A 576,716-nucleotide genomic window follows, 5' to 3' on the forward strand; every position below is an offset into this window, starting at 1 on the left:
AGAAATTAAGGAAAGTTTGTGAAGTACTTTTTTTTTTGGAATGTGGAGATATGGCCAATTTTTTTCTTTTACTCACAATTTAGTTGTTTAGAAATAATAAATATCAAACTAAATGATGGATTTTAAAAAACAGTGTGTATGTAACAGATAACAGCTTTTGAGAAATAATATTGGTGGACTTTACCTTATCATAATTTGGTCTTTTTGTGGATAGGAACATTCATCCATGTCTCTTAATTATACTGTACTACTGGACAGTGACATAATCCAAAGTAAAACCAAATTCTTCCGTTTTGTTTAATGTACAAAAAGTAAATATTGTGGGACATCATGTTTTCCTCCTTTTCCCTACATACTACTCAATTATTTAATGGGCATCATAAGAAAACGTCCTTTTTAAGTATTGGTTGTTTGCTAAACCTCTTCTGGTCATATAAGAGGTTATTTCAAAAGTTTGTGGAAAAATGGAATTAAAAGATAAACCTATTTTGGTGCAAATTTTTTGAAAACCATGAATGGTTTTGAAAACCATATTTTATGTGGTTTTTGAAGACCTCTCATTTGCATGTATTTCAAACTATTTGCACCAAAAAACTTATGTTTTAATTCCTTTTTTATAAACTTTATGTATTTCTCCAGTATTGTCAATCAGAAATGAGATTTTACTATTATTTTGTTAAATATCTTCAGAAAATAAAAGGAGGGGTCAGTGCTGCAGATCTCTGTGCTTAACGCCCCAGCCAGAAGTGCTGGCATCCCATATGGGCGCCGGTTCTAGTCCCAGCTGTTCCTCTTCTGATCCAGCTCTCTGCTATGGCCTGGGAAAGCAGTGGAAGATGGCCCAAGTCCTTGGGCCCCTGCACCCCATGGAGACCCGGGGATGATCCTGGCTCCTGGATTCCGATCAGCTCAGTTCCAGCTGTTGTGCCATTTGGGGAATGAACCAGAGGATGAAAGACCCCCCCCCTTTCCATATATATGCATTTATATATATATATGTGTGTGTGTGTGTATATATATATATCTACCTCTCTATGTAACCCTTTCAAATAAATAAAAATAAATTTTAAAACAGGAAAATTAACAAATCTTCATGAGTACATATTAATGTTTATCAGCCTTTTCAAAATTTGCTATATTCTTTTTTAAAGAAGATTTATTTATGTATTTGAAAGACTGAGCTATAAAGAGGGAGTTGGAGACAGTCTTCTATCCGCTGGTTCACTAACCAGATGGCTGCAATGGCAGGAGCTGGGCTGATCAGAAGCAAAGAGCCAAAAACTTCTTCCAGGTCTCTCATGTGGGTGTAGGGGCCCAAGCACTAGGGGCCATCTTCTGCTGCTTTCCTAGGCACATTAGCAAGGAATGGATCCCAAGTGGAGCAGCCAGGACTCAAACCAGTACCTATATAGATTGCTGGCCCCACAGGCGGCAGGTTTTCTCACTAAGCCACTTGCTGGCCCCGATAGCAGTATATTCTTTGGACAATATCTGGTTACTAGAAGTGCTCATCACACTCTCAGTGCTCGGGTAGGCCTGGTTGAATTAATTTCAGCTTCAGTCACAGCTTCCTCTCTCTCAGATAGCCAAAGGAGGCACTTGCTGACCTGATTATAACTCTTTAACTATCTTTCCTTGCTTTATTTAGAACCAAACATGAGTGTTCCTCTCAAGCAAAAAAATCAGTGTGCATCATGACCTAATTATTTAAATAACAATTGTATACTATGCACCTTTCTTTGCTTATTGTGGAATTCTAATATTTAATTGACTCAAGTCATTATCGAATACTTCCAGTAGAATTTTTCTCCAAAAGAATTTTCTCAGCCTGAGAGGTGTCTTCCAATAAGGCACCTGGACATACCACAATTACAGTCTTCAAATAGGCTCTTAAGATAACAATCACCAGAACTAACAAATGCAGAGATATCTGAGTAAAATAATTTTCTACACTTCTTTCAGGTGAAATTCTTTTAGATATTGCACTAATTATTAGCTTATCTTATTTGGTTTCTCTGTAGGATCACCTATGTTTAGCCATGATTTCTTAATCAGTATAATGAGAAACCAAGGATCAAAATAAATACAAATACATTTTTTGCCAGTGTTAGCACTACTAATGTATTAGAGCTAAGGCACGATGTCACTTGTTAAACTCATAGCTGTATTTCTTACTACTTACTACTTACTGTTGGCATATAAAGCAGCTTGTTCTCCCTTTTATAGCTCATAATCAAGGTAGCTACTCTATAAATATAAATAAAAGGAAATAGTATACAGAGTGGATTAAGAAACTATTGATGGATGATCTAAAACACTTCAGCCAAATTGACAAGTTCTGCACAAATATAGTTGTATGTTATCTTTTAATAAAATATTTTAAGACAACAGACAACAATACCAACAAACTATCTCTCATAAAGACCTCATAACAAGGCAAATTATTATAGGGGGAGAGTCTGAACGATTAAAATGATCTCCTTATTTTTAATCTAATAAAACAAATAAATCTTTGTTAAATTGTCATTTGACTATGTTTGGTAGAAACAGTCTATATCTAATTTCGTGATGTTTTACTCTCTGTAAATTCTTAACAAATTAGAATCAGGCTTTATTTTCAGTCAGGGCTTAGATTAAAATCCTAAATTTACTTCTTACTTCATCATGTATATGTTTAATCACTAAAGAAGAAAATATCTTCGATGTAATGTTGCAGTCCACAGTGTACTGAGAGTTTAATCCATGATGTGTACAGTTTAACAAAGGTATGTACTCTGCTTTCTAGAGTCTACTGACACCTTTCTTCATACATCCCTATTTCTCAATGCAAAGATGAAAAATTGCTAACTCACTTTAAGTGGTCTGCCTGTGTTGCAAGTTCACTTCTTAAAGCATTGTGGGAGGAAAGCACTTAATAACTATGCCATTCTTTCTAGAATTAGCAGACTTTAAGTCAAATACTTAAAATAAGCACACTGCCTGCAATCAGCAGTATCTAATAATTATATCTGTCTAGTTTCCTTTCTTCACTTATTTGTCGAGGTTTCCCGAGACCCAAACTCACCTTCTGCTGCTGAAAAAGCAGATTTAGTTCTGAAGGTTAATCCAACTCAGCAGGATTGAAGGATGGCACTTTTCCTTGGTCGTAAGTATGTTGGCTCAGGCCAGACAGCTGTTAGGACATTCTCCTCTGGGAATCGTGCCCTCAACACCCACCGTTGATGCACATACATGGTCTACTGGCTGCCGACTTCCATGCCCATCTGCTCAAATGGCATGCTGCCCACTCACAAGTTGGCTGGATCCTTGCCCTTAGTGTGTAGGTGCCAGGCAATGATGGGTTTAGATGGGCAGCCTGCATAATACTACAAGTGACAATTTTTTTTTTTTTCATTCTTTCTGTGTACCTTTGCGCCTACCCTGAAAGAGAAACTTGTGCTCTCCACCTTTGATTATACCTGAGGACACATACGGACTTGAACATGAGGGTGTACAAATGTGTCCAACCTGCCACCAACAGTAAGATGAAAGGCAAGAATTCACAGTGCCCCACATGACAAGTTCTAACGCTGAAATGGGCTGGATTGTGAGAATCTCGACCACCTGGAGTCTGTCAGAAGACATTTACCATGGGTTTAAGTACAGCAGACCTCTCGTAGACAGCAGTGGCACCAGGAAATAGCTGAAGTTACAGCACATTTGTCTGTTGCCGTTCCAGCACAAATCACTTGCCTTACATTGAAAAGGCACATACAAGAGCAAACGAAATAAATCTGGAAAAAAAGAACAAGTCTAACGGGGACACAATTTATATGCTCAATGGGGGCAAGAGTGCAAGCTATGATATTCAGACCTCAGAAATAACCCTGACTGGAGGTTCTAATGAAAGAAAAAGAAACAGAAATAGCATCTCTCATTCCAATCTGCAGCAAACCCATGGAGAGGAATAGATTGGCATAGGAGGTTGTGACTTTAATGATCCAAAGCATATGAATGCTTGTTAGCAGACAGCAGACAGACATAAGTAAGAACAACAGTAATGGCTGCATCTGCAGCCTGGCCTATGGCACTAAAACCAATCAGGCAGCATTGGAGAGCAGTGCCGGAAGGTATGTTAAAACCGTGCGTTCCTTGTGTGTTTATTTAAGGGTGATTGAATTCAGGGTGTTGTCAGCCTGCCTTGGAGAATGGTTATCCAATGTGTAGGCATGATCTTTCTCTCTGAATATGCTCTGTTGAGTCAGTTAGTTATGTGTGACTACTTGATCTGTCCTAGTCTTTACAGAGTGCCAAAATCCTCCAGTCCAAGTTCCAAAGGAACAGGGCCTAAAAACTTTTGGCTCTAGAATCAAATTAGGCTTTTCTGCTTCCCTAGCCAGAAATGCATAAATACCCAATGGCCAAAACCAAAGAATTTGACATTGTGGAATGAATAGAGCTGTCATATACCACTAAAGTGTGGAAATATCTACTGTTTGAAGTTCAGACTAGTTCAACATCTTCAGTAATCAGAACAGACTTCTTTGGACACCTTTATGAGTTAGTCTGGCTTTTGATTGGGAATGTTTCTGGCAAGCTGTTGATTCCAGATATCAGAAATGTAAGAACATACGGTTTATAAGAGAGAAATCTGCCTTTTTTTTCTGTCAAAAATATTCTTAAAGGCAGAGCATTTTCATAGAAAGCAGGTCCCTCATCTGTTTTCTTGATTGATCACTAGGTTACTATCACTAGCCTCATGTGTTCTTAAGAAAGAATTGGTTGAAGAGCAAGTTGATATAGTTTGAAAAAAATATTGCGTGAAATTGAATTTGGAATTATAGGAGTTTCTGGTGAAAATAGAAAAAGAATGGGCAGAGTCATCCAAAACTCCTTAATCTGATTAACTGTGCTAAGATTTAACTACCAGCATTCCCTCAGTATATCGTTTCCATCATAATTTATCACATCTCAAGGACATAACAATATGAATTACCCACAACTACTTTATTGAAAGTGAAGAAAAGCAGATGTCATATCAAGGGATTTGAGTTTAGGGCTTATGTTTTAGTGATCCTCGAATTCACAATACTTAGCATAGTGCTGAACAGTATATTATGGTGTGGATCTTTCGAATTTTATACTGCTTTATATATATGTATATATATAAAACATATTTGTTATAATATCACTGGATTCACTATGAACTTCAATAGCATTCAGTCCTAAAATATCATCTGTATATACATGCATCATTCTTTACAAAGAAAGAACTAATTCAATTGCAAGTCATTTACAGATGGACTTCCACCGTTTCTCTCAGGAAATTTTACATCCACTCCTACTAAAATAAGGTTGACCACCCCATTAGTCTATATTTGAAATAACTGATTAGATAATAGTTCTGTGAACTTTGTAACATATATTATGCTTGGGGCATAAGTTCCTCTTTTTTGAAGGAAAAACAAAAAATACATATAGGCCGATATAGATAGAGAAATACTTACACATATATGTCTCTATATTTATATAAGTACATAGATAGATAGCTACATAAATGTACATATATGTGTGTATATAGGTAAATATATAGGTAGAAAGTTAGTACATATACCTATATATCTACCTATATATTGTATGCAATATATATGTACAAGTCTCTCTCTTTTTTTTTTTTTTGAAAGGCAGAGTGGATGGTGAGAGAGAGAGACAGAGAGAAAGGTCCTCCTTTTTGCCTTTGGTTCACCCTCCAATGGCCACCGTGGCCGGCACGCTGCGGCCGGCGCATCGTGCTGATCTGAAGCCAGAAGCCAGGTGCTTCTCCTGGTCTCCCATGTGGGTGGAGGCCCAAGCACTTGGGCCATCCTCCACTACACTCCCAGGCCATAGCAGAGAGCTGGCCTGGAAGAGGGGCAACCGGGACTAGAACCTGGTGTGCCGGCACCGCAGGCAGAGGATTAGACTATTGAGCCGCGGCACCGGCCACCATTCTCTTTTAAGTATATTATATTGCGATGTAGATTCTTATTTTATACCATTAGCTTTGTTATCACTTATCCTTTAATCAAATTACCTAATCTCTTGGTGACTATTTCCTTAACTGAAAATAGGGCATGGTAGAGCACTTATAACTCATGGAATTGCTTTACAAATTATATATATATATATATATATAGTTTAGGGTGTAGGTATACCCTCATTATTATAATCTTCCCTATTCCAGCTATATTCTTCCTCTTCCAGCAGTTTTTGTCATAAATGGGCAAATATATTCTAATAAATGAGTAATAAACATTAAGCCAATGTTCTTATAAAATTCTTTCATGATCCTCCAAATTCTTTTAAAATGATTAGTTTATTTAATTTACAAAGCTTCAATAATTTCAAGACAGTTTGAAAGTGCTTTATTAGATAAACCTTTAAACACAGAAGGAGATGGAATTACATAGGGCATATGCCATATTCAGGGGCCAGGCACTCAATCCAGATGTCATCTGTTGGTGGAAGGAGCTCAAATACTTGGACCATCACCACTGTCTTTCAGAGTCAGCACTATCAGGAAGCTGGAGACAGCTACTGGAGCAGGGAATCAATTTGTGAGATGTGGGCATCTTAACCAGTAGGTTAAATGTCTTCTCCCAGTATGCTATGTTTAATGAAGAGCTTTCTAGATGTCTTCATATATAACATTGCTGAAAATAAATGCTAATTACAAATTGTATAATATCTCACATTCACAAAAAAGGAAATGTTTTCAAATACTTTTGAAACAAAGAGGAAGAGATCAGACACCTAATTGGATAAATGTCCAATCTGTTTTTTGTTTGTTTGTTTGTTTTTTTACTAATGCCATTTAAAGTCCCACTTACCTATCGGATCATTCATTACAACTTGAATACAATAAGAATTTTAAGCATGGTTCAGCATGTTTTAAAAGATTTATTTACTTATTTGTATCAGATAGTTATAGAGAGAGGAGAGAGACAGACCTTCTATCCTTTGGTTCACTCCCCACATGGCCACAACGGCCAGGGCTGGGCCAGGCTGAATGAAGCCAGGAGTCAGCAGTGTCATCCAGGTCTGATATATGGGTGGCAGGGCCCAAGCCCTTGGCCATCTTCCATTACTTTCCCAGGCATATCAGCAGGGAGCTGGCATCTTAAGTGGAGCAGCCAGGACCTCAGCCAGCATCCAAATGGAATGCTGGTATCACAGGTGGCAGCTTACCTGATGCCACAATGCCAGCTCCTGGCAGAGGATAATTTTAACAAAATTACAATTTGATAGCCATCAGTAGATTTAAGTGCTGCATGCATTACTAACCTTTGTGATCTAGGGACACGTATTCAACCTCTCTATGCCTCAGGGTCCTCATCTACAAGAGAGATAATGAACTTCAGCTTCCTAGAGTTGTGGGTGATTAAATGGATTAATATTTCTAAAGTTCTTATGAAGGCAAATGATATATAATAAATGTTCAATAGATATTAACTATTATTATCATTACTTGAAGCCCTAAGTTTCTTTTTAGTTTTCTATTTTATTTTATTTTTTGAGAAGAAATGGTGGATATTTTCACAGACACTATGGCTGAATTAAAAAAATAATTATAACAGTTGCACATATTTATGCAGCATAGCGTCTTAATTCTATCCATGTAAACAATACAGAAGTCAAATTGTGGTAATTAGCATATTCATCACCTTCCTCATTTATCATTCTTTTGTGTTGGGAGCCTTTGAACTCCTTTCTTTTAACTAAACAAAAGTATTACTTGTTTTCATTTTATTTGAAAGGCAGAGAGATAGTCACAGAAGAAGACCTCTCGTGTACTCTGTCACTACACAAATGCTTATAACAACCAGGGCTGGACAAGGTTGAAGTCAGGAGCTGGGAACTCAATCCAGGCCTCCCATCACCTGCTGTCTCCTGGGGCACATTTTAGCGGAAGCTAGGACTGAAAGTGGAAATTCCTGACAGGACTTAAACTCAGGCACTCTCATGTGCGGTGCAGATGTCTCCAGTGGTGTCTTAACCTCTGTGTCAAATACTCACCCTTGTAAAATACAATAAATCATTACAAGCTATAATCACTATACACTAACACTAGGAATGGTTCTTCCTATTTAACTGTATTATGGTATCTATAATCTATCGCCTTGTTTTCCCCAAAGCCCCTACCTTTCCAAGCCTGTAGTAATCATAATTCTACTATCTTCTATGAGATCAACATTTAGCTTCCTCACATGAGTAAGAACTCATGGCATTTGTTTTTCTATCTGTGCCTGGCTTGTTTGAATCAGCATAATGTCCCCCAATCCTATCCACATTGCTGCAAATGACGCTTTCTTTGTCTTTATTATGGCTGCATTGTATTCCAGTGTGTATATACATCACATCTATTTCATTTGTTTATTTGCTGTGAGATGTCACAGTTGATATCATATCTTGGCTATTGTGATAGTGCAGCAATGACACGGGCATGCAGGTATCTGATATCCTGATTTATTTCTTTCAGGTACGTACCCAGTAATGGGGTAACTGAAACCTGTCATAATACTATTTTTAATGTTTTTAAGGACCTTCGTGCTGGATTCCAAGAGAATTACATTTTCTGCATCCTTTCCAGCATTTGTTATCTCTTGTCTTTGGTTAATAACATTCTAATTGGGGTAAGATGAATCTCATTGAGATTTTGATTTGCATTTAACTGATGATGAGTGATGTTGAGCTTTTTTTTTTTTTTTTTCTTTTTTGACTGGCAGAGTTAGACAGTGAGAGAGAGAGACAGAGAGAAAGGTCTTCCTTCCATTGGTTCACCCCCCAAAGGGCTGCTATGGCTGGCGCTGTGCCAATCTGAAGCCAGGAGCCAGGTGCTTCTCCTGGTCTCCCATTTGGGTGCAGGGCCCAAGCACTTGGGCCATCCTCCACTGCCTTCCCGGGCCACAGCAGAGAGCTGGACTGGAAGAGGAGGAACCGGGACAGAACTGGCGCCCCGACAGGGACTAGAACCCGGGGTGCCGGCCCACAGGAGGAGGATTAGCCTAGTGAGCCATGGCGCCGGCAGAGCTGCTTTTTTATTCATAAGCCTTTTGATCATTTGTATATCTTCCTTTGATAAATCTCTATTCAGATCATTTGACCATTTTTAGCTGGATTGTTTATTTGTTATTGGGTTTTAAAAATTCATCATATATTCTAGTTATTAACCTCTTGTCAGATAAATAGTTTGCAAATACTTTCTCCCAATCTTAAGGTTGCTTTTTACTCTGTTAGTAGTTTCTTTGCTATACAGAAACCTCTCACTGTGATATATTCATATTTGTGCATTTTTACTTTCATTGTCTTTGCTTTTAGAACTCCTGAACTCTTAACTCTAACACTATCTCAACTAATGTATAAACTTGTCTTTTCGTGTTCCTTGGGTTTCCTACTGATGACTAACTTCCTAATGCACCTACAGGGTGAGAAAAGTAAGGGTCCAAGGAGAAAGCACAAGGGAAGGGGAGCCCCTAGCCCTTCTCTTCTTCCCTAAACCTTTGTCTCACTCCCTCTTGTCTCAGCTTCCTCTTGTTCTGTGAAGGCGTATTACACAGGCAAATGAGCCTTGGCAAAGTCATAACCACGGAGAAAAATGCTTATGTTTGCATTTAGCACCATATCAGAAAAAGATCATTCTATTATTTAACCAGATGTTTATCATTCTGGACATTAAGTGAGAGGGGCTGGGAAATAATCTCTTGGTTGTTATTAGTGGATGAGGTACCATTAGCTCTCTAACTCTGCAAAGTCCAAGGAAAGATTTCCATATTTCTGCATTTTACAGAAATTTACAAAGAGAAAGAGAAAGCCCTTTCACTATCACATACTTAAAACCTTTTCATTTTCAAATCAAGGGAGGGTGCCAAAATAGTATTAATGTAAGAAAACATCTCTCACTAATGCTCCCCTTGGATGAATAAAGAGGGAGACTAACTCCTAAACCATTTTTTATCCTCCATTGTGTATACATCACAATGTACGAGTTAGCTCATTAGTGTTCTCTGCAAGGGCTATCATTTTTAAATGATCAAAGTGTTTGGGGAGAAATCAGTCACACAGAGTAATGATTCCCAAGTTGTGATCCTGGGCATTTAGGGTAGAATCCTCTGTGGTTCATTTAGGAGATACTTTAAGGAAAATGTGACGCTGATAAAATATATAGGGCCAAGTGGGAATGTTTTGAAGATAAAGTATCATAGAATGGTCATTATATTAGTTTGGGGACAGGGATTTGAAATCAGTTGCAACTCAAATTTGAGGAATAAGAAACTTAAATCATGGGCTACGAAGAGGTGCAAAGCAAACCTAGGAACCAATGGTTTAGGTCAATGGCTAAAAGGATATTTTTATAATGTAAACAATTTTTCAATATAAACTCTTAAAATGGAAACTGCACAGGCAGATCTTAGAACAACCTTTCAAAATAAAATGTTTCATAGTACAATAAACAAAATATTTGTGCTCTTTGTAAGTAGAGGACTTAAATAGAGTTTTAAATTTTAATCATAAACAGACAATATGATGGTGCTGCTATTTTGTCTTCTCAGATTTCCTTGGTAATTTGTGGCTTTACCATTGAATTGGTTTTCCTCCTTTAGCCACAGTGGAAGACATACCCAGCTCAGTAGCAATTAAAAAAAAAGAAAGAAAAAAGAAAGAAAGCTCAGATTTTTTCTTTTTTCTTTTTTTGAGTGTTGGTCACAAGCTCAACAGAAGCTTAATGGTAAAGTTGCTAAAGGAATATAATTCTCCTTTATAGGAGTTGGTGATTTCTTCCTTGGGAAACAGGACCCATTGCAGAGCCATGGGGAAGGTAACTTGGGAGCTCAGGTTAAGGAAGAAAAGGAATAAGATGGGGGCTGAAAGGGCTTCATGAAATGAATGAATTTGGGGTTGAAAAAATTTCAGATATATACTACATCAGTTTTTATAGACTTAGCATAGAGTGATTTTTCTTTTAATGTTAGGAAATGTCATTCAAAATTTCTGCTTAGGAAAACTGCTTGTACACGACATGTAAAGTTTTTGTTATGAAATGTAAAGAGATGAGCAGATTTCTTACAGCAGTAACAATAAGGTGGTGTATATGTATAATGAAGAAGGTGAAATCCATGGCAACTATGAAAGAAGGGTGTTTCTACCCAGAGGCCCTGCAAGCACACCTGAAGGAGACACCTGTAAATAAGAGCTGATCACTACAGTGACTGCAGGCATTCGGTGGAACTCCTACAGCTCCTCTGAAACTCTTAGGGTGGACTGCAATGCGAAAAAAGGAATTTCCTATGTATCATGTCTTGCTCTTACCCCAATCCTAACTAAAAACCATTGAGAAAACCAAGAATTTGAAGAAAAGAAAAAATGCAGGAAAAGTTCCAAGGACATGAGATTCTCTTTGTGTACTTGAACGCAATGAACCAGTACAAACTTCAATAGGGATAAAGTAAATTTTAAAAAGAAATTTGGGGCCAGCACGGTGGCGCAAAAGGTTAACCTTCCACCTGTGGTGCCAGCATCCCATATGGGAGCCAGTTCTAGTCCCGGTGGCTCCACTTCCAATCCTCTGCTGCAGCCTGGGAAAGCAGTAGAAGATGGCCCAAGTGCTTGGGCTCCTGCACTCATGTGGGAGACCAGGAAGAAGTACCTTGCTCCTGGCTTCAGATTAGTGAAGCTCTGGCCATTGCAGCCATTTGGGGAATAAACCAATGGAAGGAAGACCTTTGTCTCTCCCTCTGTCTGTAACTCTGTCAAATAAATAAAATCTTTAAAAAAAAGAAAAAAGAAATTTATTTTTATTTTATGGTAGAGAACACACCTACTTCACCCCAGAAATCAGAAAAATCAGCACAGTAGTTGGTACAAAACAAACTTAGGAAAAATGTTAATATTAAATATGAAAATATTAAAAAATAAAATATATTTTAAAAGAATTTCAGACATATTATCTCACTGCATAAAAACAGTAGCACTGTATGATATGGCGGTAATCAATATGTGCATCAGGAAAATAAGGACATTGAGCTACAGTCCAAGTAAATATTTCCTGAGTGATTTCTGTAGGCAAAGCATTGTGTTAAGTACTGTGTAGGTCAGGCAAGATCACTATTATGATGAAGAAATATTCTTTTTTACCTTCATCAAATATGCCACTTGATTGACAAAATCAGAATCTTACTTAGGTATCATAGATTTCTAAACTGAGGCTCAAAGATATCATGTAAGATATTAAATAGTTATCCCATCCCAAATTTATATACATTGTTTCCTTAAGGCTACATAGAAGAGAACCCGCTGCTCTCTTTTTATTGGACTATTACATTCCAATTCATCCAGTAATGTATAGAAGGAAATGTGTGCTAAAGAATTAATCCTAGGCCGGTGCCGTGGCTCACTTGGTTAATCCTCTGCCTGTGGCACCGGGATCCAATAATCCAATATAGGCACTGGTTCTAGTCCCGGTTGCTCCTCTTTCAGTCCAGCTCTCTGCTGTGGCCTGGGAGTGCAGTGAAGGATGGCCCAGGTCCTTGGGCGCCTGCACCCGCATGGGAGACCAAGAAGAAGCACCTGGCTCCTGGCTTTGGATCAGCGCAGCGCCGGCGGTAGTGGCCATTTGGGGAGTGAACCAATGGAAGGAAGACCTTTCTCTCTGTCTGTCTTTTTCACTGTCTATAACTCTACCCCTCAAATAAAAAAAAAAAAAAAGTTAAATAAAGAATTAATCCTGCTTTATTCGAATCAAAATCATCAAATATAATCCCTAAGAAAGCAAATGAAATCGCAGTAAAACTAAATCAGTTTGTCCAGTTCACTATTCCTCTGTTGGTCATGCAGTGCTGTCCAATTTTTTTGAGGTCATATTTATGAAGAAAGACTTTCAGCTGATGCTGAAGGCACTTGTCCTTCAGACTTTTGCCTCACCAAGAATCTTTCCTTCTCTTGAGTGCATGCAACCCTTCACCCTGTCGAATGCTATTCTTTGCAATTCAGCTCACATGATATACTTCAAAATACAAACAAGCGGAGCAACAAGCTGCATCAGCGGCTGTGTCATTTCAGGTTACATGTTTCTGTCCTTTCTTCCTGAGACTTAGGCTGCTGGGATGCTGACCTCCTCAGCGGAGTGGACTGCCATGGGCTACAAGTGAAAAAGGAAGAACGAGCTTCCAAGAGCAAGGGCAGTCACAGCGGAGAAACTTGTAGTTCGCCTAATCTTACATTTCTGTCTTTTTCTCTGCCATGCCTACTTGATGATTTATCAAGACTGCCTTTTTTATGTGATTCCAACTTTAAACCTCAATTTATGGACAGCATTTTTTTCTTCTGGACAGTTTTGTTTCCAGTAAACAAACTTGTCACATGACAGCCTTTCACCTTTAGCTTCCAAAAAAAAAAAAAAAAAAAAAAAAAAAGAGATAATTCCAAACAGAATCCTCTGCACACAGAGCCTTTTAGACACTGTTTTGAGTGTACCATTTTCACACTCAGGTTGGGACTCCGTGCCCCATTCAGCTGCTACTTACTTTTATTTTTCTCCTATTTCTTATCTGATCATTCTTAGATTTTTAATACACTTTTTTTTTATCAAAGCTATCCAAAGAAAAATAGTAGCTTTTGATGGTGCCCACTGAACTCATTTTTGTTTTCCTCTCTGATCATTGATCCTTTTCCACAGAAGAAACATGGCTTAGACCTGAAAGATAACTGTACATCTAATTCCAGTAACATTGACCTCTTTAGACTGACAATAATTTTTCATTAGTTATGAATAAACCATTCATTTCATTAGTTATGAATAAACCATATAAATGACAGCACCTAATCATGTCAAATATTTGAATAGACTTTCCCCTACCTTTGCTTTTCTTATACTGTAATGGGCGTGGCTTAGCACCATATCCAGTTAACAGCAGCAAAAATTATGTCAGACCACTTTTTCACACACACTTGGGAGAAAAAAAGGATTCACTGAGCCTCTCAGTGACCAAGGTCAGTGAGCACCCACCACTGAATTCCTGTTGCTGCTTAGGTCTAGGAGCCAGAAAACGTCTGGAGAATTCCTGTGGCCCTTCCTATCTTCTTTACTTGCCTCTAGTAATCCCTTCTTCTGCTAAGACCCATCACTGTTTCTCCTGTTCTGGATAGCTAGCCTTCTGGCTCCCTGATCCTCCACTGTGTTGGAGAGTACTTCCCTGAACCACACTGGATTGCTTGCAGGATTATTTCCCCTGAGATCCTGCTCATTCTCTCCCTTGGGAGTAGATCACATTCTTAGTATCTCTGTTTCCTGGTGCACGTCCTACTATGTATAAGTAGACCTCTTATTCCATAATGCCATCTCACCTAAATCTTTGTGACCTTACTCTGAAGTACTTGGCCCAGCTGGTCCACATGATTGCCACAAACATCTATGAGTTTCTTGCACCCTCTAATATTTGCATTACAAGAGCCAGTTCCTGCCAGTGTTAATTTTCACTCCAGTAGAAATAGACTTTATGGTGACAGCAACAAAGACAAGACCCCTACACAGGTCATGAAACCATACAAAGATTCAAGTTGACTGTACAATAATTCAGTATTCCCCTGTCTCTCTCTCTCCCTATCTCTCTTCTCCCCTCCAGATGCATATGCACACATGCTCCAGCCCCCCAACAGTTCCATTCCTTAATGACATGTCTGATGGAGAAAGAAAATAATAGACTTTTTAAGACACAGATGAACTATGTCTATATTTTTAAAGAATTATATTTAGAGTAGAATATAGTTTCTAGTAGCTTCTTAATGTGAGCTGACTTTGTATATTATAGAGCAATTCATTCCACACACTGGGTTTCAAACAAAAGCCGGCCAATACAAGCATCCTTGGTAGTTTTTGATTTGTTTGTTTAGTTTTGAGGCCTGAAACATTTGGCACCCTGTGAATAGTGGAATTTTGAAAGTAGATTTTGAAAGTCTAGGATGGGTAAAGGAATCTGCATTTTTTTTAAAGAGCTTCCCAGGGATGGGCATTTGACACAGTGGTTGAGACACCTCTTGCAACAGTTGCAACAGCTGTATCCTATATCACAGTACCAACCTTTGAGTCCTAGATCTGCTCCACATTTGATTCCAGCTTCTTGCTAATGTGCATCCTGGAGGCAGCAGGTGATGGCTCAAGTCGGTTCCCTGCCACCCATGTGGTAGAACTGGATTGAGGTCCTGGCTCTCTGGCTTCAGCCTGGCCCAGCCCTGGCTGTTATGGGCATGTGAGGAATGAAACAGTAGATGGGAACTAACTCATTCTCTCTCTCCCTCTCTCCGTCTCTCCCTCTCTCTCTCTCTCTCCCCTCCCTCACCTATCAAAACAACAAATAAAAATTTAAAACTTCCAAAATGATTCTTATAAAATTTTGGAGTCACTACGTTAAAGAGCCAATGATATCTGCCTAGGTATCCTGGTCCCAGGATAAATGCTTGCCATCAAATTTATCTTTTAATTCCATTTTCTACAAAGTTTTTGAAGTTCTCTCCTATATACAATGGCAAAATGACAGAGGTAGAGGATATAACATTTATAAATTTCAAGTATATGGTAGATTTTATTTTTCAAGTAGTCAACAACACTTCTCCCATTAGGAATCTATTTGTTCTCTACCCTGAAATCTGTAACTACCACAAGAGTGATTCTGGAAGACTTCAAAACCAATACATGCAAGGTGATACAACTTCCATCTTATCTTCTTGTGACACTAGCATTTAAAATCTAGTTCTCATGCTATGAAGGAGCCAAAACAGTCCATGGTCAGGGCTACATGGAAGGAAATAGAACCCTCTCCAGCCTGTAGTCCTCAGCTTCATCTGAGTTTTCCAAAAATCATGGCACTGATCTTCCAATAGTGTAAGCAAGCCATTTTGGATTTAATCCTGCAGGCCTAACTTGAGCTGCACCAATTAAGACGATGAGCCTTCCATGCTGAATCACACCCAAGTCACAGATGTGTAAGATGGCTCATTAATAGACAAATACAAAGTGTGAAAGCCAATATACTTTTTTAAAAATAATTTTTTTCTTGTTAACCTTGTTGAAACTGAGTTCCTGAATTTGTGAACAAAAGAGAATTGACTAGTACCAATGAATTTATAGGGATTTTCCTATTTTCTAGCTGGTTTTCCCTATTTAATATTAAGTGAAAGGGCAGGTATTGTCCATCACTGAGTTAAACCATCACTTGAGACCTTTGAATCTCACATCAGAGAGCCTGGGATTGAGTTCCACCTCCACTTCTCATCCAGTTTCTAGCTCATGTACACTCTGAAAAGTAGTAGATATTGGCTCAGGTAATCTGATCTCTGACACCCATGTGGGAGATCCAGATGGAGTTCCAGGCTCTTTGCTTTAGCTTTTTCCAGTCCTAGCCATTGCAGGCATGTGAGTAGTGAGCAAGCAAATGAAAGCTATCTCTCTTGCTCCCTCTGTTGCTTTTCTGTCACTCTTTCAAATAAGCAAAAATAAATAAATAAACCTTCAGAAAATATCAAGTGATGGGGAAGAGAAAGGATATATTTCCTCTGTTATCATATAATAATTTTAAATAACTGCCCAAGGCCCTAACTGTTTTAGGATATGAAATTATTTATTAGTAGTTTGTCTTCCACATATAAATATAAATGTCATCAATATTTAATAATGTGGACACATACTTAAATTAACAGAGTGATTAGATTTATTTTTACATTGGGAAATTATATTTATTTGAAATTTGCAACTAAAATTTTGAGGAAAAATATATTGTCAATTTAGGTACAAAATAAAAAAGTAGTTTCCTCCATAATTTCCCATTTAACATTTTCTATTGATATAAAGTAATCTTTGTGGATCCTTCTAATTGTGTGAGAAAAGCAGCTTGAAGTATTTTGCTTTTTCACAAGATGAGTTGGTGTTTTAGAGGAAATTTTCAAGATGAAGGAATCTGTATCTATGAGATACATGAAACTTGTATAACATAAATAAAATTTTAAAAAAAGACAAAGGAACTCATGTGTATCCAAGTTTAACAATAGACATATATTTATTTTAAATTTGTCAAATCTGTAGATAGATATATGTATTATAGTTTTAAAATATCACAAAATATTAACTTATTTCAGGTATTATATAAGGTACTTCAAAAGTTGTAGAAAATGTAATGTAAGGATGAATTCACTTGGTGCAGGAAATTATCAATGTTCATGCATATTTTTCAAAATATTCTCATGAACTGTTTACAGATCCTTTGTGCTATATTTTAATTATATTTCTTTATTGTTATATTATTATTCAAAAATATTCTGTTATCTTTATGATTCTATTACTTGGATTTGATTCTTTCTTTTTGCATTGAAACCACATCTATAACTTGGTTGAGTTTCCAAGATGATTATCAAAATGGCCTGAAAGATATTTGTGATTTTCAGTAGGTAGAAAGGCCTCTCTAAAAATATTGCACTGATTCCTTTGTTCAAGGAAAAAGTCTTAAATTGGCTTCTGAAGATTACTTTAGAAAGCGCTAGTCTCCTGAATATCTATGGTTAAGTTAAACAGTGGTGTGTATCTTCACTCTACTACACAGAACCTTATTCCATATCCTTGTAGACATACAGCATCCATTTGCAGGCATTTGCCTCCCAGGGGAGGAAACAGCAATGGAAGCAGATCATTATAACAGGGCTCTCTGCCAACCACAGGACCTTAAAAGGCTATCAGGTCATTTTCCATCTTAGTCTTCTCTCCAGTTTTTCCTCCCTGAATATTGGCCAATTTTCTCTGCAACTGTTTCCTGTACCAAAAGGTAGCATTTGATCTGTAGTGGGCCTTGACTTACCATATGATTAATAACTTCTCAAATTAGTCTTGTGTGAATATTTTAATAGCATTAAGCATGGCTGATTCTTGTGCTGTTCTTCATTTCTTCTACTCAGGTCAAACTAGAGGCTTCCCAGGACACTTAGTTCATTGCTTTAAGAGCCCTTGAGATGCATCAAAAAGCTAATGGCCCCTAAATTCTCAGGCATGATTTTCTTTAACCTCCCTGTGGTTTTCTTTCTTTGGATGCAGAATCCACCACTACAGAGTGTCCACTTTCAAATTATGCATCTATGAGCTCCTAGGGAAAATTCATAGTGTACAATATGAAGTTGATTTAGAATTTGGATATGAAAATTCTCCATGGTATTATTTTAGCTGTGGAGTTGATAACATTAATATATCTAATACCATAAGAGATTTTTTTTTTCCCATTTGATCCATTACAAAACTACCATTATCTTTTTTTCAGGATAGGCTGCGTTTGTGTAAGGGTTTCATTATAGAATCATTATTCCACATTTTCCAGAAGGAGATGAAAATTGAAAAAAACCATCAAGTTGTTCCATTGTCCCTTAAGACACAGGGGAGACAACACTGGTTAATCTGTACCAATTTTCAAAAAGCAAATCCAAAAGGCCTTCTAAGGTGCAAATTTCTATCATTTCAACTGGATTTATAAGTCACCTGAATTCTTACAGAAAGAAAATGAAATTGTTAAAAATCAGACTGTTAAAAAATAACCTACAGGCAGACTATTTGTGTAACCTGAAAAACAGAGCAATGCTAAGGAAAGAGAATTTGTAGTTTCTTTTAAGTAATTCGTGCTTCCTTTCTTCTATTACACTTTCTCTCTCTTTCTCTGTTTCTCTCCCTCTCTCTCTCTTTTTAAAATTTAAAGCTCAGCACGTGCCAATTATGGATGGGAGAGATGTTGGAATACAGTGCTCTCAAAGGTGGTGATCAAAGTCTTTTCATTCAGCTTTTTGTGACTATTAAGCTGCTCATTTGGTGGAGGTGATCATTAGTGTCTTAATGGGAAACAAAAGCTTCAGGACAAGAACTTTTGGTTGAAGATCAGTGTGAGAGATATCGTTTCAGTTACAGCCTTAATAATTGTAACTGTAGGGAGCCTGGCAGAGCTGGTTTTATGAATTAATATAATATAGAATCCACCAGGTAAATGGAGAGTACAAACAAAGGAGAACTGTGTGCAGTGACTATACTGGGAATATTTGGATGAGAGGGAATTGTTTGATAAATGCAGTGTTGACTCAAAGTGTCTCTAGTACAGTTATCACAAACACATCTTCCAAAAAGGGAATGCATATCTGAGGGCCAAATTGGGGAGGGAATTCAACCAAGAAGAATAAAACTGGGAAAGACCCCTTGAAAAACAATTAATTTTACACATTCCATTATATTATAATGTTCCTTGTGGGATTTTTTTTTTTCGTTAAGTGGATAAAATCAAATATACAGTTGACATTTTCATGTGATTTGCTGCCGAGGTACAATAGTTGTCTTGGACAGAAGTTACAGACAACTTGGTCCAGTGACTGTTATTCATCTACCAAAGAAATAACATGCCATTAACCTTTTCTGATTAATAGAGCTTATCATTTTATCCTGGGGCAAACCGTAAATGAAAAATAAAGTTCAAAAATATCTACTCAATTTACTCAAGATGAAATTAGAGGTTGTTTTTAGTTTTGTGAATTATCTTTATTATCTCTGTGTAGTTTATTTCTTTATCTTTACCTTGATGTTTGGCCTTTGATTATATCTTTGAACATTTATTTTGCATGTTGAAATCAGTTATCATTTTCCAGACATTTTGACTTTTTCTTATGCCTTCTGATGTTGCAATAAGAGATTGCCTGTCTTGAAACAGAACTGGTATGTTTTATTGTAAAGTTAAAAGCATAATTTTTTAAATTTTTACTGGTGGAGAAAAAATAACATTTAAAACAGAGCAATCTGTATAATATTGCTTAGATTTTATCAAAACATATATTCAACTATATAGTAAATCTAATATATATTCACACATTCATTTATTAATGTAAGTTATACCCAAAATACACATGAAACAAACACTATTTCTTTTTTTATTACATTGTTAAGTCATATATTCTAACAGTAAGATCCACTAGTTTTCCTGAACTTTTAAATCTTGTGAGTTGTCTTTGCCTTCTAAGAAACAGAATTTACAGGTTCTTCAGTGAAACACACTGTATATATTTTCACTTGGATTTTCTTAGGCACCTTTTCTTCCTTGAGATTCATCAGTGTCAAAGTTGACATGATCATGATTCTAGCCACTCATTCAACTTCTTTGCAGGCTTATCTGCAGGTCTGAGCACTCTTTTATAAAATCAACTTTTTGTCTCAAAAGGATCTTAGATATTCTTATGGCATTAAATACCAACTGTTCGTTGTTGACATCAAAATTCTATCTCAAATGATATCTGTTCTTTGAGCTCCATACTCAAATCATTGATTTTCCCTTTTATACTTTTATTTGGTGTGCCATTGAAATCACAAACTTCCCACAAACAAATCTGACCACCTGAAATATCACCTTGCCATATACCTGTGATGCTCACTTCTTCCTATAGAAGTGATTGGCACCACCATCAACCCTATGTCTCCAACTTAACATCCAAAAGACCTTCCATTGCCTTTCCATACTCATCAATACTTTTTAACTCTTTGTTAAAGCTATCCTTTAATTTTTCCTAGAATGTCTCCACTTGACCAATGCTTCACAATTTACTATGATTTATTTATTAGAGAAAAAGATGGATTCCTTAATAGTCATTGTATTTTCTGTCTTCTTGTCCTAACCTGTTCACTAGGAGAGAAACTTGTCTGCAAGTCCTTTAGTGGTCTCTAAGCACACATTAGTTATTAAAATCTAAACTTCCAAAGTCCAGCCTGATTATCAAAGGATTTCCTTATCCATACCTCACTCATTCCATTGTTTACCCCTGATCTTTTATTAGCTCTTTCCTCTATCTGATATTTTGATAGCAGCAGCAAAGTGTCTTGATTAAAAATTACATTTCCCAGTCTTCCTTGAGGCTAATGTAATTGTGTGATACAGTTTTGAACAGGGATGCAAGAAAGATCACCGAATGGGCCTTCCATAGAAGCTGTTTGAAGGAGGGCACATGCCTTACACACATGCCTTTTGCCCTTTGCTTGTCGTCTTTCCTATCTGGAATGTTTCCAAAATTTTAAAGTAAAGCAGCCATCTGCTGGCCATGAGGAGTGAAGCAATAAGAAATAAACCTCATTCTAAAGATGGTGTCTAGAAGGAGAAGAGCCAGTGTTTCTGATCATTTGTTCAGCCAAGCACTGCAACTGTTAGGGAGAAGCCAAACTCTAGAACATTTTTACAGAGCACACACATGACAACATGCAAATGAATTCATTATTTGTTTAAGCTGCTTTGTGCATTTTTGTGTTACAAAGGGTCAAGTGCAATAATTTTGGTTCCAAAAGGCCACGTGATTGTTGTGGGGAGACCGCTTAGGCTTATCCAGATGTGTCCTTGAATTCCCTTTTTTTTTTTTTTTGACAGGCAGAGTGGACAGTGAGAGAGAGAGAGAGACAGAGAGAAAGGTCTTCCTTTGCCGTTGGTTCACCCTCCAATGGCCGCCGCGGTCGGCGCGCTGCGGCCGGCGCACCGCGCTGATCTGATGGCAGGAGCCAGGAGCCAGGTGCTTTTCCTGGTCTCCCATGGGGTGCAGGGCCCAAGCACCTGGGCCATCCTCCACCGCACTCCCTGGCCACAGCAGAGGGCTGGCCTGGAAGAGGGGCAACCGGGACAGAATCCGGCGCCCCGACCGGGACTAGAACCCGGTGTGCCGGCGCCGCTAGGCGGAGGATTAGCCTAGTGAGCCGTGGCGCCGGCCTGAATTCCCTTCTTAGAGGTTGTTATACCTTGAGGCAATTTGATGATCATTCTTTCCTAAATTTTTAGCAAATGAGACTACTTAGTACAATTTTGTCAGATACAAGTAGGATCATCTTCAGCTTCCCTTGCCTTGTTCTCTAATAAAGGGATTACATAGGTACACAGGAAAAATTATTCCTCAGTCTCCACCTTTCTACAGGTAGGTGCTCATTGTAACTCCAGTGCCTGCTTTATCAATACACTTGTTGGTATTGTACTTCTCAGGATGCCTTCTGTCACTGGTAGTCCCTTTCTATTCCTACCATATTGTTTTCTGGGAGTTCAAGTCTGAATGCATAGAAAAAGATAGGAGGAGGATGAAGAGCAACAGAATTCTGGGTGTTCGAGAAAATAACACCTGTGCAGGAGAGGGGTGTTTACCGAGTTTTTGGTTGGTGCATAGGCTATAATCTACAAACCACAAAGCAGGCAGCAGATGAAATGGTTTGCCTGTTAGGACCTCAACAAACACAATAGCAAATTCACTATTCATGAGGTAAAGCATCGATGAACTGTCCCTACCCCCTTTCTCCAATTCAGTTTTTTAATCTTTATGGTTATGAGATATCCCACGAGTCTAATTTTTTTAGTATTCTGTGAGTGTGTTTTCCCATTCAGTGTCTTCAACTATGTTTTATCCAAACATTAGAGTAGATATCATTAATTAGATGCTACTGGACACATAATATTTTAAACCTTTTAAAATATATTAAATTAAAACAGTATTAAACACTTATTTTCAGCAAGATTCTGTTGAGGTTAGCTATAATGTCTGACTTTAAGGAATTTTTACTTTAATAGGAGATGCATAATATGAAAACATAAAAAAATTGAATAGCAGTAATGAAAGCTAATAAGTTTTCAAAGGAAAACAGAAAGAAATCCACTAAAACTGTGCAAAATGAATAATTAAATAACTAATTAAATGAATAATTGCTATAAGTGTTCAGAAGAAGGAAAAGCCAGTCAGAGAAAACTTAGGATAATGAGTTGAGTTTTTATTGGTTCTTCAAAGTTGAATAGCATTTTAATAGGCGTAGAAGAGAATATACTTCGATTCCCACTCATTCTCTGGGCCAGTATGAACAAAAAAGAATCTACCCCCAGTGGTCTGCCTCAGGACAAAGGACTCAGAACTTAGGGCTTATGAGAGTGTGTGATTCCGAATGTCCAATGCTGGGACTTTGTATTGGATACCCTTGGAGGTACACATTAGTTTCATCATTTACTTTTTGGCATGACAGTTTAATCAAATCTTCTATACAATGGCACTTGGCACATTGTCAAGCCCATACTAGATAATCCCAACTGCTAAATATGTTATTGCAATGTAAGAGCTAACTGGGAGTCATAACTGACACTGGAAACCAGCAGACATAACTGTAGGAAAGAGCAATAGATCTCAGAGATTTGTCTAAGAATCAGAAGCTAAATTCAATCCAGAACAAAATTTCTGGAAATTCAAGGTGTTCTGAATCAGAATAGTTCAAAATATGAGTAGATATTGGGGATATGTGCGCTGAAAGTGATCAAATGACACAGTGGCAAACAGAGTATCTGAAAGGAATAGGGCCAGGCCTGATGGAAGGACTTTATACAAATAGGTAGCATAATTATAATATCGACTGCCTACACTATTTTAAATATTCCTGTGTGCCCATGCTTCCATGCTTGACACTTTATATATATATATATAGAGAGAGAGAGAGAGAGAGAAAGAGAGATTTCTTTCATCTTCACTGCTTTCTATATAACTGGTATTTTAATATTCATTTTAAAAGGTGCATAGGATGGCCCAGAGTCATCAAAGAATGTCCCTAATGTAACATCATAAGCAAGAGGCAGAGCCAGAATTTGTGGACATATCTACCCAACACTGGGCCATCGTGACATGATTTGACTCCTATCTTTGTAACTAGTTAATTGTATCTATTTCATTTAGAAGGGAGGGAGAGAGAGAGAGAGAGAGAGAGAGAGAGAGAGAGAGAGAGAGAGAGAGACAGCATTCATGTTCACTGGTGTACTCCCCAAATATCTGAAATGCCTGGGGCTGAGCCAAGTGAAGTCAGGATTCAGGAGCTCCAGCTGAGTCTCCCAGGGCTCTTATTTGCTCCCACAGAGTGGTCATTCATTGGCGATAATAATCATGGAGATTAACTTGAGGGGATGGTTTACACCTGGCTTTACATTGCCCACAGATAATTGCAATCATTGTTAGGGTGAAATATCATTGACAAAAACACAGAACGTGTACTGCACTCATAACTAACAAACAGGGGCATCACTTACTGTCTCTTTATGACACTGGCCACAGACAGCTCTGACAGGACCTGGGGGGACCACCTTAGGGACAGCTGCTGGTGTCACATCTCCCCATGACTGAGTCTGATTTGTCACTGGCGAGCTGTGAGCCACAGGGGCACTAATTAGTGTCTCTGGGAATCAGTAAAGTATAAAGTTGTCCAAAGTTTCATTTATGCAAACAACAACTGGAATATATGAAAGAACTGTTTCCCACTATTTTAGATGTGTGTTCTTTCCTAGGAGCAGCAATTTTGAGGACTTATATTCAAAGGAGCCATGAGTCTTACAGTTAGCAGAATGATCATTCAGTTTCTTATGGTCCTCAGTGGAATGCAAAGTTTGTGACAGACATGCTAAAGCTAGCAGTGACAACTCAAATGCCAGCTAGGTAACAAAATGTGGTGAACAGAGCCTGGGACAGCAGCTATCGACTAGAGGTCACATGCCCCACCCCGGAAGAACAAAAGCTCCACAGTTTCAGCTGATTGTTATCTGCTCTTTGGGGAATCAACCCCATGATGCCAAAATTTCAGATTTTTGAGAAATGAAATAAACACAAATTTTTACATGAAAACTCACAATGTTAACCTATTAGCTCAATTCAAACAAGAATAGGAGAAAGTGCCATCCAAGCCAAAGGAAACACATGTTTAGGTTGAATCCAGCATGCCAATTTTAAGTCTAGAGATTCTGAGAGGACTTTCAGCTTTGTCTCAGAGGACCATTTTCTCCCTCAGGTGAACCTCTTCTCTCTCCACAAAGGCTTCTACTTCTGAAAACGTGCTCAAGAGTAAACAACATTGGCCATGAGGAGCTGAATTGAGGCTGTTACTTTTACAGTTCATTTGTGTGTGTGTTTCTTTTCTAATGCAATGTTACTTGTGAGTGGAAAAGGAAATGAAAAATTCTAACAAAGTTTAAAAATCTTCAAATTAAGTTTAATTAGTAAGAATGTAACATAAATGATAGGTAATTAGATGACTAGTCAAATCTGAGTTAAATTTGGTATAATATTGTGAACTCTAAGATTTCATCATTTCTAATTTTCTAAAGGCCTGGTGTGATTCTTTTTTATAAGATTTCAAAGAGTGCTCTTTCACTAAAATATGAAGTAGCTTCTCATCAAGTTTTCAAAACTGTTTAAAAAATCGTCAAGAGTCATAGATAAATAATCCAGAATCAACAGAATATTTATAACTTGGTGACAAGAAAACTCTATTTCCATAGACAACCATTGATATTTTTTAGTGTTGTGTAAAATGCACCAAGATGTTTGTTAATTTATAATAATGTAAGTCTAAAATTGAAATTAAACCCAAATGAGAAAAATCTGAATAAGAAAATTTGTATTTAGCTATAAAAGAAAGGCTGTTTTTACACTATCAGTAAAATGTGGTAGAGACTACATTTCCAAATTTATGACTAACAACTGTCATCGTCTGAATTTCCAATTTATAACTAAAAATTGCCATCTTCTGACTTGCCGCAGTATGTCTTCACCCCTGAATAGCCAGTCAATAAAATAGCTGAAAGATTACCATTGCCTATGTCTGCTGAGCCAACCAGGTAATTTAACCTGCAGGAAGACATCAGAACTCCAGTGACTATCTTTCAAATCCAAACTTAAAAACACCTAACACCTTTCCAACCAAACTAAACATACCTGTGGGCTGTGTGTGTGTGTGTGCGCGCAAATTGTTGAACTCTTTACTTAGTATAGAGTTGGTCTTCTGTGTATAAAGTTAATTAAAAATGGAACTTAGTGGAGAATTGGGCTGGGAATGGGAGAGGGAGGAGGAGGAGAGATGGAAGTGTAGGTGGGAGGGCAGATAGGTGGGAAAAATCACTATATTCATAAACTTATACTTATGAAATGCATGAAGTTTGTACTCCTTAAATAAAAATGTTTCTTTGGGGAAATGAAATGAAATTATCAATAAATGAACTAAGAGATAAAAAAAATACCTGTGGACAATATTGAGTCAGTAGAGCAGCCGTTGTTTTAGAACCTCTGCTGTAGATGCATTGTCGTAGAATGTGACTATTAGATAAGAAGTCAATATTGACCTTGATGTGGCAAAGTCCTGAATAGCTCTATGACATGTAGGAGATAGGAACACGGTGCTCTTGGGAAGCAGCGATCTTTCCACACTTGTTTCAGCCAAGCAGTCAGGGAGAAGATGGAGGACTGGGGCAGATTCACAGTCCAAATGTGAGAAATAGTTCTCTTTAAGCATCTAGAATCAAACCCAAGGTTCCTTATCCTTTCTAATAGCAAGACTACTGTCCATGTATCTACATATGAAAGAAAAAGGAATTGTGAGGTCTCAACAGAGTCTATTTTGTGCAAGATCAAGTGATCAGAAAGATCTAAGAAGTACCTTGCCTTAGGCAGAGAGAAGTGTTAACTGACTAGTTAAATTCAATACCTGGCTGTTACTGTATTTAATTCCTAATGTATTAATGTCATTTGAATAAGTTATTATTTTTTATTGTTCTTTTTTATTTATTTGAAAGACAGAGTTACAGAGAAAGGTAGACACAGAGAGGTCTTCCATCCACTGGTTCACTCCCCAGATGGCCGCAATGGCCGGAGCTGTGCTGATCCGAAGCCAGGAGCCAGGAGCTTCTTCTGGGTCTCCCACACAGGTGCAGGGGCCCAAGGACTTGGGCCATCTTCCACTGCTTTCCCAGGCCACAGCAAAGATCTGGATTGGAAGAGGAGCAGCTGGGACTCGAACTGGCGCCCATATGGGATCTCGGCTCTTCAGGCCAAGGCATTAACCCACTGCGCCATAGCACCGGTCCCAGGGCCCCAGAATAAGTTATTCTTCTAAAGGGGTATTTTCCTTCATTATTTTCCCTGGTGGTAGTAAGCCAAGGTGGCTCTTATCCTTCCTTCAGGATTAAGGTCATCACCCTTGTTTTAGTTCCAATGCACATTGGTATCATGGCCAGTGACATATTTTAAGGGCTATGAAAAATACTAATGATAAGGACTTCTTCGGTAGGTTAATATATTGCATCATTTATAAACCATTATCTTTTTTTATTTTTATTTTTTTATTTTTTATTTTATTTTATTTTTTTTGACAGGCAGAGTGGACAGTGAGAGAGAGAGAGACAGAGAGAAAGGTCTTCCTTTGCCGTTGGTTCACCCTCCAATGGCCGCTGTGGCTAGCATGCTGCGGCCAGCGCACCGCGCTGATCCGATGGCAGGAGCCAGGTGCTTCTCCTGGTCTCCCATGGGGTGCAGGGCCCAAGCACTTGGGCCATCCTCCACTGCACTCCCTGGCCACAGCAGAGAGCTGGCCTGGAAGAGGGGCAACTGGGACAGAATCCGGCGCCCTGACCGGGACTAGAACCCCGTGTGCTGGCGCCGCAAGGTGGAGGATTAGCCTTGTGAGCCGCGGCACTGGCCCTATAAACCATTATCAACACCACAAAATTCCACAAGTCAGTACTTAAAATACAATATCCAGAAATATTCAAAAGCAAAGATCAAAACAAAATCTTTATGAAATCAATAACTTGGTGAAAATTTTGAAGAACGTTCTGTGCTCAGTTTTCATGTTGAAAGAAAAAACAGTTATAGCCTTTAACCTCAATTAAAAGTTTATCATAAATTAGGGACTTGCACTGTAGCACAGCAGGTTGAAGCCCAGACCTGAGGTACCAGTATCCCATATGGGTGCCAGTTGGAGTCCTGGCTGCTCCACTTCCGATCCAGCTCTCTGCTATGGCCTGGGAAAGCAATGGAAGATGGCCCGAGTCCTTGGGCCCATGCACCCACATGGGAGGCCAGGAGGAAGCTCCTGACTCCTGGTTTTGGATCAGCACAGCTCCAGACATTGCAGCCTTTTGGGGAGTGAACCAGTGGGTGGAAGACTTCTGTCTGTCTTTACCTCTCTCTGTAACTCTACCTTTCAAAGAAATAAAATAAATCTTTAATAATGTTTATCATAAATTAATGAAGACTAAGGAAGGGGAAACAATAATGGGCAATAAATAAAAGGTATTTATCTTATAAATTTAACTAGGTAAATTTAATTGGCAGCTTGACCTCTTAACAGAGAAAGGATTTCACTAATTTGTGGATGTCAAAGGATACATGACACAGGACAAATGTCAAAGTGTGAAAATAGAGTTGAAAGCACACTAACATCAGATAGGATTCTCACAATTTTAAATTAAAACAAGGGGATGTTTAACAGTGGAGATATACAACACATAGAAGTGCAGCCCCCATGATGCTAATACAGTGTTCAGAATGAAGAGGTGGTGGCGGCAGAGAGGACTGTGATGTCCGGTAAGCTAATGGGTTGGTTTCACTTGGATTTGACCTTTGAGAGGCCCTTTGTTTTGTATCCACTGCTTTCAGATCAGTCCCTGATATGCAATGAGTGTCAATAAATGTCTTTGAATGAATATATGAATGGAAAAGTGAACAAATGCATGAAAGCCATGAAACTGTTCTACTTTGAATTTCGGAGAGGCCTAGAGGTATACACTCAGAAGCACTGCTGAGATCAGAACCATCAGAACCGCTTGGTGAACAGGGAAATTATCAATGCAGGGACTGTGAGACACATGGTTACAGTACTATTGCCTAGAATCTGTTAACTATTAGAATATTCTAGGTTAAAGGGACAACAGTAATGTTTCCTTAAACACAGGGCTTTATTATTCAAAATGTGTTCGAGATGAGAATTAGTAAGATGTCATGTTAATCTGTAAATGTACTTCATTAGTATTTTCAAGACAAGAAAGAAGACATTTACTCTCGTTTTCCTTTCCTTAATATGAAAAGCATGGATTTTTAGGATAGTAAATTCAGAAATGTAGATTTTTTTCCTGTCTATTTGATCATACGTTATTGGCATTAACACTTGTCAATAATTCATGGTTAAAGAAGAAGTTGCCATGAAAGGTTACCCATTGTCAGGCTATGATCAATAGCTAAAGCCACAGCATGTGATGTATTATCAAGAATCAGCCAGCTTCACTTTCTCAAGGATTTAAAAAACAGCAGTAGTTAAACTCAGTTTGTCTAACCTGAGCTAAGCCTGTTTGTTCATTAACCTTTTACTGCTGATTAGAGAGCATGCCTCGAAAACATTTTGTTTAACCACAAAATATCAGCTCTTGCAACTAATCAGTGTGATCTGGCAGCAGGCCTCTAGGATCTCCCCTTTCCCCCTCCCATTTTCATGTTGGAGTTTATGTTAGAGCAAACAAAACTGTCACTTTGTTTTCCTGTCTTCCTTTATTGGGTCACTTTGTGCTACATGATATGATCTAAGACAATTCAATGCAAGGAGACACATGTCCCTTCTCATTGCAAATATGAAGACTGCAGCTTTCCTTTACCCTGTGGGAAAGAAAGCAGGTCAGGTGTCCAGAAGTAGTGGAGGAAAGTTTGGTGTCATCACTACTCCTCTTCTTCCACAGAGCAGACATGAGAACATACGGCAAAAACAGCACCGGTCCTCACAAAAGGATACAGAGAAATGGGACATCGGTTGCTTGTGTTTACAGTGCTTTGGAAGGGTATTGACTGAAAAACTACCATTTCTTAAACTAACAACACCTAGGGATTTCAGGGGAAGAAAGTTCACTTACTTATCTCTTAAAGGATAAATAAAATTTGGCTTGTATAATTTAGGAAGTAAAAATATCTGATTCATTCCATTTTGATTTTCAGAGTTCCTACCTGACCTCTAAAATATTTTGACTTATACACTCAAATTTGATTTTGTTTCATTTGGTGTTTTTTTTTTTTTTAATTTCACACAAATACTGATCTATAGAATAATTTGGATACAAACTGATGAGACAGCCAGCAGCCAATGTAAATTTTTATCAATGACTTTTGCATATGGAAAAATGCACCCTAAATAATGGTGACTATTGTGATCACCGGAAACAACAAGATGGTACTTTTCCAATCAAAAAATTAATAACAAATAAATAAATAAATACATAAAGGAGGAATGGGTGGGTGGCTGGGTGGGTGGGGGATATGATACAATAATGATGATAATGAGAAGGAAGAGGAGAAAAGATAAAGTCTAAGTTTCTTCTGTTTTTCTTTTTCCATCCTTCTCCAGATTCTGTCCTTGTTTTGGGTATATATGATTTCTCTTTAACTTTAGCACATTCCTGTTTGATCTATGACAACTGTTCATCCTGTTAGGACTCAAATCTCGTATCTCTTCCCCCAATACCTTAATGTCAGTGCATTGGAAGTGGCTAGGACTCCTAAAACTCCATTCCGTCGGAGGAGGAGCATGCAAGATTGCGTGTAAAGAAGATGGCATCATTTCTGGGAGAGTGCCACATTGCCATCCATTTGCTAATTAGTTGCAACACACATTAATGTACAAAATAATGTCTTGGCCTTACACATTATTGTTTGGCGATGGTTATGCTTATCAGTTTTTAATATGCTCTTTGAAAACTGACACGTACTTTACCCACGTCTCTTTAGGAACACAGGGATTCAAAGGCTGGATGGAATACTTTCATGCTTCCCAACACAAACCTGAGAGGGTAATTAAACAGATGGTAACAATAAACTGAATCTGAACACATCAGGGAATGGAGTCCCTTATTAAAAGCCTTACACACTGAAGGGATTGGAAAGAAAAAACAATAAAACAAAACGCAAAACTCTGGGGGGAGTGTTTGAGCAGTCAACACCTTGATGTTTGCCTTGACCTCAGAAGCAGAGGTGAGTCAACTGTGAGGAGTGGGATTCCTAGGACCCCTACCTGAGGGCATGCTGGGGCTCTTTGGCAGGCAGCCACAGGAGCAGGAAGGCAAAGTCATTTTGATACTCTAAGAAATGCAACTGCTCCTCAGAATTGCCTTCAAAGGCATCATTTTTAGTCCCACAAAATTTATAAGTATAAATCCACCTCCCCCTTTTCCCCTCACGCAGATATGAAATCTTTCCAATGGGGAGGATTTAGGCTCGTCTTCTACCAGAAGCTAAAACTCAATATTGCAAATTTCTGTGATGACCCAGGTATTCTGAATATTTCCTGTCTCATTCTTGGCAATAGGAGATCTTCTTTTGACTACATCCCTAAAGTTTGTTAGAATGCTATTTATTTCTCAGATCTTAACTCTGTCCATTTATTCTGAGTTAAATCTAGGGGAGAGGAATTTTGGGACAATTTTAATATCTCAGCTTATAAATATATGTTGTAATTTTTTCTTTAATATAAAAATAAGCTTAAATATGTATCATGCACATATACCTCTCTGTATATCTATATGTACTGGTTTATCAATATGTATGTGTACAACACATATCTATATAGAGAAATGCACGCATGCACAATTTGTGCACTCACACAGAAGCTACTCTATGCAAGAAAGGATCCAGTTACCGTGGATGCTTTCAAAAATATTACTGTGCCATCACACACGCAAAGATGCTATTGTGCCGTCCATAAGGCACTTACAACCTGGGGGATAATTGAGTCAGTGTTTGTTCTTCTGTTTCTCAACCTGCTTTGGTTCTCTGTTTCACTTGGCAAGTTCTTTGAGTACCATTTATGGAAACATTCAGCTTCAGTACAACAATAATTTAGCTTAACTATGTGCCAGCAAGCAAAGGACAATGTTCAACACACTGTGCTTTAGATTAATCTAGCTTCAAATGATGATCTACGAAAAGATATTTTGAAAATTAAGGCAGGTATGAAAATGGGAGCCAGGCAAGGATTATACAAAAGCAAACCAAATGCCATGTTATGTATTTCATGTTATGCATTTGTGGGTACAAATGACCTTATAACACCCTTTAGTTTTATTTATTTTTTTTTTTTTTGGATGCTGATAACTAGGAAAAGAATATTCCATCTTCTGGTACAATCATATCTAACATCACACAGAGCACCTCAGGTGTCTCGTAAAACTCTCTTCATAATACTGACTACGTTTCCAAATTTATTTTAAGGGCGAAGAGCATTACATGAATTAAATAAGAGATGTTGCAAATAATTTAGTGGAAAAGCAGAGTTGCTGCCACTCAGAGTATTAGGTAACCTTTTTTAATTAGAATGTACACTTTCAGATTACTGATTATGAACATCAGGGGACCTGAGATTTTGATTCATCAGTAATTCTCCTTTATGTCTACACTAAGATGTAAAAACGAGACCTCTGGCTCTAACTCAGTATTTCCGTCTTCACACGCTGGCGCAGAAGCTGCTCTACCTGTAATCTCTAATACTGCTCTGCCCCCTTGTGCTTCTGCAGCGAACTCAACAGAGAACAGTATGCTTTTATCTTTGTACACGAACTACAGAAAAACCCCACTGTCACTTCTCACTTTTCTACTGAGTTCAAGGTCAGTGTCTAGCTATTTTCAGCTCATCTCTTCTTGATCCATGCAGAGAAATGACAAGGTAACGTGACTCGGGGTCAGCTGTATTACAGGAACCGTTACATAAACGGAGAAAGTGAAAATCAATCCTAGCTGACAGTGACTTCGGGATAATCAGCGCTCACTGGATGCCTCTGTCAGCTCGCCTGCATCAAACACCGTGTGACTTCTGTCAGATCTTTTTAATAAAACTATATTCTCACTTTCAGCAACCTAAATAAATGTTCCAGTAGAGCTGGAGTTTTTAAATGACTTTAGTCCTCAAGACTTGTAAACTCTCCCACTATTTCCTTGAAAAAAAATCTCAGGGGTGGCACCTGTTCTCCCCTGGTTCTTTATTGATCTGAGACGGGAGGCATTTGCTGTAGAACTTGCCACTCCGTGAGCGCTCTCTGTGACTTTCCCACAGACTGTTGCGTCGTCTGCGGTGAACTCAACACCAGCCTCAACATGGATCCCCAAATCATCATCAGCTCCAACTCTTCTCTTCTCCCCGCTCAATAGCAGAACGCTTAGCCAGTCATTTCTTGTCTTCCTCCTTTTCAGTTGTTCGTGGTTGGTTTTCTTTTCATCTCTCTATTATCCACCTGGACATTTTCTCCTAACGCACACTTGGAAACCCAGTACTGAACAAGATGTTCCTCATTAGTGACATCCCTCCTGACGGCACCTGATATGTCAGTTTCAGGCAGGAGCTATTTTATCCCACCCACCTTGTGCTCCCTTGAAACTGGGAAGCTCAGTACTCCATTGAAGTACAATTTACCATAATATTAGCTGTCAGTAAATTCAAAGAGGGAACTCCTAAAGCTATAAAATGGATTAGAAGCAATTTAAAAAAGAATTAACAAACTAGAGTAAGAGTATACTGTCAACAAACAAATGCTCCATCATAGGACTGTAATTTGGAATTTTAATTACCCCTCTGCTCTGTAACAAAACAATGTCTGAACTGGCAGCGATTTGAATCTCTCACAGGTCATTGAGCATTCTAGTTAATTACTCTATGAATAGCCTGTTTTTCTCCCCTCTGGAAACACGTTTCTAATGGCAGTCAAGGTCTGACAAATGTGTCATCTACATAATTAGCTAGGAAGCAACACAAAACATTAAACATGCTTTGTGCCGACAACTATCAAAACATTTCATTTGTTGTCAATTATTCATTACTTTGTAGGTTCTGAAGGGGTTGTTATTATGGAAATAAGTCCAGATGCTAACAAGGTTAGAGTTTTGGATTCAAATTAGTAATCAGAGGACTAACTTTTAAAAAAATGTATCTCGTGTACACTCAGCGCCATGTTCAATCAGTGGGAGATTATAAACAAATTTAGCCATGCTCATGTTAAAATGGAAACGGCATTGTCACACATGTGGATTCAAGAGCTCTGGCGTATCTTTGAAGTGGAGACTCGACACTGTCGTCGTAAACTTTCTGAACCTCTTGGCAAGTCCAATTTGCGCTTGGTAAATCCAGTTAAAGATTTTTCACAGCGTGAGATGGCATGGGGTGGCGAGGACGAGGAAAGAAATCTCTGGTGGGTTTTGAATGTTCTCTGCTCTGGGGCATCCTGGGTAAATGTAAAAAAAATCCAGTGAACTAACTTTTTCATCTGTTCCATAGCCTGATGGCAAACTGCTTCAGGCTAGTTACCTTAGGTAACCTTTGCATGTCATGTTTGGTTGGTTGGTTGTTGCTGTGTCTGAAACAGTGTCTTCTATTATATTAATATCATACATAAAACTATATACTGTTTTCAAAGCAGTGCTCCTCATGTATATAGAGGATATAAAAAGATTTCTCAACAAAATTGACCTCTCAGAGGCAAAGAAAATTGCAGTGGAAGACACATTATTGTGTGGTCCTATCAGAGCCTTGGATCTTTGGAGAGTCTCACTCCACTGTCCTCCAGCTTTTCCTTATAAACCAAAATGGCTTACAAATGTCATCCACAATAGTCCAATAAAGATTAGGAACAAAACACTGTCCTTACATTGATGAGATAAGAAAGATTTAACTGCAGAATGCAGTGTGTAAGAACAGTTCATAAGGTTTGTTCTCGAATCAGAGAAATAGAATTCAAATGATACTTGTGTGTGTCTAGAATTTAATTGAGATGATCAGTTTATTTTCTACATAATGTTTGATCAGATGCCTGTACTGCAGAGCTAGATAAAAAGAAAAGAAAGAAAACAAATTCTATCAGGGAAAATCAAGAAGACCCGTTATCTTCAGGGTGTGCAAAACATGTCAGGAAATGATTCTACTCTGAGCACTGAGAATGCCCAGTTAATAAAAAAAGATCAGCCACTCGCAAAGAGAAAATAATTGTCTGTATCTGTATTTTTCAAAGCAAAAAGGCAGTCACATCTTACACTAAATAGGACACATTAAAATAAGCTTTAATAATCTTTATGCGGAAAGAAACTAATCCATTTTCAGATCATACGATCCACAGCAATAAAAGGAAATCATCAAACTAAAAACAATTTTAGAAATGGCTGCAGACTCTCATTTAATTAACATGCAACAGATCATATATTTATGAGGAAGTCAAAATATTTAGGAAGCCTATAATCCTGTAAGCCTTAATGTGGTATAAAAACAACAAATAAATGCAAAGTGTTACTGTTACACATGCCTGCCTGATCAATGGTTTTCACATATTGATCTATAAATGGAGTTGACAGTCTGTGTTGGCTGCACATTTTCCAAGCAGTGCTATTTTTGCACAAAACCAATACGGGCAATTACCTTTGTTTGAGATGCCAACTCTTATCAATTCAATGTGATTTAGTGTCATTTTAATTAAATATCAGGATCCACTTCAGGACAATTTATACAAACAAAGCCTCAAACCTAACTATAAGCTTGATTTGAAGTAAACATGGACAAGCCCTACAATCTCATAATATTTCTCAAAAACTCTGCTAAACAGAAGGCTTATATTTTTAGTAGCAATTTTTATGTCTGCCTTTTTGGCTAGCCACAACTTTGGCAAGTATCCTATAATCACAGAAGTAAGAAACAAAAGAAAATTGTTTCCTTTTTTTCCTGATAATACTTTAAAGAGAAAAATGAACACACGCAGTCTGCCACTGGAAGTAAAAGGAGTCTTGTATGTTAACGTTTGGGAATGGCTCCACCAAACTCTGTATGTGAACACCGATAGAAAGGTACTTTTCTGTTTATGATGGCTGTGAACACCGCAATGCCCTTCTGTGGGATTCATAAGATGGAAGTGGTGAATACGCAATATGCATACGTGTTGCGGATCGAGCCACTAGCATTGAATGCTTTAACCGCTCCTGTCTGCAAATCTTGTGCCTGCAGTTTCACAATTTGGGCTATTTAAACTCTCCATTAATCTGTTCTAAATTGTCCGGTAGGCTGGTGCATCCCTCTTAGAAGTAACATCAAAGCCGGATTAACCCTTTTTTCATTAGCTATTTGCTGGGTTGCACATTCACCTTTTTACCCCTTAAACAGGTAACTTGCTCCCATTTGCTTGCACTCAGCTTTTTGCTTTTCCATTTAGCACCTTCTGGCGACTAAGCTGTCCATCTATAAGAAGTCTCACTCTTGCTCAGGGACAGATGAGAAATCTCTGAGGCCCAAAGTCCTTTCTTCCCCACCAAGTGGAGCTCTGCAGGACTCTTTCACAGATAGACAATTTTCTTGCAAACCACGTCTCCCCCACTTCAAATTTCCCACCTCTCCAACATTTCCCAGGAAACAAATAGCCACTTTGAACTTTGAAAAGGCATCAGTTTTAGTAACCAGATAAAAAGGATTATTTGGTGTTCAAGAAAGAGATGCCTACTACCAATGAAATATTAATTGAGCATTGATACCTGTTTTATTGAAATGCTTCCTGGCAACATCAAGGTTATACAAATTTCTAATTCAACAAGTAAATTCACTTGAGTTTGCAAAAGGTAAATGCAGTAGTAAATGATTGTATTGGCATTTCAATATACTCTAATTTAAGAAGTTAAAAATAGAGGGTCTTACGGTATTCATAGGAAAAATAATATGTTCTAGGTGCATAGTCATTTAAAATATTTTAACAAAATATAAAAAAAGTTTATGAATTAATGGCAAATATGTCATTGATGTGATCCTAGGACATTTTGTCCTCTTTTGTACCAAACGAAATAATGATGACTGAAATGTAAGATTTTTTGTTATTATATAGACCAGTATGTAGATGTTAGTTTTGCATAATTTACATACTAGTGAACAAGTAGTATACATACTCAATGAATTAAATAGGGTGCCAAATATGGTCTCTAAGTACTCAGTAATTTTCTGTACAGATTACATGTACTTGTGCTTCTGTTACAACAAAGCATGCATCATGTGAATGCATGCGCACATTTTTCGTATACATGTCTTTCCACTCTCCTAAATTCAGTCTCCCCCTTGACCTCACCCCACCATCCAACTTCTGAAAAATCAACTTCTTAGTTTAGCTTGAGCAGATAACTTTAACAGGCTTGTTTGAATAAATATGCCAAAATACTTTACATTCTGTCAGTATCTAGTCAGAAAATTGTGCATGGAAAAAAGAGATGAAAAGAACTGAGACAGAAAGAAAATTAGTGCCATGGCAAGCTTTCAATGCAGTATCTCGGAGCCAAGTTTTCTTAGTGAAATGACATATTCTCACTAAAATATCCCTTTTATATAATTATGCACTGAGCACACATCACCAAAAGTAACTTTTATTTTTGTTCCTTATCGAGGAATACATATTGCCCAGACTAAGAATGCGGAAACAAAAGCTGGGATAATTATAGCTAATTTCACTTTGGAAAACTCTTATTCTCTAGCAGTCCAGCATACAACCCCCCAAACTAAAGTTATGTAACAAGGTAATATCAACAATGAGAAACTGCATGATAAAATCCTGCCCAAAAGTGAAAAATGCTAATTTTGTCTCATTTAGCAGCTGGATACAGAAATGCTCATTAGTTTTAAGAGGGTTAATCCTTTTAACTTTTGCATATTGATATGCCAATTATGCCTAATTGTACAAGAGGCATCAGTCAAGGTAATAGTGCATAAACACATGAAAGTTATTAAGTACATCCCAACATGTAATAAAGTAGGTGTTAATTGGTAGCTGAGTTCTGCGGGCTATTGAGGTGGATAATTCATTGAGAGATGGATCACTTGTAATTTCTCTCCATAATTCCTTTTGCAGTCTCATGCTGTGATGTTTTCATGCTTGTCAAAAACAACTGCGGCATAGTGCCTTTTGTTAAACACAGCCAATAAAATATGTTAGGCATCATTAAATATACTTAACTTTTAAACTTTTTCAAAGGTACAGTTCTTACTGATAATACATTATAGAGATTCCAATAATTTACTCTAACCACTGTCTCAAGTTCATGGTTGAGGAAGATTTTAGCTGGTTTAGAGTCAAAGTCAGGCAAGTAGCATGGTGCCTCCCAACAGACGCTATTTAAAATGAGTAAGTAAATAAAAGAAAATGTATCTCTCATTAGTTACCTTATCTACGGATGCATTTCTCAGGCCCCAAATATAATCACTGGTTTCCTTGTGCTAAATTTGTCTACAACACCTGAGGAAAGAGTGATTAAAATCATATATTTCTCAAGCTCCTGAGATTGCTGTGGGTTAATGTTGCACTTGAAATTCAAGTGAAAAATGGGGAATAAGTATAATCAGTAACATGCTACTCAGCAAGTTTATCTCATTTAATAACTCAGTTAGGAAGCTGAATATTTCATAGGCCCCTACGATATTAGCAGAACACTCAATTAATAGCTCACATGTTTCTGCAGGGTGACTGGGACTCACAGTCTGTCCCCAGCTAACCTATTTCTTGCTCTTGCTCTCACTGTGCAAAACAAAATAGATCTGGAGTCCAAAAGAGTGGCTAACATTGCATAAATAATTTTGTAACATCCTATGGCCTCAGCTGCAAGTTACCACCATTATGGAAGAAAATTAACCAGAGGAGACTCATCGCAATCATTGGGTTTAGTGGCTCAGGATGCGTGCAGGGCCAGGGACACAATTGGCAGTAGAGTTCATCTCTAACTATTTTATTTCAAATCTTCCTAATGACACATTATCGAGACAAAATGGCTTCCTCTCCAAACCTTAAATAGCCATGCCATTTCAGTTGTTTAAGCCCATTCCAAATGAAATCATCGTTTCCACTTTCATATATTACTGGTAGATTTTAAAGAAGAGATTTTCACATTTTTTTAAAAAAGATTTTTTTTTCTCAGTTCATTCTTAGCTAATTTTAGCCTCTGGCTTTTCAAAGTGATGTACTGTATTTGGAAGTACAAACACCACATGCTAGCATAACCTCATTATTTTTATGACACTGAAGCATGATAGTAGAGGCCCTTAAAATGAGTCAAAGGTGCTCTTCAGTCTAGCTCCAAATCCACTTTATCACTGTGGATTAAACCCAGCTCTTCTCTTGTAACTGGGGATATTATTGTAACTATAAGTATGCAAGATAAAATGCATTACAGAAACGGTTTTCTCATGCACATTAGGAAAACAAATAAAGCAAGCCTAATTAGAGTTTTTTAAAACCTGTACGACAGGGAACTTGGAGTGTTAGACTTACAGGTTCAGTGACCTTCCCAGCATCGGTGAGGATCATGGATTTACTTTGGCTCAGCCTGTCATGGTGGCTGTTGGCGTTTTTGATTCTCATTTGCACAGCTCCGGTACCTTGGTGGGAGGAACTCAGTGTTTCCACAGAGGTATCAGAATTTGTAGATTTCTGCATATTACAAGGTTATCCTGATAAAACACAAAAGTATTATGTCATTTGTAAATATATGCTTTTCCAAGAAAAACTCTTAGTGCAATGCACATCCTGATTAATCATTAGGATTATGTCATTAAATAAATAAAAGAGCCTGCATCTCTTGAGAAGAGAAGCAGCAGCTAATGTCTTTGTAGTTATTTTATCTATTGGGGCCTCTATATGTGGATAATATATCAGAAGATTTCAGAATTCCTCTGGACACCCTTAGTCTGTGTAATTCTTAATCCATTTAAAAACTTCTTTTAAAAAAAAAGATTTATCTTATTTATTTGAAAGGCAGAGTTACAGAGAAAGAAGGAGGGAGGGAGGGACACACACACAGAGAGAGAGAGGGTGAGGGGAGGGAGAGAAGTTCCATCCATTGGTTTACTTCTCAAATGGCTGCAACAGATGGAGTTGGATTAGGGCAAAGCCAGAAGCTTCATTTAGGTCTCCCACAAGTGTACAATGGCTCAGGCACTTGGGCCATCTCCCGCTGCCTTCCCAGGCACAATATCAGGTAGTTGGATCACAAGTGGAACAAACAGGACTCAAATCGGCGTCCACATGGAATGGTGACTTTCCAGAGTGCAGTTTAACCTGTTATTCCATAATGCCAGCCCCTTAAAAACTTCTTACAGGAATATGATGCAATCTCCCATATATACAAATGATGTTGCTAACTAGTCATCCTTAGGGTATATGACTTTTTTCATTCACAGTTTCATGTTTCATTCACAGCTTCACTGATTTATTATCCATTGCTACACACTATTTTGGTAAATGCAAATCCATATAAATAAGGTCTAATTTAAGTAAGTGGGATTGGTGTAGAGCAAAATAAATCCCGTAACTCTACCTGCATTCACAGTATCCACAGGGGTAAATTAAAATACAATTCACTGCCATTTGCTGATGGAAATAGCTTTGTTAGCTTTGTTGGACATAATATTTAGGAAGAACATAAATAAAAATAAAATCAGCAACCTTTATTTATTCTGATATATTTTAATAGAAGGAATCACTCAAGCAAGAAAGTTCAGTATGGGCATACTTCACAGCAGCAGCAATAAGGGAAAATAATTTAGAAAAAGAAAATTAAGAGAAGTACTCTGGCAGCAAAAGGGGGTGGACTAGGAGAGCTTCCATTGATTTCCCAAATCATAATCCTCTCCAGGTGCCCCTTCCCTACAGTCCCTCCAAAGAACATAGCAGTTCATTAAAAACTGAACATTTACAATGCATGCACATCTTGTAAGTTCTTTGAAGCAGGTACTTCTCTAGCCTGATTGTTGTCTCTGATGCTTATCTACAAATACAATCTATACTAGATCCCAGGAACATGAGTAAAACATTGAACAAAATTATGACTACTTAGGTATAGGAACAACAGAACATAGAAGAATGATCATATTTTAAGGAGCCAACTGAATTGGTACCTCAATATTTTTAGAGAGAAAACAGAGGTAGATTCATGTAATGGTAAAGTCAGGTGGACACTAACATGAATGAAAAAGAAAACATTTTTATAAAGATTTATTATATTTATTTGAAAGGGAGAGAGAGAGAGAGAGAGAGTTTTGTTTCTGTTGTTTCACATCCCACATGGCCATGAGGGCCAAGGCTGGGTCATGCCAGCGATAGGATCCTAGAACTACATCCAGGACTCCTATGTGGATGGCAGAAGCCCAATCACTTGGGCTATCTTCTGCTGTTTCTGGCCCATTAGCAGGGAGCTGGATCAGAACTGGAGCAGCTGGGATTAGAACAGCAATGCAGGCAAAAGCTTAACCCACTATACCACAATGCCAACTCCAGACAGCATTTTAATAAGGAGGAAAATATTACCTCCTAATGAATAATGATAAAGCAGTTGTATGAAAGTTCAGAAAATAAGTTAATTCTTATTATTACTACATGCTAAACACCATGCTGAGTGGTTTAATCCTTATAAAATTCTTATGCCATTAAACCCATATTTTTATAGAGGAGAAAAATGAGGATCAAAGACTAATTTCCCAAGAACAGTGGCAGCAAAGGGAGAAGAAATAAGTACCTTTTTTTCCAAAAAAAGACCCAGATTTCCCTCAACAGGTGGATAGAGAGACAGATTACAGTTTACATTGAAAGTAGTAAACAATGAGCAAGGACAGACTGATGATGAATGGAGCCGCATGGATAAATCACAACCTCTTTCTGCTGAGGGAATGCAGTCAGCTCCATCCACCCCCCACCCCCAAAACGCAAAAGAACAATGATTGTGCAATCTTGCTTATATAATATTCTAAAATTTGCAACCAATATGTGACAGATAGTTGATCGGTGATTGCTTAGGCAGGGGTGGAAGCCAGAGAGGATACACGAATTACAAGGAAACTTTGGAGGTAATGGGTATGGTTGTTATCCTGATTGTGTTGATGGTTTCATAGGCAAATGCATATATTAAAAATGAACATTGTACACTGTACATTCATACTGTATGGTACTTCAATTATAGCTAGCAAAGTTTTTTTGAAAGTTGTTTTAGCACTTCCTTAACTCATTTATTTTGCATTTATTTTCATTTTTTATGTGCCTATATGAGTGATATATCCTAAAAGTTATCTAATTGAGAATAAAAGAACTCTCTTGGCAAGTAGGACATAAAAATTTGAAATCATCATAAATATTTTCTAGAAAATTGGATGTCTCTTCTGAGTGTATTAGAGACATAACCAGTGTATTACTCAAGAGACTAACTGTAAGGACTGCATGTTTGTAACATTTGTCGGGAGAATCACTGAGGTTGACGCCACTATTTTTGACCAAGGCCATCAAGCCGCTGTATTTACATAGCCCAGCTGTGTGCTGTTTGTAGGATGTGTTGCTTCCTCAGCATCTGCAGGAATTTCTCTGACAAATAATTTGCATTCTGTGTATTGACTTTGCAATCAACCCATAATTTGCCTAGTGATGTGTTACTGTCACAAGGTTGGATTACTCGAAAAGCTTCTAATCTGGCTTCCTCGACTATTTTCCTGGTAACAGAATACGGGTTACTTTAAGATCTTCCTTCTTCAGCTCTCTGTCCCTACTACATTTCAATGACAGTTCTTTTAATTTTCTACTCTTTCTCACTCCAGCCAACACTGCTTTCCCACCTGACTCCATCCTCACATTTTGTTGATATCCATCTACCTTCCTTGTTTCGTATCCAGTTTCCCATGTACAGTGGCCTCCCACTATCCACAGGTAACATGTACTAAGATCCTCCTCCTACTTGCAGTGGGTGCCTGAAACATAGACAGCATCAAATCGTATATATATATACACTATGCTTTTTCCAATATATAGATACCTACTGTAAAGTTCAATTTATAAACTAGGCATGCTAAAAGATAAGCAATAATAATAGAATAATTATTAAAAATAATTGTTATAAAAGCTACATGAATTTCTCCTGTCTCCTTTTCCCCCAAAGTATCTTATTGTAGTATACTGACCCTTCTAGTGATGATGTGAGATGATACAAGTCCTGTGGATGAAGTGAAGAGAGGTGAATGATGTAGGCATTGTGACATAGCCTTAGTCTACCACACAAGGGTTGCTTAAGAATAAATACTGCCATACAGTGACAGATGATCTGATCATCAAGATGGCTACTAAGCGACCAACAGGTGGGCAGTGTATACAGCAGGGATATGCGGACAAAGGGATGATCAATACCCTAGTCAAAAGGCAAATAATTTAAAGCCTGTGAAACATTGTTTTATGGCTATTCAGAACAGTATCCAATTTAAAACTTGTAAATTGCTTATTTAGGGGAATTTTCATTTAATAATTTTGGACCACAATTGATTGTGGACAAATGAAACCATTTGTCTGCAATGTCATTCATTCAATACGTCATAGTTGTTCTCATGTTTTAAAATATCTAAAGGCTAGTAATTTGCAAAGCACTACATGACACTGGGAGAATACAGAAAAACAACATCAAATCTCTTCTTAAAGATTTCTATCAGCAGAAAAAAAATTCCTCTAACACTGAGATTTTCCTAAGAGGCAGGCATATTCTTAGAGGCTGAAGATAATCTTCTTTTTCAATTGAGTGCCCTTGATTTTGGTAAAGGAATCGAAAAACAAATCAATAGTTAAATAGTGTGTATCTGTGTGTGTGTGCAGGGTGGGATGGGTACTTGGCCTAAGATATCCAGTGTGGACAGTGAGAGAGAGAGAGACAGAGAGAAAGGTCTTCCTTTTTCCTTTTTCCGTTGGTTCACCCCCTAATGGCTGCTGCGGCTGGCGCACTGCGCTGATCCAAATCCAGGAGCCGGGTGCTTCTCCTGGTCTGCCATGCGGGTGCAGGGCCCAAGCACTTGGACCATCCTGCACTGCACTCCCGGGCCACAGCAGAGAGCTGGACTGGAAGAGGAGCAACCGGGACAGAATCTGGCACCCCGACTGGGACTAGAACCCGGAGTGCTGGCGCCGCAGGTGGAGGATTAACTTATTGAGCCGCAGCACCGGCTCTAAGATATCCTTGTCCCATATCAGAGTGCCTGGATTCAATACCCAGTTCTGGTTCCAACACCAGTTTCCTATAAATGCAAATCCTGGGAGGCAGAGGTAATGGCTACCCATGTGAGAGACCTGGACTGTATTTGGCTCCCAGCTGTGGCTCTGGTTCAGCCCAGGTCATCACAGACAGGAGAGTGAAAAAGAGGTGAAAGCTCTCTATCTTTCTCTTAAATAATTTTTTATAAGGGAACTGAGAGTTGAGTAGTCTAGGTAGTAGTAGTCTAGGTTGGGAGAGGAGTAATGGCATCAAACTGAGGTGGAACTTGGAAATAGAAAGAGGCTGTAACAGAAGACCAAAATGCTGGATCTAAATGGGAGCAAGTTGGGAATTTCAGGACAAGCCTCAGTGAAGCAAATGTGTGAAAATACCTGTGATATTATAAGATAGGTATTGGAACCAGCATTGTGGCACAGGAGGTAAAGCTGCCACCTACAGTGCCGGCATCCCACATGGATGCTGGTTTGAGTCCTGGCTGCTCTAGTTCCCATCCAGCTCCCTGCTAATGGTCTGGGAAAAGCAGTAAAAATGGCCCAAGTTCTTAGGCCCCTGCTACCTATGTGGGAGACCTGGATGAAAAGAAACTCCTGGCTCCTAGTTTCTTCTGGCCCAGTCCTGGCTGTTGTGGCCATCTGGGAAGTGAACCAATAGATGGAAGATGTCTCTGTCTGTAACTCTTTCAAATAAATAAATAAATCTTTTCAAAGAAAAAGAAGGTACATATGGAAATGCATCACAAAGGGAAAATAAAGTACCAGGGGAGTTCAAGGCTAAAAGACATGATGAGTTCCAGGGAGGAGGTGGTATTTGAGCTCTGTGTGAGTCTAATCATTCTGCTGGACTTGGCTTGGACTGAATAATTGGCCAAGAGCCCCACCCCTTATGATCTAACCAGTGCCATAAGTGGCTGGAATTCTAGACACAGAGAGAGAATATGGGAAGGTGGCTTTCCTTGGCAAAATACACAAGTGTCTTCTGTGGATGAATTAAGATTTGAGATAAATTGAGAGGGAAGCAGGACCCCATTTTGTACAGAGGAAGGTGCAGGTGGTAGGAAGGAGAATGAACCATAATGGGAGTGTGGGCATCTAATAGGCCTGAAATGACAGCTGTGATTCCCGTGCATGTAGTGCTTGTGGTTCAGAGATGACTTCCTCCCATTCATTCCAGTAAGAGTTTCTCAAATCCAGTAGATGGGGCCATTTCAAGGCTATATGTTGCAGGTTGTATTTGCATCCTACTTAGCGGCTTTTATTTACCCTTTTTCAACTTCTGATTTCCCCCGTGCCTACATTTTAGCACTCTGTTAACTCTACTAGGCACCTGGCGTTCCTCTTGAAATGTGGACTGCCAAAGCCAACACTGCAGCACTCACACAGGCACATCTCATCTACAAAGATGGAATTTCTGCAGTTCCCTCATTCATTAATCCTTATATGTGTCCTTTAAAAACATTGCTCCATTCAGTGACTCACCTAGAAGTATGTGGGAGGATGAGATTAGGATAATTAGCAACATGTCCCAAATTAGACTTCCCTGTACTCTCAGAGAATCATTTACCTGAACCACACTGGATATTATTCTGGGCTAGAAAAGAGAAATATCTTGTAAGATAAGAATGTTGATCAGACTGTTCTATTTATTTCCTGGAGTAAATTCATGATAAGATAAGCATTTGTGACTGAGGATTGATTATTAGAATTATATTTCAGCAAATGATGCCTCCTGGAGATGTGTGATATGATGCCCCTGTCATGGTGACATTGTTTTTGAGTTTTTGTGAAATAAGGCTATGGAGGAACAAATCCAATTGTAAAGTCTGCTTCACCTTTACTCAAAAAACTAAAATACAATACAATTCAATAAAAGTCCCAGAAGGGTCAGCATGTGTTTCAATGGTTAAGAGGCCTGCATCCTATATCAGAGTGACTGGGTTTCAATCCCAGCACCACTTCTGATCCAGCTTCCTGATAATGTGCATTTTGGGAAGCAGCAGGTGATGGTTCAAGTAGCTGGGTCCTTGACACCCATAACGGGTCAGGCTTTGGCCTGGTGCACCTCTGGCTATTGCAGTCACCTAGGGAGTGAACTACAGGATAGAAGCTCTCTCTTTCTTCTCTACCTTCCAAACATAATGAAAATCAATAAATACTCTTTAAAAGAAACCCTCACACCCAGAATCTATCTTGATTTGTTGCCTAGCACTGAGGAGTAGCTGTGCTTCCAGGAACATCTGTATGTTTCAGAGGATAGTTGTAAAGGGAATGGACTTTAATTTTGTGAATATTTCTATATAATTCTTCACAGGGTTTTTACATCATATTCTCTTGTTAAATCCATGTTTTCATTCCTCATTCACCCTCACCCTTCATTTTCCAGACATAGATTTTAAAATCAATAATATTTGTTTATACTTATTTCCCTGTAACTTAGCAATATCAGGCATATTGTGAACCATAAGTCACATCAACTTTAGTTGTATTTGATCTACATGACTGCTAAGTATTCTTCTTGTTCTTTCTGGAACATGCCATCCTCTCATAATCATTATCATTATTCTTTTTATTAGATTTTTATTTGAAAAAAATCTATGCCATGTGCATTTATATTCTTACATGAGGCCCTCAGAGCATTTGTGAATGACTAATGAAAATACTGAAGAACTGGCTCATTTTGCATGTGTCTAAGATATCAATTGATTTTATAAAATTCTCCAAAAAAAAAAATCCCTTCATTAAAAACTGAAATGCAAATCACTTAGGACTGGCTTCACTAATTCTCTAAACTTCCTGATTTTGGTACGTACTCACAGAGGAGCAAGAATAGCTTGTGATGTTGCACCAGTTCCACTTTCAATCCTTTTTTGAAAACAGGAAACCATGATGAGCGTGCACTTCCTAAGAGGCCACACAAACGTTGGCCCCAAGCAACAGACTTCGTTTAGTGGTGTTTTGGGCTTGATTTCCTCACTCACATTGCAAATAACCAAGTAGCAGTGAAGATGATATTTCATTTAATCATCAATTTCATAGCTGCTCTGCCAATTATTTGTTGCACTCTGTTAATTACACTAAGGCTCAGTAGCTTGCCCCTTTGTGTTAGAAGCTGACTTTTGACATCTCTTTCACATCAGTGGCATTAAAAATAAACATATTTTAAGAAAGTTGTAAGCTAGGACAAACTTAATAGGCTCTATTATATGGCTTCCATGAATAAAACAGAGACTGAGACTCAGGGAGACTGAGTTTCTTTCCCAAGGTCCCACAACCTGCTCATAGTAGTCCCAGGACAGCACCAGGGCCGGCATCTCCAAATATCCTGGCTCAGCCCTAGGCCCCCAAGTCATGTAGAAACCATGTATGGAAAAATAAAGCAGCAAGAATTTCTAAGGAATTCTGGCAGCAATCTACAAGATAAAATGACCTAATATATCCATATCAGGTATATATCTTGTAAATTTTTCTCTTTTTTTATAAATGTTCTTATGTCTCATGACAAAATAGTAGAGGTGTAATCATGGTTTATTAAAGGTATAAATGAAAAACAAAAATGTAAACTAGTCAATGCCAGTGTATGTAGCCTACCAAAGCATTGCCAATAGAAAACTGTCATTGTCTGAGTTTCTTACTTAAAAATATGTTTAGGGGGTCAGCGCTGTGGAGTAGTGGATAAAGCTGACGCCTGCAGTGCCAGCAACACATATGGTACATATTCGTTGGTTCGAATTCCGGCTGCTCCACTTCGGATCCAGCTCTCTGCTATGGCCTGGGAAGGCAGTAGAAGATGGCCCAAGTCCTTGGGCCCCTGAATCCATGTGGAAGACCCAGAAGAATCTCCTGGCTCCTGTCTTCATATCGGCACAGCCAACTGGGAAATGAACCAGAGGATGGAAGATCTCTCTCTCTCTCTCTCTCTCTCTCTCTCTCTCTGCCTTTCCTTCTCTCTCTGTGTAACTCTGCTTTTCAAATAAATAAATAAATCTTTTAAAAATATGTTTGTCACCCTCAACATGTCTCTAAATGCAAAAGAAAACTGTGTACTTCATAAGAAATAAAAGACTGATAGCATCCATGCTTTTCACATAGTCTGAGGCCAATATTAAAGTATGCTAGAAGATCCACATAATTTTTTTAAAAAATGAAGAATGTAATATTTTTATTTCAGAATAACTCTTTTGCTTTACTCGTTATTTATTTATTTTTTTTAACAACCACGTTTATCACCACTTAGAATTTGGCCAGGCTATTTGTTTTCAGAAAAGTGTAACTCAAGTTTCAGATTTCTTTAGGTGTTTGGTATTCTTTTCCCAAATAGAAGGCCTCTCTTATAAGACAGGGGTTACCATCAAGACTTGCTGTGGTAAGTTCTCCCTCAAGAAGCTACTGCATGTACCCCCAGGGAATTCCCTTTTCATGGCATTAGCACAGGTTTTCACAGCCCGCCAAGGTAACTATCTGTCCCACCTGCCTAAGTGTGAAGAGGCCCTCTGCAGTGAAATGACCCCATTCCTTTCTTCGCATGTCTGGGAAGAGCTTTTTCTTCAGGCCTGCTAAGAGCTCCTAGAATCCCATAGACAAATATTATTTCTTTGAGAAATTCATTTCTATCCCCTAGGAAGATCTTATGTTGATCTGTGGTAGAACAAATCTGTTTGTTCCCCTATGGAAATGACTTGTGGCCGTGGTGGCTCTAGTAATGTGTGGCACAACCCTCATGTCACACTTTCCTGACAGGTCAGTAATTAACTTGCATTGCAATTGTTTGTCGTCTCCACCACAGCAGCCATTTACCAAAATAACATTTTAATTTCACTTTCCTTCCAGTTCACTTTCCTTTTCTTTTTCTCCCTGTGGCTTCTACATCTCTATTAAGTCTAATTTCCCCAGACCACTTCCATAAGCTGAGAGAGTGCAATAAAACCCTGTTTCAAAAATGTCAAATATAATGAGAAAGGAAGATCACAGTAAAGGAATTTGACCATAGCTCCCCATTGGGTAACATTGTCTTTGACTGGGCAGGTGTTTTATATATATCAGAGATGTGATAATAAGGCTTTGCATTTATTTAACTTATATCAGGGAATCGGGGGGATAGGCTTCATTTCCTGATAAAGTCTGGCAAGTCAGCTGCATCAGTAAATTGTAATACAGTTATTGTCATTGCATGTGGCCTTCTTAAATGGTGAAAATGACAAGTAAAATATATTTTGACAGCAGAATTAGTCCCATATGAATTTGCATGGTAGGCAATCTTGGTCTCTTTTAGCTCTTGGTATCCTGGCGCCATCTTGAATGCCTGAGGCATCTTAGTCTTAAATTTTTGAAAGACAAGCTACATCCCACAGGTTCTACAAAAATTAGGAGCCTTTCAGTAGAATTAGAGCCAACATGTGGCCCTACCAGGGAGTCTGGTAATAGTGCCATCCAGGATGTGACTGGGGTCAATTTCAGGGGAAGGTGATATTAGGCCTGGGTGTTGTATGATAAATATGACTCTAAAAGGCAGGCAAAAGTATATAAAGAATAGTGCTGAGATGACAAGATTTAAGGGAAACAGGAGTGAATACTCATGCCCATTGATACAGTGTGGGTGGCTAGGTGGAACAGTAAGAGCTGGCTGGATTAGGAGGACCTTGTCATTCCTATTAAAGAATTTTTGGGTTTTGTCTTACAGATCCTGGGGAATTTGGTGCCTTTGTTTAAGATATGATCTTTTCCCAAATGATTTGATGAAAAGAGATCCACAAGAAGAGGTCCCTGGCTACTGAGGCTGCAAAATGAATGCCTCCTGCAGCATTCTCAGGGGATGTTTATTCATTGATTTTAAATCAGAATAAATATCACAATATCTCTTTGTAAATGCTGATCTTATAATAAGAGCACCCTGGGAACTGGTAAAACTATTCCAGAATTTTGAAAATCTAACTCTGAATATCCGGGTACAAGTTGAATGATTCTGGTCAGCAATAAAGTGAACAGAAAGGTAAACACTTAACAGGAGTGACAAAATGATGCATTTAAGGAAACAAGGTGTGCTAAGGTACAACTGCATTTCATTCAGAAGACAGAAAAAGAACAAAGTTAGTGGAACTGCTTCTTAAGGTTTCTTTGATGATTATGCAGGTAGTAAAAAATTGAAAAGAAAATAGGACAAAAAAAATCCCTGTACCACAGTGATTAAATTTAGGGAGTATAAGAAATTTTATTAAATGGCAATCTCCTTAAACACAGAGAAGAATCATGAGGGACATAAGTAATGCAATCTTCTCTCTGTTTCCTCTGTCAGTTTTGACCTAATCTAGCAAGAAATGTTGAGCTGTTTTCTGCCTCTTTTGTACAAGTATCAATTAAGGGAAAACAGGGTGACTGTCTTAGGGCACTGATGATAAAATGTCATTTAAGTAGAAAACATCAGCTATAGAACAAGTTACTCAGCAGCCAGAATACACTGACAAAACAAACTGCATCTGAGACATTTTCAGGGACAGGTCTAATTTTCTGATCTTGGTTGGAAGAGTAGCAAGTACAAAAAATACATGTTGACCTGTGATTGTTTCAGTTTCTTAGAATTACTTGTTTAATAGTGCTTTTTCATAAATGGCTTAACTCGGTTACAAAGTCCTTTTATCAAGCAAATTAAATTTCATCACCCATTGGTTGCAGTTTTATAAGGCTCCTATCTCTATCTTGGGTTATTCAGAGTTCAAATATGGGGATGTTGCACATTGCATAAGTAGTGCTCAATGGCAATTAAGAGTAATCAGCAATTGACAATAGTCAGTTAAGGCTGACATTTGTTTTACTTAGAAAATTTGTCAGTATATCTGCCAGTCTTCCCCTAATGCTCTAATCTCTACAACTCTGAATTGATTGGATTGGGTTTCAATGCCAAATGGCATCTCTGAGGACTGGACGATAAGGTCATAATCCATTGTTGTGAATGATGATGCCTATACCATCAAAACAGGCATTTTTCAAAGGATGAAATACAAATGGCCAACAGGCAGATGAAAAAATGCTCGGATCACTGGCAATCAGGCAAATACAAATAAAAACCACAATGAGGTTTCACATCACCCCAGTTAGGATGGCTCTCATCCACAATAATAATAATAATAATAATAATAAAAAATGTTGGCAAGGATGTGGTGAAAAAGTACCTAATCCACTGCTGGTGTGAATGAAAACAAGTACAACCACAATGGGAGACATTATGCAGCTTCCTCAGAAATCTAAAAATAGATCTACTATATGACCCAGTCATTACACTCCTGGGAATTTATGCAAAGGAAATTAAATTAGCATATGAAAGAGTTACTTGTACCCCCATGTTTGTTGCAGCTCAATTCACAATAAGTATGCTATAGAATCAACACAGATGTCCATCAACTGATGACTGGATGATGAAAATGTGGGATACCCATATCTATATCTATATATACATATATATATATGGAATACTACTCGGTAATAAAAAGAAAGAAATCCTTTCTTTTGTAACAAAATGGATGCAACTAGAAACCATTAGGCTCAGTGAAATAAGCCATTTCCAAGAGGCAAATATCATATGTTTTCCAATATATGACAATTAATATAGAATACAAAAAACTGTATAAGAATGAAAAGGACATCTTGTGATTTTATTGTTGTTTTTAGCCCTTCTTTATACTCCTGTGGAACTGTGGTCTTTCTACTTTTTACTTGTTGAATATTATGATTAGTAGTGCATTAAGTCTGTGATTATAGAATGGATTGAAATTAACTTTTTGTAAAAATTAAAGAAAAAAGAAAGGAAAGAAGGAGGGAAGTATGGTTATCTTCTTAGAATTGTACATATGAAATCTTTTCTCTTTACATTATAAAAATTAAAAATAAAAAATTTGGAGTATCTCCATTAATGCATTTAAAAATCAGTTCTTTCTTTCTTGATTATTTATGAGTGAAATTTTTTTAAATAGCTTCTATGTAGGAGTTTTTGCAGGTGTGTGTTATGTGTACATGTGTATGTATATTCTTCAATGAACTGTCATAAAATGAATATACCCATATGATCACAAACTAAAAAAACGGCACAAGCAGCATTCTAGAAGCTCCCTGAAACTGTCCATTCACTTCTCATCTTATCCACCAAAGATAGTCATTATTCTGCGTTCTCAGATTTGCAAGTTTTTGAACTTTATATAAGTGGAAACTTAAATTATACATATTTTCTTGCTGGGATTATTTTTACCTTACATCTTACTCTGTGCATAGGATTGCAGTGCAATAATCTTTTATGAAGTGCCCATGCAAGATGCTTGCTCATTTCTTTCAATTAGGCTGTCTGTCTTTTTCTTATGGATTTGCAGTTGTTTCTATATTCTGGGTAAAAATCATTTTTAATATATTTTTTGCAATAATTAACCTTTCCTACTTTGAGTTGCTTTATCAACGTCATAACAGCATCTTTTCATTAATGGTTTTAATTTTTTTTTAATTTTTAAAAATTTTTTTTGACAGGCAAAGTTAGTGAGAGAGAGAGACAGAGAGAAAGGTCTTCTTCCATTGGTTCATCCCCCAAACGGCTGCTACGGCCAGTGCGCTGCGCCGATCTGAAGCCAGGAGCCAGGTGCTTCTCCTGGTCTCCCATGCGGGTGCAGGGCCCAAGCACTTGGGCCATCCTCCACTGCACTCCCAGGCCACAGCAGAGAGCTGGACTGGAAGAGGGGCAACCGGGACAGAATCCAGCACCCCAACCGTGACTAGAACCCGGGGTGCTGGCGCCGCAGGTGGAGGATTAGCCTAGTGAACTCCCTCATTAATGGTTTTAAATTTTAATGTTATCGGATTCATTGTTTCTTGCCTTTTATGATTAGTTTTTTTTTGGTTTTTTTTGGGGGGAGTCCTCTTAAGAAACCTCTGCCTACTTAAAGGCCACGAAAACTGTTTCATGTTTTTCTTTAAATTACATTTTATGTCATTTTTATTTTTAGGGTAGCTTACATATGGATAGTTCATATATAAAATATAGTTTTAAATAGGAAAGACTTGTAATCTTTCATTTATTGAGGTGAGAAAAGACAAGGAACTGGATATGAAATGATAGTTATGAGAGTGGTTTCCTAGCTGCCAGTGGTGGCAAGAAGCACAATCTGAAAAGTACTGGCAATGCTCAATAATTACATAGATCTCTGGTCATAGTCTGGGTAAATACTGGCAACTGGAGATACAAGGACAATAGGAAAAGCTATCTAATAGATAGAAAGAAACAACCATTGGTAAGCTGAGAAGGGTGATTCTGAGGCATTAGGATTTACAGAGCCTTGTGTACTAGCAAGTTTGTTACCACGTGGCAGTTCTCCATCCTGGGTGTTTGTTCAGGTCTAGCTCAACTATCCATTAGAATGACAGGACCTCAGTTCTCACAAGGAGATGAGGCAGCAAATAAGCAGGTTACTAGTTTGGATGAACAGTTCTTGTAAAGATGGAGGACATTTTTGAAGAAAATTCACAAACATTGCCGTCTCCAAAGGTGTCCGTCCATTCAAGAAGCCATGAATATCAAAATAGTGAGAAAATATTAGTCAGTCACAATGCTCAAGTTGAAAAGTTTTGACTGAGTTTTTCACTTCTTGTTTTTGAAGATCTTTCAAGGTAGTACATCCATTGCACGTCCTAAAATGTATCCTTTTCTTTCTAGGCTGAATACCTGAAGGTTCTCTTCACTCCTGGAGTGCTTTGAAGAGCTTCAGCTGTATTACCACAAATGTAAATACAGGAGTTACTGCGTGTGGGGAAAAGGACTAGATCCTCCATTTAATAAAACACACTTAGTTTCACTTTTCAAACTGGAATTCTCAGTTCTCTTTCCTCATGATATGGGAGGTGGATAAAATAGTTAAATGTGTTACCTACCTAGCTAGTTCCCGTTAGTTGAGTGGAATTATAAGTTGAATTAGTGCAATCAAATTTCTATCTTAATTTAGGCTCCTCAGAAAGCGAAATCTAACATATTTTCTTGGTCACACTGAATTAAACAAAGAATGCACAAGTATTTACAGTCTTAACGTGGTTATCTGGATGATCTATTGAACATAAAACTTATAGAACACTATTTTCTCTGCGTGTAATACCTTTATTCACTTTTATCCTTAATCATGGTCGCTTCTGAGATTCAGAGAATCTAATCTATTAATAGAAAACATGTGATGAAATGTGTTATAAAACCACACCCTGGATACATTTCCCCACCTTGTGCACTGGTAGACTTCATGTGTGTATGTGTGTGCATGCACCTGTAGATGTCTGTTTAAATTATTGTCACTGTTATTATTACCACCCAAGGTATACAGACCCTTCTTTGATCCACTGTAAAACAGTACATCCATGCAAGTGTAGATGTTCTGGTCCATATCAGACATCAGGTAATTTAAAAATACAATTCAAAACAAGGTTTAATATATTCATTATTACTTAGTAAAATAAACTTTGGAGACATCTCTTTATCATTAAAAAATGCTTTGGGGCAGGTTGGCAACAGGAGAAAGTTGGTGCTCTCAAGTTAGGGAAATGAACCCAGTAATGAGAGCTAGACAGATAAAACAAGGACCTAAATCTGTAGCTATACTGAAATGGATGTTTTTTCAAAAGATAATCTTATACTCCAGCCAATCTCTGAACATTTACTTGGATTTGTTGAATATATAGAAGTTATTTGGGAGACTCTTGCTCAAGAAGAGGTAGAAAACTGGCAATCTACCATCAAATTCAACCCACAGACATATGTTGTTGGACCTGAACAGTGTTTTGGAACGTTTGAATCAGTTTTAAATTGAAAAATAAGGGTTGGTTCTTTAACAAAGGAAGCAGGAAAGAAAAAGCAGGTTTACGTGTCTTCTCTTGAAAAATCATAAGATGTGGCAAACTGATCCAGGAGTACCTGATAACCATCATCTGGAGGTGGGAATCCCCGAAACAGTGCAAGTTCTCTCTGGTCCCGGGTCCTCTCCTGCCCATTTCTCTTGCATAGTTTTGGGGCACTTGTGACTGTGACCCCTGGTGTAACTATCCTCTAAGAACATTGCTTCTTTGATGTATGGGGTGAGCAGAATTTGTGCTGTTTTAAAAGCCAACATCACTTTTCAATATTTTATTCTTTTTAAGTAAAATCTGGTAATATTGGACATGGAGAACAGAAAAAAAGGACTGTGTTTGTACTACTGCTTAGAAAAAGGTTCACCACACATTAGCATTATTTTATTTGTTCTTAAAATTTCCTGAACACGACTCAGTTACACAATGTAAGGAACTGGGCTATTGCTAAGCATGTCCTTTTGCCATCTCTCCCATTTCTGATCTCCTTTATCATTCCCATCTTCACATGTATCATTTTCTGTTTTCTATTTGAGCTTAAAGTCTACCATTGTATTAGTTGATGCTGTCTGTATTGCACTATTGAGCTTCTGTTGCAGACAAAAAGGTACAATCTGAAGTCCTCTGTCTCTAACTCCTCTAGTACCAAGCATTTCAAAGCAGGATCAGATTTGCCACCATGCTTAGAATGATTGCTATTCTCAGGTATTTACTTCTCTGGCGCTTTTTCCAGGACCTCTGCACATCTGCCTCAAGGACCAGCTACATTACTATCTTACCACTGCAGGCAGAAGTTGGAATTAAAGTCAATGACTATCTACTATATTTGGAGTTGTTCTATGTGATAAATATGAATTATTCAAAATTAGAAGAAATTTTTGGTGAAAACACATCTTGAACTGTTAAAATTAAATTATGGAAATTAAAATTTCCATATCAACCAAAAGTTGATCAACAAATGAAGAAGAAGTTCTTTTCTTCCTCCTGGCTATATTCTACTCCTTCACACAATTGTATTAAGGAAATGAAACTAATATCAAGAAATGGCTTTTGATGTGCTTTGTAATTTTGTTGTAATGCTTAGAATTGAAATACAACAAAACTATCCCAGCATGCTTTTTATATTATAGTGAAGGTGGAAATAAGAGTTTCCATTTTATTCAAGACAACTGCTGTTATTCAAGACTGGCACTGTTACCATTACTACTTCATTCAACCTTTTTAGGGCAATTATTAAATGCTACTCATGAGGCAAAGCTCTTTACATTCATAATTTTTGTTTTTCATTCTGAGGAAACTCCCCACTTTACAGATGAGGAAACTAAGCTCAGAAATGTTATGCAACTTGCCCAAATTAACAAATATAATGTCTATCAAGTGCTAGAGCCCAGGGCTATTTTTTCCTGAATTCTCAGACTGTTCTTAACACTTTTACTATTTTTTGCAAGGAAGAAAGAAGTTCTGGACTAGAATTTGAGAAAAGCATGTTCTAATGCTTACAGCTGAATCATGTTTCAATACTCCTTTGTCTTCACACAATTCAATTTGTCCACGCTTTACTGCTTTCTATTATATCTGTTAAAACCTCCTGCTTTGCTCATTGGCTTGCTGGAAGGATCAAGACAAATAATGTATGCAAAATTACTTTTAATACTCTGGGTAGAACATAAATAGATGATAGACATTTTTATTTGTATCGTTTAACTTGAACTCATCAATCAACCCATGGGCATAAATAGGTAAGGTAAAGGGGTAAGAGAAACAGCAAGAATATAAGCAGAGCTTCTTTGTCATAGCCTTGGCAAAATGCAAGAGGTGACTGGTTAGTGACTATGACAATGAAAATGGAGAGAAAGGAATGGAAGCCACCAAAGAGGCAATTGATTGAGCATATGGAATAAGTGTTAAATAGGGATCTATGGAGATTCCAAGCTTACTTGGTTTAGGTGATTTCAAGAATACGGGCATCCTAAGTGAGATTAGAAAGCAGATGAGAAGGATTTGGTGGGCAAAGTTGTAGGTTTAATTTGTGCCATATTCAGTTTTAACTGTGGGTGGCATCTCGTCGAAAAGGTATCAGTCAGCAATTAGAAATGAGAAACCATCTTGGGAGAAAGGCCAACGACAGACTTGGAAATGTAAGCCCCATTTTAATGGTATCAAGCCATAAGAATGGATAAGAATGTCAAATGCATGTTGTGGGAAGATAAGATGTTCCAGAACTAAAATATTCAGTGCAAATGTGAGCTATCCATGAAATTAAAAAATTCTGGTAGTCACATTTGATGAATGAAATTAGATAAAATTAATTTTAATTAATTAAATGTGAAAGTTTAATAATGTGAACATATAATCAATGCAACACTTTTAATGAGTTATTTTACATTTTATTTATACTAAGTCTTCAAAATGTGGTATTTATTTTACATTCAGTTTCAGACTAGCCGTATTTGAAGTGCTCAGCAACTGTGAGTGGCCAGTTGCTACCATATAGAACAACATTGATTTAAGAAGGAATCTTTGGGATATAAGGGTTAAGGAGAGACAGAGGATTCAAATGAGACAGAAAAGTGATATCACTGAAAATAAAGCAAAAAGAAAAATGTTTCCTTCCTCGCCTGTTTTGTACATGTCATTATGAAGCAATATATGTAGAAAACTAGCAACAAGTTTTCTATGGATAAGATTGTTTTAGACATCAAGCTAAGTAAAGTCTTAGAGCATTTTGGACTCCATAGCTTCATGAACTCAAGTTCAATACTGTCTAACTGTTGAACCTTAACAGGCTTTGAAATTGCAGCATGGCATAATGAATAGAACATTGATTTAGCATTACTCAGGTCTGCCTACAAATCATGACCCAATCTACCAAATAGCTCTGCACATTTGAGTATTTAATCTCTTAACATGAGCCTCGTTAGTTTTAAAAAGGGACTATTAACTCCTTTAGGAGATTTTTGCGGACACTGTATCCTATTAGGTATGCAAAATACCTGGCCTATTATACACTGAAAAACATCATAGCTATGATGACAATTATTAACAATCCCACTCTAAAAATTTATATTGACAAATATCCCACACCACTATAAGCATCTTGAGAATATGGAAATATTGTGTCTTTGGGGTAATATCACAATACTCAGCACATTGTTGCAAAAACTATTTGGATAATCAACACACATTCCCATCCCCCATGGATTCCATTTCTTTCAGGAGAACTATCAAAGTATAAATAGGTGGTATATTAGTCTTTCATTTTTACCACACAATATTTGAAGCAATGACATTCACAAAGAGGAATGGTTTACTTAACTCACAGTTTTGGATTTGGAGGCTCAAGTCCAGGATTGGCCAGGTCCCATGATTTGGGCATCTGGCGAGGGTGATGATTGGTCACAGCAGAGCAAGTGCACAGGAGGGATCAGATGCCAGCCAGGAAGCAGCAATAGCAGCCGGCCTAAGCTCAGGCTTTACAAACTTGAGAACTTTTTGGAAGGCAAGTCCCCAAGATCTAAGAATAAAGTTGAACTCCTAAATATCCCACTCTGTTAGTACCATTAGCTTACAACATCTGCATGAGTTTAGGGGCCAAATCACATTCAAACTGTTACAGGTAGTAGTATATGGAAGCTCAGATTACTTGAATTTCTCAGTGAATTTAGCAAAAAGATGAATGTAGAAGCCACTACTCATGTCTACTGCGTAACATTCTAAGGTAAATTAATTAAGACTGAAAGACAGATTAACAGAAACAGAAGTTTCCTCTGACTCAGCACTCAATTTCCTGAGCATTTTACCTTTCACAGTTATTTTAAAATGATGTCCTGTTCTGACTCTAAGCTTGGAATTACACCAGTAAAGAATAGAAGAAAATGTTCCCTGCATTTTAGGATTTGAATTTAAAGTAAACATAAAGTTGGTCAATTTTAACATCATAGTTTCAGCGAAAGAGTTTAACTTTTAAATACTTTAGAGGTGGTTGATGTTGTCTACCAGTTGATGGCAATATATTTTCAGGTAATGAATTATTTGATCTGATTTTCAGAAACGCACCCTAGGATATAACAGACACAGAATTCCAAGCCAACTACCAGCTTATGTAACATGTACTACAAATAGTGTCATTGTTTGAAATATATTTCTAGATTCTCTCCTTTTAGATTATTTCATTATTTTAGATGTGAGAAAGTCACAAATCTCCAGAAAATGTTTTCTGATTCTAAGACACATAATTAACTTCTATAAATTTACTCTTATTATTTATTATAAATTTATCATTTTACTAGATATTTGGTATTACGAAAATAGATAAGGTCAATACTCTATAGGTAATAAATCCTAAGGTTAAAATATCTGCTAAACAACTTGGTAATTTAATAATAAATTCTCCATATCCAAAATGATATTAAGGAAAGCAAAAGTAAAATAATGAGATAGAGAGGGCTGTAAATCATGAAAAAAGATTAAATTTAATTTTAAATAGAATAGAAAGTTGGCAAGTTTTAGTGGAAAATTTATATGGTCTAAGTCTTAAATAAGTCATTCTGACTATTCCTCATTGAAAGATTATGTTGTAAAAGTAGAAGCAGGGAGAAGAGCCAGGGGAATTCTTCAGTAGCACCAATGAAAATGATAGGAAGTGAGTGAATTCAGGATATTTTAGTATACATTCATCTCCTGTTTATCATCTAACTCCTTCCTATGAATTGGAAAGCTGTTAAATAAAAGACTGAGATATCCAATCAACATTTATGAATACAAAAATATATCAACCCAACCCTAAAGGATTCTTGTAAATAATAGTAACAAATTGAAAGAAAATAGATTGTATACAAAATGTAATATAAAAAGTGACTTTATTAAATATTAATTTTTATCCTATTCTGCATCATTTTCTTCACCAATTTCTTCAACATATGTGAGTCTTAGAGTTTTATTGCCCTCAAAATGTACTTAATAATAAATTACAGAATACAAATCACCTTTAGTGCCAAGAAATTCTGAAGAGAATTTTGTAGAAATTGTCACGATTGGGGCCGGCACTGTGGCGAGTGGGTTAACGCCCTGGCCTGAAGTGCCCGCATCCCATATGGGCGCCGGTTCGAGACCCAGCTGCTCCACTTCCAATCCAGCTCTCTGCTATAGCCTGGGAAAGCAGAAGATGGCCCAAGTCCTTGGGCCCCTGCACCCAAGCTCAGATCAGCATGGATCAGCACGGATCCAGCTGTTGTGGCCAATTGGAGAATGAACCATCGGATGGAAGACCTCTCTCGATCGCTCTATCTCTCTCTCTCTCTCTCTCTCTCTCTGCCTCTCCTCTCTCTGTGTAACTCTTTCAAATAAATAAACAAATCTTTTAAAAAAAAAAAGAAATTGTCACGATTTCAATCTTCTTGAGGTAATGTAGACATGTACAAATCAGTATTTTTCCATATATTTCATGTGAGTGTGTCTCTAACTTGAAACTAGAGAGTGAATTGGTGGGAGTGGTTTTTGTCTAAAATTTGACATCATCAAAATTTCACATATTGCTGTCTATTCACTCAGTAAGCTTTTGCCAGGTTGGGGGTGGGGGAGGAGTCATTATGCTAACAAACCAGAAAGAAGTAATAATAATTAAAAAGGTAAAGATCTATATGTTGGAGAAAGAAAACTTTTCAAGAGCTATTATTGAAAAAAAAAGTTAAGTAAACTTATAATGGAAACTGAGTCTATATTTGGTAGGCTCCACTAAAGGCTTGGTATTTGAGGCTATAGGTGGAAGGGAATGAGTGAAATCATCTATAATTTCTAGATTGTCCTGAATAGATGAATGATGGTGCAACTAAGAGAAAAAGGGGGAAAAAAGACACATTTTGGGTTGGGAACAGGTAAAGGGCCTTTAAGAGATTTGCTTTGAAAAAAAAAATAAAGAAAGTTGGATATAGTTCATTAATTCAGTCTTTGGATTTCTACTTTTTAGTCAGCACTTGTGTTCTTAGTTTATTACTATATGATCTTTTTTGTGACAAATGTATCATACTAATATAAGAGGTTAATGATGGAGAAGTTGAGTGTGGGATGTATGAAACTTTGTGCTACTTCAAAGTTTTTGCTTTGTAAAACTATTCTGAAATAAAAAGGCCACCTAAAAAAGAAAAAAATGAATATATTCACTTGACATCTACATGAGACATTCAAGTGGAGATGATGAGTAGGCAACAGCATTTATAGTTTGAGTCTAAAAAAAATCTGATCTTGAGATTAATTAGCATATAGATGGCATTTTAAGTCACCAAACTAAATAATATCACATAGGAATAAACTTAGAACACAAGAAGTGAGATTCTTGGAAAAGTAAAAATACAAAGACTGAAGTCAGGGTATTCCAGCATTTTGCAGGCTAGAGGATGAGGAAGAGTGAGCAAAAGATTTAGATCATCAGCTAGTTTGGAGGAAAACTAGGAGAATGAAACCTCCAAACATCAAATCAAAAGAGAAATTCAATAGCATCAAATCCAACTTAGTGAACACATGAAGATACATAAATGGTCACTAGAACTGGTAAAATAAAAACCATTAGCACTCTGTCAGTTATATGTATTATAATATTTCTATGGAATTGGATTTATACATACAGATTCATATTTAAGTTTTAATTTAATATACTCCTTAGATACTTAAAAACGTTTTCTTTGCTAGATAACATACCTAATTCTTTGCTTTCTCAATAATTCTTAGGACAACTCAAGAAACTTATTTAGACTTCAAAATTATTTATGGAATGGAATTGATTGAGCTAATGCCTACAAGAAAGGGAAAGAATAAGTCTTTCAAAATACACAGTTGTATAGTGTGCTACTGCTAAGGTCAATTTTTAAAAAATGTTTAATTACTTATTTGAAAGGCAGATCACAAGAGAGAAGGAGAGACAGAGTGTGTATGAGAGAGATATTCTATCTGCTTAGCCACTTCTCAAATGGCAGCAACGGCTGCATGGGTGGCAGGGGTCCAAGGATTTGGACCTGCTTTTCCAGGTGCACTAGCAGGGAGCTGCATGGGAAGTGGGGCAGCCAGGACTCAAAATGGTGCCTATAGGGAATGCAGGCCCTGCAGGCGGCAACTTAACTTGTTGTTCTACAGCACCTGTTTTTAAGGTCGAAAAAAAAATTTTTTTTTTTTTTTTTGGACAGGCAGAGTTAGACAGTGAGAGAGAGAGAGAGAGAGACAGAGAGAAAGGTCTTCCTTTTTCCGCTGGTTCAACCCCCAAGTGGCCACTACGGCCAGAGCATTGCGACAGGTGTGCTGCGCTGATTTGAAGCCAGGAGCCAGGTGCCTCCTCCTGGTCTCCCATGTGGGTGCAGGGCCCAAGCACTTGGGCCATCCTCTACTACCTTCCCGGGCCACAGCAGAGAGCTGGACTGGAAGAGGAGCAACCGGGACAGAATCCGGCACCCCAACCGGGACTAGAACCCAGGGTGCTGGCACCGCAGGCGAAGGATTAGGCAAGTGAGCTGCGGCGCTGGCCTTTAAGGTCAATTTTTAAAATAAGATTCTGTTTAACTTTTGGCATCCAGGAAATACTGTTATCATATGAACTCCCATTCTATTTCAGTGCAGATAGAAACTATTAGGCTTGAATTCCCTCAACTTCTCACTTCATCTTACGTACATCCAATTCATTAATATTCGCAGTCATTAAAGTGTTCTTGCTTCTGTTGAAGGTTATTTGTCTACTTAAGCTAGTGATTACACCCATCTGTCTTAGTCTCCTCTGAGACCTGCTAAGTTTCTGGATGTATTTTCTTTATTTGAATTCCTTCTCCTCTCCTTCACTTGAACAGTCACATTTCAATTCCTTTCAGCTACTGCCCATTTCAATCTTAATATTATGAATGCTACTCCTAGCTCTTTAATTCTTTTGACATTTCTTACCAGGGTTTTAACATCACTAACATTTTCATTTCAATTGAGAAGGTATTTCTTGGTAAGAAAAACACACGTAGATTTATAATTTTTTAAAACATCAACCTTAATTGAAATAGCAGACATACCAAATAAAACCATAATTGAGATACAATTTCTACAAAATGGCAAAACCTGAGAAGTTTGGCAACAATGTTTGAAAGCTATGGAAAGTCTATCATATTTTTCGTTAAGTGCTAATAGTTCAATAAGATACAGTTGATGTGATGGATGTTTTTGAAAATACTTTCAAAATAATTTTGCCACTTTTCTCATGAATAGTACTTCGGGAAATTTATTCTGTATATGTATTTTCTCAAATATGGATAACTACATGAAGACATTCACTATATGAAAATTGAATACCATGACTCCTTAGATAGCAGAATATGATATGTCTATTTAATGGACTATTGCATAGATGTAAAAAAACAGCATTCAATAATTTCTTATGGGGGGGGGCTGGTGCTGTGGTGTTGCAGGTGAGGTTGCCACCAGCTGTGCTGGCATCTCATATGGGCACCAGTTCGAGTCCCAGCTGTTTCACTTCTGATCCCACTCTCTGCCATGGTCTGGGATGGCAGTAGAAGATGGCCCAAGTGCTTGGGCCCCTGCACCCATGTGGGAGACCCAGATGAAGCTCCTGGCTCCTGGCTTCAGATTCGCACAGCTCTGTCTGTTGAGGCCATTTGGGGAGTGAACCAGCGGATGGAAGATCTCCCACTCTCTCTCTCTGCTTCTCTGTAACTTTGCCTTTCAAATAAACAGATAAAGGCCGGCGCCGCGGCTCACTAGGCTAATCCTCCGCCTTGCGGCGCCAGCACACCGGGTTCTAGTCCCGGTTGGGGCGCCGGATTCTGTCCCGGTTGCCCCTCTTCCAGGCCAGCTCTCTGCTGTGGCCAGGGAGTGCAGTGGAGGATGGCCCAGGTGCTTGGGCCCTGCACCCCATGGGAGACCAGGAAAAGCACCTGGCTCCTGGCTCCTGCCATCGGATCAGCGCGGTGCGCCGGCCACAGCGCGCTGGCCGCGGCGGCCATTGGAGGGTGAACCAACGGCAAAGGAAGACCTTTCTCTCTGTCTCTCTCTCTCACTGTCCACTCTGCCTGTCAAAAAAAAAAAAAAATTAAATCAAACAGATGAATAAATCTTGAAAAAATAATTTCTTATGGAAATATTTCCTAAAACATTCCTAAAAGGGAATCAAGAAAAAAAAAAAAAAAAAAAGAAGAATAGCCAGGAGCCAGTGTTGTGGTGTAGCGGGTAAAGCCACCATCTTCAGTGGTAGCATCTTATATGAGCACTGGTTTACTGCTCCACTTCTGATCCAGCCCCCTGATAATGGCCTGGGAAAGCAGTAGAACATTGCCCAAGCACTTGAGCCCCTGCCACCCACATGGGAAGACCCAGGTAGAGTTCTAGTCTCCTGGCTTAGCCCATCTCAGCACTGGCTACTGCAACCATCTGGAGGGTGAGCCAGCTGATGCAAGATCTCTCTGTCTCTGACTTTCAAATAAATAAATAAACAATTTAAAATAAACGAATAAACAAAACAAATAAGTGTGTATAGTTATTTTATCTGTAGTATTACAAGGAGGATATATATATATATATATACACACACAAATGAGTGTATATAAGTATGCTTTTGGTATAAAGAAGGGTTCACAAATGTATAAAAAGTAATTTCCTGTTGGGTTAAGGTGGAAGTGAATGGGGTAGATAGAAATTGGAGTAAGAGAAATATTTTCTTTGAAAGTTTCAAATTTTGGCTTAATTTTCACTTTTAACCATCTCCGTATACACCAATTCTCAAGTTAAGAACAAAGTTACTAAATAAAACATTATTATAATCACATCCTATATGAGAATTTCAGGCATCTGGCCAGGTAATTCAATGCCTTTCCTTATAGTATATCTCCCTTCATTGACTACAATCATGTATGCTAGCCACCCCAAGGAGTATGTCACTTAACAGTGAAATAAATAGAAGAAGTAATCCATCTTTCTACCAGGTAAGTCATCAAAATACAGAAGTGTGGACACCAATGTGTGCACAATCACAATCTGCCCAACAGGCCTGCTCTCTTATGATTTCAGACTTTCTCCTCTTACTGTATGTCCAGCTAAAAATACCAGACAATTCACTCTTCCTTGGAAATTCTTAGTTTCTGTATGATTTGTCTTGACATATTCCCCTACTTTTAGAATGTTTCTCATCTCCCCAGTGCTATATTTGTCTAAAAAAGACCCCAAGAATTCCTTCAAAACTATCCTGAATTCCCTGACACAATATGATGAAACTGCACACCACTATGGAATGCTCTAGCTTGTGGCCTGGTGCAGAAACAAATAAACAAAAAAACAAAAAACCAGGGATACAAAAATGTTAGATGAATTTCTGCACCCTGATAGACCAGTCTTTGCATCTTTCTATGGTGGCCGACAGTTTTATGTGCATTGTGTTTGTTAATAGTCATGCCAGACCAGAAGCTGTTAGACTACAAATACGAGGGATTGTCATCTTCTTAGCAGCTGTTGAAAAGTATTTTTAATTCCGTTTAACTGAAACTCATGTTTCATTCAGATCTACTTTTTTTTTCAAAGATTTATTTATTTATTTGAAAGTCAGAGTTACACACAGAGAGAAGGGGAGAGAGAGAGAGAGAGAGAGAGAGAGAGAGAGAGAGAGAGAGAATCTTCCATCCGCTGGTTCACTCCCCCAAACAGCCATACTAGCTGAGCTACGCCAATCTGAAGCCAAGAGCCAGGAGCTTCTTCTGTGTCTCCCACGTGGGTGCAGGGGCCCAAGGACTTGGGCCGTGCTCCTTTGCTTTCCCAGGCCATAGCAGAGAGCTGGATTGAAGTGGAGCAGCCGGGTTTGAACCAGTGCCCATATGGGATGCCGGCACTGCAGGTGATAACTTTATCTGCTATGCCACAGCGCCAGACCCCAGACCTACCTTTAAACTAATACTGCATTTCTGTCTGAGTGTAGACTTTAAAGAAGTTAGAAAGTAAGGCTTTGAAATGTGAAACTGTGGCTCTGTAGTGGAGTTCTGTGAGGTTTGCCCATGCAAAATGTAGTCCTGGGGTCAGTGTTGTGGCCAGCAGGTTACGCTTCCGCCTTCAATGCCAGCATACCAAATCAGGGCTGGCTGGAGTCTTGCTACTCTGCTTCCTATCCAGCTCCTTGAAAATGCACTTGGGAAAGCAGCAGATGGTCCGGATCATTGGACTCCCAAACCAATGTTGGCGACTCAGAGTTCTGGACTCCTGGCTTCAACTTGGCCCAGGTCTGGCTATTGTGGCCATTTAGGGAGTGAATCAGCTGATTAAAGATTTCTCTCTCTGTCTCTACCTCTCAGTAACTACCTTTCAAATAAATAAATGAATCTTAAAAAAAATGTAGTCACCTTCCTTTTGGGTAAGCCTTTTAATCTCTAATTCAGGGAACCCCTCTTTTCAGGTCAGAGTCATTGAGGTACAAGGGTGTGTGCTCCTCAATGCAAGGATAGCCCTGAGACCCAGGGCTGGTCACACAGGCTGACTGTGCCCAGATTCATCAATGCTTCAGCTACTGGCATGTGACCAAGTCCAATCAGATCCAAATCTGAGACGCTACTGTGCTGATTGGGAAAAGACTCCTTTTTGTTTGTTTTTGCGACAAAGTTTGAGCAAAGGATCACATATAAACCTGATGCTTCCTGTCAACTTGGTGGAAATTTCTTCCAGAGACTATTCACAGCACAGCAAAAAGAGCTCAGGAATGAGAAATTGAGATTTACTCCTGTGAGAGGTCTGGATCTAGCCTTTCTTGACTTTGGTATCTTTGTATCTCTTTTGCCTAGGCTTCTTTTAATCCAGTTCTATCCTTTGAAAACAAAGGAATTCTGCTCATAATAGGCTAAAATTGAGAATACAAGTACATTTCAAAGTCTAAATATATGTTTATATTACAGTTCAAAAACTATGCTTCTGGCACACAGAGAATTAACTTCAGGATATTTAATTTTTTAAAATACATCTATAAAGCAATGCTGGTTATGTCAAATAATGTAAGTGTTTTGGAAGATAAAATGCATTTGAAAATAATACAATTAATTTTCACCTGCTAAAAGAAACATGTATATTTCTTTAGGAATATCTTAGAGAAATAGATATATCTTTGTGATGGATACTTCCTATGAGACACTCTAAAAGTTCTGGCATTTTTAAAAAACTCATCTTTAATATTTTTTAGTTAATTAATTTGAAAGAGTGACAGAAAGAGGAGGAGAAACAGAAAGGGATATTTTCTCTCTGCTGGTTCACTCCCTAACTGCCCACAACAGTTGAGACTAGGCCAGGCCAAAGCCAGGAACCAGGAAATTCTTCCAGGTCTGCCACATCTGTGGCAGGAATCCTAGTACTTGGACCATCAACTTCTGTCTCTCAGGTGCATTATCAGGATCCTTGATCAGAAGCAGCTGCTCTCAATCCCAGATACTCCAGTAGGGCATGTGGGTATCCATAGTGGTGGTGTAACCACTGCTCCACACAGCTGGCCCAGAAATTCTGTGTTTAAGTGCCAGACAGGACCAACGGTTGACAAAGCAGTCCCTTTGCTGCAGAAACTCTTCTGCCAAATCTTTGCTATGGCCTGGGTCTCCTGACTTGAGCATGGAGTCTTCAACATTTCACTGAACTTTTGCATCTTGTCTTCTCAGAGAGCTTACTAATATTATATTAGAAGGAGAAGATGCAGTTTGGCTAGGAAGTCAAAGATCTGTGGCCTTCTCTTGAAGGTCTGGATTGTTTTTGTTAAAATGTGGGATGAATAAATTTTAAAGTGGGTGGGAATATATTGCAAGGAGCAAGATGAGGCCTATCCCTCTGCTAACCAAGGCCATAGACCCTAAATGAGGAACAGAAGAGTCTGCTCCAGAATGGAGCATGAAAAGTGATGAAGAAGAGGAATGCCAAGGATAGATTTCCTTTTCTGAATTTTGTTGAATGCTGGCTGCAAGGAGATGGGAGAGGGAGAGGGAAATGGGAGAGGAAGAGGGAGTTAGGATGGGAGTTGGGGGAGGGGAGGGTGGGTATGGGAGAAAGAACCATTGTATTCCTTAAGTTGTATCTATGAAAAAAATGCATTTATTAAATAAAAAAAGAAAGCTATGACATTCTTTAACAATGAGTTTCCAAATGAAATTGTCTGCATTGTTTTTATTTTATCAAATCTGTTTCTTATTAAACCACTTAATATGTATAAAGGTATACTAGTCCACAGTAACTCATTTGCATTTGACTCTAAGATGTGGTCTGTCCATTCAAGAGAATATGTGATACTTATTTTTAAAAACAATTCTGAGAATGTCTTCACTCACCCATCCTCTCAACTTGTTGCTCTTTCTAAATCTCTATCAATAAGTTTAATTCATTCTTAATTTTACACTTCTTCCATAAAACACTTATATTTTAATAACAGTTTTATGAAAAAGAACCCACTCATTTCTACAAAGAATTTTGTTTTCAAAACTATTAAACAGCTTTAGAAACTTTTGCAGACTTTCTTCAATGCCAGATGCTTATCCAGATATTCATTCTTGCTAATGTGTAAGGACTATACATGTTTATTCATGTGTTGCTCTTTTTATAATAAAATAAAGTAATATACATATCAACCAAAATTATCTGAATTATACAGCTTCAATAAATGCAGAGGTTCTGAATCACAATATTGAAGAGGGATTTAAATAATGCTTTCCATTGTGAGGAAATGCAACAAATTGGAAATCTAATCAGAATATCAAAGCAAATATATATTACCAGGATCTTCTTACACACTTACAATAAAAAAATGTATTGAACACCAAGTCCTAATCTCTGTTTTACCCTGATCATTTTAATAGCCAACAAGTAGCTAGCTTCAGTATTGACAATTGAAGAGATCTTAAAATGGAGTGTGTTATGATGCCTAATACTTTCCTACTAAATTGACCATGTCAGAAAAAAAACGTTTATATGTGTCTTTCAATATAAGGCAATAAAAGAAAAGAAAATTGTTGCCACTTATCAACCCTGTAACCATTTTTTAATAATACAAAAAATCGGTGTTGTGGGGACCATCACTTCCCCTAGCCAACAGCACAATAAAATAATATTAGGGAAGAGTGGATCATATCTTGGGTTTTATTAAAATTCTTTCAGAAATCTACAGTCAGATTTATTTTTGGTATTTGTCTCTGAGATTAGCAATATTTTGACATTTTCTACACATATTTTATAGGATGCAAAGACATTCTGTAAAATCGAGAAATCAGTATGAGAGACCATGTGAGTTTATGATAAATAAATTCTTTCACTTCTAGGGTTTATTGTTTTGGGATACCTCAAAGAAAGAAAATGTGAAAATTACATAAATAACAAAAGTCTACCTCTAATTTGCCTCTTTCTTCAGTGAAGTTGGCTGTGAGTTCTCTTTTAAACACAATGTTTTGTTTATGAATAAGAAAGTCATCCTCTTTTCACCCTAAGTCTTAAATATAATTTAGGAGAAATTTTTGAGGGTCATGACAGAAAGTTTTCTATTTTAATACTTTCTTGCTTTTTAATGGCTAATAAGCTACATATTTTAGAAACCTTTTAAAGATTTTACTGTTAACTTAAATACAATGCCCTAAAGAGATTATCTTTCACACTGAAATTCAAGATGTTTTTATTGCTATAAAATGCCTTTTTCTCTTTTATTAACTGGATCTTGAATAATGCATATTTTTCCAAAACCATCAGTTAAAGGTGCACATTTTTCTACTAGCTATTTCCAAAAGCACTTTCAAATTAAACTATACCTATTCAATATTAAACATTTTTGTGTAAAATCATAACAAAAGATCCTAATATTTCACTAGAGGACTTCAGAATTCGACAGCTGTAAATACACATGGGGAAAGAAAGATTCTTTTCTATACCAAAGCAAAGAAGTTGATAGTTTAATAACAGGTGAAAGCATCACATTTTATAGAAATGTTTATATGTTCACACCAAGATGGGGGATACTCTTCTAAACATTTTCAAGTTTAAATTTCACATAGGTTATAAAGCAAACACTTACCTTGTCTCAGCGATGACTTGCTATTGAAACTGCCATCAACTTCTAACTGTTAATAAGTCTTTCAACAAAAACGGAAAACAGTGAAGTTACATGTCGTAAGAATAGGCCTGTGTTGAATGCTGTTTAATTTCAGTACTGAAGAAAAAAAAAAAAGGCGGGGGTGAGGCGAGTACAAAACTCTTAAATAAAACCACTTCCTGGGTAGATGCAATTAACTACACATCACTACTTGATTTGAAGAAATTACCTTGTATAGTCAATAATATGACTTTTAAATGTGATTATCAATTTTCAAACATCACCTATTTATATAATCTTCACTAATTTTGATTTAATGGGGAAAATGTATATTTATAAATTTAGCACAGGGTGGAGCAAGCTGCTAGGCCCTGAGGAAACTTCCTCTTTTTCTGCCTTCTAGCAAGACCTTAAAAATTAAATCTCCACCCTAGTCTGGATAAGCTTGAGCATATTCACCTGTTTCAGAGGCTCTGAATATTGACTTGGGAATCCAAGAGGCTGCCTCCAACTCAGAATTTGTGCTGCTGTCTCACTCAAGAAAGGACCCACCAAAAACTGCTCCACTTAAGAAGTTCACAGGGTGTGAGCAGGTTGCGTCAGAACCTCTGAGAACAGCCCAGAACCCAGCTGCATCTGAGCGTCTCTATGGGACAGGAAGGTGTCCAAAATGCACCTGCTTTGGTGTTGCTCTGGCTGTGGCTCTCACTCCCATGTCCTGTCTGCCTCTTTCCCATGCAGTTGTGAAATCTGCTGACAAGCTTTCACTCTACCTGACTGGCTCTTTGTGTGGTCTAACTTAAAAAGAAACAATAAAATAAAGGACCCAAAGGGTATCATTGTGGCATGCTGCTGTGCCAAACTTCAGCCAAATCAAGGCGTATTTTTAAAGGGCTTCAGCAATAATCATAGGATGTGAATCTTTATTGGGCCATGGAATTCAAGAAATAAGCTCTTAGATTTTCAGGCTTGGCTTGTTTTTGGAGCTTTGTAAGATATGCATAAATGGAAAAGCTTGCTTTCCTAAGAAATGAGTTAAATTAAAAATTATACAAACCAATTAGAACTGAAATCTGTGTAATAACTCAGTGGGATGGAATGTTTGCTATACAAAAAGAAAACCTTTGGAAATACATTTGTTATATATGGGCCGTGTAAAGGATGACAAGTTCTTGCCAGTTAGTCTCATTTCACTAGGACCCTCCCTTTTGAAATCGCATTTCAGACCAATCCTAGAAATCCCAGTTAATTTTAATTCTATAAAGGATATCTTTAAGCGGTATAGTCCTGGTGATGTTTTTTTCACTTGACTTCTCTTTCTCAACACAATGGAGAAAGTGGAACGAGAACGATATCAAAAGTGAGGAAATCAGAATTTAGGCCTCAATTCTGACAGCCTTTCTTTAACCTTGAACATGTCGTTTTCACTGAGGCTTTCTGAAATGCAGTTTATTTCTCCATGAAATAGAACATGCAAATACAAACATCCTATCTTAGGAAATATAAGAAGTGATTTTTTGGGGATGCTACAAAGAATTGTAGATATACACATTAGTGTTATCTGGGAAAGAAAGGCTGATGCTTCCCAAACAGTATCAGAAAAATTCACTGTTTTTCATTTGTCATAAGCCTTTCTGAAATTGAGTAAGACTCAGGAATCTAGAACAAGGAAGATATGTTAGGCCTTTCCTTTAAAATACATACCAGTCACAGACATCTGACTAGGAAAAGATATGGAACAGCAATATCAGGGCTGGTGCTGTGGGGTAAAGTCACAACCTGCAGCGCCTGCATCCCATATGCCAGTTCACACTCTGGCTGCTCCACTTCCCATCCAGTTCCCTGCTAATATGCCTGGGAAAGCAGAGGAAGATGGTCCACATGCTTGGGCCCAATGGAAGACCTGGAAGAAGTTCCTGGCTCCCGGCTTCAGATCGGCCCTGCAACGGCCATTGCAGCCATTTGGGGAGTGAACCAGCAGATGGAAGATCTCTCTGTCTTTGTCTCTCCTGCTCTAACTCTGCCTTTCAAATAAATAATCGTAAAAATAAACAGCAATATACACTATGATAACAAATACACACACCTACTTGAAGGGGGAAATGATATTTTACACATGAACAAGCTTACATTAAATTTAGACATAATTACATTTTTGTATAGGCTAGGAGTTAGCCATTTAGACATTGATACATGGGTTTGGGCTCTAGGAGATGTGCTTACTATGATTAAGGCTTTAGGCTCTTCGTTAGTACTTTGGCATCTGTGGCTGGATATATTCACTTCAGTATCTAATATTCGTTAATATTTGCTATGAGTCAAGCATTGTACTTAGCATCTTATGTCATTCTGCCTTCCAATCCTCTCAACTTTGTTAGCTAGTAGATGTTATTATACTCATTTTACAAATAAGGAAACTGAGGTTACTTTGTTTCCCAAATTAGAAAGTACAGCCAGAAGTCAAACTTGCCACTCTGATCTCAGAGCCCTGTTTGTAAGTTATTCTGCTATCTCATAAGCACTGCTACACAGCCCAACTCTAAGCAAATAATATAGAGGAAGTTTCATTCCTTATTTGCCTCTTCAGAGACTAGTATGATAGACTTACCTTGCAGAAATAATTCCTGGGAGTAATATTAAAATCAGGTCCCAACAATATTCTCTAAATTATAACATATCAGATAAATTAAAAGAAACTTTGTATAAATAGAAATATACTATGTTCATTTAAAAAGAAACAGTAGAAACATATCAATCTGTTCCAATTAATCTACAAATAAGATAAAATCCCAATTATAATTACAACTGACTTTTAAAGAATGCAATAAGATCCTTCAAGACTTTCCACAGAAAACTAATGTCCAAGAATACTTAAGTTAATTTTGAAATAAGGAACAAAGGCTGGTGACTTGCCTTGTTCGATATTTACACACTCCAAAATAAGTACTAATAAAAATGTTGCAGGAGTAGCTCAGAAAAAGAATGCATTTGAGAATTTAGTATATGACAAAGATGGGATGATGAGACAAACAAAAAGGAACAAATTGTTTTAGTAGATAGTGTTAGCAAGACTCATTCAGTAAATAGAGGAAAATAGATTTGGGTACCCCTACATCAGACTGTATGCAAAAATGGTCTCCAGGTAGATTGAAACCTACATTTCAAAGATGAAATTATGAGGCTGTTATAGTAAAATGAAGGGAAATACTACTGTATAATAGAGCTTTCTTTCCCAAGAAACTACTTGGTGTTTGCAATATCTATGAATTTATTAAGCAGTTATTATATGTCATGCAATGCAGTAGGCTTCAGTTATACTTGCTATATACTGAATGTATATGTCATCTCAAATTTTATATATTGAAATCCTTGGCCGGTGCCGTGGCTCAATAGGCTAATCCTCCGCCTTGCAGCGCCGGCACACCGGGTTCTAGTCCCGGTCGGGGCGCCGGATTCTGTCCCGGTTGCCCCTCTTCCAGGCCAGCTCTCTGCTATGGCCCAGGAGTGCAGTGGAGGATGGCCCAAGTCCTTGGGCCCTGCACCTGCATGGGAGACCAGGAGAAGCACCTGGCTCCTGGCTTCGGATAAGGGCGATGCGCCGGCTGCAGCGCACTGGTCGCGGTGGCCAGTGGAGGGTGAACCAACGGCACTGTCCACTCTGCCTGCCAAAAAAAAAAAAAAAAAAAATCCTTATAACTAAGGAGGTGGTGTTGTAGGTTGGCCCCTGGCTAGAGTTGATGCAAGTTCTTTTCTACCTGCAGGAAAGAATTCAAGGAAGATACAGGTGAGGGTGATCTTGGAAGCAAGATTTATTTAAAACCTAGTACACACTGAAGAAATTGGTGCAAATTGGAGAAAGAATGAGCTGCAACCTACAAGTTTCAGACCATCATTTTATACTCTGGAGGCTTGGGATGGTGTCTGGGGTGAGACTTACTATTCCAGGGAATGGGTTGGAGGTAGGGCTTGAGTAATGCCCATTTCCATGCCCTTTTAGATGTGTCATGACGTCAGGCACATTATGGGAGTGGGAATGTCAGCCATAGTAACTTTTTTATAACAACTTAAAGGTGATTGTAGGTTCATAGCCTGTAGTCATATTGGATATTTCCATCTGGCACTGGTAAGTTTGTAACATCATTGAACTTCCAGTTTCTATAAAGGGGCGTGGGTATAGGTGGTGTATGGAAGGGATTTGGGTGGTACATGTTAATGGCTTTGGGCAGTACACAGAAAGGGTGGTTTGAATAATTCATGTTGGGTGGTCATGCAGGTGGTTCATGACTATGGCAACCCAGGCAAGCTAGACAGAGAAGCAGGGCAGGTTTGGGAAACCTCAGCTGCCCCTGCTAACACTACCTCTATGCCTACATCAGTGGTATTTAGGAGGTGAGGCCTTTGGGAGGTTATTAGATCATGAGAGTAGAGCACTCATGACTGGGATAAGTGCTGTTAAAAGTGAAACCCCAGAGAACTAGTTCTTATCTTCCACCACAGGAGGATGCAATAAGTAGGTATCTTCCATAGAGGAAGTGAGCCCTCAGCAGGCAGAGAATTTGCTGGGCCCATGATCTTGGAGTTCTCAACCTGCATAATTATTAGAAATATATATATGTTATTTTGAAACCACTCAGGTAATGCTATTTTCTTACAGCCACTGACAAGTCCAACACAATTATAAGCTGGTTGGAAAAAAGTAAATAATACTTATAATATATATCATAAGTATCAATAGATAGTAATCACTGATAGTAAGAGCAATGGAGAACATAAAGCAAGATTAGTAAACAGCAAGTATACACACTTTCAAGAATGATAATCTAAATGGAGATTAGTTACAGAGTAGATATATAGTCCCTTGAAGTAGAAGAAGGCACAAGAGAGGTTTAATTTATTTGTTTTAGATGAGAAAATCATAGCTTAATTCTATGCTTATTGGAATGATGCAGTAGAGGGGGAAATTTTACTGACGCAACTCAGAACATTGTGACTTACTGGGGCCAGTCACTCCGGGTAGGTGAAAGGAGACATAGACTAGCCATCAACATAGACATTTTATAACAACAGAAGGAAAAAGGAAATATTCAGATGAAGGCCTTTGGGTGTGACATTTCTGGTAACATTTGATGCAAGAACCAAAAAATATATGGGAGAGAAACTGACCTGTATCTGGAGAAGAGGGCCCAAAGCAGAAGGAAGAGTAAATGCAAAGTCAAAGAACATTTAGAAATTTGAAGAATAGTAAAGATATCTGCAGATTTTTTTTGTTGTTGTTGGAAAGCAAGGAATGAGAAGTAGGTTATATAGGGCATCAGATGCCAAGGTGAGAACCATAATTGTTTGTATGGAAGAATTTCAGGAGGAGTGTTCAACTTACTTCTGCCCTCTTCACCTCTGTAAAAGTACTATAATTATATTCTCCATATATTCTATTTATCTCATAATTTGGATTTTATAATGAAGAGAGGGGATATGTTCCTTTTATTTGTCTAACTGTCGACAGGAGAAGTCCCCAGGATATACGCCTGACTAAAAAATATACTTCTGGAGCCTCACTTCTCTGTCTATCAGCAACTTTGTCAACTATACTTCACTCTTTCCAATGAACCCATATTCAAATTGGAAGGTATAAGTAATTGATGAAGATACCCAGTAGTGTGCCAAAGCAGGTTCAAATAAGTATTGAAATCACAGATTTATCAAACATTGTAATCTGAGGCTTTAGATGTCCAATTTGGTTCTTAAATATTTTTCACATATCACTGAACTTTTCCTCTATTGATGGAGTGAGGTAACACCATACCTCAAGCAATAGAAAGTTTATATCCAAAAAATCATGTTCTCTTTTACATAATTTTAACTAAAAAGCAAAAATTGTATGTATTTATATATACAACATGTTTTATACATATATATTGTAGAATGGTTAAAACAAACTTTTAACAAACATACGACCTCACATATTTACCAGTTGTTTTTGAGTGTGATGAAAACCCTTTAAAAATCTACTTACTTAGCAACTTTCATATGAACAATTTATATCTATATAAACTGTAATCACTATGCTGTGTAAGACATCTCTTAAACTATTCATCCTCTCTAAAATAAAAATTCTTGTCATTTATTGAATATCTCCACAGTTTTCCCCAGCCTCAGCCTCTGATAGCATTTTTTTTATACAGAAAGAGGAGAGAGAGAGAGTGTGTGTGTTTCACTCTGCTTCACTCTCCAGATGGCCGCCATGTTCAGGGCTGGGCCAGGCCAAAGCCAGGAGCCAGAGCTCCTTATGGGTGTCCCACACAGGTGCAGGGGCCCAAGTCCTTGGACCATCTTCTGATGCTTTCCCAGGTGCATTGGCAGGGAGTTGGATTGGAAGTGGAGCAGCTGGGACTCAAACCAGTATCATTTGCTATGCCAGAGCTGCAGACACAGGCCTCCCTTCTATGCCACAGTGCCAGCCCCAATAACAACTATTATACTCTTGTTTCTATGAGTTCAACTATTTGACATTCCATGTATAAATGAAATAATCAGTTTATAACTTTTTGTGTCTGGTTTATTTCATTTAACAAAATACTCCCCAGTTTCATCCATGTTGTTACACATGATGGCATTTCATTCTTTTTGGGACTTGAATAGTATTCAGTTGTATATGTATACCATATTTATCAAACCATTATCAATTCTTGATGGACACTTAAGTTGATTCCCTATCTTGACTGTTCTGAATTGTGCTGCCATAAATCTCTTTTTAACCTACTGATTTCATTTCTGTTGGAATTATAAACAGTAGTAGGATTGTTGGGTCATATAATATTTGTATAATTTTTGTGGAGTCTGCATTTATTTTCCACACTGACTGAATTAATTTACATTCTCACCAACCACGTCCAAGGGTCCCTCAGTCTCCACATCCTCACCACCTTTGTTATCATCCATCTTTTTGGTAATAGCCATGCTGGCATGTGTTAGATGTCTCATCTAGGTTTTGATATGCAATTTCATGATGATTAGTGATGTCGAGCACATTTTCATACAGGTGTAGCCATTAGTGTGCTTCCTTCTGAGAAATGTTTATTAATGGCCTTGGCCCATTTTAAAAATCGAATATTTTGTTTTCTTATTATTGAGTTTCTTATATAATTTTCGTATTAACTCATCAGTTGTATGGCTTACAAATACATCCCTCCACCCTCCATTCCACAAGTTGTCTCCTCCCTCTGTTGACTGTTTCCTTTGCTGTGCAGAAACTTCTCACTTGGATATAATACTATTTGCATATTTCATATTTTGTTGCTGGTTATTTTGGGATCATATCTAAAAAAATTTTAACCAGACTAATGTGGAGCTTTCCCTCTATGTTTTCTTCTAGCAGTGTTACAGTTACAAATCTTACATTTAATTGTTTAATTAATTTCGAGGTGATTTTATATATACTATGAGATGAGACTTTAACTTCATTCTTCTCCATGTAGATACTCAGTTTACCCAGCAGTGTTTACTGAAGAGACTGTCCTTTGCCCATTGTGTGTCTTGAAATCTTGTTGAAAACCAGTTGTCCTCAAGTATGTGGATTTATTTGTGGATCTATAAGGTTTTTACATTATTGATTTATTCATTTAGGAAATTAAAGTTAAGGGTGGAGAGCACTCCCATCTACTGCTTCACTCTCCAAATACCAACAGTGAATAAAGCAGGGAGCAAGATATGCAATCCAGGTCTCTCATATGGTTGACAGGAACCCAACTATTTGATCCATTATTGCTACCACTCGGGATCTGCATTAGCAGAAAGTCAGAGTCAGGAGCCACAAATCAAGCACAAGTACTCAAATGCAGGATGCAGGCATCATTTTTTTTTTAATTTGAGAGGTAGAGCCACAGACAGACAGAGGAAGAGATGGAGAGAAAGATCTTCCATGTGCGCTGGTTCACCTCAAGTGGCCACAACTGCTGGAGCTGGGCTGATCTGAAGCCAGGAACCTGGAGCTTCTTCCAGGTCTCCTGTGGGTGCAGGGGCCGAAGCACCTGGGCAATTCTTTCCTGCTTTCCCAGGCCATAGCGCTGAGCTGGATCGGAGGAGGAGCAGCCGGGACACAAACCAGTGCCCATATGGGATGCCAGTGTCACTTGCAGAGGCTCAACCCACTACACCACAGCACTGGCCCCAGATGCAGGATGCAGGCATCTTAATTAAAGTTTTTAACCACTATGCTAAATGCCAGACCCTGTGGCTCTCTATTTTGTTCCATTGGTCTATATTGCCCCATTGTTCTGTTTTTATGGAAGTGTCATGCTGTTTTTACTCCACTTTGTAGTAGATTTGGAAATCAGGTGGTATAATGCCTGCAGATATTGCTGGTTATTCAGAATCTTCTAGGGTTCTATAAAAATTTCAAGATTGTTTTTCTATTTCTGTGAAAAATGTTGAGATTGATGCTGTGGCTCAGCAGGTTAAAGCTGTGGCCCTTAGCCGGCACCGCAGCTCACTAGGCTAATCCTCCGCCTGCAGCACCGGCTCCCCGTGTTCTAGTCCTGGTTGCTCCTCTTCCAGTCCAGCTCTCTGCTGTGGCCCAGGAAGGCAGTGGAGGATGGCCCAAGTGCTTGGGCCCTGCACCCGCATGGGAGACCAGGAGGAAGCACCTGGCTCCTGGCTTCAGATCGCCAGCAGTAGCGGCCATTTGGGGGAATGAACCAACAGAAAGAAGACCTTTCTCTCTGTCTCTCTCTCTCACTGTCTAACTCTGCCTCTCAAAAAAGAAAAAAAAAAAAAAAAAACTGGCCTTTAGTGCCAGCTTCCTATATTGGCCATGGTTCAAGTCTCGATTAGTCCATATCCAATACAGCTCTCTGCTAATGTGCCTGGGAAAGCATCGGAGGATGGCCCAAGTGCTTGGGCCCTTGCACTCACCTGGGAGATCAGGAGTAAGCCCCTGGCTCCTGGCTTTGGCCTGTCCCAGCCCTGGCTTTTGCAGCCATTTGGGGACTGAATCAGCAGATGGAAGAACTTTCTTTCTGTCTTTCCTTATCTCTCTCTAATGCAAACTTTCTTTTTTTTTTTTTTTTTTTTTTTTTTTTTTTTTTTTTTTGGCAAGCAGAGTGGACAGTGAGAGAGAGAGACAGAGAGAAAGGTCTTCCTTTGCCGTTGGTTCACCCTCCAGTGGCCGCCACGGCCGGCGCGCTGCGGCTGGCGCACCGCGCTGATCCGATGGCAGGAGCCAGGTGCTTCTCCTGGTCTCCCATGGGGTGCAGGGCCCAAGCACTTGGGCCATCCTCCACTGCACTCCCTGGCCACAGCAGAGAGCTGTCCTGGAAGAGGGGCAACCGGGACAGAATCCGGTGCCCCAACCGGGACTAAAACCCGGTGTGCCGGCGCTGCAAGGCGGAGGATTAGCCTAGTGAGCCGCGGCGCCGGCCTCAAATGTAGTGTTAGGACTTTTATGAAAATACATAATAAAGAGGCTGAAGAGCCTTGTTTTTGTTCAGCCACAGAAATGAAGATGTTTAGGACACAGAGAAAATATAAATAGTAGTCTAAATCTGCCAGACTTGGCAGTTACCACAATGATGTATTTTCCTCTAAAACAGCAAAGTCAACAAAAATAAACAAAAATAAATTAATGAGACTTATTTACAATCACTTTTAAAACATGCGTGGCAAAAAACTATGTCCATCTAAGTTTGTCATGGGTCTTGCATACGTATGTGTCCTATTGAGTGACCAAAGTATATCTTCTTACTTTGTTCAGAATGACTCAGCTGAGCAGAGTTTTAAAAAGTTCATGTGAAGGATTAATTTGTGACAAGAATTTTTGAAAAGCTTTATTTGAAAAGGAGATTGACAAAGAGAGAGGGAGGGATAGAGATCTTCCATCCACTGGTTCTCTTCTCAGATGTCCACAACAGCTTGGGTTGGGCCAGAACAAAGCCAGGAGCCAGAAATGCCGTCCCTGTCTCTCAGTTGTGTGGCAAGGACTCAAGTCCTTGAGCCATCATCCGCTGCTTCCGAGTACATTCATAGAGAGACATATCAGAAGCAGAGCAGCGGGGAGTTAAAGCAGCATTCTGTTAGGGATATGGGTGTTGCACAAGTTCATGTAACTTGCTGCTCCACAACACCTGCCCTATGCCAATAATATTTGAAAGGGCCTATGAAGATGTAGACTGGTACAATGTTGCATAAGTGCTCTGTGAAACTTCTGTGCCTTTTTGGTTGTTTTTATCCTATTGACAGATAATCCTCCTGGTTCTCTTGCATTTCTGGCCATTCATAAGCCAAAGGCCATAATGGCTTTTTGTCTGGATTTTTTTTTTTTTCCAGAGACGTGTTTGGGAAATACTATTGTAAAATATAGTATCTTATTCCAGAACAAAGAGATTTTGTTCACTGCTGAGAATAACCAAATATGTCTCCAGTGTCAGCCAAGTTTGGCTTGTCTTTTTTTTTGTTTTTTAATTATTTTATTTATTTGAAAGAGATACAGTGAGAAAGGGGTGGGGAGAGAGAGACAAAAAGAGAGATAGAGATTGATTTTCCACCCACTGGGTCACTCCCCAAATGATTGCAATGTCCAGGGCTGGGCCAGACCGAAGCCAGGAGCCAAAAGTTTCTTCTGGGTCTCCCACAAGGGTGCAGGTATCCAAGGGCCATCCTCCAGTGCTTTTCCAGGTTCATTAGCTGGAAGGTGGGTCAGAAGTGCAGCATCCAGGATTCAAACTGGCATCCAAATGGAATGCCAGCATTACAGGCACCAGGTTTACCCACTATGCCACAACACCGGTTTTGATTTGTCTTTTCCACATGATTGGGGTTTCCAGATTTTACGTTTTGTTAGATGTGACACAAACATCCTTTTTTGAATATGATCAACCTAAGTTCATTACCCCCATAGGACCTGAGAGGCAATGGAAATTGATATAAACGTGGAGGTCATGATGCCTGCTCTACCTTGAGCAAAAGTTCTTTCCCTGATGTAGGAGTCTGCTGTCTTCTAAAACCAACCATTTTCAAAACTTTAGCAGATGTACTTGTTATATTGTATCTGGGGGAAAATTTCAGTCTCTTTACAGTTTTCAGTCATCTGATTCTTCCAATATAGTTTGGTATTTGTAATTTTCATTAATTAATCACTGGTCATTTCATCCTTTCTTCCTTAGTTCTACTCTATATTGTTTTCTCATTTACTCAGTCTGACCTCATCCAGTGCATACGGATACCATACCTAATACCAAATTTGGCGTGATCTGTTTGTGGAATGGACTGATGCACTTAAAATTTCCTATCATCTACAGAACTTTCTCCCTGAGTTTATCATTATACACTAGATGTGCATTATGCCGGTTAATTCAGTGTTGGGTTTCAATGATGCATTTTTTCTAAATTGTAGGAGATAGAATTGATTACAGCAATTTTATGAACTATATTTTTTAAGTGTTTGCTGCACCATTTCCTTCTTTCTAGGGGATTTTCTTCTCTTTTCCTTTTGATGTGCGGGGCCATTTAAGTCCTCAATGCATTTCTGGAAAACTAAAACCCCAAATCTAAGCCTGTTGAACCTCTTGTCACACAAGTATTTGAAAGAATGATACTTAAGGGAAATAGAAAATGACACTTCCCCCCTCATCTTTTGAAGACGAAATGATCCACCCCCCTTAAATTCTACCAAAAGAGATTCCCAGCTCATTTTCCTTAGCAAGAGCTTTAAAGTGTAAAAAACTCATCAAACATCTTTTCCTCTGAGACAATGTCATCTGAGTTCAAAGGATGTACACAGCTCTGCAAAACTGCTGTCTTGTTTCAGTGATAAGGCTTTGGCTTTCATTTTATGTTTGATTCCAAGAAAATCAAATCTGTTTTTATGTACACTAAAACTAAATAAAGAAATTAAGAAAAATAATCTATTTCTACAGACAGCATGAAGAAGGGAAAGTTTCAAGTTACAAAAATATTCTTATAATGACTTCTAAGCTAGGTTACATTCTTACCAAGATATGCTTGGTTATTTAAACTGAAAACATATATCTATTCTTGTAGACAATGAAGGAAATCTCTACTGTGGCTCCTGGGAAATAACAACTGTTTTCTTCCTATAGTTACCTCTTCAGAAAACATTCACTGGCTAACTAGAAGACGGAGGACATTGCTTGCTTATTCACTTTACTTTTCCTTGAAGCTGGCCAAAACTCCTACACCATAATAACTATAATTTTAGTACATTTCTATGAAAATTTCAATGTTCATGACCTCAGAATTTCTGGGCATGTGGTACACAAAATCTTTTTAAAAAATCCCAGGACATGCAATCTTATCTCAGCACGTTCTAATCCATTACATATAATAGTACACATTATAATGTTTGAGCTATATTAATTTCTTCACATTCAAATACAATTATCAGATTTTAAGAAATAAACTATATCTCATTCATATTCAGAAGATGAAGAATTAACAATCTCTTCATTCAAATTCAGTTATAGTAATTCAGCTATGGAAATTGGCAGGTTATTTTATTTCTTCCAAAGTAAAGATATAGTTATATTTTTTCAAGTTAATATATATGACATGCTTTCAGAAAGCTCATGGAAAAATAGAATTAAAAGATAACTTTATTTTGATGCCTCTAATTTTTGAAATTCATATATAATTTTATATAACACACATTTTCCATGAACTTGTTGAAGACGATTCACATATGTCCTGATGAAATGTAAATACTTTCAGAATGAAGGAGGTTGACTCTTTGACTGCTCAAGAAAGATTCCCTACCTACTGAAATAAACTTTCTTAAAACTCTTTTGGTATTTACAACCATTACCATTGTAAATTGAGTGAAGATAATGTACCAAATGGACTTCGTAACTGCTCTGTCTCTCTCATACCCTTCAATCTCATTTAAGATCCAGTCAAATTTTCTGAACACATAACTAAATGAATTAAAATTAGTAATACTCAAAAGATAAATTGGATTTTGAAGAACATCACAATCTGTCAGGGGCTGGTGCTGTGGCATAGTAGGTTAAGCCTCCACCTGTGGCACCAGCATCCCACCTGAGTGCTGATTCAAGTCCTGGCTGCTCCATTTCTGATCCAGCTCCCCGCTAATGTGCCTAGGAAGGCTGTGGAAGATAGCCCAAGGGCTTGGGCCCCTGTACACATGTGGGAGACCCAGAAGAAGCGCCTGGCTCCTGCCTTCAGATCAGCTCAGCTCTGGCTGTTGGGGCCCTTTGGGGAGCATACTAGTGGATGGAAGACCTCTCTGTCTCTCCCTTTGTCTATAACTCTGCCTCCCATGTAAGTAAATAATTTTTTTAAAAAAAGAATCTGTCAGTGTCATCATGAGCTCTCCTACTATTATCCAGTTACTATATTTTAGTTTGTAATTATGTCAGTGTATATAAGTGACAGATGAAAGTGTAATAATGAGTTATTTCGGCATATACCTTTAAATTTTAGTTTATTCATAATTATCCTTGGTTAATTTCACTATATGATCATTTCATAATAGTCTAAAATATGTTTATTTAGCAAGTATCTCTTGAGAATTATGATAATAGATACTTTCTTCTTTGTGCATTCTTGTATCTCTTTGCCTACATATTCTCAAGATAACTGCCTTAGTTCCTGCATTTATGCCTGAGTCCCTTGCAGCATGAAAAGCAGTGAGCACAATGCCAATTGTTATTCTTAACAATTTTGTTTTTATGATGAAATAATTATATGTATTGAGATTATATACACACATAGATTATGTACACACACACACACATCACATTCAAACCTATCCAGAAGTTAAAGGAAGTGCAGTTCCATGATTAAACCAAAGTCCAGTTTGGGATATTATGTAATCAGTTAGCTCATTCTTTATTCTGAAATCAAAACAGAGCCACTAAAAGTTTTATATAGTTTGTGTCAACAAATACCCTCTTGTAGATGGATTACAGCTACTTTTATTATTCTACTTAATTCAGGAAAATCCTTCCTGAAATATTGGCTGATACAAAGCAATATCAAACCCTGAGAAAATGCTGCCAATGTGGGAAGACATAACTGAGCCTTCTTGCAGTTTGTAGAATTGCATACAGGGATCCTTCACAGTTGGTAGACATTCTGCCGTCTAGACTCAAACTTGCTATGTGTCTTCCACATCTCATTATGCAAACTTTCTTATTTGGCTTTACTGATTAACTGGTGTCTCCATCTCTTCTCCCTCTTTTTTTCATTTATTTTAAGAGTAAAGTCCCTCTAAGACAAAATAAATGGGTCACAAATAGTAACAAATCACAGAAAACCTAGGATTCTATTACTGCAAAATTAATGAAATGGAGGGGCTATCCTGTCATCTAGCCAGATGGAATTCTGAGATCTTTTTTAGCTAACCTCAAAATCAGAGTCGGTTTATTCTATGATTTGGTGCCACCTTGTGGCATTTGTTTACATGAGCTTGAACACAGATGGAGACATCATAGAGAGTTGACATCAGCAAGATGGTTGACCAAAGGTGCCTGGCACACTACTTTCAAAATAAAAGGACCAAAGCAAGAGGGAAAAGGCAAGCTTATTTTATTGGAGTGTTTGAGGCAGAGTTTTGGAGTGCAGTTGGGATGTGGCAGAGACATTGGTGATCAAGAAGGTTCACTGTGACCTTTTAACAAAGGGAACTAAGCACACAATATTTGCCTTTCTTTCATCTCTTGAGGTCAACCTTGAGTCAACAGGGACTTCATTCACTGAAGAAAGAGAAAATAGGAGGCCCCCGGAAGAGTCCACTTTTGCCATAGGCACCTAAAGCATTTATTGCTGAAGAACCCTGCAACTTTTCAAGCTCTGAGCCCAGTTGTTGGAGCTCCTGAGTTCCTACACTGCACAGCCTGGAGAAAAGATTCCAGCCATGCTGTGCCCTCCTGATGCACAGAGCCACCTTGAGACCCTAACCTACCTGATGTTTTATGAAACAATTGGGCAGCTGCCTCCAGTAGCTCTGCTTACTCAGCCCTGCAAACCATCTGTGAGTTTACTATAATCCTCCCATGGCCCCAGGATGCTCTTGGGAGTTCCACCCTGAGTGGCTTTGCCTGTAGAAGTACACTAAGTACAGCCTGGCCTTCTCTATCCTGCTGCCACACAAATGCCTAGGTAGTTTTATCCACACATGCTTGGCCATAGGAAGCAGCCCCAATCACCCTCCTGTTACACCAGAAGCAGATATGTAACCCTATGCATCCTGAGCCTTACAAACAGCCAGGTAAACATCGAGTGGCCCAAACAGCAAATTTTCAAAATAACAAGAGGATAGCATCAAGCTACTTCTAAGATATACTTACACTAATAAACATCAGACTTGATAGCAGAGACCTTACAGTCCAGAGAAATATTTCCAGTCTAGAATACTGTGCTCACTAATGCCAAATGAAGGAGAAATAAAGACTTTCCAAAACATGCAAAAACTGAGGAAATCCATTAATACCAGACTATTGCTACAAGAAATGTTTAAGAGAGTCCTATGCTAAAAGTGTAAGGAGCCGGCTCACTAGGCTAATCCTCCGCCTTGCGGCACCAGCACACCGGGTTCTAGTCCCGGTCAGGGTGCCAGATTCTGTCCCGGTTGTCCCTCTTCCAGGACAGCTCTCTGCTGTGGCCAGGGAGTGCAGTGGAGGATGGCCCAAGTACTTGTGCCCTGCACCCCATGGGAGACCAGGAGAAGCACCTGGCTCCTGCCATCGGATCTGCGCGGTGCACGAGCCACAGCGCGCCGGCCGTGGCGGCCATTGGAGGGTGAACCAACGGCAAAGGAAGACCTTTCTCTCTGTCTCTCTCTCTCACTGTACACTCTGCCTGTCAAAAAAAAAAAAAAAAAAAGTCTAAGGATGACAGCCATCATCCTGAAAGCACACAAAAAAGTTCAAAACTCAACAGTAGATCAGACACACACAAAAAAAGAGATTAAAACTCTATCAATACAAAAAAAAAAAAAAAAACAGAAAACCATAAAGATGTACAAGAGAGGGGAAATGAAACAAAAGATGAGTAAAACAACAAGAAAAAAATTAATGGATGATAGGAATAAAATATTATTTATTAATAATAACCTTTACTGTAAATGAATTGAATTCTCCAATTAAAAGACATAGAATGGCTGAATGCACAAAACTGCTAGACTCAACAATATGCTCCCTGTAAGAAATTCACTTTTCCAGTAACAGCACACAATGCCTGAAGGTGAAGGGATGGAAAAGTATGTACCAAGCAAATGGAAACCAAAAGGAAACAGAAGTAACTATACTTACACCTGATCAAATAAGCTTGAACTAAAAAATCATATAAGGAGACAAGTCCAACAAGTGGAATTAAAAATTGGAAACATACATCCAACACTTGCACACTTAATTGTATAAAGCAAACATTATTAGATCCAAAAGGATAGATAGCCTCAAATACAATAATAGGGCATTCAACATCCTACATCCATCACCTGGTAGATCATCCAGAAAAAAACTTAACAAAGAAATATTAGAATTAAGCTGCAATGGCTATAATACATTTACAGAACAATTTATCCAACAGTTATAGAATATATGTTCATTTCATTAGCACTCTTAAGAATAAATCATATGTTAGGACACAAAAAACAAATCTCAACCAATCAAAAAAAGTGAAAGCATACCAGATACCTTCTGGAACTACAATGGAATGAATCTAGAAATCAACAACAACAGGAATTCTAGAAACTATGCAGCATATGAAAATTAAACAACTTTTTTTTAAACAACCATGGATCAATGAAGAGATTAAAACATGAATTAAAGGACTTCTTGAAATTCATAAAAATGAGAACACAACAAAACCAACAGGACACAACAAAAGCAACACTAAGAGGGAAGTTAACAATGGTAAGTGCTTATATTTAAAACACCGAGAGAGAAGCCAGTGTTGCGGAGCAGCAGGGTAAGCTGCCACTTGCGATGCCAGCACCCAATGGGAGCGTCAGTTCAAGTCTCAGTTGCTCCTCTGTAATGCGCCTGACATAACAGTAGAAGATGGCCTAAGCATTTTTTGACAGGCAGAGTTAGACAGTGAGAGAGAGAGACAGAGACAGAGAGAAAGGTCTTCCTTTTTCATTGGTTCACCCCCCAAATGGCTGCTATGGCTGGCACATTGCATCAATCTGAAGCCAGGAGCCAGGTGCTTCCTCCTGGTCTCCCATGCGAGTGCAGGACTTGGGCCATGCTCCATTGCACTCCCGGGCCACAGCAGAGAGCTGGACTGGAAGAGGGGCAACTGGGACAAAACCGGTGCCCCAGTGAATGAAGATCTTGGCTCCTGGCTTTTGCCTGATCCAGACCCAGATGTTCTGGCCATCTGGGGAGTGAACCAGCGAATGGGAGATGTCTCTCTCTCTCTGTCTCTACTTCTCTTTCTGCAACTCTGAGTTTCAAATAAATAAGTAAATCTTCTTTAAAAAAAAGTTTTCCAAACCAGAAAAGCCCAGGAGCAAATGGCTTCACTGCTGAATTTTAACTTTTAAGAAACTTGTAACAATCCTTCTCAAATTATCCAAAGCATTGAAAGGGTGGGAACCTTTCCCACTCATTCTACAAGTCCTTACCTTTTACAAGTATTATTCTGTTGCCAAAACTTGAAATCACAGGACAATATTTCTGAAAAACATAAACTCAAAATTCTCAACTCAGCAAAAAGATTCTAAACCATGATCAAGAGGAATTAATCCTAGTAATGTAAGGGTTGTTCAATATATGCAAATCAATAAATAAAATATATACCATCAACAGAATGAAGGACACAAAATATATTATCATTTCAATAAATGCAGAAAAAGCATTTAATGAAAATGTTAAAAAAAACTTCCAAAAAATTAGATATAGAAGGAGTGGATCCAAAGAAAATAATACCTATAAATGACAAATCCACAGTCCACATCTTACTGAATGAGTAAAAGCTAAAATTATTTCCATTCAAATCAGGCACAAGACAAGGATGTCCTCTTTCACCATTCCTATTTAATATAGCATTGGAAGTCTTAGCCTCAATAATTAGTTAAGAAAAGAACACACCCAAATAGGAAAGGAAGAGGTCAAGTTATACCTGTTTGCAAGTAACATTTTATTTATAGAAAATCATAAAGCTTCCATCAATGAACTGTTAGAACCAAGAAACAATTCAGTAAAATTGCAGGATACAAAACCAACATGCAAAAATCTTTTTTTTTTTTGATACACTAACAATGAAAGTATTGAGAATGAATTTAAAACAATTACATTCTCATTAGCTACAAAAAAGATATCTAGTATTAAACTTAACCAAGAAAATAAATGACTTCCACAAAAAAAAATTACAAATCATTGATGGAAATAACTGAAAAGGACACAGACAATGGAAAGACATCCCATGTTCACAGATTGGAAGAATTGATATTGTTGAAATGTCCATATTACACAAAGCAATTTAAAAGTTCGATGCAATTCCTACCAAAATAGTAATGATGTTGTTTGCAGAAATAGAAAATAAGACTCCTGAAATTTCTAAAGAATCAGAAAAGAATTCAAACATACAAAGGAATCTTGGGAAAAGAATAAAGGGTAAACTAAAATATCTGACTTCAAAACGTATTACAAAGCTGTAGTAACTAAAATAGCAGATATTTGGAATAAAAACAGACACAGACACTACACAAACAAAATAAAGATTATAGAACTAAATTCACATATTTATATATAACTGATTTTCAACAATACAGCAAGAACATATGTTGAAGAAAAGAAAATCTCTTCAATAGATGCTGCAAGGAAAATGAATATCCACAATTAGAAGAAATAAACTGAGGGAAATAAGAGGAGAAAGGGAAGTTGGGAATATCATTATATTCTTAGAATTGTATCTATGAACTATATTGAATCTTAAAAAATTAATTAAAAATTAAAATTAAAAATTAAAAAAGAATAAAGAAACTATATTCCTATTTATCACCATATAAAAACAACACAAAAAGGATCAAGAAACTTTATAACAAGAAGAAAATAAAGAGGAAATCATTCAGGGCTAAGATCTTTTGATATGATCACAAAAGCACCAGCAACAAAAAAAAATTGACAAATGGAATTATATCAAGTTAAAACAATTCTGTACAACAAAGGAAATAATTAAGAGTGAAAGAAGCCATAGAATGGGAGAAAATATTTGTAACCTATTCATCTCAGAAGTGATTAATTTACAGAATATATGTGAAATTGAAACAACTCACTAGCAAAGGAAAGCTCAAATAATCCAAGTTAAAAAGGACAAATGATCTGAGTAAATGTTTATTAACAGCAATGTTTATTAAAAGAGGATAAACATGGGACAGGCATTGTGGCATAGTGGGTAAAGCAGGCGCCTGCTGTGCCGGCGTCCCATATGAGCATGGGTTCAAGTCCCTGCTTCTCCACTTCTGATCCAGCTCTTTGCTATGGCCTAGGAAAGCAGTAGAAGATGGCCCAAGTCCTTGGGTCCCTGCACCCACGTGGGAGTACTGGAAGAAGCTCCTGGCTCCTGGTTTCAGATTGGTTCATGTCCAGCCATTGCAGCCATTTGGGGAGTGAACCACCAGATGGAAGACCTTTATCTGTCTCTTCCTCTCACTGTTTGTGACTCTACCAACACCTTGCTCTATAAGCTCTCTTTTTGAATTTCAATGTTCCCTGAGTTACAGAAACTCTAATCTCAATGCATTAGTAAATATAGTCATGAGGAAAAATTAATACTGATTTTAAATTTTGTGAAGAATTACAGAAGAGTAAAGTACATCTTGGTTCCTTGGTTCCTTTCCCTTCTTTTTAAAAAAATATTTCTGCTTTTCAAAATTTTTTTGAGGAACAGTGATGGAGAAAGAGACAGAGAAACATCTGTCCATTAGTTCACTCCCCAAATGCCTGTATCAGCCAGGTTTGAAACATGCTGAAGGAAGGAGCCTGGAACTTCATTTGAATATCCCATATATGTGACAGAGACCCAGATACTTGATCCATTCACTTACTATCTCTCAAGTTGTACTTTATCAAGAAGATAGATTGCAGCTGGAATAAACCCCAGGCATTCTGATATGAGATGCAGGAATCCCAAATAATATCTTTTTTTTCAAACTTTTATTTAATGAATATAAATTTCCAAAGTACAGCTTATGGATTACAATGGCTCCCCCCATAACATCCCTCCCACCCACAACCCTCCACTTATCCACTCCCTCTTCCCTTCCATTCACATCAAGATTCATTTTCAATTCTCTTTATATACAGAAGATCAGTTTAGCATGCATTAAGTAAAGATTTCAACAGTTTGCTCCCACACAGAAACATAAAGTGAAAAATACTGTTTGAGTACTAGTTATAGCATTAAATCTCAATGTACAGCACACTAAGGACAAAGATCCTACATGAGGAGTAAGTGCACAGTGACTCCTGGTGTTGACTTAACAATTTGATACTCTTGTTTATGGCATCAGTAATCACCCTAGGCTCTTGTCATGAGCTGCCAAGGCTATTGAAGCCCCCTGAGTTCACTGACTCTGATCATATTTAGACAAGGCCATGGTCAAAGTGGAAGTTCTCTCCTCCCTTCAGAGAAAGGTACCTCCTTCTTTGATGACCCATACTTTCCACTGGGATCTCACTCGCAGAGATCTTTCATTTAGGTGGTTTTTTTTCCCAGAGTGTCTTGGCTTTCCATGCCTGAAATAGTCTCATGGGCTCTTCAGCCGGATCTGCATGCCTTAAGGGCTGATTCTGAGGCCAGAGTGCTGTTTAGGACATCTGCCATTCTATGGGTCTGCTGTGTATCTCACTTCCCATGTTGGATCATTCTCTCCCTTTTTTATTCTATCAGCTAGTATTTGCAGACACTATTTTTGTTTATGTGATCCCTTTGGTTCTTAGTCCTATCATTATGATCAATTGTGAACAGAAATTGATCACTGGGACTAGTGAGATGGCATTGGTACATGCCACCTTGATGGGATTGCATTCGAATCCCCTGTATGTTTCTAACTCTACCGTTTGAGGTAAGTCAGCTTGAGCATGTCCCGAATTGCACATCTCTTCCCTCTCTTATTCCCACTCTTACATTTAACAGCGATCACTTTTCAGTTAAGTTTCAGCACTTAAGAAGAATTGTGTATTGATTACAGTATTCAACCAAAAGTATTAAGTAGAACAAAGAAAAAAAAATACTAAGAGTTCTCCTTGATAGGTGACAACTAACTGAGCACCAAAAAGGAAACCTGTTTGTGGGGAGCAACTCTGACTAGACTAAGTTACTGGAATTAAGACTTATTCTATGCATCTGCTCTCCCACGATATGGCGCTGGGAGAGGAGAAAACAGCTTCTACACAGCTGCCTCTTGCCAACTTGAGTGATGACCTCCAGGAGCTGATCCTGCTCCTGATTGGAGGAGAGCAGCGTACTCGGCGTGTGGGCAGCCGAGTTGGGATTGGCAGAAGAGGACTATAAAGGAGGAGAGAGACAACATGCACCAGGAACATCTAAGGGGAACATCTGAGGGAACACCTGTGCAGCCCCCGAGAGAGCCGGCCGGCAGTGTGCCGCTCCCCCGCGGAAGTGGGGAATGTGGCAGGGGGAACCGCCCTTCCACGGAGGTGGAAGGGTCGGTAGCCAACCCGGGAAGAACCAGCAGCAAACCCGGGGAGGGCCGAGCAGACAAAAGAACAGCGCAGGGTCCTGTGTCGTTCCTCCACGAAGAGGGGGAGCGACATAATGGTGCCGTGACTCGGATAGGAAACCTAGGAGGGAAGAAACAGGATGAAGTGGGAAAATACCGGAGAGAGAGACTAGCAAAGAGCCTAGGGAAAAGCCGGACGGAAAAGGTGCCGGAAGAAGCTATTGAAAGCCTAGGCATAGACTCAGATATGGACTGTGGGAAAGAAGTTAGGATTTAAAGTGAAAGCAAGAAGAAACTTAGACTCCGATACGGACTGCAGGTTGAAAGTGAAAGTGAAAACTATAAGAAACTTAGACTTGGATACGGACTGTGGGGAGAGGCCAGGAGAAATGAGGGAGGAATATTGTTGGAAGAAAACTTAGGGAAACATACCGGGTAGAGAAAAATGTTAGGGAGGATGAAGCCGCGAGTGCAGGCCGAGGCGGAGACGTAAGCCAGCTTGGAATTCTTCAAGTCAGCCCGGGGAGCAAAAGGCGAAAATCTGGAACCAGAGGCAGAGACGTGGGCCGCTAGGTTGGAATTCGCCAGGTTAGTCCGGGGAACTTGGACTGAATGCTGGTGGTGGCGGAAACGTAAGCTACGCTGTGTGATTCGCGGAAGCCGCCGCGTGCAGAGAGAGCACGGGGCGTGAATAGATAGGGAACGCGGGGCTGGCGCGAGGCCATGGTGCGGGCACGAAGGGCGTGGAGACTGCAGAGTGTGCGCGCGAAGCCGAGCCGCGCAGAGCCGGGAGCCCGCAGCAGGGCGGGTGCCGGGAAGCCGCGCAGATGAGAGAAGCGCAGGCTGAAGCAGCTCAGAGCCGGGAAGCCGCCGAGAAGCAGCCTCGGGGCGGGCGCCGGGAAGTCGCAGGGATAAGAGAAACAGAAGTTTAGAAGTAAAATGAGAGAAATAGGAATGCTGGTAGATAGAAGTAAAATAGGAGAAATAGGAATGCCCGGAGATAGAGAAATAGAGAAAAATAAGGCCTCCCCACAACACGCACGGCAATGAGAGAGCTTGGATTCGGTCTGCCTTATTAGTAAGACGATAAGCACCTGTGGGCGGCTGCAGGTCACCGAAGACAGGCATGTTATCAACACCAATAAGTCTCCCCACAATACGGCAATGAGAAGGCTTGGATTCGGTTTGCCTGATAGGGCTTGTAAGCACCTGCAGGCAGTTCTAGCAGAGCAGAGCATGCGCTGCAGGGCACCGAACTCAGGCACGCATCAACGCCTAAAAACCTCCTCACAACATGGCGAAGAGAGGACCCGGATTCGGTTTGCCTGATTGGTAGGGCTTGTAAGCACCTGTGGGCAACTCTAGCAAGCAGAGCAGAGTGTGTGCCGCAGGGCACCGAAGACAGGCGCGTATCAACACCAAAAATAAAAAGAAAGGGGGATCTGTGGGGAGCAACTCTGACTAGACTAAGTTACTGGAATTAAGACTTATTCTATGCATCTGCTCTCCCACGATATGGCGCTGGGAGAGGAGAAAACAGCTTCTACACAGCTGCCTCTTGCCAACTTGAGTGATGACCTCCAGGAGCTGATCCTGCTCCTGATTGGAGGAGAGCAGCGTACTCGGCGTGTGGGCAGCCGAGTTGGGATTGGCAGAAGAGGACTATAAAGGAGGAGAGAGACAACATGCACCAGGAACATCTAAGGGGAACATCTGAGGGAACACCTGTGCAGCCCCCGAGAGAGCCGGCCGGCAGTGTGCCGCTCCCCCGCGGAAGTGGGGAATGTGGCAGGGGGAACCGCCCTTCCACGGAGGTGGAAGGGTCGGTAGCCAACCCGGGAAGAACCAGCAGCAAACCCAGGGAGGGCCGAGCAGACAAAAGAACAGCGCAGGGTCCTGTGTCGTTCCTCCACGAAGACAGGGAGCGACACCTGTTAAAGTGAAATGAACACTATGAGAAATGGTGACTTGATCAGCCCTCACCCTGACTGTTGATGAGCAACTTGATATGTTATCCAAATAATATCTTAATCCCCTTCTGCAATCCCTGCCCCACTTCTGTGTTTCCCTATGTAATTTATAGTGTCACCAGGATAGTGTAATCTCTCATTTTTATTGTTGATAGTATTTCTTTTTTTAAACTTTTATTTAATAAATATAAATTTCTGAAGTACAACTTTTGGATTATAGTGGCTTTTTCCCTGTAACCTCCCTCCCACCCGGAACCGTCCCATCTCCCACTCCCTCTCCCATCCCATTTTTCATCAAGATTCATTTTCAATTATCTTCATATACAGAAGATCAAATTGGTATATATACTAACTAAAGATTTCAACAGTTTGTACCCACACAGATACACAAAGCATAAAGTACTATTTGTGTACTAGTTTTACTGTTAATTTGCATAGTACAACACATTAAGGACAGAGATCCTACATGGGGAGCAAGTGTACAGTGACTCCCGTTGTTGATTTAACAATTGACACTCTTATGTATGACATCAGTAATCACCCGAGGCTCTTGTCATAAGCTGCCAAGGTTATGGAAGCCTCTAGAGTTCACAAACTCTGACCTTATTTAGACAAGGCCATATTCAAAGTAGAAGTTCTCTCCTCCCTTCTGAGAAAGGTATTCCTTTTTTGATGGCCCATTCTTTCCACTGGGATCTCACAGAGATCTTTCATTTAGGTCATTTTTCTTGCTACAGTATCTTGGTTTTCATGCCTGAGAAACTCTCATGGGCTTTTTAGCCAGATCTGAATGCCCTAAGGGCTGATTCTGAGGCCAGAGTGCTGTTTAGGGTATCTGCCATCCTATAAGTCTGCTGTGTATCCCACTTCCCATGTTGGATCGTTCTCTCTTTTTTAATTCTATCAGTTATTATTAGCAGACACTAGTCTTTTTATGTGATCCCTTTGACACTTAATCCTATCATTATAATCAATTATGAACTTAAACTGATCACTTTGACTAGTGAGATGGTATTGGTACATGCCACCTTCATGGGATTGATTTGGAATCCCCTGGCACTTTTCTAGTTCTATCATTAGGGGTAAGTCAACTAAGCGTGTGCCAAACTGTACATCTCCTCTCTCTCTTATTCTCATATTTAACAGGGATCACTTTTCAGTTAAATTTAAACACCTAAGAATAATTGTGTGTTAATTAAAGAGCTCAACCAATGGTACTAAGTTGAACAAAAAAATACTAAAGGAAATAAAATAGTAAATTGTTCCTCAACAGACAGGACAAGGGCTGTTGAGAAACAAGTCATTGTTTCACATAGTGTCTGTTTCACTTCTACAGGTTTCCTTTTAGGTGCTCAGTTAACTGTCACCAATCAGGGAAAAATATGATATTGTCCCTTTGGGACTGGCTTATTTCACTCAGCATGATGTTTTCCAGATTTCTCCCTTTCTCCATGATGTTTTACCAGATTTCATTTTAACTGCTGTATAGTATTCTATAGAGTACATATCCCATAATTTCTCTATCCAGTTTACTGTTGAAGGGCATTTGGGTTGATTCTATATCTTAGCTATTGTGAATTGAACTGCAATAAACATTGAGGTGCAGACAGCTCTTTTATTTGCCAATTTGATTTACTTTGGGTAAATCCAAGGAGTGGGCTTGCTTGGTCATATAGTAGGGCTATATTCAGGTTTCTGAAGAATCTCCAAACTATTTTCCATAGTGGCTTAACCAGTTTGCATTCCCACCAATAGTGGGTTAGTGTCCTTCTTTCCCCACATCCTCACCAGCATCTGTTGCTAGTTTATTTCTGTATGTAAGCCATTCTAACCAGGGTGAGGTGAAACTTCATTGTGGTTTTGATTTGGATTTCCCTGATGGCTACTTATCCTGAAATTTTTTCATCTGTCTGTTGGCTGTTTGGATTTCCTCTTTTGAAAAATGTCTGTTTAAGTCCTTGGCCCATCTCTTAAGTAGGTTGTTTGTTTTGTTACTGTGGAGTTTCTTGATCTCTTTGTAGACTCTGCTTATCAGTTTATAGTTTGCAAATTGGTTGCATAGTTTGCAAATATTTTTTCCCATTCTTTTGGTTGTCTCTTCACTTTCCTGAGTATTTCTTTTGCAGTACAGAAACTTCTCAATTTGATGTAATCCCAATTGTTAATTCTGGCTTTGACTGCCTGGCCTCTGGGGTCTTTTCCAAGAAATTTTGCCTGTACCTGTATCTTGAAGGGTTTCTCTAATGTTCTCTAATAATTTGATGGTGTCATGTCATGGCCTTAGATCTTTAATCCATGCTGAGTGGATTTTTGTGTAAGGTGTATAGTAGGGGTCTTGCTGCATAATGCTCTACGTGGAAATCCAGTTTTCCCAGCACCCTTTGTTGAATAGACTGTCCTTGCTCCAGGAATTGGTTTTATATCCTTGATCAAATATAAGTTGGCTGTAGATGTTTGGATTGATATCTGGATTCCATTTTTTGGCATCCTCTTCTATTACTTTCTTTAGGATTTTGTAATTCACATTGTAGAGATCTTTGATATCCTTGGTTAAGTTTATTCCAAGGTATTTGATTATTTTTGTAGCTATTGTGAATGGGATTGATCTTAGAAGTTCATTCTCAGCCGTGGCATTGCCTGTGTATACAAAGGTTGTTGATTATTGTGCATTGATTTTATATCCTGCTACTTTTCCAAACTCTTCTATGAGTTCCAATAGTCTCTTAGTAGAGTTCTTTGGATCCCCTAAATAAAGAATCATATCATCTGCAAAGAGGGATATTTTGACTTCTTCCTTCCCAATTTGTATCCTTTTAATTTCTTTTTCTTGCCTAATGGTTCCAGCTAAGACTTCCAGAACTATATTGAATAGCAGTGGTAAGAGTGGGCATCCCTGTCTGGTACCAGATCTCAGTGGAAATGCTTCCAACTATTCCACATTCAATAGGATGCTGACCATGTGTTTTTCATAAATTGCCTTGATTTTGTTGAAAAATGTTCCTTCTATACCCAATTTGCTTAGAGTTTTCATCATGAAATGGTGTTGTATTTTATCAAATGCTTTCTTGCATCTATTGAAATAATCATATGGTTTTTCTTCTGCAGTTTGTTTATATGGTGTATCTCACTGATTGATTTACAAATGTTGAACCATCCCTGTATAACAGGGATAAATCCCACTTGGTCTGGGTGGATGATTTTTCTGATGTGTTGTTAAATTCTATTGGTTATTATTTTGTTTAGGATTTTTGCATCTATGTTCATTAGGGAAATTGGTCTGTAATTCTCTTTCTCTGCTGCATTTTTTTTTTCAGGTTTAGGAATTAAGGTGATGCTGGCTTCATAGAAAGAATTTGGGAGGATTCACTCTTTTTCCATTTATTTGAATAGTTTGAGAAGAATTGGAGTTAGTTCTTTTTAAATGTCTGGTAGAATTCAGCAGTGAATCCAACTGGTCCTGGGCTTTTCTTTTTTGGGAGGGCCTTTATTACTGATTCAATTTCTGACTAGGTTATGGGTCTGTTTAGATATTCTATGTCTTCATGGTTCAATTTAGGTAGGTTGTATGTGTCCAGGAATGTATCCATTTCTGACGGATTTTCCAGTTTGCTGGCATACAACACTTAGTAGTAACTTCTGATGACTCTTTTTATTTATGTGGTGTCCATTGTTACATTTCCTTTTTCATCTCTGATTTTATTGATTTGGGTCAATTTTGTTTATTTTTTCAAAAAACCAGTTCTTCGTTTTGCTGATCTTTTGGAATTTTTTTTTTTGATTCAATCCTGTTGATTTCTTCTCTTATTTTAATTATTTCTTTTCTCCTACTAGTTTTGGGTTTGGTTTGCTGTAGTTTTTCTAGCTCCTTGAGATGCATTGATAATAATTTGTTTGGTGCCTTTCCAATTTCTTGATGTAGGTACCTGTTGCTATAAACATTCCTCTTAACACCAAAAGTTTTGATATGTTGTGTTCTTACCTTTATTTGCTTCCAGAAAGATTTTGTTTTCTCTTTTTATTTCTTTTATGGCCCACTGTTCATTCAGGAGCGTGTTGTTTAGTCTCAATGTGTTTGATTATGCACTAGGGAATTGCTAATTTCCTTCTTCATTACATTGTGGTCTGAGAAGATGCATAGTATGATTTCTATTCTTTTGAATTTGCTGAGATGTGCTTTATGGTCTAGTATGTGGTCAATCCTACAGTGAGTTCCATGTACTGCTGAGAAGAATGTGTATTCTTCAAGTGTAGGATGAAAAGTTATGTAGATATCTGTTAGGTCATTTGATCTATAGTGTTGATTAAATCTGCTGTTTCCTTGTTGATTTTCTTTCTGGTTGATCTGTCCATTGCTGAAAGTGGAGTATAGAAGTCCCCCAGTACTATTGTGTTGGAATCTAAGTCTCCCTTTAAGTTCCTTAACATATCTTTTAAATAAACTGGTGCCCTGTAATTAGGTGCATATATGTTTATAATAGTTACATCTTCCTGTTGAATTGATCCCTTAATCATTATATAGTGTCCCTCTTTGTCTCTCTTAACAGTCTTTGTGTTAAAGTTTATTTTGTCCGATATTAAGATGGCTATGCCAGCTCTTTTTTGGTTTCTGTTGGCATGCAATATCTTTTCCCAACCTTTCACTTTCAGTCTGCATGCAACTTTGGAGAGATGTGTTTCTTGTAAGCAGCAAATGATGGGTTTTGTTTTATAATCCATTCAGCTAGTCTGTGCCTTTTAACTGGAGAGTTGAGGCCATTTACATTCAATGTGACTATTGATAAGCAGTGACTTTGCCCTGCCATTTTTCTAAAGATATTTCTAATATATAGTTTGAATTTCCTGTGATCTTTTACGGAGAGATTTTCTTCCTTTACCTTCCTTCATATTGATGACTGTGTTTCTGTGTTTCTGTGTAATACATCTTTAAACATCTTTTGCAGGGTTGGACGAGTGCTGACAAATTCTTTAAATTTCTGTTTGCTCTGAAAGCTCTTTATTTCACCTTTATTCACAAATGAGAGCTTTGCAGGATATAACGTTCTGGGATGGCATAATTTTCTCTTCGTACTTTGGCTATATCTCACCATTCCCTCCTTGCCTGTAGGGTTTCTGATGAGAAGTCTGCTGTGAGTCTTTTTGTGGATCCTCTGAGAGTAATCTGGCATTCCTCTCTTGCACATTTTAGAATTTTTTCTTTATATTTCACTGTGGTGAGTTCGATTACAATGTGTCATGGTGAGGATCTCTTCTGCTCATGTTTATTGGGAGTTCTGTGTGCTTCTTGTACTTAGATAACTCTTTCTCCAAATCCAGGAATTTTTCTGCTAGTATCTCACTAAAAAGGCCTTCTAATCCTTTCTCTCTCTCCATGCCTTCAGAAATTCCTAGAACCAGAATTTTGGGTTTTTTAATAGTATCCTATAGATTCCCAAGAATATTTTTTAGAGTTCTAATTTCCTCTTCTTTTCTTTGGGTTGACTGTATACTTTCCTGTGCTCTGTCTTCTAAGTCCGATATTCTCTCCTCCATCTTACTGATTCCGTTTTTAAGGCTCTCAACTGTCTTTTTTATTTGTTTTATTGAATTCTTCATTTCATTTTGATTTCTCTTCAGTATCTCAATTTCATGTTCTATTAAATTCCTCATTTTGTTTTGATTCCTCCTTAAGATTTCATTTTCATGAGAGAGATTTACTTTCATGTCATGGATTTCAGCAGTTCATGCGTTTGTTTTTGGTTACTTCTAAATATTCTTATAAATTTTTTGAGTTCCATTTCTGGCATTTCTTTTATCTCATCCTCTTCATAACCTTGTATTGATGTGTCATGTTCTTTTGGGAGTGCCATATTGTCTTCCTTGTTCTTGTTTCCTCAGTTGTTGCTTTTGTTGTTTGGCTTTTGTAATTGGACTGTCTGCGTTCAGTGACTCTCTAGAGGCTTGTGGTGGGTGTGGCCAGAGAGCTCTGTTCAGTTCTTCAGGGTTGAGGGTGTGCCTAAGGTGACATACCCAGGTTTGGCATGGTAAATCTTCTCTCTTTCTTTGTTTTTAAATCAGAAGGGAAGTAATTCCACTCAGCTGAGCTCTTCTCCTCGATGGCGATGTGTGCCTGAGCGCTAGCCCCAGTGGGTATACTATTCCTCTGCTCTGTCCCAAGGACCACACAAAGGATCTGTGCTGTTCTCAGTGTAAGCTCAGATTCCCCTGCAGAGTCTCTCACCGGGTAGCCAGGCCCGCCTGAGCTCAAATCTTAGCCACACTATGAGTTCTCCCACACACCCCCATTTTATTTTTTTTCACAGTCACAGTTGATAAGCTGCACACATTCACTAGGTCTTAGTTTCCCATTATTACTCCCCACCAGATTCAGGTTTCTCTGTTTGGCTGATTGCCAGGCACAGCCCCAAATGGCACAGCTGCTATGTATGTCCAAAATGGCGCCCACCCTATCGGCTCATAGGTTTTTGTAAGGTGATTGGAGAGATAGAATCGTGTCCATACTGTCCCTTTTATTTTTTCTCTCCTCTAGTTAGGCTGGTGTACTTTTCCCCATGGAGCTTCAAGCTTCGTTCTCTCTAGGCTCTTCCTGCCACTTTTCCACCAGTGTCTCGGGCTACTGTGGTTTCATTTCTCCTCTCTTTCCAGCACTGGTGTGGAGGCTCTCGGCAGCTGGGGTCCTGAGCTGTGGGCACCCGTGCCCTCCATGTAGGTCCACCATGTCCCTCTAATTATGGAAGAGTTTCCTCTGTTTTTTCCCTAATTCTTCCACGAGACTACACTGTCTTCACCTTTATTATTCTGTCTTCTCCTAGACTATCAGTAAGCTCCCACCTTATTCTACTATCTTGGTTCCAAGGATAGTATTTCTTTTTTTTAAACTTTTATTTAATGAATATAAATTTCCAAAGTACAGCTTATGGATTACAATGCCCCCCCAACTTCCCTCCCACCCGCAACCCTCCCCTTTTCCACTCCTTCTCCCCTTCCATTCACATCAAGATTCCTTTTCGATTCTCTTTATATACAGAAGATCAGTTTAGCATATATTAAGTAAAGATTTCAACAGTTTGCACCCACATAGAAACACAAAGTGAAAAATACTGTTTGAGTACCAGTTATAGCATTAAATCACACTGTACAGCACATTAAGGACAGAGATCCTTCATGAGGAGTAATTGCACAGTGACTCCTGTTGTTGACTTAACAAATTGACACTCTTGTTTATGGGCTCAGTAATCACCCCAGGCTCTTGTCAGTCTGGAGATTCCTCAGAAACCTGAATATAACCCTACCATACAACCCAGCCATACCACGCTTTGGAATTTACCCAAAGGAAATTAAATTGGCAAACAAAAAAGCTGTCTGCACATTAATGTTTATTGCAGCTCAATTCACAATAGCTAAGACCTGGAACCAAGGATAGTATTTTTTTTTTTTTTTTTTTTTTTTTAATTTTTGACAGGCAGAGTGGACAGTGAGAGAGAGAGAGAGAGAAAGGTCTTCCTTTGCCGTTGGTTCACCCTCCAATGGCCGCCGCTGCAGCCGGCGCACCGCGCTGATCCGATGGCAGGAGCCAGGATCCAGGTGCTTTTTCCTGGTCTCCCATGGGGTGCAGGGCCCAAGCACCTGGGCCATCCTCCACTGCACTCCCTGGCCATAGCAGAGAGCTGGCCTGGAAGAGGGGCAACCGGGACAGAATCCGGCTCCCCAACCGGGACTAGAACCCGGTGTGCCGGCGCCGCAAGGTGGAGGATTAGCCTATTGAGCCACGGCGCCGGCTCCAAGGATAGTATTTCTATAGTATTGTAAACTAAGAAGACTTTTGCTGACCCATTTGACAACAAAATTGCTAGTTTCACTTTCTGTATTTCATAAAATCACATGATGGATGGATCTTTAAAATGTGAAGTTGGTGACTTCATTTATTTCAGAAATTGGGCTCATTTCAACCCTACTGGAGTTAGTATCACTTGCTATTGACACATTCATATAAATGACCTTCAGTTGCTTCTTCTCTAACATGCAACTGATGCAACAGGTGCTCCTGCCTTGAGGTGGAACCATATTTTACAGGGCCTTGCTCTCTTTCTCGTCCAGCTATTCTTTTCCTACAAAGGGTGAGGAATCCACAGGGCCAGAAAAATGTGCCCAGTCAGAGTCCGTGTTTCTGTTACACCCAGACATCTACAAATACTGAAAATTTGGGAATTTCCATCCACAGAACCTTGAGCCTACTTCAAGTTTTTGCTAAAGCCTCTTACCTACATCTATCTTTCTAGGAACTGGCTACATTGCAGCATCACTAGCCTCAGGATTGAGTAGAGGAGAGCTGCTGTGGTGGACAGGTTGAAAGAAGCTTGAATGTGCATGCCCATGTGGTCCCTCTAACTGTGAGTAGAGCCCAAGGAGAGAACAAAGAACAAGATGCCAACCAACCACCAAGGGCAGTGGTCTGACTCTCCTACACCATCATTTCAGGGGAAATCCAAGGAGCTTAGAGGTTCTAACATTGACTAAAGTTTTCCAGGTCATTATGAAGGAATATATGTCAAGGTGGGAAGACAAAATTGTGTTTTACTTAAAGGCTTATTAACAATTTGTTTTACAGCACCTAAATATTTAATAATATGACATAAAGGTGTGTAGCTGTACTGCTGCTCTGGGCTGTGCAAATGTTAGGAGTGGATTTAGGAGGTGAATGGAGAGAAAAAGAGCCTTATTTTCATGGGTCTGTGTTACCCAACATCTTTGGACTTAGATATGTCTACATGCAGTACTTCATCTTCCTTCATGTCTCCCTCTAGTCTCTACCAATCTCTGTGAAGTTTCAGTCCTAAGTGCCCTCTCTGTTTTAAAGAAAAAGCTCAAGAGAGAGAAGCTGGAAAATGAAAATTTGAATCACAGTAAATTGAGATGTAAAGTGGAATTAATCAACTTGATGAAGCATGACCAAATAAAAGTCAAAGATCGAATGTACCAACTCTGCCCTCCTCAACTGAGGCAGTGATATAAAACAACTGGGGAAGGAAAGTATGGGAAAGGATTAAATGAAGAAAAAAATCTTCTGAAAATAGCTAATAGTCAATTGTTTATATGATTAGAGATAGCATACAGTGCTATAAAAAACATTTTTCTCTTAAATTCTAAACTTATTCACAATATACAAAAGCAAAAATACCTTAATGATCTCTTAAATAGTCTGAAACACATGGAGAAACTGGGTACACAGGTTGATTATTCAAATAATCTCACCCCCCCTTCAAGAGCTCAGATAACACAGGGTATCTGAGTAGCTTAACAACATCAAGATAAGTAATCAAGGTTTTAGAGTTTAAACAGAGTTTGCTAGAATTGAGATTAAAACATTTATGCAATTACAGTGTCACTGGACTATGGGATGCTTTACTCACAGTAAGCTATCACACCTCATAGGAGAAATGTTGAAAGATGTTCTGCTATTAGCTCAGAATCTGATATGTACTGTTTTTCAGCTTCAGAATATTTAATATTTATAAATTAATTTTTATAATATATGCATAACTAATCTCACTCCATATAATTTCATTCATAAAGTTATTAACCTATTTGGAGTCTCAACATGTTTTGAACAATGACTAAGGAAAATCTCCATTTAAAGGGAATCTTTTTACAGTTTCAAGTGGGAGTTGTTTTTAGGTTCATGTTAACTTTTGTAATTATTTATAAATATTCCTTATCATGCATGTAATTTTATGTGTTCTGAATTATGCTAAATATATTTTTCATGTTCCCATTTATTGTACTTATTTTGGTATTATATTATAAATCTTGAAACTTTTGATGCCACATTGGTAGAGATACAGTATCTTAGCTAAGAAATGAAAGTGCTTATGTATAGATTAGCCATGGCAAATATATCAACTATATATAATTAAATTTTAAATGCAGGGTCTGTGTGCTACTTCTAATCTCTGCATATTGTTTGATTCATTACTTAAAACTGAACATGAAGACAAAAATAACTTTGAAATGCATACCTCAGAGTATTATCAAGTACTTATCCCTTGATGCAAATATCAGAGAAAAAAGAAAAGATAGTATGAACTCTCTATTGGAGAAATACTGAATTGTTGCTGAATAGAATTATAAATGCCACAGAGATGATGCTTCATGCTGAAACAAAACAATTGTGGTGTCATTTACTTGTTATGTGAATTTTTGCTCAATAGCTATAAAATATTGCTCTAGAAGTAATTTAGGAAGATGGGACCACCCTGTAGCTGACCAGGTCACTGTTGTGTCATGTCTTAGGTTAAAAATTTCCAGGAAATAATATGTTTTAAGCATTGGAGTCTTTTTTCCCCAGCAAATTATAGCACCATAAGTTTTCATTTTCCCCAATGTCTTTTCTGCTATAATAATGGCTTGCGGATTTAAATCCTATGCTGTTATTGTGACTTCAAAGCCTTAAAACTGCAATTGAATGAGGCAGTTCATCTGTCATTATTCAAATATGAAGCAATTATGATGAAATAAAGATAAAATTCCATTGAGAAATACTCCAATCAATTTTCACTTATATTTAACTAGAAACATAAAACGATGCTTAGAAGAGTAAGTTTAGGTTATAAAATTGAAGAATAAAAAAGCATGAATTACTGATCTATAACTGAGTCATTTGTGAAGGTTTCAGGGCATGTAAATAAAATGTGTCACCAATATTGAGTAAAAGTTGGTTGTACAATAAACACAAATCAAAACGAAAGCCAAAAACAAATAGAAAATTTTAATCTTCATTACTTAATTGGTAAAAGCAGTGCTAAACTGTTACCTACCAGAAGTCTCTTGTGTAATATCTATGTTAATACTTGCATCTAACCAATTCAGTAGAAATTTCTAAGTTATATGATTTTAATGCTGTTCAGAAAAAAATTAATTGCAATGACAGACACCTGCCATAACATCAAACAAAAATATTTTACTCAGATTAAGCATTTTATTTTCCTCACTTGTACCAACTGTACTATTTTCTAACTCTTTCTGTTAATTTCATTTTCTTTTTAATCTACATCTTAGTTTCCTACTTGTATAAAGGATCAAATTGACCCCAAAGGCCATCCAATATAACACTCTTTAGAACACACTTTAGTTGTGTTCTAAAAAGAAATTAGAGATAGAAAAAGTAAAATATATGGCATTAGGTCATGTAAGGATTTTATAAATGTGTTTTTCATTAACTATTCTTCCACTCACTTGTCACAATTTTATTAAAAACATTTCTTCATTAATCTTATTAAGCTCTCATGCACTCAAACTCATAAACATGATGTTCTATTTTTATTTTTTCTTTTAAAATATTTATGTATTTGAGAGAGAGAGAGAGAGAGAGAGAGAGAGAGAACTCCCATTTGTCGGAACCCATAATGGCTGAGGCCTGGCCAGGTGGAAACCAGGAGCCAAGAACTCAATCCAAATATCTCGTGGAGTTGGCAGGAACTCAACTACTTGAGTAATCATCTTTTTTTTCCAAGGGTCTATCTTTCTGGATTAACAGGAAGCTATAATCAGGAGCTACAGCCAGGAATCAAACCCAGGTACTATGATGTGGGAGGTGGACATCTTAACTTGCCCCATAGTCACTAAGCTAAAAGCCTCCCACATACTTTACTATTATTTAGCATGATTTACTATTTTCTCACATGTTGATTTAGTATATATTTCTTACATTGTTAGAATCTATTAGTAATTTGTATTTTAGCTATCTGAACCTTCCTACATTAAATGAATAATAAATACAGTGAGTGAGTTTAATGTATCTAGTAAAATACACAAGCTGTGATATCTACTGTTTTCTATCTCTACCCAAGACTTAGGAGATGAGTATCAATACAATGGATAAAGATGAAAATAGAGAAATAAAAACTTACAATGGAAACACAAATAAGCGAGTCCTCACTTTAACTATGAAAATATTTGGCAGCTCATAAAACCTTGCTATAAGAGACAAGGATTGTACCTGTCATCAAGGATTTTATAAGCATGTTAAGTCTTAGTTGAGATTTGAAGAATGAATAGAAAGTTATTGAAGAGTTGGCTTAGAAATGGATCATGGCAAATGCCACAAAGCAAGGGAAAAGATTGTAAATTGAGGCTTAAAAGTCATCAACATCACTGAATTCCTGTAAATAGTAACAGTTATAAAAAGATAATCAGGACATATATGCCTTTTAGAAGGCAATTTTCACCGTAGTGTGGAGAACTCAAATGGTAGGATATGATCCAAATCAGTAAAATATGAAAGAGGTAGATTTTTATTAATCCCAAGGTAATTTAAAATAATATTTTTAAACTATGACCCTAAGTATGAGAATGACTAAAAAAAATGGGAAAAAAATTCTAAGAGTATAAGGGGGTAGAATCAATAAAGTTTGGTGAATGATTACATGTGAGAGCTGAGGGAAATACTGGGAAATCAGTCAATAAAGGACTATCAAGCTTGGGAAAATGGTTGAGTGGTGTTTTATTAAATGCCATAGACCATGAAAGAGAAAGAGCAGGACCAGATCTGTGAGTCTTAGGGAGCAATTGGGAAGATGATGAGTTCAACCTTAACCATGTTGAGAATGAGATGTCAGCAAAGTTCTACTGTAAACCTGTTCTCAAGGGATGGGAATGGCATCCCTGGAAAGTTCTGAACACCCGCCAGATGACCGGTACTGGAAAGATGAAGGGTACAAGCCAGAAGTGAAGGAGGGCACTGAGATCAACTTGGCACCTGTTACAGTTTCTCTAATGGCTGATCCAGTAGGAAGGGATTACATTAAATCAACTCATTGAAGAATACAGGAATTTTGTATCTAAGCTCTAGTAAGAATGTTCAGAACTTAGATAAGAAATGATGAAAACAACAAGCTACTGGTAATATTCACTTTGTGATCAATAAAAAATTGTTTCCTTTTCTCAGTAAAATCAGAGATATTTGCCTGCAAATTCTGGTCTTGATGCTTACTTGACCTTCCAAAAATCACCTGACTTCTTCTGTGTCACTACAAATATAATAGATAGTGGTAATGAAGCCTATTTTGCTGAGTTATTGAAAGGCTTGACCAAATACAGTGTGGATAAATGCCTGGGATATTGCAGAACTAATGGTGACTAATGTCACCAAGAAGCCCCCAAAACAATGTAAAAACATGCATTGGCACAGGTTACAATATAGTTATTGATATAAGCCCTGGAAAGATTAAACAGCAAAATATCAATCCGAGGTCATTTGTTGATAGAAGAAAAAAAATGTGAAAGAAATAGTGTACCCCCTTTGTAACAACCCTTGAATATTGTGGTTTAGACTAATCATCACTTTCTTGATTGCTTTAAGTAATTAAGGTATAAGACCCCCCACACACCTGTTTGAAAGTCAATGCTGAATAGAAAAAAGTTGTTCTAATTGTCCTTCAGATCGTTCTTTAAATCTGATTCCAATACCAGTATCAGTAACATAACCTGGGTGAGTTACTTAAACTTTCAGAGCCCTAATTCTGAAGTAGAGATTATTAGTACTTATCACATAGCATGGTTGAGAGGTTTAAATGTATGATACAAAGGCCCTTACTGTAGTATCTGGCTTATAGTGAAAGTTTAATAAAGGTTAGTTAGTGGTTGCATATTTTAAAAAGCAAAAATACTAATTTTATTATAAACTTCCCAATCATTACCTCATTAAGTGCTGACAACAAAGTATGAGCTGGGAGCAGGAATTTGTTGTGGTAGTTCAGAGGTCATATGGGATAACACATTCTATATCCATGTGCCTGGTTTGAGTCTCGGCTCTTTTGTTTCTGATCCAGCTTCCTGCTTATGCACACCCTTGGTGGGGGAGGGGAGGCACAGGTCCTTGGGTTCGCACAACCACATGGAGATCTGTATTGAGTTCTGGGCTCCAGGCTTTGGCCTTATGCAACTCTGGCTCTTGCAGGCATTTGGAGAGTGAAACAACAGATGGGCAACGACTATATGCCTTTCAATTAAAGTGAAAATGATAAATAAAGACAACTTGTTAAATTGTGAGAAAGATAATACTTCTACTTTCTTTCTTCCTCTCTCTTTTTTTTTTTTTTACAGACAGAGTTAGACAGTGAGAGAGAGATAGAGAGACAGAGAAAGGTCTTCCTTTTCCATTGGTTCACCCCCGGAATGGCTGCTATGGCCGGCACGTTGCATCAATCTGAAGCCAGGTGCTTCCTCCTGTTCTCCCATGTGGGTGCAGGGCCCAAGCACTTGGGCCATCCTCCACTGCCTTCCTGGGCCACAGCAGAGAGCTGGACTGGAAGAGGAGCAACCGGGACAGAATCCGGCATTCCAACCGGGACTAGAACCTGGGGTGCCGGCGCCTCAGGCGGAGGATTAGCCTAGTGAGCTGTGGCGCCGGCCAGTACTTCTACTTTCAATGACATTGTTTCCAGACAGTGGAAGCAGAAAGTTTAAGTATTTAGGGAAAGGATAATATCCACAGAATGACTTTGAAGATTGTGAGCCAGTAATCACACAGATCCAGGAGAGATATATGGAATAAATTGGATATCATTTTCACATCTACTGAAGTTATATGATCCTAAGATAATGTGAAAAACTATCAAGCTCAAAGGTCTGTAGACCTGGGATTGAGAGATGTTCCATAAAATAATACCAATTCTAATTAAAAGTCGTTCCTCAGTAGGGATGACAAACTCTTGTTTATTTTGAAAATTTGGTAATGATATGATGTAAATCTGGGATCCAAATCCAAACACCTGCCCATTTTAAGTCCAGAGGGTTCTGGTGGGTCCTACATATAGAAGTGGCAAGTTACGTCAAATCCTGCATAAGGACTCATTCTTTTCTAGCCAATATATTCTGGTCTTTAAGAAGCAGAAAATTGAATGGTGACTCCAAAAACTTGATGAGCAAATAACTCCTACAACAGAGTTAAGTGTCACCATTGTTCCATTACAGATAACGTTTTTTAAGTCCTGGGCTGATAGTTAAATATCAAAATGTTTAAAATAATCACATTCATGATATTATTATTTTGCTGTTAATATTAAGCACGTTTTGCATACATATTATTTCCCAGATATCTGAAAATTTGGAAGAAATGTAGCATCCTAGAGTCATAATTCAGGCCTGCATGTCCAGTTTAAAACATAAAAGTATGTAATTGATTTAAATTTGAGAACTTAATTTGAAATATCAATATATTTCTTTGCATTTATAGGATAGGTTTCATCTATTTTTAAATCTTGATCTCTTCATAAGACTATATGCGAAAATGGAAAGAAAAAGATGTCTGGCGAAGGATCACTGAACTCTTGACTTGAACATTCAGCTGAGTGGGGTGACAACTGGATTCCCAGAAGAGGTCTTAACACCACTAAAAGTATACAGAAAATTGCTTAGGCCGTTTATCAGGAATACGGATTTCTTCCCAGAAGAAGGTTGTGATTTAAAAGGTCTGTCCCAGGCCAGGTTAGGGACAATTTTCCTTATACACATACTTTAAATCACTAAATTTATTTTAAAGTTCTTGACTTATCTATTGAAAATGGATTTTGTGAGCTGATTATAAATCTAAGAGTTACTAATTAAGGAGATTTTTTTATATTCTTTAAAAAAAAAAAGTTCATACAGATTACATTTCTGGTCACCAAAAAACCACCTGGAAGTACACTCCATGACCAAAAAGAACACAAAAATTTATCTAGTAGGATTAGCTATTTACACATATTTCTATATACACATGTGGTTATATATACATAAGAATTTTCACTTGAATTTTATGTTTCTGTGTTAACCATTCATGTCCCATTGCTCTATATGTAGGGCACCTTTAGAAACTTTAAATGAGCAATAAATATATAATTTACAGGAACACTGGAATCAATATGTTTTTAGAGTTCTATTCTTTTTATAAAAATTATAGGTGAATGGTTGAAGTAATGAAATGGCATAGACTCCATTATTTTTATCAAATGTTCAACTGAAGAAAAGATTAAATATATAACTGATAATTAATAAATGAAATGCATTTAGGGACTTATTTTTGAACTAGGATTTCGTATTATTTTGAAGAATGCACTATATTTCAAATGGTTAAATTTCTAAAAACAGCTGTCTTCTAAATAAGACACTGGGACAATGTATACTGTGTAATAATGCATAGCATACTACACTGCTAGCTGACAAAGTGTAATGTGTTGCTTCTTGTGTTTTTTGCTGACCAGTTGCGACTTGTGTACTTGGGAGTGAGGTAGTTCTGCAAACACTTGAAGTGGTAGAGAATCAACAATCACACTGGGTTTTCCAACTATCTATACACTGATTATGATTTGTCGGTGGTAAACCTTCAAAATATGTGATCCCAACTAAGGACACCATGAAGAAAAACAGACTAAATTTGTGTTTTCTGAAACTAACAACGATGAAAAAAAACAAGCAAGAAGACTGTATGATTACAAATTCAATACAAATAATGAAATTCTCATGGTAAAATGAGTAGATAGCATATGTGTCACTGTTGGCATGAACTACAGTTTAGTGGAGTCACTTTCAACATTTAATGGTGGAAAAAAAGAAATAAAGAGTGGATCTAGAGGCTGGCGCTGTGGCATAGTAGGTTAAGGCTCTGCTGTGATGCAACATCCCATAAGGGTGTCAGTTCGAGTCCCGGGTGCTCTACTTCTGATCCAGTTCCCTGTAAATGGCCTAGGAAAGCAGTAGAAGATGGCCCAAGTGCTTGGGTCCCTGTACTCACATGAGAGACCCAAAAGAAGCTCCTTGCTCATGCCTTTGGGTTGGCACAGCTCTAGCCATTGCAACTTTTGGGGAGTGAACCAGTGGACAGAAGATCCCTCTCTTGATGTCTCTTTATCTCTCTCTCTAACTCTGCCTTTCAAACAAACAAATAAATCCTAAAAAAAAAAAATAGATCTAATGCACTTCAACCAAATGCATTTGGTAACTTAACAAGTTCAATGGTGTTGTGAATAAAAATGGTATTGCCCATTGTTCATTTGAATAATTGCTATGTGTATATATCCTATATGCATGCACTACTCACAAATTTATGAACAAAGACAAGATCTCATAAATATGTTGGATTTCAAAAAAAGACACCTACTTAGCATACTAAAACAATGCAATGAGAAATCATCAGGAAAAAATAAATGTAATACTTCCAGACTTACTATTGTCTAAGATGATAACAGATTTGCTATGAGAAGCTATATTACTCAAAACAACTCATGTTGTATAAAAATAATAAAATTTTGTTAAAAATATAATGTAACACTTTGGAATATTTTGCTCATTTCCACCAAAAATCAGTTACATAGGTTTCCCAGACGAAGGGAATGTACAAGAAGTCACTTGTTTGTACATTGTGTACAAAGGGTTTTTGTACACAACATACAAATGTTACTTGATGTGGTAAAACGGTATCAAAGGTTATCCAAAGTAGCAACATCAATCTAGGGGGAGAGAAAGGGAACGATTTAAAACCAACTGTAGTAGGTGATACAATTGACTCCCAAAGATATCCATACCCTAATCCCTACACCCACAAATATGTTACTTGATATGGAAAGGGGGACTTTGCCAATGTGACTAAAGTTAAAGACCCTGAGATGAGGAATAGTATCCTTGCTTACACAGCTGGGTTCAATCTAATCATGCGGATCCTTAAAAGCTGACGGATTTTACAGACGTAATGTTGCTAGCTTTAAAGCTAAAGGGAGGGGCCTAGCACAAAGGAACCTGGGTAGCCTCTAGAAACTGGAAGAATCAAGGAAAAAGATTCCCTGCTAGAGCTTCCATAAATAATTCTCTATCAACAGCCTGATATCATCCAGTGAGACCTTCTTGGACTTCTAACCTACAGAACTGTAAGATAATTAGTGGTTTTAAGTTCGTACTTTTGTAGTCATTTGTTACAGCAGTAATAGTAAACTGATACCTAGGGAAGAACTTGAACAAAGCAAAGGTTAATTGAAGAGGGTTGAAATATAGTAACAGAAACAGATGGCAAGTTGAAGGAATGTGAAAGAATTTAGGGAGGGAACGTTGAGAGACAACAGAAATTGCTATTAGATAATCATGTTTTTCTTTTTGACTGCCTGCTTACAATAGATTTGATAAGATTCTTCCACATTTCTGATGTGGCAGAATATTAAAATATGTGACAATTGTCTGTATCTCCAATTAGCAGAGAGGGTTATTTCCAGATACAGCAAGCAAGTATGTAACCCAAAGGTGCTAAATAAGGAGCACAAGCAAAACAGAGGCTTTGGAACTAAGTAAAAGCAGGCTGACCTCGCTCATCAAGGAGGACTAGGTACTTAAGGGCCTTGAAACAGATGGTCATTTAAAACAAGTTATTCACAATTTTGTTAATTATTATATCTAAAAAGTATTAAGCTACAAGGGAGGATATTTTAATATTCCTACTTAAGTAGACATTATTTTTGTGACAATGTCAGGTAAGAGGTGATTATGGGAGAATGCATTTTTTGCACATTTAGTGTTAATAATCTATTACTACAGATAGGATGAAAGTTTTGCGCAGAGTGAGATTATCATTTCAGCTACTCTCTTGTCAATACATTGTTTTCAAGGCTTACTGGATTAGCATGAATAGTAATTTTAAAAAACAAAACTGCCGGTGTGTCTCTTTGGCTGAGGGACTTTGACTTGGAGAGCCGAGAGCGAGAGAGTATTAACACTCAAAGAATGGCTCCAATTTTCTGTAGGTTTTAGGAGGTGAGACTTAGTTGGTGTCAAGAATCTCAGTTGGCAGTACGCTTGAATTACATTTTATTCTCCTGAAAGTTAGTGTGAGAGCAGTTGGAACAGCAAGTGATCACACAGGTGAACTCCCCTACTCCCTGCTTTTAGGATGGAATGGAGACTGGTGTGTGGTTGGGGTTGCTCAAGTACTTCCTGCAATTCAATGGATACTTTCTCCTCTCAATGATAAATCTCCCATTTTTGAGTAAAGCATGTCATTATTTGAAGAGAGGGAACCTAATGAGGGAATGTCCTATTTTATTTCAGGACAAAAGCAGGTTTATGTAGATGAACTGAACAGAACAATCAGTAAGGGCGTTATCTAAAACCTTGTTGTCCCCATTGAGAGGGACTGTGCTGCAATCAAGAAATAGGATCCTTGTAGAAAAACAGGGTAGAAAAGCAACTTAAAATTAACAGAGTTAGAATTTCTGGGTTCTAGAATTCAATTATTTTGTTCTTGAGTTTCTACATCTGAAAGATGCAAGGATGTAGGATTCCAAGGCCTTGGTGACCCCTAACCAAATTGTAAATCTGCAGTGGAACCCACGTGCCTAGATCCTTTAAGAAAGCCAGTGAGATAGATTTTCCTATAGACTTGGAAAATGAGATATTTTGCTTGGTTTTCAGATACAGGATGTAAAAAATAAACCTAGTCTTTAAACATTAGAATTCAATTCAGAGTGGGAGATGCTTGTTCTAGGGAGGTATTTAGGAAGTGTGGAGGAATTTGTGTCAGCCTTGTCACATCAGTATTGGTCCTTCACTCCCTGAGTGGAATGGAGGACTACATCAGTCACCCACACGCTATGCTCTTTATTTTTAATCTTTTTTGACGGAGCACATCTAGTTCATTTTTGAAAGTGAAGCCTTCTATACGCAATAATGCCACTGCACTTAGATGGCACCATTTCCTCTCTGACTCATGTATTCCTTCCCTTAAAGGAAACCTGTGAAGTTGAGTCATCTGAGGATTTCAGAAACTAAAAGAAAGAGGAAGTCTTCATCTAATACCTATGTTGGGATTAAAACAAACGCTCCAATTTCATAAAACTTGGTAAGTTCACACCTATGTAACTCATTCTTAGAATTAATGATATCACTCTATATTTCTGGTTCTTGTTCTTTTTGAGATGGAATCATGTTTCCCTATTTCTATATCTATTGCCAGTGTTGGGTGCAGGATTCGAAAATAGGATTTTTAATGATGAAATGATTAAATCAGTCTCCTGCATTTATGCAGTTAAATTGATTTCAGATATACACCTTTAAAAATAATATATATGGATTTGTTTGTCTGAATATGGTTTCTGGTGAATATATTTGCATTCTATTGTATTGGTATAGCTAACCACACCAGTACATCATCCCACATGATCCTCCACAGTGTGATTGTGATACCTTACCACCAAGAAGTTGAGTCTTTAAACCTTTCTCTTAGTTCTGGACAAGCTCTTAAACTTGTTTTCATCAACAGAATCCAGTAGAAGTGACACTATGAGACTTGCAAAGTTTGAAAGATATACTGCTTCAGCTTTCAACACTAAGAATGCTAATGCTTGGGATCTAGTCATTGTTAAAGAAAACCTAAGCATCCATTGGTGGGGATGATAGGGTGTGTGTGTGTTTGTGAGGAGGGGGAGAGAGAGAGAGAGAGAGAGAGAGAGAGAGAGAGAGATGGACCACACAGATGAGTCTCATCCAATTCCTGACATACAGAGTTATGGACAGATAAAAACATGTGGATTTCTTTTCCAAATTAAATTTTAGGGTGGTCTGTTATACAACAATAGATAAAATGAATACCTATTTAAGACAAATATCTAGAAATAAAATTATTTTAATAGTTTAAATGAGAATAGCACTTCTAAAAGACACTAAACAGAGGCATTTTGGCTTCCTGAAGTCATTCCTGTGACTGTTCACAGCAGATTTTAGTGGTTTTGGAAGAGACAAATGTGGTTTAACAAAGTTCATAGTTTAGCTCTATAAATCTAGACTTGCTTTTTGTCTTCATTGAGGCTATAATTTGTAAAATCAGGAATTGTTTTCGGGGAAGAAAAGGATTCGGCATCCTCCAAAACTCACCTTAAGTAAACATATTATTAAGTGAATCTGGCAGACGAGGTATGTAGAATTATTATCTAAAGCAATGCTTCACAATCTTTAACTTGCATTAGAACAACTCGGCTCGGCTATTTAAAGACAGATTGCCAGCCCCACCCTCGGAGGTTCTAAATCCCTGGGGCTGGGGTACAGAACAAGAATTTGCATTTCAACAAATACAGAGATCTTGCTGCCAGTTTTGGTCTGGGCACCACACTTTGAGAATCACTGTTCTAAACCATCAGAATGAGAAATGAGAATTAGAGACTGTGCTGTACACAGGGCATCTACTTGAAGAGAGCCAAAAAAAAATTTTTTTTTTGAAAGTGGCAAGAGTTCAAACAAAGATTGTGCTGAGGAGAAAGGGAAGCAAGAGAAAATCCCTCAGTAGCTTGATAGATGAGTTAAGGGGAGGGAGGACTTTTGCTCTGATCACATTTTAGAACCTCTGGGTGGAAAACTCTCATCAGAGTGACTCATGCCAAGTTGGGGTAGCTACGGAAGAGTGGAAGTGGTGGTACAGCACATTGATGTGGAGGAGAGCCTGAGATAATCATTCATTCCCACCTCCAACACATGCAGGAGGTTGTTGGCATTCAAGGACCTGGGTGTGAACAACTCTTTCCAGGTGGGAAATCAGAAGGTAGATAAGTGTTAATATGCTGCATATATTTCCCAAAGTGGACAGCAGAAATAGTATCCAGCAAGAAAGATATCAGGTAAGAAAAAAAGGCACTGTTGCAAAGTCAAGTAACAACAAATAAATAAGAAATAGCCACCCTCCCCACTCCCCACTCCCCACCCAGTACTATTAGGGCACTTAAGTTCCCATTCCCCCATATTCTTCAGCTATTGATATGTTTTGGGGAAAATATAAAAAATGATAATAGCTATTAATAACTTATTCAGCATTTGTTACTTAATCTTAAGAGTAATTCTATAATGTGGGTACCATTGTTGCTCCCATTTTACAGATGGGGAATTTAAAGTACAAGAAGATTAAGGAACTTGCCCAAGGTCATACACCAGTTCAGTGGCAAGATTGACAATTGAACCCAGCAGTGGGATTGCTGAGATGACACGTTTAACTGCTATAAAACACAGATTCTCAGGCTTTTATTTGAAACTTTTGAGTCTGTCGCTCCCCCTCTTCGTGGAGGAACAACACAGGACCCTGCGATGTTCTCTCGTCTGCTCGGCCCTCCCCGGGTTTGCTGCTGGTTCTTCCCGGGTTGGCTACTATCCCTTCCACCTCCGTGGAAGGGCAGTTCCCCCTGGCCGCATTCCCCACTTCCGCAGGGGAGCGGCACACCGCCGGCCGGCTTTCTCAGGGGCTGCACGGGTTCCCTCAGATGTTCCCCTTAGATGTTCCCTCGTGCATGCCGTCTCTCTCCTCCTTTATAGTCCTCCTCCGCCAATCCTAACTCGGCTGCCCACACGCCGAGTACGCTGCTCTCCTCCAATCAGGAGCAAGTCCTACAGTTTATTAGTTGAACTGGAGGCAGCTGTGCGGAAGCTGTTTACTTCTCTCCCAACGCCACATTGTGGGAGAGCAGATGCATAGAATAAGTCTTAATTCGAGTAACTTAGTCTAGTCCGGTTGCTCCCCACAGAGTCTATTTATGATTAAAAGTTTAGAATTTTTCTGAGTTTACAAACTATATGGTATATATATTCTATGATATATAACATTCCTAGTGGGGCTAGGGTATCAACATTTAGGTTCTGCAATACATTTACAGCAAAACCTATGGGTTCATATTCATGTTAAGTTCAGTGGATGAAAATAATAGATTTATGTGAACTTATGTCAAATGCATTCAGATCAGATCACATTTTGTCATGATATGAGCTAAGAATATCTGTCATTAACAAGTTTCATTCCACTCCTACTTTTCCAAGTGGCTTCAGAGGATTTTGGTGCAACAGAAATTTAACAGACATTGGGGGTTCAGGATTTTATTTTTTCATAATTGAGTTGTCATGTTTAAATTTTAATTTTTTAGCTTTACCACCAATTTATATGACAATTTAAACCTTTTCTTTTTCTCTTTTTCTATGTAATCCTTCATTATTGGGGATTGCCTTGTTTTGATTATCTCCCAGTATTTAGCAAATATCCCCAAATTCCAAAAACTTTTATCCCAAGTTTGTTATCACGGGAGTGAAATCAACACACCTAATGAAGTTTGCTCTAGAAATGGGGTAGGGTTTGGTTTAATGAATCTTCTTGCTTTATGTGACATCAGCTGACATTGAGTTGTATTCAACTGGTGAAAGAAGTGGTCTACTGGGGCCAGGTTTTCTTTATTCACACATCTGGTGCTTCAGTGGAAATGGCAAAATGGCTTGGTTCTGCTGAGTCTGCTAACGGGAATGGTGACATGTGTCATCTGCAGCGTGGCAGTCTTAGGGCAGTGGGACTCTGGGCATGGTAGCCAACTTCTCCCAGAGAGAGCATTCTGAGAAAATAGAGTACAAACTGTAAAGGCTTTTGTGATAGTCACAAAAGGCCCACATCCTACAGGCCAATGAAGTCACTAAGGTCAGCTCAGATTCAAGAGAAAGAGAGAGTTTGTGATCAACTGGATGAGCAAACAAGTAACTTGAGCACTTTTAATCTAGTACCTTCATCCAAGAGAAAAATAATGATTATTCTTTAGCAATGAGTTTTCCAGGCTCAGTGGTTCTACTTATTAGTTTATTCTTAGTAGAACTGAATACTTTATTAAATATTTATTGATCATGGGTAATATTTATGAGTGCATGTGTATATTGCCTATTTATGTTCTTTGCCCTTTACTGGTTGTTTAATTTTTCCTTACTAATGTTAAGAGCTCGGTATAGTTTTTAATGTATTTAGGAATTTTTTTCAGCTTATTTACTGAGTATAGATATCAAAGCACTAAAATAAATTCAAACTAAATCTTTTATAGAGAGGTACAGAGTTGTGGAATAGATTTGATCTTATTTAATGTGATTCCTTGGGAAATTTCAAGCTTGGTGATAAGAAACCAAATAAAAAGTCCTTGAGGCATGCACAGAACACATACATATGGAATTACAAGATTTTGCATAATTATCAAAAGTCATATGCTGTTTATTTTCCATGTATTAACTCATTTATTCAAGATAATTTAAAGATAAAAGAAGCAGAGGAGTTGACAGGAAGTAGGTTCTTACATTTATGAGGCATGCATTGTACCAGCCAGTCTGACAAATGGTTTATGAAAAACAGTGTTAGAATATTTAATCCTTACAGCCTACCCATGGAGTAGAAACTAGATTATTTTACATCCCACCCACAATGATACAAATTAGAAAATTGAAGCATAGATTAGCTTAAGGAAAGTACACTAAATCACAAAGCCAGTAAGTCCTGGAGGAGGAATTTTAACTCGGTTTCCTTTCCACTCCCTTATAATGCCTCCCCAGCATTCACTCCAGAGAAACCACCCAGCCTGTAAGTGGCCTCCCTGGTGAAATGTTATTCAGATCACCATGAAGAGCATTTAAAAGACACTTGTTAGAGCCATCTATTTCTATTCACAGAAATATGACAAAATGTATAGCAGACACCTAAAAATGTTGGAGATATAAAAAATCCATTTTATAGGAATCATGAAAATCATTTCACTAATACAGAAACCAAAAAAATTGTCAGCATAGGCAGTATAACAGATGAATTTTTCCAAAGAAGATACTTTCTGCATGAATACAATGTTTTCCATTGACATACACTTGCTGAATAATATGTAAAATACTGACACCTAATGTCAACTTGTTGTATTATAATTTCAGAAGATTTTTCAGCACATAAAATTTAGGAAGCTCTTAAAGAATTAATGTAAAAAGTCATGGTTTTTCTAAATAAGAGCATTAATTATCTTGTGTATAGTAGGATAATGTTCTTAAAAATTAAAGGTAGAAAAAGTATCTCATTGGCTGGCGTCACAGCTCACTAGGCTAATCCTCTGCCTGCAGCACTGGTACCCCGGGTTCTAGTCCCGGTTGGGGCACCAGTTCTGTCCCGGTTGCTCCTCTTCCAGTCCAGCTCTCTGCTGTGGACCAGAAAGGCAGTGGAGGATGGCTCAAGTGCTTGGGCCTTGTATTCATATAGGAAACCAGGAGGAAGCACCTGGCTCCTGGCTTCGGATTGGCACAGCACGCCGGTTGTAGCAGCCATTTTGGGGGTGAACCAATGGAAAGGAAGACCTTTCTCTCTCTCTCGCTGTCTAACTCTGTCTGTCAAAAAAAAAAAAAAAAAAAAAAAAAGAAAAGAAAAAGTATCTCATAGACATTTCAAGGTTACAATAAAAGCCACAGGCACACACACACAACTGAATTAAATATCAGGGACATGAGTGTGTTATTGATAACTCAGCCAACTAGAATTTTAATTCATGGATCAGTAAACTTCTCTGTAAAGTAGCAGAGGTTAAATAATTTAGCCTTTGCGGAGGATTAAATCACACAACTACACGGTTCTGCCCTTTTCTATAGTGTGAAAGATGCCATAGGCAGACTATAAATAGAGCATTGCTAAGTTCCAAAAGAAAAAGTTGTAATGAAATTTGGACCTTATATAATTTTCATATGCCATGAAGTACTTTGTTAATTAAAAATTTTGAAAATTTAAAAACAATTCCTAGCTTGACAGCTGAACAAAAGCAGATGGTGGACTGGATTTGGCCTGGGGCTGCAGTTTGCTGGCCCTGTTGTATAACTTCTCACTGACTGGTCAGTGTAAGACAAACGAGAAGAATATTTCTCTCCCTTTTGGATGAGAACAGATTAGATAGAAAGGACATTCAAATGTCAAATGGACATTTCAGTTCTTGATGGTTATGAGTCCCCTCTGATTAATGTTGTTGGGTGGGTTTTCTTACATTAACTGGAATAGCTAAGAGAACTAATTAGCTAACTTTGAAAACTGCTCACAACACCACATTTTTGTTTCATTAAATTATATAGTGATCAATTTGAAAAGGACCTTAGGAAATTTAGAAAATGTGTTTGAACTTGTAAATAGGAAATTTTGACTATTAACTATGTCTCTCAAAACGTGAAACTCATTTCCACAGTGGCCGTCCTTACTCTTCAGAATGCTTTCCCCTCCATTCTCAAGTCCTTGTATCTCCTCTTACTTGGTAGGGCCATCTCTAACTACCCAATCTATAAATGTTTCCCCTTGGTATTCTCTGTGCACACTGTTCTTTTTCTTTTTCTTAAGATTTTATTTATTTGAGAGGTAGAGTTACAGACAGTGAGAGGGAGAGACAGAGAGAAAGGTCTTCCTTCCATTGGTTCACTCCCCTAATGGCCGCAACGGTCAGAGCTGTGCGGATCCAAAGTCAGGAGCCAGGTGCTTCTTCCTGGTCTCTCATGCGGGTGCAGGGCCCAAGCACTTGGGCCATCCTCTACTGATTTCCCAGGCCAGAGCAGAGAGCTGGATTGGAAGAGGAGCAGCCAGGACTAGAACCAGCGCCCATATGGGATGCTGGCACCGCAGGCAAAGGATTAACCTACTGCACTACAGCTCCGGCCCCGCACACTGTTCTTTTTCTTTACAATCCTTTCCAAAATTTATAATCCTTTCCTATGTGCTGTCTGTTTACATAGTGGCTATCTCCTCCCAGGCTCTGAGCATTCTGCAGCTAAGGTAATCATACACTTTTTGCTTTTCCCTCTATTCCTCTGCCTAAATGGTGCAGTGTCTAGCCAGAGTTCAGTGAACAGTTCTGAAGGCTGGGTAGGCAGATCTGATGAAACCAGATCTGCTGTGTTTGAGGTGCTCTTGTGGAAGACCTGGGCCTTCACCTTCTCTCATTCTGTCCCTTTCTGCAGCAATCTTAAGGAAGCTGTATAATTTCATGCTATTTTTTAAAGATTGATTTCTTTATTTGAGAGGCAGAATGAGAGAAAGAGAGTGAGAGAGAGAGAGAGAGAGACAGAGCGAGAGAAACCATTCCCTGGTTTGCTCCCCAAATGGCCACAACAGCCGTGACTGAGACAGACACGTGTAAAAGGCTTTGTGATAGAATTTAGAGATAACAAAGTGCTTCCTTGTATGTTTCTTTGAGAAGTGAACGGAATAAGTCATCATGTTCGTTTATTTCACATTGGAGATGGATGTTCAAAGTTAGTACTTATGTGTTCATCATGCAGAAAGTGAAAGGTGGGGAAAGGTGTAAACGGTTCGAATCAAGCAAACTTCCAGTGTTCTCTAAGAGGATGTGGTCTTTGGGAGAGTGTTATATATTTCCTAAATTTATGGATCTGGAAACCATATTGACAGGTTTGGAACCCAAATTTACCACTTTCCAGCGCTTTGATCTTGGATGCATTACTAATTTCTCCTGCTTTATGAATTATATGAACGTAATAGTTGTATTTATCTCTGAGGGTAATAATAGGGATTATAAATATATAGAATTAGATGAATGTCTGACACATATTAAGCACACAAACAACTCTAGTTCTTATCAAGTTACTACTTATAATAAAACAGTAACACTTACTAGAAAAATACTTGAGGTTTTTAAAATCTAAAAACAGTAATGGGGCAGATGTGTAGTGTAGCCATCAAATTGCCATTTAGGATGCCTGCATCTCCTATTGAAGTTCCTAGTTCCAGTCCTTTCTACTCAACGTAGCATCGAGATTCCAGTTAATGCACACCCTGGAAGGGAACGGATGGTGGTTAAAGTACTTGGACCCCTATTACCCACGGCAGAGGACCAGACTGAGTTCTTGGCTCCTGACTTTGGCCTGGCCCAGCCCTGGCTGTTTGGGGCATTTGAAGAGTAAACCAAAATGATAGGAAATCTCTAACCCTCTGTCTCTGCCTTTCAAATAAAAAGCAAAATAAACTAATATTTTAAAAGCTTTTTTTTAAAAAGGAATTCAATTGATATGGTTGGAAAAGGGCTGGAAGTGTGCTGAGTTGGAGAAGAATTTTTTTCCTCATGGAATTCCAATTGTTTCAATTATTCCCCATGTCTCTGAGCTCAGTCTTCAGTTCTAATGTGGTTCATTCAAAGGATTAAGTACTGTGTTAACCCTAGGGAATATTAAAATAATCAGCCATGATACAATAGTTTGTTGAATCAAAATTATATTTTGCAGTTTAAGAGTCTAGGGTTATGGGGCTGGCGCTGTGGCTCAGCGGGTTAACGCCCTGGCCTGAAGCGCTGGCATCCCATATGGGTGCCGGTTCTATTCCTGGCTGCTCTTCTTCCAATCCAGTTCTCTGCTCTGGCCTGGGAAAGCAGTAGAGGATGGCTCAAGTCCTTGGGTGCCTGCACCCACGTGGGAGACCCAGAAGAAGCTCCTGGCTCTTGGCTTCGGATCGGCACAGCTCTGGCCATTGCAGCCATCTGGGGAGTCAACCAGTGGATGGAAGACCTTCTCTCTCTACCTCTCTCTTTAACTCTGCCTATCAAATAAATAAATCTTTAAAAAAATTTTATAAAAAAAGAGGCTAGGGCTAGCTGAGATTCAGTGTGGGAGTAGATTATATCTGGTTTAGTAGATTATACCATGTCAGAATTTACCATTTTGAGACTAGATATTAAAGTCAGTTCTCTGACCCCTAACATCTCAAGTGCCTTCCAAATACACTCCTCTTGAGACCTCAAAACTCTCGTTCCATTATGGTATCAAACTCAAACCTAGGGTCTTGTTATCTAAATCATTCTGGTATGGTTTGTGTGTTCGAGGCTCCTTTTGTATGGCCCCTTTCAGCCTAAAATCCAGTACTTTAAGAAGACACACATGCAACAAAATATAGCGAGACAGGGACAAAAAATACCTTAGACATACCCAATAAAAACAAGGTGAGAGCTTAGAGAAGACACAGCAGCAATAAGTGACACAGAGAATCCTGAAGTCCAGCTGACACAGGCCACAAGTTCCTTGATTCGGACTCAGTTTTACTTCCTTGAAGTTGTTCTCTGTAGTAGTTTCTGTACCTTCTGGCCCCTTGTTTCCACATTCAGAGTCTTTATTCCTTTTAAATGACAAATACATTGCTTGAAGCTGAATGTCTTTCTCAACCTCCTTCTTGCTATATTCGTTATCCATGGATGTGTACAGATTACCTGAAAACCTACTGTCCTGAAACAGTAAGCATTTATCATCTGTTCCTGTGGCTCAGAAATTAAGTGTAAACAGCTCAGTCATTTAAATAATGCTTGCTTAAAGGGCTGACGTCTGTAGGTTTGCTGGGGTGGTATTCATCTCAAACAGGGCTGGATTCAGTTCCCCATGAGCTTTGGATTGAACATCTTCATTATTTGTTGACTTTTGGTTCTCTTAGTTTTTTGCCACAAGGTCCTCTCTGTAGGGTAAAGGTCAATATTGCACCTAATTTCCATGAGGCTGAGTGAGTAAAAGAGGAAAAAAAGCCTAGAAACACAGAAGCCAGAGTCTTCTGTAATTTAATCATTTTAATCACTTTTGCCAGAATCTTTTCATTAGAATGTGGTCACTAGATTCAGCTCACATCCAAGGGGAGGGAAATGGACAAGGAAATGAATGACCGGAATCAGGGACCATTGAGTCATTCTAGAAGTTGCTGGTGTGTTGTTCATAAAAGTTTGGTTATTGTTTATATCCCTCCACTATACTCCTGAGGAACAGTGGTTTTTTTACTTACTACTTGTTGAATTCTTTATTTGATGCAGGGACAAACTTGGGATTACAAAGTAAATTGGAAGTAGATCCTTGTAAAAATTAAAATAAGAAAGGAAAGAGGAAGGAGGGTAGGAATGAGGGAGGAAAGGAATGTAGAGTGGGAAGTCATTATTTTCTTAAATTTACATGGAATTTGTTCTCCTTTTATAAATAAAAAAGTTTCTTGAGAAACCCTTACTTAAGGAAAATCTAAGATTTTGAGAGGAGCTGGTGAGTTTAAGCTACAGCTTGCATCAAGAGCATCCCATATGGGCGCTGGTTCCAGCCCCTGCTGCTCCACTTCCAACTCTGCTAATGCTCCTGGGAAAGCAGCAGAGAATGTCCCAAATCCCTGGGCCCATGCACTCATATGAAGGACTTTGAAGAAGCTCTTGGATCCCGGCTTAGGCTTGGCCCAGCTCCCGCTGTTACAGCCATTTGGGGAGAAAACTAGCAGATTGAACTCACCCTCAACCCCTCTGTGTAACTCTGCCTTTCAAATAAATATTTTTAAATTTTGGGGAAGGATGGGTTTAATAGCAGCATTCCCGCTAAAATATTATATAGAAGGATGTTTAAAGAAATAAAAAAGCTCACCAAGTGTTTTAGGCAATTCCACTTAAGAGCATCGATGCTAACTATGCAAACATTCACCTGAATGGTCATTAAAGTGTCAATAACTAATTATCCTCCTTTTTTAAAATAGTAAATTTGAAGAATTTCCATGGATGGGAAAGGGAGAGGGAGAGAAAGGGAGAAGGAGAGAGGGAGAGCTATCTTCCATCTGATGGCTCACTCCCAAATGGTCCCAATAGTTGTGGCTGGGTGGCAGGAATCTAAATACTTGGGCCATCTTTCACTGCTTTTTGCAGGCCATTAGCAGGCAGCTAGATTGTAAGTGGAACAGCTGAGACCTGAACTGATTCCCATATGGCATCCTGGTGTGACAGGCTGTGGCTTTATGCTCTAGGCAACAACACTGGCCCAGTTTTACTCTTTTTAAGAGCTTATATGGCTGGTGCCGCAGCTCACTAGGCTAATCCTCTGCCTGCGGTGCCGGTACTCCAGGTTCTAGTCCCGGTTGGGGCGCTGGATCCTATCCTGGTTGCTCCTCTTCCAGTCCAGCTCTCTGCTGTGGCGCGGAAAGGCAGTGGAGGATGGCACAAGTGCTTGGGCCCTGCACCCACATGAGAGATCAGGAAGAAGCACCTGGCTCCTGGCTTTGGATCGGTGCAGCGCGCCGGCCATAGCAGCCACTTGAGGGGTGAACCAACAGAAAGAAGACCTTTCTCTCTGTCTCTCTCTCACTGCCTAACCCTGTCAAATAAAAAAAGCTTATATGTCAATGCCGGTGCTGTGGCACAGAGGGTTAATGCTCTGGCCTGAAGCACCAGCATCCCCTATGGGTGCCAGTTCGAGACCCAGCTGCTCCACTTCCGATCCAGCTCTCTGCTATGGCCTGGAAAAGCAGTGGAAGATGGCCCAAGTCCTTGGGCCCCTGCACCTGCATAGGAGACCTGGGGGAAGCTCCTGGCTCCTGGCTTCAGATCAGTGCAGCTCCAGCCATTGTGCATCAAATTATAACTTTCCTATTACATAAAAGTAGCACTCGCAAGTAGTCCTATTTCACTTGGGCAGAGAGTTAAATTTCCATGGCAAAAACACTGTTAATATTTTTAGAAGATACTGGCAGATATCCTGTGCAGCAGGTTAAGCTGCTACTTGAGAAGTCTACATCCCAAGTCCAAGTGACAGTTCCAGTCCCAGCTAGTCTGCTTCTGATTCAGCTCCCTGCTAATACACCTGGGAACGCAATGTGTGGTGGCTCAAGTACTTGTGTTCCTGTCACTCACATGGTAGACCCAGATGGAGTCCTGGTTTCTGGCTCCAGCCTGGCCATTAGGAATGGGAATCAGTAGACTGAAGATTCTTTCTCCCTCTGTCACACACATGCTCTCTCTCTCTCGTCCTCTCTCTCTCTCTGCCTTTCAAATGAATCAATCTTTTAAAAAGAAATAATTAAATATGTTTAGAAGCTATGTTGTCTAGCTGAGAAGGTCTACAAAATCTCGCCAAAAGATCTTATAGCTATACCTTTCATCAGCTGTAAGAGTTCAAGATTATGTTTAAAGATTTTTTTCTTTGCCTCCAGTTTTATTTATTTTATGTTTTGAGAATATGTTGTAGGTTGAAGAGATTTGCAGTTGAGAATTTTTTTTTTTTTATTTTCCCAACCCTGGAAGACTTGATTGAAAATATTTCCTATTTATTCTAATTGAACAGTAGTTCTTTATTTGGTCGTTATCTGATTCTTATCCCATTATAAAGATAGAATGAACCAAATAACACTTTTTTTTAAAAAACAAGACTCTTTCCTGATGAAAACCTCAAGTAAATTGAGTATAGAAGGAACATTCCTCAGCACAATAAAGGCAACTTATGACAAACCCACAGTCAGTATCTTATTTAATGCAGAAAAGTTGGAAGAATTCCCCCTGAGATCTGGCACCAGACAAGGATGCCCACTGTCACCATTGCTATTCAAAATAGTCCTGGAAGTTTTAGCCAGGGCTGTTAGGCAAGAAAAAGAAATCAAAGGGATACAAATTGGAAAGGAGAAAATCAAAGTATCCCTATTTGCAGATGACATGATTATATAAGGGATCCAAAAGATACCTCCATTAGCACTTTTACCATTCTATCTATAAATTTCCTTATATATTATTTTCTATCTTTTATGTTACTTCTTGTCACTAACTACCATGGTTCATTGCTTCTCAAATGTCCAATATCAATACATTCTTTTATCTTTTCAATGCTCACTACAGAATTTTTATCTGGCTACAATGGCAGATATCTTGGCCTTCAGTTACATCAGCACCCCACTTCCAGGCAGCACTTTTCTTATATTTCCATTGTCCATAACTGTGTAACAAATACAGAAATTAGTGGCTTAAAACAACACTTTATTACTTCTCCTACTTCTGTGAATTGAGAAAGTGATTGTCCTGCTAAAGGGTTCAGCTAAAGGGTTAGGACAGATTAAAAGTTCAAATCGGACTCCCTCTGATGTCTGGTAATTGCTCTGGCTATTGCTAGAACGCAGTTGGAGCTGTTGGAGCTGTTGGCTGGGGCTATACTTGGGAAAGCAGTGGGTGTAGAATTTCCACATAGAATTCTTCATCTGGCCATTTTGGTTTCCACACAGCATGGTAGTGGTCCTCAAGGAGGAACATAGAAAATGATGAAATCGGAAATTGCAGATTTCTTAAAATGAAATGTTGGCAGTTACACAAGGCTGCTGAATTCTACTGACGAAAGCAAATTACAAGACCAGGCCATATTCCATGTTGGAAAGACTGGAGAGAGTTCCTAAATATCAGTGGATCCATTAGGGGACATCTTTGGAATCTAACTCCCACATAAATATATTGGAAATGGAGTGCAGTATGGATTAGAAAGGAGTAAGCCTGAAAGAAAAGAGAATAGGGATTCATTTGCCTTACCCAGGCAAGAAATATTTAGAGGCCAAATTAAGGCACTTTTAGTGGATGGAGAGAACATAGATAAAGAAGACACTGTTGGAGATGAGAGACAGTGAGAATCTTAGAACAATTTTAGGGGAGGATGTAAATATTTTTCATTTAATTATTTCTAAATTACAAGTTATGGACATTCAAAAGTACAACAGTTCATTTGCCTGTGGGGAATATCAGTTTTGTGAATATGAACAAAGACAGTGACACAGCCTGTCATAAATGTTTTGGCAGTATTCTCCAAGTCTTTACAGAGATACCCATGTGCACAGTGATGTTTAGTATCATTGTTTCCTACATCCTCTTCACAGAAATAGGATTATTTTGTACAGATTAACAGGTCACATTTTAAGGACATCATGGATCACTAAAAACTCACAAATTGTGTTTCTCAGGCCAGCTTTGATTGTCATCATAAGAATAGTAAGCAGTAAGTGCACAGTGACTCCTGTTGTTGACTTTACCAATTGACACTCCTGTCTATGGCATCAGTAATCTCCCTATGCTCCAGTCGGGAGTTTCCAAGGCTATGGAAGCCCTCTGAGTTCTCCGATTCTTATCTTGTTTAGACAAGCTCATAGTCAAAGTGGAGGTTCTCTCCTCCCTTCAGAGAAAGGTACCTCCTTCTTTGATGGCCTGTTCTTTCCACTGGGATCTCACTCGCAGAGATCTTTTGCCAGAGTGTCTTGGCTTTCCATGCCTGAAATACTCTCATGAGCTTTTCAGCCAGCTCCGAATGCCTTTAGGGCTGATTCTGAGGCCAGAGTGCTATTTAGGACATCTGCCATTCTATGAGTCTGCTGAGATTCTCACTTCCCATGTTGGATCACTCTCCCCTTTATTTACTCCATCAGTTAGCGTTAGCAGGTACTAGACTTGTCTATGTGCTCCCTTTGACTCCCAGTCCCTTCACCATGACCAACTGTGAACTGAAACTGATCACCTGGAACAGTGAGATGGCATTGGTACATGCCACCTCGATGGGATTGAATTGGAATCCCCTGGTATGCTTCCAACTCCACCACTTGGGGCAAGTCAGCCTGAGCATGTCCCAAATTATACATGCTGTACATTGAGATTTAATGCTATAACGAGTACTCAAACAATATATTTCACTTTGTGTTTCTATGGGGGTGCAAACTGTTGAAATCCTTACTTAATGCATACTAAACTGATCCTCTGTAAAAAAAAAAAAAAAAAAAAAAAAAAAAAAAAAAAAAGAAATTATCAATTCCCAACTTGACTCTCACTGGGATTAAACATGACAATAGGTCTGATCTGATTTCATCATCATTTTAAAAAATCATCTATTATTTTTCACTTTATGTTTCTGTGTGGGAGCAAACTGTTGAAATCCATACTTAATGTATACTAAGCTGATCTTCTGTATATTAAGATAATCGAAAATGAATCTTGATGTGAATGGAAGGGGAGAGGGAGTGGGAAAGGGGAGGGTTGTGGGTGGGAGGGACGGTATGGGGGGAAAGCCATTGTAATCCATAAGTCGTACTTTGGAAATTTATATTCATTAAATAAAAGTTTAAAAAAAAAAAAAAAAAAGAATAGTAAGCAGTAAGAACTGGCAAGCTATCTTTTATGGAGTTTGCCAAGGGCCAAATCTGGGATACACCGAAAACACTAAAGAAACAAAATGCAGCCCAAGACAGACTCAGGTGTGTGTGTGTGTTAGCACCAGACACTGATGGTCTGAGAATTTTCATGTGGCCTCACGATGTCATACAAGGCTTCCCCATGAAATGGCAAAGCACTAACAGAAAGAGGCTGCAAAAGGGTAAATGAACAATAGACAGGAAGCTTGAACTGTGCTTCTAGAAACAAAAATGTATGTCAAATCTAATTGGCTTTCTATAACCTAGTCAGGCTTTCATTGTTAACTGGCAAATCTGCCTCCGTTTTCACATTTGTGATGAGAATGGAATAGAAGAAAGATGTGGCTTTCATGAATATTACCTCTGCACCCTGCAAAGTATCACCTGCTGGAAGTAGGCACTGTGATTGTGGTAATCAACAGCCTTTATTTCATGCATATGTTGTCAGTAATTTAGCAAAACCACAAAGAATGCCATGAACTCATATTTACCAGTTAACACTTTCACTGGGGCATTTTAAAATGACAGTGGTCTCATTTAACAAATAGGATGTTGTCTAGCCTAATCTGGATACTTATACCAACCTGGACTTCTCTCTTAAAATTCTGGATGCTTTCACTTTTTTTTTTTACTGTTTAAAATTTATATAAAGGGAACAAATTTCACATATTTCACATACAGTTTTAAAACCATAATGATACTTCCCACTGTACCCTCACTTGCTCCCTCACTACTACCTAATCTCATCCTTTTCTTATTTTCATTCTAATTTTTACAATGAAACAGCTTCAATTTTCTTTATAATCACAAGTTCAACCTTCCACTAAAAAACAAATTCAACAAGTAGTCAGTAGAAAAAACACTGTGCCTCAAGAGTTTACATAAGGGCTATAAGCAATAATCAAATCTCAAAATGTCAGTTTTACTCATATATCACATTTTTTACTGCATTTCTTGGTTACCACAAATCAGGGAAAACATGATATTTGACTTTTGGGGACTGGCTTATTTAACTAAGCATAATGGCCTCTAGCTGCATCCATTTTGTTGCAAAACACAGGATTTCATTCTTTTTATGGGTGAGTAGTGCTCCATCATGTATACATACAACATTTTCTTAATCCAGTCATCAGTTGATGGACATCTGAATTGATTCCATATCTTAGCTATTATGAGTCAAGGTGCTGTAAACATTAGGCTACAGATAACTCTTTCATATACTGATTTTATTTCCTTTGGATAAATTCCCAGGAGTGGGATGGCTGGGTCATATGGTAGACCTATTTTCAGATTTCTAATGTATCGCTATACTGTCTTCCACAATGGCTGTACTAGTTTACCTTCCCATCAACAGTGAATTAGGGCACCTTTTCCCCCAACCCTCACCAGCATTTATTGCTTATTGGTTTCTGTATGAGAGCCATTCTAATTAGGGTGAGATGAAACCTCATTGTGGTTTTGATTTGCACTTCCCTGATGGCTAGTGATCCTGAACATTTTTTCATGTGTCTCTTGGCTGCTTGCATTTCATTCTTTGAAAAATGAGTTTGTGATTATAAAGAAAATTGAAGCTGTTTCATTGTAAAAATTAGAACAAAAATAAAAAAAAAAGGATAAGATTAGGTAGTAGTGAGGGAACAAGTGAGGGTACAGTGGGAAGTATCATATCCTTAACCCATTTCTTAACTGGATTGCTTGCTTTGTTGTTGAGTTTCTTGTGCTCCTTATATATCCTGGATTTTAATCTTTATCAGATCTATAGTCTGCAAATACTTTCTCCCATTCTATCATTTGCCTCTTTATTTGTTGAGTATTTATTTCCTTTGCTATGCAGAAGCTTCTTAGCTTGATGTAATCTCATTTGTCTATTTTCACTTTTATTGCCTGTGCTCCTGGAGTTCTATCCAAGAAGTCTTTGCCTATGCCAATGTCTTGCAGTGTTTCTCCCATGTTTTCCTCTAGTAATTTGATGGTTTAAGATCTTACATTTAGATTCCTGATCCATTTTGAGTTGATTTTTGTTTAAGGTGTAAGCCAGTGTCTCTTTGACACTTATTCATATCTTTATGATCAGTTATGCACTTAAACTGATCACTTTAACTAGTAATATGGCATTGGTATCTGCCAACTTAAAGGGATTTGGAATCCCATGACAAGTCTTTAGCTTTACCCTTAAGGGTAAGTCCGAGGGAACTGTGTACTGAACTGTACATCTCCTCCCTCTCTTATCGTCATTGCTAAATTTCCCCACTCATTTGTGTCTGCACCTCCATGGGCTCGCCACCTCTTACCTGGTTCATTGAGGGAGTGGTGCCTGTCTCCTCCTTGGGTCTCCACGCCTTTCCCTCTCTGCGCTATGGGTACCTCTCTACTACTCCCGGTGCGGACCCAAGCAATCTCTGGTGGACTCCCGGGCCACTGTGTGCAAACTTTTCGTGATTCCACCACCTCCTGTACTCATTGATTATCCATTTTTCCCTGCGTGACTCAGAACACCCCGCTGCTCTACCTGATTGTTGATTTCTGTATGAGAGCCATTCTAACTGGGATAAGGCAAAACCTCATTATGGTTTTGATTTGCAGTTCCCTTATGGCTAGTAATCCTGAGCATGTTTTCATGTATCTGTTGGCAAGTTGAACTTCCATTTTTGAAAAATGCCTTTGCCAGTTTCTTAAATGGATGGTTTGTTTTGTTGTTGTTGAGTTTCTTTAGCTCTAATTTATAGATTCTGGATATTAACCCTTTTTCAATTGCACAGTTTGCAAATATTTCTCCCATTGCATTGGTTATGTCTTTATTTTGCTATTTCCTTTGCAGTGCAGAAGTTACTTTGCTAGATGCAATCCCATTTGTAAGTTTTTGCTTTGGTTGTCTATGATTCTGCAGTCTTAGCCAAGTTTTTGTGTAAGTCAACGTCTTGTAGAGATTCCCTAATGTTCTCATCTAGCAATTTGATGATATCAGGTTGTAGATTTGGATCCTTGATCCATTGTGGTTTGATTTTTATATAAGATTTAAGGCAGTGTTTTTGCTTTGTATTTCTGCATACATGGATCTGATTTTCCCAGCACCTTTTGTTAAAGAGCCTATCTTTAACTAGAGTTGGATTTTAGCTCTTTTGTCAAATAGTCAGTTGTAGACATGCAAATTGATTTCTGGAGCTTTTATTCTGTTCCTTTACTCTACATGTCTATTTTTGTGCCACTATCAGGCTGTTTTGACTATAACTGCCCTGTGGTATGTTTTGAAATCTGGTGTTGTGATGTCTCTGACTTTGTTTTTGTTGTTTAAGATTGTTTTATCTCTTCAGGTTCTCTTGTGTTTCCATATGAATTTTAGCAACGTTTTTGCTATATCTGAGAAGAATGTCATTGTTTTTTTGATAAGTATCTCATTGAATCTGCAAATTACTTTTGGTACTATGCATATTTTGATGATAGTAATTCTTCCAATACAGAAAAATGAAAGATTTTTCTATTTTTTCTTTCTTCTATTTATTAATATTTTGCAATTTTAATTGTAGAGATCTTTTACCTCCTTGGTTAAATTTATTCCAAGGTATTTAAATTCTTTATAACTATTGTTAATGGGACAGATCTTAGAAATTCTTTCTCAGCGATGACATTGTTTATATAAAGATTGTTGGTTTTTTTTTGATAATTTTATATCTTACCACTTTGCTAAACTCTTATGAGTTGCTAAAGTTTATTAATTGAATCTTTTGGTTTCCCTATATATAAAATCGTGTCATCTGCAAATAAGGATAGTTTGACTTCCTGCTTTCCAGTTTGTTTCCCTTTAATTTCTTTTTCTTTCCTTACGGGTCTGACTAAAACTTTCAGTACTATATTGAATAGCAATGATGAGAGTGGGCATCCTTGACTGATTCTGCATCTTAGTGGAAATGCTTCCAGCTTTTCTCTATCCAATATTATGCTTGCTGTGGGTTTGTCATAAATTGTCTTGATTGTGTTGAGGAATGTTCCTTCTGTACCAAATTGGCTTAAATGTTCATGAAAGAGTATTGTATTTTATCAAGTGCTATCTCTGCAGTTATTGAGACACATGTATTTTTTTTATTCAAATTGTTTACATGTTGTATCACATTTATTGATTTGTGTATATTTAACTATCCTTGCATACCAGAGATAAACCCTACTTGGTCCAGTGAATGATCTTTCTGATGTGTTGTTGGGTTCAATTAGCTAGTATTTGTTGAGGATTTTTTGCATATATATTCAACAGGAATATTGGTCTATAGTTCTCTTTCTTTGTAGCATCTTCTCTTTTGGGTTTTGGACTTAACGGGGTGCTGGCCTCCTGGTAGTATTTTTGGAAGGGTTTTTTTCCCTTTCCTTTTTTATTTTATTTTTAAAATTTTATTCAAGATATACAAACTTCATGAATTTAATATATACAAATTTAGGAACATAGTGATTCTTCCTACCTTACCCTCCCTACCACTGCATTCCTACCTTTCTTCCTCCTTGCTTTCCTATTACCATTTTTATTTTTTTTTACAAACATCTATATTCAGTTAACTATATATTCATAAGATTAACCCTACATTAAGTAAATATTTCAAAAAATAGTTTGAAGAAAAAATACTGTTTCTCCACAGATGAGAGCTGTACAAAATCATCAGATCTCAAAGTGTCAATTTTACTTCTGTAGATTACCTTTTAGTTACTCTATTAGTCATCATGGATCATAGAGAACATATGGTATCTGTCTTTTTGATACTGGTTTATTTCACTAAGTATAATGGTGTTCACTTCTATCCATTTTGTTACAAATAACAGGATTTCATTTTTTTCTACCACTGTGTAGTATTCCATGGTGTAGATATACCATAATCTATTCATTGAGTCTTTAGTTGATGGACATCTGGATTGACTTCATATGTTCACTAATGTGAATTTAGCTGCAATAAACATGGTGGTACAGATCATTGTTACATATGCTGATATCTTTTCTTTTGGGTAAATACCCAAGTGTGGGATTGCTGGGTCATAGGAAAGATCCATATTCAGATTTCTAAGGTATCTCCATACTGTCTTCCATAGTGTTTGCACCAGTTTGTATTCCCATCAACAGTGGATTAAGGTACCTTTCCACCTACATCCTTGCCAAAATTGTTGTTTGTTGATTTCTGTCTGAGAGCTATTCTTGCTGGGGTGAGGTCAAACTTCATTGTAGGTTCGATTTGCATTTCTATGATGGCTAGTGAACCTGAGCAGTTTTTCATTGTTGGACTATCAAATTTCTTCTCTTCAAAAATGCCTGTTCAAGTCATTCTTGAGCTCTTTATAGATTCTAGATATAAATCCTTTATCAGTTGCATAGTTTGCAAATATTTTCTCCCATTCTATCATTTAGCTCTTCACTTTGCTGTTTCTTTTGCAGTGCAGAAGGTACTCAATTTGATGTAATCCATTTGTTAATTTTGGTTTTGATTGCCTATGCCCCTGGAGTCTTTTCCAAGAACTCTTTGCCTATGCCAATGTCATACAGGGTTTACTCAGTGTTCTGTAATAATTTGATGGTATCAGATCATAGATTTAGGTCTTTATCCTTTTTGAGTGAATTTTTGTGGAAGATGTAGGGGTGTTTAATCCATTTTGAGTGTATTTTTGTGTAAGGTATAAGGTAGGAGTCTTGGTTCATACTTCTGCATGTGGAGATTGTTTTCCCAGCACCATTTGTTGAAGAGACTTTCCTTGCTCCAGGGATTGATTTTAACTATTTTGTCAAAGATAAGTTGGCTGTGGTTCTGTGGCTTGATTTATGGATTTTATATTCTGTTTCATTGATCTACACATCTGGTTTTTTTGCCAGTACCAGGCTGTTTTGACTATAACTGCCCTATAGAATGCCTTGAAATCTGGTACATTGATGCCTACAACTTTGATTTTGTTGTTTAATATAGCTTTAGCTATTTGGGACTCATGTGTTTGCATATGATTTTGGAATAATTTTCCTAGATCAGTGGATAATGTGGTTGGTATTTTGATTTCAATCACATTGAATCTGTAAATTGCTTCAGTAGTACAGCCATTTTGATGATATTGATTCTACCAATCCATGAACATGGAAGATTTTTTCTGTTTTTGTGTCTTCTATTTCTTTCTTTAATCTTTTGTAATATTCATCACAAAGATCTTTGATATCTTTTTAAAATTTATCCCAAGATATCTAATTTTTGTAGCTATTATCAATGCTATTTATCTTAGAAGTTCTTTCTCACCCTTGGCATAGTCTGTGTATAGAAAGGCTTTGATTTTTTGTGCATTAATTTTATATTTTACTTCATCAAACTCGCTTCTGAGGTCCAATAGTATCTTAGTGGAATCATTTGGGTTCCCCCATAAGTAGAATTATGCCATCTGTGAATAGGGATAGTTTGACTTCCTCCTTTTCAATTTCTATCCCTTTGATTTCTTTTTCTTGCTTAATGGTTCTGGATAAATCTTTCAGGACTATAGTAATGGCGAGAGTGGGCATGCATGTGTGGTTCCAGTGCTTCACACTTTTCCCCATTCAGCAAGATGCTAGCTGTAGGTTTGTTATAAATTGCCTTAATTGTGTTGAGGAATGTTCCTTCTTTTACTCAATTTGCTTAAATTTTTATGAAAGGATGTGGAATTTTATCAAATGCTTTCTCTGCAACTGTTATGATAATCATACCGTTTTTATTCTTTAGTTTGTTAATGCAATGTATCACACTGATTAATTTGCAAATGTTGAACTATCCCTGTATACCAGAGATAAATCCAAATTGGTCCAAGTGAATGACTTTTCTTATGTGTTGTTGGATTCAATTAGCTAGTATTTTGTTGAGCATTTTTATGTCTATGTTCATCACAGATATTGTTCTATAATTCCCATTCTCTGTTTTATCTTTTTCAGGTTTAGGAATTAAGATGATGCTGGTTTTATACAAGGAGTTTGGGAAAGTTCCTTCCCTTTGATTTTTTTTTTCTGAATAGCTCAAGAAAAATTTGAATTAGTTCTTCCTTAAATGTCTGGTAGAATTCAGCAGTGAAGCCATCCAGTCCTGGGCTCTTCTTTGTTGGGGGGGTCTTTATTATTGATTCAGTCTCCACCTTGGTATTGGTCTGTTTAGGTTTTCTATATCTTCATGACTCAATTTTGGTAGATTGTATGTTTCTATGAATCTATCCATTCTTCTAGGTTTTCCAATTTTTTGGCATTCAGCTCTTTGTAAATAATTTCTGATGATTGTTTTTATTTCTGTTGTATCTGCTGTTAGATTTCCTTTTTCATTTCTGATTCTATTGATTTGGGTTTTTTCCCTCTTTTTTGATTAGTTCTGCCAATGTTGTCTCAGTTTTGTTTATTTTTTTTTTCAAAAGACATCTCTATATTTCACTGATCTTTTGTATTTTTATTTTCAATTTTGTTCATTTATTCTCTAATTTTAATTGTTTCTTTTATCCTAATTTTGGGTTTGGTTGGTTGTTGTTTTTCTAGGTCCTTTAGATGTACTAATGGCTCATTTATTTGGAGCTTTTCTAATTTCTTGATGTAGGCACCAATAGCTATAAACTTCCTCTCTTAACAATGCTTTTGTGGTGTCCCATAAGTTCTGATATGTTACATGGTCTTAGTTCCTGAAATTTTTGATTTCTCTTTTTTTAAGACTTTGTTTATTTATTTGAAAGTTAGAGTTACGGACAGTGAGAAGGAGAGACAGAGAGAAAGGTCTTCCATCTGCTGGTTCACTCCCCAAATGGTTGCAACAGCTGGAGCTGCACCGATCCAAAGCCAGGAGCCAGGAGCTTCTTCTGGGTCTCCCACATGGGTCCAGGGGCCCAAGGACTTCAGCCATCTTCTACTGCATTTCCAGGCTATAGCAGAGAGGTGGAATGGAAGAGGAGCAGCTGAGATTAGAACTGGTGCCCATATGGGATGCTGGTGCCTCAGGCAGAGGATTAACCTACTGTACCACAACGCCGGCCCCTTGATTTCTCATTTGATTTCTTCTATGACCCACTGCTCATTCAGCAGTATGTTGTTCAATCTCCATGTATTTGCATATGTTCTAGCATTTGAGTTGTTGATTTCCATTCCAATGTTTCATTATATTGTGTTCAGAAAAGATGCATGATATGGTTTCAATTTTTTTTTTTTTTTTAATTTGCTAAGACTTGCTTTATGGCCTAGCATATGGTCTATCCTAGGGAAGGTTCCATGCACTGATGAAAAAATGTGTATTCTTCAGTTGTGGTAATGAAATATCCTGTAGATATCAGGTAAGTCCATTTGTTCAATAATGTTAATTAGCTCTATTGTTTCTTTGTTTTTTTTTTGTTTGTTTGTTTGTTTCATTTGTCCACTGATGCAAGTGGGGTGTTGAAGTCCCCCATTAATATTGTATTAGAATCTATGTCTCCTTTTACTTCCATTAACATTTCCTTTAAATAGTCAGGCACCCTGTAATTGGATGCATATACATTTATTATGTGACTATATGAATTGATCATAATACCCTTCTCTGTATTTTTTGTTTTGTTTTGTTTTAAAGTCTATTTTTTCTGATTATTATGGCTATACCAGCAATTTTCTTCTTTCTGTTAGCATGGGATATCATTTCCATCCTCTCACTTTGAGTCTTTGTGCAGCTTTTTTGGTGAGATATGTTTCTTTAGGTGGAAAATAGATGGGTCTTAGTTTTTAATCCATTCAGCTAGTCTGTATCTTTTAACTGGAGAATTCAGGCCATTTACATGAAAAGTTACTATTGATAAGTAACAACTTGGCCCTGCCATTTTTCCATAAATATTCCTATTATTTACTTTGGATTTCCTTTGTACTTTTATTGGGAGATTTTCTGCTTTCACATTCTTTCATAATGATGACTATTTTTCTGTGTTTCTCTGTGTAGCACACACTTAATCACCCTTTTGTGAGGCTGGACATGGGGTGACAAATTCTTTCGATTTCTGTTTGTTCTGGAATTTTGTTTTCTTTTTTCACTTTCATTCATAAATGAGAACTTTGCAGGGTACAATATTCTGGTTTAACAGTATTTTTTTTCTTAAGACTTGGGCAATCGGGCTGGCGCCGCGGCTCACTAGGCTAATCCTCCGCCTAGCGGCGCCGGCACACCGGGTTCTAGTCCCGGTCGGGGCGCCAGATTCTGTCCCGGTTGCCCCTCTTCCAGGCCAGCCCTCTGCTGTGGCCAGGGAGTGCAGCGGAGGATGGCCCAGGTGCTTGGGCCCTGCACCCCATGGGAGACCAGGAAAAGCACCTGGCTCCTGGCTCCTGCCATCGGATCAGCGCGGTGCGCCGGCCGCGGCGGCCATTGGAGGGTGAACCAACGGCAAAGGAAGACCTTTCTCTCTGTCTCTCTCTCTCCCTGTCCACTCTGCCTGTCAAAAAAAAAAAAAAAAAAGACTTGGGCAATATCTCTCCATTCTCTCCTTGCCCATAGGGTTTCTGATGAAAAGTCAGCTATGAATCCAATTGGAAATTCTCTGAAAGTAATCTGGTGTTTTTCTCATGAACATTTTAGAATCGTTTTGTGTGTGTGTGTGTGTGTGTGTGCATGTTTTACTGTTAAATTTGACTACGATGTATTGTAGTGAACATCTTTCCTAGTCATTTCTATTAGGAGTTCTATGTGCTTCCTATACTTGAACATCCTTTTCATTCTCAAAATTGGGGAAGTTTTCTATAATTATTTCAGTAAATAGGCCTTATAATAAATTCTCTTTCCCTGTCTTCAATAAATCCTAAGACCTATATGTTGGGTTGTTTGATAGTATCTCATAAATCTCCAACAATGTTTTTAATTTTTCTCATTTTTTCCATTTCTTCTTTCTTTCTTTCTTTCTTTTTTTTTGGTCTGACATTACAGAATATTTGTCTTTTAGCTCGGATATTCTTTTTACTACTTTACCAAATTTGTTATTAAGGCTTTCCAACAAATTTTTAAATTTGATCTACTGAATTCATTTCTAACTTTTTTTATTTTTAAAATGTAAGCTTCATGGGAAAATTTTTATTCTTGTCATGTATGGATTTCTTTAATTTTTGGATTTACTTCTGATGTTTCTGAATAATCCTATGATTAATCCTTTGAATTCTGTATTAGGCATTTCATCAATCTCTTTATCTTCACATTATATTTATTAAAAAATTATTTACCTGAGAGGCAGAGACGCAAACAGAGTGAGGTAGAGACAGAGAGAAAGGTCTTCCATCTGATGATTCATTCTCCAAATGGCTGCAACAGCTGGAGTTGGGCTGATTTGAATCCAGGAACCAGGAGCTTCCTCTGGGTCTCCCACGTGCTTGCAGGAGCCCAAGTCCTAGGGCCATACTCTACTGCTTTCCGAGGATTTCAGCAGGGAGCTAGACCGGAAGTGGAGCAGCTGGAACTCAAACCAGTACCCATATGAGATGTCAGCACCACAGGCGGATGCTTAACTCACTGTTTCACAGTGCTGTCCACTATCTTCACATTCTAATATTGAAATGTGGTGTTTCTTTGTGAGGGTCATATTGTCTTCCTCATTATTATTTCTTAAATTTCTGTGTCTATTTTGTGGAGATACTTTGCCCCGCACCATGGCTTTTATCCTTAAACAATGCCTCTGTGCTTCGTGGAGTGTCTTCTTTCTGTGAAAACTCAGACATTAGCTGGGTGGCCAGGGAGCTGTGGTCAGTGCTCCAGGGTGGGGTGAATATCCAGGGTGACACCCACATGGCCTTGATAAATTTACTCTTATTTTTCATAAGAATGGAGGGTTTGATTACCTATGTTGGGGTAAGCACTCCCTCCCCTTCCTTTTTCCAAGGTGATCAATGCCCAGGTGTCAGCCCATAGTGGGTATAATACTCATCCACACTGCTGTAAGAACCACACAAAGAATCTGTGCAGTCCTGAGGGTGAGTGCATCCCATTTCAATGACCTACCTATGGTGATCCGGGATCTGTGGGTGTATGGAACTGCTTAGTGATTTGACAGAGATCCAGCTATACCCTGGACCTCTCATGCAGTCAGAGTTCTCAGTCTCAGCACTTAAGACTTCCAAAGTCATGGGGTGCAGAGAATCCACTCCTACCCCAACTCCCGCTAACCTGTTCTGTTCTCGAAAGGCAGAGACATTCCCAGAACCCGTTGCCTGTGGATGCTCTGCCTAAGCGCTTTGATCTCCAGAACCTGTGATATGTTGAGATTCTGGGGACAATTCAAAATCTTACATGGATGCCCAGCCCCCGTTAGTCCTCTGAGCCACACTCAAAGTCGATGGGGAACATGGATTTTTTTCCTCAGGTAAAATCCATGGATCACTCACATATACAAGAGCTGTGGGCCATAGCCCCTTCTCATTTCACAGTGGTGCTTTCTCATTGCCGGTCCCTGGATGCATGGACCCACCCCACTGCCACAGCTACTGACAAGATGGCATGTGTCTTGTCTTGACCAGTTGCTGGGTGCATGCAGAAGTGCTGGTATAATTGTTATATATGTCCGAAATGGCACCTGCCCTCTCCGAGCCAGTTGTCAGGTGCCATTGTGGGGTGCACAGTGAGGGAGAACATACTCTTTCTCCCTGTCTATGTTAGCAGGTATCCTGTCCCCCTCAGGGCTGCAGGCTGGACTCACACCAGGCTATCCCCTCAGCCACATTGTGAGTGGCATGGGCTGCAGCATTCTGATTTTGCCTCATTCTCTAAAGTTGGTATTCTCTCAGACTCTGGGTTCCTGGGATCCTGTTATGTGTCCACACTCATGCTAGGCATCTGCCTATTCTTCCCTTTCAATTGCTTTGAATGTTTCAAGAAGAATTGGAGTCAGCTCTTTAAAAGTCTGGTGGAATTCAGCAGTGAAGCCTTCCATTCTTGGGCTTTACTTTGTTGGGAGTGTTTTTATTACTGTTTCGTTCTATGTCTTGGTTGTTGATCTGTTTTATTTTCTATGTCTTCATGATTCAATTTTGGTAGATTGCATGTGTCCAGGAATCTTTCTTTCTAGATTTTCCAAAATTGTTGGCATATAGCTCTTTGTAGTAATTCCTAATGGTTCTTTTGACCTGTTGTTACACAGACACACACATAAGCATAAACACACACATATATCAAATATATAAACATTTCTGTATGTAACAAATCCATGGCAGAACTTGAATTGGACATCATTACTTGATATTTTTCCATTCCAAGGCAGTGCCATATGTAAGACAGTCTTCAGGCTTACTTTTTATTTTGAGGCATATGAATAGATAGAGTTAGATTTTTAGAATTTTGAGAGAAGTAACTTATTCATCTTATAATAACCCAAACAGCTAAAATATATTGTACAATTAAGCACTCAATATATGGTATGTATTTTAAAATATCTACTAAATACAAGATTCTACAATAACAAATCAGCTCTCTTTGTACCCTAAAAATTGCAAGTAAAATGAACTATATTTTCTTATGACAAAAGTTTCAAAAGAAAAGCTTTGATTTATCGTCTTGATCCTACTATCCATTCTTTTTTCTACTTTTTTTTTTACTTCATTGTCATCATTTTCTCTTATAAAAAGCCATGGAAATAATTATAAAATATATTCTAAGCCAGAAGTAACTAAATAGATGATTTATATAAACAGTGTTGTTCAAGTTATTTTTTCTTTATACTTTGCCTGGATCTAAACTTTCCCGACTGGAAATCTCATTACATGTCACATATGGTGGTAGTGATGGGATTAGATTTTGCTGTTTGGAGAAGTTCACTTCTTCAGTCATCACAAACACATATGCACACACACAAACATACACACACATTTTTTCATAGATTGTATATCATTCAATATTTCCAGAATGTGCCTAATCTTATATAGTTATGCATGTCTAAAGTTAAGTGTATTTCACTGTGGTTCTTTCCTGAGCTTCAGATACTCAGAATACAACATTTCTAGGTCTACATTAAAGTGTGATGCTTTAATTATTGTATATCTGTCCTCTTTTTCAGAGGATGTTTGTTAAAAAGAATGGAAAATTTGTTTATTTTGCATCTTGAGTTTCTATTTGTTCATATCCAGAATGAGAATGGTGACAAATTTTACTTCCCAAAGTTATTATGAAGAGTAAGTATAATATTGTCTGTCAAGCATGTAGCATAGTATTTTGAATTGGTAAATTCTCAACAAATGCTGTCAGTGATTATATCATCAGACCTTAGGGAAATTGAGTGATAACTCAACTTGATGGGATTGAAACAATTTCTAATTTATTATTTAGAAATACAGAAGATGATGATGTAACTTATTTGCTCCACAGGATTCGAAATTCTTCCATTAAATTCTATCCATTAAAATATGAATTTCCGTGTTATATTCAAATCAGGAAAATGAAAATACATGTGGCAAGCTTTCTTTATGTATTAACTGAGAAAATTTGTTAGCCATGAATGTTAGGGCAATATTGTAGGTTGAGAATATTCTAAATTGAAAATGCTTTTAGTACACATAACCCACCAAACAATATAGAGGCAATATAGTTTGCAGCACTGTAGATATTTGTTGTTTGTCCTGTAACCAGGAGTCTGACTGAGAGCTGTGAATTGATACTTATGCCCAGCAGGAAGAAAGAATGTTATACCACCCATCTCTAGCTTGGCTATAGGACAACATTCAAAATTCAATGTTCTGTTTGTTACATGCCTGTAGCTTTTGTATCATAAAAAATAAGTTGAACATCAAACATGAGGGATACCTGTAGTTCCCCCCTCCATTTGCAATTTTACCTTTAGTGGTTTCAGTACATATAAGCAGCCAAGTTCAGAAAATATTAAAATGGAAAATCCCATCAATGTTTCCTGTTTCAAATAATTATTTTTATATTTCCTTTTTAATTTTTAGTCTTTAACAGACTCAGTATAACTTATAGATACAATAAGATTATAGTGATATTACCTTCTTCCCTCCCTTTTTTCCCCTCTCTCCCTCCAACTCCTCTCTCTCCCTCCCTCCCCCCCCCTCTCATTTTTGAGATAACATTAAAGTTATATTACAGTAAAGGGCTTACTGATTGAACAATTAAGAAGATTAACAAGCCAAAAACAAAAAGTTCTAGTTTAGTGGGTTATGGGCATAGGCTGTTATAGGGTTTTTCAAATGGGGAGACAGGACACAGGAGCATTCATTCTAAGAGCACACCACTGGATAGCTATGCACTCCACTTTTATTTAGAAGGTACCAGCAAGTCTACAGTTAGCGGCACATAGGCAAGGTTATACATCAACTTAAGGACTTGGGAAAAGGAATTCCGTTTGGTGGTCTAAGATAGGGATTAGAGCTGTGTTGTAAATCTTCAGAGACAGATCCATTTAGATGCTCATGCAAATATACAAATTCCTGAAACTATTCTAGGTACCAATTCATGTCCATAGCCCCATCCTGCTCCTGCTGCTGCATTCTTTTGGGACAGGTGTGCCTATCCCCACCTGTTCTGGCGTGAACAGAAACTGTGGCCATGCCTCTAATTTCAGGGGTTTGCCCCCCTCCAGAGGCATTTATGCAGCATCTCTACAGGCTATAAGCAATAATGAAGTTTAAAGACCATTTTACTCATACACAGGAAATAAAAATTTTAAAGTAAGCACATAATTAAAACTATAGTAGTATAACATTCTTAACCATTGGTTGGACAAAGATTTATAAAATTATATTTGCAGCAATACTGATATACACAGGCAGTTCTTTTTTCTTTTTTTGATTTCTCTTTTTTAATTTTAGCTCCCATTTATATGAAAGAACATGTGGTATTTTCCTGTCTGTGTCCATCTTATTTTACTCAACATGAGTTGCATCCATTTTTATGCAAGTGGTAAAATTTCATGCTTATGCATGAACAATATTTCATTGTGTGTATATGCCACATTATCTTTATCCATTCATCTGACTATGGATATCTTGCTTGATTTCATATTTTGGCTATGTGAACAGTGTATAGGTGTTCCCCTTTCTCAACAACCTCGTCAGCTCTTGTTAATCTGTCTTTTGGATTTTAGCCATTCTAACAGGTGTGAGGTGGTATCTCTCTGTGGTTTTGATTTGCATTTCCCTGGTAACTAGTGATATTCATAATTTTGTAATATATTTCTTGGCCATTTGTATTCTTTTGAGAACTGTCTATTGAAATCCTTTGCCCATTTCTTCATTGGGTTTGTTGTTTTCTGTTAAGTTTTTTAAGTTCCTGATATAATCTGTACATTAATCCTTTGTCATATGGGTAGCTCACAATGTTCTCTCCATTCTGTTGGCTGTCTCTTCATTCTATTGATCTTTTCATTTGCTGTGCAGGAGCATAGGAGTTTGATACAAATTCATTTGTTTAGTTTTGGTTTTTGCCTATGATTTGGGGGGTCTTGTCCAAGAAGTCATCTTCTACATTAGCATCTTTGAATATTTCCCCTACATTTTCTTTCAGCAACTTTGTAATTTCGAATCTTAAATTTAGGTCTTTGATCCATCTTGATTTGATTTTTGTATTTCTTTAGAGGTATGGGTTTAATTTGATTCTTCTACATATTTACAACCAGTTTTGTCAGCACCATTTGTTGAAGAGATTATCCTTATTCCAATGTATGATGTGAGCACTTTTGTTGAAAATCAGTTAGCTATATGTACATTCGGGGTTCTGTATTCTCTTCCGTTGACCTATGAGTCAGTTTTTGTGCCAGTACCATGCTGTTTGACTTACTATAAATTTGTAGTATGCTATGAAAACAGGTATTGTGATGCTTCCAGCTTGATTTTTTTTTCACCCTCAGAATCATCTTGGCTATTTGGCTATTTTGGGTCTTTTGGGATTTGTATGAACTTTAGAATTTTTTTTCTAATTTTGTAAATGATGTAAATAGTATTTAGATAGCAGTTACATTGACCAAATTGACTAAAGTGTGGTTGGTTTTGTCACTCTAACCTTCAAGGTTAATTTGCAGTAATTGATTCAATTGACAATATATGGACAACCCAATATGATGGTTTTAGTACTCAAAATAATTAAAAGTGATGCATTATCTTTAGTTTTAAATATGCAGATCTGGTCTTGAATATGGCATATCAATTATTTATTGAAATGACTCATTGTTTTATGCATGTCATCCTTATTACTAGATAAATATAACATATTTGAGTGTATCCCTCAACAATGTTCTTCGCATACTATATGTATCATATAGCTATACATATCTCTCCAATTACCACATACTTCAACAATGAGTATGTCGTGTGTGAGGACTTGAGGCAAAGAATTGGCCCGTGTGTGGAAGAGCAGGTTTCTATTTATACGACACCATCTTCCTTAGCTCACTAAAGCCTGGATTACAGTATGTTGTCTAGCTTCTCCAGAAATCTTCCTTTTTCATTTACAATAATAAAAATTCATTTCTTGTCCACATGTTTAAAATGTTTTAAAGCTGCCATTCATGAACAGCCTTAGTTTAGTTACACACAAACTGTTTGAATGCCATCAGAACTTCTTAAGTTAGAGCTTTCTCCCTAATTATGAGCCATACATTATTGTCTATATCATCTGTCGAATAAACAGCTTTGTGTCTGCCAAAAGAATATCTGGAGGTGTTCTTGTTTACATTGTATGTTGAAAATACAAATAAAAACAAAAACATGGCGTATTGCATGTTCTAATTAATAAAATCAGCACACTCAAAACATTACCTGATTTCCCCCTTTGCTTAACAGTATCTCTTTGAATACAGTTGATATTTGAAGCAATTTTTATCTTTAAATTCTACTGAAGAAAAAAATTAAATAGCAATTGTGCTGAAATTTTAGATTTACTATAAGTAGAAAAGTAAAGATATATTCAAATATGTGAGATTCTAGGATTTTCTTAATGGTAAATTCTGCTATATGAGCAATTGTAAACCAGATATAGTATTAATTAGTTCATCAGAATAGAAGAAATAGTAGCATAAATATTAATTAGCCTCTGGCACATTATTAGTTTGAAATCATTTGTGTCTTCTTCATTTTTTTAAGTGAAAGAAATTCCTAATTTTAGTCTATTGTGATTCAGATATTAGATGATATGTTTACATGCTGATCATTACAATGAACAAAAATTAACTTCTCATGATTAAGCAGAATTAATGAAATGTTCTTATTTAGATATTAGACACTAGGAAACATTCTTTAGTAGTTTAAGGTGACTTCATTTCATTATTGAATACTCATTAGTTTTTAATTTGTTAATAAGACTTTTCTTATTTATTGACTATTTTCTAAGTATGACATAGTGTTGTTCTTCGAAATTTTTTCTCAGAGCTATTCATGTGGTTAATAGCAACATGATATTGCTAATGATAAAAAATTGTGCAAGATTTTATTTAAATGATTTCATGCATTAACTCAATCTGCAAGACAAGTATATGAGGTAGTAGTAGTATTCAATTATAAGCAGGGAAATAAATGCATTAAGCATTTAAGTCACGACATCATGACTAATAGATGTTAGAGACAGTGAATGCTATATTTTGGTTTCAGTTTGTGAACTTAAACACTACAGAGTATTTCTTTGCACATTTCAACATTTATGCTCAAGACAGTGGTTCTCTGACACACTTGAATCTACCTTTAATTTCATGTAACAGAATGGCAACCATTTGCAATTGTTTTACTTGATTCTACTTAAAGTTAGCTCCATATTTTAAAATTGTTTACTATTTCTTTATATTCAAATTTCCAATATTATTTCCTACTGAGGAAATTAAGGATTTTGCTATTGTAGATCTCCCTCTTCCACACTGTAGACGCTTGCAAACACATGTACACACACAAAAACGTGCATACACGCATCCACTTTCTCTTCCTTCACCCTCTGAATATAGTGAAATTTATAAATACATAAATATTATTTATAACTGCATATGAGAGAGTGGGACATGTGAAAACATATTAAGCAATTATCTTTAAAATATTAAATATGTTATTTTTATAATACATAATTTACTCTGCTAATGTGTCTTTTACTGCAAAATCTTAATTGTCTATTTTTACATTTGCTTCATATTGTTGTCTCTGCTTTTAAGGGGGTCCTCAAATTCTGTCAGAACTTGAAAATATTCTCAGAATAATCAAATGCATCTGGTATTAGGTATTTCATCTGTGTGTGTGTGTGTGTGAGAGAGAGAGACAGACAGACACGGGTTCATCCTCTAAAGCTCTGTGATCACTTGCTTGGGTCTGGTTCTGTCCTTCAATGTGGAATATCCACTGCTGTTTTCATGGGACTTCTCCACGTTGGGGAAATTCCATTGATTTTTTTCCCCCACAGCTTAGTCTTACAGGAACTCACTGAGAATTCACACATGGGAGAGAAATATTCTAAGATGTTACCTAAAAATATCTTTAGGCTACCAACATAATAATTGATAGTTTGGTTTTTCATTAGATAATTATGTAAGAGGACAACAGATGGGAAATGATGTTCAACCTATAATTCTATGTTTCTGAATTTCATATTCCAAAATTTCCTTGAATGTTTATTATTTCTCACATTATATTAATTTTCAAGAGCTCCTTCTTGTTCTCCAATATCTTTTTAAGGACACAGTTTACTTGATCCATGGTTCTTTGCTTTTTCTCTGAGGATATTATTAATCCTTTCTCTTTTCTTTTTTTTTTTTTCTCTATTTGAATTATTGGCTTCCTGATTGTTCTTTTGGACTCCAACCTGCATTTCAAATGTTATTGTTGATCTAGGGATTCCAGTCAAATGATTCACCTATCTTATTGGCTATATGACATCCCTAAACCTAGCATTATACTCGATCATCCTCTCTAGAGCTATTGTGGGAAAAGAGCACAATAGAAATAGTGAATGCTATATTTGGGTTTCAGTCTGTGAACTTAACCCCTACAGAGTATTCTATTCACTATTTCTGGGCTAGATAAAGAGATTTGGGTGCAAAAGCTGGCTGTTTCCCATCCTGCCTGCCTCCTGGGCTTCAGAGCATGGGACTGGTACCTCCAATACCTAAATATTCTGAAGAGGTTTTTTTTAACTTGAATCAAGTTGCTACTCTATCATATCCTCCCTCTTTAACACAAGCAATCATATTTCTGCAGTCTCTACCCTGCTAAGACAGTTCCCTCTGCATTCTACCTTTGAGTATATTAACATCTGTCACGTGCTCCTTCATCATTTTGAGGGAAGGGCTTTTTGTGTCCTGTGCATTTACTACGATTTTTGTGCAATTTAGATGAATACTATTACTCAGAAATGTGGATTATTATGCAATAATTTTGCTCCCTGAAATGATTGCAAGCTATTCAACTTTGCCAGAGAAGGTACTTGAAAGCATTTCTTGTTACTAGGTTTTAGTTTTTACATTTTCTGACACAAATATACATTTAAATTAAAGAAGTTCTGATTTTCTAATAGATAATCACAGGAACTAGATATTAAAACTGCCCAGAAGTACATGAATTGCTCACAATTAATATGCCAGCTTTGGAATGGAAGCCAGTAAAAAGAGGGGTTCCTAAACCTATAACCCCCTGTTCATCAATACACATAGGTATTTCTGAGACAAAGAAAGAGAAAGGTAATGAATAAAATGCCTACAAGTATCTATTAAGTTTGTTATGAAATAAGTTAACATGGCCACCAATCTAAACAAGTAGCAGTTATAAAATAGCAATATTATTTAGAATTCAGTGAAAATGTGACATTTGCAGTCAGTTACTAGTTTCAAGCAATCTGGTTCTGTTGTTGTCACCTAAAAAAAGACTGTCTGTGATTCTCTTTCTGTTTTTTTTTTTCCTCTTAATTGCCATTTTTTCCCAGACCAGCTGTAGCATCTTTGTCCTGACTTTGATCCAACTACTTACTTTAACCCATAGAGAAAATGTCTCCCATAGATTGTGTATCTCACTGCAATGTCTCCATTCTTGACAAGCTTGCTGTTTTAGCACATTAGAACACAAGAGAGATGCATAAAGGGAAGCTCCCACATACTGAGAAAAAGAAAATGAGACCGCTGTTTAGTAAATATTGGCACAAAAATGCAATTCTTTTCACCTAAAATAATATTGTGAGTATGTAAGATTGAAATTTCCATTGAGGCCAAGGAATTCAATGCTAGCTTGTTTGCCTTTCCAAAGAAAACAGGCTTTAAAACATTCTCATTTGGTGTAGAACAACTAAGTAATTCTCAACTTTGATCCCACGTGAAAAGCAGTTTGAGGTCCTTGTAGACCAAAGGAGGCTGCAAGGTGATAGTAAATTTGGCATAAGTAGTACATTTACATACACTTGCATCTGAAAAAAATTGATTTATTTCCAAACCAGATAACAAAAGAAATGGAATTTCTATCTGTAGAAGGCAGGTATTCTGAATCTCATATATGTATGACACTATCTGAACAAGACTCAATTAGAAGTGATTTTATATGAACTGGTTTTTGAAGCAAAGGGCCCATGATAGTCCCAAGGCAAATGTACACAACAGATATGACTTGTTAGAGTTGCATGTTTCTCATTAATTACCTGCCTATGAGGGTATATGTTTAGACTATATGTTCAGCAATGTGGAAAGACATGAGAGACACACTAAGTAAACTACAATATTCATCACATCGTTAAGCAGGTCACTTTAGAGAAATGAAAAAAAAATACACAGAAGGACACAAATCTGATGCGGCATGTGATGCTCCTTTCTGAGTGGTAGCAAATTCTTAGAATGTTATATTGCCTCAGCATCTGTTTTGCATATAAACTTGACTTTGTCAGTGTCTGAAGAAAGCAGAGGTTGGACACCTTTGACAGAGTTGCCATTTCTCCACTTCCAGTTCCTCCATGTGGTTGACTGATTACCTACTTTAATCAAATTCCTCCTAGTGACCACCTTCCTATCAGACATCCAGCTACAATCTATTTAATTAATCCAGTGATCACCGCCCCCCACCATCCGATGTGAACAGCAGAACTGTGCCACTATGGCCGCTTCTGAGTCACTGCATGTCCTTGTCGAACTCGTGCCTGCTTGCTTTAAACTCGCTAATTAGGGGCTGGCATCGTGGCACACCTGGTGAAGTCACTACCTGCAATGACTGCATCTATAATTGGAGTGCCTGTTCCAGTCCCAGCTGCTCTGTGTCCAATCAACTCACTACTAATGCATTTGGGAAAGCAGGAGCCCAAGTACTAGGGGTCCAACTACCCATGTGGGAGACTTGAATGGAGTTTCAGGCTCCTAGATGCAGCCTGGCCTAGCCCTAGCTGTTGATGCCATTTGGGAAATGAACCAGTAGACAGAAAATCAGTCTCTCTCAATCTCTCTCTCTCTCTCCCTCCCTCCCTCCCTCTCTCTCCCCTCCCCCCCTTTCTCTCCCCTCCCCCTCCTCCACCTTTCCCATTCTTCCCTCCCCCATCACTGTACCATTTTTTTTTGACAGGCAGAATGGACAGTGAGAGAGATAGAGACAGAGAGAAAGGTCTTCCTTTTCCATTGGTTCACCGTCCAATGGCCACTGTGGCCAGCGCACTGCGCTGATCCGAAGCCAGGAGCCAGGTGCTTCTCCTGGTCTCCCACTCAGGTGCAGGGCCCAAGGACTTGGGCCATCCTCCACTGCACTCCTGGGCCACAGCAGAGAGCTGGCCTGGAAGAGGGGCAACCGGGACAGAATCCGGCGCCCCGACTGGGACTAGAACAGGTGTGCTGGTGCCACAGGCAGAGGATTAGCCTATTGAGCCACGGCGCCTGCCACTGTACCTTTCAAATAAATAAAATACATATTTATAAATCCTACCAATTAAAATTTATTGTGAGAAAACAACTTGGTTGGGTAAGGATCTGGACTTGTCCTGTGAACCGACATCTCCCTTTCAGGACTTACAAATATTAAACTTTTACTTTAATTTTATATTATCCTAATCAAGGGAAGAGTGCTTATAATTATCATAAAAGGGGTACTCTCTATCATAAAAGTTTGAAATTCAAACAAAAAGTTCACCATAGGAAAAATCACAGATATGATTTTTATATTATCTATGTATATGTAATATGTGATGGAAAACCTTATGTATTTGAACTATTGATGTCATGAATTTTAACGTATTTCTCAGATTCTCATATAATCACATAAATAATCACTGCTGTTTTTCACTTAATTTTAGGATATTTAAAAAGTAGAGAAAATACCAAATACCAAATATCATCACCCTGTTTTGATGTTTTACACAATTGTGTGCTACCTTTTTCCTCCTTCCTTCCTGTAGTGAGAAAATTAATAATTTCCAAAGATACCTCTGTCCTAATTTCCTTTTTTCCCAGAAACCTTTTATTTGAGGTATACGAACTTCATGCATTTCATAAATACAAATTTAGGAACATAGTGATTCTTCCCACCCTGCCCGTCCTCCCACAGTATTCCCTTCCTTCTTCCTCCTGGCTCTCCTATTCCTATTCTTATCTTTTACTAAGATCTATTTTAATAAACTTTATACATACAAAATTAAACCTATACTAACCAAAGATTTCAACAAATAGTATCAGGGAAAAGAAAGTGTTCCTTCAACGATCAAGAAAAGGGCTATTCAAAGTCATTGCATTTCAAAGTGTCAATTTCACTCCTGTAGAATACCTTTTAGGTACTCTATTAATTATCACAGATCAGGGAGAACATATGGGATTTTTCTTTTCTCTTTTTGGTACTGGCTTATTTCACTAAATAGAATGTTTTCCAGTTGCATCCATTTGGTTGCATATGACATGATTTCATTTTTAACTACTATGTAGTATTTCATGGTGTATATATTTAATCATTTGTTTAGTCTTCAGTTGACAAACATTTGGGTTGATTCCAAATCTTAGCTGTTGTGAATTGAGCTGCAATAAACATGGAGGGACAGATAACTCTTTCATACTCTTATTTCATTTTCCTTGGGTAAATTCCCAGGAGTGAAATGGCTGCTGGGTCATATAGTAGATCTATGTTCAATTTTCTGAAGTATCTCCATATTTTCTTCCACAGTGGCTGTACCTGTTTACATTCCCCACAACATTGGATTATGGTACATTTTCCCCCACATCCTTGCCAACATTTATTTTTTGTTGATTTCTGTATTAAAGCCATTCTAACAGGGGTGAGGTGAAAACTCATTGTGTTTTTGATTTGCATTAACCTAATATCTACTGATCCTGAGCATTTTTTCATGTGTCTGTTGGCTATTTGAATTTCCTCTTTTGAAAAATGCCTGTTTAAGTCCTTTGCTCATTTCTTTTTCTTTCTTTCTTTCTTTCTTTTTTTTTTTTTTTTTTTTTTTTTTTGGACAGAGTGGACAGTGAGAGAGAGAGACAGAGAAAAAGGTCTTCCTTTTTCTATTGGTTCACCCCTCAATGGCCACTGTGGCTGGCGTGCTGCGGCCGGTGCACCACACTGATCCAAAGCCAGGAGCCAGGTGCTTCTCCTGGTCTCCCACTCAGGTGCAGGGCCCAAGGGCTTGGGCCATCCTCCACTGCACTCCTGGGCCACAGCAGAGAGCTGGACTGGAAGAGAAGCAACCGAGACAGAATCCGGCGCCCCAGCTGGGACTAGAACCCAGTGTGCCAGCGCCGCAGGTGGAGGATTAACCTATTGAGCTGCAGTGCCGGCCCCTTTGCCTATTTCTTAACTGCGTTGTCTGTTTTATTATTATTGAGTTTCTTGAGCTCTTTATATATTCTGGATATTAATGTTTTATCAATTGTATAGTTTTCAAATAATTGCTCTCATTCTGTTGGTTTCCTCTTCATTTTGCTGAGCATTTATTTTGCAGTGCAATAAGTTAATTTGATGTAATCTCATTTGTCAATTTTGGCTTTGATTACCTGTGCCTCTGGGGTCTTTTCCAAGAACTCTTTACCTATGTCAATGTCTTACAGGGTTTCCCCAATGTTCTCTAATAATTTGATATATTGGGTCATAGATTTAGGTCTTTGATTCATTTTGAGTGTATTTTTGTTTAAGGTTTAAGATAGGAGTCTTGCTTCATACTTCTCCATGCAGACATCCAGTTTTCTCAGCATGGTTTGATGAGACTGTCCTTGTGCCAGGGATTGATTTTAGCTCCTTTGTCAAAGATAAGTTGGTTTTAGATGCATCAGTTGATTTCAGTCATTTCTGTTCTGTTCCATTGGTCTATCAATCTGTGCCAGTACCAGGTTGCTTTGATGGTAACTGTCTTGTATTTCTATGCCTCTGGCTTTATTTTTGTTGTATAAGGTTGCTTTGGCTTTCACGATCCCCTGTGTTTCCATATGAATTTCAGCATCATTTCTTTCTATATCTGAGAACAACCTTGGTATTTTGATTTTGATCGCATTGAATCAGTAAACTGCTTTCAGTAGTTTGGAAATTTTGATGATACTGACTCTCCCAATCCATGAATGTAGAAGATTTTTCCTTTGTGTGTGTGTGTGTGTGTGTGTGTGTGTGTCTTTTTCTATTTCTTTAATGTTTCATAGTTCACATTATAGAGATCTTTGATGTCCTTGGTTAAATTTATTTGAACGTGTTTAATTTTTTGTAGCTATTGTGAATGGGATTGGGCATAAAAGTTCTTTTCAGCCATCCCATTATATGTGTATACAAAGGCTATTAATTTTGAATGTTGATTTTATATCCTGCCACTTTACCAAACTGTTTTAAGTTTAAGTCTCTTCAGCAGTCTTTTGGATCCCCTACATATAGAATTATATCATCTGCAAATAGGGATAAATTGGCTTCCTCCTTCCAAATTTGTAGTCTTTTGGTTTCTTTTTCTTGCCTAATGGTTCTGACTAAAACTTCAAGGACAATTGAATAGCAATGGTGAGAGTGGACTTCCTTGTTTGGTTCCAGATCTTAGTGGAAATGCTTCCAACTTTTCCCCATTCAGTAGAACATTGGCCGTGGCTGTATTATAAATTGCCTTGATTCTATTGAGGAATGTTCCTTCTATATCCTGTTTGCTTAAAGTTTTAAACATGCAAGGATGTTGAATTTTATCAAATGCTTTCTCTGCATTCATTCAGATAATCATATGTTTTTTGTTCTTTGATTTGTTAATGTGATGTATCACTTTGATTGATTTGTGAATGTTAAAAACCATCCAGGCATACCAGAGGTAAATCCCACTTGGCTCAGGCAAATGATCTTTCTGCTATTTTGTTGGATTTGATTTGCTAGTGTTTTGTTGAAAATTCTTGTGTCTATGTTCATTGGAGAAATTGGTCTGTAGTTCTCGTTGTTGTATCTTTTTCAGGTTTAGGAATTGAGGTGATGCTGGCTTCACAGAAGGAGTTTGGGAGGATTCTACCCCTTTCAATTGTTTTGAATTGCTTGAGAAGAATTGGAATTAATTCTTCTTTAAATGTCTGGTCATAGAATTCAGCAGTGAAGACATCCAGTCCTGGGCTTTTCTTTGTTGGGAGGGTCTTTATTTCTGATTCAATTTCTGTCTTGTTATTGGTCCATTTAGGTTTTCTATGTCCCTTGGCTCAGTTTAGGTATGTTGCATGTGTCCATGAACCTATCCATTTCTTCTAGGTTTCTCAATATGTTAGCGTACAGCTCTTTATAGTAACTTCTGACGATTCTTTTTTTTTTATTTCTGTGGTATCTGTTAGATTTCCTTTTTCATCTCTAATTTTATTGGTTTGGGTCATCTCCCTCTTCTTTTTGGTTTGCTGGGCCAATGGTGTGTCAATTTTATTTAAAAAAATAGCTCTTCATTGTGTTGATATTCTGTATTTATCTGTTTTGATTTTGTTCTCTAATTTTAATTGTTTTCTCTCGCTAATTTGGGGTTTGGTTTGCTATTTTTCTACGTCTTTGGATGTATTGATAGCTCATTTTTTTGATGCCTTTCAAATTTATGTACCAATAGCTATGAAAAAATCCTCTTAACCCTGTTTTTGCTGTACCACATAAGTTTTGATATGTTGTCTTGTCTTCATTTGTTTCTAGAAATTTTTTGATTTCTCCTATGACCCACTGTTCATTCAGGAGAATGTTGCTGAATCTCCATGTGTTTGCATATAGTGATTATTGATTTGTTGATTTCAGCTTCATTGCATTGTGGTCAGAGAATATGCATGGTATAATTTAGATATTTTTTGAATTTTTCTGAGACTTGCTTTATGGTCTAGCCTACAGAAAGGATGTATCTTACAGAAAATTCCATGCACTGGTGAGAAGAATCTGTATTCTGAAACTGTAAGATGAAAAGTTCTATAAATATCTGTTAGGTCTGTTTGGTCTATAGTGTCAATTGATTATGCTGTTTCCTTGATGATTTTCTTTCTGGTTGATCTGTCCATTGCTGAAAGTGGGGTATTCAGGTCCCCCATTTCTATTGTTTTGGGGTGTATGCCTACCTTTAGATCCATTAACATTTCTTTAACATTGCCAGGTCTCCTGTAATTGGGTATATCTACACTTATCATAGTTACATCTTCCTGTTGAATTGGTCCCTTGGTCATTAAGTAGTGCCCTTCTTTTCTCTTTTTTTGAAGGTTTGTATTTAATGAATATAAATTTTGTATGCACAGATTTTAAGGATATAATGTTTCTTCCTCCCATTCCTGTCTTCCCACCCCCACTTCCATTCCATCTCTTATTCCCTCTCCCATTCCATTTTCCATTAAGATTCACTTTTAATTGACTGTATATACAGAAAATCAACTCTATACTAAGCAAAGATTTTAACTGTTTGCACCCACACAGACACACAAAGTATAAAGTACAGTTTGAAGACAAGTTTTACTGTTAATTCTCTTAGTAACCTCATTAAGGACAGAGGTCCAACATGGGGAGCAAGTGTACAGTGACTCTTGATGTTGATTTAACAATTGACACTCTTATTTTTGACGTCAGTGTCTACCTGAGGCTCTTGACATGAGCTGCCAAGGCTATGGAAGCCTTTTGAATTTACAAACTCTGTCGATATTTAGATAGGGTCATATGCAGATTGGAAATTCCCTCCTCCCTTCAGAGAAAAGTATATCCTTCTTTAATGGCCTCTTTTTTCCACTGGGGTCTCAATTACAGAGATCTTTCATGTAGAACCATTTTTGCCACTATGTCTTGGCTTTCCATGCCTGAACTGCTATCATGGGATTTTAAGTCAGATTCAAATGCTTTAGGGGCTGATTCTGAGGTCAGAGTGCTACTTATGGCATTTGTCATTCTATGAGTCTGCAGCATGGACTGCTTCTCATGTTCAAACTTCCTATCCTTTGTAATTCTATCTATTGCTATTACCAGACACTTGGTCTTATTTATTTGATCCCTTTGACCTTTTGTCCTATCTATATGATCAATTCCACACTTAATATGAACACTTTATCAGATAAGATGGGATTATTGACAACCAGCTAAATGGGATTTGGAGTCCCATGGCAAGATTTTAGCTTCACCCTTAAGGGTAAGTCTGTGGGAATGTGTGCTGATCTGTACTGCTTTTCCCTCTCACATTCTCACTCTTATTTTTAACTGATATCTATTTTCACTTGGCTTAATGCATCTATGATTAATTCTGTTAAGTGTGGAGAGGAAAAAAAAATAAAATGAAATAATAAACTGTTCCTCGACAGTCAAGTCAAAAGCTGTTCAAGTAATTGCATCTTGTAGCATCAGTTTCACTTCAACAGGTTACCTTTTAGGTGCTCTATTAGTTATCACAGATCAGGGAAAACATATGGCATTTGTCCCCTTGGGACTGGCTTATTTCAGTAACTACTGAAAGTGCCTCTGGGGTCTTTTCCAGAAACTCTATGCCTACACCCAATGTCTTATAAGGTTTCCCAATGCTGTCTAGTAATTTCATGGTATTGGATCATAGATTTAGGTCTCTAATCAATTTTCAATGGATTTTTGTGCAAGTTGTAAGGTAGGAGTCCTGCTTCATATTTCTGCATGTGGAAATCCAGTTTTCTCTGCACCATTTGTTGAAGAAACTGCCATTGCTACAGGGGATGGTTTTAGCTCCTTGGTCAAATATAAGTTGGTTGTAGATGGTTGGATTGATTTCTGGCATTACTTTTCTGTTTCATTTGTATACCCATCTGTTTTTGTACTAGTACCATGCTGTTTTGATTATAACTGCCTTGTAGTATGTCTTGAAATCTGGTATTGTGATACCTCAGCTTAATTTTTGTTGTATAAGATTGCTTTAGCTATTTGAGGTCTCTTGTGTTTCCAAATGAATTTCAGCATCATTTTTTCTAGATCTGAGAGAATGTCTTTGGTATTTTGATTTGTATTGCATTGAATCTGTAAATTATTTTTTGAAGAATGGATATTTTGATGATATTGATTCTTCTGATCATGAACATGGAAGTTTTCTCCATTTTTTTATGTCTTCTATTTCTTTCCTTAGAGTTTTGTAATTCTCCATGTAGAGATTTTTGACCTCCTTGGTTAAATTTATTCCAAGGTATTTAATTATTTTGTAGCTATTATGAATGGGATTGATCTTAGAAGTTCTTTCTCAGCCATGGCATTGTCTGTGTATACAAAGGCTGTTTTTGTGTGTCTTGATATTTTTGTGTGTTGATTTATATCCTGCTATTTTGCTAAACTTTTTTATGAGTTCCATTGGTCTCCTAGTGGAGTCTTTGGGTTTCCCTATATATGTATATTTATATGGAATATATATAATATAAATATTTATAAATATATATTATATAATATGTAATATATAAAATATATAATAAATAATATATATATATATTTAAAATCCTATAATATGCAAATGAGGATAAAGGTTTGACTTTATCCTTACTGATCTGAATTCCTTTGATTTCTTTTTCTTGCCTGATGGCTCTGGCTAGAACTTCCAGGACTATATTGAATAGCAATGAAGAGAGTGGGCATCCTTCTCTGCTTCCAGATCTCACTGGGAATACTTCCACATATTCCCCATTCAATAGGATCCTGGCCGTGGGTTTGTCATAAATTGCCTTGATTACATTGAGGAATGTTCCTTCTGGACTAAATTTGCTTGGAGTTTTCATCATGAAGGTTGTTGTATTTATCAAATGCTTTCTCTGTATCTATTGAGATAATCATATGGTTTTTGTTCCTCAATTTATTAATGAGATGTATTATTGATTAATTTGCAAATGTTGAACCACCCCTGCACACCAGGGTAAATCCCACTTGCCAGGGTGAATGATATTCCTGATGTGTTGTTGCATTCAATGGACCAGAATTTTATTGAGGATTTTTGCATCTATGTTCATCAGGGAAATTGGTCTGTAGTTTACTTTCTCAGTTGCTTCTTTTCTGGATTTAGGGATTGAGGTGATGCTGGCTTCACAGAAGGAATTTGGGAAGACTCCCTCCCTTTCAATTGTTTTGAATAGCTTGAGAAGAATTGGAATTAGCTCTTTAAATGTTTAGTAGAAATCAGCAGTGAAGCCAACAGGTCCTAGGCTTTGCTTTTTTGAGAGGGACTTTTTTACTGACTCAATTTCTGTCTTGGTTATGAGTCTGTTTAGGTTTTCTATGTGTTCATGGCTCAATTTAGGTAGGTTGTATGTGTCCAGGAATCTGTCCATTTCTTCTAGGTTTCCCAGTTTGTTGGTATATAGCTCTTTGTAGTAATTTCTGATGATTCTTTTTATTTCTGTGGTGTCTGTTGTTACATTTCCCTTTTCATCTCTAATTTTATTGATTTAGGTCTCCTCTCTCCTTTTGTTGGTTAGTTGGGTCAATGGTGTGTCGATTTTGTTTGTTTTAAAAAAAATCAGCTCTTAATGCTGATCTTTATATTTTTTGTTTCAATTTTGTTGATTTCCTCTCTAATTTTAATTATTTCTTTCCTTCTACCGGTTTTGGGTATAGTTTGCTGTTTTTTTTTTTGTTTGTTTGTTTGTTTTTTTCCCCTCAGGTGGCTTTTGTCTTTGGACTATGCTTATGTGTCTGCTATTTCAGTGAATACCCTGAGGTATGTGCTGGGTGTGGTCTGGGATCTCTGTTCAGTGCTCCAGGTGAGGGGAGTATCCAAGGTGATACCCAAGTTAATTTCATTTTTTTTTTTTAATGAGAGGGGAGGGTTTGATCAGCTCTGTTGCAATAGTTTCACTCTCACTTCCTTTCCTCCAAGTAGACCAATGCCTGTGCTCTAGCCTCAGTAGGTGCAATAATCTGTGCTGCCACATGAATTGTACAAAGGATCTGTGTAGTCCTCAGTGTGAACATGGATCCTGCAGCAATGACCCTCACCAGGAATCAGGGGGCCCAGAGCTTGTGGAGCCTCCCATAGTGACTTCCCAGAGATTGATATACAACTTTACACCCTCCCACACTGCTACAGTATTTTCAAACCCCACCACACTAGGCTCTCACAGTCAGGAGCACCCATTCCCTGTCAATTCTGCTGTCAATTCAGACTCAGGCATCTCCTCTCAGCTGGTTTTTTAGCACATAGGCACACACTTGCACAGCTGTTATGTATGTCAAAAATGGTGCCCATCCCCTCAGTTACAGGATGCCAGTGCCAGGTGATTGGGGAGTGAGAAACTTGCCCTGTTTTTTTCTCTCTAGGTTGGCAGGTATACTCTTCCCCCATAGGACTCCAAGCCTGAATTACATCAGGCTCTTCCCACAACTTTATCAGTAGCTTGAGCTACTACAGTCTTGTCTCACCTCACTCTCCAAAGTCAGTGCTGAGGCTTCTGGTTTCTGGGGCCCTGAATTTTGCATATCTACACCCTCCACATAGATCCAGAGTGTCTCTTTGATAAGCATTTTCTCTGCCATTTTCTCCCTAACTCTTCTCTGAGATTGTACTCTCTCCACTTTCTTAAAACTATATCTCCCTAGACTAGAGCAGTAAACTCCTTCCCCATTCTTCCATCTTGGAACCACTCCCATGGTTTCTAAAGATGTGAGTATGATACATCATATGCTGGAGAGTAATTTAAGATTACAGATGAATTTAAGGTTGCTAATCAACTGACCTAAAGATAGCAAGGTAATACTGGATTATCCAGATTGTCCCAATGCAGTCTCAAATGTTCCTATAAGGGAAAGAAGGAGAAAGAAGAGTAAAGAGGAAGATATGGTAGTTAAAGATTAATATAAACATACTAATATAAGAAACAGATTACATGTATTGTTTCCTCTCTCAATACCCTCCTTCCTTTTAATTGTTGCAAAAACATAATCTCAGTCTCACTATATAATCACAGACTTAGCGCACCACTAACCATAATATTAAACAATTAATAAGGATACAGACCACAGTTACATAGGAGTACACACAAGGGCTAAAAGCAACAATCATATCACAAGATGTCCATTTCATTCCCATATATGTTTTTGGTATTCTGTGTTAAGTCATACATATAAGAGAAAATATGACATTTGTCTTTTGGGAACTGGCTTACTTCACTAGCATAATGGTTTCCACTTGCATATACTTTGCTGTAAAAGAGAATTCCATTTTTTAAATGGCTGAGTAGTGTTCTATAATATATATATATGTGTATATATATATATATATATAAAATTTTCTTTTTCATGTAATCAGTGGATGAACATCTAGGTTGACTCTAAATCTTTTTTTTAAAGAATTATTTGTTTATTTGAAAGAGCTATAGAGAGGCAGAGAGACAGAGATCTTCCATCTGCTAATTAACTCCCCAGTCACAATGGCTAGAGCTGGGCCAGTCTGAAGACAGGAGACTCCTCCAGGTCTCCCATGCAGGTGCAGGGGCCCAAGCACTTGGGTCTTCTTCCACTATTTCTCAGGCCATACTAAAGGGATGGATCAGAAGTGGAACAGCCGGGTCTCAAACGGGCTCCCATATGGGATGATGGCACTGCAACCTTATCTGATATGCCATAGCACTGGTTCTCTTCATAACTTTTCCATTGTGAATTGAGCTGCAATAAACATGGGAGTACAAAAAACTCTTTCATATACTGATTTCATTTCATTTGGGTAAATTCCCAGGAGTGGAATGGCTGGGACATATGGTAGATCTATTTTCAGCTTTCTGAGTAATCAGTATACTGTCTTCCACAATGGTTGTATTAGTTTACATTTTCACAAACATTGTATAAGGGTACATTTCCCCTTACATCCTCATCAGCATGTATTATTTTTTTTTAATTTTTGGATAATAGCCAGTCTAACTTTGGTGAGTTGAAACATTTTGTGGTTTTTATTTGCATTTCCTGGATGACTAGTGATCCTGAATATTTTTCCATATGTCTGTTGGCCATTTGTACTTCATTGTTGAAAAATACCTGTTCAAGTCCTTTGCCCATTTCTTAGCTGGATTATCTGTTTTGTTATTGTTGAATTTCTTGAGCCCTTTACAGATCCTGCTTATTAACACTTATCAGAGGCATAGTTTGCAAATATTTTCTCCCAGTTTGGTAGTTTCCTCTATATTTTGTTGAGTTTAGTTTTCCTCTTTGCTTTACAGTATAGAAGCTTCTTAGCTTGATGCACTCCTGTTTTTCAATTTTTGCTTTTATTGCCTGTATTTTAGGTCTTTTTCAAGAAGTATTTGCCTATGTTATTAACTTGGAGAGTATGCCAGTTGTTTTTCCCTACTTGTTAGACGCTATCAGGTCATAGATTAAGATCCTTTTCCACTGTAAATTCATTTTGTATAAAGTATAAGGTAGGGGTCGTGTTTCATATTTCTGCAAGTGTAGATCCAATTTTCAAATTTGGTGAAGAGATTTTTCTTTCTCCAGGTAGGGGTTTTAGTACATTTTTCAAAGATTAGTAGGTTATAACTGAGTAGATTAATTTCTGTTCCAATGGTCTTGAAATCTGGTCTTGTGATTACTCTGTTGTTTTTTTTTTTCTATTGTTAATATTGGTTTAGATATTCAGTCTTTTTTGTTTTCACATGAAATTTAGTCATTATTCTAGGTCTGAGAAGAATGTTCTTGGTGTTTTCATTGGGATCACATTAAATCTATATATTGCTTTTGGTTGTATACACATTTTGATTATATTAACTCTTCCATCAGTGAACATGGAAGATTCTACCATTATTTCGTTTCTTCTATTTCTTATTTTAGTGTTTTGTATATTTCATTGCAGAAATATTTTCAAATCCATTGTTAAATGTATTCCATGATATTTGAATTACTTTTCTAGCTATGTGATTTGGACTAATCATATAAATTGTTAATAACCGTAGCATTTTGTGTGTATATATAAAGGCTATTGATTATTATATGATAATTTTTTATTTTGCAACATTACTAAAGTGTTTTATGAGTTAAAATTGGCTCTTAGAGAAGACATCTTTCAGTTCCCCTATATATAAGATCATGTCATCTGTGAACAGGAATAATTTGATTTCCTCCTTTCCAATTTGTATCTATATGATTCATTTTTCTTCCTAATGGCTCTGGCTAAAACTTCCACAACTATATTGAACAGCAATGTGAAAGTAGACGTCCTTTTCTGGTTATGCATCTTAGTCAAAATGCTTCTAGTTTTTCCCCACTCAATTTGATGCTGCATGTGGGTTTGTTACAAATTATCTTTTTTTTTTATTTAGTAAATATTGGATTACAAATTATCTTTTTTTTAAAGATTTTATTTATTTATTTGACAGTGAGAGAGAATTAAAGACAATGAGAGAGAGAGAGACAGAGAGAAAGGTCTTCCTCCCGTTGGTTCACTCCCCTGATGGCCGCAAGGACTGGAACTGCACTGATCCGAAGCAGGAGCCAGGTGCTTCTTTCTGGTCTCCCATATGGGTGTAGGGGCGCAAGCATTTGGGCCATCTCCACCGCTATCCCAGGCCACAGCAGAGAGCTGTACTGGAAGAGAGGCAACCGGGACCAGAACTGGTGCCCATATGGGATGCTGGCACCACAGGCGGAGGATTAACCTAGTGCGCCAAGGCACCAGCCCCTGTTACATATTATCTTGATCATGTTGAGGAATATTTTTTCTATATTGAATGTGCTTATGGTTATTGTCATGAAAGAATGTGGCACAGTATCAAATGATTTCTCTGCTTCTATTGAAATAACCATATGGTTTTTATTTCTCATTTTGTTAATGTGCTGTTTCACATTTATTGATTTGCATATGTTGAATCATAGCTGAATATCAGGGATAAATCCCATGTGGCCCCAAAGAATGATCTTTCTGATGTATTGGGGAATTCAATTAGCTAATATTTTGTTGAGGATTTTAGTATCTATATTCATCAGGGATATTGGTCTATAGTTCTTTTTCACTGTTGTATCTTTTTCTGGCTTTGGAATTATGGTAATTTGTCCTTTAGAAGGAGTTTGGGAGAATTCTCTCCCTTTCAATTGCTTTGAATAGTTTGAGAAGAATTGGAATTAGTTCTTTAAAATTCTGATGGAATCCAGCAGAGAAATCATGCAGTCCTGGGTTTTTATTTGTTGGGAGTGGCTTTGTAACTGGCTTAACCACTGTCTTGGTTATTAATCTATTTAGGTTTTATATTTCTTCATGATTCAATTTTGGTAGATCATATGTGTCCAGAAATCTATCCATTTATTCAAGATTTTCCAGTTGTTGTCATGAATTTGTTTGCAGTAATTCCTGATGGTTTGTTTTTGTTTCTGTGGTATCTGTTGTAACATCTCATTTTCATCTGTGATTCTATTAATTTGGATTTTCTTTTTTGTTCCCCTTGTGGGTCAATGCTGTGTCAATTTTGCTTATTTAAAAAAAAAAACACAGTTTTTCATTTCACTGTTCTTACTTTTTGATTTCAATTTTGTTTATACTCTAGTTTTATTGATTTCTTTCATCCTATTAATTTTGGGTTTTCTTTGATCTAGCTTTTCTAAATCTTAGGTATGCACTGTTAGATAATTTATTCCTTTCCAATTTCTTGATTTAGCACTAATCACTATAAAATATCCTCTTAATACTGCTTTTGCTGTCCCCCATAACTTTTGATATAGCGTATTGTCATCTTTATTTCTAGAAATTTTTTGATTTCCATTTTGATTTCCTCTATGACCCTCTGTTCTTTCAGGGATGTCTTTTTCAGTCTCCATGTGTTTTCAGATTTTCTACCATATTTTAGTTAATGTCCAGCTTCATTACATTGTCATAAGAAAGATGCATGTTATGATTTCAGTTTTTTTAATTTGTTGAGACTTTCTTAAGGCCTAGTATATCATCTATCCCAGAGAAAGTTCCATGCACTGACAAAAAAAGTGTGTATTCTACAGCAGGGATGGAATGTTTTGTAAACAATAATTAGGTCCATTTATTCCATAGTGCAGATTAGCTCTGTTGTTTCTTTCTTGATTTCTTTTTGCAGTTTATCTGTCTATTGATGAAAGTAGGGTGTTAAAGTTCCCAATATTATTGTATTAAAGTTCATGTCTACCTTTTAATCTATTATCATTTGTTGGAAAGAGCCATGTGCCCTGGCATTAGGTATATATACATTTAATAATTTATCCTTAATTATTACATAGTGCCCTTATTTGTGTCTTTTAACTGTTTTTGGGTTGCAATCTATTTTGTCTGATAATAAGATGGCTACACCTTCCCTTTTTTGCTCTCCATTAACATAGGATACATTTCTACCCATTCACTTTCAGTCTGGGGATACATTTGTTGGTGAGATGTGTTTCTTGTAAGCAGCAAATAGTGGGTCTTTTTTTTTTTTTTAATCCATTCCCACCTCATGTATATTCTCACTGGAGAATGAGGCTATTTACATTCAAGGTGACTACTAATAAGCAATGACTTGACCCTGACATTTTCCCATAAATATTCCTTTTGGGCCGGCACCGCGGCTCACTAGGCTAATCCTCCGCCTAGCGGCGCCGGCACACCGGGTTCTAGTCCCGGTCGGGGCGCTGGATTCTGTCCCGGTTGCCCCTCTTCCAGGCCAGCCCTCTGCTGTGGCCAGGGAGTGCAGTGGAGGATGGCCCAGGTGCTTGGGCCCTGCACCCCATGGGAGACCAGGAAAAAGCACCTGGCTCCTGGCTCCTGCCATCGGATCAGCGCGGTGCGCCGGCCGCAGCGCGCCAGCCGCAGCGGCCATTGGAGGGTGAACCAACGGCAAAGGAAGACCTTTCTCTCTGTCTCTCTCTCTCACTGTCCACTCTGCCTGTAAAAAAAATAAAAAAAAATATTCCTTTTGTTTACTTTGGCTTTGTTTTGTACTTTTTTTGGGGGAAATTTTTTGCCTTCACATTTTTTCATAATAGCTATTTTTCCTTGTTTCTGTGTGTAGCATATCCTTGAGCATCTTTTGTAAGGCTGGATGAGTGGTGACTAATTCTTCCAATTTCTGTTTGTTATGGAAGGTCTTTATTTCATCTTCATTCATTAATTAGAGATATGCAGGGTACAATGTACTGGCTTGACAGGTTTTTTTTTCTTAAGTCTTAAGACTACATCTCTCCATTCTCTTCTAGCCTGTAGGGTTTCTGAAGAGAAGTCAGCTGTGAGTCTAATTGGAGATCCTCTAAAAGTAATCTGGCATTTCTCTTGTGTTCATTTTAGAATCTTTTCTTTATATTTTACCATAGAAAGTTTGGCTACAATGTGTCATGTTGAAGATCTTTCCCTGGCATGCCTGTTGGGAGCTCTATGCACTTCCTCTAATTCAATGGCTCATTCTTTCTCCAAATAGCAAAGTTTTCTGTAATTACTTCATTAAATATTCCATCTAGTCATTCTCTCTCTACACACCTTCAGAAACTCCTAAGAACCATATGTTGTGTCATTTGAATGTATTCAATGAATCTCCAACTCTTTTTTAAGTTTTCTAATTTCTTTTTGTTTGTTTGTTTGTTTGAATGATTTCCAAAGATTTCTCTGCAAGCTTGGATATTCTTTCTTCTGCCTCACCAATTCTGTTGTTAAGGCTTTCCATTGCACTTTTTATTTGATCTATTGAATCTTCATTTTTAATATTTCATTTTGATATCTCTTTAAAATCTCACTTTCATGGGAAGCATTTTCACTCACGTCATATATGGTTTTCTTTCTTTCATGAATTTGTTCTCTGATTGATTTTGAGTAATCCTATGATTAATTTCTTGAATTCTGTTTCCTTCATTTCATTATTCTCTTCATCTTCACATTCTAATATTGAAATGCTGTTGTGTTCTTTTGGTGGTGGTGGGGTGTCATGATGTCTTCCTTAATTCTGTTTTAGAATTTCTGCATACATTTTTATTCACTTGTGGAATTAATTGTTTTTTCCCTCTAATACCTTTCATATTTGTTGATACCTCTTTGGCTTAGTGTAATGTCTACACTTTGAGTGAATAAGAGCTGTGTACTGGGTGTGGCTGGGGGTAATGGTACATCAGCTCTTGTTAATTGAAGGGGAGAACTGTTACCTCTGTTGTTGTTATACCCCATCATCTCCTCTCCTCCAAGCAGAGCAATGCCCCAGTGTGTTCGCTCATACTGCCACCACACAAATGATCTGTGCAGTCCTAAATGTGCAGTCCTAAATGTGATCACAGTTTCCACTTCAGTGATCTGCCCTAGGCAACTGAGCATATGGAGCCACATCCAGTGATTGCCAGAGACCCAGCTACACCCTGCACTCCCTAATTTAACCACCAAGTCACTCTTCCCCGACAGGCTCAAAGTCAATGGGGAATGCAGATTTTTACCTCCACTGGAATCTAGATCACACATACACAAGAGTCACTGGCCAAATGTTGCTTAATCCCCAACAATGCTGCCAGTAATGGTGAAAATTGGCATCCTTTATCAGACAGTTGCTGTACTCATGCAACAAGCAAGATTAAGGAAGACACCACAAGTCCCCCTGCAAAAAAAATACAACATTTCAGTATTAGAATGTGAAGATGAAAAGATTGAGGAAGTGCCAGAAACAGAATTCAAAAAATTAATCATAGGATTACTCAAAAGCAATCAGAAATAAATTCATGAATGAAAGAAAACCATACATGACAGGAATGAAAATGTTTCCCATGATCTTGAGATTTTATAGAGATATCAAAATAAAATATTAGAAATGAAGAATTTAATAGATCAAATAAATGCAGTGGAAAGCTTTAACAACACAATGGTGAGGCAGAAGAAAGAATATCCACTCTTGTAGACAAACCTTTGGAAATCAGTCAGAACAGAAAAAATTAATAACAAACAATAAGAAATTAGAAAACTTAAAGCAACATTGGTGATTTATGGGATGCATTCAAATAGCACAATATATGGTTCTTAGGAGTTTCTGAAGGTGTGGACAGAGAGAATGGACTAGAAGGCCTATTTAGTGAAATATTTACAGGAAATTTCTGCAATTTGAAGGAAGGTAAATCCTAGACAGGAAACACATAGAACTCCTAACAGGACAAGAAAAAGTCTTCACCATGACACATTATAGCCAAACTTCCTATGGTAAAATATAAAGAAAAGATTCTAAAATGTACAGAAGAGAAATGCCAGATTACTTTCCCACTAGGGAAAGGAAAAGTAAATCCCAATTAATAGACTCACAAATGGAAAACAGATTTTATAATGGATACCACAGAAACAAAATCAACAGGAATTATTACAAAAAAGTATATGCCAGCAAACAGGAAAATCTAGAATAAATGGATAGATTTCTGGACACATATGATTTACCAAAATTGAATCATGAAGAAATATAAAACCTAAATAGATTAATAACCAAGACAGTGGTTAAGCCAGTTACAAAGCCCCTCCCAACAAATAAAAACCCAGGACTGCATGATTTCTCTGCTAGATTCTACCAGAATTTAAAATAAGAACTAATTCCAATTCTTCTCAAACTATTCAAAGCAATTGAAAGGGAGTGAATTCTCTCAAACTCCTTCTAGAGGACAACATCACTGTAATTTCAAAACCAGAAAATGGTACAACAGAGAAAGAGAACTTTAGGCCAATATCCCTGATGAACATAGATATTAAAATCCTCAACAAAATATTAGATAAATGATTTCCATAAGTCTCAGAAAGATAATTTACCTGGCAAGTGGAATTTTTCCCTGATGTGCCCATATGATTCAACATAAACAAAATAAATGTGAAAAAAAAAAACACTTTAACAAACTGAGGAATAAACACCATCTCATTACTTCAACAAAAGCAGAGAAAGCATTTGATAATATGTAACACCCTTTCATGGTAATAACTCTAAGCACATTCAGTATAGAAGGAATATTCCTCACCATGGTCAAGGAAATATGTAAGACACCCATAACCAGCATCAAATTGAATAGGGAAAAATAGAAGCATTTCCACTAATATCTGTAACCAGGAAAGGATGTCCACTTTTACCATTGCTGTTCAATATTGTTTGGGATGTGTTAGCTGGAGCCATTAGGAAGAAAAATAAATCATGGATGCAAATTGGAAAGGAGGAAGTCAAATTATGCCTGGTTACAGATGACATGATCCTATATATAGGGGAACTGAATGATTTCTTCTCTATGAGAAAATTGGAACTCATAAAAGAGTTTAGTTATGTTACAAGATATAAAATTATCATATAATCAAAAGCCTTTGTATATACACACAAAAAATGCTATGGTGATAAAGAACTTGTATGATTAGTCCAAATTGCAATAGCTAGAAAAAAATTCAAATATGGAATAGATTTAACAAATGATGTGAAATATGTCTACAATGAAATCTATAAAACACTAAAGAAAGAAGTAGACACAATATAGTGGAAGATCTTCCATGCTCACTGATGGAAGAGTTAATGTAATCAAAATGTCTACACAACCCAAAACAATATAGATTTAATGTGATCCCAGTTAAAACACCAAGAGCATTCTTCTCATTCCTAGAATAACTGTTAAAATTCGTATGGAAAAACAAGAGATCTAAACCAATTTCAAGATCATTGAATGGGACCCTTGAAGAAGGTGGATTAAGGAATCCCATACTGTGCTATGCTAGGGTTAAATAGTAAAAATACAATGTAGGAAGTGTACTCTCAGGGCAGATTTGGAGAGAAAATCACAATGGAAATCCTACAAGAGGAAGAGTAATGCTGTGGACCTGTATGGAAGGTACAGGCACCCAGCGTGTGCTCGAACACAACACACTACAGAAGCTAACTGCTCAAGTGGGAAGCATTTTGGAGATGGAGGTGAGACCATACTGCAGCAACCTGAAATTATCTAGCTGGAGGGAGAGTCTGGGCATGAGTCCAGACCTAAGCCTAGGAGGTTAGCAGTTGAGAGAAGTTGCCTGCAGATGTAGTGTAAGTAGAAGGGGCATGTTGTTCTCAGTCCAGTCTCCCCACAGCAGCATCCATTGCCCAGCTGAGAAAGGGCAGGTGCTAGTTTGGGGCTACACCTGCCCTTTTTTGCTTTCCATTAGCATAGAATATATTTTTCTATCCATTCACTTTCAGTCTGTGTGTATGTTTGTTGTTGAGGTATGTTTTGTGTAGGCAGCAAATAAATGGGTGTTTTTTTTAAGATTTATTTGTTTATTTGATAGGCAGAGCTAGAGACAGATATGCATAGAGAGAGAAAGAGAGATCTTCCATCTACTGGTTCAGTCCCCAAATGGCTACAATGTCTGGAGATGGACCAATCTGAAAGCAAGAGCCCATATCCAGAAGCCTCCTTGGAGTCTCCCATGTAGCTGCAGTGGCCTAATAGGCTATTTTCTACTGCTTTTCCAGGCAATAGCAGCTGGATCGGAAGTGGAGCAGTCGGGTCTCAAATAGCTCCCCACATGGGATGTCAGTACTGAAGGCAACCAGTCTGTACATTCTAATGGGAGAATTTAGACCATTCACAATTAGCCAAGGTTTTTAATTAATAATGACCTCATCCTGCCGTTTTCCATAAATATAACATTTTTTATTTTCTTTGTATTTTTAACAGGAAAGTTTTTTCATTTATATTCTTTCATGATGTTATCTTTCTGTTTCTGTCTATAGCACATCCTCAAGCACATTTGTAAGGCTGGACAAGTGTTAACAAATTATATTTCTGTTTGTTTTGGACTATCTTAATTTTACCTTCATTCATAAATAAGAACTTTGCTGGGTACAACATTTTGTGTTGATAGTTTTTTTTTTTTCTTTTCGGACTTAGACTATATCTCTCTGTTCTGTCTTGTTCTATGGGGTATTTGATGAGAAATCTGCTTATTTTAGTCAAATTGAATATCCTCTGAAGGTAATCTCATTTCTCTCATGTGCATTTTGGGATATTTTCATCATGGTTTACTATTGAATGTTGGATTATAATGTATTGTGGTGAAGATCTTTTCTATTCATATCTATTAGGGTTCTATGTCCTTCTTGTACTTGGGTATTCTTATCTTTCTCCAAATTAGGACAGTTTTCTGCTAGTATTTCACCTGAATGGGTGTTATAATCCATTACCTCTTTCCACATCTTCAGGAACTCCTAAGACACATACGTTTGGTCATTTGAGAGGATCCCATAAATCTTGAACACTATTTTCAGTTTTTATAATTTTTATTCTTGTCTGATAGTTATTTCCAAAGATTTGTCTTTTAGCTCAGATATTCTTTCTTTCTCACCAAATCTGTTGTTCAGGGTTTCCAATGTATTTTTATTGGACATATTGAATTCTCCATTTATAGTATTTCAGTTTGATTTCTCTTTAATATATTTATCTCCCAGCATGCTTTTTCATCGCATGTTGTATATGGGTTTCCTTAACTCATGTTTTTGCTTCTCTGTGTATTTGAATAGTCTTATGATGATATTTTTGAATTTCAGGCAATTCATCAATATGTCTTCATATTTTAATACTGAAGTGTTTTGTGTTCCTTTTGGAAAGTCATATTTCTTACTTAGTCATGTTTTTTTGTATTTCTCTGTTTATTTTTTAGTCATTTGCAGAAACAATTTTGGTTTTCTCCTCTTACAGCTTTTGTCTTTCAGATATGCCTCTGTGTGTTAGTTGAGTTTCTGCCCCTTCAGTAGAGATCCAGAGGCATATGCTGGGTGGGTCCTGTGAGCTCTGGCCAGTGCTCAAGTGTGGGGCAAGAGTCCATGGTGACACCCACGTTGAGCATGGAAGTCTCTCTCTACAGCAGAGGAGAGGGTTTGATCACATTAGCTGGTGTGATCACAGTCCAGCTCCTCTCTGTCAAGGTGAACCAATCACCAAGGGTGAAGCCACAGTGCCTACAGACCTTGCCCACACAGGTGCATACCACACAAATAGTCTGTGTTCTCTTCAGTGTGACCACGGAATTATGACCCTGTGAAGCCAGACACGATTGCCCAAAAACCTGTCACATTCTTTCGTATTTACTACCGTGCATTTACAGAATTTCCAGTCACAGGTCATAGGTCTCACATGGTCACAGGAGACAGGGCATCCAGTCTCAGCCTCACAGGTCTCTTCTGTGGCATCCCAGAGACAGCTGCCTAACTGATAGAAGTTGGTCGGTGCTCTATCTTGGCAAGTTGAGTCTGGGCGCCTTAACAGAGTGAGGGGGACACTTGATGGGCCTAACTGGTTAGCCTTCCCCCCACCAACCCTACAGCCCAGACACAAAGTCAGTGGGGACCACAGATATATCCCTCTGATAAAATCTCAGTCATGGGATCAGTGCTCTGGTATAGCGGGTGATGCCACTGCCTGTGGTGCTGAAATCCCATATGGGTGCTTGTTCAAGTCCCAGCTGCTCCACTTTCAATTCATCTCCTTACTACTGCTCCTGGAAAAGCAGTGCAGTGATGGCACAAGTGCTTGTGCCCCTACACCCACATGGGAGACCCAGAGGAAGCTCCTGTTTCCTGAATTTGAATTGGCCCAGCTCCAGCCATTGTGGCCTTATGGGGAGTGAACCAGCAGATGAAAGATATCTGTCTCCTCCCAACTCCACATAACTACCTTTCAAACAAGTAAATAAATCTTTAAATAAAGTCTCCTAGTTGTGAGTAGGTTGCAGCAGCCTCTACTTGTCTTATTAAGTTGGCGTTTCCTTGCTGCTGGTTATCAGATGCCTTACTCCAAGAAGATGCCCGGAGCATACTATTTCAATACATGTGTACAATGTGTATTAACAAAATGAGGATATCAGCATTTCCACTTCTTTGACATTATTTTATGATTGGATACTGGATCTTCATTCTTTTATTCGTTCACACAATATGTACTCCTATTGTGAACTATAGCCTCCCCACTATCATGGATAATGCTAGGAACTTAATCTTTTGATCCGACTCTGATTTAGTACCTGCTATCCAGATTTCCTCTATTATCCAGCAGCCCTCCCAGCGTATAATACTCACCATGCTGTGTTCAAATTGAGGTTATTTTAACTCCCATATGCGAAAGAGAACATGTGGCATTTGTCTTTCTGTGTCTTGCGTATTTCATTTAACATGCTGCCTCCCAGTTCCATCTATTTTTACTGCCAATGGCAGGATTTCATGCTTCCTTATGTCTGAATTGTATTGATATGGACAATGAACTTAGTAATATTTCTTTCAGGCTCTTGTCTCCTGCAGAGGTAGAAACACGAAGTGAATATAGGTATTGTGTATAAATCAAAACCATTTATTTGGAAGTGAGAGAACAAACATACATTTACACATGATTGTAGATCATACTACTGAAAGAAATTCAACAGAATGGGTGTAAAAATGGCCAAAAACCTAAGGATGAAAGTGAAACCAAAAGCAGTACGTGGAAGAGGAAAGGTCTACTTGTAAATAGGACAATAGGAGACTTTTGAAACCGTTCTGTTCAAATGCCAAGGTTCATGTACAAACAACAACAACAACAAAATCACTAAAGAGATGGGTTTGGTGGCTTCATGGAAAGTCCACCATGAAAACAGGCTACTCTCCCATCTTCCACTCTTTAATAGGTGCATTATGGGAAGGTGGTGGTTGATTGACAATTAAGGGTTGGGGGTTTTTGGCTCAGCAGACCTAACTAGCTACTTCCCTGTAGGGATCCCACATCACTCTTCCTCAGAGATTTTTGACCATTAATTGTAAGAGCATGCTGAGGGATGAAGTTCTGTCTTCCGTATCTACTTCTGGCTGATCAAGGGCATGGTTCCTGCCTATCATAGGTTTTGATACCTCTACCTATCTCACTTAAAGGATCTGTCTCATGATACAGATGCTTTTCTTCAGTTGCTGTCAATGGCCGTAGCCCTTGCAAGATCATCATTACTCTGAGAATTTGTCAAATTCTAAACTGACAAGATTATTAATCAGGCTGAGCATAAATAGAAAAAAGGTAAATCACAGAACTACCCTTTAAAAAAGGAAATGTATATTCTGTTGTGTCCTGAATAGAAGGTATGGGTAGATTATCTCTGCACAGATTATAGAATCATATAATCTGGGCATAAATATTTGTACTATTTTTTTCAGTGAACATACTCCTGTTAGAGTAGATATGACAGATTCTGTTAATCACTGCACTTCCTCCTCCTTGCTCTACCAGTACATTGTCTAAGGCTACTCAGTTGTCCATGACTACCTCAGACAGAGAATCCATAGCCTCTATTACTGGCTGTAAAATCTGGCCTGAAGTGTAGGGTTTGTTGCCCTCAGGCAATATTCTGAGTCTTAAACATGGCTTCATGAAGTATATAAAGATCTTCATGATGATAGAAGAACTCACTGAGGAGTTTCCCTGCCAATAGCAGTTTCCTGAGATAATCAGGAGGAGAGGTAGACAAAACATGTCTTCCATAATGTACAACAGGATTAATATGAAAAAAGCAAAGAATATATGTAGTTTTTTTCCTTTTCAAGAGGTATATAAGATTTTTTTTACCAGAGTTGGCAGACTTATCTTCTTCATGAACTTGTGAAACCTCAAGAAGGTATAACTTTAATCCTTACTGAATGTACACAGCTTGAAATTCACTGTAACTTAACTGCAGTAGGAATGCTAAGTAGTACCAGAAAGGTTCCTTATATTTGGGTTGTAATTGGTCTGAAGGGGATTCTTTCTTCAAAATCTTTTTTTTAACTTTTATTTAATGAATATAAATTTCCAAAGTACAGAATATCGATTACAATGGCTTCCCCCCCAACAACTTCCCTCCCACCCGCAACCCTCCCCTTTCCCACTCCCTCTCCCCTTCCATTCACATCAAGATTCATTTTTAATTCTCTTTATATACAGAAGATCAGTTTAGCATACATTAAGTAAGGATTTCAACAGTTTGCACCCACACAGAAACACAAAGTGAAAAATACTGTTTGAGTACTAGTTATAGCATTAAATCACAATGTACAGCACACTAAGGACAGAGATCCTACATGAGGAGTAAGTGCACAGTGACTCCTGTTGTTGACTTAACAAATTGACACTCTTGTTTATAGCATCAGTAATCACCCTAGGCTCTTGTCATGAGTTGCCAAGGCTATGGAAGCCTTTTGAGTTCACCGACTCTGATCATATTTAGACATGGCCATGGTCAAAGTGGAAGTTCTCTCCTCCCTTCAGAGAAAGGTACCTCCTTCTTGATGCCCCGTTCTTGCCACTGGGATCTCACTCGTGGAGACCTTTCATTTAGTTCTTTTTTTTGCCACAGTGTCTTGGCTTTCCATGCCTGAAATACTCTCATGGGCTTTTCAGCTGGATCCGCTTGCCTTAAGGGCTGATTCTGAGGCCAGAGTGCTGTTTAAAACATCTGCCATTCTATGGTTCTACTGTGTATCTCGCTTCCCATGTTGGATCGTTCTTTCCCTTTTTTGATTCTATCAGCTAGTATTTGCAGACACTATTCTTGTTTATGTGATCCCTTTGGTTCTTAGTCCTATCATTATGATCAATTGTGAACAGAAATCAAAATCTTTAATAAGACCATGTCTTTTAGGGAGATAAGCTGTTGGTGACTTTTGGGATCTGTCACTGGGAGAATTTAATGCTCTATCAGAGCATTTTATACCTGATCTAAATTAATAATATACCTTCTCCGATCTTGAGTGTTTAAACCAAAAAAGGATGTTAGAAGTAATGAAAGTTCTTCCATATAGCATTTCAAATGAACTAAGCTTTAAAGCAGACTTTGGTGCTATTCTCAATCTGAGGAGGGCAATAGGCAATTGTTTAATGCATGTATCTGAGATCACTTGGAAAAGCAGAGCCAACTTTTCTCGAGTGTGATTAGCCTTTTCAACTTTACCTGTTGATTGATGTCTGCAAGAGACATGGGGATAGGAGAACCCTAGAGCAGAAGTGACCTGCTGAATTATTGTACACACAAATGAGTGTCCATTATTACTCTAGAGTGACCTTGGGAGGCCAAAATGAGGAATTTTTCCCTTATCGGGGCTTTGGACACTTCTTGCACCTTTTCTGTTCAAGTTGGAAAAACTTCTATTCATCCTGTGAAAGTATCAATAATTCCCGGTAGATACTTGTAATTATTTCCTGACAGCATGTTAGAGAAATCTGGCTGCCTTGGGGCTGGTAGTGTGGGGCAGCCAGTTAAAATCATGGCCTAGAACTCTGGTATCCCATATGGATGGCTGTGCAAGTCTTGGCTGCTCTACTTCCAATTCAATTCCCTGTTAATGTGCCTGGGAAAGCAGCATAGGATACCCCAACTCCTTGAGACTCTGTACCCATGTAGGGTACCTAGAAGAAGCGCCTTGCTCCTGGCTTTGGCCTGGCTGAGCCAGTCATTACAGCCATTTGGGGAGTGATTCAGCAGATGGAAAATCTCTCTCGCTCTCCCTCCCCTTCTACCTCTTCCTCGCTCTCCCTCTCTCTCTGAATGTGTGTGTCTACTCTCTGTATATCTCTGCCTTTCAAATAAGCTCTGGTACATAAGGTAACATCTGACTACTTTTGTTACTCTCTATAATATAGATCAAATTATGAACTAGTATGAGGGTTAACAGTCCCACTGAGTGGCCACGTCTTTTCATTTTCCAGCTTATATTTTCGCAAAATAGCATTACAGAAGAAAATCAGTGCCTTCGACTATACTATTCAGTTTAAGAACATCCCAATTATTAAGCTTGCATTGCAGAGGTGTATCCATGGGTATTGGTGTCAAGTTACCAATATCTGGGTCTCTCCATAAGCTAGGAAGAGAAAAGGTAGAAGGGGCTCAGTGTGAGCCCAGTTATGTTTAAGTGTATTACTTCTTAGATATAATTTAGTGCCTTAGAATCCTTTTGTACCCTAAGCTGGGGTCCTGTTCCAGTCCATGTTGGGCTCCTTTGAAGGTTGATCTAGATCTGGGTTTTTACCAATACCTAATGACCCTTGAATTTTCCTAACCACCATTTCTAGCTTAACTGGCCACTAGGGGGTATTATCACTGTCACTACAATGCCAGTTCACAAGAAGACACAATTATAGTGGGAATCTCTGATAAACTGAACACCAAGGCTCTTAACAGAAAGCAGCTTCATTTTTTATGCAGGCAGGTCAAGAGTTTTTTTTTTTTTTGTTTTTTGTTTTGTTTGTTTGTTTGTTTTTTTCAAAGCCTGGGCCCAAAACTAAACAGAGCATTGCCTTATATATCCTGCACAAATAGCTGTACGATTTCCCTTACATATTTGGGTATACATGTTTTGATTGGGTATTTTAGAGCTATAGTATTGCTTTATTAATTGTAACAATGCTGCACATGTGCATATCAAAACTACTTGGGTTGCAAAGTGTTTTTTTCTTGGAAATTCTCCTTCACCCGCATATTCCAAGAAAGCCCCTGCTGGAAAGCCCCTGCCATATATGCCCCTAACCAGTTTCCCTTTATAGCTTTTCATTTTCTTTCATTCTGGGGGAGATCTCTGAAACACAATTACATATAATATTGGGGCATTTTTCAAGCTCTCCAAAAGAGCTTGGGGGCTGTCACCTCCAACACTAGAGACAAACCTCTAGGTGGCACTGTACCTCATACCTGGAGGCTGAGCTCCAGATTGATAGAAACCACTGTAAAGCTTAGACCAGCTATCAAGGTTTTTCTTTAACTGAAGCTCCAATGCCCCACATTCTTGGGGACTTCCACCAACATGACTAGCATATTCAACCCCCAGGGAACCTTAAATCCTGCAATTGGAGGCTAAGCTCCAGAATGGTGATAATATACAAGCATCTTAAGATGTTAGCGTTGGGAAATCCCAGAATTCATATTTCTCAAAGCTGACCCCTGCAGCAAAGGAAGGCTTACCTATTTATGAAATATTAGGTCCAATTTGGCTAGCCGACACCGCATTAATACACCAGGAACCAAAAGCCACCTGAATTCAAACATGCTTTTCTTCATGGCTACTTATTGTTCAATAGTTGGGAGTTTGTAATAGCTATTATGCCTTAACTAAACTGTAAGCGGGCTGGCTACCACTCAGTCATGGTTGTCACTGGCCCACTGTTCTTGGAAAGGGATGACCAAAAGGGAGGGCCCTATTTCCCCACTTCCAATAGAGGAGAAATTCCCAACCCCTCAGAAGTTGGATATAAAAACTAACATCAGGAAATGGCCCTTTTCTTTCTTCCTCCCAGTAAGCAAAGGAGAGGAGCAGGGAGTCATACCATGAGCAGATGACAATATGGAGGATAAAACCAGGTTGGACAAATGCTATCCAGTAGTTATGGTTCAGTTCTAAGAACTGGCCTGTTCCATACCAAGTACTAGCTCTTAAAATATATTGCCTGTAAAAGGTGTATACCTGAGCACAATGTTTCCAGCCCATGCCTACTGATGAACAATCTTTTTAACAATTTTTTCAGCCTGAGTCTGAGGCTTGTCTCCAACAATTACCTACGCAAAAAGCAAAAGCATAAATACTTTCATTTCAAAAAATCACCTGAATCTCTAATAACAGAGGAAAAAAACAAAGAAAAAGAATATTAAACTGCCTGAGCACTTTCCAAAATACCAAAAACAAATCTATAATCAAGGTTTAGTCATGCATTATCATTTTGGGGTTATATACTCCTTGCTGGCTCATCATTATGATGCACACAATGAATGGTTTCATCCAGGATCTTGCATCTCCTCCATAGAAATACTAAGTGGAGACAAGTATTGTGTACAAATGAGGGCAGTTTATTTGGTAACAAGGGAGCAAATATAAAAAATAAAAATTTATTTATCTGAGAGGCAGTGGGGGGTGGGGAGAAATAGAGAACACAAGATTGTCCATCCACTGGTTCACTCCCAAATGGCCACAATGGCTGGCACTGGGCCGATTTAAAGCTAAGAGCCAGGAGCTTCTTCTAGGTCTCCCACGTGGGTACAGGGACCAAGTACTTGGGCCATCTTCTTCTGCTTTCCCAGGTACTTTAGCAGGGAGCTGGATCAGAAGTAGAGCAACTGGGACTCAAACTGGCATGCATATGGATGCCAGTGCTACAGGTTGTGGCTTTACCTGCTATACCATAGCGCTGGCCCCGTGAATACATATTTATGTGTGAATGTGAGCTGCCCTACACAAAGAAATACAAGCAAGTGGGCCAAAGAATGGCCCATAATCTAGGGAAGACAGGGAAACTGAAAGCATTGCCTGCTAAAGGGAAGGTATGTCTGCATATAAGGAGACAATACAGTTTTGAAACTTTCCATTCATTGTTGAACAGGCAAACAAAACAAGCATCAAAGACAGGCGCAATGACTTTACACAAGGTCCATGGCACAAAGAGGCTGTTCTCATGTCTTCTACTCCTTCTATAGCCTCTGCATGCAAGTCCTATGTGTAAGGAGCATTATGGGAAGGCAGACATTTGATTGAAGGTAAGAGGTAGAAGTTTCCAGCTCCTGAGACCTAACTATGCAAATCCCATGTCAGTGTAACATTTTGTGTGTGCGTGTGAGAGAGATTTTCTTTGTCCATCTATGGGATGATGCACATCTTGCTTTTTCAATATCCTGGCTATTGTGAACACCGCTGCAATAAACATGGTAAAGCAGGTAACTCTATGAAACAATTATTTCATGGCTTTTGGAAATATACCCAGTAATTAGATTGCTGGATCAAATGGCGGTTCTATTTCTATTTCTAAAGAATTCACTCTACTGTTTTCCATAGTGGCTATGCTAATTTATATTTCCACCAAAATGTGTAGGAATCTCCTTTCTTCATAACTTCACTAGCAATTGTTACTTTCTTTCTTTTGGATAATAGCCATTCTAACAGAGGTGAGGTTATATTTCATTGTGGTTTTGATTTTAATTTCTCTGATGGCTAGTGATATTTTCATTTTTTTAAACATTTGTATTTCTTCTTTGGAGAAGTGTCCAGTTCCTTTGCGTATTTATTAGCTGTATTGATTTTTTATTTTTGTTGTTGAGGTTTTTGAGTGCCTGATATATCTTCATCAGATAAGTGGCTTACAGATAATTTCTCGCATTTTCTCAGATGCCTCTTCAATGTGTTGGTTGTTTCCTGTGCTGTGCAGAAGCTTCTGAGTTTGATATAATTCCATTTTCCTGATGTTAATTTTTCTGCCTGTGCTATTGGAGTCTTATACAACAAATCATTGCCTTCATCCATCTCTTGAAGTATTTCCCCAGTGTTTTCTTTTAGCAATGTCATAGCTTCAGGTACTGCATGTATATCTTTGATCCATTTTGAGTTGATTTTTGTATATGGTGAGAGGTAGGGATCCAATTATATTCTTTTATATATGTATGTTTAGTTTTGTGAACACTATTTATTGAAAAGACTATCCTTTCTCCAAAAATATTTTTGGTACCTTTGTCAAATATCTGTTGGCTGTATGAATCTGAATTAATTTCTGGGCTCTCTGTTATGTTCCATTGTTGTATGAATTACTTTCAGTTACAGTACTATGATGTTTTCATCACTGTGTCTTTGTTGTATGCTTTGAAATTAGGTATTCAGATGCCTCCAGCGTTCTTCTTCCTTTTTAAAACTCAAGATCTCTGAGGTTATTCTGGGTATTTTGTGATTCCATATGTATTTTAGCATTGTTTTCTCCTAGTTTTGTGAGGAATGTCATTGGTGTTTTGATAGAGATTACATTGACTCTGTAGATTGCTATTACTTTAGGTATTATGGATATTTAAATAATGTTAATTCTTCTAATTTGTGGATTAATTTCTGGGGTTCCTAATCTGTTCCATGGTCCATTTGTTTATTCTTCTGCCAGTATCAGGCTGTTTTCATTATAACTGCCCTGTAATATGTCTTGAAATCAGGTATTACCATGTGTGTCTTTACCTGTGAAGTGAGTTTCTGCTAGGCAACATAGGTCTTGTTTTGATTTTGTTTTTTAATTCATTTGGATAACTTATTTCTTTTAACCAGGTAAGTTAAGCCATAAGTACTCAAAGTTAATATTACTAGAAAAGAAACAACTCCTGCCATTTTGTTGATTTGTTTGCTGATTGTTTTATACATTTTTTTTTATTTCTTCCTCCATCATTATATATCTTTGCGTTTTGGTAATGAATTCTCTGTTTTTGTTTATCTAGGAAATAATTTATTTCTCCTTGACTTCAAAAGAATACTTTCACTGTATATAGTACTCTTGATTGAAAGTTTTTACTTTTTTAAAATTTCAAGACCTTGCATATATCATTCTCTTCTGCTCTGCAGGGTTTTAGCTGAGAAATCTGTTGTTAGTCTAATGAGTTTTCCTTTCTATGTAATTTGTTTTATTATCACTGACTTTGGGATTCTCTTGTCCTTAATTTTGACAATTTGACTGTAATACTCCATTGAGAAGGTATTTTTAGTTGATTCTGATTTGGGTTCTTTGAGCTTCCCATATCTGAATGTCCATATCTGTTCTGAGACTTGGGAATATTTCAACCACTATGTTAAATAGGTTCTCAATGCCTTTTTCATTATCTTCTCCTTCAGCATCACTAATCAGGGATTGAGAATCTGTTTTCTGGCAAGGGCCAGTTGGATATTTATAAAATCACTCTAGGGCCATGAAAATTTTCAACTGAAAGGGGGCTGGCATTGTTATGAAGTGCATTAAACTACATCCTGCAATGCCAGCATTCTATATGAGAGCACAGACTGATCCCGGCTGCTCCCCTTCTGATCTGGCTTTCTACTAATGTCCCTGGGAAAGTAGTAAAACAGATGCCACCTGGGTGCATCCACCAGATGGAATTCCAGGCCCCTGGTTTCAGGCTGGCCCAACCCCAGCTGTTATAACCATTTGGGAAGTGAAACAGCAGATGGAAGATTCTCTCTTCACCCCTCTCTTTGTCTCTCTCTCACTCTCGCTCTCTGCTTTTCAAATAAAATACAAGAAAATCTTTCAAAAACTAGCACGCAATAGATTTAGTAAATTTAGAGTTTCACCTGCAATTGCTTTGTCAGGACCAGGCCAAATATTCTTGTAGGCCTTATTTGGCTCAACAAGGGTATTCCCCACTCTCATCCACTTATTGTCGGTATAATGGTATTCCATATGTCTCATTGGTCTTTTTTAGTCTTGCTAATTCTTTTTATTTATTTTTTTCCTTTGGGTTATTTCAAAAGTATTGGGCTCAATATCAGAAATTCATTGTTAAATTATTCCTATAAAGGGAACAAATTTCATGTATTTCATGAGTACTCTTTTGGAGCATAATGATACTTCCCACCAAACTGTTTTCCTCCCGCAAAATCATTCTCCCTTCTCCTACTTTGCTTATTTTTCTTTTGATTTTTATGACATAGTTTTAATTAACTTTATAATCACAAGCTGAGCTTTCCAGTAAATAAAAATTCAACAAATAATAAGTAAAAGAGCCAATGTTCCTCAGGAGTATAGACAAGTGTTATAAACAATAATGGAATCTCAAAATGTCAATTTGCTCATATATATTACACATTTATGTACTCTGTATATTAGTTATATGAAATCAGGGCAAATATTATTTTGGGGGGGACTAGATTATTTCACTAAGCATAATGGTCTCCAATTGCATGCATGTTGTTGCTAAAGAAAAGGTTTATTTTTTTTTTTGACATTGCAATGTTTGGTTTATGACTTCACAACGGTACAAAATATTACAAATGATTTTGACATAACTTTTAGGGAATCACAATGGTAAGTTTATGGCATTACAGTGCTAAATTATATCAAACCAGATTATTACACCACAATGGTTTAACAGCACAATAATTCATTTATAATATCACAGTAGACTAACCACAAATATTTATGATATCACAAAAATCAGTTTGGGACATATCAATTGATGGGAACTTACATAAAAATATGAATGACATATATTCTATGACATCACAATGATTGCACTATGGCATGTCAATCACACCACACAATAATATCACGATGTTAGTTTATGATCTCAAAATCCTTTTTATGACTCTAGAATTGATTGTATCAATGCTAAGTATTTTTTTCTTTTTTTTAACTTTTATTTAATGAATATAAATTTCCAAAGTACAGAATATGGATTACAATGGCTTTCCCCACATAACGTCCATCCCACCCGCAACCCTCCCCTTATCCACTCCCTCTCCCCTTCCATTCACATCAAGATTCATTTTCATTTCTCTTTATATACAGAAGATCAGTTTAGCATACATTAAGTAAAGATTTCAACAGTTTGCTCCCACACAGAAACATAAAGTGAAAAATACTGTTTGAGTATTACTTATAGCATTAAATCTCAATGTACAGCACACTAAGGACAAAGATCCTACATGAGGAGTAAGTGCACAGTGACTCCTGGTGTTGACTTAACAAATTGACACTCTTGTTTATGGCATCAGTAATCACCCTAGGCTCTTGTCATGAGCTGCCAAGGCTATGGAAGCCCCCTGAGTTCACTGACTCTGATCATATTTAGACATGGCCATGGTCAAAGTGGAAGTTCTCTCCTCCCGTCAGAGAAAGGTACCTCCTTCTTTGATGACCCATTCTTTCCACTGGGATCTCACTCGTGGAGATCTTTCATTTAGGTTTTTTTTTCCCCCAGAGTGTCTTGGCTTTCCATGCCTGAAAGACTCTCATGGGCTTTTCAGCCGGATCCGCATGCCTTAAGGGCTGATTCTGAGGCCAGAGTGCTGTTTAGGACATCTGCCATTCTACGGGTCTGCTGTGTATCTCACTTCCCATGTTGGATCATTCTCTCCCTTTTTGATTCTATCAGCTAGTATTTGCAGACACTATTCTTGTTTATGTGATCCCTTTGGTTCTTAGTCCTATCATTATGATCAATTGTGAACAGAAATTGATCACTGGGACTAGTGAGATGGCATTGGTACATGCCACCTCGATGGGATTGAATTCGAATCCCCTGGTATGTTTCTAACTCTACCATTTGAGGTAAGTCAGCTTGAGCATGTCCTGAATTGCACATCTCTTCCCTCTCTTATTCCCACTCTTATATTTAACAGCGATCACTTTTCAGTTAAGTTTCAGCACTTAAGAAGAATTGTGGATTGATTACAGTATTCAACCAAAAGTATTAAGTAGAATAAACAAAAAAAAAATACTAAGAGGGATAACATATTAAGCTGCTCATCAACAGTCAGGGTGAGGGCTGATCAAGTCACCGTTTCCGTCAACTAACTGAGAACCAAAAAGGAAAGCTGTTAAAGTGAAATGAACACTATGATAAATGGTTTAATTTTTTTTATTGAGAGTTATGTTCCATTTTGTAAATATATCACACTTTCTTTTTTCATCCATCAGTTGATGGGCACCTGTGTTGACACCATATTTTAGCTATTTTGAGATGAGCTGCTAGAAAAATGGGGTTATAGATAACTCTTTCATATGTTTATTTCATTTCCTATGGGTAAATTTCCAGGAGTGGAATGGCTTGGTCTTATGGTATATCAATTTTCAGATATCTGAGGAGTCTCCATACTGTCTTCCATAATGGTTGTACTAGCTTACATTCCTACCAATAGTTTATTAGAATACCTTTTCCTCCACATCTTTTCCAGTGTGTTATTTTTTGATTTTTGGATTATAGTCATTCTAACTGTGAAATCGGAGAAGACCCCCTAATATTTACCCTGAAATGTGGCCCCTTAAAGTTCCCTAGAAATGCTATCCGGGGTGCCACATGCGGTACCGGAATTTGGGGTGCCTTACTATTTCACCACAGGCTTATTACCAAATCCCTGATATTAATAAGCCCGAGAGGGTTCTTGCTTAGTATTTAGAGAAGAATTCAAAATACTGGCATAGAAATGAGGCAGCATGGTACGTTTTAAGCTTTTATTTAGGGAGAAAGATGCATAGAAGGGTGAGAGCTTTATTTAGGGGAGAGAAGTGAATAGGGGTTCATACCAAGCACCAGGAACCAGCCACGTGGATGAGCATCTAGGCCATCTAGGCCTGAAGGCCATGCACCCTGGAGGTGCAGGGCTACAGCAAGCCCTGTCCTGGCAAGAGGCCAGGGAAGAAGAGCAGGGGCCCGGGCACACTGTGCCCTAGGCTTTTAACCCACTCCAAAGGGGAGTGGTTAATTAACCTGATTGGCTGGTGGGCACCCCGGTATGGCCAGGTAGGGAATGAGGACACACAGGGGCGTGGCAAAGGCATCAGGTAGGAGCATGAGGTCACACAGGGGTATGGTCTTCCAGTTCACAAATCTGACCAATTTTAACCTGTATGCCTGCCTACTTCAACCAGACTGAGGTGAAACCCCATTGTGGTTTTTATTTGCATTTGCCTAATGGCTAGTGATCCTGAGCATCTTTTGATGTGTCTGTTGTCTATTTGTATTTCTTCCTTTGAAAAATGTCTGTTCATGTCCTTAGTCCATTTCTTAATTGGATTGTTTTATGGTTGTTGAGTTTCTTGGACTCCTTGTATATCCTAATATTAATCTTTATCAGATTGATAGTTTACAAATATTTTCTTCACTCTGTCACTTGCCTCATTATTTGTCCAATGTTTCCTTTGCTATGCAGAAGCTTCTTACCTTGATGTAATCCTGATTTTTATTTTTGCCTTTATTGCCTATATGTCTAGAGTCTGATCTAAAAAGACATTTCTGATGCAAGTACCTTACAGTGTTTTCCCTATGTTTCCCTCTAGTAATTTGATGGTTTCAGGTCTTAGATTTAGATCTTTGATCCATCGTGAGTTGATTTTTGTATAGGGTGTTAGGCAGGGATCTTGCTCCCCTTCTGATATGCCTTCCTACTAATGTCCCTGGGAAAGCAGTAAAACAGATCAGAAGGGGTTCCTAATCTGTTCCATGGTCCATTTGTCTATTCTTCTGCCAGTATCAGGCTGTTTTGATTATAACTGCCCTGTAATATGTCCTGAAATCTGCCAGTAGCAGGCTGTTTTCATTATAACTGCCCTGTAATATGTCTTTAAATCAGGTAATATCATGCCTCCCAGCTTAATTTTTTATTGTTTAGGATTGCTTCAATTATTGGAGTATCTTATAATTAAATATGAATTTCAGAGTCATATTTTCCAGATTTTCTGAGAACATCTTTGGTATGTGTAAATTGCTTTGAGGAGTATGGACATTTTGATGATATTAATTCTTCCAATCCGTGAACATAGGAGATTTTTTCCTTTTTTTCTTTTGTTTCTTCTATTTTTTTTCCTTAATGTTTTATAAATTTCATTGTAGAGATCTTTGTAGAGATGGTTCAATTTATCTGATGGTATTCAAATTTTTATAGCTATTCTGATGGAATCTTACAAGTTATTCTGCAGCCACATTACTTACATATACAAATACAATCAAACTTTTGTGCTGATTTTTATAAAAAGTTTTTATTTGAGAAGTAGAACTACAGACAGTAAGAGGGAGAGACGGAGGGAAAGGTCTTCCATCTGCTGATCCACATCCTAAGTGGCTGAGCTGATTGAAAGCAGGAGCTGGGAGCTTGTTCCGTGTCTCCCACATGTGTGCAGGGGCCTAAGTGCTGGGGCCATCCTTTACTGCCCTCCCAGGGCACAGCACAGAGATATGTTGGAAGAGGAACAGCTGGGACTAGGACTGGCACTCATATGGGATGCCAGCACCATAGGCAGAGAATTAACCTACTGTGCCACAGCGCCAGCCCTGTGTTGATTTTTATATGCTGCAGCTTTGCTAACTCTCTTAATGAGTTCCCATAATTTCTTAGTTAAGTCTTTTGGTTCTCCTATAATAGGATCATATCATAGATAAACAGGGATAATTCGACTCCCTCCTTCCCTATTTGTACCCCTTTGTTTTCTTTTTCTTATCTAATGGCTCTGGATAAAATTTCCAGAATTATTCTGACTAGCAATGATGAGAGTGGGCATCCTTGTCTGGTTTTCAGATCTTAGTGGAAATGATTCCAGCTTTCCCTCCATTCAGTATGATGTTGGTGGTGGGTTTGTCATATATTGCCTTGATTCTGTTGAGATATGCTTCTCCTATACCTGATTTGCTTATGGTTTTTTATTAGAAAAGGGTGTTGCATTTTATCAAATGCTTTGTCTGCATCTATTGAGATAATCACATGGTTTTTATTCTTCAATGTTAGTGTGATGTATCACATCTAGTGATTTGTGTATATTGAACCATCCCTGCATACCAGGGATAAATTCCACTTGGTCCATGTGAATGATTTTTTTTTTCTGATGCATTGTTGGATTTAATTAGTATTTTTTGAGGATTTTTTTTAGTATCTATGTTCATCAGGGATATTGGTCTATAGTTATTTCTTTGTTGTATCTTTTTCTGGTTTTGGAATTAGATGATCTGGGATTATATAAAGGGTTTGGGAGGATGCCCTCAGTTTTAATTGTTTTAAAAAGTTTGAGAAGAATTTCAAGTTAGTTCTATAAACTTTGGTAGATGGGACTGGTGCTATGGCATAGTGGGTAAAGCTGCTATTCAGTGCCATCATCCCACATGGGAGCTGGTTCAAGTCCTGGTTGCACCACTTCTGATCTAGCTCTCTGCTGTGGCTTGGGAAAGCAGTAGGAGATGGCCCAGGTCCCTGGGCCCCTGCATCTGTGTGGGGAATCTGGAAGAAGCTCCAGGCTCCTAGCTTTGTTTTGGCACAACTCTGGCTGTTGTGCCCATTTGGGGAGTGAATCAGTGGATGGAAGATTGATCCTCCCTCTCTTTCTGTCTCTCTCTCTCTCTCTCTCTCTCTCTCCTTTTGCCTCTTTGTAACTCTGCCTTTCAAATAAATAAGTAAATCTTTTTAAAAACAAGTAAAAATTTAAAAAAATAGAATTCAGCAGTGAAGCCATCTGGTCCTGGGGTTTTCTTTTTTGGGAAGGTCTTTATCACAGATTTAATCACCATCTTGGTTATTGGTCTGTTAAGGTTTTCTTATGTCTTCATGACTCAATTTTTGTAAATTGTGTGTATCCAGAAATCTATTTCCTGAAGATTTTCCAGTTTGTTGGCATATACCTATTTGTAGTAATTCCTGATGATTCTTTTTACTTCTGTGTGGCATCCTTTGTAACATCTCCTTTTTCCTCTCTGGTTTATTAATTTGGGTCTTTCCCCCCTTTTTGATTGGTTGGGCCAATTGTGTCTCAATTTTTTCTGTTCTTCAAAAGAGAGGTCTTCATTTCACCTACCTTTGTATTTTTATTTCAATTTTGTTTATTCTCTAATTTTTAGTTCTTGCTTCCTATTGGTTTGGGGTTTGGTTTGTTCTTTTCTAGTTTTCTGAGATGCATTTTTAGATCATTTATTTGATGCCTTTCCAATTTCTTCATGTAGGCACTAATTATTGTGTACTTTCCTCTTTTTTTTTTAATTGACAGAGTTCGACAGTGAGAGATTCAGAGAGAAAGGTCCTCCCTCTGTTGGTTCTCCCCCCAAATGGCTGCCACTGTCAGAGCTACACCGATCTGAAGCCAGGAGCCAGGTGCTTCTTCCTTGTCTCCCACGCGGGTGCAGGTGCCCAAGCACTTGGGCCATCCTCCACTACCTTCCTGGGCCACAGCAGAGAGCTGGACTGGAAGAAGAGCAACCTGGACTAGAACCCGGTGCCCATATGGGATGCCGGTGCTGCAGAGGATTAACCAAGTGAGCCACGGCACTGGCCCCGTGTACTTTTCTCTTAGCAATGCTTTTGCTGTATCCCACAAATTTTCATGCATTGTATTGCCATATTTATTTGTCTCCAGGAATATTTTGACTTCTTCTATGACCCACTGTTCATTAGGTAGGATGTTGTTCTGGAGAATCTCTTGTGCCACATTTACAATCTCTTTCTGTTTTACTCCTGAAAGTTTGGCAGTAATGTGTTTTGTTAAACATATTTTCTGATCATGTCATGTATGTGTTCTGTGTGCTTACTGTACTTGGGTGCCTATATCTTCCTACAAATTAAGCAACTTTTCTGCTCTTATTTCACTGAATAATTTTATAATCCACTCTCTCTTTTCACAACTTCAGGAATTCCTAAGACACATATATTTGATCATTTGATGTTATCTCATAAATTTATATATATATATATATATATATATATATATATATATATTTGACAGGCAGAGTTAGACAGTAAGAGAGAGACAGAGAGAAAGGTCTTCCTTTTTCCGTCGGTTCATCCCCCAAGTGGCCGCTACAGCCAGTGTGTTGCGGCCGGCGCACTGCGCCAATCCGAAGCCAGGAGCCAGATGCTTCCTCCTGGTCTCCCATGCGGGTGCAGGGCCCATGCACTTAGGCCATCCTCCACTGCCTTCCTGAGCCACAGCAGAGAGCTGGACTGGAAGAGGAGAAACCAGGACAGAATCTGGCACCCTGACCGGGATTAGACCCTGGGGTACCGGCAACACAGGCGGAGGATTAGCCTAGTGAGCCACAGTGCCAGCCTATCCCATAAATTTTGAAAATTCATTTCACTTTTTCTAAATTTTTCTTCTTCATCATCTTCATCTTCTTCATCTTTGACAGATGTTTCAAAAAACTGTTTCCTGGTTTGGATATTCTCATTCTGTTAAGGCTTTCCACTGTGGTTTTTAAGTTTTATTAATTCCAAAGTAAGAGATACACACACACACAGAGAGAGAGAGAGAGAGAGAGAGAGAGAGACAGAGACAGAGAGAGACAGAGACAGAGAGAGACAGACAGAGAGAGACAGACAGAGAGAAACATAGAGGGATCTTCCATCTACTGATTCACTCCCCAAATAGCTGCAATGGCTAGGGCTGGGCCAGGCCAAAGTCTGGAGCTTCATTTGGATCTCCATGTCGGTGGCCCAAACACTTGAGCCATCTTCTGTTGCTTTTCCCAGACCATTAACAAGGAGATGGATTGGAATGGAGCAGCCGAGACACGAATTGTTACCCATATAAGATGTTGGCACTGCAGGAGACCAGGGTATTTTTTTATTTGCCATGTTGAATTCTTCAATTCCAATACCCCAGTTTGATTTTCTCTTCAATATCTCCCTCAACAAAATTTCTCAAGCATGTCATGTATCAGTTTCTTTAACTCATGTATTTGCTTCATAGATTTTTGAGTAATATTATGATCATGCTTTTGAATTCCTCTTTAGACATTTCATCAATCTCTTCATCTTCACATTCTGATATTGAAGTGATGTTGTATTCCTTCTTGAGAGTAATATTGTCTTCCTTAATCATGTTTCTTGTGGAAACACTTGGTTTTCTCCTTTGAGGGCTTTTGTGTTTGAATCATGCCTCTATTGCTCAGTGGAGTGTCTTCTCCTTTGGCAGATATCCAGAGGTGCTGGGTGGGGCCAGGGAGCTGTGGTCAATACCTGATGGTGGAGCAACAGTCCAGAGTGATACACAAGTTGGGCGTGGTAGATCTTCTCTATTGTCAGCAGCGGGGAGGGTATGATCATGTTGGTTGGCATGTGAACCAACTGTCCAGGCTAAGCCCACAGTGCCAGCACATCCTATGTACTCAGGGGCATAAATCACCCATAGGACCTGTGCATTCCTCAGTGTGAATATGAAGCCATACTCATTAAAATAATGTAATATCATTACATTTGTAGTTTCCTGGGGTACTAACAGGAATTGAGTTAAGAATAGGATGTCCCTTCCCAGGAAGGGATTGGAACTTTAGGGAGGATAAGAAAAGAGTGGGTAAAGTCAGGTTCTCCTCAACAAGCAAGGGGTGGAGTGAAACTATCTCTATAGGCTTTTTCCTATAACTCCCTGGATCATTACTTTTTTTTTTTTTTTTTTTTTTTTTGACAGGCAGAGTGGACGGTGAGAGAGACAGAGAGAAAGTTCTTCCTTTTGCCATTGGTTCACCCTCCAATGGCCGCCGCGGCTGGTGTGCTGCGGCCAGTGCACTGCGCTGATCTGGCAGGAGCCAGGTGCTTCCCCTGGTCTCCCATGTAGGTGCAGGGTCCAAGGACTTGGGCCATCCTCCACTGCACTCCCTGGCCATAGAAGAGAGCTGGCCTGGAAGAGGGGCAACCGGGACAGAATCCGGCACCCCGACCGGGACTAGAACCTGGTGTGCCGGCGCCACAGGTGGAGGATTAGCCTAGTGAGCCGCGGCGCCGGCCGGATCATTACCTTATGAGGAGACCTAGGACCAGGATAGGAGGAAAGCATCAGGAAGCATCCCCTCATATTGAACAGGAAGTTGGCCAGCCGACCACCTACCATGAATTCTGCCCAGGGATCCTCTAGTTGGATTGGAGCAACAGAGGCCAATTTTGCAGGCCCCAGGGACCATCACTACTCATTAAGACTGGGGACGGTATTTTTCCAGTGGGTCCCTCCACAATTTGGGCACAGTGTTGGTGGTATCTGTCACTTTTTAGGGTACTTGCATCTAAAGTGTTCAGGCTGGCGACAGAGAAAGCAGACTGGTCCCTTATCATCTCTTTTTGGGATATCCGTGGTGGAGGGACCCAGAGGGCCACCACCACTTAGTTATGTCTCCCGTTTTTCTTTATCCCTTTCATGGTCTCAGTTATAATATACTTCAGTGGCCTCTGAAACCATATCTTTCAGCTTTTGGAGCTTATAGCAAATGTCTGGGGGTGACTGATTTAGGAACTTATGATAAAGGAGGACTTCTCCCTCCAGCAACTGTGAATCTATGAGAATATGTTTGGACACTCTTCTGGAGTCTCTAAAGAAAAACTGCTAGGGGTTCTTTTTCTTTCTTATGGACCAGAGTAAGTTGTGTATAGTTAAATCCCTTGGTTCTGGCAGCCTTGAGGCCTGTGAAATACAATAGAGGAATTGCTTATGGCACCAGTCCTAGAAGGGATTCTCAGGGTCCCAATCTGGTTCCGCTTCACGTACAGTGGTATGTCTGGTTGGGATATGTGGGTGTCTCTTGGAATGTATGAGATAATAGGCATTGTCCACTTGCACAGCCTGATCTAAAACCTCTTTTTTCTCTCTGTGGAAAGAAGGGTCTTCATCACAGATGATTTTGACATCTCTCCTAGTTAGATCATAAAGGGCACAAAGCTTCCTAAAACTGCTAATGTACTTTTCTGAGTCATTTGTGAAGTTACCCGAATCTTGCTTTATTTCCCTAAATTCAAACAGGTTAAAGGGAACCCTAATCACTCTCCCAGTTGTAGCCAGCCAGAGAGGCATGAACTGACATGTTTCTGGTGGAGCATTAGTGACTATCCAGCACAGGAAGGTGACAGTGGCAAAATCTCTGGGCTCCCTCCATAGTTTATCAGGGGGCGAGCAGGTTATGGGACTCTGGTGATGGTCTGGGTGGTCTCCTAATACTTCTTCCCAGTGAGCTGGAGGAGGGGAACAGTCTCCCCATCTAAGCACAGGTCATAAACAAGTCTAGTACCTGCTAACACTAACCGATAGAATAAATAAAGGGGAGAGTGATCCAACATGGGAAGCGAGATACTCAGCAGACTCATAGAATGGCAGATGTCCTAAATAGCACTCTGGCCTCAGAATCAGCCCTAAAGCCATTCGGATCTGGCTGAAAAGCCCATGAGAGTATTTCAGGCATGGAAAGCCAAGACACTCTGGCAAAATGATCTCTGCGAGTGAGATCCCAGTGGAAAGAACAGGTCTTCAAAGAAGGAGGTACCTTTCTCTGAAGGGAGGAGAGAACCTCCATTTTGACTATGACCTTGTCTAAACAAGATAAGAGTCGGAGAACTCAGAGGGCTTCCATAGCCTTGGAAACTCATGACTGGAGCATAGGGAGATTACTGATGCCATAAACAGGAGTGTCAATTTGTAAAGTCAACAACAGGAGTCACTGTGCACTTATTCCTCATGTAGGATCTCTGTCCTTAATGTGCTGTACATTGAGATTTAATGCTATAACGAGTACTCAAACAGTGTATTTCACTTTGTGTTTCTATGGGGGTGCAAACTGTTGAAATCTTTACTTAATGCATACTAAACTGATCTTCTATATAAAAAAAAGGAAGTTATCAATTCCCAACTTGACTCTCACTGGGATTAAACATGACAATAGGTCTGATCTGATTTCATCATCATTTAAAAAAATCATCTATTATTTTTCACTTTATGTTTCTGTGTGGGAGCAAACTGTTGAAATCCTTACTTAATGTATACTAAGCTGATCTTCTGTATATTAAGATAATCGAAAATGAATCCTCATGTGAATGGAAGGGGAGAGGGAGTGGGAAAGGGGAGGGTTGCAGGTGGGAGGGACATTATGGGGGGGAAGCCATTGTAATCCATAAGTTGTACTTTGGAAATTTATATTCATTAAATAAAAGTTAAAAAAAATCAGTCATTCAGGATGGTCTCATAAGGTAAAAAAAAAAAAAAAAAAAAAAAAAAAAAAAAAAAAACCTGTATGTACAGGGCTTCTGTCCACTTGCTTTCTCTTAAACAGAAGCAATCTAGATGGAGGATTGTGACAGTCCCTCCTTTCTGGTCATCACTCCTGATCTCTGAGGGGACATTTAGGCCACACTTGGGTGCAAAAGAAAATGAAGGCCCCCATTTTTAAGGTGTTGTGGATATAACCCCTCCCAATGCTTGAGGGGACATTCCAGTGGGGAGCGGATCTTAGAGTGAATGGTTCCTGTCTGTGGAGAAAGGTTGTGGATCCGAGTGAGGTGGGGCATCCTCCTGCCCCTACGTGGGTCCTCAGCAGCCACCTGGAAAGAGGAAGGTAATGTGATTCTACCTGCTCTCTGAGACAGCTCCACATCTGCTGTTGGGAATTAATCAAATCTTTCCTGTGTACAAAGCTTCAAATCCATGACTCCCTTCTACAGGCAACCTACAGGTTGATCTACCCAGTCCAAGTATACCTTCTTCACTGATAGGAAATCCACTGTAGTTTAACTGTGGTAGGAGGGCTCCCAATCCTGCAGGATCAAGAAAGGCAGGAGGATCAAGACTCCTTTCTCTCTGTCCATAACCATTTGTGGCAGACACACTGATCATGGAACAGAGTCCAAGTCCAGAGGGTACCTCTCAGGTTTCAAGTTTCTGCTCTTGGGCTTCAGGAAGCACGCAACCAGGGTTTCAGTTGGCACCAGAAATGTAATGGAAGGGCAGCACTACCTGGTCATTGACTTCTTTCAGTGTAAGGAAGTAAGGAAAGAGCCTGAATTGAAAAGCAATGAGTCCTTTATAAATGAGTGGGAGAACAAAACAAATGAAAGAACATAAAAGCAGAGCTCTCCCATCTTAAGGCATCAAAAGGGGACCCCAGAGCTGATTGTCCACTAGGGAAGTGGAATCCTTGGTCTTTAGTGGGTAGTCAAACTTCCCTTTTATCTATGTCACTTGGGGTAGCACCCTGGAAATGGCATGTAGAGCTATTGCTGATTTGAATGGGGTTGGTCCATGAGCCTGGTTGGAGTTGGGTTTGGAGGGATCTAGATGTTCAGGGCATTCCCCAAGCACAGAAGGGGGCATGATTGGCTGGGTCTTGGTGGGCACATGAAATGGGAAAATGTGCAAAATGTGGGATAAGAAGGGGTTGTTCACCATCTTTTTTGGAGCATACCTTTCCCTGCCTACATCCCCCTATCACCACATACTCAGGGAAACCGGAGCCTCTGAAACCAGACCCAGTGACTACCCAAACACCCAGCCATACCCTATATCCTAGGGAACAGTTATAAGGTTCCTAGTCACAAGGAGTGGGGGATCCACTCTCAGCCCTTTGAACCTTCCTGTCTATGGAGAGAGCGACAGTATTCCCAGATCCAGCTGGCTCCTGACAGAGGAGGTCTGTTGGTTGGTGCTCTGCCTTGGCAAGTTGATTCCAACACTTTTTATTGAGTAAGGGGAAAGGGAGCCATGTGCCCTCCTTCACAGACATACGTGGGTACACCACACACTGCATGCCCTCTAGGCCAGACTCAAAGTCAGTGTGAACCACAGATTTATCAAAATCTTCAGTCAAGTGCAGGCTACAGAAGCTTCTATTTGCCTTATTAGGATGGCACTTCCTCCCTAATGGTCAGTGCGCCTTGCTGAAAGGAAGGGAAGAAAGCAATGTGTTCTCTTTTCACTGGGTTAGATGGGCACTTAAGCCCTGCTAGCACTTCAGGCTCGACTAAAGATAGTGGGACCAAAAGGTTCTCACTCAGGCAGTATTACCAGTGACACAGCCTGTTGCAGATTCCTCTTGCCTGCCTCCAATAAGATGGCATCCCTTCCAGCCACTGACTGCATGATTGTACCATACCAACTGCACCATGGTGTCTCTCTTCTGTCTGTAGATTTTCCACTGCAGACTTCTCTCCAGCTGTCCCCTGAGAATGTAGTTCCTTCCCTTTTCATCTGGTATCTTTCTTTGTCAATATCAGCACACCTTTCCCCTATTCAGCAATATTGCATCTTTCTTCTGCTTTGTCTATTTTGTTGAAGCTCCAAGCTGCATTTATTATGCTTCTGATTGAAGCTTTTAATTCCAAAATTTCTGATTAGTTCCTGATTGGTTCTTATTGGTTGAATGATTTCTACATCTGTTGAATTTCTCATGCATACCATGCATTGTTTTCCTTATTTCTTTCAATTGTCTATCTTTATGCATTTGTGTCTTTGTGAATTTCCTTAGCATTATTCTGAATTCTTTTCAGGCATTTTATAAATTTCTTTCAAATCAGGATCTATTTGTGGAAAAATATTGTTCCTCTGGAGGTTCCATGCTTCCTTGCTTCATGTTTCCTAAGTCCCTATGTTGATATCTACATATCTGGTGTAACATTTCTTTTGTTACAAAATAGTTTTCATAAGAAAAGACTTTTTCTTTGGATGGAATTTGAGGTGCCAGTTGGATACTTCTTTTGGCTTTGTTTCTAAGTGAGCCCAGAAGTATAATCCATGTTAGCAATATCCATGAGTGCCAGAAGTTGATGGTATGTAAGACTTTGAGTTGGATAATGGTTTCTGAGATGTGTGTCTTTCGGTTCCAGATAGTTGAGTGTCAGTCATGCTGGGGTTTATGATGACAATAGCTCTGTTCATCATGCTGTCTTATATTCAGCCAGAGAAATCTGAATGATGCTGGGACTTGTAGCATCAATTGATGTGACCCTGCAACTGTGTGATACAAATAGGACTTCCCCAGGTCTTGTTTATAGCCCCCAACTTCCTAGTCTCTGCACTGGAGGATGCAAAGGATACACTGCCCTTGTCCCACATGGTGAATGCAGGTTATGCTGCAGCTTCTGCACTTTGAAATGTGGGCCTGCAGCAGTTGAATGAAGTTAGTCTTCCCTAGGTCCCACAGTGTAGGCTTCAGTGACTGAACAATATAGTATTAATATATATAGTCCAGCAGCTACAGAGAAGAAAGTGTATCTCATCCAGGTCTCATAGCAGAAAGCTTAGGTGTTACTGGAGATCATGCACTGGCAGCTGCAGGCTTGCAACAATAAAATGAGGCTAGAGCCCTCCCCAGGATTCACAATGCAAGCACAAGTGTTTCTTGGGATTCTAGAACAGGCACAGTCCCAGAGCTGCAGGATGTGGTAGAGATCTTGCCCAGGTCTTATATTTCATGCACAGGTGATTCTAGGGACAGTCATGGTCTAGAGCAGTGGAATGCAGGTAGTGTCTTCACCAGGTCCCACAGGAAGAACCAGGTGACCCCAATAGTCTCAGTCTCAGAGCTACAGGACTCAGAGGGTAACTTGTTTACAGGTTGATCACAGATAATGATTACGAACCCGGACTGTGAGCTAGCCAGTGTAAGCCTGGACCAGTGGTATACAGATAAGGCCTTCCCCATGTACCCCAGGGGATCACAGTTGTCCTGGGGCTTCAGAGAATAGTCACAGACCCAGAGCAGAAGGATGCAGTGGGGTTCTTACTCAGGTTCCTCGGGATGAACTCTGGAATATAGCTCCAACAGTCACAGTGCATGAGCTACAGCACACAGAGTCCCACCAGTGACCACATGTTATACTTGAGACTGTACATAGTGGGTACAGGCCTGGAGGAGATGATTGCCCATAGAGCCTTCCACAGGTCCCAAATGGGAGTACAAGTGTCCCTGGGACTTATAGAACCAGCAGTCACAGTCCCACCTTTGCAGAATTGCCCATGCCTCACAGGTTGAGTGCAGGTTACGCTTGGCATTATGGACTATCACCTGCCAGCCTGAAGCAGAGGAATGCAGGTAAGGCTCTCAAGGTCTCACCCATGAGTGTGGTTTACTCCAGGGATTATAGCACCAATAACTACAGTTCTAGAGCTGTAGGAGATAGAAGGGACTGTCATCAGTTCCCACAAACCTAGCAAGGGTGACACATTCCATGTTGGACTGCCTGTTTTGCCAGTTTGAATCCCAGCTTTGCATTTGATTCAGTTTCCTGCTAATGCACCTGGCAGATAGTGGATTTTGGCTCAAGTGCTTGGGTCCCTGCCACCCATGTAGGGGACACTGATGGGGTTCTTGGCTCCTACCTTTAGCCTGGTCCAGCACTAGCTGTTGTCATCATTTGGGGAGGGAACCAATGAATAGAGCAGTCTCTCTCCCTCCCTGCTGTTTCCAAATATATGTAAATATATAAGTAAACATAAACATTCAATGATTTATAATAGCTGGAATCATGGCAAAAGAATTAAGGATTTTTTATTTAACTTATTTTATAACTTTCTTGTCATTCTGAAAATCTTGGTTCTAATCATTAGTTAATGTTTTATCATATATATTATCACACAGTGGATCATAGAAATATGGGGAATTCATCAAAAATTATTACCATAAATCAACACTTTTTTTTTGACAGAGTGGACAGTGAGAGAGAGAGACAGAGAGAAAGGTCTTCCTTTTCTGTTGGTTCTCCCCTCAGTGGTCGCTGCAGCTGGTGCGCTGTGGCCGGCGCACCGTGCTGATCCGAAGTCAGGAGCCAGGTGCTTCTCCTGGTCTTCCATGGGGTGCAGGGCCCAAGGACTTGGGCTATCCTCCACTGCACTCCTTGACCACAGCAGAGAGCTGGACTGGAAGAGGGGCGACCAGGACTAGAACCGGGGTGCTGGTGCTGCAGGCAGAGGATTAGGCTATTGAGCCGCGGCGCCAGCCATAAATCAACACTTATTAGGGATATTTAAATCCTATAGTTTATAATAATCTTCTATATTATTTTGTACTGTGAGAATTCCCTTTTTGAGACTTAATATTACTAGTGGATAGAGGGTATATTATACATATAAAATAGATGCTAATGGCCCACGAAAGCACGAATTGCATACTCTCAGTAACAGGGTGCCCTAAGCCAATGATTGCCAGGTTGTGCTTTTGCGCTTTAGATTTTTATTTGGAAGGCAGAATGACAGAAAGTAGACAGATTTTTCCATTCCTTGTTTCACTCCCCAAATGGCCACAATGGTAGGAGCTGATCTAGGCCAGACCAAAACCAGGAGCTAGAAACTGTATCTGGGTCTCCTGCATGGTGTCAGGAGCCCAAGCACTTGAGCCAGCATCTGTCTGCTGCTTTCCCATGAGCATTATCAGACAATTGGATAGGAAGCAGAACAGCTAGGTCTCAAACTGGCATGCTGATATGGGATGCTAGTATTACAAACAGCACCTTAACCCACTGTGCCACAACCCTGGCCCTCAGGCAGTGCTTTATGGAGCTGATGCTTCTAGGGTGTTTGCAGGTTTCCTTCTTGAGGTTGTACAAAAATACATTTTAAAAAACTCAATGCTGTAGCAACTTCAGTTCATGGAAAAAAAATACATTGCACATTTTGAATCTGACTCCATATGATTTTGCACTCAATAGGAAGTAGAAAGTTATTGACAAAAGATAGCTATATAACCAAGAGTTTGGAATTGGGCAAAAGAAGGGCACAGGGACAGAGAATCTGAAGCCATGTACTGGATTCAACTTGTTTTTCATGGGCTGTTCTAGGGAAGCTAGAACTCTGTTCAGAGGAGGCCAGGCAACCACAAATAAGGATAGCAGCAAGAAATCAGCCTGAGTCCGAGTTTTAAACCTGCCATGTAGAGAGATGCTTGTTGCTTAAACAAGAAGGGCTTCCTGCTTCCTTCAGTCCTCCTGTACACTCACCTAACTGTTGCTGTAGTAATCCTGGCAAGTTGTTTCGTAGGGAGGCAGTTTCTCTCGGGCACCATACCTTTCCAGGGTATCCTTCAGTTTTCCTAAGTAAAGCTTCCCTTTGAGGAACTTCCATTTGAGGCTGATTGTTCAGCAACACTCCAATTGGATAGGACCCTTGTGCCTGCTAACAGTAACACAAAAACTTTGTGTAATTTGCAATTCAGTTATTGGCTTCACACCCAATCTTCTCTCCAGTCAGCTTTTTATAAATTAAAGCAACATAAAAGTCAATATAGTGTTACACAAAGAGTCCTATATAATAGCCCCATGGACATCATAAAAGAATTGTGATTTATATAAATTTTCATGAGTTACTGAGAAACTGCAATACATCATCACATATTTACTTGGAAAAAAACAGGAAGTGTGTACATACTTGTTTCCAGTAATAAACCATTAATTTGTGGTTTGGCAAATTGTGGGAGATTAGATACCAGGGAAATGAGGTGGAGTGGTTGGATAAAGCCATTTAAAAGAGCTGATATTTAATCAGACAAAATAAACTTTAATACAAAAACTGTTAAGAGAGACAAAGACGGACACTATATAATGATTAAGGGTTCAATTCAACAGGAAGATGTAACTATTATAAATGTATATGCACCTAATTACAGGGCACCGGTCTATTTAAAAGATATGTTAAGGGACTTAAAGGGAGATTTAGATTACAATACAATAGTACTGGGGGACTTCAATACTCCACTCTCAGAAATAGACAGATCATCCGGACAGAAGATCAACAAGGAAACAGCAGATTTAATTGACACTATTGCCCAAATGGATCTAACAGATATCTACAGAACTTTCAACCCTACATCTACAGACTTCACATTCTTCTCAGCAGCGCATGGAACCTTCTCTAGGATTGACCACATACTAGGCCATAAAGCAAGTCTCAGCAAATTTAAAAGAATTAGAATCATACCATGCAGCTTCTCAGACCACAGCGGGATGAAGCTGGAAATTAGCAACTCAGGAAACCCCAGAAAGTATGCAAACACATGGAGACTGAACAACATGCTCCTGAATGAACACTGGGTCATTCAAGAAATCAAAAGAGAAATCAAAAACTTTCTGGAAGTAAATGAAGACAACAACACAACATATCAAAACTTATGGGATACAGCAAAAGCAGTATTGAGAGGCAAATTTATAGCAATAGGTGCCTATACCAAGAAATTGGAAAGGTACCAAATAAATGAGCTTTCAGCGCACCTCAAGGACCTAGAAAAACTGCAGCAAACCAAACCCAAATCTAGTAGGAGAAGAGAAATAATTAAAACCAGAGAAGAAATTAATAGGATTGAATCCAAAAAAAATTACAAAAAATCAGCCAAGCGAGAAGCTGGTTTTTTGAAAAAATAAACAAAATTGACACCCCATTGGCCCAACTAACTAAAAAAAGAAGAGAAAAGACCCAAATCAATAAAATCAGAGATGAAAAAGGAAACGTAACAACAGACACCACAGAAATAAAAAGAATCATCAGAAATTACTACAAGGACCTGTACGCCAGCAAACAGGAAAACCTATCAGAAATGGATAGATTCCTGGACACATGCAACCTACCTAAATTGAACCATGAAGACATAGAAAACCTAAATAGACCATAACTGAAACAGAAATTGAAACAGTAATAAAGGCCCTCCCAACAAAGAAAAGCCCAGGACCAGATGGATTCACTGCTGAATTCTACCAGACATTTAAAGAAGAACTAATCCCATTTCTTCTCAAACTATTCAGAACAATCGAAAAAGAGGGAATCCTCCCAAATTCTTTCTATGAAGCCAGCATCACCTTAATCCCTAAGCCAGAGAAAGATGCAGCACTGAAAGAAAATTACAGACCAATATCCCTGATGAACATAGACGCAAAAATCCTCAATAAAATTCTGGCCAATAGAATACAACAACACATCAGGAAAATCATCCACCCAGACCAAGTGGGATTCATCCCTGGTATGCAGGGATGGTTCAACATTCGCAAATCAATCAATGTGATTCACCACATTAACAGACTGCAGAAGAAAAACCATATGATTATCTCAATTGATGCAGAGAAAGCATTTGATAAAATTCAACACCCTTTCATGATGAAAACTCTAAGCAAATTGGGTATAGAAGGAACATTCCTCAATATAATCAAAGCAATTTATAAAAAACCCACAGCCAGCATCCTATTGAATGGGGAAAAGTTGGAAGCATTTCCACTGAAATCTGGCACCAGGCAGGGATGCCCACTCTCACCACTGCTATTTAACATAGTTCTGGAAGTTTTAGCCAGAGCCATCAGACAAGAAAAAGAAATCAAAGGAATACAAATCAAGAAGGAAGAAGTCAAACTATCCCTCTTTGCAGACGATATGATTCTGTACTTAGAGGATCCAAAGAACTCTACTAAGAGACTATTGGAACTCATAGAGGAGTTTGGCAAAGTGGCAGGATATAAAATCAATGCACAAAAATCAACAGCCTTTGTATACACAAGCAATGCCATGACTGAGAAAGAGCTGCTAAGGTCAATCCCATTCACAATAGCTACAAAAACAATCAAATACCTTGGAATAAACTTAACCAAGGACGTTAAAGATCTCTACGATGAAAATTACAAAACCTTAAAGAAAGAAATAGAAGAGGATACCAAAAAATGGAAAAATCTTCCATGCTCATGGATTGGAAGAATCAACATCATCAAAATGTCCATTCTCCCAAAAGCAATTTATAGATTCAATGCAATCCCAATCAAGATACCAAAGACATTCTTCGCAGATCTAGAAAAAATGATGCTGAAATTCATATGGAGGCACAAGAGACCTCAAATAGCTAAAGCAATCTTGTACAACAAAAACAAAGCCGGAGGCATCACAATACCAGATTTCAGGACATACTACAGGGCAGTTATAATCAAAACAGCATGGTACTGGTACAGAAACAGATGGATAGACCAATGGAACAGAATTGAAACACCAGAAATCAACCCAAACATCTACAGCCAACTTATATTTGATCAAGGATCTAAAACTAATTCCTGGAGCAAGGACAGTCTATTCAATAAATGGTGCTGGGAAAACTGGATTTCCACGTGCAGAATCATGAAGCAAGGCCCCTACCTTACACCTTACACAAAAATCCACTCAACGTAGATTAAAGACCTAAATCTTCGTCCTGACACCATTAAGTTATTAGAGAACATTGGAGAAACCCTTCAAGATATTGGCACAGGCAAAGAATTTCTGGAAAAGACCCGGGAGGCACAGACAGTCAAAGCCAAAATCAACTATTGGGATTGCATCAAATTGAGAAGTTTCTGTACTGCAAAAGAAACAGTCAGGAGAGTGAAGAGACAACCGACAGAATGGGAAAAAATATTTGCAAACTCTGCAACAGATAAAGGGTTAATAACCAGAATCTACAAAGAGATCAAGAAACTCCACAAAAACAAAACCAACAACCCACTTAAGAGATGGGCCAAGGACTTCAATAGACATTTTTCAAAAGAGGAAATCCAAATGGCCAACAGGCACATGAAAAAATGTTCAAGGTCACTAGCAATCAGGGAAATGCAAATCAAAACCACAATGAGGTTTCACCTCACCCCGGTTAGAATGGCTCACATACAGAAATCTACCAACAACAGATGCTGGCGAGGATGTGGGGAAAAAGGGACACTAACCCACTGTTGGTGGGAATGCAAACTGGTCAAGCCACTATGGAAATCAGTCTGGAGATTCCTCAGAAACCTGAACATAACCCTACCATTCGACCCAGCCATCCCACTCCTTGGAATTTACCCAAAGGAGTTTAAATTGATAAACAAAAAAGCGGTCTGCACCCTAATGTTTATTGCAGCACAATTCACAATAGCCAAGACCTGGAACCAACCTAAATGCCCATCAACGGTAGACTGGATAAAGAAATTATGGGATATGTATTCTTTAGAGTACTATACCGCAGTAAGAAACAACGAAATCCAGTCCTTTGCAACAAAATGGAGGAATCTGTAACACATCATGCTGAGTGAAGTAAGCCAGTCCCAAAGGGACAAATACCATATGTTCTCCCTGATCGGTGACAACTGACTCAACACCAAAAAGGAAACCTCCTGAAGTGAAATGGACACTATGAGAAATGGTGACTTGATCAGGATAGCCCTGACTGCTAATGGACAACTTAATACATTATCCCTCATAGTATTTTTTTTTTGTCTGTTCTACTTAATATGACTGGTTTAATTCTGTAATTATCACACAGTTATTCTTAAGTGTTGAAAATTAACTGAAATGTGATCCCTGTTAAACATAAGAGTGGGAATAAGAGAGGGAAGAGATGTATAATTTGGGACATGCTCGGGCTGACTTGCCCCAATTGGTAGAGTTGGAAACATACCAGGGGATTCCAATTCAATCCCATCAAGGTGGCATGTGCCAATGCCATCTCACTACTCCAAGTGATCAATTTCAGTTCACAATTGATCATAATGAAAGGACTAAGAGTCAAAGGGAGCACATAAACAAGTCTAGTATCTGCTAACACCAACCGATAGAATAAATAAAGGGGAGAGTGATCCAACATGGGAAGTGAGATACTCAGCAGACTCATAGAATGGCAGATGTCCTAAATAGCACTCTGGCCTCAGAATCAGCCCTAAAGGCACTCGGATCTGGCTGAAAAGCCCATGAGAGTATTTCAGGCATGGAAAGCCAAGACACTCTGGCAAAAAGATCTCTGTGAGTGAGATCCCAGTGGAAAGAACAGGTCTTCAAAGAGGGAGGTGCCTTTCTCTGAAGGGAGGAGAGAACCTCCACTTTGACTATGACCGTGTCTAAACAAGATAAGAGTCGGAGAACTCAAGGGGCTTCCATAGCCTTGGAAACTCATAACTGGTGCATAGGGAGATTACTGATGCCATAGACAGGAGTGTCAATTGGTAAAGTCAACAACAGGAGTCACTGTGCACTTACTTCTCATGTAGGATCTCTGTCCTTAACGTGCTGTACACTGAGGCTTAATGCTATAATGAGTACTCAAACAGTATATCTCACTTTGTGTTTCTATGGGGGTGGAAACTATTGAAATCTTTACTTAATGTACACTAAACTGATCTTCTGTAAAAAAAAAAAAAAAAAAGAAAGAAAGAAATTATCAATTCCCAACTTGACTCTCACTGGGATTAAACATGACAATAGGTCTGATCTGATTTCATCATCATTTAAAAAAAAATCATCTATTATTTTTCACTTTATGTTTCTGTGTGGGAGCAAACTGTTGAAATACTTACTTAAGGTATACTAAGCTGATCTTCTGTATATTACGATAATCGAAAATGAATCTTGATGTGAATGGAAGGGGAGAGGGAGTGGGAAAGGGGAGGGTTGTGGGTGGGAGGGACGGTATGGGGGGGGAAGCCATTGTAACCCATGAGTCGTACTTTGGAAATTTATATTCATTAAATAAAAGATAAAAAAAAAATAAAAGAGCTGATATTTAAATAAGAAATTCTAAGACCCCAAAATGAAATGTAGGTGGAAATCTGGGAAGGAAGCAAAGATCAGAGTTAGCTTTCACTGAAGAGTTTCTGCTAAATCCTAAGGATCTAGCACTTCAGCACTGATGGGATATGGAAAAAGCCAAGGACTGTCCAGGATACATTAGCTCAAAAGAAACCCCACATAATGTTGGCAACCAGAAAAAAATGTAGGAATCAACAAATGGGAGTAATTTCTCATTACATTTTGGCCCTTGAGCAGAATGATATACCACATTTTGTGATATTGATATGGTCTGAAAAACCTGATAACAAAAGGTTAAAGTGTTTTTGTCAGTGATCCTGATGAGAAACAAACATAAACAGACTTTGGAAAAACAAAGTTTAACCTAATTCTCAAAGAAATAAAAAAGCCCAGATAACAGATATTCAAGGTTAGCAATCACAAAACACACCAAGAAACAAGTTATTATGTGTGAAAATAGAAACAGAACTGTAAGTTCATTGTATATGTGGTATAAAATATAAAATATTTATGGGTTGTCAAGAATAGAAAAGTAGAGTATGTAGATTGGGTTCCTGAGCTTGAGAAAATGATTAGGACGAGCCTGTTTTATCACTGGAGCATCCATCAAAAAGACAAAAAAATCAAAACAAACAAAAAAAAACAAATACATGTGAAGGAGGAAGAGACGGGAAATGTGGAAAGGGAAATTGTTGAGCAGGGCTGTGACCTCAGGTAAAATTCCAGTCTTGGCTTAATCTACAGAGCAAATGGTTTTCTAAAGCATAAACTGCAGTGTGGAGTCTTCTCCTTTACTCTTTAAGGTGAGGGGTGAGTTTTTCATTCATTCATTCATTTATTTATTTGCCATAGTGCAGCCTGATCCAAGATTTGAGGCTTCAATATGCTGTCAACAGCCACCATACAGATCAGGGGAAGGGGCTCTAGATGGGGATCCAAAACATGCACTGCTAATATTTGAAACACCAGGAAGTTCAAATAGTCCAGAATGTCCATGAAATTCAGTGAATACAAATGAACTCAATCAAGCTTCTTTAGTCCAACTTTGAAATCTGTTTAATTTTTTTCAAAGGGTAGATTAAGTATCTGAAAAGTGAATTAGTAAACTAGAAAAAAGGATCTCAAGGAATAACAAAAAATGCTGTGAAAATTCAGAAATAAAAATATTAGGTTAAAGATATGAATAAGAATGTGAAAAAGACTAACATGGAGTTTCAAAAGGGAATGATGCATTGTTTTAAAAAACAATGTCTAAGAATAAAACTGACATCTTATGATTTGATTGTTTTTAGCGCTTATCTTTACTCCTGTGGAACAGTGATCTTTCTGCTTTTCACTTTCTGAACATTATAGTTAGTGGTGCGTTCACTCTGTGACCATAAAGTAAATTGAAATTGTATTATTGCAAAAATTAAAGGAAGGAAAGAGGAGGGAAGTATGGTTATCATCTTACAATTGCATCTATAAATACATAATATACTTTTACATAAATACAATTTTTAAAAGGGAATGACAGAGAAGAGATAATATTAGAATACCTTGGAATTTTATGGAATGCTTTCAGATCTTGGAAGTACAATAAATAAAAAATAGAAGAAGCAAAAGCCACCTAGACACATCATAACTAAATTGCAGATCAGTAATGACAAACAGCTCTTAAGCACAAAATTATAAAATGAGGCTGAAGGCTTAACAACAATGCACCTAAAGTACAATGACATGATATTTTCTAGTTTATAAGAATAACTGTCAATGTAGAATTTTATAATTGAAATTTCTTTTTAGGCTGATAGAATTTGCCACTGAAAGATCCTCATAATACATACATAATAATTACCATAAATTCTAAAGGTATCTCATTCATAAAAGGAATTCTGAGTTGCAAAGAGAAGTAATGAGCAAAGCTTGTAGTGTATGTGTATGTGTAATGTCTGGTTGTGTGTAGTAGTGTGAAATTGGACCAAAAGTTCCATATTTAGCAAGAACAGTGCACAAGTAGAGAAGAGGCATCTGATAAGGCATTGAACTTTAACTCCTCAGAGGAGGGAAAAAAAGGCTAATTTTAAAAAATAGCCAGTGAAATTCTTAAAGTAACAGTGAATAAATTTATAACTTTCACACAAGTTGAAAGAAAGATTGCATGCACACACACACACTCCTGAGATCCAAAAGGAGAATAAGAAAGAGAAACAAGTCATAAGAATCAGAAAGAAAATGAACATTGTTTTCAGATTTTTCTCTACATTAAAATAACTACAGATTAATGATTGCAATTAAAAAGCTAGAAAGATTTCTAAATATAAAAAAGTAAAACTGTATCAGATAGTTGCATCTGTATATAGTACCAATATTAAATTTTATAAGAGATAATGTGGAATAATAATGAAATTATAAGTACTTAGGGATATGTCAAACTATAAATGTTCAGGGCTTTAATGGAGAAAATAAAGCTTTCTGAAAAACATTAAAGAAGTCATAAATAAATTGAGATAAATGTCATGTTGTTAGGTAGGCAGCCTCAAACTAAAATGAGTCAATTCTTTTAAAATCTATCTAAATTTTAATTGCAATTCAATTGAAATCCCAGCAGGGGTTTTTATGGAATGCAATAGATTTATTCTAAATTTATTTAGATGTATTCTAAATGTATAAGACAAAATAAAGGGAGTTCAGAACAAACAAGGCAATCCTTACAAAAGAAGCTGTGAGATTTATTCTAGCAGATGTCAGACCCCATTATGTTATAGTAATTAAGGCAGCGTGCAATTGATGAATGATTAAGCAAATTAGCCAAAGGAAAAGTATGATAACCTATAAAGAAACCCATATCTATAGCTACTCTATATCCACATCTATATCTAATTATCCATCCATCCATCTAATTATCTAATGAGCACCTTTCTAAACTTTCCCTGAGATTGCCTGGAAACAAACTCATCTATATAGCTATAGATGTATATGGAAACATGGTTTTTGAGAAACAAGGAATTACAGATCATATAAATGATACTTTTGGAAAAAATGAAATCAAATTGCTACCTTATGCATTCAAAGTTACCTTTAGGTATATTAAAACAGAAATCGTGTATATGTGTGTGTGTGTATATATATATTTATATATATATGATTTTTTTCTAAATGCTTGTAAAACTTAGGATACTACACAGCAATGAAGCAAATGAAAAGCTACACTCAATAAATGGATAAATGTGGGGAGCAACTGGGAGCAACTCGGACTATACTAAGTTACTGGAATTAAGACTTATTCTATGCATCTGCTTGCCCACAATATGGCGCTGGGAGAGGAGGAAACAGCTTCTACACAGCTGCCTCCAGTTCAACCAATAACCTGCAGGAGCTGATCCTGATTGGAGGAGAGCAGCGTACTCGGCGTGTGGGTAGCAGAGTTGGGATTGGTGGAAGAGGACTATAAAGGAGGAGAGAGACAACATGCACCGGGAACATCTATCTGAAGGAACACCTGTGCAGCCCCCAAGAGAGCCGGCCGGCGGTGTGCCGCTCCCCCGCGGAAGTGGGGAAAGTGGCTAGGGGGAACCGCCCTTCCACGGAGGTGGAAGGGTCGGTAGCCAACCCAGGAAGAACCAGCAGCAAACCCGGGAAGGGCCAAGCAGACAAAAGAACAGCGCAGGGTCCTGTGTCGTTCCTCCACGAAGAGGAGGAGCAACAGATAAATCCTGAAAACATATACAAAAGCAGGAGCAGGATGTATACACTATATATTTATATGAGCTTCATACACAGGCAAAAAACATCCATATGTATATATTTTAAAGATTCACTTATTTATTTGAATGGCAGAGAGAAAGAGAGAGAGAGCAATCTTCCATTCACTGGTTTCAACAGCAACAGCTGGAGTTGGGCCGATCCAAAGCCTGGAGCCATGAGCCACTTCAAGGTCTCCTACATGGGTGCAGGGGCCCAAGTATTTGGGTCATCTTGTGCTGATTTTCCGGGTGCATTATTAGAGAAGTAGATTTTTGGAAGTGGAGCAACCAAAACTTGAAATGGTGCTGATATGGGATGCCAGCACTGCAGGTGACAGCTTATCCCGCTACACCACAGCGCTGGCTCCAACATCCATATATATTTTTAATTTGCAGTTTTCTCATTTATTTGAAAGGAAGGCAGAAGGAGAGGGTGAGAAAGAATTTCCATTGTCTGGTTTACTCCCTGAATGTGTCTAGCAGGCTGGGCTAGGCCAGGCTGAAGGAAGGAGCCCAGAACTCCACCCAGGTCTCCCATGTATGTGGCAGGGATACACGTGCTTGAACCTTCATCTGCTGCCTCCAGGGAGAGCATTAGCAGGAAGCTGGATGTGAAGGAAATTAAAACTTGAAACCAGGCGTTCCCGTCTTGGATGTGTGATTCACAGGTAGCATCTTAACAGCTGTGCAAATGCCTGCCCCAATATGCATGTATTTGGGTTACATGCATATAATGATATTGCAAAAGTTTTGTGGAAAATGGAATTAAAAGGTAAGATTATTCTGACATAGAATTTTTAAAGCCAGGCAGTTTTTCCATTATGTGCATTTCCATAAAATTTTGAAGGTCCCTCATATTCATTACTTTTTTTTAAAAAGTTCCAAAATGTTTAATTTTTTAAAAAGCTTCACTTATTTATTTGAAAGAGTTACAGAGAGAAGGAAATGCAGAGAGTGACAAAGAGAGGTCTTCCATCTGCTGGTTCACTCCCCAGTTGGCCACAAGGGCCAGAGATGTGCAGATCCGAAGCCAGGAACCAGGTGCTTCCTTTGGGTCTCCCTCGTGGGTGCAGGCGCCCAAGTACTTGGATCATCTTTTACTGCTGTCCCCAGATGCATGGCAGAGAGCTGCATCAGAAGAAAAGCAGCCAGGACTCGAAGATTCTGGCATTGCAGTAGTAACTTAACCCATAGCACCACAATGCTGGTCTCCTAATATAAGCTTAACTTTTGATTCCATAGTTCATAAACTTTTTGAAGTGCCCTCATAGGTGTAAAACTTAAAGAAGGGAATTGTTAACACAAAATTCAATTAAATGGTTATTCTGGATTTGGGAGGGAAGATGAAAACTATAAAAATGGAGTTATTGATGCTTTGTTTCTTTTTCAAGATTTATTTTATTTATTTGTAAGAGTTACAGAGAGGTAGAAAGAGAGAGGTCTTCCATCTGCTGGTTTATTCCCCAGATGGTCACCACAGCCAGAGCTGAGCTGATCTGAAGCCAGGAGCTTCTTCAGGGTCTCCCATGTGGGTGCAGGGGTCCAAGGACTTGGGCCATCCTCCTCTGCTTTCCCAGGTGCATTAGCAGGAGTCTGGATGGGAAGTGGAGCAGTTGGGACTCAAACCAGTGTCCATATGGGATGCCGGCACTGCAGGCCATGGCTTTAACTTGCTGCACCACAGTGCCTGCCCTGATGCTCTGTTTCTTAACCTATATGATGATCAAATGGTGCTGATTATGCACTGAATTATTTGCTTATTTGCATATAAATTATTTTAATATGATTTATATGAAATATAATATATAGTAACAAGTGCTTTCATTAACTTTCCCTCACTCAACCATCTAATTAGTATTCCAGGGTTTTTTTCCTCATAGTGTGGTTATAGTTATCTTTCACAAAATTTATAATTTGTAATTATAACTTACCTGAGTATTTATATGTTAAATATCTGTTTGTTCAACCCAGCTACACATTCTATGGGAACTGAAATCACATTATTTTGGTTAACCACCACATTGAAATATTCATTCTATATAAAGCCATGTGTCATTCAGTTTCAAGGCTTTGAGAACTATTCCATCTATGAAGCTGAATATGATCAAAATTCATAGAAATTTTGCTGAAGTAACCATGTATCCACCCAGTTAAATGAGTATCACATAAATAGCATAGCACAATACATAATACATAAGGAGTTAATTATCAGTAGTTACTGGTGTTGGTGTTGGAGTTTACATCTTTTTATTTGATTCGTCTGTTCAAAGTAGTTGTCCAAGTTAATTACATCCAAATTTGTGCAGTAAGGAGTAATAATGGTGTTGTAGTCACTCCTTCTTGCTTGTTGTGTATGCAAATGTAGAAAATTTTGTTAATTCATAAATAGCAGTTGTGGCATTGTGAACTGAGAACTACAGAAGTACAGTAGGATTGAGTGAAATTTTAATTTTCATAATGGATAAAAAAGTTCATAGATTTTGAATGACAGAGTAGAGAGATGGAGCACTTGTTTCCTAATTCTAATTCTTAATCACAAGTATCTCAACTTTGGAGACAAAACTCCAAACTCTTCTACGATAGGAAGTTCCCATTTTAAATAAAAAGATAAAAGATACTGTGATGAGATCAAAATAAAAGAATGCCTTGAAAAGTGTGGATTAAGGTTGAAGAGTGGTTAGGGAATTCAATTTAATACGTTTCAGCCAGTATTTCTTTAGTGAGATAAAATAATAAATATCAGAGCACAAATTTATGAAACTTGTTTTTGCTATAGATAGCAATTTTTATCAAATCTAAGGTGATACCTATTCATTTTGAGAAGCATGCTGATTTCAAAATGAATATGCACAAAGATGCCAGAGGCAATTCACTCCTCAGATGCCTGCTACAGCTGGAGCAGAGTCAGACAAAAACCAAGAGTGTGGAACTTAATCTGAATCTCCAATGTGGATGGCAGTGACCCAAATAGTTGAGTCTTTCTTGCTACCCAAAGTGCAAATTAGCATGAAGTGGGATCAGTAGTGGAGCTGGTACTTGGACCCAGGGACTGTAATATGGGATGCAAATGGTGAATTTACTGCTGTACCAAACATTGACCCCATACCATATTTTTCTGCACAGTGTATAATTACATGTAATCATTTTTATAATAATTTCAATAATTAAAAAATGAATACTGGAAAAATAATAGCTTTTAGTATAATTTTCTAAGTTATTCTTGAAGACATTGCTATTTTGTTTGTGTACAGTCAAGTACAGAAGTGAGCAGAGTGACAAATTTATAAACATCATGAAAAGAATTGTAGAGAGGAACCGGAGCCACTCGAATGCCATTTGGTTCTCGTTTGTCACACTGTAGGGAAAAAGTAAAGCCACGATAATGTTAGTATTATTCATAAACTGGAAATCCCCATTCAAGACAAACTTAAACAAAGCATCCATGCTGATTTTCCTCAAAATATATAGATATTTTTCCTACTTTAAGTAAAAATCTGAAACTCCTTAATAAAAATAACAAAGGATTAGTACCTAAATATTCAAAGTACTTTTGTAAAGTTTACTTTGCAGTTATATTTTTAAGTATCCATTAGGTCATAGGCATGTATATTCTTCAAAATGTTCATGGTAAAATGACATTGAAAGATGTTTACTTTGTTAAATTATTTTTGAAATCCATTCATAATTATTTCATAATTATTTTCCATGAACTTTGGGAATATTCTTCATATACCTTTTTTTAATAAAAGGATTTATTTATTTGAAATTCAGAGTTAAAGAAGGAAAGAGAGAGAGAGAGATCTTCCATCTGCTGATTCACTCCACAAATGTCAGGAAACAAGAGCTTTATCGGGGTCTCCCACATGGAAGGTAGGGGCCCAAACACATGGGCAATCTTCCACTGCTTTTCCCATTCCATTAGCAGGGAGCTGGATTAGAAGTGGAAGCATCAACTGGTGCTGAAAGGGGATGCCAGTGTCCCAGGTGGCGGCTGTACCTGCTAAGCCACAATGTAGCTTTGCTAATATATATTTTTTATGAGGAAATTGTGGAGGGACTGGAACTCTTGGAAAAATGTATTTGAATGAGAATTTCATTGAGATTTGGAGAGTTTTAGAAAATTATCCTTAAATTTCATCATCTAATTCTTTATCTTCCAGCTAAGGAGTTGGCTATGTCTCTGGGAATGCTGGTAGTTTTCAAAGCAAGCCTAGATGATGTCTCCAGTAGTGATGATAAATCACTACTTTTAACTTAAGAGATATCTGCTATTAGCTGAAAAACATGGTAATGATTTATATGTTTAATTTGAACATATTTATGATTTAATTTGAAATCAGACAGACAGGGATCTTCTATCCACAGGTGTACTTCCCAAATGCCTTCAATATCCAGGCATAGGCTAGCCTGAATCTAGGAGCCCAGAACTCAGTCTGGGTCTTCCACTTGAGTGGCAGGGATCCAGGTAGTTTAGCCATTATCTGTGGTCTACCAGGTGCCCATTATCTGGAATCTGAACCAGAAGTAGAGCAGCTGGAAATTCCATCAGGCACTCCAACAGGCTGTGGGTATTCCAAGTGGCAAAGTAACTGTGGCCACAAACACCCATTCCTAACATTTATTTATTTAAGAGGAGGGCAGACAGAGAGGACAACTTCTATATGCTGCTTCACTACCTAAATGCCAACAACAGCTCTGAGATGGACACCAATACTGGGAGACTGAAATTCGGTCCAGATCTCCCATATCAGTGGTAGGGAACTAACTTCCAAGAGGGCTGAATAGAAGTGTCTTGCATCACCTCTGTCACTGAGAAGAAACTGGGTAACAAGGAGACGGACTGGAGAGAACTTCAGGAAAGGAGGGACAGCAACTCTAACTGGCACAGAGACTCAGAATTCAACACACAGGGAGAAACCAAGTGCACTGCAACTTCTCCATGGCTCCCTGGCTGGAGGGACACCACATTGCCATGAAAAGGAAAACAGAAAAGCACATTGACCTCTGTTAGCATTATAGGCCAGCAGCTTGAACAACAGGAGACTTGCACAGTCCTCTCAGGCTTTAAACATCTGGAAAGCTGACGAGGGTCTCTTTCACTCACATACAACTCAACAAGCAAAGATCACTTTGTCTCTGTCAAGCTCCAGAATCTATGTAACTGCATCACAGCCACTGCTAGACTCCATTCTGTCTTAGGGGTCAGTAGATAGATAGCTCCTACTGCCACGGGAAGCCCCTGAAAATACCACATCTCACAGGATGCAGAGGGGCCTATTTCTGGCCCTTTCACTGTGCAAAAGCCCTAGAAATATGCTTGCCAGCTCCATAGTATCTGGCTAAGTTACCTTCCTTATCTTAAGTCCAAGCACACATAGAAGCTGGTACATATGCACTTGTGGTACCTGAGGAAACCCCTTCCATATCTTGTACTCAGGTCATCAAGAGCCCTGGATCATAAGTCCCAGTGCCACCTTTGTTTGCCCTGTAGGACCTGGGGATGATTCCTCCTGCATCTTGTATCTACAAGGCTATATCTGTTAGTTCTAAGACCCAGCCTCACCCATACTCACTCCATGGGACCTAGGCAAAGTCTCCACTGCATCATACAACTCTAGGAGTATGACTGCCATGGCTATAATTTCTGGGTTCACCTACATTCACCTCATGGGATTCAGGGAAGGTCCTCTCTGGATCCTACAGTTCCAGGACTGCAGCTACTGGTGCATAACTCTCAGCAAAACTTGTACTTACCCCATGAGAAGTTTGGTAAGGTACCTACCATATCTTATAGCTCTTAGACTGTGACAGTTCTATAAGCCCCAGAGACACCTGTGATCACACTGTGGCAGCTGAGGAAGGCCTTATCTGCATTACGCTGCTCCAGGCCCATGGACTTCACTGCACAATTCCCAGGCCAGCACTTTGCCTGTGGCTTTTGGTGCTACAAACACTAGTGTCATCCATTCTCACCCACAAGGACCTTAGAAAGGTCCCATCCACATCCAATAATTTCAGGACCATGAGTAATGGTGCCACATAAACTGATATCACCCATGCTTGCCTGACAGGACCTGGGAACAGTACCATCTGTATCCTATAGCATCAGGAACATGGCTACTGCCATCACAAACTCTAGTGTGAGTGGACATAATTATTTACAGCCTGAGAACATCCATATTTGGAGGTTGCTGTCCACCGCAAAGTCAATAGCACTACTTCTATGTACTGCTGCAGTGTTGACAGTTGTGGCACTCATAGACACTACTAGCCTTGACTACAGCTGAAGAAGTCAGATACTACACAACTGACATTTCACCAAACAAAACGTCTTTGCTGTAGAAAGCTATTCTTTAAAGAAGAAACAACTTTTACAACAGATATGTAAACATCGGTGGAGGGACATTAGAAATTTGAAAAAGCAAGGAAGCATGAGACCTCCAAAGCAACTCAATACTACTTCAGAAACCAATTCTGATCTGAAAAATATGAAACCCCTACAACAGAATTAAAAGTAATCACCCTAATGAAATTCCGAGATGTAAGAGAATAAAAATACAGTTAAAATGAGAAAAACAATACATGATATGAATGAAAATCAATCTGAAATCTTGGAGCCAAACAGTTCAATGAAATAAAAAATACCATTGTGAGCTTCAACAACAGGATAGACCAAGCAGAAGAATTTCTGAATCTGAGTACAAGTCCTTTCAAATAACTCAGACAAAATATTTAGAACAGGATTAAAGAATGAAGAAAGCATATGAGACATATGGGGTCCTGTTGTGCAAGCCAACTGGAGGAAAAGAGGAGGAAGAGTAATTGAAATGCCTTTTAATGAAATAACTGAAAAAAATCTGCAGCAATGAAGGAGAGATGGACATCCAGATCAAGGAATGTCAAAGGACCCTGAACAGACTCTACTAACAAATATCTTCTCCAGCGTACATCAGACCAAACAAGTCACACAAAAGGAGAGTCCAAAACAGGGAAAACTGTGAGGTGTCACATAAAGGACAACTCATTTGACTAACATATTTTTCAGCAAAAAGCTGTAGGCCTGAATAAAATGGCATGATATATGTAAGGTCTTGAAATAAAAACAACTGCCAACTAAGAATACTGTAGCCATCTAGCCATCTAAGCTATCCTTTAGAAATGAATGAGAAATGAAGTTTTCCCAGAGAAACAAAAACAGAGGGAATTCATCATCACTACCAGATCCATCCCACCAGAAATGATTTTTTAATGTTTGCCTCTTTGTATTTTTTTAAAGGAATAACAAGATTGAGTGAGTGAGAGAGAGAGGCAGAGCAAGCAAGCTTTCATACACTAATTCACTCTGCAAATGGCTGCAACAGTGGGGACTGGACCAAGCCAAAGCCAGGAATTAGAAATCCATCTGGGTCTACCGCATGTGTAGCTCAGGCCCAAATCCTTGACTCATCACCAGCTGCCTCTCAGAGTGTGCAGAAGCCGGAAGGTGGATCACAGTGTTTTCCCTCATATATGGAAGCTAAAACAATCTATCTTAATGTAGAATAGGAGTACTAGAAACTGGGAGGTAGGAGGGGACAGAGGAAGTTTAGAACAAATACCAAACCCCTCTTGGCTATAAATAATGAGTTTTTAGTGGTTACAGAGCACTGTGGTGACTTTACTTCACAATAACCTATCATATATTTGCAGACAAGTGGAAGAGAGGAGGGACAAGGCTCCAATCATAAAGTCATGACAAAAGGAGAAAACATGAATTACCCTGGCTTAATAAGCACAAGTGTGTCCAAATATCACACTGTATCCCATAAGTATGTACAATTATTAATAATAAAAGGCTCAAATATTTTGAAAAAACTACCAATTCTGAAGTATATCTTCAGATACTTTTTTGACGAAAGTGACAAGAGTGAAAATAAATTATTTCAAGCAAACAACTAACACTGATTTTTTCCACCCCCACACTAAATTGTTATGCTGTGTAATTTAATAATTACATATAGTAGTCTTCAGTAATTAAAACTAGTGAAATCATGTCCTAATTGACTTTGATAGTTTTTTTACCCAAAATAATTATAAAAAGAATAAGTTATATAAAATATTGCTTATAGCTGAAATTTGTGGTTTCTTCTGTTTTATCAGAAGTGGCAATTCTCTATGCCTTTCAGATAATACAGTGCTGAATGGTTAGCTGTCACTTAATTTGTCATAAATGGTTGATTAATATGAAATGGCATACAAAAATGAATAAACCAAGGAATCCAACTTTTGTTCAAATAATGCAGTTTACAGAGAATATCTGGAAGCCAAGCAAGAGATATACTTACAACTACTCCTCTTTTCTCTAGTTCTTGGAAAACATTTTTCTTTGGAACAGTGAATGTTAGTGTTAACTGGCAGCCACGGTCCTCTATTCGGGATGGAGTAATTATGTTCACAATTGATTCGTTGGTTTCTGCTTTGTCTTTGTGGTAGTACTGCTTGATCATATACTCCAGGTAACCAGTAAGCAAAATGGATTTTCTCCTTAATGCTTTCATAGTGGCTTTCTTAAAGATCTACAGGAGATTCAAAATGACAGTCATTGATTTACAAAGAAGCAAAAATTAAGTGTAAATCACATCCAAAAAAAGAAATACTAATTTTTGATCTTTCCAATAAACATTACATTTTAGTTACTTTTTTTTTTTATAAAAACATGCTCTCTTTGAAAGGCCTTGCCATTAAAAATTGAAGACGAAATTTCCATGACAGAAAAGGTGTATACATATCATTTAAACAGTGATTGCAAAAGAAGAAAAGAATATCCTTTTCTTTCAGTTATTTGAAATTAGCTTAATCACCAAAGTATATCTGAATAAATGTATGTAAATTTCATAGAACTTAAAATTTTCTCCCAAAACAATTTTTTAAAATAATAATCAAGAAGATTTTTTCTATTCTGAAAGAAATTTTGTTTGGCCCACAAAATGCACAATATGAGCTAAACACATGGACATACGTGGAATGTACTATTTGCTCATATTATTGATAATTGTCTTACTGATTTCTAAATCTCCCCTAGTATAACAGTAAACACACAAGTAAGTAAACAATAAAGGTAAGTTTTCTTAGCAAATATCTGAAAATGCTTTTATCATAATTTAAGCATTTGGGTTACCTTTCTCTTTTTCTCTCTCTCTCTCACACACATGCACACACATTTCTATCTTTTATTCCCCTGCTAAACTCCAGCACTAGTATGAAATTATTGCCACTTGCTGCCTAGTCTAGTATTAACAGAATGACAAGGACATACAGTAACTGGTACTGTAACATTAGGGATCAGAACAGACATGATTTTCTGGCTTATCTCTTAAGGTCAAGTAGAGTTTAAAAATATATCCTACACATCAGAGCCAAACGAACTGCAAAAACAGAGCATGATACATGGGAGTGTCATTCAATGTCCCTTTTCTGTATCATGAATAAAGTTATCAAGAGTAAAAATAGGGTCACTTGGTGGTGTCTAGACTTCATCAAATATGAAGATAGATATTTTTGTATGTTATAGGTGACATCTGTGGCAGGCATTCTAACAAGACTCAAGCATTCATGCATGGAGGCATGGATTTGGGTGGAAGAGAGGAGGGAAGAGGTATTGAAGGTAATGACCTCTAAGGAACAGAGGAGAAACACAGAGGATAGGTCGGCAGCTGTCTCTTTTTAGTGCCACCAGCAGACTACATTGAAGCCTGCAGTGGTATGAGCTGCAAGTTGAAACTTTCAACGTTGTTTTCTGATGACGCATGGGATCTCAGTGCCGACAATACCACTCCAGGTCTCAGGTGACCTGCGTGGCGTGGATTTTGGTAGGAGGCATCTCTTTGGTGCCTTATACAAAACTAAAGTGAGTGGACTGCACACAATGAGGACTCAAGGAAACACAGCCAAGTTTTAGATCAAGGGCATTAAGGGCAAAGAATCAACAATTTGGTAGAGGGCAGGAGCAAGGACAGGCAAGGCACAACCTACATGTGGTTAGGCTCTGAGGTGTGCGAGATTCTCTCTAGAGATCAAAAATATTTGAGGAAACTCTAATAAAGCTACAGAATTTTCTAGCTGTGCTGTGAATGTCATTGTATTCAGGTAGGGGCAATGTTCACAGTATTACTTTTAATGATAGTTCATTTGTATTAATAAGGGAGTAAGACTTTGGGGGAATATTAAGTTGATGGTGTTTTAAAGGGGACTATGGGATTTCATTCTTAGAAAAGTCCCTTGATAGCTAGAAACCAATATTTTATAACAAATGGCCTCAATTTTAATATACTGTGGAATGTTGTTACTCTTTAATAAGAAAATAAGTTTAAAAATCAAACTAGTTTCCACATTACAGCTCACAAGAAGGGCAATTGCATTCCCTGTCACTTTTAAATATTTCTCACAGATTATAAAAATCTATAATAAGACCTCGTGTAAGCATATTTAGAGGGACTAATAAGGGTTAACAGAAATAGAATAAATATCCTCAGTTTTTGCTTCTCTTTATTTCTATGCTTCTATTATATACAATAATATTTTTTAAATTAGCAAAAAGTAGGAAATGTAGTTTGGTAAGTATTTAACTTATAACAGAATTCTTGGCAAGCTTTCAACCAGTTGGGCTATCTTTTCTAAGTATAGTATGCTACTTTCCACATTTTTCTTTTAAATTCTTAGCATTGGCTCCTGAATAACTTTGTTATGAAACACATAGTGTGTTTCTTCTGAGTCTTTGGACTTGCCATATATTTTAATTGAATGGTCTAACTTTGTATTTTAAAGTGACTTATTTCATTATAAATTCATATGCTGAAAAGATCTAAAAATGATCTATTTATTGTTTTACACAAATATTAACCTGCAAAATAATGAACATGTCACACACGTAATGGGAAGACTAGGGGAAGTTATGAGGTTATCTGATCAAAACATCATTTTCAAACTGAGGCACAGTTGCTGCTTGTGTAAGGTCACACTTCATGTCCAAGGAAGGCTCCCAAGCCTGGATGCCAGCCTGGGTCTCAGCCCAGTGCTCCTTTCAGTGATTCATATGATTTTTAAATTACTGTGTAATTATTAATGTCCAAGAATATACAGAAAAAGATAATTTGAACCTGATTGTAAGGTACTGTTTTAATAGTCCCAATCTATTATATGCATCCATGATTGTAGTCATATTAATATCTTTCAAAATATCACTGTGCTGAAAATCTGAGGTCATACTCATGTACAACTGATTCCCAAGTGTAGGCTCTCTCCCCCAGTTGAATATTTTTCAAAAGGAGGCAGCTGGATTCAGGCATTTATTTCTTTTACTCAGATTTCAACCACCTATTTCCAACCATACAGTAACAGTTGGAAACACACAAGCTAAATACTAATGTGGTGAATTCACCTTAGGCTTACTCACCTGACAAATTCTAAAATGTCTAAGAAAGTTGGAAATTTTATAAGAATGGGAAACAAAGGTACTGCTTTGAAATTAGAAAAAAAGGTTTAATTTATAATCAGAAGGATAAATTTTAAACATTTCCACCAACATAAGACTTGGTTAACAGAATACAAACTTGTTCTGTCCACAGCCTCAGCAGTAAATGACAGGTGGTGCTATAGTAGTATTTATGTGATAAGGAGCTCCAGATGTATAGATTCTTCATTTGGGAGCTTTTAGATTCATTTTGTTAGATTTAAGTTTAGCTATCAAAAGGGAAAAAATAAGTCTTTCCTCAGATTTTGAGATTAAAACCTTATAGAAGTGACTCTAATGCAGTAGTGTAGGCTAATACTGGCAAGAAAAATAAGGATCTTCCTCCGTTCCTTAGCAGAGGAGGTAAATAGTGCTAGGCCACTGCAGAAAGCATAAAGAAATGAGTGTCTGCAAAGATAAGGAAAATAAGAGGAAATAGCTGTAAGTACCAGTTCTTCCTGAGATATGTCCTGGTGCCTTTTATGTTCTAACGCATCTTTGCCCTGGTATTATTATGCAAAGTTAGCCAAAACTTTCTCTTGGTTTATGACGTTCAAACAGACTGTTTCTATGAGTGGATGTTATAAAAGCAACTCAAATAGCATTTTCAAATTTACTAAGGAATGTTTAAAAAATAAAAATAAAAACTTCCAGAAAATGTCTTACTGATTGTTACTGGGTGTCAAAAATCTGTCAAAAAGTAAAAACAGCACACGCTCCATCTAGTGGTCAACCTGAGTAAGTCATCTTTAAACTGGGATGAAATGAAATGATTACCACCATACAGCAAGAAGATGCACAGAAATAGAGGAACTTGACACTGCCATCCAGTGGACAGAATGAGAAACTGCTTTATATGTTCACAAAATTATAAAATTCTAGAATTTAGATTTTGAAGAGATTTGGAAGTTTTTATAGAGACACTCACTTGATATTGATATCCATAATAAAAAGATTTCCTAAAATACAATAAAGTAGTTGATTTTAGGAGGCATTAAGGAAAAGATTCAACCTCCTATTTTAAATAGCCACATATTTAAAACTTTTGTTAGAATATATTTATTCAAAACATATTTTACTAATATGTATATAAAATATGTTTAATAAATGTATCAGTATAATCAATCAAATAATATATAATTATTAATAGTATTTACTTGAGTGAATTTAACCCTAAATAATAGTCTTTAGAGAATCATAGTTTGCTTTGCTAAATATGAGTATCTATTTGTTTTTATTTATAACTCTATATATGGGTGCACGTGTATATAACCATCCTAATTCATTACATGGATATTAACTTCAGGTGAGTATAAATCTAAGTAAAAATATGAGTGATCTAAAGGGAAATATTGAGTGAATAGTAGTAGAGATTCTATGTGGAAATAACAGCAGAAAAGAAGCCATAGTACAAAAACGAAAAAAGAAAAAACCCTGTCTCATGAGGCAACTTAACTCAGTCTTTGGTTTACCCTGATGATGCCTTGAAGTAAGTCTACCTATAGCTTTGCCACATGGTATTTTGTCAGTTCATGGACACACAGCACTGGAAGAAAGGCCCCAGGAATCACAACAATGTATGAGATACAATATTTTCTCACTAGGTACATGTTGAGTAAGTAAATTACTGAAGAACTACATATGACATGCTTATTTTATTTATAGAGAGATCAAGAAAAGGTGAAACAACTTACTTGGGTCCACACAGATCCCAAGGGAACAAAACACTTGTGTCTCCAGATCAATTCCCTTCAATATTTACCGTGTGCCAACAATGTGCCACAAGTAGTGTGTTAGGAACTGAAACTAAGAAATGAATGTGACAGTTACCACTGATCACTGGCTTGAGCAGGAGTGCTGCCTTTTGTCCACTGTTCATGCACAATGAATATTTAAATCTTCCAGCCAGCAGAGGAAGTACAACTTGTCAGGTGAAGGGTGTAGGAAGGCTGAAGTGTCAATCACTCACCTCTAAACTAGCATGCAAGGAACAGACCAACAGAATGGGAGGGTTAGAAATTCGGAATCCAGTGACTCCAGGGATTAACTGAAGTTCTGAAAAATTAATATCATGTCACTTTTGTAGAATGTTTTCATATGTATAAATACAGTAAAAATAGTAGAGCAAGAATTTAAAACTTTTTAAAAATTCCTACATGGGATTTCTGAAATAATTAAAAGACATTTGATGAAGCTAAAATACTAGAATATTTCACCTCACTACCTTCCTGGCAGGCTACTGAATATTAGAAGCCTTAGACACAAAATAAAAATGGCCATTTCTAGAAGTTTTCCAGAACCCCTCCCTCTTCCTTCCTGTTCCCAAGCTAACATTCCTCGAGCTGCCCTGGAATTGGCTTTTCTGTTATGAAACAATGTCAATGAGACAGAATGATTTGCATGACACAGAATTGTAAGGTTATCCCAAAGTGGAGTGATCCAGGAAGGTGATTTTCAGTACTAGGGCTATTAGGGCAATAGACTTCTCTTGGGAAAAACAGGGCATGGGTATGCTAATATTTTTTTAAAAAAAGATTTAAGATATGACTTAATAAAAAGGTAAGTTGGTAGCAGCCATTATTCTGAAAGGCATTAGCTGGATTGAATTAGAGCAAGTTAAATCCAAGAGGCCTAAATTGGTAAGACAGGTTTGAGATCAAGTTAAAACTACAACTGATGGAAAGAATCATGGGTCTTTAGATGGTCATCTGATCCAGTCATGCTGAGGCATACAGATCAAAGTAGATCTATCTGTTTTTTAAAATAAGGTTTAGATGGAACATGGTCAAAGTTAATTCATGTTTGCACCTTTATGGCTGCGTAAGCACAACAATGACAGAGCCCAATATTTGCCCCCAGCAGAGTAGAAGATCTGTCTCTCTTTCTAATTCTGTCAAATTCATTAATCTTTTTTAAAACAATTTATATCAACATCCTAAGTTTTCTATTTCTGATTTAATTTGTTTATTTACAGAGAAGAAAACTCTGCTGAAAGAATTTAAATAATTGGCATAATTTCAAAGATAATTACTGTAGCAGCCAAAATAAAAGACAAGTTTCCTGATTAGAATAATCCCTCTTGGTCCTTTGTAACTTGGTATTTGCAAATTCAGATGTACATAAAATATCTTAGGTTGGAAGCAACCTGAAGGATCAAGAGTATAATGAGCTTTCAAAACACTGAGGCTGCTTTCTGTACCCTGTGTGACTGAGTAGGGTTGTTTGGGAAGAAGAAGTAGGACAGCATGTGAGCTCAATCCATGGGATGGTTTCGTTTCCACCCACTTGGGTTTAACGGCTCACAGGTTTAACTGCCACTCAGGTATGTGGCAAAAGCCACAAAAGAGGGTATTTAGGCAAAAAAAAAAAAAAAAAAAGGAATAAACATCAAAGCACTGCTACATGCTACTGGCTATACAGTTTTGAACTTGGCTTACTATTAAAACAAACCCTGAACTAATATCATTCATATAAGAAATGTGAGAAAGAAAAATAATGAGCCAAGATAAGATAGCTTGTACCAGATCATAAAACAATTAAGCACCAGAAAGGTCTGACCTATGTCTCTCTGGGTCAAACCTCAAGCACCAAATTCCCCAGGCCTCACTGTCTGATGCTTAGGGCCCTCCATGTTGAGGGGCTCTGACCAAGCCACACAGGCTGTACATTAGATTTCATTTCCTTTTATCTCCCTACAAAGGGATAGACCAGAATCATGCTAAAATCTATAAACACTTGTCTTACATGCTGGAAATGTCATTTCTTATTTTAAGAGTTTTCAGTGACATTTCCAAAGTGTAATCTCCATGGGGCATGTATATTACATATAACACAAGGACAGATGAAAATTGAAATAACTCAAAAGTAAATAGACTTATGAAGTACATTTGAATATACTTACTGTTATCCATTTCAAATCTGGTGCTGAGTTCATGGCCGAACCACCCCACTAGTCTAAAAGATAAATAGCAACATTAATTATTTTTGTTTAAAAAAGTAACCACAATTAATTTTGGAGTCTGGGACGTGCACATTAACACTATTTGTGATTTTTTTTTTAAATTATTTTCATTTGTATAAAAGGCAGATATCTTCTACAATCTGGTTCATTCCCTAAGTGTCCAAGACATTCAGGGTTGGGCCAGAGGGAAGCCAGGAGGTCAGAACTAAATATTTGTCTCCCACAGAGATGGCAGGGATCCGATTACTCAGGCGATAATCTGCTTCTTCCCAAGGTGCTCATTAATAGAATTCTGGAGCAGAAGTGGAGAAGCTGAGAAATGCCAGGTATATAGGACTTAAGATGATGTAAGATGAATGTTCCAAGTGGCATTGTAACCCCTGCGCCAAACTCCCATCCTGTACTTAGGATTTGTCAAATACATAAGCAGATACATGTAGTATCATAAAGCAATTAATATATGTAACATTGTTGAGAATTATAATTTATTCACATTATCTTTTTCTTAATGAATAAAATAAAATCAATGTTTTCTAAATTTTAAATTAAGAGTTCAAAATATTAATGTTTTCACAATAAAAATTCTAAAGAGAAATGGTACCCCTAAATCCTAATTGTTTAAAATTTTTCAAATATTTCATAAATAAGTTATTTTATCTTAATAAAAATGCTAACCCAACACAAAATACAAAATATACAGGAAAAAATCACAATCACAAATGAATGCAGATTAATTTTATAAAATACAAAATGGTTTAGAGAAAGATAAATGTGATTTTCCTGATAATCAATTCTGATTAAATAGTTAGCTTTAGAGCAGTCAAAATAAAAACTCAAGGCACTTTTTTCTTTACTTGGCAAAATTATTTTAATTTTACAAAAAGCGTATAGCTGAGGCCTGGCATTTTGGCACAGCAGGTAAAGTCACTGCTTGCAATGCCAGCATCATATATGGCCATGGGTTTGTGTCCCAGCTATTCCACTACTAATCCAGCTCCTTGCTAATGTGCCTGAAAAGGTAGCAGAAGATGGCCCAAGAGCTTGGTCCCCTGCTACCCACATGGAGACCTGGAAGAAGCTCCAGCCCTTAGGGGAATGAACCAACAGGTAGAAGGGCACTCTTGCTTGCTCACTCTCTCTCTCTTTCCCTTTGTCTCTGTAGTTCTAGCAAGTAAATAAATCTTTAAAAAGTTATATAGATGAAATAATACATTTTTAAATAAAAGTATAGTCTATATTGATATTTTTAAGATTTGAAAGTATGGTATATAACAAATTGCATTAAATGAATATGCAAAAGATGAAAGAAATGAGTAAGAAAAATGGAACATAATTGTGATATCACAACAATGCAAAAATGAATAAAATATATTTATGTATTTATATAATTTTAAAATGAGAAATTTTTTCTAAGTATAAAAACAGAAGAAAAATATAAATGTAGTCAATAGATTCACATTAAAAATTCTCTATTGAAAATATTATCATTGCTTCTTGGCCTTTTGGCTGAGATCAAGTGTAGCATCTTCTTATCGGATAATAAATTATAACACAAATCAAAGATGAGGAAAGAGTGATACTTGACATTTTCACAGAAAATGGACAGTGCATCAAAACGCTCCACAACCGTAGAACTGGACAGGCAACTTATAAAAAAGAAACATTAAGTGTCTGTAAACAAAAATCAAAAGGAACACAAAAATCCTTTTATGTCACTATAAATAAAATAATGAAATAAAGAGATTATATTAACAACACAAAACAAATTGGTAAGTAATTTAAAAATTATAAAATCTATTTTCAATCATGAATTCAAAGTAAAAGAAAATGATCCTTTATCTAAAGATGAGAAACTTTTCTGGATGACAGCTTGAGAAGACATGTGGAAAATGTGCATACTTTTCTGTCCCAGAATTTTACCCATTCCAATTTATCCAAAGCCTATTTGGTGTGCATTAAGATTTGTACATTAGGGCAACTAGCACAACAGTTTTTACACCATTGAAGCTACATGTAATCTTGTGTTAGAGCATTGATCAATTACTCTACTTGCATATGATAGGATCTATACAGCCATTTTAAAAATCCTGTATAAAAGAATAAATGCTAAAACATAAAATGAAATTACAAAGTTCAGAGTGTGTTCCCAGTTTTAGAAAAATATGTATACATTTATAAAAGAACTATGGACAAAATGTTAACATTTTTAATTTATACTTCATTCATATCTGTGTTTTCCAGAACTTTCCAAACTATATGTACTATTTGGACATGATAAAAAAGTTCTCATTATAATTTAAGCTCCTATTCATTAGCCCAAATATAATTTCAAACTCATTTTATACATTTTGCAAATATACTTTTGTATGAATTACTCAAAAAAGTCTGATTAATTATATGAAATGATTAATCACTTTGGTTCATCACTTCAAAACATTAAATTCCTCCCATTAACTTCAAAGTTAAATTCCATAGTACATCAGCCCAATATACATTTCAAGTGTTACTTGTAACATCTTTCATTTCAAACCATTAATCCTCAAAAGCTAATACCTCTCTGTTTTTCCTCTATAGTGTTAAAACTACATAGAAGCAACATTCAAAGAATTAAAGAAAAAATTCAGAGAAGAATTCCAAAGGCTCAAATAATAGGATACCTAAGGAAATTCTAGCAAAAATATACTTTCTGAAGTGAAAACAAGGTGTTCAAATTGATTTCAAAAGCTACACCTTTGATACTACCGTTGGTGTGTAGAACAGGGGTAAGTAGATAATTTTTAGAGTGGCTTTTGGGTACAACTTAGTGCAGAAAAAGGGAAGAGGCATGTCCATATATAAAGAATCAAGAAGAGGGGCAGCATTGTGGTGTAGAGGGTTAAGCTGCTACCTACAGTGCTGACATCAAATATGGGTGCCAGTTTGAGTCTGGCTGTTCCACTTCCAATCCAGCTCCCTGCTAATGATCTGGGAAAGGCAGCAGAGGATGGCCCAAGCGTTTGGGTTCCTGCACCCACATGGAAGACCCAGCAGAAGCTCCTGGCTTCAGTCTGGCCTAGCTCTGGCCATTGCGGCCATCTGGGGAGTGAACCAGTGCATGGAAGACCTCTCTCTCTGTAACTTTGCCTTATAAGTAAATAAAAATAAATAATAAATAATAAGGAGAACTCTAGCTGGGTTTCCCAAGTGGTGGGCAGGGGCCAAAGCCCTTGGACCATCAAAGAATCTAGAGGAACTGGGGAGGGTGGGCATTTGCTGCAATTAAGATAGGACATGGAAATCCTGCATCTCATATGAAAGTTCCAGCTTCCTGTGAATGTGCATCCTGGGATTATAATCAACAGATTATAATTCAAGTCTATAGGTCCCTGCTAGAAACATGGGATTACTAGATTAAGATCTAGGCTCCTAGATTCAGACTGACTCAACATTGGCTGCTGTGGTCACTTGAAGAATGAAGCAGCCCATGGAAGATTTCTTTGTTTCTGTCTGTCTTTTTGCCTTTCAAATAAATTAAAATAAACATATAAATCTGTTTTAGAAAAAGAGTAATGGATGTAGTTAGCAAATGGTTTACTGAAAGCTCACTACCCTAACTTGTCCCCTTATTTCCTGCCTAGGTAACTCCCTAGAACTGCTGATCCAGGAAATTTAAATCATTCCATCACATGCAATGAAAAAACAGTGGGGCATAGCAGTGACCCAAGGATTCGAAATGAAAATTGTGTCAATGGCAAAATCTACTTGCAGATGAAAAACATGCAACAGGAAAAGTTTTCCAGAAAGTTGATAAAAAAAAAAAACTTACATGAGTAAACAAGTAATACAATCTTTAGGAAGTAATAATCCATATGACAGGAAAATACTGAGGAAAAATGTGGGGTAACATTGATACAGCTTGACAATAGGAAGTATGAAAATGAGCTTGCAGGAATCCAGGAAGAATTAGGAAAGAAAATCAAAACAAGTAAAAGAAAGATGGGTTAGAAAGAACAAGGAATAGAATACCTTGAAAAAGCAAGAGGGAGAGGATACACATGAGAAAAAAATTAAAGAATATAAACTATTTAAGTACTTCAGAGACAACATAATAAAAAATTAGTAAACAAGAAGTTCTATCATAATCATAATGATTTTCTCTAAGAAAGGCAAAATAAAAAGAATGTAAACAAATTCATTATTCATGAATTGAAAGATAGAAAGAGACAAACACAGAGACATTTTCCAACTGCTGGTTCACTTTCCAAATGCCCACTACCAGCTAGACCTGGGTCTGGCCAAAGCCTGGATCTAGGAACTTGACCCAGGTCTGTTATATGAGTGGCAGGGACTCAGCCACTTGAGCTATCACCTGCTGCCATCAATCTAGGTACTCATTAGTACCAAGCTAGAATTGGAAGCAGAGTTGAGATTTAAACCTAAGAACTCCAGTTTGGAATCAGGGTGCCCAAAGCAGCATCTTTTTTCTTTTTTTTTTTTTTTTTTTTTTTTTTTTTTTTTTTTTTTGACAGGCAGAGTGGACAGTGGGAGAGAGAGAGACAGAGAGAGAAAGGTCTTCCTTTTGCCGTTGGTTCACCCTCCAATGGCCGCCGCTGCAGCCGGCGCACCGCGCTGATCCGATGGCAGGAGCCAGGATCCAGGTGCTTTTCCTGGTCTCCCATGGGGTGCAGGGCCCAAGCACTTGGGCCATCCTCCACTGCACTCCCTGGCCATAGCAGAGAGCTGGCCTGGAAGAGGGGCAACCGGGACAGAATCCGGCGCCCTAACCGGGACTAGAACCCGGTGTGCCGGCGCCGCAAGGTGGAGGATTAGCCTATTGAGCCACGGCGCCGGCCCATCTTTTTTCTTAAAAAATCATTTATTTGTTTGAAAGTCAGATTTTTAGAGAGAGAGACAGACAGAGAAGTCTTTCATTTGCTAGTCCATTCCCCAAGTGGCCCCAACAGCCACGGCTGAGCCAGGCCAAAGCCAGGAATCAGGAACTTCATCTGAGTCTCCCAGGTAGGTGACCAGGGCCCAAGCACTTGGGCCATCTCCTGCTGCCCTCCCAGGGGGCTAGATTGGAAGTGGAGCTGTCAGGACCAGATCCAGTGCCCAAATGGGATGTCTGCATTGTAGGTGGCAGCCTTACCTGCTACGTCACAGTGCCTACCCCCACCAGGTGGTACCTTAACTGCTGTGCCAAACACTTTCCCCAGGAGAACATTTTTAAAGTTATAATTCAAGATAACTTGATTAAGTAAAACATGCTTTCAATCTACATTTTGAAACAAAATGTGTGAATGTATATAGGCTACTTGCAAGGCTGGCACCCCATATGGCAGTGGCAGTTCGAGTCCTGGCTGCTCTGCTTTGATCCAGCTTCCTGCTGATATGCCTGGGAAGGCAGTGGAATATAACCTAAGTACTTGGACCCCTGCTACTCATGTAGGAGACCAGGATGAAGTTTATTGCTCTTAGTTTTAGCATGGCCCCCATACCTGGCTGCTGTAGCCATTTAGGGGAAATGAACTAATGGATAGAAGATCCCTCCCTCCCCCTGTGGCTCTGTCATTAAAATAAATTTTTTTGCAAGAACAAACACATCTGTCAAAGCAGTAAATGTCATTGTGTTTAATTCATCTACTTGAAGTCAAAGTTATCACATTATACCACAAAGTAAAGGCAGGTGATTCAGAAATAGAACAAAGGGATGAGCAAAAGTATGAATTTAAAAAAGCAAAAGAAATATGTGGTCTTTATATTTGACAAGATAAAAATTAGACAGAATGGATTAAGTGATAAGATATTTGATAATGCTAATGATCATTCCCAAAAAGATACAACAGTTATGAATTTCTAGACATCAAATGATGGGGCAGCAACATTCATAAAGCAACATCACAGAAGGTGAAAAGGGAAGAAAATAAGGTTCTGTGGTAGAAGAATTTTATTAACTAAGTCCACATGATTCATCAAGTGACCAAAAAAAAAAAAAACTAATTTAAAAGAATATAATTGATAAATATTTAATAGCTTATCCTAAAATAAAGATTACATTTCTAAAGAAAGACTCACAAAATATTGACATGAACTACAAAAAAGTGTGCGATTTCCAGAATGTGTATATATATTGCTGACTATACTAGCTAAAATGAATTTCATGAAAATGAGTAATTTATAAGAATATCAGAAAACAAAAAACCTGATTACTTGTCAAAGTATCTCAAATTACATTTAGAATAAAGAGGAATGCAAACTGAATTTGTAAAATTTTTCTAAAAAGCAATGACAATAAAAATACTATAAATCAACATTTTGGGGCTATTGCTAGAACAGTGCATACAGAATGATTCATGGTTTTAAATTTGAGACCAATAAAGAAAATTGAAAGAGCAAATAAATCAGCAGGATGGAGACAGTTGTAAAAGAACAAGAAATTAGTATAAAACAGTAAGATGAGTTAGTAAATAAATGCTGACATTAATAGGGAAAATAAGAATACAATATGAAATGATTGCTTTATTTAAAAACCTAAATGAAACGGGTAATTTTCTTTTTTTTAAAAGATTTTTATATATTTATTTGACAGGTAGACTTACAGACAGTGAGAGAGAGAAACAGAGAGAAAGGTCTTCCTTTTCCATTGGTTCACTCCCCAAATGGCCGCCACGGCGGGAACCATGCCAATCCGAAGCCAGGAGCCAGGTGCCTCCTCTTGGTCTCCCATGCGGGTACAGGGCCCAAGCACTTGGGCCATCCTCCACTGCCTTCCCAGGCCACAGCAGAGAGCTGGACTGGAAGAGGAGTAGCCAAGACTAGAACCTGGCGCCCATATGGGATGCTGGTGCCGCAGGTGGAGGATTAACCCAGTGAGCCATGGAGCCAGCCCCTGAAATGGGTAATTTTCTAAAAGAATGCTACTCATTCAAATCCCAGAAGTGAAGGAAAATCTTACCCAACAGATTATAATAGAAGAAAGAAAAATTCAAACACCTAAAGCTCATAAAAGATAGTGGTTTCACAGAAAAATCTCACCAAAATATTTCCATAGATAACTCCACTACTATTTATTCCAGAGTATAGGAAACAAAAACCAAATAATAAAGGAGTTATGAGAGAAATTATCATTTATTGATATCAATGTAAATTATTATTAAAGTATGTTAGAATTGCATACCAGAATATAGTCAATCTTAATACTAATACAAAAATTATAAATATTAGCAAACAATTCTAAAAGGACATTCAAGTAATAACACGTGAACATTAGGGTTCATTTCAGAAATGCAGGAATAACTACTAGCAAATTTACTAATGCAAGGCAACAATCTATTAAAAATGTCATTTGCAGCTTATACCACAAGGGATTAATCAATTTTTCTAGTATAAAAATATCTAAAGATCAATAAGGCAACAGTAACACCCAATATAAATGCCCAAGAGAGAAACCAATATGGCCAAATGGAGAGCTCCTGACCTGAATAGAGAAGAACCAGAGTAACAAAGGAAGAGCCATGTTTCCAGGAGACTGGCTGAGGAAAAAGTTAAGAATTGATGGGAACTTCAAACAGACCTCAGACTGCAAGCACCAGCAGAGATAGAGATAGAGGAACAAAGCTCATAGTAGCTCCTCTCCCAGCTCCCTGGCCGGAGATACTCCACCTAACAAAAGGTAGGTAAGTGTTTCCCAGTTTCATCCATTTTGTTGCAAACATCAGGATTCATATTTAGTGAAATAAGCCAGTCTCAAAATGACAAATAACATATGTTCTCCCTGATCTCTGGTAACTAATAGAGCATCCGAAAGGTAATCTATAGAAGTGAAATTAATACTTTAAGATACAATGACTGGGGCCTGTGCTGTGGTGTAGTGGGTAGAGCCGCCACCTTCAGTGTCGGCATCCTATATGGACGCCGGTTCGAGTCCCAGCTGCTCCACTTCCAATCCAGCCCTCTGCTATGGAATGGGAAAGCAGTAGAAGATGGCCCAAGTCCTTGGGTCCCTGCACCCACGTGGGAGACCCGGAAGGAGCTCCTGTCTCTTGGCTTCAGACAGGTGAAGCTCCAGCCTTTGCGGCCAATTGGGGAGTGAAACAACGGATAGAAGACCTCTCTCTCTCTCTTTCTCTGCCTTCTCTCTCTGTGTAACTCAGACTTTCAAATAAATAAATAAATCTTAAAAAAAAAAAACAAAAAACAGATGAAATGACTTTAAACAGCCCTTGTCTCAACTGTTGAGGAACAATTTTTTTTTTTCCCCCACACAATTTGTTGAACACTTTACTTGGTATAATCATATATGCATAAAGTTAATTGAAAATAGATCTTAGTAAAAAATAAGAATGGGAATAGGAGAGGGAGGAGGAAGAGGGGTGGGAGTGTGTGGGGGAGGGTGGGTACCGTGGGAAGAATCACTATATTCCTAAAGTGTATTCATGAAAAGCATGAAGTTTGTATTCCCTAAATAAAAGGCTTCTGGGGGGAAAAAGGTAGGTGTAATGCTTAAGAACCCTGCCATCACTGCAGAGTGCTAGCCCTTCCTACAGAATCCCACAATCCACACTGTTTGAAGTCCAGTCTAGAGAGATGACTGTGCTCCAAGAGACTACTTTGTTCCAAAACAGGAACCCACATGGCCTCCCTCTGCCCCCAAACTCCAGCACTGAGCTACTGCAGGACAGCGGCTGTTAAACCCGCTCTCTCTCAGGGAACAGCAAGCTGTCCCATCTCTACCTGAAGAGCTCAGAGCCAGGACACTGCCTCAGGGAGAGTGCAGGGCCCTCTGGTCCTGCACCCTTGAGATCACTGGTCACAAGCCCCTAAGCCATGTTCCTTCACTCTGTGCGATCTCGGGATGTTTTCCTCTGCTTTTCTGGGCTCAGTGCCAGCAACAGCCAATAAATTAGTCCAGAGAACCAGACCTGAAGAAGTCTCCTTCAGCGTCTTCTAGCACAGGATGCTGGGTGGAGAGAAATCAAGACCCAGTGTAACCCTTGCATGGTTTTTGAAACTGAGCAGTCCCTTCTGTGTCCTGAAGTTGTGAGATTGCACCTGCTGGTGCCATGATCTAGAAGTAACTTTTGCTCCCAGGTAGGGCTGGGAGAGCCCTACCTGCATTACTTTTCTTCAGGCTAGTGGCCATCAGTCCATAATTGCCAGCATACCCTGCACTTGAGCTTTGAGACTGAGGCAAGGACCACATTGCATCCTGCAGCTCTGGGACTATGGCTGCTGGTTCTCTAAGTCCTAGAGATACCTGCACTGCCCCTTTGGGTCATACAGAAGGCCTTACCTGCATTTCAGTTCTTCAGGTTGGCAACTTCTAGTACACAATCTCCAGTGTAACATGAAATCATTATGTAGGACCTGGGTAAGAAACCTTTTGAGTCTAGTAGCTCTGGGACTGTGATTGCTGGAATGATACTCTACAGTCACTTGAGTTCATCCCAAGGACCTGGATAAGGACCTCACCACAACCTACAGTTCTGAGTATGTGACTGCTTATTCTGTAAGTTCCAGGGACAACTGTGCTCACCTGGGGATCTGAGGAAGGCCCTATCTGTATCCCACTAATCCAGGCTTATACCAGGACATGCACAATCCTCCAGAATAACCTGTGATCAACAGTATAATGTGAATAGGGTACCCTCAGAGTCCTGCAGCTCTGAGCCTTGGACTTATAGAACTGTATTCCACAGAGTGATCTGAGTTCTTCCCATGGGGCCTGGTGAGGACCTTATCCGATCCATGCCTGCTAGCATGTAATTCTAGAATTACCTGTGCATATTTCAGACATGAGTAAAGTCTCCACAGCAAACTTTATTTCTTGGATTCACTATTGCCTCTACATGTCCTGGGAACACCTCTAATTGTTCTGTTGGACTTAGGCATGACATGATCTCCATTCCACTGCTGTATGCCCACAGTTGCTAGTGCACATTCACCAGCATAACCAAAAATTTTCCAGGGACCTGAACAATGTACCCTTCCTGCCTTGCAGTTCAAGACTCTGACTAATATTATATATTCTTCAGAGTAACAAGAAGGCAAACTTTGGAACCTAAGGAAGTGCCTACCTTCAATACACTGCTCCAGGCCCATGCCTACCTATGTACAATCCCCAAAATAACTTTCAATCACTCCATGAGATATGGGCTTGGCCTTTTCATATGAAAATATATCTTCCAGTGCTGGGATGAAGACTTTTGGGGCTATGGGTCCCAACATCATCCACACCCACATAGCAGGATCTGGGAAAGATCCCATCCATTACAGATGCGGGGCCACAGTTATTGGCAACACAAGCCCCAGCATCATTCAGGCTTCCCTGGTAGGGCAAGGGGACAGCATTCTCTTTGTCTCACAACACCAGGAACATAGCTGTAGCCATCAAAAACCCTACTGTGATTGAAATTCTCTGACAATGATTACAGTTGAAAAATCACTCCATTTATACTTCCGTGCTCTCCCACTGACACCCCACATCCCATCAGAACAAAAAAGTCTTTTCCAACCAAAGCATCTCCATAACTAGGAAGGGACTATTATAACAGATACACAGACATCAATGTAGGGACAACGGAAGTGTGAAGAATGAGGAAGAATTATATCTCCAACAAAAACATAATAGTTCTCCAGAAATAGACCCAGATTTGAAGGAAATATATAAAATGCCTGAAAAAGAATTCAAAATACTGACCCTAAGGAAACTCAGTGAGATGCAAGAATACAAACAATTCAAAGAATCATTGAAAACAATGCTTGATATAATGAGAAATTGAGCAATAAGATAGAAATCATTAAAAAGAACCAAAAATCTTGTAGCTGAAAATTTAAATAAATGAATAATAATACAATCAAGAGTTTCAACTACAGACTAGACCAAGTGTTCTTTTATGACAGAATAAAATGGCAAATGACCTGATTTGACACTTTCCCAAAGAAGAAACACTAATGGCAAACAAATACACCAGAAATGCACAACATCTCTTATCAGTAAATCAAAATCACCATGAGATAGCACCTCACCCTTGTTAACAATGGCTATTATAAAAAAGACAGTATGTAACAAATGCTGCTGAAATTACAAAGGAGGAACTGTTATACACTGGTTATGGGGCTGCAAATTAGTATAGCCACGATGGAAAATATTATGGAGAGTTCTTAAGAATCTAGAACTAGAACTGCATATGATCCAGTAATCCCACTACTGAGTATAATCTAAAAGAAATATTTGTATCAAAGAAACATGTGCCCCACCACGTTTATGGCAACACCTTTTACTCTATTCAAGGCATTACTTCAACCAGAGTGTGCATCATCAGATAGATGGATAAAGAAAATGTGGCATAGATACACAATGGAATACTATTCAGCCATAAAAATAATAAAAGTCTATCCATGCAGCAAAATGAATGGAACTGGAAGACATCAAGTTAAATGAAATAAACCAGACACAAAAACACTACAGGTTCTCCCTCATATGTGAGAGCTTGGAAAATCTTAATCTGAACACTGATGGTTATGCGATGTTGGGAAGAATGGGAGGGATAGAGTAATTCTGGATAATGGGTAGCACATTAGAGCCAGCTTGAAGTGATGTGTTCATAGTGTTACACAGCATAGTGAGGAGTCTGTCATTAATGATAACCTAGTATTGATTGCATGGCATCTCTATGTCTCCAATCATAAAGTAATATCAAAGAGGGGGAAATATTGTTACCCTCTTTTGATCAGTACTAAGTGTATACATATATTGACCTCTCACAATGTAGCCCATAAATATGTACAGTTATAGTTTATACATTTTTGAAAAATAAAATGCCCAAGAGATATGAATTCAGAAAAGAAAATATGGTTCCTAAAAGTTAAAAATAAGCTCTCCATTTGTTAATGATAAAAGTGAAAATTAAAATTACATCAAGAAACCATTGTTCACCTCTCGAATTCTCAAAAGTTCAGGTTTTTCTATGTACTACTCTATTGGTATGATTGTAAGATAATCCTCACATATTATTGTAGAAATAGGCAATAATTTGATACACCCCTGTTAAGGACAAATGATTAACAGTGACAGAAATTACAAATACTTATACAACTCGCCCACCAAATCCGCTTCTGGGAATTTACTTTCAGGAAGTACTTTAAAACACATGAAATGAATAATCTGATAAGAATAATTATGATATCTCCTGAGTAATAGTCCAAGACTAAAAGGAACCTACATTTCCTTCATTAATAGGAAGGATGTATTATAAATGTATCATAAATTATGATACATCTAGATAATAAAATATTATAAAAATGATCAACTAAAAGTGAGCTAGAAAGAGTTCCAGATAATAGAAGATGATTACAAGAGACAAGAAACCAAAAATAAAAGGTGTAGAATAAAATATCTTACAGTGCATTTTTCACACATACTAGACAACTGCTTGCTTGTTTTTCATTCCTATCTTTAACCTATAATGAAAACTCCTGAGAGCCAGGACTTGTCTCAGTATTTGTAGAAGACGACAGTGTGGGTGACAAGTTGTGCAGTGAAGAGTTAATAGCTGAACCATGGTTTACTGAGCCAGATTGGAGTTGGTTAGGGGAAGATCTCTTGAGGAAACTGAGAGAAACAATGAGTATGTTTTAGTCAAATAAGAGCACATTCCAAATAGGCAGGAAAGTATATGTTCAGGGCCAGGCTAAGAAAAGGCAAGGCTCTTAGTAAAGTGACTTTTTCAATATAGATTATCTTATATTATGTAATTGACAATTATGTCAGCCATTTGAGATGTAGTCAGTATGTACTAAAGAGGCATTATCTAAAATTTATTCAACTTATTTAAAAATTGCATTCATTTTAATTTTTTAAATCCTGCATTTAAAGTAGAACCAAATTGTAATGGCATGATCATCAAAAGTTCTATTTTTGTTTTATGAATGGTTATAATACAAATAAGAAACTTTCTTGAGTCTACTATAAACAAGGAGCTTATATTACCATTTGTGTCATATCAACAGGGTAAAATAACCAACAAAATAGGATGTAAATGTTTGCTCATGCTGAGAAAGAAACTTCAGAAACAGACAAAAAGGACTTCAGTCTCTAAAACTGAGCCAGATTCCACTCCCTATCCCTCATTATGTTCTAAGTGATGGAGTTGGGAAGGTTAATAGGTCAGTGGGAACTCCAGTTATGTTTGGGAAGATATAATGAAAAATAACTGAGTCATATTTCCTTAGCTGTAGGACACAGTCCACAGTGTTTGTAGAGATTCTCTCCATACCAGCTTTGTGCCAAGTCTTTGTGTAAAGGTGTTAGAAGAATGGCCCTATAATAGAACATCTACTTACAGTCTAGGTTCATGTTTACCCAAAGACACTCAATAGAATCTCCTGAAATTCCTGTGCTCCTCCCCCCAAAATAAGGTGACAAAATAAATATCTGGATGATCTAGGAAATGACAGAATAGGGAATGGCATACTGTGCTAGGTTAGGGATAACTGGTAAAAATAAAAAAAAAGTGTAGGAAGTATATCCTTAGGGGAGAATTTAAGTGAAAACCACAGTGGAAATTCTATGGAATGAAGAGGAATGTCATAGATCTGTGTACAAGGTGCAGACACACAGTACAAACGTGGACATAACACATAACTCCAGCAACTGGAAGCCTGAGAAATTGCCAGCTGTGGAAACAGAGGTGAAACCAAACTATAGCATCCCCTGCCACTGCTGATGTAGCCAAAGAGAGAGTATGACATGGGTCCAGACTGGAGCCTTATGGGGGAAAGGGTACCCATAGACCCAATAAAAAAAGACATGTTCCTTTCACATAATCCCCCCTACAATGACACCTGGCAACTGATTGAGAGAGGGCCAGTGCCGTTTTGGTCACCAGAGGTAGCTGCGGAAGCCCTGTGTGAGTGCACGGTAACTGACTGAGACAGTAGTACTGGCAGCAGCAGCTCCAGGCCACTGGTGGGGATAAGGCAACTTCACCCAGAGGCTCTATGTACACGTGTGATCCAGAGATTATAGCAAAGGGAAAAAAATTGCCTTCCCCACTAACTTTGAGTCTGTCAGGGAGGATGGACAGGGACTGGGTACCCATGTAGGACTGTGAGGTGTCCCCAGCCTACCAACATACTACAGGTTATGGGGCTCAAACTGCCTAGGTGGAGCACCCACAGGCAGCTGGTTCTGGGAATGTCTGCTTCTCTGTGGACTGGACAGGCTAGCGGGGCAGAGTGGATCCTCTGCACCCTGTTACTGTGAGAGCCTTGTGTGCTGAAACCATGAGGGCTCTGTGACTGTATGAGAAGGCACAGGGTGTAGCAGGTCTCTGGGCAATCACTGTGTGGGATCCACATGGTCAAATCTCTCTAATTGCCTGGGGTGGGTCATTGCAGTGTGATCTTTGCTCATGGTGAGTATTGCACAGATCCTTTGTGCAGTTCATATAACCCCACAGATGAATTTTGCACCCACCAAGGGCGAACACCTGGGCATTGATTATCTAGGAAGAGAGGAGATAAGGGTGTGAACACACCAACAGAAAGTGTTAGTGACTATACTCCCCCTTCTGTCAACAAGAGGAATCTACCACACTCAACTTGGGTGTCATCTGGATACTCGCCCCACATTGGAGCACTGACCAGAGTTCCCAGGTCACACCCAGCATATACCTCCAGGTATTCACTAAAAGTACAGGCATTCCATTAAGGCACAGAGGTACAATCCAGAAATAAAAGCTACCAGAGAAAATAACCCATAAGTACATCCAAAAATGTAGAAATTCAAGAAACAAGAATAAAGAAGATTACATGACACCCCCAAAGGAGCACAACACTTCAACATAGAATGTGAAGATGATGAGATGGATGAAATGCATGAAATAGAATTTGAAAGATTAATTATAGGACTACTCCAAGCAATCAGAAGTCAATCCACAAATTAAATCTATACATGACATGAATAAAAGTTTTTCCCATGTAACTGATATTTTAAGGATAAATCCAAATGAAATATTAGAAATAAAGAATTAAAAACATGGTGCAAAGCCTAAACAAGAGAACTGGTGATGTAGAAGAAAGGATATCCAAGCTAGAAGAAAAAAAATTAGATCAAAAAAAGAAATTAGAAACATTAAAAACAGTGTTGGAGACTTATGGGATACTATCAAATGACCCAACATGAAGGTCTTGGCATGGAAAGAGAGAATGAATTAGAAGTTCTATTTAATGAAATAATTACAGAAAATTTTCCCAATTTGGAGAAAGAAAGGAAAATCCAAATACAAGAAGCACATAGAACTAATAGACATGATCAGAAAAGATCTTCGCCAAGACACATTGTAGTCAAACTTTCCACAGTAAAGCATAAAGAAAAGATTCTAAAATGTACATGAGAGAAATGCCAGATTACTTTAAGAGGATCTCCAATTTGACTCACAATTGACTTCTCATCAGAAACTCTACAGGCTAGGAGAGAAAAAAGAGATATAGTCGAAGTCATATGAGAAAAAAAAAGCATCAATCCATAATACTGTATCCTGCAAACCTCTCATTTATGAATGAAGGTGAAATAAATACCTTCCATAACAAACAGAAATTGAGAGAATGTGTCACCACTCATCCATCTTTACAAAACATCCTTAAGGATGTGCTACACGTAGAAACACAGATAGTCATTATGTAAAAATGTGAAGTCAGAAAATATCCCAGTAAAACTACAAAAGAAATATAAACAAAACAATAAAAATATTTATGGAAAAATTGCAGGGACAGGGATAAATCATTATTTATCAATAGTAACCTTGAATGGATATGGCCTCAACTCTTCAATTAAAAGATACAGGCTGGCTGAATGGATTAAAAATACCCATCTAGGGGCCGGTGCCATGGCTCACTTGGTTAATCTTCCACTTGAGGCGCCAGCATCCCATATCGGCGCTGGTTCTAGTCCCGGTTGCTCCTCTTCCAGTCCAGCTCTCTGCTGTGGCCTGGGAGGCAGTGGAAGATGGCCCAAGTGCTTGGGCCCTGCACCTGCCTGGGAGACCAGGAGGAAGCACCTGGCTCCTGTCTTTGGGTTGGCACAACACGCTGGCCATAGCGGCCATTTGCGGGGTGAACCAACGGAAGGAAGACCTTTCTCTCTGTCTCTCTCACCGTCTAAAACTCTGTCAAATAAAATAAATAAATAAATAAAAAATAATAGCCATCTATTTTCTGCCTACAAGAAACTCATCTCACTAACAAAGATAGCCGCACACTGAAAGTGGAAGGATGGAAAAAGATATTCTACGCTAACAGAAACCAAAAAAGCTGGTGTGGCCATCCTAATATGAGACAAAATAGACTTTAACACAAAAACTGTTACAAGAGACTGCGAAAATTAAGGGATCAATTCAACAGGAATATGTGACTATAATAAACCTACATGCAGGGCCCGCGCTGTGTGGCAGTGGCTTAAAGCCCTGGCCTGAAGTGCCGGCATTCCAGATAGGGGGCTGGTTCTAGTCCCGGCTGCTCCTCTTCTGATCCAGCTCTCTACTATGGCATGGGATAGCAGTAGAGGATGGCCTAAGTCCTCGGGCCCCTGCATCCTCATGGGAGACCTGAAGGAAGCTCCTGGCTCCTGGTTTCGGATCAGCGCAACTCCAGCTGTTTTGGCCATCTGGGGACTGAACCAGCGGATGGAAGAACTCTCTGTCTCTACCTCTCTCTGTAACTCTTTCAAATAAATAAAATAAATCTTTAAATAAATAAATAAACCTACATGCACCCAATTACAGGGTATCTGGCTATTTAAAATAAAAGTAAATGGATCTAAAGCAAGACACAGACTCCAACACGACAAGAATGGAGGATTTCAACAACCCAGTTTCATCAATGGGCAGATCAACTAAACAGAAAATTAACAAAGAAACAACAGAGCTAATTGACACTATAGACCAAATGGACCTAACTACAGAAATATTCATCTCACAGTTGCAGAATACACATTCATCTCTAGGATAGTCCATATGCTAGGCCACAAAGCAAGTCTCAACAAATTAAAAAAAAAAATCATACCATGCATCTCCTCGGACCACAATGGAATGGAGCTAGAAATCAACAACTCAAGAATCTCTAGAACATATGGAAATACATGGAGACTGAATAACATGCACCTGAATGAGCAGTGGGTCATAGAAGTAATCAAAAGGGAAATAAAACATTTCTGTAAATGAATGAAAACAACAAGAGATCATATCAAAACTGATGGGATACAGCAAAAGCAGTGTTAAGAGGGACGTTTATAGCAATTGGTGCCTACATGAAGACTTTGGAATGGTATCAAATAAATGAGTTATCAATGCAATCCAAGAACCTAGAAAAATAACAAAACAAACCCAAAATTACTAGAAGGAAATAAATAAAATTAGAGAACACTATCTTGTATGATATGTTATATGTGTACGCATAATGTAGACATGGCAAAATTTATTAAGAACTGTTTTAATTGGCTTATAGATAAAAGATTGCTTATCAATTTAAACTGCTAAAATTAATCAAAGATATATTTTGATTCATGTGAAGTGCCGGCATTATATATGGGGGGCCAGTTCTAGTCTGTGTATCAGATGTTTTAAATTTGTTGGTAAAAAGAAACTAAAATCGTTTTATATGTTTGTGCTTGAATTTGCTGGTTAAACAAGCTATTCCATGTTAGATATTTAAGAGATGTTTCCAAATACATGTATTTGTAAAATTTATAGAAGGAACTGGACCTTCTGGTAAATGTTTTCCTAAGTTGTTATCTAATGGTTGAAATTGCTTTTTAAGTTTTCATTTGATATTGCTATTGTCAGTAAATTATCTGGGATTTGCTCCCTCATTTCTCTATTCTAAGCCCGACTGTTTCCCTTGTCTCTCCGTTCTCTTCGAGGTAGGAAACTATTTCTATTCTGGGGGACTCTCCAAGATGCACAATTTGATCTTTACATCTTATAAAGGGGATGGCTAACATTTTCTGTAATAGCATAGCCAAAATGAGAGCTTAAATTATAATTTCATAGCTAAACCTACCTCCCTTTCAGACCAATCAAAGGGAGAGAAAGTTTTAAAGTGAGGACATAGCTGTCCTCATGGGCATTGTCTACCTCAGGAAAAACCACCATCAGAACATGCCTGTGACTATAGGCTTCTAGTTTAGGCCACAAAGATTAGAGATGGGACTTGAGCACCCCCTTGACTTGCATCCTCTGGTCTGCTTTAACAAAAGCCATGAGAAAAAGAAAGGCATCAGAAGCAAAGTAAAGATAGTTGGAAGGCCTAATAACGGCTGCTCTGTACAGTGATCTGACCTCAAGGAGACCCAACAGGCCAGTCCACTGCATTGGCTTTCAATGTGGAAAGCCAAGGCTTCAGCAGAAGTCAGCTTATGAAGAGCCCTGGCAGTTCTGCCAGCTGAGAGCTGCATCATTGGAAATGGAACTGCCCTGGAATTGAAGGATGCCCAGATCAGAGCCACAGATCTTGCTGGCTCCAAACTGAAGAGCCCTTCACTCGGCCCAGCTTCTAAAGTGACCACCGCTGCTGAGGGGATGGCCAAGTAAGGTTAACAACATTGTAGGCAGAACTGTAAATTTCCTCTTAGAGATGCCACCTGCTTTTACCTGGTCAGCTCTCCTCCCAGGCCAGCTGGGTAATGGAAGTCAACAGGGTGCCTTCCCCAAGAGGCTCACACCTCCCTTAGGATGTGCCCCACGTGAAGAGATAGATAGGTCTGGGCCTCCTAACTGACAAGGCCTTAAAGCCCACCTGATTATTATCAGGCCCCTTCTGTCAGTTTCTATTTGCCTCTCAATCAGAAAACTTAGTCATGGCTTAGATAGCACCTTTCTTAGTTCCTCTAGTAATGACTCTGTCCTTTATTCTAGACCCTGTCCAGCCCACTTGGGCCTCACTCCTTTGTAATGATAGCCTCTACTCTAGCATCAATGGATCTACTCCTGACCTGTATGTATTGAAGCTCCTCTTCCCCTCTTAATGTTGTATGATTGTTCAGGATTTCTCTACAGACAAACGCCTCCACCTGCAAAAAGCTGAGTGGCCTTTCTTTTAGTCTTGGTTGGGATCAGCTTTAAACCACGTCCATCAAACAGTCTTCACAAGAGTCCAAAGACCCCCCTCATTTCCTCTCCTCTATGAAATCCTCTCATTACTTGATTAATGCCACTCTTAGGATCATTGGCTGCTATTCTCACCCTGTCTTTTATACTGCCATGTCTGTTTAAGTGTTTACAGGAGTTGATAGTGGAATAAACCAAGGCCTTCAGCAACCAGGTGGTCAACCAAATGCTGCTACAGAGATATACTCAGCTCCCCACACAGGAGATAGCGGCTTGAGACTCCACCCCTTCCAGCAGAGAGTAACTTGTCATCCTATGTCAGCAGGAAGTAGCTCTAAAAAGAGACCATCATCCTTCTACCCTTCCTGGACTTTAGGGACTAATGTAATCCCATACAACTCCTGCTTTATAAAAAACAAAAGGGAGGAATGTTAGTAAAATGGCACAGTCTTATCTATGGCACAATGTACACCCTAACACCATCCTAGGCTCTAGCCCCACCACCATTGCTGGAAGCCAGGTAGCCACATGGCCTAACCATTGGTGTCAGCCCCACCCCCATCTAATGGTATTTGCTGCTCCTACTTCCCTGCCAACCCCCTGGCAAAGTTTTAAAAGGATCTGTTCCTGAACACGTGGCTCTCTTCTTTTTCTCTCTGCCGCCTGATCTCTCTCTCTCTCTCTCTCTCTCTCTCTCTCTTATGCTCTCCTTCTACTTCTTTTCCTTCTTTGCCCCTTCCCTCTAGTCTGTTGGGATTCCCCCAATAAATTCTTTCCCTTAAAAAATTAAAGAACAAAATTCAAACTAAAAACAATGTAAAAGATCAATGAAGCAAGCTGTTTTTTTGAAATAATAAACAGAATTGAAACACCTTTGGTCCAGCTAACAAAAAAAGATGGAGAAGATTCAAATCAAGAAAATCAGAGATGAAAAAGGAAATGTAACAATGGACTCCATAGAAATAAAAAGAATCATCAGGAATTACTACAAGGAGCTGTATGCAACAAACTGGGAAACCTAGAAGAAATGGATAGTTTCCTTTACACATATAATCTACCAAAATTGAATTTAAAGGACACAGAAAACCTAAACAGGCCAATAACCAAGATGGAGATTGAATCAGTAATAAACACCCTACCAACAAAAAAAGCCTAGGACTGGATGGCTTTACTACTGAATTCTACCAGACATTTAAAAACTAACTCCAATTCTTCCCAAGCAATTCAAAATAACTAAAATGGAGAAAACTCTTGCAAACTCCTTTTATGAAGGCAGCATCACCTTAATTCCTAAACCAGAAAAAGATATAACAGAGAAAGAGAACTATAGACCAATATCCCTGAAACATATAGATGCAAAAATCCTCAGCAAAATATTAGCTAATCAAATCCAACAACAAATCAGAAAGATCATTTACTTGGACCAAGTGGGATTTATCCCTGGAATGCAGGAATGGTTCAACATTCTCAAATCAATAAATGTCATACATCACATTAACAAACTGAAGAACAAAAATCACATAATATTTTCAATATTTGCAAAGAAAGCATTTGATAAAATATAACATCTTTTTATGATGAAAACCTTAAGCAAATTGGGTATAGAAGGAACATTCCTCAACACAAGGCAACATATGACAAATTCACAGCCAGCATTTTATTGAATTGGGAAAAGTTGAAAGCATTCTCACTAAGATCCAGAACTAAACAAAGATGCCCACTGTCACTGCTATTTACTATAGTCCCGGAAGTTTTAGCCAGAGCCATTAGGCAAGAAAAAGAAACCAAAGAAAGAAGAAGAGGAAGTCAAACTGTCCCTATTTGCAAATGACATGATTCTGTATATAGGGAATCAAAAATACTCCACTGGTAGACAATCGGAACACATTAGAGAGTTTGGTAAAGTGTCAGAATATAAAATCAACACAGAAAAATCAATAACATTTTTATACACAGACAGTGCTATGGCTAGGAAAGAACTTCTAACATCAATCACATTCACAATAGCTACCAAAAAATTAAACACTTTGGAGTAAATTTAAGGATGTCAAAGATCTCTATGATGAAAATTTTAAAAAAAAGGAAAACTAGAAAAGACACAAAAAATGGAAAAATCTTCCATGTTCATGGATTTAAAGAATCAATATCATCAAAATGTCCATACTATTGAAAACAACTTACAAATCAATGTGATCCCAACTTGAGAAACAAAGACATTCTTCTCAGAACTAGAAAAAAAATGCTAAAATTCATATGGGAACAGAAGAAACCCCAAATACTAAAGCGATCTTATACAATAAAACCAAAGCCAGGGACATCATAATATCAGATTCCAAGGCACACTACTGGGCTGTTATCATCAAAACAGCCATGTGGACCAATGAAACAGAATAGAAACCCAGGAAATTAATCCATGCATCTACAACCAACTTATCTTTGACAAATGAACTAAAAATCAATCCCCAGAGCAAGGAGAGTCTCCTCAACAAATGTTACTCAGATAATTAAATCTCTGCTTACAAAAGTATGAAATAAGACCCCTACCTTATCCCTTACAAAAAAATTCAAATCAAAATGGATCAAAGGCCTAAATATCTGATCTGATACTATCAAACTACCAGACAACATTGGGGTAGCCCCACAAGACATTGCCATACACAAAGACTTCTTGGAAAAGACCCCAGAAGCACAGGCAATCAAAACAAAAATTGACAAATGAGATTGTATCCAGCTGAGGAGCCTCTACACTACAAAGAAACACTCAACAAAGTGAAGAGGCAACCAACAGAATGGGAAAAATATTTGCAAACTATGCATCTAATAAAGGGTTAATATCCAGAATCTGTAAAGGGCTTAAGAAACTCAACAATAAGACATACAATACATTTAAGAAATTGGCTAAGGACGTGAACAGGCATTTTTTTAAGAGGAAATTCAAGTGGACAATAAACAATTGAAAAAATGCTTAGGATCACTAGCCATCAGGGAAATGCAAATCAAAACCATAAAGTTACATCTGACCCCCGTCAGAATGGCTCTCATACAGAAATCAATAAACAACAAATGCTGGCAAGTATGTAGGAAAAAATGTACCCTAATCCATTGTTGGTGGGAATGTAAATTGGTGCAGCCACTGTGAAAGGCAGTATGGAGATACCTTAGAAATACGAATATAGACCTACTATATGACCCAGCAATCCCACTCTTGGGAATTATCCTAAATGAAAAGAAAAATCAGCATGTGAAAGAATTATCTGTACCTCCATGTTCATATCAGCTCAGTTCATAATAGCTAAGTTATGGAATCAACCCAGATGTTTCATTTCATTCATCTGATGACTAGATAAAGAAAGTATGGTGTATATATATATATATATATACATATACATATATATGGTATATATGTGTACATATATATGGTATATACATATGCATGTGTGTGTTTGTGTGTGTGTGTGTGTGTGTATATATATATATATATGCATTAAAGAGTACTACTCAGCTGTAGGAAAAAATGAAATGATTTCTTTTGCAACAAAATGTATACAACTGGACATCATTATACTCAGTGAAATAAGCCAATCCCCAGAACACAAATATCTGGAGGTAACTAATAGAGTACTTAAATGTAATATATTAGAGTGAAATGGACATTTTGAGTTTCAATAATTGTTTACAACCCTTGTCTCTACTGTTGAGGAACAGTGCTTTTTTCATCATACTATTTGTTGAACTCTTTACTTAGTGTAGGGTTAATCTTATGAATATAAAGTATATTGAAAACATATCCATGTAAAAATTAAGAGTGGGAATAGGAAGGGTGGAGGAAATAATGTTAGAGCATGGGTGGGAAGAAGGGTTGGGTGGGAAATACCTATGTTCTTGCATCTACATATATGAAATACATGAAACTTGTATACTTTATTTTTTAAAAAAAAGGGGTGGTGGTGAAGAGAGACTGAGAGACTCAGCGTCCCCAGGGGAACTAAATGGTTGGGGCAGAAGGCATGGAGTCATGGTGTTTCCAGACACCTCCAAGATGCACCAGTAATAGAAGCAGTCACTCAAATTGGTTACAGATACATCTCTATGGATTTCAGATGATGTTCGTGGGACAGATACCTCTCCTTATTTATACCTGACTGCTCTGTACACCACCCACCCCTGGAAACGTAAATGTCATCCTAAGGAACAAAAGATAGAAAGAGAATTCTGAAATGACAGATTTTAAAACTCTGAATTTACCGAGAAAAAAATAACAAGAGTGACTAACCTTACTTAGAAATTACAGGACTGGGTTTTCTGCATCAGAAAGATGGAGACTCATATTAGAATAATTAAATTAAGGTAAGCAAAGAAAGAGAACCTGATGACATTTTCATGTATAATTTTCCTTTAAAATTATCAAATATCTTGGGAGGGTGTTTGGTGCAGTGTTTAAGATACCACTTCAGACACCCACTCCTGGGTTTGTGTTCTGATACAGCTTCCAAATCTAGATTCCTACTAATATGTATCCTGGAAGGCAGCAGGTGATGGGCTCAAATATTTAGGCTTCTGCCACCCATATCAGAGATTCAAACTGAGTTGCAGGCTTTTGGCTTTGCCTGGCTCAGCCTTGGTTGTTGCAAGTATTTGGGGGAGTGAACCAGCAGATGAAGATCTCTATCTCAATCTCTCTTTGAAATACATAAATATGTATATAAAATTTTAACATGATCTGCTTTAAAAACAACAAAAATTATCAAACTTCTAATGATAACTGGAATCAATGATAAAATTTTAAGTATGATTATCAAAGTGATGAGAAGGGATTTTTTGTATGAAATATCAGAATAAGGTATATAAACCTATCTCAACTTGATTTGAAACAAAATGAAGAGGTTGTTGTTGTGGTGCAGCAGGTTAAGGGGTGGCTTGCAATGCCTACATCCCATATGAGTACCACTGTGAATCCAGGCTGCCCCAGGTCCCTGCTAACACACCTGGGAAAGCAGCAGATGATGGCCCAAGTGCTTGAGACCTGCTACTCATGTGGTAGAATTTTAGGTACCTGGCTTCAGCCTGGCCCAGGCTATTGCAGCCATTTGTAGAGTGAACCAGTGGATGGAAAATCTCTCTCCCTCTCTCTGCCTCTCTCTGTAACTTTGCCTCTCAAAGAAATGAATATATCTTGAAAAAATGGATTATATCAATGAACTAAACTATGTAGAAAAACAAAACTATCTTTCAACATAATTGCTAATTTGAGGTGCTAATGTTTAGATAGATTGCATGTATTTAAAATCCTTTATTTTAGCAAGCATGGCATTGTGCTGGGCATTAGAACTGATTATGGTTACTTCTATCAAGGATAGTGAGATTGTGTCTCCATGAAAAGGAGGGATTAAGGAAGGTTTCTAGCCTAAAAGCATTAGATCCAATCATCGCTGTTTAAAACAAGGCTGTTGAGTAGTATTTTTTTTATCTTTTGAAAAAGAAGAGAAGTACATTTTTTTAAAAAATTATTTCTTCTACAGTTATATATCACAACATAATAAATATGTGAGCCCTCCTGCACATAATGCTTTCTGCAGACAGATTCAACATTTACCTCTTGGCATTATTTTTTCTTTTAGGATCTTAGGCAAATACAGTGGCTGTGGGACAAAGAGATGAAAAAAATAACAATGTGTATTTTTCATTTATTTTCAATGAGATCAAAACTAAAATTTGAAATAATATTTAATCCTTTTCCTTAGCAAACTTTTCTTTCATTTTTGGGTATTCACAGAAGAAATAGGTATTTGTCATCTCTGTTTGTGATATGGTATTTAATATTCAAAAGCATGAGTTATGAAGTTGCTGGGAACATCAAACAGAGACATCAAAAACCCAGTGTTTGGACATAGAATCACAGAAGGAAATAATAAGTTATTCTTGAAAACATTGCTGGCATGTTCACAACACAAACATGAAAGAAACAAGGGACTCCATGAAGGGAAATAAATGTTCTTCTTGGAGAAAAAATAACTCAGAACTGATTCTGTAACTATGGTCAAAGCATCAATTTAATGCTCTATTTACTGAAGAAGTATGAATATAACATAATTACTTCAAGACAAAGAATTCCCAAATTGTCTTTCCTTACTTGGTAATGGTATGCCTCTTTTCATTTATTCCCTAAGGAAATTACATTTTGCTTTCCATCAGCTTAGTGTAAAGGACACAAGGAAACCATATGGACATTGGCCAGCTCCCCTGAAGTTTCTAATTGCTTGGCATCCATTACATTTCCCCACACCCATAAAGTGAGGGTCTATCACCCTTAGATGAAAGTTTTATAATCACAATGAGTATTGAAGAATGGTCTAGCTAACTAACACAGTGGTTCTTATACCAATACAAAATCTGTTCACACTGTGGTGTAGCAGGTAAAAACCACTACCTGCAACACCAGCATCCCCTATTGGCACCAATTCAAGTCCAGGCTATTCCACTTCCTATCCAGTTCCCTGTGGGCCACTGTACCCATGCAGGAGACCCAGAAGCTCCTGGAATCTGGCTTCAGGCTGGTTTTGTCCTGGCTGTTGCAGCTATTTGGGAGTGAATCAGTTGATGGAAGATCTTGCTGTCTCCCCCATCCCCACTACCACCATCCAGAACTCTATCTTTCAAATAAACAAATAAATCTTTTTTTTTTTGATAGGCAGAGTTACACATACACACATACACACACACAGAAAGACAGAGAGAGAGAGAGAGAGAGAGAGAGAGAGGTCTTCCTTTTTCCATTGGTTCACCCCCCCAAGTGGCCGCTATGGCTGGTGTGATGCAGCCAGCGTGCTGTGCCGATCTGAAGCCAGGAGCCAGGTGCTTCTCCTGGTCTCCCATGGGGTGCAGGGCCCAAGCACTTGGGCCATCCTCCACTGCCTTCCCGGGCCACAGCAGAGAGCTGGACTGGAAGAGGAGCAACCGGGGCAGAATCCGGCACCCCATCTGGGACTAGAACCCCGGGGTGCCGGCGCTGCAGGCAGAGGATTATCCTAGTGAGCTGCAGCGCCAGCTTAAAATCTCTATGAAAGACATGATTGATTAAAGCTTTCACATAGCTAACTGCTAAGGAAAAGATGGTAGAAACAGACATATTTGCTGGAAAATGGTTTCAATATTTTAATATAGTCTCAATCTTTACTCAGTGATACTCTGAAGTAGATAATATTTCTCCCATTTTAGATGCTTAAAGAGATTGAGTGATTCATCTGAAGAGCATAGCCAATTAAGTCCATGCTCTGCTTGATAAATAAGCAGGAAAATGGATCCGAAGCAAGAAGATGTGGTTGAGATGGCAGCATCAGAAGTAAGTAAAGGGAGGTGTGCAAAGTGAATGAGTCGACAAATAAGTCGAAGACAAGATGCTCTGTCCCTGGAAACTGAGTGGAAGAGCAGGAGCTAATCACAGGTGGGCCTTGGTGAAGCACAACACTTTCATAACAGGAAAGTTACAGCTGATACTTGCTATGAGCGGTTCTGTTTCTAGTTTATGCTGCGTGTGAAATTGCCTTTCTTTTTTGAGGCTTATTAGAGTTTTTCTGCATCTCATTCATTAACTCCAGAAATAGTTAATGAAACATTTTGTTGAAGCTAAATGAGACACTGTCCTGCAAATGGAGCATTTAAAGTTTTGGGGTATGATTTGGTGGATAGAAGGGGGTAAAAAGCATTAAGTCAACAAAAATTTAGTGGGAAGACGTTTAAGGTACCTCCTCAGCCCTGTATCCTGATTATCATAACTTTGTGTAACTGCTTACCTCTTGACTAGGGGATGTACTTGACGGAAGGCAGCAAGAATCCAGGGGACAAAGGGAGGTAGAACGAATTAGGAGTAGGAAAATAGATGTGAAGTGGCTGTCTGCTATTAGACAGTTGTGGGGAGCAACTGGGAGCAACTCGGACTAGACTAAGTTACTGGAATTAAGACTTATTCTATGCATCTGCTCTCACAATATGGCGCTGGGAGAGGAGGAAACAGCTTCTACACAGCTGCCTCCAGTTCAACCAATAAACTGTACGACCTGCTCCTGATTGGAGGAGAGCAGCGTACTCGGCGTGTGGGTAGCAGAGTTGGGATTGGTGGAAGAGGACTATAAAGGAGGAGAGAGACAACATGCACCAGGAACATCTATCTGAAGGAACACCTGTGCAGCCCCCGAGAGAGCCGGCCAGCGGTGTGCCGCTCCCCCGCAGAAGTGGGGAAGGTGGCAGGGGGAACCGCCCTTCCACGGAGGTGGAAGGGACGGTAGCCAACCCGGGAAGAACCAGCAGCAAACCCGGGAAGGGCCGAGCAGACAAAAGAACAACGCAGGGTCCTGTGTCGTTCCTCCGCGAAGACGGGGAGCAACAGACAGTAACTGATGAAGACGCAGTTGCTGATATATTCCAGCAGGGCTGATTCAGTACTGAGTGAACTGACCTGGTGAAAGGAATGGAACAGACGCCGGAAGCTGAGATGTTTCAATGCCATCAACATGAATAAAGAAGTTATTAAAAGAAGAATGGCATAGCAGAAATAGAGGAAGATAACAGCTCTTAATAAATTCCTTAACAATTAGTAAACAGGGTCAGAATGTTATAGTGGCAAAATAATATTATTTCCTATGTAGCAGGGCACAATGGCTACTATTTAGATGTGACAGTAGTGCCATTTAATTCAGTGGTTGAAGCAAGTGCTTAAGAAATATAGATCATCTCCTTCTCCCTCTTTTCCTTCTTCGTCCCTTCCTCAGGTCTGTCCGGTTTCCCCCAATAAACCCTTTCCCTTAAAAAAAATTTGGATCAAAACAACCAATAATAAATACAAATTCCATTACAGCATTTTATGCAGTGTAATCTTTAAAAAAAAGTGGGATGAAAGGATGTTACATATTATATGCACTGTGAATTCCTGGGGCCATTGATAGTTTATCATATCAGACTGTCACCAGATTACCATACTGTGTTTTTCTTCCTCTTATCTTTATCCGATATAAGGTATTAATAATTGCTTTGCTATTTTAATCATAGCTAGTATCTATCTCCAATCTTAATGAAATTCTAAATGTTATTTCTTTTGGAAAATATGCAACCTTCTAAGTTTAATTATTCTTTGATATTGTTTTCACTTCATAAAAAGAAATTTAATCATTTAAATTGGACACTGTAACAAGGAGATGACCTTTTTACCTTATTAAAATTTACTTTTATCAATAATCCTTTGTGCAAAAAAGAAGGCTTTGGCTCTTTTCTTTGATACAGAACTTTCTCAGGTTGTTCTGAGCACTTTCATGAAAACAGCATCACTGAGATTATATTTAAACATAAGAACCAAAACTATAGTTATCTAACTTAAAGTTTTGAGAAACCTTAATCCAAATAAAATAAGGAAAAAGTATTTTCCTTAAAAATATATTACAGAGTTAAAAAGTCTATACCTTGTATTTTGTTTCACTTGATAGAAAGCAAGCAACTTGAACCAAGTGAATGATGACCCTAAACATTCAACTGAGCTCTTATAAAAACAGTCAAATGAATTTAAATTAGAGGATGTGCATGTTTTTTACTGATTTAAGATCTTAGAGTTGTTTTAATCATTTTGAGAGCAACACAACAAATGTTAATGGAGCTTTGATAATGGTCTAGATACTGTTTAAGCAACAACTTAATCTTTAAAATAATGCTATGAAATAGGTATTACTGTTGTCCACATAATATTGATGAGCAAACTGAAGCTCTAATAGCTTAATACATAGTATATGATTCCACAACTTTAGTTGTTGAATTCCAAATGTTCATATAACCATTATGACCAAGGATTCTCACAAAGGAATGCAAAGTCCCATAGGATTTTGAGCTGGCATAATGCCGGCCACATGACAGACTAGGATGCAGAGGTGCCACGTTCCTTTGATTATGCACAGTGCCCTCTGCACAAACTATAACCTCTGTTCTGTTTACTTTCTCCATTCCTTTAGAATCTCCGTAGTCAGTTTTTCTTGTTCAAAATATGTTGACCTAGACATCAGCTGAGTGAACCTCAGTAAGCATGTCACCCGTATGTTGTACCTTGAATCTTGGGAGTATTTCAAGTATTTTTTTAAAAATAAATAAAGTATTTTAAAACAGATTTCAAATTCAAAATATATTATATACAATCTTGGAGAAAATAAAATTCATTTTCAGAGATCATCTCTTTGAATGTAGGAAAAGTAAAATTAGAACATAAAAGAAATGTAATCTAAATGAAATCATGGTGTGTTTTCTAAAAATTTAAATATTGTAAAGCTAATGAAGTATACTTAAAAACTACTAACTTAGTTTATAAGTAGCTATTATCATTATAAACTCATAAATCATTAAAAAACTGAATTTGAACAACAATGAAGATACAATCTCATTATACTTGGACTAGAAATTCAAATTTTTTCCCATCCAAAATTAAAAATTGAAAATCAATCATGGAGTTAATTTACTTACAATGGAGATATTAATAGAATTTTGAGAGAAGTTAGTATTGTAAGAGAACCAATAAATACTAAAAAGTAAAGATTTTAAAATCCTTTATGTTCTTTGAATATCATAAATTACTTAAAAGGACTTTCAAATAAATGTTATGAAATGAAAAGCCTCGGCCAGCGCTGCAGCTCATTTGGCTAATCCTCCACCTGCAGCGCCAACACCCCGGGTTCTAGTCCCGGTTGGGGTGCCGTATTCTGTCCCAGTTGCTCCTCTTCCAGTCCAGCTCTCTGCTGTGGCCCGTGAAGGCAGTGGAGGATCCCAAGTGCTTGGGCCCTGCACCCAGGTCAACATATTTTGAATAAGAAAAACTGACTACGGAGATTCTAAAGGAATAGAGAAAGTAAACAGAACAGAGGTTATAGTTTGTGCAGAGGGCACTGTTCATAATCAAAGGAATGGGAGACCAGAAGGAAGCACCTGGCTCCTGGCTTCGGATCACCTCAGCGCGCCGGCCGTGGCGGCCATTTTGGGGGTGAACCAACATAAAAGGAAGACCTTTCTCTCTGTCTCTCTCTCACTGTATAACTCTGCCTGTCAAAAAAAGAGAAAGAAATGAAAAGCCTTACTTATTGTAAAGGCATCTTTGAGGCCTGATGCTCAGATGTAGTAAGAGAAAGCTACCAGGGATCCCCTAAATATAATTTGAGCTGCTAGTAATTATGAAATAAAACATCCGAACTCTGGGGCCATCCACTCACTGTGGCATAGTGAATAAAACTGCCGCCTGCATTGCCAGCATCCATGTGGGTGCCAGTTCAAGTCCTGGCTGCTCCACTTCCGATCCAGCTCTCTGCTGTGGCCTGAGAAAGCAGAAGATAGCCCATGTCCTTGGGTCCCCTGCACACCACGTGGGAGACCCAGAAGCAGCTGCTGGGTCCTGGCTTCAGATTGGCCCAGCTCCAGCCATTGCAGTCATTTGGGGAGTGAATCAGTGGATGGAAGATCTCTGCCTCTGCCTCTCTGAAACTGTCTTTCAAATAAACAAATAAATCTTTTTTTTTAAAGATACTGTGCTATTGCATTCAAAGAAGGGCGGGAGATGGAGCGGCCATGAAAGCAGTTGACAGAACCAGTAACACAGACTTCCATCAGGATGGTTTCAGCTTCTGAGATCACTACAAGCATTTCACCTCATTCTGATGCTTCAGGTTTTTCCTCAAAAATCAATGAATTTAAAAGTTGGAAAAGAAACTTGGAGAGATCCCTTGGGTCAGTTCTTCTCATGAGCAAATCCAGACCTAGAGAGGTGAGGCCATCTCAATGTGTAGTCTTGCTCCACAAGAGCAGTCAGCAGCTCCTCTCTGTCTACAGGAAAAAATAAAAATTCCTTCCTTGAAACATAAGAACCACGGTGTTCCAACCCCTGCACAGGATGCTAATCCCCTCTGCCTGGAACACCCTACCACCACCTACCCCCCTGAGGGTTAGGAACATGCCTGTAGTCAGCTTGCCTGTCACGTTGCCTGGCCTCCTTGAGGTTTCCCCAGTTCCTCTCTTTCACTCCGCTGCTTCCTGAGTGGTGAGTTCCAGCATGCTAGGGGCTCATTCACATCTGTATTCCTGATGCTTTGCAAGCTGCTCTGCCTGGATTAGATGCTCAGACAATGTTTTCCGGTGATAAATTGAATAACTGTGTGACCTTGGATTGATGACTCCAAATTCTTTCGCTGAAACATCAAGTTCTTTCATTGTTCCCTCATTCTTACCCCTCTGTACAAGCTTTTCATTATAACTGCTTGACTCAATTTCTTAATGAACTCTATCCTGCGTTCTCCATATTTGCCATTAGCATATTTTAGATAGCTAACAGCCCACTTTTGTGTAATTGCAAACATCTATCCCTCAACTGGCATTCATGTCTCTATCTTAATAGTTTATTTCTTATTAAGAAGGGTAGGTGGGAAGCGACAGTGGGAAGCAGAAAGGGAATATCATTATGTTCTTCGAATTATATCTACAAAGCATATTGAATCTGTTAGAAAATAATTTAAAAAATTTTAAGACTAAAAAATTCTGGTAAGAACACTGAGAACTACTTTTTAAGCATATTTTAAAATGTACAATACTGTATTGTGAAATACAATGTTTTATAGCACCTCTCTGAAACTTAATCATGCATAAGTGAGATTCTCACATGTCTATTTTTTTCTTTTTTTTAAAGATTTATTTATTTGAAAGTCAAAGTTACAGAAAAAAGGAAGAGACAGAGAGAGAGATCTTACAAAACTGGTTCACTCCCCAGATGGCCTCAATGGCAAATGCTGGGGCAGGTCAAAGCCAAGAGTCAGGAGCTTCTTCAAGGTCTCTCATGTGGGTGCAGGGGCCTAAGCACTTGGGCCATCTTCCGCTGCTTTTCTCTAACCATTAGGAAGGATCTGGATCAGAAGTAGAACATTCAGGACACACAAAGGAGCTCACATGTGATGCCGGCGTCACGGATAAGTAGCTTCACCTGCCATGCTAAAACAGCGGCCCCTCACATGTTTGTTCTTGAATTCTTGCTGAGTGCGGTCACCTATCTCTTAGATCCAGAGTCCTACTACTTCTCCTCACCTCCTTGTGTAGCCCCCTGCTTTGAATGTTACCACTTTTTGCTTGCTTATCACAATAATTCCCTGAGGTCTTCCATAGTCCAAACTTTCTCTTCTACAGCCCATTCCAAACACACCCACCAGATTATTTTAAAAATATTATATTGAAACATCATATAGTACCCCATAAATATGTACAAATATATCTGTTTAAAATATTTTAGATAAAAGATAAATAAAGGTTATGAGGTTACTTTTCTGCCAAACTGATCAATGGCTCAAGGTCTTTTTATTAACTCACAGGGGCCTGCATTATCTGAATGCCTTTCTCTCTCCAATTCATTTCACTTCCAGATTACTCCATCTATTCTAGCCAGACTGGCTTTCCTGCTTCTCCTCAAAACCCATGAGGCATCTCCCTCTGAAAGCTTTGAATAATATGCACTCTCTGCCTAGAACTCAGATCTTTTGTTTGTTTCTTCAGTGTGTGTTGTTTTATAGAATTAATCTCATTCAAGTCAGTTTGTAGGTAAGCTCTGGCTGACACCACACCTCAACTCACTTCTGGGGTGACCAAAGCCTTCAGACATCTCAAGCTCAGGGGATAATGACAAGGATTACTCAAAAGAAAATAAAAGGCTATAAAGGTTTTTTAAAATTTAGAATTACGCAATTTACACAAAAGCAATGCAGTCCTCTTCCCTGTGTGAACCCAGACAGGGACTGGGCCATTCTTGTGGAGAAGTGGGGATGGTTTTGGAGGGCAAGTAACAGTGCATCTTAGGACATTTGGAATGAGTATTTTTAAAGGAACAATACATAGTCTAAATCCTCAGTTGCATCACAGAACTTTGCAGGCATTTACTGCAGCTGATTGCATTCGCTCTCACTGTTCTGGATTTAAAGCCCAAGTCAAAATAAACAAAACATCCCATTAAGCAATGCCAATCTCATCTCACTTTTTGTGCAAGTTAGATTTTATCCAGAAAGGCTACAGCACAGCTAAGTTATCATTAGCTTGAGTCAGTTGAAGTAGACCAAGGAGGAGCCAGCCCCTCATGTTCCTGCTTGCTGACCCACATCAGTAGCAGGGTGGGCAGCACAGCCAGGATGGAGTTGCCCACTCACGTGAAGCCCTTGTGCTCAGAGGCACAATGACCTCATTCTTCCTCACTCTGGGTACCAGGATGGTGATCTGATATTTGCCATTCCTGTGCCCATGTACACAGTGGTGCCTCCAACAGCATCATGTTGGCAAAAAAAAAAAAAAAAGTCTTTGCTTTATTGATGTTAATCTTCATGATGGAATTAGATAGTTCCATGGATGACACAGAAAGGAAGGCTGCAAGAGAGCCTGGGTCAGCAGAATGCCTTGTTTCTGAAAGTAATCACCTGGCCATCCAGTCCAGGGTGAGTAGCTCAGCTTCTCCTTCACGATGAAAGCATTCTCGCTCCATTGTGCTGGTGAAGTGCAGTTGTGCTCCAGGAGAATCTTCACAAGGCAGTTCCCAGACCCTCCCATCCAGCCACCCACAGCATATCATTACAAATGGACACCAAGTGAGTAACCTTGCCGGTGGAACCCATCATGGAGCTGTAGAATGGTCAGAGTTGTCCAAGAGCAGCACATGCTGGGTGGACATGTACATAGCTGGGATATTGAAGGTCTCCAACATGATAGTTCCTTTTTTCTTGGTTGGCTGGGGAATCAGGTGCCCTCAGTCAGCCACATAGGTGCCCCTTGGGGATGAAGCCTGATCATTCTAGAAGGTTTGGGGCCAGATCTTCTCCATGTCATTAGGTGACATTGCCTTGCTCAATCCACGGTACACTTCAGAGTCAGGATGCCTTTCTTGCTCTGGGCCTCATTATCAATATAAATGTCCTTCTAGTCCATGTACTATTCACCAGTGCCCAAATCACTCTCTGATGGAAGAGACATAGCTTGGGGAGCACCATGGGCTGTAGTCAAGCATAGCAATATCATCAATGGTGAGCTGATGGTTAGTACAGATGAGTAGAGGAATGCTTTCACCTGGAACCCTCTTAACCAGGAAGCCATGTGTACACTCTCCTCTTCCTTCTGCTCTTAATCCAAATCTTATTTCCTCAGCACAGGCTTCCTGAATGCCATTTAATATGCACATTATCCATGTACAAGGTTTCTATATCTTCTTTCCCTGCTGTACTTTATTTTAAAATGTTTGTTCATCTTTTATTTTCATCTACTTGAACAGAGAGATTTCAGGGAGATGCCTTACATGTGCTTGTTCACTCCCCAAATGCTTTCAATAGTTAGGAACCCAAATTCCATCCAGGTCTCCCATTAACCCAAAATTTGAGCCATCACTTGTTGTCTCCTAGAATGTATCAGTAGAAAGCTGAATCAGAAGAGAACACAGGAGTTCCAGTGGGTAATTCAACCTGCTGCACCACAGTGCACTCCTAATGTTGTAATTTTTAAGTTGTGCATTAGTCATCTCCACATTTAAAGAATTAGATGACTGGCTCTTTATTATGTTCACGGCCTTCCTTTATATACTGGATTATTATAAAGTTGTGTAGATAGGGAAGTATTCTTTGCTGGTTAGTACATTCCAAATACCTTAAAATTTACCTGTATGCACAATAAACATTTCTTTAAGGAATACAAATATAGTGCAAGGGCATTATGAAGCTGTGACTTAGAGGATGAGAATTATAAGTAAAAATTCTTCCTTGGCTTCTTTTTATGAACAATTATGGGCTATAGATAGCCAAATACAAAGAAGACTAGGTTTGAGTATGCTATACTCTGTCTTCTGGGAAATAAGTTCAGTTTGGTAGGATTTGGTCATTGTTAGTTATATTGGTACATAAGTCTTCTGGTCAAATTTTTCAGTCATGTCCTCCATAGCAGGATATAAATGTTGCTAAACTACTAGGTGGCGGGACAAGAAAGGTTTGGGAAATAGAGACATGCTTGGAACAGTGATCCAGACACACTTAAAGAAGATAAACCCAACCATTATTCCTATGTGAATCAGAGAATGAGGAGATACAGCCTAAAACAATAAGTCAAAATCAAAGCAAAAACTAAAAATTAAAAATGAGCAAGGGGAATCTAAATCCAGGCAATTGATTAATCAGCACATTTGTAGGAAACATAAAAGCATGGCTAAGTCACAAAAACAAACTCAAAGGCCCCAAAGGCAAAAAAAAAAATACATCTTGAAAACAACATAATAGGTTAAACAGGTTGCTTGGGCCAATAAATTGCACATTCATCCCTTGATGGCAGCAACCAGTCCCCAGCCACGTCTGTTAAAAGGCTGGACATGACAGGACATTAAATAGGTAGACTATGACTAATTCACTCTCTGTAAAGATATATCGATTTCTATTTCTGACAAAATATTCATTTACTCACACTTGTTCTGCTCCATTCTTAGCAGATTTAATGCTACGCTAGAAAGTGGCTCGAGAATGTATCACAAAGCTCAGTTTCTTTTCTTGCTCATTTGCCCACTCATCTGTAAATAATAGTACTTTACTTGGTTCCGTTACATATTCAATTACATCTTCAAATCTCACTTTACAGGAGGCTTGCTGAAATATGTCCAGTGATCTAACAGTATGACGAGCATGGTCATCAAAAAGTACTTCCTGAAATGAATTTTAGTTAATGAATAATATTTTCTGAAGCTTCAGAATAATATGCTGTTCTTATAAGTGCTGAGTCTTTTTTTCTGGTTGAAAGTATCATTAATGAAAGCCTTTGAAAATTTTCTGAATATGTTTTCTTGAAATATCTAATTTGTAATAGTGGTTTACTATTCTTTGAGATAATATTGGTGTTTCAAGCACAAAAACAGGGACTTCAGTAAAACTACTTGAAATTTTATTGTCATTGTTGATTAAAAACTCATGAAGAAGTTTTAAGTTGTCTGTAGCTAGTTTTCGTGGATATATTTGGTTTTCATAGAACTATATGGAAATGCATATTTAATATGACAGTATTTTGCAAATCATACTCCCTTCAGAATAATTTGCAAAGTTGAAATCCTTCCATATGCTACAATATGGTTTTTGTCTCATGCTGAAAGTAAAGAAAGAACTATACGTTCAACAACAAAAAAATTTTGAACTGTTTTCTTGGACACTGTGAGCAATGAAAATAAAGAAAAAATAATAGTTCAATGTCCCTGTATTCAAAGAATTAAGGTTTCAGTTTTTGCATATTTAAAAGATTTATTTGAAAGTTAGAGATCCATCTTCCATCCACTGGTTCACTCTGTAAATGACTACAACAGCCAGGGCTACACCATGCTGAAAGTAGGAGCCAGGAACTTCACTTAGGTTGCACACATGGGTGGCAGGAACCCAAGTACTTGAACTGGCATTCTGTTGTGGGATGTGGGCATTGCAAGAGGTGGTTTACCCCACTGTGCCATCGCATGGAAATCCATAATCAATTTTTAAAACAATCTTATTTGGACAGGCTAAGATGAAGTCTCACAAGGATCATGGGGCTATTGTAAACAGATACCACAGGGCATTTGTGCCTAAATTACCATGGATTGTCTCTTCTGAGACTCTGACCAAAGTTGATTGGAGCAGGGATTGAAATGGGAACCAATGCAAGCTCTCCTATACATGAGGGCAATGGATCCCAGTTCTAGACAAAAGGATAATTCTCAGCCATGTTCTCCTCTCTGAAAGAGTAAAACGTAAACAAAGAGAAGATAGATTACATAATTCATGATTGTTTTCCTGAGCAATATATTCCAAGTGATTTTTCAGCCTGTGCTGCTAGTTTTCCTCCATCCTGGAAACACTAGAACCCAACAGATCTGTGTATGACTAATGAAGCAGTAGCCCATGCTGTTGCATGCAGCACCTATCATTACAGCAGACCTGCACCCTGGCTCTTTTGGCAGTTATGAAAAGCTGGATGGCTAAGTGTATTTTCCAAACAAGAACATTTAAAATCTAGCACTTCTGCAGAGTTAATAGTAAAAATATCTTGCATATTTCAAAGGTCACTTTAAGAACAAAAATTAAAGTAATTAAAACAAAAGCTGAAGCTTCTTGACAATTTCTACTTTTTATGTCTGAAGGGTTCATCAATCTCATGTATCTTCAGAGAAATAAGACTGTAATTTTAGAATAGAAAATAAATTTGGAGGTTTCAAAGAACTTTACTGTTCCCAAATTAACGATTATGTCATCATTTTCTGAGGGTGGTTATTTATAAGCAAGAATGACTTTAATGTGTCTTTTAATACTGACAATTACTATTTCGGCTTTCATTAAGAGCTGGAATTAATTTATTTCTTGAGTTAACAGATTATTGTGTAAACTTATTTTTAACTGTGATCATGCTTCAATGCATGTAAGTTATTTTTACAATCATGGTTTAAGCCTACTACACGGGGAAATGATCTGATTTATAGTAAAAACGATAAAGCCAAGGAAATGACTTCCTTTATTATAATTGATATAAAATTATTTCCAACTGTAAGTAGTTTAGATTATATGTCATAATTACACAGGTGAGTTTTCTGCAGTGATTTGTGTACTGTTGTAGGGTTCTTACAGTGATAGTTTGAGAACAGGTGCAACCCCACTTCATGAGTATGGATCCAGAACTAAGAGATTGAAATAGCCATAGTTTCACTACTGTTTATAATTTCTAAAATACTGTAGACTAAGGATAAAGAGCAATTTTGTGAAAATATGATGTTTTAAAATGTTAAGGCAATAACTCAGATTTCATAAAATTTCTAGTGAGGAGAATAAAAAGGAAAAGATTATTTGACAATCCCTTTAAGAAATGCCATTTAAGTAATTCTATCTTCTTTTTTTATACCTTCTTAAATTTATGAAACTTATGAAGTGAATCTCTCTCATGGGCAACGATTTCAGCTTTCAAAGTAATAGAGAGTAAATTTATTCACTTAGTTAACATTGCATTCTATTTTACAGAGGATTCATGCCTGTAACTTTCCCTACTTTCTTGCTCAAGCTTTTCTGCGGTATGGCATCAAAGGCAAAATCAGTCTGAGAATTCACCCAGCAATTAATCATAGGTTGCCTTATGAAACATCGTAATCTTGTGTTGTTGCCTGTCATTCAAGTCACGTATTTGACTTCTTAAATGGCAGAATAAAAGATCTTGAAATCATAGACAACATCCTATATTTGTTTCTGCAATCTATTAATGTATCCTTAATCAACTCAAATTCATTCCCTTCACATGGTCATGTGATGAGCATCTTAGAAAAAATCAGCTGGTGGAGTTAAGATAAAACAAGAACTTTGCTATATTTAATCCCTAGAAATACATACATGCATAAATATATATATAAATACACATATATATGTATATACACAAACACATACCATATGTATAGACATATTGGAAGTCTTATCTGATGACAAATGATAAAGGAATAATCCTCTTAAAATGAATCAGTTTTAAATCTAATAGAGGAAATAAAGTTTTGATTGATATACAATCTTATATAAACTTGACAATTATAAAACATTAACTATTATTATATTATAATTATTATTAAACTTTGATATTATCTTTAAATATTTCATTATGAATTTAAAGATGATAGTTTTTATGAAACTGTTTGAGACATTTGTCAGTTCCTTTAACTCCCTGATGTTCAAGTCATCTACTTTTGAGATACCTTATCAAATTTCTTTTATTTCACCTATTAGCAGCTATCCTTATGAAAAACCCTTATTGTCCATGATTTTGTGATTCAGCAGCTTCACTTACATCACAAAGCCCTTACATTGCAATCCATTTTTATTATAATTTTTTACTGTATTATCTGCTATTTATAGCATTCTATATTCAGTAAGAGGCTAAGACTTTTTAAAGTAAATCATACAGATAGAACATAATACAAACTTGTAAAGAGTGTTCTGGTAAGGACTAATTTTAAAATTGGATGGTTTATTAGCAAACATTTTTATTAGGGCAGCCTTTGCTTTCCTATAATAACTGGTTTCTTTGGGGCCAGGGATAAAGTTCAGATAATTAGGAATTCTTACAATTTGAAATCAGATGAAAATATGGGCAAACATTTAAGCAAATCGTAAAGCTGGAAGTGAAAATTTGTGTTTTATGAATATGTATTCTCAAAATAATGAATGTGGTTGAGATACTGTTGCACAAAAAATCCAACAGCTTTCTGAGAAATCCAGAGAATCAATAAAAAATGTGGAAGAGTAAACCTTGTATAACACAGAAAAGTAAACACACTCATTGGAGCAGAAGGAAGAGGAAATGGTACCACAGAAGCTTGGAGGAATAGACAGTAAATGTTAAAGTCAAAGGGAACAAAGGGAATGGTCAATTATAAACAGCCAACAGGTGAATATGTGGGAGCTGAGAAGTTACCCATGTCAATACTGAACACCTAACACCAGAAACAAGCTAAAGAGATATAGTTATTTGAAGAGGACTAGGTCAGACATATTTCAACTGGAAATTATGCAAAAACCCTCACTGGGAAATCTGTAGGTATTGGTTCATCCCATTTGAAAACATCAGGAATCTCGTGAATTCACACACTTTGCTACTGTCACCTGCACTTACTTGTTCTCTTAGCCTTTATGTAAGAAGATCTCATCCAGGTAATAGGAATTTGGTAAGTAGTAAGTCAGAAAATGTCACTAAGAAACTAAAAAAAAATGTAAGTGATAGCTAACTTTTAGGCTGTTGCATTCTCAGCTATTATCTGAAGAAGTACGTGGAATTGAAATAAATCAAGTCAACATTCCCCAGAACAAGTTTACATAAGATTACCTCCCCATATAACATTGATTGTATAGCTGGGGCAAACAGGACACAAGTTTTAATTTTTGGAATCTTTTTGTTGAATTTTCTAGAAATGTGTTTACATGATTTAAAAATATAACATTTTCTTTTGGCCTACGATATTACAGACTAGGTTAATCCTCCGCCTGCAGCACGGGCATCCCATATGGGCATTGGGTTCTAGTCCTGGTCGCTCCTCTTGCAGTCCAGCTCTCTGCTGTGGCCTAGAAGGGCAGTGGAGAATGGCCCAGGTGCTTGGGCCCCTGCACCCACGTGGGAGACTGGGAAGAAGCACCTGGCTCCTGGCTTCAGATCAGTGCAGCTCCGTCCATTGCGGCCATTTGGGGAGTGAACCAACGGAGGGAAGACCTTTCTCTCTGTCTCTCTCTGTCTCTCTCTCACTGTAATTCTACCTGTCAAATAAATAAATAAAAATCTTAAAAAATTAAAAGATAAAAAATATAGCATTTTCTTATAGATATCATCAGTGGGCCTCATTTTGGCTGCTCAAAAAATCTACAAAAACTCTAAAATTCCCAGGGGAAATGAGTGTTTTTCCAAGAGATCTAACACAATGGTGGCATCTGGAGCATCCATATGCCAATATGGAAAGTGAGGAACAGCACCCTTCAATTGTAGTCCACTCCTGTTTTCATAGTAGAACCTCCATTTAAAAAATAAAAAGAGGAGGTGGAGATGGTATTTTGAGTTGCAGCATATGGGCTCTTACTGTACCTTTGGATAATATTCAGATATTCTTAAATCTCCTAAAATCTAAAGATTAAATACAGCTCGCAAATGTGACAGAATTGTAAACACTGGTAAAGTTAAAAAAAATTCAAGATTATTTAGCAGGTTTTTTAGTTATACATTTCTGATTGTTAAATTTATGTAATTAAAAGTATATGCCTTTATACTTCAAAACAATAATCAACTTTTAGATGGAACTGAAGGCTGCCTGAGGGACAGGGGAGAGAGGAATTCCCAAAAAAGTCATTGATTCATTTATTCATAATTAGTCTTAATTTATGATAATCATTAACTTCAAAACAAGGATGAGAATATGGCTTTGCAATGAGAAAAGCTGATGTTGAGCTAAGAAAAGGTTAAATTTTCCAGTCGAGAATTCCAGCTTGAGTTATGATGCTTAATGCGGTAGATTGACTTTGGCCTTTCATTTACTTATTCTCTTTACGGGTAAAGGGCTCTAGGAAAAGTCTTAGGTCATCAGTTTTGAACAATGGCCAAAATGCCTATTTGAACAAAAAAAAAAAAAAAGGAAGTGAGATTTCTTGGTATAGATGTAATCTATCAGTTGCTAATGGAAACATCATGTGAAAGACTTTTTAAAATTATATACCAGATGTGAGCGTTAAACTTTTACAATCCAGTGGCACAAAGCCTGTGAGCCTGGGGATGGACATTCCTGTAATGCATTTTCCCCCAGCCTTGATGGATGTGCAAGCATTCTACTCAACCATGCATCTGGACTTCCCCTCCTCTTTATCTCTGCTGTTATCATGTTCTTCCTCTTTAGTGAAGATTTTGGTTACACAATTATTGAACTAAAAACAAATAGCCAAATGACCAAATAAGAAAAGGTTTTTAGGTTTCTATACTTTAATATGCTTGTTAAAGTTTGACTGGACTAGGAAAAGAAATGTTAACTGCATATTATTTATTTGAAATAATATGCTTAGCCACTAGATGTCACTCTTTTTTAAGCAAAAATGTACTTCACCAAGTACAACATCAATAGTATTTACATTCATTCCACTAGAATTGATGTTGCCCATATGGTTCTCAGTTATAATAGTGAATGGCTTAACAGCAAAAGAACCCCTCTATTTAGTGTTTAGTCTCTCTAAAATTTTAATAGAACAGAAAAAAGTATAAGTGATGGAAAGTTCATTAAATGCAATTAATCAGCTGATCTTGGAGATCTAATGACCAAAATACGGTTATTAAGTGGCAATAGAGTCAGTACACATGCTGGAATTTTTGAAGTTGATCTATGAACTATAAACATTATTCATAGGAAAAATTCCTTCCCCACCTTTAAAATCATTTTATTTATTGACTATCAATGCAATAGCTATGCAATTAGTCTTAGTGTGATGTTTTAGCCTTTCATGTCTTCTTACTACTTCTTGCACTACTCTTCCTGCAGGTATTGCTTGACTTGTGGATGCATAACGGAGGAAAATACACTGGAATATGTAGTGTTAGCAAAACATTTATTTTCCTATCAGACACAATGAAATGAGTACATGAAATTAGCTGTCCTTGTTGTATGCAAATCTGCTTCATTCTCTCCCTAGTTAATGGGCTCCAATTTACTAAGATACATCGAATACATTAGTTGAAGAAGAAATTAAATTTAGAAATTGGTAGCACTGGAATTATTTTTCTTTTCTTTTCTTTTCTTTTTTCTTTTTTATTGACAGGCATAGTGGACAGTGAGAGAGAGAGACAGAGAGAAAGGTCTTCCTTCCGTTGGTTCACCCCCCAAATGGCTGCTGCAGCCGGCGTGCTGCAGCTGGAGCACCACGTCGATCCGAAGCCAGGAGCCAAGTGCTTCTCCTGGTCTCCCATGTGTGTGCAGGGCCCAAGGACCTGGGCCATCCTCCACTGCACTCCCGGGCCACAGCAGAGAGCTGGACTGGAAGAGGAACAACCTGAACAGAATCTGGCGCCCTGACTGGGACTAGAACCACCCGGGTGCTGGCACCGCAGGCGGAGGATTAGCATATTGAGCCGCAGTGCCAGCCAGCATTGGAATTATTAATAGACATCACAATAAAAGAAAAGCTTCAAGACTATAAGAAAACAAACAACGTGTGGAAAAGCAACAGTTTCTTATCATTCAGCCTTCAGAAGTCAAGCCTGATTTAAATCCCCTCAGACTCCAAAGCTAGAGTTAAAATGCAAAAAAGTCAATAATGTACATTTTAAAAAAATTAAATGAATAGGTCTCACAAAAATATAAAATGAAACACACAGGAAAGATCTCATTCAACACACTAACCGAGAAAACCAATAAGAATGTAAGCCCAATGCAAAAGAGAAGTCAAGAAATGGAGATTTATGCAGTTTTTCAAATATCTGCTGCAATGAACTTAATGATACAAACAAACAATTTAATGCCCCACAAGGTCAGAAATCATAACCAATTATCTTTCCTGGTTGGGAGAAATGATCTTCACCACACAAAAATCTGCATGTTAACACAAAAATTCACAAGGGGGGTCAACAAAGTAAGTACTAAGTAATTATCAAACAAAGCTCCGAGGAGACTTGCCCCAATCATATTTAAAAATACCACCCATCTTTTTCCTTTATTTCTCAAATTTTCGATTTTTTTCACATAGTCCCTTATGTATCAATCACATACAAACGTTAAGAGCTATGATTAGTATGTTATGTGCATTGTCTCATTGTATTTGCCCAATAACTGCCTGTAAGGTCCTCAGTAAGAAGTCAGAGCACTGAGAGATCAAGGAATGTTCTTCAGCTTACAGACCACAGCTAGAGACCAAGCTGCAATGTGAATCTGGTCTACCAGCTGATCTACCTCCTGGGAGCATAGATTTAGCATATATTTAAATATTGTCGAGAAGATTTGGGGTTCCAGAAAATTAGAGGTGTGAGCACACTAAAATCCATACATTCTCCTTTTCCTTGTGCAGAGAGAGAAACCTGAAGTGCAATAAGCATGTGGTTAGAGCTTAAATCTGTCGCTCCCCCATTCGTGGAGGAACGACACAGGACCCTGCGCTGTTCTTTTGTCTGCTCGGCCCTTCCCGGGTTTGCTGCTGGTTCTTCCCGGGTTGGCTGCCGATCCTTCCACCTCCGTGGAAGGGCGGCTCCCCCTGGCACTTTCCCCACTTCCGCGGGGGAGCGGCACACCGCTGGCCGGCTCTCTTGGGGGCTGCTCAGGTGTTCCTTCAGATGTTCCTGGTGCATGTTGTCTCTCTCCTCCGGGCATTCCTATTTCTCTTATTTTACTTCTATCTGCCAGCATTCCTATTTCTCTCATTTTACTTCTAAACTTCTGTTTCTCTTATCCCCACGGCTTCCCAGTGCCCGCCCCGAGGCAGCTTCTTGGCACCTCGCCCCGCGGCGGCTTCCTGGCTCTGTGCGGCTTCAGCCCACGCTTCTCTTATCTGCGCGGCTTCCCGGCTTCGCGCGCGCTCCGTGGTCTCCATGCCCCTTCGCGCCCACACCACGGCCCAGCGCCAGCCCCGCACTTCCTATCTACTCGCGCCCCGTGCGCTCTCCCCGCACGCGGCGGCTTCCGCGAATCACACAGCTTAGCTCACATTTCCGCTTCTCCGTTTTCAGTCTAAGTTCCCTGGGCTAACCTGACGAAATCCAACCTAGCTTACATCTCTGCCTTTCGGTTTGGTCTTTTGCTCCCCCGTCTAATCTGACGGATTCCAATCTAGCTTACGTCTCTGCTTCTGGTTTTAGTTTTTCGCCTTCTGCTCCCCGGGCTGACTTGACGAATCCCAACTAGCTTACATCTCCGCTTCGGCCTGCCCCCGCGGCTTCATTTTCCCTAACATATTTTTCTCTACCCGGTATATTTCCTAAGTTTCTTCCAACAATATTCCCCTCTCATTTCTCCTGGCTTCTCCCCACAGTCCGTATCTGAGTCTGTTTGTTCTAGCTTTCACTTTCGCTTTTAATCTCCTAGCTTCCCCGCCATAGTCTGCATCCGAGTCTATGTTTCCTCCAGCCTTCACCTTCGCCCTCAATCCTAACTTCTTCCGGCACTTTTTCCGTCCGGCTTTTCCCTAGGCTCTTTGCTAGTCTCTCTCTCCGGTATTTTCCCACTTCTTCCCGCTTCTTCCCTCCTAGGTTTCCTATCCGAGTCACGGCACCATTATCCCTCCTAGGCTTCCTATCCGAGTCACGGCACCATTATGTCGCTCCCCCTCTTCGTGGAGGAACGACACAAAACCCTGCACTGTTCTTTTGTCTGCTCAGCCCTTCCCGGGTTTGCTGCTGGTTCTTCCCGGGTTGGCTGCCGTCCTTCCACCTCCGTGGAAGGGCGGTGCCCCCTGCCACTTTCCCCACTTCCACGGGGGAGCGAAACACCGCTGGCCAGCTCTCTCGGGGGCTGCTCAGGTGTTCCTTCAGATGTTCCTGGTGCATGTTGTCTCTCTCCTCCTTTATAGTCCTCTTCCACCAATCCCAACTCTGCTACCCACACACCGAGTACGCTGCTCTTCTCTAATCAGGAGCAGGATCAGCTCCTGCAGGTTATTGGTCGAACTGGAGGCAGCTGTGTAGAAGTTGTTTACTCCTCTCCCAGCACCATATTGTGGGAGAGCAGATGCATAGAATAAGTCTTAATTCCAGTAACTTAGTCTAGTCCAAGTTGCTCCCCACAAAATCCTTTTTTTTTTTTTTAATTTGACAGGTAGAGTTAGACAGTAAGAGAGAGATGGAGAGAAAGGTCTTCTTTCCGTTGGTTCACCCCCCAAATGGCTGGAGCTATACTGTTCCGAAGTCATGAGCCAGGTGCTTCCTCCTGGTTTCCCATGTGGGTGCAGGGGCCAAAGAGCTTAACTCCTAACTGCATTCTCTAGAATCTGTGTAGACTACTTGCCCACACCCAACTCACTTGCCCTTTGGGTTGATATAATACATCAGATCCTCTATTATAATTTAAATAAACAGAATGAGAAATGATCAATCTGGTAGTCATATTGTAGAAACAAGCAACATCTTGTACACCATAGATGTGGAAAACAATTACGCTAGGTGAAAGGTTATCAATGGGATTTGCTAAAAGTCAAAACTAGGACTTTAAAATTTTATGCATGGTCCTCTTATAGGCTTTTATATTCTTCTCAAGGGCTTTGGCACACAGAGAAATTTAATGCACTGACATCAATATACTCAAAAATGATGTCTGCCTGACTGAATATCTGTCTGAAGAGACTGCACTCTTTCATTTTTAAAATCTTGAAGGAGTTTTGATACGATTAAGTACACTATAGAAAATCATCCTGTATTCCTTGGATTTATATGACTAGATCTTCAGCAGCATGAGGTGCACCAGGCTTTCCTACTAATTCAGCTTTAGTTTTTGTAAAGATGATACTGGATCTGGTGACTGAAGATTCATTAAACTCATCAAACATTATCATGTTATCTATTAGGAGCCTAAATAGTCTCCTTGCCATACATATCCCAATACAATGACTATGAAGGAATTCTTTTCTTCCCAGAATATGATATTTTAATCTCCATTCCAGATAAAAATAAAGTAACACTTATGAATTCCCCAGTCAAATAAAAATGTGTCAATTTGTTGGTGTATTCCATTTAAGTTTATACTTGCTCTAAAATAGGAAGAGACTTCTGCAAAATAGAAAAGTATTACTTTTTATATAGTCAGTCTGTTGTTCAGTGTTCAGCTTCTCCAGGTTTCACGGATTATAAAGTCTTTCAGGACAGAAGATATTTCCCACAAGCCATCATGTAACATTTATAGCTTTAAAGGTAGATGTAATTTTAATAATAACATGCCACATTTAAAGCTCTATTAGGCACAGCTCTGGCTGCCTTTGATTTATTCATCATGTGAGCAATCTGAAATTTTCTAAAGTCTAATTTTTGAAAAAAAATCAAGTGGTCTCTGCATTCAGCCATCTGCTCTACATGATTGCAGTGACTCATTTTTAGCATTCACGCTTCTTTTTCATTGATTAAGTTTCTTGTTCAGCCAATTGAACCCTTTGGAAAGCATTTATTTCTGATAAAGCATATCACTGTTAATAGACTATTTTACAATAATTATAATACAATCCAGATTCCTATTGGATAGCATCTTCAAGAATTCATGTGAATGTAACATATTATTAATGCAAATTAACTTGTTCATTACCAAAAAAGAATTTAAAAATGGTACTCACGCAGGTCTAATGGTATGGGTATGCTTTTCGTGAACAAAGGCACCAGCAAGGCCTCCTGCTCCTGAATTTAAATACTGGATAGAAAATGAATTAAATTGCCTAAGTTTACCTGAATATATGACAAAATATAAACAATATAGCCATTTAACTTTTTTTAATCACAACTTTCAGCCAGTTCAAAATGGGTAATTATTTGAGTCTTATCATAAAACATAAACTTGGGACACTTTGATCAAAGAAAAACAATGCTTATTTATGTTAAGAATAAATGGTTGTGGGGCCGGCACTGTGGCGCAGCGGGTTAACGTCCTGGCCTGAGGCACCGGCATCCCATATGGGTCCCAGTTCTGGTCCTGGCTGCTCCTATTCCGATCCAGCTCTCTGCTATGGCCTGGGAAAGCAATGGAAGATGGGCCAAGTCCTTGGGCTCCTGCACCCACATGGGAGACCTGGAAGAAGCTCCTGGCTCCTGGCTCCTGATCGGCGCAGCTCCAGCCTTTGCGGCCATCTGGGGAGTGAACCAGCCAATGGAAGACCTCTCTCTCTGTCTCTACCTCTCTCTATAACTCTTTCAAATAAATAAAATAAATCTTAAAAAACAAACAGAATAAATGGTTGTCACTCTTTTTTTGGTCAAATTTTGTCTTAGTAGATACCAATTCTGTTTAGATCTGTCATAAAAGATTTAAATGATTATAAAAGCATCATATTTTTAAAACACCACATGAAGCGGGTTTTATTTTTAATCTTCCTGTCAATTAAGTTGCCTTCAAATATGTATGCCAAGTTGATTCTTGAAGATTTATCTTTACATTTGTAGAAATTTCAAATTATCAACAAAAACTAAGAATATAATCAATTTGAAGAAAGTTCTAAGTATGGAGCTTGTCTCTAGAATGTCTCAACTTTTTTTTTTATAGCAGCCTAGGAGTTGAAGGAATAAGTTCTCAATATTGACAAAAATACAAGAATTTAACTGTTTTCATACTATTCTAATATATGACATAATAATTTACTAAAATCATAAAACATAATGATATAAGAAATAACATGAAGCAACTTAAATCCTTACAGGCAGCCCATGGATCCTGTTTTTCCATTAATGCCAATGTGATATAAAATTTGTAAATATATTAGCTAGTTTGTACCTTGTAAGAACACCAGCAGGCAAAATCAACTCCCCAGTCATGCAAGTGGAGTTCAACATTTCCAACTGCATGTGCCAGATCAAAGCCAACAAAACAACCCTAGGGAAGAACATATAACAAATTTTGAATTTGTGTAATGATTAGAAACAGTAGTACAAACGTCTTTAAGAAATTTTTGATAAACTACTCCACCGTAAATAATGGTTCATTCTTGGATAAAGTGGCTCACAAAATGTTATCCACAATTCCCAAGATTCTTTGAATAGTTCCAGCAGGTCAAAGCCGCCTTCACAATACAAAGACTGCAGACACCATATTTACCATGTTGACATTTGCACAGGTAGTACAAAAGTAATATAATGGGTAGAACTGCTGGCACCTTAGCAGGAACCAAGGCAGTGGCAGGAGTCACAGCCTTTGTCCCAGTCCCTCATGCACTCAAGGGCATCAAAGGTGTTTCATTTAAGCACCTGCTGATTAAAGCTGTGAAAATGATCAATTGTCATTAAATGTCAGCCTTATAATTCTCCTGTCTTCTAATGCTTAATATGCAAAGCAATCATAAAGTACTAGACCACATTCTGAATTAGGATGGGTGGGGGAGAAGCTCTTTTCTATTAAATCAAATGTTAATGAGATTTATCAGACATAAAACAATGTCACTTATTTTTTGTTTTAGAAAAAAATTTAAAAGATGTATTTATTTGAAAGGCAAAGCAAGAGAGAGAGAGAGAGAAAAAGAGAAAGAGAGAGAGAGAGGGAGAGAGAGAGAGAGAGAGAGAGAGAGAGAGACCACGCATGCAAGTGTATTTTCCAAGCACAAGTTCATTTCCTCAACGGCTGCAAGTGCCAGGTCTGGGCCAGGCCAAAGCAAGGAGCTAAGAACTCCATCCTGGTGTCCCACATGTGTGGCAGGGGCCCATGCACTTGAGCCATCTTCTGTTGCTTTCCCAGGCCCATTAGCAGGAAGCTGTAGTAGAAGTTGAGCAGCTGGGCCTTGAACTGATGTCAGTGTCTCAAGCATCAGCTTGACCCTCTGTGTCATAACATGGGCCATGAAAGCAGCTTTTAATAACAATATATTGCTTATGTTATATGTAAGAAATTTATTCTTCTAAAAAATAAATAGATATATGTTAAAATTCTAATTGTAAATACTATCCATATAGATTAAAATCAAATACCAAATCCTCTTTGAGATACTGAATGAATTTTAAGAATAGGTTTCTGTTTCTTAAATATTTCAGATCTGCTGCTTTTATGTTTTTCTAACCCCTTTTAACCTGAAGCAGTTCACGAGTATTTTTATTTATGTTTTAATTTTGTATCATATATGAAATTAATTCAAGCAGTTCTAGCATACAACTGTGTTAAGTTGAACTAGTGGTTCTTATTGTTCGCCCTTTCTTGCATTCATGTCCTTTGTCACGTAACTTTTCAGTTTCTTTCGCTGAGGGCAAGGTGTGATTCTGTGCCACTGGACTCAGCTATATGACTTGTTTCAACCAATTGGATGTTGGCACATACAGTAAAAGCAGAACCACAGGGGTCAGCGCTGTGGTGTAGCAGGTAAAGCTACCACCTGCAGTGCTGGCATCCCATATGGGCACCGGTTCAAGTCCCGGCTGCTCCACTTCCAATCCAGCTCTCTGCTATGGCCTGGGAAAGCAGTAGAAAATGGCCCAAGTCTTTGGGCTCCTGCACCCACGTGGGAGAGCTGGAAGGAGCTCCTGCTCCTGGCTTTGGATCAGCGCAACTCTGGCCATTGCCGCCATCTGGGAAGTAAACCAGTGATGGAAGACCTCTCTCTCTCCACCTCTGCCTCTCTGTAATTCTGCCTTTCAAATAAACAAATCTAAAAACAAGCAAAAAAAGATCAGTATCACTAAAAGCACTTGAGTGACTAGGCCTGCTCCATCTTTCCCTCTGCCATATCTGTGAGAAGTCTGCATAGACCAACCCACTGACTCAGATGGAAGAAGAAATGTAGATCACAATCACCCTTACAGGTGCCCAACACTGATCAGCTGCTCCCCAGACCCCTTGCTTCTCCACAGATGCATGACTGAGCTTAGCTGAGGCCAGTTGAGCCCCTTCTTGCCAAGCCTTGATAGATAAGCAAACACCACAGTGACCCATAAATAAATGATTGCAGTATCTAGCCAATGAGTTCGGAGATGTTTTGTCACACATAATTTTTATGACAAGTGCTAAAGAGAGAAACATTGTTTACACTCCTAGGAATTATAGCCACCATTCCATTCCTGCACTAGCTTGAGAAGGATCAAAGGATGGGCAGTTTGTATCCAATACTCCTTTTAGGTCCTACATCAGAAGTAGAGTATGTATTCGTGCTCTGTGCTATTATCTCAGTAAACCTGCAAACCCTCTGATACAATTTCAAATGTGAGGCACTTTACTGGTACTCAATTAAAAAAATGATTCTTTTTCAATCATAGGGGGAAAATTGATGTAGTTTTGGAGAAAATTTCAAAGTTAATGTTGACCCAATAGTATTCACCATATACACTGTTAGATTCTCACAGCTTCTTGCCACCTGATTCAATTCTATCTTCATTATTTGCTTGGCAGGTGCTTTGCAGTGTTGTGGGTCTGCCTAATAGAATTTGCACTATTTTAGAGTAGAATCCACATTTCTGTTTCCTCTACATTCTCATAAGGAAGAGTTAGAGATGAATACATTTTATCCAAATCATGGCCAGGTAATAATGTTGTAATTTAATGCTTACTGTCAACATCATTTAACTTTCAGTATAGCAAAACATTAATAATTTTACCTAGAAAAATAGCAGCACACTCCACATTAAGATAATTCTGCACATAAATCTGAATTTAAAAAGAAAAATGCTGATGTTTAAGTAAGAGTGATGGAACTTTGCATGATATTTTCCTTTGTGTTCGTCTATTAGTTCAGCAGGTGCACATATAGTAATTACATACTCAAAATTTAGGTGTCATGTAACAATAAAGGGGCCTATCTATTGACTGAAGTAAAGCCTTGAAGTAAATTTAGAAATTTTTTTCTAACACTTCTCCCTTATGAATAAATAACCCAAGACTGTTATTAGAGGTATTTCTCCTCGATCAGATAGATGCAAAATATGACCTGTTTTTATAAATGAAGTTATATTGGGACACACTCAAATTCCTTTGTTTAAATATTTTCTACAGCTGCTTTTGCACTACAGAAGCAGAATTGAATTGTTACAGCAGAAACTATATAGCCCACAAAGCTTAAAATATTTACTACCAGTCCCATTACCGAAAATGCTTAGCCTTAGCCTACAGCATTAATTTCCATAAAGAAAAACTCAATATATTGACACCTTAATTAATTAAAAGCCTTACTCATTGTAATGTGACTGAAGCTAGTATCTTACCAAAAGGCAAATCAGTTTTAGAGAACACATGCATTTGTGCTTTATTTCTCATCAAAAATGAACACGACGTATCTCATAAAAAGACAGATGCTCTGTGCTAATATAGATTTGGAGGATCCAGCGGAAGCTGTGGATCAGTGTGGAAGTTGTAGATGTGCAGCAACAAGCACGGACACAACACGGGGCACCGTCCCATATCTGAGAGCTAGAGTAAGTGCCAGCTTTAGACAGTGAGGTGAGACCATAGTGCAGCAGCCCATGCCACTGGCATTATTGTTGGAGGTAGAAACTTGCCGAGTACCCTGTCTTTGAGTTCAGCCTGGAGCCCTAAGGGAAACAGGATAGCAGCCTAACCCAGTGAAAATAGGGAATGTTTCTGTCTTCCTACCCTCCCTCGATGGCATCTAGCAACCAGCTGGGAGAGGGTGACATTTTGACAGCAGTGGCTGCACTGGCTCTTGTGCACGAGCCCAGCAACCGGCAGGAACAAAGCACCATCCTGATAACAGCAGCAGCTACAGCAGCTTAGGTGTGTCCAGCCAGCAACAGGTAGGGAGGAGCTGCCATTTTGAAATGAGTAGCAGCTGTGGGGGCTCTTGTACATGCGTGTGATCCAGAGGGAAAAATCCACATGTCCCACTCACTGAGTATGGCTGGCAGGATGATTTGTGGCTGTGAACTCACATGAGACTGTGAAGTACCCCCAGCCTCTCAACACAGCCTGGAGACTGTGCCAGGGCTCAAACCACCAAGGTGGAACACCCACAGACCGCTGACTCTGGGAACATCTCTGCATCTCCATGGACAGCATAGGCTGGTGTGGCAGAGTGGATCCTCTGCACCCTGTGACTATGGAAGCCTAGTGTGCTGAAAAAGTGGGAACTCTGACTGCACAATAGAGCACAAAGTGCAGCCAGGTCACTGGATAATCACTATGTGGCACCAACAGCTCAGAGCTCCCTGACTGCCTGGGGTGGGTAATGTAGCAGGATCCAAGTTCAAATGAAGACTGCACAGATCCTTTGTGTGGTTGAAGTAGCCATGTGTGTGAGTGCTGCATACACAGTGTGATAACCCAGGGCATTATTCACCTTGAAAGAGAAGGGAGGGTATGATTATGCCAGCCGAGTTGATCATACACTCTTCGCAGCTGACAATAGATTTACCACACCCAACTTGGGTGTCATCCTGGATTCTTATCCCATCCTGGAGCACTGACCAGAACTCCCTGGCCACAGCCAGCACACACCTATGGGTATTCACTAAAGAAAAGACACTCCACTAAGCCACAGATGAATAGATCAAAGATAAAATCAATTAGAGGAGAAAACCAATATCTCCACAAGCCCTAAAAATAAAATGCAGAAATTCAAGAAACAAGAATGGCAACATTAATCCCCCAAAGGAAAGACTTCCTTATGAGAATTTGAAGATGAAGAGACTGATGAAATGCCTGAAATGGAATTCTAAAGATTAATCATAGAATTACTCAGAAGTAATGAGAAACAAATTCATGAGTTAAAGAAATCCATACATGACATGCAAGAATTCTCCCATGAGATTGAGATTTCAAAGAGAACTCAAACTCAAATTTTAGAAATCAAGAATTCAATAAATCAAATAAAATACAGTGGGAAATCTTGACTTGGTGAGACAGAAGAAAGAATATCTGAACTAGAAGAAAACTCTTCAGAATTTGTCACCAAAAACATAAAAAGAATAATTATGAAAATTAAAAACATTGCTGGAGATATATGGGATACTATCAAATGACCCAACATACAGGTTTTAAGAATTCCTGAAGGTATGGAAAGACAGGATGTATTAGAAAGCCTACTCAGTGAAATAGTTACAGAAGATTTCCCTAATTTGGAGAAAAAAGGCACATCCAAGTGCAAGAGGCACATATAACACCAAATAGACCTGACTAGAAAAGATCTTCACAATGACTCCTTGTATTCAAACTTTCAAGAGTAAAACATAAAGAATAGATTTTAAAATGTGTACAAGAGAAATACCAGATTACTTTCAGAGGATCCACAAATAGACTCACAGCTGACTTCTCATCTGAAACCCTATAGGCCAGGAGAGAATGGAGAAATATAGTCCAGGTATTAAGAAAAAACCTGTCAACCCAGAGTACTGTTCCCTGCAAGGCTGTCATATATGAATCAAGGTGAAGGACTTCCATAGCAAACAGAGATTGAAAGAACTTGTCACAACTTGTTCAACTTTATAAAGGATGATTAAGAATGTATTAAACATAGAAACACAGAAGGATAGTCACCAGTATGAAAGAAGGTAAAAGCAAAAAATCTCCCAGTTTTTTAAAAAAAGGAAATTCCATGCAAACAATAGGAATATTTACAAAAAAAGCAGGCAAATTTGTTACTTATCAATATTAACCTTGATTCTCCAATTGAAAGATATAGAGGGGCCAGTGCTGTGGCATAGTGGGTAAAGCCGCTGCCTGCACTGCTGGCATCCCGCATGGGTGTGGGTTTGAGTCTCAGCTATTCCACTTTTAATTCAGCTCTCTGTTATGGCCTGGGAAAAGAGTAGAAGATGGCCCAAGTCCTTGGGCCCCTGCAGCAATGTGGGAGACCCAGAAAAAGCTCCTGTTTCCTGGCTTCAGATCAGTGCAGCTCTGGAAATTGTGGCCAATTGGGGAATAAACCAGCAGATAGAAGACCTCTCTCTCTCTGACTCTTCTCTCTCTGTGCAACTCCAACTTTCAAATAAATAAATAAATCATATAAAAAGAATATTTGAATGGATTAATAAGGCACATCTATTTGCTGCATACAAGAACACACCTCACCAATAAAGAAACATCTAGACTGAAAGTGAAAGGATAGAAAAATTTATTACACACTAACAGAAAGCCACATGAACAGGTGTAGCTATCCTAATATTAGACAAAATAGAGTTTAACACAAAAAATATTAAAAGAGACAAAGAAGAGCACTATGTAATTATTAAAGGATCAATTCAACAGAATGATGTGACTATAATAAAAGTATATGCACCCAATGCCAGGGTGTCTGACTATTTGAAACAAATGTTAATGGATCTAAGCAGAGACATAAACTCCAATAAAATAGTAACTGGGGACTTCAACACTCCACATTCATCAATGGACTAATCAACTATACAGAAAATCAACAAAGAAACAACAGAGATAATCTAAACTATGGACCAAAGGTACCTAACTGATATCTACAGAAACTTTCATCCTGCAGTAGCAGAATACACATTCTTTCCATCAGCACATGGAATTTCTCTAGGAAAGAAAATATGCTAGGTGATAAAGCAAGTCTCAGCAAATTCAAAAAAATCAAAATCATATCATGCATCTTTTCTGACCACAATGGAATGAAGCTGGAAACTAACAACTCAAAAATATCTAGAATATATACAAACACATGGAGACTGAGCAACATGCTCCTGAATGAAGAGTGGGTCACAGAATAAATCAAAATGGAAATCAAAAAGTTTCTGGAAATGAATGAACATGACAATACAACTTATCAAATCGTATGGAATACAGCAAAAGCAGTGTTAAGATGGAAGTTTATAGCAATTGGTTCCTACATCAAGAAATTGGAAAGGTATCAAATAATAAGCTACCAATGCATCTGAAGTTTAAGAAAAACATCGAGAAACCAAACCCAAAATTATCAGAGGAAAGAAATAATTAAATTAAGGAAGAAATAAATAAAGTTGAAACCAAAGAACCATACAAACAACACAGTTAAATGATTAAACTTTTTTTAAAAAATAAACAAAACTGATACACCATTGAACTAAAAAATCAAAAAAGAGGGATAAGGCCTTAATTAATAAAATCAGAAATGAAAAGAAAATGTAACAATGGATATGACAGAAATAAAAAGAATCATTAAGCATTACTACAAAGAGCTTATGCCAAAAAAATAGCAAAATTCAGAATAAACGGATAGATTCCTGAAAATATACAATCTACAAAAATTGAGTCATGAAGACACAGAAAATCTAAACAGACCAATAACCAAGATGGAGATTGAATCAATAATAAAGACCCTCCCAAAAAAGAAAAGCCCAGGACCAGATGGCTTCACTGATGAATTCTACCAGACTTTCAAAGATACAACAGTGAAAGAGAACTATAGACCAATATCCCTCATGAACATAGATGCAAAAAAATCATCAATAAAATACTAGCTCATTGAATCCAACAACGTGTCACAAAGATCATTCACCTGGACCAAGTGGGATTTAATCCTGATATGAAGGGATGATTCAACATTCACAAAGCAATAAATATGAGCCATCACATTAACAAACTGAAGAATAAAACCCATATGATTATCTCAATAGATACTGAGAAACTTTTTCATAAAATACAATATCCTTTCATGATGAAAACCTTAAGCAAATTGGATATAGGAGGAACATTCCTCAACACAATCAAAGCAATTTATGATAAACCGACAGCCAGCATCTTTTTGAATGGGGAAAAGTTGAAAGCATTCCCACTAACATTTGGAACCTGATACGGATGCCCACTCTGACCAGTGCTATTCAATATAGTCCTGAAAATTTTAACCAGAGTCTTTAGGCAAGAAAAAGAAATCAAAGGGATACAAATTGGAAAGGAGGAATTCAAACCCTTTTTGTAAATGGCATGATTCTATATATAGGGGATGCAAAACACTCCACTAAGAGACTTTGAAACTCATAAGAGGGCATGGCAAAGTGGCAGAATATAAAATTAACACACCAAAATCAATAAGTTTTGTATGCCCTGACAATACTATGGCTGAGAAAGAACTTCTAAGATCAATCCCATTCACAATAGCTTCAGAAAAAATTAAATGCCTTGGATTACGTTTAACCAAGGAGGTAACAGATCTTCATAATGCAAATTACAAAATATTAAAGAAAGAAACAGAAGACACAAAATAATGGAAAAATCTTCCATGTTTGTGGATTGGAAGAAATAATATCATGAAAATGTCCATACTACCAAAAGCAATTTACAGATTCAATGCAATCCCACCAAAATATCCATGACTTTCTTCTGAGATCTAGAGAAATGATGCTAAAATTCATATGGAAACACTAGAAAACCTGAATAACTAAAGCAATCATACACAACAAAAACAAATAAAAGGCATCACAAAATCAGGTTTCAAGATATACTACAGAGCAGTATAATCAAAATAGTCTAACACTGGCACAAAAACATTGTAGACCAATGGAACAGTATAGAAACTCTAGAAATCAATCGATGCTTCTACAACCAATAAATCTTTGACAAAGAATCTAAAATTAATCCCTGGAGAAAGGACAGTCTCTTCAACAAATGGTGTTAGGAAAACTGGATCTCCACATATAGAAGTATGAAAGAAGATCCTTGCTTACACCTTATACTAAAATCAACTCAAAATGGATCAGTGATCTAAATCTATGAACTGATACCATCGAATTACTAGAGAAATTGAGGAAACTCAGGAAGACATTGACATAGGCAAAGAATTCTTGGAAAAGATCCCAGAAGCACAAAGTTAAAATTACATTAAACTGAGAAGCTTCTGCACTTCAAAAGAAACACTGAGCAAAGTGAAGAGGCAACCAATGTTAGGAAAAGAGGTGCAGAACAGAGAAGAGACAGAATAAGAATCTATAGCCAGACCTAATTTATTCAGACAAAATAAATCCACAGATGTGGGTGACCAACTGCCTGCATGCACATCTATGGAACAAGTGGCAGGAGGCCCCAAACCAAGGTGCTGGGCCTTTTTATATCTGAGGAGGGCTAGGTGTGGGAGTGGGAGTAGAGAACAGCAGGTGGAGGGGAATTCTTTGGAGTTGGTTTTTCATGTGGCCACCAGGCCTCTGAACCTGGGGAAGAATGCGTGGGTGGATGTCAAAACAATAGGGTGTGAGACTGAATTGAGATTCAAGGGCAAGGGATAAATACCCATATTATGTCTCTTTTGGACAATGAGTGAGAGTGGCTGAGGCTTATGCCTTTGTTCCATCAACTGATAGAATAGGAGAAAATATTTATAAACCATGCAACTGATAAAGGATTAATTTCCAGAATCTATGAAGAACTAAAAAATTCAACAACAAACAGCCAATCCAATTAAGAAATGGGCTAAGGACTTGAACAGGGATTTTTCAAGTGAGGAAGTTCAAATGGCCAACAGCCACTTGAACAAAATGTTCAAGATCATTAGCCTTCAGGGAAATGCAAATCAGAACCATATTAACATTTCATCTCGCCCCATTTAGAATGGTCTGATACAGAAATCAAAAAACAATAAATGCTGACAAGAATGTGGCTAAAAAGGTCCTTAAATCTACTGTTGGTGGGAATGTAAACTGGTGCAGCCATTGTGGAAGACAGTATGGAGATACCTTGAAATCTGAATATAGGGGCTTACACTGTGGCATAGTGGGTAAAACCACTGCCTGCATTGCCTGCATCCCATATGGGTGCCGGATCAATTACCGGGTGCTCTAATTCTGACCCAGCTATCGGCTATGGCCTGGGAAGGGAGTAGAAGATGGCCCAAGTCCTTGAGCCCCTGCACTCATTGGGAGATCTGGAAGAAGCTCCTGGCTCCTGGCGCAGCTCTGGCCGTTGCCAATTGGGGAGTGAGTTTGCAGATGGAAGACCTCTCTCTCTCTCTCTCTCTCTCTTTCTCTCTGTAACTTTGCCTTTCATATAAATAAAACTTTTTTTAAAAAATCTGAATATAAACCTACCATATGAACCAGCCATCCCACACCTGAGAATTTTCCCAAACCAAAAGAAATCAGTATATGAAAGAATGACCTGTACCCCACGTTCACTGTAGCTCAATTCACATTAGCTAAGATATGGGATCAACCCAGGTGTCCATCAACTGATGATTGGATTCAGAAAATGTGGTATATATGCACAATGGAATACTGTTCAGCCATAAAAAGAATGAAGTTCTGTCTTTTGCAACAACATGGATGCAACTGGAAACAATACTTAATGAAATAAGCCAGTCCCCAAAAAGACAAATACCGTATATTTTCCCTGATCTGTGGTAATTAATACCAAAAAGTAATGTATAGGAGTAAAATTGACATTTTTGACCTTTGATGATTTTTTTAAGCCCTGAACAATCTTTTTTCTTACTATTTATTTAACTATTTACCTAGTATAATGTTAATCTTATGAGTGTAAACCACGCTGAAAGTAAATTATTGTAAAAATTAAGATTCGTATTAGGAGATGAAGGAGGAAGAAGCATGGGAGTATAGGTGGGGAGGGTGGGGAAAGTATCACCATGCTTCTAAATCTGTATACATGAAATATGTGAATTTTGCAGACCTTAAATACATTTTTTAAAAAATATTTTTGTATCTGAAGTCTTCTTCTCACCAATATTTCTAATTTAAGCAAAAATTATTTTTAATTCAGCAATGTTTACAACTCTTCAAAATATAATTTTTAGCAATCAAGCTTTATTAGAAAACGCAAGGAAAGAAAGGGTTGTGCATTTATTTTATTATCAATTATTTATAAAGAATGACACTTTGAAGGAACCACAAAATTCCTTCTAATATATCCTGTTATTAAAAGCCCTGTGGCCACATCTGTGACAAAACATCAAAAAAGCCCCTGCTGCTTCTACAATATGTTTGAAAGCATGTCAATCCCTTCCTTGTGAATGGAAAAAATAATAAATTATTTAAATGTGACTGTTTTGAGGGAAGGGCTGGGACTTGAATGATATTGTTACAAAGTGATTCTATAAAAGTGTCACTAGATGGCAGTATCTTAAAAATAAAGAAAAAAAAGTAAATTATACTAAACTTTATAGAAATGTAGAAAGATATTTTCATTATTTTACTTCCAAGGATAAATAGCATGATATGCATAGGTGTAAAAAGTACTTCACACTCGAGTGCCTACTTTTTGCATTTTTTACATAAAAATAATCATTTTAATATCTTTGTTTTTCCTTTAGTTGAAAAGCAGAGAGAGAGGGAGAGAGAAAGAGAGATCCTACACACTGGTTCACTCTCCAGGTGTTTGCAACAACCATGTCTAGGCTGTGTTTGGGCTGGTAGCCAGGAACTGAGTCTAGGACTCCCATGTGGGTGGCAAGAGCCAATTACTTGAGCCATTACTTGCTGCCTCCCAGGCTCTACGGTAATAGGAAGCCACAGTCTGTGGCTGGAGCAGGTAGTCAAAGCCAGATCCTCCCATGGGAGACATCCTAATCAATGTCTTTCTCAGCCTAAATGCCTGTCCCTCCAAATTCATTTTCATTCAAAATTACCCGCAAGCCATCACCCTCAAATTGATGGAGCTCCACACTTGCATAGCAGTGTTCAGGCAATATCCCACCCTGCTTTAAATCTGTTTTAAAACTATTCTAATCATTCTGAATATTGCAACCTTGATTGCCTATTTCTCAAAGTAACAATTTCCCAGTGTTGCTGTGTTCCTTCAGAATTTGAGCTCAAATCTTTGTTGAATAAATTGTACATGGATGAATAAGTTATAAAGTCTTTCAATTGTCAATTATCTCTTAAATCACATCAACTTTTAAGAGATTTGAGGTCTACTGTTTCTGCTTCACTTTATAAAATTAAATTAAAAAAAAATATTTGAGAGTCAGAGAGACAAGGAGAATGAGAATATGTGAGAGAGAAGACACAGCCAGCTCCCATCCTCTAGTACACTCCATAAGTATCTACAAAGCCTAGGAGGGGCCTGCCTTGCCAAAGCCTGGAGACAGGATCTCAAGCCAAGTGTCCCAGGTGGGTATAAGGGAGTCAATTACCTGTACCATCAGCCCTGCCTCCCAGGGTCTGCACTAGTAGGATGCTGGAGACAAGAGTTGAAGCTAAGCCATCAAACCCATGTACTTGGATGCAGGAAATAGATATATAAACTGGTATTTTAACCCATTAGGCCAAATGCCCACTCCTCAGGTGCAATTTTACTGTATAAGCTACTTAACTCAGATATATTATTTTTTAAAGTGAAGTATCTTGGGCAAACATAGCTAACATACGTTCAAAATCTCTTAAACAAGGCGCATCGGGGTATTTTGGCCTTGTCTTCTTCACTATCACGTTTTCTATTCTGTGGAGAAATAATGCACACAGAGCCTTGGTGAAAGTTCAAGCAGAAGAGGTAACTCACCATCAAGTTTGATTCCTTATTTTTTTTAGTAAAATGAAATATAGACTGGTACAGCTGAAGCTTTTTTCCTTCTGTATCAAACTGACTTTTGAATGTTATTAATGTGATTGCTCTTTCTTTTTTCAAAATTTTATTGAAGTTTACAACTTTCATGTATCTCCTCTATACACAGATTTAGGAACATAGTGATACTCCCCACGTTACCCTCACTCCAGCCTACTAAAAGCAAAAAAAATCTGAATTATGAAAACTTTTAGTAAGTAATTATGAGTAAAAAACTGTAATCGTACAGGATGCAATACTTATGGCTCTACACAGGGCTGATACTCAGCCAGTTTGTGTTGGTGTGCTCATATTTAAACTAGATCAGTCATCCTATACCACCCGAATAACTGCCATGGGTGCAGGGAGCTTCTTGCCAGGGGCGCCTGTGGACATCCGTGAACATCAGCATCCCAGTGTTCAGTGTGAGGTGCTGGCCCTGACTCCAGGGGGTGAAATGAAGCCCTTTCCAGGGCTGCTACCACTCTTGTTGATGAGTTATAGATGCCCACATGTTCCTTCATGTCTATGGTAGGTAGTAGCTGTTCTCCTTTTGATCTTCTGACTATGGAAACTGAAGCTTCCATACCATACCAACTAAATCTTTAGGTGTTTTGAATATCATGCCTTGTTTTGTACAAAACTAAATGGGAACAATCTAAGGACTCTAATATCATAACTTTAGACAATATTACTTTTAAAATAAAAGGTGTGGTATGAAATCTTAGGAAAATTATTTCCAAAAAAAGTTACGGGGAGGTGTTGTTGCATGTACATGTAAGTTGATCAACTCTATATAGATTTATGAACAACCAATTATAGCTTGGCTAGTTAACTCTTCTCTTGTGTTTCTCAAATATATTCATGGTTAGGGGTTCTTACAACAGGAGTCACTGTGCACTTACTCCTCATGTAGGATCTCTGTCCTTAACATGCTGTACACTGAGGCTTAATGCTATAACGAGTACTCAAACAGTATATTTCACTTTGTGTTTCTATGGGGGTGCAAACGACTGAAATCTTTACTTAATGTACACTAAACTGATCTTCTGTAAAAAAAAAAAAAAAAAAAAAAAAAGAAATTATCAATTCCCAACTTGACTCTCACTGGGATTAAACATGGCAATAGGTCTGATCTGATTTCATCATCATTTAAAAAAAAATCATCTATTATTTTTCACTTTATGTTTCTGTGTGGGAGCAAACTGTTGAAATACTTACTTAAGGTATACTAAGCTGATCTTCTGTATATTAAGATAATCGAAAATGAATCTTGATGTGAATGGAAGGGGAGAGGGAGTGGGAAAGGGGAGGGTTGTGGGTGGGAGGGACGGTATGGGGGGGGGAAGCCATTGTAACACATGAGTCGTACTTTGGAAATTTATATTCATTAAATAAAAGATTAAAAAAAAATAGTATTTGAGTAAGATGATAATAGACAGGAAGAGGAGGATGAAAGCTAGTAGGGTTCCATGCCAGTCTTGGAACATTTTATTTTCCAAAATTCATTCAAGTGTCATGATTCAAAAGCACACATAGATGCTCAGTCAAAAACAAGAACAGGGGTGGGTGTCATGGCACAGTGTCTTAACTCACTACTTAGGATACACCCCATATTGGAATGTCTGAGACTGATTCCTGCTTCAGCTTCCAGTCAGCTTTCTGCTAATGTGCACCCTGAGATGCAGCAGATAATTGCTGTAGCTGGATTCTTGCTACCCAGGTGAGAAACCTAGACGAAGTTCCTGGCCGCTGGCTTTGGCCTGGCTCAGGACGAGCTGTCATGGCCATTTGAGGAGTCAACCAGTAGACAGAAGGTTTTTTCTTCACTCCCACCCCTCAAACTGGCTTCCTTTTTACTTGGCATTCTGCCTTGCAATACCTAAAAACACAAAAGCATCAAGACTAAATTAGCTTTGGTCTTTAAAAATCTTTTTCACCTTTCTTGTCTTTTTCTTCCAACTCTCTTTTCAGGAACTAAGCACCATTTTGTGTGTTAACGTGCCATTATTTCTTTGCAAAATTCTTTTGAAAATAATAGATAACAGCTATCTACTGTTTTATACAGTGTTAAGTCTTCACTTATTTATATCAGTAGTTCAATGAGAATAGTAGGTTTTCACTATTAAGTATAAAGCTATACAAAATGAAAGCAGACAAATAAAATGGATCAAGAGTCATTTTTCCAAGTGAAACTTCAAGGAAATTTTAGAAAGCAAGTAGCATGACAACCAGAATCAAAGCTTAAATTTTCTCTAGGGCAGAACTCAAATGCTATTCAACATTATTTTAATACTAAGGCTCTATGGATAATACATCAGACCAAAAAATAAATAAATAAAAATCAGCATATGTGAGGCAGAAAAAAATCCACACAAATCCATCTATGTTGCAAAATACCGATATTGATGTTCAGCAGCAAACATAAACAAGAGCTAGGAAAATTAGCCAAAATTTTTACTGTCCAAAATTTTGACCAATTGCACTAATGTAAAGTCAAACCATTTCAAATATATTCTTTGTCAAATGTTATTTTTAAATATACATAAAAGGAAAAAGAGAACTTACTCTACACAATTTGTTTAAAACAACTCCCATTGTCCAACATTTGTTGATTAATGGTATTTATTTAGAGATGTGTATACAAATGAGACTAAAGGCCCTGATGAAGTGAATGTTGTTCTCTGATACCCATGTGAGCTGCTGCAGGGATGTTGAATAGTATAAAAATACTGGGGGAAGAGTGTTTCTAGAGAGTTTAATTGTAAAAGTAACAAGTCCAATAAAGGAGTGTTTTGAATTAAAAAAAAAAAGTTTCTTTTAGGAAAGGTTATACACACAAATTAAAGAAATCCTTGAACTAACATGAGTTACTTTAACTTGGTAAAAAAAATATTTAAAAGCTCTTGTTGGGATTAAAGGATAAGCTAAAAAATGAAGATGAAATTCATCCGGAAAGATTCACTTACTTGTCAACCTGTACAAATGAGAATAACACAGTTCCAGCATTTTTTTTAACTTATTAAGCCATATTTATTCACATCACACCATACCCTGATATTTTTTCTAAGTGTAGTAGCTTACAGTTGTAGTTGCTCTGAATGAAAATATGAAGGAAGTGTCCTGTGGAAAGTAAACAGCAGGGGATGGGATGTCGGGGATAAGGGAGTGGACACAAGAGATCCAAGGAACTTGTCCTTGGAGGAGGGTCCTGGGTTCCTGAATAGGATGCTGAACCTTCACTCCTGTGTTGGCGATGCACAAACCATCACAGTTGTGGAGGGCCTTCCTGGACTTCATTAATTCAAGAGCATGTAGCCTTCACTTTTCTTTTCAAATTAGTATGTAACCCATGTCATTCTTTGTTTAGATTCCAGAAGTCTTTCAATTGGTATGATTTACACAGCAAGGCAGTTAGTCTGTGGGGAAAACTGGCCAAGCAGAACATGGCACTATAGCTATTTCTCCTAATTATGTGAATAGATGTCAAAGGGAAATGATAGCTTCTGAGTTTCAGTGGGAATTGCTATCCTAAACCATCTGAATGCTCCTCTTGAGCCAATGCACGTTATCTGATTTTGGCCCAACCTTAAGGCTAAATGAATTGGTGGGAAAAAAAGCATACTTTTTGTGGTGTTATGCTGAGTTGTTTTTTTCAAGAATGACCATGGATCTGTCCTTTCCTTTGTCAAGCATTAACAGACTCTATAGCAAGAGTCAGAAACATCCAGCCCCCAGACTGTATAAGTCCTGTGAAATCATTTGGACTGGCAGGACTCGAAATTCAATACATTTATAGCAGGTGAATATTTAAATTGATAATTAGGTATGGCCTGTAAATGATGTTATAAATATCCAAATGGGCCTTGGCAGAAAAAATGTTTCTCACCCCTGAATTCTAAAGAAACTTTTTATTTTTTGTCTCTATGTCCTATCTGATTCTGAGATCTTTAAAGCAGAGATTAAAGGGTTTTTCCTTGTCTCAGTTTTTTCTCTTCCCACTGCCTGTCATAAAATGTGAAGTCAATATTTATTTGGAAAAATGAAGGCGTTCCTTTTCTTCTAAATTTTTATTTATTTGAAAAGCAGGAAACAGCAATATGCCCACTGATTCACTCCCCAAATACCTGGAAAAACCAAAGGCTGGGCCTGGCTGAAGCCAGGAGCTCAAAATTTAATCCATGTCTTCCATGTGGATGGCAGGGATTCAACTACTTGAGCCATCACCTGTTGTTCCACACTAGCAAGAAGTTGGAATCAGGAGCAGAACAGGGACTTGAATACAGGCATTCCAAAATGGGATGCAGAAGTCCCAAACAGCATCTTAACCACTGAGACAAACTTCCACTCTAAATGAAGTTTCCCAGGAATACTGTATACCTCAGCTACCATTAAGATTTCCAGGAATTTCCTGCTGTGACCCTCTCTAGTATCATTTAGCTTGATTCCTAGTCATAAAGAGGCATGAAAACTCTTTAAACGAGAGGGAGAGCTCCTACAGTCTTCCAGAAAGGCACAGAGGAGATGCTGGCAGGAATGCCAATAGGGTCACTGTAGCTGGGAGATGTTACCAACAGCACAGCTGTCTGAGAATTCTACTGGGAGGACAGTTCCAAGGGCTAGGATCTTGGGCCTTTCTCATGATGGTTTGAGGCTCTAGCATTGCTGAACGCTAGGTCTGAACAGAATCTGACTAGAAAACACTTCTGGTTCCTTGATGTAAAGGAGCAAAGCATACATTATGCATTTTCAATATTGTCAATAGAGAAAATGGAACTAATCAACTATGGAGACAGAGATCTTAAAAAAAATCCCAAGACAAGAAATGATCACGAAAAGATGTTAGTATCTATTTCCTTTGACTTGTGCGAACACTCAGACCTCTTTGCATTGCATAATTAGTTTTTGTTTTGTTTTGTTTTTTGAGGCAAAGTGGACAGTGAGAGAGAGAGACAGGGAGAAAGGTCTTCCTTTGCCTTTGGTTCACCCTCCAAATGGCCACTGCGGCCGGCGTGCTGCGGCCAGCGCACCGCGCCAATCCAAAGGCAGGAGCCAGGTGCTTCTCCTGGTCTCCCATGGGGTGCAGGGCCCAAGCACTTGGGCCATCCTCCACTGCACTCCCTGGCCACAGCAGAGAGGTGGCCTGGAAGAGGGGCAACCGGGACAGAATCTGGCACCCCGACTGGGACTAGAACCCGGTGTGCCAGCGCCGCAAGGCAGAGGATTAGCCTAGTGAGCCACGGCGCCGGCCGCATAATTAGTTTTATATGTAGAAGCAGACAATGCAGTGAAAAGTGAACATTGGTATGAGCCATAGCTAGACTCCAATTTTAGCCTTTACCAAATGATTAAGTCACCTTGCACAAGGGATAACATCTCTCAGACTCAGTTTTCTTGATTGTGCCATGATGAAAACTTGTTAGGGTTGCTGGGAAATTGGAAATATTGCTTGTCAAGTGCTGGAACATAGAAAGCTATCACATTTGTACAAAATGTTATTTGAGAAATAATAGGCATTGTTTTAGAACTATTTTCTTTATTTTTTTTTTTTTTCTTTTGACAGGCATAGTGGACAGTGAGAGAGAGACAGAGGGAAAGGTCTTCCTTTTTTCTGTTGGTTCACCCCGCAATGGCCGCTGCGGCTGGCGCGCTGCGGCTGGCGCCCCACACTGATTTGAAGCCAGGAGCCAGGGCCCAAGGACTTGGGCCATCCTCCACTGCACTCCCAGGCCACAGCAGAGAGCTGGCCTGGAAGAGGGGCAACCGGGACAGAATCTGGCGCCCCAACTGGGACTAGAACCCAGTATGCCAGCACCGCAGGCAGAGGATTAGCCTATTGAGCCTGGCGCCAGCCTAGAACTATTTTCTTAAAGTAGACATTGATGAAACTGGCAAATACAGAGATAAGAAAAATGCAGATAGGAGAAGGGGTGTATTTTGCTAATGAAATTTAAAGAAAATGTGCCATGAGAACATATGAGGTGGAGCTGATAGCTACATGGAGACTGAAAATGAATGCTGAGAGAAAGGAAAAGTAAACCAACATGGAGACTCTAAGGCACTGAGTAATTTATAGGTGAGAACTTCCTCCCATCTAATGAAGTCTACAGCAGCACTTGAAAAGTTAATGGGAAATGCAATTAAAATAAAGTTTATTTTGGGGCAAATAATTTTGAAATATATGCATAATTTTTCACATAATGTACATTCTATGAACTTTCTAAAGACCCATAGATGCTTTAAAGAACAAATTTCAAGTTTCAGTTTGTTTTTTTTTTTATTTGAAAGGTAGAGTTACATGGAGACAGGGAGAAAGAGAGAGATCTTCCATCATTCACTCTCCAAATGGCTGCAACAGCCAGGGCTGGGCCTGGCTGAAGACAGGCACCTCTGCCAGGTTTGCAACATGGGTGCAGGGGCCCAAGCACCTGGCCATCATCTACTGATTTCCCAGATGCATTAGCAGGGAGCTGGATCAGAAGTGGAGCCGCTGGAACTGGAAAAGGAATTCATTTGGGATGCTGGCACTGTAGGCAGCTTAACCAATTGAGTCACAGTGCAGGCCCCTCAGTTGTTTCCTTTACCAGAAATAAATAATGATGGTCTTTTTGCATTACTGAAATAATGATTATAAAGCCAGGAATAATGAAACTAATTCAGTAGCACTATTCTCTTCTACAGTCTTTCTCCACTTGGCAAGAATCACACACAAAAAGTTTGTTTGATTTATTTCAGAGACCTGTGATAGGGAAAAATAGCTTAAAGGTAATTTTTCAAGCTTAATTTAGTTAATTTAATATTTGATGACTTAATGGAATGGCTTGCATGTCCTAAGAGTGTCAAGGAATGGAAATAGAACTTGAAAAAAGAATTTAAATATTTACAAAAATTATCTTGATTTTTAGAGCAATTAGCCAATTAAAAGTAATTCTGTAGAAATTTCTGAAACCTAACTGAAAAGTGATTGCTGTTAAATATAAGAGTGGGAATAAGAGAGGGAAGAGATGTATAATTCAGGACATGCTCAAGCTGACTTACCTCAAACGGTAGAGTTAGAAACATACCAGGGGATTCCAATTCAATCCCATCAAGGTGGCATGTACTAATGCCATCTCACTAGTCCCAGTGATCAATTTCTGTTCACAATTGATCATAATGATAGGACTAAGAACCAAAGGGATCACATAAACAAGAATAGTGTCTGCAAATACTAGCTGATAGAATCAAAAAGGGAGAGAATGATCCAACATGGGAAGTGAGATACACAGCAGATCCATAGAATGGCAAATGTCCTAAACAGCACTCTGGCCTCAGAATCAGCCCTTAAGGCATGAGGATCCGGCTGAAAAGCCCATGAGAGTATTTCAGGCATGGAAAGCCAAGACACTCTGGAAACAAACAAACAAACAAAACAAACAAAAAAACCCTAAATGAAAGAACTCTGTGAGTGAGATCCCAGTGGCAAGAACGGGGCATCAAAGAAGGAGGTACCTTTCTCTGAAGGGAGGAGAGAACTTCCACTTTGACCATGGCCTTGTCTAAATATGATCAAAGTCAGTGAACTCAGGGGGCTTCCATAGCCTTGGCAGCTCATGACAAGAGCCTAGGTTGATTACTGATACCATAAACAAGAGTGTCAATTTGTTAAGTCAACAACAGGAGTCACTGTGCACTTACTCCTCATGTAGGATCTCTGTCCTTAATGTGCTGTACATTGAGATTTAATGCTATAACTAGTACTCAAACAGTATTTTTCACTTTATGTTTCTGTGTGGGAGCAAACTGTTGAAATCTTTACTTAATGTATGCTAAACTGATCTTCTGTATATAAAGAGAAACAAAAATGAATCTTGATGTGAATGGAAGGGGAGAGGGAGTGGGAAAGGGGAGGGTTGCAGGTGGGAGGGACGTTATGGGGGGGAAGCCATTGTAATCCATAAGCCGTTCTTTGGATAGTTATATTCATTAAATAAAAGTTAAAACAAAAGAAATTTCTGATGCTATTTAAATGAGAACACTGTTGCAATACTGTGATCCATCAAATTAGCCTGATCTCTATTGCTGAGGTACATACCCTTATCTATCCATTGTCCTAACAGGAATATATTTAAACAACTGGGAGTGTGCATTTTGAATAACAATTAAGATGATTCTTGGGAGGTCCACATGTCATGTTGGCATGGCTGGGTCAAGTCTCAGCTCCACTCTGATTCAAGCTTTCCACAATGAGAACCGGAGGTAGTAGGTTGTACTTAGGCCCTTGCCACCCATATGGTACACCAAAATTGAATTCCCCACTCATGGCTTCAGCCTGAATCAGTTACAGGAATTTGGGTAGTGAATGAGTAGATGCCAGATATCTCTGTCCATTGGTCTGTCTCTCCCTCTTTCTATCTTTCAAATAAAGTTAATGAAATAATTTTTAAAAAGTTAAATTCTGGGGGCTGGTGCTGTGGCATAGTGGGTAAAGCAGCCACCTGCGGTGTTGGCATCCCATATGGACACCAGTTTGAGACCCGGCTGCTCCACTCCGATCCAACTCTGCTGTGGCCTGGAAAAGCAGTGGAAGTTGGCCCAAATGCTTGGGCCCCTGCACCTGCCTGGGAGACCTGGAGGAAACTCCTGGCTCCTGGCTCCTGGCTTCAGATCAGTGCAGCTCCGGCCATTGCAACCACCTGGGGGGTGAACCAACAGATGGAAGATACCTCTCTCTCTCTCTCTTTCTTTCTCTCTCTCTTTGCTTCTCCTCTCTTTCTGTGTAACTCTCAAATAAAAAAATCTTTAAAAAAAAGTTAAATTATGCTCAAAGTACTATAATAAATCTGTGGTGTTCATGATGTTCATCCTCAGTCACTGAGCACTTGACTGACATAAGCTTCCTAAGTCTGAGAGTTCAAATAGTCAAAACAGACAGTTCAAAATGTGGTCCAACAATACCTTTGTCAGCATGCTACAAAAATATAATGGGAAGATAGATTTATCCTGACACAGAGGCACAAGAAAATTCAGATGATAAAAGTCAAATATTTCACCTTGGTTTTCTACAAGAGTCAGTCAGATAATATATGACTTGGGCTTGTATGATATGCATCACACTACCATTCATTTTAAAATCGCAATGTAGGTATGACTATAAGAAGTTTTGCTACTTGTGACTATTTCAGTATCAAGGATAGTATGTAGGTACAGGAGTTGTATGGAAGGGGTTAAACTCCATATAAGGTGAAAGACTATAACTCAGCCTTGATCTTTGTTACTCTTCTGGAATGGTGCTCCAATATTCCCAAACTTCCAATTTTTCAGAAGACACTTGGCATGAGGAGTTTTGAGATAAAATTCTGCGGGGAAATTAGGCACAGGAGGTAATTCAAAGATGGAGCCCAAAGGAATTAAGGTGGACAGAACCCAAAGTTGTTTACCACTAAAGCTAATTGGCCACGGAACATCAGGGGAAGTGACAACTGATGTCGAGTGTACAGACATTTGGCTAGTCCTATAAAAATCGCCTCATAAAATGACTGTTTAAGTGATTGGTTGGTCCTTATGCCCGGCCCCAATGACTCTGCAGTTTTGTGCTTTAAAAGGCTTTGTTATGTGTGCAATAAACGTGTTCTTGCTTGACTTGGCTCCCTGCTGCGTCTGATTGCCTCCGGGATAGTGAGGCTGGGAAATGGGCAAATGGCATGCTTACCTTTCCTGGGGCCCAGTCCATCCTCGTACAGGTAGACTAAAACCATGCAAAATTCCTTGGATCTTTATTACTGTCATGTGATTAAAACTTTAAAATACAGCATATTTGCTAAAACAGTGAGAGCTACACAAACAGAAACCTACAGATTAAAACCTGTAAAACAGAAAGTGTTTGGGTCCAGTACAAGTTAAGCCATCGCTTAGTACACTAGCATCCTATATGGACAGTGGTTGAGATCCAGCTGCTCCATTTCTAATCCAGGTCCCTGCTAATGCACCAAGGAAAGCAGTGGAAGATGGCCTTAACACTTGGGCCCCTGCCACCCATGTGAGAAATCCAGATGAATCTCCTGGTGTAGGCCTGGCCCAGCACTGGCCATGGCAGCAATTTGGGGAGTAGATGGAAGTTCTGTATGTGTTTGTGTGTGTGTGTGTGTGTGTGTTCTTCTCTCTTTGTAACTCTCCCTTTTAAATACATAGATATATCTAAAAAAAAAAAGGTAGTGTATGAGTTAGGGTGCTGACATAGAAAATCTTCACCTGTGAGAATTTCAGGTAAAGGGAAAGCTAAGAACAGAAACATGAATCTAGAAAGTATGACCTCTGGGCATGGAATATATACAAGCTTGGGTTGAGCTGACACTTATGTTACATAAAGTAGAGCAGTGGAAAATATAATGCTATAATTATGTGTAGATTCTAAGTAATTTATGTCTATATTAAATCAAAATAAACTTTTTTTGGTTCTATTCTACAAATCATGGAAGAATGATGGTCATCACTTGGGAAAATCATAACGTTGGGGATTTGTATTAGTGATATGTAGACCCCATAAAATATCCCCAGTGAAGTGCAGCTAACTTCTCAGGTGCATGGTGACTCTTAACTTGTCTATCTTGGTAGTAGGTATTTTAAAGCAACTGTTAATTCATCTAATACATGGCATTAAATGGAGACAGTCCAACTGAGATATGAACTGAAAGAATGCTTTCCCAGTGGATATCTTCCTAATGATTACTGTGTGAATCTGAAGTTAACTTCTCAAACAAATTTGCTTTCTGAAAATATTTACCCTCACAGTCAATTTGACATTACTGCATACAAGTCTATGGGATAATTCTTGAAGACATCTCTCTTAAATTCATTTCCTTGAAGTCGTATTTTTCAGAAAATATGATAGCTATCTTTGCCAACTATTGTCCATAGGATAGATTATCTTCTATGAAAATGAACATTTTCTCTTTAGCTCAATAACTCTTTGATATTGACATCCTTAATCCTGTTTATATAATTTACTTTATGAAGGAAGTGGATACTGAAGAATGATGTAGAGGAAAATCTCTCCCATTCTATTGAGGATTATTTTCTCGCAAAGTCTTCTGGAATCTTTGTTACCATGAGACAGGACCTTTCCTTTATACTCTTATGGAGGTTATCAAGTATTTAGAAGTATGTACATACCACGTTGGAACACTTACATTTTTTCAGCTTAAGACATAAAGGAAATTTTCTTAGTTAGTTAAGGGTCATGGAAAATAGAATATCTGAGACAATAAATCCTAGATAAGTGTTTTATAAAATGCCTATCACCCACAAAGAAAATAAAACCCTGTAAATTCAGTATTTCCCTTTGGAGGCTCTGGATGTATCTGTTAGGCCAATGAGTGGGCCTAGATGAAGAGAAGTAGCTATCCCTCATGGCTTTGATTTCAGTGGTTGCCGAAGCACAAATCCTCATTGACAGGAGACTTGATTTTTCTCAGATCTGTAAACCTAAAGCAACATTGGAGTCTAGACTCCTCTTCAATTGAAGAGTAATCATACTTTTTCACATGATTCATTTCATCAAAATCTTAAATGAAACAAATATACACAATGAAGTTTTCTTAGAAACAGCTGAAAAATCTCAGATTATTAGGCAGTAATCCTGACCAACATATTTTGACATTGGTTTTAGGTTCCCATCTAGATGGATTCAAGACTCCAGATGGTTTATTGCACATCTTAATAGAATGCTTATCTACTATTCACAAAGTGTACAGGCCAATTACATCTAAAATTTATATCATTTCCCCCTTTGTCCAAGCATTGGCCCAAGTTCCTTAATAAACACTTTTTTATGAGCAGATGCAGCACACGTTTTATTACCTAAGGACATATATGTCAAGTAATCCACAGGAGCTCCAAACTGACATTTGATTTCTTATGTTTATACAAAACCTGTCTTGAGGGAATGGGAAAAAATAAGAATTATCTCTTGAGAGATCAAAAAGCATTTTGTGCAGTATAAAATGAATCTGTTCCCTGGTACTCTCATCTTTTGTTTGATAGAAAGTTCTAAAATTCCTATCAAGATAGTATAGATGTATCATCACATTTATCCCTTCTTGTGCCATTCAAATCCATTCTTATCACTGAGGACAAAAGAAGTGAAAACAGAACATATCAACAATCTTTCTAAATTTTAAAATAAAGGTTTTCCTTTAAAGACTTTAAATGGCTTTCCATGAGTCTTCGAGAAGCTATGTCTTTGTTGGCCCTTCTTTATCTGGCTGTTGCCTATCTTGTAGACTCAATTCTTGCCCTTATTTTCTGAAATTCTACAATAAAAATATACTGCAATAGTTATTTCCTCACAATCCTATCAATGTTTAAATTTCTAGAATGGCCCTCATAATGCAGCCAGCCCCCTAGAGGAAATTGTTATCTTGTTAACTTCTACTCATATTTCTGTAATTGGATCTGATCTCATCTTCTCTAAGAAGGTCACCCTAACACTCCAGGGTAAATTAAGTGTTCCTATTTGGAACTCCATTTTTATAATTTATGACTCAAATATTGACTGAAAGATGGATCCAAATGCATGCTTGCTATACTTCAGAGAATACAGACATGATTCTTCTTATGCACTAATGATAAGATTTTACTGGGTGAACAGACAAGTGACTTTAATAGAAAAATGACTCTAATCTCTACAATTTCTAGTAGAGGTGGCTTAATATTGAACTTCTCATATTAAATTTCTATAAAAGAGGTTAATTTTTATGCATTAAAATTCACACATCATGCCAACTTATATTAAACACAAAAGTGTATGCTACTCATTTTTTCCAGCTAATTCTTTGTTCATGTCTTCATATCTCATGAGAGTGTTACTGATGGAACAAGGACATAAGCCTCAGCCATTTTAGGTTTCTTGTTACCCCTGCCTTCTTTTATGAGACCAGTTCAGTCTCACATCCTGTATTGTTCCCCATTCCAACACTGCATTCTTCCCCAGGTTTGGAAGCCAGTGGGCCAAACATGAAGAACCAGTATGGAGAAGCTCATCTCTTCCTACTGCCCCCCACAGCCCCACCTCTGGCCCACTTAAGAAATAAAAGGGCCCAGCCTGCTGGGGTCAGGGCCTCTGCCACATATTAGGTCTGTGAGCATGATGGCAGTTGGTCAACCTCTGCAGATTTATTTTCTCTGAATAAATTTGGTCTGGCTGTGAGTTCATATTCTGTCTCTGTTTTGTGCCTCTTTTCCTTACATTTTGGTGCCCTGTGTGAGGAGGCACCAATGTGCACTCTTCTAACAGTTACTATTTTTTGTTTTATTAATTCGTTAGAGTTAACTCCCAATTTTCAGGGCTTGGAGCATCACAGACAAGCTTCCTGCAGAAATGTGGGGGCTTGATTTATTATTTGTAGTCTAGAAGAATCTCAAATATATTTTGAAGAACAATTTTGGTCTTTTCTGAAGATAAGTGGATGTTTCATTGATCTGACTATTCATGTGTGACCACTCATATGTCATTTCAGGTACTTCTGATTTCATTAAGTGATATCTTGATTCACATCTCTACTCCTCTCTTAAATAATTACCTAATTTTTACACATATTGTTTGATGTATAATTGTGATCATTATTTATTAATAATTTTAGCTGCAATGCCTGGATCTAAGAAATGTTTGCACTCAAACTAACAAGCACCTCTCATCTTATTGTGCCCCACTTCACTGCATTCCACAGATATGTACTAATAATAATGTGTAGCAGCACTACATGGAGTGACTCTACCACCAATTTAATTGTTAATTGTTTCCCAACAATTTAATTGTTACCATTTTGTAGCAATAAAGTATTTCTAACTAAGTGCTATTGCACATTTCATTGACCACACTACAGTGTAAATGTAACTTTGATATGCTCTGGGGAGCCAAAATAGTTATGTGACTATTGTGATATAGAATTTATTGCTGTGGTCTCTAACCAAACTCATACTGTCTCCAAGGTATGCCTGTAAAAACTGCTACATGACAATAGTGGTTGGTAAATTAAAGTGAGAGTTTGCAGAATTTGATTTTTTAAGCTACCATTGCATTTCTTTCTTTTTTTTTTTTTTTATTTGACAGATAGAGTTAGACAGTGAGAGAGAGAGAGACAGAGAAAGGTCTTCCTTTCGTTGGTTCATCCCCTAAATGGACACTACGGCCAGAGCTGCGGCGATCCGAAGCTAGGAGCCAGGTGCTTCCTCTGGTTTCTCTTGTGGATGTAGGGGCCCAAGCACTTGGGCCATCCTCCACTGCCTTCCTAGGCCATAGCAGAGAGCTTGGACTGGAAGAGGAGCAACCAGGAACTATCGCATTTCAATTTTCAGTAGGTTAAATGAAAACAAACACACTAGCATCCACATACACTAAAATATTCAAAAGATTTGAGAAACAGAGAATCAGCCATTCTTTCATTCAACAAATATGAGAGTACTTCAAAATGTCATACAAAGATGGAATTTTAAGAAGTCTAAAGGACTTTTTTATGGTTATTATTCCATGAATTCCCAAGTAATAACTTCCAGCAACTCAGGCTACTATTCATTGTTTCTCACCAACTGGGCTTCTCTCAGTGGAGCTGGCTGGCACTCCTGTTGGAGCCCAAGTGCCTTTCTCTTTGGCTTCCTTCTTTTCCTGACTAATTTTTTTCACAAGTTTCAGGAAGCTATCTAGGCTCTTAGAGTTCTTGATATGCTTAATAGGCATATTAATTATCTTGACAAGCATCTTGTCCTCGAATTGTTTGTTCACAGCAGCACCAACAGCATGTGAGTAACCACGTAGACTCTTCCAATGTTAACACCTAGGGTCATTCCTTTTTGAACAGTACCCATTCACTTCATGTCCACAATATCACCTTTCTTGTAGATTGAGTTGCATGTGGTCAAAGGAACCACTCCATATTCTCTAAAAAGACTAGTGAATGTGTGATAGAAGTTGCTCCTCTTTCCCTTTGTGTTCCTCATTTTGGCGACTGGTTCTGGCCAAAAGACAGAAAAATGGAATTAAAAGTGTGTGTTTATTTTGGTGCGAACATAATTTTGAAATCAAATCATGTTTGTTTTTAATAATCTGTAAATTCTTGTATTATGAATTTATTTCTTAGCAAAAATATTTTTGCAGCAAAATAAGCTTATATTAATAATTCAGTTCTCCCATAAGCATTTTGAAGTGCCCTCATATTTATTTGGCACTCATTGGCTGCCAGTCATGAACTAAGTTCTATTACCCATTTTTGAGAAACTTGGGAGAGGGGTGGGGAACATGAATTTTTCATTAATTATTTAAGGCTAAGAGTATTAAAAGTTTAATTAGCCTATCACCTAACTTTAAAATTTCAGTCTAGTCTTGAGTCTTAATCAAGCTGCTTATTCTTTTTTCTTTTGTATTCTAACATACAAATGTTCAGTAAGAGTCCTTAGTTAAAATTTTTTATTACAAAGATACTTTAGTATAATCCTGGATATTAATACATTAAATGAGATACAATCACTTATATGAATGCTATTTTATATATTATATAAAAGTATATTAATGATATATTTTATTTTTATATAGAGTATACATATATAAAATACATTATCTCATATAGTTAATAATGCTATCAGTGCAATGGTGTTCCGCATCTCAGAGGGAGTGTCTTGCTCCGTCAACAACGTAATATGACTGAGCTCTAGTAAGCTGTTTTTAAGTACACAGTTAAGCTTCATTTCCCTGAGTGTTGGTCAGTAGAATATAAATGGAAACACTTTTTCCATTTTGAATGCAAAGGTATTAAGAAGTTAGTGTGCCCTTTCACATCCCTTTATCCCATTCTCTTGTCTGAATCCACAATTGGCTCTAGGATATGAAAGCCAAAGGACACAACACTAATCGTTGGGAATCTGAATTACCAAATAGAGAGAAAGTTGATCCCTTCCTGTTGCATGAGCAAGAAACATCTGTCACTATGAAGGTATTGTTTAATTTATTTATGAATAACCAAGAGCTGGTCTACCTCACTAAAACAGCTAGTGTGTTCCACTGTAAATAATTGTCACCTGTGCCTTATAATACAAACTGAGAAATTATAATATGTAGGAGAGTCTGAGAGTCTATTTCTTTTTTTTAAATGATCCATAGATATTCTGTTTTGCTGTCTTTGTATTTAGTTATGTCACCTTATCAATTTTCTAGGAAGCATTTTGAACTGTTTTGTGAAATAAGGTAAGAAAAAAGAAAGAAGAATAAAGACGTTTTCCCAGTTTATAAAAATAAATCTCTTCCTACAGAAAAACATTGCAAGAAGGAAGGAAGGAAGGTAAGTAGTTCAGTGGGAGGACAGGAGGGAGTAAAGGGAATGGGAAAATGAAAGGGTGTTAAGAGGAAAGAGGGAAACACAAACCATAAGATCCTATGGATGTATAATGGAACAATGTAAGAAAAACCTTGGGTTAGCAAATCCAGACCCCATTGTGAAATCCTTCTTCCTCATGCCCCTCTATTATTTGTCTATGAATGTGAAGAATTTTCTTGCCCATATTCTTCTTAATCTGTCACTTCAGAAGGCAAGTGAGTCATTTGTGGAACTCTGCTAGGTTTTTCTTGGAAAGATTTAGCACTTTGGATGAGTGGCACAGATGAAGCTGCACAGCTCCTTCTCCCGTATTCCTGCTCTGTGCCTTAAATAGAGAAGTAATATCCATCCGGATTTGCAACAACTATCTTGTGACCACAATGTGAGAAGTTGAGAAAATTCTAAGAGAACTCTGGAGATGTTACTCAGATACAGCTGGGCTGCACATTACAACCCAGCAGCTTCTCCCTCAAGTCATCCGTAGTGGGAAGAAGAAATCTCCATTTTTGTTTGTTAATTTTGACTGGAATTATTTCTTGCAGCTGAAAGCTCTCATATTAACTTCAGAAAAATTAAAGGAAAAATATATCCTGAGAAGATGGGATTGAATAGTGATTATCAAGGTCAAGAACAGGAAAGTTGAATGAAATGGTAGAGCAGGATGGTGGAATGAGAGAGTATAGACATCCTTTGGAGAGACAAATTTATTTAGGGCATACTGATTTCAAGGTGCATATGCAAAGTGCATCCAGATATAGTAGGAAGATTAGCCTCATTTTTTTTTATTCTTAGAGTAGCCTAGAGCTTTCACGTGGTATTTATTGGTGAGTATGTGTAGTAGTTAAAAATAACTTGTGATAGTAATGCAAAGGACAATGGACTCCTACACTCAGCGCATATACAGAAGAAAATATTCTTAGACCAAATAATAAAATACAGAAAACTTGTGCATATGGAAGTTAGGCAGAGCTCCATAAAGGCATTATATTATGTATGATGAAGTATCTAGTTTCCAAAAAAATATATGGATATAAATCTTCAAATATGTCTCTGGCCACCCTGTGGCCTTTCCTTGTAGTACAGTTCTCTCTTAACTGTAGTTTTTCTCAGCCTATGCCATTTGCCAGTATCTCAAATCTCCTCAGTTAAGAAAAGTCCCAGCATCTTAAATTCTTATCTTTAATTAATTAATTAGTGTACCTTTCCTATTTCATGACCATTAGAAATCTAGTATTTTCTCTTTCCTTCCGAATCAACTTCTATACCATCCACAAGTAAATTAGTAAAAGACAGTTTACCAAATAGAAAAATGTACAAGACACTTGAGCAAATGTTTCATAAAAGAACATATACAGGAAAATTCTCAACCTGATAAATAATCAGGAAAGTACAAATTTAAACTATAATTTGTTACTACTAAAAAATAATCTGAATAGCTAAAATTAAAAGATTAATGACAGCAGCTACCATTGTAGATGGAGAGCAACAGAAACTGTTGTATACACTGGTAAGAGTATTTATCAAATTTCTATAATCCCTTTGGAAAATTGGCATTATTGATTAGAAATGAATATACACATACCTTATGATCTAAGAATTCCACTTTTAGGTTTAAACTTAGTAGAATTGTATGTGAATATTGACCCAAATAAATTTATCAGGATGTCCAGAGATGCATTTATTGCAATACCCTCAAATGGATATAAAATCCAATATCTATCCTTTTGGTATTTAAAGGTAAGTTTTTTGGTCTATTTCACGCATTATAATAACATACTAAAGGAAAGAAAAACAAACAAAACTACAGCTAGATAAACCATGGATGGAGCTCAAAAACAGTAAGCAAATAATCCAAATAAAAATGTTTAATATGTGCACTTTTATAAAGCTCAAAGCTATACAACATTGAGTTATATGGTTAGGAGTCAGGAAAATGATAGCTTGGTTAAAGGGGAGCCTATGGTCTAAATATTGGTGTATCTCCTTACCCCAAAATTCACATGTTAGAACTTCACCCCCAACGTGATAGAGTTGAATGGGATTGCTGCTCTCATAAAAGTGGTTCTCGTGAGTATCCTTGCCCACATCTGCCACCTGAGTGTAGAGCAAAGAGTCTCCCACGAACCCAAAAGTGACGATCGCCAAGACGTTGATTCTTCTGATACCTTCATTGAGGGCTTCACAGCCTCCCAAACTGTGAGCAGTACATTGCTGTTGTTTTGGAACTATCTAGTGCAAGGCATTATTTTATGACATCCCTCCAAAAAAATAACAGGAGATAACAGGTAGTATTTGGAAGGAGGTAAAATTTCAAGATTCGGAATGATGGAAATATTCTGTTCCTTGATGGGAGTGATATTTATAAGGTCTAGATATAACTCACAAATCCATTCACTTATAATTTGTGTTGCTTTTGTACACGTGTGCTTCTTGAATTCAGATATTTCTCCAACTTCATACCCCTGCTTTCCTACTCACTGACTGACTGCTCATTCCAACATCACTTTCGGTTTCTGAGATGCTCGAGATTTCTGGAAACATGCTCTTTTGCCCCACTCTGGTCAATCCTAGCAGCAACTGCTTTAAGCATTTTCCCCTAGAATTTCCTATCTCTTTTGTGATTGTCATCTTTAATTTTCTCTCTGCCTCTCTCTTCCACTTTATCTTCATAGGCCACCCAAGAGAGTTATGTAAGTCCACATTTTAAAGAACTCTTCCCAAACTCAGTTGAGAATGGGAGTCTTGTCTAGCAAGAAGGTAAACACTTGTTAGAATAATTTTGATAGTAGATAAATCTATGTCTCCTCTTTTTCTATTTTGTTCCCATGGTATCCTAGCAGTTACATTTAGACAGAAATGGTTCATTTCCGCCTTCACTTATTTGATGGAGAGTTTCATAAGAATTTGAGTTGATAGACACTTACTAGATTTTTTAAGTGGAAAAAAGCCTATGGAACACTTAAAAATGACTATAGCAATCAGTACTCTTAGTATTGAGAACTACATATAAATTCTAATAAATAAAATGATTTTACTTTTAATGGCAAATAAAAGAAAGTGTGTATCTGGGCAAGTTCTCATGACTTCACATTCATTGAGGATAGTTGTAGGTAGAGAAATTACCACCTACTAACAAAATGTGTTCCAAATCAATAGTTTTTTTTTTTTTTTTTTTTTTTTTTTTATATACTTCCTTCTCACATTGGAACTTTGAGGTAGATGGTGTTAGTCCAAGTAAGTGTCTCTGGAAAAAAGACTCCAAGAAGGCAAAATAAGTTGCCCTAGATCATATAAAAATTGAGTAACCTATCTAAGATTTGAATCTCTGGTTGTGTGATTCCTGAACTCAAAGCGTTTCTTCTGTTTCCTCCTGTCTCACATTTATGAAGGTTAATGAGACATGCTTGTATACCAAGGGAACTGGGACTGCTGATTACTTGCCTAACACTTTAAAATGTGATTTTTTTTATTGGCCTCTCTTTATTTTGGTGCTTAACATTTAATATCTAAATTAAGAAGACATTATCTTTATATCTTTTGTAATGCTGCAGTTTCACAGTTATCCATCAAACCAGTTGGAAGTCGTGGTTGGAAATTCCTAGAGACTGCTGATAACGATGCTAAATTTCTTTTCATTAGTTCCATTCATTAGCTTCAATAACTGAATATATTAAGTAGACCTCACACATAGATGAGACCCATAACTTATTAATGTTCAGAATAAAATTCGATTGTCACCTTTTTAAATACATGAGTTGATTGTGGAATCAAATAGAACTGTTATTTAAGAATTTTAAATTCAAATTGAGACTACTGAATGCTGCTCCCTCACTGATTTCTTTTCTCAGGTAAATAAATACTAAGAATATGTTTGACATTTACTTACTTATATATAAGGAATCAAGATTTCAAAATGATAAATTTTTAAGTGTAATTTATGATACATAGGAAAATATCTTTCATAATAGGCACTACAGTAATTTATTGAGATTTTGAAGAATAAAATGGTCTCCTTGAAGACACTGGTATAAAACTCCATCTGCTGAAAAATGTTAACTCTTCATTCCTCCATCTTTAGGTACCTAGAGTTTAAAACTGATTTACATTGAGAATGAGTTATATGACACAGTCCCAAAATTGGGTTTTTAGCAGTCCTCGTGCATAGCTGCATAGTTATTAAACTAAGTATTTTTTTCTGTTTCTTGCTGACCTAGTACCAATGACACCATCTACAGGAAGTTTGCCTGTCCTACATGTTGCTGGAAGGTAAACACTGAGAGAGAAGTAATAAGGAGGTAAGGCCACAGAAGGCAAAAGTGGGTTAAATAAAATTACCTAAGGCAAAAAATAATAGAAAAATGGTGTACTCATTTTATAACTCGTAACAACTATAAAACACAGACAGAAACAAAAGTGTTTTACTGGAAGGGCAGTTAGAACATTGTTCTGTAGAGTGATCATGGGGGAAATGTTGTGCATACCTTTGCTTGTCCAGCTTTTGTGATGGCAGGCATATCCAAGAGCTGCCCAGAATAAAAATGCACGCCAGAAAACAGAATCACAGCAATAGAGTCTCCTTCCTTCTCAATCACCTCAAGAATATCCTCCATTCTTAAGATTTCTTCTCCCTAAGTCAAATGAGGAACAGTTTCATCATATTAACAATAATAAATTTGTCATTTCATATTTAGCAACCTCAATTTCACCATTAGTCATTTATCAATATAAAAATATTGTAGTGTACCATTCTTAACCATTGGCTTGACAGAGGTATAAAACAAAGTTTTACAAACTATTTAAAATTAAAGGTAAAGTTTTTCAAGTTCATGACAAAACTCTGGCAAAAGTGTAGGATAAGGCTTTTATTATTAAGAGATAGCAATAAAATAATGAAATGAGTTTTTAAAGTATAAGTCTTTATAAAACTGTTTGAATTAGCCTCCAGTTTTCAATTAATCTTTACTATACATGTACTTGTCAGTTGTTTTCTTCTTATTCCTACCCAATAAAAAAATAGAAAGCACTAAAAGGCCATGAATTATTATATAGCAATATAAATTTGTTGGAAATTAGTTCTACTTATGAATCTAATATCATGTTGTTATTTTTTTCCAGAAATAAAAACTTACATTTCTTATATCTGTATATCACTTAACCAGGGTCCTCTATTACCTTACAAAAAAAATCTCTGCTAAATTGTTATAAAGATCAAAACTCAAAGATGAAGAAAAATATTAGTAAAATTATTATTTTCCCCTTATTTTTATTATTTATTTATTTTATTATTTATTTATTATTTATTTATTATTATTTATTATTATTATTTTCCCCTTATGTCTCTACTATAATGAATGCCTGATTACATAATAAAAACTGTGAAAAAACTTAGATTTTTATCTTGCAAACAATTTAAGCTGAAAAACATCAGTTAAATACAAAACATCTATTTGCACCACAAGAATTCTGTTCTCCTTACTTAGTTTCCATGTATTCTCTCCAATACTAAATCTTACATTATTTTGAGGTCAATGCATCATTAATCAGATTAATATTTTTGGAAACTTAAGATATTCATAAATTATCCTTTAGTTATTATTTTTCATAATTATTTATATTTGCCAGTTACAGTACTCCACATTACATGTGTGTCTATGTGCATATATGTTTGTGTAATATACTCTTTGTTAGAAGAAACCTGGAATCTGTATGGCATCTAAAAATACAAGATTGATATTAAAAAGACGAGGAATTTAGAAATTGCAAGGAAAATTCTAACTAAGATTAGTAACTTGGGAATATAAAACTATTCTTTTTTTTAAATGAACCAAGTTTTTCATTTTTTGTTTATTGGAGAGGCAGAGAGACAAGGAAAAAGATAGACAGAGAAGGGTTCATTTGCTGATTGACTCCCCAGATGCCTGAGATGGTTGTGTCTGGGCCAAGGCCAAAGCCAGGAGCTGAGAGCTCAATCCAAGTGTCCCATTTGAGTGGAAGAGACCCAGCTACTTGAGCCAGCACTGCTGCCTCCTATGGTCTGGTTAGCAGGAAGCTCAGTCAGGAGTTAGAGCCCAGTATTGAACCCAGGTTCTCTGATAGGGGATGAGTGTCCTAGTACATGTCTTAACCATTAAGCCAAATGCCCTTCTCACAGACTCTGTATTCTTAAGAGAATCTAAAAAGGTCTGTCTACCATAATGTAAAAAAGGTACCAAAGTGTCATAGAGAATAATGTTCAATTAATTTCTTTAAAGAAACAGTATTTGTCAAATAAGAATTGTATTTCTCAATGAGAAAATATAGTCCTCTCCTATAGATTTGCTCCTATTTATTTATTTATCTATTTATTTATTAATTTTAAAGCTTTTATTTAATGAATGAATTTTTCATAGGTACAACTTTAGGAAAATATTGGTTCTTTCCCCCATACCCTCATCCCACCTTGACTCTTGTCTATTTATACTAAAAAATGGTCCCAAGGTTATGACTCACTATGTGACTCCAAACAATAATTATTTATAATATGAAAATTTGTGGTTATTAGTGGCAGTATTCATTTATACTAAAAATTAGAGATTCATATGTGACATATGTAATAGCTATCTTCTCCCAGGTGTGAAACTTTTTATTATGTTAATTTATTGCGTGTTGGCAAATAGAAGTGAATAGAACAGGTCCTTAATTTCTTCAAAGTAATTCTGGGTTGAAAGAAGTAATTATTCAAACATTGGCTTAAAAGACTATGAGCATTCCATATTAAACCTGAAATTTATTTTGTATGATTCTCTTACTGCCAAATTATACTAGCTGCAGGGTTTATATGTCAAAGTCTGTAAAACTTAGTTTTATGTCTCTATTAAGGTATAGTATGCAGTACTGTAGACCTTGAACATATGGTAAACTGTATTAAATGTACCTTTTGTTACCTCTTTAAATATAAAGGAATCTCAAGCCAATAAAATAACTTTCCCATAGTCACATAATCTGTACATTGGAGGGCCTGCTATTCCATGGAAGTATATAACCCACGCTGTAAAACTCAAGCCCTTCTCACTATATGACATTCCATTCTCCATTCTTATCTAAACACAATGGCAAATGTTTGATACTTAAAAGTAAGAAGGAATGTGAGAGATTAAGTCATGACAGCATTTCAAAAATGCCATTGGGCTGTAGCCTGATTTTAATGGTGTCCCTGAGTCGTGACATTTGAAATTAACAATGATATATACCCAATGCTACTCCCCTCCTATCCTGCTGAAGAATACAGCATATTCCAGTGGTATAAATAGGAAAATAGTTTGTTTGCCATATGGTTAGCCCTTGAAAATGAAAATAAATACACTTCTGAGTTATTCTTTATTTTAAACAAAATGATCTCACAGTTACAGAAGTTTAGATCTTTTATACTTTTTTGAAAGTTCCATTAAAATAATGAAGATAATAAGATTTTGAGGAAAATGAAGAAAACAATCAATACTAAATAGAAGCATGATGAATATTTATTTCTTTCTCATATACCTCTCTTGGCTTTATAATCCGCATACTTTTCTCAACATTAAGTCCATGAAGTTGAAGCTGTGACTCAATAGCATACTGGAAAGGGAATATGATTTATGTATTAAATCAAACCCAAGACACACAAGTACACTGAAATAGCAAATCTGAAAATAATAATAAAATATCAATAAAGACATATCATATTAAGTCCAAGGTCAAGGTTAAAAGTAACTGAGTACACCAGAGAAAAACCACTTAGTATGATTTATTTGCAAGCATCCCAACATTCTTTGAAATACTTCATATTTGACATGAATGGAAATGTAGCATTCATCTAGACCTTAATGGTTACAAGAGATTTTTTAAATATGATGTTAGATCACCTAATCTAGTTCAAAAGTAGAACTTGCAAAATAACTGAAATGAATAGTATATACTCATTATGCTTGAACACAAGCTATAGAAATAGCTCACTCTAAAAATACTAAATTAATGAAGAAAGGGCATTAAAAATTTACTTATTTGAGAGTATAAGATATGCATGGCAATTACAAAGGCTCTGATTTCTTTCAGGATGTTATGGTTTCTTTATAGTAGTATAATGACTATTAATTTTGACATAATTTTTAGATGCCCTAAAATTATAAGATATGAACCAGAGCAGTTAACAGTAATAATACAAAACATTGAAACTGAAATATGTTATTTACGTTTATCTGTGTCAAGAATAATCAAATTTTTTCTCAATTGAATTGATCATAATGTTGCAGTATGATATTGTTTACTAAACCACAGAAATGTTTTTAATCTTTAATAATGCTTGATAATAAGAAATCAATAATTGTTAGAGTGCTATGAAAACAAACAGAAAAGTAAAAGTTTATATTTCAACTCTACAGATAAAGCATTAAGCACTGGAGTTTGTATTGATTTGATTTTGTAAAATAAGACAGCAACAATAATTAATGAAACATTTATAACTACACTTGATTTAGACCATTGTTTTGCTCAATGTCTTTAAAAACACTAATAAATCAATGTACCTATTCAATTCTTTCCTCCCTAAACACATGTTCTACTGACCAAAGAAATAAAGCAACAATCTATAAGAAATGCCTAAATCAAAAGCATTTGACAGATTTTTATTGTAAGGTTACTTGGAAAAGACTACTGAATAAACACTGAAGTCAAACAAATGATCAGCTTCTCTAGGAAGAATAGAAAGAGCATAAATATTATTTGAAGAAATCCTTACATGATCAGAAGGGAAGGCTTTGGCTTCTAGAAGAATTTTATGCCGTTTTGGTGTAGGCTTAAAGAATGATAACTACAATGAAATGGATTTATTGAGAAAGCATTAATGCACAATTTATACATTTGCTCATTTTATGTCACATTTTCATTTTACAATCTCCAACACATTAAAGGCATTTATTAATTAAACATTTAAAGTTATCAGGGGTACCTTTTCAATTTACCTTGTTCCCAAATAATTATAAAAACAAAGATATTGGCTGATTATGCTTATTTTCAGAAAAGCAAACTTGAGTGGGGGGCTGGAATGGCAATCAGATAAAAACAAATTCTCACATTTAATTGAAAAATTATCTTCTCATAGCACTTTAATCGCAACTTCTTTAGTATAAGATTGTGACATGTTCTACAGATTTTTTCTTTATATTGATGGACTTTACACTGTCAGCTGAGCTTTCTCCACACATCATTCCCACTGCTTTATTATTTTATTATTTTCTTTGAGCTTATTTTTTTAAAAAGATTTATTTAATATTTGAAAGTCAGAGTTACACAGAGAGAGAACGAGAGGCAGAGAGAGATGTCGTCCATAGCTGGATCGGAAGTGGAGCAGCCGGGACATGAATTGGCCACATGGGATGCTGGTACTGCAGGCAGTGTCTTTTGCCCGCTATGCATAGCGTCGGTCCCCTGTGAGCTTATTTTTGTTTCACCCAAAAGTACCTCAGCCCCACCGTGAAACAAGAGGCACCAGTGCACCCACTGTCTAGGGGGACCCTTTTCTTTCTGCAAATAGTTCCTGGAGAATGAGGTTGCAAATAAGTACAGCAGTTATTGTTAAGTGATGTCGATCACTGGATGGCATGCTAGAGGAATTTTCACATATTACCATATTTAATCCTGCTAAGTATCTATGAGGTAGGTATTATTGTCCTCATTTTTAAACAGGAGAATATTAAGAATTAGAGATGCTACAAACCTTGCCCAAGATCAGAGAGGCATTGAGTAACTTGCCTGTAAATCAAGTCCAGGGATGTCTAAATTTATAATATATTTATATGACTTTGTAAAAAGTGAAGTCAAAGCCGGCATCGTGGCTCACTAGGCTAATCCTCCACCTTGTGGCACCGACACACCGGGTTCTAGTCCCGGTCGGGGCGCCGGATTCTGTCCTGGTTGCCCCTCTTCCAGGCCAGCTCTCTGCTGTGGCCAGGGAGTGCAGTGGAGGATGGCCCAAGTGCTTGGGCCCTGCACACCATGGGAGACCAGGAGAAGCACCTGGCTCCTGCCATTGGATCAGCGTGGTGCACCGGCTGCAGCGCGCCGGCTGTGGCGGCCATTGGAGGATGAACCAAAGGCAAAGGAAGACCTTCCTCTCTGTCTCTCTCTCTCACTGTCCACTCTGCCTGTCAAAAAAAAAAAAAAAAAAGTGAAGTCAAAATTTTCCAAATCATAGGGTAATGGTCATATCACAAACACCACAATCAAAATTAAGACTATATGAGTATGTGTCATTTTAAGAAAACTGTGTTGAGTACTTAAAATGTGAGAAATATTTTATTAACTATTCAAGGCACTGGTGACCTTTTCCTACATAATTTTAATTTCCAAGTGTTTCTTAACATATTTCTTATAACCTATAACACAAAAGTATACTGATCCATAACCCTACTGTGTGAAAATCAGTGTATTGGAAAACTTCCTAAAAAACTCAATGCTTTGCTAACATGATTGTTCTGTGTACTGAAAGATGTTTTCCTTTTTACCCACCATATCTCTTGTTCCTTACATTCTGAGATAAGCACTGTTGATTATTATATAGCTCTTTGCCAAAGTCAACTCTTCCATGATGATGCAGAGGCTGTTATACTATTGTTCAGCATTTGCTGGTAAAAATTAAAATAACCTCACAACTTTCACATCTGTAAACCACATAGACGTGAATCATAGATGCTCATGAATTAAAGATAAGAAAACATCAGACTCTATAATTAAGAGTATTCTAAACATTTGTGGGAAAGGAGACTTACCAGTAGGAGATGTAAATTGACGGTCAAAGCATTCATTAGAGCTATTTCTTTCTCATTAGCTCCTGTAAAATAAACATATCATAATTTAAATGCTACTAGTTGTTCTAGAGATACTGGAAAAAACCAGGGTAGGAAGGCTTCACTCATCCATTCTAATATTTTTAGAGATAAGGGCATACTTGATGTGTCATCATAAAGAAATGGAAGTTGTCCCTCTTGCCTCTTTTTATCAAATGAAATCTGGACTCACATGCACATAGCTACCTAAAATTATTTTTCCCTTTTGAAGCAGTAAATAACAACAAAATAATGAAGCATTTACTTTTTCCTATAAAGTAAAAATGATTTATCCCATTATCAACTAGTTTTCCAATTCCCAAAGAATTCATTTTTGTGCTACATGTATCTTCAGAAGGAATCTAAAAAGACATAAAGGCCAATCACATTTCTAAAGCTGGTCATTTCTAACATCAAATTAGGATATATACCTTTAAGAAAAAAAAAAGGCTATTTTGTGAAACATAATTCACTGTTATTGTAGTGAGACATATAATACTTTCTAAGGGCTGGCGCGGGGCTCACTTGGTTAATCCTCTGCCTGCAGCGCCAGCATCCCATATGGGCACCGGGTTCTAGTCCTGGTTACTTCTCTTCCAGTCCAGCTCTCTGCTGTGGCCTGGGAGGGCAGTGGAGCACGGCCCAAGTGCTTGGGCCCTGCACCCGCATGGGAGACCAGGAGAAGTACCTGGCTCCTGGCTTCAGATCAGCACAGTCCTGGCTGTAGCATCCATTTGGGGGTGGTGAACCAACGGAAGGAAGACCTTTATCTGTGTGTGTCTCTCTCTCACTAACTCTATCTGTCAAATTTAAAAAAAAAAAAATTAATACTTTCTAAGACAAAAATGCTACCTAGCAAAGTAAAATGACCTAAATTGCTCTGTAGTTGATTCATAAGCACTGAGATAAAAGATGATACAACTGTGTATTATATGGTGAAAACATGCAAAATTACCTACTCCGTAAACATAATCTGATCTAATTCCTATTAACAACAATTTAGTCACTAGAGACAGACCCAGAGACAGACAACACATTGGTTAAGAATGCAGAACATAACAATAATAGTAATACCTTCACTGTTGTGAGTTTGAATTTATTTATTTCAAAGGTACAGCAAGAGGGAGAGCACATGAGAGAGATCATCCTTCTTCTTGTACACTCTAAATGGATGCAACAGTCAGGGCTGTTCAGGATTAATTTAGGAAAAAGGAACTCCATTCTGATCTCCCACATGAGAGGCAGGGGCCTAAGTAGTTCGATCATCTTCACTGCTTTCCCAGCCACATTAGCAGAAAGCTGGATCAGATTAGCCAGTACACAAACACGTACTCTGATAAGAGATGCTAGCATTGCAAATGGCAACTTAACCCCTGCATCACCAGGCTATCCCCTGTATAAGATTTTTAAAGGCAATTAGTCCTGTATAATCAGAATATTGCTTAAAAAATGGGCTACATATCTTAATGTTTATAGACGACTGAAACACATATAAAACAAACCCTATATTTTGCATTGAAAATATTACTTTAAACAGTTCCATTTTATAAGAATAGAGAGTAAAGCAGAATGATAAATCTAATAATTCCAGGATAAGTTCACTTGAGGGGAAACCATTGGAGGTAAGTGTGTAACTTAAGAATTTATATTTCAACGCAGCTATTCAAGGAGGGTCCATATTTTCATCTAGTCAAGGAACACTTTTGTTGCATATGCCACATGTATTGCTCCATCTGGTAGGCAAACACATAGCAGGTGTTGAAAGATGTATCCCCAGCAATTGTAAAGTGAATAACGTCTGAAATCGAGGGACAATTAAAACAATCATTCTACATCCCTAGCACTAAACAAAATTCCTCTTAGACATACCTGACAGATGTGATAGGCTTATGTCACATATAGCAGATTAAGCCTTCTCCTAAATAGCAAATTTCTTTAATAGGTTACAAAGGAGGATGGTATTGTGGTTTAGCAGGAAAAACTGCAGCGTGCAATGCCTGCATCCATATGGGTGCAGTTTTGAGTCTGAGCTGCTCCACTTCATTGTTGTGGCCATTTGGGGAGTGAACCACAAGATGGAAGATTTCTCTCTCCTACCCCTACTCCAACTCAGTAACTCTACCTTTTGAGTAAATAAAAATAAAATCTTAAAAGATTTTAAAGGTGCCACCTTTATTATACTTGCTTCTCTACATCATGGTATGAATTTCTGCTGTTACTTCTAAAACAAATCATCATCTAAGGTTCCTAACCTGATCCATCTTTTGATTTCCTGTGGGCTACCTACACCTGCAGGCCCAGCATTCCATATGGGTGCCAGCTCAAGTCCCAGCTACTCCACTTCTGAGCCATCTGCCTGCCAATACACCTGGGAAAGCAGTGGAGGATCACCCAAACACTTATGCCCCTGTACTATCTGGGAGACCCAGAAGAAGCTCTAGCTGCAGACTTTGGCCTGGCTCAGCCCTGGCCATTGAGACCATTTGGGGAGTGAACAAGTGGATGGAAAACTTCTCTGTCTCTCCTTCTTTCTTTCAGTAACTCTGCCTTTCAAATAAATAAAATAAATCACTTTTAAAAAGTGTGATTATTTGGAGGGAGAGTGAAAGGAGGAATGCAAAGACAAGTGATTAGTAGAAGGAGAAGCATGAGAGAGAATATAGTGAGAACAAGAAAACTGAAGAACAAAACATTAGTTATCACAAAATGAAATCAAAGAAATACAAGAGGGGAAAGGAGCAGAGATTTTCTACAGAAGTTCAGATATTTTATCTTTGCTTGAACAGTCTATTCTGCTTAAAATAATTACATATAAGCCATGATCTGCAGCATTCACATCCCATGTGGGCACCACTTGGACTCCCGGCTGCTCCACTTCTGATCCGGCTCCCCGCTGGTGTGCCTTGGAAAACAGTGGAGGATGACCCTCATCCTTGGCCCCCTGAACTCATGTACGTGATATGCATGAACCTCCTGTCTTCAGTCCAGCCCAGCCCTGGCTGTTGTGGCTCTCTGGGGATTGAACCACGAGATAGAAGATCTGTCTGTCTCTCTCCTCTCTTCCTGTAACTCTGTCTTTCAAATAAATAAATCTTAAAAAAAGAGATAATTATGGATTCCTGAGAAATTTTGGTCATTCAAACCACCCAGTCTTCGTTTGGGATCACCTAAAAATGTTCTAGCCTGAGAATGTGATGAACCTGCAGTCATGCTCATTCCCACACTGGTGGGCAGAAGTATTCCATAGTTACACTTCTGATATGACACTGAGCATTCTATACCTCACTTTAAATAGCATGCTTACAAGTGGACCAATTCTTTGTAAATAATCCCTGTCTGAATTAACAAATTTGTACATACACACATACACATATACACATACTCCTCCACTGGACCTCTTTTAGTTAAATTAAGAACTTCATAAAAGACTATCCTCGCCTGCTGCTGAAATTTGTCCAAGGGCAGGATCAGTGTGTTAAGCATGCATGCAAGTGCACAGAATATGTCAGGTTGGTGGTAATATGAGTTTCAAAACATTAACAGAAATTTTTGTTTCACATATAAAGTAAAGGCACTGAAGAATCAAGCACTCCTAACATCAAAGAGTTACCAATCAGTTTGATTTTTAGTTTATTTTCAAAAGAAAATATACCTAATTGACCTATTTCTTCTTATTCAAATTATATCTTTGAGATCAACATTGTTCTGAGATATTTCAATATCATCAACATTCTATAAGAAAATAAACCTATTTTAAAAAGTAAGCAAGTTATTTCAAGTTGCTTTTCTTTGTTCCTTTTCTTTCTCTTAAGAGCCTTGTTTTGAATCAATGTGGAAACATTAAGAACTACAAGTATTTGGGGTCAAAATTTTTTAAAAAGCTTTGAGAAAGCTTATCAAGATCTAAAAGTATCTATTTTTTAAAAACATCATTTATAACTCACTGCAATAAATGTCAAGATTTGAATCATACCATCTCAGACAGGAATGATCCAGAGCTCTTATCTGAAGAGTGTTTGTATGCTTGTTTATAACAAGTTCATTTATTTACTGAATACCTTCTTTTGCTTTACCAAAAGGTGAAACAAGTTAAATGAAGCATTAGTTTCTTTTCCCAAACCATGGCCAGCCAACATTTAGAGAACTATTACTAGTGTTGAAAATTATTAACACCTGACTTATTTCACAATCTTTACAATAAACCAATGAGGTATATGAAGTATTGTCTTTGATTTTTTTTCATTTTATCAATGAACTAACACAATGTATCTTGGAAAAAAATAAAACAAGAATCTTTGATTGAGATTACCTATGGAAGCACGGTTAATACAATATATTCAAATACAAAAGACCCTGGTTCAAACCAATTTCTCCTGTGTCTTTCTAATCCTAACATAATTTCAAATCTTTTTTTATAAAGTAAGGATGACAAGTTCCCAAGCTTCCTAACACTGGATAATGGCAGTGAACAGAACAGCAAGTGACCACTACTCAGTGTCAAGATTCTTAACTTTGCCCCAAGAAAAAATTCATGACAAAGTCAAAGAGCAGCAAATAGCAAGCAGCAGAATTTCATTGAGAAAATAAAAGCACACGTGCCAAAGTTAGAGTGCAGACTCTTGGATAGACACGACCTGACCTGCTTTTAACATTATAAGGAAAAGTACATCTTAATACAGATAGGGAATATTCATGTTTTTTTTTTTACAAATTAGGTGGAAATTTCCATAAATCTAGCTGACATACCTTCTGGTTCATTATTTGGTCCTGTGTTTCCTGTCATGACTGCTGGTAGGTGTGTCAAATAGTGTGCTGATGTATCACAATCAATGCATAATGAATTCTAGGTCAATCTAGATCAGCCCTGGCCCCTTAACTGGAATAAATCTAGTTAGGCAGTTTGTCAGTCTACAAAAAAGCAGGAAAATCCATAGTCCATATCCTGAAGGACTTGGGATAACAGTAACTATCCCCGAGTAGGTCAGTTGCTCTCCCTGCCTTCTTATTTCAATAAGACACTTCTTAAGGCTTTTGTTCCTGCCATATCTGTTCTGTGTATTTTATTAAGCAGATGCCAATGTCATAATGGATTTAGTTGCCTGGTCTGTAGTCAGGCAAATTTCGTATACTTCTTTCTCCAGTTTTCAAGTGTCAAGTTGCTGTGGTCTCTAGAGGTATGCAGGCTGATGGTCTGTTACTGTTAGGGGAAAGCTGCCAGGAATTATTTTTTTTCTCAGTGTCAAGCGCAAGTTTCATAAACAAATATATGTTTTATTACAACATTTTTATAAGCCCAAATTAAGCTTAATAAAATTAATATTCATTAGTAATTCTGTTTCTAAAACTTTGATAATATAACATTATTTATAAAGGAAAGTTGTTTTGCAGAATTGTTGGCTATACATGTTTTATTAATAGCTTTTGCCTTCCTAGGAAACTGAAACTCTTTATGTCTATGAATAAATGCAGTCTTTCCCTGTCTCATTCTCTTCTATATCTCATATAGGTAAAGAGACAATAATGGATCAGGAAAAAATAATCCAAGGGAAGGCATCACCACATCCAGAAGGGATGCCTCCAAACTTCTCCCATTGCTGGCAACCTGAGTCACTTCTGTAGTGAAGCCACGGTTCAGAACCAGCACTGACAGCAAATGTCCAACAGAACTGTCAAATGCATCCCTGTGATGGCTGATAGCTTTTGTACCATTATAATAGAATTGCTATGCTGATACTCCTACTCCCATCATGCATCAGATGCCATGACACTTCTGAGACTTCCCAATCAACTAGAAATTTGTCAGTTACAAAATTCCTGTAAATCCCTGCCACTGGCTGAAAAATTCTACTCAAAGCACCATTCTGTGCCTCCAGATCACATAATGGAATGACCTCGAACCTCATGGGTTGCAACTCACTCCATAGCATGTCTGTACTCTCTCTTGAGTGTGTACTTTTGCTTTGCCAAAAATATTATTCCTCTGTTAAACTTTATGTCTCATCATTGAGGTTTTTTTTTTTTTTTAGTATATCATGGGTAAGAACCTGGGTCCTTCAACCTCCCAATATATCTACTATCAGTTTGCACACATAACAAATGTATTATCCTCCTGTCATTTCATTTTGAGAAATTTTGTGATGATATGAAAACTGTTGTTTTAAGAACCTGAAAATCCCATTATGACCCAAATATACTATTTGTTTGCTCATGACTAAATATTTTTGATATTTAACATTTGATCAGATTTTTCTCAGAACTTTCAATCCAGGCAAAAAGAGAACATGCATAGAGACTGCAAAAAAAAAAAAAAAAAAAAAAGAAATACAAAATACACTTTTAAATAAAAATTATAAGAGGTACTTTACTTTGGACTAAGTTTCTACGTAAGTCCCAAGATATCAGATTAAAAAATCAAAATCAAGCTACATGGCTGGCGCCTTGGCTCACTTGGCTAATCCTCCACCTGCGGTGCCGGCATCCCATATGGGCCCCGGGTTCTAGTCCTCGGTGCTCCTCTTCCAGTCCAGCTCTCTGCTGTGGCCCAGGAGGGCAGTGGAGGATGGCCCAAGTGCTTGGGTCCCTGCACCCCCATAGGAGACTAGCAGGAAGTACCCGGCTCCTGGCTTTGGATCGGCACAGCACCAGTCGTAGCGGCCATTAGGGGAGTGAGCCAACGAAGGAAGACCTTTCTCTCTGTCTCTCTCTCACTGTCTATAACTCTCTCTCTGTCTCTCTCTCTCACTGTCTAACTCTGCTTGGCAAAAAAAAAAAAGAAAAAAAAATCAAGCTACAGTGCGAAGTCAACCAAACTGAAACTAAGCTGTTAGCTGCAGTTCTGGAAATCAAGACTGAAGAAGTAACTGTCAAATATCCCAATAAGTGAATGTTATTGGGAATGCTAAAAAAGTTTCCTGTGACTTAATCTTTCTGAAAAATGTAATGTGATGTTAACCAGTCATTTTTCTATTGTTCTGCCTCTCTCTGCCCAGCTTACAAGGAAACTAACTTTAAAACGAGGAATCTACCTTTCCTTTCTTGCTTGTTTTTTTTTTTTTTCAGCCATGTATGGACAAAACTCCTCTGCTCAGCTTATTATAACACTTATTCAAATTTTGGAAATTTGCCCAATTCTAGAATTGAAAATTAAGCTAATCAGGATCTTTAAATTGTTGCAAATTTGTCCTTTGATGCACACTTAAAAACACCTCCTGAGAATATTTGATCCTATTAAAGCAATCTGAGTGAATTCAATTTTAAATTAAGCTTAAGGACCATTCCCACAACTATTATATATGATTTTAGAAGTTAACAGGGGGATAATATTTACTGAAACATTAAAAAAGTAAATAAATATAATGCTTTTAAAATATTGCTCATGATATACTTTTGCTGATATTGTCAGCTCATATTATTTTTGCCAACAAACACAGAGGAATATTTCTCCTGATAAAGTAAGAATTTTAGACAACAAAATACATATCTAACAAAATAATTACACCAAAGATCATTTTGAAGATAATTAAAATGAAATTTGAAAATGCTTTTATCATGGAACATCGGAAACAGGAAAGTTATACCTGGGTAGCTCAGGAACTTCATGGAAAAATGAGATTAAAGGGCTAATTTTGACTAGGGGAAGACAAAAGAAAAGTGAAGGAAGTCTAGTCCCAAGGGAGAGTTAGAGAGCCATTTGCAGTACAAATTCTACAGAAAGCAAGAGGGCATCATGCAGCAGCAAGATGGGACACTACACACAACTCCCGCAGCTGGGGCTGGAGGAAATGCCAGCTTCTGAGAGCAGGGGCGCCTGGCAACCAGCAGGCAGAGGGTGGCTGACATACACACGACCAGGTGATTAGGTGGGGAAAATCCATGTTTCCCACTGTCTTTGAGTCTGGCTGGAAGGCTTAACAGGGGTCTGGGCTCCAACTTGAGACTGTGAGGTGTTCCTATCCCCTCAGCCTAGTACAGGCTCCAGGGCTTAAACTGTCTGGGGGAGCACCCACATGCATTCAGCTGGCTCTGGAAATGTCTCTGCTCTCTCAGTGGATGGGGCAGGCCTGAGGGCTGAGAGGGGATTCTCTACACCCTGTGACTATGGGAGTCTTTCATGCTGTAACTGGCAATTCTGTGACTGCATGATGGGACATAGGGTGTAGCTGGGTCTCTGGGCAATCACTGTATCTGGTGCCAGAAGCTCAGAACTCCTGGGATGAGTCATTGCAGAGGGTTCTGTGCTCACATTGAGGACTGGACAAATCCTTTGTGTGATTCATGTGCCAGTGTGGGTGTGGCTTATACACACTGTAGGTTAACCCTGGGCACTGATCATGTTGGAAGAGAGGAGGTAAGGTGTGATTATGACAACAGGTGTGATGATACCCTCCTCCTTGCTGACAATAGAGATCTACCATGCCCAACTTGGGTGTAATCCTGGATTCTTATATTACCTTGGAGCACTGACCAGAGATTCCTGACTACATCCAGCATACGTCTCTGGGTATTCACTAAAGGAGCAGACACTCCACTAAGCCACAGAAGAATAGTTCAATGATAAAACCCATCAGCAGAGAAAACCAACAAGTGTTGCCACAAATACATAAAAATAAAGAAATACAAGAAACAAGGACATAGAAGACAAGATGACTCCCCCAAAGGAACATAACAACAATTCAATATTAGAATGTGAAGATGAAAAGATGGATTAAATTCTTGAAAAGGAATGTCAGAAGAAAGATCATAGGAATACTAAACTCATAATTATGAAGTGTATGAAGTTTGTTATTGTAAAGCTGTATAGTTCTGTACACATTCCTATATACTTACTTCTAAGCATACAGTTTAAAACTTGCCATGGAACCCCAAATTGCCTTAAGCAGGGTGGTAAAAATGCCACCTTAAGTGGTAAAGTGATCATATGGGTAGGATTAAGTGTCTGTTTATAATAATAGCTAGAATTAAAAATGATTAAATGCTCCAACATGGGAAATAGACCACAAGCAGAATCATAGAATGACAATTGCTTTAAGTAGCACTCTGACCTTAGAATCAGCCCTTAAGGCATTCTGGTCTGGCTGAAAAGCTCACAAGGGCATTTCACACATGGAAAGCCAAGGCACTGTGGCAAAAAATGTCCTACATGAAGTATTTGGTGGGTGAGACCCTAGTGGAAAGAAGTGGTCATCAAAGAAGGAGGTCCTTTTCTTTGAAGGGAGAAGAGAACTTCCACTTTGCTTATGGCCTTGTCTGAATACTGATGGAGTTTGTGGATTCAGAAGGCTTCCACAGCCTAGGCAGCTCATGTCAAGAGTCTCGGGGGATCACTAATGTCATACATTAATTGTTAAATTAACAACAAGAGTCACTGTGCACTAACTTCCTCTGCAGGACCTCTGCCCTCAAAGAGTTGTATTATAGTTATGTTTAAGTGCTTGCAAAAGATGTATTATTCTTCAGTGCTTATTTAAAGTTAATTAAGTTTCCAAAAAAAAAAAAAGAAATGAAATTAACTTCAAGATGCAATGACTTTGAACAGTCCTTGTCTAGACTGTTGAGGAACAGGTTTTTTTTCCACGCAAATTATTGAACTATTTACTCAGTACAGATTTGGTCTTCTGTGTATAAATTTAATCTAAAATGGAGAATGAGACTGGGAATGGGAGAGGGAGGAGGAGGAGAGGTAGGAATGTGGATGGGAGCATGAGAATGGTGGGAAGAATCACTATATTCCTAGAGTTGTACTTATGAAAACATGAAGTTTGTATTCCTTAAATAAAAAGTTTCTTTGGGGAAAAAAAGCAGCAAACAGAAACAAATTCATGAGTTACATAAATCCATACATGACACAGATGAAAAATTTTCCTGTGAGATAAAAATTTTGAAGATAAATCAAACTGAAATCTTAGAAATTAATAATTCAATATATCAAATAAAAAATACAGTATAGGGGGCTGGCGCTGTGGCACAGTGGGTTAATGCTCTGGCCTGAAGTGCTGTCATCCCATATGGGCACCGGTTCAAGACCCAGCTGCTCCACTTCTGATCCAGTTCTCTACTATGGCCTAGGAAAGTAGTTCAAGATGGCCTAAGACATTGAGCCCGTGCACCCATGTGGAAGACCCAGAGGAAGTTCTTGGCTCCTGGCTTCGGGTCAGCACAGTCCTGGCCAGTGCGGCCAATTGTGGAGTGAACCATCAGATGAAAGATCTCTCTCTCACTCTCTCTCTCTCTCTCTCTCTCTGCGTAACTCTGACTTCCAAATAAATAAATCTTTAAAAAAGTTCAGTACAAAGCTTAACAACATACTTGGTGAAGCAAAAGAAAGCATATTCAAGCTAGAAGACAAATCTTTGGAAATATTTCAGTCAAACCAAAAATGAAAAAAATGAGAAAAATAAAAGGGGCCGGTGCTGTGGCATAGAGGGTAAAGCTACCAACCACTTGAAGTGCTGGCAATCCAATATGGGCACTGGTTCTAGTCCCACCTGTTCCAGTTCTGATCCAGCTCTTTGCTGTTGCCTAGGAAAACAGTGCAGGATGGCCCAAGTCCTTGGGTTCCTGCACCCGCATGGGAGACCAGGAGGAAGCTACTGGCTCCTGGTTTTGATGCAGCTCTGGCTGCTGCAGCCAATTGGTGTGAACCAGCAGATGGAAGACCTTTCTCTCTCTGCCTCTCTGTTACTCTAGCTTTCAAATAAATAATCTTAAAGAAAGAAAAAACAGTGTTTGAGATTCATAAGATACTATCAAACAACTCCACATATGGGATTTAGGAGTTCCAGAAAGACTGGAAAGAGAAATGGATTAGAAGGTCTATTCAGAGAAATAATAAGAGAAAATTTCACTAATTTGGAGAAACAAAGGATATCCAAGTAAAGGAAGCACATAGAACTCCTAATAAATATGACCGGAAAATATTTTCACCACAACTGACTGTCGTCAATCTTTCAGCAGTAAAACATAAAGAAAAGATTTTAAAATGTCTGTAATATAGATGGCAGACAACCTTCAGAGGATCTTCAACTAGTCTGAGAGATGATTTCCCATCAGAAACCCTGCAGGCTTGAAGAGAATAGAGACACATAGTCCAAGTCTTAAAAGAAAAAAAAAAAAAACCTGTCAACACAGAATACTGTACCCAGCAGAACTCTTATTTATGAAAAGGGTGAAATAAAGACCTTCCATAACAAACAGAAACTGAAAAAATCTGTCACCACTGGTCCAGCCTCACAAAAAATGCTTCAGGGCATGCTAAACATGCACACCCACACACACACAAACACCCAGAAAGATAGTCATCATTATGAAATAATGTGAAGGCCGAAAATCTCTCAGTAAAAGTGCAAAGGAAATTCTTAGCAAATTAAATTTAAAAATTCTTAGAAATTTTTATAGTAAAAGGCAGGGCAAATTGCTACTTGCCAATATATTAACCTTAAATATAAATGGACGCAATTCTCCACTGAGAAGATATAGACTCGCTAAATGGATTAAAAGACAAGACCCATCTTTTTTTCTGCCTACAAGAAACACACCTCACCAAAAAGATACACACATATCAAAGAGGGGAAGGTTAGAAAATGATATTCCATACTAAAGAAAAGCAAAACCGAGTAGGAATAGCCATCCTAATGTCAGACAAAATAGACTTTAACACAAAAACTGTTAAGAGATACAAAAAGGGCACTATGTATTGATTAAAGGATGAATGCAACAGGAAAATGTGACTATATAAATGTATATGCACTCAATGCCATGGAACCTGTCTACTTAAAACAATTGTTAATGGGCATAAAGGGGGACATAGTCTCCAATACAATACTAATGGGGGATTTCATCAAAACACTCTCAACAATGGAAAAATCAACTACACAGAAAATCAGCAATGAAGCAACAAAAATAATCTACACAATGGACCAAAGGGACCTAACTGATACCTACAGAACATATCCTTTTCATCAGTGCATGGAACTTTGTCTAGGTTAGACCAAATGCTAGGTCATAAAGCAATTCTCAGCAAATTCAAAAAAGATTAAAATCATGTTATGTATCTTTTCTGATCACAAAGAATGAAGCTGGATATTAACAATCTGAGAGTATCTAGAAAACATGCAGACACATGGAGACTGAACAACACACTCCTAAATGAAAAGTCAAAGGGAAATAAAAAAATTTATGGAAATAAATGAAGATGACAATACAACCTGTCAAAACTTATGAGATACAGCAAAAGCAGTATTAAAAGAAAAGTTTATAGCAATTCATGCTCAGATCAAGAAATTGGAAAAATATTAACTAAAAGATCTAACAATGCATATCAAGGACATAGATGAACAACCACCAATAGAAAGAAAGAAATAATTAAAATTAGTGAGTAAACAAAATTAAAACAAAAAAATACAAAGTATCAATGAAGTGAATAACTGGATTTGGAAAAAATAAATAAAAACAATACACCATTGGCTGAACTACTAAAAAAAAAGAAAAGAAAAAAAAGAAGATCCAAATCAGTCAAATCACCGTTGGAAAAGGAGATATAACAATGGATGCCACAGAAATAAAAAGAATCATCAGGAATTACTACAAACAACTGTATGTCAAATATTTCAAAGTCTAGAAGAAATGGATAGATTCCTGGACACATAGAATCTACCAAAATTAAGTCATGAAGACATATATTCTTAGCAAATTAAATAAATTTAAATGAAATCAACCCAGTTGCCAATCATTCAATGACTGGATAAAGAAAACGTATATGTCCATTGTGGAATACTACTCGGCCATAAAAAAGAATGAAATCCTGTCTTTCTCCACAAAATGGATGTAACTAGAAACCATATAATTTAGCGAAATAAGCCAGTCCCCTCAAAGGCAAATACCATAGGTTTTCCCTGATCTGTAGTAACTAATGGAGTAAAAAAAATGTAATGCATATTGGCCAAACTGACGTATTGAGAATTGATTATTATTTACAAAGCTTGTCTGTGCTATTGAGGAAGAGTATTTTTTTCCTGCTTTCTATTTTTTGAATACTTAGTCGAGGGTTAATCTTCAGATTATAAAATAAACTGAAAGTATATTATTGTAAAAATTAAAACAATGAATAAGAAAGGAAGGAGAAGGGTGGAAGAATGGGCGAGAGGGAAGTTAGGGTAGGAAGTATCACTATGCTCCAAAATCTGTTATATGAAATACATGAATTTGTTCACCTTATGTAAGTAAAAATATATATAAATAAAAGAACAAAATGACAAGTTTATTCTGTTGGAAGAAAAGTATTTAAATCCATATTTAGATATTCATAATATGCATTTTCCATAAACATTTTTGGAGAGCTCTTGTATGCATGGGTTTGAACATTTTTTGCTTCCAAATAAACTTTAACTCCACTTTCCACTTTTTGATGTCTTCATGTCCTATTTTTAAGTATTTTTGTGCACAAAACAGACTTTGTCCACTTTAAGAAATAATATTTTATATCCTTTATTGTATTTTAGGACCAAATATCTCTAATTAAATTATTGTAACATATGGAATATAGAAATACTCAATGAAGTCTATCCCTTACATGTGTCATAACAGGAAATATTTGGTCTCTGATTCCAGTTCCTGGCACAGAACCCTAAATTCCACGGATATTCTGAGAATGAGAATAGTGTCTTCGCTGTTCACAATAAGTCCCACCAGATAACACCTAGTTATACTAATGTGATGATTTATGGTAGATAGTCTTGGGATGGAGATGGTCAAGAGAAAGACCAAATGAAAGAGAGCTCAAATTTCAGCTTACACACCAACCTTCTATGCTGAAAGAAAGGCTGCAGACTGAGCTTCGTGAAAAATTCTTGACCGGAGATTTAGAGGTCCTCGGTTGGTGAATATAAAGATCTAAGTGCCGAAAAGGCATCACACTTAGGGTTGGCATGGAAGGTCCATATTTGCCACCCATCCTCCATGGCTATGCCCTGTGCATATCTTCCATTGGCTGTTTCTGACTTGGATACTTCATAATAAATTTGTAAATGTAGATGAAGTGTATACCTGAATTTTCTGCACTATTACATAACCTGAATAGAGAACTGTAGAAAACCCTGAGTATATAGCTGGTTGTTCAGAAGTAATGGTAGTATTTGGGACTTATCCCTGGCATTGAAAGTGGGGCAGATTAGAGGAGACAAGCCCTTAACCTGTGGGTGCACAATAATTTCAAGAAGTGTCAGAATTGACTTAGATTGTTGGACACCAGCTTTGGTATCTGACAGTTGGTCACTGGTGTTGGAAAACATACCAGAATATGCATTATGTTACTTTTTTATTGACTTTTAAAAGCAGACAATAGCCCCTCAAGCCAGGGTTGACATTGTTCCTCCAAATCTAAAAGAAAAATAAAATGCCTTCAGTTCTGTTACTTTTCCAAACAAGACTAAATATTTATAATCCATAACATTTTTTCCTTACTAGCAATGAGAGGTGGCTGGTTTAAAATTTCAGTGATTTTTATATAACTTTCATGTATTTATTGTACAACAAAACACTTGGATCTTCAAAAAGTTCCAACAAAGCTGTAAACTTTGAAATGGTCAAAGGAAATAATTTTTCAATTTATTGGCTTCATAAATAAATCTCACTAAATAATCTCACCGTACCACTTTTCTGAACTATATATCCTTACTTATCTTTAGAGGATGATAAATATTAAGCACAAAATAAAAAGGGTTACAACACAGTTTGTGTTCTGAAAGCAAACCTAATAAACACACACAAAAATCCACATCTTAGGAAAACATAAATTTTCTGGTCAAATTAATTCAGGATTTTTTCAGGTATTTTTGTTTAAATTAATGTAAAAAATTACCTCTTAGTCATTTGAAAGAATAATCTGGCTTCCAAAAAATGAATGTAAATGAAGGCTTTATTGAATAACTAACCTATCTATAAATGCAAATTCAGGATGATTCAAGTGGAAATTTCTTCCTTCAGAATATACACTTCTTTTGATAATTTTGACAGCGCATGAAGTGCTTTATGATCCTAAGAACCTGCTGGTGTGGTGGGAGACAATCAGTTCAGGTTTTACCTGGACTGGCTAAAAGCATTCTGGATCTAGATTTCAGGATCAAGTATCTAGAGGTTTGCACCTTTGCCCTGGGACTTTTTGTAAAACTCCTTCTTTCAGGTCCTATACACTCAGCCTGTCTTCATGTGGTGATTCCAGAATACTGCACTTCAAGAAATCTGAGTGTGCCAATGTGCCCATAATGGCTACATTTCTGGGCGATGGAGAATTTTTGTTTATTTTTGAGAAGTGTCACATTCACTTCTCTGTGTGTCAGAGAAGTGAGACTTTTTGGTTTATACTTTAACTAATCTTCAACTAGAAGTTAATATTCTGAATAAATAATAAACCTACATAAAACAGATAAACATTGTGGGGAGCAAATCAGACTAGACTAAGTTACTGGAATTAAGACTTATTCTATGCATCTGCTCTCCCACAATATGGCGCTGGGAGAGGAGTAAACAACTTCTACACAGCTGCCTCCAGTTTGACCAATAACCTGCAGGAGCTGATCCTGCTCCTAATTGGAGGAGAGCAGCGTACTCCGCGTGTGGGTAGCAGAGTTGGGATTGGTGGAAGAGGACTATAAAGGAGGAGAGAGACAACATGCACCAGGAACATCTAAGGGGAACATCCGAATAACATCTGAGCAGCCCCCGAGAGAGCCGGCTGGTGGTGTGCCGCTCCCCCGCGGAAGTGGGGAAAGTGGCAGGGGGAGCCGCCCTTCCATGGAGGTGGAAGGATCAGCAGCCAATCCGGGAAGAACCAGCAGCAAACCCGGGAAGGGCCGAGCAGACAAAAGAACAGCGCAGGGTCTTGTGTCGTTCCTCCACGAAGAGGGGGAGCGACAAAACCTATGTAGAAAGTGGTTATTAATCAAACAGCAATAGGAAGCAGAGTTGCCTTGTGCCTATTAATTTTCTATGGTTTTTTGAAAATATTTTTGAATAAGTTAACATGTTCATATGGAACATAAACTAAAAATGAATTGCCTTGAAAATTTTGTGATTTGTGGGGTGTTAAACATGAGTGCATCGTTCTATGTGCATGTGGTAGCATCTGCTGTAGGGTGATCCCTTTGGGCGCCTGTGCTGGAAAACCCCTTCATGTCAGGGGCTACATGTTGCCCAGATGTGGCAAACACTGGTTCACTATGCTACATGGGTGCTAGCAACTATATCAGAACACAAATGAATAACTTTTTGTATTTACTTAACCAGCTTTTTTTCATTAAGCTGTATGTTATGAACTGGGTTATATTTCCTCAAATTCAGCAGATGAAGGAACCCCTGAGCTAAAACCATCCCAGTTTCCTCAAATTCAAACATTAAAGCCTGGGGCTGGCTCTGTGGCGCAGTGGGTGAACGCCCTGGCCTGAAGTATCGGCATCCCATATGGGTGCCGGTTCTAATCCCGGCTGCTCCTCTTCTGATCCAGCTCTCTGCTATGGCCTGGGAAAGCAGTAGAAGATGGCCCGGGTCCCTGCATCCATATGGGAGACCTGGAAGAAGCTCCTTGCTTCAGATCGGCACAGCTCCAAGAGTTGCGGCCATCTGGGGAGTGAACCAGCAGATGGAAGACCTCTTTCTCTGTCTCTACCTCTCTCTGTTACTCTTTCAAATAAATAAAAAAAATAAAATCTTTAAAAACAAAACAATACAAAAAACAAACAAAAACAAACATTAAAGCCCTTATTCTCAAATCAGTACAGTTTAGAGATTGGGTGATTAAGGTTATAAGAGGACTTAAGGGTGGGACCTAAATATGATAATATTGAAGAGAAGAGAAACCCAGAAATATATTTATCTACTCACATGCATAAAATAATGACCAGGTGAGGATATAGTCCTTTTGTAAGCCAGGAAGGGACCCCTCACCAAAGCACAACTCTGACAACTGCTTGATCATGGACTTCTTGTCTCCCAAGCCCTGAGAAAATTTCTGTTGCATAACTAACCAGTCTGCAGTACCTATTTTATGTTCACCTATGCTGACCAATGTAATGTACCTGCTGTGACCTGGGACCCTTTCTTTTCTCACCACAGCAGACTAACTGTCCAGTCCTCTCCTGAGTGGAAGCTGTGGGAGGATTTCCCCTGGCAACAAGGAGTGGACAGGTGGATCTGGCATTCTAACTATATTTTAATAGACTTTCAACAAACCTCCCTGTTTTTATTCCTGTGTTCCTCTTCCCTCCAACTTCCACTTCCAGTACTTTTTTTAAAGTACTTTCCAGCCGTTTGAAGGACTTGCAAGGTAAAGCAAAGAGCTTTTCATTGTTTTCCCTTGAGAAATTGGTATTTACTTTACTTAAAAATTTTTATTAATATAAAGAACAGATTTTATGCATTCCATAGGTACAGTTCCAAGAAAACAGCCACACTTCCCTCTCTCCTCTGCTCCCCCTCACTGCCTCCCTCCCCTCTCTTCATCAGTTTCTGCAGACAGTTTTAACCTATTCTATATTTGCAGGCTTAATTTGCCACTAATCATGATATTCAGCAACTAAAAAATTGGAAGACCACAGTTCCACAGAAGCATAAACAATAACTGAAAATGACAATCATATCCCAAAATGATGTTTCATTTCTATTCATTTTTGTATTCTAAATTAACTGCCACATATTAGAGAAAACATATAATATTTGCCTTTTTCAGACTGACTTATTTCAATAAGCATCACTTTACTTTCTTTTCTGAGAAAGCTCATTGCCACTTTCCCACCTGCTAGTCGGATCCCAAGATGTAGTTGTTACCATCTCCTTTGACATTCTATTTTGTCCTTTGGGTTTTTCTTTTTCAAATTCCATTAAAGTTCTACAGGATATTTTCTCAACACAGAAATGGCGTAAGTTTGTGATGATGGATATAACAGTTATCCCTATATTATCATTATACATTGTAGGCATGTATTGAAATAGCATCCTGTACTCCATACATTAATTTTTTAACAAAGAGTGCAGTGAGATATTTAATGTTCCATTAGCTGGAAAATTATACCTCTTTGGTAGCACATATCAAAATAATTAACCTTACTTTTTTATATTTCAGTTTGTCACATATACATTAATTTTATATCTTTCTTTGTATGTTTCTTCATTGGGAAAACTGTGGACAGTGAATATTATTTGTTATTTCATACTCAGTAAAATTTCTGACATACAGCAGAGGCTTACTTTTTACATAAACAATATGTTACTTGGATTTTCATGATATGCCAATTGCCATTATTCTTTCTGAGGTTTAGGTCCCACTTTTCTCATTCTAATTCCACTCTCCCTCACTCCCAGCAAAAGTTGACTTTGTCTTCTGACTACTAGTTAGGAATTGCTATCTAAAATAAGAAAGATTTTTTTTATAGTTGGTTATAAGGGAGTGGGGATTGAAATAGCACTTTGAAGAGGGCTTGCATTGTGGCATAGTGAAGGCGGACTCCTGTCTGTGACACCGGCAACCCTATGTGTGCCAGTTCATGTCCTGGCTATGCTGCTTCTGATACAGCTCCTTGCTAACATGTTTGGAAATCTTCCATTGACCCAAATACTTGGGGCCCCTGCCACTCATGTGGGAGATCAGGATGAAGCTCCTGAGACCTGCATTAGGACAGGCCTAACCAGACCGTTGTGGTCATTTGGAGAGTGAATAGAAGGTTGGTTGGTGTGCCTGTTTGTATGCCTATCTCTCTCTCTCTCTCTCTCTCTCTCTCTCTCTGTGTGTGTGTGTGTGTATACATATATATATATATATGCCTTTCAAATAAGTAAACCTTAAAAAAGAGAAACAGCACTTTGAAAACAGCTGATTCCCTAAGTCCTTCAAGTATTTCCAGAAAACACTACTAACATTTCTGAGATATAATTATTTTGCTTCATATCCTGAATTCACATAAGATTTCAGGCAATGTTGGATATTCAATTCAATAAATAACTTTTTAAAAATATTAATATATATATACCATCTAAAACTATTCTGATTAATACCAATTGTGTGTGTGTGTGTGTGTGTGTGTAATGACTTTAGGAAACTGAAAATAGACCAAAGACAGACCAGCTGTGTTATTTACAGCAACGTTCACTCTAAATATAGATAGATAGTAATGGGAGACTTCAACACCCCTCTTTCGTCAATGGACAGAGTATCAGCAAAGAAACAACAGAGCTCATCAATACTATGGACCCAAATGGACTGAAATCTAAAGGATTTTCATCCCACTGTTGAAGAGCACATAATCTTTTTTAAGTGCATGGAACTTTCTCTCGGAAAAACCATATGCTAGGCCATAAAGCAAGTCTCAGCAAATTCAAAAACATTGAAATCATACCATATATCTTTTCTGAACACAATGGAATTAAGCTGAAAAGGAACAACCTAATAATGTCTAGAAAACAGGCAAACATTTGGTGACTGAACAACATACTTCTGAATGAACAGTAGGTCAAACGAGAAATCAAAAAATTCCAAGAAATGAATGAAAATGACGATACAACATATCAAAACTTATTGGATACATCAAAAACAGTGTTAAGAGGGAAGAAGAGGGAAGTTTATAGCAATTAGTGCCTACATCAAGAAACTGAAAAAGCATCAGTTAAATGAGCTATCAATGCATCTCAAGGACCTAGAAGCAGCAAATGAAACCCTAAATTAGTAAGAAGAAAGAATCATTAAAATTAGAAAATAAACAAAATTGAAAACCAAAAAAAAAAAAAAAAACCAGTACAAAAGATCAGTGAAGAGCTGGTTTTTGGTAAAAATAAGCAAAATTGATAAACTATGGGTCCAACTAGCCAAAAAAAGAAGAAGACGACACAAATTAATAAAATCAGATATGAAAAAGGAAATGTAATAATCAATACCACAGAAATAAAAGGAATCATCAGAAATTACTACAAACAGCCATATGCCAACGAATTGGAAAACTTAAGAATTGGATGGATACCTGGAAACATAAGATCTTCCAAAATTGAAACATGAAGACATAGAAGACCTAAACAGACCAATAACAAATACATACATTCAATCTGTAATAAAGACACTCTTAACAAAGAAATGCCCAGGACCAGAAGGCTTAAAAGTTGAATTTTACCAGATTTTTATAGAAGAAATAATTCCAATTCTTCTCAAACTATTCAAAATAATTGAAGGGAGGAATCCTCCCAAAATCTTCTGAGGCCAGAATCACCTTCATACCAAAACCAGAAAAATATACAATAGAGAAAGAGGACTATAGACTTGTATCACTGATAAACATAGGTAAAAAAATTCTCAACATACATATTAGCTAATCAATCCAACAACAAATCAGAAAGTTCATTCAACCAGATCAAGTAGAATTTATCCCTGGTATTCAGGGATGGTTCAACATACACAAATCAATAAATTTAATAAATCACATTAACAGATTAAAGAATAAAAAGCATATGATTATTTCAATAGATGCAAGAAAGCATTTGATAAAATACAAAATCCTTTCCTGATAAAAAAAAAAAAAACTTAAGCAAATTCTATAGAGAAGGAACATTCCTCAACAATGAAGGCAATATACAACAAAACCACAGCAAGTGTCATGTTAAATGGAGAAAAGTTGGAAGCATTTCCACTAAGATCTGGAAGTGGACAAAGATGCCCACTTTCACCATTGCTATTTAATATAGTCTTGAAGACTTAGCCAGAGCCATTGGACAAGGATAAGACATCAAAGGGATATAAATTGGAAAGGAAGAAGTCAAATGATCCCTGTTTGCAGACGATATGATTATATATATAGGTAAATCAAACACTCCACTAAGATACTGTTGAAAATCATAGCATAGCTCAGTAAAGTTCCAAAATATAAAATATATAAAATTAACATAAAAATCAACAGCCTTTGTATACATACACAATGCCACGGCTCAGAAATAACTTGTATGATCAGTCCCATTCACAATAGCCACAAAAAATTTAAATACCTTGGAATAAATTTAACCAAGGAGGTAAAAGATCTCTATATTGAAATAAAAACATTAAATAAAGAAATAAAACACAAAAAATGGAAAAATATACCAAGTTCATTGACTTGAAGAATTAATATAATCAAAATGTCCATATCACTCAAAGCAATGTATAGATTTAATGTAATTCCAATCAAAATATCAAAAACATTCTTCTTGGATCTAAAAAAAATATACTAAAATTCATATGGAAACAGAAGAGACTCCAATAGCTAAAGCAATCTTAAACAACAAAAACACAGCTAGAATCATCAAAATACCAGATCTCAAGACATAATACAGGGCAGATACAATCAAATCATCCTGGTACTGGCACAAAAGTAGATATGGAGACAAATGGAACAGAATAGGAACCCGAGAAATCAATCTATGCATCTATAACAGTTGGTTGTATTATTAATCTTTGATAATTAGTTAATCAATTTGTTAATGTTGACAAAGGAGCTATAATCAAGCCCTGGAGTAAGGGCAATCTCTTCAACAAATAGTGTTGTGCAAATTGGATCTCCATATGCAGATGTATGAAACAAGACCCCAACTTTACACCTTAGGCAAAAATCAACTCAAAATGGATCAAGGAGCCAAATCTATAACCTGATACTATCAAATTTCTAGGTGAGAACATTGGGGAAACTGTAAGACATTGGCATAGGCAAGGACTTCTTGGAAAAGACTCAAAAAGAACTGGGAATAAAAGCCAAAACAGACAAAAGGGGTAATAAGCTGAGAGGCTTCTACACAGCAAAGTGAAGTGGTAACCTGCAGAATGGGAAAATATTATTTGCAAGCTATGCAATTGAAAAAGGATTAATATCCAGAATCTATAAAGAGTTCAAGAAACTCAATCACAACAAAACAATCTGGTGAAGAAATGTGCATAGTAACTGAACAGGATTTTTTTTTTTAATCAAATGGCTAAAAGACACATGAAAAAATGTTCAGGATCATGAACTATCAGAGAAAAGCAAATCAAAACCACAATGAGGTTTCATCTCATCCCAGTTTGAATGGCTCTGATACCGAAATCAGAAAACAACAAATGCTACCAAGGATGGGGGAGAAAAAGGTCCCTAGTCTACTGTTGATTGGAATGCAAGCTAATACAGCTATTGTGGAAGACAGTATGAAGCTTCCTCAGAGAGATGACAATAAATCTTCCATTTGACCAAGCCATCCCACTCCTGGGAATTTACACAAAGGGAACAAAATCAGTATATGAAAGAGTTAACTGTACCCCCTTGTTTATTGCAGCTCGATTCACAATAGCTAAGATATATAACCAACCCAGATGCCCATCACTTGATGACTGGATGTAAAAAAAATTGTGGTGTATATACACTATTGAATATTACAAAGCTGTAAAAAAAGAATGAAATCCTTTCTTTAACAACAAAATGGATGCAACTGGAAAGTATTATACTTAATAAAATAAAATAATACAGTCTCAAAATGATAAATATTTTATGTTTTCCCTGATACTGAGTACAAAAATCTTAATGTATAATTATTTGGATTTCAATCTGTATAAAAATAATTCTGTGCATAAACTGTTGAGGAGAAATGCTTAATGTCTAAACGAACTTAGTTATTATCATGACACAGGAAATTTTACATGTATCATTGGTTATATTTCATTGAAAGAAATTATGAATGACTAATTGACAAAAAAAAGTATAATAGTCATTTATACATTCAATTATTGTTTACAGCAGTTGTCTATATTCCCATTAAGCTAGGGTCTTTTTCTTTTTATTTGTTAAATTTTTTAGTGAAGTTTTCAGCCTTTTTACTCTAATGTAAATTTCAAATACATTATCTCAAAACTAAACAAAAGAAAGAAAGGTAGAAGGAAACAAGGTGGGAGGGTGGGGAAGCAAGAATATCATTATGTTCTTAGACTTGTATCTACAAATCATATTGAATCTGTTAAAATAAATCAAAATACAGAAAACAAAACAAAACAAAAAAGAGTATGGGGCTCTTTTCTGAATGAATAAAATGTTACAAAATGAATTTGCTGACGATTGCACATATCTGTACAACTGATTGTACACTTTACACTGGAAATGTTTAGTGTGTGAAGTATTTGCTAATAAAGCTTTTTTTTTTAAAAATGAATTTAAATAGGTCAGCAATGATTAAATCAAAATGACCAAAATATGCTTAGCATTTTTTACTTTATTGAAAACTAGGGTTCATTTAATCACATATTACAGGAAGTTCATTTAAGTCAACTTTTATGAAATTTGTTAAATTATAAGTAGATATAGTACACATGCTCTTCATAGGCAGTTTAACATTAGTTTTTGTGTTCATAGGAAAATATAATAATGTTTTCATATCAAATGACTGATTGTGTTCATTATAGCATCCTTTGAAAGAACAAATCTTAGTTAAAGATATACTTGGGGCCGGCACTGTGTCACAGAGTGTTAAAGCCCTAGCCTGCAGTGCTGGCATCCCATATGGGTGCAGATTTGAGTCCCAGCTGCTCTACTTCTGATCCAGCTCTCTGCTATGGCCTAGGAAAGCAGAATAAGATGGCCCAAGCCCTTGAGCCCCTGCACCCACATGGGAGACCTGGAAGAAGCTCCTGGTTCCAAGTTTCAGATCAGCCCAGCTCTGCCCCTTGTGATCATATGGGACTGAAACAGCAGATGGAAGATTCTCTCTCTAACGCTGTCTTTCAAATAAATAAAATAAATCTTAAAAAAGGATTTACTTAATCTTTACTGTTATAAGATAAAGTAGAAATCTGAGATATCTTTCAATAACATTCTGACTTTATAACCTATACTTCTAAGTAAACGATAATATCTTGACATTGTTTGGGAAAAATTTACCATATTTTTTACTTACCTACAATGTCCTCCATAAGACCTACTATACACTCATCTCCTGTAATCCAAGGTCGTTTCCCTACATCATGACCATACGCCCCCCTGAAATTGAGAACAGACATAAACAATTCTTAATTTTTTTACAGAGAACAAACTGCCCCTAAAAATAGACAAAGCATTCAAGAGGAAATTTCTGAGACCTGTCGAGCATTGGTGGACAGGGGTATTTGTCTTATCCACCAGATTAATCTGACTTGGGTGATGTGCACACAGGATCTGTTTTGTCTTAGCGCCCTGAAGCAACCTTGAGTAACCCCTTGGTCTTATCCATACTTTATCTATTCCCAGAAATGACCTCCTTAAAGTTAATCAGTAGTTTTCTCTTCAGTAGGCCCTTTCAGAAATAATACCATCTCTGCCTCTGAACGTACTTCTAGCCAATCATGTTCTAATGATAACAACCTGCAACCAGTGAGAAACTCTCCTTCATCCTCAGCTTACCGAAAGCCAATTTTCTAGGGTCAAACCAATGTATATTCACTGTGTAGCATATAAATTCTGAATAGAATATGATAATTTCAGAACATATCCCAAGATTCAGTGAGTCTTTGGGCTTGTGTCCCCTGGGCCTAGGTTGCCTATATTCTCCTCTGAGTAAACCATGTATTAAACTTTTTACAGATTCTGTTTATTTCTGTTGACAGACAGTATGTGTGTGTGTGTGTGTGTGTGCAATTTCTCAAGTATCAGCTTTAGCAACAAGATAATTCCACAAATATGAGGGCAATTTTAATGTTTGGATAACCACATAAAAGCATATTTTTTAAAAACAAAGAAAGTCGGCTGGCGCCGCGGCTCAATAGGCTAATCCTCCACCTGTGGCGCCGGCACCCTGGGTTCTAGTCCTGGTCGGGGCTCCGGATTCTGTCCCGGTTGCCCCTCTTCCAGGCCAGCTCTCTGCTATGGCCTGGGAGTGCAGTGGAGGATGGCCCAAGTGCTTGGGCCCTGCACCCCATGGGAGACCAGGAGAAGCAGCTGGCTCCTGGCTTCGGATCAGCACGGTGCCCTGGCCACAGTGTGCTGGCCGCAGCGGCCATTGGAGGGTGAACCAAAGGCAGAGGAAGACCTTTCTCTCTGTCTCTCTCTCTCACTGTCACTCTGCCTGTCAAAAAGCAAAACAAACAAACAAACAAAAAAAAACAAAGAAAGTCATATTTGGAAACTTTTTTTAACTTGTCCTTTATAACAAGGCCTTAATTTCCTTTTATATGGTGGATGAGTGAGATTGTCCATATATTATTTCATTAGTTTGCTGTATTTTATTTTCATGATGTTACCAGTTTCTCCTTTATTTTGATAATTTCAGGACATAGTAATAAGAAGGTGTGATAACCCCATTAATCAGGTCTCCTCCTCTATTTTTTTAAAGGTTTATGTATTGATTTGAAATGCAGAAGAGAGAAACCTTCTATCCTCTAGTTCACTGCCCAAAAGGCTGAAAGAGCTAGGTGTAGGCCAGGTCAATGCCAGGATCCTGGAACTCCTTCTTGGTCTCCCACAGGGGTGGCAGGATCCTTTTGGCTGCCTTCCCTGGAGTATTAGCATGGAGCTGGATCATAATCTTGAATCTGCACTCTGATAAGGGATGTCATTGTCTCATGTGCCAGCTAAACCCCACTGTGCCACAATGTTGCCCCAAGACTCCCCTCAATACCCTGAAACTTAAAAGCCCCCTTTGGTGTTTCCCTTTGCTACCTCAAAACCTTCCTACCTTGTTCTATAGGTTCTAGCTATAAAAGTGAGATTACTGAATCCCTACGTCTTAAAATTATTTTTACAGGCTTCATCATCAGGCTGGCCTAAATCAGTCTCAACTATACTAAGGCTGACCACCCAAGCTGCATATGGCAGAAAGGAGAAATATGACCTATAAATGACACCCAGAACCAAAGTTGCTCTTCTTCCATGGACATGAAAATTGGAGAATGAGCAGAAACAGAAGATCCAGACAGTATTTGATAGAATATACCACCCACTGACTGGACTGTTTCTCACACTGATCCATACATGTAGTCCTGCCATGGACCCCAAGTCTTTACTTCTTTCCTAACCCCATAAATCTTTATTCTAGCCTCCAGTTAGGAAGACAGATTTCAGTTTTACACCTGCCACCATGATGGCCAGCCACATAAAGCTTCTCATTTCTCAAAAACCCAATAATACAAATTACCTTTTTTGTTTCCATGAAGTTTTTGGACTTAGATATTTTTAGCAACAGTAATTATTTTCTAAAACATTGATGCTACATTTGGGGGCTAGAGATTTAAAGGATTATAAATTAAAATTATAAATAGAGCCACAATCTGTAATCTGAATAGTGGTATATAACAGTGGTAATAGGATGATACTTTAGGGAAATAATAAGATATAGTTATAATCAAAGTCAACACTATACCTTGACCTACTTTCCAACAATTCCATCTACCTATTCCAGCTTTACTGTTGTAGCAAATATTCCCATAATCAGAATGGAGAAACAAAACATGTACAAGTATGTCAAGTTTCATGAAGTTCCCATGAAATGAAGAAGATACACTTTAAAGATAAGGAAGAAATTAAACAGAGGACCAAGGGAAAGTGCCTTCAGCAATGTTACATACTTGTATTTTATGAAGCTTTGAATTAGATTGTTCCTAATTCAAAATTTAGTAAACTTGAAAGAAAGGAACAAACAGGTGATTTTTGCACAGTGCAAACCTGGACTTGAATCCATGCAATAAAATTCAGTAAGATGGCAATGATGAGCTAATAAAGCTGCTCTGAGAGCAGTAGTGAAACTGAAGAATTAGATCCCAGTGCTTTATACTTCGTTGATTTTCATAGTATAAATATTGCCGCCATGGCTGGTTTCATACTAGCAACAAAAATTTTGCATATTTTGGGCATTTCATGTAGCAGTTAAGTAGCATAGCTGCTTAGGATGGCCACATCACACACATATCGTAGGGCCTGGTTGAGTCCTGATACTCTGCTTCTGATCCTGCTTCCTGCAATTGCACACCCTTTGAGACAGCAGGTGATGGCTCAAGTACTTGTGTTTCTGCCACCCACATGAGAGACCCAAGTGCAATTTCAGGCTGTTGGCTTTGGCCTGCCAAATGCTGGTCATCGCAGCATTTAGTGTTTGATCCAGTAGATAGAAGAGTCTCTCTCCATTTGTCTCTTTGCCTTTCAAGTAAATTAAACAAACATAAAACATATTTCTAAAATTCTGAATATTTAATAGTCAGCTTTTATAATCTAGTATTTGACAGCTCCGGGTCACTACCGCTGTGACTTATTAGAAGATTTCAGGATTCCCGGTTGCCCCTCTTCCAGGCCAGCTCTCTGCTGTGGCCTGGGAGTGCAGTGGAGGATGGCCCAAGTCCTTGGGCCCTGCACCCCATGGGAGACCAGGATAAGTACCTGGCTCCTGCCTTCGGATCAGCGCGATGTGCCGGCCGCAGCGCACCGGCCGTAGCGCACCGGCCGTGGCGGCCATTGGAGGGTGAACCAACGGCAAAAGGAAGACCTTTCTCTCTGTCTCTCTGTCTCACTGTCCACTCTGTCAAATAAAAAATAAAAAATAAAAAGAGATTGCAGGACTACAAAAGTAAATGGGTAACAATATGTGCCTGCAAGGGTTGCCATGAAAAATACACGAGACTCCATGTAAAATAGATGGAATCATAGTATCCCCTTGCTGAATCTTCCTTCCTAATGTACACCTAATGGTTAAACTCCCTTCATCAGCAGGTAGTGTACAACATAATTTTTAAACTAATATTTCCATTACCATATAAACTAAGATGAAGGAAGAGACTTTCATAGACTGCTCAGAACCAAGGAGGAAGAGAAGGGTAATTGTTAGTTATTATTATTCATATTATTATTAGATAGCCTGCAGCTTGCCTCTTTCTTGACTTCCAATATAAATGCTAAAGACAAAAATCCTTATCATTAAATGGTAGTTAAAGGCAGATAGTTGGATCCTTTTTTATTTTAATCACACAGGGCTCCATGGCCTTTGCTGATAGCACAATACATCTTCTTACATTTAGGTAGTAAAATTCTATGTTCTGCCTCAGAGAATTTATATCTCAGAATATTATGCTATCTACTCCTCACTCTGGTAGACACCATGGTAATAATCTTTAAGAATACGTTTCTTCCTGCAATGCTTCTGGCATCTCCCTCCCGTTAAAATATCACACACAGAGTCTGCTAGCTCATTTTGTCAGCCTACTAGCCTGGGGTAGTGAAATGTATTTAGAAAGTGTTATCCAAATAAACCCAAAGTAAAGTGGCCTGTCATTAGAAAGAGTTGATGTAGATTAAAGCGCAGTTATAAACATATGTATTAGAGTTAAGAAAAATGTTATCTTGCGCTCCTTCAAAACTGTTTAAAATAGCTGCAACACAGCTGCAATCTTCTTTCACAAATGTCGGAAAGGAAAAGTAAGCATGAAAAAGAGCTCACTCATTCCCATGACATAAATCATCGCAATGAGTGGGGTGTTTTCTGAGACGTCTAGGAGCAGTATTTGCTCACGGAATTAGATTGCAGGATATAAAATCTAATTAGGAAGTTAATAGAAATTTGGATCCTCTTTAAAGTAGGACTATGCTTTAACCATCCTACAAAATGAAAAGTGGCCCTGCTTTTTAGAAAGCTTCCCTCCATAAGTAAATAAATAAAATTTCACAGCCTCTCTTAATGATATCACAGTTTTTTGGTCTGTGACTCAATTGATGATTAGCCAAGTAAGATGCTGGAAAATCTTTGTAATATACCATAACATATCATTTCTTAGTCATGAACTAGTTTTTAAAAGAATGATTAAATTGAATAAGACTGTGAGGGTCTTCAGGAGGCTGGGTCCCCGGCAAGCTTTATCCATGCCCTGCCCGCACATACCGCTATCATGTAAAGTCATCCTTTGTCTGTAAGCCAGGTGTTTTCTACTGGATAATGTAATTCAGTGGGCTATTTTCCTCTTTAAATAATCCTACCTAAACTGTCACAGTGCTTTGAAGAATCCCTACAAAGACACAGCTGTAGAGCAGCTTTCTGCTCCTATGAAATAGAGAACATCATTTATCTAGCAGATTTGACAACGCAGATGATGTAAAATATTCCGGTTCTATCTTAGGGACATAATATCCATTTCTCAACTCATAATGTGCTCTTTAGAATTGATCTATGTTTCTCTTCCAGCTGAACTTTACCATTATGATTATTAAACCATGTTATTCTCTTTTAAATAATATAGGCCATTGCTAAATATTTAATGTAAAACATTCTCACCATTTTTTAAAAATTAAAATACTTTTCATTTATTTTAAAGGTGTAGAGAAAAAGAGAGACAGAAACAGAGAGATCCTCCATTCACTGATTTACTTCCCAGTTTACTTCCCTGCAACAACCAGGGTTGAGCCAGGCTGAAGTCGGGAGCTAGAACTCAATCTGGGTCTCCCACATGGGTGGCAAAATACTTGAGTCAACACAAGCTCCCTCCAAGAGTGCATTATCAAGGAGCTAGAATCTGAAAAGTGGAGTTGGGATCAAATTCAGTTACCCCAATATGGGATGGTGGTATCCCAAGGGCATGTCAACTGCACCCTTCCTCAATTCTTTGAGTTTATTGTCCACGCATTCTTGCTTATCCCTTAGGTTTAAGCGTATTTTTACTTTTTGTCACCGCATGTTTTTTGCTGAAAATTAATTACCGTGTGGTCTAACATACCCACCCTCTTCAAATCTGATGTTTTTGCAGGTAGACACCTGTCACTATTGACTGGATGAGAACACATTCCCATGATAAACTCCGCTTGGCAAAGATGGAAAGCTCAAGCCTGCTGAGGCCAGGTTACAAATTATGTGCATAAATAACAGTTTTGTCTTCAACTTTCTGACACAGAAAGTCACCATTCCCATTATAATGGTGAATCTACACCCCCAACTGAACATGAAACACATGTAACATACGTGATAACTTAGTGGGTATGTGCCTCTGCCCCCTTTTGCATATGCATAACTCTTTCCAGAACACCCCCCAAATCCCAAAACTTAACGGATATGTATGAATTTCTTTTTTTTTTTTAAACTTTTATTTAATGCATATAAATTTCCAAAGTACGACTTATGGATTACAATGGCTTTCCCCCCATACCGTCCCTCCCACCCACAACCCTCCCCTTTCCCACTCCCTCTCCCCTTCCATTCACATCAAGATTCATTTTTGATTATCTTAATATACAGAAGATCAGCTTAGTATACATTAAGTATGGATTTCAACAGTTTGCTCCCACACAGAAACATAAAGTGAAAAATAATAGATGATTTTTTAAAATGATGATGAAATCAGAGCAGACCTATTGTCATGTTTAATCCCAGTGAGAGTCAAGTTGGGAATTGATAATTTTTTTTTTTTTTTTTTTTTTACAGAGGATCAGTTTAGTATGCATTAAGTAAGGATTTCAACAGTTTGCACCCCCATAGAAACACAAAGTGAAATATATTGTTTGAGTACTCGTTATAGCATTAAATCTCAATGTACAGCACATTAAGGATAGAGATCCTACATGAGGAGTAAGTGCACAGTGACTCCTGTTGTTGACTTTACCAATTGACACTCCTGTCTATGGCATCAGTAATCTCCCTATGCTCCAGTCATGAGTTTCCAAGGCTATGGAAGCCCTCTGAGTTCTCCGATTCTTATCTTGTTTAGACAAGCTCATAGTCAAAGTGGAGGTTCTCTCCTCCCTTCAGAGAAAGGTACCTCCTTCTTTGATGGCCTGTTCTTTCCACTGGGATCTCACTCGCAGAGATCTTTTCCAGAGTGTCTTGGCTTTCCATGCCTGAAATACTCTCATGAGCTTTTCAGCCAGCTCTGAATGCCTTTAGGGCTGATTCTGAGGCCAGAGTGCTATTTAGGACATCTGTCATTCTATGAGTCTGCTGAGATTCTCACTTCCCATGTTGGATCACTCTCCCCTTTATTTACTCCATCAGTTAGCGTTAGCAGGTACTAGACTTGTCTATGTGCTCCCTTTGACTCCCAGTCCCTTCACCATGACCAACTGTGAACTGAAACTGATCACCTGGAACAGTGAGATGGCATTGGTACATGCCACCTCGATGGGATTGAATTGGAATCCCCTGGTATGCTTCCAACTCCACCACTTGGGGCAAGTCTTGAATGCATACTCTATAGAGCTTGTAATTATTCATTGTTCTGGAAGCTGGGATTTTTAGTCATGAGGCTACTTCACTGTTGACTTGCATAACCAATTAATAATGCTTTCTGGGTACAGCTCAAATAATTTTCTGCATGTTTCCATTGGAATATATGTTAGAGAAGACCCCTCAGGTATTCTGCCCAAGTACAGGTCCAAGCATCCTAAATGTTTTATTTTGGAATGTTGAAATTATATAAATGCTATTAATTTACAAAACAAATATATTCTTCAAAGTTATTAATCTACTTTAGAAATCTTATAGAAGTGAAAATTAAATGGTATAATCATAAAACACACATTTTAATATAAGCACAGAGATAGCTGTTCCTAAAGGAACTCTGTTTTTCTCAATTTTGCATTAAATAAATAGTAGTTTTAGAATAAAACTTTTGAGTCCTGCTATAGTCTGCATATGCCCCTCCAAAATTAATCAATGTGACCATATCAAGAGGTAAGGCATTTAGAAGGCATTTTAAAGTCATGAGGGTAACCTCATGACTGGGATTAGCATCCTCTTGAAAGAGATATGAAGGAGGTGTGTATCCCTTCTGTCATGTGAGAATACAGCAAGGAGCACCATTATAGCATGGAGCAGATTTCACTGGATGTCAAATAATAGCACCTTGAATTTGGAACACCCAGCCTCCAGAATAAATTTCTGTCCTTTGTAAGTTATCTTATTTCATATATTCTATTATATAACCAAGAACAGACTAAGACATGTCTTCAAATATTTCTTAGGGTATATCTATTCTTAAATTTCCTTTAGTACAGTATAAATACTCAGATGAAAGCCATATGAATTGCAATACCAGGTTGCATTGTGATCAGAAATGGTTTATTCTATAGATAAATGTGGTGGGTAATATGTCTACAATAGCCCATAAAAATGAAAAAATATGACACCAAATGAACCAAATAGCATTTTCTACTTTTCAGGTTCCAGAAGATCACATATTTGATACCTACATCCCTCAGAGATTTCTTTTTGTCAAAGCACTCTAATTTTTAGATTACTATTAAGACTACACATTATTAAAGATTCATTTATTTGAAAGGCCGAATCACATGTGCATGTACATACACACACACACACACACACACACACTCACACAGAGACAGAAAAGGAGAGGGAGAGCCGGCGCCGTGGCTCAATAGGCTAATCCTCCGCCTTGCGGCACCGGCACACTGGGTTCTAGTCCCGGTCAGGGCGCCGGATTCTGTCCTGGTTGCCCCTCTTCCAGGCCAGCTCTCTGCTGTGGCCAGGGAGTGCAGTGGAGGATGGCCCAAGTACTTGAGCCCTGCACCCCATGGGAGACCAGGAGAAGTACCTGGCTCCTGCCATCGGATCAGCGCAGTGCGCCGGCCGCAGTGCGCTGGCCATTGGAGGGTGAACCAATGGCAAAAGGAAGACCTTTCTCTCTGTCTCTCTCTCTCACTGTCCACTCTGCCTGTCAAAAATAAATAAATAAATAAATAAGTGAAAAAGAAAAGGAGAGGTAGAAAGGGAGAAAAATATCTTCTATCTGCTGGTTCACTCCTCAAATGACTGCAACAGCCAAGGTTGGGCCAGGCTGAAGCCAGGAGGCAGGAACTCCATCTGGGCCTCCCATCCAGTTGGCAGGAACTCAAGTACTTGAGCCACCATTTGCTATCTCCCAGGAACATTAAGGAGCTGGACTGGAAGCAGAGTAGCCAGGCCTCAAACCACACTCGAACATGAGGCGAAGATGTTGTACACATACCAAAATGTTCGTTACAAGGTTACAGATTTTAACATTAACAACTAAGCAGTTAATTTCAATGTGCATTGCAGTGTTCAATAATGTGTAGCTCTCTTTGACTCAGTGCTTTCCCATAAAGATCCATTGCTCATGAGAAGGAAGCACTGATTTAGCTTTCACGGCATCCAGAAAGGATGGTCAGTGGTAATTGAAGGAAGTATAAAGAAACATTTGTCAATATTACTGGCCACAATAACAGGAGGCCCTGTGTTGAGAGGTCAACAGAACACATTAAGGGGGCAGTTAATACAAAAACCAAGAAAATGTCAGAAAAGAAACTGAAGGGACCAACACCTCACCAAAGTGGTGTGAAAATTACTTTAAATGGAAAACATGTGGATAAAAGCAGCTGCAGTGGTGGGCTGCAGCATGTTAAGTTGCCCCTTAAGATGCCCACATCCCTTATCTTAGTGCCTGGCTCAGGTTCAATCCAGCTTCTTTTAATACACCTGGAGAACAGCAGATGATGACCCAATTATTTGGGTTCATGTCATTCATAGTGGAGTCCTGGATGGAGTTCCTGATGTCTATCTTTGTCCTGGTCTAGCCTCAGCTGTTGTAGGCATTTGGGGAATGAACCAGTGGTTAGAGATCTCTCTCTTTCTCTATTTCTCTCTCTCTCTCTCTCCCTTTCTCCCTCTCCTCCTCTCTCTTTCTCCCTTTCTTTGTAATTCTACCTTTCAATAAATCAATATTTTTGGGAAAAGCAGCTACAGAAAGAAACATTACCCAAACTTAAGCAGAGTGTCCTAAGAATACATTGGCCATTGACTCACCTTAGAGAAAAGATGAGCCTTAGCATTGAGAGGTGAAATTCAACAGTTATTGATTTCCTCCTGGACAGCTTCCATACAGGAACTGTACTGCCCATAAGCAACAACATAAAGAATCCCAGTAGAACTTTTTCATAGTTTTCCACTGAAGCACTAAAACTCTAGGCTTATATATAAACCCTTACTATTCTCTGTTCTGTAAGCTACTTCTTGTGCAGTGATTCTGCTTTTATGCTAAATGAACTACTCTCCTGTTCATCTGTCCATTATCAATTAATTTGCAGGCCCCTCTCCAACATAAGAAGTTAAGTTCTAAGTTGATAGAAAAAAAGTTTTACTTCCAACAGAACTTTCCTAGAAAACACCATACATGAGATTGTAAGCTGAATATTTGAGAACAAAGCAAAGAAATAATAGATTTAATATCCATGCTATGATAATAGGAAAAGGCACACTGATTTCGATCATGGGAAGATATCAGGGGTCATATTACCAGGGGATTGTTGTTATTATTGATAAGTAATGACTCAGTCCTATCATTTTTCCATAAATATTCCAGTTTAATGTTTTCCATCTCCTAGAAAATATATAAACACATGGAGACTGAACATCATGCTACTGAATGAACAGTAGATCACTGAAAAATTCAAAAGGGAAATAAAAAAATTCCTAAGACAAATAAAGATGACAACACATAAAATATTATGGGACACAGCCACAGCAGTGCTTTTTAAGATTTTTTGTATTTATTTGAAAGAGTTACAGAGAAAGAAGGAGAGACAGAATGGGAGAAAGAGTAGGAATGATCAAAAGAGATAGAGATCCTCCTTCTGCTGGTTCACTTCCAAGATGGCCACAACAGTTATTCCCGGCAAGGACATAGCTAGAATCCAGGAGCCGGAGGATTCATCCAGGCTTCCCATGTGGATGGCAGTCACCCAAACACTTGGGCCACCTTCTGTTGATTTTTCGCATGCCATTAATAGGAAGTAGATGACTTGAGCTAGCATCCATACATGGATGCCAGTATCACATGCAGTCTTTACCAGCTATATTGCAATGCCTGCCCCCAAATGCAGTGGTAAGCAGAAAGTTTATAGCAATGATTGTATACATCAAGAAATAAGAAAGGCATCAAATAAAGGATATCATAATGCATCTCAAGGAGCTAGAAAAACAGAAACAAACTGAACCTAAAATTAGTAGGAGGAAAGAAATAATACAAATTAGAGAACAAATAAAAAATATTGAAATAAGAGTTCTTGGCCAAGATGGCAGTACAGCAACAGGACATTAGAGTCACAGGGGGAACTCATAGAAAAGTTTGGTAAAATAATGGATATAAAATCAACACACAAAAAACAACAACCCTTGTATACAGGGACAATGCCACCACAATAGCTACAAAAAAATTAAATACCTTGGAATAAATTTAACCAAGGACGTCAAATATCTCTACAATGAGAATAAATAGAAGAAATAGAAGAAGACATGAAAACACAAAAATTGGAAAAAACTCCCATGTTCATAGTTTGGAGGAATCAATATCATAAAAATGTCTATTCTTCTGGAAATAATTTACAAATTCCCAATACCAATCAAAATACCAAAGGCATTCTTCTCAGATCTAAAAAAGATGATGCTGAAATTCATTTGGAAACACAAGAGATCTTGTATAGCTAAAGCAATCTTGTACAACAAAAAGTCAGAGGCATCACAATACCAGATCCCAAGACGTACTCCAATGCAGTTATATTCAAAACAGCCTGGCACTGGTACAAAAATAGAAGGATAGACAAATGGAACAGAATAGAAACACCAGAAATCAATCCAAGCATCTACAACCAACTTATATTCAACCAAGGAGCTGACACCACTCCCTGGAGCAAGGACAATCTCTTCAACAAATGGTGCTAGAAAAACTAGATTTCCACATACAGAAGTATGAAGCAGGACCCCTACCTTGCATCTTATACAAAAATCCATTCAAAATGGATTAAAGGCATTAATCTGACACAATACCATCAAATAACTAGATCTTTGGGGAAACCCTGCAAGACATTGGCACAGGCAAAGAGTTCCTGGAAAAGACCCCCAAAACAGGCAATAAAAACCAATTCTAACAAATGGGACTACATCAGATTGAGAAGCTTCTGTACAGCAAAAGGAACAGTCAGGAAAGTAAAGATGCAACCGAGACATTGGGAAAAATTATTTACAAATCATGCAACTGATAAAGGATTGATAACCAGAGTATATAAATTGAACAAAGAACCCAACAACAGCAAAACAAACAACACAGTCAAGAAATGGGCAAAGGACTTAAACAGACATTTTTCAAAAGAGGAAATCCAAATGGCCAACAGACACATGAAAAAATGTTCAGGATCACTAGCCGTCAGGGAAATGCAAATCAAACCACAGCGAGGTTTCACCTCACCCAGGTTAGAATGGCTTTCATAAGAAATCAACCAACAACAAATGCTGGCAAGGATGTGGGGAAAAAGGTACTATAATCCATTGTTGGTGGGAATGCAAACTGGTAAAATCACTATGGAAGAAAATTTGGAGATACCTCAAAAATCTTAATATAGTCCTACCATAGGAACCAGCCAACCCACTCCTGGGAATTTACCCAAGGGAAATGAAATCAGCAAATGAAAGAGTCATCTGTAACCCCAAGTTTATTGCAGCTCAATTCACAATAGCTAAAACTTGGAATCAACCTAAATGCCCATCAACAGAAGACTGGATAAAGAAATATGGGAAATGTACTCTATGGAATACTACACAGTGGTTAAGAAAAAAATGAAATCTGATCATTTGCAACAAAATGGATAAACCTGGAAAACATCATACTTAGTGAAATAATCCAGTGTCAAAGGGACAAATATATGAACTCCCTGATTTGTGATAACAGAACACCTAAAAGGTGACCTCAAGAAGTGAAATTGACACTATGAGAAGCAATTACTTAAACATCCTTTGTCTTGGCTGTTGAGGAACAGTTTATTATTTCATTTTTTAATATTTGGGCATCAATACTTCTACGGCTTTAATATGTGTTTTCTCTAATATTTTTTTCTTTTATTTAATGAACATAAATTTCCAAAGTACAGCTTATGGATTACAATAGCTTCCCCCCCATAACTTCCCTCCCACCCACAACACTCCCCTCTCCCCTTCCATTCATGTCAAGACTAATTTTCAATTATCTTTATATACAGAAGATCAATTTAGCATATATTAAGTAAAGATTTCAACAGTTTGCACCCACACAGAAACACAAAGTGTAAAATACTATTTGAGTACTAGTTATAGCATTAATTAAACACCTAAGAGTAATTGTGTATTAATTACAGAGTTCAACCAATAGTTTTAAGTAGAACATAAAAAATACTAAAAGGGTAAAGTATTAAGTTCTTTTTTTGTTTGTTATATAGAAATTTTTTTAGTTTAATAAATGTGAATTTACAAAGTGCAACTTTTTGTATTGTTGTGGCTTCCCCCCCAACCTTCCTCCCTTCCGTGCTCCCCTCTCCCATTCCCTCTTCCATCCCGCCCTTCATCGAGTTTCATTTTCAATTACCTTCATATACTGAAGATCAACTTAGTATATACTAAGCAAGGATTTCAACAGGCTGTACTCACACAACTGCACAAGGTATAGGGTATTGTTCGACTAGTAGTGTTTTTAAGTTTCATGGTAAAACACATTAAGGGCAGAGATCCTACGTGGGGAGCCTGTACCCAGTGACTCCCGTTGTTGATTTAACAATTGGCACTCTTATTTATGACGTCAGCAATCATCCTAGACTCTTGCTATGAGCTGTCTAGGCTATGGAAGCCCCTTGAGTTCACCGACTCTGAACTTGTTTAGTTAAGGCCGTATCACAGTGGAGGTTCCTTCCTCCCTTCAGAGAAAGGCGCCTCTCTCCTTGATGGCCTGTTCCTTCTGCTGGGGTCTTGTTCACCAGGATCTTTCATTTAGATTGTCTTTTTGCCACCGTGCCATGGCTTTCCATGCCTGTGAGAGTCTCATGGAGCTTTTAGCCAGATCTAAATGTCCCAAGGGTTGATTCTGAGGCAGGAGTGCTGCCATTCTATGAGTCTGCTGTGTGCCTGTTTCCCCCGCAGGATCATTCTCTCCCTTTTAATTCTATCCTTCATTATTTGCTTACACTGGTCTTATTTGTGAAATCTCATTGACACATACCCTATCTTTTTGATCGGTTGTGTATTTATACTTATCACTTTACCAAGTGCGCTGGCATTGGTACCTGCCTCCTTGGTAAGACTGAGTTGAAATCCCCTGGCACATTTCTAGTTCCACCATTGGAAGTAAGTCTGAGTAAGCATGTGCCAACCTATATATCTCCTCCCTCTCTTATTCCCACTCCTATGTTTAACAGAGATCACTTTTCTGTTAATTTTAAACGCCTAAGTTTATTTTTTTTATTTTCATTTTTTCTGCTTAATACTCTTGGGTAAACACTTAATGTAGAATTATTCATAGGTGTTTTAAGTCAATTAAAAATAGATCCCAGTTAAAAATAAGAGTTGGAATGAGAGAAGGAGGAGCTGCACAGTTTGGCACACATTCCTATGTACTTACCTCTAAGATTTACTCTAAAAACTTGCCATGGGACTCCAAATCCCATTAAGCTGGGTGGTAGTAACCCCAATCTTATGTGATAAATTTATCATATTAAGTGTGGAATTGCTCATATAGATAGGATTAAGTATCAAAAGGATCACATAAATAAGACCAAGTTTCTGGTAATAACAACAGATAGAATCAAAAAGGAGATAAAGTTCCAACATGGGAAGCAGTCCACACAGCAGACTCTTAGAATGACAAACGCCCTAAACAGCATTCTGACCTCAGAATCAGCCTCTAAGGCATTCGGATCTATCTGAAAATCCCATGACAGCATTTCAGGCATGGAAAGCCAAGACAAATTGGCAAAAAGTATACTGCATGAAGGATATCTGCGAGACCCCAGTGGAAAAAAAGGGGCCATCAAAGAAGGATATACTTTTCTCTGAAGGGAGGATAGAACTTCCTCTTTGCATATGGCCCTATCTAAATACCATTGTATAGGTGAACGATAAGACTCTACTAAGTGACTATTGCAATTTATAGCAAAGTTTGGAAAAGTTACAGAGTTTAAAATACAAAATCAATAGTATTTTTATACACAAAAAATGTCATAGCTGAGAAAGAACTTGCAATGGCAGTCCAATTCACAATAACTACATTCATAATGCATTCAAAATAACTACAAAAATTTAATTATTTGACATAAATTTCATCAAGAAAATGAAAGGATTTAATCAAGAGTTGTAGAGACAATGAAAATTATAAAACATTAAGAAATAGAAGGTACAAAGAAATTAATAATTCTCCTATTTCACAATTTTGGTAGAATTCCCATCATCAAAATGTCCATATAACCAAAGTGATTTGCAGATTCAATGAGATCTCAATGAAAATACCAAGGGCATCCTTTTTGGATCTGGAATAAATGATCCACAAATTAAATGGAAGCACAAGAGACCCTGAATAGCTAAAGCAATTTTAAACAATAAAAATAAAGATGGAGGCATTACAATGGCATACTTCAAGGCATATTAAAGGGAAGTTATAATCAAAACTGCCTAATACTGGCACAAAAATAGACATGTGAACAGACAGAACACAATAGAAACCCCATAATTAATCCACACATCCACAACCAACTATTCTTTGGCAAATGAGCTAAAATCACTCCCTGGAAAAAGATGAGTCTCTTTGAAAATAGTGTTCAAGAAATGGGATCTGTGCACGCTGAACTATCAAATAAGACCTATACCTTACAAGATATACAAAATTTAACTCATAATGAATCAGGAATCTAAACCTAAGACCAGAGACCATCAAATTATTAGAGGAAAACATTGGTGAAACATTGCAAGGCACAGGCATTGGTACTGGCAAAGACTTCTTGGATAACATGCCAGAAGCACAGGCAAGCCAAGCAAAAATAGACAAATGGAATAACATCAAGCTAATAATCTTCTGAACAGCAAAGGAAACATTTAGCAACATGATCAAGAAACCAACAAAATAAGAGAAAATCTTTTCAAACTCTGCATGTGATAGAGGTTTCGCCTCAGCCCAGTTAGAATGGTTATCATGCAAAAATTAAAAAAAAAATACAAATGCTGGTGAGGATGTGGGGAATAAGGTACCCTAAAACACTGTTCATACCATACTTCATACCTAGTGTAAACTAATATGACCAATATGGAAGACAGTATAGAGATTCTTCAGAAATCTGAAAATAGTCCATATGACCCAGCCATTTGACTCCCGGCAATTTACCCAAATGAGATAAAATCAGCACATTAAAGAGTTATCCATACCCCATGTTTATAGCAGCTCAATTCACAATAACTGAGATATGTAACCCTCTAGATGTCCCTCAAGTGAAGACTGGTTAAATGAAATGTTATATATAATAGAATATTACTCAGCCATAAAAATAATGAAATCCTGTCTTTTGCAACGAAATGGATGAAGCTGGAATCTATTATGTTATTGAAATAAGCCAGATCCAAAAAGACAAATATATGTTTTCTCTTTTTTTTGTGGTAGCCAATATAAGAGAACAAAAAAAGCTTAACTCTATATGAGCAAAACTGACATCTTATGACTTGCTTATTGTTTATAACCCTGGTCTATATGCATGAGGAACAGTAGTATGTATAATTTTTACTTGTAGAACTCTTTATTTAGAAGAACAATAAGCCTGTGATTATAAAGTAAATTGAAAGTATGTTATGGTTGGCCGGCGCCGCAGCTCACTAGGCTAATCCTCTGCCTTGCGGCGCCGACACACCGGGTTCTAGTCCCGGTTGGGGCGCCGGATTCTGTCCCGGTTGTCCCTCTTCCAGTCCAGCTCTCTGCTGTGGCCAGGGAGTGCAGTGGAGGATGGCCCAAGTGCTTGGGCCCTGCACCCCATGGGAGACCAGGAGAAGCACCTGGTTCCTGCCATCGGATCAGCGCGGTGCGCCGGCCGCAGCGCACTGGCTGTGGCAACCTTTGGAGGGTGAACCAAAGGCAAAGGAAGACCTTTCTCTCTGTCTCTCTCTCTCACTGTCCACTCTGCCTGTAAAAAAAAAAAAAAAAAAAAAAGAAGTAAAGAAAGTATGTTATGGCAAAAATTTAGAGCGAAAATAAAGGAAGGAAGCAGGAAGGAGGGAGGAAAATATCATTATATTCTTAGAATTCTGTATATGAAATTCAAAAACTCTTTATTAATAAAAATAAAGCATTATACAATTAAAAATCAAATAGTAAATAATATATTTAATAATAATTATTTATAAGAGCTTTGAAATCAAAGATGGGTACTCTGGTTAGAGGGCACACGAATTCATGATTGCCCAGAAACCACTGGGGTAAGCCGTTGATGATGTTGACTGGGCCACCATAGCATAAAGCAAGAAAACTAAGTAAAATGAAGAAAGCAAAATATGACAGGTATCTTTTGGTTAGAAGAAATCCTGGGGGCTGGCACTGAGTTGCATAATGTTAAGTAGCCACCTACAAGGTGTCATCCCATGTAAACACTAGTTGGAGTCCTGGCAGCTCCACTTCCAATCCAACTCCCTGCTAATGACCTAGGGAAGCAATGGAAGATGGTCCAAGTGCTTGGGTCCCTTCAGTTACATGTGAGACCCAGATGGAGTTCTAGGCTTCTGGATCCCAGCCAAAGACATTGCAGCCATCTAGGGAGTGAACTAGGAGATGGAAGATCTCTCTTTAGCTCTGTTTCTCTCCCTCTCTAACTCTGCCTTTCAAATAAATAAATACTAAAAAAGGACTCTTTAATTACCTTTACATTGCCTAAAACATTAAAATGCACTTCCTTTCTGAATCATCTTTAATAAAAACTAGGTAGAAAGGTTTAATGAAGACTATGAAATTTTCTGCTGTCACAAGGCAAAATGCAAAAGTGAAAGGCAGTAACAATAGGAGGGTAGGTGTTACAGTGGAGGCATATTCCTGAAATATAACTTTAACATCTTGACAATAATCAACTAGTCTCACATTAAAGCAGGATAACCATAAGGGTATGAATAGAATACCAGGACAACATCTTTTTAAATGCCTAGAGGATAAAATAAATTTTAAAAATGCACAGCCTTGCTGAATGAATATCCAAGAGGCAAGGACACTCTGCAAAGTTCAAATTCATTCGATCTAATTCTCTGCTCTCTCTTACATTAAGGCCAAAAATGAATATTAACCATTTTTATTAACTATGACCCTCATTTATTAAATACTAAACCTGCTAGTAAAAAATGCTCCCAAATGTGGTGATGAGTATTTTGCAATTTATGCATAGAAGTTATGCAGATAAAGTTACAACAGATTAATAAATTATACAAGCCTCTGTCATTTTGCATTAAATTGTAAGCATATACTATTTACCACTAAAATTAAGAACTCTTCAGTTTTATCCATGTTAGTAATCAATGGCATAATCAGCATAAACTAAGCTTTAAAGAACAGGTGCTATACACACCATCAAATGGGAGCAGCATGAAGAGAAGTGAAGAAATACTGTGAGTTTCTACAAGAGCTAAAGGTCTTGCCTCCAGAATTCTTATTCAGTGTTGTTAAATCTTTCTGAAATTTTGTTTCCTGACCTTCAGGCTTAGCGTACCCCATTTTAATATTTTAGTTTTAAATATGCAGCAAATATTTTAAAAATATTTCAAGTTATTTGGAATATTTAAAGATATTTAAATGTTAAAAACAAATAAAACTTGAAAATGTATTTAAAATATTTCTAGTTTCAATTTTATCAACAATGACTAGGGAAAGTTATACAATACATGACTAGGTTATTTTCCTTCAGGGGATTATAATATAGCCAATACAGGGAAACTAATGAAAACTCATCTCTAAACTGCCTACCCACAAGTAGTGACATTTGGGGAGGGCCAAGTACTATGGCTGAGATGGTTGGATTCACAGAGGGAAAGGGTTCAGCTAAGGTGAGAGTGTGAAGGTCTTCCTTAGAAGAATAAATGAGAACATAACAGATAGAGAAAAACACAGTCCTGATACAAGGCTCCCTCATGCTTAGAGCACACCTTCTTTGCTAAGCTAACATTAAGCATCTTTCTCAACAAACCATCGTGCATTTGGGGAAAAAAAATGCTTTCTGCCTCATCTAACCCTTTGACCTCCTCAACAAGTTCGGATTTTCTTATTAATAAGAATAAATATCAGGGCAAACATTTGGTGCAGTACTTTAAATGGCTATTGAGATGCTTGCATCTGTATTGGAGTGCCTGGGTTCTAGTGCTGGCTCTGCTTCTAATTCCACCTTCCTGCTAATGCACACCCTGGGATGCAGCAAATATAAGTAAAGTACTGGGGTCCACCCAACCCATATGGGGCATGTAGATTGAGGAGGGATACCTGTTTCAGTCTGGCCTAGCTCTGGCTGTTGTAGGCATTTGTGTAGGAGTGAATCAGCAGGTGTGTTTCTCTCTCTCATTTCAGGAGTGAACCAGAGGATGGAAGATCTCTGTCTCTGTGTCTCCATAATTCTTTCAAATAAAATAAATCTGTTTTAAAAAAACTAAATTCATAAATATTAACTTCTTTGTTGATCATTAAAAAATAACATGATTATATATGATTTGTGTGTGTCAACACAGGTCTGATAGAAACTGAAATGGTTTAAATATCATAGAATTGTTACTTTTGACTCTGCTACTTACTTGGCATGTAACCTTATTCTGATCCTTATTTATTTCATTAATAAGATCATGGTATTGATGGCATGAGCCCCATAGTTTCTCTCTGCTTTTAAGTACTAGGGTTGTAGCCTATATATTTTCAAATATTAAACACCCTATTATGAGTTTAGTATTTTTGTATGAGAAGTAGAATAGTAGTTTTAAGAAGATACTTACATTTTGGCCCACTTATCTAGTTCTTCTTCAAGATATGTTTTAACCATTTTTGGTTGAAGGCCAAGAGAATTTCCCAAGAAATAGATGGCATTTTCATCCTTATTCACTAAAGATAAATCGACTGAAATAGAATAATATATACAAAAATGCTTATTCAGTTAGTTAACTAACATTCTTCCACATGATGTTGTTAATCTAGTACAAACAATTAATATAATTAAACAGTTTACAATTACTTCCAAGGATAATATGAGGTTCTCTGAGAAGTAGTTAACCTCTTGCATTTATATTTTTAGATGTAACATAAATCTATAGAGGTTCATATGCAGATCCCTCATATTTATGGTATTCTATGTGGAAATCTAAATTAGCAACTACTCCCAGTCATGTATAGCCAAAGGCAATAGAAAAGAGCTAAAATAGAGCTTTTTCCAATACCACATCAACTTATCTAACATTATTAGAAGTTGCCAGAATTTAGGTAAGTACTAAAACCCTGTATTAATCAGTGTAGTAGATAAGTCATATTTGTAAATATATATGTAACCTAAATTATTATTTACATAATTAGGGAGATATATTGAACTTACAGTTTTTCATTCTATATCTACAGACATATTGATATGTAGACTATTGTTATGTACATAGGTGAAGATTTTTCTCTATATCTTTCAAATAAATAAGAACTTTGAATGTTTACCTATCTTACAGTTCACCTCTTATATACAAGTCAGTCACAATGCTTAATACATAGTATAGAAATGTACAAGATTATAATCATGGTTTTGAACTAACAAGTTTTTCTCTTAAGGGGGAAAAAGTACTACATTTCTTGCTGACAATTCACTGGAATCATCTAATACTGTATTTGCTTTTACCTTAGACAACCTAATTAAACCCCTAAAGACTTTTTAATGGTACATCATCTATTTCAGCCTGATCACTTTCACAGATACTATACTGATTTTTATTTTTTCATTGACAACTTTTAAACTAGACCCAATAAATGGTGTTAGCATTGTTCACACATCCTAATTGTATTATTTAACAGTTCTTTGTAGATGTAGAGAGCAAATAAAGATTTTTATTTAGAATTTGAAGATTTTCATTGGTTTTCCATGACTCAATTTTCAATTTTGCATTCAAGTACATACAAACTGAAGGCTAAACATGTTCTGTAAGTGTCAATACATCAGTGACCCAGGATGAGGAGGCAGGCATGCATATTGCACATCCCATTGTCCTTTTTCTTTTACTGCTAATGTTTTTACTGACAAACAGGTAGTGAGCAACTTTCATTTAGAGAATTCTTTTTTAAAGTGTACTCACTGTGAAAGAACAGCAGAATTGAAAACTGAATTATCATGTCCCATTCCAGTCATAAGTCTTCTTTCACAATGGCCCTTCTCCTGGTTGAGTTGTGGTTTAACAAATCTCAAATTGTATCAAATGGCAATATATGAGGACACATTACTCACCATTATACAATGTGATAGAGTAAAGTGTATTTCATAAAGACTCCCCCCAAAATGAAAATATAATCCACCATTCTATACCCCAGTCTTATCTGATCTGTACAATGTGAGAGCCAAACCAGATTTTAAGTCATGGATTCCTAGACTTCTCCTGTGCCGGTAGAACTAAAATCAAGGCTGTTGCTATTGGAAGTATGAGGTGCTAACAAAGATGGGGAAGAGGACTCCAAGGGTTGAAGGAAAAGCATGTGAATCAGATTTATTGGAACCGTGCCTTCCACAAGATTGAAGGAATAAAAGAATATATTTCCTGCAAGTGGTTCCAGTGAAGACTTCAGACATGACAGAAAGGGCTTTCCATGGGTATGACTGGGCACTGGGTAGGACTTTAGTGTTAAGAAGAGTCTGCTGCTGGTCAAGCCATGTAACTTCAAATGGCCATAGAATCTGGGATAAGGGTAAGCAAAAGTTCTTTATGGCCTCACAGACTTCTTCCTAGGACAATATGGGGCTCAACAAGCTGTGGAAATCTAGGAAGAGGGAAGAAGTCCCAACATGAAGAAGCCAAGATTGTGTTTCAAACGTTTTACATGTCCAGCTTGGATGTGTTTTTAAAATGAAAATTATACTCATTATTTTAATCTATTAATAGGATGTTACTGAGAAGGGCTTTGTAATTGTACTAAATTTAAGATCAACTTTCTTTTTTTCAACTTTTATTTAATAAATATAAATTTCCAAAGTACAAATTTTGAATTATAGCAGCTTTTACCCCCATACCCTCATCCCACCTGCAAACATCCCATTTCCCACTCCCTCTCCCATTCCATTCTTCAAGATTCATTTTCAATTATCTTTATATACAGAAGATCAATTTAGCATATACTAAGCGAAGATTTCAACAGATTGCACCCACACAGACACATAAAGTATAGAGTACTGTTATAGTAGTAGCTTCACCGTTAATTCTCATAGTATAACACATGAAGGACAGAGCTTCTACATGGGGAGCAGGTGCACAGTGACTCCTGTTGTTGATTTAACAATTGACACTCTTATTTATGTCAGTAATCATCCAAGACTCTTGTCATGAGCTGCAAAGGCTATGGAAACCTCTTGAGTTCAACAACTCCAATCTTGTTTAAACAAGACCATAGTCAAAGTGGAAGTTCTCTCCTCCCTTCAGAGAAAGGTACCTCCTTCTTTGATGGCCCGTTATTTCTACTGAAATCTCACTCCCAGAGATCTTTCATTTAGTTCTTTTTTTTTTTTCTTTTTTGTCACAGTGTCTTGGCTTTCCATGCCTGAAATACTCTCATGGGCTTTTTAGCCGGATCCGAATGCCTTAAGGGCTGAATCTGAGGCCAGAGTGCTGTTTAGGACATTTGTCATTCTATGAGTCTGCTGTGTATCCTGCTTCCCGTGTGGGATCATTCCATCCTTTTTAATTCTATCAATTATTATTTGCAGACACTGGTCTTATTTATGTAATACATTTGACACTTAGTCCTATCTTTTTCATCAATTATGAACTTAAATTGATCACTTTCACAAGTAAGATGGCATTGGTACATGCCACCTTGATGGGATTGAATTGGAATCCCCTGACACGTTTCTAGCTCTACCATTAGGGGTAAGACCAAGTGAGCATGTGCCGAACTGTACATCTCCTCCTTCTCTTATTCCCACTCTTATATTTAATGGGGTCACTTTTCAGTTAAATTTAAACAACTAAGAATAATTGTGTGTTAATTAAAGAGTTCAACCAATGGTATTAAGTAGAAAAAAATACTAAAAGGAATAAAATAGTATGTTGTTCCTCGACAGTCAGGACAAGGGCTGATCAAGACATTGTTTCTCATCGTGTCCATTTCGCTTCAACAGGTTTCCTTTTAGGTGCTCAGTTAGTTGTCACTGATCAGGGAGAACATATGATATTTGTCCCTTTGGGACTGGCTTATTTTATTCAGCATGATGTTTTCCAGTTCCTCCATTTTGTTACAAATGACCAGATTTCATTTTTTTCTGATGTATAGTATTCTATAGAGTACATATCCCATAATTTCTTTAGCCAGTCTTCTGTTGATAGGCATTTAGGTTGATTCCAGGTCTTAGCTATTGTGAATTGAGCTGCAATAAACATTGAGGTGCAGACAGCTCTTTTATTTGTCAATTTAATTTCCTTTAGATAAACTCCAAGGAGTAGGATGGCTGTGCTATATTCAGGTTTCTGAGCAATCTCTAAGCTGACTTCCATAGTGGCTTTACCAGTTTTCATTCCCACCAACAGTGGGTTAGTGTCCCTTTTCCCCCAGATCCTCTCCAGCATCTGTTGTTGGTTGATTTCTGTATGTAAGCTATTCTGACCTGGGTGAGGTGAGACCTCATTGTGGTTTTGATTTGCATTTCCCTGATGGCTAGTGATCCTGACCATTTTTCCTGTGTATGTTGGCCATTTGGATTTCCTCTTTTGAAAAAATCTATTTAGGTCTTTGGCCCATCTCTTAAGTGGGTTGTTTGTTTTGTTGTTGTGGAGTTTCTTGACCTCTTTGTAGATTCTGGTTATTAATCCTTTATCGGTTGCATAGTTTGCAAATATTTTTCCCATTCTTTTGGTTACCTCTTAACTTTCCTGACTGTTTCTTTTGCAGTACAGAAACTTCTCAATTTGAGGTAATCCCAATTGTTAATTTTGGCTTTGACTACCTGTGCCTCTGGGATCTTTTACAAGAAGTCTTTGCCTGTGCCTATATCTTGCAGTGATTCACAATTTAATTATTATAAACATCTGGAACTAGTTTTACAGCTGAAATGACAACCTTGAAGTTGACATGAGAAAGTTGTGCATGTGTTTGATTTTTTTGAATGTCACTAGTCTTCAAATTTCAATTATGACACATTCATCTACCATAATATTTCTTATATTTTCTACACTTATAGATATTCAGATTAATCTCTATCTTCTTCCTACCCCTTCCCACCTTTCCCTTCCCCTCCTTTCATTTACCTTCTGTTCTCTTTTCTTCTTCCCCTCCTCTCCCTTCCCGTGACATTGTTAGCATGTTTTCCTTTGACAAAGAAAGTGTGAAATCAGCAATGTGAAGAAAACTGAGACCTGAAGTTGGAAAGAACAATGCTCCATCTTCATGTACTACCTACTATATACAACTTTTACCCATAAATAACTATAGGAAGCAATAATGATGATAGCTTTGGAGGGTGTGGAGGATCTATAGAAATCGAGTTGCAAAAGTAATCCGATCCTGTGGGTGTTCAGAAGACCCTTAGATAGCAACTGAAGAAAGAAAATCATGTGCATAGATGTTTGTAACTACTTATGAAAGTTGTTCTTCCTTTTCTCCCATGTAATCCTTTCTGCTTGCTGTAATCTATGTAATCTTTCTACATTCTTTATGAAAGGAAAGGAAGAAGGTTTAATATAGAATTTCCTAATTGTGGTCAGATCTACATTTAGCAGTTTTGGAATATTCTTCAGTTACAGGAGTTTTATTGTGTTTCTTTTTATACTTTTGTGTAAGTTTTCCTCAGTGGGGATATTTATTAATCTTTAGCTCTCAAAATCAGCCATGATTCACCATTTCCTTTCTTCAAGGTTATCTTGCCAATGGTTATGAATGATCACATCAATCATAATTGATAATTTGATGCCTCCTCATAGCTAGAGCCAACATCTACAGTCTAGTGGAAAACTAGTAGTTGGTACTGTGCCTTTTAGATAAAATCCTTTGGAATATGAGGTCTCTAGTTTCAAACATACCTCCTTAGCCATTCCTGATTAACCCTTGCACAACTTGGCATGTTGTGGATTTTGTTGGATGGCTTCAGTTTTTCATGTCCATGGACTTAGGAGAGGCTCCTTTATACTGCATTCATTGTTTGATGTTCAACAAAAATATTTACTGTAGAAATGAAGACACTGACAAAATTCTTTGATTGTAGTCGTTGCTAGTTAAGGTCATAAGGTTTTGCAATTTCTTAATGATCCTTGATTTTCTCCTGCATCTCAATGGCTGTTTCAGAAAAGCTTGAAACTTACTATAGTTTTCCTTTTCAAGGTAAACTTCTGCTTGATTCGCATATTTTAATGAGTCCTAAAATTTTGGCTAAGTATAATGCTTCAGGACTATGACTGAATTTTCATTTAGGTATCATTTTCCAACTTCTTTCAATGTCTTGCCTCCAGTTCTCAAGAAGGTCTTCTTCCACAGGATTTAGTCCACTAGTGGCTCAAAGGAACAAGTGGATAAAGAAGCAAGCATTTAGGATAGTGATTAAACCACATATTTGATGGTCAGCATCCCATGTGGTATTGCCTAGGTTTGAGATCTGTCTCCACTACAATTTCCAGCTTCCTGCTAATTCATATCTTTGGTGGCAGACCACATGGGAGACCATATTGAATTCCTGGTTCCAATATTTAGCTTGGCCTTGGTTCAAGTTTTGTAGGCATTTGGGGAGTAAAACAACATATGGGAACTCTATATGACATTTCCATCCCCACCCTATGTGTATATATTGCATGTCTCTGTCTCCCTCTATATAAAATATAATATTTGTGTTATGTTATGTAATATGTAACTCATATATTATACATAACTATTATGTTATATATATAAATAATATATTCTTTTATTTATTTAAAGGAAGCAGTTGAGGTATCTCAACTTCTCCTTAATCCACACTTTCCAATTCGATTCTTAAGATACACTGAGATGTTTTATAATTTGTAGACCTTGTGGTTTTGTGTACAGATCAGTCCACTTACTGTGTTTGCTTTGCTAATCTCCAGGAGGCATGATCTCTTATACTATCAGCCAACTAGCCACAATTCACCAACTCTTGTTGAGCTGACAATACTTGCTTCATGTTAGAATCCTCTATATTGGTTTGCTGGGGCTTCCTTCACAAAGTCCCTAAAATGGTGTGGTTTCAATAGCAAAAATTTATTGTCTCACAGATCTGGAGACAAGAAGTCTAGAATAACTTGTTAGCAGGATTAGTTCCTTCTGAGTACTGTGAGGGAAGAGCATAATCTAGATCAATCCCCCTTGATTATAGAGGGTTATCTTTATGTGTGCAGAGGGTTTTGGTGCTATGTTTATGAGTCTCCAACTTTCCTCTTTTTTATAAAGTCATTATGTCATATTACATTAAGAATTACTTTAAAACATTTATCTCATTTTAACATGATTATTTTTAAAATACTATTTCCAGATAAGGTCACATTCTGTGGTAGCAGAGGTTAGGATTTTGACATTTGAATTTTTAGGAGATATAATAAAACACATAGCACCATCCTCAAAGATTTACTTGAGTTCAGACTTGTTTAAGAACTGAAGCCTTTCTACTTTCTCCAAACAAGCCAATATAATCCTATCCATTACCACCACCTCCTACATCTTCTGGGGTATTTTTAGAACATGCTGAAGTTATCACAACCCAACACGCATACTTGATCATCTTGGAGTAATTTAAGCCTATTGCTTATCACTGGATTCTATTAACCCAAAGGAAATGTGTGCACTGGCATAAAATGGACATGTAGACAATTGGAATAGAACATAAATCTCAGTATTTACTCCACACATCAAGAACCAAATAATATTTGACAAAGAGCTAAAATCGCTCCCTGGAGAACGGATAGTCTCTTAAACAAATGGTGTGGCGTAAGTTGGATCTGCCTGCATAAGTATAAAACAAGACCCCTACCTTACACCTTACACAAAAATCCATTAACAGGAATCTAAATCTAAGACCTGAAACCATCAAATGATGATATAAACAAAGGAGAAACACTGCAAGATATTGATATATGAAAAGACTTCTTCAATAATTTCCCAGGAGCATAGGCTATAAAAGTATAAATAGAAAAGTGGGATTACATTGAGCTAAGAAGCTTTTGCCAGCAAAGGAAACAAACAAAATAAAAAGGCTTGTGATGAAAAGGGAAAATATTTGAAAACTATACATCTGATAATGGAGATGGATAAATATCGAGGCTAAAAATGGAGCTCAAGAAACTCAACAACAACAAAATAAACCATCCATTTAAGAAAATTGACTAAGGATATGAACAAACATTATTCAAAAGTTGGAATACAAATGGCCAATAGAGACATGAAAAGATGCAAAGGACCACTAGCCATCAGGGAAATGCAAATAAAAATCACAGTAAGGTTTTACATCCCCAGTTAGAATGGCTTTTATCCAAAAACCAAAAAACAAATGCTGGTGAGGATATGGTGAACAAAAGCATCATAATAGATTGTTGGTGGGAATGTAAACTAATACAATCATTACAGAAAATAGAATGGAGATTCCTCAGAAATCTGAAAATAGATCTACAAAATGACCCAGCCATTCCACTCCTGGGAATTTACCCAAAGGAAACGAAACCAGTATATGAATGGGTTATATTTACCCCCATGTAAAGCTCAAAGCACATTAGCTAAGATACAGAATCAATCAACTGAGGGCTAGATAAATAAATTGTAGTATATATACACATAGAATATTACTCAGCTGTAAAAAAAATGAAATCCTGTCTTTGCAAGAAAATGGAACAACTGGAGATTATTATGATTAGTGAAATAAGTCAGTGCCCAAAGGAGAAATATTATATATTTCCCCTGATTTGTGATAACTAATATACAGAGTACAAAAAATATAATATACATGAATTAAACTGACATTTTGAGATTTGATGGTTATTTATCATCCTTGCCTACACGCTTGAGGAATGGTGATTTTTCTACTTACTACTTCTTGAGTTATTATTTAGTGGAGGGTTAAGTTTGTGTTTATAAAGTAAACTGAAAGTACATCATTCTAAAAATTAAAAGAAAAATAAGAAAGGAAGGAGGAGGGAGTGTGGGAGAGAAGGAAGACTCAAGAATAGGGCGGGAAGTATCCTTATGCTGTTAAAATTGTATATATGCAATACATGAAATATGTTCTCTTTATGTAAATAAAAATAAAATAATCACATATCATTAAAGTGTAGTAGTATATCATTATTAAACATTTGTTTGACAAATATATCAAATAAAGTTTGACAAAACTATATTTGTTGCAGTACTGGCATATCTTTCTTGTTTTTTATTTTTTTTATTTTACTTCTCACATATTAATGAGAATGTGTAGTAAGGGAGAACATGTCTTTCCGTATCCAGCTTATTTCACTCAACATGATGTTTCTAGTTATACACATTTTTGTGAAAATGCTAAAATTTCATTTTTCATAGATGAATAATACTCCATTGTATGTAAATATGTGTATGCATATGTGTGTATATAAACATACTTTCTTTATCCATTCATTTGATATGAACATCTAGGTTGATTCTATATTTTGGCCATTATGATCAGTGCTACTATAGACATGGAGGTAAAGGTATCACTTTAATACAAGCTGTTCATGTCTTTTTGGTGTATATCCAGTAGTGGGATTGCTGGCAAGTCTATTTCTAGGTCTTTCTAGAACTCTCCAGACTGTTTCTCACAGTGGCTGCACTAGTTTAAACTGCCACCAATAGTCTGTAAGAGTTCCCTTTTGTCCACGTCCTCACCAGCATTGGTTATTGGCTTTTGGATAACAGCCATTCTGAGAGGTATGAGGTGATATCTTATTGTGGTTTTGATAAGTATTTTCTCAATTGCTAGTGATGTTGGGTATCTTTTCATATATTTGTTGGCCATTTTTATTTCTTGAGAAATGTCAATTAAGGTCCTTTTCTCAATTTTTTACTGGATTAATAGTTTTTATTGTTGAATTTTTTGAGTTGCTGATATGTTCTGGATATTTAAATTAAAAAATAAGTTACTGCCAAAATTAGAGAGAAAGGAAAAGAAAGAAGGGGGAAGAATGGAGGGAAGGATGGAAGGAAAGAAGTATCATTATATTCTTAAAATTATATATATGAACTATCTTGAATTTACTTTTTATTACTATCATAATAACATCAGTATTGTGTTGTACTAATTGTAATACATTTGCTCTGACCATGAGAATCTAAAGTATTAATAAATTCATTAAACTTAGTGAAATAAGCCAGTTCCTAAAGATAAATACCATGTTTTCCCTCATCTGTGGTAGCTAGTACCTAAAATGTAATGTATAGAACTGAAATTGTCATTTTGAGATTTCATGACTGTTTACAGCACTTGTCTCTAGTGTTGAAGAAAAGTGTTCTTTTCTTCATGATATTTGTCGAACTCTTTACTAATGTCAGGTTAATCTTATGAGTATAAAGTAAAGTGAAAATAGATTTTTACAAAAATTAAGAGTGGGAATAGGAGAGAGAGGAGCAAGAGGTTGTGAGAGCATGAGTGGCAGGGAGTGTATGGTGGGAAGAATCACTATGTTCCTAAATCTGTATATATAAAATGCACAAACCTCATATATCTTAAATAAATTTAAAAGTAAACTCCTTAAAAAAATCTTACATATAGAAGTGCTAATAGTTTTAAATTTAGAAAATAATTTAAAATGCAAAAATTTTGAGATTCAAAGTTCTAAGATGGCAGAGTAGGGAAAGAGCTTACTTCTCTAGCCTAGAAGACAGTTTTTAAAAAGTGGAGATAGTGTAGTCTCAGAGAAAAGTTAGGGAAATTAGAGGGACATAGTGGACCTACGTGGAGGTCATGAGTGACCATGGCTCGGGACTCCAATAGCTGAGAGCCTATGCACCAGTGCTGGAAAGTGAGGAGTGACCAGACCGCAGCATCCCAAGTCACTAGTGAAAAAGCAGCAGGAAGAGCCTAGAGGGAACCAGGCTTGGAGCCCCGTGGGGGAAAGTGTACCAGGCAAACTAGAGGAAGAAAAAAAAAAAAAACAGATGGACATATTTCTCATTCCTTGATCACTTTACAAAGGCATACTGTAACAAGCTGATAGAGTGGGCATCATTTTGGATATACATAATAGCTGCAGCAGCTCGTGTCTGCACCTGGCAACCAGCCAAGTGGATACTCCTGACTCTGGAGGGGAGAAATAACAGGGGCCTAGGAGTTTGTGACTGTGTGAAGCTTCTGAATTGGGACTGTGAAAAAAATTGAGGTTGTGTGGGAGGACTCACAGATGGCTAGGAATTTGAGCAGTCTCAGTGGGAGACTCCACAAGCTTGGGGGTTCCTGATTACCTGGTGAGAGACATTGCTGGAGAATCTGAACTTACACTGAGGACTGCACAAATCCTTTGTATGGTCCTTAGGACAGAGTGGATGAATATTTTACCCACCAGGGCTAGTGCTCAGGCTCTGATCTCCATTGAAGAGAGCTCAGCTGAGCAGAATATACCTCTCTTCTGATTAAAAAGAAAAACAGAGAGAGAGAGAGAGAGAGATTTACCATGTCAAACCTGGGTGTGTCACCTTAGACATGCCCTTTACCCTAGAGAACTGAGCAGAGCTCTCTGGCCACACCCACTAAGAGCCTCTAGAGATTCACTGAAAGCAGACATTCCACTTATCTACATAGCACAATGATGAAAGCCACCACAGAAAAAAAGAGAGAGAGAGAGAGAGAGAGAGAGAGAGAGAGAAGAAGAAGAAGAAGAAGAAGAAGAAGAAGAAGAAGAAGAAGAAGAAGAAGAAGAAGAAACAAATAGTTATCTTCACAAATGCCAAACAACAAATGCACCAATCCAAGAAGTTAGAATAAGGAACACAACATGAAGCCCCCAAAAGAACACGCTTCAATACTAGATTGTGAAGACAAGGAGATAGAAGAAAAGAAATGGAACACAAAAAATTGATCATAAGAAATATATAGAAGTACTCAACAACAAATGCATGAACTACTGAAATCCATGCAGGACATGAAAAAAAAATTCTCCCATGGAATAGAGATCTTAAGGAGAAATCAAAATGAAATGAAGAATTCAATAGAACAAATAAAAAGTGCAGTGGAGAGCCTTAAAAACAGAATTGGTGAAGCAGAAGAGAGAATAACAGACTTAGAAGACAAGGCACAGGAAAATATACAGTCAAACCAAAGACAAGAAGAGGAAATAAGAAAACTAAAACCACAGTTTGGAATCTATAAGATATTATAAAAAAATCCAACATACAGGTTCTAAGAGTTCCTTATGGCATGGAGAGAGAGAAAGGATTAGAAGGCTTTTTTAGTGAAATAATAGCAGAAAACTTCCTGGGTTTGGAGAAAGAAAGGGACATCCATATACAGGAAGCACAAAGAACTCCCAATAAACATGACTAGAAGAGATACTCACCATGACACATTGTAGTCAAACCCACCACTTCTAAAATGTGCGTGAGAGAAATGCCAGATTACTTTCAGAGGATTTCTAATTAGACTCTCAGCGGACTTCTCATCAGAAACCCTACAGGCTAGGAGGGAATGGTGAGATATAGTCGAAGTACTAAGAGAAAAAAACTGTCATCCCAGAATATTATACTTTGCAAAGCTCTCATTTGTGAATGAAGGTTAATTAAAGACCTTCCATAACAAACAAATTCAAAGAATTTGTCACCACTCATCCAGCCCTGCAAAAGATGCTTAAGGATGTGTTACACACAGAAACACAGAAACATGGCCACCAATACGAAATAAGGTAAAGGAAGAATATCTCTCAGTAAAAGATCAAAGGAAGTTCAAAGTATAAATTAGGGGTATCTATTGAAAAATGGCAGGGCAAACTCATTACTTATCAATAGTCATATTGAATGTAAATGGCCTCAACTCTCCAGTTAAAAGGCACAGACTGACTGAATAGATTAAGAAACAAAACCCATCTATTTGCTGCCTACAAGAAACACATCTCACCAACAAAGATGCATGAAGACTGAAAGTGAAAGGATGGAAAAAGATATTCCATGCCAACAGAAACCAAAAAAGAACTGGTGTAGCCATCTTAATATCAGACAAAAGAGACTTTAACACAAAAAAATGTTAAAAGAAACAAAGAAGGCACTATATAATTATTAAGGGATCAATTCCACAAGAAGATGTAACTATTATAACCATGTAGGCACCTAATTACAGGGCAGATGACTATTTAAAAGAAATGTTAAGGATTTAAAGGGAGACTTAGAATCCAATACTATAGTACTGGGGACTTCAATACTCCACTCTTAGCAATGGACAGATCAACCAGCCAGAAAATCAGCAAGAAAACAGCAGATTTAATCCACACTATAGACCAAATGGATGTAACAGATGTCTACAGAACTTTTCATTCTACAGTTGCAGAATACAATTCTCAGCACTGTATGGAACCTTTTCTAGGATTGACAACATACTAGGCCATAAAGCAAGTCTAACAAAATTCACAACAATCAAAATCATACCATGCATCTTCTTGGACCATAATGGAAATAAGCTGAAAATCAGCAACTCAGAAATCTCTAGAACATATGCAAACACATGAAGACTGAACAACGTGCTCCTGAATGAACAGCGGGTTATAGAAAAAAATCAAAAGAGAAATCAAAAAAATTCTGGAAAAAAATGAAGATGACAATAAACATGTAAAAATTTGTTGGATACATCAAAAGCAGTGTTAAGAGGAAAGTTGATAGCAATGGGTTTTCCAAGAAATTGGTAGGCACAAAATAAATGAGCTATCAATGCATCTCAAGGATCTAGAACAACAATAGCAAGCAAACCCAAAACTAACAGGAGAAAATAAAAAAAATTAAAATTAGAGAAGAAATCAACAGAATTGAATAAAAAATACAAAATATCGGCAAAATGAAGAGCTGTTTTTTGAAAAAATAACCAAATTAAAACACCATTGGCCCAACTAACCAAAAAAAGGAGAGAGAAGATGCAAATCAATAAAATTACAGATGAAAAGGAAATATAACAATAGACACCTGAGAAAAAAAAAAGAAACCTTTAGAAGTTACAACAGAGTTGTATGCCAACAAACTGGGAATCCAAGAAGAAATGGATAGATTCCTGGACATATACAACCTACCTATACTAAGCCATGAAGACATAGAAAACCTAAACAGACCCATCATCAAGACAGAAATTGAATTAGAAGTAAAGGTCCTCCCAACAAAGAAAAGCACAGGACTGGATGGATTCACTGCTGAATTCTATGAGACATTTAAAGAATAACTAACTCCAATTCTTCTCAAAACAATTGAAAAAGATAAAGTCCTCCCAAATTCTTTCTATGAACCCAGCATCACCTTAATTCCTAAACCTGAAAAAGATGCAACATGGAAAGAGAATTACAGACCAATTTACCTAATAAACATAGACACAATAATTTTCAACAAAATTCTAGCCAATAGAACCCACAAAACATCAGAAAGCTCATCCACCCAGACCAAGTGAGATTTATTCCTGGTAAGCATGGATGGTTCAACATTCACAAATCAATCAATGTGATACACAACATAAACAAACTGCTAAACAAAATCCATATGATTATCTCAATAGATGCAGGGAAACATTTGACAAAATGCCACACCCTTTCATGATGAAAACGCTAAGCAAACATTCCTCAACACAATCAAGGTAATTTATGACAAACCCAAGGCCAGCATCATATTGAATGGGGAAAAGTTGGAAGCATTTCCACTGAGATCCGGTACCAGACAGGGATGCCCACTCTTACCATTGCTATTCAGTATTGTCCTGGAAGTGTTAGCCAGAGCCACTAGGCAAGAAAAAGAAATCAAAGGGATACAAATTGGGAAGAAACAAGTCAAACTATCCTTATTTGCAGACGACATGATTCTTTATGTAGGGGATCCAAAAAAACATTACTAAGAGACTACTGGAACTCATAGAATAGTTTGGCAAAGTAGAAGGATGGAAAGAATGGGTCATCAAAGAAGGAGGTACCTTTCTCTGAAGGGAGGAGAGAACTTACACTTTGACCATGGCCTTGTCTAAATATGATCAGAGTCGGTGAACTCAGGGGGCTTCCATAGCCTTGGCAGCTCGTGACAAGAGCCTACGTTGATTACTGATGCCATAAACAAGAGTTTCAATTTGTTAAGTAAACAACAGGAGTCACTGTGCACTTACTCCTCATGTAGGATCTCTGTCCTTAGTGTGCTGTACATTGAGATTTAATGCTATAACTAGTACTCAAACAGTATTTTTCACTTTATGTTTCTGTGTGGGAGCAAACTGTTGAAATCTTTACTTAATATATGCTAAACTGATCTTCTGTATATAAAGAGAATCAAAAATGAATCTTGATGTGAATGGAAAGGGAAGAGGGAGTGTGAAAGGGGAGGTTTGCAGGTGGGAGGGACGTTATGCGGGGGAAGCCATTGTAATCCATAAGCTGTACTTTGGAAATTTATATTCATTAAATAAAAGTTAAAAATAAAAAAAGTAATACACAATAATCAACAGCCTTTGTATACACAGATAATGCCACAGCTGAGAAAGAACTTCTAAGATCAATTTCATCCACAATAGCTACAAAAATAATCAAATGCCTTGGAATAAACATATCAAAGGTCTCTACAATGAGAATTACAAATATTAAAGAAATAGAAAAGGATACAAACAAAGGAAAAATCTGCCAAGTTCATGGAACAGAAGAATCAATATCATCAAATGCCCATTTTTCTGAAAGCAATTTATAGATTAAATGTGATACCAAAAAAAAAAAAATACCAAAGACATTCTTCTCAGATCTAGAAAAAAATGATGCTGAAATTCATATGGAGGCACAGGAGACCTCCAATAGCTAAAGCAATCTAATAAAACAAAACCAAAGCCAAAGACATCACAATAGCATATTTCATGACATACTACAGGGCAGTTATAATCCATATAGCCTGGTGCTGGTAAAGAAAAAAAGATGGATAAACCAATGGAACAGAGTAGAAACACCAAAAATCAATCCAAACATCGACAACCAACTTATAAGTGATTGACATGCTAAAACCAATTCCTGGAGCAAGGAGAGTCTTTTCTACAAATGGTGCTGGGGAAATAGGATTTCCACATGCAGAAATATGAAACAGGACCCCTACCTTACACATTATACAAAAGTCTCCTAAACATAGGCTAAAAACCAAGATCTATGACCTGACACCATCAAATTATTAGAGAACATTGGAGAAACACTGCAAGATATTGGCACAGGAAAAGAATTCTTGGAAAAGATCCAGAGGCACAAGCAGCAAAATCCAAAATAAACAACTGGGATTGCATCAAATTGAGAAGTTTCTGTATGGCAAAAGAAGCAATCAGGAAAGTGAAGAGGCATCCAACAGAATGGGAGAAATTATTCCCAAACTATGCAACTGATAAAGGATTAATATTCGGAATCTACATAGAGATTGAGAAACTCCACAACAGCAAAACAAATAACTCACTTGAGATGGGCCAAGAACTTAAACAGACATTTTTCAAAAGAGGAAATCCAAATGGCCAACAGACACATGAAAAAAATATTCAGGATCACTAGCCATCAGGGAAATGCAAATCAAAACCACAATGAAGTTTTACCTCACCCGGGTTAGAATGCTTTCATACAGAAATCAACCAACAACAAATACTGGCAAGGATATAGGGAAAAAAGTACACTAACCCACTGTTGGTGGGAATGCAAACTGGTAAAGCCACTATGGAATACAGTTTGGAGATACCTCAGAAATATGAATATAGTTCTTACATACAATGCACCCATCACACTCCTTGGAATTTACACAAGGGAAATGAAATAGGCAAATAAAAGAGCTATCTTCACTCCCATTTTAATTACAGCTCAATTCACAATAGCTAAGACATGAAATCAACCTAAATGCCCATCAACAGAAGACTGGATAAAAAAGTATGGGATATGTACTCGATGGGATACTACACAGTGGTAAAACAAAAGTGAAATTGGTCATTTGCAACAAAATGGAAGAATCTGGAAAACATCATACTGAGTGAAATAAGCCAATCCCAAAGGGACAGATATATGTTCTCCCTGATCTGTGACAACTTACTGAGCACCTAAAAGGAAACTTGTAGAGGCAAAACTGACACTAGGAGGAACAATTACTTGATCAGCCCTTGTTCTCACTGTTGAGGAACAGCTTACTATTTTATTCTTTCTATTATTATCTTTTTCTACTTAATACTATTGGTTGAACTCTTTACTTAATACAGAACTATTCTTAGGTATTTAAATCCAATTGAAAATTGATACTTGTAAAAAATAAGAGTTGGAATAAGAGAGGGAGCTGTTGTAGAGTTTGGCACACCTATGAAATTTGTATTTATTAAATACAAGCTTTCAAAAAAAAGCAAAAATTTTGACATAATAAAACAAAGAATTTTTGTGCAATCCTAACTCCACTTTTTCTATTATTAATCTCATACTAATGTATTTGTGCCAATTAATGAACCACACTCAGCTCTTCTGAGTTTTTTTTAATCCAAACTCCTTCTAAAAAAAGCACACCACTCCCATCCTGTAGTAATCAATATTCTTTGTTCAGGTTGAGCTTTTTTTTAAAGTTTTTGCCTGCATATAAGGGAGAACATGTGATATTTTTGTCAGTGTCTGGCTTATTCCACTCAACATGATATCCTCCAGGTCCATCCATTTTTCTGTCAATGACAGGATTTAATTCTATTTTAAGGCTGAATAGTATTCATATGTATATATAATATTTATGTGATTATTTATGATGATGGACATGACATCTTGTTTGATTTCATATCTCAGCCATTGTGAATAGTGCTGCAACAAACATGGTGGAGCATATATCTCCTTGATACAATGATTTTATGTCTTTTGGGAATTCGCCCATAAAGAAATTCATTTGCAGCTTTATAAGAAGTCTCCAGATTGTTTCCCATGGTGGTTGTACTAATTTACATTCCCACCAGTAGTGTGCAAGAATCTTCCTTTCTCCATATCCTCATCAGCATTTGATACTGCCTTTTTGATAATAGCCATTCTGACAGGGGTTATGTGATACTGTGATTTTTTATAAAAGCTCTTATTTAATAAATATAAATTTCATAGGTACAGCTTTTGGAATATAGTAGTTCTTGCCCCCATTCCCACCCTCCCACACACACTCCTGTCCCAGATCCCACTCCCTCTCCCATCTCATTCTTCATTAAGATTCATTTTTAATTATTTTTGTATACAGAAGATCAACTCTATACTACGTAAAGATTTCAAGTTTGCATTCACACGGACACACAAAGTATAAAGTACTATTTATTTTTTACCATTAACTCTCATAGTATAACTCATTCAAGATAGAGGTCCTACATGGAGAGCAAGTGCACAGTGACTCCTGTTGTTGAATTAACAATTGACACTCTTATTTATGATGTCAGTGATCACCTGAGGCACTTGTCATGAGCTGCCAAGGCTATGGAAGCCTTTTGAGTCCACAAACTTTGTCATTATTTTGTCAGGGGAATAAGCAAAGTGGAAGTTCTCTCCACCCTTCAGAGAAAGGTACTTCCTTCTTTGATAGTCTCTTCTTTCTACTGGGATCTCACTCACAGAGATCTTTCATGTAGGCCATTTTTTTTGTCATAGTGTTTTGGTTTTTCATGCCTGAAATGCTCTCAGGGCTTTTTAGCCAGATCCAAATGCTTTAACGGCTGATTCTTAGGCCAGAGTGCTACTTAGAGCGTTTCTCATTCTATGAGTCTGCTGTGTAGTCTGTTTCACATGTTGGATCATTCTCTCCTTTTAAATTCTATCTATTGTTATTAGCACTTAATTTCATTTATTTATTAATTTTATTGGACACTTATTCCTAACTTTATGATCAGTTATGCACTTAAAGTGATCCTAATGTCTAGTGATACTGAGACTTTTTCACATATTGGTAGATATTTTTATTTCTTCTTTTGGGAACTGTTTTTTCCAGTTCTTTGGCCACTTATTTACTGCATTGGTCCTTCTTTTTTTTTTTTTTTTTCAGTTGCTCATATATTTTGAATAGTAATCCATTGTGGTATAAGTAACTGCAAATATTTTCTTCCATTTTCTAGAATGTCTCTTCATTCTATTTATTGTTTCCTTAGCTACAATAAAGCTTCTGAGCTTGGCACAATCCCTTTTATCTAGTTTTCCTTCCTTGCCTGTGCTTTTGTGGTCTTATGCTAAAAAACATTGCCTATACCAACATCTGGGAGTGTTTCCCAGATGTTTTCTCCCATATCATCTTCACAGTTTCAGGTCTGATATTTAAGTCTTTGATCCACCTTGAGTTGGTTTTTGTGTATGATGAGAGGTAGGGATCTAATTTCATTCTTCCACACATACATATCCAGTTTGCCAGCACCATTTATTGCAAAAACTATCCTTTTGCTAAAGTAGTATCTTTGTGAAAAATCATTTGGCAATCTGTATGTGGATTAACTTCTAGTCACTCTTTTCTATTCTATTGATCAATGTCTTTGTTTTTATCAGTATGCTACTTTGAAAAAGGGTTATAACCTTCTATTCAGGACATGATGAAATATACAAGTAGAAAATACCTCTTTATGTATTTCTTTGGATTTAACTACTGGCCCAGTATACCAACAACTTGAAAAAAATACCAGTGTCTAGGTTTACTTCATTATGGTATAGGACATGAATATAGACATTTTATTTCTCCAACCAAGTCATTATATGGGCCTGTCTTAGAAGCCCTAAGGGTTAGTATTGTGGTACAGCAAGTTAAGCTACTGCTTGCAATGCCAGCATCCTGCATTAGAGTGCCTATTTGAGTTCTGGCTGCTCTGCTTCTGATTCAGTTTTCTGCTATTGTGGTTGGGAAGGCAGTAGATGATGATCCAAGCACTTGAACCCCAACTACTTATATGTGTGACCTAGATGGAGTTCTAGATGCCTGCCTCCAGCCTGGCCCATTGCAGCCATGTGGGGAAGGAACCAGTGGATAGAACTCTGACTCTTAAGCAGCCTCCACTGCTCTTTCCTGGAACAACAGCAGGGAGTTGTGTCAGAAGTGCAGTAGCTGGGGCTTGAACTGGCACTTCAAGATGTGATGCCAGTGTTGCAAGCATTGGCTTAACCTGCTCTGCCAAAATGCTGGCCCTTTGCAGCATTTTTTGAGAGATTTGTTCTTTTTAAAAACAAATACATACTTTAGTTTTGATTTTTCCCCCTTAAGTGAGCAAATTCTGCTCCCTGCCTTTCATATTTTAGAAGTCAAATACACAACTTGATATGAAGAAACAAAGCTGAATCAAAGCTATGATCTATGATTTAAGGGCATATTCAAATGCACAAAAGCTGCCTTGATAAGCAGTGTCCTGGGATTGGTTGCTATGATTGCTTGGATTTTGTGGCAATTTATTTTGCCTGCAGATGTGGAAAAAGACTAGAAAGAATTCGTATTTAACAGATTGTTTTCTCCATGCATGTGTGCAAAGCTAACACCTTACTGAAATATCATGTGATATGTGGGCTTAGGGGTATTACAAAAGCGCTGTTCTGATTAGAAATCCTAGCCTAAATTTGAAATATACCATAAACTGTTCATTTGATAAACTTGAGCTAAACTTTGTTTTATTTTAATCAGCCATTCCTGTTTCAAATTTAAGAAAAAGAAGTACCCTCCCCAAAGATATACAATGCTTTTGCAGATTGGTAAACATGAAATTCTTACTGATTGCTGATTGTATTGTAATTAGTAGTAAAAAGCATAGTTTCCAGCTGTGTTTATTTCCTTTATATTTTGAATAGTTATATCTCCTGTATTTCCAAGAGTAAAATATGAATTTGTTGGGTGAGAACCATCTCATTGTAAAAACTTCCCAATCTTAATAATTGTAGTAGTAATGTGATTTGCTTTTTTGTTGTCGTCAATAATGAACTGAATTTCAGCAATTTGGAATAGAGCTTGACTGGGATTTATGCTTATGTCTACAAGTCTGAGACCAGAGTACTCTCTAGGAGCTGGACCAGATTTTTATCAACAAATAAGCCCCAGAAGCTAACCAAAGTTCTTCTTTATTTTCATTATATGACACACACACAGCACTGCATGTCCAAATGCCAAGGAGTCATTCTGTTTCTGGTCATGTGAATAAAATACCAGTTTGCTAAAATGTTTATATCTCTAAGTAAATATTCCTTCTTTTACTAGTTCACATTTAACAGTCACTTCTTTTCTTGAATTCTGTAAAACCCATCCCTTTTCTACTTCAATGGAAGTCTTAGAAGCAACTTGACATGTGAAGTACTTTTCACTAAGATGCATTGAGCAGCTCTCGGAGGATTCTAAAAACAGTAATGGAAAGAGCTAATACTGGGGAAGAAAACCACATCCAAACTAGCACTGAATTTCGTGTTTTCCTTCTGCTTCCTGAAAATATAAAGGCAGACTGAATTCAAAAATTGCTGGAAAGCCCAATCTATGTAGTGACTGTAGACTCCACAAGCTCCCAGAGAATCTCTTGTTCTTTCTATCCAGAATGGAAGTAGGAAAGAAAGAGTGAAGTAAATCCTGCAGATTTTTCCTCTGTTGTCTTTCATGATAGCCATTGTCTAGCCTATGGAAGAGGTAGTGGTTATAACAGCTGATACACAGGCCTGTGAATCTCTGAATAAGGAACCATTCTCTCTAACCAGAAGGGTTGCTCCAAGAATATGGAATATTCTTTTGTTCTCTGTTTCTGCACTAGAGGCAGGTATGGTCAAAATTTTCTAGCCAAGGGAGAATGAAGGTGAGCTCCTGGAAGTAGGAAAGCTTCAGGCTTATTGCAGAGAAGAGAAAGCTCCATGAAAGAACCAGATGAGGTTGTGCACAGACCACTGAGCTCACTCCTGCAGTCTGCCCAAATCGGTATGACCCTAAAGAGTCTACCAAAAATTTTGAGACCTGTACCTTAATCTCACAAGGGTGTCTGAATGGCAAACACACAGATCCAAGTAGCTCTGTTATGTCTTTGTAAACTCAAAGGATATTGGAATTACTGCTTATGGAAGGTGGGTAGGAACTCACCAATAAACTGAACTGGGTAAACAGTTTACTAAAACAAAAAAGTCAATCTCCACAGCATTTTTAAAAACACAATTTTATAGGCAACCAACAACTGTAATGACTACACATTTCTCATCATTTGCTATGGAGGTGAGAAAGTAATAGAACAAAATGTCTAAGGAATGAAAGAAAATAATTGTTGGTACAGAATTTTGTAACCATCAAAAATATGTTTCAAGAAGAAGCTACATTAGCAGGGTTAGGATACCATTTGGGATGCCTATATCCCTAATTGGAGTGCCTGGGTTCAAGTCCTGGTTCTGTACCTGATTCTAGTTTCCTGCTGATGCAGAGCTTAGAAGGCACCAGGTGATGGTACAAGGGACCATCGTGAGAGACCAGCATTGAGGTCCAGCTCCTGGGCATCTGGGGCATGGACCCAAGGGTGGATGCTCTTGCTCGCTTGCTCTCTCTCTTCGTCCCTTCTTTTCTCTCCTTCCCCATCCTTTTCCTTCCCCTTTCCCTGCCTCTCAAGTCAATAAAAATTAAAGAAAAAATGAATATTAAATATTAAAGATATTCTCAGATGAAAGAAAACTAAGAGAATTTTTGCCAGCAGATCTGTCTACAACAAATACTACGGAAAGTTTTATAGACTAAAGAGAAATAGTACTGAAGAGAAATTTGGACTTCTGGAATGAAAAGAATGCAAGAGAAAGAGTAAATATTGATGCCAATGTAGTAGAAAATCTGCTTGTTCTCATATCCTAATTATGTATGATGAAAAATTGTAACATGAAGGGAGCTTTTTGCCCAAAAGATTTTATTTATTATTTGAAAGGCAGAGTTACAGAGAGAGGGAGAGGGAGGAAGGGAGGAAGGGAGGGAGGGAGAGGGGGGGAGAGAGAGAGAGAGAGAGAGAGAGGTGTTCCATCTGCTGGTTCACTCTCCAAATGGCTGCAATGGCCAAAGCTGGGCTGATCCAAAGCCGGAGCCAAGAGTTTCCTCCAGGTCTCCCATGTGGGTGCAGGGGCCCAAGTACTTGGGCCATCTTCCACTGCTTTCCCAGGCCATAGCAGAGAGCTGGATTGGAAGAGGAACAGCTAGGACTCAAACTGGTACCCATATGGGATGTCAGCATCACAGGCAGAGGCATAGCCTAATATGCCACAGTGCTGGCCCTCTTGAGGGGAATTTTAATTATGAATATGTTAATAAAATATTATGATAACAACAACACAAAGGAGAGAAAGTATAAACAGCTAACTATATATTAGTGGCAAGTTTTTAATATTCCATTAAGTTGTAAAATACTGTTTCTAAATGGACTGCTAAAAGATATATCAGGACCGGTGCTGTGGTGTAACAGGTAAAGCTGCTGCCTGCAGTGCCAGCATCCCATAAGGGTGTCAGTTCGAGTTCCCAGTTGCTCCACGTATGATCCAGCTCTCTGCTGTGGCCTGAAAAAGCAGTAGAAGTTGGCCGAATTTCTTGGAGCCCTGCACCTGTGTGGGAGATCCAGAGGAAACTTCTGGCTCCTGGCTTCAGATCAGCGCAGCTCCAGCTGTTGCAACCATATGGAGAGTGAACCAGCATATGGAAGATCTCTCTCTCTCCTTCTCTTTCTCTCTCTCTCTCTCTCTGCCTCTGCCTCTCTGTAACTCTGCCTTTCAAATAAATAATCTTTAAAAAATAATAAATCTTTAAAAAATATATATGTATATGTATATGTATATGTATATGTATATGTATATACAAGAGCCAGCATTGTGGTATAGTGGGTAAATCGACTGCTGGCAATGCCAGCATCCCATATGTGCACTTCATATCCTGGCTGCTCTACTTCTAATTCAGTTCCCTGCAAAAGGCCTGGGAAAAAGCACTGGAAGATGGCTCAAGTGTTTGGTCCTTGCCAATCACATGGGAGACCTGGATGAAGCTCCTGACTCCTAGATTTGGCCTGGCACAGCCATGGCTATTGTAGCCATCTAGAGAGTGAACCAGCTGATAGAAGATCTCTCCCCCACCCACTCTTTAAAAAAATTCATTTATTTTATTTGAAAGGCAGAATTAAAGAGGTGAAGGGGAATGGGTGGAGGAGAAGGAGATGGGAAAGGGAAAGGGAGTTGGGAGAGAGAGAGGAGAGAGAAAGGTAGATGGGAGAGGGGAAGAGAGAGGGAAAAGCCAAAGCAAAACAGAACATTATGTAATGATGAATGTATCATCAAGGGCTGGTACTGTAGTGCAGTAGGTTAGGTCACTGGAAAGCCAGCATCCCATATGCGTGCTGCTTCAAAGAGTTCAACAAGACAACATAACCAAAATATGAATATGTGTAGCAACATAGTCCTAACATATCAGTTTTTTTTTTCATAAAGTACATTCTTCATGAACTTTTTGAGGAACTATCATATGCAAGAATTTCAAAAACATTTTGCACAAAAATAAACTTTATTTATTTATTTATTTTTTATTTGACAGAGTTAGACAGTGAGAGAGAAACAGAGAGAAAAGTCTTCCTTCCGTTGGTTCATTCCCCAAATGGCTGCCACTGCCAGTGCACTGCGCTGATGCGAAGCCAGGAGCCAGGTGCTTCCTCCAGGTCTCCCATGCGGGTACAGGGGCCCAAACACTTGGGCCATCCTCTATTGCCTTCCTGGGCCACAACAGAGAGCTGGACTGGAAAAGGAGTAACTGGGACTAGAACTCGGCGCCCATATGGGATGCCGGCACCACAGGCAGAGGACCAACCAAGTGAGCCATGGTGCCGGCCCCAGAAAAAATAAACTTTTAACTAAAATAAATATCATCCGGAGTTTTGAAGTACTGTATCAAGCAATAATTGACAGACTGAAAGGAGAGCTAGAAAAACTCACTGTTATTTTTCGAAATTTCAACACCCTTGTCTTAGTAAATAATATGACAAGTAGAAAAAAATGTCAGTGAAGACATAAAACTGAAAAAAAAAAAAAACAACCACTGTCACACATAGGAATGCAATTGACATCTATAGAATACTCTAGTAAACAACCATAGATTTTTGTTTTAAAAGCACATGGAGGGGCTGACACTGTGGCATAGAGGGCTGAACCTCCCGCTGCAGCACTGGCATCCCCTATGGGTGCTGGTTCAAGTCCCGGTTGCTCCACTTATGATCCAGCTCTTTGCTACAGCCTGGGAAAGCAGTGGAAGATGGCCCAAGTGCTTGGGCCCCTGCACCCGCTTGGGAGACCCAGAAGAAGCTCCAGGCTCCTGGCTTCGGAATGGCACAGCTCTAGCCATTGCAACCAAGTGGGAAGTGAACCAGTGGGTGGGAGACCTCTCTCTCTCTCTCTCTCTCTCTCTCTCTCTCTCTGCCTCTCCTTCTCTCTCTGTATAACTCTGACTTTCAAATAAATAAAAATATTTTTTTTAAAAAAGTGCATGGAGAAGTCACCAAGATAGAACATTATCCAAGCTTAGAAACAAACTGAAGCCATACAATAAACATCCTCTGACTATAATACAATTAAATTAGAAATCAGTAATAAAAAAACTGAAAACTGTCCAAGTACTTGGAAATAAAACATACCTTAAATAAAATATAAAATATGTTTTGGGAACCTGTGATTAGGTGAAGAGTTCTTATACATAGTACCTAAAGTACAATACACAAAAGTAAAACTAACATATCAGGCATCCTCAAAATTAAAATCATTATCTCTGTGAAAGACACTGTTACTGTTAAGAGAATAAAAAGGTAGTGATAAGTAGAAAATATCTTCATATTATTTATTTTAAAATGACCTGAATATTGAATATACAAAAAATTCTTAGGATCTGGTGTTGTGGTGTAGCAGGTTGAGCTGCATCCTGCAGTGCCAGAAACCCATATGGGGGCGCCAGTTCAGATTCCAGTTGTTCCCCTTCTGATCTAATATCCTGCTAATGCACTTGGGAAAGCAGCAGAGGATGGCCTAAAGGTTTGGGCCACTGCACGCATGTAGGAGATCCAGAATAAGTTCCTGGCTCCTGACTTTAGACTGGCCCAGCCCTGACCATTGCAGCAATTTAAGGAGTGAACCAGCAGATGGAAGATAGATCTCTCTAACTCTCCTCCTCTCTCTGTAACTCTGCCTTTCAAATAAATAAAATATTTTAAAAATTCTAAAGTTAAATAATAAGAAAAATGTTACTTTCCCCTGCAAAACAAAATAAAACAAAACAACAACAAAAATAAAAATAAAATGGAGATAAAGAGAAAGCATGTGGCCTGCCAAGAGTGAGATAAATATTTACTATTAGAACACTTCAAAAATAAAATTTGATTAACATTTCATGTATACTGCAAATTCTGTACATGAATGCTTATAACAGCTATTCATAATCACAAAATCTGGACATAACTGAAATGTCCTTTAATGGGTGAGTGGGTAAAGCATATATCTGGAACCAGCGTTGTGGTACAGCTGGTTAAGCAGCAGCTTGCAATGATGGTGTTCTGTATCAGTCCTGGCAGCTCCCTGATAGTGCACCTAGGAGAGCAGCAGAACATGGCCCAAGTAGTTGAGTCCCTGCCACCCACATGGGAGACCAGGATGGAATTCCAGCTCCTGGTTTTGGCTTGACTCAGACCTTGCTATTGCAGCCATTTGGGGAGTAAACCAGCAGAGGGAAAATATCTTGCTGACATTCTCTATTTTTCTCTGTTGTCTGCCTTTCAAATTAATTAACTAATTAATCTTACTTTAAAGGTGTGGTCCCTTCTAAAGTTAGAATACTTCTCAGCAATAAAAAGATACTGAAATAATTTTGATTAGTCCCCAACGTATTAGTATGGAAGCCAGTTTCCAAAGATTGCACACTTTTTATGCTTTCTGCTATATGACATTCTGGAAAAGGTAAAATTATGAGATCTTCAAAAAGTTCATGCAATTGTGTATTATAAAAATCTATTTATATACTTCAAAAATGTTTTGTCATTAAAACAAATATGTATTATCTTTTGATATGTTTGAATAGTATCTATTCTGAAGCATTAAGAAAAATAAAACATCTATTGATAAAAGCCCCTATCAGAGTAACATGAATTCTGCTACAATTGAAAAAAGAACATCAAATTTATGGTGAAGTTTAAAGCCACCACCTGCAGTGCCAGCATCCCATATGGGCACAGGTTCGAGTCCCAGCTGCTCCATTTTCTATCTAGCTCTTTACTATGCTCCGGGAAAACAGTAGAAGATGGACCAAGTCTTGGGCCCCTGTACCCATGTGGGAGGCCAGGAGAAAACTCCTGGCTCCCGGCTTCAGATGGGCCCAGCTCCAGACATTGCAGCCATTTGGGGCATAAACCAATGGATAGAAGACTTCTCTCTGCCTGCCTCTGCCTCTCTGTAACTCTGCCCTTCAAATAAATAAACAAATATGTAAAAATTAAGATAAATTGAAAGAAGAACATCAAATTTATGTTGAAGTTTGAATAGAAGAATGGTAAAATAATTGATGCTTTATAAAAAGTATTGGAGGACAATGTTCCAAAAAAATCAAAAGTTTACAAACAGATGGCTCATTTAAGAAGGGAAAAGATGATGCTAAAGATGAATATCACAGCAGTGGACCATCCACATCTGTTGTGAGGAAAAGTAATCTTGTTCCTGGAAAGGATCAACCACTAACAGTAAAAATGATAACCAATACTATCGATATCTCAAATCCCTTCAGCTTAAACAATTCTGCCTGAAAATTTTAAGTGAAGAAAACTTTCTACTCCATGGGTATCAAAAGTATTAAACTCATATCACCTCTGGATGACAAAGTTTTCAATGTAAATTTTTTTTATTTATGTTTTTCTTTTTGACAGGCAGAGTTAGACAGTGAGAGAGAGAGAGAGACAGAGAGAAAGGTCTTCCTTCTGTTGGTTCAACCCCCAGATGGCCACTATGGCCAGCATGCTGTGCTGATCCAAAGCCAGGAGCCAGGTGCTTCCTCCTGGTCTCCCATGCAGGTGCAGGGCCCAAGCACTTGGGCCATCCTCTACTGCACTCCTGGGCCACAGCAGAGAGCTGGACTGGAAGAGGAGCAACCAGAACAGAATCTGGCATCCCAACCGGGACTAGAACCCGGGGTGCTGGCACCGCAGGCGGAGGATTAGCCAAGTGAGCCACGGTGCATGCCTCAATGTAAATTTTAATTCAATGTAAATAACTGGGATGAAGATCCTGAAATATTTCTTTAAAGAATTGTAATAGGAGGTGAAGCCTGGCTTTACCAGCATGATCCTAAAGACAAAGCACAATCACAATAATGGCTGCTAAGAAGTAGAAATGGTCCAGCCATAGCAAAAGCGAATTAATCAAGAGCAACAATTATGACAACAGCTTTCTGGAATGCTTAAAGCGTTTTTCTTGTTGACTTCCTGGAGAACCAAAGAATGATGACATCTGTGATAAGGGGAATGTTTTGAGATTTTTAGCCAAAGCTTTAGCAGAAAAGCACCTGGAAAAGCTTCACCAGAGAGTCCTGCTCTATGACAATGCCCCGCTCATTACTTTCATTAAATAAGGGGAATTTGGGGAGTTTTGATGGCAAATAACTTTAAGGTAGAAATAACTTTAAAGTGTAAATTATCCACCTTACAGTTCTAATTTGTGTAATCTTAAATATCTTTAAAAGACACTTTTTCTTTAGTTAACAATGTAAAAGCAGCTATATCGACATGTTTGCATTTCTAGGGCCCTCAGTTCTTTAGGGATGGATGAAAAGGTTGGTATAATTGCTAATAAATATGTCTAGAACTTGACAAAACTCATGTTAAAATAAAGTTTATATATTTTTATCATAATTTTTAAAAAATATTTATTTATTTGAAAGATAGTGACAGAAAGAGGGGGAGAGAGAAAAAGAGGGATCTTCTATCTACTGGTTCACTCCCCAACTAGCCACAACAACTGGGGAAGGGCAAGGCCAGAGCCGGGAGCTAGAAACTTCTCCCAGGTCTCCCAGTACTTGAGCCATCTTCTATTGCTTTCCCAGGCACATTAGTACGGAGCCGGATCAGAACTGGAACAGCCAGGACTGGAACATGCACCCATATGGGATGCCAGCCATGCAGGCAGCAGCTGAACTCCCTAGGTCACAAAGCAGTCCCTTTGTTCTTATCTTTTTTGCTCCATTTTCCCACTAACATTTTGAAACTCCTCATATAGGGTTGGAAAATAGCTCAGTAATTGTAGGGGCTGGAGTTCAGTATAGACTGGTTTAAAAGGGCCAGGAGGAAGGATTTTCTTGGAGTATGAGGAAACTAGGTACTGAAATAAGATGCAATTCTATAATTCTATACATGTGCCTAAGTCAAACTGAACTCCAAAATTCAACCTAATTTGACTTCAATCAACTTAAATTTAAATGATAATAATAAATCCTCCGAATGAACATTATTTATTTTATACTTCTGTCATAAGAAAAGACACCATTCTACCATTCTGTTTTCAGTTGGGGGCAAGTTCTTAGATGGGTTCTTAGAGAAGATCGTAGGAGGGAATAAAAAATATGTATAAAATGCTAAAAACATTGTGGTCCAATAGCACTTTGCTAAAGTCTGAATAGGAAAATGGCCTGTTTAATTGTCTCCAGTTTAAATGGCTAATCTGTGGCATTGCTTTTATTTAAAGAATGTAACATACATATATTAGAGAGTTGAAAATCTACACTGTGGACTTCAGATACACTAATTCAGATCCATATATTTGGGTTATTAAATAAATAAGGAAATGGAGAATTTAAGTAAAATTTAGAAAATTGATATTCAAACACCAGCTATAGAAGTACAGTAAACTCAGATAGCAACTGAAATGAGGTACAGACAGTTTTTCCAGGTTATGACAATGTTTTTATTTGTAGATTTAAGATCTTGTCACACAGATTTATTGCCACTATGAAATCCATAGAACTTTATGATTTGTTCATTTTACTAAATATAGTCTATATTTTTCTCTTTTAGTCTGTATTTTTCTCTTTACTGCTATTCAGAATATGAAGTGAATTTTTTACATTGTTGTATGCCTTAATATTAATAAGGTTCACAGCAATAATTCACTATTAATATTAGTTATGGCTTAATAATATTAAATTTCCACATATTTCCCTAAGGGATTATTGGTGTTCTTGAGCAGGAGACAAGGCTATGATCCTAAAAAGCTCCTTAGACTTTGTATACAATTTCATGAGAAAGATGGAGAAAAATATATAATCATGATAATTCACATGAACACATTCCTTATATATTCTTGTCTAATTTTTAGACCCATTAGTCCTATCTGGACTCTATAAAAATGAGTGGGATGGAATCTGTTGAAAGGATATATCCTGAGAACTTACAATGGAATTCTCTACACCTTTGAAAATAAAAATAAAGTCCTCTTAGAAAAAAAGAATTCACAATGCTACATAAGACCAGTCCTTATAAAAGGCAAAGGTGAAAGCCCTGTCTCTTCTGCTAAAATTTCTATTTCACCCTTTTGTCCTATGGCTAAGGTAGGCTTAGTAACATATTGCCAGAGAGTAGAATGGTTGGATAGAGTTGACATTTCTTCATATGAGGCAGGGGGGACCTCATTCAGTCTGTCTTTCAAACAAAGCAAATAGATAATTTTTAAAAGATATCATATATATCGTGTATATATGTGGATAAATGGTAGTACCCCATGTAATTAAGTAAACAGGTAATTGGTATAATAAAGTAAATGGTAAATGAATGAGTATAGGTAACTAACAATAAGCCTAAAGCAGGGGCCAGTTTTATGCTGTAGGTTAAGCAACTGTCTGCAACACTGTGTGTTCATTGGTCCCTGCTACTCCACTTCTAATCCAGCTCTCTGCTAATGTACCTGGGAAAGCAGCAGAAGACAGCCCAAGTGCTTGGGGCCTGCATCCATGTGAGAGGCCCGGAAGAAACTGCTGGTTCCTGGCTTTAGCCCAGCCCAGCCCGGCCATTGAGACCATTTGGAGAGTAAATCAGCAGATGGAAGATCTCTCTCTCTCTGCTATGCCACAGTGCCAGCCCCAACTTTCTTTTCTAATTAAAGGACTCTAGCTAATGGAGAAAAGCATACTTCCACATATTTCGTGCATGAAACCTCCTGTCAGCAGTCGTCTAGACCCAACTAAGCAGTTGAACTGAAGAGCCTCTCTGTGTTACAGGGGACCTCAGGAGACAGATCCAGGCATGAATGCTTTGCTATGTTAATTTTATTGAGACCAGATAATTCCATGGGCAAAGTAAAACAAGATCTTGTTTAGACAGTGTTAACTTACTGACGTTGGGTGTCAATTTGCTTATCTTAGAGATATGTGATATGATATGATTAATAGTTGACTATGAAAGGAACAAGGATAGAACAGTTTGGTTTATTTCCCCCCAAAGAGCCATCTATTTATTTGAAAGAGAAAGTGACAGAGAGATCTTCTGTCTATTGATTCACTCTCTAAATGTCAAACAGCTGGGGATGGGCCCAATGAAAAACAGGAGTCAGGAGCTTCATCCAGGTTTCCCATATGGGTGGCAGGACCCCAAGTAATTGGGCCATCATCTGCTGCCTCCCAAGAGCATCAGCAAGAAGCTTGATTGGGAGCTTGGAGTAGCTGAAACTTGAGCTAACCAGACATGTTATGCAGATCCTGAGCGTAGCCTAATCTTGTGCCACAATGCCAGCTGCTAGAACACTTTTTTTTAACTTCTCCAGATATGGTTTACCAATAATAACATTCATTGAGTTAATGATCTTCCCTGTAGAGCAAAATAATAGCAACCTCAACAAATTACGGGTGTCCTGGACTGCAAGTGGGAAAAGGGAATGAAGAAATCTTCTAAAATTGGACTAGGAAGGTTGTGCTACTGTATGTACCTACTAAAAACTATTGAATTGTGAACTTAAACCCGTCCATTTTATGGTATACAAATTATATTAATAAGACTTTTGGTGCTGGTGTTGTGGTACAGGTTAATACTCTGCCTGCAGTGTCAACATCTCATTTGGTTGCCGGTTCTAGTCCTGGATGCTCCACTTCAAATCCAGCTCTCTGCTATGACCTGGGAAAGCAGTAGAAGATGGCCCAAGTCCTAGGGCCCCTGCACCCACATAGGAGACCCAGAAGAAGCTCCTGGTTTTGGATAGGCTCAACTCCAGCCGTTGTGGCCATTTGGGGTGTGAACCAGTGGATGGAAGATCTTTCTCTTTATCCCTCACTCTCACTGTCTGTAAATATATCTCTCAAATAAATAAAAATATTTGTCAAAAGACTTTTTAAAAAGTGATACATTTGAGTCAAAAAAAACAGGTCAGGAGTCATAATATTTGGAATCTGTTTCCAGTTCTGGCATTGGCCAATTTTAGGAACTAAATATTTTCTCTTAAAAATCCCTCAGGTGTTTGAAAGAATTATAAAATTAGTAACTAAAATAAATAGAAATTATTAATTTTAAATATTAAAAGTAAATTAACATGGCAAGTAAAGCAAATTGTCCAAGGAGTTTATAAAAAATGTCCAAGAATAGCAAATTCAAACAGGGAGGAACAATGTTTGTTCTTGCTTTTATGCTAATCTTCCTAAAATAAACTGAGAAGATATATCATTTATAGATTTTTTTTTTTTTTTTTTACAGGCAGAGTTAGAGAGAGAGAGACAGAGAGAAAGGTCTTCCTTCCGTTGGTTCACCCCCCAAGTGGCCGCTATGGCCACTTGATCCGAAGCCAGGAGCCAGGCACCTCCTCCTGGTCTCCCATGCGGGTGCAGGGCCCAAGGACCTGGGCCATTCTCCACTGCCTTCCCGGGCTACAGCAGAGAGCTGGACTGGAAGAGGAGCAGCCGGGACAGAATCCGGCGCCCCAACGGGGACTAGAACCCAGGATGCCAGCGCCACAGGCAGAGGATTAGCCAAATGAGCTGCGGCGCCAACCTATATATGTTCTTAACAGGCTTGACTAAGGTAAGAAATTCTGGTTGCATTCATATTCATTAAACACAAAAAGAAAATTTCAGCATTGTTTGGTCCTGCATTTGGTGGCTCTGTGCGGTACAAACATGGACACTCACCAGGCTCAGCTTCACTTTTGTATCTATGGGGTTGATTCCTCGCTTCATCCTCATTTCTACTCAGAGCTGCTTTCTCAGCTTTTCCTTCCTCCACTTTCCTAGAACACCCTTATCCTCATAGTCCTCTGGACACCTATACAGCACTACCTGATAGTATAGTATATATTAAGTTGTTTTAAAGTTTATTTATTATCTGTCTCCTCATATTAGATTTCACACACTGTGATCTTTAGCCCAGTAAAATGCTCTAAGTATCTCAAAGAGAGTGAATGGTTAATAAATATTTGTTGGACGGTTGAACCCTTCAAATGTTACGAAGAAGAGTGAGAATAGTGAGAACAGGAATGAATTGCTCCAAAGCTGTGAAACCATTCCAACTAATGGGAGAATGGATGTCTGGGTCTCATGCTTAGCAGTGATTCTGGGGCAGGATCCAGGAACTTGTATTTTGATTATGTTTCCTGGTGGTGGTCATGTTGCTGGTAGGGGTACTACACTTTGATAATCACCAATTTAGAAGAAATCTTGGGATTAAATAAACTTCATTAATTAAGCTTCATTAAAAACTAGTCAAAGCTATTGTTAAGCAAATAGTTTAAATTATCTATTGAATCAATTCATCTTATCTCTTTTCACTTCTCTTTAGTTTTCAACAATGACTTATCCAGTACATAATTATTTAGAATCAGTTTCTATTGAAAAGCTAAGCAAAAGAAATGTTACAACGATAATCAGAATACTAGAGCCAACTTAAATATGATGGAAGTTGGGGGTGGACATTGTGACTGGTAATGTCACCTCCTGCGACCCTGGCATCCAATATGGGTGCAGGTTTGAGATGCAGCTTCTTCACTTCAGATCCAGCTCCTTGTTGATGCACCTGTGAAATCAGGGGAAGCAGGCCAAGTGCTTGGGCCTCTGCACTTATATCAGAGATCCAGAAGAAGCTCCCGATTCCCGATTCCTGATTTCAAACTTGCCCAGCCCCAGCTGTTGTGACCATTTGGGGAGTGAACCAGTGATTGGAAAATCTCCCTCTTTCTCTCTATAACTGTTTTGTATTCTATATAACCTTGACTTTCAAATAAATAAATAAACTTTTTAAAAAGGTAATGGAAGTTACTGCAAGTATAATGTGTTCTTTTACTTGGAAATATTTTACTTTTAATAAATAAATAATAAAAATATTAAGCTAAAATACACATTTATCATGTCAACCATTTTTAGAGTATAGTTCAATGGTTTTGAAAACATTCACATCACTGTGCAACCAATCTCCAAAGCTTGTCCATCTTGCAAATCTGGAACTATACCCATGAACAATAATTCCCCATTTTTTCCTTCTACCAGATTCTGTTAGCCACCTCTTAACTTTTTATTTCTGTAATTTGACTGATATAATCCCTCATATAACTAGAATCATACAGTATTTGTCTTCTTGATGCTGGTTTTTTAAACACAGAATAACGGTCTTTAGGTTGTGTCATGTACCAGAATCCCTTTCTCTTTTAAGACAGAATAATATTTATTATATGTTCACATCACATCTTGCTTAGGCATTCATTCATCAATGGACATTTAGATTGCATTCCTCCTTTGGCTTTTTAAAAAAAATGCTGCAAAGCACAAAATTGCACAAATACCTCTCTGGGATTCTGCTTTCAATTCTTTTGGATATATACCAAGAAGTAGATTCTAGCTTCCTGCTAATACAAAGTATCAAAGGTAGTAAATGATGTCTCATATCCTTGGGTTCCTACCTTGGTTTCAGTTCCTGGCTCCTGGTTTTGGCCCCCAGCTTGGGGACATCAGTGGTATTTGAGAACTGAACCAGTGTATGGCAACCAACTTTCTGTCTCTCCTTCTAACTCTCAAATTAAAAAAAAAAAAATAAAGAAGTTTTATAAAAATAATCATTCTAGATTCTAAAACCACCTAGAATATTTTTTCTGTGGTCTCAATTACTTAACTTACAGCTCCAATTTATTTGGCTTCTTACAACTGTAATTTATACCAATATCACCCTCACATACTATTAAATATAAATTTTTCTTTTACTTTGTCATATTATTTTTTAGATTTTTATTTATTTATTTGAAAGGCATAGTTACAGAAAGGGGAAAGAGAGGGAGAGAGACATCTTCCAGCTTCTGTTTCACTTCCCAAATGGCTCCAATGGCCTGGGCTGGGCCAGGCGAAGCCAGGAGGCTAGAAATCCATCTGGGCCTTCCATGTGGGTCCAGGGATAGAAGCACTTGGACCATCCTCCACTGTTTTTCCTGGTGCATTAACAAGAAGCTGTGTCAGAAGTTGTACAATTGAGACAAGAACCAGCACCCAAATAGAATGCTGGTGTCCAAGGAGGGGGGTTAACCTGCTGTGCCACAATGCTGGCCCCTAAACAACTTTAAGTTGAATACAGGATTTTCTCTTCGATACTTCAAGATTTCTATAAGGCTCTGGGTATATAACCAGAGACAAGTAAGAGTTACAGAAACTTTTATCCTAATATTGTATAAGTTGATATTCTTGAATTCTGAGTACCTAAAATTGCACCTATCTCTTTTAATGTGAAGAAATGAAGAACTTAGCCAATTATGCTACTATAAAGCATGTGAAACCAATTTTGGTAGACTAATTTCATTCAAATTAGTAGTCTTTTTCATTGATGTGAAATGGAGTAAACTAAAAATAACACATTGTTTCATGTTTTTTATTCCTGTGATATCTATGAGAGAGAACAAAAGACTTCCTTACAACAGAAAATAAGTTTACTGCATTGTTTTTTTTTAAATGTGTTTGTTAGGTATTACTGTAATTTATTTGTGATTCATGGATGTACCATCTTTATTCACACCATGCAAAGATGGTTTTATTCAGAAAACACCACAGGCTGCAAAACAGTATTTCCCCTAAGATAAACATCATGCTATCATAAACTAGGTGCCAGAAAATAAGAGACTTTCTAATACTGTTTTGAAAGGGGTTGCTGTGAGCCCTAAGTGCTCAGAGAACAAGTAAATGCATCTCTCTATAATTTTCAATCAGCCTTCTCTGTTGCTCAGAGAAGATGAGGGTTTAAGCACGAGAAAGTATTTTATACAGAAAGGGAGAAGAAACAAAGATCTGAGGCTAAGGTAGGCTGACAGGTTGATTCAGTAACACCAGGGACCTAAATTTTTTCATGTAATTGCAGCAAAGGCTCTATAGCTCTATTATATATTAGAACAATGCTTTTTCAATGACCTATGATAAATAGATGCTTTTGCAAAAACAAATTAATTGGTAAATTGATTTCAAAAGAAAACTTTCCCAGGATCTTACTTGGAGGCAGATCTTTCATTTTGGGGATGTAAAAATAGTCCCTGAAGTGCTTCAGCTCATCTTTCTCATCTAGGTAGAGAGCGACCCTCTCATCTGTTGGGTGACATTGGAGTGCAGCTGCAATGCGTTGCACCGTGTCAGCAGGCAGCTCGAGAGGAGAAGGCTCCATTGCAAGTTGTTACCTAAAAATGAAAGAAGATAATAAAACATCATGTCGCCAGCATTATTTTCCTGAAGGAAAACAGCCTTTTGTAAACTGGACTGTCTTACGTAAGATTCTCATTGCTTCAACCTCAGAAATAACCTAATTAGTCAGCCAATTTTCAACCCCATGCTGAGTTTTCCTCATACAGAAAATGAACAAAGTGATAATAACCTAGCGATATTAAAATAACAACTAGTAATTAATGCTGAGGTCACAGTAAACATTAGCACTTGTTCTTATCTAGAACAATGAGCACATTATTGGTTTTCTGACATAGCTATCTTCATCACTTTTCTCCCAGGTCTCCTAGCAGTAAAGATGCTTCTGCGAACGTGAAGGAAAACAGGGCACCACCTGGCTTATTTTTCCCATTCCACTTCCACAATCCCACCCCCAGTGGTATCTGGATGACAGTTTTAAAGCTGGACACACTGAATGCTTTACAAAATCTTTACAATCTTTACAAAAGGGGAAAAGACAATGGAGATTTAATAACACATTTTAGACTTTACCAGATTTTTTGTTGTTTGTATTTCCCCCAAGTTTTGGTTTCATGAAATTGAGCAAGAATAATATTAAAGGAAAATATTTTTCCTCAGGTTAGTTTCATTTATGTACTGTCCTTTTGCTGGCTTCATTAACATATTCTTCCATTTATTTACTCTTTCTGCAAATATTGGCTAAGCTGTTACTATTTGGTTTCTGGCAGCCATGGAACAGTAGCCTATAAATGCTAATTCTTGCACAATTTACTTTGTAGTGGAAAAATGGAAAATACATAACATAAAGTTTCAGGTAGCTTCAAGAGCTATAAGGAAATACAGCATAAGTTTTGGGTAGATTTACTGAGGTATAGAAGAGCTACGTTGGTGGAGGAGGGATGTCTAGTATGTCTCTTTTTTAAAAAAATTATTTATTATTTTTTTGACAGGCAGAGTGGACAGTGAGAAAGAGAGATAGAGAGAAAGGTCTTCCTTTACCGTTGGTTCACCCTCCAATGGCCACTGCGGCCGGCGCACCGTGCTGATCCGAAGGCAGGAGCCAGGTGCTTGACCTACTACAGACAAGGCACTATTTTGTCAGTGGTCTGTGAGTGACTTGCTATGAAAGTGCTAACCAAACAGTGATGATGATGTTTAGCCGAGCATGTAATCAAATTCTTTTAGGAATCTGAGCTGTAAGATATGCCTTCATTCAGTTAGAATAGGAACAAGAATGTAAAAGAACAGTAGGGAGAAGCTGTGAAGTGCTAAAATTTAGGAGGAATATCGTCACAAATGATTCATTTTTCAGAGCAAAGCAGAACCACTGATTGATTAGGCATGAAAAGTATGAATTGATGCCACAGCAAGGAAGACTCATGTAGCTCTATAATAGTGGCAGACTGAACATCTATGGCTCCTGAAAAGATGACAAGGTAACCCCATCTTGAGAGGTCCTCGATTGTTCCAAGCAGCAAGCCTCACGCAAGGCTTGGGGACGCCTATCTGTTTGCCTGTAGCTAAAACTCCATGAAATGCTTTTCTGCCTCAATATACAGCATGCCCTCACCATAAACTTATTACTTACAATAGCTTGATTCAGTTGTTTATCTACAGTTCTGAGCTATATTCTATCTGGGGACATGAATCATGTTAAATTTATGCTAACATCACTCCCTTACCAAGCAGTATCTTTTAGATAAAATGCTCTACTAAAACAACAGTTGAACAAGACCATAAAAAAAATAGTTTTGTGAATTATTTGACATGATTAATGACCTTCTGTTAAAATGACAGTCTCTCTCATTCTGATTCCATAGAAAATGATTACAGAAGCATTTTCAGTGAAACTCAGAATCAAGAGAGCTTACCTTATATTTGGGACTTATGTTGGAGACTAAGCCCTTTTAGAGTTTATTGGGGACAACTTTATGCAGCACTATGTAAATAAATACACAGATTAGGTTACTGCCACCAAATCTGAGTAAAAAAATCAACTTTTACTATTTAAAAAAATTCATTTACTTTCTTTGTATCTGTATTTTGTTTAACCCTTGTAACAATCCTGAGAGTCAAAATCACCTGCCCCCATTTCCATACCAAATCCTGGACAGAACAATGGCAAAAATGGAGTTGAAGTGAAGTAGAGTGCAGTTAGGTTTGCAGGCTGCCTGACATTGAGCCAAATATGCTACTCTTTGGCAAGATATGTGGGTAGAACATGCACAAGAGATCCTGCTCAGAGAAGTGAACTCCTCACTTTATTTTTTGTCATATCTCTTCCTGATTCTTCTTTTTTTTTTTTTTTTAATTTATGTTCCTTGAGCTCATTCTCTTTATCTGTGGCATCTTTTTTTCAGACATTCACTCAGTCTGCCAAGCAACACAGGCTATGTATGAATCCATTTACTTTTACTTCTTAAACAATCCTTCCCAATCCAGCCTCAGCCAAGGAAAGATTCAAGTGGCTGATTCCAATTCTGTGCCTGTCCCACATGGGTTATAGTGAGATACTTAATGGGCCTAGTCTTTCCAGAATGAGTTCACTACATCCTTCCTTTTCACCAGCTAGAAACTCCTGAAGACTTAATACAGCCTTAGCTCCCAGGACACCCCAGTGTTCTCACTCTAAAGAAGCAAGTTATGAACTCATACTGATAACTGCTTAATTCTTCAGTCACCACATGGGCTAGACAATTAGTGAGTGCTTCACAAATCATAATTTTATGCCTTATTTAAGTTTACCATTTGCAAATAAATTTATATTTATAGAAACTGATATTTTACAGTCAATTTAACTTTTGAAATTTTCTGAATTGTATCTTCACAATTTTATTTAAGCAGTGAAAACTTTAATGCTAAAATTTTATGATTCATAAAAGAAACTGTTATCATGGAATCAGAGAATTCAGGATCTCCTAGTTACCCATTGGCCTAAAGTTAAATAGTTAAAAGAAAAAAAGGACTGTGAGTACTCAATAGTTAACTGTGAGTACTCAATAGTTAATCTTTACACAGTTTGAGTTTTCATGCCTGAAATAAGCAAATTGTACCTATGAGTTCAAAGTTTAGAGCCTGGTTAAAAACATATTTATATATAAAGTAAGCTTGTGGTTTTTTTTATTAAGAGCAAATGCTACTTATTATATGTACACAGAACTTTAAGTCTATCTTCAAAAATGAGTGACATTACATTATTACAACTTTATATTTCATATCCAGAATATGAATTACTTGTTGAGCTTCTAATTCAGAATACCATTTCATTTGTTTCAATGTTATTACCTAAATAACATCCTGCCCTTCTCAAAAGAAAAAAATAAACCATTTTACTATACAGAGAAAAGTATGTCAACTTTCCATTCTTATGCAAATATTTCATAAACTGAAAGGGGAAGTCACTCTGCTTAAATAATAGACATTTTCACTTCTCTAAACGAATGCTAAATATGACTAATTGCAGTATGAGACAAAGTTAACAGAAAATAGAAGATTTAAAGTTTATTTAAAGAAATAATTCTCATCTAGATTTTTATCTAATCTTACCATTTGGGCTCAAGTAATGGCAGAATTAACTTTAATCTGCCATATGTAACCATATTCAGCAGACGAACTGTAATGTACTACTGACATCAGTTCTTCACTACATGGGTAATTATGTCTCGATCTAGCACATTTTTAAAGGAGGAGTCCAGGGAAATCATGGTATTTTTGTTTATGAGAATGATTTGGAAAAATAGAATAAAGAACTGGCAGGAGATGTCTCTAAAAGTAACAGGATTTCAAAAGAGAGGATTTTCATTTGGGAAAATCAGAGTGTATATCTGTGTGCTGAGGATCTATCAGTGGCTCAGTGCTTACCAGCTAGGGATCCAGCGGTGTCCTTGGTTGCCAGAACTTCTCCAAGCAACTCTCAAAAATCCCTTGCAACTTTCGAGTTCAGATCTCAGGGAGAGCAATTCAAAGAGCTTCTGCTCTGACTCCACCCCGGGGGGAATTTGTGAGCTAACCTTAGTTCCTCTCACTCTGTCTAATCTGATTGTGAGACTTCAGTTACCAGCAAAAATCTAAGCAAAATTCTTCCTGCTCACTGCTTCTTGGGGCTCTCCTGTGCACTCCTTCCACTGAGCATTCTGATCTTTAGACTCAGGTAAACACTTCCTTGCCTTTTAAATATTTACATGGTTAGTGTGTGATTAATCTGTTTCCTTGGAACTTAATTTCCAGATGTGATTTATTCTTTGCTTTAGGCTCTAGAATAAAGAATGGAGGAAGTTTCTTCCTATCTCTTAAGATAGTTCCCTTAGATTTCGGGGCCATATCCCACTGTCACATGCATTCTGAGTTTTTGATCTTAGGTCAGAGTTTATGACATTTAACAGGTGAAGTGTTGGGACAATAGATAAAAATGGGCTATTATTACTAGAATACACTTTATTGCCTAATACATGTGTTTTAAAAACTCCTACATTATAAATCTGGACAGTGTGATCATGACAATCAATGAAAAAAGAGGGTTTGCAGATGCAAATATAAACTAGTCTGGGGAACTTTATTAATACAAATTATTCCTTTAACTCTATGAATTGTTTCAATTGTTTGGTCTCTTTATGCTATCCTTGACCTTGGGTCTTTGGAGGAGTAGACTTTCAGGTTTAGTAACTAAGCAAGACTTTCTGAATTAGAACCAGAGACCTATTGATACTAGTCCTGAATAACTGAATGATTTATTTGCATGCACGCCTTGTTGAATCCACACGGGTAAAGTATTATTTAATTATCTCTATCAAGTGTTCACTATATAACTCTGGATAACTCACTCAACTAAGTGACCTGCTGAGGTTGTCTTCTATGTTTTGAACAGAAATTAAAGTAATTTCCTCACTGGATTCTTGAGATAATAAAACAATGAATGGGGAAAACCATACTGCCAACATAGATATCAGTAAATAACATGTTCTTTTTTTTTCAATTAACCAGGCGAAAATACTGCTCTCCTGGGACCAGCACTGTGTCATAGTGGGTGAAGCTGCTGCCTGCAGTGCTGGCATCCCATATGGGCTCCGGTTTGAGTCCCGGCTGCTCCAGTTCCGATCCAGCTCTCTGCTATGGCCTGGGAAAGCAGAAGACAGCCCAAGTCCTTGGGCCCCTGCACCCACTTGGGAGACCCGGAAGAAGCTCCTGGCTCCTGACTAGGGATCAGCACAGCTCCAGCCATTGCGGCTAATTGGGGAGTGAACCAGAGGATGGAAGACCTGTCTCTCTCTCCTCCTCTCCTTCTCTAACTCTGACTTTCAAGTAAATAAATAAATCTTAAAAAGCAAATACTGTTCTCCAGTTTCTGAGGGGTATAAAGTAAATGAATTTATTCTCCTACAAGAAATTCATCAGAACAACTGAACATGTATTTCATCTTATCAATCATATCATTACAATAATCCTATCAAATAAGCAAAGTATTCACATATTAATAACTTTAAAGGGTAAAATTGGAAACCAGTCAAGGAGTTTCATAGATATGCATTTAGAAATCAAACTAGGGAGCAATATATCAAGGTCTTGCTTTCATATCACTTCTTCTAAAATCTTTTTTTTTTTTTTTTTTTTTTTTTGACAGGCAGAGTGGACATTGAGAGAGAGAGACAGAGAGAAAGGTCTTCCTATGCCGTTGGTTCACCCTCCAATGGCCGCCGCGGCCGGCGCACTGCGCTGATCCGATGGCAGGAGCCAGGTGCTTCTCCTGGTCTCCCATGGGGTGCAGGGCCCAAGCACTTGGGCCATCCTCCACTGCACTCCCTGGCCACAGCAGAGAGCTGGCCTGGAAGAGGGGCAACCAGGACAGAATCCGGCACCCCGACCGGGACTAAAACCCGGTGTGCTAGTGCCACAGGCAGAGGATTAGCCTAGTGAGCCACTGCGCCGGCCCCAGAATTATCTCTTAATTTCCATGTTATCTCTCCTACAATACATGTCCCTGAGAGGCAGACTGTGATTTCATTCTCCCTATGAATCAAGCAAACTAAATATCAATTGAATTCATTAAATTTTTCAAAGAATTTAGTTCCTTCCATCAAAATCAATGATTAGGGGATCCAGTGTTGTGACACTGCTGGTTAAGCCACCACTTAAGATGCCAGCATCATACAGGCACCAGCTCTGTTCCTGTCATGGCTGCTCCACTTCCAATCCAGTTCCCAGCTAATGGCCCAAGTACTTGGATTCCCCTCACCGACATGGGAGGCCTAGATGAAGCTCCTGTCTCTTGGCTTTGATCTAGCCCAGCCCTGGCCATTGTGGCCATTTGAGGAGTAAATCAGTGGATGGAGATCTTGCTATCTCTGTAGCTCTGCCTTTGAAATAAATAAATCTTTTTTTCTTAACTGATGATTGGGGATATAAGGAAAAATCTGTTCTTCAGAGAACTAATTCTTAAACTGTGAACTTTACTCTAGGTTTTCTGGCATATTGCCCACAGTAGGCTAGTGCCTAGCATTTCAAAGACGTCAGTGGGTGCCTGCTGAACCACATTGAACAAACTTTTTCTAAAAATTCAAGGCTTCACTATCGGTCATACGATGACGCTCTAATGCTGGACATTCAGTAAACAGAAAGAGATGACGAAATTAAAAACAGGACTCCTGTTTAGCGGCCAATTCAGGTTCCACAACTGAATAGTCTTACAGTGAGTGAAAAACATCTCAACTTTGGCAGCAAGTTGGGGAAGAACTGATTTAAAAAGCTACAAGGTTAAACTTGGGCATATATGAAATCTCACAATCTCTTTAGATTACATTAAAAAAAACATCTTAGGCACTCACATCACAGTTGTCTGGAGGAAATTTTATCTGGGTCATTCTGGGGACTCTTTCTTCTTGCCACAGGGTGCTGAGAAGTCCCCTGATGATTGACATGACACAGAGTACTCAGTGGTGTCAATTCACTTCCTTTTTCTCCTTCTGCCTCTCTCCTTTCCCTGTCTCACCACAACACACCCATGCACTCCCTCCCTTCCCATTGAGGATAACACATGTGACACAACATAAGCTTTCTCAACACCAAGTGAGGAGGTTCTTGCTGAGCAGTTCTTATTCTGAGACCAAGGGACACAGAATCCTCTGCGTATGAGTAGGGGAAAGTACAGGTTCCCCTCATCATCCATGAAAACTGGATTCCAGGACTCCCCAGGGATACAAAATCTGAAGATGCTCAAGTCCCCTATGTAACATGGTGTAGTGCTTTTCATGTAATCTGTGTGCATCCCATGTAGCATAAATTATATCTATATTACTTATGTAACATACCACAATGTAAATGTTATATAAATAGCTGTTAAGCTATTTTGTTCTGGAAATAATGTGAAGAAAAATACTCTGAACGTGTTCAGATACAAATATATATTTAAGTAGTTTGTCTGAGGTTGAACTCAGGCATGTGGGATCAGCAGATGTGGAGAGCAAGTACTCAGAAATTAGAACACACTCACTCACATGATCTCTGCTCTCCTCTTCCTCCCTGCATTCTGGGCCTCCCTTTGAAGTCTCCTCCTCCTTCCTCTCCCTGCCTCCCTTTTATTCCTCTCCTTTTCTTTTGCCCAGTCTTCTCCCTCCCCTTCCCTTCTCCAAGATCCGTCCCTCTCCCCTGTCTACTCTCCTCTTCTCTGGTCTTCCTCTCCTCTTTCCTCCCCATCTCTTCCACTCTCCCCTACCCCCACCCCACTGCCACTAGCCTCGATCTGCCTCCTCCTCTCTCCTTCTCTGTTCTATAGCTGGGGCAGCAAATTCGTATGCCAAAAGTAAATCAATAGGCTATCTTTAGACAATCTGTTCTCTCCTTTCAGTGAAGTATATCTGACTATTTTGGTTATTATAAAACTTTAGGGGTAATGGCCAGGGACTTTCCTATTCTCTATTTCTAGTGTTTTCAGTTTTTCAGAAGAAAATGTAAAGGTTTATCCCAAGCAAATGACATTTGCCAGTTGGTGATTACATTCATTTAGAAACTATGTTATTCAGCTGTTTGTTACTACAACTGGTTATGGAGAAAGACTTATTTCAGCTCATAGTTTTGGAGGTTCACATCCAAGATTGAGTGACTCAATTGTTCTTGTGTCTGATGAGGACCATGGGTAGTGGAACATGAGCTGAGCCAGGAGGGAGAGAGAAATGGGAAGCACACTTACAAAGGCATCATTGATGAAAGGAGCCCACCCAAGTACCCTGATCCATTCCAATCACTGCCTGAAGGCCCTACCTTGAGACACCATAATTTGATTACATTTCCACCTTTAGTCCTTTCACTATTAACATTAATGAATTATCCATTAACACAAGACCAGAGACCAAGCTTCTAAACACAAATAGGCCTTTGGGAAACACCTAAACGAGAATACCAAATAATAGCAGAAACTAAAATTCTCATAATCTATTCACATCTTTCTCAGGTAGAATGTCTCCTTCTCCTTTAATGCACAGAGGCATTTAAGATAATCTGTATCTTGTGCTCTAGAAGAATTTTAGTCCTTTTATATGCATTTTCATGTTAATTTGCACAAGTATCTGTTTACATGAGGACTTAATAACCCACTTTCTGCCTTTGTCTTCAAATACTAAGCTAATAAAAGAATCAGAGCTGAGTTACAGTTTTCAAAAATCATTTTGAAATAAAAAAATGCATTTAACATTACTGGCCCTACTTTAATAAGTCATTAATCACGGAATGTCGATTAATTAGCAAATCAACATTAGGATTTTAAAATTCAGTGATACCCTAAGGATTTCTTTCAAATCAAACATTCTGAAATAGTTGTTGCTGTTTGTTTAATAACACAGTTTGGCTGAAAGTAATATTTTTTACTGCTGTTATCCTCTTGATAACTGCAGGTTCGCTGAGGTTCCTATAAAACATAAAAGCAGAGTAACTTCAATCATATTGGCATCATTGACTACATACATAATGTCATCATTGACATAATATGATTCTTTGAAAAATGGCAACAGGCAATACAAAATCACTATTCAAAGATAAGTCTTTTAAACTTAGGATTTTTTTCCATAGTACAAAGTGAAATAAAGATGACTTCTTTATATTATAAAAACTACCATCTCATAGTTATTTTTCTTTCTTTTTTAAAAAAAAAGTGTCAATAATTACTATCAAAATGGACAGTGAAGTGTATATATTTGATTTTTTTTAAAATGATCCCCTTCCAATATTTGATTTTTCTTCCTTTTCCTGCAAGTGTCTGGCAAAGTGGATTCTACTGTCCCAAATAAATGCTTAAAAGTTTCCATTGTGTGTCTACTATCTCTATACCAATATAGTGACTGCAGATAGTTTATAGTACATATCCTCCAAACTGTAGCAAATCTCTAATTTTTTTTAAGATTTATTTTATTTATTTGAAAGACAGAGTTTCAGAAAGAGGTAGAGACAGAGAGAGAGAAAGGTCTTCTGTCTGCTGGTTCACTCCCCAGATGGCCGCAACGGCTGGAGTTTCACCGATCTGAAGTCAGGAGCCAGGAGCTTCCTCTGGGACTTGGGCCATCCTCCACTGCTTTCCCTGGCCATAGCAGAGAGCTCAATTGGAAGAGGAGTAGCCAGGACTAGAACTGGCACCCTTATGGGATGCCAGAAGTTCAGGCCAGGGCTTTAACCTGCTGCACCACAGCCTCGGCACCATTTTTTGCTTGTTGTTTTTTAAGTAATTTTTCTTAATCCCACACTGCAGATGGGGAAAATATTTCACTAGAAAAGAATGCAAAAAACATTGTATCTAAGTCCTTCAGAGTTTAAGGGAAATGCTTCTAGGGGCTCTTTTTTAGGTAAGGAAAGTAAACATTATGAGTGGATGAAGAGCCAGTAAAATGCAGGGGAAAACATGAATATACTTCAGATTTAACTTGTTTTTATATATGAACTTAGAACCCTTCTATAAAGAAACATTTTTAAAATCTGAAGGAAAGAGATAATTTTTGAACAAAACACAAATTTTCAAATTTGATCAAATAAGAGGAATATTTGAAGAGAATAATTTCCCTAGCTGAGTTTTGAAATGTTTTTAAAGAGATAGCACATAGAAGACAACTTTAAGTTTGAAGAGTTTCCAGAAGATTTCCGATTCAACTTTGATATTCCCAGGTGTTTGAAACCATTCTAGATTATACAAAAGGATGAAGTAATGTATTCATCTGTTTAAAACTCATCCTAATTTCAAAACTTTGCTAAGGCTCAGATTCTAAGCTGCAAAAGTTGTTAGAATTTTTTAAGTTAAGGAGTTATGTCATGCAATTCTATTCTTATCAGAGAGAATTGCTTTTCTTCAGGATAAATCAATGTTATGATAAAGTATATTTTGCTTGCTGCATTGTTTTACTTTATTTTTAATTTTTTTGTTGTTCATTGTTTTCTTTAGTTTTAAATATTTTTAACTTTTATTTAATAAATATAAATTTCCAAAATACAACTTTTGGATTATAGCAGCTTTTTTCCCCCACCCGCAATCATCACATCTCCAACTCCCTCTCCTATCCCATTCACATCCAGATTCATTTTCAATTATCTTTATATAGAGAAGATCAATTTAGTATACACTAAGTGAAGATTTCAACAGTTTTTACCCACACAGAAACACAAAGTATAAAGTACTGTTTGAATACTAGTTATGTCGTTAATTCACACAGTATAACATATTGAGTACAGAGATCCTATATGGGGACTAAGTGCACAGTGACTCCTGTTGTTGATTTAGCAATTGACTCTCTTATTTATGGCATCAGTAATCACCTGAGGCTCTTATCATGAGCTGTCAAAGCAATGGAAGCCTCTTGAGTTTGCCAACTCCAGTCTTATTTGGACAAGGCCATAGTCAAAATGGAAGTTCTCACCTCCCTTTGGAGAAAGGTACCCCCTTCTTTGATGGCTCATTCTTTCTGCTGGGATCTCACTCACAGAGATCTTTCAGTTAGTTCTTTTTTTTTTTTTTTTTTTTGCCAGAGTGTCTTGGATTTCCATGCCTGAAATACTCTCATGGGCTTTTTAGCCAGATGCAAATGCCTTAAGGGCTGATTCTGAAGCCAGAGTGCTGTTATGACATCTGTCATTCTATGAGTCTGCTGTGTATCCCACTTCCCATGTTGGATTGTTCTCTCCTTTTTAATTCTATCAGTTAGTATTAGCAGAAACTATTTTTGTTTATGTGATTCCCTTAATCCTATCATTATGATCAATTATGAACTGAAACTGATCACTTTGACTAGCGAGATGGCATTGGTACATGCCACCTTGATTGGATTGAATTGGAATCCCCTGGCATGTATCTAACTCTACCATTAGAAGTAAGTCCGATTGTGCATGCGCCGTACTGTACATCTCCTCCTTCTCTTATTCCCACTCTTATATTTAACAGGGATCACCTCTCAGTTAAATTTAAACACCTAAGAATAATTGTGTGTTAATTAAAGAGTTCAACCAATGGTATTAAGTAGAACAAAAAATACTAAATAATAAAGTAGTAAGTTGTTCCTCGACAGTCAGGACAAGGGCTGATCAAGTCATTGTTTCTCATAGTGTCCATTTCTCTTCAACAGGTTTCCTTTTTGGTGCTCAGTTAGTTGTTTGCTGATCTTTTGTAATGTTTTTTTTTTTTTTGATTCAATTCTGTTGATTTCTTCTCTAATTTTCATTATTTCTCTTCTACTAGTTTTGGGTCTGGTTTGCTGCAGTTTTTCTATATCCATGAGATGCATTGAAAGCTCATTTATTTGGTGCCATTCCAATTTCTCGATGTAGGCACTTATTGCTATAGACTTTCCTCTTAACACTGCTTTTGCTGTATCCCATAAGTTTTTTTTTTTTTTTTTTTTTTTTTTTTTTTTTGACAGGCAGAGTGGACAGTGAGAGAGAGAGACAGAGAGAAAGGTCTTCCTTTGCCGCTGGTTCACCCTCCAATGGCCGCCGCTGCAGCCGGCGCACCGCGCTGATCCTGGCAGGAGCCAGGAGCCAGGTGCTTTTCCTGGTCTCCCATGGGGTGCAGGGCCCAAGCACCTGGGCCATCCTCCACTGCACTCCCTGGCCATAGCAGAGAGCTGGCCTGGAAGAGGGGCAACCGGGACAGAATCCGGCGCCCCAACCGGGACTAGAACCCGGTGTGCCGGCGCCGCAAGGTGGAGGATTAGCCTATTGAGCCACGGCGCCGGCTTGTATCCCATAAGTTTTGATATGTTGTGCTGTTATCCTCTTTTACTTCCAGAAAGTTTTTGATTTTTCTTTGGATTTTTTCTATGACCCACTGTTCATTCAGGAGCATGTCATTCAGTCTCCATCTGTTTGCATATGCTCTACGGATTCCAGAGTTGCTAATTTCCTGCTTCATTCCACAGTGGTCTAAGAGGATACATGGTATGATTTCAATTCTTTTGAATTTGCCGAGACTTGCTTTATGGCCTACTATGTGGTTAGTCCTAGAGTATGTTCCACGTACTGCTAAGAAGAATGTGTATTCTTCAAGTATAGGATGAAAAGTTCTGTAGATACCTGTTAGATCCATTTGGGCTATAGTGTTGATTAAATCTGCTGTTTCATTGTTGATCTTCTGTCCGGTTGATCTGTATTGCTAAAAGTGGAGTATTGAATTCCCCCAGTACTATTGTATTGGAGTCAAAGTTTCCCTTTAAGTTCCTTAACATATCTTTTAAATAAACTGGTGCCCTGCAATTAGGTGCATATATGTTTATAATAGTTACAATAGGGAGGGCTCCAAGATGGCGGAATTGGGAGGGAGCTCACTGATAGTCTGGAAAGGATAGTTTAATAAAAGTGGAGATACTGTAGTCTCAGGGAAGAGTTAGGGAAAAAATGGCAGAGAAAACTCTTCTGGAATTAGTGGGACCCATTGAACCTATGTGGAGGGCACAGGCCCCATGGCTCGGAATCCCAGCTGCCAAGTCTATGCACCAGCGCTGGAAAGGGAGGCAAGGCAAAACCACAGTAGCCGAAGACACTGGTGGAAAAGTGGCAGGGAGAGCCTACAGGGAATGAGGCTTGTAGCCCCCTGGGGGGAAAGTACACCAGCCTAACTAGAGGAGAGACAAAAAGAGGAGGGATTGGTAAAGACATGATTCTCTCTCTCCACTCACCTTACAGAGGCAAGCAAGACAATAGAGCAGGCACCATTTTGGACATACATAACAGCTGTGCCAACTCAGGGCTGCCCCTGCCCTCAGCCAAACAGAAAAACTTGACTTTGGTGGGGAGAAGTAACAGGAGACTAAGACCTAGTGAATGTGTGGAGCTTATGAACTGGGACTGTAAGAAAAAAAAAAAAACTGAAGGTGTGTGGGAGAACTCACGTTGTGGCTGAGACATGAATAGTATCAGTAGGAAACCTCACAAGCTCCGGCAGCCTTGGCTGCCTGGTGAGAAACATTGCAGGGGAATCTGAGCCTACACTGAGGACTGAACAGATGCTCTGTGTGGTCTTTGGGACAGAGCAGATGAATATTATACCCACTGGGGCTAGTGCTCAGGCATTGATCTCAATCAAGGAGAAGAACTCAGCTGAGTGGAATTACTTCCTCTCTGAATGAAAAAGAGAGAAAGAAGGTTTACCATGCCAAACCTGGGTGTGTCACCTTTGGCACACCCTTAACCCTGAAGAACTGAACAGAGCTCTCTGGCCACACCCACCACACGCTTCTAGAGATTCACCAAAAGCAGATGGTCCACTTAATCTAGAGTCATAGTATAAAGAGAAAAGCCACCACAGCAAGAAAAAAAATGAAGAAACCAAAGAAATCTCCACAATGCCAAACCACAAACACAGAAACTGAGGAAACAAGAACAAGGAAGACATCATGATGCTCCCAAATGAACATGACACTCCAATACAAGATTATGAAGATGATGAATAGAAGAAATGCAAGATACGGATTTCAAAAAATTAAAGAACATTTATAAGTTATCAAAACAAATGCACGAACTACAGAAATCCATATAGTACAGGACAGAAAATCTCTCTCATGAAAATGAAATCTTGAAGAGGAATCAGAATGAAATGAGGAATCTAGTAGAACATGAAATTGAGATATTGAAGAGAAATCAAAATGAAATTAAGAAATCAACTGAACAATTGAAAAACGCATTTGAGAGTCTTAAAAACAGAATCAGTGGGGCCTGGTGCCATGGTTCACTTGGCTAATCCTCTGCCTGTGGCGCTGGCATCCCATATGGCACCAGGTTCTAGTCCTGGTTGCTCTTCTTCCATTACAGCTCTCTGCTGTGGCCCGGGAGGGCAGTGGAGGATGGCCCAAGTGCTTGGGCCCCTGCACCCATATGGGTGACTAGGAGGAAGCACCTGGCTCTTGGCTCCTGGCTTTGGATCAGCACAGTGCTGGCCATAGTGGCCATTTTGGAGGTGAACCAATGGAAGGAAGACCTTTCTCTCTCTCTCTCTCTCACTGTAACAGTACCTGCCAATAAATAAATAAAAAATCTTAAAAAAAAAACAGAATCAGTGAGATATAAGAGAATATTAGATTTAGAAGACAGAGCACAGGAAAGTATACAGTCAAACCAAAGGAAAGAAGAGGAAATTAGAAGTCTAAAAAATATTGTTGGGGATCTACAGGATACTATTAAAAAACCCAACATTCGGGTTCTAGGAGTTCCTGAAGGCATGGAAAGAGAGAAAGGATTAGAAGGCCTTTTTAGTGAGATACTAGCAGAAACCTTCCTAGGTTTGGAGAAGGAAAGAGGCATCCAAGTACAGGAAGCACATAGAACCCTCAAGAAACATGACCAAAAGAGATCCTCACCACGACACATTGTAATCAAACTCACCACAGTGAAACATAAAGAAAAGATTCTAAAATGTGCAAGAGAGAAATGTCAGATTACTCTCAGGGGTTCACCAATTAGACTCACAGCAGACTTCTCATCAGAAACCCTACAAGCTAGGAGGGAATGGCGAGATATAGTCCAAGTACTAAGAGATACAAACTTCCATCCCCAAATATTATATCCTGCAAAGCTCTTATTTGTGAATGAAGGTGAAATAAATACCTTCCATAACAAACAGAAATTGAAAGAATTTGTCACCTCTCATGCAGCCCTGCAAAAGATGCTTAAAGATGTGTAACAAACAGAAACACAGCCACCAATACGAAATAAGGTAAAGGAAGACAATCTCCCAGTGAAAGATCACAGGAAGTTCAAAGCTTATATTAGAAACATCTTTGGGAAAATGGCAGGCAAAAGTCACTGCTTATCAATAGTCAGCATGAATATAAATGGCCTCAACTCTCCAATTAAAAGACACTGACTGGCTGAATGGATTAAAAAACAAAACCCACTTATTTTCTGCTTAGAAGAAACACATCTTTCCAACAAAGATGCATGGAGACTGAAAGTGAAAGGTTGGAAAAACATATTCCATGCCAACAACAACAACAACAACAGCAAAATAGCTGGTGTACCCATCTTAATATAAGACAAAATAAACTTTAACACAAAAACTGTTAAGAGAGACAAAGAAGGGCACTATATAATGATTAGGGATCAATTAAACAGGAAGATGCTGCACTGTTTTAGTAAATATTGTTCTGTTTTACATAGTTTTGAATTATTTTCCCTTTAACTTTTACATTTTTATTTTTCCATACAGACTATTTTTAGAGCATTTTTAGTTTTGTGGCAAAACATTAGAAAGTATGCAGAGTTCCCTTGTGCTGCTGACCCTTCAACTTATTTTTTATACTTATTTTTTGACATAAATTTTACCAAATTTTTTCTTTTTTCAATTTAATGAAATTTAGTCCTTTGTATTTTATTATTCCAATATTGGCCATTTTGTACCTTTAATTGCTCTTGTCCTATCATCTGTAATTACTTTTTTGAAAATATTTATTTTTATTTATTTGAAAGCTAGAGTTACAGAGATATAGAAGAAGACACAAATACATAGCTCTTCAATCCACAGGTTCATTCAGCAAATGGCCAAAATGGTTAGGGCTGAGTCAGGCTGAAACCTGAAGCTTCATCTGGTTCCCCACGTGTGTGGCAGGGGCCTAAGTACTTGAGCCATCTTCTGCTACTTTCCCAGGCACATTAGTAGGGAGCTGCATGGGACACAGAACAGCAGGGACTAGAACTGGAACCCATATGGGATGCAGGTGTCACAGGCAGTGGCATAATCCATTGTACTATAACATCAGGCCCTATAATGTCATCATGGCTTTTATTATACTCTTTTATTACTATTGTTTTCCTTTGCATTCCCTATAATTCAAATTGTTTTCCTAATCAACAGTATATAGTCATCCCTTGGCATCTGTGGGGAATTTGTCCTAAGATTCTCCAGGAATAACACAATCTGTGGATATTCATGCCACTTATATGAAATGGTACAGAATTTGCCTATAACATATGCACATACTCCTTCCTATATGTTTTATATCATTTCTAGATTGTTTATGATATATAACATAAATGCTATACAAATATTTAGTCTAAATTACTTAAGGAAGGATGACAACCTAAAAAAAATGCCTATTTGGTATGGATGCAACATTTTCCTGAGTATTTTTCAACCATGGTTGATCACAGCCAGGATGTGGAACCCATGATTTATAGAGCCAATTGTGCTTATCTCTTCTGTCATGATTGTCTATTCTCCATGAATCTGCTAAACATAAATCATATCCTTTTTTTTTTTTTTTTTGACAGACAGAGTTAGTGCGAGAAAGAGAGAGAGAGAGAGAAAGGTCTTCCTTTTTCCGTTGGTTCACCCGCCAAGTGGCTGCTATGGCTGGCGTATTGTGGCTGGCACGCTGCGCTGATCCAAAGCCAGGAGCCAGGTGCTTCCTCCTGGTCTCCCATGCGGGTGCAAGGCCCAAGCACTTGGGCCACCCTCCACTGCACTCCCGGGCCACAGCAGAGAGCTGGACTGAAAGAGGAGCAACCGGGACAGAATCTGGAGCCCCAACCAGGACTAGAACCCGGGGTGCCGGCACCACAGGCAGAGGATTAGCCTAGTGAGCCGCGGTGCCGGCAAATCATACCCTTTTAACCATGAATTTCTCTCCCTCCCTCTCCCTCCCCCACCACACAGCTTTCTAGTTGAGTGATTTATTCAAACTTTCCATGTAGCTTTGTTTTTTTTATTTGTATGTTTGTTTTTGAGAAAGGACCATTCAGAAATTAAATCTGGAATCTGAATGAGCTTAAAGCACTGCTAGTAGGCATGTAGTATTATAAGATTGTGGGAGTAAGGAACTTCACTTCTGACCCAGCTCCCTGATAATGTGCATGGGAAAGCAGCAGAAGATGGCTCCAGTACTTGAACCCCTGCACTCAGAGGAAGAAGCTCCTGGCTTTGGACTGGCCCAGCTCTTGCCATTGTGGTGATTTGGGTAGCGAACCAACAGATGGAAGATTTTTCTGTCTCTCTAACTCTGCCTTTCAAGTAAATAAATCTTTTAAAGAATTACTTGGAACAGTTCTATTTTCTACTCACATGGTTTTATTGCACATGTAAAATGTAATTATATTTACTTGTTTTGATTTGTATTACAATTTAATTTTTACCTCTTCCTATTGATATGATTTTAAACTTAAAAAATAAAGTGTTATGGTTCCATAAATCAAATCTATAATAACTTTTACCCTTAGAAATTTTATTTCTTCTCCTCTTCCATCCAAATTATTCCTACCCACATCTTGTAAATAAACAGTGTGGGAGATGATTGATAATAGATGGTAGAGAGAGAGAGAGAGATACAGAGAGAGTGACAGAGAGTGATAGAGAGAGAGAGAGCCTGATAGAAAGATGAAAGATAGAGATAAAGAGATAGAGGAGATAAGAGAGATCTTCGATCCTTGATTCACTCCCCAGATTACCACTACACTTAGGACTGGGGCAGCATGGAACCAGATGTCAGGAACTCAATCCAGGTCTCCCATATGGCCAGCAGGAACTGAGGTAGTTATGCCATCATCAGCTGCCTTACCCAGTGCATTCTCAGGGAGCTGGATTGGAAGGAACATGCCCAAGACTTGAACTGGCACTCCAACATGGGACTCCGGTATTGCAAGCAATAGAGGCTTAACAAGATACATCATAATGGTGGCCCTGTGGATTTTTCTTTACATTAATAAAAGTAAATATGCTTTCTATTGAAAATTTCCTCATTTTTTTCTTTCATTTCTCCTTTTCAATATTTTATGTTTTTATTTTTAAAGCTATACTGCCAAGTAAACATCCTTATACCACCATATTTATATCCATTGTATATAGCAGTATGAAAGACTTTGCAAAGAAGAAATGAACTACTTTGTGTTTAGTCACATCTGATATATTTGGAAGAGAAATTTAGTGATCAGAATATCTTGTGGTGACTTTGCCTGGCAGTGCTATAGCAATGTCTCTCTTGGTTTGGATCTCTTGTCAGAGATGCACAAGGAAGAGCTCGCTATACATACAAAGACCAGAATGGTTAACAAGAGTGACCTTTCTATCCTATAAGGACATCTTGAATGCATTTAGCAGCTACTCTTTATCAGGGACTCTAAGGCACAGTTTTCCTTTATAGCTGCTCCTTGAGCATCAGCAGAGGCTCTTCTGGTATAAACACTTTCTATCTGCTTTCATACACAGGCATTCCCATCAACAGACTGATGGTTGAATCAGAGGACATTCTGGCCACTATATAAATTTAAACTTTATGTATCAAATCCAAAATGTATGTTCCTTCATTTTAGTTCTTTAGTCAGTCAATCTCTCTCTCTCTCTCTATCTCTCTCTCTCTCCCCGCAAACTATCCCACCCCATCCCACCCCACAAAGGTACTGCAAAAAGCTTGTGGAAAAAGTGTGTATTTGGTACAGTGGTTAAAATGCCAGTGGGATGCCCCCACATCCCATATCGGAGTGGCTAGTTTGAGTCCTGGTTTTCTGCCTTGCTCCGGGTTCCTGCTAATGTATACTCTGGGAAGCAGCAGATGATGACTCAGGTGCTCAATTCCCTGCCACCCACATGAGAAAACCAGATTGAGTTGAGTTCCTGGCTTCCACTGGTCCCAGCACTGGCTGTTGTGGACATTTGGGAGGTGAACCAGTGGATAGGATTTCTCTGTCTCTATCTGTCTCTGACTCTGACTTTAAAATGAAAATGAAAAACCCCAAAAGTTCATGGAAAATAGAATTAAAGATAAGTTTATTCTGGTGCAAAAATTTTGAAATCCATGCATAGTTTATCATAATACACATTTTGCTCAAGCTTCTTGAAAACCAAATGTATATACATGCACACCTTAAAATATAATAGCCAAATCACATTGTGTTTTTAAATATGGAATAATTTCCCCATATATTAAGGTTAGATACCCTAGATGTTTCAACTGGAATCTACTATCGATCCTTAAAACCAAAAAATGTGACTCAAAAATTATTTCACACATCCAAGATATTAAATTTCTGTACTCTTAATCCCTATATTGCAGATGAGAAAAAATCAGATGAGCATACAATTTCTCTATTAAACAGTTCATTCAAAGAAATGAGTATAGCTAAGTTGGGCCAGGACTTACAGAAAACCACATATCCTGCCATTGTAAAGTGGAAGGGAAGTTAAGATTCTTGCAAGAGGAAAATGATGGGCAGGGAAGTAAATGGAGATAGAGACAAACGTGATGATTTATGTTCCTTTTCTGCAATGTAAACCTTTATCTGCATAGTCTTATTTTCTTCTTGTACTTGGTGGAAATAAAAAAATAGAGTTAGTCCTTGGCATGATATGATTTGACATGGAAAAGAAATTGTCTCCAATGGAATGAGACAGTCTGTAAGATTTGTGGGAGTCGGAACTCAACAAGAGGAGGAAATAAGCATGTTTACCCCCTCCCTTCTAACACATACACTTGCTTGGAGCAAGAGAAGGCATTTAGAGAATATGGGCATCAAGCTGTTATTACTTGCTTTTAAAGGAATATAGTAAAGACAATTGACTCCTAGGTATTTTCAGGAACTTAAGATTTTTATGTTCAGCTGCACTTTTGAACTCCATTGCTTCTGGCTCTTAATGGACTTTGATCTTGTAGAATTCCAGTTTTACTTACTGCTGTAGGAGTAAAAGAAACAGCATGCATTTCTCTTTTCTACATGCTCTACCCTATACATGGTTCTTTGGTGAGGAAACATGAGTATTTCTCCAATATTATTGCTTGCAAAAGTATGTGCAGTCATGCTACTCTATATTATAAAGGTAAAAGCAACATTTTTGATCTATCTTTAGCAACTATAGCACTTTTTGTTTATATCAGTAGTTAAAATATACTTCTGTTCACCTTACAGTAATTTTTCCATTGCTCCAAGGTATATGTATGACATTTCATTTCAATTCATAATTTGAGGATACTTCAAATACTTCATGAAAAAATTGGATTAAAAGTTCTTCAAAAATGCAATATATTGAATAGCTTTGTTATAATAGGCATTTTCCATGAACATTTTGAGTACTCTTAGTATAAGTTCCTCAACACTTGCTAAATGGTCAGCAATGGATAAATAATTAGATGGCTATGATCCCTATGGAAATTTCTCATCTCTGTCTTAACTGGAGAGTTGAGACCATTTACATTCAAGGTGACTATTAATGAGTTTGCCCTACCATTTTTCCAAAAACATTCCTATTTTTTTAATTTGAAAATCCTATGAACTTTTACTGAGAAATTTTCTTCGTTTGCCTTCTTTCATAGTGATGACCACGTTTCTATGTTTCTGTGTGCAGCACATCCTTAAGCATCTTTTGTAGGGATAGACGGGTGGTGACATTCTTTCAATTTCTGTTTGATATGGAAGGTCTTTATTTCACCTACATTCATAAATGAGACCTTTGCAGGGTATAGTATTCTGGATTGACAGTTTCTCTTAAGACTTGGAATATATCTCACCATTCTCTCCTAGCCTGTAGGGTTTCTGATGAAAAGTCTGCTGTGAGTCTAATTGGAGATCCTTGGAAAATAACCTGTCATTTCTCTCATGCACATTTTAGAATCTGTTCTTTATGTTTTACTGTGGTTGAGTTTGATTACAATGTGTCATGGTGAAGATCTTTTCTGATGTTATCCATTAGGAGTCCTATGTGCTTCCTGTACTTAGATGTCCCTTTCTTTCTCCAAATTAGGGAAGTTTTCTGTTATTATTTCACTTAAAAGGCCTTCAAATCCTTTCTCTCTTTCCATGCCTTCAGGAATTCCTAGAACCTGTATGTTGGGTCATTTGATAGTATCCTGTAGATTCCCAACAGTGTTTTTTTAGTTTTCTAATTTCCTCTTCTTCTTGTTGGTGTGACTGTCTAATTTCTTGTGCTTTCTTTCCTAAGTCAGATAATCTTTATTCTGCTTCACTGAATCTGTTGTTACAAATTTCCATTGAAGTTTTATTTGTTCTATTGAATTTTTCATTTCATTTTGATTTCTCTTTAAGATCTCAATTTCATGGGAGAAATTTTCTTTCATATCTTGTATGGATTTCAGTAGTTTGTGCATTTGCTTCTGATTACTTCTATGTAAACTTATGGTCAATTTTTGAATTCCATTTCTTGCATTTTTCCATCTCATCATCTTCACAATCTAGTATTGAATTGTGCTCTTTTGGGGATGTCATGTTGTCTTCTTATTCTTGCTTCTTGAATTGCTGCATTTGTTGTTCAGTATTTGTGGAGATACTCGATGGTATCTTTGTGTTTCTTTGCTGTGGTAGTTATCTTTGTACTATGCCTCTGTAAATAAGTGGCGGGTCTGCTTTCTGTGAATATCTAGAGATTTGTAGTGGGTGTGGACAGGGAGCTCTGTTCCATGCTCCAGGGTGAAGGGTGTGTCTAAGGTGACACACCCAGGTTTGGCACAGTAAATCTCCTCTTTTTTTTCTTTTATTCAGAAGGGAAGCTTATTCTGCTCAACTGAGCTCCTTTCCTCAAAGGAGACCAGTGCTTGAGCACTAGCCCCCATGGGTATATTTACCCATTCTGTCCCAAGGACCACATAAAGGATCTGTGCAGTCCTCAGTGTAAGGTCAGATTCCCCAGCAATGTCCCTCACCAGGTAACCAGGAAGCCCTGAACAGGAGGAGTCTCCCACAGCAACTGCCCAAAGTCCCAGCCATGCTGAGTCCTCCCACACAGCCTCAGTTTTTTTCCACAGTCCCAGCACAAGCTTCCCACAGTCATGAGCTCCAAGTCCCCTGTTAGTTCTCAACAGCAGAGTCAGGAGTCTCTACTCAGCTGGTTACTGGGTGTGGATATGAGCTGGTACAACTGTTATGTATGTCCAAAATGGTGCCCGTACTATCGGCTTGTTACGGGACACCATTATAAAGTTATCAGGGAGAAAGAAATATGTCGCTCCATTTTTTTTTCCCTCCTCTGTGGGGAGCAACTGGGAGCAACTCGGACTAGACTAAGTTACCGGAATTAAGACTTATTCTATGCATGTGCTTTCCCACAATATGGCGCTGAGAAGGGAAACAGCTTCTACACAGCTGCCTCCAGTTCAACCAATAAACTGTGGGACCTGCTCCTGATTGGAGGAGAGCAGCGTACTCGGCGTGTGGGTAGCAGAGTTGGGATTGGTGGAAGAGGACTATAAAGGAGGAGAGAGACGGCATGCACGAGGAACATCTAAGGGGAACACCTGTGCAGCCCCCGAGAGAGCCGGCCGGCGGTGTGCCGCTCCCCCGCAGAAGTGGGGAATGTGGCAGGGGGAACCGCCCTTCCACGGAGGTGGAAGGGACGGTAGCCAACCCGGGAAGAACCAGCAGCAAACCCGGGGAGGGCCGAGCAGACAAAAGAACAGCGCAGGGTCCTGTGTCGTTCCTCCACGAAGAGGGGGAGCGACACTCCTCTAATATGGCAGGTGCACTATTCCCACAGGACCCCACACTGGTTTCCCTCTAGGCTCTTCTTGAAGCTTTATCACCAGCAGCTTTGGCTGTTGCAGTCTTGTTTCACCTCACTTTCCAATGCTGGTGCATAGGCCCTCAGCTACTGGAGTCCCAGGTAGTAGGCATCCACACTCTCCACATAGGTTCACCATGTCCCTTTACTTTGCATAGTTTCCTCTGCCATTTTGTTCCTAACTCTTCTAAGTCTGTACTCTACTTTTTTAAAATTATCTTCTAGACTGAAGCAGTAAGCTCCCTCTCTACTCTGCCTTCTTGAAACTCCAAAGCCATATATTTTCTGCCTACAAGAAACACTTCACCAACAAAGATGCACGTGGTCTGAAAGTCAAAGGATGGAAAAAGATATTCTATGTCAACAGAAACCAAAAAAGAGCTGGTGTAGCCATCCTAATATCACACAAAATAGACTTTAACACAAAAAAATGTTAAAAGAGACAATGAAGGAAATTATGTAATGATTAAGGGATCAATTCAAAAGGAAGTTGTAACTATTATAAATGTATATACATCTAATTAATGGGCACCTGACCATTTAAAAGAAATGTTAAGGGATTTAAAAGGAGACATAGACTCCAACAATAGTAATGGAGGACTTCAATACTCCACTTTCAGCAATAGACAGATTAACCAGACAAAAAATCAGCAAGGAAACTGCAGATTTGACTCTATAGACCATATGGACCTAATAGATATCCATAGATTTTTTTCATCCTACAGTTGCAGAATACACATATTCTCACCAGTGCATGTAACTGTCACTAGGATTGACCATGTACAAGGCCATAAAGCAAGTCTTAGCAAATTAAAAAAATTATACCAGATAGCTGTTTTTTAATAAATATAAACAAAATTCCTACACAATTGCCTCAACCAAAATAACAGGAGGGAAAAGACCCAAATCAATAAAAGTAGAGAAGAAAAAGGAAATATAACAGACAAACCAGAAATAAAAAGAAATCATCAGAAATTACTACGAAAAGATTTATGCCAACAAAATGGAAAAACTAGAAGAAAAGGATAGATTCCTGGACACATACGATCTATCTTAATGGAGCCAGGAATACACAGATAATCGAAACATAGCCATAACCAAGACAGAAATTGAATCAGTAATAAAAGCCCTCCTAAAGAATACCTTCCAGACATTTAAAGAACTAACTCCAGTTCTTCAAGTTTTCTTCCTATGAACCCAGCATCACCTTAATTCCTAAACCTGAAAACAATGCAACCGAGAAACAGAATTATAGACCAATTCCCTGATGAACATAGATGCAAAAATCCTCAATAAAATTCTAGCCAATCAAATCCAACAACACATCAGAAAGATCATTCACCTAGACCAAGTGTGATTTATCCCTGGTATGCAGGGATGGTTCAACATTCGCAAATCAATGTGATACATCACATTAACAAATTGCTGAACCAAAAACATATAATTATCCCAATAGAATCAGAGAAAACATTTGACAAAATATAATATTTTTTCATGATCAAAACTCTAAGCAAATTGGGTATAGAAGGAATGTTCCTCAACACAGTCAAGGAAATTTATGACAAACCCATGGCCAGCATCATTTTGAATGGGGAAAGTTGGAAGCATTCCCACTTAGATCTGGTACCACACAGGGATGTCCACTCTCAACATTGCTACTCGGTATACTGCTGGAAGTTTTAGCCAGAGCCACTAGGCAAGAAAAAGAAATCAAATGGATTCAAATCAGGAAGGAGGAAGTCAAACTATCCCTATTTGCAAATAACATGATTCTATATATAGAGAGGATCCAAAATATTCCATAAAGTGACTATTTGAACTCAGAGAAGAGTTTGGTAAAGTAGAAGGATATAAAATCAATACACAAAAATCAATAGCTTTTGTATACACAGACAATGCCATGGCTGAGAAAGAACTTCTAAGATCAATCTCATTCAGAATTTATAAAAAAAATTTAAATACCTTGGAATAAATTTAACCAAGGATGTCAACAATCTCTACAATGAGAATTACAAAACATTAAATGAAGAAATTGAAGAAGATCTAAAAAAAGGGAAAAAACTTTCATGTACATGGGTTAGAAGAATCAATATCAAAATGTCCTTTCTTCCAAAAGCAATTTATATATTCAATGAATACCAATCAAAATACTGAAGAAATTCTTCTCCAATCTAGAAAAAATGGAGGCACAGGAGACCTCGAATAGCTAAATTAATCTTGTACAACAAAAACAGAGCTGGAGGCATCATGATATGAGATTTCAAGACATACTACAAGGAATTTATAATAAAAAAAAAAAAAAACCTGGTAATGGTACAAAAATAGATGGATAGACCAATGGAACAGATTAGAATTGCCAGAAATCAGTCCAACCATCTACAGCCAAGTTATATTTGAACAAGGACCTAAAACCAATCCCTGGAGCAAGAAAAATCTCTTCAACATATGGTGCTGGGAAAACTTGATTTCCACATGCAGAAGCATGAATGAAGCAAAGCCCTATCTTACATCTTACACAAAAATCCAATCAACATAGAATAAGGATCCAAATCTACAACTCGACACCATCTAGTTATTAGAGAGCATTGGGGAAACCCTGCAAGATATAGGCACAGGCAAGGTCAAAGCCAAAATGAGATTACACCAAGTTGAGAAGTTTCTGTACAGCAAAAGAAACAGGAAATTGAAGAGGCAACTGACAGAATGGGAGAAATTACTTGCAAACTATGCAACTGATAAAGGATTAATAACCAGAATATACAAAGCAATCAAGAAACTCCACAACAACAAAACAAACAATCCAGTTAAGAGATGGGCAAAGGATTTAGACATTTTTCAAAAGAGGAAATCCAAATAGCCAACAGACACAAGAAAAAGTGTTCAGGATCACTAGCTGTCAGGGAAAAGGCAAATCAAAACCATAATGAGGTTTCACTTCAACCTAGTTAGAATGGCTTTCATATAGAAATCAACAAACAAATGCTGGCGAGGATATGAGGAAAAGTACCCTAATGCATTGTTGTTAGGAATGTTAACAGGTAAAGCCCCTATGGAATACAGTATGGAGATACCTCAAAAATCTGAATATATACCTACCATATGAACTAGATGTACCAGTCCTGGGATTTCACCCAAGGGAAATGAAATTATTAAACAAAAGAGTTTCTGCACCTCCATTTTTATTGCAGCTCAATTCACAGTAGCTAAAACATGGACACAACCTAAATGCCCATCAAAAAAAGACTGGAAAAAGAAATTATGGGATATGTACACTATGGAATACTACAGAGTGGCAAAAAAAAAAAAGGAAATCTAGTCGTTTGCAACAAAATGGCTGAATCTGGAAAACAGAATACTTGGTAAAGTTAGCCAATACCCAAAGGACAAATATCATATTTTCTCCCTGATCTGTGAAAACTAATAGAGCATCTAAAACTAAAATCTGTAGAAGTGAAATTGACACTTCAAGAAGGGATGACTTGAGATGTCCTTGCCCTAACTGTTGAGGAACGGTTTACTTTTTGTTTTTCCAATTTTTTTCTTCATACTATTTTCTGAACTCTAACACAGAGTTAATAATGTGTATAAAGTCAATTACTTCTAAGGTACTAGTTTAAAAAATTTTCATGGGACTCCAAATCCCACTAAGCTTGGTTGTAAAAATTCCATCTTTATTGTTAAAGTGAACATATTAAGTGTTAAAGTGAACATATACAGGGGATTAAGTGTTAAAATGATCATATAGGATCAAGTGTCTGATAATAATAATACAGAGATAATAATCGTAATGGAGAGAATGTTCCAACATGGGAAGCAGTTCACACAGCAGACTCATAGAATGACAATCATTTTAAGTAATTAAGTAATACTCTGACCTCAGAATCAGTCCTTGAGTCTTCCTGATCAGGCTGAAAAGCCTGAGAGAGCACTTTAGGCATGGAAAGCCAAGGCACTGTGGCAAAAAGTGTTCTACATGAAAAATCTCTGTGTGTGAGACCACAGTGGAAAGAAGTGGCCATAAAAGAAGGCTGTACTTTTCTCTAAAGGGAATTATATAAAGAGAAAGTTAACTGTAAAACTAGTTCTCGGTTTGTGTGTGTATACACTCACAAATTGTTGAAATCTTTACTTAGTATAGAGTTGGTCTTCTGTGAACAAAGTTAATTGAAAGTGAATCTTAATGGAGAATGGGACCAGGAAGGGAAGAGGGAGGAAGAGGAGGGGTAAGAGTGTGGGTGGGATGGTGGGTATGTTGGGAAAAATATCTATATTCCTAAAGCTGCACTTATGAAATTTGTATGCCTTAAAAATAATTTAAAAAATTCCTCATCTCTCATTGTAACTGAGCCCTACTTGTAACTTACTAACCCACTTACTCCCTCCCTATTGATTCTATATTGCTTTTTTCTCTAAAACATAAATTTAACATATTCTTTCTCCTTCTCCTTTACCTGAAGAAGGCTATAGAAAAAGAAATTAGGTCTCTATTATATATATATGCCTGTGTGGATCCCATGGATTCTTAGATTATTCTGCAAAACATAGGGGTTTCTGCTTTGGCTATTTGTTCTGAGGATCCAAGCAGATGAGAAGTTTTAGAGAAATCAGTTGTAAGCTACATCTCCCATGTAGGAAATACTTCAACCTATAGAATCCCTAGTTTTCAATTGTTCTTGTTTTTAGTCATACTGGTTTGCCTAAGAAACTTTTTGGAAACTCCCTTGCAGGAGAGCTCTGGAGCATTATTCTGCTTAAAAGAATGGAACTTTAGACTTACTGTCCTGACACATGAAGATTACAATTTCACAAATACCCATAAGTAGCTAATGAAAGACATTCTGAAAGCTGAATTACTGAAGAGTAAAAATACAGAATACAAATATTATTAACAGGAATAAAGTACAGTAGGAACAATTTTCTAGTTTCCTCTTATCCTCAGCTCTTTAGCAAGATCAGAGTCATCACCCTGTCTGTCCTTTAAGGAGAACATAAAGTCCTCAGTTTGACCACGTACTGTTTATCCATTCCTCCTGTTTACACTCTCTCTGCCTTTCCCTTTCTTACCTGGAACCATCTTAGAGTTCTACAAACAGACTCCTAACTTGACTCCCTGTAATTTTCCTTGTAATCCACAGACCATGTCATCCAGATTAGTATTTCTGAAACAAATAAAATATCTTAAAATGTTACTTACAGGCGTTATTTTGTAGTATGACATGACACACAGGGCTGCTCATGACCCAGCCATTGCCTAGTTCTGGAGTCCCATGTTGTGCCTCTGCTCCCCATGGTGGAAAATTTCACTGCCCCAAGCTTTCTCACTCACCTCTGCTTTTCCTAATACACAGCTGTTTCCTTCTGGTTGAAGTATTCTTCTCTTTTCTCTCTTTAGTGCTTTTTTCCAAAAAGCACCAACTTAAGTTTTAATTTTAACTGAGGTCTTCTTTGAAATTCCAGATCTTATTGTCTCATTCCTGATGTTTCTCATGTTTTTTTTTTTTTTTTTTTTTTATTTAACTTACTGCTTTTGTTCTGAATGACATAAACTTTTCTCTAACTCAGAAACACGACTGAGGTACCCAGGAGGTATGAGGCATTTATCTACCCAATATGGCCCAATCCTATTTGTTGAAGCTGGAAGCCAATATGGCTCAAGTTTAGCAATAGGCAAGATAGATTTTTCTATTTGTGAGAAGGATTAGGTAAGCATGGTGATCACATGTGAAGCAAATGATTACTCCTTTTCACTCTGCTATCACACCGATTACTCTTTCTTGTGATAATGGCTGATGGATGCATTTTCTGTCCAAAATTGTGTCTCTTTGTAATACTCAGAGTGGAATGCTCGCCAGCCTATGAAACTTTCCAGAATTACTACAGTGAGTAGCATATTCTTAATTTTGTCCCATAGGATGTGAAGTCCTTGACAAAATTCAATTGCCTTGGGAGAACTCCAGGGCTCACATGCTTTCAGACTTCTTAGATCTGAAAATGTATTAGAGTTTGCAGCTGTGTGTCGTGACTTGTGGTTTGAAATCACAGCTTTTACCTGTTTTTATTAAAGATAGAATTTTTTTCTCAGTTTTCTAAAAGGACTTCTTAGTTCTCTTTTGGCTTCAAAGAGGAGAGTAGTATAAAAATATCTTTTCCTCTTTAGCTGCAAGTTCCTCTTAAGCATTACTTTCATTTTCACTGTGAACCTCCTCTCTGGCAAAGCTCTAATGACTTCTTAATTGACAAATCCAGGCTGTCTTCCCTGCTGATAGCCTCTGCATTGAAATCTCTTGTTCTTATCACTTCCTTTACCTTGTAAATCTCAGTTTAGTCTCTAATTTTCAATCCCCTTTGCCTCTTGTCTCTTCCAGGTTCACTGTGTACACTTTCCCTTGGGTTACCATTGACAAATACATTCCCTCATTTTTATATGACATTTTGGTGCTACTCTTAATAGGTGTTGTCACAAGCTAAGTTCCTACTTTATCTGAATACATGGCTACTGTTAGGTTTTGAATATATATGTCCCTCCAAAATTCACATGTGGGGACTTAAACCCCTAAGGTTATGCAGTTAGGAAGTGGGGTCTTTGAGAGGTGATTAGGCCATGAGATCTCTGACCTCATGGATGGAATCATGCTCCAGAGAGCATGGAATCAAGGCTCCAGAGAGCTTCCTTCTACCTCCCATCATTTCTCACATTAGAGGGCACTGCATTCTTCCCTTTCCCTCTGGATACTGCAGTAACAAGGCAATATCGTGGAACCAGAGAGCAAGTCCTAACAAGTCCTTACAAGGACAACTGTAGATGTTTTGATATTGGGCTTCGTGGTCCACAGAACTGTGGGAAATGCATTTCTGCTATTCATAAATTATGTGTTCTAAAGTATTATAGCAGACTGAACTAAGAAACGAATTGACACTGAGTAGAGGAATACTATCATAACAAGTACCCTAAAAATATGCAAGTGAATTTTGCCCATGGGAATGGACAAAGGCTAGAATGTGAAGAGTGAGCCTGGTGAGAGAGCAGAGGAAGAAGAATGTTGTGGAAAAAGGCCTCAGTTCTTAGAGACGACTTAAGTAGAAAGCTGATTTGGAATATAGAAAATTAAGGTCATTTTGATGAGATCCCAGACAGACATGAGGAAAAAGGTATTTGAAACTACAGGAAATGCTACATTTGATATACAACTCAAAGAATTTGGTTGAAGTGTGTCCATGTCCTACTGATTTTTTTCCATTTTTCAGAAGTCTTGTAGAAGCCTTTATTTCAGCGACCAAAAGAATGAAACAAATGCAACCTCTGCTGAGTAACATTAGGCATGCACCCCTACCTGAAACCACTGTTAAGTTCCCTGCTGGCCTAAATCTTTATCACTTATTGACACATATCTTCAAATTTTTTGGAAAACCGATATTCAGGGTAGGTTAACGTTTTATTTTTGACAAACTAGTAATGGGAATATTTTGATGGCTAGATTGCTTTATATCTAAAGCTGTTTCTATGTAAATGCCGCATATATGATCAAAGCTCTTAAAACATATTGAGGACTCATTAAGATAAAATTCATATCGTCTCTACTGCATCTATTTCTCCCCTGAATATATTCAATTTACTGTTAAGGAGAATCTGTGTTTCCCTGCACAAGAAATTATCCTTATGGTAGATGGAATTTCTGGCCTCAATTCTTCATTCTGTATTGTGGTTCTACCCTTGAAGCAGCTCCTACTGCAGGCAGCCTTCCAGACTCTCAGGTTGCCTGTATTACCTTAAGATCATACTTCCAATATAGATACTTAAGAAAATCATACTATCGGCAAGGGGAACAATCCAGAAAGCTAAACAGAAATTATGAATGCACCAGAGGTTTTTTAGAGCCCTGATATCAAGCACTGGATAATGAGGCCCACAGTTGTGTCAATTTACTCTCCCTCCACAGCTGCCCTCTCTAACCAAATCAGAAATAAGTCTATACAAATGAGAAACTTCACATATGTAGTCCTGCTACCAAATTACAGAAAGCATTTCCCCTGTCAAAATTACAGAAAACGTTAACAGAGACCTTTAGGAAAACATAGGCTACATACAGTGATAGGTATCTAGTAGTTTTCATTCATTTGTTCAATTATTTTCACAAGATCAGTATTAGAAACAACCAAATATACATACAGCCCACACACCTTTACACATAAGTTATACTTTGTTCTCAGATGACAGGAGGTCCCAAGAGTAGCCATAATTGAGAGCCAATCCCTGTTCCCCTCATACATATACTTATCCTTTCAACATACTGTAATAGTGCTTCATTTCTTAAACTGTCTTATTTTTTCTAAGAGGCAATTCTGAAGTCTGTGAGAAAGACTTTCTGAGGCTGGCGCCGCAGTTCACTAGGCTAATCCTCCACCTAGCGGCGCTGGCACATTGGGTTCTAGTCCCAGTCGGGGCGCCGGATTCTGTCCCGGTTGCCCCTCTTCCAGGCCAGCTCTCTGCTGTGGCCAGGGAGTGTAGTGGAGAATGGCCCAAGTGCTTGGGCCCTGCACCCCATGGGAGACCAGGATAAGTACCTGGCTCCTGCCATCGGATCAGCGCGGTGCGCCGGCCGCAGTGCACCAGCCGTGGTGGTCATTGGAGGGTGAACCAATGGCAAAGGAAGACCTTTCTCTCTCTCTCTCTCTCTCTCTCTCTCTCTCACTGTCCACTCTTCCTGTAAAAAAACAAACAAACAAACAAACAAACAAAAAAAAACAGAAAGGCTTTCTGAAAGAGCTGGCATGGATTTCTAGGTCTGTTCCAGTAGATTAAAAATGAATTGGCTTCCATTAATGAAGTGCTCAATGTAGTTCACAAAACAGGCAGTAGCCTGACCAACTTTGGCTCAGGATTGTCAATGCACTTCTCTGAACAAAGTGCAGACATCTGATGCACTTAACTGAGACCTCCACCTTGATGAAATGCAGCAACTGCAGACCCACTGCTCCCAGACCTTCCATGGAGACAGATGAGGGGAATCCATCCCAGCATGACCACACATGAGAGATGAACTTTGAACTAACTCGCTGACCTTCATGATTCTCATGTCTTGGCAAAACAACAGGAATTGCACATAGTCTAGTGATTTGTGGAAGGTGAAATTTATTAGCAATGAAATTGGACATTTGGAAAAATTATCTGAATAAAATGTTCAATGTGTTGTATGGCTTTTAAAAAAGTTTTTTTACTTATTTGAAAGGCAGAGTGAAAGAGGGAGAGGGAATGGGGGAGAGAAAGAGATCTTCCATTGCCTGTTTCACTCACCAAATAGCTTCAACAGCCTGGGATAGGGCAAGCTGAAGCCAGGAGCCAGTAACTCCATTCAGGTCTTCCACATGACTGTCAGGATATCTGGGATATCTTCCACTGATTTCCCAAGTGCATTAGCAGGGAACTGGATTGGAAGTGGCACAGCTGGTGCTCTAGAACCAGCACTGCAATATGGGATGCAGGCATCACAGGCAGCAACTTCACCTGCTGTGCCACAACACCAGCCTCTGTATAGTTTTTCTTCACTGCTTATTGTAAAATATTAAAAAAGAGAAATGAATTAAAGATTAAATTTATATACAAAGGAGAAGCAGAATTTAAAGATTTGGAAAATTATGACCCTAGCCAGGTAATTAAGACGTGTTTGGGAGAAGAATGGATATAGCAAAGTAAGTATTTGATAAGATTAGTATGGATGTAAGGAATATAGGTGCTATATTCATCAAGGCAATGGAAGGCAATGACATTGAAGGCATTCTGTAAATTTGATACTTCCACTCCCATCCTAGGCCTAGAGTATCAGGGCTTTGAGGGCAGAACAGCTTTTTGCTTTTTGAAGATTGACTGATTTGAAAGAGTGACAGAAAGGTATGTGTATGTGAGGCGGGAGGCAGGGGGAGGAGCATACACAGAGATCTTCCATCTCTGGTTCATTTCCCAAAATCTTGCAAAATCCAGGGCTGGGCCAGGTCAAAGCCAGGACCCAGTAACTCTGTCCTGATCTCCCATGTGGGTGTCAGGAACCAAAGTACTTGGTCCATTTTCTGCTGTCACTCAGAAAGCTGAGTTGGAAGTAAAGAAGTCAGGACTTGAACCAGGCACTCTGATATGGGATGCCAGTGTCTCAGGCAGTCGTTTAATACACTGCACCACAAAGTCCACCTCTGAATAGTTTTCAAAGGAGTGCAGGGTACAAACATGGGACACTGGATCTTGCTACCCAGTGAAGCCTTAAGTCCCTTCTCGCTCATTTGCCTACAGTGCTTCTTGGATGCCTCAAGTAGCACAGATGTGTTTCAGGTCGCCCTTTTAGAAGCTATAAGCCAGATACACTGGTGACATCCATGTAGTTCTGACTCTATAGGCACAGAGAGTGCAAGAGCTGTGGAGGCATGCCTACTAGTACCTAGATTTCAAAGTGTACTTCAAAGGGCCTTGGAGTCCAAAGAACTGCCAAAGGAGTGAGGTAACTACAGAAAGCCTCCACAAAGACGTAAGGCAGGTTTCCCAGGGCCTTGAGGGTCAAGCTTCTGCCACAGTATTTAGAGAAGGAAGTACATGGAGTAAACGAAGACAATTCCTAAGCCTCAAGGTTTGATGCTGTTTTTTTCTTGTTGGGTTTTAACCTTACTTGGGAACTGAGAACTGCTTTCTTTTTGTCTAGTTTTCCCTTTTGGAATTGGAATGCCTGTCTCACATTTTCTTTGGAAGTACACAAAATCTGAAAGGAAATTGGCTTCAGCGTGAATTGTACTTTGAGTTTTTCTCATATCTGATTTAGATGATATTTAGATGAAATTCAGCAATTAGACTTTAAAGTTGATGCTGGAATGGATAAAGACTTTGGGGACCAGAAGGATGAGATGAGTGTGGTTTGCATTTAAGAATGACATGCCTTTTTTGGGTTCAAGGGCAGGACTATATGTGTCCCTCCAAAATTCATATGTTGGAACTTAACCTCAAGATGTTGGTATTAGGAGAATGTGCACTTTGGAAGCTATTAGCCTTAAGGACATGGAGTCAATGACCTTACAAAAAGAATTTTCAGAGACTTGCCCCTCCACTTCCATCTGTGCATCTAGATGCTCCCAACCTATGAAAATGAGCCATTCCCCCTTTTGCTCACCTCCTGTTATGAGATGACAAGGTGTTTGTTCCCTCTCCTGTAAAGGACACAGCAGCAAGAAGCTATCTTGGAAGCAGAATAAGAACACTCATCAATGCCTGGAACACTGTCATGATTTTAGTCATTGGTTTGAAAAGTATATTTTGGTCTATATTTTCATTGTCACAAATATTTTCAGTAAACTAGCAGAGATGTGCAATTTCAACTATAATAAAGACAAACTCCACCAAGAAAACAGGTACTTTTTTTGGGAGGCCACCACATTAATAGAAATGTTTATCAGATATTAAACTGTAGCTGTAGAATCATTATGAAGAGGAATATGTTTATCAGTTGTTCTTTCCCCTTTATCACATGCCACAAAAATGAAGGCATGTTTCCATTATGTTCAGTCATAGGAATGGTTAGGGAAAATACACACACACAAATATACACACGATTTAGAATTGTGTGTCCACAAAGAAAGATTATGCTTTTATTGTCACCTAAAGAGATTTTATGAAAAGTTGATGCTTTGCAACCCTGCCTCTTAGCCTAATAGTTGACACAGAATACTTTGCTTATTAAAGAATCCTACTCATGATTTATAAGATATGCTTAGTGTATCTAGTGGTATTTCTTTTTATGATCTGTATCTTTGATTGTGATACAATTATAGTATATAGCAATGAAGGGAATACTTCAATTATGTTTGTGAGACTTTAGTTTATTTGCATTTGGTATGCTAGCTAAAAGTGCTAATAAGACTAAGTAAGACTCTCAATAATCCAAAACAATGTGTGAATGCCCACACCAATAATTCTCATTGTATATCAAGCTATTCCCTTTTCACTTAACTGTTAAGTCAGTTCTAGTAGATTTCACATACTACTCCTTTCCCCTGTGCCTGGATAATGCCATTCATCTTCTCAACTAAATCCTACAGGTATTAATTTTAAGGTATGAAATGTTTTTGCCAACCTATGTTGAATGTACATTATCCTGGGATAAAATATATCTTGGGCTAATAGGATTTGGATATCTGAATATAAAACATTCTCTATGACTGCTTACTAGTGAAGAAAACAGCTAAGAATAGAATATTGATTAAAAGTGCCAGGAATAGGTGGTGGAATGGGAATTTACCAAGCATACGCTTTAATGACCAATTCCTGAGAACTTCTTAAATATTTTCAATATTTAGAGAATTAATTCAGTAACTTAGAGAACACTTTTCTAATAAGAGAAAGACATCATGCACTTATAAGAATTTTTCAATTGTCTTGTTTTTTTCATATCTATCTCTATTTGCCTCTATCTATAATTACAAATTTTAGAAAGCATATCTTGCCTCATGAATTTATTAATAATTCTGTTTCCAATCATTACACTAGCAGTGCATTTTTTCTTTACTCTTACAAGTTCATTTTTCTTTAGTAAAGAAATCAGATACAACTTGGACTTTGTGTTTCATGATGCATTTTTCAGAATATTTTGACATGTGGGAGATAAATTATACAGTAGGTGTAAAATTAATGGTGATGAAAGTGTTCCAGCTTTGAAAATATAAATTTATGGGTTCAATGACACTATTGAGGGTCTCTCCATTACCAGTAGTTTAGGCACTTGATGCAGAAAGCCACCATTAAGGGCAGGGCCTCCTTCCCATACAGACAGGAGTGTATGGCTAATATGAGTTCAAGACCAAGTGATGGATTCTGATTTTTCAGCCACGTCCTCCATCTATCATTATAGTCTACATCCTAAACTTCAGGTGTCTAGTCTAAGATTTTGCTTTGGGATTACATGTAATACCAGACAAATTTAAATCTATATAATAATTGAATTTCTTATATTTATATACAAAACAAAAGTGTCTGGTTTTAATGAGGCTTAAAAAATCATTTGTATAGATCTTTCACTATGGGTCAGGTATCACAATAGAGTTTTTTCTTTCTTTGTTTTTTTAAGGTAATAGTTTTATTGGGAAAACCTGACAGACTGACAGACCAGAGGGAAAGTGCGAAGAAGGAAGAGGGAGAAGGAGAGCATAAGAGAGAGAGACAGAGAGAGATCAAGAGATAAAGAGAGAGAGACAGAGAGAGACGGGGATCAGGAAATGGAGAGAAAAAGCTAGTGTTTCAATATACATTTGCTCACTTAGTCCCCTTGGGAGGGAAAAAGTCAGAAGTACTATCACTATTTCTACATTACAAAGCGGGAACCTGAAGAGATAGAACAGGTCCAGTGAATGGAAAAGTTACAGATTGGGAAAACATTAATATCTAGAATATTTAAGGAATTCTTTAGAATGAAAGATAGAAACCAACTATGAGAAGTGGCCAACATATTAAAATAAGCAATTCACAAGGGGAAAATCTGAATAGCTGATATATATTTGAAGAGATGGTCAAATACTTTAGAATCAGAGAAATAAACATTAAAGGAATGCTGAAAATTTTTATGTATCAATTTTATTGATAAAATTAATAATCCAGATAATATCTGGAGCTGGAAATAATGTATGTGGAATGGTAGTAAGCACACTGTGCACCTGAGGCCACTGAAACCACTATGGAGATGGTTTTTCAATTTCCTGAAATACCCTAGGCCCAGAAATTCTACCCCTAGGTTTATATCTGCATTGTTTTTCCCAGTTCAGATTTTTAGCAGACTAGCTAGACTCCAGGGCCACCTGGGGCTTTTATTTAGAGAATGACAGCAAGTACCACGGTCACAGAGCTATCTACTGTAGGTGCAGTCTTTGTACACTAAAGAATGGGTAGAGTCTGAAGTTTTAAGATCCCTGTGAGGAATTTTGTCTTTGGGAGAGTTTTCTGCCCAATGCTCTCAGCACTCCTTAGTAGTCAAGTCAGGCTTGTCCAATGGCTTAGATCAATTCCAAAACATCAGCAAAGAAGATAACCTTGGATGTCAGGGTAATTTTGAATCTTAAATAAAATACTACAAAAGAACTTTTGACCTTATCTTGGCCAAGCATTAAATTCCAGGCCTCCAAGAATCTCCAGAAATAGAAAGAGATCTTTTTATCCAGTAGGAACTCAACTCTATCTCCACAAAATTCTGCAAAATGTTTCTTCATGTACAAAGAGAAATGTGGTGCACTATGTTAGCATGCTTTGCAAAAAAAGGATTTAGAAACATTGTTAAATATAAGGAAATTAAAAGACAAATTTGAGATATGAATATAATACTATGACAACAGAAAGATTAAGATCCATCTATACCTGCTTGGAAATGTACAATAAAAAAAAGAACAGAATCATGGCCTTTTCATGAGATAGGCATATAATGCAAATTATGAGCATAAATCACACAAAAAGATACCATATATTATTAAAAAATTTTAATGATATAAATATATGGCTACTATTTTGAGAAGGATGCATATCAAAAACAAAATATTTGTGTCTTACAGTGAGAGGAAATTGGGATTAATGAGGACTCCAAGTTGATAAAATGTAAGTTTGCGTGCATCAGAGATAGACTTTTTTTTTTCTTTTGGACAGGCAGAGTTAGACAGTGAGAGAGAGAGAGAGACAGAGAGAAAGGTCTTCCTTTTTCTGTTGGTTCACCCCCGAAGTGGCCGCTATGGCTGGCGCATTGTGGCCGGGGCCAATCCGAAGCCAGGAGCCAGGTGCTTCCTCCTGGTCTCCCATGTGGGCACAGGGCCCAAGGACCTGGGCCATCCTCCACTGTACTCCTGGGCCACAGCAGAGAGCTGGACTGGAAGAGGAGCAACCGGGACAGAATTCGGCGCCCCTACTGGGACTAGAACCCTGTGTGCCAGTGCCGCAAGGCAGAGGATTAGCCTAGTGAGCCGCGTTACACAATAAAGCCCCTAAAAATCACAATAATGGACAACATAAGAAAAATTAGATAATCATTTTTAGGAGTAAAAAAGAAGTCAAATATTTCTGAGATAAGAAAAACAAAACACATCAGTGAGTGGGGTGAATCTGTCAGTCTACAGGGCTCTTGATCTGGGTGAAAAGAAGAAAGGTTATAAGTTGGGCTTCTGTAGAAAAAAAAAAGTGCCCATTATAAATTGGGCTGTAGGCTCTACACCACTGTTTTGAAAAAAGAGAGGGGTTGGTAGGTGGACATGATTTGGAAAAGGCATTTGGTAGTGGTGGAGGAAGACTACTAATAATCACACAGAATTCTTTCTCAAGATATGTCAGTAAAGTACAATGCCAAATTATAATTGATATAAAATATAATTGATATAAAAATCAATTAAACCATTTATGATAAATATACATAATAAAGCAATCCATGCAGATTGAACAGAATTTGATAGCCAGTATAGAACAGGTCTTGTTTTTTTCTCCAAGACTATAAGCTGGGGACCCAGCACTGTGGTTTAGCAGGTAAAGCCACTGCCTGAAGTGCTGGCATCCCATATGGGCACCAGTTCGTGTCCCAGCTGCTCCACTTCCAATCCAGCTCTCTGTTATGGCCTGGGAAAGCAGCAGAAGATGGCCCAAGTGCTTGGGACCTTGTACCTATGTGGGAGACCTGGAAGAAGCTCCTGACTCTTGGTTTCGGATAGGCACAGCTCTGGTCGTTCCACCACTTGGGGAGTGAATCAGCAGATGGAAACCACCTCTCTCTCTCTCTCTCTTTCTCTCTCTCTCTCACCTTCTGCCTCTTCCTTTCTGTAACTCTGCCTTTCAAATAAATAAATAAATTTTTTAAAAGAGATTATAAGCTGACAAAACAATATGCCTACTGCATTCCATAATTTTACTTCCTATATCCTAAATAATCTTTTATCCCAGGATGGAAATTTAAAAATTCACTTTTTAAAAAAGGCTTATTTATTTATTTGAGAAAGAGAGAGAGATCCTCCATCCACTGATTCACTCCTCAAATGCCTGCAACAGAGCTTCACGTGGCTGAAACCAGGAGCCTGGAACTCCATTTGGATTTCCCAAGTTATCAAGGACCAAGTACTTAGGCCATCATGTGCTGCCTTCCCAGGCATAGTAGCAGAAAGCTAGATCAGCAGGACAGTAGTAGGCCGGCGCCGTGGCTCAACAGGCTAATCCTCCACCTGCGGCACCAGCACACCAGGTTCTAGTCCCGGTTGGAGCGCCGGATTCTGTCCCGGTTGCTTCTCTTCCAGTCCAGCTCTCTGCTGTGGCCTGGGAGTGCAGTGGAGGATGACCCAAGTGCTTGGGCCCTGCACCCCATGGGAGATCAGGATAAGCACCCAGCTCCTGCCTTCGGGTCAGCGTGGTGCACTGGCCGCAGTGCGCCGGCCATGGCAGCCATTGGAGGGTGAACCAACGGTAAAGGAAGACCTTTCTCTCTGTCTCTCTCTCTCTCACTGTCCACTCTGCCTGTCAAAAAAAAAAAAAAAAAAAAAAAAAAAAAAGGACAGTAGCCAGAACTCAACCTGATTTCAGAAATGACCCCCTAAAATCTATATGAAAATGTTGCCCCTTAAAGTTCCCCAGAAGCGCCATCTGGAATGCCACATATGTTACCGGAATTTGGGGTGCCATACGATATCACCATATGATTATTAATAAATCCCCAATATTAATAAGCCTGAGAGGATTCTTGCCTAATATTTAGAGAAGAATTCTAAATACTGGCATCAATAAACAAGGCAGCATGGTTCATTTTAAGCTTTTATTTAGTGAGAAAGATGCATAGGAGAGTGAGAGCTTTATCTAAGAGAGAGAGGGGTAAATCTGGGTTCATACCCAGGAACCAGCCACATGGAGGAGCATCTAGGCCTGGAAGCCTAGGTCGAGTGGCCCAAAGGCCACTCGCCCTGGAAGCACAGGGCTACCGGCAGCCCCTACCTGGCTAGAGGCCAAGGCAAAGAAGAAGAGGGGCTGGACACACCATGCCCCAGGCTTTTTACCCACTTCCAAAAGGGAGTGGTTAATTAACCTGATTGGCCGGTGGGCACTCAGGTGTGGCCAGGTAGGGGCATGAGGTCACACAGGGGCGTGGTGATGGCGTGGTCTTCCAGCTCACAAACCTAATCAATTTTATTCTGTATGCCTGCCTGCTTCAAACCCAGCAATCTGCTCTGGCGTGTGGGTATCCCAAGCAGTGGGTTAACCCACTGCACCACAACACCTGCCTCAAACTCACTTTTCTTCTTTGGAGGATATCTTTGTCCATAGTCCTCTATAATAAAACTTGAGAAATCTGTTCTAGTGGTTGCTGTTCGGTGTTAAGTCCCTTCTTACCTCCTCTAGTTAGTGTAGAACAATAATGTTTTGAGTACTCATTTCACATTTAGAGTAAAATTCAAATTTACTAAAACCTATCTTCCAGTTTTGAATGTTGACCTGTGATCTGATGTCTATTTGCTGAGTTCTCTGAAGCATGCATCTACTCTTGACTCTGCCTTTATGACTCAGAACAAACCATGGATAACCTGAGGGGTAGAACCGGTAGCGGATGCAGTGGTGTCAATAACTGGAAGTCTGGTAATTGTAACAAGTGCTATCTGTCCTCTGTTGAGGTTCCATCAAGAACACTTTACACGCTGTAGTTTCTTTCACTGCAAAATTTAGTATCCTCAAACACAGCTTAGATAGACACTACCAACCTAGAGTTCTCCTGAGACCACATATATTTTCAGGGTCCACCTTCCTTCTTACTGGCCATGGGTTTCTGCAGCACAAGTATTTTCCATGAAATTAAATTTAATTATCGCCCCAAGACTCCATATTAACCCAACTGTCTAAAAGGAGACACATTTTTTTCTGTCTTCTTTCTTTCTTTCTTGATCACAGTTTGGGTTCAGTTTTGAAAAATGGGGCAGATTTCCATTCTTCTGGTTCAAGATTTCATAAGGAGAAAGTTCAGCTTAAGTACCCTTGAGTTTTTTTCTATTTCACAGTGTTGATTGTAAAAAGATCACATGTTATTTGTACCTATGTGTTGGGCTTGTCAGAACAGCATCTCAGAAGGAAGGCCTGTGTTTTTGTTGGGGGAATAGTTTGGGGCATGGCAGACAGCTAAGAAACCCAATGTTACCTTACTTCCAATCTGTTCTGAATAGAAACAGAGCTATTTTATTTTATATTTTTTTTAAAATTTATATCTTATTTGAAAGGTCAAGAGACATACAGATAGAAAGAGATCTTTCATCTGCTGATTTACTCCACAAATGCCTGTACCTGCTGGGCTTGGATCAGACTGAAGTCAGGAGCCTGGAACTCAAACTGGATCTCCCACTTGAGTGGGAGGGACCCAGACACTTGAACCCTTCATCCATTGCCTCCCAAAGTATACATTAGCAGGAAGCTGGATCAGAAGTGGAAGAGTCAGGACTCAACTCAGGTACTCTGATGGGATATACCAATGTCTTAAGCAGCATCTTTACCACCATAGCAAACATACTGGAATAGATCTGTTTTCAGTTGAGACTTTAGATAACAGCTTGCCTGGGGCAGGGATTTGGCAGAGTGGTTAAGATGTGGCTTAGGACACATATTGAACTTCCCATATTGAAGTTTGTGGATTAAATTCCTGGTTCTGTTCTCAGTTCCAGCTGTCTGCGCAGCAGGTGATGGCTTATGTAATATTGGATCCCTGTCTCCTATATATAATATATATAATTCCAAACTTTTGGCTTTCTCCTGACCCATCTGTGACTGCTGCTGACATTTGGAGTGAGCCAGGGGATGGGAGATCACTATGGTCTGTCTGTCTCTCCTCTCTCTTTTTGCCTTTAAAATTCAATGAATGAATGAATGAATGAATGAATGAATTTAGATGGATATATGCTTAATTACTTCCCTATGGCTTCAAGACTCAGTGGAGGCTAAAATAGTTTATACTTTAGCAAGTAGTGCTTCTTTCAGCAGTGGTGGTTGAGGACAGGATTAGAATTGGGATGGGAGGCTAATAGGAAAATGCACATTTGTGTAATTTCTTCCAGGCTATTTAAGTATTTCTTTTCAATTGATATCTCTACAGTTTCAGCTCTATTTTATAATAACAGAAATACGTGGTTTCTCTATTTTTTGTAGATATGATGCGAGGCCAGAGGTAACCAAAGGTTCATCCAGGTCTCCTGCACTGGTGGCAAGGGCCCAAATGCTTGGGCCATCTTCCACGGCATTCCCAGGTGCATAAGCAGGAAGTTGGAAGTTGAGCATCTGGGACTTGAACCAGCATCCATATGGGATGCTGGCATCACAGGCAATGGCTAAACCTGGTACAGCACAATGCTGGCCTCCAACATCTGCATTTTCAAATGCCAGTCTTTCTTTTCCCAAACTACATTTGTATTCATTATGAAACATCTGTTGAAAACTTTGCCATTGAAAAACCACTAGCAGCCATTCTTTATCTTCTTGAAAAACTAGCTCCAGAAAAAAAACATGCACACAGTTTCACGGCATATTCCTGTAATTACTAACACTTGCTGCGGTCCCAACTTTTGGCTACATTTCAGAAACTGAAATCAGTTTGTTCTTACAACATCAGGCTTATCCTTTATTACCAAGTTGTTGACATAAATGCTTCTGAGCTTTTGGCCCTTATTACTTTCAAGTGAGGCCTCTTGAGTGTTTTACAAACAGAGTAGCCATTCCTTTTGAATAATGGTAACTGTAGATAGCATCACGTTAAATTCTTCCTTTAGGCTGGCACCACAGCTCACTTGGCTGATCCTCCGCCTGCAGCGCTGACACCCCGGGTTCTAGTTCCGGTTGGGTCCGTGGATTCTGTCCTGGTTGCTCCTCTTCCAGTCCAACTCTCTGCTGTGGCCCAGGAAGGCAGTGGAGGATGGCCCAAGTGCTTGGGCCCTGCACCCGCATAGGAGACCAGGAGGAAGCACCTGGCTCCTGGCTTCGGATCGGCGTAGCACTGGCCGTAGTGTCCATTTTGGGGGGTGAACCAATGGAAGGAAGACCTTTCTCTCTGTCTCTCTCTCTAACTCTGCCTGTCAAAAAAAAAATCTTGCTTTATATAACTGAAGATTTATCAGAAGAATTTTATCTTCTAAAACTCTTTATTTAAGAATTCATTGTCAGGGTGCGTTGTGGCATTGCAGGTAAAACCACCGCCTGTGGTCTGGCATCCTATGTAAGTGCTGGTTCAAGTTCCAGCTGTTCTACTTCTAATGACCCTGGTTTGTGGCCCTCTGGGGAATGAACCAGTGGATGAAAAATCTCTCTGTAACTCTGTAAATTTATCTCTCTCTCTGTCCCTCTCTCTCTGTCTCTGTCTCTGTCTCTCTCTCTCTCTGTGTGTGTGTGTGTGTGTATGTGTATTACTCTGACTTTCAAATAAATAAATAAATCTTAAAAAAAATTCATATTTGTTGCAGCAGTTAAGACACTGCTTGGGATGCATACAACACATACTGGAATGCCTGATCAGATCCTGATTCTGAGTCCCAGCTGTGTTTCTGAGTCCAGTTTCCTGCTAATGTACACCCCTGTAAGCCAGCAAGAGATGGTCAAAGTATTTGGGTCCCTGTCATGCATGTGGGAGACCAGCATTTAGTTCACAGATCCTGGCTTTGGCATGTCCCAGGCTTGGTTGTTTTGGGCATTTCAGAAGTGAATCAGCAGATGGAAGATCTCTCTTTCCCTCTTTCTCTACTGTCTCTCAGCCTTTCAAATAAATAAAAATAAATTAAAAATGAATTATTTTTCTTAGTAACTCACTCTGAGTTCTTCGTTCAATTGCAAAAATTGACTTTTTTCCTTCCATTACTCAAAACATATCTTAATGCATCTATAGGTAAAATCATAATAAACCTGCTTAAAATGTTACAAAGAAAGAAATTGCATGTAGAGAAAGAAGACATTCCAAATATAATCTATATAAATCTTCCTTAAAAGCCAGATTTTTATAAATATGTAGAATATTTTTACAGAAATATCATTATAGGTAGAAAATGAGTTTTACAACGCAAGAAAATAAAACATAAGCATATAGCCACTTTTCTTCAATATTCAATATAGTATTTTTTCTTCAAAGAAAGCAATTTACACTTAAAATACATAAGCATTTAATGTACATGTAGAGTCATAACTGTACCTGCTTTGTACCCTAAAGAAATATACTACAAACTCCTAATCTGTATTAGAATCTACTATGTAGCTCCTGCAAGAAAACAATTTCAGTAGTGTTGTTTTAAAAATTAAACTACTATAATGTAGCTAAAGAAGGGCCAGCACTATGGTGTAGCGGGTGAGACCTTCGCCTGCAGTGCCAGCATCCCATATGGGCACCAGTTCAAGTCCCCACTGCTCCACTTCCGATCTAGCACTCTGCTGTGGCCTGGGAAAGCAGTAGACGATGGCTCAAGTGCTTGGGCCCCAGCACCTGCGTGGGAGAACCAGAAGAAGCTCCTGGCTCCCAGCTTCAGATAGGTGCAGCTCTGGCTATTGCGGTCATTTGGGGAGTGAATCAGAGGATGGAAGACCTCTGACTTTATCTCTCTCTCTCTCTCTCTGCCTCTACCTCTCTGTAACTCTACCTTTCAAATAAATAAATAAATCTTTAAAAAAATCGATGCATTGATGACTGATCCATGCTGGCTTTCTTGAACAACAATGACGTTTTGGAGTTCTTTTTGACATTTGCTGCCACCATCAAGTACAGTCACGTCTCCTCGTAGAAATCGGTTGGTGCCCTACTAAGTGATGAGATGCTGATAGGAGCAGTGCCTGACTGATTTAATATATTAGATATCACACTTGTGACTTACAAGCATGGTCTCAGTTTTTATGATGCCATCTGCAAAGAAATAAATCATCATAAAAGTTGACTGAGTGTGTCCTATGTTCATCTGCTTGAGTGTGTTTGATGGAATTCACTGACAACAATAAAAGGGAATTAAAGAAAGAATGCCTCAGGATTGTCAAGTTGGTGAGGATGGTGAGGGTGCAGATGGACTGAGAGGAAAGAGGGAGGCATTCAAGTAGCATAGGGAAAGATGGCCCAGAAGGAGCATGACAGCTTGGTGGCTTTCTCTGGGGGAGGGAGTTGCACAGGGTGGCAGAACAAGGAGGAGGGGTATTCTGCACAGCTAAAATGTCAATATGATTGACATAGATAGTTTATGATTTAACTAAGAGGAGATCACTTTAAAACTGTAGAGTTCACTGAAATTGTTGAATACCATTTTGGAGCTTACTTTTCTATCATGGTTGATATGATAGTACGGTAGTAGATATAGCACACCGGGGAAGAATTATCTTTCAGAGAACATTTTGTAGAAACTATAGCTTTCATGTTTTACCTACTTTGTATACCAGAACATGAACCTAATAGAAAGTCAGTGTCCATTCAAGTCTGCATTCTCTAAAAAGCAAGATCTTCAGGCCATTTTTAATGAAAGAAAAAAAATAAAGAAATAGAAAAAATATGGAGAAAATACCTGAACCTATATCTTTATTGACAGTCAAGTACATGTTATTCTGAATGTTTATGCACAATGAACTTGAACATTTCTGCAATTGGTTTTTACTATAACCTTAGTTCCTCTCAGTAAGTGCTTAAAATTTATTCATTTTTATGTCTTCAAAATGCAGAGAGAGAAAGAAAGACAAAGAGACAGAGGGAGAAAGAATGAATATACTCTTTGTCTGCTGGTTCACTCTTGCAATGTCCACAAGAGGCTGGACTGTGCCAGACCAACGTCAGGAAGCTTGAAGTCCAGTGAGTTCTCTAAACATGGGTGACAGGGACCCTTGGGCCATTGCCTGATGCTTCCCAGGTTGCACATTAGCAGGAAGCTTGAATAGCTAAGAGGAACAAGGACTTGAACCCAGGTGCTCATTCGGGATGTAAGCCTCCCAACTAAAATCTTAATCAACACACTAAATGCCTGACTCTGAATTAAAAACTATGGAAACCATTGATCAGATATTATGGATTTGTTGTCTGTGTCTCTTCCTCTTGCTTCATGTTTCTTTTGAATAATCAGATAGGTCTTAATATTTTCTTGTCAATTCCTTTAGTCACTTTTGAAATATTAGTTCTGCCATTCCAATTTAAGTTTCCTGTGTTTTTGATTTTGTTCTTTGAGTAGATTTCTGAAAAAAAATGTGAATTTTTACTTTTTCTTTGGAGAAAGGATTTTAAATTCCTTTTGCAAGAACTTCTGAATAGAGTCTGGGACAAGGGACTCAAAAGTTTAAACTGTCTACATAGTATAGCACACCCGGGTGGTTAAAGACAATAGGTTATTTTGCTTGGTTGTTTTAAAGCAAGGCCTGTTCTTCATAAAAGTAAATGTTAGTTTGTAACTGGCCCATTTCTAGCTTCTGTACCTCTGCTTGCTTGATAATGGCCAAGGCCACCAGACTATGGCTTCTCTTGTCTACTCCAGGCTGCAGCCACAAGATAACACAGGTGGCACCAAGGTAAGTGATGCCATGCTTGACACTGACTGAGAACAACTGAATAATTGAATTGCTACATGTTTCAATAAGGTTACAAAAAACCTGACTGATTGGCTAACTGCTTCTCTCTTCTGTATACCTGTTTTCTGCTTGCACAAACCCACACACATAATTAAATATCTGATAAAAAGTAGGTTTTGCCTTTAGAAACCCCCACCAATACAGCTCGGGGCTGTCTTCTCTGGACTTGCTCTGCGAGAGGGCAGTCACCAGCTGACTAATAAAGACTCCTAATTTGACCTCAAAATCTCGCTGTTTTTAATCTGTGCGCCCCACAAAAAGTCAATCTAAAAATAAAAGCGATTATATGCTACTTACACATAGTGAATACTTTTAAATTATTCCATCTTAGAAACATATATAAAACATATTATAAGGAGATCCTCAGAATATAATATTCAATCAACTAATTCCAAAATTTATTAGATTATTTTATAACTACTTATGACTTCATAATTTTATTCCAAGGCTAGACCTGATGTTACCTATGAGATCCTTAAATACTGTTTTACAATGCTGAACATATTCTATGTGTTCCCAGATTTACCATATGGTGAGACTATACATTATTGGTGGAAATGTAAACTGATACCACCCAAGTGACTGGGCCCCTGAAACCAGTTGGGAGATCCCGATAAAGCTCCTGGCTTCAGATCAGCACAGCTCTCTACTTCATTTTTTTTTTTTTTTTGGTAGATACTTGTTAATATCACCCATATCACACTGGTAATTTTTATGATACTTATCAGGAAGTTCAAATACATTGTCAATAGTACGTCCAGATTACACAGCCAAAGATTTGGTTGAGCACTAGTCACCCTCACACAGGCTTAGATCGATCCTGCAAAGAAGCAGGCGACTAAAAAGACACCAACAATATATTACACTTAATTGTGTTTGAATCACAAATTGTATTGCCCTCTTTGTGAGTCTGCCACTGCAAGCTCGGAGACCCCAATTCCAGCCCTCAGTATAATTAATGATGACGGTTTTCCTATATCTACTTGCTGATGCCATTTATTGTCTGTGATGTCTCACTAAGATAAATGACTCAGCCAATTGCAGATAAAAATGTTTTCCATCAGAAGTAGGCTATGACACTAAAAAGGAGAACAAGCTCAACCTGACTTTATGAATGGTAAGAATTTCCTTGCCAGAATGTGCAATGGCAAATGATATTGTTAATATTGATTTTTATCCATACAAGAGTAACAATGTCAACAAGATCAATTCTTTTAGTCACATCTGTTGTTGCAGGAGAAAAAGTATCTACTTACTGCCAAAACTGAATTTAATACAACATTGTGGTTTAGATTTTAAATTTACTTTAGCCCATCAGGTTTGAGTTTTTTAGGAGGAGTAAGAAGTGAAATATTGATGATTTTTACCCATTGCAATCAGCCAGGGTTAATGTGCACTTTCACTTTGGACTGAGTAAACCAAAATTTAGGGCTACTTCAATAGAAAGTAATACCCTTTGACTGGAATGACTGTCATTAATTTTTTGCCATTATATCCTGGAGGATTTAAGCTAGTTCTTTTTTTTTTTTTTTTTTTTTTTTTTGACAGGCAGAGTGGACAGTGAGAGAGAGAGACAGAGAGAAAGGTCTTCCTTTGCCGTTGGTTCACCCTCCAATGGCCGCCGCGGCCGGCGCGCTGCGGCCGGCGCACCGCGCTGATCCGATGGCAGGAGCCAGGAGCCAGGTGCTTTTCCTGGTCTCCCATGCGGGTGCAGGGCCCAAGCACCTGGGCCATCCTCCACTGCACTCCCTGGCCACAGCAGAGGGCTGGCCTGGAAGAGGGGCAACCGGGACAGAATCCGGCGCCCCAACCGGGACTAGAACCCGGTGTGCCGGCGCCGCTAGGCGGAGGATTAGCCTAGTGAGCCACGGCGCCGGCCGCTAGTTCTTTTTTTTAAAAAAAGATTTTATTTATTTTTATTTGAAAGGTAGAGTTACAGACAGTGAGGGGGAGAGACAGAGAGAAAGGTCTTCCTTCATTGGTTCACTCCCCAAATGGCCGCAAAGGCCAGAGCTGTGCCAATCCAAAGCCAGGAGCCAGGAGCCAGCAGCTGGGAGCCAGGCGCCTCCACCTGGTCTCCCATGTGGGTGCAGGAGCCCAAAGACCTGGGCCTTCCTCCACTGCTTTCCCAGGCCATAGCAGAGAGCTGGATGGGAAGTGGAGCAGCCAGGACTAGAATCGGTGCCCATATGGGATGCCAGCACTGAAGGCAAAGGATTAACCCACTATGCCATGGTGCCGGCCCCTAGGCTAGTTCTAAAAAAGTGGATACATAGATGTGTCTGAACGCAAAAATATGAGAAAAAAATGAAGTTTTATTTTTACAATGCACATGATTAAAACTACAGAAACTGTGACTTTTAAAGCATGAAAATTATGACATATGTGAGAAATATAACATTGCTATTATACTTTGTTTCTGAAAAATTTTATAAGGAAAAGGAAGCTACATATGATAAAGATATTATTCCACAAGTTCTGGGCTTTTTCTATTCATAATTGGAAGATCTCTTTTGAAAATATCTATTTATTTATTTGAAAGAGTTACAGAGAGAGAGAAGGTGAGAGAGAGAGAGAGAGAGTGAATGAATCTTCCATCTGCTGGTTCATTCCCCAAATGGCTGCAATGGCTGGAGCTGTGCCAACCCAAAGCAAGGATCCAGGAGCTTCTTCCAGGTCTCTCATGTGGACGCAGGGACCCAAGGACCTGACCATCCTTCACGTCTTTCCCAGAGCATATGAGAGGGCTGGATTGAAGTGGAGTAGTGAGGACTTGAACCGGCGCCCATGTGGGATGCTAATACTGTAGGTGGTGGCTGTACCTGCTATGATACATCACCAGCCCTGGAATATCTTTTTTTAAAAACATAACCAGAACATTGTTTAAAAGCAGGAATTTAATTGTATTGTTTGCAGCATGAAACATTCCAGTAAAGTATAGGTGACAAGAAAGGAAGACTAAACTCTAACTTTGGTCCTCTGAAGATTTCACTCTTGATATCTTTATGTCTACAACTTACATACTACTTCTATTTTCCTAGTGATCCCTAGACTAGCCTTCAGTTCATTCTTCAAACATATCAGTTTTGGTCTCCTCTGGTGTTTTGTTCTCTTTCTTCCCTTGGCCTGGAATACTGTTCTCTCTAATCATCTCAGCATGTGCAATCTCTTCATTCCATGTCTTTCTAACAAATCACCTGCAATACAGACTCTCCCTGAATGTCTTGACAAAAAATGAGATCCGCATTCCTCCCCAAACCTGTGTTCTCATTGAGTTTACCACTCTCTGAAATGACTCTGTTTACATATTCATTTATATGTAAATGATATCAGAAACTGCCTTTCCTTTACAGAGCTATGCACCAAGGACAGAGTAGATATTCAGTAAATACTTACTGAGTCAGTGATTGAAAATGTTGACTTATCTGGCTTTCAAAAATGTTTAGATATAATACAGACAACGATACTCTCAAAAAAAGATCACCCCTCCAAAACACCATTGCTGCACAAAACCTACAGGGTCTACAAGATTCCATACCATTGCTAATGCCATATCCTATTATGCCTTACTCTTCCTAATTATGTTGTAAAACTTTTTAAAATCCACAGAAATAGTCTGGTTTTCCTAAAAACATTTATTTCTCTAACACTAGATGTTAGCTTCAAAGTCATCTTGATTTAAAAAAAAAATTTATATATATATATTAAATATACCAGTGGCAAGCACATAAATGACATTTGGAAGAATTAATTTGTGCATCTGCAAACGTTCACAATTTTCCATAATGCATTGAACCACTGTTCTTTGCAGAAAGAACTGAAGTGTCCGTTCTTAAGTGCTGATGTAAGTACACCATCTTGCAATATACAACTATACATTTAGTTGAACTGGGACTTTGTCTCATATGATGCTGTTGCTGTGTTTTGATTGGAAGAGAAGACAGGAGGAGACAGGTAGTAGAAAAGATTTCTTTAGAAGACTAAATACATTAAACTGTATTATGTTGTAGACATGAGGGTCCCTGTTGAAAATGACTTAGAGGAAAAAGAAAATGTTGGGATAAGAAAAGAGAATTTTGGAAATAAATCTTTGATTTGTGTGATGGTAGGATTTTTCTTTCTGGGTCTCATAATTGTTGAACTTAGAAGAGGTTGCACTACAGCTGTTTTGATGATAGGAGCTAAGCTGACCCGTGCTGCTTGTAGGCAAGTTGTTATCAATCATAAATAATGACTGGCTCTACACCACACTGTTATCTGAGAACCTTCAGTTAAATCTTTTCAAAAGTTGCAATCTAGTCACAGTATTGCTGAGGGAGGTTGACCTAATCCACTCTTGTGTCAAAATTGTCATGGGGACCATCCTTAACCCCTATTCATCCCTAAACCCCTACTCCCACCTGCTTTCAGGTTTGCAGCTGCAATGATTCAAAGGGTGAAGGGGAGATTGGTGAGGGAGCAAGAGGGCACAACAGTTGTGTATACAGCAACAACAACCATGGAAAGAAGCAAAAGTATAAAACTATTCATGTTTAGTGAATGTTTAACCCATCCTAAGTGCTACAAATGTACCAGTCCATTTCATTCTCCCAGCTCTGTGACGGAACTCTTTCAATGACATGTGAGCTGCCACCACACTGTATGGAAGCGGAGACTATATGAAATGAGTGGCTGCCACTCTGACCCATGGATATATATCAACAGACATTTTCTGTAAATAAAAAACAGTTTTTAGTGGCCAGCGCTTTGGCTCAGTTGGTTAATCCTCTGCCTGCGGCGCCGGCATCCCATATGGGAGCCAGGTTCCAGTCCCGGTTGCTCCACTTCCAGTCCAGCTCTCTGCTGTGGCCCGGGAAGGCAGTGGAGGATGGCCCAAGTGCTTGGGCCCTGCACCCACATGGGAGACCAGGAGAAGCACCTGGCTCCTGGCTTTCGATCGGCACAGCGCCGGACGTGGCGGCCATTTAGGGAGTGAAACAACGGAAGGAAGACCTTTCTGTCTCTCTCTCTCACTGTCTAACTCTGTCAAAAAAACAAACAAACAAACAAACAAAAAACCAGGTTTGAGTTGGTTCTCAACAGCTGATGAAGATCATCATGTTTGTTCTAGAATTCCCATTAGTTGAAAGTTGCTCTGGTAGAGCTTGAATGCAAGAGTAGGTCAAAATAGAAAACTGTTGATCTCAAAGACTTAGTTAGAACAATAGTTTTTTTGTTTGTTTGTTTGTTTGTTTGTTTTTCTTTGGACAGGCAAAGTTAGACAGTGAGAGAGAGGCTTCTTCCGTTGGTTCACCCCACAAATGGCCGCTACGGCCAGCGCTGCGCCCATCCAAAGCCAGGAGCCAGGTGCTTTTCCTGGTCTCCCATGCGGGTGCAGGGCCCAAGCACTTGGGCCATCCTCCACTGCACTCCCGGGCCACAGCAGAGAGCTGGCCTGGAAGAGGGGCAACCGGGGTAGAATCCGGTGCCCCAACCAGGGCTAGAACCCGGGGTGCCGGCGCCGCAGGCAGAGGATTAGCCAAGTGAAGCACGGTGCTGGCCCTAGAACAATAGTTTTACCAAGGGTTGAGAATTTCAAAGGTCTTTGTCCTAGTTATTGGATACTTTCCATCTCCTGTCCTCCCAGGAGCATCACTGTGAACTGCTTAGAAGAAAAACCAGCACATTAAGGCTATAACTTGTGAAAAAATATTTACACACTAGAATAAATCTTAATCTTTTACTTCCTGGGGAGCATGAACCCTGCTGATCAATCCCTGCTAAGAAGAAAAAGTGATACTGGGACTTGATGCCCTAATTACTCCATTTTCAGACATTGCCACCTAAGGGCAAGTGTGGGATGGGGGCAATTTGGTGCAGCAGTTGGGATGTCATTTGCGGCTCTTACATCCCAAGTCTGTTTCAGGGTTGGAGTCCTGCTCCACTTCCAATTCCAGCTTCCCACTAGTGTGCACCTAGGGAGGCAGCAGATAATGGCTTAAGTACTTGGGTCCCTGCTATTCATGTAGGAGACCTGGATTAAGATCCACGCTGCTGAAATTGGCCTAGCTGCTATGGTCATTTGGGGAGTGAAACAATGGATGCAGGATTCTCTCTCCCTCTCTCTCTTTCCTTCCCTCCCTCCCTCCCTCCCTCTTGTTCTCTCTCTCTCCTCTCCTCCCTCTCTCTTTCTCTTTCTCCCCTATTTAAAATGAAATTAAAACAAATTTTTAACAAGAAGTTCTAAGGGCATCGGCATTTCGGGTCCATCCTGCCCACCAGATCTTGGGCCTAGGAAAAAGAGGAAGGCGGTTTCACTTTCATATCAAAACATAAGCACCAAAATGTGGCCACAATTTTTTTTTCTATAAAAATATTTGAAGATAAAAGCGAGCATGAAGGAAAGTGAGAGTGACAGAGAGAATTCAGTATCTGCAGCCACATAAATCTATAGTAGACAGTGACATAAGATGCAATATATTTAGAGGAATGATCCTGTCTTTACTATTGACATCAATTGCTATTTTTTTTTTTTTTTTTTTTTTTTTTTTTTTTTGACAGGCAGAGTGGACAGTGAGAGAGAGAGACAGAGAGAAAGGTCTTCCTTTTGCCGTTGGTTCACCCTCCAATGGCCGCCGCTGCAGCCGGCGCACCGCGCTGATCCTGGCAAGAGCCAGGAGCCAGGTGCTTTTCCTGGTCTCCCATGGGGTGCAGGGCCCAAGCACCTGGGCCATCCTCCACTGCACTCCCTGGCCATAGCAGAGAGCTGGCCTGGAAGAGGGGCGACCGGGACAGAATCCGGCGCCCCAACCGGGACTAGAACCCGGTGTGCCGGCGCCGCAAGGTGGAGGATTAGCCTATTGAGCCACGGCGCCGGCCCGACATCAATTGCTATTATCAAATAGATTTGGCAGTGTTCTTTACTGATTATTAAGGTAGCTTTGTAAGCAGAATCAACTAAGCTTTAGTGATTTCAGGTACACATCCATAAATCCACCTATTTATTTTCATTTTCTGGGTATTTTATCAGGGGAAAATATGTGTTTATTTTCTGCATTTGGTGAACTGGTTTAACTCCTTCATAAGTAATTTCAAAATGAAAGCATTTGTTGCTCAAAGATATAAATATCAATCAATGGGCACTAAGATGGATCATCTCATGGGGCATTATAAGGTTATTGGGCTGCAAACATAATGGAGCAGAAAATTGGTACACATTCCAGGATAAAATATTGAATGTGAGACTCAAGTTGATACACTGTTTTTTGGTTTGTACTTAATTCTCCATACAAATATAAAACATCACAGAGATTTTAAGGGCATATGACACACATATGATTATATTTAGAAGAATCCAGCTAGTATCATCTAATTATGTAAGATTGAGCCTCAACATAACTTTTCCATTATTCTGTTAACTGCTCTGCTTTGCTTATTATGTGCCTTGGCCCGGCACACCAGAGATCAATCCTATTTCTGAGACTGTTCTGTGTATTACCATGAAGATGTCCAAGCATTATGTCTATGCACAGTATATAAGTAGGCTTAAATGTATTTAATGTTTTTTTTTTCTTTTCCTTATTTCTTTTTTAGCACAGGCTGTGCTTATCGGAAAGCAATTTTAAAAGGTAAGTTTATTTTGGTTTAACAAGAATTGAAAATATATGTATAGTTTTTCACAATATGTGTTTTCATGAAATTTTTGGACTACCTTCATATTGTTAATATGTAGTTAAAGAAAATAGATAATTAGAAAATAGTTAACCCAAATATCTTGGGGATACTAAAAACTGTAGAATAAAGAAGTGATTATTGTGTTGATACTGTCAACTACCCAATCCTAGTGCTTCAAATTAGAATTTAAAAAAAGAAAAAAATTTTTAGAAAAGGAATATCATGCTCACTTAAGCAGCACATAAACTAAAATTGAAATGATACAGAGATTAACATGGCTCCTGCTGCAAGGATGGCACACAAGTTTGTAATTGCATATTTTTATTTCACAGGAGGGTGACTATACATAATGATAATAAGCCATATATTTCTATATTAACATTAAATAAAGGATTTTAATGTTTTCACAATAAAGACATTAAATATTTGAGGAGATAGAGTTTTACGCTGATTGGTCATTAAACAATGAATAAATACATTTAATCATTATATGATGCTCTGCAAGTTTGTACAGATTTATGTGTCAGTTAAAATATAAAAATATTATAGATAAAAAATTGAATATTTTAAAGGAGTTTATAATACATTTTATTTTTGCCAGTTAAATGTGCTTTTCTTCAAAAATAATCCTACCTAAAATAATTATCACATAACTAAAAAAGTCCACTTCCTTCTGTGAAAGGAAGCATTTTTCCCACCAGGAGTCCTGAATATCAGAGGAAAAAATTTCCACAATAATGAAATTTTCCCTGCCTGTTGTCCTGTCTTCTTGATGGGAAAGGGCACTTTCTTTAGCAAAGGGGAAAAACAATAATATATTGCTCCTTATAACTTCTCGCTTAGAATTCTTACTTTCTCCCTAATGGTCAAATGCACATTACATTACTTTGATTTGGTTGTGAATTGTTTGAGATTAGAAGGTTATTATATCATTCACTTCTTCCTATGTGCCATAAAAGTGGGATTTCTACAAGTACCTACTAAGCATGCATTAATCCTTGACTCAAGCTGATTGAAATCCCACTTGTTATAAAAATTGTATAGGGGTATTTTTTTATCTGTGTAATTTTATTTGTACAGCTTGGACAAATAGCTCATATTTTAAATGTCTTCAAGTATGTTTTTAAATCAATCAATAAATATTTACTGAAAGGTTTCTGTGTTCTCAGTACAGCACAGGATGAATCACAATAGGTTTGAGCGGATCCTTGAAATCCGCTTTCATCCCACTTCTACAGAGAACATTTATTTGCCTATATTTATTCCAGTCTCCAGATGACTCTCATTTTTGCATCAAACATGACTTCTTTTCTAATGTGGTTTGAGATAATCATCTAATATGGTAGTAATTTCAGAATAAAGAATAACTTTTGTAAAGAAAGACAATGAAAGGTGCTATGCCTTAAAGTACATTGAAGTATATGTTTAGAGGTAAAGTTGAGGTGTGTACCATAATTTCATTTGGTTATTAAGTCAACTTTAAGTAAAAATTTAATAATTAATACATACATTAATTTTATTTAACAGTCATTAAGAAGTACTATACTCAATGTTAATGTATATACCAATGAAACTGGAAAAAATTCCTAGAAGCAAGTTCAGATGTGTATATGTTTACTGAATTCATATGTATTCATGAATATATATGTGAATTGAGTATTTTTAAAAATTGACATCTTAAAGCTATGGTAAAAATGATTAGTTCATAATTTATACTGATAACTGGCTGACATTCAGGAAATAATAACTTAGATTCCCTATTTTACCATATAAGATAAATTCTAGATGTGTTTAATATAGAGTAGGAATGAAATTTTAAGATTACTAAAGAAATTGAATTAATTTTGAGGTAGAGCAGTACTGTCTGACACAAAAGAAGCCATAAGTAGAAAGAGATTTAACACATAAAACCAAGACTTTTTAATAGGATAAATGTTAAAATAAAACTAGGTGTCAAAAACTTTTAAGATATGTACAACATATATAATACAAATCCACAAACCTTTCTGCAAAATTAATATATAGAATGCTTTGGAGACAGTTTAGAGTTGAAAACAAAAGACTCTATTAACTATACAAAGAGTAGAGAACAAAAGACATCATTAAATGTTAATTTTCTTTTTGTGCATAAAAGGAGAAGGAGACACAAAGAAAATCTGGTCTAACTATTGATAAAAACCCAATCATTTCATATTTTTAATTGTTCATTTGAGATTATGAATCAAAACTAGCTATAAAACAGTAAAAGTTATTGGGTGCGGTGGGTTAGGCTGCCTTCTTGTGATGCAGACATTTCATGTAGCAATGCTGATTTGAGTCCCAGCTGCTCCACTTCTGATCCAGTTTCCTGATAATGAACCTGGAAGACAGAAAATGTTGGTTCAAGTGCTTGGGCTCCTGCCCTCGAATGTGAGAAATCCAGATGTAATGCCTGGCTCCTGGCTTCAGCCTGGCTCAGCTCTGACTTTGTGGCCTTTAGGAATTGAACCAGAGAATAAGAGAACTCTCTTCCCTTCCCCCTCCTCCTCCTTCTCTTCCTCCTTCCCCTTCTCCTTCTCCTCTCTGACAAAGTCTTCCAAATACATAAATAAATCTTTTAAAAGTGTAGTAGAAAGATATTAAAGATTTCAAGGACAGGGATGAATTTGTAGGATCTGTTTCTAAATACTGCTCTGGTTCCCCTAGACCTAGCCACCATTCTCTAAAAGCAATTATTACATATAGACAAATTATTCAAAGCAATCATTTAAGGTATTAGAGAAAAACTTATGCAGGATGCAGGGCTCCTTTACTTGAGGGAAGGGAAGCAGAAATGGTGTTACTCGGGTATTTTGCCTGTTTCATCTGAGGGAATTTTCCAGTATTCAATTCATGAGAACAGAACTCAAGCAGAACATGGCCAATTTTACAAGGATGTGCTTGGCACTGGAAAAATGGATGGGATTTGAGGGGGAAAATTCTGGAGATATGAAACTGGAGAAAAATGAGTACGGGGGACTGCGCTGTAGTGTAGTGGGTTATGCTACCACCTGCAGTGCTGAAATCCCATAGGGGTGCTGGTTTGAGTCCTAGCTGCTCTACTTCCGATCCAGCTCTCTGCTATGGCGTGGGAAAGCAGTGGAAGATGGTTCAAGTCCTTGGGCCCCTGTACCTGCGAGGGAGACCCAGAGACTTCTGGCTTCAGATTGATCCAACTCCATAGTTACACTCCATTTGGGGAGTGAACCAGCTGATGGAAGATCTCTCTCTCTCTCTCTTTCTCTCTCCTCCTTGTTCGCCTCCTCTCCATCTCTATAACTCCACCTTTCAAGAAAAATAAGTAAATCTTAAAAAAAAAAAAAAAAAACAGAAAAGAAAAATGGGGTACCAAAACCTGCCCACAAAGTTCACTCAGGCAGTTGACTGATTCTTGAGCTATGACTATGGAGCAATATTTTAACAAATCCAGCAGAGTGGATACCTAAAAGTCAAATTGGTAAGCAAGGATTTTTAGGACACATCATGGGGAAGCAGATGTTGGCATCAAATCCTTCCAATATGAAAGGACTTTGTTAAACTCCAAGAGCCCCTAGATAGATCCCACAAGGACCATAGATTTTAATAAGCCCCTTTGTAGGAACATAGTTACAAGAACAATATTATTAGAATAAGGAAAACCTGGAATAGCTGATTAAAAACAGACTTGATCGGGGCTAACATCATCGTCCAGCTGGTTAAGACAACAGAACCTGTCAGAATGTTGGTTTAAGTTCTAGCTGCTTCCCTTTTAACCTAACTTTATATGAACGCATATCAGAAGGCAGCAGAGGATGGTACAAATGCTAGCTAGGGCCCCTGCCTTGCATGCAGGAGACTCAGTTGGAGTTCCTGGCTCATTGCCTCAGCCTGACCCAGATCTCTTTGTTGTGATTATTTGGGGTAGTGAATCAGTGGATGGAAGTTTCTTTCTCTCTCTCTTTCTTCCCCCATCTTTCAATCTTCTTTTCAAACAAATTGATAGGTAAATTAATTAATCTTTTACAAATATTTCACTCACATTGGAGCTCATGGCTCCTAGTTTCAGTCTGGTCCAAATGTACCTGTTGAGGCCATTTGGAGAGTAAACCAGAGATGGAAGATCTATCTCTGTCTCTATCTCTCTCTCTCTATCTCTATCTAGTTTTAGCTCTAGCTCTTACTTTATCTCTGTCTCTATCTCTATCTCTTTCTCTATTTCTCTGTCACTCTGCCTTTCTAATAGAATAAATACATCTGTAAAAAACAAGAACAAATAATTGGACTCATTTTAAGAAGGGACGACATGAGGCTGGTGCTGTAGCAGTAGATCAGGCACATTCAATTGGTGAATAAAAATTAATCATGCCCTGATTGAAGAGGGCCAACTATTAATAGCAGGAAAAATAGCCACACTATAGACATCTCAATTGGTTCAACCTAAAAAATATTTCTGCCTGAAATATTTAAATGGAGCATACTTTTTGTCCAGTGAGTGGCCAAACTGTTGCCTCAAATTAGCTGAAGAAAGTAGAAATCAATATGGATGGACCCTAAAGCATTTCTTTGAAGAACTGTAATGGTGAATGAAATAGGGCTTTTCCTGTGTGATTCTGAAGGCAAAGCATAATCAAAACAATGGCAGCCAAGAGGTGGCAGTTGGCCAGTTAAAGCCAAAGCAGACTGGTCAAGAACAAAGTCATGATAGCAAGTTTTTGGGGCATGTTCAAGACATTTTGCTATTGGCTTTCTGGAGGGTCAAAGAACAATCACATTCATTATTATGAGAGTGTTTTGAGAAAGTCGTATGAAGCATTCAAAGAAAACTGCCTTGGGAAGCCAGCACCGTGGCTCACTTGGTTAATCCTCTGCCTGCAGCTCTGGCATCCCTTATGGGCACCGGTTCTAGTCCCGGTTGCTACTCTTCCAGTCCAGCTCTCTGCTGTGGCCAGGGAAGGCAGTGCTTGAGCCCCCACACCCACATGGGAGGCCAGGAAGAAGCACCTGGCTCCTGGCTTCAGATCGGTGTAGCTCTGGCCATTGTGGTCATTTGGGGGGTGAACCAATGGAAGGAAGACCTTTCTCTCTGTCTCTCTCTCTCACTGTCTATAACTCTACCTGTCAAATAAAATAAAAAAAAAAAAAGAAAATTGCCTTGGAACTTCACAAGAATCTTTCCCCTCTACTACAATAATTCTTCCCAATTCAGTCATCAAACAAGGGCAATTTCATAAGGATTTAAAATGGGAAATCATTTATGCCACAGTCCTGATTTGGCCCCTGGCATGTGTTTGTTTCCTAATTTAAAAACAATCTTGAAAGCATGTCAGTTTATCTCCAGCGCTACGGCTCAATAGGCTAATCCTCCGCCTTGCGGCGCCAGCACACCAGGTTCTAGTCTCGGTCGGGGCGCCGGATTCTGTCCCAGTTGTCCCTCTTCCAGTCCAGCTCTATGCTGTGGCCAGGGAGTGCAGTGGAGGATGGCCCAAGTGCTTGGGCCCTGCACCCCATGGGAGACCAGGAGAAGTACCTGGCTCTTGCCATCAGATCAGCGCGGTGCGCCGGTTGCAGCATGCTGGCCGCGGAGGCCATTGGAGGGTGAACCAACGACAAAGGAAGACCTTTCTCTCTGTCTCTCTCTGTCACTGTCCACTCTGCCTGTCAAAAAAAAAAAAAAAAAAAAAAAAAGCATGTCAGTTTTTCTTCAGTTAAAATGTAAAAAGAAAATGCTGCATAAGTTCTCAGCACCCTAAATTTTTTAGGAATGGATAATGTCTGTTATCATCATTTACAGAATGCTTTGATGTTGATGGAACTCATATAGAGAAATCAACTTTATTTAGTTCAACTTCCTGTGAAGAGGCTGGTGCTGTGGCGTAGTAGGCTAAGCTTCTGCCTGCAGCGCTGGCATCCCATATGAGTGCGGGTTCCTGTCCTGGTTGCTCCTCTTCCAATCCAGCTCTCTGCTACTGGCCTGGGAAAACAGTGGAAGATGACCCAAGTCTTGGGCCCTTGGAAGACCCAGAAGAAGCTCCTGTCTCTTGGATTTGGATTGGCCCAGCTCCAGCTGTCTGGTCATTGTGGCAATCTGGGGAGTAAACCAACAGCTAGAAGACCTTTCTCTCATTCCCCCTCTGTAGCTCTCCCTCAAATAAATAAATAATCTTCAAAAATTTTTCCATAAACTTTTTTTGAAGTCTCCTTGTATTTGTTTATTGCTTTATTGTAAGACATTGGCTCACATAGTTATGAAGACTGGCAAATTGAAAACACTGTGGACTCAGAGCCTGCAGACCTAAAGACAGAAAAAATATTGCAGTTACAATACAAAGGCCAGTAGGCTGGAGACTGAGCAGAGTTGATGGCACAGATGAGCCCTGCAGGTAATATTTAGAGAATGTTTTCTCACTCAGAGACACCTACATTTCTGCCCTGTCAAGGTCTTCAAATGATCAAATGACTCTCGTTCATATTATGCAAGACAATTTGCTTTACTCAAAGTTCACTGATGTGTTATTGTGATCCAAAAACATCTCCAATTTTACACATAAAATTATTCATCACAAGCTACATCTTGGACAAAATTCACAGATGTTAAGGGCCAATACACTGAGTTTTGAGAACTACCTTCTTGTATATAGCCACAACTACAATTGAAACCATTTTGGTTACTTCCGAATGCTTCCTCATTTATCTATACACTTCGTCTCTCTCCATTCTCCTCATGCCAGACCAACTTTGATCTGAATTGTACAATGTCTTTCCTGTTCCATAACTACATTTAAATGGAATTTTGAATACCCAGATTCTTCTGCTTAATGATTTCCATGAGATTTATCCATGCTGTTGTGTACTTTGGTCATTCTTTTATTTACATTGCAACTAACATTCCATCAAAGGTTCATTTTTTTTTTTTTTTTTGACAGGTAGAGTTATAGACAGTGAGAGAGAAATAGAGAGAAAGGTCTTACTTCCATTGCTTCACTCCTCAAATGGCCACTATGGTCAGCGATGAGCCGATCTGAAGCCAGGAGCCAGGTGCTTTCTCCTGGTCCCTCATGCGGGTGCAGGGGCCCAAGCACTAGGGCCACAGCAGAGAGCTGGACTGGAAGAAGAGCAGCTGGGACAAGAACCCGGCATCCATATGGGATGCCGGTGCCGCAGGCGGAGGATTAACCAAGTGAGCCACGGCACCGGCCCCAACAAACGTTCATATTTTTACAGATTATTTCAAAGACAGGGCAACAGGGAGGGGAGAGAGATAGAGATAGAGATAGAGATAGAGATAGAGATAGAGATAGAGATAGAGATAGAGGGAGAGGGAGAGGGAGAGGGAGAGGGAGAGGGAGAGGGAGAGGGAGGGAGAGAGATACCATCTACTGATTCACTCCCCAAGTAGCCTCAATAGCCAGGTCTAGGCCAGGTCAAATGCAGGAGCCAGGAGCTCTATCCAGTTATCCTACAAGGGTGACAGAGACCCAAGAACTTGAGCCATCTTCCCAGGTGCATAGCAGAAAGCCAGGTTGGTAGTGGAATAGCAGGGATTCATACTGGCACTCCTACACAGAATTCTGAAGTCACAAGTGGTGGCTTAACCAGCTGTGCCACAATGTCAATCCCAAGATTCATGTGTTTACCCATTCACATTTCAGTTTGTTTTCATTTTCAATGTTATAAATCAAGTTGTAGTAAATATTGTATAAATATACAAATATTTGGGGGAATATAAGTTTGATTTCTTTTCACAAAATACCTAGGAAAGGACAAGGTTGGATCTGGGGTAGAAATGTTTTAAATTTGCTGTGAAATTTAAACAGTTTTCCAACATGATAACAATTTCTTTTTCATCAGCAACACTCCTATACAGATGTTCCAGTGGCCCCAAGTGATTACCAACACTTTGAATTGCCCTTCTCTTAACTTTACCCATTTATCCATTCTAGCAAAGAGATTTCTTGTCGTTTTACTTATATTTCCATGATGAGTAATAATACAGAAAACAGTCTATGTACTTATTGGCCAGTTACTTGTTTTGGGGAAGTGAATGTCAAAACTTTAGCTCATTTTTATTATGCTTGATATTTTCCTTTTTCAGGTTAACACATTTTTATTCTTCCCAGGCACAAGTTCTTCATCAGATACATTCATGGCAAATATAACCTCCAAATCTGTGGTTTATCTCCATACATTCTTAAAAATTTCTTTTGATGAGAACATATCACTTTGCTGCTATTGAAATCATTTGTCTTTTTAAAATTATTAATAGTCTTTGTGCTCGAAGAAATTCTTGTGTACCCTAATGTTACATTCTTCTGTTCTAGAAGTTATATGTTTTTAGCTTTTGTATTTTTTGTCTATTATCTACCTTGAATTACTTTTGCATAGCTTTATTAGAGTCTAACTGGTATACATTTAAGCACCCATTTGAAGTACAGAGCTCGATGAGTTTTCACACACACACACATAATATTCATGAATATTCATGAATTCATCACCACAACCAATATAATGGACATATCCACCAGTAAACACTTTTTGATCATTAATGGAACTGTCCATAAAGGGAACTGAGGAAACTGTGCAAGGAACCAGGTGTGGTATCTCTAAGGAAACCCAAAGGACTCAGTCCAATGGAAGTTACATTATTTCATTTTGTTATGGTTCTAAGCACATATTTTCAACATAGACTTGGCATCACGTTATTTCATCAGCATGATGTCTACTTTCAAGTCCGAAACACCATTTTGATTAATCTTTCTGGTAGCCTTTAAATGAGACTAAATATTTTCATCCATCCTGATATGCTACATATCAGGTGGAGATTAAGACTAGAGGTTGCTAGGGCAGGCATTGTGGCACAGCAGGCTAAGCTGTTGCTTGCAATGCATATATCTCATATAAGTGTACTGGTTATAGTCTCTGGTGCTTCATTTATTATACTGCATTCTTGCATGTCTTAGGGAGCACTGGATGATAGCTCAAGTGCTTGGGTTCTTGCCACACACATGAGAGGCCTGGATGAAGTTCCAGGCTCATGGTCTCAGCTTGGCCCAGCCCTGGTCATTGTGCCTGTCAGAAGAATGAACCTGTGGATGAAGGGTTTCTCCCTTTCTTTCTGCCTTTCAAGTGGATGAAAATAAATAAATAAATGTATTTTTTTAAAAGAGGGAAGTCTGCTATGTGAGCAACTCTGCTTTTCAATGCCTTAATTACTTTTTCTTTTTAAATTTGGTAAAATATATAAAAATAAAAATTACTATTTTAATAAGTTTAAGTGTTCAATTTATGATCGATTATGCATGCATTGTTATGCAACCATAAATAATATCCATCTTTGCAAAATTTCCATCTTCCTGTACTGAAACTTTTACCCATTATTTAAAAAAAAAAAGATTTACTTATTTATTTGAAAGGCAGAGTGACAGAGAGAGGAATAGAACAAGAGAGATCTTCCATCTGCTGATTCACTCCCCAAATACCCCAGTGACCAGGGCTGGGCCAGGCTTAAGTCAGGAGCCTGCAGCTCCATCTTGTTCTCCCAAATGGGTGGCAGAGATCTATGACTTGTACCACTTTATACTGCTCTCCCAAGCATATTAGTAGGCACCTGGATCTGAAGCAGAGCAGCCAGAACTCAAAATGGCACTCTGTTATGGGATGCTGGCTTTGCAAGCAGCTGCTTAGTTCATGGAGCCACAATGATGGCCCATGATACTCTGTAGCCATTAAACAGTAATTCCTCACTCTTCCCTCACCTCAACCCTTTGTAATCACTGTTCTATTTTCTGCCTTCATTTTTAAACTGCTTTTTTTTCTAGGTACATTTAAGTCTTTCAGCTGCCTCCTTTAAGATCAAGGAAAAGCAGAGTTCCAGATATTGGGAATTCACACCATAAATATGCCTTTTTTAAAAAATCTATTTGGCATAGCCATGACATATTTCTTTAACAAATGTGAAAGCCAGGTTAAGTAGCATTTCTAGAACTGTGCATTAAGCTAGCAACAGGGCCAGAAGGATCTCAGAGTTGCTGATTCCTAGCCCAGGAATTTTAAGAGGGGCAGTTATGAAAACATTGCTTTAAAGCCATACCCATAAAGCTGCCAACTGAGATTTGGTGTTTATTTCTAGGTGGAAAGAACCGCAATCCTTTCAGTTACACTTGCACAGGAGTGTAATATTTCCTATTATAAATATTCATAAGACAGAAAGGTCATCCTGACATAAGGTTCTCGGTCAAATACAGCAATGTAGTTTCAGGCCCATTATCACCAGGCGCACTACCCTCAGTGGCATCATGTGTTCACGGGAACATTTTGATACTCTTGTTCTAGGACCGTAAAAAGTCAGGCTCCATGAATGGTGAACTACTTGACTTTATTCATGTTTCTTTTCCCAAAATTGCCTTTAAAAAAGTTAATACTTTTAAACTATTTAGATAACTTACAAGCATTCTCATTAAATGAAAGAACCATAATATTTTAGAAGTTATAACTAATGATGTATATAATATTACGGGCACTTTGTCTCCCGCTGTCTCTACATATTTACAATAGGGCCTAGGCTTGCTTTGTTTTTAGGAGAGGGGAAGAGGGTGCAAGTAAATTTTATTAAGACTAAAAGTGAACAGAAAAGTGATCTCTGTTAAACATAGGAGTAGGAATAAGAGAGGGAGGAGATATATAGCTTGGCACAGGCTCACTCGGACTTACCTCCAATGGTGGAACTAGAAATGTGCCAGGGGATTTCAACTCAATCTTATCAAGGAGACATGTACCAACGTCAGCGCACTTGGTAAAGTGATAAGTATAAGTACACAACCGATTAAAAAAGATAGGGTAAGTGTCGAAGAGATTTTACAAACAAGACCAGTGTAAGCAAATAATGAAGGATAGAATTAAAAGGGAGAGAATGATCCTGCGGGGGAGGCAGGACACACAGCAGACTCATAGAATGGCAAACGCCCAAAACAGCCCTCCGGCCTCAGAATCAACCCTTGGGACATTCAGATCTGGCTAAAAGGTCCATGAGAGTCTCACAGGCATGGAAAGCCATGACACGGTGGCAAAAACAATCTAAATGAAAGATCCTGGTGAACAAGACCCCAACGGAAGGAACAGGCCATCAAGCAGGGAGGCGCCTTTCTCCAAAGGGAGGAAGGAACCTCCACTGTGATACAACCTTGACTAAACAAGTTCAGAGTCGGTGAACTCAAGGGGCTTCCATAGCCTAGACAGCTCATAGCAAGAGTCCCGGGTGATTGCTGACGTCATAAATAAGAGTGCCAATTGTTAAATCTACAATGGGAGTCACTGGGTACAGGCTCCCCACGCAGGATCTCTGTCCTTAATGTGTTTTACTATGAAACTTAAAAACAACACTACTAGTCGAACAATACCCGATACCTTGCGCGGTTGTGTGAGTGCAGCCTGTTGAAATCCTTGCTTAGTATATACTAAGTTGATCTTCAGTATATGAAGGTAACTGAAAATGAAACTCGATGAAGGGCGGGATGGGAGAGGGAGTGGGAGAGGGGAGGGCCGCAGGAGGGAGGGAGGTTGGGGGGGGGGACCACAACAATACAAAAGTTGCACTTTGTAAATTCACATTTATTAAATAAGAAAAAGAAAAAAAAAGACTAAAAGTGACAAGACTCACAATCATCTAATTAAACACAGAAAACGCATTTGAAACGCTCTAACATTCATGACACCAGTCTGGGACTGGACACTTCCTCAGCATGTTGAAAAGCGCACATCGGTAAGGTAAGGTGCTGGGGGTATGAGCATCCACACGGCGGGAGGCTGCCCTCAGAAACAAGGCAGTGAGGGCCGCTCTCGCTGTTTCTAACCAAAGCTGTACTGGGGATTCCACGCAGTGAGGTCAGTTAGAGGGCAGCGGACGCGAAGTTAATGAGCGCTCAGCGGCGAAGCTGAAGGAGCTGTGTGCAGAGCCAGGACAGGTCGCCCAGAGCCCCGGGGCGGCCCAGGCCTCACCTCGCAGGTAAAGGAACACAGAAAGCCACAGACGAGTGTCCGCTGATTCAGAGCTGACCATGGTGAAGTCCAGGTCCGCCAGCTCCATCGCCCCCTTCTTGGGACACGGGCCACACATATGCACCGTTTCCTGTCTTCTGAGGTACCTGGCTTCCTCATCACGGAGTGCCAGAGAGCTAACAATCTAGGACCCTGTCAGCAGCACTGGCTGGCTATGACTGTGACGTCTAGGCCTTCCGCGAATACGCTGTCTAGCCAACCGCAGTCCTGATTGGACAGTTTGCCAAGACACGCAAAGCTGTAGCCAATCGGTATTGTCCATAGCCGGGGAGGCGGTCACTTGGGATTGTACCCAGTTAGTGGATTGAGGGCTCTGGAGGGGCTCAGGTTGGGACCTCCCAGTCCTGGGGCCCCTCTCTCCCGGCAACAGCAGTTCCTGTTGCCTTTATATCTCTGCAGGGATCTTGTGAGATGGAGCTCCTAATAACCTGCTTCCGGTGAGTTAAAATTTACCTGGTGTTTACTGACTTCGAGGCCTTTGTTTTTCTTCATTACTCTCAGGACATTTCTCAGGTAGATCTTTTCTTTTCTTGAAACTAAAAGACAGTAATTTAATAAATAGAACAACCAGACAACCGAGTAGCCTATTGGATCTGTTATCCTCATTAACCCGATACCTGAGAAATAGTCTTTGAATTCCTTTTTTTTTTAACAAATATTTTTGTCTATATTGGGTGAACAAGTTTCCTGTCGAGAGGGAGGGATTGGTGTTCCATCTGGTCGTTTCACATCTCCTTCCTGATCTAGCTACACAGTAATTTCTGATACTAGAGGTAGGACTCCAGCAGGAAGAAGATGTTTATGAACTGAATAGAGATGAAGAGATGGAATCAGAGAAGCTCTTATCTAATTGGTATTCTTATGAATTTGCATGCCATGTTCTGAAACTTGCAAATATTTAAAGCCCACTTTATTGAGGTTTAGATAACATATAGTAAATTGCATATATTCATAGTATTCAATTTGAAAAATTGTGCCTATGTATGACCATAGCACAATCATAAGCAAGCAGCATATGCCCTACCACTGAAAGTTTCTTCATGCATATGTTTCATTGTTTCTTCATGGCCTTGTTCACCTTGCCCTCCCCAAGATCTGCCTGTTAGGACTATAGATCATTGCATATGTAACAGGAATCATAGAAAGTATGCCACTTTGTTTTCTTTCTTTTTTCAACATTTGTGCACATATTTATTTATTTATTTGAAAGGGAGACAGAGAGAGAGACCAAGATCTTCTGTTGGCTGGCTCACTCCCCAAATGGCCACAATAGCAGAAGCTGAGCCAGGCCAAAGCAAGGAGCCAGGAACTCCATCCCAGTCTTCCTTGTGGCAACAGGAACCCAAGCATTTGAGCTATCACTTGCTGCCTCCTGGGCACACCAGAAGGAAGCTGTTTAGCTGAGACTGAAACTGGATCTCCAGCATGGGATGCAGTTGTCCCAGGCACCGCGGTGCCTGCCTCTGTCTTGGTTTTTGTAAAACATAACTCCCTTTGGTGTTCAGTTATTCATTTCTTTTACTGCTGATTACGATTTCACTTTTTGGCTATGCCATGTATTTACCCATCTTTCAGACTTCTAGATTGTTTCTAGTTTGGGGCAGTAAAAATATATCTATTATGAACATTCATGAACAAGTCTTTGTATGGACATATGTTTTCACTTCTATTTACTGCTCTTTATTACATTGCTTTTTAAACTTTGATAAAATTTAGTCGTTTATTTGTTAGTCTATACCTCGACTCTCAGTTCCATTAGCCTATTTGTCTATCTTTATACCAATTACACACTCCCTTGTTTACAACAGCATAATAAGTCTTGAAATCAAGTACTGATAGCCCTCTAACTTGGCCATCACCTGCTGCCCTGCAGTGTGCACGTTGTGGTAAGCTGGATTGGAAGCAGGGTATCCAGGACTTGAACCAGGCATTCTGATAAAGGTTTCAGGCGTCCAAGCAGTAACTTAACTATTACATCAAACACCCTTCCCCTCATTCTTTGTTTTTAAATTTTAATTTCCCATTGTCTGCTAATGGTATAGAGAAGTATATTTTATTTTTGTGTTGATTTTGTATCCAGTATTCTTGCTAGATTCATTTATTAGCTGAATAATTTTGTAGACTCCATAAGCTCTTCTAAATAGAGGATCTTCTTGTCTATAAAGATTATTTTTTCTTTTCTAATCTGGATACATTTATTCCTTCTTCTTGTGTAATTGCAATATATAGAAATTCTAATACAATACTCAGAGAATGTACAGTCCCTGTTTCATTCCTAATATTAAGGGGGAGCATTTCATCTTTTTCATTAGCCACAGATTTTTCATTGATCCAGCTTATTTCATGCAACATGATATCCTCCAGTTGTATCCATTTTTATGCCAATGATAGAATTCCATTATTTTTAATAGCTGAATAATATTCCTTTGTGTAGTATAACATATTTTCTTTTTTTTCTTTTTTTTAATTTTTATTTTTGACAGGCAGAGTGGACAGTGAGAGAGAGAGACAGAGAGAGAAAGGTCTTCCTTTGCCGTTGGTTCACCCTCCAATGGCCGCCGCTGCAGCCGGCGCACCACGCTGATCGATGGCAGGAGCCAGGATCCAGGTGCTTTTCCTGGTCTCCCATGGGGTGCAGGGCCCAAGCACCTGGGCCATCCTCCACTGCACTCCCTGGCCATAGCAGAGAGCTGGCCTGGAAGAGGGGCAACCGGGACAGAATCCGGCGCCCCAACCGGGACTAGAACCCGGTGTGCCGGCGCCGCAAGGTGGAGGATTAGCCTATTGAGCCACGGCGCCGGCAATAACATATTTTCTTTATCTGTTCATCTGATGGTGTACACTTTGGTCGATTCTAAATTTTTACTATATTGAACAGTGCTGCTATAAGCATGGTGGTGCAGATATCTCTTTGACACATGTGTTCAAGTCTTTTGGGTATATATGCAGTGGTGGGATTGTTAGATCATATGGCGAGTCCATTTTTAGTTATTTTAGAAATCTCCATTCTGTTTTCCACAATGACTGCACTGATTTATATTTCTACCAACAGTGTATAAGTGTTGTATAGCTTTTGTCTTTCAAATATTGAATAATTTTTTGACATATATTATTTATTTATAACTTAAGTGCATTGTGAAATTTGTAATCCCATTCTGTTATGTGATTTAAATCTTTGAAAATTCTTTCATTTTGTTTTATGGCCCAGAATATGTTCTATCTTAGTAAATGTTCTGGGTACATGTAAAAAGAATAAATAAATGAATAAAATTCATATTAAATAAATATAATTGATTAATAATTGTGCCCAAGTCTTCCTTATTACTGATTTTTCTGATTATTTCTTCTATCATTTATTGGGTGAGGTATACTGAATTTTAAACTATAACTTGGGGCTGGCGCTGTGGTGCAGCAGGTTAACGCCCTAGCCTACAGTGCTGGCATCCCATATGGATGCCAGTTAGAGTCCCAGCTTCTCCACTTCCTATCCATCTCTCTGCTTTGGCCTGGGAAAGCAGTGGAGAATGGCCAAAATCCTTGGGCCCCTGCACCCGTATGGGAAATCCAGAAGAAGTTCCTGGCTCCTGGCTTCAGACTGGTACAGCTCTGGCCGTTGTGGCCAATTGGGGAGTGAACCATCAGATGGAAGACCTCTCTCTCTCTCTCTGCCTCTCTTCCCTCTGTGTAACTCTGACTTTCAAATAAATAAATAAATCTTAAAAAATAAACTATAACTGTATTTTTATATTTCTCCTTATAGTTCTTTCTGGTTTCTCCTCACATGTTTTGAAGCTCATTATTATAACAGGAATCCTCATTTAACATTCTTAAGTTTTCTGGATAATATGACCTCATTACTATTATAAAATGACATATATATTAGTGTATACTGTATGTCCTGTTATGAAAACATGTTATATGTCATCTATAAAACTGTGTCTGGTAATTTAATTTTTATGGTAGATTCTATATTGCATTATAATGTTAGTATAACCACCCCAGCTTTCTATAGTGTTAAAATATCATTTCATGCTTTTCTTTGTAATTTACTTGTGTTCTGACAATTAAAATACATTTCGTTTAGGTAGCATCTAACTCAGTTTTCCACTTTTAATCTAATTTGATCATCTTTACCTTTTAATTGGGACAGTTAGACGATTTACATTTAATGTAACAGTTGATATGGTTCAGTTTAAGTCTGTTATCTTGATATTTGATGGTTTATTATATGTCTTTGTGTTCTTTCATCCATTTTCTCTCCATTTCTTACTTTGTGACCTATTTGGTTCTTTTAAGGTTCTGTTTTATTTATCTTGATGGTGTATTAGCTATGATTCTTTGTTATTTTATAGTTGCTTTAAAATCCACAGAAGACAAGTTTAGCATAATGGGTTAAGGGCTGCCTGCAGCGCTAGCTTCCCATATGGACAACCTGGGTTCCCAACTGCTCCACTTCTGATCCAGCTCCCTGCTAATGGGCCTGGGAAAGCAATGGAAGATGGCCTAAGTGCTTGGGCCACTGTACCCACCTGGGAGACCCAGAAGAAGCTCCTGGCTCATGGCTTCAGCCTGGCCCAGCCTCAGCTGTTCTGGCCATTTGGGAGTTGAACCAGCAGATGGAAGACCTGTGTCTGTCTCTCCTCTCTCTCTCTCTGTCTCTCTCTCTCTCTCTATAACTCTGCTTTTCAAATAAGTAAAATAAATCACTAAAAAAGGATTTATAGTACATAGCACCTATACTTATGACAGTTTACCTTTAAGTGATAATTTTCACAAGAAATATAAAAAGTTTTAAATTATATATTTCCATTTTATCTGCAGACATATATATGTATACATATACATATATATATATAAAAAAACTCAAAATGTCTTGCTTTTTGCTAAATGACAATTGTCTTTTTAAAATTGAAACATTTTATTTTGAGATACTTTTTGGTTCACATGTCAGCTTTTTTGTGACCTGTGTATTTTTAAAATTTTTATTACTGAATTTTTTTTACATTTTTCAAAAAGCTTTATTTTTTAACTTTTATTTAATAAATATAAATTTCCAAAGTAAAACTTTTGGATTATAGCGACTCCCCCCCTCCCCATAACAACCCTCCCAGTCGCAACCATCCCATCTCCCACTCCCTCTCTCATCCCATTCTTCATCAGATTCATTTTCAATTATCTTTATATACAGAAGATCAATTTAGTATATATTAAGTAAAAGATTTCAACAGTTTGCACCCACACAGAAACACAAAGTGTAAAGTATATTTGAGTACTAGTTATACTGTTAATTCACACAGTACAATACTTTAAGGACAGAGATCCTACATGGGGAGTAAGTGCACAGTGACTCCTGTTGTTGATTTAACAATTGGCCGGCGCCATGGCTCAATAGGCTAATCCTCTACCTGTGGCACCAGCACACCAGGTTCTAGTCCCGGTCGGGGTGCTGGATTCTGTCTCGGTTGCCCCTCTTCCAGGCCATCTCTCTGCTGTGGCCCGGGAGTGCAGTGGAGGATGGCCTAAGTGCTTGGGCCCTGCACCCACATGGGAGACCAGGAAAAGCACCTGGCTCCTGGCTTCGGATCAGCGTGATGCGCCAGCCGCAGCACGCCTGCCGCAGCGGCCATTGGAGGGTGAACCAATGGCAAAAGGAAGACCTTTCTCTCTGTCTCTCTCTCTCTCACTGTCCACTCTGCCTGTCAAAATAAATATATAAATGAATAAATAATAAAAAAACAATTGACACTCTTGTTGATGATGTCAGCAATCACCCGAGGCTCTTGTCATGAGCTGCCAGGGCTATGGAAGCCTCTTGAGTTCGCCAACTCCGATCTTAACCTGAATATAACCCTACTATACAACCCAGCCATCCCATTCCTTGTAATTTACCCAAAGGAAATTAAATTGACAATTAAAAGAGCTGTCTGCACCTCAATGTTTATTGCAGCTCAATTCACAATAGCTAAGACCTGGAATCAACCTAAATGCCCATCAACAGAAGACTGGATAAAGAAATCATGGGATATGTACTATATAGAATACTATACAGCAATTAACAAAATGAAATCTGGTCATTTGAAACAAAATGGAGGAATCTGGAAAACATTATGCTGAGTGAAATAAGCCAGTCTCAAAGGGACAAATATCATATGTTCTCCCTGATCGGTGACAACTAACCGAGCACCAAAAAGGAAACCTGTTGAAGTGAAATGGACACTATGAGTAACAATGACTTGATCAGTCCTTGTCCTGACTGTCTAGGAACAACTTACTGCTTTATTCCTTTTAGTATTTTTTTGTTGTTCTACTTAATACCATTGGTTGAACTCTTTAATTAATACACAATTATTCTTAGGTGTTTAAATTCAACTGAAAAATGATCCCTGTTAAATATAAGAGTGGGAATAAGAGAGGGAGGAGATGTGCAGTTCAAAACATGCTCAATCGGACTTACCCCTAATGGTAGAGTTAGAAACATGCCAGGGGATCCCAATTCAATCCCATCTAGGTGGCATGTACCAATGCCATCTCACTAGTCAAAGTGATCAATTTCAGTTCATAATTGATCATAATGATAGGATTAAGTGTCAAAGGGATAACATAAACAAGACTAGTGTCTGCTAATACTTACTGATGTAATTAAAAAGGAAAGAACAATCCAGCATGGGAAGTGGGATACACAGCAGACTGATTGAATGGCAGATGTCCGAAACAGCACTCTGACCTCAGAATCAGCCCTTAAGGCATTCAGATCTGGCTAAAAAGCCCATGAGAGTATTTCAGGCATGGAAAGCCAAGACACTCTGGACAGAAAAAAAAAATGACCTAAATGAATGATCTCCCCGAGTGAGATTCTAGTGGATAAAATGGACCATGGACCATTAAAAAAGGTGGTACCTTTCTCTGAAGGAAGGAGAGAACTTCCACTTTGACTATGGCTTTGTCTAAATAAGATCCAAGTTGAAAAAGCTTTATTTCTTTGAAAGGCAGTTACAGAGAGAGAGAGAAGGAAAGAGAGAGAACCTCCATTCTCTGGTTCACTCCCCAAATGACTGCAACAGCTATAACTGTATTGATCTGAAGCTCAGAGGCAAGAGCTTTGTCCAGGTCTCCTACGTGGGTACAGGGGCCACGTGCTTAGCCCATCTTCTACTGCTTTCCCAAGCACATTATCAAGGAACTGGATCAGAAGTGGGCCAGCCAGAACTTGAAATAGTGCCCGTATGGGATGCCGGTGTCACAAGTGTCAATTATACCTGCTATGCCACAGTTCCAGCCCCTACATTTTTTAAAAATTTATATAAGGTAAATATGTTTCATATATTTTACATACACAGCTTTGGGAGCATATTGATACTTCCCAGCCTACCCTCCCTCCCACCCACACTCCTACACTCCCTCCTCCTTCATGTTCTACTATTTTAATTTTTGCAATGACATACTTTTCAATTAATTTTATACTCATAAGACTTAAAAAGTAATGTTGAGAGAGCCTGTGCATACCTCACTGAAAATCTTCCTATGATAACATCTAGTAAAACTTGAGTATCACATCCAGGATATTGACCTTGATATAGAAAGAGACAGAGTCCTCCAATCACCATGCAGATTCCTCTTTGTCTTGCAGTAATCACTCATGACCTCTCCACTCTCTGCTAAATTCCTGGAAACCATAAATCTGATGGCCATTTCTGACCTCTTGTCCTCTGAAGAATATTATGTAAATAAAATCATACAGTTTGTAATCATTTGAAAGTTGTTTTGTTCACACAGGTTACTTCTCTGGAGGTTTTTCCAGGTTGTTGTGTTTATCACTAGTTTGTTCATCTTATCAGTGAATGACAGGATAAGAATCTCATCATGTATTGAACTATTCAGTCATTGAAAGACATATAGGGGACTGGTGCTGTTGCATAATGGGTAAAGCTAAAGCCTGCAGTGCCGGCATCCCATATGGGCACTGGTTCGAGTCCTGGCTGCTCCACTTCCAATCCAGTTCTCTCCTGTGGCCTGGCAATGCAGTGGAAGACGGCCCAAGTCCTTGGGCCCATACACTGGCATGGGAGACCCAGAAGAAGCTCTTGGCTCCTGGCTTCAGATCGGTGCAGCTCTGACCATTGTGGCCAAATTGAGGAGTGAACCAGTGAATGGACATCCTTTCTCTCTCTCTCTCTTTCACTCTCTCTGCCTCTCCTCTCTCTGTGTAGCTCTGACTTTCAAATAAATGAATAAATATTTTTTAAAAAAAGAAACCTATAGTATATTCAGCTTTTCGCTCATTAATTATAATGCTCCAAAATTAGTCATGTGAAGTTTTTATGTTAGTCTTTATTTTGCTGAGATACACATCTAGGAGCACAGCTGCGAGGTTTCATGGCATTTGGAATCAAGTTTGTTTGTTTTTTTTTGTTTTGTTTTGTTTTGTTTTTGGAAACTGCCAAACTCTTTTCCAGCATAACTGTTGATATTTCACATACCAATCCATCATCAATGATCCAATTTCTTAGCATCTTCACCAGTATTTTATGTTTGTCATATGGTTTATGTTTGTCATTTTTATAGATGTGTAGTAAATTACATTAGGTTTTAATTTGAATTTCTTTTTTTATATATATTTTATTTTATTTATTTATTTTGACAGAGTGGACATTGAGAGAGAGAGAGACAGAGAGAAAGGTCTTCCCTTGCCATTGGTTCACCCTTCAATGGCTGCCGCAGCCGGCGCACTGCAGCCGGTGCACCACGCTGATCCGAAGCCAGGAGCCAGGTCTTCTCCTGGTCTCCCATGGGGTGCAGGGCCCAAGCACCTGGGCCATCCTCCACTGCACTCCCGGGCCACAGCAGAGAGCTGGCCTGGAAGAGGGGCAACCGGGACAGAATCCGGTGCCCTGACCAGGACTAGAATGATGTTTAACATCTTTTCAAGTGATTATTTGACATGTCTAAATTATTCTATCTTCATATATTTTGTCCATTTTCTAATTGTATTTTTTATTATTTTTAATTGTTGAGTATTGAGATTCCTTAACATAATTGAATTCATAACACATTTTAAGTTAAATTTAGTCTAAGATGTAAAACTTAGTTCTAGTGGGTTTTTTTTTTTTTTTTTGGGAATTTGTTGTATTTACTTAAAAGACAGATTTCATGTACTTCACATATATGATTTTTTCATTTCTTTAGTTTTTTGCATTCCATATTAAGTACCACATATCAGAGAAAACATATGATATTTGTTTTATGGGGTATGGGCTTATTTCACTAAGCACAATGGTTTCCAGTTGTATCCATTTTGTTGCGAAAGACAAGATTTCATTCTTTTTTATTTCTGAGTAGCATTCCACAGTGTGTCTATACCCCATTTTCTTTATCAAATCCTTGGTTGTTGGACATATGGCTTGACTGATTAACTGGATTGTTTCACTGTTGTGGTGCTTGAATTCTTTATAGATCTCAGATGTTAATCCTATATCAATTGCAGAGTTTGCAATTATTTTCTCCCATTCTTTGATTGCCTGTTCACTTTGTTAAGTATTTCCTTTGCTGTTCAGTAGCTTTTTAGCTTGATGTAATCCCATTTCTCTATTTTTACTTTTACTGTCTGTGCATCTGGGATCTTTTCCAAGAAGTCTTTGCTTCTGCCAGTGTCTCTCAGAGTCTCTCTGATGCTTTCCTCCTGTAATTTGATGGTATCAAGTCATAGATTTAGACCTTTGATGCACTGTGAGTTGATTTTTGTATATGATGTAAAGTAGGCGTCTGTTTAATGGGCATGCATAGGTCCAATTTTCCAAGCAGCTTTTGTTGAAGAGACTGTTCTTTCTCCAGTGTTTGATTTTGGCTCATTTGTCAAATATTAGTTGCTTGTACCAACTAATTAATTTCTGTGTTTTCTATTCTGTTCCATTGGTCTTTTAATATTTTTTTTTTTTGGAAAGGCAGAGTTAGACAGTGAAAGAGAGAGACAGAGAGAAAGGTCTTCCTTCTGTTGGTTCACCCCCAAAATGGATGCTATGGCTGGCAGGTTGCAGCTGGCGTGCTGTGCCGATCTGAAACCAGGAGTCAGGTGCTTCCTCCTGGTCTCCCATATGGGTGCAGGGCCCAAGCACTTGGGTCATCCTCCACTGCCTTCCTGGGCCACAGCAGAGAGCTGGACGGGAAGAGGAGCAACTGGGACAGAATCTGGCACCCCAACTGGGACTAGAACCTGGGGTGTTGACGCTGCAGGTGGAGGATTAGCCAAGTGAGCCTGGCACCGGCCGTGATAACATATTTTAAATACAAAATATGTATAGTATTTGTATTCTGAAAACTATATAATTTCATTAAAAGAAATTAACAAAGACCTAAACAAATGGAGAAACATATTGTGTTCATGGATTAGAAGAAAGATCTCAATTCTCCCCAAAAAGGATATACAGGTTGAACTAAGGAACTAAGTTCTTTTTTGCTTTTTACTGGTTAAACTTTTTATTCAGCGAAGTATTAAGCCTTTTTATTGTAATGTAAATTTAAAATACTTAATGAAGTTCTTGTGAGATTAAATGAGTTAATGAGTTTAGAACATGAAGTGCTATAGTTGCATACAATTAAATAGCCCTTAGTGAAGCATAGTTAGTATGTAACAATATTAATTGTTAGTGATATTGTTTTGTCTGAATAATTTTCATGTTCAGAGATATGCTGGAAAGAAAATATTCATCTTTTCTTAAATCTTTATAGAAAACACTGTATTAATATTTGTCTCAGTTGAGATGATCTTGAAATGAGTTTAAATTTGGAAAATTCTTTTTAAAAGTATTTATTTATTGAAAGGCAGATTTGCAGAGAGAGGGGAAGAGAGATAGTAACTTTTGCTCCTCTCTCTATTTTGAATTATATTGTCATATTTTTGGTAAAATGATTACTGACTAGAGTTGGGTTAGGCTGAAGCTGGGAGCCAGGAGCTTCTTCCAGGTCTCCCATGTGGATACAGAAGCCCAAAGACTTGGGCTATCCTCTGTTGGTTTCCCACGTGTATCAGCAGGGATCTGGAGCAGAAATGGAGCAACAGGAGCAAGAACCAGTGCCCATATGCAACGCTGGCTCTGCTAGCCATGGCTTAAATCAGCTGAGCCACAGCTCCAGACCCTGGAAAATTCTAAAGATTAACTAAGAGTTATTCCTTAATGGTCTTCTGCATTAGATTGAGTAATGAGAGAAAACAAATGAAGAATCATTGTTTAAAAATCTAAAAATTTGATCAGCTCTGTGATGATGTTTAGATATACATCCAGAAGTGAAATACAGTTATCCAATGATTACCGAAAAAAATAAACTAATATTAGTTTATCTAAATGTTAATGTACACATGTTGTATATTTAGTCACGACTTTTTTGCAGAATTTCTTAAGATCAAGGATATACTGCAGAAACAAAGTCATATACAATTATGAATAATTATTTACATATGGGTTATTCAAAAATTTAAAGAAAAGGGTGAAATACCAACTTTTCAATAAATTATTTAGAAAATATATTTGTGATTTCACTTATAACTAAAACATATATTCCAAATTTAAGCAAGAGGCTGAACTGTAAAGCAGTAAAAATCTCTCTCTTCAAGGGTTTATAATAAAAGTATAAAACCCTAGTAATTCAAAAGACAGTAAAGTTATTTAAGGTTCAGTGAGTGTGATACAAAAATTACTCTCAAAAATCTTCTTAAAGCCATCACCAAATTATTTCATGTCACAGAATATATGACATTAAAATTTCTCTTAAACTATCTGAAGTTGAGATGGAAAACAAGAGAAGCCAGAAAATAAAAATCAAACTTGATTTTCTTCACCCTTGCTTTTCCTTTCAGTTGAAAGTGTTTATGTCACTGGACTTCATGGGTAAGTGGGGTTGCCCCAAATCAGTACAGATACAAAATAAATGTGTGCCCTTGAAAATATAGGTAAGACTAATATCCTTTTCTCATACTTAGTAACATATTTCATTTATATAGTATCTAGTATTTCTGTTCAAACTTCTTTCCAAACATCTAATTTATTCATTTATTCCACAAATATATATTAGAAATTACCTGTGTCTCAGGTACTTCCTAGGAGCCAAAGGGGCAACAGTGAAGAAGGCTAATTAGTCTTTTGCTCTCAAAGATATTATACTCTGGAGAGACAGGAAGACCATACAAAACAAAGGCATAATATAAAAGGCTACTCTAATACATGCTGTGGCCACAGGAGCACTAGTCATAGGCAGGAACAAGTAATGGAGAATGACTAGGGCATTGCTTTACATGGGAGAAACAGAGAAGCAACAGCTGAGTCACAGTTTCTATTTGATTTAAATTATATGTTTTTTACTATCAAAGAAATAGATGGACACATTTGATTTGTTTTTGTAGATTTTCCAAAATAACTATATTGACTCTCCTTCCTGAAGTGATAGGTTCACTGAATTCAGAGTTGAGGCTGTAACTGAGCTTTTATAGATACTTAATGCAAAAGTTACTATTTTGAACTATACTTTCATATTTTTGGTAAAATTATTACTACAATCAGCATTGTTTTGTGTATAAGGAAGCATGCAAAGGAAAATGCATGTAAATGTTTGGGACACTAAGTAAATTTACATAATTATTTCTACCATATAATTTATTTTCTTACCAGTTGTTGTTTTCCATTTTTGCATTAGTGACCAGACAAATGAAGTAAATTTTCATTGCCACCTGATGCTTTCCAGAAAGTTGATCACAAATAGACCTCTTGATTGCCATACAGTGCCCTTCCCTTGGGGAGTCTTTAGGGATCATTCCCACATGGCTCTGGAAATTGCATTCAGAGGAAAATGACAATTATACTCACAAGTCCTAGAGTCAGGGTGCATATCACGGCACGCCTGGGGAGGAACTCTCGGAAGAGAGATCAAGCGAACATCTGGGAAGGTGACACACACACACACACACACACACACACAAGGGGGGGGGTATTTCTGAATAAGTCCTTTTGCTGATGCTGAGGGTGGAATTCACTAGCAGATGCATGAAACAATTTCATTGATGCCTTTGGTGGTTGCTAGATCACAGTCAACGGGTGACAAGAAGGGGTACTTGGGGTGGAAACCAGCATTAAAACCAGTGAAACTGTTTGTTTGCCTGGGCAGGGTGTGCACAGCCTATTATTTGAGGCTTCAAGAAAATAAGGAGTTTTAAAAATTTACACTATGTGCTTGTTTCATTTTCTCTCCTGAATAAAAAGGTAGGATAGGCCCATTGTGCCTCAGTTACCTGTTTCCTCTACCACATAGTGTTGAAGTTGGAAAGAGTCAAGATAATGAACATGGAGGTCCTCAGAAGATAGCTTGTTGCAGATAGGCTGATTGACTGCCAAGGCACTCCAAAGTATCATCTTCTTTATATTCTGAATTCATGATTATATCTGTGCATTGGTAATGGTGATATCTTACATAGAAGAAAACAACAATCACACTCAGAAACAATGCTTAATCAGAATTTCTATTACTAATTATAACCATAAGAAGAGAAGTCGTATACAAAGAATTAATAAGAATTAATTAACTCAGCTTTAAGATGTTCAATTCAGCTCCTTCTCATACACCTAAACCTCCTTCCACAGCCTTACCCATCTCATTTGATTGTCATTGGTTCTTTATAATTAAAGCCAGAAACCTTGGACTCACCTCTGACTTCCCTGTTTCTCTATAAACCCTCACAATCAGCCTACATTAAATCTTGTTTACTCCACAGTCAAAGCACATCTAGAATTTGAAGAGTTCTTCATCATCTTCCTGTGACTGTAGTACTCCGAACCATTATCTCCTCCTGCCTGGATTATTACAGTAACCTACTAAGAATTCTTATCATTTCCTCCCTTGTTCTGTATTATTCCATTCTCCACACAGCACCCTGAGGGATCCTAAAAGTTCCCTTTGCTTAAAATTCACTGCTTCCCACTCAAGTTAGTGTGATTCAAAATCTATAACAAGCTAATGATCCTTGTTGCCTCCCTTTCATTTTCAATAATTCCTTCAGATTTTGTACCCTTATCTTGCATGTTAAAAATAGAAATTACTGGCATCTACTATTTTTTATGCATTACACATTAAGCTCCCTAGGGCAGGATTACAATCTGTTTTGTTCATGGTTGCTTTCCCATTATGCAGACCAGTGACTGGTACATTGTAGAAATCCAACTCAGCGAACAAATGAATTCATTCAGTCAAGCTAAGTATATTCTTTCAAGGGAGGTGGATACCAGAGCTATTAGATTGTAGGGTAACATAGACTCAAAAGAAGAGCAGTTACTTGAACCTTCCATGTTGTAACAGTCCAGGGCTTGCATTTCATGAAGATATGTGTATAAACTTTACAGTTAAGCTGACTGTGTGTTTAAACCTTTATTTTCCTGATAGTGACTCCTTGAATTTATTTTATCTTTGCTTCTCAAATTTTAATTACATAAGTAATACATTAATGCATTAGTCTTCTAAAATATTGACAATATTAGATTTAAAGATTTTGATCTCCGTCCTTCCCTTTCTCCTTTCTTCACTGAGTTCTGTGTGTATTTTTCTAGCAGAAGACAGGAATAACTTTATATTTCCAAGTTTGTATACAGAAAATATATAAAAATTTTGGTGCATGCTTCTAGGTTAATATATAAATACCATGGCGTGAATATTATATTGCATTTTTCCGTTTTTACTGAAGTACTTCTTCCATTTCACAATGCAAAATAGTTTGGGTGCAATTTATTCCTTACAGCTGCCATACATTATTCCATCAAATGAACAAAATAGGCTCAACTGTTTTCTCATTTTTGTAATTTCTGCCTGTTTTAGTTTTCCAATTTTGGGCAAGCTAGGCTTCATTGAACACCTTAATACGGTTCCAAATGCATACATGCATTTGCTTTTTCCATCTTAGATTCTTAAAATTAGAATTACTGATCCATAGTTTATACCTTTTCAGTGTTAACAGATACATTGTTATCAGATTCTTGCTTTATTGTCTCATTAGTAATGAAAGAAAACAGTATTTCTTCACAATTTGGCAATGTATTATTGATATAATGTATTATTTTTCATTTATATTCTAGTTTTATGGGTAGTAAAGTAATATACTATTGTTTTTAAAAACAAAATACTGGGGCTGGTGTTGTGGTGTGGTAGGTTAAGCTGCCACTTGTGACAATGGCATCAGAGTGCTTATTCGAGTCCCAGCTACTTTGCTTCTGATACAACTACTTGCTAATATACCTGGCAGGGCAATGGAAAATTCAAAAGTGTTTGGTCCCCTGCCACCCATGTGGGACATCAGAATGTAGTTCCTGGCTCTGGACTTTGGCCTGGCCCAGACCCGGCTGTTGCACTCACTTGGGGAGTATGGAAGATACTCTTTCTCTCTTATATATATATGCACATACATATATATATATATACATATATATATTCTCTCATATATCTATATTCCTCTCTCTCTCTCTCTCTCTCTCTCTCTATATATATATATATATATATACATACACTCGTCCCTCTCTCCTTCCTTCCTCCTTCCTGTTCCTTCTCTCTCCATCTCTCTTTCACCTTTATTTCTTTATTTTTTTAAAAAAATATTTATTTTATTTATTTGAAAGAGCTACAGAGAGAGAGAGAGGCAGAGAAAGAGAGAGGTCTTCCATCCGCTGGTTCACTCCTCAATTGGCCTCAATGGCCAGAGCTGCGCCAATGGGAAGCCAGGAGCCAGAAGCTTCTTCCGGATCTCCCATGTTGGGGCGCAGCCCAAGGACTTGGACCATCTTCTACTGCTTTCTCAGGCCATAGCAGAGAGCTGGATCAGAAGTGGAGCAGCCGGGTCTCAAACTGGCAACCATATGGGATGCTGGTGCTTCAGGCCAGGGCGTTAACCCACTGCACCACAGCGCCAGTCCTCACCTTGTCTTTCAAATAAATAAATGAATTTTTAAAAACCCGCAAACTTCTATGATTATTACTGAGCATTAATTTTCATAAATGTATAGATCATTTGAATTTCATTTTCTACAAGCTAATTTCCACAGGCTTTGCTGATTTTTTCCTTTTTCTTTCACTTTTTTCCTCTTTTTCACACAATTGTATAGATAGATAATGCTTCATGATTTGCAGTATAACTTACAAGATTGTCTTTCCTACTTTTATCAAAATATTTAAATTTTGATGTCAAATTTATCAACCTTTTATTTTGATACATGCATATGTGGTAAAATCGATTTTACAATGAAAAGGAATGGTGCTGGGGCTAATGTTGTGGTGCAGCAAGCTAAGCTGCTGCCTGTAATGCTGGCATCCCATACTGAAGCACTGATTAGAGACTCAGCTGCTGCAATTCAGCTTCCTGGGAAGGCAGTGGAGGATGGCCCCTGTCACCCACGTGGGATACCCTGACAGAGTTCAGAGCCAGCCTCAGCCAAAGATATGTCCTGTTCATTCTCTCTCTCTCTCTTTCTCTCTCTCTCTCTCATTCTGCCATTCAAATAGATAAGTAAATCTTTTAAAATGATGATTAAAAAGCAGGAGAGTGATAAAGTCAAGTAGGAACATACAGATATGAAATGTTATTGCAATGTTGATGAATTCAGGAGTTCTCTTTAATGTCTAGTAGATATTAAATATTTCATAGTATTTATTTAAATTATTTCATATTTATTTAATTTTATTTCATATTTACTTAATTTTATTTAAAAGGTAGAGAGAGAGAAAGAGATCGATAGAGTGATATCCCACCTGCTCATTCACTTCCTGAAACAACCAGGGCTCAGAACAAAGCCAGGAGCCAAGGACTCAATTCAGATCTCTGTTAGGGATGGCAGATAATCAGGTACTTGAACCATCACCTGCTGCTTTTTCCCAGGTTAGACTTCAGCAGGAAGCTAGATCAGAAGTGGAGGTGGGACTCCAACCCTCAGATATGGGATGCAAGCCTCCCAAGCAACAGCCTAACCGCTGCTCTAAATATCCACCCCAATAGCATTTTTTAAACTTGATATTTTCAAACTCTCCATTATCTTACTCATTTCACGTTTTCAAGCACCGTTTAATCCTCACTGCCTTCTTTCTGTATCCTGATGCCATTATTAGGGTAATGTCTTCTTGTTTTTGCCTCATTGTCTCTTATATGACAAATCTTTGTCTATATGGCCTTTTGTATAAATGTACTCTCAACAGTGCTTTTCATTCAACTCTGTTAGTTCCAGAAAAATACAGTCAGTTCTTTATATCCGTGGTTTCCACACCCATGGAGTTAACAAACCACAGATGAAAAATATTCAAGAAAAAATATTGCATCTGTATTCTACATGTACATTTTCCCTTGTTGTTATTCTCTAAACAGTACAGTGTAACAACTATTTTCCCAGCATTTATATTGTACTACATACTATAAGGAATCTAGAGTTGATTTAAAATATTTGTGTAAGTTCTATGTTAGTACTATACCATTATATATATAAGACTTGAATAGTCACAGATTTGGTATCTGCAGGGATCCTGGAATAAATCTCTCATGGCTACTGAGAGATACTGTATGTTTTTGTTTCACTTCTTGTGATTTCCTTTAGCAGTTGATTGTTGAAAGGGGAGGTACAGAAGTGATGGTAGTGAATTGCTGCAGTAAAAAAGATTTTGAATGGCAATCAAGTACGTTATTTTGTGTGTTAGGAGTATTTGACATAGGTGAAAAGATCAGTTCTTATCCTTCGAAGGTTTGTATTTCCACCTATATAAAATGAGTCCTGTCTTCCCATTTCAGTTTCATCCACTTATTAACTTCCTAGGAATTTTATGTGTGACTTTTGCTCTGCACTCTGTCTCTTAAATCAGTTTCCTTAAGGCAAAATAAATGTCCTTAGATTGTAATCTCTTGAAGGACAAAGGGCACACTTTGTAGTTTTCCTTTCTTCAGCACTCAGGACAGCTTCGGATGAGGGGTGATTTTCTTTAATTCTGTTTTTTCAGAGTAAATTTCTCTCATCCTTTTACTGTGATATGCTCAAATATCAAGACCTTTATTTTACTGGAAAATATTCTGAACAAGCAGTGCTTTTAAGCCTCATTGCTGCCTAATCAATTTAATACTGACATAGCTTGTAAGGCTGTCAGGAAAAGACTTTATGAACATCAAAAAGCTTTATTCAATATTTATTAACCATATTGTATTGGGATTCCCATAGAGTTATTTAGCTATCAAACTGTTCAAACAATAATATTCATATGATTTTAAAAATCAAAGACTCAATATAAGAGAAATTCATACACTCTTCTTTTTAAGAAGTACCTAACAAATAAAATGACTTTTATGTCTTTGGATCTGATCCATCTAAAAAAATCAGCACATGTTTCTTGTGTGTTCCAGCTTATGACTTACTCAGTTATGAAAAATATTCTTTCTAATTTAATAGAAGCAATTGCTACTAATAAAAAGGTATGCTCTTTTATGGAAAGAAATCTATGTATAATCAATTTCCGTAATAAAACAATATATGAGAAGGATCTTAGGAAATGTATCAAAGAGATTAATACTTTTTTCTTTCTTGCATTATTTATTTCTGTTTTAAAAAGTTTCCTCAATACCTATTCTCCACCTCACCTACTGGGCCTTAAAATAAGTAAGTGTTACTAAATGAACTAAAAATCCATCTAAATATATTTTACTCATCACTGGAAACATGAATGAGGTCAGTGGTTCTCAGACTTTAGCATACATGAGCATCACTTGGAAGGTTCCTTAAGGTTAAGAATTTTATATTACTCTAGTTTTAATGACCTGTGATTACATTGAAATTTACTGAAATTGGTGGAATGATCATTTTTCCATTCAATTGTTGTTTATAAGCATTGTCCATATTCCCACTAAACTAGGGTCCTTTTTCTATTTACTTGTCAGAGTTCTTATTTGGTGAAGCATCAAGACTTTTTACTGTAATATAAATTGAAAATATGTTATCTCAATAACAAAAAAAAAGATAAAAGGAGAGGGAGAGACTATGAGAAGAGGAGGGAGAAGGGGAAGGAAGGAAGGGGATGTCATTATATTCTAAAAATTTTATCTATAAACTTTATAATAAAGAGAAAGATTCTGATTTCATATTTCCACCTACAAGTTCTAATTCAGTTGGTATAGGGTTTGGCCTGAGAATTTAAATCATCAACATATTCCCAGGTGATGCTTCTCTTAGTGGTACTGACCTAAGAATTTCTGAGCCTGGGCAAGGTTACTGATTCCTTTTCCTAAGAATTTGGAATTAGTGAATGTTACCAATTATCTTTGTGTAGCATCTACAGACTTCAGGCTGAGTTGGCCATATTCAGTGAGAGAAAGTCATTTTGCAAGGATGTGAATAAATCAAATATTCACCAAGCAAAATAAAGAGCTGAGAGAATGCAACTTGAGGAAGAATATAAATTGATAAATTAGGTATTTGGATAATTTTCTAATTTCTTGTTCAAAATAATTTGACATGTCTGCTTGCTGTTATTGTTGTTGGATTTAGAAAGATACCCTTCCATAGCTTTATAATAAATACCAAAATTTATTTAGTTTTTTATTTACTCATTGCTATTATGTATTCTGCAAGGCACAGGACCACATTTAATAAATTACTGTTGAATAATAATAATATTTTATGAATTAATTTTACATACAAAATAATAGTTATACAAAAATTTTAGCAATAACACCCAATAAAGTCTACTAATGTTAACTATAACTATGTCAGAAGAACAAAGACCTTTAATGATCATTCTATCTAGAACAGTCTATTGAGCATTTACTTGTTTATATTTTGGGATCTATGTTCACCTTCAGAATCATGTATGGGACAAACAGATCCTCTTTACCCTCCATAGTTCTTATGTAAACTCTGGTAGGATATAGCTTAATGCAAGAAATGATTAATAAAAGAGAAGCATATAGGCTTTATTAAATTTATTTGCACATGGACATCCTCACAAGAGTGTGATATGCAAAGAAATGACCAAAGTATGATACTTTCTTACAGCGTATATAGAGACTCATACACTTTTGTGAAAATGGCAGAATCCCTGGACTAGATTACTAAATTCTAGGTATGTTACTAAGAGATTTATGGGGGAAGATGTAAAAGCTAGTGGAAGATAAGGGTTTCTTCAAAGAGTTTATGTTTTATCTTCATTGCAACCCCAGTTACCACTCTCTGCTGATCACAGCTATTTATCAGCCTTGGTATGTGAAGGACATTCCTCCAAAAAGAATCTTATGGCTTGCTGCATGCAATCCATTTTCACAGGTAACTGTGCTTTGTGAAATCACAGTTCCTCAAGTTATGTCAGTATACCAATTGTTGTATTTTGAGATGACACATCCTTAATTTCTTCAATAGAAGACAATAAGAGAATAGCAGTAGTTTACTGCTACATCCCCCAAGCCTAATACTTATAAATACACTCATGACTAGGTAGGTAGGGACCAGGGTGCGATTCATCTCAAGATGAGTCTCAAAGGGCCTGAGAGAAATCAAACAACTGGCATCTATGATTGGTGACTTGACTTAGCCCAATTAACCCATCAAAACTCACTTCTCAGTGCCTCTCCCAGACCAATCCTGAGAACTTCCCATTCTACAGCATATAAATCTCCTAGACAATCTGCAACCCTGGCTACTGGGAGGTTTCACTAATTCTTTCAATAAACTACTGCTTTACACATTCTTTCGTGTCTCTGCTCCTAATTCGTCATGTACACAGATAAAGAGTCCAACAGATGAACAAAATAGTAATCTAAAAGATCCATAACATTTCAAAAATTTGGCAAAAAGAAAAATCTGCAACATTTATTGGTGATGAGACACAAACCTGAGTGATTAGAACCACAGATTAGGCTGGCACTGAGGCTCACTATGCTAATCCTCCACGTGCGGCGCCGGCACCCCGGCGTTCTAGTCCTTCTTGGGGCACCAGATTCTGTCCCAGTTGCTCCTCTTCCAGGCCAGCTCTCTGCTGTGGCCTGGGAGTGCAGTGGAGGATGGCCCAAGTGCTTGGGCCCTGCACCCCCATAGGAGACTAGGAGGAAGCACCTGGCTCCTGGCTTTGGATCAGCACAGCGCGCCAGCTGTAGCAGCCATTTGTGGGGTGAACCAACAGAAGGAAGACCTTTCTCTCTTTCTCTCTCTCTGTCTAACTCTGCCTGTCAAAAAACAAAAAACAAAACAAAACAAAACAAAAAAACTCTTGCAACAAACCAGTGATGAAGGAATGAGCAAATCAAGGAATAAGTCATTGAGAATTAATTTCCAGTTTAAGCATACTATGATATTTTGGGAGAAATAGTATTTCTTGAAAGTGTTGGGTAAACCCACTACTTACTTTTTGTGTTATGTAAGTCCTAAAAAGGTGATCATATCTTTTCATCTTCTCAAGGCTCTAAATGAAATCACCAGATGTTGTGTAGCAGGCCACAACAGATCAAAAGTTCAGGTCCAAGGGTTGCACTGATTTTGATTGCAGGGATTATCTATGTCAGCAATTATGTAAGAGACATCAACAAGGTAGGGGTGTCTACTATAGCATTAGTAGCTTTCATGTCAACCAATTCAAGCCCTCAATGATAACTGATGCCTTTTATTCTCATTCACACAGGCCTCTGGTTTGCTGAGGTGACTAAGCTGCATGCTACAGTTCCCCATGTGTATTCAAGTGTTTTTGGCTGACGCATGTTTATATTGAGGCCTAGTCCAGAGAGGCAGAAATCAAGGAGCATGGTTTCCTTTTGGTAGCAGTCAGGAGCTCCACAAACGCATTTGATGGAAGTATCTGCTGCCACCTTAGACCTGGGCTTGCAATTTTCATACTTTTATTTACCTCACATCTCACAGATCAAAGGAAAATCACATGGCCATGCTCCACATCCATGGAACAGGGAAATATATTCCTTCTATGGATGTTAGGGAGGCTGAATTTTAGTGGAACGATATACTAATCAGTTTCAAGTACAAATGAGGGACAGATACGTTACCAAAACTACCTTGGATGCCCAAGGCAAACACTTCACCTGTTATTTTTCATAGACTAGCCCAGAATTGGAATCCAGATTCCTCTGAGGTGTGGTGTTTGGTGATAGATCTCCCGTCTCATGTTGTTTTCAGGGATTTAACATGTATAGGATTATATTAATTCGTAATAAGTTCACAAAATGCTCAACTCTAATAATTTAGGGAAATGTAATACATATATTGGTTTCACTGTGATAAAAGGACATGAGTAGCAAAAGGAACATAATGGTGCTGTAGTCTATAGAAGGAAAAGGAAAAAGATATTCTTAAAGATCAACAACTAACACAGTTCTTGATTTGGAATCTGTTGTGAACTCTGTCATAGTTAGCATTTGATCCATCAAAATATGTTCCAGTTTGACCAGCACGAGTTTGGCACTAAAAAGGTGCCTTTGCCAGATTGCTGAAGTCCATTTTCACACCCCCTTTTCCTATTCTCTGGAAATTTTTTAAAGGATAGGAAAGTGGGAAGACAATTTTATTTTGTTTTTATGGTATTTATTTGAGAGTGCCCCTATCCACCTATCTGGGCCAGCAGCTGAATCTGGGAGCTAAGAACTCAGTCCAGTTCTCCCACATGGGTGGCAGGAACTCAATTACTTGAGCTGCTGCCACTGCTTCCCAAAGTCTGCATTAACAGGAAGATGGAGAATAGGAGTCAGAGCTCAATATCCAATTCATGCACTCCAGTATGAGACATGGTATCATAACCATAAGGCCAACTGCTCACCCTGCTGTTCTTCTTTATTCTTTTTAATAAAAATGTATGTATTTGGGAAGAGAGGAGGAGAGGAGAGAGATCTTCCATCTCCTGGTTCACACTCCAAATACCCGGAATAGCCAAGGTTCAGCCTGACAAAAACTAAGAGCTGGGAACTCAATCTGTATCTCTCATATGGATGGCAAAAAGTGTTATTTGATTCATCATCCTTTCGCCAAGGACCTGCACTAGCAGGAAGCTGAAGTCAGGGCTGAAGCTGGGTGTTGAACTCAGTACTCTGGTACGAGACATTTTAATTGCCAGACCAAATGCTTTCTTCTCTATAGCAATTTTAAATACTAAATTACAATGAACCAGAAACAGAAAATGTCTTTCTTCTTCCCACTTTGTGATTTCCTGTTCAGTATCCTAATGATAAGAACCCATCGAATGCTGTTGTCAAAGGATGCTAGGGAAATATAATGTGTTGACCCCCAGATTCCTTAATTGGCAGAATCAGGAAGACTGGAGTTTTAAGGGGTCAAGAGGAAATAGGCAAATGATCCAAATAAAGGACCATTATCTTTTAGCCTTAAGTACATGCAGGGATACTGCAGGATGTAACAGGAGGGAGATGAAGGGACAGCATCAGTGCATCAGTTGTTCTTCTAGCCAGGTGGACTAGATATGATGTCTGGTGAAATAAATTGGTTCAAGCCAGAAGCTGAAATAATTTGACTCTTATGTTGTACTGTGAGACTCTAGGAATGAGTCTTGGTGCTTCAGGGTCAACACAATACTGTGCATGAAATATATCACTTGTAGACATCAAAAACTGATAATAAGCTTCAGAAAAGACTTGGCTCAGTGCCTGATAAAAGAATGCCTGAGTAGAAAAAAATTATACTGGAGCAGTCATGACACATGTAAGATATCACCAAGCTTCAAACTCTCTAAAATAACAGATTGGAAGAACAGATATTTTAGGATGGTTGGATGTCTTGCTTAGACTGATGAAGGTTTAAGTTCAGTAGGGATTAATGTTTGATGTAATATTGTGGTGTTGTAGCCTAATATGAGTCACCTTCAGAACTACAAACCGTAGTAAATAGAGTAACACTAATGCAATGTAAACTTTACTTTTATAACCCACAAAAGAACTATACTTTTCATCTCATACACATCCTAAACACATTTCATGAAATAATCTTATTTATATGATGTGCATTTATATTTTCTATTGTATCTATTCTTTACCATTCTGTTTCTTAAAATAATATTTCATTGTAACTTATTTAATTGATTTCATGGCCACAAAAGGAAGTGTAACAGTGCTCTTTCAGTTTGAAAAACAAGGATCATATCTGATTTTCACTTTAAGAAATCTGAGGTTCAGTTTGATCAATAAATCTTTACAAATTTCTTTACACATGGAGTTACATCATGTTCAGTTGTAAAGTCCTCAAAAGTGAGGCAATAACTAGTTAAATTGTATCCAATAGTAAAAGATTTCTTCATCTATGTTCTTAGTGGATGTTTCATAGTAATTATGAATACATATTTGAAGCACACTCTCAAGGATTATCTTATCTCCTGGAAAGATTGTCATTCCCTTGAGGACAGAGCTATGTTCAGTACTCCTCCTCTTTTTCTCCTACAGTAATCACCTGATTCTAATCAAGGAGTTCTAAAGCCACATTTAATTGAATGAGAGATAATTACAAAGACAGTATTTTAAAACTTGCATGCCTCTGTTGTGATAGCCAATAGGCTGGTGTCACCCTTTTAAACATAAACTATAAGTAAGAGTTTCCTCAGGAATAAGGAGAACCTAGCATCTCATTTCTCTATTCAATATAGACTGTTGGCACAGTGACTTGAAATACTGTGGATTTGAAGTTCTTTACTATTAACAAAAAGCTTTTTAGATTTCTCAGAACAAAATCTGAAGTAGAAAAGCCTTCTGACTATATGACAGGCTCACAATTTTCTCAGATCTGTAGAGTGCTGGTATACCTGAACAGCTTAATAGTTATCCAAGACTCATGTTCTGCTAAAGTGTTTGGATTACTCGAAAAAAAAAAAAAAAAAACAGGTAGGCTGATTTTATATGAAAAGAGAAGAAAACAAACTCTACAGAGACTTTCAATTCGGCCCTTCTATCAAGTAAACTTTTTTTATGACTTTGGCATAAACCTTTGAAAAGCTGGAATTTTAATAGAAATGCCAATGTAGTTTTAAATATAGCACCCCTTGGGCTGTTCTTGCATTACAGGGAAATCCAATGCCCCTTGTAGCAAATGAATATTAGAAGTATTGATGGCAGGTTTTCATTCAATGTTTAGCTGTTTCACAGTCTTTCTTTTGATAGAAAATATTTGTCACCATTTATATTTGTCAAGTACTGAATAATTTTAAAAATTGCTTATTATCAGTCTAATTCAATGTACTTAAAACTACTATTTATGCACCTGGAAAAGCAGTGGAGGATGGCCCAAATCCTTGAGCCCCTCCACCCATGTGGAAGATCAGGAAGAAGCTCCTGGCTTCTAGCTTCAGATCAGATCAGCTCCAGCTATTGTTGCTATTTGGGGAGTGAACCAGCAGATGGAAGACGTCTATCTGTCTCTACCTCTCTCTGTAAACGTGTCTTCCAAATAAATTAATCTGAAGAGGAGAGGAGAGGGGAGGAGAGGAGAGGGGAGGGGAGGGGAGGGGAGGAGAGGGGAGGGGAGGACAGGAGGAGCTGGAACTCGAACCAGGTACTATGATATGGAATTTGGGTGTACCAAGTAGCAACACTGTGTGAAGTATTTTCGCTTATGTCAATTTTTGATACCATAAGTAATAATATTTTAATAGATATTTATCTCTTTTCAAAAAGTCTTTGATCATTTATATGATAAAAATATTGGTCTTCCAATGAGTATTTTTTACTGTAATGATCATAATTGGCTTTTATTTTTGATAGTAGCATTATGGCAAGACTTCATTCTATAAAAGAGATTAAAGGTTCCAGTGGGCTGAGTAAAAGAGTTGGTTTTACAGACAGACCAGGGCTGAGAATAGCAGAACAAAAGCAGATTGATTGTTGCAAAGCTACCTTCTTGCAAGGTAAGGGCAGGTAGGAAGAACAAAAGAAACAGAACTGATTGACTTACCTCAGGTTACTCCAAGTTACCCTTTTTAGTGGAAGGATTAAGGCAGGGAACTTCATTATTACAGTAATTGCAACTGTCCTCTATACACAATCTACATAAGTATTTAGACAAGGCCATGAGATAAGTGAAAGTTCTCTCCTCCCTTCAGAGAAAAGTATCTCCTTCTTTGGTGGCCCTTCTTTTTACACGGAGGTCTCACTCATAGAGATCCTTCATGTAGGACATTTTTTTTTTCAAACAGTCTTGGCTTTCCATGCCTGAAGTGCTCTCACAAGCTTTTCAGCCAGACCAGGAAGACTTGAGGGCTAATTCTGAAGTCAGTGTGTTATTTAGAGCAATTGTCATTCTATGAGTCTGCTGTGTGGGCTGCTTCTCAGGTTGAAACATTCTCTCCTTTTTAATTCTATCCATTTTTATTACCAGACACTTGATCTTATTTATATGATCCTTTTAACACTTTATATGATCAATTTAACATTTAATATGATCACTTTAACACTTAATGTGTTATTATTAACACCCAGCTAAATGGGATTTGGAGTCCCATGGCAATTTTTAGCTGTACCCTTAGAAGTGAAGTCTGTAGGAATGTATGCAGAACTATACAGCTTTACAGTTACAAACTTCTTCCTCCCTCTCCTTTTCCCACTCTTATTTTTTATTGGGATCTATTTTCAATTGACCTCACATATGATTCATTCTATGTTAAGCAAACAGTTCAACCAATGGTGTTAAGAAGAAGAAAAAAAAAATAATCTGTTCCTCGACTGTCAAGACAAGGGCTATACAAGTCATTTCTTCTCCAAGTATCAATTTCACTTCCACAGCTTTACTTTTAGGTGCTCTTAGTTATCAGAGATCAGGAAGAGCATATGCTATTTGTCCCTTTGGGAGTGGTTTATTTCACTAAGTATGATGTTTTCCAGCTTCATATATTTTGTTTCAAATGACCATATTTCATTTTTTACCACTGTGTAGTATTCCATAGAGTTCATATCCCATAATTTCTTTATACAGTCTTCAGTTGGTGGGCATTTAGATTGATTGCATGTCTCAGCTATTGTGAATTTGGCTGCAATAAACAGGGGGGTGCAAATAACTGTCTTATTTGCTGATTTCATTTCTCGTGGATAAATTCCCAGGGGGGTATGGGTGCATTGTATGTAAGGACTATTTTCAGATTTCTGAGGTATCTCCAAACTGTCTTCCATAGTGGTTTTAGCAGTTTATATTCTCATCAACAGTGGATTAGAGTACCTTTTTCTCCACATCTTCACAAGTGTTTGTTGTTTGTTGATTTCTGTATGAAAGAAAGCCATTCTAACTGGGGTGAGGTGAAACCTCATTATAGTTTTGATAGGCATTTCCATGACAGCTAATGATCTTGAGCATTTTTTCATTTGTCTGTCGGACATTTGGATTTCCTCTTTTGAAAAATGTCTGTTTAAGTATTTTGCTCATTCACTAACTCTGTTGTTTGTTTTGTCATTGTGGAGTTTCTTGATCTCTTTATATATTCTGGTTATTAATCATTTATCAGTTGCATACTTTGCAAATAATTTCTACCATTCTGTTGGTTGCCTCTTCATTTTCCTGACTGTTTCTTTGGCAGTGCAAAAGCTTCTCAATTTGATGTAATCCCATTTGTTAATTTGGGCTTTTATTGCCTGTGCCTCTGGGGTCTTTTCTAGGAACTCTTTGCCTGCGCCAGTGTCTTCTAGGGTTCCCCAATGTTCTCTAATAATTTGAGGGTGTCTAGTTATAGATTTTTGTCTTTATTCCATTTTGAATGGATTTTTGTGTAAGGTTTAAGGTTGAGTTCCTGCTTCATACTTCTGCATATGGAAATTCAGTGTTCCCAGCACTATTTGTTGAAAAGATCATCCTTACTCCACGGTTTGGTTTAAGCTCCTTGATCAAATATAAGTTGGTTGTATATGTAGATTTCTGACTTTTCTATTCTGTTCCATTGGTCTATCCACCTATTTTTGTACCAGTACCAGGCTGTTTTGATTATAACTGCCTTGCAGTACTTCTTGAAATCTTGTATTGTAATGCCTCCAGATTTGTTTCGGTTGTATAAGATTGTTTTGGCTATTTGAGGTCAATATTTGAGGCTAATATGGTCAATCCTATAGAAAGTTCCATTTCAGCATCATTTTTTCTAGATCTGAGAAGAATTTCTTTGGTATTTTGATTGGTATCACATTGAATCTATAAATTGATTTCAGAAGAATGGACATTTTGATGATAGTAATTCTTCCAATCCATGAACATGGGAATGTTTTCCATTTCTTGTATCTTTTTCTAGTTCTTTAATGTTTGGTAATTCTCATAATAAAGATCTTTGACATCCTTGATTAAATTTATTCCAAGGTATTTGGTTTTTTGTAGATATTATGTGATTGATCTTAGAATTTCTATTTCAGCTGTGGCACTGTCTGTGTATATAAAAGCTATTGTTTTTGTGTATTGATTTTGTATCATGCTACTTCACAAAACTCTTCTATAAAGAGTTCCAATAGTCTCTTGGTGGAGTCTTTTGGATCCCCTATATAAAGAATCATGCCATCTGCACATAGGGATAGCTTGACTGCCTCTTTCCTGATTTGAATCCCTTTGATTTCTTTTTCTTGCCTAATGGCTCTGGCTAAAACTTCCAGGAATATATTTAATAGCAATGATAAGAATGGGCATCCTTGTCTGGTTTTGGATCCCTGTGGAATGCCACCAACTTTTCCTCATTCAATAGGATGCTGGCTGTGTGTTTGTCATAAATATTCGTGATTGTGTTGAAGAATGTTCCTTCTAAACTGAATTTGCTAGGAGTTTTCATCATGAAAGGGTGTTGTAGTTTATCAAATGCTTTCTCTTCATCTATTGAGATAATTGTATGTTTTTTTCTTCAGTTTGTTAATGTGATTTATCACATTGATTTACAAATTTTAAACCATCCATGCATATCGGGGATAAATTCCACTTGGTCCAAGTGTATTATATTTCTGATGTGTTGCTGTATTTGATTTGCCAGATTTTGTTGAGGATTTTTGCATCTATGTTCATCAGGGAAATTGGTCTGTGATTCATATCTCTGATGCATCTTTTCCAGTTTTAGGAATTAAAGTAATGCTGGCTTCATAGAAAGAATTTGGGAAGGCCCCCCCTTTAAATTCTATTGAATAACTTGAGAAGAATTAGAGTTAGTCTTTTTTAAATGTCTGATAGAATTCAGTGGTGAAGCCATCTGGTCCTGGGCTTTTCTTTGTTGGGAGGGTCTTTATTACTGATTCAATTTCTATCTTGGTAATGAGTCTTTTTAGGTTTTCTATGTCTTCATGGCTCAATTTAGGTAGGTTGTATGTGTCTAAGAACCTATCTATTTCTTTTAGTTTTCCCAGTTTGTTGACATTAAGCTCTTTGTAGTAGTTTCTGATGATTCTTTTTATTTCTGTGGTGTCTTTTGTTACAGTTCCTTTTTCATCTCTAATTTTATTGATTTAGGTGTTTTCCCTCTCCTTTTTTCGTTAGTTGGGCCAATGATGCATCAATTTTGTTTACTTTAAAAAAAAAAACAGCTCTTTATTTTGCTGATCTTTGTACTGTTTTTCAGTTTAAATTTTGTTGATTTCTTCTCCAATTTTAATTATTTCTTTTCTCCTAATAGTTTTGGGTTTGGTTTGCTGTTGATTTTCTAGGTCCTTGAAGTATGTTGATAGTTCATTTATTTGGTGCCTTTCCAATTTCTTGATATAGGCATCATTTGCTATAACCCTTACTCTTAATACTGTTTTGCTGGATCCCATAAGTTTTTGTATATTGTGTGGTCATCTTCATTTGTTTCCAGAAGTATTTTGATTTCTCTTTTGATATCTTCTATGACCCACCGTTCATTCAAGAGCATGTTGTTCAGTCTCCATGTGTTTGCATATGTTCTAGAGATTCCTGAGTTGCTGATTTCCAGATTCATTGCATTGTAGTTTTAGCAGATGCATGGTATGATTTCAGTTTTTTAACTTGCTGAGAATTGCTTTGTGGCCTGACATGTGGTCAATCCTATAGAAAGTTCCATGTACTGGTGAGAAAAATGTGTATTCTGTGGCTGTATGGTCGAAGGCTCTGTAGATATCTGTTAGGTATATGTGGTCTATAGTGTCAATTAACTCTTTTGTTTTCTTCTTGATTTTCTTTCTATCTGGTTGATTTGTCCATTTCTGAAAGCAGAGTATTAAAGTCCCCCATTGTTATTGTATTTGAATGTATATCTCCCTTTCAATCCATTAATGTTTTTTAGATAAACAGGTGCCCTGTATGAGATACATTCACATTTATAATAGTCACATCTTCCTGTTCATTTGATCCTTTAATCATTATATAATGTCCTTCTTTGTGTTTTTTAATAGTTTTTGTGTTAAAGTTTATTTTGTCTGATATTAGGATGTCTATACCAGTTCTTCTTTGGTTTTTGTTAGCATGGACTATCTTTTTCTATCTTTTCACTTTCAGTGCATGTGTCTTTGTTGATAAGACATGTTTCTTGCAGCAGCAAATAAATGGGCTTTCTTTTTTAATCCAGTCATCCCGTCTGAGTCTTTTAACTGAGGAGTTGAGATCATTTACATTCAGGGTGCCTATTGTTGAGTTCCTATTTGCCTTGCCATGTTTTCATAAATTGTCCTAATTTTTACTTGAGTTTCCTTTGTAGTTTTACTGGGTTAATTTCTGCATCCATCTTCTTTCATAATGATGTTCTTGATTCTGTGTGTAGCTCATCCTTGAGCATCTTTTGTAGGGCTGGGTGAGTAGTTACTAATTCTTTCAATTTCTATTTGTTGTGGAAGATCTTTATTTCTCCTTCATTCATAAATGAGAGCTTTGCAGGGTACAGTATTCTGGGTTCACAGGTTTTTTTTTCCCTCTCTTAAGACTTGCAATATATCTTGCTATTCTCTCCTTTCCTGTAGGGTTTCTGATGAGAACTCTGCAGTGGATCTGATTCGGTTTCCTCTGAATGTGATTTTTCATTTCACTCTCATATACATTTTAAGATATTTTCTTTATGTTTTTAATGGAGATTTTTACTATAGTTTGTTTTAGTGAAGGTCTTTTCTGTTTGTGTCTATTGGGAGTTCTGTGTACTTCCTGTAATTGAATGTCTCTTTCTTTCTCCAGATAGGACAAATTTTGTGTTATTATTTCATTACAAAGGTCGTTCTGTGTATAAAGAGAATTGAAAATGAATCTTGATGTGAATGGAATGGTAGAGGGGGCAGGAGATGGGAGGGTTGCGGGTGGGAGAGAAGTTATGGGGTGGGGGAAGCCATCCATAAGCTATACTTCGGAAATTTATATTTACTAAATAAAAGTTTTAAAAAAGGTATTTGAATCCTTTCTTTCTTTCCATGCCTTCCAGAACTCCTAGGATCAGTGTCTTAGGTTGTTTGGTAGTGTCTTGTAGATCTCCAACCATGTGTTTTCATTTTCTAATTTGTTCCTCTTCCTCTTCTTCTTCCTCTTCTTCTTCTTCCTCTTCTTCTTCCTCCTCCTCCTCCTCTTCTCCTTCTCCTCCTTCTCCCCCTCCTCCTCCTCCTCCTCCTTCTTTTTTGGTCTGAATATAATATTTCCAGAAGTTTGTCTTCTAGTTCTGATATTCTTTCTTCTGTTTCACCTATTCTCTAGTTAAGACTTTCCACTGCATTTTTATTTGATCTATTGAATTATTCCTTTCTAGTATTTCATTCTGACTTTTCTTTAGTATCTCAGTTTTTAGGAGAACTTATCATTTAGATTATGAATTTGCTTCTGATTGTCTCTAAGTAATCTGATTATTAATTTTCTGAATTCCATTTCTGGTATATCTTAGAACTCTTTATCTTCACCTTCCATTATTGAAGAGTTGTAGTGTTCCTTTGAGGGCCTCATAGTGTCTTCGTTATTTTTATATGGGGTTTTTCCTTTGTTTCATGGTGTTTGTGTGTTTTTCTTTTTGCTTTTTGTTGCTTTTCTCTTTTATTTGTCTCTTTGTGATTTGGTGGGAGGTCTATACTTTTAGTGAGTTCCAGGAGTTGTGTGCTAGATGTGGCCTGGGTGCTCTGTGCAGTATTCCAGGGTGGAAGAGTTATCCAATGTAAGGTCCCTGTGGGGCTGTGTATCTTTCCTCTGGTGTTTTGGTTGGAGGAGGTTGTTCACTTCTGTTGATGTAACCGCCTCTAATCTGTGGAGATTTTCTTGTGGTGAAGTTTCCCTCTGTTATGAGCTTCTATGTGTCTGTGTGTTACAAATGGAAGCAAAGAGCCCCGCCTACTGGAGCCTCACTCATTTCTCAGTCATGATGGAAGTAGACAAAAGCTCTATTGCATGGAGCCCTGCCTACTGGGGCCCGGCTAGCTTCTCAGTGGTGGGTGGAACAGGCTCGAGTTTTTGATATTCAGGACTTCTCCTTGTTGGATAGCTTGCATGGTAGGGAAGAAATTCTGAAATGCTATGGTCCTCATTCCTGGGTGGGGGTTTGGTGAGGTGAGCACGTGTATGAGAGGCAATGGTGGCAGACCCCTGTTAAAAAATGTAAACAAACAAGATGGCTTCTCCCAGCTGATTGAAGGTCTGTCCAGGTGGGGAGATGGGTGGGAGAGAGATGGGCAGGGAGGTGCCCAAACTCTCTGTTTGTTCCTCTATCCCTTCTCTTTTTTCCCATGTTGAACTTCAAATTAGTTCATCAGGCTCTCCCTCCCACTGCTATTTACAGCTCCATGGACCCATGATTTCCCGTCTCACCTGGTCCTCTGGGGCTGGCACCAGCCTCTCTGGTCTGAGAGGCTGCTTCCCTTTCTTACTTGCTTACTTGCTTCTCTTTCTTACTTGCTCTTTCAGTGTGGACCTGCCAGTGTCTGTTCCTCCCATGGACTTCCCATCGAGAATTTCCCATTGCTCTATCTCCAGCATGTATCCTCTCTCCTTTTTAACTACCTATTTTGCCCCGTATGACTTGGATCATCCTGTTGCAATACCGCTGTCTTGGAACACCCCTCAAGCAGTATTTACAGATGTCCCTTGACTGATGATGCAATTCTCTCAATAAACTCATTGTAAGTTGAAAAAACTGGAAGTCAAAAATTCACTTAACATTTCTATCATTTGGAGGATCATAGCTTGATAACACAGAATATCATTTGATGGTTTATCCTCATGACTGTGTGATTGACTGGGAGCTATGACCCATAGCTGTTTAGGATCATGAGAGAAGTATCATACTGCATATTGCTATTCTGGGAAATGATTAAAATTCAGTTTGAGGTATGCTTTCTACTGAATGTATATTGTTTCACAACATCATAAAGTCAGAGTTAAAGTTGAACCATCGTACATTGGAGACCTTCTGTATCAACTTACTAGAATAATATTTTAAAATAATTATTGGGCATTCCACTAATACTCTTTCTTTGTTTTTCATAAGGGAATTTGTCTCCTTTTATTAATTATATGATTATTTGCATCATGGTGTTCTTATTTGGAACATGGGGCAATAGTACTTTGGATTTCTTAATTATCATTAAATGAGATAATTAATATAAATTTTAGAGAAAATATTCTAGTTAATAAGAGTTCATATTTTAAGATTCATTATTAGATTGTATAACCCATGCTTTTTATAAAAATAGAGCTCTATTAAAACAAAGTTAGGAAAATGGTCACACCATAAAGTGAACTATAATTTTTCTTTTTTCTTTCTTGAAAATCGATTCCACCAATACATATTTATTAATCAACTAACAGATTGGTTTCCTTGCTAAGAGCTATGGTTCAAAGGGGACACCTATACCTTAAAACTTTACATACTCATAACTTATAACACTTTGCCATATCAAAAGTCAATTATTAAACATTCTTCTGTGGGTGAAAGCATAAATATACTCTGAAACATCCATACAAGAGAGTATAGTTAATTTCAACAAGAGGGGAACCATGTGCAATATTTTAACACTCCATCCCCAACCTTAGCATGCTTTGTGGAAGCCACAAAAATTGTTCTTTAGTCAATAAGTTAATGCGAAAAATTCTATCAAATTTGTGTGAAATAATCAATTAGCATATTGCTGCAATTTTAGATAATTCTTAACTTCTTATGATATAAATGTCATCCCAAATAGAGTCATTATTAATGCAATTGATCTTCCATCCTTCATGTTTTTATATACATTAGGAATCAATTCTTCAAAATGAGATAACATGATTGAAACATAGCTTTACTTGGAGCCTGAAGTTGATGATTTACTTTCCAAAATTTTTGTATCAGTTTGCTTTCCTTAAATACTATAATTTACTGTAATAGTTTGTGAGATTGCTTCATCCTTCACTTTATCCTTAAAATTATACTCCCTATGCCTAAGCTGTATTTCTAATTGCCACTCAGCTACTTTCTGAAATCCCAACCCAAAAGTGAATCTAATTTCAGAACTGTATGGCCTCGTCAAAGATGTGATAGAGAGTTCTATCATGGAGATTGTATTGCTGTGTGTGTGTATGGTTGTGTGCATGTGTGTATATATATATATTATACGAGGCAGTAGTTAGATACCTACAAATTTGTTTTTTTTATAAGATTTATTTATTTATTTTGAAAGTCAGAGTTACACAGAGAGAGGAGAGGCAGAGAGAGAAGGAGGTCTTCCATCCAATGGTTCATTCCCCAATTGGCCAGAGCTACACCAATCCGAAGCCAGGAGCCAGGAGTTTTTTGCTGGTCTCCCACACGGGTGCAGGATTCCAAGCACTTGAGCCATCTTGCACTGTTTTCTCAGGCCATAGCAGAGAGCTGGATTGGAAGTGGAGCAGCTGGGTCTCGAACCGGCGCCCATATGGGATGCCGGTGATTCAGGCCAGGGCATTAACCCACTGCACCACGGCGCCAGCCTGGCAAATTTGCTTAATTAAAGGAACTTTAGCAATCTGTAGCTTGAACCTTATATTGGCCAATTTACTTTTTTGAGACTCACTTAATATCAGTACTGTCAAGTATGAATTATAAGTCTCAAGGAAAAATGCTATTCATTGGAATATAGAAGTACTACTATTTTTTATGTAATTCATTAGCTAAGTGTCATGTAAATTTGGGTGACATTGTTCTCAGTATTTGATTTTGTTTTACCTTGTGTTACTCTTGAAAGTAGATTGTTAAATCATTTAATATATCTCCTTTGCCAAATTCTGCTGTAAAAATCATTGCTCTACCATTTTTAGAAATTTTAGATAGGAACTGATGTATATTTGGAAATTTTGATTTTAGAATCAGCTTGTGCTTTTTTTTTTAAAGCACAATACACCAATTTTTAGTTTCTATCAAACCTTGCTAAATGAAATATAATTTTACCTGAGTCACAGAAAGTTGCTGAGACTTTCTAAATCTCATGAGAAAAAATTTACTGGAAATAATATTTAAATTTTCTGAGGTATGACCCTGAAATATCTAAGGTGACTTTTTGTGGCCAGGACATTTCAATTAATAGCTTAAGGAGATAGATGTGCACAGCAAAATGAATTCCCTAATAACATATATTAAACAAAAAAAAGATTTCAGAGTTAAAGTTGATTTGTATTCCAGTAACTTTGTGTAAAAATCTATATTCCAAAAATTCATTACTTCTTTTTGATGTAACTTTATAAAAAGTAAATTTAAAATTTATTTAATTCTCATGAAAGTCTTTGGAAGATACGCTATTTCTCATTTGCGTGAAAAAGACATTTAAAGTAAACGACTATTTGGACAGCATCATGGATTACTTGAAAATTAAATTTGTTAGTTTAAAGCACCAGATTTGTGACAGTCTATGTGGGCAGGATGTACCAATTCAATAATGATAATGGGCCTACCATGAATTTACTAACTGTAACCACAAAGTATGCTCAATGTTAATATTATAAAAGTAGACTAAGACCCACAGAAGTTACTATGGGAATGAGCAAGTAATTGTTCATAATTATCAGAGCAGGGATTGTCAGTCTACTATTTAATGAATAGTCTCAATTGATACAAACAGATGAGTTGTTCCCAAACACACTCTATTTTTAACTCTAACAACTGATATCTCAAAATATGAGTGACTATTCTAAAGAAATACTGGAATGGGAGGGTTACTTGAACAGACTTAAATTAATAAATATTACATTTATCATTCACTATTAATATCATTAGTTTCTAAAATGTATATATCTTATTTATTTGAAAGACAGAGTGACAGAAATCTTTGATCCATTGGTTCACTCCCCAAATGCCCATGATGGTTGAGGCTAAGCTGGACGGAAGCCAAGAGCCAGGATCTCTGTCCAGTTCTCCCTCTTAGGTAAAAGAGGCCCAAGCACTGGGCCTTCATCTGCTGCTTTTCCAGGCACACTAGCGGGGAGCTGTATCAGAAGCAGAGCAATTGGTGCTCAATATGGGATACCAGCATTGCAGTGTGCATCTTAACCTTTTATGACACAACACCAGCTCCCCCAGTACCATATCAAAAGAGTTTTTCTTTTTTTTTTTTAACTTTTATTTAATGAATATAAATTTCCAAAGTACGGCTTATGGATTACACTGGCTTCCCCCCCATAACATCCCTCCCACCTGCAACCCTCCCCTTTCCCACTCCCTCTCCCCTTCCATTCACATGAGGATTCATTTTCGATTCTCTTTATATACAGAAGGTCAGTTTAGCATACATTAAGTAAAGATTTCAACAGTTCGCTACCACACAGAAACATAAAGTGAAAAATAATAGATGATTTTTTAAATGATGATGAAATCAGATCAGACCTATTGTCATGTTTAATCCCAGTGAGAGTCAAGTTGGGAATTGCTAATTTCTTCTTTTTTTTTTTTTAACAGAAGATCAGTTTAATATACATTAAGTAAAGCTTTCAACAGTTTGCACTCACATAGAAACACAAAGTGAAATATACTGTTTGAGTACTAGTTATAGCATTAAATCTCAATGTACAGCACATTAAGGACAGAGATCCTACATGAGGAGTAAGTGCATAGTGACTCCTGTTGTTTACTTTACAAATTGACACTCCTGTTTATGGCATCAGTAATCTCCCTATGAACCAGTCATGAGTTTCCAAGGCTATGGAAGCCCCTTGAGTTCTCCGACTCTTTTCTTGTTCAGACAAGGTCATAGTCAAAGTGGAGGTTCTCTCCTCCCTTCAGAGAAAGGTACCTCCTTCTTTGAAGACCTGTTCTTTCCACTGGGATCTCACTCACAGAGATCTTTCATTTAGGTGTTTTGTTTGTTTGTTTGTTTTGTTTTTTTTTTTTGTTTTTTTTTTGTTTGTTTGTTTGTTTGTTTTTTGCCAGAGTGTCTTGGCTTTCCATGCCTGAAATACTCTCATGGGCTTTTCAGCCAGATTGGAATGCCTTTAGGGCTGATTCTGAGGCCAGAGTGCTGTTTAGGACATCTGCCATTCTATCAGTCTGCTGAGTATCTCGCTTCCCATGTTGGATCACTCTCCCCTTTATTTATTCTATCTGTTAGTATTAGCAGGTACTAGACTTGTTTATGTGCTCCCTTTGACTCTTAGTCCTATAATTCTGATCAATTGTGAACTGAAATTGATCACTTGGACTAGTGAGATGGCATTGGTACATGCCACCTTGATAGGATTAAATTGGAGTCCCCTGGTATGTTTCTAACTCTACAGTTTGAGGTAAGTCAGCTTGAGCATGTCCCAAATTGTACATCTCTTCCCTCTCTTATTCCCGCTCTTATGTTTAATAGGGATCACATTTCAGTTAAATTTCAACACTTAATAATAACTGTATTTTCAAAGTCATGTTATATTAAAATTTTTGGTTTTTTATTTGAAAGAAAGAGACAGAGAGACACATAGAGACAGAGATCTTCCGTCCTCCCGTATACACCCTAAATGCCTCCAATGCCCATGTTCAGCTGGACTGAAGCCAGGAGCTGAGACTCAATCCAAATCTGTCACGTGGGTGGCAGGCACTCATGCACTTGAGCCATCACCTGCTGCTTGACACGATGCACATTAGCAGAAAGCAAGAATCAGAATGGAGCTCAGACTCAATTCCAGGCACCTTGATATAGGATGTGGATATCCCAAGCAGGAGCGATGAACTGTACCAAATGCCCAACCCCAAAACCATGTTCTCTCTGATGACATTGTTTGTCATTTTCTTCTGTGAAAAATCACATCATGGTTAAGTTTTAACAGGATGATGAAATTGTTTTCATAGGATAACTATAACATCTGTGTTAGCACATAGGAGATTTTAGAACATGGGATAGTTTTTTCCTTAGCAGCTTTTAGCAGTCTCAAACTACAAAAAAAGAAAAAAAAAGAAAGAAAAAATAGGCCTAAACACTTAAAAGCAGGAAGATGCCTTATGAATTAAACTTTAAAGCAATTCAGGAACAACATGTCTCACTGCCAAGTTATATTTAGTCTGCTTGGGGTCCATAGTTTCATCTTTTTAGATACATAAGATTATAAGAATTTTTAATTGCTCCTGCCTTATATAAAATATGAATAATAGTAATATGTATAACCTGACTACTTTGGAAAGATATGATGAGGAGGATTGGTGAGGTGCTTTCAAATTGCTCTAAGCTTCTTGGAACAAAAGCTTCAGACATATGCATTTTACAAATAAGTGAGCATGAATTGTGGCATAAAAGATCTACTGTTGTTATATACTACAGTGTTATATGCTGTGTACTTTTGATTTGGGAAATCTGTCTTTTTTGTTTAAAAAAGTTATTTTCATTTTTAATTGATGTTTATTTGTCTGCTTCTATTGGTTTGAAAGGCTGAGTGAAAGAGACTGAGAATCAGACCTTCTATCTACTGGTTCACTCCCCAACTGAGAGAAAGAGACTGAGAATGAGACCTTCCATCTACTGGTTCACTCCCCAACTGCTCTCAACAGCTAGGAGTAGGCCAGGCTGAATACAGGAATCAGGAACTCCATGGGCTTCTCTCACTTGGATGACAGAGACTCACTAACTGAGGCTTGGTCTGCTGCCAACTAGGTGCATTAGCAGGAAGCTAATGAGAAGAGCCAGAAGCAGGACTGTATCCCAGGTACTCTGATATTATATGCAGGAGTCCCAAGCATTGGCTTAAATAGCCATTCCATAATATCTGCCCCTTATTTTTATTTGAAAGGGAGAGATAGATAGATAGACAGATAGATAGATAGATAGATAGATAATGATACACAGATGAGACAGATCAATCAGTCTTTCATCCACTGGCTCATTCCCCAAATGCCCACAACAGCCAGTGCTGGGGGCTAAGCAAAGCCAGGAGATTGGAACTCAACCTGAATCTCCCAGGTGGGTAGCAGTGAATAATTTCCATAGTGTGAATTAGCAAGGAACTGGATTAAATGTAGAGGAACCAAGACTTTAACTTTAACTCTGTATCAGAGTGCGGGCATCCTAAACACTGTACCAAATGTCCACTGCATATCCTATTTCTCCATGAGAATACCATATCATTTTACCAACAGTAGCATCCACTGCCCCTAAAGGCAATTCACCATTCTGTAGAGAAATTTATGTTAACAATAGTAATTTTACTTTGGTTGTTAATGGAAGTAGCAATAAATAAACTTAGCTAATATTGTCATAAGTTATAAAAGGAAGTTTTTGTTTTATATATGAGAAGAGTTAACATAGCATTGTGTCTTTAGAAAATTCTTGATTTAGAGACTCAGCCAATGATATTCTCAAGGAAGAGGCTTTTTCCGCCTTTTTACTTTATTCCTTTGGTGTCGTTCTAAGGCTTTCTCGACTCAAGTTTTAAAGGTGACCTCTAATAGTTTACCTGACCACATGTTTCCTCTTTATATCTTAGATTCAGAAATCCTTGAAAGACCCCAGAAATTGTGTTTGATTGAATTATCTTGGGACATATGTCTCTCTGCAAGTCAATCACTGTAATGAGTAGAATATGCGATTGGTTCAGCCAAGGTCATGTTCTAGTGTGGTACTATGGTCTAGTCAATTTCTTTGGGAAAACAATGATTCTCAAATGGAAGTGGAGACTGATTGTTAAACCAAAGTTCAATTTTTGATGTGGAAAAATTTGATCTAGAGATGTTGGAGCTTCAAAAGTTAATGCCTCTTTGAAATAAGTTGTTTATTTTACTTTATTTATTACATTATTTTATTAAAAGAGAGAAGTGTAAAGGTTATGACCAGGGTTGCATGCCCATGAGTATCAGAATATATCATGTTTGCCTTCAAAATTACATTTCAATAATGGAGCGCCTTCTTCTGATTTTGTTACTAAAATACAATTTTTCTACTGAGTTTCCCTTCCAATGAATTGCTAAAAGTTTCTAGGTATATTTATGTATTGCAGAAAGCAACCCTGGTTTTCATTTTTCACTTCTCCCTGGCTTCTGGTTCTGGTTTACTAATCATCACTGTACCTTCCTATTTTGGTGTACTGCTTTGATTTATCTTAAGGTCATAGAATTTGGTGTACATTGCTTGGCTGGCTTCTGACCATTTCAGATCTCCTATAAAGGCAGTCCTGGCCACCTTATCTAAAGGATATTCACATCATGCATCATAGTAGCTTATTTTATTATTCTGATAAAATTAATTTTCATCTGCAATTCTGTATACTATTTATTTTTAATTGCTGAAGTTCTATTTCATTGACTTCTTCACATGAGACTGTTAACTTTATGACAGACACTATCTCATTCAGACTGTTTTGCACCTCAGCCTATTCCTTAAATCTAGAATCGTGCCTGGCATATGGAAGTTGTGATGCACATTTGGAGAGGGTAGAATTGAATATGATGTCTCTGACTGTAACTTTTTTCTCTCTTGGTTCTGGATCTCCAGTATGGGCATGAACTTTCCTTTAATTTCCTGCTGAACAGGTTGAAATTTAAAATGTAATAAAAATAAAAAATTATGTTAAAATTTATAACGGGTACTAAGTATGTCAATTTCATATCTCAAAGGTGCCACATAAACCATATTTGCTATTAGAAGATCCCAAAGAAGTTCTTTTTTACATAGTTCCAGGCTGTGCCTGTGAGCTTCACCAGTTTCCCTCTCCTATGCTCTCTGCTCCAAGAAATGATCTTGATCATGGCCATCCTATGATCCAACCTGGAGAAAGCCAGTCAATGTCTCTTCTTTCAGTCTAAAACTTTCGAGTTCACTTTATATTCTCAGTTGACCTCTTCCAAGGATGATTTCCTTGAATATTTGTACATCCTTTAAGGAAAATTCTACCTCAACCACAGAGGTACAATCTGGCACAATGCCTTCCAAAGAAAAATCCTATTGAAACACAGTAGTCCTACATAAGTCCCTTTCCAGATAAACAAAACATTTTATTGACTAATAAAAGTGTGAGACATCAACAGTCTAGTTTAGTAGCCTGATGTCTAACCAAGCTCAATTTGTTTACAATGGAAAATGGGGAAAATGTTTATTTTTCTCCTTAAGCTCAAGTTAATTGAACTTTCAAGTCTTTGCTTAAATCCTTAGAGATCTCTATTGTTGATGTGTTATGTCTGTGGGCACAGTTTTCAAAAGGATTTCCCTCAAGAGTTTTCTAAAATGTTCAGGGACAGCACATTTCTAAATCTGTACTTGGAAAAATCTACTCTAAGGAAAACACAATGTGCAGAAATGCAACTCGACTTACAACATAGCCAAACTCTTTATATTATCTTACAGAGCAGTTGCATTCCTTGGAGTCACATCAAAATCATAAAGCACGTTTTCAGTGCACACTTTTCCTGGAACAATAGGACAGTATCCCTGAAATTAGAAGTTTTTCTAAAAATTAGAAGACAGAAAATCTCCTAACTGCATTAAAAAGACAAGTTGTTTAGTTTCATTTTGATTTGTTTGTTCCACTCTTTCACTCTTACCATGCCAGCTTTAGATTTCAGAGATATAAGCATGAAGTTTAAATCTAAGTCCACGTGAAAGTATCCTGTATGCCTGTTCTCCAAAATCATCTCTACTGGTAACAGGTCAATTTAAGGCTTTTGTGTGCTCCTCCCAGGAATCACTGTCCTTTCTATCTCTCAACCTAGCATCATGTTCTAATTAGCCAGCAATACTACCTTGAGGGGAGTACTCGAAAGTGAGATTCTCAAGTGCAAAATGTATAATAAATGTTTTCACAAAAATTCACATATCTGGCCAATTGTTCTCCAACAAGAGAACTATATAACAATTTTAGTTATAGTTATCTTCTTATAATTTACATGTTCATAATATTCAGAAAAGTGACACAGGGTTATAACCATCTCATTATCATGAAGAAAGAATATACCATGTGTGTTTAAAAATTTTGGGAACTGGTTGGTCAGTTGTGATGAAGATAATAATCAAGAGTTGCTGCTTGTATTTTCCCCTGATAAACTTCAGTTCCTCTTGAGGTAATCGAATTGTTCCTCCACATGTGAATTGTGAAGCCGTTTTCCTTTGAGGAATTACACAGTTGTCAGTGGGGGACCTGATATAATTTGGAGGTTAAATATGGAGGCAGATTTAAGAGCAGTTTTGTAGTTCCTCCCACCAGGCTTTTAATGATAAAGGGCAATCACTTGAACTTAGAGTTTGCTGACCTTTAAGGCCAAAGATCTTGAGAAGGAAGAACCCATGTTAATGGCTTAATAGAGAGTAGTTGAGAAATCTGACAAATGGAATTCATTTTAGTAGCACTTTAATGAAGGGCGAATTTGGCAAGAGGAGCTGAGAGGCTGACAAGTCAAAGGTTGAGGTGGTAATGGACTCAATGTCTCTTGAATTATTGGGACTTCAATTTCAATGATTTAGTAGAAGATATACTTAAGACCGTCATGGATAGAGCTCTCAGAGGTGTCATTTTCTCAATCCTCTCAACCCTACTATTTCTAGAAATTACTTCCTCTCACTCATTATTGCCTTTGCCTTGACTACTTGCATAGACTATTATTTGTTAAGCTTGCAAATTAGTATGCAACATGTCACCGTTCATTGCCACTGTCCATCTTCCAAATTTCAGACAGAATTTTTTTTCTAAAATATAATTTAAAATTTTATATTGCTGAAAAGAAAGTAAACTGCTTCTACTTTAATGAACAATTATGTGCCAATATCCATCAAAATTTAAAATTCAAATATAGCTTTGCCAAGCAATTTAACTTCTAGAATTTCATCTTATAATGATGCTCACCCAAGAAAAATGATGAATGCATTAGAATATGCATTGCAGTAAAGTCAGCAAGGATTTGGAAAAGGCTAAATGACTATCAGTAAAAGGCCAGCTAAATTGATTGTGGTATATTCATGCAAAGGAATTTGTGTAGCCATAAAGATGAATAAAACAGAACTGTGAGTATAGAAAACATGGCTTTGTATACAAATATTTATATGCAGATGAATATGTGCGTGTTAGTTTTGGATTACAAGTTATTAATGAAAAAAACACTTGTAAATTTCTATTACCAGATTTTTTTTAGTTTATTTCGAGTCATATAGTTAGCTTTCATTCTAGAAGTTGCTTAAAACAGAAATTCTCTTTTATCATTTAAAAAATCCTTTATTGAACACTTACTTAATTAAAACTACATAAAATATTGAGTCCATTTTTTTACTACTTAAATAACTCTTCTGTAAAGTGTGAAACTTGAGGCTTAGGAGCCAATTGTTTATCCAAGAGAACTGAAAGAGTCAAAAATAGATCTCCTGGCTGAAACCTGAAATTTATTCTCTCTGTTAGGAGATACCTCCAGTAGTGATGTAAAGATGAAGTAACAGCAGTGAATTTGCAAAGCAGATTTCCTTAGAAGGGTAGATTGTTTCATGATGAGGCAATTGCAGAAATGTTCATTAGGAAAATGACATTAAATGAGCAGAATTTTGAGAGCAAAAAGAAGAGAGTTAAAGTTTAAATCAGGTATACTTATTTCTGTAGGTCAGAAAAGTAAATATTGAAAATTTCATTGGCTTTATTTATGGCATTGCTAATGATAAGGCTAAATATGGGAAGTTTCCAGTCTCTCCCAGGATCTTGATTTTCCAAGAGTTCTGAATGTTAGAGAGAAGGGAAAAAATGAACAATGTGGACAGCTTAGGGTACAGGTATTCTGGGGAAAATTAATGAATCTTTAATCAGCTGAAATTTAAGAATAAATTCTTAATGTCATAATCATGAATATGTGGGTATTTTAAATCAGTTTTTTAACATTATATTTTAATTTTATTTTGTGGTTGCAAGTAAATAAAAGATCTCTCTTAACAAACTTCTAAGGGTTCTAGTGTAATTTCTTTAGCAAAACATTTTTTAAAAAAAAAGATTTTATTTATTTATTTGAGAGGTAGAGTTACAGACAGTCAGAGGGAGAGAAAGAGAGAAAGATCTTCCATCTGCTGTTTCACTCCCCAAATGGCCACTATGGCTGGAGCTGGGCCGATCACAAGTCAGGAACAAGGAGTGTCTTCTGGGTCTCCCATTCGGGTGCAGGGGCCCAAGTGCTTGGGCCACCTTCCACTGCTTTCCCAGGCCATAGCAGAGAGCTGGATTGGAAGAGGAGCAGCTGGGACAAGAACCAGCGCACATATGGGATGCTGGCAACATAGGAGGAGGATTAACCCACTGCACCACAGCACCAGCCCTTCAAAACATCTTTCACGTGGGTTTAGAATCTAACATGTATGATGTATCTGTAAAGAACTATACTAATAAACATCAAATTATAGTATGTTTACAGAAAATTGCGCAAACCATTAATAGTAAATGAATGTCATAGGACTTCCAATTTGATTTAGCTACCAAAATTTTAACATAGAATGTCCTGAGAACAAAATAGGCCACCCTGTGTTCATTCCCATTCACGGCTGTGTTCAAAGGAAACTACCCACCTTCTTGAATTCTCACACCATTGACTACTTTCTTGTACAATAGAATTGTACAGTCTATATGTTTTAGTTTGGTTTATTTCATTCTACTTTATATCTGTAAAACTCACCAATATATTGATTTTTTTATATCTTTTAAATTTGTTTAGCCTTCCATTGTACGAATATAGTATACCTCATTTATTTATTATTCACATACATTTAAGAAATTTCAAGTTTGCAGTTACTATGTACAGTGCTGCTATGCACATGTCAATACATGTCCTTTGGTACACATAAGTGAGCCCTTCTTAGAAAAGTGAAATTAAAGATAAGTTTATTTTGGTGTAAAAAATAATTGAAGTCCATGCAGTTTTTTCAAAATACAAATTTTTTATGAAAATATATGTCTTTTTGTGTTTTGTGACTACTAGGTCATAAGATAAACATAGGAAGACAGACATATTCAGCTTTATTACATATAATCAGTTTTCTATAATTATACCAATTTTGCTTGTTTTAAAGAGTAGGAGAATTATTTATTCTTGGTTCTTATCAACCATTGGTACTACTAATACTTTAAATTGTAGTCATTCTGTTGTGTGTGTAAATGTGTGTATAGTAGAACTAAATTTTTATTTAATTTCCATTTCCTTAATGATATTTATCTCTTTTTTTTACATTGATGGGATATTTGGTATCTCTTTTTGCTGAATTGCCTATTCAAGCCTTTACTGTATTTATCCATTTGGCTGACTGTGCTTTGCTCTTTATATATAATTGAATTGTCAGACACATGTAATTAAAATATGTTCTCATGTTTGGTGACTTGTCCTTTTCAATTTCATTGCTATGTTTGATTAACAAAAGTTCTGATTTTAAGGTTGCTCAATTTATTGTTGTAATTGCCTGCATGTTTGTACTTTTCTTAAGAAATACATGTTTTCCCAGGATCATGAAAATATTCTCCACTGTTATTTTGTAGAACCCAGCTAATCAACAGAAATTTCCTTGTTGATAAAAATGTTCTGTCAGTGGTGATTAATGATGTAGTTTTTAGTCATATATGGATACTGAACTACTACAATGTGGATACTATAATTAATAACTGAATTTTAAATTTTACTTCAAATGTAAATGTTGCTTGTGGCTAGTAGTTTTCATATTGAATAATAGCATAGTTTATTTTTTAAATTATTTCACTCTTAGCTCTATAATCCAACTAGAATGGAGTTTTGAGAGCCACTTTGGAAATGACATCTTTTCTTACTGGATTGCCATCAGTATATATTTTACAGAATAGTATTCTTAAACTTATGCTATTGCATACATTTTTGATCATATCACACTCTTATTTATGGTAACTTTGCAGTTTTTAAAATTTGTTGATTTGAAAGGCAGAGCTACAGAGAGAGAGAGAAAGAGATCTTCTATATGCTGGCTCACTCCCCAAACTCCCCAAATGGCCACAATGGCTGGGACTAGCCAGGCCAAAGCCAAGATCCAGAAACCCCATCTGGGTGTCCTACAAGTGTGGCAGGGTCCCAAGCACTTTGACCATCATCCATTGCCTTCCCAGGTCCATTACCTGGGAGCTGGGTTAGCAGCAGAGCAGCCTGGACTCGAACTGTAGCTCTGATATGAGATGCCAGCATCCCAGGCAACAGCTTATCCTGCTGTGCCACAACATTGGCCCTACAATGTTTTCTTATTTATGTATTATAATTTAATGTTTTAATTTTAAAAAATTTATTTTCGTCTGCTTCAAATGTGGAGAAAGAGATCTTCTATCTACTGTTTCACTCCCCAGATGCTCACAACAGCCAGCCAGGACTTGGCCATACAAAGTCAGGGTCCTGGAACTCCATCTAGATCTCCTATGTGGATAGTAGGAGCCTAAGCTCTTGAGCTATCATCTGCTGCCTCCCAGAATGCATAAGCCAGAAACTGGGTTGAAAATGCATTTGGCAGTCCTACAAGAGATGTGGGTCTACAATTGGCAGCTTAATCTCCTGTGACACACCTGTGTCCCATCTCTCTTTTTTCATAATTACTTAGTGTTGCTGTAGATTAGTTCTGAGAGGAGGAGCGTGGTGGGGACAAGGGGCGCAGAGTCACCACACAGACCCCAGGAGTTGGGTGAAAGTGGGCCAGAGGCGAGCAGCCTGCAGACTCATTTATTTCAGTTGGTATGACAGCTTATATAGCCAAGACAGCCAATCTGGTCAAGGGACAGTCTATGCCCTAACCAATCACACCCTATTGCCAGGTAGTATCCAAAGCCATCCAATCACAGCCTGTTAGGCAGGCTCCTCTGTCATGTGGTTTCTGAAACCATCTAATCATGACCTGTTGTCAGGCAGGCTCCACTGTCATGTGGTTTCCAAAACCATCCAATCACAGCCTATTGCCAGGCAGTTTCTGTTGCCAGTGGCCGTCTTGGCATGGCCTCCTCATTCCACCACATTTCCCCATTTTCATTTATTTTTGAGCAACAGGAAGCATGATTCTTGGCCCTATCACTGTTGACCCCATTTCCATGTGGTCTCCGTATGTGGCTGTGCCTGTCTTAGGTTGTCCCCCAGGGGATCTTACCCGTTATTGACTAACCAGTGCTCAAAATGGGAGACCATAGGAGTGCTTGCCCAGATAGGGGTAGGAATGAGGAACAATGGTAATCAGGAATGGCATGACTGCACACAGGCTGTGGGCCGTTTGAGTGGCTGACCAGAGCTAGTGGAGTATAAAACAGTAATGGATGTGGCTATGGGCAGTTTCTCAGGGTAGGATGATAGGGCAGGTGCGTCTGCTAACAAGGCAGACTTTCAGTCTTGTTCAGCTGCTTCTGGTTCGCTGTCAGTTGCAGGCTTGATGTTTCTGGCTGGTACCCAAATGGGCTGTCCCGCGTTCTCTGGAAAGACACAGCATATCCTCGACCCTTGGTTAGCAGAAGCCTTTTTACAGGCGTTGGAATCCAAGGCCTGAATTCTGCATCCACTCCTACATTAACGGCAAACATGCAAGTGGGTTGGGGTCTAGTGGCTGCCCTGAGAGCCTGGGTGCCTGGGGACTGCCACAAATGTGGGGATCCTCACTGGGTGCAGATTGGATGACCTTGCATGGGTTATCGCCTCGAGATCCTCTAAGTTCATTCCATGGGTATTTGGGGGCTGGCTGACTAGGCATTGCTACATTGTTTGCTACATTGTTATTTTCACTGTCAGAGGAGAGCTCTCTCTCTAAGTCATCAACTGTTGCCTGTGAGGCAGAGGCCTGGAGTGACAGGCTCTGATCACTCACAGATTCACTGGTAATCTGTGTGGGGTTCTGAGAGGGGGTATCTTTCCCATGTTTGAGGGCTTAAGAGCGGTGCACCACGCCAACTCTAGCCAAAGGAAAGACACCCATAGCACTGCTGCCATAACAAAACAAATTCCTAGCACCTCATTGGCTGATGGCATTATGCAGGGGGTCCCCTGCCTTAGACAAACAGACAGTGGTGTATCAGATCTTACGTATGTCCTGTGCTTAGTGGGAGACTTCCTTGATTCGTTAGGTCAAGGCCATGTGCCCACATGGTGTCCCCAGAGCGTCACCTCTCTCGAGTGAGGGGAGATGACTTGGTTCTGAATTCTGGGATGATCGGTCCATTATGTGAATTCACAGGGCGAACTGAAAGTAAAAGGAGGAGCCAAGAAGCAGCGTTACACTTCTGGGTGGTGTGTGCCTAACCTGGGGTCACATAGACCGAGGACAAGGACTAGGAAAGGGGCGTAGGAGGGGGTTCTGTGCTCACCCTCACAGAACTGAACAGCACACAAACACCGAGGGGCCTACTTGCTGAAATCAAGGGGGGACCTTACTGAGTCCGACATGCTGTCTCTCTCTCAGTCATGTTGGTGTGCCAGATGTTGAGGTTGATTTCTTCTGAGAGAAGGAGCGTGGCGGGGGCAAGAGGTGCAGAGTAACCACACAGACCCCGGGAGTCGGGTGAAAGCGGGCCAGAGGCGAGCAGCCTGCAGACTCATTTATTTCAGTTGGTACAACAGCTTATATAGCCAAGGCAGCCAATCCGGTCAAGGGACAGTCTATGCCCTAACCAATCACAGCCTGTTGCCAGGCAGGCTCTGCTGTCATGTGGTTTCCGAAACCATCCAGTCACAACCTGTTGTCAGGCAGGCTCCACTATTCTTGGCCCTTCCTAATTATAGATGAATTTTCAAATTGTCAATATCAAAAAGTACTTTCTGGGAATTGATTGGGATAGTATTAAATCTAAGGGTAATTTGGAAATAACTGGCATCTTTAAATATTGTTTCTTTCATTTGTGAATATGGTAATTCTTTCCAATTATTTATCCTTTCTTCAATTTCAATAGTTTTTTAGTGTTCTTTGTAGAAATCTTGTAGATTTGGAGTAGGAAAAAGTAAAATTCTTAAAGATTAATTTTATAATTCTTTATTGCTGGTATGTAAAAATTCAATTGGTTTGTAAATTGACCTTATATATGCAGTAATATTGCCAATTTCCCATTTAGTTTTAGCATTTTGTGGATTCTTTTGAATGTCTATGTATGCATATGCAAACATGTCACTTGGGAACAGCTGAGTTTTATTCCCTCCTCTCAAAAGCTCTTATCTTTCTTATTGTCTTTCATGGATTATGTCTTCCATTTATTCTTTGAATATATGTGTTGATGACAGGCACTGTTATTGTTTCCAGATATCAGGGAAACAGATTATAATAATTTACTTTATAATGATATTGACTTATAAGAGTTTTAAATTAAATTCAATTCCTTTATAGCCAATATTAAAAAAAGATATATACTAATAATATAGCCCACTAACTAGCAAAGGATAATTATAAAACGCATAGTCATTTCCATTCATTATATATATATATATATTGATCAGATACTATTTTCATTATATTATAGACCTCAATTAAAAAAATCAATGATCTGAATAGACATTTCTCTAAGGTGAAATGTCCAAGAAAGAAATGAAGATGCTTAATGTCAATACTGAAGGAGTAAAAACCCAAACTAAAATGGGGTAACTCTTAATAACCTCTAAAATAAAAAACAGGTTATAGCAAATGATTGTTAAGTATGTGAGGAAATTGGAACCATCTTACAAACCTGGTTGGATTTAAAAAGTATAACCATTTGTAAACATGTAACTACTCCATGATCCCCACATTTCCACTCTTGGTATATAACCAAGAAATTAAAAATGGATGTTTAAACAAAAACTTGGATGTGAATGTTCACAGAACTAATTTTCATGATACCTAAAGAGCTAAAGCAGAGTGCCCATCAACTGATAAATTTTGATAACATACGGTGCACCCATAAAATAGAATACTATTCAGCAACTAAAAGCAGTGAAGGCCAACTACATGCTTCTATATGGATGAACATTGAAAACATTAGCTTTTATTAGTATGATTTTGTAAAATAAAATTGTATGGTTCCATGTATGTGAGATACTCAGAAAAGAGTAATTTATAGACAGAAGGTGATGCTTATGATATTAATAGGGTTTTTTTTTAAGGATTTTTATTTATTTATTTGAGATGTAGAGTTACAGAAAGAGAGAGGGAGAGCAGTGAAAAATGTCTTCCATCCACTGTTTTACTCCCCAAATGGCTGCAATGCCTGGCTGGGCTGATCCAAAGCCAGAAGCCAGGAGCTTATTCCAGTCTCCCACATGGGTACAGAGGCCGAAATTCATGGGCCATCTTTCACTGCTTTCCCAGGCCATAACAGAGAGCTGGATCCAAACAGCAGCAGCAGGGACAGGAACTGATGCCTATATGGGATGCTGGTACTGCAGGTAGAGAATTAGTCTGCTGTGCACAGCGTTGTTCCAATGAGGTTGCTGAATGAGGAAATTACTACTAATTGGTATGACTTTTCATTTTGAGTATAAAAAATTCTAAAATTAGATGTTGGTAAACATTGTGCAACTCTGTGACGACTAAAAATAACTTTATTGTATAGTTTCAATGTGTGAATAGTATAAAAATTATATCATTGGGGCTGGCATTGTGGCATAGCAGGTTAAGCTGCTGCCTGTAGTGCCAATAGCCCATATGTGCACCAGCTCGAGTCCCAGCTCTCAGCTTCTGATCCAGCTCCCTGTTAATGCACCTGGGAAAGCAGCAGAGAATGGCCCAAATTCCTGGGCCCCTGTACCCATGTGGGAGAACCAGAAGAAGTTCTCAGCTCCTGGCATTGGCCTGACCCAGCTCTGGCTGTTGCAGCCATTTGGAGAGTGAACCATTGTGTGGAAGACCTCTCTCTCTTTCTCTTTCTCTATCTAACTTTGCCTGTCAATAAAAAAAAAAAAAAAAAAAAAAAAAAAACTTAAAATAAATTATAACATTAAACCTAATTAAAAAGATAAAGAAGAAAAAGAATGGATATCATGCAAATACATACTGATTAACAATATGATTTTTTAATGTTCATTTTAATTCTTTGTTTGAAAGTCACAGAGACATGACAGATCTTCCATCTGCTGATTCACTCCCCAAATGCTTGCAATGGCTGGGTCAAGATGAAGTCAGGAACCAGGAACTCAACCTGAGTTTCTCCCATGGGTGGCAGGGAGGATCTCAACTACTTGAGCCATCCTTTGCTGGCTCGGATGAGGGATCTGCAATTGAGAATGCAGCCACAAGTTGAATCAAGGCACTCTGATATGGGAGGCAGGCATGCTAACTGCTGTCCTAACTGTGACAGCAAATTCCCACCCCAAATAATATGAATGTTTTAAAGAAATATTCAAAAACAGCTTTTGACATCTCCAAATATTTCCATTAATTAGTAGTCTTACTTTTTTGTAAGATTGTCTGTAGTCTATGAATTTAGAACCAGTTCTCTGTTTGAGACAACTAGTTACCTAATAATTCATTGAAACAGATTGTATCTTCAAAAAATGAAATATTGATAATTATAGTAAAACAGACAATCTACATAACCCTTGTATTACCATTCAACAATTCGTTCCCAAAATTAATATGACATGTTTTTGAAAGTAGTTAATGTGCTTAAATCTAAGATTTTTTTTAGTCTTAAACCTTTTGAAAAGACAATGTATAATTCAAGTAATCTAAAAAGTAATGTTTCTCATTTACTTATTTTTATTTATTTGAAAGGATTAGCAAGAAAGAGAGAAACACAGAAAGAGAGAGAGAGAGAGACATCTTCCATCCCCTGGTTCACTCCCCACAAATGCCCACAAAAGCCAAGGTAAGCTAGGCCAAAACCAGGAGCCAAAACTCCATCCAGTTCTGCCACATTGGTTGCCAAGAACCAAGCCCTGGAGCCATCATTTGCTGCTTCTAAAGTGTGTGTTAGCAGAAATCTGGATCCCAAAGGAACGTGAGACTTGATGCCAGGTACTCTGATGTGAGATGTGAATGTCTCAAGCAGCAACTTAACCTGCTGGGGTATAATGTCCACACAGAAATTTAACTTAAATTTTTGTACCTAACCAAATAAAGTAATATCTTTTCTTTCCTTTTCTTTTTTTTTTTTTTTTTTTTGGACAGGCAGAGTGGACAGTGAGAGAGAGAGAGAGAGAGAGAAAGGTCTTCCTTTGCCCTCCAATGGCCACTGTGCCATTATTGAGACATATTTGTGGTGAAGAATATATTTCGTAGCTATAACTGTAGCACCTGTTTCCATTTTGGCCAGATACATAAGTGACCTCAATGATTTTTATGAGTGTGATGGAGTTTTTAAATTGATAGATCTAAGAAACATGGTTTTAGATGATGCCATGAATGCCATAAGCAAATATAAAGCTAATTAAGAACATGCTTTTGTAACATGTGAGACATCAACTTTGTTTTAATGTTGTTTTACAAAGCTATTGTTTGTTGAAGCTGTGGTCAAATACACATAATAGAGATCACCTTTTTACCATTTTACATATACAGTTTATTAACATTAAGGATATTGCTATTGCTGTGCAATGATCATACTATCACATTATGTTGTGTGTCAGAATACCCTTTTTGAAATGCTGACATCTATTACACTGTCTGTATGCACCACATTTTGTTAATAAGTGTTTATATCGTCTTCCAGATGTGTGATATAGCAGATACTACACAACTCCAGGACTTATTTGCATTCAATACGTTCTCTGACGTGTATTATACCTGTTCTAATATCTTCAGCAAACATTTGACATCTGTGAGCCTCAGAATAGGAGTAACAGTGGCCCACATTGTGTTGCAGTGAACTAAGCGTGGGCTTGGAATAACATCCCATGTGAGAGTACAGCTTTGAATGTTAGCTGTTATGTTTTTGAACCAGCCCCCTATGAATGAATCAGAGAAGGCAGCAGATTATGCCCCAAGTGCTTGGCGTCTGCCACCCACATGGGAACTTTGGATGGAATTCCCGGCTCCTGGTTTTGGCTTGGCCCGCCCTGGCTGTTTTATCCATTTGGGGAGTAAACCAGTGGATAGAAGATTTCTCTCTATCTTCCTCCCTCTCTCTCTCTCAGCCTCAAGTAAATAAATACATCTTTTAAAAAATAATAATTTTACCTGTTTGCTTCAGAGATTTTATAAACGTCGGATGAGACAGTATTATCTCTGTTTTAACTTTTTAATAATTGAAACAAAGTTAGTGTCCATAATTACAGTTGCCAAATTTTCACATGGCACATACAAGGATGAAGTACAGGATTAGAGAATCACAGACTGGCGTGCAGGACACGTGAAATAATATTATAGGGGGGGATTATCTTGTATTTCTTTTTCTTTTGATCCTATAGGTTTAAAACCTAAACCACTTTTCAGTTCTAACATTCAATGACTTCAACATTTCAAATCATTGTTACAACAACCAATAATGGTTTCAAATTAATTTTGTGATGTCTAAAAGAACACAATGTTAATTTCTGCTCTATTAGTTGGAATAGAACAATCATGTTTGTAGGGAAAGTTCAGGAAAAACTGTGAAGATAATATTTTTTGAGTAGAAAATTATTGTGTTTTTGTTGGCTACAACAAGCTCAGTTCTGATCACATCACTGACATTATTATAATGTCATGGTATTAAATTGTGTTAATCAAAGTGTTATGTCCTGATAAAGAGATGCCTTCATTCCATGTACTAGGCAGTTCCCATGTGGAAGATGTTCTCTAATACTGGATACCACAATGTGAAAGAAACATTGGCAAATTACTGTGTGCTCAGAACAGTGAAGTGTCTGAAAACTGGCACATGAAGGAAAATGAAATGTTTTGGGGGGAATTTTGTCTGGAAGCAAAAAAGACTTAGGAGAGCCACAAAAGATACTTTAAAATATTTGAGTGCTGTTGGACAAAGAACATATTCTATGTATTCATGTGTCTCTCCCACACAATTAGTATGCATTTTTAAAGTTTTAGTGAAGCAGTTGCTAGCTTCTTATAAGGCAGATTTTTGAAATGATGAATGCTCTGAAATGATAGAGAACATAAAGAGATCATATAGTGAGATTATGCCCATTACCCAGATCTCCCACATAGGTGGCAGGAACAGAATTTCTTGAGCCATAACCCACTGCATACCAGGGTCTGCATTAGCGAAAAGCTGGAGTCAGCAGCTGGAAACGAGAATCAAACCCAGGCACTTTGACATAAGACACGGGCCTCTTAACCCACAGAATAAATACAGTCCATCTTGCTCAAAGCAGGAATGGAATGTCATTCTTACTGAGAAGTCTGAAGAAACCCAAGGCCTCTGACAGCTCCATAAGGCTGATACTTAATTTACTTGATTATAACACTTTGTGGAGGGCTGTAAATGTAAAGATAGATAAATAGTTTTAGGTTCAGGGTTACCAATGGATGAATCATTTGAAGAGGGTGCAGAATTAGAGAGAAAAGATCTAGAAAGAAGGAGGCATTAAGAAAGCTGAACCATTTTAATGACTAAGATAGTAGATGTGCAACACTGTGTCTAAGACTCTAAAATGAGTAGGTCACTAGAATGTCTATTGGGCTTTCAGAGTTGGTGTTAAATGTGCTGTCTTAAATGACAATGTAAAATCACAGTTTCACAGGAGCAGCTGGGCATCTCTTAAAAGTAGTTTTCTTTGCTCATTACACTCCTAAGTAACTTGATATTAAATCCTGAGGTGACCTGAATCTGTCTCTATTACTCGCAGTTTAAGGAATCCTAATTAGTATATACCTTTATGTTCAAGGGTTTCATTTTTTCAAAAGGTAGAATGTGAACAGCAAGGAGTCTTAAAAAAAAAAAAAAGAGAGAGAGAGAGAGAGAGAGAGTACCCAGGCTTTAAAGGAAGCATGGAATGAATACATTCAGAATATTTTTTAACTCTCATCACCCCCTAGTCAAAACTGGGCTGATTTCTTCTGAAACAAGCAGTTTTATTATAATGTGGTCTTCCGTAGGTTTCTCCTTAATAATGTAATTGAAATTGTTCAGTGCTGCGGCATAGCTGGTAAAGCTGCCGGCTACAGTGCTGGCATCTCATATGGGCACCGGTTCAAGTTCTGGCTGCTCCTCTTCTAATCTAGCTCTCTGCTGTGGCCTGGGAAAGCTGTAGAAGGTGGCCCAAGTGCTTGGGCCCCTGCACGTGTGTGGGAGACCTGCAATAATCTCCTGGCTCCTGGTTACGGATTGGCGCAGCTCTGGCCATTGCAGCCATTTGGGGAGTGAACCAGCAGATGGAGGACCTCTCTCTCTCTCTCTGTGTAACTCTTTAAAATAAATAAATAAATCTTTAAAAAAGCATTGTGGCCCATGACCACTTATAATAGAATCAGGAAATCTCAAGGACACTTGTAAAAATACATATTGCTGGTGCTCATACCATTGAATAAGATTCAACGTAGGCAGAATCTCTGGAAGCGAGTCCTTAGAATCTGCTAGTTAATCAGTTACCCATATAACTTCCTTGCACCTGACCAGTCAGTATGAAAATGGTCCTAAATTCTAACAGACATCGTGGTTCTTGAGTTTCTGTAAAAGCATCTCATTTGTTTCTAGAAATGGGAAGTGTAGGGGCTTTATGCTGTTAATCTCTGCATTGCCTCACTGACTGATGTTTGCTGGTTGTTGTTTGAGTTGTATCTCTTATTCAAAGATTTACTTATATCATTTATTTCAAAGGCCAAGTGACAGGGAGAAACACACAGGGATTGTTCGTCTGCTGGTTCATTCCCCATATCGCTACAACAACCAGGACTGTTCCAGGCTGAAGCCAGGAGCCAGACACTCTGTCCTGCTCTCCCACATTGGTAGCAGGAACTAAGAGCCATCTTCAGCTATCTTCTCAAGTGCATAAGGAAGAAGCTGGATTGGAAGCATTGCAACCCAGATGCACTCCAATACAGGGGGCTGGTGTCACAAGCAGTGACTTAACCTGCTGCACGACAGCGTTGGATTGTTTCATCATTGTCTACCAGATTCCTTGCTTTCAGTCCCTCTGGCTTATATACTGAGAGATTTCTTCTTTTTGTTTATGTTCTGACCACCTCATGAATGACCAGTGTTCCCAGATGTTCTACCTTACCTATAACTGAAAGCATATCTGCTTTAGGAAAACCCTATTTTTGAAAGAAATATTCAAGTTTTACCTCTTAGATTTTAGGAAGTACTATGTATTATCAACGGTTAGCTGTTAACTAAAGCAATGTAAATGATTTAATTAGATTTCATGTGGATTTTTTGAGTTAGCAATATACAGTCAAAATCAGTCTTGGCATATTTAAACTAGTTTCAATATAATTTTCTTCTCTTTAGCATATAGTACCTTAAAATAATTATACAAGTTATTATTAATGTAAAAGACTCTGTCTTTGCACTTAAAACAGAAGTATTTCACAAGCATGAGTAATAAATAGAAGCATTTCAAAGTTATGAATAGCTCATCAAAGTGGAGGCTATCTTGACATTTTATAAACTACAGAATGCCAAAGAACACTGATTTTTCAACTGAGATCTCAGAGGATGTTGGGAGAGTTACTTGTTTCTCATGGGTACTATCATGTTTATGCATCTCATTGTAATTCAACTTATCTTAAGAGTAAAAAATAGGAAATTTTCTTCTCAAATAATTTTTCATTTAGCAGGTGAAAGCAAACAGAACTCTGAGAGGTGTAAAACATTATTTCTTATAGGTATGATACCTATAAGGTATGACAGGAATACTAATGACTTCTTGAGTATAATGGAAGATTTCTTCAGGGCAATTGTTTACTGAAACTACAATCAGTTATTTGAAAAATAAAATACAAAGTGCCGTTCATAATCAGGCAATGTGTTCAATGGTAGGGTTACAAAGAAGAATAAGACATATTTCTTGTCCTGCATAACTGACCAGTAATTGAAGATATTTAGTAGTTAAACATAGATTAAATAGACCTTATCCAAAATGCTTGGGACCAGAAATGTTTCAGATATTAGATTTTTCCAGATTTGGGGATATTTCAATCCACAAAATGCAATGCCATGAGGGTGAGGCTGAAGTATAAATATGAATTCATTTGTTTGCATATACAGATTATATACATAGCCTGAAGGTAATACCTGTTTTTTGGTGGTTTTTTTTTTTTTTTGTGGTTGTTTTTGTTTTTGTTTTTGACAGGCAGAGTGAACAGTGAGAGAGAGAGACAGAGAGGAAGGTCTTCCTTTTGCCGTTGGTTCACCCTCCAATGGCCGCCGCGACCGGCATGCTGCAGCCAGCGCACCACGCTGATCCAATGGCAGGAGCCAGGTACTTATCCTGGTCTCCATAGGGTGCAGGGCCCAAGCACTTGGGCCATCCTCCACTGCACTCCCTGGCCACAGCAGAGAGCTGGCCTGGAAGAGGGGCAACCGGGACAGAATCCGGCGCCCCGACTGGGACTAGAACCTGGTGTGCTGGTGCTGCAAGGCTTAGGGTTAGCCTAGTGAGTCATGGTGCCGGCTTAATACCTGTGTTTTGATGGTGATTCCTTATAGGACATCAAGCATGGAATTTTCCACTTTTGGTACTAAAAGTTTGTAAGATTTTGGAGCATATGGGACTTTGTATTACCGAAGTAGTGATGTTCAATCTTTAGTAGTAAATAAATGCTCTGAATAGGGTTTTTTTGAGACCTTTAGTGAAAGCATGGAATCTGAACTACTAGACAGAGACACTGCATTTGGAATAACAAGGCAATCTTGTGTATTCCATCTCTCATTCTCCAGCAATGTTAAGGAACAGGGGTCAATGTCCTTACTGTAGAGATGGTGAAAAATTTTGAAGAGATTGTCATTTGATGAAATTAATATTTAAATTCCATGGTCAGTCACACATCCTTTTTTGGATCACCAAATACTGAAATGTTTTAATACTCAGTCCTTGCGCCTCTGTCTTCTCCATCTGTACTTATTCTTTTTATCAGCTTTTCTCACTTATTACAGCTTGAAATAACCATGTCACCATGGCACTGACTACTTTCAAATAACCTCCAGCTCAGATATCCTCTCTGCTCTCTGTCCGTATCCAACTACTTAATTGACATTTATACTTGGATGTTCAATAGGCATGTCAACTTAGGACATTGAAAGACAAACTTCTGATACCTCTCATCTCAATCATTTCTTTCTTTTTTGTTAGAAAGCTTTTATTTAATAAATATAAATTTTATAGGTACAGCTTTAGGAATACAGCAATATAGCAGTTCTTCCCCCATACATCCCCACTCCCATCCCACCTCCTACTCCCTCTCACATCCCATTCTTCATTAAGATTCATTTTTAATTATATTTACATACAGAAGACCAACTCTATACTAAGTAAAGATTTCAATAGTTTGTACCCACACAGACATACAAGATATAAAGTACTATTTGAAGACAGGTTTTACCGTTATTTCTCATAGGACCACTCATTAAGGACAAAGGTCCTACATGGGGAGCAAATGCATAGTGATTCCTGTTATTGATTTAACAATGGACACTCTTATTAATGACATCAGTGATCACTTGAGGCTCTTATCATGAGCTCCCAAGGCTATGGAAGCTTTTTGAGCCCACGAACTCTGTTATTATATAGGAAGGGCCATAAACAAAGTGGGAATTCCTCCTCTCTTCAGAGAAAGGTACTTACTACTTCGATGGCCCCACCTTTCCACTGGGATCTCACAGAGATCATTCATGTAGGTCATTTTATGCCACAGTGTCTTGGGCTTTCCATGCCTGAAGTGCTCTATGGACTTTTCAGCCAGATCAGAATGCCTTAAGGGCTGATTCTGAGGTCAGAATGCTATTTAGGGCGTTTGTCATTCTGAGTCTGCTGTGTGTCCTGCTTCCCATGTTGTATCATTCTCTCCTTTTTTAATTCTATCTATTCTTATTAGCAGACACTTGGTCTTATTTACGTGATCCCTTTGACACTTATTCTTACCTATGTATCATTCACACACTTAAAATGATCACTTTAGTAATATGGTAACCAAAAGTATAAGTTTTAGACAAAAGAGAGGCAGTAGAAGAGGGAAACTAGAAAATAGAGAATCTGAAGCAAATGACTTGAATATGCTTTCAGAGGGTGTTCTAGGACAGTTCATTGTGCAACATTGTACTCACAGGGAATCAGACAACCACAGAAAAGGTGTGGTTAAAACTACAAGAAACTAGTTTACTCAAACTTTTGAATGAAAATATGTTAAGATTTATAATATAAGTAGGAAGGGACCTTCTTTTTTACCTTTTCTACATCCTGGACATTCCCATAATCGTTGTTATGAAAGCACTGGCAAACTGCTTTTCAAGGAGGCAGTTTTTTCAGGAACCATACCTTCCACCTGTCTCCTTTACATGTTACAAGTAAATAAAGCTAACAACAGGAGTCACTGTGCACTCACTCCTCATGTAGGATCTCTGTCCTTAATGTGCTGTACATTGAGACTTAATGCTATAACGAGTACTCAAACAGTATATTTCACTTTGTGTTTCTATGGGGGTGGAAACTGTTGAAATCTTTACTTAATGTATACTAAACTGATCTTCTGTAAAAAAAAAAAAAGAAGAAGAAGAAATTATCAATTCCCAACTTGACTCTCACTGGGATTAAACATGACAATAGGTCTGATCTGATTTCATCATCATTTTAAAAATCATCTATTATTTTTCACTTTATGTTTCTGTGTGGGAGCAAACTGTTGAAATCTTTACTTAATGTATGCTAAACTGATCTCCTGTATATAAAGAGAATCGAAAATGAATCTTGATGTGTGTCGCTCCCCCTCTTCGTGGAGGAACGACACAGGACCCTGCGTTGTTCTTTCGTCTGCTCGGCCCTCCTGGGTTTGCTGCTGGTTCTTCCCGGGTTGGCTACCGTCCCTTCCACCTCCGTGGAAGGGCGGTTCCCCCTGCCACATTCCCCACTTCCACGGGGGAGCGGCACACCGCCGGCCGGCTCTCTCGGGGGCTGCACAGGTGTTCCCCTTAGATGTTCCTCGTGCATGTTGTCTCTCTCCTCCTTTATAGTCCTTCCACCAATCCCAACTCTGCTACCCACACGCCGAGTACGCTGCTCTCCTCCAATCAGGAGCAGGTCCTACAGTTTATTGGTTGAACTGGAGGCAGCTGCATAGAAGCTGTTTCCCTTCTCAGCGCCATATTGTGGGAGAGCAGATGCATAGAATAAATCTTAATTCCAGTAACTTAGTCTAGTCCGGGTTGCTCCCCACAATGTGAATGGAAGGGGAGAGGGAGTGGGAAAGGGGAGGGTTGAGGGTGGGAGGGACGGTATGTGGGGGAAGCCATTGTAATCCATAAGCCATCCTTTGGAAATTTATATTCATTAAATAAAAGTTAAAAAAAAAAAAAACAAGTAAATAAAGCTTTCTGTTGACAATTTGAATCACATCAAGCTAAGAAGCTTCTCGCACTGCCAAAGAAACACTCAGCAAAGTGAAAAAACAACCAACAGAATGGGAAAAATTATTTGCAAACTACGCAACTGATAAAGGGTTAATATCCAGAATCTATAAAGAACTCAAGAAACTCAACAACAAGAAACAAACAATCCAGTTAGGAAATGGGCAAAGGACTTTAACAGGCATTTTTCAAGAGAAGAAATTCAAATAGCTGATAGACACTTGAAAGAATGCTCAGGATCACTAGCCATCAGGGAAATGCAGATTAAAACAATGGTGAGGTTTCACCTCACTGCAGTTAGAATGGCTCTCATACAGAAATCAGCAAACAACCAATACTGGTGAGGATGTGGGGAAAAATAAGAGGTCAACAGATTTAAAGTAGGAAGGTCACAGTTCAAAAGAACTTTTATCCATTGGCTCATGCCACATATAACCTGAACAGTAAGAGTTTGACCAGGCTGAAGCCAGTGGCTCAGAATTATATCTAGATGTCCAACATGGGTAGCAGGGACCCAAGTACCCTAGTACTTGAGTCATCACTTACTACCTCCTAGGCTACACAATAGCAGAAAGCTAGATGGGAATCAGGTGATCTAGGACTCCAACTAGATACTCCAAATTGAGATGCACTCATTCCAAGCTGTGATTTAAACACTGCATTAAATGCCCACACCAGGTATCCAGATTTTGATCACTTCCCATTGTATTTCCTCCCTAAGGATTCTTTTATCTTTTATTGTTTGCCTAAGACTGATTAATCTATTTCTATATCTATCTACCTATATATTAATCTATTATCTGTTGTTTATGTATTAACTAATCAAGATTAATTTTCTCTTTATGCCACATGTATAGTCTCAAAGTGTCTTAGATAGAGAAATATTTACATTTCACTTAATTTTCTGAAAACATTATCTTAGATTCTTAAATTTTGTCTTTGAGCTTATGTTTTGTAGATGAAGTCCAAGGATAAATGTAAGATGCCCATTAGCAGAGAATATAATCAATGTGTTTATCTGCTGCCATTTTTCACCATCTCATTTATATGTCACTTGTGTGATGCCTCATAAGCCCAGAATTCTATTCAAATCGGGACACGTGAGAGTTTGGCAAGATTCAAAGTACTACAAGGGAAAAGCCTGCTATGTCCATTAGGAAGTGGAGCTGCTGGTAGCTTGAAGAGGCCACACTTTTTTTGACCAATAACTTGGTTCTGACAAAGAAGACAATGACATTCTAAGAAACACAGACAAGCAAGACCCTAACGTATGCTTTCTTAATTGTGTTAACTTCCTTCCGTTGATAGTCAACCAATTAAACTGATCATGGGGACATAGGATAGCAAAGGATTGAGAAGATGGAGAAACCATAGCTCCTTTCCTTTCACTCTGTCCTCAGTAGTCAGTAAAATAAAGGGAGGAAGTATTGATTGAATATGCCTATATCAAGAAGTGTCATAAAAGCAGGTGATTTAGTGTACATTTCCATAATTCTGGTATGAACAAAATGAATTTTAATGTACTAATAGAGAAATACAAACTGTGATTTAAAAAAATTACTTATTCTTTAATCTTTCATGTGTTCTAATTTGCATTGAAAACTGGCTTTGTGCAATACAAAGATGAATAGTAATTTCATATTCCTAGTTTTTGAATAGAGGCTCCACATTTATGTGTTTCACCATATAAGCTATATAGCTGGTCATGATAAATATATGTGTATTTATGCACAAACACACACACTTATATGCACACACACATATGTTCCTTCTCTTACTCTAGTTCTGGCCCTGTATTGTAGGAACATACCATAATATATTTACAGTTTTCTTCTTGAGGGACAATTGTATTGTCTCTAGTTTCAGCCTATAATGAATGACTCTTTCTGCAAACATGTGTTTTATTTTTCTTTGATAATAATAATGTATATGAATTAAAAGACATATAGTAGATGTATGTTTAAATTTATGATAAACTGTCAAACAGGTCACTAAAGTGACTGTAATGTTTTATTCTCCCAAGAGAAATGTGTGGGTTGGGTAATTGCTTTACATATTTGCCAACACATGTTACCTATCTTTTATGTTGGCTCTTTCATTGAGTGAGCAACGCTGTGTGGCTCATGTTGTATTTCCTGATGACTACTGAGTTTTTGGCATTTGTTGACCTTTTATCCAGTATTTCTTCATAACTTTTGATCATTTTTATTGTTTCCTTATTAATGTGAAGTTATTTTTTGATAGGCAGAGTTAGACAGTGAGAGAGAGAGAGAGAGAGAGAGAGAGAGAGAGAGAAAGGTCTTCCTTCCATTGGTTCACTCCCCAAATGACCCCTAAGGCCAGCACGCTGCGTGGATCCGAAGCCAGGAGCCAGGTGCTTCCTCCTGGTCTCCCATGCGGGTGCAGGGCCCAAGCACTTGGGCCATCCTCCACTGCCTTCCCGGGCCACAGTAGAGAGCTGGACTAGAAGAGGAGCAACCGGGATTAGAACCCGGCGCTCCAACAATTACTAGAACCCAGGGTATTGGCGCCGCAGGTGGAGGATTAGCCAAGTGAGCCGTGGCACCAGCCATTAATGTGAAGTTATAAAAGCTTGTATTTTCTCTATAAAATTTCTTGGTCAGATAAATGCATTGTGAACATTTTTTCCTATTCTGGATATTTATGGAGTGTTGCCTAGGTTAAAAGTCTAATTTAGGCATTGCAAGACAAATGACTCAAAATTTCTTCCCTCAACAAGTATATAACAATTAGCGCTAAAGAAGTCTGTTGGAGATTTATTAAGGATGCTGTTGGTTACTCTTTTTGTTTTCTTTTTTTTTACCTTAGACTGGTGAGTGGACACCTTTCAAAGGTTAATACTCTGTAGTTCTAATTAGCAAACTCTTGATCATGTTTGATACTTACAGCCCTGGGAATTCTCGCTTTCAAGTTCCACATATTTTCTATTTTGGAGTTTATACCCAAGTTAAAAAAAAAAGTTCTTTATATCATAATACATTTTGAAGCTATTGCATATAATATTCTTATAGTTATTGTTTATTTACATAGTGAAGAATCAAAATCATTTAAAATCTTTTCCATTGAAGTACTAACCAGGCCCAACCCTGCTTAGCTTCTGAGATCAGACGAGATCCAGCACGTTCAGGGTGGCATGGCCTAGACTTAAAATCTCTTGACATCTTCCAAACGTAAGTGTGTATTCTGGTGTCTGTCTTCAGGATGTTAAGTGCTGTAGAACAAACGGGATTTTATATTATTTATTTACCTCAGAGATTACTGATTCCATAACAGTTCCAGTAATTTAAGTCCAGCTATCAATGCAAGAACACCTTATAGTTAGTTACCCACGACTGACTTTTGCTTATTTTTTTCCTGGGGGCTGAGAATTATACAAATTTAGTGGACACTGTTACTCAACAGGTGTTTTGTTTACTGGGATGAAAACCTGCATAACAAGTGGAAACTACTATTGTTTTAGAAATCCCATCCGTAAAAAGTGATGTGGGTCGACACATTCAAGCTGGTTATTAAGCAAGGTTTCAAAAGTGATAAGCAATAACCCTAAGAGGAACAAAGCCTTTTCTTTTAACCACAAGGGAAATGAGCAATAAGTGAATTATGGTGTTCAATGAGGTGCAAATTCAGAATATAATTACTAGCATTACCATTTCAATGGTAACCTTGTTGGCCAATTTACAAAAATTTATCTTACCAAAAAATTACCAACATGATTTCTGAATACGGTTCATTAAATACATCTATTATTCCTGAATGCTTGCAGTCATTAAATAGATCACATAGTTTCTAATTTCGTAACTGTCAAAGGTATGTGAAACAGACTGCTTATATGATTCATTTTTGAAGCATCTAAGATATTTTTATTGCCCTCAGAAATGATATTTCACCTCTAATGTTTTATGATAGTTTCATGTTGGGAAATTGTCTACATTTTCTCCCAATATTGATTTTGTTTAGAGTATCATACTATTGAAAAGCTTGAGATCTAGATTCGAACGTTGGGTTCAATTCTTGACTTTTTGACGCCTTACATTTATTAAGTAAGCAAATTACTTAACTTTTCTATGCTTAAATTCCCTGAACTATAAAATAGGGATAATGGATATACTTAACTTATAGGAATATTCTAAGATTAAATAAGTTAATTTTAAAAAGCATATACATATTAAAATGCTACTCTCCTCTCCTCCTCTCGTCTCTCCCTAGCTCCTCTCCTCTCTGTCTCTCTCACTCTTATACTCTCCTTCTCTCTCTTTTCCTTCTTCACCCCTTACCTCCAGCCTGCTGCTTTTCCCCAATAAACCTTTCCCTTAAAAAAAAAGAAGCATGTGTGTTGAAATCCAAGAAAAATTACAAAGTGCATTATATTAAACCTGTAGGATATAATTACAAATCATTATATAAGCTTACAATGGGGAGATTTATTGTACATGTAAAAAATATCATGCAGAAATTTATCACTTGAAATCCATTTGGTGAAATACAAGAAAAATAGAAATGAAATGAGCCAAGAATTTAACTTAGGGATTTGGAAAAACGAAATCAGAGTAAGCACAGTTGGGCAAGGAATTAAGTAATAAAATATAAAGAAAATATTAGAAAACCAATAATGAAGAAAAATAGAGAATAAAACTAAATTTGTTTATTTAAAAAGACTAGTGAAATAGAAAACCACATACAAACATTTTAAGGATAGGAAAGTTTTGAAATATATACAGAGCTCATGGGAATATGAATTAGTATAGCAACTGTAGAAAATTATATTTAGGCTCCTCAAAAAATAAAACCACACAGAACTTGCAATCCCACTACTGAGTAAATATCTAAAATAAATAAAATCATCTTATTAAAGAGATATTCACTCTCCCATGTTTATTGCAGCATTATTTACAATAGCTAAGATCTAGAATCAACCTAGTTCATCAGAGGATTAATGGATATAAATCAATCATGAATATGTATATACACACACACACATACACACACAATTAAGTGTTATTCAGACAGAAAATACTGAAATTCTGCAATCTGTGGCAACATGGATAGAACTGGAGGCCTTCCTATTAAGTGAAATAAATGAGCCACAGGAAAACAAATATTACATATGCTATTCATTTGCAGAAGCTAAAAAACAAAACAGAACTCATGAGAAATAGAGTGGAAAAGTGGTCACTAGATACTAGGAGAAGTAAAAGGGAGAGAGGATAAAAACAGAATATATAATGACTAAAAATTGCAGTTACGTAGGAGGAATTTGTTTCAGTGTTCTATAGTTAGTAAAGTAAGTATAGTCTATAACAATTTGTGATTTATTTTTACATAACTGGAAAAGAAGAGTTCAAAGTTTCCCAAAGAAAAGTAAATGTTTTAGGGGAGGAAATATTAATCACTCCAAGTGTATCATTAGCATTGTATATGTTTCAAATTATTTTACTGTATCACAGAAATGTGTACAAATATTATGTCAATTAAAATAAAAAGGGTAAAAATGAGAAGGATATCAACATGTTAAAATCTAAAAGAGTATAATTAAGATTATAAACAATATATTTTTAAGTAAATATGAAACACACAGGAAAAATGAGAAAGGCAAATTTTGGTTCAAAAATAATAAGAAATTTTAATGAATTTCTACACATTAAAGAAATTAAATGATAAATATTTCCATCTCTTCCCCAGAATAGGCCTACCTGGATATTTTTAGAGATGAGTTCATTCAAATTACACCTCCATCCAAAAAATTTTTTTTTAATTTATTTATTTGAAAGCAAGAGTTGCAGAGAGAACGGAAGAGACAGAGACAGAGAGAAAGGAGATCTTCTATCCACTAATTCACTGCTTAATGGCTGCAATGGCCAGGGCTGGGCCAAGCTGAAGCCAGGAGCCAAGAGCTCCATCTGGTCTTGCACATGGATGCAGAGGCCCAAAAGCTTGAGCCATCTACGACTGCTTTCCCAGGCACATTAGCAGGGAGCTGGATGGGAACTGGAGCAGTCGGGACTCAAACCTGTGGCCATATGGGATGCCATTGTCACAGATGGCAGCTTTACCTGCTGCTATGCCACAAAAGAACCCCTCCTCAATTTTTGAAGATTGAACAAATAGACATAAAAAATAAAAAAGGAAAAATACTTGTCTAGTTCATTTTATGGTGCTGATATAATCTATTTTCAGCAGTGGATAAGGACATATAAGAAAGGAAACTATAAACCTATCTAATGAATATAAATTATATACATATGTATTATATATATTAATTATCTTTGTTAAATAGCTTAACAGAAAAACTTCTGAAAATTTAGGGTATCCCTAAAATGAAATATATGTTGACAAAATCATATATACCATAATCAATTTTAATGTTAATAATTGATAATCAATATATAATATTCATCATACAAAAAAATAAAGAATACAATTATTGTTATATTTCTGGAAAATAAATAATATACACATTTTTTATTTAAAAGCTCAGAAAAATGGTAGCAGAAACATCTTTAATGAATATATCCTAGATACTTATATGTGTAGAATTTACACCAATTATAAAACCAACTTGAGGGCATTTAAACATATTTCCTGTAGAAAATCAAGGTTAAGTATACCTATTATTAACAATAGTGTTTAATAATTTTGGTTGCTATTAGAAAAAATTATGAGATAGGCAAGGAACTGATTTTTTAAAAATTTTCATTTGTTGATTGCATGATTATCAATAAAAATTCCATAAAGTAGATAATTATTTAAATTGAAACAGGTAATAATTGAAACAAAGTAGTTCAGGAAGACTGTTACTTAGCAAGTCAACATTAACAAATTAACAGTGTTTTCTCCAAGAGGGATAACCTAAGATAAATATAACATTTAACAAATAAATCACATTTAACAAAACCTTACAAACACTGACATTTCATCAAATATATACTACATTGAAAGTAGAAAAACTCAACCTTATTAAAGAATATAAAGAAATTAAATAATGTAAGATGATACACTTTTTCTTCAAGTTAATCTATATATTTACTTAAAGTTTTGGCTGGCTTTCTGAGAAGCAATGCAGTCATTGTAAATTTATGTAAAAATGCATCAATGATAAATGGGTTAGTTTTTTTAAAAAAATTCAATGATTGGATCATACCAAATATTAAGATCCATGGCAATGCTAAATTCATTACAAAAGTAGTACAGAAATACATAAATTGAAGTATCAATAATCACAAGAAAGAGCTCAGAAATACCTTTATAACTTTATTATATCTTGAGGGTTAATAAAGTTGGCACGTATATCTATGGGGAAGGACTTTTTAAAAAGTTTCTTAGCAAATGTATTTTTTGTTTTTATTTGTAGGAACGTTAGAGATAGAAGCAGAGAGATATAAGGTAGAGATAGGGATGGGGATGGCGGGATAGAGAAAGGAAGAGATCTTCCATCTGCTGGCTTACTCCATAAATGCCAACAACAGTCTGAGGTTGGCCAGGCTGAAGGTGGAAGACAAAAACTCCATCTGGTCTCCATGTGGCTGTAAGATACCAACCTATCTGAGTTTCCCAGGGTGTGCATTAGCAGGAACCTGGATCCAAAGCAGAGTGAGGACTTGAACCTAAGCACTCGTCTATGGTTTGCCAGCATTCCAAATGTCATCTTGTTCACTTCTCCCAAAGCCAGCTCCCAGTCCTGATATTTTAGAGGGGGTGTCAGGAAAATCAGCTAATTTTATACAAAAATAGAAACAAAGGAAAGCAATCTAGGCAATGGTAAATATAATATATCAGAGTGGGCTCCAGTTAGATTTAACATGCAAATATGAAAGATACTATCCTAATGCTAACTAGAATAAGTGTAAATATATGATTGTAGTTCAAGTTGGTATATAGTATCAGTGCAATATTCTGCCAAGGTTCCTCCGTGTTTCTGTTCCCAAAAGAATAATAGGTTTTTTTGAAAACTCATTAATAAATTGGAAAGGTAGAGAGAAGAAAGAGAGGGGCATCGTCCAGCTGGCTGGGTCACTTCCCAAACGTCTGCAACAACCAGGGCTGGTCTGGTTATAGCTAGCAACCAAGAATTCCATCCAGATCTCCATGTGAGTGGCCATAACTCAAATACTTGAGTTATGCCCAAGCAATGGCATAACTTGTGTTGCCACAAGGCCCACTCTAGGAGTTTCAGGTTCTTTTTTTTTTTTTTTTTTCACACTCAAGTGTTTGTCCATCATCTTCAAAATATCCCTATCTTAGGGCCAGTGCAGAAAAGTAAGAAGATTTTTGTGGATTTGCCTATATTAAATTTAAAAACTATCTTTGATGTTATAATAAAAATAACAGAAATATATGTCGGAGAAAACATTTGCAATACCCCGAATCAACATTGAGGGTTTTATTTATTTATCAACGATATTAACTTCCAAGGGAAAGGATAGAACCAAATCAAAGATTTTGTGAAGAAGATGAATGAGCAGATAATTCAGGAACAAATACAGTTGACTTTAAAGTACACACACACAAAAAATGCCTAAATTCACTAGCAACCAGAGAAAAGGCACATTGTAATTAAATATTTTTACAGATCGTACATAAAAGTAGAAAAAAGAGATGAAAACAACATTGGCAAGGATGTGAGAAATGTTTATAAAACTTTATAAATCAGTATGTGAAATATAACATGGAACAACACTTTGGGCAAGAAATCTAAGTATACCTAAGCCTGGATATGCCTTCCCTTGTATTCGAAGAAACAATTTTTGCATGTGTATCACAAAGAATTTCCCATACTGAACACAAAGGTGACATATTGCAAGTAATGTGGGGGAAATGAATAAAAGATATATGTTTACAGACCTTCTGCAGATGGAAGCAACACAAATTGCATTCAATATATTCAATATTCAATACACAAAGTGTATTCAATACTATTAGGACCTATTGACAGCCAAAGTAGAGAAGGAAATGAACCACAGACTGAAAGAAGGCTATTCATGAGAAAAAAAGAGTGTCTGCTTTGGGGAAGGCATACTTAACTTTGATAGACTCATGGGATGGACTGAAAGGTTAATTTCTATGAATTGTATGTTTATTTTTATTTTTTAAACTTTTATTTAGTAAATATAATTTTCCAAAGTACAGTTTATGGATTACAATGGCATTTTCCCCCCCATAACTTCCCTCACACCCGCATCCCTCCCATCTCCCGCTCCCTCTCCCATTCCATTCACATCAAGATTCATTTTCAATTATCTTTATATACAGAAGATCAGTTTAGTATATATTAAGTAAAGATTTCATCAGTTTGCACTCACACAGAACATAAAGTGTAAAATACTGTTTGAGTAGTAGTTATAGCATTAATTCACATTGGACAACACATTAAGGTCAGAGATCCCACATGAGGAGTAAGTACACAGTGACTCCTGTTGTTGACTTAACAATTTGACACTCTTATTTATGGCATCAGAAATCTCCCTAGGCTCTAGTCATGAGTTGCTAAGGCTATGGAAGCCTCTTGAGTTCACTGACTTTGATCTTATTTAGACAAGGTCATAGTCAAAGTGGAAGTTCACTCCTCCCTTCAGAGAAAGGTACCTCCTTCTTTGATGGCCCATTCTTTCTACTGGGATCTCACTTGCAGAGATCTTTCATTTAGGGTTTTTGTTTTGTTTTTTGTTTGTTTGTTTGTTTGTTTTTGCGACAGTGTCTTGGCTTTCTATGCCTAAAATACTCTCATGAGCTCTTCAGCCAGATCCGAATGCCTTAAGGGCTGATTTTGAGGCCAGAGTGCTGTTTAGGACATCTACCATTCTATGAGTCTGCTGTGTATCCCACTTCCCATGTTGGATCGTTCTCTCGTTCTCTCCCTTTTTTATTCTATTTTATTCTAGTATTCACAGATCCCTTTGACTCTTAGACCCATCAGTGTGATCAATTGTGAACTGAAATTGATCACTTGGAGATGGCACTGGTACATGCAATCTTGATGGGATTGTATTGGAATCCCCTGGCACATTTCTAACGCCACCATTTGGGGCAAGTCCAGTTGAGCATGTCCCAAATTGTACATCTCCTCCCTCTCTTATTCCCACTCTTATATTTAACAGGGATCACTTTTCAGTTAAATTTTTCCTCACAAGGAAGAGATTTTTTTAAAGATTTTATTTATTTATTTAAGAGGTAGAGTTAGAGAGAGACAGAGAGATAGAGAGAAAGGTCTTCTATCCAATGGTTCACTCCCCAGATGGCCACATCAGCCAGAGTGGGGCCAATGTGAAGCCAGGAGCCGTGAGCTTCTCTTGTCTTTCACATGCATGCAGGGGTCCAAGCACTTGGGCCTTCTTCCACTGCTTTCCCAGGCCATAGCAGAGTGCTGGATGGGAAGAGGAGCAGCCAGGACAGGAACTGGCACCCATATGGGATGCTGGCCTGGTAGGTGGAAGCTTAGCCTACTATGCCACAGTGCTGGCCCCAAGGAGGGGATATTTTGAAGATAGTGGACAAACACTTGAGTGTGAAAAACAAAACAAAACAAAACAAAACAAAAAAAAAAAAACTGGAACTCCTGGAGTGGGCCTTGTGGCAATGCAGGTTATGCCGTTGCTTGGGCATAACTCAAGTATTTGAGTTATTGCCACTCACATGGAGATCTGGATGGAATTCCTGGATGCTGGCTGTAACCAGACCAGTCCTGGGTGTTGCAGTTGTTTGGGAAGTGACTGAGCCAGATGGAAGATGCCTCTCTCTTCTCTCTCCCTTTCCAATTCATTAATGAATTTTCAGAAAACCCTGATACCCTTTTGGGAACAGAAACATGGAGGAACCTTGGCCGAACATTCCACTGATACTGTGTACCAACTTGGTCTCTGGAGGGAGCCTTGAGTAGAAAGGGATTATATTTACAATGATCAGGGTGTACCCTGGAGGCTCTTTGGACTGAATCAGCTCCAAGAGCATTAGAAAATCACTGGGTGTGAGTGAGGCAAATAATACTGGCTAGACACATGAATACTTGAATGTTCCCTAACAAACTAAGAAAACAAACAGACAAACAAACAAAAACAAAGCAATAAAACCTGATAAGCACCTTAGGCAGTTGTAAATAACAAAGAATACTAATTGTTAAATCAATGATTCCTTGCTTTTCCTCCTTCTTCTTCTTCTTCCCTTCTTCTTACCTCTGGACTCTCAGTTGATCATGTTTCCAAATTCTGCCTTTACTGCCAGAAATGTTAGAGTTAACTTAATGAGTTGTCCACTATCAAAGTCTAGTTATACATTATTTTAACTTTATTCCCGATATTATTTTATGAAATTGTTTTAGTTCATCCTCACAGCCAGCTCTAAAAAATATTTTGATATCATCTTGTATTTTACATTAATCCTGAAATTTCCTTAAACCTATCTGGAATAAGGAAGAGCATCACTAAATAAATTGAAAAACAAGCCAGTAAATATGGACCTAAACAGGAAAAAAAATCGCTCTCAGAATTTACAACACAAAAATCGATTTAAGCAGTTGGTGGTATTATAGGTGATAGAAATATAAAGAGAAGGTGAGGTAACCCAGATATTAGAATTAGTAGAAAGTCATTACCATCTGTAGGTCATTGAGAAAAAGGGAGTAGGATGATGTCAGGGTGTAGAGGCCACGACCATTTGACAGAGACTGTAGACATTTCTAGGGGGTGTTTGAGCCATGAAAGAGATGGAAAGGTGTTGGAGTGGTTTTGGCATGATTGGTATTAAACAGGCTTTGGCAGCCGGCGCTGTGGCTTACTAGGCTAATCCTCCGCCTTGCGGCGCCGGCACACCGGGTTCTAGTCCTGGTCGGGGCGCTGGATTCTGTCCCGGTTGCCCCTCTTCCAGGCCAGCTCTCTGCTGTGGCCAGGGAGTGCAGTGGAGGATGGCCCAAGTGCTTGGGCCCTGCACCCCATGGGAGACCAGGAGAAGTACCTGGCTCCTGCCATTGGATCAGCGCAGCGCGCCGGCCGCAGCGGCCATTGGAGGGTGAGCCAACGGCAAAGGAAGACCTTTCTCTCTGTCTTTCTCTCTCACTGTCCACTCTGCCTGTCAAAAAATAAAAATAAAGAAAAAAATAAAACAGACTCTGGCTTCTGATCTTCTTTTAGCTAAGCCCAGTGAATCTGGGGAAATGCAATCTGTGGAGCTTATCATCTGTGATACAGAACGGAGAATGGGAAGAGGAAGGAAGGAATTTGAGAGCAAGCAAGCCAAAATTCTCCCAGCAATTTGACCAAAAAAAATCCCTGCATGATTTTCAGGAGTTATTTTTGACTTGGTTATATAAAGAAGAAAACCAATGACAATGAACAAACCAATCCCTGACATTTCAGATGATGAGAGGAATTCCCTCCATCTGTAGGCTAGTATCTAGAGATTGTCCTAGCCAAACCATAAATTTTCATGTCCTAGCCAAACCATAAAATCTCATATGTGGTACCATCCATTCCTCTGACTTACTGCAAATACTGTTTAAAATGAAATAGCTTATGAATGCATAAAGATCCAGTTCACCAAAATGAGGTTGTAATATTTTTAAATTTTTCTCCTATCAGTACCAAATGTTAAGAGAGCACACTAAAAAGTATCAAAGCTACTGTTCTTAAGCATATATTTAGTTTGGGGATACTGTAGCCAGTTGTTTTCTCAGGCATTTAATGTGTAGAAATGTGTCACCTGGAAATAGTCTATAGGAAGTAGTTGTTCAAAGACTCTTGACTTAGTGACAGACTGTAATTAAGTATACTGTCATGCAGATTTCTGTTTAGTGAGCTCTGGATCACTACTTTACAATGTCTTAAAAATATGCAAATATTTTGATTCTGCAGAAAAATAGAATATTATGATTGTATAAAGAATATTCTTGTATAAAACATAAAAACAAAATTATATAAGCAATACAAGTCAACTGTAGTACAAATATTAATATTTTAGTGTTTTATTTCCAATTGGGATCAAATATCAGATTTGATTTTGCAGTACTTGTAATACTGCAAGTCTTCGATATAATATTTTTAAAATTATAAAAATAGAATGGAATGTTATATTTCTTAAGGTTTGTTGATTATGGTTGCTCATTGAAAAGTGTATGGATTTTTGTTTGCTTGTTTTGAACCATTTAGTTAACTCCAGCTTCAGAATGTCTCTGACCTTTAAGGTCAAAGCTGCATCATGAGTGTCCTGTTTTAACATCAGCCCTTTGTCAGCAACTTGTGAAATCTTTTCCCGAAACAGCCCAGCATGCTGCCTCCAATATCTTCATCTTTAAGGCATAGATAGAAGCTTTACTAAAAGAGAATAGAAATCAATAAATATTTTATGTTCCACACAAGAAAAACAGTGGTATCACGATAGTGGTACCACCATGAAGAATCTCTGAAGCCAGAGCCACTTGGAGAGCTGAGATTTTTGGTTAAGTTTTGCACTTTTGATAGAACCATGGGAAGTGATGGGATGGATGGCACAAGAGTTTCTGTGTTAGCTCAGGCTATCATAACAACATGCCACAGACTGGGTGGCTCAAATAATAGATTTTAATTTTCTCCGAGTTTTGGAGACAAGAAGTCCAAGATGAAGATGTTGCCATGGTTAGTTAATGGTAAATCCTGTCTTCCTGGCTTGAAGATGGCTCCTTCTTGCTGTACTCACGTTGTGTTTCCTCTGTGAACGCACAGTGTATGTTAGTATGGAGCATGGGTGCTTTGGCATCCTTTCCTCTTATGAAGGCAGTAGTCCTTATCGGTTTAGGGCTTATTGCTTATGACCTCATTTAACCTTAACTATTTCCTTAAGGTCCTGTCTCAATATAGCCTCTTTGGAGACTAAGGCTTCAATAAATTAATTGTGAGGGGACATAATTTATTCCATAACAATATACAAAATACTGTGATTTAGGAGTGATTGTGGAAACACTGGTAGAGAATCCACACTAATGGCAAGAGAATGCATCAAATGCAAATTGACTCAGCAATAAAATTTGAGAGATAGAGAGGGGGTGTCATCCTGAATATGTTATATTGGCTTTATTTGAACCCTCCTTGAACCTATCAGCTAGGCCTTTGTGTTTATCCTGGGGAAAAATATAGGTTATGTAGGATGTGAAAATCCAAACTGAACTGTAATAGCTCCGGGGCCAAACAACCCTGGTATGAAATACATACAAAAGAGCCCACAAGGGAAAGACAAGTTGTCACAATACCATTTAGCAGCAGAGCATCTCAGAGAGGCCTGGGTGTGGCAGTCAGTGGTGATGGCATCAGTGGCTTGGATAATAGTCTTAGAAAATCCAGGAGTGCATGCTCCAGGGAATCACAGCAAAAGAACAGGTGCTTGATTGTTGCTGTTTGAAGACAATTCTGGTGCAGTACCATGAAGGTGGTTTGGGAAATATTCAGAGCAGAGCTAGGGAGCAATGATCTAGCTAATAATGTCATTGAGGGCACTTCCTCTAAAATTTGCAGGTGAAAATTAACCCTCTTAACCCTCAGAAAAACACAGAAGTGAATTCGATTGATTTGCGAGTGTGGTTTTATCTGGGATTTTGTGCTGCTTGTAAGCTAGCAAATTAGTTTCCAGAATTTCATGAGCGGTGATAGAAGACATGAGACCACGGCATATGGACTTTACCCCTCACAGCACAGCAATCATCATGAGATTCATGGGCACATCTATTGCCTTTGCTCCCTAAATCCCACAGGGTGAAGCAGTGTGCTGCAGGTAAATGAGTTCCAGCCAGTGAACATTTCTGTGTTTCAGTATTTCAACATGCTAAAGGGGCTTCTAGGAAACCTGACCAACTTTTGCTTTGCAAAGAGATATTGTTTTGTTCTCCTGATCAAGAAACAGATCTACCCTCTGCTCTAGAGGTAGAAACCATTTTTATTGTCCAGCACCCTTTTACTGTGCAGAGATGCTTGATAAGATATTCTGCATCACAGATGCCAGGCCTTTTGACCAAATAGTATATGCAGGAATGTGAGCAACTGTAGATAATTGCCATCCAATAGGTGTGAAAACCATAAGTCCTAGCTGAGTTATGGTATGATAGGCCTGAGTATATCAGTGTCATCTTATTTATTCATATACTTGAGATTACATGGTTATAAAGACAGTCAGCAAAGGATTTTTTAAAAATACTTTCACCTGGTTGAATTGACACTGTTTTTTCTCCTTATACAGAATGTTTTGAGTATAAAATATTTTCTAAGTAGAAATATGTGGAAGCAAGCAAACAAGGAAAAAATAGAATAAATTCATAGAGTATGTTCCTTTTCTCTTTTGAATAATTATATGCCTGGTAGGGAAAGAGATATTGGGTTCCCGAAAATGATAGGTTCAAAAGAGGGAGATTAACTTCCTAGAATTTAGTCCTACCTTTTTCATGAGAACCATTGTGAGAGAAGAAAATCTTGGGTAGTTGGCAGTAGAATCTTTGTTAAAAATTATATCTGAGACTGAGAAGACTGGCAAGAAAGACTAATATCCTGAGAGATACCCAGAGCGGACCACAAGGCCCCATTTGAGATGGGCAGAGTTTGTTATTTGTGAAAAATAAAATAGGAAGTAAAGGAAAACATTTCTGTAAGTCTTTGTTTGTGATCAAGTAATTGCGCTTTGGTTGAAAACAATGAATGGTGGCTGGCGCCATCGTTCACTTGGCTAATCCTCTGCCTGCGGTGCCTGCAACCCTGGGTTCTAGTCCCGGTTAGGGCTCTGTGTACTAGTCCCAGTTGCTCCTCTTCCAGTCCAGCTCTCTGCTGTGGCCCGGGAAGGCAGTGGAGGATGTCCCAAGTGCTTGGGCCCCGCACCCGCATGGGAGACTAGGAGGAAGCACCTGGCTCCTGGCTTAGGATCGGCGAAGCGCCAGCTGTGGCGGACATTGCGGGAGTGAACCAACAGAAGGAAGACCTTTCTCCCTGTCTCTTTCTCACTGTCTATTCTCTCTCTCTCTCTCTCCTTCTCTCTCTCTCTCTCTCTCTCTCTCTCTCTCTCACTGTCTAACTCTGCCTGGCTAAAAAAATAAATAAAAAAAAAGAAAACAATGAATGGTAAAAATGTCTCTGCTGACTAATAAACTATTATTTTAAGTGAATACTTGAGTTCTAAGACATTTTGGAGGTATTATGAAGAGTTTGAGAGAAAGGAGTGAGAAACAAGATTAAAAGGGGAAAAACTTGCAGACTGAGAGCAAAATCAGGAAGCTAGGGCTCTGTGCAAAGATTGTCTTGTAAGAGAATCCTTTGAAGATATATGCAAGTAATGAAAAGACTAATCTTCTAGAATACCCAACTTTAAAAATAAGGTTTCATAGGGTACAATTTAAATTTAGTGAAATTTCCCTCCTTAGTTATCTATTTCCTTGATAGATATGAGATACAGTCAGGTACATGTCCCCATAATCAAGGTACATGACAATTGCTAAACTCCTGAAAATTTCCCTCCTACTCCTTTGTGATCTACTTCTTCCCCTTATCCCATTCCCTGGCAACCAATGATCTTCCTGTACCTATCATTTCATTGTTTACATAGAGTTTTTTCTAAAGTATAAATTGATTCATATTTGTTGAGACTGATTTCTTTTACTTAAGGTAGCACAGTTGAGGTTAGTCTATGTGACTGTGCATATTCGTGGTTCATTTCTTTCTAATCCAGCATCAACTTTTCAATGTTTTCTGCCTCATACCATGATTAGTCTCAGCAAGTTCCCATACTTTCTGCCACATTTTAAACAAGCTTCATTAACTCTTTAAAGTTTAAGTTTAGGTTTCATAATTGCTCTGTCCTGGTACACTTTATTTATGTTTTGTAGTTATAGCAAGCTGAAGTTGATACAGCATAGTGGAATGTGGGGAGCAACTCGGACTAGACTGTTACTCGAATTAAGACTTATTCTATGCATCTGCTCTCCCACAATATGGCGCTGGGAGAGGAGGAAACAGCTTCTACACAGCTGCCTCTAGTTCAACCAATAAACAGCAGGACCTGCTCCTGATTGGAGGAGAGCAGCGTACTCGGCGTGTGGGCAGCCGAGTTGGGATTGGCAGAGGAGGACTATAAAGGAGGAGAGAGACAACATGCACGAGGAACATCTAAAAGGAACACCTGAGCAGCCCCCGCGAGAGCCGGCCGGCTGTGTGCCGCTCCCCAGCGGAAGTGGGGAATGTGGCAGGGGGAACCGCCCTTCCACGGAGGTGGAAGGGTCGGTAGCCAACCCGGGAAGAACCAGCAGCTAACCCGGGAAGGGCCAAGCAGACGAAAGAACAACGCAGGGTCCAGTGTCGCTCCTCCACGAAGAGGGGGAGCGACAGTGGAAGATGATCAAAGGGTTTTTAGTAAGAAGTTTGCAACGAGAAATGCAAGAAAATAGTTGTTGACATTCTCTTTCCTGGCCTAATATTCATGAATTTTCAAGGTAGGACTCTAATTCCTATAACCATATGGCATTCAGCTTTAGTCATTTTATTTAGACCTTAAAATGTAATTTCAATAATGAGAGGTCTTGGGCTCTTTCTGGTTATAGACACAAAGGTATATTTCTTAAAATTGAAAAATAATATCCCAGGGCCAGCAGTGTGGTTAAGGCACTGCTTGTGGTGCCAGCATCCCATTTGGGCACCTGTTTTAGTCCCAGCTGTTTCATTTCTGATCCAGCTCCCTGCCAATGACCTGAGAAATGTAGCCAAAGATGACCCAAGTGCTTGGGCCCTGCCATACACATGAGAAACCATGATGAAGCTCCTGACTCATAGCTTCAGCCTGGCCCAGCCCTGGCCATTGCAGCTAGTTAGGGAGTGAACCAGTGGATGGAAAAATCTCTGTGTCTCTGTCTGTCTCTCGGTAGCTCTGACTTTCAAATAAAAATAAATCTTTTTTAAAAAAGAAAAATAATATTTCAAGTCCAAAGCATGACATTAATCTTTGTTCTATAAAAAAGATACAGAGTCTAAAATGTATTTCTGCTGTGGTTGAACACTAAAATATTACTATTGTATTTCTAAGTAAACATAATGGTAAATGATACTTCTTCCAGCTAAAATTCATTCAGATTTGGTTCCAGAGCATGAAGAAAATTCTTAATATATGAACATTTAATAAAAGGGAAAGGAGTACATAATAAGATTTCCAGTAGGAAAAGCAGAAAAATACAGAGTGGAACTTATCTAAAAAATTTTACACTTATCTCATGCATGTCCCAAGTTTAAAACTGCTTTATGTGAGCTAAGATATATACTATATAGGCACTGAAAGTCTTGGAGAAGACCACGTAGCAAATTTCAGGAAACATTTTACTCATTTCTGTGACCTGATTATGTTTAACAAAGTGATGTTTCTCTATTTCATGAGTGAATAAACATGATTGGCCAATTTGTAATCTACTAACAGTTGAAGATTTGAGTGAAAAACTGATCTATTAATCTGAAAAATGTAAAATAAAATGAAAGTCCTAAATCTGAAGTATCAGTTTTAAATACCAATAGCAGCTTTATGAAGTTTGAATGAATGAATGATATGTTATGATGAGAAAGCCTCTAGATTACCATATAGTGGCCAGAAGTTTAGTTTTTCCATTTGTCTGCTCTTATATGATTTTTCAAACTAGTTGGTAAAAAATGAGGCACAGTAAATTTTCATGTACACTCTGCCTGAGTGGAATACAATTACATAAACATTTGTTGACTTATTTCACTGGATAAATTAATAGGTATCTATATACACTTTATCCCATGTTGTGTTCTTTAAAGTGATTTTTTTCATTTTAATTGCTATTTTTATTTTTAAATTTTTGATTAACATAATACTGAAGTATTAATTTTTAAAATGAGTTATAAAATATCTTGATTCTTATTACAGTGTTGATAGCTTGTAAATTATCTAAAATGGATAGGATATTTCCAAAATGACAAGTGCTTTTATCATCCTAGAGTATTTCATAAAAATTACATTATATTATTGATAAAATACTACCAAAACCAAAGAGCTATTTTTAATCAACGTATGCCTTATAAAAATAAAATTAAAGTGATCACTCACAATAGCATTGATCACTTAAAGTTGTAAAATACCTTTGTCTTTGTACTTGTATTTGATTAAAAAACAAAAATCCATTCCCTAGATGCCACTGTTTCTTTTAAACCAGAATGATATATTGATTCAAATGCTTAATTTTTAAATTTCTCTTCTTGAGAAATTAGTCTTCTGTCAACTCTTCTACTGCACACAGCTGGAATTCATAGCATTCTACCAGAGGCTTAGCTTTCATCCTTTATGCTATGGTCTTTAGCAGTGAGAAAAGCTGCAGCTTGCTTTTCTTCACAATCATTTCCTTTCAAATAATCCCTTTTCCTTGTGTGTCTAATACTGAGTAGGAATTACAGTTCTACTGTAATTTTAAAAACGATTTTATGTTCTGCTTGGGTTTTCTTTAAAGGCTGTGTGGCATACTTATTAACCGTTTGGTCCTCTTTGTTCCACATGTTAACTCTGCCTCAGATGATGTAAGGGATATTCTTTGAAATTTCTTTTTTTCCAAAGTAAACTTATATTTCCTTTGATCCTGCTATAGATCTTCACCCAATTCCCATGTCACTGTGATGACTCATTTGCTAGTTTTCTGATCAAGATCCATGCTATGGACAGAAGTAGGGAAAAAAAGTTCCCAGTTGAAGTCAAGACTATGGTTTGCTCAATATTCTATCAATGTCTTTAAACAAGCATTATTTATCAATTATTTACTAAACATCTTATTGTTTTTCAGATGCCAAGAAGATACTCTGTATGTGTCATTGTATATGTGTAATTGATTTAATCTTGGGGAGACTTTACAGACTAAACCTTAGATTTTTTTTTTTTTTTTGACAGGCAGAGTGCACAGTGAGAGAGAGAGAGAGAAAGGTCTTCCTTTTTCCGTTGGTTCACCCCGCAATGGCCGCTGCAGCCGGCGCACCGTGCTGATCCGAAGCCAGGAGCCAGGTGCTTCTCCTGGTCTCCCATGCGGGTGCAGGGCCCAAGCACTTGGGCCATCTTCCACTGCCTTCCCGGGCCACAGCAGAGAGCTGGACAGGAAGAGGGGCAACCGGGACAGAATCTGGTGCCCCGAACGGGACTAGAACCTGGGGTGCCGGCGCCGCAGGTGGAGGATTAGCTTATTGAGCCGTGGTGCCAGCCTAAACCTTAGATATTAAATATCATTAATTCACTCAGCATGATGTTTTCCAAATTCCTCCATCTTGTTGCAAATGACCGGATTTCATTGTTTTTGACTGCTGTATAGTATTCTATAGAGTACATATCCCACAATTTCTTTATCCAGTCTACTGTTGATGGGCATTTGGGTTGGTTCCAGGTCTTAGCTATTGTGAATTGAGCTGCAATAAACATTAAGGTGCAGACAGCTTGTTTGTTTGCCAATTTAATTTCCTTTGGGTAAATTCCAAGGAGTGGGATGGCTGGGTTGAATGGTAGGGTTATATTCAGGTTTCTGAGTAATCTCCAGAGTGACTTCAATAGTGGCTTAACCAATTTGCATTCCCACCAACAGTGGGTTAGTGTCTCTTTTTCCCCACATCCTCTCCAGCATCCATTGTTGGTAGATTTCTGAATGTGAGCCATTCTAACCAGGGAAGCCAGTCCCAAAGGCACAAATACCATATGTTCTCCCTGATCGGCGACAACTAACTGAGCACCAAAGGGGAAGCTTGTTGAAGTGAAATGAACACTATGAGAAACAGTGACTTGATCAGCTCTTGTCCTGGCGGTTGATGTACAATGTAATACTTTATCCATTTTAGTATTTTTTTTTGTTCTAGTACCATTGGTTGAACTCTGTAATTAACACACAATTATTCTTAGGTGTTTAAATTTAACTGAAAAGTGATCCCTGTTAGGAATTTGGAAAACATCATGCTGAGTGAAATAAGCCAATCCCAAAGGGACAAATACCACTTGTTCTCCTTGATAGGTGACAACTGAGCACCAAAAAGGAAACCTCTGAAAGTGAAAAGAACACTATGAAAAATGGTGACTTGATCAGCCCTCACCCTGACTGTTGATGAGCAACTTAATATGTTATCCCTCTTAGCATTTTTTGTTTGTTTGTTCTACTTAATACTTTTGGTTGAATACTGTAATCAATACACAATTATTCTTACGTGCTGAAACTTAACTGAAAAGTGATCGCTGTTAAATATAAGAGTGGGAATAAGAGATGGAAGAGATGTGCAATTCGGGACATGCTCAAGCTGACTTACCTCAAACAGTGGAGTTAGAAACATACCAGGGGATTCCAATTCAATCCCATCAAGGTGGCATGTACCAATGCCATCTCACTAGTCCCAGTGATCAATTTCTGTTCACAATTGATCATAATGATAGGACTAAGAGCCAAAGGGAGCACATAAACAAGAATAGTGTCTGCAAATACTAGCTGATAGAATCAAAAAGGGAGAGAATGATCCAACATGGGAAGCGAGATACACAGCAGATTCATAGAATGGCAGATGTCCTAAACAGCACTCTGGCCTCAGAATCAGCCCTTAAGGCATGCGGATCTGGCTGAAAAGCCCATGAGAGTATTTCAGGCATGGAAAGCCAAGACACTCTGGGGGAAAAAAAAAACCTAAATGAAATCTCAGCGAGATCCCAGTGGAAAGAACAGGTCATCAAAGAAGGAGGTACCTTTTTCTGAAAGGAGGAGAGTACTTCCACTTTGACCATGGCCTTGTCTAAATATGATCAGAGTCAGTGAATTCAGGGGGCTTCCATAGCCTTGGCAGCTGGGTGATTACTGAGGCTATAAACAAGAGTGTCAATTTGTTAAGTCAACAACAGGAGTCACTGTGTACTTACTCCTCATGTGGGATCTCTGTCCTTAATGTGATGTACATTGAGATTTAATGCTTTAACTAGTACTCAAACAGTATTTTTCACTTTATGTTTCTGTGTGGGAGCAAACTGTTGAAATCTTTACTTAATATATGCTAAACTGATCTTCTGTATATAAAGAGAATTGAAAATGAATCTTGATGTGAATGGAAGGGGAGAGGGGTTGGGAAAGGGGAGGGTTTCGGGTGGGAGGGACGTTATGCAGGGGAAGCCATTGTAATCCATAAGCTGTACTTTGGAAATTTATATTCATTAAATAAAAGTTAAAATAAAATTGTGCTATGAGTATATGGTGTCTCCAAAATCCAAAAAAAAAAAAAAATGTGTCTAACCTTTAAAAAAAAAACATAAAATAAATATCATTACAAGTTTGCTCACTTAAGGGTGGCAGATTCTGGATTCATCCATGGCAGATGACTATGAGTCTGTATTCATAAACACTGGGAAATGCTGATTTTGCAGAGAAGGTGAATATAAATTATAAAAATGCACTACTTTTCTTCAAGATATCGTTTCAAAGTAAAATGACAAACAACAGAAACTAATAGCGTAACAAAGAATTGAATCTTTCCTAACTTTTTTTTTTAATTTTTGGCTTTTATTTATTTATCTTAAAATTTTATTTGTTTATTTGAGAGGCAGAAATAGAGAGAGACAGATAAAGATCTCCTGTCCATTTGTTCACCTCCCAAATACCCTCAAAAGCAGGGCTGGGCTAGGCTGAGACCAGGAGCCAGGAACTTAATCCAAATCACCTATGTGGGTATCAGGAAGGCAACTATTTGAGCTATCATTGCTGCCTCCCAGGGTATGCATTTACAAGAATCCTGGATGGGAGCCAAAATCAGGAATTAAACCCAAGTACTTTGATGTGGGATATAGGCATTCTAACAGGTATGTTAACCACTAGGTGAAAAGCTAGTCCCATTTATTTTTTAATGTCCTTGTGATCTCAGGAAATTAAGGTCATAATTATTTCATTTTAAGAATTTTTTTCTGACAATAAAAAGGTTATGAAAATATTGGCTGAGCAAATCTATGAGACATAATGTTTAGGTATTTCTGTTTATGCTGGTTTGTGTGTTTAGCACTTCAAAAAATGAGTTCATTTTGATTTACTATGCTAGGTACAGGGCTATGTATAGTGTCTTAGTGGTCACTCAAGGTATTATACACTTATGCAATATACTATAGGCTACAAACAGTATTTTCACTTAGATTACTCTAAGCTCCCACTTTTACAGTGAAATGACTCAAAGTGTTTCCACACATACTAAGCACGACCTCACATGGTGTTCCAGTTTTTATTTGAATCACAAAATATGTTTTCAGATGCATGGAAAGAAGAGTAGTTTATTGTATTTACTTTACACATTTCAAAGCTCTTTCTTTTCAGAAGTTGCAAAACTTCTGTGGCCATTTCCTTTCAGTAAACACAAATTCCTTTCGCCATTCTCAAATGGTAGGTTTGCTAATGGCAAATTCCCTTAGTTTTCCTTCTGCTGAAAATGGCATTATCTCAAAAGTGATTTCATTAGAATTTACAGTAATTTTTGTTCATCATTTGAAAAATGTATCCTTTCTTTCTAGTGTTTATGATTTTGTTTGAAAAATTCTCCATAATTAAAATTGGCATCCTTAAATAAGCAATCCATCATTTTCCTCTGCTGCTCTTTAGTTTTAAAGTTTAATTGGGTTTCTTGTCATTAATTTCCTTGGAGTTATCCTATTTGGGATTTGTTTGACACACACATCAAACAGATACAAAAACACACATGTGTTTGTATTTATCCATCTTGCTAAATTGCTGTAGAATGTTGAAGTTACAGACATTGTGTGTTCAATTTTAGATCTTTTTAAGTTATGCAGTTAAAAAGGCTTAATAAATTAATGGCCTATAAAGTGAAATCTAGTACAAGCTGAAAATAATAGTTATATCTGTACTACTTCTGGATTAGAAAGAATTCTTTAGGGGCTGGTGCTGTTGTGTAGCAGGTTAAAACCCTGGCCTGCAGCACTGGCATCCCACATGGGTGTAAGTTCAAGTCCTGGTTGCTCCTCTTCCAATCCAGCTCTCTGCTAATGACTTGGGGAGGCAATAGAAGATAGACCAAGTGCTTGGGCACCTGTACACACACAGGAGACCTGGAGGAGTCTCCAGGCTCCTGGCTTCAGATGGGTCCAGCTCCAACTGTTGCAGCCATTTAGGGAGTGAACTAGTGATGGAAGACCTCTGTGTCACTGGTTCTACCAATCTCTGTAACTGTCTTTCAAGAAAACAAAAGAATTCTTTAAACTTAAATTGAACATTTTCATATCAATTTTATAAGTAAGTTATAGAGAGGCCAACAAAATTAATGTATAAATAAGTATTTGAATTTAAAAATATTGTAAAAATTTCTTAAAGTATTACATACTTTGGAATGTGTCAATTTTTTTACTTAAAATTGTTTTCAGAATAATACTAAAAAAAGTCTTTATATGTAGTTAATTGAATCTTACAGACACAATTCAGGTGGACACAATGAAAAATTTCTTTATGCATTTCAAGAGAATTTTAGGTAATATTATATATAATACATATTATATATAATAGAGAAAGGATGGCCTTTCTGCTAATGGTGAAAAAATCAACTGTTTTCAAAGGGAACTTGGGCTTCTAATGTTTTCATCAGTTCTGTAATTTCTATTTCTACTTTTTCCCTCTGTTTTTGCCAGAAAGTAGTCTAAATGACTAATAAGTTGGTAAATGAAATAGTCCAAAAGATAAGAGAAAAGAATTTGAAGATAGAATTATCTAAAGGTTTGAGCAAGGTAAAACATATCAATAAAGGTAAAACACGCAGGTGTTCATGTAGGAGGAAGTCATCAGTACTGCCGTACTGCAGAAGGAACAGGAGAGGGGATACCTGGTTCCTCTGAAGATGAATAGTCATGGAGAGGAAAGCAGTCACTGCCAAAATTTGTCTTGACAGAAACTAAAGGAGTGAAATGATACGTACAGTGAGTGGATGGAAAACATAACTAAAAAACTTGGGCTATTTCTCTGACTTTCTCTTATCTCTTGCCAATACTTCTTATTGTCCAAACCAACCATAATCCATATGACAACAGAACCTACCCTAATGGAGCAATCTTGCAAGTAAACCTCTAATTTCAGGACAGAGCAGAAAAGAATAAATCTGAGAGGCAAATAAGAAGACCAGTTAAAGGCTCACATAGTATTCTCAAATAAAGGAAAGGGATCCTCACCTTCCATCATCAAATTTACTCCTGGCTTCTACTGCCTTGTATAATTCCCTTTTCTTTTTTTTTTTTTTTTTTAAATTTATTTGATAGGCAAACACACACACACACACACACACACACACAGAGTGAGAGAGAGAGAAAGAGAGAAAGATCTTCCATCTTTTTATTTATTCCCCAAATGCCTGAAATGGCAGGTGCTGGATCAGGCCATAGCCAAGAGCCAAGAATTCAACTCAATCCAGGTCTCCCATGTAGGTGGTCGGTGCCAGATGCCAAAGTACTTGAGTCACAACCTTGTTCCCTCCAGAGTGTGCATTAGCAGGAATCTGGAATTGGAAGCAGAGTTGGGATTCAAACCTAGGCTCTGGGATATGGGACGCCAGTGTCCCAAGAGGTGTCCTAACTGCTGTGCCAAACCTACCTTTCCACTCTTCTTGATTTTTCATCAGTGGCTGCTTTACCTACTATTCCATTTTGGGTTTCTGTGCCCACTTGTGGCTAGGACATTGAGGTTTTTCTGCTCTGTCCTCACTCCTACCAGAGCCTGTGGCTTTATCTGAGCTACTTTTGGAGTGGAGATAGAGGAACAATAAAGTTTATTAAATGTTTTCTTACACTTTTCAGAATTTGAGAAGTTTGGGGAGGGAGTAAGGCTCTTTTTCATGCCCTGACATTCATTCTTGGAATTGTCTCCTAACAGGTTCCAATATGAAATACAATTAGGTTCTTTTAGACCAATTGATCTTTTGTTATCCTCTCCCAACAACCCTTGGAGGCATGTTGGGGATTTATGATCAGTGGGAAAGGCATAGTCTTCCTTAATTTCCTTTACAATTCTCTCATTTCAAATCATGTATATTTATCTAGTTTGCAGCAAGCTATGGCTTATATCACTGTTTTATTTTTATTTTATTGTTTGTATATAAACTCCTGATTTTTGAATAAAAAATAGAAAACTTTGTGATAAAATATTAAAACTTATTTCAAATGATCCTGCCATTCAAATTTAAAACAACCTTGCTTTAACACTAAAATATAAGCTATGAGTTTTTAAATCAATGTGTTTAAAAATTTGGTTGGCTACTTTGATCTCATTTATGTCCTCAACACCCAGTCCCAACCTGCCTAAGCAATGGAAGTCAGTAAGTCAATGAATAGGGACCAGAATGGCAGACAGAAAATCAAATCTGCTATGCTTCCTAATAGTGTTATATGACATATACTTGATTAAGATTTACTTAGGAAAATTTTACACTTAGAATTTAGAAAGGTATGACATCAGTATCCACAGTGCTCTTTAAAACACTGTATCTATTTGGCTAGAAATTGATTCTGTAAAATGGAATAAATTTGAGGCCGGCACTGTGGCTCACTAGGCTAATCCTCCGCCTTGCGGCGCCAGCACACCGGGTTCTAGTCCCGGTCGGGGCACCGGATTCTGTCCTGGTTGCCCCTCTTCCAGGCCAGCTCTCTGCTGTGGCCAGGGAGTGCAGTGGAGGATGGCCCAAGTGCTTGAGCCCTGCACCCCATGGGAGACCAGGAGAAGTACCTGGCTCCTGCCATCGGATCAGCACGGTGAGCCGGCCGCACCGCCCCTGGCCGCGGTGGCCATTGGAGGGTGAACCAACGGCAAAAGGAAGACCTTTCTCTCTGTCTCTCTCTCTCACTGTCCACTCTGCCTGTCAAAAAAAAAAAATGGAATAAATTTGAATATGCCACCAACTTAACATATAAATTAGTACTGTAAATTTAAAAACAAATTAATAATCTGAGGGCACATCAAAGTGTTCATGGAAAAGTAGAATTAAAAGATCTTTGTTTTGGTGGAAGAAAGTTTGGAACTCCATGCAGAGTTTTTGGTAATATATATTTTTATGAACTTTTTTCCTTTCATATATATGGAAATCTAACTTTTTTGGCAGTGAAATAAACTTATCTTTTATTTCCATGTTCGTTGGACTTTCTGAAGTTCCCTCCTACAAACCTCCTACAAACCATGCTTATATCACATCTATCTAATCAACAGAGGAGCTTCAGTAGAGGTGTGGAACACAACACAAATGTTCTTATAGTTTCTCCACTCTGGGAATCAATTCCACATTTTAGTTTGCTTTAATGTGACTGTCCAGAGATATAAGTCAGAAATTACAGATTTTACATTTGATTGACTACAGTCATAGATCCATAACTTACAACTGTATTTCTAAAACCTGTGTAGTGAGAATTTAAGTGTCCTATTGAATTTTCTTTCTCAGCAAGTTAGCAGAAAGAAGTTCAAAGCATATTTATACTTTTGTTTTTGTTTTTGTTTTTCTGGGTTTACCACATTGTGAAGAACAATTGAAGAGCAGTTGCTTAGCCCACCAGTTAAGATGGCCACCTCCCACACTGCAGAACCTGGGTTTGATTGCCAACTCTAGCTTCCTACTAATGCAGACCCTGGTAGGCAGATGATGGCTTTCAAGTGATTGTTTTCCTGCCACCCATGTGGGAGACCTTGATTGAGTTCTCTGCTCCTGGCTCTCGCCCCAGCCTCTCCCTGAAAGTTGTAGGCATTTGGGAAAATGAACCAGCAGGTGGAAGTTCCTTCTCTCTTTCTTTCTCCCTTCCTTACTCCTTCCCTTTCCTTCTTTCTTTTTTTTTTTTTTTTTTTTTGTATCTCTGCCTTTCAAATAAATAATGTTTTAAAGAGTGCCAATTGCTTTTCTATTAAGAATGTCAATAAAGGGGCCCAGCTGTGGCATAGCGGGTAAAGCCACATGGGCGCAGGTTGGAGCAACAAAGGTCTTTAAACATTTAAAACGTTAAGAAGAGACCTCAAAGATATGTAATAAAAAAGTCCAAATTTAACTTTCAGAGAAATGTCTGAGTTGGACATACATTAGAGAAATATCTGAAATAAAAAATACACTGAATTCTGCAATTATATCATTATATAAAAGAGAATCTTTGTTTTAAGAAAATATGAGTTTGAAGTTATTTCAAAACATTTTTTAGAAAAGAGAGAAAATGATGCTTCAAGTCAGTAAGTGACTTATAGGTCAGACGCTATCCAGAATTCTTGCACTGCTTTGCACTGAATTTTTCTCCTCCTACCCTCCCTCCCCCACCCCCTTTATTTAGCTCCTTTACTACAGGAGATGACTTCATATCAGACTCTGGTCTCCCTATTTTAGTTCAGAGGAGCTTTATCCATATGCAATTTGAGGTTTTTCAAGTGTTGGCTCCCTCTTACAGAAGAAATTAGTACTAGAAACAAACAATTTAATGTATCTTACCTGTCCAAGTGAATCGCTTAAGAATTTAGAACAAATTAATATAGTGCTGATTTCATGGCAAGCTAGCCCATCTGTTATTATAGAATCAGAAATGTGTTTCTTTTTTTTTCATTTTTTCTTTTTTTTCCAGAAAACTTTTATTTAAGGTATATAAACTTCATATCCATAAATACAACTTTAGGAACAGAGTAATTCTTCCCACCCTACCTACCGTCCCACCTGCATTCCCACCCTTCTTCCTTCCTATCCTATTCTCATTCTTATTTTTTACTAAGATCTATTTTCAATTAACTTTATACACATAAGATTAATCTTGCATTGATATCAAGGAATTGTATGACTCAGGGATAACACTCTCATAGAAATGGCAACAAAAATAACCAAAAGTGAAAAGTGGTGAGATTCTTTTTTTTTTTTTTTTTTTTGGTAGCTTTATGTTACGTGAACAAACTTCATATATATAGATTTAGGAACATAGTGATACTTCCCACTCTACTCTCCATCCTTTCCATGCTCCCACCCTCCCTCCTTCTTCCTTTCTTATTCTTTTAATTTGTATAATGACATACTTTCAGTTTATTTTATAATCATAGGTGAGATTGTTAAGTAGAAACATTATGGCATATTAGTTCCTTGGTAAAGTTTTAAAAGAATATTTAAAGTCAAGATACAGTTAGATTTTATGTTAAATTTTGAATAGAACATAGTTATTTCCTGGTATTTTTAACCATGGCCATTAAAGGTAACAGGATATGATATGCACATGTAACTGTTTTGTTGTTCACACAGTGTATTTCACACAATGTATTGTGTATTATATATTCACTATTTTATTTAATAGTATGAATTCTTATAACTAACATACTTTTGGAGCCATTATACAGATGGAGCTTTTAGAAGCACTAACTTTGTGAAACAACCGAGCTGGTAAATTGAAAACAAATGCTTTAACTCATTGTGTGTCTGACAAACAACTGTACTAACTATTTGCATCCATTCTTACATACTCTTGCCTGAATGAACAGCTCTGATTGCAGGCAACTCAGACTTGCCTATGGTCTTCTTAAGGAACTTTAGATTCTTTGGCTTCCTATCCCTTACATTTGAGCAGGTGCACACACACACACACACACATTTATCATCTTGGGTATGGGCAGCTGGTATTTTATCACTGTTATGTAAAATGTTATCAAGACACAGATAAAGCATCTCTTAATTGGCAAGCATAGGGACATGCTACTTAAAAATTCTGTAAGTGTCAGACAATTTTAAATTGTTCAAAATTGAACTGGTACTTTCTTACTGAATTGTAACTCATCTCATATTCTCTAATTTCAATTAAATCACAATCAACTTTAAATAATAATCCTAGTGAAAAACTGCGGATCTTTAACATTATTTTACTAACCCCCATTTCTGATCAACTGCTGTCATTTATGGGTTCTGCTTCATTGGTATCCCTTACACTTTGTGCATGTATCTTCAAACACTTTCTTTTCCACCATTCTGTGATTTCTATTTACCTTGCTTTGTCCATGCTCTTCAGCGTTCTTATGTAGTTTTGGATTAATTTTTAGGTATATATCCTCCCTGCTTTTCCCCTGAATGAAAACCAGTGGAACTATTCTACTTGTCAAGAATCGGAACAATCTATGGCCATATCTTATTAGTTAATTCTTAAAATGTAAAGGTTCAGATTCCAGCTAATCTGCTTTCAATCAGGCATTCCTGGTAATGCTCGTGGGAAGACAGCACAAGATAACCCTAGTATTATCCCGTCACTACCCATGTGGTAGACCCAGATGGAGTCCCTGGCCCTTGGCTTTGGCCTGTGCTAGCCCTGGCTGTTGTGGTCACTTGGGGAGTGAACCAGCAGATGGAAGATTTCTCACTCTCTTTGTCTTTCTCTTTCTCTCTTCCCAACTCTGTTTCTCTTTCTCTCTGTTGCTCTGCTTTTCAAATAAATAAATATATCCTTCAAAAAGAAAAGAAAATAGGAATAAGGAGGCAAGATTTTATATCATAAGCAGAAGAAATAGTAAATGTGAGTGTGAGGAACCACAGTGGATTGCAACTCTTGTAATGTGACCATATTGGAGAGAGTGTTGTGATTATGATGAGCAGTGATAATTAAGTTACAACAATAGTGCCATGAAAGATAATATATGACAGACTTCTTAGGAGAATGGATTTTATTCTGCAGATTTACTGAATCTACTGAAACAAAAGTTGTATGATTGCCACCTAAGCACTTGCTATTTCCATTGTGGTCCAGGAACCGGCAACAACAACATCTGTTTGGAGACTATTAGAAATGTAGTCATGGTTTCCATCTGAGTTCTACTGAATCAGAATCTAACACTGGCAGTCTCTGACATAGCCCACAATGGTGTGTGAATTCCAGCTATGAAAAACACTATTTATACCTATCAAAATATAATTTCTGCCCCATTACCCTGAATAACAAGAACTCGGTTGTCTTCAGATGAGCAAGCTTTGTCTAAATCTGTCTGGTATTACCATTCCAAATATTAGTAAAAAGTTGACTGTGAACACAAAACCTAGATTACCCAATGATAAGAACATCTGGAGTATATAAATGAAAAATTGTGTCTGACCTTAAAGAGAAGAGTACTTTATCTAGTTTAAATTATGAGGTGATGTCTACAACTACTTGACCTCTGTGATAAATGAACCAATGAAAAAGATGATATTCTGAAAATGAATGAGTAGGAAGGGGCACAGAATCTGTGTTCTTGGTGATATTGCTGAGCCACTGAATTAACAACACTGGAACCAATCTGTCACTGACTCCTGTCATGGGGTAACGGTTACTTCCCTGTTAAACCATATTGACTTATGTCTTTTAACACTTTTGGTCAAATCATCCGAATTGATACAAATGCTAACTGATTCAAAGCCCAGTTGTTGTCAGTGATTCCACCAGACGGCATCCATTTCTTTGTCTTTCTTTAGATATCCTCAAAGATGAAAAGAAGTGACTTAACCCATCATTTCCCATTGTCCTATATATAGGACACCTACAAAAACTTATGTTGAGGGGCCAGCATTGTGCCATATCAGGTAAAGCGACTGCAAGTGATGTCAGCATCTCATATGGGCACCGTTTTGAGTCCTGGCTGCTCCACTTCCAATCCAGTTCCCTGCTAATGGCCGTGGAAAGCCAGCAGAAGGTAGCCCAAGTGCTTAGGCTCCTGCTACTTGCATGGGAGACCTGGATAAAGCTCCTGGCTCCTGGCTTAGCCTGGCACAGCCTCTGCTGTTGTGGCCATCTGCACGTGGAGAGTAAACCAGTAGATGAAAGTTCTCTCTCTTTCTCTCTCTCTCTGACTTAAAAAGAGACAAAACCTTAAATTGAGTGGATGGCATTGTGTTATAGCAGGTAAAGCTCCCACGTGGGATTCCTGTGTGCCATATGGATACTGGGTCAATTCACAAGTCGCAGCTGCTCAACTTCTGATCCAGCTCCCTGCTAATGCATCTGGGAAAGCAGCAGGAGTTGGCCCAAGTGCTTGGGCCTCAGCACTCATGTTGGAGACCTGAATAAAGTTCCTGACTCGTGGTTTCAGTCTGGCTCAGCCCTGGCTGTTGCGACCATCTGAGAAGTGAACCAGCAGATGGAAATTTCTTTGTGTGTCTCCCTCTGTCTCTGTGACTCTGCCTTTCAAATAATAGAATAAACCTTAAAAAACATAAACTTCAGGATTAAATATATCACTATAATTGTGAAATAAATAATATGTTTTTAGCTTTCTATTCTTTTGATAAAAGTAATGAGTAGATAATTAGAGCATATTAAAATATTTTTAAATTCATTATAAAATATATAAATGTCACTGCAGATGTTATTTTTACTAAATTTTTAAACAAAAATTTAAATACATAAATGACATGTAATGTAAGATGAATTCATAACAGTATTTTCTATGATGAGGTTGTCTTTTTATTGTGACACATGTAGTATATTTTAAATTATCAATGTTTGAAAATAGCTATCTTATAAATGGGACACTGGAATAATGTATACTCCATGGTAATATGTAGCATAGTGTACTTCTGCCTGACAAAATCTAATGTGCTGAATCTTCTGGTCCTTTGTTGACAAGTTGTGAACTGTGTGCTTAGGAGTAAGATAGTTCTACAAATGTTCAAAGTGGTAGAGAGTCTACAGTCACATTCTTGAGTTTATTTATTTATTTATTTATTTATTTTTGATAATCCATTCATTGTGTCTTGGCATACCTTTGAACATTGTATTTCAAGCAATAAGCACCATGAGGGAAAAAAAGACAAATCAAGTGTCCTCTGAAAGTGATAACAATTATGAAAAAACAAGCAAGTGTGCCATATAGTTACTGATTCAGTGCAAATAATGGAATTCTCATTGGAATACTGTTAGATAATAAATATGTCATTGATGAAACTAACGACAATGCAGTGGAATCACTTGGCAAAATTCTAAGAGGAAAAAAATAAATAAAAAGTAGATCCAAATTGCTTCAACCATATGTATTGGGTACCTATATCAAGTTCAATGGTGGTCTGAATAAAAACTATTGGATGGTTCACAAATACTCGACTCCTCTTAGAAGTAAAAAAAGAAAAATAGATTGGCCTTTGTTCACTCAATCTATTTGTGTGTCATAAATAGATTATTCACACATATTTGAACAAAGAAAAGAAAGACCTCATGAATTTGTTAGACTTCAAATGAGACACCTGCTTAGCTTAAGCTAAAATTATGTGATAAAAAACCAATAAGAGAGATTAACGCTGTGGCGCAGTGGGTTAAAGCCTTGGGCTGTGGTGCCAGCATCCCATATGGCACCGGTCAAGTCCCAGCTGCTCCACTTCTGACCCAGCTCTCTGCTATGGCCTGGTAAAGCAGTACAAGATGGCCCAAGTCCTTGGGTCCCTGAACCTCCGTGGGAGACCCGGAAGATGTTCCTGGCCCCTGGCTTTGGATCAGCTCAGCTCTGGCCATTGCGGTCATTTGTGGAGTGAAGCAGCAGATGGAAGACCTCTCTCTCTCTCTCTCTGGCTCTACCTCTCTCTGTAACTCTTTCAAATAAATAAAGTAAATCTTTAAAAAACAACAAAAAAGAAACCAATAAGAAGAAAATGTAATACTCTTGGATTTACTACTGTCCAAGCTGATATCAAATTTCACTTGAGAAGCCATAATTCTCAAACAGCAAGGATAAAAATAATGTAAAATAAGCCATGTTATTAAAAACTGACAATGTAAGTAAAAAATGTAATGTGACCCTTTGAAGTGTTTTGCTTCTTTTCTCCCCAAATAATTGTGGAACAGATCATCAAAGTAAATTCTTTGTATCTTGTGAAATATGTAAAAAGAGATAATATGTGCCCACCATCCTTTTTATAGGAATGTTTATGTAGATGCCAAAGATATTATATATTGTCCCAGTGTTCCATGTATGGACTATCTATATTTTCATTATTAATGAAAATAAATGATATATAAGCTCTAGATTATGATCTGCCACCTATTTTAATTCACCTGTGCTAATTTCATTTAAATATCTGCAAGATTGGAAACTTCAGACTTCAGGAGTTAAATATGTTTCCCAAGTGACTATCTCTGACTTTTGATCCCATGCTTCTTGTATTCTTGACCCCATGGCATTGAATATGACCTCTAGTAATCCCATACATCCAACTTTTGCCTAACTTCCCAGTGTCACAGACATGTATATTCTTATTTGCATCTTCAGATTTTCTTACCATCTTTCCTACTGTCTCAACTGCACACAACTCTCTGGCTGGTATGGAAAAGATTTCTTTCTTTTCTTTCCCCAAAAAACATTTTATTTAAGGTATACACACGTCATGCATTTCATAAATACAAATTTAGGACCACAGTGATTCTTCTCACCCTACCCTCCCTCCCACCTGCACTCCCATCCTTCCTCCTCCTCCATTTCCATTCCCATGATTATTTTTTACTAAGCTCTATTTTCAATTAAACTTTAACTAAGTATAGAATGCTGGACATGGGTTTGTCATAAATTGCCTTGACTGTGTTGAGAAATGTTCCCTTTATACCAAATTTGCTTAAAGTTTTCATCATGTTGTATTTTATCAAATTCTTTTCCTGCATCTATTGAGATAATCACATGGTTTTTGTTCTTCAGTGTGTTAATGTGATGTATCACTTGACTGATTTGTGAATGTTGAATCATCCCTGCATACCAGGGATAAATCCCACTTGGGTCCAGGTGAATGATCTTTCTAATATGTTGTTGGATTTGATTAGCTAGTATTTTCTTGAGGATTTTTGTGTCTATGTTCACCAGACAGATTGGTCTGTAGTTCTCTTTCTCTGTTGTATCTTTTTCAGGTTTAGGAATTAAGGTGATGCTGATTTCATAGAAGGAGTTTGGAAATATTGCCTCCCTCTCAAGTTTTTTCAATAACTTGGAGAGTATTAGAGTTAGCTCTTTAAATGTCTGGTAGATTTCAATAGTGAAGACATCCAGTTTGGGGCTTTTCTATGTTTGGAAGGTCTTTATTACTGATTCGATTTCCATCTTGGTTATTGGTCAGTTCGGGTTTTCTGTGTCTTCATGGCTCAATTTAGGTAGGTTGTATGCGTCCAGGAATCTATTCATTTCTCCTCGGTTTCCCAATTTGTTGGTATACAAATTGTATACAATTTCTTTGTAGTAATTTCTGATGATTCTTTTTATTTATGTGGTATCTGTTGTTATATTTCCTTTTTCATCTCTAATTTTATTGATTTGGGTCTTCTCTCTCCTTTTTTTGGTTAGTGGGACCACTGGTGTTTCAATTTTGTTTATGTTTTCAAAAAACCAGATTTTTGTTTAGTTGATCTTTTGTAATGTTTTTGTTTTGTTTTCTATTTTGTTGATTTATTCTCTAATTTTTTTATTTTATTTTCTAACTTTTATTTAATAAATATAAATTTCCAAAGTACAGCTTTTGGATTACAGTGGCTCCCCCGACCCCATAACTTCCCTCCCACAATTTTTTTAACTTTTATTTAATGAATATAAATTTCCAAAGTACAGCTTATGCATTACAATGGCTTCCCCCCATAACTTCCCTCCCACCCGAAACCCTCCCCTTTCCCTCTCCCTCCCCCCTTCCATTCACATCAAGATTCATTTTAGATTCTCTTTATATACACAAGATCAGTTTAGCATATATTAAGTAAAGATTTCAACAGTTTGCACCCACATAGTAACACAAAGTGAAAAATACTGTTTGAGTACTAGTTATAGCATTACATCACAATGTACAGCACATTAAGGACAGAGATCCTACATGAGGAGTAAGTGCACAGTGACTCCTGTTGTTGACTTAACAAATTGACCCTCTTGTTTATGGCATCAGTAATCACCCTAGGCTCTTGTCATGGGTTGCCAAGGCTATGGAAGCCTTTTGAGTTCACTGATTCTGATCATATTTAGACAAGGTCAGAGTCAAAGTGGAAGTTCTCTCCTCCCTTCAGAGAAAGGTACCTCCTTCTTTGATGACCTGTTCTTTCCACTGGGATCTCACTCACGGAGATCTTTCTTTCATTTAGTTGTTTTTTTTTTTTTTTTCCCAGAGTTTTTTGGCTTTCCATGCCTGAAATACTCTCATGGGCTTTTCAGCCAAATCAGCGTGCCTTAAGGGCTGATTCTGAGGCCAGAGTGCTGTTTAGGACATCTGCCATTCTATGGGTCTAATTTTAATTATTTCTTTTTTCCTAATAATTTTTGTTTTAGTTTGCTATTTTTTTAGGTTCTTGAGCTACATTGATAGCTCATTTATTTGGTGCCTTTCTAATTCTTCATGTAGGTACTGATTGCTATAAACTTCCCCTTAATGCTGCTTTTGCTGTAGCCCATAAGTTTAGATATGTTGTATTGTCATTTTCATTTGTTTCCAGAAATATTCTGGTTTCTCTTTTGATTTCTTCTGTGATCCACTGTTTATTCAGGAGCATGTTGTTCACTCTCCATATGTTATTATATGTTCTAGAGATTCTAGAGTTGTTGATTTACACAGCTTCATTCCATGTGGTCAGAGAAGATACATGATATAATTTTGATTTTTTTTTTTAATTTGCTGAGACTTGCTTTATGGACTAGCATGTGGTCTATCATAGAGAAAGTTACATGCACTGGTGAGAACAATGTGTATTCTGCAACTCCGGGGTGAAAAGTTCTGTAGATATCCCTTAGGTCCATTTGGTCTATAGTGTTGATTAATTCTGGTGTTTCCTTGCTGATTTTCTGTCTGGTAATCTGTCTATCATTGAAAGTAGGGCGTTGGAGTCCCTGTATTATTGTATTGGATCTAAGTTTCCCTTTAGATCCATTAACATTTCTTTTAAATAGTCAGGTACCTGTACTTATGTGCATATATGTTTATTACAGTAACATCTTCCTTTTGAATTGGTGCCTAATCATTACACAGTGCTGGAAAAGTTTTCTTTATTTAAGTGCTTGACTGAGAAAGGAAGATGGCTATCTTTAGATATTCTGGTATTCACATAGATGCAGTTATATCAAGGTTTAATACATGGCACTCATCTTTTCAGCCTGCATAGATACATTAAAGGTGTGGCACGTAGCTGTGTCACTCTACCAAATTCTGACTTCACAATACACCTTTAAAAAGAGCTTATATTGATCATCAAACACTGCTATTGGGTAGAGTCCACACTAGTAAATTTGTTCTCTTAAAGGTGCTTTCGGAAAGCTACAGTTGTCACTTCCTGAAAACAAATTTCTATATTCCACCAGGCATGTCTGTATAGGGTCTGAATTCATGCTATAGACCATGTTCAGTTTCTTTCTTGTGAACATCCTAAGTTTCGACAACTTAGAATGTATTGTTAGCTCCTGTTTGTATGCTTAGATAGTACTTGCTCAGGCACTTAAAATATCACTAACAGAAGGGAAGTGTATGCGAACATGCAAGGAATTGGGCAAGCAACCAAACCATACAAACAGGAAAGAAAAAGAAATATCAAGTCTGAGGTTAGACATATTACTGTGATGACAGATGGGAGGTAAAGGATCAGTTCAATTACTGCCACAAACCAGGTGAGAAATGATGATATCCTGAATTAAAGCTGGGATTTTAGGAGATGCAGTGAAGAGAGCCAACTTGAGATTAATTTTTATTATCAAATTAAATATAAGGCATGAGGAAAAAGGGAAAACCTAGAATATTACGAGATTTCATTCTTATCCATATAAATTTGTTCATTCCCCCCCCCCTTGTCGCTAGAGTATCATGTTTTATTAAGAGATGGCACAGGTTTAGGGTACCATATAGAGATCAACTTGACCTCATTAACCCAATGTATGCTGTGTAAGACCAAAAGAAATTATAGTCACATGAAGGGGATCAACTTGAGGCACTAAATAAAATGATGCAATGAAGCTAAATAAGTGTAATGCACTCTGCTTGTCCTTTCTACTCTGTTTGGTTATTCAGGGGAACATTTATTTGTGAGGAATACTAACACATTTTTTGCTGCAAGTATTTACTGCCAGCTTACATTTATACCCTTTTAACCAGTAATGGATCAAAAAGAAGGTTTTGGGAACAATAAAAATCAATCAGAATTTGTGTGAAACCCTGATTCCTTCACATGAATTTTGCAAGTTAAATAGATTAGCCTTAGGGTGCAGCCATGGTGTTCTGCCTTCGCCTGTGTCTGGGCCACGGCAGCGGAATTACAGACATGAAGCTACTTTTCTAGCCCACCTTAGAGAAGAATGCTGACACACTAGTTGGCATGGTTCCAGTAGACTACCTTACAAAACACTTCAAAGAATTTATTTTGTAAAAACAACAAGGGAGGATCTGGAGTTTTCCATTTGGATCAACAACTTCAAGTTCTTACCATGGCCAACTAAGAGAAGACGAAAGTGGTTCTCCTTGCTTGTGGTTCCTTTAATCCTATAGCCAACATGCACCTCAGATTGTTTGAGCTGGCCAAGGTCTCCTTGAGTGGGACAGGATAATATAAAGTTGTCAAAGGCATCATTTCTCTGGTAGGTGATGCCTATAAGAAGAAAGGACTCATCCCTGCCCACCACCAAGTTGTCATGGCAGAGCTGGCCACCAAGCCCTCAGAATGGGTGGAAGTTGAGATCTGGGAAAGCCTTCAGAAGGAGTGGGTAGAGACTGTGAAGGTGCTGAGACACCATCAAGACAGGCTGGCGGTCAGCCACTGTGATCAGCAGCAGAGCTCACCTGTGCTGGAGAGGCCAGGGCGAAGAAGAAGTGGGCAGGCCAGAGACCAGGTTCCATTCATAAAAAACCCCTGGAGCCAAAAACAAAAGGTGTGCCAAAGGTGAAGCTGCTGTGTGGGCCAGATTTACTGGAGTCCTTCCGTGTTCCCATTCTGTGGAAGAGTGAGGATATCGCCCACACTGGGGCCGACTGTGGGCTCATCTGTGTTACTCGGGCTGGAAATGATGCTCAGAGATTCGTCTGTGAATCCGATGTGCTGTGGAAGCACCGGAGCAGCATTCACCTGGTGAACGAGTGGATCACCAACAACATCTCACCCATGAAAATCCGGAGGGCGCTCAGAAGGGGCCAGAGCATTCGCTGCTTGGTACCAGATCTTGTCCGAGAATATATTGAAAAGCATGATTTGTACAGCTCGGAGAGCGAAGACAGGAATGCCGGGGTCGTCCTGGCTCCTCTGCAGAGAAACACTGTAGGGGCACAATCGCGGGGAGTCTACAGCATGATAGCTTCACCTTTACTTTTGGGATTTGACACAGTTTGCATGTTAGTAAACTGCGGAAAGGAACTGCGATCCTATTTCACAAACTAAAGTGTAGAAATTTAATGAAAATCAGGAGTAAATTAATTAAAGTCATAACTTTTTTCCTTTAAAAATAGATTAGCCTTAGATGAGGGTCTTCCCAAGCTATTTTCATATGGGATAACTTGGATTTTCACAAATAAGCCAGTTTAAGATTGCGTAGCGAGAGGAGTCTCTTTTCTTCCCCATAGCTGTGCATTGAAGTAAGCAATTGTGTCTATTAAAAATGCAAGTATAGAAATTTCAGACCTTCCAGCTGCCCATAGCATTGGTAGGTGTCTGTATGCTCACCTCCAGCAGCCTGTCTTGATGGTGTAGCTGGTGCTCAGTCCCATTTCTCATGCAATATCACTAGTCTGAGTTCTGACAGTGTGTACTGTTTATGATTCTTCCAGTACCATGACACCTTTTTTTTTAAAAAAAATTGCTTGTGGTTTCTCACATCAGAAAGAAAGATATTTTTTCCTAGTGAATGGAAATTTTGGGGTAGGATTTTGATAATTAATCTTTCACTCTTACTTTGTGCTAGGAGTAGATCCATAACACTTTGAAAATATTTTTAATTTCAAAGCGGATCATCCACATAGCATATTCTTTTTCCAGCAATGGTAGGTTTATCAGTGAACTTTTATTTTTTTCCCTTAGGTCATGACATTTTTATTTAGATATTCCTAAAATGCATTTATTGTGAGATAAAAGTGCAAGAGGTTTTGCAATATGTTTCTGAATTTTACCTTTCTAACTGGATGGTGGTTGTTGTCATGCTTGCTATTCAGAAATGGATTGAACTCTTTGAATCAACCAATGCATTCACTAATTCACTCAATTTTATTTCTTAGGCTCATTAGAATCTTTCTATATAATTCCTTTGAACTATAGTATTTCCAAGCTTGTGTATTATTATTTATTTTTAAAGGTTTTATATATTCAGTGTTATTTACTTGAAAAACAGAACAAGAGAACAAGAGCAAGAGAGAGAGTGTGTGTGTTATCTTCCAACAACCAATTCAATCCCCAAATGCCAGCAACAGCTGCGATTGGGCCAAGTCAAAGCCAGAAGCCCGGGACTCCATCTGGATCTTCCACATGGATGGCAGAAACCCAAATACTTGAGCCACCACCTGCTGCCTCTCAGGGTGTGCCTTAGGAAGAAGTTGGATATGAAGCAGAATGGCCAAGACTTGATTCAGGCAATCCAATATGAGATGTGGGCAGGCCCATAATCCTGCTGTCAGTGTTACAGCTTTATCTTAAACATATCCCATGTCTGTATCTTATAGAATATTATTTAAACATCTTTTGCATTTTCAGAAATGTGCTATTACTTTCTTTCCATATTGTTTGTCAGGATTTTAAAGAACATTTCAGAATCTATTTGGACTCACTCTGGCAACGAGAAGGAAGCTTCCCTAAAGGGAAACGTGAAGCTCTAGTCTCCCTTGAGTAAATCCCTATGGAATACAGAATGCTGATGGGCAGCGGCTAACCTGAACACTTGAATTCTTTCAGCCCATGGTTCCTGAGTCCCACAAATTCCCAGGCTGACTTCAAAACCATGTATTTCAGAAATGCCAGAGGTGTCAAATGTGATGATAATTGGCATTTGAGAAATAGCCTGACCCTGGAGAATGCAAAGAAAACCTATCAAGTGTCTACCATTTGTGAAAAGCACTTTTTGAACTCTCTTTATGTTGCTAGGCTTATGCCTCCAGAGTTTTTGTTGGCTGTTGCCCTTTTACCCTTGAACATCTCAAGTGAGAGACAAAAGAAAATTATAGTTTTTCTCTCTCGTATTAGCAATTTAGGAATGTGCAGCATTCTACTGCTGAGCTTTATAGAAGTTCTACCTTGTGCAGCAACCAAATGAGCCTCCAGGAACTAAATCTAATAACAGCAACCCCCGGATGACTGAAAGTACCCCTACCTTCCTCTGCTATTCATGGTGCCCTACTAGTAGCTGGCACAAAGGCATGATGTCATGCGAGGACTCTTCCCTGGAATTATCAGGAGGCATAGTGTCATTTTTATGACTATTCAAATCATCATTTCGACATCAGGGTTGTCCCAATAACTCTATCTTCATTATATGAGTGCATTCACCTTTGGTGATGGTTCATAACTTCTGTCCACATGAACAAGAATTCTGCAGTTGGTTCAGAGTAACCAGATCTTAAAGGTAAAGTATAAATTATGATGTGTCATGAAGTACTGGAGTTTTTTTCTGAAACCTAAATGAGATAATAAATAACAGATGAAATGCAATGACTTAAGAATAAATGACTGAATGGGGATCTGAATTTCCAATTAGATTCAGATAAGCATGTAAAAATTTGGTATTGGAAACTTTGTTTAGTCTGGCTCTAGGTCAATTCTATTACTTTAATAACTCCATGTGGTGTGTAAATTTATGTGCACATTTGTGCACTGTGTGTGTGTGTGTGTTGGGGAAGGATTTTAATGGCTAGATTTTTGGCAGACTTATTAATAGTGCATAACTTGTCATTGATTTGACAACTCATTGTCTAAAGTATAACCCCTTCTATTATGCTGATGACACATGGGGCAATTGTGAATTCTCCCCACTTACATTCAATTAGTGTTTTAGAAATAAACATTATATTCTCCTTTGATAAATGGCATAGGAGTAATCAAACTAGTAGGAGAAGCCTCTCCAAGTGCTATTTAGAATGTAACCTGATTAAATACTAATCAAAACATTTAATAGCAACCTTCTCTGATTGTCAAGACCTCCACATTAGAAGCAAACACAAAAATAACTACACAGGCTCTGCTTGTGGTAGGTAGAACAATGACAAACTCCCCCATCACAGAGATGTTTATGATACAGCCCCTGGAATATGTGAATATGCTGTCCTTACTCAGCCATCTTCACTTTCAAAAGGGATTGTGAGCCGGCACCGCGGCTCACTATCTAATCCTCTGCCTGCAGCACCGGTACTCTGGGTTCTAGTCCCGGTTGGGGCGCCGGTTCTGTCCCAGTTGCTCCTCTTCCAGTCCAGCTCTCTGCTGTGGCCCAGGAAAGCAGTGGAGGATGGCCCAAGTGCTTGGGCCCTGCACCTGCATGAGAGACCAGGAGGAAGCACCTGGCTCCTGGCTTCGGGATCAGCATAGTACGCTGGCCGTAGCGGCCATTTGGGGGGTGAACCAACGGAAGGAAGACATTTCTCTCTCTCTCTCATTCTCTCTCTCTCTGTCTAACTCTGTCTGTCAAAAAAATAAAATAAATAAATAAAATTTAAAAATAAATAAATAAAGGGACTGTGAATATAAACCTCAAGGTAGAGAGAGTCTCCTGGATTATTTGATTGACTTAATGTTATCACGAGTTCTTAAGAATGGAGAGCTTGTCCAGGCTGGGCTAGAAAAAGAAGGGAAGGCTCAAATCTGTAGAGAGTCTGCATTGTCACTGAAGATTTGACAATGGAGGAAAGAGGCCATCACTCAAGGCATCCAGATGGCTTCTACAAGGTGGGAATGGCTCTTGGTTGACATCCAGGAAGATGATAAGAATTTACAATTACGAGAAATTGAATTGTCCTAAGAACTGGCATGAACAAGAAAAGGGAATCAAAACCCTATAGTTCCAGGAAAGACAGAAGCCCTGTTGCCACCTTAAACAAGCCCATGACACATGTGTTGAGTTTGTACCTGCAGAAATAGATGATAATACACCTCTATTGCTTAAGCCACTAAATTTGTGGAAACTTGCTTTGATAGCAAAAAGAAACTATATACAATATTACACAGCAGGCATCTGTCTATTTTATTTATTTGTACCTAAATATCTGTATCTATATTGGTCTTTACGATGTTTTTTAAACCTTGTAGCATGACACCAACTAATAAGTCTCAGGAATTTCTTTGTAATAAGGGCTGAGCGAGAGGAGAGAACCAGAAAGTGGTGTCCTGGCTCTCACTACACTGCAAACACAGTAGTAGACCTTTTTATATGTCATTTGAATAAAGGACCATGCTATTCATAAAAAACTAAAAACTACTGTTATATTGTAATTATTTTATTAAAATCAGTTAAAAAAAACAGAAAATGAGAGTTCTGTTTCTATTGATGCGAAATATGGTTCTCATAACCTTGATATGCTCAAGTCAAAAGTGACAATAAGATAAATTTAAAAAAGGAAAAATTGTAATTCAAATTCAAAATTCTCATTGGGCATAAACTAATCAACACTATGTTCAATGCAAGGGGAAAGAACAAAATAAAGAAATGCATGAAATGCTTGAAACATATCAGCAAAGTTCACATCAAAGATCTGATATGCAATTAGAAATTACAAAATATTTTAAGCTCCTGGGAAGACAGTCCCCCACATTAAAACATGTTGGCTATCACTTGCATAAGAATGTGAATGAGAGATATCCAAAGAAACGTTTCTTTCAAAAGAAAGGGTTTCAGGATCCTATGGGGAAGAGTGTAGCAGGGAGACAGATAATATCACTGTTTCTAAGGCTCACGGGAGGGAGAATGGGCTCTGGACCATAAATTATCCACACTTTATAGTATCTCTATCTGTTAAGAAGAAAAATAAATCATGTCCTTATGAGCCACTGGTACTGTTAGCTTCTATTCTAACAACAGTCTTTCTAGTAACGATTGACCTTCACTTGTAGGTCATGCTTGAGGGATTGAAAATGCTGATTAGCCTATGGAAACTCAATAGTAATAATTTTTATTATAAATAGACTTTTCTCTTCTCTCTCTCTCTTTCAATGGAAAGACGGAAGCAAGGAAGGAAGGAATATATAGGTATATAGGTGCATAACTATATGTGTTATACATATGTGTGTATATGTACAAGCATACATATACTGCCTCTATGTCTTTTTCAAGTTGCATATCATGATATAATAAAGCTCTAATGCCCTAAGCCATCCACTGAATGCTCTGAATTAATTTCTCATGTATGTTTCTAAAATGCTACTCATCAGAACAGCTAGGAAAATAGCCATGCAAAATATTTTCTCTGTTCTATGGAACTCCAGTTGAGAAGCCTCAATTAAATTGATTGACTAACATGCTACTTGCTACTCAAATAACTCTAGTTTCCTAGTCTTAAAACTTAAGGCAAGATGATAAATTGTAATGCTCATACTAAATCTTTGTTGGCAGCCAGTTTGCTTTCTTATATATTCCTGCCTCCTTTATAGAAGGTCCCCAATTTAAAGTGGTTTGACTTAATTTTTTTAAAAAATTGCTTTTTTTTTTTAATTTGAAAAGCAGAGGGGGAGAGAGAGAGAGAGAGAGAGAGAGAGAGATCTCCCGTCTGCTGGTTTACTCCCCAAATGCTTACAACAACCAGGACTTGGCCAGGCCCTAAGTGGAGCCTGGCACTCAATCTGGACCTACTCTGTGAGTTACAGAGACCCAATCACATGAATCATCATTTGCTGCCTTCTTGTATTAGCAGAAAGCTAGAATCAGAATCAGAATCTGGTCATGAACCCATGCATTCCAATATGGATGCAGGCATTCCAAATGGTGTCTTACCATGGCACCAAATGACTGACCCATTGACTTACAACTTTTTTTAAAATTTTATAATAATGAAAAAATTATATACATTCAATAAAATGTATAATTTGAATTTCAAGTTTTGTTCTTTTCCCTGGTGAGTGATATGTGGTGTGATACTTTTTGGCAATGCTGGACAGCAGCATGAGCTGCCTCTGCCATTCAGCCTTGGTCATGTCCTCACCGTGAGGCTGAACATCCAGGGTCCACAGTGTGCTGTATTGCTAAGCAACCATGTTTAGTGTGTTAGTTGCATTAAGCGTATTCTTGATTTACAGTATTTTCAGTTCATCATGGGTTTATCAGGACATAAACCCATCATAAGTAGAGAAGTATCTGTGATTTCCATTTTGTTGTAAAATAATTGCGACCTTTGTCACCTTGTGGCTCTTCTCTATTTGCTTTTGTTTAATGGTCTCATTTCAAATTTAGCTCTTAATTTTCATGAGACCATTAAACAAAAGCAATTACTATCTCCACTTTACAGGTGTCAGTCTGAGACCTACAGATATTGTCACAGTTATAGATCACTTGGTGGCAAAGCTGAGATTTCAGTTCACTTCTTGGTCCAGGAAATATTTTTTTCTCTTTTAATTAGATATCATATTCACTACAGTATAAGGTAATTTTATTCCCTTTAAATTTTGCTTTAGGTCACCATATTACTATTAATAATATCTTGCATACAACACTTTCTAATATGTATGCAAGTAGATTTTGTGTATATATTGGCACAATATATCAAGAAAAATTTACAATGAAGTTTCTTTTATCAATGCTCTTCCCTGTAACAACCAATCAAGGTAATGTGGGACCTCAGACTCCAATTTTTTTAGATAAAAAAAATTATTATTTGAGAGTCAGAACGAGAGAGAAAGAGAAAGAGAAAAGAAAGAGATAGAGAGCACTGCCATCCCCTACTTCATTTCCCAAATATCTGAAATGGTTGAAATAGCTGGGGCTAGGATGGAACCAGTGATAGGAACCAGGAACACAGTTTAGGTCACTGACATGTGTGGCAGGAATCCATCACGGCTGATCTCAGGCTCAACATTGGCAAAAAGCTGGAGTCAGAAGCCAGAGCCAGCAATGAAACCATGGCGCTCCAACGTCGGATGTAGATGTCTTAACCACTAGGCAAAATGGCTAAACTAGTAGGTTAAACCACTCCCTAGATTTCCAGTTTCTGATTAGGAATTGAGGCTTAGGAAAGGTAAAGACATATCCAAGGAAATACCCCATTCATTGGTGCAATGTCAACATCTAGACCTTGTAACATATATTTTCTTCAGCTCTACCTATGGAAATGACTATGACCTTAATATAGCCTATATTACACATATTCATAAACAAAAAAAGAATTCTTGATACAGATTTGAAGAAATTTGAAGGATTTAAAAAAATTGTTTTACCAGTTTAGCCAGGTGTGATCTTTCCTGAATACTTTTACCCTTTATTTCATGTTTTCACATCTTATATTTACTTATTGTCTTTTTCTCCTAGATTTTTAAGAAAAATCAGCCTCTATCTGTGATTCTTATTATGCTACTTGGAACTATAGTGCTAGATACACCATGCACATTAATGGAAAGAAAAAGTTAATTACTGAGTATATATATGTCAGTATCTGGGAAAACAGGTTAGCAAAGTAGAACATTAATCATGGACATTCATAAAATCTTTTGATGCCCATGAAGTCCTATACTTACTTGTAGCTACCAGTTTCAAAATTCCTGTAAAACATTTATCAACAGAAACAGCAATATCAATATTACAGTAGACCAATAACTACTTACATGAGGTAGCCCTACTTCATTAGCTAGAAAGATCAATAGCAAATCTGAAAAATTGTGAGAGCTAAAGAATTGTTTTATGTAAAAATACCATTTTGTGAACTTATTTTAATTTCTTACTTGGGACAGGATGTACTTATTTGATCAAATACTGTCACAACTTCAGGCACAAGACAAAATGCTTTGCCCATGTATATTAAATCCACTTTTCACCTCCTACAATTTATTTTGACCTTTTTTTTTTCATCATTAAATAGTGTTATCCCAATTATAACATAATTTTGTTTCTGCAAGTTCTGTACATATTTTACAGATCCTTAATATCCTAAAAATCTCATGAACAATAATACTAACTTATAAAACTCTTTGGATGTGAGCATTGTGTCCAGTCAAATACTAGAGCTCAGTGAACTAAGATCAGTATTCAATATCCTCCTAGGACCTACACTTTCAAGGGCTCATTGAATTTTGACACTATTGCTAATTTTTCACCTAGCCATGGCAAATTCCCTAGTATCATTAGTGTTTCTTTTATAATTAAAAATAAAATAAACAACATAAAATATCTTTCTCAATATACATTATTCAGGATATAACTTTTAAAAGACTTTAAAAATTATGATAAATATTAGTCTTCTAAATTGAAATGAAACTAGACAATTTTAATTTTTTGAAGTTTTAGATTAAGTTAATTTATCTTATATTTCTATGTCAAAAGTCTATATAGTGGTTTAATGATCCAATTTTTTCCCACCAAGTTCTGAATTTAAAGTATTTATCTTTTATCATATTTTGCCAGAATTATAAACAGGCCTATCCACTAGTTTTAGCTTGGTTATAATAGGGATGTGTAACTAAATGAGCTATCAGGGGCTGGCACTGTGGCATAGTGGGTGGAGACTGGCTCCTTGAAATGGTGGCATCCAATATGGGTGCACTTTGTGCCCTGGCTGCTCCATTTCCAATCCAACTCCCTGCTAATGCACTGGGGAAAGCAGCGGAGGATTGCCCCAGTGCTCGGGCCAGTGCCACCCACATGGGAGACTTGGAGGAAGCTGCTGGCTCCTGGCTTTAGGCTGGCCTAGCCCCAGCCATTGCAGCCATCTGGGGAGTGAAACTGCAAAAAGAGTTTCTATCTCTCTCTCTGTAACTCAGACTTTCAAATAAATAAATCTTTTTTTTTTTTTTTTTTTTTTTTTTGACAGGCAGAGTGGACAGTGAGAGAGAGAGACAGAGAGAAAGGTCTTCCTTTGCCATTGGTTCACCCTCCAATGGCCACCCCGGCCGGCGCACTGCGGCCGGCACACCACGCTGATCCGATGGCAGGAGCTAGGTGCTTCTCCTGGTCTCCCATGGGGTGCAGGGCCCAAGCACTTGGGCCATCCTCCACTGCACTCCCTGGCCACAGCAGAGAGCTGGCCTGGAAGAGGGGCAACCAGGACAGAATCCGGCACCCCGACTGGGACTAGAACCCGGTGTGCCGGCACCGCAAGGCAGAGGATTAGCCTAGTGAGCCACAGCACCGGCTCAAATAAATAAATCTTTTTTAAAAAACGCCATCAGCATCCATCAAATTATACATATAGAGATTGTATGCTCCTAGAAGTTTGAACACAGAAAAATAATTATTTATAGTTCAGGCATCAAATAAATAAAATTACTTAACAATTTTTTAAGTCACTGAAACTCAGATTTTTATATTTTCTTACTTTTTTAATCACATTGGATTTAAAAAAAGGCCAAAATCACAACAGAGCTTTGTCCATTTAATTTTGCCTGAAAAAGCCTCCCCCCTTTTATTCTGTTGACTTATTTTATATTTAAATTGCCACTTTGGTCCAGCACTTCAACAGGAAAAGAGCACTTGAAATTAAACAGCATCCTGGACAGACATTGTGACAACTCAATAGTATTGAGTGACAGGTACAGGCAGTGAGATAGGGAGATTTTAAAACTATGCCCTTGACAGGAAAAAAAATTAAAAGTTCATACACAAAAATTGCATATTTTATAAGAACACATAAGAATAAAACTATACATCACAAATTCATTAAAATGGTCTTGCTCCTTTTCATGCTTTGAGAAATAGGAGAACAGGAGAAAAAAAAATTAAATAAAAGAAAAAAAAAAGAGCCTTTCCCATATCAATATGTGTCATAAACTGAGACACATGGTTCATACAACCTTCTTCTACATGAGCTCCAGAAAGACAAATAAAAAAGAAAGAAATGAAAGAAAGTATTCCTCATTTTGGCTGGTGCCGCGGCTCACTAGGCTAATCCTCCGCCTGCGGCGCCGGCACACCGGGTTCTAGTCCCGTCTGGGGCGCCGGATTCTGTCCCGGTTGCTCCTCTTCCAGTCTAGCTCTCTGCTGTGGCCCGGGAGGGCAGTGGAGGATGGCCCAGGTACTTGGGCCCTGCACCCGCATGGGAGACCAGGAGGAAGCACCTGGCTCCTGGCTTCGGAACAGCATGGTGGGCCAGCCACAGCAGCCATTGGAGGGTGAGCCAACAGCAAAGGAAGACCTTTCTCTCTGTCTCTCTCTCTCACTGTCCACTCTGCCTGTCAAAAAAAAAAAAAAAAAAAAAAAAAAAAAAGATGTCATATACCAAATAGTTGCTAGCGGAAGTCCCATATCAGGCTACTAATTTGCCTTCACAGTTGTGTACATGTGAATTCTCTTGCCCTTACAAGCAACCCACTACCATTATTCATAGAACAAGTAGTCAAGCTTTTGCTCAAGTGGTATGGCAATACACAAGATAGGGCTTCCCTGTGGCCATTAGTCACATCTCCTCCGAACACATCCTAGGTCAACTTCTAAGAACCTATGTGTCCCTGGGACGATTATCTAACTTCTCTTGTCTGTAAAATGAATGTAATCATTCTACTTACTTTATATACTCACAATGAAATTTGGATAAAATTTTTTGGTATATAAAGCACCTAGTGTCTGGATGTAGTAAACCTTCAATTAATTATAACAAGTAAGGATTTTAATAATAAATTTACATAGCACTTAGCAAATCAAAAACTGCAATTACCAAACCAGCCCAGTTTAGAAGACAGTATAATAAAGAACAATTGCAACCCTACTCAAATTTTGTTCCATAATTTGTTGGTCTGCAAATTGGTTATCAGTCTGTGATGAGCTAAGTACAGAAATGGAGAGTGAGTGTTTAGAAACTTGTGTAATAATTTTTTTTATTTATTTGACAGGTAGAGTTATAGACAGTGAGAGGGAGAGAGAGAAAAGTCGTCCTTCCATTGGTTAACTCCCCAAATGGCTGCTACAGCTGGCACTGTGCCAATCCGTAGCCATGACCCAGGTGCTTCTTCGTGGTCTCCCTTGCGGGTGCAGGGCCCAAGCACTTGGGCCATCCTCCACTGCCTTCCCGGGCCACAGCAGAGAGCTGGACTGGAAGAGAAGCAACCAGGATTAGAACCAACACCCTTATGGGATGCTGGTGCCGCAGGTGGAGGATTAACCAAGTGAGCCACGGCGCGGGCCCCACTTGTGTAATTATTTGACATAGTAATTTTTGTCTCTTGAGTCTAAAAAAATATAACTTGAATTTAGTGCATTTATTTCATTTTCTATTAATTCATTTCATTTGATTTTTAAAAATATTGATATATAATGTATTAGGCTTATTATATAATAAAAATAATAAAGCTTGCCATTCACCACAGAACTGTTTTACAGTTATTCATTTACTATAATTTTTGTCAGATTGTTACAGCCACTTAAATATTGCCTCAGAGAGAAACTGTGGGAACAAAACTTTTCTCCATGTTATTGCACATTGACATAAGATGTCTATGAAAAAGAATTTGTGATATTCTATGAATTTATTAAATGAATGATATTTAATTAAGTGAAAATGTAACCATCTATTCTTTCTTATTGAATATTAGTTATTAACTTTGTTCATTATCATAGATAGTCTACAAATAAAGGAATATCCTTGTATATTAACTTTTTTATAAATTCCTAACTTTCTTGAATAAATTTGTAAAATTATGATGGGTTACCAGAAACATATTTTAGAAGACTTATTTATTTATTTGTAAGACATCATGGCAGAAATATGGAATGAGAGAGAGGGAGAGACAGAGATCTTCCATCTGGTTAATTCCCCAAATGCCTGCCGGAATTAAAACTGTTTTTGAGATAAAATATTTTAATTTATATTCAGTCAAGTGCTTAATGCCCACTAAATAAACAGTTCAAGTAAAAAGTTCAAAGACCCTCATTGAGCAGGAATACAATCAAGAGGTATAAATGATAATCAAATGGAAAGATGACCATTTCACCTATATACAAGGAAGGGAAGGGAAAAAGGGGTAGGGAAGGGAAAGGGTGGTGAAGGGGAAGTATCATTATGCTCCTAGAATCACAGCTATGAACTACATCAGATCTGTTCTCTTTGTATTAGTACCACATTAGCAGGAAAAAAATAAAGTATTATATAGAATAAAATTTTAGAAATATGTAAACAACAATAATTGAGGACTGGGCTAGGCTAAAAACAGGATTCAGGAACTCTAGCCAGGTCTCCCACATGGAGGCATACTGAACATATTTGGACCATGATCTGCAGTTACCCAGGTACATTAGCAGGAAGCTGGATTGGAGGAGCTAGGGCTCAAACTAGCACTCTAATATGGAAAGTGACATCCCAAGTGGTAGTTTAATGTGCTGCATCACAAACCTACCTCAACAAATGGATTTTTGAAACTTTTGTTGTGCATTGATTGATTTCTCCCTTAAAAATTCTTCTAATTTTTAGCCAATTTTTTCATACTTTTTCCTGATTATGCAAATTTTATTATGAATAACTAATTCCTGGCTTTCTAGCTCCAAACTTTAATACCTATAAAGAATGAATGAACTACTTGACTTTCAATTATTTATTTTTAATTTCTTTAAGCTTAAGTATACTTTTTTCTACTTGTAGCCATAATATTGTAGTATTTATGTTCTTCTCTAGTAACCCATTTATCACTTGGAGTATTTGTCATTTTTAGTTTGATTGAATTATCTACCTTAGTTATCAAGCCTTTGTGTTTTGTATGTACTAGAAAGAAATCTTTCTAGTTTGTGATCTTTTGATTTTTCTCATGTCACTTTTATTTATTTATAGAACAGTGAGAAAAAGAAACAGACAGACAGTTTCCATTTGCTGGTTCACTCTAAATGCCAGTGATGAGCAGGGCTGGGCCAGGCTAAGGATAGAAGCCAGAACTCAATTCAGATATCATATTTGAATGACAGGACTCTAACTACTGAAGCAATCATTGCTGCCTACCAGAGTATGCACTAGCAAGAAGCTGGAATTAGGAAGGGAGCCAGGCACTTCAGTCTGGGATATAGGCAGCCCAACCTGAATCTTAACTGTGAACTCCAGCTTAAGTCACTTTAAAAAAATGTATTTATTATTTATTATTTATTTATTTGAAAGAGTTACACAGAGAGAGAAAGAGCAGCACACAGAGAGAGAGGGGGGAGTGGCGGGTCTTCCATCCACTGGTTTACTCCCCAGTTGGCCACAATGGCCAGAGCTACACTGATACGAAGCTAGGAGCCAGGAACCTCCTCCGGGTCTCCCATGTGCGTGCAGGGACCCAAGGAGTTGAACCATCTTCTACTGCTTTCCCAGGCTATAGCAGAGAGCTGTATTGGAAGTGGAGCAGCTGGGACTCAACCGGCACCCATTTAGGATGCTGGCACTGCAGGCAGTGGCTTTACCCGCTATGCCACAGTGCCAACCCCTGAAGTCACTTTTGAGAAAATTTTTAACAGTGAAAACAAATACATTTTCTTTTATCTTTTTTGTCTTTCTTATTATACTTCAAAATGCTTCTTCATATATAATACTTGCTTGTCTTTTTATGAATAGTATATTGTAGCTAATTTATTTATTCGTATCTTGGAATTTTAAACACAAATATTCCTTTATTTGTGTGGTAATTTGGAACTATGAGAAGGAAATCTGAAATAAATTACATGGTTGCTAATTAGCTTTGATAATCACTGAGATAGTATGACTGTTCTGAGATCTCAGAAATCAACATCAAAAAATTCTTATTGTTGGATATAGAGATATTCAAAAATATTAAAACTGATATTTACATAGTGCACTGACATTTGCATAGTATATTAGAGAACATTGAGAACCAAAGTGTTTTATTTCTTTGCAAAAAAAAAAATTGAGTATTTTGAAGAACAGTTTGCTTTTCTCTTTTGTTTGTATAGCTTATGATATGAAGCAAACATCTTTTCCATAATCTGGCAAGTGTTAGTCCTTTCAAACTTTGGATCCTCTGACATTTTATCTTTGTGGTTTCAGTGTTTTGGAACATCCCTGAAAGCTCCTTTAATGTGAAGTTTTTGCCTTTGTCTCTTTCTCTGGGACATAGCCATGCTTTTCATCACTGTCCTTATTTAGTTCTACAAGTTCACCTGTGCTTTTTCTCTGGGTATATGTTTAAGTCTCATGAATGGCAGTGTCAGCATTCCTGAAATCAGCTCTAGCTCCATATACAGTCATCTTTAATTTCAGTTCCATCATTATATTTTTTCTTTTGCCTCCCCCTTCCTCTTTCTCCACCCCCAACTCACCCTCCTCTGAGCTGCACTTTCATTTTTGCCAGCTGTACTTCCAATTTCTTCTTTCAGTTAACACATTCTTGAGCAATGTTTCCTGTGTTTACTGCTAGGAGATAAGGAGGACACACAATTAGGCACTTTGCTGTCCAAGTGTGGACTTGTTAACAGATGCTCAGAACCAATCACCAAGAGATTTGAAATAAGTGACATGAGAGATGACTGATCATAATCTCCATCAATTATATACATACTGATTTGTGAACTAAAGAGCTAATAATGAAGATTGTGCTGTGTATAATTACAATTCATATACCATGAAAACTGAAATTTACCTGTATTTTGGGGAATTTTTATTTAAACCATGGCAAGTGAATTTTAAACAATGTTTAAGATGACTGGGTATTACTTAACTAAATCTTAGTTACTGAAATAGGTGTATATCAAAACCTTATGAACACAAGGACTGCCTGTATTTAACTTGTTATTCTATCTTAATCTTGCCTGTGATAAATTCTAAAAGGCCTATATATGAATAAGGTAAAGGTGCCCCATAGATGTAATCCTGTTGTAACACACTAATGAGGACACATTATTCAAAGCACCGCCCACACAGCTGTCAATTGCAGCATCCCTAGTGACTCTATATACAACTGCTTCCTAAGAGACACTTCGGCCATGAATGTTCTTCCATTTCTGGGCAGCAGGCGTGGTGGCTTCTCTTCAGGCAATTCCTGCTGGGATGGTTCATTTCCCCTAAGTGCGTGTCATGCACGTGCCACCTGAGCTGACGTGTCTGACTAGTATCTCTGGCTCTATGCTTTACTTGAAACATTAAATAGCTACTGACAAGGGATTAGAATCTTAGAATCGCCGCTTTTCAATACAAATTAAAGGCTCTGTAGAAACAATTCTAATTTATAGAAAAGAATCATCCTGCTGGAGCCTTAGTTACACCAGACCAGAAGAAAACTATCCAAGTGTCTCATCTCAGGTTCCTATCAAATTATTTTTCCTGAAGGGAATGGTACATTTTCTCATCTCCTCCTAATCCACCTGTTAGATTGAAAACAACATCATGAAATAAATCATTTTGCTTAGTATATAAATTGGTATTTGCATAATGCAGCATTTTCTTCTTTTTGAAACTTCAGGGTAGTGTCTTTTTGATGTTAGTATAAGAAACAATGACATTTCCTTTAAACAACTGTGTTTTGGTTCTTCTTGACTTATGTTGCTTCATATGACTTTTTTGTTTAAATTTATTTTATTTATTTGAAACAGTGATGCAGAGAGAGGGGGAGACAGATCTCCCATCCACTAATACTCACCCCAAATGGCTGCACCAACCAAGGCTGGACCAGGCCAAAGGCAGGAGTCATAAATTCCATCCTGGTCTCCCATATGAGAGGCAGGGAACCAAGAACTTGGGCCATCCTCTGCTACTCTCCCAGGTGCATTAGCAAGGAGCTGGATTGAAAGTGGAGAAACTGGGAAAGCAACCAGCCTTCACAGATGATATGCCGGCAGATGGTGACATAACCCGCTGTGCAACAACTTTGGTCCCCCTATTTCTTGTTCCATATTAATTACTGGAAAATTACATGTCAAATTTGTTTTCTGTGGTGTCCATATGCACAAGACACTTTGGAAGAGCCAGCATTTGGCACAGAGGATTAAGCTACTACTTGCATCTCTAATCCTTGCTCTGCTTCAGATCCAGCTCCCTGCTTAAGTGTTTGCGAAAAGAGCAAAGAAAAGCCCAAGTAGTTGGTTTCCTGCTTCCCACATGGAAGAACTGGATGAATTTTTTGACTCCTGCCTTTGTCCTGACTCAGCCCTGGCAGTTGCATCCATTTGAGGAGTGAATCAGCAGACGGAAGATATCTCTCTGTCTGCTACCCCCACCTCTCACTCCCCTGCCATTTTGTGTTTTGAATAAATAGCTAAATCTTTTTTACAAACCACCTCTGTGATCATTCTACATATTAATGTCAGGCTGGCTTCTTCTTACCTTTCGTTTCTCATTTTCTCTTTCCTCTGTGTCCCACTTTTCTCATCCATTGGTGTTATCAGCACTTTTTTTGTCACTCATCTGCAGGCATACCCAACACATTTCTTAAAACCTTTTGGAGAAGGTGGGAAACAATAAATGAATGGATAGAAAGATTTATATTCCTTACTAATGTAAAATCTTTTAACAAAATCTCCAGTTACACACATACAAAATGGTGCTTAAAATGTCCATATCAAGTTTGGCATAGAACCATCTGGTCAGCACGTGTTTGAGGAAAACAGTTAAAAACCTGTACAAATTTAGAATTTAAATTGAACATTTGTTGGTGTGCTTATGTAAATATCAAGAGTGACCAAATGTGTGTTTGAACGTCATTGGTTTGTGAAGAGAGTAAAAACTAAACGTTACAGGATTAGTTTGCAAAGAGCAATCTTGAGTTTTCCAAACAAATCTAGCCAGATTGATAATCTAATTATTAGCTCAATCAGCCATTCTTTCCTTAGACTGGGCTCAGAATTAATTGACTGAACAGATAAGAAACACTTTATGAGCATAGTGTCTTTTTTATTTAATCTTCTTTATTTCTGCAACTGAACACTATGGTGAACTAAGTGCTACTTGTATATTCATAAGGATTGTGCATTATGAACACCACATAATAGCTACTGTAGTATCAGAAACAGAAATTGTGGCTTCTGCAAAGAGTGGCCAAGGAAACAAAGCTAGAACTGATGGGAGGTGATTGATTTGGAAAAGAGATTTGGATACCAGAAAAATAAAGAATTAGAAATTGCGTTTCTTTCATCGTTTACAAAAGGATAAAGTACTTAAATATGCTTTACAGGAAATAATTTGATGCTGGAAGGAAAGAAACATTACATGAACCAGAAGGCTGTGCCTTTATGCAATTAGTTTATGTTCTTTCACATTATGGCATTTGTTGAACAAAGCGTATACTCTAGAAAGTTTTAATAGCATTTAATATTTTACTTCTAATAAAATCTTCAAAGACTGCTTTCCTTTCTTTAGCTATATTTTTTACACCAAGGAAATGTTTGAGAAATGCCATATGAAACTCCCTTCTAATTCAGACGTTATTAAACATTGTGAGTACTTTTTTCATTAACAATCACGTTGTCTTGAAAAGAATGTATTTTTTAAAAAATTATGTCTGTTACCTTTGTGAACAATTATTCTAAACACCTGCTGGCAGCCATTTTGCCTAGAACATTTTAAAAAAGATTTATTTACTTATTTGAAAAGCAGAGTGACAGAAAGCAAGAGATTGATTGGTTCAGCCCTCAAATAGCTATAACCACTGTGTTTTAGCTCGGCCAAAGCCAGGAGCCAGGAACTCCATCCTGGTCTCCCATGTGGGTGGCAAGGATCAAAGGATTTGTGCCATTTCTTCTGCCTTCTCAGGTGCATTAAGGGGAAGCTGGATGGGAAGTGGAGCAGCTGGGACTCAAACTGACACTACAATATGGGATGCTGGTATCACAAGCAAGCTTATCACACTGTGTCATAGTCCTGGTACCAATAAGAACTTTTCTTATAGAGCTCTATCATGACATCCTTTTGACAGATTTTTAACCATATTTCAGAGATAATTTTATGTAACACATATAAGCAGAACCTGTGTAACATTATTTCCAGAGAGAAATAAAGACATTTATTTTTTAACTTAACTTAAAAATTGGCCGGCACCACGGCTCAATAGGCTAATCCTCTGCCTGAGGCGCCGGCACTCCAGGTTCTAGTCCTGGTTGGGGTGCTGGATTCTGTCCCAGTTGCTCCTCTTCCAGTCCAGTTCTCTGCTGCGGCCCGGGAGTGCAGTGGAGGATGGCCCAGGTCTTTGGGCCCTGCACCCTCATGGGAGACCAGGAAAAGCACCTGTCTCCTGCTTCAGATCAGTGAGGGCCGGCCGCTGTGGTCATTGCTGAGTGAACCAACGGAAAAGGAAGACCTTTGTCTCTGTCTCTCTCTCTCACTGCTCTCTGTCAAAAATAAAAATTAAAAAAATAGGCTACATTTTATTTTGCTCATAAAAAGCAGTGCATGCTGACCTCAGAGAATTTGCCCTACAGAAATTGACATATGGAGAAAACAAATTTTCACTACCCAAATAAAATTACTGATTCTATGTTAATACATTTTATTTCAGATGGATTTAAAAGAACATTGCTTACTCCTTTAAAAGTATTATACTGTTACAGTTAGAAAAGTATTTAAAATAGAAATGCAAATACAAATTTCTATTCAGAAGTAATTACCATAGGTTTTTACTAATTTATTTTCAAGTATTTTTGATTTATATTCCTGTCTCTACTATTTATAAAACTTTAATCATGTAATCTATGATGTTTCTTTTGTTAATTTTATGTGGCACATTTATAGCAGACATGTTTTAATTGATAAATGATATTCCACTTATGGATTAAACATAGTTTATATGTCTATGCCCTCATACTTGATATTTGATTTGTTTCATGTTTTCCTTGGAGCCTAAAATACGTAATAATTAATATATTAGTTAAAGATATTAATAGTTCTTTCATATTTGTTTTTCTTCTTAAACTACCAGAGTGGAATTCTTAGGGCAAAATTATTAACATTTCTAAGGTCACAGTACAAATTTGCAAATTGTTAAATTTTTGCAAATAGAACGTTTCTATAGAAAAAGTCTATGAAAAACTAACATTTGATGGAAACCTATATCTCTCCCTGCCAAAGGCCCCTAAAAAATTGGACCTGAAGGCATCTTAATAAACTGATAAGAACCCCAATGTAAAAACAAGGGAGAGAATGAGTCACTTCTTCCTTAGGGCATTTTCAATTGTGAGGGACAACTGGGAGACAGCAGATAACAGGGGTCATAGTCCTGAGCCATCAGGAATAGGAATCTTCCCAGAGAGATGAGACTCCCTGAGAGATGAGACCCACTGCTGTCTCTGCACTGGGACCCTCTGTCAATCCTCAGGATGCAACTGGGAGGAAAACTATCACTCAGTAGGATCACTGACCTGAAAAGATAAGAGTTAAACTGCAGTGACTCTGGGCTGGTGCTGAGGCTCAGCGGGTTAACACCCTGGCCTAAAGCACCAGCATCCCATATGCGCCCCGGTTAGTGAGCCGGCTACTCCACTTCCAATCCAGCTCTCTGCTATGGCCTGGGAAAGCAGTAGAAGATGGCCCAAGTCCTTGGGCCCCTGTACCAATGTGGAAAGACCTGGAGGAAGCTCCAGGCATCGGATTGGTGCAGTTCTGGCCATTGCAACCAATTGGGGAGTGAACCATCGGATGTAAGACCTCTCTCTCTCTCTCTCTCTCTGCCTCTCTTCTCTCTGTGTAACTCTGACTTTCAAATAAATAAATAAATCTTTAAAAATAAATAAACTGCAGTGACTGTGGAAGAGGCAAACTCTTGTCTAATAGCCGTTGCTCCGACAGGAACCTCAACAAATACCCTTCAGGAGACAGGATAGGAGCTACACTCCAGCAGGCCATCTTATAACAAATTCACACAGTCTTCAGGTTTTGGTCTGCTAGCACACACCCTGCCCACAGAAGAAAACAACAGTCGTCTGTGAAAGAATATAGCAGCGCCTTAGGACTCAAATTATTTCTGAAAATAATTTTCAAATAAACAATCACATGAAATGAAGCAGCAGAATGAAACTGCATGAACTATAATTAAAATAACATTATTTGATAGAAGTTGGTCTGTAGGAAGTCTAGCTATGGGAATGATATACATTGTAATACAATTATGCTTACTATGTTCAGGGGAAGGAAAAGAAATTTAAAACCTAGAGTAAGGAACTGGAAACTATAAAAAAGATCCTGCATATTTGAATAAAAATCAGATAGATATTGCAGAACTGAATATAATATCTAAAACTAAAAAAGACAATGAATGATTTTTATAGCAAGTTAGACACCATTGAGCTAGAAATATGCATAGAGAAACAAAATATAGAAATAAAAAATCAGTAGAAGGTACAATGAAAAGATCTAATACTCCTTTAACTTACATAATAGAATAGTTAAAAATGGGAAACAAAGAGATTTTTTTCATGATGTAATGAATAACAGTTTTCCACAACTGTTGAAAAAAAAAAGCACAAAAATATTGTATGTAGTTACTTTACCCTGAAGGAAGTATTGGAGTCACTACCATATGTTAGACACAGAACAGTGGAGCATCTTTAAGATGCTAAAGGACATAACTGCGAAGCTGAATTTCTCCACTTTGAATAACATTTTGAAGAACAAAAGTAGCATAAATATTTGCAACAGAGAATAAAGAATCCATTACTAGTACACAAATCCAAAAGAAAACAGTAATACATAAAAAAAAAGAAAAAAGATATGAAGTAGAACCTGAGATGAAGCAAACTACAAAGGCAAAGAATATAAATCTAAATGAACAGTGATGATCTAGAGCAATTATAATGGTGATGATAAAGGACATATATCATGGAATTTGAAGTATATAATGTTATGATAATGAAGTACTGTTTAGGAAGCCTAGGTGTGCTAGTTCAATGTGTTGTGCAAGAAAAGGGAAATGTGTGCAGAGAAGTAAAGCCTGGTGTTTAAAAGGCAGATAAACAGCAGTATTTAAAGTAGCGGAGTGTATACTGTGTTTAATGGAAATCCAGTTAACTGAAAGTCCACCAATTAAACTGTATAGTCTTGGGGGAGCGGTACAAATATGATGATAAATGCAATGCAGTATCCTGCAGACATGTTGGTTTTTTCCACCTAAGAGTGGCCTTATGTTTTTAAAAAAGGTTAAGTGGGTCTGAGAATAAGAGAACAAAA

At 37.9% G+C, this 576,716-nt stretch overlaps 2 protein-coding genes, 3 long non-coding RNA genes and 3 pseudogenes across 20 annotated transcripts in view; 5 read left to right on the forward strand and 3 right to left on the reverse strand.

The window, feature by feature from the left end:
* ARHGAP15 (Rho GTPase activating protein 15) overlaps positions 1 to 69,874 on the reverse strand; it is a 659,666-nt gene extending 589,792 nt beyond the window's left edge. For both annotated transcript variants that reach the window (XM_017342824.4, XM_089329238.1), the window contains exons 1-2: positions 69,757 to 69,874; positions 39,126 to 39,304 (exon numbers count right to left, since the gene is read on the reverse strand). In XM_017342824.4, coding sequence (XP_017198313.2) covers positions 39,126 to 39,290 — 165 coding nt within the window. In that variant the 5' untranslated portion in view covers positions 39,291 to 39,304; positions 69,757 to 69,874. The remainder of the gene's footprint in view (positions 1 to 39,125; positions 39,305 to 69,756) is intronic.
* Positions 69,875 to 111,092: 41,218 nt separating this feature from the next.
* LOC149127440 (uncharacterized) lies at positions 111,093 to 188,927 on the forward strand. Of its 6 annotated transcripts, XR_016231570.1 has the most exons (4): positions 111,093 to 111,302; positions 113,149 to 113,260; positions 151,155 to 151,194; positions 186,765 to 188,927. It is a non-coding gene; the product is annotated as an uncharacterized LOC149127440 (long non-coding RNA). The 6 variants fall into 6 exon arrangements; XR_016231567.1 differs by lacking the exon at positions 151,155 to 151,194; XR_016231572.1 differs by lacking the exons at positions 151,155 to 151,194; positions 186,765 to 188,927 and adding an exon at positions 136,337 to 137,521.
* A 2,817-nt stretch (positions 188,928 to 191,744) lies between these two features.
* Positions 191,745 to 417,993, reverse strand: KYNU (kynureninase). Of its 9 annotated transcripts, XM_070071543.2 has the most exons (15): positions 393,588 to 393,852; positions 389,541 to 389,722; positions 353,753 to 353,873; positions 333,953 to 334,035; positions 309,986 to 310,047; positions 307,957 to 308,028; positions 306,723 to 306,797; positions 303,686 to 303,832; positions 270,235 to 270,333; positions 269,087 to 269,160; positions 222,127 to 222,179; positions 220,195 to 220,280; positions 215,062 to 215,292; positions 197,453 to 197,627; positions 191,745 to 192,067 (listed from the first exon to the last, which is right to left on the reverse strand). In XM_070071543.2, exons 2-15 carry the CDS (start codon positions 389,707 to 389,709, stop codon positions 192,057 to 192,059), a joined length of 1,458 nt encoding a protein of 485 aa, XP_069927644.2. In that variant the 5' UTR covers positions 389,710 to 389,722; positions 393,588 to 393,852; the 3' UTR covers positions 191,745 to 192,056. The 9 variants fall into 9 exon arrangements, with proteins under 9 accessions (XP_069927644.2, XP_089185366.1, XP_017198307.3 ...); XM_089329240.1 differs by lacking the exons at positions 191,745 to 192,067; positions 393,588 to 393,852 and adding an exon at positions 417,866 to 417,993 and having other exon boundaries at positions 196,041 to 197,627; XM_017342818.4 differs by lacking the exon at positions 191,745 to 192,067 and having other exon boundaries at positions 196,041 to 197,627.
* LOC127491962 (U2 spliceosomal RNA) lies at positions 223,673 to 223,776 on the forward strand (annotated as a pseudogene).
* LOC127491777 (uncharacterized) lies at positions 393,737 to 395,051 on the forward strand. The gene is made up of 2 exons (XR_007920678.3): positions 393,737 to 393,876; positions 394,707 to 395,051. It is a non-coding gene; the product is annotated as an uncharacterized LOC127491777 (long non-coding RNA).
* A 26,122-nt stretch (positions 417,994 to 444,115) lies between the features above and the next one.
* Positions 444,116 to 444,216, forward strand: LOC127491895 (U6 spliceosomal RNA; annotated as a pseudogene).
* LOC108176837 (uncharacterized) lies at positions 444,183 to 477,453 on the reverse strand. Of its 2 annotated transcripts, XR_016231199.1 has the most exons (5): positions 477,323 to 477,453; positions 469,215 to 469,388; positions 468,595 to 468,752; positions 456,395 to 456,477; positions 444,183 to 446,252 (listed from the first exon to the last, which is right to left on the reverse strand). It is a non-coding gene; the product is annotated as an uncharacterized LOC108176837 (long non-coding RNA). The 2 variants fall into 2 exon arrangements; XR_011387594.2 differs by lacking the exons at positions 456,395 to 456,477; positions 468,595 to 468,752; positions 469,215 to 469,388; positions 477,323 to 477,453 and adding exons at positions 447,045 to 447,196; positions 449,418 to 449,548.
* A 77,482-nt stretch (positions 477,454 to 554,935) lies between these two features.
* LOC149127441 (nicotinamide/nicotinic acid mononucleotide adenylyltransferase 1 pseudogene) lies at positions 554,936 to 555,927 on the forward strand (annotated as a pseudogene).
* The last annotated feature ends 20,789 nt before the right edge of the window (positions 555,928 to 576,716 follow it).

This window comes from Oryctolagus cuniculus, chromosome 3, assembly GCF_051225735.1.
Source record: "Oryctolagus cuniculus isolate XC-2025 breed Fujian yellow rabbit chromosome 3, ASM5122573v1, whole genome shotgun sequence".
NCBI lineage: Eukaryota > Metazoa > Chordata > Mammalia > Lagomorpha > Leporidae > Oryctolagus > Oryctolagus cuniculus.

Excerpts from the sequence above, each read along its gene's own strand:
- KYNU (XM_089329240.1), bottom strand. The coding sequence starts at position 389,709 with ATGGAGCCTTCTCCTCTCGAGCTGCCTGCTGACACGGTGCAACGCATT. Across the intron at positions 353,874-389,540 it reads AATGAAAGATCTGCCTCCAA|TCGATTTATCTTTAGTGAAT; the intron begins GTAAGATCCTGG and ends ATTCTATTTCAG. Across the intron at positions 303,833-306,722 it reads GGATTATAAAGCCAAGAGAG|GGAGAAGAAATCTTAAGAAT; the intron begins GTATATGAGAAA and ends CATTTGACTTAG.